Consider the following 576716-nt stretch of genomic DNA (forward strand, 5'->3'; position numbering starts at 1 on the left):
TATAATCTAATACCAACAATAACATCATGTACTAGACAAGAAATATTCGGAAATACTATCACTGCTTCCTATCTAGATCATATAAACGTTCGAGCACCACCAAACAGTTACACTAAATCAGTCGTAAAGCGCAAAGTAGCAGACCATTACTTCACCGCTCTAAACCTGCACACTAAGACAATACCCATGCAATATCCCACAGAAGAAAAGCGACAGAAAACAATAATAGACGAAAAAATAGTCAACCAAGAAATAAGAAAAACAGACTGGGAACACATGGCATCAGATGCAGCAGATATCTTACACAAGAACATTAAACTCACACTAGAGGAAATATATAAGAAAGCTGCAAAGAAAGTCAGAATTCATTCAAAAACAACACAAAATCCTTGGATAACACAAAACTTAATCCTAGAAATACACAGAAAGGACGCTTTATGGAAAGAATTAAAGCGATATCCAAATAACACAGCTTTAAAAACTGAATATAAGATAACAAGGAATTGCCTTACAACAAAAATAAGAAATTCAAAAAGAAACTACTACAGAGACAAATAAACCTCTGCATAAATCAACGTGAAACAAACCTGGCATCTGATTAATGAGATGCTAGATTGTGCTATCAACACCACCGCCTCCGAAAGCATAAAACATAGCTTCATGAAAGACGCAAAACCTATCTAACAACTAGCAAATGGCTTTAACCAATACTTTGCAGACTCCATCCAAGAACTGCACAAAAATATTCCTCAAATCACAAAACGTGATCCTCCACTTGGACCACAATCAAAACACACATTATGGTTCCCAACCATAAAAGAAACAGAACTTCTCTCTGTAATACATCAAATCAAACCAAACAAAGGCCCAGGAATTATCAAGCAACATGCAACTAGCTTAGGCCCTATCCTACTAAAATTAATAAATAAAATATTTAAAACAGGACAGATACTAAGTATGCTAAAGATCACCATAATCAAACCCATATAATATCCATCCATAATAACGCAAGCATAGCCCAAACAAATATGCAACATGACATAAATCTGATCACAGACTGGCTTACGAAAAACTTCATATACCTAAACTCAGATAAGACAAAATGAATGATATTCAGAAATTCACTGACTCGACCAGTTGATAACAAATATATAACCATCCAACATCCACTCTCCAACATAAAAAACACACAGAACAGCAAAACCACTACAATCAATCAGGTCGAAACGATACGATACCGTGGAATTTACTTCGATGCAGATATGAACTGGAATAGCCACACCATCTACACAACAAACTCCGAACAATAACTGGCAAACTCTATAGGTTAAACGACATAGTTCCCACATGCCTAAAAGCACTAATATACAAAGCACTCCAAAATATACTAAGATACTCTATAACAACGTATGCTTTCTGTGCACCCTACAAACTAAATAGATTAATATCATTACAGTACAAAATGATAAAACTGATCTTTTGGGAACAAAGACACAATAACGACTTTATATACACTGCAATGTCAGAATACGAAATACTGACAGCAAAATATTTATGTCACTATGCGGCTTTCGATGCCAACTACAGGACAGTCAGAAATACATACCGTATAACAAGACCTCAGACAACTAATCATATCACATACAAATACAATAATCACTGTGGAAAGGCCACATGAAACATCTACATCCCAGACATGATAAACAAATTACCTTTTGAATACAGAAACCTTACAAACTACAGTAGCCTACAAAGGGCACTAAGGGCACGGTGAACAAGAAACATGCACCTAAAATACCACACAAATTCAATGAAACACAATATATTCGTTCAGGCTTCTAGTTCAGCAACGCATTAAGACATTCCAAGTTGTCGCGCGCGTGTGTGCGTGCGAATTTCTCATTCAACGGCTGCAGAGGAAATCAAGACTATTAAACATAGACTTGATTTCATATTTTCCCAACACAGCAAGCAAACCAATAAATAATAACTGGTGTCATCCGCAGATAAGCTCACAAATAAGCTTCGAGGATGAAAGCTGACAAATAACATCTCATCAAGATATAATAAATAAAATGAAACAATCATGAAATGAAATAATAATCAGATGGAATAAAAATCTCCATCAAGGTATTAAACTTTCTCCTACTGTGAACTTAAACACTCTTCTTTTTGCCGACGACCAAATAATAATTAAAAATTCTGAAGACAACTTACAGAAAGCTATTTTAGGTCTAAATGAGATAGCCAAAGATTACGGTATGTTAATATCGACAGAAAAATCAAAAACTATGGCCTTTAAAGGACAAGATCCAGCAAGAACTAAGATAGTAATAGATAACAAGATCATAGAACAGGTGAATTCATTTAACTACCTAGGATGTATGATCATATATGAAAATGAAAAAGATATAAACGTAAAAATTGTAAAATATTTAAAAATAACAGGTGAAATTAACTCTATATTTAAACTAAAACTAGTTCAAAAACAAACCAAACTAAAAGTATACAATACATTAGTCCTACCAGACTTATTGTATAGAAGAGAAATCTGGACAATGAAACAAAAAGACAAACAAAGATTAACAGCAAAAATGAAGTTATAAGAAAAACTGAAAAGTATACTCTATTTGATCACAAAAAAATATGAAGAAATTATGAAAGAATTACACCAAGAATCAGTAATCGAAAAAATTAAAAAATATAAACATAAATGGATGGAACACGTTCAAAGAATGAAAACAGAAGGATTACCAAAAAAAGCCTTAAAGTACAAGCCATTAAGAAAAAGAAAACCAGACGTCCTCTTAAACGAATCAACGATGACTTCTAAGGCCAGAACAGGCCACACTATGCCTAAATCCTTGATATGCATGATGATGATGATGATGATGTTGATTAAATTAAAATTAAATGAAATTAAATTAAAATAAAAAAAAATTAAAATTACTATTAAATGGACTGGCCTTTGCCCTGTTTGTGAACTCAAATTATACTCAAATGAGTATAATTGAGTCTCAACTCAAATTGAGACTCAAATTGATATATTCCCCAATATGATTATTATTATATTCAAATATAATGAATATATCCCAATATACTTGTTTGAATACTTAACGCCTTATTATCAGAAACTATTCTACCAGACAAGGAATGTAAAAACAGCAAAAAAAATCACCAGTTAATATGAATAAGAGAGAGCAAAATATTCCTTAAAAAGACACAAGATGCAAAATCAATCCAAATAAAATCCGTTAAAGACCTCAACAGGCTGCCACATTAAAAGGAATATTGATGACTCGTAAAGAAGGGAACAGCACACCAACCTACATGAATGAAGACCATCAAGCAGATGTAATCAGCCCGGAACATGATAATTTCCATTCTGAAATCAATAACAGAAAGGAAACAAGTGATTATCCCCCCAAAAAAGGACTATCTATACTCAACATCAACATCAGAAGCATTCAAAAATACTGGCTGACCATGGAAGCTTATCTGAAGGAAGATATAGATAACATAGACATTTTAATACTGACTGAAGTATCTTCAACAAACGAAGAGGCAACCATCTACTAAATGCCGCACTTCCAACAACACAAACACTGCACAAACGAAACGAGGAGGTGGTATACTAATATTTCCGAAACATAAACCAGTAGTAACAGAAATAAACTATAAACTAGAATATGCAGAAAACATATACATCGAAATTAAAAACCTCAAATAAGAAAACTCCCTGATATTAAACGCAATATACAGACCACCCAACTTAAGCACCACAAAATTCCTAGAAGAACTACACAAATGGCTTTCAGCCACGAAAGAAGGTCCCTCAGAATACTTGATAATAATAGGAAACATTAATATAAACAATAGGAACCTAAATAACAACACAGAACAATACCTAGACCTCTTATCAGCACATAAGATAACCCCATCTATACAGTCGTATACACGAGAAGAGATAGTCCGAAATACAACAACCTCATCCTGTACCGACCATATAAATATCCGGGTCCTTCCAAACAATCGCACAGCAGCCGTCATAACATGCAAACTGGCAGATCATTATTTCACAGCATTACAGTTACACACCGAACCAGAACCCATAAAACCCACTGAGACTACAAAACAGTATTATAGCAGTCTAAACGAAATAATAGTAAACGACGAAATCATAAAAAACAGACTGGATGCAGATAGCATCTTTAGACTCTGCTGAAGCTGTATATAATAATCTTAAACTTGCATTTAATAAAATATATAACAAAGCATTAAGAAAAATAAAAATACGCTCCTAAACAAAACAGAATCCATGGATAACAGACAACATATTAACAGACATACAAAGAAAAGATGCCTTATGGAAACAACTTAAGAAGTCGCCAAACAATACCGCTTTACAAGCTGAATACAAAAGAAAACGAAATCTCCTAACAACACAGATTAGAACGGCAAAAAGGAACTACTACAGCAACAAATTAACAATAGTGTGTAGAACGACATAAAGGAAACCTAGCACCTGATTAATGAAATGATGCTGGACAATATATAAAGAACCAAATGCCTCAGAAACAAAAAAACACAGCTTTTCTTTTGACCCCAAATCCCTCAAACAGTTGGCAAACAACGTTAATCAGCAATTCTTGAACTCCGTCCAAAAACTACAAGAAACAACCTTTCCTCACACAAACGAACATTCTCTACTAGGTCCATGAGCAACCCAGTCGATATGGTTCCCTACAGTAACAAAAGAAGAATTATTACTGGCAATTCAACCAATTAAACCTAACAAAGGATCGGAGATAGATGTAATCAGACCAAAAGACATCAAGAAACATTCAACCAACCTATGTCCACTTATACAAAAACTGTTAAATAAAATCTTCGAAACGGGACACATACCTGAAACACTAAAGACTGCATTAATCACACCCATACACAAACATGGAAAAAGAAACATTATAAGTAATTACAGACACATCGCCACGTTGTCTATAATCAACCAAATCATGGAGCACATCGTGCATTGCAAACTCTCCACATACCTTGAAGAATTTCAAATCATACCCAAAACACATTATGGCTTTCAAAAAAATAAAGGAACAGAAACATTCCTGGAAGATTTCACAGACCTAATAAATGAGGCATTGGATAAAAGCATAATAAGGTTAATCGTATTCATTGACCTAACAAAAGCATTTGACACACTAACACACAAAATCTTGTTAACGAAACTAACGCATATCGGAATCGGAGGTCGACTACTGCAGTGATATAAAAAACAGTAAGCACATCAGACGTATAGGATCAGCGTACAGCAAAGAGGTACCGGTAACCTGCGGAGTTCCGCAAGGGACTGTCCTATCTCCCATTCTATTTAACATATACGCACACGACCTAAGTCATCATCCCTTAAAAGTAAAATCTTCCAGTACGCAGAAAACATGGCCATAGTATCCATTCACAACAAGGCAAATATTGCTAACACAAATATGGAACACAACATCAATCAAATCACTAACTAGTTAACCGAAAACGGCATATACATAGACCCTGGAAAAACAAAGCTAATGATATTAAAAAAAAAAAAAACCTGCCCATAGAAACTAAATATCTCACTATCCGACATTCACCTTCCTATACACAAAGCGCCGAACCTAAAACCACAGCCATCACACAGGTGAAAACAACACGCTATCTCGGACTTCACTTCGATGCTGATCAAAGTCGGAATAACCACATAAACTACCTACACACCAAGTTTAGGATAATAGCATGCAAACTATACCGATTAAAAGACATAGCCAGGCACACATAAAAATATTAATCTATAAAGCATTATGTGAAAACATTTTAAGATACGCAATCACATCATATGTATTCTGCACAGACTACAGACTTAACAGGTTATAATGGTTGCAAGATAAAATGGTAAAATTGATATTCTGGGAGCAACCCACACTTATGCAGGCAGCATGGACAGAATACAAAATATTTAAGGTGAAACACTTATGCCACTACACAGTCATGTTAAAACATTATAATAATGTTGGAGGTTTAATGGATTTTTTACAACACTAGGAAAGGATTAAAAAGAATTTAATACTTCCTATATTTTGTCCTAGTCACTAGGACATCTACGGGGGTTACAAAAATAACTAATGTAACATAACACAAATATCATACAATACTAAGCCCAACCACGTGGGTGACACTAAAGTCCTATCTAGGTGGAGCGCCCTCTAAGGGCGGTTGTAGGTGGCCTGGAATATAAAGTAGGATCTCTGGTGATGAGTGTTTCCCAAATTTTCGGAAGCTTAATGCAACCGTATTTATTAAGATTTGGTTGATTTCTAAGAGCTGCTGCTGCTGCTGCTTCTAAGAAAAGTCTCTCTTTCTTGAATTTGCTGTGATGGAGCATGGTGGTTTTCTTCCATGATACTCTGTGGGTGGTGTCCAAGACATGGTCACCCAAGCCTGAATGACCATAGTTGTGTTTATAGATGTAAGACTTGTGTTCCTATAGGCGGATTGATGCTGATCTGCCTGTCTGTCCAAAGTATGCCAGCTTACAGGAACTGGGTACTTTGTAAACTCCAGGCAGAGAGAGAAGAGGGAGCTGATCTTTTGTAGAACGGATAAGGGTAGGAAGTTTGCGGTGGGGTTTATATGCTGTGTGTAGGTTGTACTTTTTTAGAATCGTGGCTATTTTTTCGGATGTGCCACGGATGTAGGGTATGGTGATGGCATTTTTAAATTCTTGTTGACGAGAAGGACTGGGAATGGGAGAGGAACTAATTATTTTTTTGATACTGTGATCGCTGTAGCCATTGGAGAGGAAAGTGTTGTGTATATAGTTAAGCTCATTAGTGAGGGCGGTTCCAATGGAACAAAGATTGTGGGCTCTCTTGGTAAGAGTTTTAATAATACCAAATTGTTGAGAGGGGTGGTGGTGTGATAGTTTGTGAATGTATCTGCCTGTGTGTGGGGGTTTTTTGTATACAGTGAAGGCAAGTGTATCATTAGGCAGGCGTGTGACTAAGGTGTCTACAGCCCAACCTATAGAGTAATCAGAACAACATACCAGATAACAAGAACACAGTCAACAAACTACATAACATATAAGTACAACAACCACAACGGCAAAGCCACCCGAAACTTCTACGTACCTAACATGATAAACAAACTGCTGTTCGATAACAGAAACCTTGGGACATACAGAGAGCTGAAACAGGTGCTATATAAATATTATAGCAATAATGAAAATTAGAGAAATTCCTGTTTCTCTCTCCCTCACACACACACACACACACACACACACACACACACACACACACACACACACACACACACACACACACACACACACACACACACACACGCACGCACGCACGCACGCACGCACGCACGCACGCACGCACGCACACACACACACACACACACACACACACACACACACACACACACACACACACACACACACACACACACACACACACACACACACACACACACAAAATAAAAACTATAAAAAAACCCTCTCAAAAAACACCAGTACAAGGACACAAATAAACAAACACACCATGACCAAAACCAACCCTACTTGCAAAAAAAAAGTTAAATTGCGTAGTAGCAGTTGAAGCCTTTCAAGCATGTACCAACAAACAGTAAAATCAACACCTGGCTTGCGACCAAAATAGAAACATAACCACAAAACCACCGCTATATATTATCTTCCTCAGATAAGTTCTGCAAAGCTTCGTTACACACTAAAAAAATTCTGTATAATCATCACTGTTAATATTAGAACACGTGTTGTAAATGAATAATACAGAGGAAAAGAGTGTTATTAAAATTATTAACTGAAATCTAATGTAGAAAAATTTTGTAAAATTATACTCAAGATAACTATTGTACATATATGTTAAATATTCTAGCAATGAATAAAAATATTATTTTTAAAAAATTAGTATTATCATTATCAGAAAAAGGCCTGTGTAGCTCAGTGGAAGTGACCCTTGTGTCCTCTGCACTTGGTCGGTTGAAGTCAGACTTAAGTTCAAGTCTAGTCGCCTACTGGAGGAACTTTTTCTAAGCCTTTCTTCTACCGATTCCCGAGTTAGTCGATCTCTGGCACGGGCAAGCGGGTTTTTCCTCCCGGAAACTCGGGCTTTTTATCCCGTAAACTCAAGAAAATCGACCGTAGTATCTACATTATTTCATACAGTAATATATCTTATTAGGGTTAGTTACCAAGAGATGGCAGCACTTGTTTGCCAGCCTCTTCATCAGTGGCTGCTATAATTAGTGATAGACATGGGCCAGCTATCTCTGATTGGCTACCGATGGAGATTGAACTGCCCACTCATTCTCCGAAAGCTAGATAGGGTATAAAGGCCTCGCCTACTCCCTATAAAGAGAATAAAAGGCGTTAGTTGATTGTTTTGTTTTATTTTAATCAGAAAAAAAAATCAGCTAACGCCTTTTTATTCCCATATATAGGGAGTAGGCGAGGCCATTTGGCCCTATCTAACTCTTGGAGACTGAGTGGGCAGTTCAATCTCCACTGGTACCCAATCACAGATACTTGGCCTAAGGCTATCACTAATTAAGTGGCATGCAGTGAAGAGAGACGGCTCAACAAGTGCCGCCATCTCGTAGTCCCTAACCCTAACACTGGTATTTAATGTCTGAAATAATGTGGGTTCTACGGTCGATTTTTTTGAGTTTACGAGACGGAAAATCCGAAGAAAAAACCCGTTTGCCTGTGCCAGAAATCGACTAACTCGGGAACTGGTCGAAAAAAAAAGGGTTAGAAAAATTTCTTCTAGTCGCCGACTAGATTCGAAACCAAGAAGTCTTCCTTCGTACGGTCAAGCGCCATGGTGTGCAAACGCCACATCCACTGAGAGAACGAGAGTGTTGTTCATTAAGCATGCTGAAAAACTTAAGAAATTAGAGTCGATGCAGCTGAATGTGTGTGAAGGGACCCATGAGGCAAGTGAGTGTGTGAATGACCAACAAGTGTAGGAGCTAGTCTTTATTCAAAAATATTGAAGAATGATGGCGTCATGAGGGTTGATGAATCATGGGGCAAATTAAAATCTGTCTTCATAGAGAAATGTACTAATACCTTGTGTCCCAATAGAGCAGTAAAAATAAAGATTGGATAACTGAGAAATTCTTTCTCTCATAAATCAACACCGATCATATAAAAACCATAGTCGAACAAAATATAAAGAGGTTCAGAAAATTATTTAAGACCAGATTAAAGAAGCAAAAGAAATCTGGGTGAATGAAAAATGTAAAAAAATAGAAATTCTACAGGAAAAGCATGACAGTTTTAATCTACCCAAAAAGCTGAAAGAGACCTCAGGTATATGTAAGAAAAAACAACTATGCATTCTTCGAAACAAAAAAAGAGAAATTATATCCGAAAAGAATGACGAAATACAAGAATAGGTGAAATATGTAGAACTCTTTACTGATTAACAGAACCTAGAAAACACTTATGAACAGATGGAAGGTCCATGTATCCTAAGATCAGAGGGAGAATGTGCACTTAACTTAAATAAAAATGTTAAGCCTTAGGCCGTAATAGAATAAGAGCAGAAATAATAAATATTAGAAGATTACAACATTTCTATATTCGTAAAGCTATTTAATAAGGTCTACGATACAGGCACAATCCCTCAAGACCTTCATCATGCTAACAAAAAAAGCAAATGCAAAAACTTGTAATGACTATAGAATGATCATCCTAATGAGTCATGATCTCAAAATATTTCTGAAAATAATTCAAAAAAGAATATACAGAAAATGTGAAAACACCATCAGTGATACTATTTTTGGGTTTAGATACGGTTAGGAAATGAGAGAGTTTCTTTCCTGTTCTTAAATCTTATTCCAAAAATGTTGTGACCAAAACAATGAAGTATTATTCGTTTGCTTTATCGACTTCGAGAAAGCATTTGACAAAGTCCAACATACTAAAATGATTGCACTATTAAAAAGAATTGGATTAGATGGTAAAGACATCAGGATTATTGAAAAAAATATTGGAACCAAAAGGAATCTGTTCATGTTGACATTATTACAGACTCCATTAACATCAAGCGAGGAGTAAGGCAAGGATGCGCGGTGTCACCTCATCTTTTTAACATACTCAGAAGCCATATTTCAAAAAATCTTAAAAGGAAGAGAGGAAGGGATTAATGCAAATGGTGAAATCATTAGTGATATCCGAAATGCTGATGACACAGCTCTCCTGGCTGACAATATTCAGGATCTTCAAAATCTTCTGGAACTAGTGAACGAAGAGAGTGAAAAAATGGGATTAAAAATAAATATCAGCAAAACTAAATTCATGGTCATAAGCAAGAAATCAATTTTTAATTCAGCACTCTCTTTAAATGGGAAACAAATAGAAAGAGTGACAAATTTTAAATATCTCGGATGCTGGTTAAATGAATAATGCAATCCAGAAGTGGAAATAAAAGTCAGAATTGAAATGGCAAGAAAAATGTTTCCTAATGAAATCAACACTGTGTCACAGCAATTTAAATACAGCGCTTAGTGCGCATTGTTAAATGCTATGTATAGTCTATACCGTTGTACGGTGCAGAAACTTGGACCTTGAGGACATCAATAATTGTGATATGTGATATAATTCTGAGGTCTGAGGTCTTGTTGTACGATATCTATTTCTGACTGTCCTGTAGTTGGCATCAAAATAATATTTTAGCAGAGCTGCTTAGTGACATAAGTGTTTTGCTATTAGTATTTTGTGTTCTGACATTGCAGTGTATATACAGCCAGTATTGTCTCTTTTTTGCCAAAAGATCAATTTTATCATTTTCTTCTATAATGATATTAATCTATTTAGTTTATAGTGTGCAAAGAATGCATAAGTTGTCATAGAGTACCTTAGTATATTTGGCATTGTGCTTTGTATATTAGTGTTTTTAGGCATGTGAACTACATCTTTTAACCTGCACAATTTGCCAGTTATTAATCAGAGATTGTCTTGTATATGGTTTATGTTGCTATACCAGTTCATATATACATCGAAGTAAATTCCAAGGTATTGTATGGTTTCAACCTGAGTGATAGTAGTGGTTTTACTATTCTTTTTCTGTGTTTTTATGTTGAAACTTTATGTTTGGAATGCACGGAAGTACAGTGATCTAGAAGCATAGAGAGATTATTGCCTACGAAATGGTTAGAGACCTTCAAATGTTTTAAATTTATTTTTTTCTTACTTGCCTTCCACCACACACACACACACACACACACACACGCACGCACGCGCGCACGCACACACACACACACACACACACACACACACACACACACACACACACACACACACACACACACACACACACACACACACACACACACACACACACACACACACACACACACACACACACACACACACACACACACACACACACACACAAAGGAACCGGAAAATTCTGATACACACCTAGAACAAAAATAATATTAAAGCAGCTGATACAACCACAAGAAAGAACATAAGAACATAAGAACGTACGGGTAGCAAAATTATGAAGTAACTTATGTTCTTATATTTTTATATCCTCGTATCTCCTTTCTTGTGGTTATATCAGTTGGTTTAATATAATTTTTGTTCTAGGTGTTTATCAGAACTTTACAGCCCCGTAGGCATACCTTGGTCATACGAGCGTTTGGTTCTTCCAGAAGACTCTCATATAGCGAATTTCCTCGTACAAAGAATTAATTATAGATGGAGGTAATGGTTTAATAAATTTTTATAAGTATCCATATGTGTACCTAAATCAATCCATCTTCAAGGCCAATCTTTTCTAATTGGGTTGTGGGGACGACAGCTGCAAGAGGAACTTCCAATGGTTACTATCGTCCGCCACCAAGCTTAGGTGTTCTAGTGGGACTCCCAAACGTGTCCACGTGGCCTCCCACCCTCTGCTTTGCAAAGAGGGCCTGCTGGGGGAGCCTCTGTTGTTTCATTCTGACCAGATGCCTTTACCAACGTAACTGTTATCTCTTGTCAGCCGCGCAACCCTTCGAAGGGACCTCATTTCAGCCGCTTGGATTCGTGTCCGCATTCTTTCGGTCATTACCCAACTCTCTTGACCATAGATGAGGATGGGAACATAGACTGTAGTGAAAACAGTCAGCATTGCCTTCTATCTGAGCTCCCGCTTCAATGCAACCAAACGGCCAAGCTCCAGCAATATTGCGCTTGCTAAGCCAATTCGAGTATCTAGCTATACGTCCCGTTTTCCATCATTCGTGAATATGGACCCAAGGTATTTAAACTTCTCCACCTGCCTCATTGGGACTCCATTTACATTTAGAGTGCACTGGGATGGTTGTCTTGAGACCACAAATGTTTCAGTCTTGGCCACAATGATCTTCATTCCAGCATCTGCACAAACAGCTACAAACCTATCCAGGGTCCGCTGGAGGTGATCTGTGGAAGAGCTAAGCAGAACTAGGTCATCTGCAAAAAGCAGACATCCAATGTTACATCTTCCAATTCTGACACACTCACTGCCTCGGCTGTGCCTATCAATCCAGTCCCTAAATATTATGAAAAGGAGGGGTGACAGAACACACCCTTGGCAGAGGCCAGCAGAGACTGAAACGTTCAGACTTTGTGCTGTTTACCCTGACACACAATTCCGGGCATTCATAATGGGACTTGATGGCAGCTAATAGTTGGCCATCCACTCCATACTCCTGTACTACTTCCCAAAGCTTATCCCTAGGAACCCAGTCATATGCCTTCTCCAAATCCACAAAAATGTGTAGACATTCTTGGCATATTCCCAAGATTTCTCAAAGACTTGCCTTAAAGTGAAGATTTGATCAATTGTGGTTCTACCAGGACGAAAGCCACATTTCACATGGCATATTCCGGTAATTGGACCACATTTTTTTTAATAAGCTATATAAAACACAATGAATTAATAAAAGATCCGATGTTTCGTAATTCGTTTGACTTACATCTTCAGGGGTAAAAGGTAACTGAAAGTTTAAAACACAAAGAAAAGAGAAATTATTAGTAAGAGTTGATACTATACAGTTGTAGCCGTCTGACTATTCATAAAATTAAAAATAAGAATGCAGATTCAAAGCAGTGCTGAGTTTAAACAATGCTGGATGATGCCACGTTCTGTTGTTCACGTTCCTAATTTATAACAGGCTGTGGGTTTGAATTTCACTAGAACATGCAGAACCATACTTATACTTTTCCCGAGGCCATAGAGTGCTCGGTTCTCCGTCATTGTTTGGGCTCCCAGAACGTGAACAACAGAACGTGGCATCATCCAGCACTGTTCAAACTCAGCACTGCATTGAATCTGCATTCTGATTTTTAATTTTATGAATAGTCAGACGGTCAAAATTGTATAGTATGAACTGTTACGAATAATTTCTCTTTTCTCTGTGTTTTAAACTTTAAGTTACCTTTTACCCATGAAGATGTATGTCAAACGACTTATGAAACTTGTCGGATCTTTTATTAATTCATTGTGTTTTATATAAAAAAAAAAAATCAGCTAACGCCTTTTTATTCCCGTATATACGGGAGTAGGCGAGGCCATTTAGCCCTATCTAACTTTTGGAGACTGAGTGGGCAGTTCAATCTCCACTGGTACCCAATCAGAGACAGATGGCCCAAAGCTATCACTAATTAAGCGGTACGCAGTGAAGAGAGGCGGCTCAAATGTGCCGCCATCTCGTGGTCTCTAACCCTAACACAATATATTTAATCTCTGAAATAATGTGGGTTCTACGGTCGATTTTCTTGAATTTACAGGACGAAAAAGCCGAGTTTCCGGGAGGAAAAACCTGCTTGCCCGTGCCAGAGATCGACTAACTCGGGAACCGGTAGAAAAAAGGCTTAGAAAAATTTCCTCTAGTCGCCGACTAGACTCGAAACCAAGACTTCCTTAGTGCGGCCTAGCGCGGTGGTGTGCAGACGCCACATCCACTGAGCTACACAGTTTATTAAAAATTGTGGTCCAATTACCGGAATAGTCCACGTGAACTTGTAAACCACAGAAACCTCCACTTACAAGAAAGCCACATTGTTCTTCCTGGAACTTTGACTCAACTATGCTCCTGCACCTTCTTTCCAAGCACTTAGCATATACTGTACTTTCCCAGGAAGGCTGAGCAGAGAGATGCCATGATAGTTGCTACAATCTCTCTGGTCTCCCTTCTTGAAGACTGGTATTATTATGCCTGTCTGCCATTGCTATGGTGCTCACCCAGATATCCAAGCAGCCTGACACACTCGAGTCAGCCAGAGAACCCTGTCTCGATTTAAGGCTTTAAAATTTCGGGCCGAATTTCATCATCACCAGCAGCCTTACCCGATTTTAGCGATTTCATTGCTAAATGGACCTCTTCTGCTGTGAGACTCCTCTCCCTAATCTTCACCTCTTGGATGTCCACATCTGCTGGGTCACCTGGGTTAAGAAGCCTCTCTCAAAGTATTCTCTAACTCTGCGGAGGATATCCTTCTCAGGTGTTAATAGTGCACCATCAGAGGCCTTAATTGCCCTTGCTGAGCACGATTTCCTCCCTCGAAGGTGGCGGATGGTCTGCAGGAATACTTTGTTTGCATTTGCATAGAATGAGTCTAATCTTTCTCCAAAGGATTCCCAAGCCTTTACTTTGCTGTCATTACTGCCTCAGCAGCAGCAGCTTTTCGTCCCTCAGCATACCAGAAACGCACCTCAGGTGACCTGACCCTAAGTCATGTTAGGTAGGCCTCCTTTTTTGCGGGGACAGCTTTTTGGACCGCTTGGTTCCACCAAGGTGTCCTTTTCTCACTGCCCATAGCCACGCCGAGCCGCTTTTTACAAAAGCATGAGAGTGCAGAGGAAGTGACAGCTGTTCTGAACAGCTTAGACTCCTCCTCAACATCTGTAGTATGCTTGGGATTCTCTTTGAACCTAAAGGAAATGTCATCTGCAAAATTTTTCCTCACAGCCTCTTTATGTATTTTCTAAATACTTTATGTATTTAAGTATTATTTATTTATATTTTGTGATATTTATCTTGCACTGCATTTGCTTTTCATATATCAGTATCAATAATATCATTTCAATTTTCTAGCGAATAACATTTTCAGCGAATTTTTTACGAAACTGAGATGCGGAAACTCGCCGATTTTCATAATATTTTTATACTTATACAGTGAAAGTAATATTTTGTTGATCGGCGAGTTTGCGCATCTCTGTTTCGTCTTAAAAAGTTGTAAATATTCTTTCTTACTTAGATACTACAGGTTCTGCTGGTGAAATATTAATATTTACAAAACTGGAATAGGGTGGTTTAGGGAGAAAGGGCACCATATTTAAGAATATTTATTCTGTGAACCGTTCACTATTTTCCTGCACACTTAGACACCCAACCTGATGTAAAAATAAAATAAAAATAAATCAGCTAGCGCCTTTTATTCCCTAATAGGGAGTAGACGAGGCCTACACCTACCCTATCTAGCTTTTGGAGACTGAGTGGGCAGTTCAATCTCCATCCGTCCAGATGTGATATACATTTTAATTGAACTAATTTAGAAGATGAGGTGTGTTTCAGATTGAATACACGTGTATTTTGAAAATGACTCCACTTTTCATACATAGGAAAGATATGTTGTACGTTGTTATTGTTGACAGAGCTAGTTTAAGATCATAGGTGTACTTTTTAGTAAATATATCAAAGAAAATTATAACAAAATTACGTAAATGCTTTCAAAATGATGTAAATCAGCATAAAACTAAATTGCCATCTGTGGCTGCAATACAAGTGTTTACTTTTACCTCCAATGCTAGTATTTTAAATGAAAAAAATGTATCCCTCACCTAAAAACAATTATAAACATCTATGCCCATTGCGAGTTTCGAATCCACAGATCATCGGTGGGAGAGGGTTCCCTGTCTATTCGGTTGTTAACGACATGATATTTCTAATTACAGTTTATTTTTGAACGCTTTGCAAGAGAAGTATTAGTGTTAGTTAGTTCATATAATGTTAGTTAATTTTTCCGGGTTCTAAATTTAAAAACTAGACTAATATCTATTGAGCCTTCTAATAGTCGCGCATTATGAAAGCAATACACAAGGATATACAGGCAATCCATTTAACTACCTTTAAACTTTGTAATGTTAAAAAAAATAATATCGGAATAAATTTTTCCTTGAAATTTAAATAATTAAAAAATCGAAAACAAATGGACATTTCCAAAAGCTATATACAGTTGTTAAAAAATAACAACAGCTGATGGGGGAAATAGCGGTATTCCTTAATTGAAGATTATTATAGCTTTCATCTGTTAAGGTACTGTGCACTTATTCCATGTTATTAACCATCGTTAAAGCTCTTCGTGAACATGGATATTTCATCATTATCATCAGGCAGCTTCCTCAGTGAGAGGGTGCAGCACCATATCCTTCCAGTTCTCTCTGTTGGTGGTTTCCCTTTTTGTTTTTGCATTGCCATATGACCCTGCTCATGATCTCATTTCAAACCTTGTCTTTCGTTTTTTGCCTCTTGATCTTTTTCCCATAATTTTCCTTCTAAAACTGTTAGTATCCTAAGTCCTGCCAGTCTTATCTTTCTCTGTAATAAAGATCTCTGTGTTCTTATTCTCCGTAGGAATCTGTATTTGTCGCATAATTTTTTCCATGAGATTTTCAGATCTCTCTAACAGCACCACACTTCAAAGGCCATTATCTGTTGTCTTACTCTCTTCTTGAATATTCAGGTCTCGCTTCCATATGTAAAAACTGTCCACACACTAATGTTCTTATCATTTTTTGCTTTGTCTCGATTACCCACAGAACTTCAGAACAGATTTTTACTTTCTCAGAAAACATCTTTAGCTATTCCTGTTCTTATTTTTATTTCTTTATCGTGCTTTCCATATGCAGTAAAGTAGGTACATAAACATTTGTACTCTGTTGTATGTTCAATTTTCATATTCTTCATGAATATTTCTGACTCGGATCTGTTTTCTTTTGAGATATTAATAAACTTGGTCTTTTTTTTTTTTTTTTTGCATTTATATCTAATCCAATTCTTTACCTTCTTCAATTAGTAGCTGCAGTAATTTGATTAATATCTTTCTGTTTTCTGCTATTAGAATGGTATCATCAGCATATCTAAGATTGTTGTATTTTATACCATTGATACTAATTCCTATTTTTTGTTTTTCAATCTTTTTCATCACTGTCTCATGATAGATATTAAATAGATTTGGTGAAAGAATACAACCTTGTCTAACTTCTGATTTTATTTTCCCTTCAGAAGTCTCAGAGTTAAATAGCTGCATTTTCTGTTTGGTGTATATCATTTTCATAATCTTAAGTACATGATCTTCTATGTCTAATTTATCTAATATATTGGACATTTTATTATGTTTTATCCAGTCAAAGGCCTTCTGAAAATCTATGAAGCAAACGTAAATGTTCCTATTTCGTTCAAGTGATCTTTCTATTAGTATTTTTAGTTCCAGGATAGAATTAATGGTTCCCATTCCTCTTCTGAAGCCTCCTTGTTTTTCACTCAATTCATCGATTAAGGCTCTTTCAATTTCTTTTGCTATTTACACGCATGGATATTTATAGCATAAAATTAGCATAGGATTAGATTTGCCAGTATTCAACAGATTCGCTTGCCTTCAAGCAAAATCCCATGTTTATTGATGAGGAGAACACATAAAGTTCTAATCGGATGAAGGAGATTAATGTTAGAAAAGCAAGGAAGTTATTTGAAGCAATTATCGCCACAGTGTCTCAAGGCTACATTAAATGAACTGAATATTAATCACAGCAATATCAGTCACAACAAGACGTCACAATATTGATGAGTAACTCTTTGCTATCAAGAAGTGCTCACTGCATTCTTCTCTGGGGTCAACGTGTCGCGGTCTAGATCGGTTTTGACTTTCATTATGGTCTCATCAGTGATGATAAGGCTCATGATTATACTTAAAGCTAAAGCTATTTCAGCATTAGTTTGTAACAGAATTAGCTTCAACTGTAAATCATTGCAGGAGTAGCTTCATTCTCTCTCTCTCTCTCTCCATGGATCTAGTTCCCACGGATGAGACATTAATACAAGTGGAACTCGTCAGTGTAGTTATCCCTTTCCATAAGACATAGCAATATACATGACCAAAAGAAAATTTGCTGCGCTGTGTTCTGTTCATCATGGGACAGTAAAAGAATTTGATGTAAAGTCACGCGTCTCCACAGAGAAACAGAGAAGTAGACTAGTCATGAAGATTCTTCATGCTTAGGTAAAGGATTAAACCAGGAATCTAATTATTGTCAAATATTGTGTACTAGCAGAGCGACGGAGCTCTGTAGTTGAGCTGCTTCTTTATTTGTATCACGCGTAAATATACGTTCGTGATACTGAAAATTGAGTAGACAAACAATTAATAAAGATGATACTACAGGATAAGTTATTAGACTCGGTATGAGAGCTAAAAATCACCTCTGTCGAATTAATGGCAGATTTGAAGGTTACAAGATTTGGAAGTCGACTACAAGAAATTTGTGAGTTCTGGGTTCCATGGGATGTAGAGTTGGTGGAGATGACTCAGAAATTAGTGACCAATATAATTGCAAGTCTGTGTCATATGACTCCTATGAAGTCATATTGAAGATTTGCGCCGTAGAAAAGTTATTTGACAGATATAAAGATTATATTAAGCATAAGGTACACGTCATCAGTAAATAATGATTGTCCTGAGCCTTCCGTGATAAGCATTTGAAACCATTGCGATCCCTAGGAAGTTAGTAATATTTCTTTAAATATCAATATCATAGTTTATTATACACCAATATTTCATATATACAATTAATAACATTATGTAGAATCCACATTATTTCATACAAAACATATCCTGGTAGGGCAGTTAGGCTTGTGTAGCTCAGTGGTTGTGGCATTTACACACCACAGCGCTTGACCGCACAAAGGAAGACTATGTTTCGAATCTAGTTGACGACTAGAGGAAATTTTTCTAAACCGTTTTTTCGACCGATTCCCGAGTTAGTCGATCTCTGAGACGGGCAAGCGTTTTTTTTTTCTACCGGAAACTCGGGTTTTTGACCTGTAAACTCAAAAAATCGACCGTAGAACCCACATTATTTCAGACATTAAATATATTGTGTTAGGGTTAGGCTGTCTCTCTTCACTGTGTGCCGCTTAATTAGTGATAGCCTTGAGCCAGCTATCTTTGATTGGGTACCGGTGGAGATTTAACTGCCCACTCAGTCTCCAAAAGTTAGATAGGGCTAAAACTGCCTCGCCGGCCCCCTATACGGGAATAAAAAGGCGTTAGCTTATTTTTTTTTGTTAGAGTTAGGTACCAAGATATGACAGTAGTTGTTGGTCTGTCTCTTCATCCGTTGACGCTTATAATTAGCGATACACTTGGGCCAGTTGTCTCTGATTGATTACTGGTGGAAATTGAACTGCCCGTTCAGTCGCCAAACGCTGCATAGGGTTAAGACTCCACCTACTCCCTATAAGTTAGATGATTTTTTTCTCATACAATTATTTTTCCGCCCAACCAATATTTGTAACTTACAAATTTTCAATCTGTCTTCATAAAGTGCATTCCATAAAACTGCTGCCATCTTTGTCACACGCCTCTGGATCTTATCCACCTCCTCTTACCCCCCAAGAAACCCAGTTGCAGATCTGTGCATAGTAAGCCAGAGGGATTTTAACATGGCTCTATAAAGATGTATAATAACCTATTTGTTTCTGCTCGGCAGGGTATTCTTCAGAAACCAAGTAATCAGATGAGCTGCTTTAGACACTTTTGCAATATGCTCTCTAACTGTAACTCCTTATCCACTAACTCTCTCAAATCCCTGGTTCCATCAATTTCCTGGAGTACATTTCCATATGGTCATGGCTAAGCTTATGGGATTTTCAATTATGATGGAATATGCTGGCATCATATGGCAGGTAGGAACAGTGTCATGGTAAAAGAGACAGCTAGAAAAGATTGTGAATAGGCACATGGGAATGCAGACTGCATAGTCGTGTACAAGAAATGAGGGGAAATCTAGTGGGTGAGTAACATCATTAAATAACATTTGCAAAAAAAAAATGAAAATGTTTAGCGTATATAAGAAGAAAGATGATCAGCAACTATCGGCAGCGAAAAGTAGTGCAAGAAAGGTAGCCATCATGGTAAGGAAGACAAAATCATATTATGTGAGGAAAGTATCCAGGTAGCCCAGAAGTTCCAAGAGATATTTCACTATGTGAAAAATTAAAATTAAAAATTATTATGAAAGAATAATTACCATGAAAACAAATGTTAGGCAGGTGGCAAGGTAGACTAAGTAGCCACTTTGGAAGCTGAGGCCGTGCTTAGGGTCTGAATTTTGTCTTTTTTCTTTCAATATATTTTATAGATTCTGTATTTAATACAGGTATTTTACTTCTCTACAAAAATTCAGTATACAAGTTACTGAGTACATTCTTTTTGATACACTTGTTTGTTTAGGTGACATTCCTGCTTTTTTCCTGGAAGATTCTCAGAGCTTATCTGGGGAAGATAATAGATGATGGTGGATTCGTGGTTTTTGTTTCGGTGCCCGTCGCAAGCCAGGTGTGGAATTAACTGTTTATATGTATGTGCTTGGAAACATATATATGAAGACACTGTCGACAGTGTATAATATAGAGGCAGTCTGCCTGACGGCGTGGCTTAATAAGAGCGCTCGTTCAACCATATTGCGGTGGGCTCAGTCGCTACGCTAACAATTCCTGTTAGCGTAGCAAGTGTGGAAATCAAACGCTCTATCAATTGGCATTTGTTGGTGACAATTTCCAAATTTCCGGCTTCATCAGTTCCCAAAGGTTCTCAATGGGGGTTGACTTCCGGTGAATTTCCAGGCCTTTTTTGTCATTCAGGAATTTTGTTACTTTTTTGTCTTATGGCAAAGAGAAGAATCGTGCATGAATGTGTAATCGTTATTCTGGAACTGCTCCTGTACCTGGGGTAGCATCTTGTTCTCCATTACCTTGATGTATTGATCCTGCTTCATTGCTCCCTCTACAATGTACAAGCAAGCGACCAGTGCCTTGGCTGCTGATGACTGACCAGACCATGATGCTGACAGGATGTTTCACTCGTTTCACAATGCAGTCTTCTTTAAATTTCTCTCCTGCTCGTCTTCTCACGAATTCAGATTTGACAGATAAAATCTGAACTGAAGACTATTGGAGAAGCAAACCTGAAACTAATTGTTAAAAATTGCTTCTTGTCAAATTAAATTACAGAAGCATTTCTTTAAAATTATAAAAGCAGATATGCACATTTCACACAGGAATGGCCAAATTACCTTCTTACAGTCTTCCATTGTCCATTTGTGGTATTGTTTGGCCTATTGTAGCCGTTTTTTCGTTATTGCCGGTGTGAGCAGTGGCGTTTTTGCCGGTCGGCAACATGAGAAGCCCAAGTCCTTGATACGTCGATGAGCTGTCATTTAAGATATCTTAATGCATCCTGCATCATTTTTGTTAGAACCCTCCGAGGTGCCTACCTGTTTCCAAACAAATATCTCTAATTTTTCTTTTGTCCCGTGGGATGGTAATTTTTTTCGCCCACGTTTCTTTAAATGCTTCGGTGCCAATTCAATATCTGCATAATTTTTTATATTTTTTATTCCGCCCACTGATGCACGTAAAACATCAGCCATTGATGCTTTCTTCGTTTGAGAATGTTCAGTATTCATTAAGAGCATTTTTATTTCTGAAATTTTCATTAGAGAAAGATCTTTGGCCTTGCCTATTGTAAAAATAGGCACCCTGTCAAGAAAAGAATAAAAAAATTCATAAAATAACACAATACAACACTTTAAAACCCATATACAAATCTTGAAGTAAACTACGTACCGTCAAAATATTATAAGAATACTCCAAAAGTAATTAAAACGCTAGAATAACCTCAAAACCATATAAGCAAACTCAACTGAACATGATGGCTGAGAATCTAAACATAAAATGGTGTACATATGTTGGAAAAACGAGAAACGTTTTTCCAATAAACTATCGATTTCGTTCATAGTTAAAATATATTGTTTGTGAACGTAATAAAAATTTAAAAAAAAAATCAGCTAACGCCTTTTTATTCCCGTATATGGGGAGTAGGCGAGGCCATTAAGCCCTATCTAACTTTTGGAGACTGAGTGGGCAGTTCAATCTCCACTGGTACCAATCACAGATAGATGGCCCAAGGCTATCACTAATTAATCGGCCCACAGTGAAGAGAGACGGCTCAAATGTGCCGCCATCTCGTGGTCCCTAACCCTAACACAATATATTTAATGTCTGAAATAATGTGGGTTCTACGGTCGATTTTCTTGAGTTTACGGGACGAAAAACCCGAGTTTCCGGGAGAAAAAACCCGCTTGCCCGTGCCAGAGATCGACTAACTCGGGAACCGGTCGAAAAAAGGCTTAGAAAAATTTCCTCTTGTCGCCGACTAGACTCGAAACCAAGTCTTCCTTCGTGAGGCCAAGCGCCGTGGTATGCAAACGCCACATCCACTGAGCTAAATTTAAACTTTAAAATAAATTATAACAAAAAATGAGAACAATAATTACACACGCTAAAAACAATACAACAGAACAAAAGCGAGAATAAATAATAAGACAATGAAAGAATCGCGCGCTATTTATTTTCGCCCAATCACTGCGCTATTTACAAACGTAGTGATTGGGCCAGACTAAACGGGTCTTAAAATAAGCGTTGCGCATGGTTAACAAACATTATCGCTACTGTACGTACCTCATACATGCTCTGTGTTCTACACGTATAAATTAGGGCCAGCCGTGGCTGGCTCCAGAGATTGTACTAACTCGCATTATACAATATTTCCACAAAACTCTACAGTAATTTTTTTATTAAACAATAAAACAGATCAACAACGAGAATAAATAATAAGACAATGAAAGAATTGCGAGCTATTTACGTACAAACGCAGTGATTGGGCCCAGACTAAACGGGCCCCAAAATAAGCGTTGCGCCCGCTAAACATATACGATCGGTAGTGTACGTGCTCATACATGCCCTGTGTTCTACACGTATGAAATAGGGCCAACCGTGGCTGGCCCCAGAGACCGTACTAAGTCTCATTATACAATATTGCCACAAAATACTACAGTATTTTTTTTATTAATCAATAAAACGTGTTGGAAATAGATTAAAAAATAATAATTACAAGAAACATATTCTTTAAAACTACAATTATTGGCTACTTATACAAATATAGGTGGTGCCCGGCACCAATGGCCTGTATGGACGAGCCGCCTCTGTATATATATATATATATATATATATATATATATATATATATATATATATATATATATATATATATATATATATATATATATATATATATATATATAATATAGTGGGTGATCTATATATATATATATGACAGAATGATCATTGACTCGGTTAACATACATAGTTTTATGAAGAATTAAATGACTAGAACCGAGATTTAAGTAAAAAGGTTTTAATATAAACACATTACTAGTTTCGGCCTGGAACAGCCTTCTTCAGGTGACATTATAAAAGAAAAAACACTAAACATTGAGGGTTAAAAGACTATGAACAACATAGACAGTCTTCATACATAAATAGAATGAAAACGTTGTAGTTGTATTTGAAGCTGTTCTTTCGTTTGGTGCATAGTTGGGAGAGTGAGTACTGAGTAGTGAGTGAAATAAACCATCTGAAAACTTCTTTCGAAGTTAATGGATATTCCAAGAAAATCATTGGCAAATTCCTTCTTAATCCTCCTAGACATCACTCTGAAGAAACAAATAGATTCAAAGGCAATATATCTATTCCTTACATAAGTACTGTTTCACATAAATTAGCAAAAGTTCTAAAAAAATACAATATCAGAACTTTGTTCACTCCACTTCCAAAGATCCGTTCCTTAATTAGCCACCCAAAACCTTGTCATCATGAACTCAAATACCCTGGTGTATATAAAATATTATGTGGTTGCGATATTCCTTATTTTGGGCAGACAGACAAATCTGTCGCAATGCGTATGGAAGAACACATGAGAGACATTACTTACAAGAGACAGTGAGCGAGTGCATTATCAAGTCATATCCTTTTCTCGGCTAATCCTAATGATGATAACCAAAGTCACAAAGTCTGCTGGGAAAAATCTACTAACATCTTCCGTTGCAGTGACGAAATAGAGAGAACAATTGTGGAATCTAGAGAAATCATCTTCAATCCTGTTCATCTAAATAACAACTTAAGCTACAACCTCCCAGATAGTCATTCAGGTGTAATCATGTACTGGCGTTCACGTGATCAGCAGGTAGGCACTCTCCCAACAATGCAACAAACGAAAGAACAGCTTCAAATACAACTACAACGTTTTCATGCTAATTATGTATAAAGACTGTCTATGTTGTTCATAGATTTTTTCTTACTACAGTTCGGGATTTTCTTTTCTCTGAAATTCGTGATGGGGAGAAAATTTTTGGTTTACTTTTTGCTATGCTTTGATTTTCTTCATGAATGATGTTGTTCTGTTCAACTAGTTTGCTATTCTGTGCTGGACGTTGGTTGATGAATTGTTGATAATATATTGTTTCCTAATGTGAACTTCATGACAGAAGAAGCACTGTGATGAGAAAGATAAGTAGAGAGTGTAGGTGATTCCATTTATGTAAGTGTTGATTAATTTTGGCATGTTATGTAGTATGTCATTGTTTGGAAAGTGCATTAATGCCTGTCTTCGGAAGCTTTTGACATGGGCAAATTCGGACTTCTTCGTGTCTGCTGACAATATCCGTATTTTTCCTGAGACAGAACCGTATCTTGATAACATGGATCTGATGAGTTGATGAGGAATTTCAGGGGGAACGTTTGATACTTATACTTTTGTCGGGGCCAGTGCTATTGGGGTTGCTTCGAAGTGATAATCCCCGATATCGACGCCTTTTTGCAGTAACATTTGTGACCATGAGATGTGGCTGAAATTCACCTGCACAGTACCAGCTACGCGGGAAACATCAGTAATATTCTTTGCAGGTGCAAATTTGGCGATTGTCGTCAGATACTCTTCTAATGGGGAGTTTTCTTTGGTAGCAAAAATAACAATTCCATTTTCTAGGGAAATGACGTTGGTAAAGGTGGAAGTTATTTTTCCGTTAATCGGTTTAATTCTGGCTGATGTGGCATTCGTGTGTGAGATCAGTGTTTTAGGAGACGATAGGATATTTCCGTTTAATGCGAAAAGGCATTAGTTGATTTTTTTTCACGACATTAGCATAAGATTTGAAATTTACTGACCTGTTTTCCGTGTCCATAGATCCGGTGAACTTTGCTGCACTTCCTTCTGGGTCCGAAGTCGTAGGGGGGTGTTTGCTTTGCTGAGTTCGTGGTAGTACAGGAATGTGCGGTTGCCATGGCATATAATCCTTCGCCAGCTATAGTCGCAAGTTAGGAGTGCAGGCGGCAAAGGAGAAATTATGGCGTCGAAATTGAACATATATTGGAACTCATACACAAGGAGAGGAAAACTGTCATAAATCACTTATCACTAGACGTACGCATACACGACTAGTATGAGCGGATAGCTCTCAGATTGGAAAATATATTTATATGAAAAACTAAGTCCTTCCTTGTGTAGCCTGTTCTGCTACCAATCAGGAAGAACAGTCCAGCATATCTATTTGGAATGCCCAGTCAACATTCAATTAATCAGTTTGTCTCGGGAAACGGCAGCTCTCACCTGTGGTAGTCTTCATACAGAAGAGGAGTATTTCAATCTCGTGCATGCAGAGTCAAATAATCATTCATTCTGCAATTATCTCTTCATCACTGCGAAAGCGGTAATATACAGCTTCTACCTCAAACACAGAAGACCAGAGAGCACAGCAACTTCACAGAGAGAAGCAGCTGACCCACTCCTTGCAGCCTTGAAACAAAAGGTGAGAAGCCGGATCCTACACGAGCATCAACACCACAGGCAAAACAATACCTTAGATCTTTTCCACAAACACTGGAATCCACGGAATCAACTCCTGGCTGAGCAGGGCGACTGCATCGTAGTCCACTTTTCGCTCCCAAAGAAGGGGGGGAAGAAAGATTTTTTGTGCTTAACAGCGCGAATATTAATCAGCTGTCACTCTCATGTAAATAGATAATATTGTCCTATAGTAACCGTTATGTTCTTCCACATACCTATCAGATTTTATGTTCTAATATAGTATCATGTCAAAATTATGTCATATCATGTTAATGGCTTTAATTTAAAAGAAAAAAAAATGTAATCCACATTATAACTGATATTTCGATGTAACATACCTCAACAAGGGCTTGAGTATGTAACCTCTCTGCCTGACTGCAGAGAACCAAAAACCGGTTAATCCTGTACATAAGAACATAAGATTGTTATGTTTACAATAAAAAAAATTAAAAAAATAAGTCCTTCCTTCCTTGTGGATAAGTGTATAAAAGGTGGGAGATGGCAGGAGCGGTAGATAGATTTACATAAATGCATTTTCCGGTTAAGGAAAATGTGCGCAGAGACGAGAACATGAGCCCACAGACTACCAGTGCATGAGCACTGTTTAATCTTTTTGAAACCAGGGAGAAGTTATAATTTTGATATGTCGTCTTTGTGTTTTTGTAATGGTGTTTGAGAGAAATTCGTTATAGGTTTGTGTTTGTGCGTGCAATTTCCCTCTAATTTTCAGTCTCGCTAAAATTTCTATATAGCGCCTGTTTCAGCTCTCTGTAGGTTAAAGGTTTCTGTCGTCGAATGGCAGTTTGTTGATCATGTCAGGTGAGTAGAAGCTTCTGGTGGCTTCTCCGTACTACTACTACTACTACTACTACTTCTTCTTCTTCTTCTACGCGTTATTCCCGCTTCCTATGCAGGGTCCGCGTGTTACTTAGATGCGACTTCTTGTTAGTACCACTCCCAACCGACCTACTACTACTACTACTACTACTACTAATAATAATAATAATAAATTATAGCTAATGTCTTTGGATTCATTAAAAAGAAATTTGATAACATTGAATTTTAACTTGCGCAATGTGCTCTTTAATATATATATATATATTAAAATTTAATTAAAGAATTAAACCAAGAACCAGTAATAGAAAAAATTAAAAAATATAAACATAAATGGATGGAACACGTTCAAAGAATGAAAACAGAAAAATTTCCAAAACAAGCTTTAACTTACAAGCCATTAGGGAAAAGAAAACCAGCATGTCCTCTTAAACGATTCAACGATGACTTTCAAGGCCGGATCAGGCCATGCTAGGACTAAATCCTTGATAATAATGATGATTTGTATTCATCCAACCTCTGTAATCCAAAACTCTCGATCTATCAATGTCAGGAGCATTCCTTACAGCTCTCAGAAGCTTGGCCACTCGTCTCTGAATATTTTCTAGCACTTCCTCATCTCCAAGGAATCCAGGCGGCCAAACCTGAGCACAATAATCCAGATGTGGATGTATCACCATCTTATTAAGAGGAATAATAATTTCTTTTATCTTCATGTTACTGGGTTCTTCAATTACCAAGTAATCCTATGAGCTATCTTGGACACCTTAGGAATATGCCCTCTGAACTTCAACTCTCTATCCACTAACAATCCAAAGTCCTTAGCCATATCAATTTCTTGGAGTACTGTTCCATCAGTGTGGCAGAAACTTGTTTTTTTTTTTAATCCCAAAATGCATAGCTTTACACTTTTCTACATTGAACTGACATCCATTATCTTTTGTCCACATTGCAAGCTTATTTAAATCATCCTGCAAGCACTCTACATCAGCTTGGTTAATTATTGCGCTACTAAACTTTGCATCATCAGCATACAACTGAATATTTCCCTTCAATCCCTTCAAGTCATTCAACAATAAGATCAATATATGTTAAAGATACCAAGCAATTTTAAACCTGGTTTTACTCCATTCTTTCCAAGTAAGCAAGCAGACAAAATGTCAAGTTTGCGCCTGTAGTTTATGCAAGACTAGCTGATCCCACAGGAAGTGCAAGACCAAGGCAACTCGTGGTAGAAGTGGAGCAAGCTCTGATCACTAATCTTAATATTTATCCTTAATGCCAAAACACATCTCCAAGAAGGGGATGTATGCTGTTTTGTATTAAAGGCAAGGGGCCACTACCCAGACCGGTTTCGACCGTGGGATCAGCTAGTCTTGCATAAACTGCAGGCGCAAACTTGACATTTTGTCTGTTTGCTTACTTGGAAAGAATGGAGTAAAACCAGGTTTAAAATTGCTTGGTATCTTTAACATAACTATACCCAAGTTAAAAATCCTTTCTACATATATATATATATATATATATATATATATATATATATATATATATATATATATATATATATATATATATATATATATATATATATATATATATATATATATATAATTTAATGGAGCATACAACATGATTCGTCAAAAATGACTTCGTCAGGTGTGGTAGCACTTAAATCAAATTTACAAACATGAAAAACCATAAAAACACTGTGCTATTATAATAACAGATTTGTGAACTGAAGTTAAGTTTGAATTGTCGTTTAAATAGTCCGTTCTGTAGTTCTATTGTTGTGCAAATGCGAGCATATGAGATTACACGTACGCCAGTACCTAATGGCAGAACTATGCGAGTCAGATAGACTATAACTAAGATTGCTGTTGATATGAGACGAGTTTTGGGATTTCTTTGGATTCAACTATGCGCCGTTCCACTTCATCGTGACGAATATAAACATTCGATGTTATATATATATATATATATTAATATATGATTAGTACTATTAACTCGGGGTTTGGATATGTTCATTTTTCTAAATTAACTGCCTTAAAACCCGAGAATTATAACACAATGACATTTATTTGTAAAAACGCAACATGTTTCGTCAAGAATGACTTCATCAGGCGATAAGAACATAGAAAGATATTATGGCTTATAATTGTATAGCTTTAGGGTGTATCAATGTTAATTTCGTGTCTTTTAATATCTTTCTATGTTCTTATCGCCTGATGAAGTCATTCTTGACGAAACATGTTGCGTTTTTACCAATAATATATATATATATATATATATATATATATATATATATATATATATATATATATATATATATATATATATATATATATATATATATATATATATATATATATATATATATATATATATATATATATATATACTAATGCCAGGAGTATTAGGAACAAGAAAGAAGAATTTTTGGCCTTGATTGGCTCTTCCTGGCCACAGGTTATTGGCATTAGTGAAACATGGCTGACGGAAGATGATATAGTTAGTGGGATAGAATGTGTAAGTTATAGTGTGTTTAAGAGGGACAGAGGGAATAAAATGGGGGGTTATTGATGATAGCCAAGGAGAATTGAAGTTGTATCGCAGGATAGTGAAAGGAACACATTTTAGGCAATTTGGTGTGAGATTGAGACTGGCAGAATAAAATATACAGTTGGGTGCTGCTATAGACCAGGTGATGGAATAGATGGTGGAGATAGTATGCACAAACAAATTGATGAAATGAGTGGAAGGAGGGTAATTATTATGGGGGATTTCAACTATGGTAACATTGATTGGAAGGAGGAGAGGACACATGTGAGGAAGGAAATGGATTTTATTCAATTATTAAGGGATAACTATCTGAGACAGCATGTAATTGAAAACACTAGGGGGTGTGAGAGTGCTTGACCTAATAGCATCTCAGAATTTGACTGTAATGAATATGACCATGTTGCCACCTATTGGTGAGAGTGATCATAAGGACTTGACCTGGGAGGTGGCTAAAGGTGTGGAATTTTTTATTAAGACAGGGTATATATGAAATTACCATGCTGGCAAGTATGACAAGTTTAGGAGATTGCTTGGATCAGTGCCATGGAATGTACAACTGCAAGGGCTGGATGTCGATAGAGCATGGGAAGTGGTCAAGGAGCATTTACAGGAGGTTATGGCTGATTGTATACCTAGGGTCCGAATAGTAAAACAAGTAGGGGTTAAATGGATGAATAACACCATTAGGCTTGAGCTGCAAAAAAAGAAACAACTGTTGGAGGGAATTTAAAGAAACGGGTGACCTGCAGGCACACGAACGGTATAAAGAGCAGGCCAGAAGGTTAACGAGTGTAGTAAAAAAAGCAAAAGCGGATTATGAAAGTAGCTATGCAAGCAAAAGAGATTCCCAAACAGTTCTTTCAATATGCTGCAAGCAAGAAAAAACTGTACACGGCAAAATGATTTTAAGGAATGACGATAGTAAGAAGGTCACTGAATCAGTCGATATAGTGGAGTTACTGAGCGAGCACTTTGCAAAAGTATATCATCGAGGTGGTGACATTGAAAAAATAAAGGAACCATTAGTTTATACGGGAATTGTGATGAATGAAGCAGAGGTGAATAGTCTATTACAGAATCTTAATGTGAATACATCTGTGGGATTGGATGGTATACCGGCACGGGTCTTGCGTGAAGCGGCTAAGGAATTATCAGTGGCCTTGACCATGTTGTTTAATCTGAGTCTCGGGTCTGGTTTAGTCCCGAAGGTGTGGAAAGAGGGGATAATAGTTTCACTGCATAAAAGAGGATCCAAGACTACTGCTGCAAATTACTGACCGATCAGCATATCAGGAGTCGTTGTCAAGATCTTGGAGAAAGTAATCAAGGGAAAAATACAGGAATGGATTGATGAAAATGAGATACTGTACGAGGGACAGCATGGCTTTGTGAAGAGCAGATCATTCCTCAGTAACTTGCTCAAGTTTTATAACAAGGTGACGACTGAACTGAATAAGTGAAATGGGTTTACAGTGTACTGCTGGACCTGGCAAAGGCGTTTGACAGGATAACACATGGAATTCTAATCCGTAAACTACAACATATGGGAATGGATATAGGGTTTGTGAGATGGATAGGTGGGTGGTTGATGGAGAGATATCAAAGAGTAGTTTATTCAGGAGTAGAGTCCAAAAGATGTGCCGGAGGGTTCTGTTCTTAGACCACTGCTGTTTAATCTGTTCATTAACGATATAGGGAAGAAAGTAAGTGGAACAGTTCATTTGTTCGCTGATGATGCAAAGTTGGGTAGGGCGATAGTGAATGCAGAAGATGTCAAAGTCTTGCAGGTTGACTTAGATAGATTGGAGTTCTGGGCTAAGGAGAATGGATGTCAATTTAATGTGACAAAATGTAAGGTTATGCATTTTGGAGTGAAAAGATTAGCAGCAGTATACCACATTGGTGGAACTGTAAGGAGATTGATGAGGCCAGGGACTTGGGAGTGTTGGTGGATAGGGAGATGAAGTTTACGGGGAACATTGCAAAATTAGCTAAATCAGCTCATCAACTCATTTGGTTGTTGAAAAATACCTTGACGAGCAGAGACAAGCAAGTTATTATACCTCTGTACCGAGCCTTGATAAAACCTCATCTCGACTACTGTGCCCAGATTTGGTCATTTCGGTTCCTTCTTGATGTGGAGTAGGTGGAAAGGATCCAGAGGCGAGTGACTAAGATGATAGCAGGTCTATGGAATGAACCATATGAGAACAGGTTAAAGATTTGTGGGTTGCAGAAACTAGTTGATAGGCGGAAAAGGGGAGATATGATTGAGACATGTAAATTGCTGCAGGGTTTCTATAGGATTAATTCAGAGGATATTTTTGAGATCAAGACTGGTGGTTGGAGTACTAGGGGACACCAATGGAAGCTGGGCAAGTGTGTGGTTAGCAGGGGTGTTAGAGCTGGGTTCTTTACTTTTTGGTAAATGAGTGGAATAAGCAGCCAGAGTCTGTTGTGGGTGCTATGACGGTGAGTGTGTTCAAGGCAAGGTATGATAGATACTGTGAGAATGTCGTATAGTTGTGTGGACATGATGTTTAAGGCCTTCCTCGATTAGTCTAAGGACTCCCGGGAGTCGCCTGAAATAATAATAATAATAATAATATATATATATATATATATATATATATATATATATATATATATATATATATATATATATATATATATATATATATATATATATATATATATATATATATATATATATATATATATATATATATATATATATTTTTTTTTTTTTTTTTATTGTAAACATAACAATCTTATATACAGGATTAACCGGTTTTTGGTTCTCTGCAGTCTGACAAAGAGGTTACATGCTCATACTCTTGTTGAGGTATGTTACATCGAAGTCACTTATAAGGCTAATTACATTTTTTTTAAATAAATTAAAGCCATTAAGAGTTATTTTAACATCATAACATAAGATCTTATTTTAACATAAGAACATAAATGTGGAAGAACATAGAAGTTACTATTGCACAATATTATCTATTAACATGAGATTGCCAGCTGATTAATTTTCGCACTGTTAAGCACAACAATCCTTCTTTCTTCCCCCTTTCTTTTTTTTGGGGGGGGGGTAAGGGTGTCACTTCTATGCTGGAAAGTGGATTATAATGCAGCCGCCCTGCTCAGCCAGGAGTTGATTCCGTGGATTCCATTCTTGGTGGAAAAGATCTAAGGTGTTGTTTTGCCTATGGTGGTGATGCTCGTGTAGGATCCGACATCTCACCTTTTGTTGGAAGGCTGCAGTGAGTTGGTCAGTTGCCTCTCTCTGTGAAGTTGCTGTGCTGTCTGGTCTTGTATGTCTGAGGTAGAAGTTGTATATTACCGCTTTTGCGGTGATGAAAAGGTAATTGCAGAATGAATGGTTATTTGATTCCACATGGACGAGATTGAAATATTCCTCTTCTGTATGAAGATTACCACAGGTAAGAGCTGCCGTTTCCCGAGTCAAACTGATTAATTTAGTGTTGACTGGGCATTCCAAGTAGATATGCCGGACCGTTCCTAATTGGTAGCAGAAGAGGCAGTTATCTGAGACGTTTGGGTTAAATTTTCGTAATATAGTAGGAGTAGGTAATATATTATGTCACATTCTCTACTGAATATCTGCGTCAGGTTTGATGGCTCTTGTGCGATATGATAGATCCCATTGAAATAGTGTTTGATCAGATGATGCAGGATTTTCCAACAAAGTGCTTTGGTTCGACTGTTGTGTTAGTGTGCTGTAGATCTTGTTTTTGTTGCTGGGTGTAAGTTTCTCCCATGAGTTATTGGTTTTTATCAGAAAGATAGGCTCCAAAACTTCTCAGTTTGGAGGGCTAAGCCCCACTTCTGTTATGATATCAGGCATAGCGGCTTGAAAAGCGGCCTTTACGGTGTCTATCTGCTCAGACTCATTCCCATATTCCAGGTTTTCGAGCGAATTTGGAAAGCGCCAGGTGAGGCTTGGAGAAAGAATGTCACCCAAAATCCTCACGTTTCGCCAGCTCCATGGAGGAAAGAGAAATTCTTTCTGAGTGATCGGGCTTCTTACCATCGTGTTGTGAAAGATGGGTTCCATGAGGATTTCAGGTAGGGATGCTGTCTTCACTGTGTGCTGGAGGTTTAGCTTCTTCCATCGTCGAAGGGCATCTTTGTAGAAGTTTGTTAAATTTACAGGCACTTGAGCTGTTGTCATTCTTAAGGTGGTGGAGAGAGAGAGACCTCTAGTGGCAGAAGTGAAAATATACTCAGTGGTGCATTTGTGTGATATTTCCTGTTGTAGGGCATTTATGAGAAATCGAGCGCGGAATGTTGTTATCCTGTTGTCAATGGAGACCAACTTTTGTCCTCCATCTTTGAGAGAAGTATATAGCTGGGAGTAGGAAAGCCAGTTTGTTTTCCATATGAATCGATATATGGTTGACTTTATTTGTTTGATGAATTGCACTGGTGGCGAAAGAATCTTTAGTGTATGCCACAGGACACTGGTGGCTATTTGGTTAACGATTATTGTTCTCCCTCTTGTGGAGGCAGAGGCTCGTATTGCTGCCCACTTTCCTAGAACTTGCTTGAAACGCTTGTTTAGTGTTTCCCAGTTCTTATCCACATAAGAGGGTGTGTTTCCTAGGTAAATCCCCAGGTATTTGTTTCCCTCTGTGGACCAGGTACCAGACATTGGGGAATCGGTTCGGTTTTTCCATTTGCCACACCACAGTCCTATGGTTTTATGTGTGTTTAGTTTGGCTCCTGAGGCTGCCTGATATTGTTGGTATGCCATTTGTATGTTATTAAAGTCCTCTTCTTTGCGGGCTATGATTGTAACATCATCAGCATATGCTGTCAGGGTTATGGTTTGGTAGGGAAGTTTAGGGCGGCATGCTTTGAGCAGCATGCTGAGTCTACACAAAAAGGGTTCGATGGCAATTGTGTAAAGAGGACAGGAGAGTGGACAGCCTTGTTTAATACCTCTGCTGTATGGTGCAGTTATGGTAAGCCTGTTGTTTATTTTTATGCAAAATTGTGCCTTGGCATACAACATTTTAATAGAGTGAATGATGCCTGAGCCAAAGCCAAATGCTTTCAATCAGTTGAAGAGGTAAAGGTGTTCAACGCGGTCGAAAGCTTTTTCTTGGTCTAGTGTTACAAGACCCATTGTTTCACTGTTGTTGTTCGCTATACTTATGAGATCCCTTATGAGGTGTAAGTTTTCGTGGATAGATCTTCCAGGGATGGAATAGCTCTGATGCCTATTTATTATTTCGCTCAGAGCGGGTTTAAGTTTGTTGGCAATGGCTTTGGATATAATTTTGCAGTCGGTGTTTGTGATAGAGATGGGTCTCCAGTTTCCTAGTTTCGTCGCGTCTCCTTTCTTTGGAATGAGTTTGATAACTGATGTTGTCATATTGAGTGGAAAGCCATTGGTATTCGCTTCGACAAATACTCTGTAGAGGATAGGTCCAAGCTGTTCCGAGAAGGACTGATAAAATTCAGTGGTGAGCCCGTCTATGCCAGGAGATTTATCTTTAGGTAAGGAGGTGCAGGCAGTTTTCAGATCGTGTAACGTGATGGGGAGTTCTGTGTTACTCCTTGTTGTTGGTGAGAGTCTTTTCACATCGGAGAGAATCATATTCGTGGCCTCCATAGATGTTGGGTTGGCTTGGTATATAAGAGGTATATAAGAGGTATGCAAGGTATATAAGAGGATTTCGTCATGATTTTCTATGATGTTTCCATTATCTGTTTTAATAGCAGTGGTGCACTCTTGTTGGCGTTTTTCTAGTGAAAAGAAATACTTTGTAGGGGCATCCGCGAAGTTAATATGTTTGCGTCGTGCTCTTATTAGTGCTCCTCTTGCAGAGTGCTCTAGGTGTGAGCGTATGGTGGCTTCTAGGGACTAGTATTCCTCAGATTCTGGATGATGCAGTTGCTGTTGTTGTTGCAAATTTTTAAGGGCTGAATGCTTATTCAAATTTCTTCGGTGACTATATTTTTGCGTGAATACCTTAACTTTGGATTTAAAAAGTGACCACCACTAGGAAATTGATTGTGAAGTAGGTATATCTCTGATGAGAGTTTCGATATAGATTTTGGAAGTTCTGAGATATACTGTATCCTGTAGTAGGCTGTTGTTAAATATCCAGTATGCTCCTCCTTTGTATCTGGTGTGTCCAGGAAAGCAAATGTTAAGAAGGATGGACTCATGGTCTGATGCATGAGATGGATGGTATGTGACTCTCCTGATGTAGGGTATTGTGTGCATTGATGTGTAGTATCTGTCGAGCCGTGCCTGGTATAGGACACTGGTAGGACCACCTTTGGCTCTCCAGGAGAACATTTTCTCATGTGGGTGCAAGTATCTGAAGGTGTTAGTCAGCTCGAAGTCATTTATTACATCCTGGAGAAGCTGAGCTAGTGAGTGTCGATGTTCTTGGCATTGCTGTCTGTCCATTGCAGGATCCAGAGTGCAGTTGAAATCCCCTGCCAGTATGATGTGGTCATTGACCTTGCTGAGGTGGTTTCGCACAAACTCCAGTACCTGCACTGCAAGCTGGTCATTTTGTGGGATGTATATGTTAATGATATATATTTTCTTTCCTGTCTGAGTTGTAATGAGTGCATATATTGCACACCCAGGAAACGTATCGATTATTTCTACTTTTAGAGCGCTGTTTTGGTGAATTCCAATGCTGACTCCAGATCCATGAAGTTGTATGGCAGGACAGTGGTGCATGGTATAAGGCCAGTTCTTCCAGTGTTGATATGAAGCTTTGCTGTTGCAATGGAAGTTTGTTTCCTGCAGCATAACTATTTCTGGCCGGTGGGCAAGGATATGCTGCAGGACCAGCCTGTTTCGCAGTGGTGTGCACATCCTCTAGCGTTTAGTGAGAGAAGGTTTATTGAGGTGCTCATTATTTTTATGGTTTAGTTTTATTTGGTGCGGTAATCCTCGCATCCTTTACGGGTAGTTACGTTGCCGCTGGGATTCAAGCCCGTTTATCAGGTAGTATATCCTTTTCCTGAGATTGGTGGTTTTCTCCCTCTTTTTCCTGCCAGAATAGTTCGTAATTCTTCCAGCTGGGTGATAAGGCCACTGATGTCAGCGGTGTAGTCATAGGCTGTCAGCAGTTTTTGTGAAGAGCCTCGAACTTTTTTAAGAAAGCTCTGAAGCTGCTCACTTGTAAGTAGTCCTTCAGTGTGAGGAAGACCTGCATTTCCAGTTTCCTCTTCATCATCTGAGGACTCAAGAAGCTCGATCTCTTCATCCCCCTCTACAGGCTGTTGGGCTATCTATCTATCTATATATATATATATATATATATATATATATATATATATATATATATATATATATATATATATATATATATATATATATAGATAGATAGATAGATAGATAGATAGATAGATAGATAGATAGATAGATAGATAGATATAAGGCCACACTAAAATACAAAACAAGAATAAATATACTCTTATCAGGAAATTTAATAATCAAAAAAGGATTAGAAATTTAATAATCAAAAAAGTATTAGAAATTTAATAATCAAAAAAGGATTAATTATAACCAGATCTGGTCATAGTGAAGCCCATATTAATCCTGAAAAAGTTGTAGTGAACAAATCTTCTCATATTTTAACGGATGTAGAAATGGACTTTCTTAGCAAAGGTCTTAATTTCATTCTCACACCAAAATTTATCCCTAAAGAATCTCTTCTTACAAAAATAGAAAAGGCAAGTTCACTCATTCCTAATCATTTGGCGAAACTTCTTCGTATTGAATCAATTATCATTATCAATAATGCTAAACCCCCAACAGATAATATTTCTCTGGCTGAAAGATCCCTAAAAAAATCTAAAAGAGAACAACATTATTATTTTACCTGAGGATAAAGGCAATTCCACGGTCATCCTCAACTCTGAAGATTACCACAACAAAATGCTTCAATTACTTGAAGATAATTCAACATATTCAATTCTTCAGGAAGATCCGACAAGATAATTACATAACCGTACAAACAACTTGTTAAAGACTACGAGTGAACTTCCTCAAAATGTTCGCCTCTTTTTACGCTATCTACATCCTCTTTCCCCACGCATCTATGGAGCTCCCAAAATACATAAAGAAAACATCGCTCTTTGCCCAATAGTGGAAGGAATTAACTCACCTACGTATAAACTTTCCTAATATCTAGCAAAGTACCTCAAGTGTTTCTCCAATAAAGCTTCATCTTTCATCAAAATACACCACAGATTTTGTTTCTCATATAAAAGATATTCCTTCAATGAAAATGACATTCTAGCAAGTTTTGACATTATATCTTTATTTACTAACGTTCCTACAGAAGAGGTACTTACATTACTAAAGGACAAATTATCCAAAATAATGTTTGCTTTATTAAAACATTGCATTCATTCTGGTTACTTCAGATATCAGGACTCCGTTTACCAACAAAAACAAGGCCTGGCATTGGGCAATCCTTTGTCCCCAGTTCTAGCTAATATCTTCATTGAAGATTTTGAAACGAAAGCCATATCTTCCTTCTCATTTAAACTAAAAGTTTGGAAACGATATGTTGGTGATATTTTTATTATTTGGAATCACGTGCATTCATCTCTCATAGATTTTCTTCATCATCTAAACATCCAACATCTTAATATAAAATTTACTGCTGATCTAGAAAATAATAACTCCATACCTTTCCTGGATGGCATGCTAACACGATGCTCTGAAAGATTAAAAATCTCTATATACAGAAAACCTACTCATACCAATAGATATCTGCATAATCTTTCTGATCATTTTCCACCACAAAAACTTGGAACTTTATCTACCTTAGGACACAGAGCACGCTCTCTCTTGAATGAACCAGATGAACTACAAAAAGAAATAAATCACCTCATTCTTATCTTTAAACAAAATGGATACTCTGAAAAGGCGATTAAGAAATTTCTTCTGGATCCTCCTAAGCAGTGCACACAGAAACTGTTAATTTTAAAGGTAGCATCCCCATTCCATACATTAGCACAGTCTCTAAAAAATTAGCTAAAGTCCTTAAAAAATATAATATCAGGACGTTATTCACCGCACTTCCTAAAATCCGTTCTCTAATCAGCCATCCAAAGCCTACTCAACACAACTTAAAATAGCCAGGTGTATATAAATTATGGTGCGATTGCAATATCCCTTATTTTGGACAAACTAATAAATCTATTGAACAACGTATAGAAGAGCATAAGAGAGACATCTCTTACAAAAGATCTCAGTCATGTTCTTTTTTCAAATAATCCTAATGATGATCAACAAAGCCACTTCGTTTGCTGGGATAGATGAGAAAATATTTTTCGCTGTGATGATGAGTTTGAGAGAAAAATTGTAGAATCAAGGGAAATCTTGCTGAACCCTGTCCACTTAAACAAAAATTTCAGTTATAACATCTCAGATAGCCATGCTGCAGTTATTCGATATTGACGTTCACGTGATCCTGCACACACACTTGCAATAAACAATGGCACGCCTGTTAGAACAACTTGAAAAAATACAACGTTTTTTATGAATCAATTATGTGTGGCAATTTTTACCTGTAATTTCCAGGTGTTTTAGATACTTCAATGTTTATTACTATTCGTTTCCTTTATGAATACCTGAGGAAGGCTATTATAAGCCGAAACTAGTAGTATTATTTTCATTAAAATCTTTAAAGTTATCTCGGTGTTTAAAGTAATTAAATCTAATTTCAGCCTTTTCTTCAGGTATCCACTAAAGGTAGAACACAGTTCTACCTTTAGTGGATACCTGAAGATACAGTTCTACCTTTAGTGGATACAGTAATAAAAATTGAAGTTACAAAAAACTGAGATTACAGGCAAAAAATTCAATACATAATTACACAAAAAAATTTGTATTTTTCAAGTTGTTCTATCTAACGCGCTATTGTTTGTTGTATGCGAGCTTGCAAGTTCTCGTGAACGCCAGTATTAAACAACTGCAGCATGGCAATCAGGGATGTTGTGACTCAAATTGTTGTTCAAATGTTCAGGATTAAGGAGGACTTCCCTGGACTCCACGATTTTCCTTTCAAACTCATCACTGCAGCAAAAAATGTTTTCGGATTTATCCCAGAAAACTGAGTGACTCTGTAGATCATCATGACGATTGTTTATCCCCGGTTCTAGCAAACATTTTCCTGGAAGGTTTTGAACCGAAAGCCATATCGTCCTTCTCACTTAAGTCTAAGCTTTGGAGACGTTATTTTGAAGACATTTTCATCGTATGGAGTCACGGACACACATATCTCATGGATTTTCTTCATAATCTTAACAACCAGCATTCTAATATAAAATTGACTGCCAAACTAGAACGAAATAACTGCCTTCCATTCCTGGATGTATTTCTTACACGATGCTCTGATAGATTTATAATCTTCATATACAGAAAACCCACTCATACCAACAGATATGCACTGTCAATCTCATCACTTTCCACAACAAAAGCTCGGAACTATTTCTACCTTAGGACACAGCGCACGCTCTCTTTTAAATGAACCAGATGAGCTAAAAAAAAGAAATTAATCACCTTTCTCTTATCTTTAAACAAAATGGATATTCTGAAAAAACGATTAAGAAAAATCTTCTGGATCCTCCTAGGCAGTGTACTACGGCAACTACTGATTTTAAAGGTAGCATCTCAATCCCTTACATTAGTTCAGTCTCCAATAAATTGGCTACAGTCCTTAAAAAATACAACATCAGGACGTTTTTCACTACACTCCCTAAAGTCCGTTCTCTTATTAGCCATCTGAAACCTATTCATCACAACCTGAAATATCCAGGTGTTTACAAGTTGTGGTGCGATTGTAATATTCCTTATTTTGGACAGACTAACAAATCTGTTGAACTTCGTATAGAGGAGCATGAGAGTGACATCTCCTATAAAAGATCACATGCATCCAGTCATGTTCTTTTCTCAAACAATCCTCATGATGATCTACAGAGTCACTCAGTTTACTGGGATAAATCCGAAAACGATTTTCGCTGCAGTGATGAGTTTGAAAGGAAAATCGTGGAGTCCAGGGAATCCTCCTTAATCCTGAACATTTCAACAATAATTTGAGTTACAACATCCCTGATAGGCATACTGCAGTTGTTCAATACTGGCGTTCACGAGAACTTGCAAGCTCGCATGCAACAAACAATAGCGCGTTAGATAGAACAACTTGAAAAATACAACGGTTTTGAGTCAATTATATATTGCATTTTTTGCCTGTAATTCTCAGTTTTTTTTTTTTTTTTTTGTAAATTCAATTTTTATTACTGTGTTCTACTTTTAGTGGATACCTGAAGAAGGCTGTAAAAGGTTGAAACTAGTTGTATCATTTTCATTAAAACTTAATATTTTATCTCGGTTTCAGTCATTAAATATTTATTCTTTAAAATGTACCATTACAACCGAGTAGAAGCTCAGGAATATATATATATATTTTTTAATATTTTAATATTTTAATATATATTTTAAGAGGTTATTATTCCTCTTTATAAGGCGTTGATATTTCCACATTTGGATTACTGTGCTCAAGTCTGGTCGCCTGGATTCTTTGGAGATGAGGAATTGGTGGAGAGCGCTCAGAGGAGCATGACTAAGTTGGTGGGTGGTGTAAAAAATGCTCCCTACATTGATAGTTTGAGAGCATGTGGATTACAGAGGTTGATAGGTGGAGAAGAGGAGATGTGATAGAAAAATTTAAATTACTTACAGATTTTTATAGGATTGATGCAAGGGAAATATTTCACCTGTGTGATAGTGATGGAAGAACAAGAGGTCATTCCTGGAAATTAAGGAAAAGTGTGGTTAACAAGGGTGTGAGAACTAGATTTTTTGCTTGGAGAGTGGTGAATGAATGGAATGCATTGCCTGACTCAGTTGTGAGTGCTTCGTCTGTAAATGAGTTCAAGAAGAGGTATGATAGATATTGTTTTGATAGATTGGGTCTCAGCAATGAGTCTTCTGACTCCATGGAGATACCTATAAAATAATAATAATAATAATAAATTTTTTTATTTCTCAGATATATTACATACATTATATGAACACAATTATGCGTAACAAATACTTTCTCGTACATAAAGGTTTTTCGAATAATGATAATAACAATAACTGTTTACAACGTATATTATAATATTCATAATGATTATTACAGATGTTTCTTTGCAATTTTACACTCTATATATACAATATCAATGGATATAATCACTCTATATTGGATACTTTTGTTACAGTTATTACATCATTACATATATTTGATTACATATGATACATTTCTTACATTTGTTTACATATGATACTTACATTACATACGTTGGTTTACATGTGATACGTGCATTACATGGATTTGGTTACATATCATACATCTTGGATGAGAACTAATTTCTCTGCTTTCATCCTCGAAGCTTATATGTAAGCTTATCTGAGGATGACACCAGTTGGTTTTTTTTGCTGTGTTGGGAAGCTACGAAATCTATGATTGAGAAATTCGCGCGCACGCACACACGCACAAATAATTTTAAAAAAATTATTTTTATTTTTTTTATTCTACTTTCAAGTATTTACATATGTACAATGATCATCTATTCAGTATATTATTTTACAAGGTTCAGCATTTTGTGCTACATATAATGAGATTTAAATAGTAATGATAACAGTTTTTTTTTAATATAACAATCATAATAATAATTTACAATTATATTGTTCAGAGTTACATAAGTTGTTTAATATTACATGTTTTAGTTTACAATTTTTTTTAAGTTTGAAAAGGTGTGATTATACAACAATATTTACACACATGCAATCTAAATATTATGTGTCCTTATTCTCACAAACATATGGTGTAAACTCATGATTTAGATTTAAAAGAATTTTTTTTTACATTGCATACATTTATTACAGTTATTATATACATTACATACATTTGTTTACATATGATACATTACTTACTTTTGTTTACATGTGATATTTACATTACGTACATTGGTTTACATATTATAATACATACATTACATACATTGGTTTTCATGTGATACGTACATTACATGCATTTGGTTACATATGATACATCTTGGATGAGAACTAATTTCTTTGCTTTCATCCTCGAAGCTTATATGTAAGCTTATTTGAGGATGACATTGGTTATTACTTATTGTTTTTTTTTTTTTTGCAGTGTTGGGAAGCTACGAAATCTATGATTGAGAAATGCGCGCGCGAGTACTCACACGCAAACGCTACCAGTAACCTGTGGAGTGCCGCAGGGAGCTGTACTCTCCCCAACTCTATTCAGCATTTACACGCAGGCATTAATAATAATAATAATAATAATAATAATAATAATAATAATAATAATAATTTTTTTTTTATTGTTCTTTCAAATATTTACATATGTACAATGATCATCTATTCGGTATATTATTTCTCAGGGTTCAGCACTTTGTGTGCTACATATAATGAGATTTAAATAGTAATGATGATAACAGTTTTTTTTTATATATATATAACAATCATAATAATAATTTACAATTATATATAATATATATATATATATATTTTTATATAATAAATATATATTAGTAATATATAATAAATATATATATATATATATATAATAATATAATAATATATATTAGTAATATATAATAAATATATATATAATAATAAGATAATAATATAATAATATATATTAGTAATATATAATAAATATATATATAATAATAAGATAATAATATAATAATATATAATAAATATATATATATAAAAAAAAAATCAGCTAACGCCTTTTTATTCCCATATACGGGAGTAGGCGAGGCCATTTAGCCCTATCTAACTTTTGGAGACTGAGTGGGCAGTTCAATCTCCACTGGTACCCAATCAGAGACAGATGGCCCAAAGCTATCACTAATTAAGCTGTACGCAGTGAAGAGAGACGGCTCAAATGTGCCGCCATCTCGTGGTCCCTGACCCTAACACAATATATTTAATGTCTGAAATAATGTGGGTTCTACGGTCGATTTTCTTGAGTTTACAGGACGAAAAACCCGAGTTTCCGGGAGGAAAAACCTGCTTGCCCGTGCCAGAGATCGACTAACTCGGGAACCGGTTGAAAAAAGGCTTAGAAAAATTTCCTCTAGTCGCCGACTAGAATCGAAACGAAGTCTTCCTTCGTGCGGCCAAGCGCGGTGGTGTGTAAACGCCATCCACTGAGCTACACAGGCTCGCTCTCTCTCTCTCTCTCTCTCTCTCTCTCTCTCTGTATATATATAATAATAATAATTATAATTTTTTTTTTTTTTTTTTTTTACATATTGAGCGACTTTATTTACAATAAAGATTATGCAGAATTTTTGAATATAGAATATACATATTAATAATAATAATAACAATAATAATTTATTTATTTGTTATTATTATTTTTATTTATTTATTATTATTATTATTTTTTTTATGTCTCAGATAAATTATTGCATACATAGATGCTGTAATAATTATATATATATAATATTTATAACATGTTACAATTGTGATTAACAGATACTTGCAAGTTAATAATTTTCTTCCTCGAAGCTTAGCAGAGCTTATCTGATGAAGATAATAGATGATAGATGATGGTGGTTTCATGGTTATGTTCCTGTAATGGTCACAAGTCAAGTATTGATTTTACTGTCTGATGGTACATGCTTGGAAGACTTCAACTGCTATTACAGTTTAACTTTTTTTTCTTCTTTTTTTGTGCAAATAGGGTTGGATTTAGACATGGTGTGTTTGTTTCTTTGTGTTCTTGTAGTGATGGTTTTGAGAGGGCGTTTGTCATAGGTTTGTGTGTGTGTGTGCATGTGTGGGGGGGGGAGAGAAACAGGAATTGCTCTAATTTTCATTCTCGCTATAATATTTATACAGCGCCTGTTTCAGCTCTCTGTATGTTCCTAAGTTTCTGTTGTCGAACGGCAGTTTGTTTATCATGTCAGGTACGTAGAAGTTTCGGGTGGCTTTTCTGTTGTGATTGTTGTACTTATATGTTATGTAGTTTGTTGACTGTGGTCTTGTTATTTGATATGCTGTTCTGGTTACTCTATATGTTGGGCTGTAGTAGTGTTTTAACATGACTGTGTAGTGGCATAAGTGTTTCACCTTAAATATTTTGTGTTTTGTCCGTGCTTCCCGCATAAGAGTGGGCTGTTCCCAGAATATCAGTTTTACCATTTTATCTTGCAACCATTGTAGCCTGTTAAGTCTATAGTCTGCGCAGAATGCGTATGATGTGATTGCGTATCTTAAAATGTTTTCACATAATGCTTTATAGATTAGTATTTTTTTGTGGGTTGGGGCAGTGTCTTTTAATCTGTATAGTTTGCTTGCTATTATCCTAAGCTTGGTATTGGTAGTTTGTATGGCTATACCAACTTTGATCAGCATCGAAGTGAAGTCCAAGATAGCGTGTTGTTTTCACCTGTGTGATGGTTGTGATATAAGGTTCTACGCTTTGTGTATAGTAGGATGAATGTTGGATAGTGAGATATTTAGTTTCTATGGGCAGGGTTTGGGGGTTTTTAAATACCATTAGCTTTGTTTTCCTTGGGTTTATATATATGCCGTTTTCAGTTAACCAGTTAGTGATTTGATTGATGTCGTGTTGCATATTTGTGTAAGCAATATTTGCATTGTTGTGAATGGATACTATGGCCGTGTCATCTGCATACTGGAAGATTTTACTTTTTAGTGGGAGTTGGCTTATGTCGTGTGTGTATATGTTAAATAGAATGGGAGATAGGACAGCTCCTTGTGGTACTCCACAGGTTACGTGTACCTCTTTGCTGTATGCTGATCCTATAAGTGTAGTGTGCTTTCTGTTTTTCGTGTATGCTTTAAACCACTGGAGTAGACGACCTCCAATTCCTATATGGGTTAGTTTCGTTAACAAGGTTTTGTGTGTTAGTGTGTCAAATGCTTTTGTTAGGTCAATGAATACCACTAATGTTATTCTGTTTTTATCCAATGCAGCGTTTATTAGATCTGTGAAATCTTCCAGGAGTGTTGCCGTTCCTTTATTTTTTTGAAAGCCATATTGTGTTTGGGGTATGATTTGAAATTTTTCAATGTATGTGGAGAGTTTCTGATGCACGATGCGCTCCATGATTTGGTTGATTACAGACAGCGTAGCGACGGGTCTGTAATTACTTATAATGTTTCTTTTTCCCTGTTTGTGTATGGGTGTGATTAATGCAGTCTTCAGTGTTTCAGGTATGTGTCTCGTTTCGAAGATTTTATTTAACAGTTTTTGAATAACTGGAAGTAGGTTGGTTGAGTGTTTCTTGATGTCTTTTGGTCTGATTCCGTCTATCCCCGGTCCTTTGTTAGGGTTAATTTGTTGAATTGCCAGTGATAGTTCTTCTTTTGTTACTGTGGGGAACCACATCGACTGGGTTGCTCGTGGACCTAGTGGAGAATGTTCGTTTTTGTGAGGAAAGGTTGTTTTTTGTAGCGTTTGGACAGAGTTCACGAAGTGATGATTAAATTTGTTTGCCAATTGTTTGAGGGATTTGGGGTCGCAGGCAAAGCTGTGTTTTATTGTTTCTGAGGCAGTGGTTCTGTGTATATTGTCCAGCATTTCATTAATCAGGTGCCAGGTTTCCTTTATGTCATTCTGAACTGTTGTTAATTTGTTGCGGTAATAGTTTCTTTTTGCCGTTCTTATCTGTGTTGTTAGGAGATTCCGTTTTCTTTTGTATTCAGCTTTTAAAGCGATATTGTTCGGCGACTTCTTAAGTTGTTTCCATAGGGCATCTTTTCTTTGTATGTCTGTTAGTATGTTGTCTGTTATCCATGGATTTTGTTTCGTTTGGGGACGTATTTTTATTTTTGTTAATGCTTTGTTATATATTTTGTTAAATGCAAGTTTAAGATTATTATATATAGCTTCAGTAGAGTCTAAAGATGCTATCTGCATCCAGTCTGTTTTTCTGATTTCATCGTTTACTATTGTTTCGTTTAGAATGCTATAATACTGTTTTGTAGTCTCAGTGATTTTTATGGGTTCTGGTTCAGTGAATAACTGTAATGCTGTGAAATAATGGTCTGCCAGTTTGCATGTTATGACGGCTGCTGTGTGGCTGCCCCTTATATTTATATGATCGATGCAGGATGAGGTTGTTGTGTTTCCGACTATCTCTTCTCGTGTATACGACTGTATGGATGGGGTTATGTTATATGCCGATAATAGGTCTAGGTATTGTTCTGTGTTGTTATTTATGTTCCTAATGTTTATATTAATGTCTCCTATTATCATCAAGTATTCTGAGGTGCCTACTTCGGTGGTTGAAAGCCATTTGTTTAGTTCTTCTAGGAATTTTGTGGTGCTTAAGTTGGGTGGTCTGTATATTGCGTTTAATATCAGGGAGTTTTCTTGTTTGGTGTTTTTAATTTCGATGCATATGTTTTTTGCGTATTCTAATTTATGGTTTGTTTCTGTTACTTCTAGTTTATGTTTGGTAAATATTATTATACCACCGCCTCGTTTTGTTTGTCTGCAGTGTTTGTGTTGTTGGAAGTGTGACATTTGGTAGGTGGATGCCTCTTCGTTTCTCGTGGATACCTGAGTCAGTATTAAAATTTCTATGTCGTCTATATCTTCCTTCAGATAAGCTTGCAGAGTCAGCCAGTATTTTTGAATGCTTCTGATGTTGATGTGGAGAATAGATAGTCCTTTTTTGGGGATTGTCAGATGTTTCCATTCTGTTATTGATTTAAGAATGTGGCAGTTATCATATTCCGTGGTGATTACGTCTGCTTGATGGTCTGCATTCATTTTGGGTGGTGTGCTGTTCCTTCTTTACGAGTTGTCCATATTTCGTTCAATGTGGCTGCCTGTTGAGGTCGTCTACTGATTTTATTTAGATTGGTTTTGCGTCTTGTGTCTTTCTTAGGAATATTTTGCTGTCTCTTATCCATATAAACTGGTAATTGTTTTCTGTTTTTACCTTCTTTGCTTGGTAGAATATTTTCTGGTAATATGGCGTTAGGTATTCGAACAAGTATATTGGGGTATTGTCGTGGTCTCCTTTCAGATCCTTGACTACTGGTTTTTTAATCCTGCTAGCTTTTATGAGTGTAGTTTTTGTTGGGCTGTTGGTGAGTCGCACTACGACGGGAGAAGGAAGGGTATTATTTTCTCTTTTCCTTTTTTGTGGTAACCGATGCACTGACTGGATATCTCTTGATTCAATGGGAGAGCCAATTTTTTGTCTTAGTTGTATTACGGTGTCGCTTAGATGTTCCGTAGCTGTTTCTGGGAGACCATTTATGAGGAGGTCATTTTTGTGCTGCTGTTGGTTTGAGAGTTCGTACTGTTGCTTTGAAGAGTTTAGTTCCGTTGTCTCTTTTATTAAATTATGCTGTCTTTCCGTTAGCTCTTTAACGCAGTTTTTAATTTCTCTTACGGTCTGTAATACACCTTCTACCGAGTTATTATTAAGTTTAATAAATTCCTCATATTGGTTGAATTTTTCTGTAATTTGTGCGGTATGTTTTTTAAATAGTTCTCCAACAAAATCGATTAAACAGTCTTTTAGGTTTTGTAATCTATTTTCAAGTTGCATTTAAAGATGGCTCACCTGGGTTTCCGTTGTTGTTTTCTTTGTTTTTAATTCCCTCTGTTGTTGATAGCTGTTTACTGCCTGCCAGTGTTTTCTGCACGTGCTGTTTTCCGCCTGCGGTCGAAGGCGGCATTCCTTTGTTGTCTCTGCAATTGGGGACACTTCCACTCGTCACGATTTTTGTTTGATTTTCTCTGCCAAGTAGACTCAGACAATAATAATAATAATAATAATAATAATAATAATAATAATAATAATAATAATAATAATAATAATAATAATAATAATAATAATAATAATATATCCTTGCTCTTGTACTTTATCCCATCTATTTGGGGTCGGCCTTGCGAGTCCTCTTTTTTCATTCTTTCTTATCTTGTGCCACATTGCTTCAGTTGCTCCACACTCTTTCATGTCTCTTTTCACCACTTCTCACCATGTCTTTCTCGGTCTACCTCTTCCCATCCACATTCAGATTCATAGTTCTATTTACACTTTTAGCCTGAGCTCCGTTCAACATTTTCAAAACCATCTCAACTTGTTTTCCCCATTTCTTTTCCAATTATTGGTAGCACTCCTAGACTGCCTCTGATAAATTCATTCCAAATTTTATCCTTTCTTGTTATTCCGCACGCACGCACGCACGCACGCACGCACACACACACACACACACACACACACACACACACACACACACACACACACACACACACACACACACACACACACACACACACACACACACACACACACACACACACACACACACACACAGTACCCTTGCAATAGACATAAACTTTACTCTTCAATATAGCAAGGATAAGAATAACAACAACAACAATACTATTACAACTACTACTACCACCACCATTACTAGTACTACTACTACTGAATAATAATAAATTATAGTTAATGCTTAGCCCTGGAGTTTGTTTTTCCTTCTGAATGTCATAATATATATGGTTGTGTCTTCATAGGATTTTGTACTAATATTATTATAAATTCTAGCAGACTTATCAATCTTCAGGTCCTTCACGCTGCTTGCATGAAATAACATCATAACATGTTATTTTTATCCAACTAAAGTTCATACCTGAAATACAAAAATTAATAAATAAATAAAAAAGCTTATGGTATCTGAATTTTGTTTCATTTTTTAGGAGGCGTTGATTGCGTTTCTCGATTGTCGTTACTATGTAACGCATTTAAGGTGTGTGGTTTGTTGTTCTTTAGTATTCTTTATGTTTTGTTATTATTATTAATGCATACTTTTAATTGGAAAATATTCCAATTTTCATCTTGAGGATTTGATTGGCTGAATAAATATTGCCAGAATGTGCTAGTGAGTTATAGAAGAAAATGTCAAGCAACAGTGACTCCGAAGTAATTGACGATGAGTTAATTATCCTGGATTCTGTTGATGATACCGAACCAAATCTTTCAATAAATGTATCACCCGAAAATAAAATCGAGCAATGTTCTAGTTGTCTTAATCATTTGGAGCAACTGAGAAGATTAAAGAAAGATAATATCCTTTTTTTGTGAATATAATAAGAATAATCAGAAAGCAATGTTCACCCGGTTTATATTTTGGTTTTTATGTTGATAGTTTGCTATACATTGTTAAGTGTTTGAGGAAGGTATATTTTCCGATTTTGATAAGTATACCAAACAGTCATTTGTTTCTGTACCTTATTATTGTTTACATAATAACGTTTTGAAAAGGAATTTATACAAGCCCTTGTTATGAAACACCAATTTCTTTGAAAAACGATTTAATAGTGTATATTAAGAACAAAGATCTTTTAAAAAACTCTTCTACTAGCATTTGCTTCATGTAGTTGATATATCCAATACATGGAATTAAATTCCAATATTGCCTTACTCCTTGCTATTAAATAATCTTTAACAAGAGATTCCTACACTGTAAGGCAATCAGAAGTTTGGAATAAATTTAACACATTTTAAACTTTTTATATTAATTAAAATCCTAATTTTAATTAGAAGATTGCAGTTCTAAATAATTTTTGTAATTATGAAATGAAGATGAAACAAATTATTATTATTATTATTACATGAGCATCTCTAAGTAGTCCATATACTAACTGAGGGATGCTCATTTCACTGAGCACTAACCTTATTTATGCAGTACCTGTTATACTTCTCCCTGAACTCATTCATTGAAAGAGTACTCACAAGTGATACTGACAACCAATTACACTCATTCACCTCTCTTCTAACAATCTGATTTTCATTCCCTTGCTAATTACACATAATCAATTTCTAGAGGATGATCCCTAGTTTTCCTCCTGCAAGTCATGTACTGAACAATTACCTCTTGTGAAATGTCTGTATTTATCTTTATTTTTCCTGCTATCAACCATTGTAACCCACAAATCTCTTATCATAAGGATCATTCTGTAGACCTCCTATCATCTTTGTCACTTGCCTCTAGTCATGCCTGCTTCTTCATTCACAAAAAATAAAGGTGACTAGATCTGCAGACGGTAGTCTAGATGGGATCAAACTCTTATCTCTGCTTAGCAGGGTCTTCTTCGGTAACCAGATAATCCTATGAGCTATTTTAGTCACTTTTGCAAAACATCTGCTTAACTTTAACATACAGTCTGCCAGCACTCCCAAGATCCCTAGCCCATTAAGTTCCTGCCACCAAGTTCTATCGATGTCATACACAGCAAGTAATCTTTTTATCTAAAATATTTTCATCAACACACTTAATAATCTTTACCATCTGATCATTTCTTATATTGTTAATGTACGAAATGAATTACACTATCTCATATACGAAACCGTCCGCACGGCTAGCCAAGTGGCTTTGTGCTTCGCAACCATATGCCTGGGGAAAGAGTGTCCTGGGTTCGATTTCTGTTGCCGACGTTAGGAGCTTAAGGATCTTCCTCAGCCATAGCTAAGTTAGCCAGTCTTGGGCGTGGACAGCAGGGTTCACCCCCCCTCCCCCAGTTTATCTGGAGTTTTTTATCCCGCAAGCAGGCAAACCGGCCACATGAACACACAGATCTACAGCCATAAATATTTAGTCCCCCATGAGGGGGCTCAACTATCCCCAATAGGGACAGGGGGAGGAGGAAACTCCATATGAATAAATAAATAAATATAAGAAACCCTGCAGCACACCACTATTTATATGCCTTCTCCTGGAGTGTACTCCTCCATAAACTATTTTCTTTGTCTATAATCGGTTATCCCTCTTATCCACTAGCTTCACATCTATATCCATTTGCTTCAATTTATATAAGAGAATTCCATGTATTCTTTGCAAAGTCTAGCAGTCAGTGTATAGCCATTCTCTTTATCTAACTTATCTGTCACTTTTATTATTAGTATTATTATTAACATCTGACCTCCATGGAGTGTGTGCCTCATTGTAGGAGGCACACACTATTCCACACATTGCTCATCCAGCCATGCCCTAAATTGATTCAATATGTCTACATTCACAATACACTCAGGCAATGCATTTCACTCATCAGCCACTCTCCATGCAAAGAACCTGCTCCTCCTGTGCCCACACCCTTGTACAGTTTCCATTGATGGCCTCTTGTTTTACCCCTTTCTTCCATTCTATGAAAAATCTCTCTCATGTCAACCTTATAACAACCCCTGACTAGATTATATATTATTATTCTTATTATCCTAAGATCCCAATGGAGTCAAAGGCTCATCTAGGAGTTTCCTTTTCATACACACAGCTCATCATATGCCTTAAACACATTCAAATTCTTTGGAGACACCACACTCTCAGGCAAGTCATTCCAATCATTCACAACTCTGCATGCAAAAAACCGGCTTCTCACTCCCTTGTTTATGCCCTTATACAGCTTCCAGGGATGACCTCTTGTTCCCCCCAATCTTCCACTTTTTTATGAAAAACCCTCTTCCGCATTGATCCTATAACAACCCCTTACCAACTTGTACTTCTCTATCATATCACTCCCTCTTCCTTCTATCCACTTCTCTTCTCTCCCGTTGTCATAAATGGACCGTTGGATCATTCATGAATGGTAGGTGATATTCTTTGTTAGCCTCCTCCAATCATCTCAATCTCTTGTTCTTGATGTCAGTTGAGAAAGGGAGGAATTTGTCCATTTTTTGATGTTATCAGGCCATTTTAATCGAGGTCGGCCCCTAACCCTTGGTCCCAGAATGATTTCTGTGGAGTCCGGAACGATTCCGGACATGTGGAAAGGGCTAATGGAATTAGCCGTCTCCACATGTCCAAACCATTTCATCTGTCTTCTTCTGATGATTGTCAGAATATTTTCCTATTTTCTCCCATCTATTGAATCAACCAGTTTTCAGACATTTTCATTGGTTTCGTGAGCGGTATAGGGAATTCTCAATAGTCTTCTCTAAGTTTTCATTTCAAAAGACAAGAGTCTCCTCTCATCTTCCCTCGAAGTCCAGGCCTCACAACATACAAGAGGATAGAATTCATCAAGGTATCAATTAGTCTTAGTCTAGTTGTGATTGCTATTCTGTCATCTCCCCACAATGGTTTTAACTTCTGTAGGGCCATGGTTGCCTTAGCAATTCGGTATTTAATGTTGGTTTATGAACGACATCTTGACTCAACGTGCTTCCTAGATAAGTGAACTTGTTTACATTCTCAATTTGTTTATTGCCAATTTGTATCTTTAAGAATTTAATGTCTGATTTTGAGTTATCATTGTTTTTGTGTTTTGTAGGTTTATGTATAATTCATATTTTTTTAATTTTCCGAAAATGTGGCTGGTTATCTCTTGTAATTCTTCTTCACTTTCTGCGAGAAGATCGATATCGTCTGCAAAACGTAAGTTATTTATTCTTAGTCTGCCAACTACTATTCCAGTGTCATATTCATGAAGAGCTTCATCTATGACATATTCCAGAAAACAATTAAAAAGAAGAGGGGACAAGATGCATCCCTGTCTTACCCCCATTCTGCCCGGAATGGTTTCCCTGCTGTAATTTTTGATTTCAATTCTCATATCAGATGAAGAATAAAGAGATTTAATAATCCTAATGATTTTGTTGTCAATACTATAATGTTCTAAAATTTTCCATGATGCCTCATGTCATATTGAGTCAAAAGCTTTTTGAAGGTCTAAAAAAGTTGTGACAGATTATTTTGTTATGTTCTATGTATTTTAAGCCTAGTATGTGTATTGTAAAAATATGGTCGATTGTACTTCTGGACTTCCAGAAACCTGCTTGTTCATCTCATAGTCTGCTTTCTATTTTCTTTTCGATTCTTGACAATAGTATTTTTAACAGGATTTTGCTTGGATGACTAATAAGGCTAATTGTTCCATAGTTGCTACATTTATTGCTGTTTCCCTTTTTAGTAATAGGTACAAGGACAGAAGTCCACCAATCAGAAGGCCAAGTCTCTGTGTTCCATATGTCCTGAAATAAATTTAGCAAGGTGTCTATGATGATGTCATCTCCTTCGTGTATCAGTTCCATTGTAACACCATCAATTCCCGGTGATTTTCCTCTTTTTGAGGAGCTAACTGCTGCAATGACTTCTTCTTTTAATATCAGGTAATCTCCTTCCTGCGAACCTCCTGGCAAAATTCCCGTCCAAAATATTGTCAATCAGTTGAGTTGAGGGTCCTTTTGAAAAAGCTTGGTTGCGTAACATTTTCATCTATCAACTATTTTCTGGTTATCCGTGATAGGAGTTCCATCTTCATCTTCTATGCTCCAATTAATTGCAGTAAAAGGTTTGGTTAACTTACTGATAATTTGAAAAGCACTTTTCCGTGAGTTTCTAGCATGTTTGATTTCTTTTTTAATAATCTTAGTAATATTTTTATACTGTTCTCTATTATCACCGCTATTAATATGAGATTTCAAATATCTTCTTTCGTCACATAGGTCCAAAATATTTTTGGTTATCTATGGTTTATTTATTTTCCTTTTGTATCCGAGGATTTCTTCAGCTGTCTCAGTTATCTTTTGTGAGAAGTATTTGGTTTTTGATTCGATATTATTATATTTCTTGAGGCTTGTGTCAAAAATTTGTTTTAATTTGTATTTATATAGTATATTTATTTGGGGATCTTTTAATTTTTCTATATTATAATATTTTTTACGAGTTGATTTTGTAGGTAATATTTCTCTCATTTTCATATTCGTAGTTGTGATGACCATGTTGTGTTTTGCTGCCAATGTTGGCTCCAGGTCAATGTCAGTGTCAGCTTCTACCCACTAGACTCTGTAAATTGCATCTATTCAACCTTTTCTCATATTCAACATTCTAGATATTAGAAACTACCTCAGTCAATAGCCTCTGGACCCTTTCCAACATCTCTTCATCCTTTTGACCAAATTCTGGAAATGATGCAATGGAACAAGAAGCTCCTTACTTCTACAAGTTAGTGTCCTCTGCATCATTTCCAGAATTTGTTGTGTTGTCCATACAATTTATACAATGTGTTCTCTAAATTTTAGATCCTTATCTACCATCATCCAAAGATCTCTTATTTCCTCCATCTCCAACAATATATCCCCACCAAGCATAAACTGTACATCCCATCTTTGTTCCTCAACTTTTAAAACCTTACATTTTGTAACATTGAACATGCATCTCCACTCCCATGCCCATTCATTCAATCTATTCATGTCTTGTAAGGCCAGAACATCTGCTCTACTCCTCGTAGTTCATCCCAACTTTGCATCATCTGCAAACAACTGAATATTCCCATCCAAATCTTCCCCGTATCATTAACATACTGGTTAAACAGCAGTGGTCCTGAAACAGACCCTGATACACACCACTAGTGACTTTCCTGGGATATTACTCTCCCCATACACAACTTGCTGAAACCTATCAGATAGCCATCTCCAATCTCCATGCACTAGGCTAATATCCAACCCCATCCACTCTAGGTTGACTATCAACTTATCATGTGGTAATCTATCAAAAGCCTTTGCATAATTTAAATATACTACTGTGTATCTCTCTCCTCTATCCAAGGAAGCAGTCATCTTATTGTAATAAGTTAACAGATTATTAAAACATGATCTCCCTTCAGCAAATCCATTCTCTCCATTAAAGATAATACTGCTGTTGTCAACCAATTCCTGATACTGGTTCTCACCAGCCTCTCCAACACTTTAACCACAACAACTGACACAGAGATAGGCCTATAATGTGATGCTTGAGTTCTGTCGCCTCCCTTATGAAGCAGCACATTCTTACATTCCTTCCTCTCCTTTGGAACTTGACCCACTGCACGACTCATATTAAACAAATTTATCATGTCAGATGCCAACTGCCCGTCACATTCCTTCATAATACCCGGTGATATATTACCAAGTTCCACAACCTTATTAACATCAAGTTGTCTCAATTCCCCATATACCTCTGGCTCACTTACAGTCAGTCTCTCCTTCTCATCAACTGCTCCCAAACTCTCCATGATGTCACATTCACAAGAATGAAAGACCTTTATGAAGTGCTCATTAAATATCTCAACTACATTCTGTAGCATCTTATATCATTTTCTCCAATCAATGTCATCCTTCCATTTTCTTTTTTTTTTGCTGGCTACATATCAAAAGAACTTTCTAGATTTTTTTTTTTTTTTTGCTTCATTAGTTGCTGCTTATATTAGTTCTGCTCATACTTCACTTTTGCTATCCTTACCAACAGAGTCGCCCTCCTTGCATATTCTTTGTTATACCCATGAAATTGATTATTACCACACCTTTTATGTTGTCTCCATAATGCAGTTTTCTTCTGTATTGCATATTTAATCTCTTCATTCATCCATTTCACATCCTCCTTATTTCACCTTCTGACCCTTGGAATACATTTAGACTTAGCTTCTACTAGATGATTGTTACCCAAGCAGCACCACCCAACTTCTCATTCCATGCTACAGCTGTAAGCTGTCTCCTGAGCTTCTCATAATCATTAGTCTTTAAGTTTCACATATACCCTTTCCTTACAGAGGTCTTCACACTGCTGCTGGCAACCACCTAGTTAATGAATTCATGATCATTCTCATCAACTGGAGGCTGATTTGACACCTCATTTATATCAGCATCCTTGAGAAACTCATTTTCTTTACTTTCAGTTTCTATCTCATCATCATAGTCTATATTGCCATAATTAAAATCGCCCATAATGATCACCCTTTTCTTATTTGCTTGGCTAATTTGATTATACATTTCATGGTCACTAGAATCCACATTACCAGGTCTGTAACAACATCCAACTAAGTATTTATTTACAACTCCTAAGATTTCCTGCTGCTAATTTCCATGAGTATCATGCACAGCAGATAATCTTAATTCAGATCAGAAGGTAAACTTAATCTTTACCTTCTAATCATTTCTTATATTGTTGATGTACAAAATTGAATTGTGCTAATAACTTATGTAAGGAACCCTGCAGCACAGATTTATTGTAAAAAAAAAAGTGAGTAAATTACTGAGGCATGAACTACCCTTCACAAAAACAGGCTGTCCTCATATTCACTTTTTTTTAAAATTTTGTCCTTAAACCATCTTCTCCAATATCATTACCACCACTCCTGAGATGTTGATTGATTAATAATTTTGCATCTGTCTTGGAGTTTCTTTATTGAAAGGAACTATTTTTTCCTCTTTTCATCTCCTTGGGACACCACAATGGCCAAGACTTTAAGCCACATTCTTGTAATATTGAAGTTGATATTTCATCCATTCATTCCACCATGTGACATTTCCTTGTTCTTTGTTTTGATAGTAAGTTTCCTATAACAAATACTCATAATTTATTTATTTAGCTTATTTGCCAGTGCATATCATGCTTTTCTTCTCCTGGCCTATAGCAGTGACTGACCAACTATATAATTTGAATACGAATATTTCTGTGGTTTAGCAGTTCTTATAATTTTTGGTATTGTTGAGATCACATTTCTAAACATATAACAGGTTTATTAAAATAAACAATTTAACCCAACAAGTTTCTTAAGTTATTGAAGGTGACCAGTTTCACAGATATATATGGTTTTTTTCTCTTGCAAAACAAGCAAACTAGCTGGTCTGGCTATAATGACAATGATTGGCTTACATCATCATCAAGGATACCAAAAACTTATATAAAATAAGACTAAAAAAAATTAATTACACATTGCTGATGTTATCAGAACTTCAGAACTAGCATATACACAAAGTCATAGAAAAAAAAAACATATTAATTATTATGTACATGTTGGAACAATGCAGTTGTTGCTATGAGGTTCTGTTGTATGATGTGTCATATCTTGGATCTGCAGCTGTTAAATTTTTAATGAAAGCAGACCAAACTTGGTGTTGAATTAAGTTTTGGCATTTCTGTTTCTTGACAAACTACATGGTTGCCTGTGTTTGTGTATGGAAGACTAATCTTGATTTATACTGTCTTTTTTCAATAATTTGTGTGTGTTCAAACATGGGGAGTTCTTCCTAGTCCTTCCCATCTGATCCATATAAGAGAATCATAGTGGAGACCCACACTAAAATTTATACTCACAAAATCTGTTGTACCTCTCTTTAAACTCATTCACTGTATAAAGAGGGATAATAATTTCCCTGTGTTTACTTGTGTCTTTTTTTTTTTTTGACATCCAAGTAATCCTTTGAGCTATTTTACTGACTTGCAATATGTCCTCTGAACTTCAACTTTGTCTGCCATTATCCCCACGCCTTTAGTCTCATTAGTTTCCTACAATCCACTATCCTTAATGTGATGCACAGTATTCAACCCGAAGTGCATAACCTTACATTTTGCAACATTAAATTGACAGTCATTATTCTTTTCCCACAATGCTAGTTTATTTAAATCATCCTGCAGGATATCTACATCACCTTTATCAATTTTTTCCCTCCCAGATTTTGCATGATCAGCAAACAACGGAATATCTCTCCTCTGTAATATTTATTTCTCTTACTATTAATATCGTGTTTTATGATCTTAATCCTGACTTATTCCCTCATATAATTTCCTTAACCTAATTTCAATAAAAATTCTTTGCTTGGTGCATCAAGTTAATATGCTTTAATTCTTATGCAGTCTCTATATTCAATCTGGGCCGTTAACCTTTCTTAAGAGTAGTGCACGTGGATTGAAGACAAAGGGATTGCCGTTGGCTAGCACCAATTCCTTTGTTTCAGTACTGATGTCAGTCCCTTTTCAGATTCAGAGAAAATTTTTATTATACTGTGCCACCCTAAATCCTAGACTATTGAACAATGCAAAATCAAGGAACTAGTACTCAGCTTAGTACACTGTCTTATATCTCTTAAGCACCTTTGCTAAATACTAAATTTATCAAATAACTAAATTTCACTTCACAGTTGTAGCCTCCCTTGTATTTTACCTACCGCTTTGGTTCTAACTTAATGAGCGGTGCAATAGAAAGGAAATCAGGCAAGTCATCAATTAATATTAAAGGAAAACATTTAATCACAAAATCAGACAATTTATCTTCGCGTGCTTCCGCACAGTTCCTCCTTTCAAAACTTAAAGTTCCTCTACTTCCTTTAGCATTATCTCTAAAGTCCTTTCATTAATCGAAACTTTTAAAAACCTAAAGTCCTTTTACAATTACAGATTGTTCCCCTTAACACAATTACTTAACAGATCAAAATTCTACATTACCAAAGGCTGGGGAATTAATTGACCTTCACATACATCTTGACAATACTTCCGTTTACTTGGTCCTTTTCTTAATTGATTTCATCTGCACTATTCGACTGATGGACTCGGACTAGACATATCTCCGTCGAAAAGGTAAGTCTGGCTTGCCGCTCTCAGGTCAACTGGCTTGGCATGGCTTATCGATCTCCGTGGCGATCTGGAACTCTGCTCCGCCAGGCTATTCATTGACCGGTGAAGCCCATAGACACTTCAGCGTTCTCCAACGACCTCTATCTCGGTGACCACTCCGATGCAGGGGGATGAGAAGAAAAAGTCACGAGCTAGTGCTGCTACGCTTTTTAAATCCTGTGCCTGATGCTTCTTTTCTACATCATCCTTCCTTCTCCCTTTGCCCACGACACCTTACTTTTCCTAGCACCACACTCTCCCCTAGCGTGCTTTACGGATGGAACCTGCGTACGTGTCTTACTTGGTGCATGTGTTTAGCTTCAGGCCATCACTATCTAATCCGATTATCTTTCTCTCAGCAATACACAAGTAATTGCACAAAATCCACATAGTTTAATATTAGAAAATTTACAATAATTATTTACAACATTATGTATAGATAAGTTTTACTCAAATTACTAACATTGCAGATAAATTACATTTAGCTTTATTTCTTCTGATATACCAATATTGGCCCCGGGAATGTTAATACATTTAAATCTGAAGGAAACATAAATGGATTAAATTTCAGTTTCATTCAGAATTTAACACCTCCCCTCGAATCTTTCCCTATATTATTGATATACAAATTGAAGAGTAGTGGACTTGGTACAGAACCCCGAGGTACTATGATAGTCATCCTCATTCTTCTAGCTTTTACTCCACCATATACTACCCTTTGGTGTCTGTCTGTTAGTTACACCACATCCATGCTGCTGCTACCACATATCCATTTCCATTTGTTCTTACTTTTTTCATAGTTTTCCATGTGGTATTCTCAGAGCTGGCCGTAAGGTCTTTGCTGCCCGCATGCATTGTCTATCTAAGTGCCCCTGTAACGATCCGGGCATGTGTGGTTCTTTTACGGTAATAAAAATTTAAATTATTTGAAATTTCTTAAATAAATTTTGACAGAACAGCCACACGTTGGTTCACTAAATGTAACGAACCGGGGGTGTTGACTAGGCAGGGTAATCGTTAAAAACCCGAATATTCAAAAAATTCTCAAAAGTTGAAGCAAATTTTGATAAAGCCACGTCACTTTAATTGTTGAATGTAATGATACAGGGATTATAGCCTTCTCACCGACCAGAATCGCTAACAAATTTAAAATGAATTTTAATTAAAGTTAAAATTTATTTGAACTAAAGTTTAAAAAATTGTTGGATTTTACAAGTTACTAAATTCTTAATAACTTATAAAAAATGTTTAATAATTTTTATAAGTGGAACTATCTTTTAGGGTTTTTGATTTCATATTCATAAAATTAGAAATAATGGTCTTAATGTCTAATTCCGCACGTATATCATTTTCAATAGCTATTAGCGCCAAACTAACAAGCCTTTTTTGTGACATACTTGTTCTTAAGTAGGTTTTAATCAGTTTCGACTTGGAAAAGGAATGTTCACCTCTCGCTACACTAACAGGTAAGGTTAATAGTATTCTTAAAGCAATTGAATAGTTAGGGAAAGATAAATTATTGAACACAATAAAATTAAGTATATCGAAAGGGTTTTGAATATTTAAATTATCCTTCCAAATAATATCTCGGAAAGCACATAACTCGTCATATAGTTCTATTGCATTTATGTCTTTATTGTCGCCATCCTTCAAGAGAATCTCTAAATTGTCACAATTTTTTCGTAAATCTTCGTTATTAATTTGTAGTAATTATACAAGAAATTGAAATCATCATAATATGTTTTTAATTGTTCAAAACGTTCTATTAACGAACACATTGCAACGTCTAGAAGTTTATAAAACACATTTACTCTAAATTTATCTTCTGTCGATTGTGGCGTTTCGTCATGATGCTCGTAGTCAAATTGTCGTGTCTTCTTTCGTCGTCGGACTTCTGTAACAGTTTTAAATCCTTATTCTCCGTCCACCTCTTCACTCAGTTCTTTTGCCATTTTTAGAACTTTAAAATTTGTATCTGATTGATACTCTTGTAAGAATATTTTTAAGTTTTTGATAGATTCTAAAGCAAGTGTAATGTTCATATTTTTGTCTTGAAGCATTTTACTCACAGGGTTTATTCTGTTAAGTAAATCATGCCCAGTTATAAGAGAGCAAATAATTTGTAGTCTTTTATTTTAGCACATAATGTTTATGCTTCATGCTGAGTTTCTTTATTAAAATTTTCATTATTTAAAATTTCAAAAAGTGCATCTTAAATTTCTTGTAACTGATATCGTAGAGGGTGGACTCCATTAATTTTACTTTTCCATCGCGTTTCTGATGGCTGTTTCAATGTTAATTTTTTTACGAACTTTAAAAGGATTGCCCAACGTTTGTAAGAGAATGAAAAGAAATTGTATATTTCTTGAATAATTGTAAAGAAACTAATTGTATCTGCATTCACTTTGGCTGCATTGTTAATGATTAAATTTAGAGTATGAGCAGCACATGGCACGTAAAAAGCTCGAGGATTTTTGTTCAAAAGGAAATTTTGGAGCCCATATTTTTTTCCCTTTCATATTTGCCGCATTGTCATACCCTTGACCTTGCATGTCTTCAATGGAGATGTTCCATTATTGTTGCACATAAACCACGTCCTGTGGAATCTGATATATCTACAAAACCTAAAATGTTTTTCCTGATTTTGACAATTTCATTGTCACAGGAAACAAAGCGAATAATAATGGTCATTTGTTCTGTTTTACTTGCATCAGGTGTGCATTCTAAAATTATGGAATAATATTTAGATTTTCGAATTGATAATAAAATTGTATCCCTGATTGCGTTACTTAAAGTATCCAATATTTCATTTAGTCTATCTTTACTCAAATAGTGTACTCTATTGTTTTGATGTAGGGAACTTTCAACATGATTTTCCATAACGGGATCAAACTTCACAAACAGTTCGACGAATTTTAAAAAATTGCCGTTATTCCTTTCATATAATTTATCAGATGATCCACGAAAAGCTAAATTTTGGCTACCAAGGAATTTTATAATTTCAATCAACCGTTCTAAAACACTCGTCCAATGTTTCTTTTCCATTGAGTCTGGCAATGAATAGTAGTTTTATTTTTTAAATTTTTATCAAGTTTTGCAACAAAAGCAAAAAACATAATTTAAAGTTTCGGAATAAATGAGCCATGTTCTTAGCACGAACTCACCGTTTTCCATTTTTCTATTATAATACGTGTCGCCAAATTTATGACCATATGTATCTCTGGGATATATTATATTTTTCTTTTGAACAAGCCCGATTTCAATTAAAACAACTTGCTCGTAATTTTTCAGCAATATTTCCCCATTCACCTGGATCTTATAAATTTACAGAGACTAACAGTGTGTTAGTTTCGTGGTCAACTACAACTAAATCTTCTCCTAACTGTTTTTCACTTAAATCATGCATCTTGTTCTTTGATGTTTGCTCTTTGCTTTATGCGGATGATGTTATACTTCTAAATAAATCCGCTACAAGTCTGCAAGATTCTCTGACTAAATTGAATAGCTGTTGTAATAGATATGGTATGAAGGTCAGCAATAAAAAGACAAAGACAATGAAAATAGGCAGAATCATTGAAAATGTCAACTGTGTTGTGAATGGAGAACCTGTGGAACAAGTGAAACATTCAGCTACTTAGGCACGATTTTTACTGAAGATGGTAAATTAAATATAGAAATAGACAACAGAATCAGCAAAGCTGGTATGGTGGGAAGTCAATTGAATAAATTCATATGGAATAAGAGAGAAATTAGTCGGAACACTAAATTAGCTATATACAAGACAGTGTTCAAACCAGTTTTAACTTATGGATCTGAGAGCTGGGTCAGAAGTAAAACACTTGACCAAAGACTAGAGACCGCAGATATGAGAGTCCTGAGAAAGATTATAGGCATGAGCAAATGGCATCAATGGCAATATCGTATTAAAAACGAGGATATTAGGAAAGAACTTAACATTGTCAACATCCAGGAATGCGTTAGCAGAGCTAATCTCAGGTGGTATGGTCACTTAAACAGAATGGGCGAAGAAAGATTAGCTAAACAAGTGTTCTCTGCCAGGTTGGCAGCAAAACGACCCAGAGGAATACCAAGATATAGGTGGATTGATACAGTGCAAAGTGCCTTAGACGATAGAAATATAAGATCTGATAATGTTGGAGTCTTGATAAGTAACAGAATGATTTGGAGGAAAATTGTAGATAGGAAGTTAGTAATGATGTAATTTTTTTCATGTAGTACTATCATATCCTGTACACCCCTCGAGGGTACATGGCAGGAATTTGATGATGATGATGTTATCTTGTTCAATAGTTGCAATAGTACTTTCATGCAAACTGGATGGTGTGCACGGTTCTTCAACTCTGATATCTGATGCATCGAGTTAGTTACAATCTGCATCAGAATATTTTAATATTTTAACAAATTTATTAAGAGCCCCAGTTTGTTTCTTAACATCTGCGTCTTTCGCAGCATGACGCTTACGATTTTGTGCACCAGATAACTTTTTTTAACTTTTTGATTCCATTTCTATTTTATACCCACAAGAAATTATTACACAACACAACACAGACGAAATAATAGTCCGCACTCCTCTGCTGTTAGTAGCCTACTGAGATGCGTATCATATGACTGGTTAACTAGCAACAAATGTTTTGTATGAAAATTCGTTTCTGCACATAAAGACCGTTCACCATTTCACTTTAGATAGACTGAATAGACACAACATTTTGTAGGCAAGCATTTAGCCTACTCTTGTTGGAAAATTGTAAACAGCCGGCTGATCAAAGAGGCAGCAATATACAATTTTTTAAAATTTTTATTCGGTATATCCGGCCTTATTTATTTTAATATTGATCATTATAAGAATTTTTTGTTTTGATGATAAAAATTTTTTGTTTCTTAAAAATGAACTTATGAACGGTGCTCCGGCGGTGGTGCCCCCTTCGTAGCAGCGCCCGCATGCCCTGCATGCCCACTTCCGCCGGCCCTGGGTATTCTGGTCATATGGTTTTGCAGTATCATGGTGTAGCCATATCACTTTATTATAAAATGTGAATAAATTGCTAAGACAAAGTCTGCACTTTTTATATTTTCATTATATGACAAAGTCGTGTTGATACAAAGAGATATGATACACTATAGAGTATCATATCTCTATAAGGCACTCTTATGACAATACTAACATTTTCTGTTTACCACGTGATTAGTTTCAGACTTTGGTAGTAGTAATTCCAGAATGTAATGAATGTAATGCATATTTCTGGCATTTTAATCACCATATCAATTCAGAATCAATTCATACTATAGATATTAAATAATATATTATAAAATATATATGGACAGGAAAACAATAAAACTGAAATTGAAACTGAACTCAGTATTTCTAAATATTCCACTCTTTGGAATTGGAGCCCATGAGAATCAGTAACTAATCGTACCTGTTGTAATTTTAGGCCCTCCAAATAACATTTGCAGGGCGTAGTATAAGAGTACAAATGGATGCTGACATACCATATGTGTAAATATTTAAAAAATATAAATTAAGCTAACGAACTGTTAAATAACTTCTATCCTCCTATCTTGACAAATATGCCCTCATAATGACAAAAATTTAAAAAAAGTCTATAAAGCTATGGTTTTATATAATTGAAAGTTGGCAAAATATCAAATGTGACTGAATTTAATTATTATTGTGCATATCTGAGTGTTCTATTGATGGGCCATAATGTTTGGATGATTAAAAAATAAAGACATAAAGGCCCTCTAAAACACAGTGTCCAGGGTAGGTTCCCCTCTGGCTTGGGTAATAAGGACTAGCTGATTTGCCTAAGCTCAGATTCATGATTTTTTTTTTTTTTTTTTTTGATTCTGGTCCAAATTTTAATTTAGGTTGTTCAAGAAATATTAGCTTAAAGTTTTTTTGACCACTCAGAATCAATTCATACTATAGATATTAAATAATATATTATAAAATATATATGGACAGGAAAACAATAAAACTGAAATTGAAACTGAACTCAGTATTTCTAAATATTCTACTCTTTGAAATAAGATCCCATGAGAATCAGTAACTAATCTTACCTGTTGTAATTTTAGGCTTTAGGCCCTCCACCTAACATTTGCAGGGCCTAGGATAAGAGTACAAATGATGCCCACATACCATGTGTGTAACATGTGTGTAAATGAACCAGGAAGGAGAGAGGATTTTGGACTTTGCAGTAGCGTTTGATCTGGCAAACTCCTTTTTCTGTAAGAGGGAAGAGCATTTGATAACATTTGGAAGTAGCAATAACAGTTCATAGATTGACTACATTTTGACTAGAAGAAAACATCCTAAGGCAGTAACAAATTGTAAGATAATCCCAACAGATCAAGTGGTGCAGCAACACCAGCTGCTGTGTGCAGACTTTAAAATAAAGTCGAAGATAAGAACCTTTGGAAGCCATGGGAGGAAGACAATTAAGTGGTTTCAGTGACAGTTGGCTTGCATCAAGGATCAGCATTAAATCTGTTCCTGTTTAATATTGTGATGGAGGTGGTGATGGAGGAGGTGAGAGAAGACGTGCCTTGGACTATGTTGTATGCAGATGACATCGTGCTGTGTGCAGAATCAAGAGAAGAAGTGGCAGCTAAACTAGAAAGTACTGGAAGAGAGAGGTATGAGACTGAGCAGAAGTAAGACAGAGTATATGTGTTGCAAAGTGGATGGCAGCCAAGAGACAGATCTGGAAGGAAATGTCATCAGGAAGGTGAGTGACTTTAGATACTTAGGTTCAACAGTGAAAGAGGATGGTGAGGCTGAGAAGGAAGTGGGATGCAGGCTACAAGCAGGATGGAAAAACTGGAGAGAGAGAGAGATGGCTGGAGTGCTATGCGATAAGAGGGTGCCAATCAATCTAGAAGGCAAAATCTTGAGACCAGCTATGACGTATGCTATGGAAACTGTGGCCCTGAGGAAAAATAACATCAGCAGGATAGCGGTAGCAGAGATGAGAATGCTTAGGTGGATGTGCTATGTGACCAGAAAGGATCGTCTGAGAAATGGCTATGTAAGGGAAACGGTGAACAGGAGGCAAGGTTGAGATGGTTTGGTTTGGTTGAGATGGTCATGTTGATGGATGTGCAGGGGAAGAGGAAGCACGGGTGGCCAAAGAAGAGATGGAGGGAGATGATGGAGGAGGATTTGAGGATTGAAGAACTTGGATGTGGCTACAACCCAAGACAGGAGGTTGTGGAGGAGACTTACTACAAACAGCGACTCTACTTAAGTGGGAAAATCTGCAGCAGAAGAAGAAGAATTGAGAAATCATTTTATTTAGATGTTGAAAGATTATCTAGTTTGTCTATAATAAGACAAATGCAAATACAAAGAAACCTTGTGGAACTGAGAGGGGAGGGGAGGGGATTGATGTTTAGTGGGAGCAGATCAGAGCAACCCAAGTACGAGGGTGTTGTTTGAAAAGTTTGGAAATGGAAAATAAAATAAACACATTTTTTTTGGAAAAAGCACCTTTATTTCTCAACATAGTCTCCAACAAGGTCTTTACACATTTGGTCCAATTTTTTCATTCCATCTAAAAAGTAGGATTTGTCAAATTGTGCAAAATAGTTATTGACAGTGTTGATGACATCCTCGTTCGAAGAAAAAATTTTTTCCCACAGATTTTTAAGTTTGGGAACAAGAAGTCACACGGGGCCAGGTTTGGAGAATACGCTGGATGTGGAACCAATTGGAACCTCAATTCCTGCAATTTTGCCATTGTGATGGCCGATGTGTGGGACAGTGCACTGTCTTGATGAAAGAGCACTTTTTTGTGCGCTAATCTTGGCCATGTTTTCTTCAATTCTTCTGTTAAATGGTGCAACAATGATGCATAATAGGCTTTTGTTATTGTCTTGCCCTTTTCCAAATAGTCTATCATGATAATTTCTTGGGAATCCCAAAAAAAATAGTGGCCATCACCTTCCCAGCTGACAAAACGGTCTTCACTTTTTTCAGTGTTCTTTCACTGGGCTTTGTCCCCTGTTTTAACTGCTGCTGCGATTAAATATCGCCAAACACTGCCTTGAAATGTCTTTTCGCATGCGTTTTTGATCGACAGTCAACAATCACAGCACCCATCACGCACACAGCTTTTTCATGTGCAATTTTTCATGCAGGATCATACACCCATTCAGTTGAGATGCCTATAATCTCAGCAATCTCACGCACTTTCACTTGGCGGTCTTCCATAATGATACCATAGATTTTGTCACTCATATCCTTTGTAATGACCTTAGTCAGGCTTCCTGAGCACGCTTCATCTTCGATGGACTTCGACCATGTTTAAACTCATTTATCCAAAAATAAATAGACTAATGCTAGTTCAGAGTCCTCATGAACTGCATCTAACTTGGCTTTGATCTGCATGGCCATCCACTTCTTCAAATAAAAGTGTTTTATCACTGCAAGACTCGTTTTTCTCTCTTTTTATGGAAAATGCGAACACGGTCATTTTAAATGATTGCCAAACAAGAACTACACCTTGCACATGGCAAAAATTTTGCCAGGAGTCATAAACATTAGCTTTTGATGTGCCTACTATATAGCGAATGGTAATGCCATCAGTGTAATCTTTTTTGTTGACTGAGTTGGAGGAGGAACAAATATTTCATTAATTCTGATAGAGTTGTAGCCATTAGATAAGAAGGTATGATGAATTGATAAATAAGGTTAAGTTCAGCTGTGAATGAACCCTCCTTGATGACTGCTAATCAGAGTTGTTATGATACCATATTATTGGAGGAGGAGGATGATGGGAAAATTTGTGAATACATCCTCTCACGTGAGTTCATGTTCTGTAAACTGTGAAAAAATGCACCATTAGAAAGATATAATTGAAGTATCTAGAAAGGTTACACTATTGTTGTTTTCCTTTTAGAGAAACTGAATTCTAGTGTTTTGGCTGTCGAAGTGAATGTCTAATGTTTGAGCTGTATGGCCAGATGGGAAACACATCATCAGTGTATCCTAGTCAGATACTAGGTTTAAGATTGGTGGATTCAAGGGTACTTTTTTTTCCTTTTTTTTTTCAACATGTTCTATATAAAAAATTGGCCAGGAGGGTGAGAGAGGAGAATCCATAGTTATACCTTCCATATATTGGTATATAGTAATTCCTCAATTATCTGTCCACAGCAGGAAATCAGTTGGCTGGGTAATTGAATGGTCACTTAACTAAAGCTGGCCTGGTTGGCCGAGTGGTTAGTGAATTCGCTCTCCAGCCAAGAGGCTGCAGGTTTGAATCTGGCTATGGGCATGGATGTTTGTGAGTGTCTTACTAACTCTGTGTGGAAAGGGCACCTGTGACCACTTCTTCTAGCAGAAGGCTTCACTTACAAAACCTTATGAGGTACGGTCGTGACCACAGCATCCAGTGACATTACATGTGAATAACTCACTTAACTACAAGAACCATTACAGTGCTGTATCAGAATTTGGTTGACAGACCAACCTATTTAAAGGACGGTTAGTTGAAAGTTCGTTTATTTGAAGGTTAGATAATTGAGCAATCACTGACTGAGCCACAGAGGCTCAAATGTCAGGATGGAGGGGACATTTGCAGTTAATGATAAAAAGTCTATTTGCAACTTGTCTTATTACCCAACTTTCACCTGGAACATATCTGCTACAACAGTTATGCCCAGTCAAGTTTAGCAGAACATGCTTTGGATATCCTGCACAGAATCAAATATTTTCCCTTCCAAATGAAGTAACTTACATGGAATGCAAAATTGAAGAGATCAGTAATGTCAGGATCCTATCCTATCCTATTCTCTCAGCCATATGGCTGGTGGGAGTATATGCTACCATACTAGGGAGATGAGTATGAGTAAGGTGATTTCCTATTGCCTTCCTTGCTGTAGTATATTTTTATGACTATAGCTGTGTGTTTTCACGGGACCTGTTTTGAGGGATGAAAAACCCAAGTTACCAGGAGAAAAACCCTCCACTGATGTATGAGACTGGTTAACTCACCTTTAGTCGAAAGAGACCAGATAAAGGTTCCTCACATCTTTGACAAGAATCGAACTCAGGTCTTTCCAACTAAAGGGCTTCGTCTATACTGACTGAGCCACAGAGGCTCAAATGTCAGGATGGAGGGGACATTTGCAGTTAATGATAAAAACTCACAGGATATTGACATAATATTGTATTTGCAACTTGTCTTATTACCCAACTTTCACCTGGAACAAAAAAAAAAAGGGGAAAAAAAACCGCTACTGTCCTACAATGCAGTAAGTGCAAACATGAAAGACTTTGGAATCAGCAATAGATCCCAAAAAAACCCAGACCAGTCTCATTAAACATGGCTGCGTGAAACTCCCCAAAATTTGGTAAACTGTAATTCACTCACTATTGTATCATATTTGTGTGTGTGTGGTTACAAAAAGTTTTTTGTAATCCCTGAAGATGTCTCTGTGATGGAGACGAAATATTGGAAGTATTAAAATTAGTTTTAATCCTTTCTCAGTGCTGATATTCCATTAAACCTCCAACATGAATTCTTCACAGCACTTAAGCCTCAACACATGTAAACTGTAATTCATTGCACTCCACCAGGCTTTCAGTCAAATTTTTTCATCTTATGCTACTTATTTATTTTTGTATATCTGCAATCCTACATATCGAATGATGTCTCTGACAGAAAAAATGTTGGAGTCTATTAAGACTGTTTAATCTATTCCTAGTTCTTTCTTTCCATTAAATCAAAATATGAGCTTTAACCGATACAAGCTTGATGATCTCCTGTGCATGTGACAAAAAAAAAGTTTTGTCCCATCTATAAGAATAGGTGCATCTTATGAATTTTTAATTATGAATTTGAAAATGACCTTAGAATTTGCTAACTACTTACCAGTTATAAGACAATCTAAAGTAAAATATGAGCTAATTTTTAAAAACTTAATAACCGTATAAAAGTAAAAATTTCACATTAGATTTACCTAAAATATAGTCACTGTCTATTTCCACTTGTATTTCTTTTCTGAAATACCCTTTACCACCCTCTAGCAGTAGTTAGTCAAGATACTGGAGCTCCACTTGTCCTGGTATTGCATCTTGTCATGCTTTTCACCAGCATCATGCTTATTGTGCTGAAAAGCTGATAGGGAATTTTCAATGAACACTTGCATACCGTAGTCAGATACAAACCAGATCCGAGAAATTCTTCGATGAAACTTGTAATTTTTTGCTTGAAGTTATCAAGAAAATTTGTAGTCACTGCAACACCAAGCTATTCCTTCACTTTCACTTAAAAGTTTTCATCAGGTGTGCTATCTTTCATGATTGCTATTCTTTGATTTGGGTCTGCTGATCCTCGTAAATGTGTTGGGTAAATAAACTCATTGCTGCTAATTATATATTGGGTTTTATCCTTTATCCAAGTGTTAGCAAACAAAGTTTGCACCTGAAGTACTTTCAGGACTGGGGCAACTCATGGTAAAGGTGGTATAAATTCTCATTTGCCTTGCTAACACTTGGATAAAGGATAAAAGCAGTATATAATTAGTAGCATAGCCAAGTGAAAAAAACTTCCATCGCTGTTTTAATTCATAACCGTAAAAATTTTAATCTTTCTACAGCAAGGATTTTTTTTTTTTAAATCTGTATGGGGTTTGTAATTGATTCAGGAAGGTTTTAACATTATTTATGTGTTGGATTCTGATTATGTAGAGATTAGAGTAATTATTATTCGCTTCAGAATCCAACATGATCTTCCATCACAAAGGCTAGACTTTTAAATATTATTTAATGTAAACAACTTATTTTACAATTTAATATTCATATAACAACTTTAATTTTATCTAATATTTAATTAATTATTCAAAGATATATGTATTAATAATGAAAAGACTGTATTAACTATTATTAATCTATTTTAATTATTACTATGTTAATATTATAAGAACTTGTATTTGATAATTTAACTGCGCATTATTTGAAATGTAAATATTCTCTATTTATTCTTATTTGTAGAAGTTTAGCATTATGCAATACCTCAATTTTATTATATTTTGTTTGGTTGTCATGGAAACGTATGTAAGTGAGTGAGCATGTTTTTGGAACACCACGTGAGGAGAAGGTTTATTGAAGAGAGTTTTAGTCAAAGAATTCACGAGAACAATTTAGGCGGGAAGAACAGATATATAAGCGATGAACGCTGAAATTATAGGGGAATTGAGAGAGAGAGAAAGGAGAGGATTGGCATTAGGTTGGAATCGGGGCATTCGGGAATCACAGTGCGATAATAGCGAGTTGGCAAGTCACTCAAGCAGCTAATAAAGTCTACTAGTCGAGAAGCAGTTAGCTAATAAGTTGTAGAATAACAATTATAGCTACAGAAAACAGCTGAGAGACTATTAATTAGACTAGCGATACTTGAATTGAGATATAATTTCAGGGCCGACCTGTCAAGGACACACAGAATCTTGAAATAAAGCATCGAGTAACTAGGGAATAGTAGAGGCTGTAAAATTGAAGTTTACCGTTAGCTGTGTTCAGAATTGTAGTGTCTAAAGAATTAATTGAATGCCGGAAGAGTGAACAACTGTGCATATAAAACCTCAAGTTAAGAATTATTGTGTGTTGCCTTATTTCATGAGTGATCAGTAGTACTTTATGCAACAACATTTGTTTATGTGTATTGTGACCGATGATTAATTCAGTTATTGCTTAGAAGAAATTATTTAATGAGTCCCATTTATTGTTAAAAGTGTTTACAGTTATAAAAAGTGTTTGTGTGTAAGTTGATGAAGGAAAAAGATTATCGGTAAGAACATTCCAACCATTAATATTCCTATGCTGAGATGTGAGTGTGTTTCATCCTAGAATTTCCTTATGTTAACAGTAACTATTGTGAAGATTAACTGAAGTGTAAATTTAAAAGTGTTTGCTTGTAAGGAGGTGTTACTGTGATTTTATTGTATTTGGATTAAGGAACTGTGAGAAGACTGTATTAGAGATAACAAATTTACCATTGTCTGAGTTTGTATGACAGTATTATCAGAAAGGCTGAAGTGTTTATAATATCTTAATTAGTGATTTGATCTTAAGTGTAAAATTTGTGATTTTAAAATTAAATGTTTGTTTTTGTTAATCAAAAGTTGTATTTTGCCTGAATCTCTTTTACTGCACCATTCATAAAGTATTCGAACCAAAGCGGGTAAATTAAGTAAGTCAAATATACTCGGCCAATATATATTTTAAGGAGAAATAGTTGAAAGTTGATTTTTCTTCAATTATTGAACTGATTCAGATATAGAGTGGTGCAGTCTTTAAATATAAATTTTCTCTATATTTGAATTAGAAACCAACTAGCAACTTATTATGTTGAAAATTTATTTATCACTAGGTTAGACTATAATAGATTTAGTTTGATCCTTTATCCCAGTGAGAGCAAACAAAGTTTGCGCCTGAAAATATCTTCAGGACTAAATATAGTGTTGTACTATCTTATCCAGTAAGTAGTGCAACACCTAGGCAACTCGTGGCAAAGGTGGAGCAAGCTACCAGGCACTTCTAACCCAGTATCTCCCATAATGCAAAACACATTTCCTATGTGGATATGTATACTGTTATGCATTAAATGCTGGCCAATCCCTTTAATGCATAACAGTATACATATCCACATAGGAAATGTGTTTTGCATTATGGGAGATACTGGGTTAGAAGTGCCTGGTAGCTTGCTCCACCTTTGCCACGAGTTGCCTAGGTGTTGCACTACTTACTGGATAAGATAGTACAACACTATATTTAGTCCTGAAGATATTTTCAGGCGCAAACTTTGTTTGCTCTCACTGGGATAAAGGATTAAACTAAATCTATTATAGCAACTTATTATTTTGTTTAAGAACATCATAGTGACTAATGTCGGATCCAAAGTACAGATTAAGAAGAAGTAGGATCCAACATATGAAATTTAATTAGTTGATGCACAACAATGTGCTCATAAGTAGCCTAAGTACAGGATTCTAATATCCTTTACTTTCTTATAATCAACCAGCAAATATGTACCTTGATGAAATTTGCAAATGCACCTTTTTTTGTTAATATAGCTCCTGTGTATGTAATGGTCTTAGCCTAACAGATCATTCTTATTGTACAGCACTATTTTGAACATTCTATGCATTCGTTGTAATGAAATAAGCTTTTTCTTACAAATTTACTGCAAACTCTTGAATTCACTTCTCCTTTTTGTTTTTTTAATATATATATATATATATATATATATATAAAAGAAATACTAATTTAGTATTTTTACCAGTTTTTAACTGTTGTTAACTGTTAAAATAAGTTTGTTATATAGGTCATTTATTTTTGGACTATATCCTTAACGGAAGCAGATAAAAAATTAAAGAAACAACTGAATCGTGCTGTTAGGTATGATGGAGATATAATTAATTTGCCTTTAATTCAAGTAATCTTTAAAACCAAAAGGTTATCCAGGTTGGTAGTGTTTAATTATAAGCATATATATATATATATATATATATATATATATATACACAATTTCACATATAAATTAGTGCTGACTTACTGCTGAAGTAAAATATTCATTTATGTATATTTTCGCATCTTCATATACAAATCTGGTTAGTTTTCAGACTGCAAACACTACATACCTCCAAACTGTAATAATTCATACTTTTCAGGGAGAGCGAAAGAGAATATACTCTATTAAATCAGCAACCACTAAAGTTTTTCCCCTCCCTAATCAAGTAAGCCTAGTGAGCATATCAAGGTTTTGCACAATGAAACTATAATTTCTTTATTGCTACACATCACTCTCCTCTTCATTCTCATAATTACTCTTACAAAAACCTCCACTCCTTCACACTCTTAGTTTTCACAAAACATTCTGGGAATTCATTCTACTCACCCACATCTCTATGTTAAAAATCTGCTCCTGTTCATCACACCTTTATGCAACTTCTAGGAATGGCCTCTCATTCTCCCCATACTCTATGTAATTATCACCCCTTTTCTAATCCAGTAAAATTCCCCTCACCATTTTAAATGTTTTTCATATATCACCTCTTTTCTTCCTATCCACTAAATTTGGCTATTTACATTTCATCAATGCATAAACAGTATTTTAGAGTACAGTTATTGTGTTAGTCACTGATTTCAGGATCAGTCATCTCGTGTTAGTTACTATCTCAAAATTTCAGTAACACATTGGAAACCAGGTGACCAAATTTGCATAATAGTCCATATGTAGTTTGACCAATGTTTTATATATTGTTATATTACATGGAAATCATAATGCTTTGATTTCCTTGTGATCAGATATCTCTTCTTAGACAGACCTAGACCTCTAGCCTTTCCTGCATAATCCTTAGTCTTCTCAATCTGAAAAAACTAGATGTCCTTTTCCAGGTTCCTCTTTCCTTTTGACCACTCACAGCATATTCATAACCTTATTACTTCTTGCCTGTACAACTCTTGAACATTATATGAATCCTGAATCCATAACATCACAGAAAACTTTCCTCACTTTTGAGGTGGTGGTACACCAAAAACTTTCTAAAAATGCTTGATGCTATCCACAACAGGGTGATCTGATTAACAGACTAACTCCTCCCCCCCCATCACTCCAATCTTTTTCTCATAGACATGTTTCTGTCTTATGCCAGTTCTGTGAATATTTTCATGTGCACTGTTCCAGTGAACTGGCTGCTAGCATTCTTTCACTTAAGCCGATAAACATACAGCAGCTGCTGGTTAAAATTTATCTCTAAACTTCCAAAATAACTTCTTATCCTTTTCTTTCATGGCATGTATTCCCATTGCTTTGAAACACTTTTCCTTAAGTTGTTAAAAAGTTTTTTCACTTTGTTATACTATAAATTAAAGATGCAAAGAAATTACATTCTTGGTTTAATCTTTTATCCAAGTATAAGTAAATAAAGTGGGCGTGTGAAGTAACTTCACGACTGGACTCCTTGTATATAGAGACTAATGACTTTGCATTACTTGCTTAGTATCCCATAATGCAAAGCACATATCCTTACAGACATATATAATGCTATGCATTATGGGAAGGGTCACTATCCAGACCAGTTCTGACCTCATCAGTTGGAGTCAGACCCAGAAGTGATACCGAGTTTGAGATAAAGCAGAAGTCATATTTCCATATACAAGTAGTCAAAAGGTGTTGCACTTTATTAGTAAAAGACTGTGGATTAGAGATAGATGTTAAATGTTTTTTTCAGTTGGTTATACTATAAATTAAAGATGCCAAGAAATTATCTTCTTAGTTTCATCTGTTATCCAAGTGTAAGTAAACAAAGTTTGCACATGAAGTCATTTCACAACTGAGCTACATGTACTTCACATGCAAATTTTGTTTGCGCATGACTAGGACAAGAATTTGTCCTAGTTCTTCCCTGTTATTACAGAGGAGTACAGTATCATCAGCATACCTCAGCTTACTGATCAATCTACCACCTATCCTAATTCCTGTCTTAAGTTCATCCATTGCTTCACTATGATGTCCTCAACTTGGATACTAAACAAGTGAGGAGAAAGTAAACATCCTTTCCTAACTCCCTTTCCAACCTGAAGCCAATCAGTTAATACGACAGCTGTTCTTATTGTGGTTGCTCCCTGTATAAGTTAGCTGTCAACCTGATAGTGTGTTGTGGAAAACCCATTCTTTTCATTACTTCCCACAGTTTCACTTGCTGAACACAGTCAAAAGCTTTAGAGTAGTCTAAGAAACACATTACCATAGGGAGTCTAAATTCTTTATACTTTTCTATGATCTGTTTAAGGCAAAGTATCTGATCTCTGCCCAAGGAACAAGTAGGTTTTGGGAAAGGTGAGGGTATCTCTGCCTCAACTTTGGCCTCAATCCTATTTAGCATGATCTTCAATAAAATCTTACTTGCATGAGAGATTAACTAACAGTTCTATAGTTCTTGCAATACTTCATATCTCTCTTCTTATGTAGTGGTATGAAAACCGACTTCTTCCAGTCTCTAGGCTATGATCATGTCTCCCATATCCTTGTAATCAATCTATGAAACACTCTTATCCCTCCATCCCCTGTGGCCTTAATAAACTCTGCTGGGATTCCATCTGCTCCTCAGGCCTTATTACTGTTAAGCTGCTTAACTGCTCTTTCACTTCATGCTTAAGTGGAAGAGGTTCCAAACTGAAATTTTCCTGGTGAGAGAGCTCCTCCAAATTTTATTTGTTTACTCCGTTATACAGTTCCTCACAGTATTCTTTCCATCTGTTTTTGATTTCCAGTTCTTCTGTTAGTAGTGCTACATTCCTGTCTTTGATGACATTCAATTTGGGTTTGAAACTTGCGCTTTAGGTCATGAACTAAATGAAACATCTTTCTATAATTGTGCCTCCTCATTTGGAACTCTCACATTTTTTAGTATAAAACTTTTCCTTGTCCTGCTTGATGGCTCTTCTTACTTCTCTATGTAATCTCTTATATTCTTCAGCACCTGTGTCTCTTTGTTTTTCCAGCCATCTTCCTTTGATTAGTTCCCATGTTGAATCTGATATCCATAGGTCTATTGGTCTTTTTTTATTTTTTATTTTTTGTTTTTTATTCATCATGACAAATAAGAAAAACATATAAGAGAAACCCAATTATTTAATCCTATCCAATGGTGAGTATGAAATTGCTGAAAACTAGTGTTAAAATGCTGTGGAGAATTTGCTATAGCACAAACTACGTAAGCGTAATTGAGGTGCTTTAACTGCAATAAGTTAAATGAGTTAGATGACAAGACTATATGGATGACACCAGTTGTCCATTCGGCTCTAAGGAACACAAGCTCAGTAAGTCCCATGAAATGAGTCCCACATGAACTGTATAAACTGGCAAACCAATAACAAGCATGCCAAAACCACATAGAACTGCATGACTGTCCAACATACAACTTTTGTTGGAAGAAGCAAGAAAGAAATGTGAGAGAGTAAAAATTGTTGGATTACTACCCAGATATGACAGTACTGAGTTAAGAAGGGGGGGCGATGATAGCAAATGATTTCATGCGCAGGCTGTGTAGGAGATATGGATGTGAGGTTTTAGTTGTGTGGGGTGCGTTTGATGGCAGAAAAGACTTGTATAAGAAGGATGGCTTGCACTTGAATTCATATGTCATCAGAAGCCTGGAGAAATTACTTCTTGGTATGAGACCTAATGCAGAGAGTTAGGAAAACTAAATCATCATGGGAGGAATAGGAAAAATGTGTGTGCTAGTTCAGCTATGGTATGCAAATGTGATAAAGATATGGATGTCTTCGATTTTTTCGATTTTGTATGTGGCTTAGGGGTGGAAAAATGTGCTTTAGATTTGGACCTTTTAAGTATGTCTGGGGAGGAAAAAGAGAAACTTCTAGAACAAGACCAAATAGATTACAAATCTGATTATAATAATAGGCCATGTGGTAATTTATTATGTCTTAACACAAATGCCAGGAACATTAGCAAATGGGTTGAGTTCATTGCTTTATTGAATACGATGTGGCTTAAGATTGTTGGCATTAGTTAAACCTGGCTATCAGAATCTGATGTGGTAAGTGGGATTGAGTGTAATGGGTATACTATTTTTAGGAATGACAGAAGAGATAGGAGAGGAGGAGGAGTGCTAATGATATTGCTCAAGAAAACAATGTCCCATGTATTGGTGAGTTTCATGAAGTGGTATTAATTCTTTCACATGCTCAAGCAGCATGTGAAAGAAGGAACTCGAGGTCAAAGAATGTTGGATTTGCTCATAGTATCAGAATGGTCTCTGTCAAGAACATGACTATTTTACCACCAATTGGTGACAGTGATCATGCTGTACTTTCTTGGGAAGTATCTAATTGTATTGATGCTCTGATTAAAACAGGTTACATGCTGAACTACAAAGCTAGAAATTATGATCAACTTAGGAGAATACTATCTTTGGTTCTATGATATCAGTTACTGAATGAGAAAAATGTCAGCAATGCATGGTAATCTTTGAAAAAGTGCTTAAATGAGGTAGTTTTTGAATGTATCATTAGTGTTCGAAGAATAAATAGGTTCAGAGTGAAATGGATGTCCAACCTTATTAAGCAAGAAATCCACAAGAAGAAGATGATGTGGAAAGAATATTGTGAGAATAACAGTGAGAGGAGTTATGGAATATATAAAGCTCAGGCCTGAAAAGTAACGAGCATTGTGAAGAAAGCTAAATCAGAGTATGAAAAGAAATTCGCCATGCAATCTAAAGACAATGCAAAAGAATTTTATCGTTATGCCACAAGTAAAAGAAATAATGAATGTAGAAGAATAACTTTATTGAATGCAGATGGTACTCGAGCATTAGAAGCTAATGAGATTGTTCATTTAATGGGCACTCACTTTGCTAAGATATATCAACCAGGTGTATGTAACATGGTGCACATTGCTACATTGGATGAAGAGTTAGAGATTCATGAAAATGAAGTTGAAGAGCTGTTGCATAACCTGGATAAGAATTTGTCTATAGGGACAGATGGAATATCAGCCCATTTGCTAAAGGAATAAATAAACCTTAAGGAATGTTCAGCCGAATTGGCTATGCCTTTCACATGTTTGTATAACTTGAGTCTCAGCTCAGGAATGATACCACACAAATGGATGCACAAGGGTAGTGCAAAAACTAATGTGTCTCACTACCGACCTATCAGTATCTCTGGTGTAGTAGTGAAGATTTTAGAGAAGTTGATAAGAACTCGCATACAGAAATGGGCAGATAAACATGCTATACTCTGCAAAGAACAACATGGGTTTACTAAAGGAGGGTCATGTTTTAGCAATTTGCTTATATTTTGTGACAATGTTATGGCCGAGTTGGATAAAGGGAATGGATACACTAGGATAATGTTGTATTTTTCTAAGGCATTTGATAGGATACCACACGAAAGGCTGTTGCATAAACTGGAGATTATAGAATTGGAATATAAACTTTTGACTTGGATTAGGGGATGGTTGACAGATATCAAAAAGTTGTATACAGTGGGTGTGAATCTGCCATATTTAAGGTAACCAGTGGTGTACCTCAGGGTTCAGTCTTTGGGTCGTTATTGTTCAATCTATACATTAATGACATCCAGAAGGATTTAACATCAGATGTGCAATTGTTTGCCGATCATGTGAAGATAGGCAGGGCAATCAGGGATGCTACTGATATTCAGCAGTTACAAAATGATTTGAATAGACTGGAAATTTGGGCAAACGAAAATGGCTGTTAATTTAATGTTAGCAAGTGTAAAATTAAGAATTTTGGCATGTGAAATCAGAGTTCCAGCGGCATATTAAATTAGTGGAGTTATGCTAAAAGAAACTGAAGAAGCAAGGGATCTTAGTGTATTGGTGGATAAGAATTTAAAGTTCAAAGGTCACATAGCAAAAGTTGCAAATACAACTCAGAGGATAATTGTGATGTTGAAGCGAATCTTGACATGTAAGGATAAGGAAGTCATTTTGCCTCTTTATAAGGCTTCGATATACAACATCTGGATTATTGTGTGCAGACTATTCCAAGTATTGAAAATCATTGAGTCTGCCTTCTGTAGTTCTTTTACAGCAGTCTGCTTGTGCTGTGAAATCAGATTGCATTTTCTTTTTCCAGTTCTTCTATTTCAGTACCATGATGTACAAATTTTGAGCTCCATAAGTCTTTGCTTGTCAAGTCCAGCAATTGTATTTCAAAATTAGCTATGTCAATATCAAACGGAGAAAAATTTAATTCCTTCACATTGGCATTGAGAGGATTTGTAATAAAAGCTAGAGTCGCTTTATTATTTCTGAATTCCTGAAACCTTTGAAGAAAAGATTCTCTCATGTTTAAAACTGCTGTCTTGAAATAATCTTTGTTAATGAGGGCATTGTTTTCTTGGCAATATTGAGACAAGTTTGGGAAATGAACTGAAGTTCCCCTCTCTAAATCTTCAGCGAACAGAATCAATTTCTTTTCAAATGAAATAACTTCCTCTAGCATTGAAAAAGCAGTATTTCTCTTGCCTTGTAATTAAGATTGAGCTGATTTAGTTGAGATGTAACGTCCACCATAAAGTACAATTTTTGCAACCACTGATCTGTTAATTCTGGATATTGAACATCCTTGTTGTCGAGGAATAGTTTGATTTAATTTATGCAAGATGCAAAACGCTTTAACATGTCGCCTGTCGCCTCTGGAAAGCCATCGTACCTTGTTGTACTAGAGAAGATCTGAATACTCGTTCTCCATTTCACTTAGCAACTCTTTAAATTGTTGATGGTTAAGTCCCCTTGCTACAATGGTGTTGGTAATCTTAATTACCAATTCCATAATTTTACCATTTTCTTCTGTAAATGTTTGTGCACAAAGTGCGTCCTGGTGGAGTATACAATGGAAAGTAATCACTTCATGATTAATTTTTCCTTTTAAAATTGAAACAAAACCCTTTTTTGTTCCCGTCATACTTTTTTGCACCATCGGTTGCAATTGACACAATTTTATTGAGTGGGATATGATTTTTTTCCATGCATTCATGGACGGCATTTGCTATGTATCTCCACGCATTTGGCCCTTGAGTGGCAATAATCCCAGAAGTTCTTCTCTCGGACCCTCAGATGATACATACCGCACAAAAAGGGAAACTTGGGCTGTGTCCTTGATGTTGCAAGACTCATTTACTGCAATTGATAAAGCTGAAGCTAATTTAACGTCTTCGACTTGTTGGTTGGTTACATTTGAGGACATTGTGACTGTCCTATCTGCTACTGTTTTGGCAGATAACGGTATGCTTTTAATTTTATATAAAATCTCTGCTTTGTTTTTGAATTCCCGAAAACGTTCTTCAGATGCATTAGCAAAACAACATTTTATGTATTCACCATTTGTGAATGGTTTCCCTCTCTTAGCGATCTCCTGACTCATTACGAAGCCTGCAATATTAACATCATTGGCAGACTCTCTCCAATAATTAAATACAGAACTTGATTTTTCAACATTTTTCCGAAGTTCTTCAGCTGCTCTCTTTCTCGTGTCACCAACAGGATATTTTCTGGCAAATGTGGCATGTTTTGTCATGAAGTGTCTCTCCAAATTTGACTTTTTGTTGTGCGCCAGTTTTTCTTGGCAAAGACAGGTTGGAAGGCCATCTGAGTTCGAGATGAACGTGAAAGATTCAGTCCATTCAGTTTTAAAGCCACGATGCTCATCTGTTGTTTTTTTTTAGTTTTTTTCTTCGTAGGCATACCCTAAACAATATATTTTATTTAATACGTTATATAAATAGATTATATAAAAAGAACTAAATGATTATTCAAAATAATAAATGACAATTATTTGAAAATATAATAAAAATAAATCTCACCAGTAACACATTTTATTGTAACAGTTGCACGTGAAATAAAACACGCCCCGGTAAATCGCAACTGTAATAAATATAATAAAACCAATATTATATATATACAGGGTGTTCGGGATAAATTTGACAGTTTCGTAAGGAAAAAGAAAATCTTCTTTGTATCTATTAAATTTAATGAATTGACAAAAAACATTACAGGCAGAGTTAATTACAATACTATCAACAAGATTTACTCAAAATAACCACCATTAGCATCGATCACAGCTTCAATCCTGCTTCGGAACCTCGAACAAGCTGATGCTACAGTCTCCTTGGGAAGGGCCGCAAAAACTGTTTTAATTTTATCCATTAACTGGGCTTTTGTATTACTGGAAGTGCGATTGGTGTCTTTTTCAACTGCGCCCCATACAAAATAATCCATGGGGTTAAGGTCTGGGGAGTTTGGAGGCCAAACATTTGGACTGGTGAAGTCGTAGAAATTTTCAGACAACCATTTTTGACTTTTCCCAGAGGTGTGGCAAGGGGCCGAATCCTGCTGCCATACATACGGCCTACCATTGGCTACCCTTGTTATCCAGGGCTTGACTACAGTGTTTAGCAACTCCACGTAGCCATCTGAAGTCAACCTGAGGCCCTCTTGGAAAAAAATGCGGAGGCATCACATTGCCTTCAGAGGATACACATCCGAAAACCATCACAGTTTGGGGAAATTTAGTCTGCATTACACGAGGAATGTCCTTTGTACTGTATGCAAGCCATCTGTTATTCTGCGTGTTGTGTTTTTGATCCTGGCAAAAGTTTTTCTCATCGGAAAAGAACCAGATTGTTTGTGGTTCCGCAGGATGTTTCACTTTGCTTAGAAGTTTCTTCGCGTTTATCAGTTTTTTTTCAGTTTATCAGTTTATCGTTTTTCACGGGCCTTTTCTGTAAGCAGCTGACCTTTGCGGCGCTTGTATGAGTAGTAGCGGAGGTCTTCATTGAGTGCAAGCTTCATAGTAGAGGCTGCAACATTCATTTCACGTGACAAAGCCCGAATTCCAATCCCAGGGATCTTCAACACCTGTTCCTGCAGATTTGCGAGGAATTCTGCTGTACGAACGCAATCAGATCGTCTGCTAGGGATCTTTCTTCTTGCTACATCCTCGTAGTCACCATTGCAAGTCTCTAGTTCATGCCTGATTGTTTTTACTGTATTCAGGGAGCATTGGGCAGCAGTCGAAATATCCTTATTTTGATGGCCGGCACGAATCATCATGATACAAGTTATTCTCTTCCATGATTCAGGTGGGTTCCAGCTATCCATCCTTTCTGACATCTTGTATATGAATGAAGAAGGGTCCAACCTTTTAAATGAAGAGAAGTGTGTGTTAATACATGTAACTTACGGAAAAATATAATTAATTATAAATATGTCAAATTTATCCCGAACACCCTGTATATACACAGTAATCCCACGATTAGTGCGCCTAATGCGTTCTTTAAAACAGGCGCATTAATCGAAAATGCACCAACAAGTATAATAACCTATGGAAAAAAGTATAATTCGTTCCTCAAATATCTTTTTTTACCCTTGATTTTTTTATAAAAGAATTAGAGTATATCCCAGGGCCTAGTTAAAGGAAAACTCTGAAGCTGAAAGACAATAAAACATATTCAAAATATAAATCAATTATTCTGGCTGGCATTCTGTTTCTTTTTTTCCAAACAACTGCTTCTTCTGCAAATTTTCCTGCTTCTCTCTTCACAAGGGCCAGTCTCTAAGCATTGCTACTTAAATGTTTCAGTTGCACGAAAATATTGTAAATTTATTTCTGTGAAATCTCTTTGGGCTTGTCAGTGATTAAATTTTCTTCATGTTCTTCAGGATCTTCCTGCTGTGCATCTAAATTTAGCAGGTCAGAATCACTCAGTTTCTGAGAATGAGATTTAATTGACTTAGATTCATTTGAAAAGCCTCTAAAATCATTTGTACAATGTGGAAGAATGTGCTTCCAAATGGATCGCATATTGCTAGCAGTAATTTCATTCGACTTTACGACTTTATAACCAGGCTGAGATTTCTCTGATTTGGCCAGAAAAGTCTTGGGAAGGCATTGGCTTCCAAAAAGAAGGCCAGTTTCATCGACATTAAATATTTGTTGGTCACAATAGCCCTCTTCTTATACAATTTTCTTCAAATCTCTGAATAATTTGCGGCCACTTCCTTATCGGCACTTGCAGCTTCGCCTGTGATTAGAACATTATGTAGGCTATTTCTCAAACCACCAAGCAATAACGTGGAATTCTTCTTTTCCATCATTGATAGTCCTTTTTTTCTTTCGAGGTTGCAAAGAGACTTAATGTTTTTGATTTAATAAAGACTAAAGTCAGTTCTTAGCAGGATTCGTTTTTGGTTACAATCTTCGATCTATGTAGAAAGAAGTCTCTAATTCAATCATTATGATACTTTGATTTCGAGTGCATGCACGGTGAACTTGAATCAGCCTTACCTTTCTCTTTGTATTCAGCAGCTTTGTTTAAAATTGCTCTTATAGTTGATTCACCCATTTTTGTGTTCTTGTCTTATCTTTGCTCTGGACTCGCCTTGTTCACTTTCTTTATTTTTCTTGTTTTTCTTCCAATGAGATTACTTTTCGAATCATTTTCACACTTTCACTTTTTTTGCTCACTAATTCTTTTACTCATGATGAAAGGTTGGGAAAATACTTTAAAATAATAAAAAAAAATGTAAAGAAAATAATTGCAAAGGAGGTACGAGATATGATCAGGAAAATGCTATGTAATTAGTAGACGACATAAATTTTGACGGTAAAAATTTGGAACATAGAGTACATGGTAGTATGCCATTAATAATAACTTTGTAAAATGTTTTAAATCAGTAACTAAATTATTTCATTCTGGTGAGTGATTTTTTTAAAATAGTCAGCCATAAAAAATGTATAGATAGAAAATTTTTAAAATCTGTAACATTTATTTTTAAGATGTATATAGGCGCAGATGGATATATAACTAATTGAATTTCAGTATCGGAATTCACTAATCGCACTAATCAAACACACACACACACACACACACACACACATATATATATATATATATATATATATATATCAGTGGCGTTGCGTGCTCATTTCAGTTGGGTGTGCTGTCGTGGATTATGCAGCCCGCGCTACAAATTTCATGCTAATTTGACCGTATACATGGGCGTGCGTGCACTGGAAAGTTTCCACGGTGGGGAAGCTTGGAGACAAATCATAACATCGATAAACATCTTTTAGCTTTTTTTTTTTTTTTTTTGATGTAATTGTTTGTTCATGTAAACTATAAATACATTGTGGTCATTTGGCATCGATTTTAATAATCTTTAATTCTTGGGAGAAAAAAAAGTATTCAGAATTAATAGATTTCAGCACAATTTCATATATAAAAAAAATTGACTGGCATATTTTATTCAAAAGCAACTAATTAATTAATCCTAAATTAAATTATTTCAGTTTAAAAGCCCCAAAAAATCATAAAACTAACAAGTAAAATAATATTAAATTACATTAATTACACTTACCTTTTAAAAATGTATTTTTTTGTTTAAATTTATTTCACTGTATTACAATTCACACTTCACTCTGTAACGCACACACACACAGGGCAAACTAACCGGTCATTCTCCACAAATCAGAAAAAGATGAACCAAAAAGAGGACACGTGTTTTATTGCTGCAATAAAACAGCATGTCTTGCAGACTACTCAAAGAAGAAACAGGCATAGTACATCAGCGCTCATCTTAATTGGTCCAATGCAATTAATTGCAGGATAACTTTGAATACTTCTGCATAGAGTGGGGGGGGACAATCTGTTTTAGGATTTATTAGAAAACAAGAATGAAGGAGAATGCTATATTTGATTGGTATATTTGAAATACTGAAAGATGAAAATATGTGACCCATCATTTATAAGATGTAAGAATATGAAAAAATAAGTGTGAGTAGAAACACTTTCATTAATGGTAAAGGATAATTAATAATTATCATTTGTGATATGTGTGTCCTATAATTTGCTGGGTAGAGCAAATAGCACGATCCTATAAATTCTAAACATGAATAAGTGAATTTATGATGGCATAATTAAAAAAAAAAATCTTATGAAGAGAGAGAGAGTATTGCAGGAATAAATATGATTTGATGGAGCAGCACGCCATCTCTTAAAATTTGTTGCACCTGTTATGTGTATTTCTCTGGTTTGTCTATATTTTGCTGTGTTTTCCAAGAAATTTCTTTTGTTTACTGAGACTGAGTATACATAACATCTGATCATTATCTGGAATTATTAACATTAATTAATACAAAATAAATTGCAGAATTTTATTGAGACAAGTTTAAAAATTAACATAGAATTTCATAAAAATGAACTCATAATTTGACATACACATTGTCGTATACAAATCAATATCAACCTATTATCAATTTATTAATATCAATATATCAATTTATTAATGAGATTTTTGCTGTTGTACATTAGATCCCAAATGCTTTATATCAGGTTCATATTTTGTCACTTTTAGTAATACACACGTGGAACTAGATTCATCAGTCATTCTATTTCTTAAACTGTCTTTTATAAAATTCATTTTGGAAAATAATGACTCATAAGCACGTGTAGAGGAGAAAATTAATTATGGCATAATATACGGTGTAGCATGTTGACAAATATAAAAGTACGCATTTAAATTAGTTATCAATCACAGGACTAATGCTACAATATTGTGGTTTTCTCAGGCCAACATCATTAAATTAACTTGTGGTAAGTTTCATTGACATATCCCATTCTGATCACCAAAAATTTATAATATTATTCAGTATCAAATTATTGATTATTGTATTATTAAATTGGTTTTAATGATGTTGACTTGAAAGAAAAAAAAACGGTAGTGAGAAAAATATTTATGCATTGTAACTCACCATAGAAGTCAGTGGAGCAGGAGAAGCACCAGAAGGATTTCGACTTGTCAGCGAACGCTTACCGTCGAATATAACTTGCCCTCGCATATAACTGACACCCATGATTTCACTTTATGAAAAAAGACATTAAAAGGTTTTGCATATATACCTCCCACAAAAAAAACACGCCCCCCCCCCCAACAACCATTATATAGTAGATGCAAGAAAAAAAAAAGTTTTATTGTATCCCTGAATAAGGTACAGAGGCTTTTGCAGTCTGTGTAATATATTTCTCAACAAATTGTGCAATTAGAGACAGCTGGAATAAAAATGACACTAACTAATGAATCACATGTACCCCTCTCACAGAAACTACCCTGTATAGGCAAGCAAAACCATATATTGCACTGGAAACACAGTATCTAACTAAGATTATTGTCCAATTTTTCAATTACATGAAATAAGTGTTTGTTTGACTGCATTTGAAATTCTCAATGTCATTATGACAAATCACAAAGGCTAAGTTCAAATAAAATTCTACCACGAATTGAAACATGCCATATAATGCTTGTGCGAGTTCCCCTTCCAGCTCAAACGCAAACAAGGCAATAAAAATCAACCAAGGGTTGAAACTTTGTATGAGTTGGACTCGCCGGTAATGAGAAGTTCTGTCGGAATGATAAACGACATCCCGTCGTGAATGTCTTAAAACTAAGAAATATATAGTGAATGGTGTTATGACAGTTGTAGATGTTATGGAATTCGGTTGAAGAGAATTAGCATTTCAACTCAAAAATTGTCGGTTCCATTTGTCTTTGGGTCGCGTGATCTTTTGTTAATACCGCACCAATCAAATTCATGTCTTCACAGTTGCTCTCTTCTGTAAAACAAAATTTAACTTGTACATATTGTAACAATAAAAAAAAAAAGTGGAATAATTTATAAGCGTATAAAAGGATATCATATGCACATTGTTGACGTGCCAGCAAAATTCTCAGGCATGCCACAGGTTTGCCACCTGTTGAGAAACACTGCTCTATAGCAGTGTTTCTCAACCTATGGTCAGCGGACCACAGGTGGTCCGCAACAATGAGACAGGTGGTCCATAGTCAGATTTAAATTAACCAAATAAATCTATATATTTTAATTATCCAAACAAAACAAATTAAAATTGAATAAGTAAGTAAAAATTATTGAAATAAAATGAAAAAAAAAAAAATAGCAGCAGAATGTTCATTCCATGAACATTCTGCCACTATTTTTATTTGTAGCGGCAGAACGACGAGTAATAAAAGAGGGGTGAAATGAACAACAATATGGTTTTATTGCTTTCACCCTCCCTTGCTGTTTTTTCAGATATGAAGTGAACACTGTTATCCACATGACCACATTGCAACCAATTGCTTGTTGTTTATTGATTTTAATTGTTGAAGGTTTTCCTTCTTCAACCAAGGCTCGATATATCTTCAGAAGTGCTAAGTAATACTTGGACAAAGTGTGTTGTGAGTTAACCCCAGTATTTATATATTTTTCGGAAATCACGAGACTGAAAGATAAAAGCAAGCCGCCAGTTGAGTTGAAATGCTAACACACACGTGTGATCACTTATTAGTCACTTTGTTGCTCTGCAAATGACCTTAGATGATGAGGCACCCTAAAACCTAATCCTAATTAGTCACTTTGTTTGGCTGCTCTGCCTCCCATGTGCTCAACCATCCCCTTCACTCCCTCTGTATAATCTTTAAAAATTTTATAAATTAAACTATGATAGTTTTATTTTCATTTTCAATTTTACTTGAGAGCCACATGTATGTACCCAAAGAGCTGCACGTGGCTTGTGAGCCGCAGTTTGCCGACCTCTGGGCTAGAAGAAAATGATGAGGCTAGGGATCTTGGAGTGTTAGTAGATAGGAAGTTTAAGTTTTGGGGCCATGTTGCAAAGATTGCAAATACAACTCAAAAGATAATTGCAATGCTGAAAAGAACTTTCAAATGTAAAGATAAGGATGTTATTTTGTATCTTTACAAGGCTTGATAAGACCTTACTTGGACTTTTGTATGCAAGTCTGGTCTCCTGGTTTCCGTTGTGATTCTGATATATTGGAGAGAGTACAAAGGAGAGTGTTAAAAATGATATCAGGATTGTGGAATACTGATTATGAAGACAGATTGAGAATTTGTAGACTGCAGACACTAGCAAACAGGAGAAAGAGGGGGTGATATGATTGAGATTTACAAACTTCTGAAACGGTCATACAGGATTTCAATTAATGGAATTTTTTAATTTATGGAGGGTGGGGAAAGGACAAGCGGGTATCCTTGGAAGCTGAGAATGAAGGCTGCTAAGAAGGGTGAGTGGGCTGGATTTTTCTCTCAGAAGGTGGTACGTGATTGGAATGGATTGCCATTGGGTGTTGTGAGTGCAAGCAGTGTGAATGAATTCAAGAATAAGTATGATAGCTCGTGGTGGCCTCCCTCGATGAGTCTTTGACTCCCTGGAGGTCTCTCTTAATAATAATAATAAAAGACACTTTTACTGTGCTGTGAGTATCTATCTAGACCAAGGGTCGCCAAACTTCTTTGACCGTCGACCCCTTCAAGAGTTTCTTGACGTTTTATCGACCCCCCTCTATTTTACTATTACGTAATTATAATGGGACAAGCGAAAAAGACGCTTATGTGAGTTTTTAGATTGTTTATTTTATAGTTACAGTGTTTATTGTATGTATAATATAGTATATATTATTATATTACTATACTACTATTACTATCACTAGTAATATCACTGGTATTACTAGTGATATTAATATTAATAAACTACTGGTATTAATATCACTGGTATTACTACCAGGCCTGCTCAACTCTTCAACATAGACAAGTTTAGTTCGTGAATGAATAACGATTGAATTATAATATGTATGTTGATGAATTTTAGAACATTAACGCTCACCTGTATGTCGATGTGCAAAAATGAGACTGGGATCGAATATGTGTAAGTATAAGTAAATAAGCAACCATGCACGTGTTTCCATCTTGCGCCGGCCGGGCGGGAACCACCGACATCCGTTTATTGGTAAATACATCATTTTGGCCTACTTGATTGGCCTCCGTAACTATTTTAATGACCTCACTCTGTCTTACAGGTCTTATTCATGTCACTGTTCCCACGATTCACTCTTAATTGCGTTGTCATTCAGGATGGAGGTAATCCAAGTTAACTGAATTAAATATTACCCGTACAGTGATGTTTTATATTTTTCAATCAACCCCTGAGCCCGAATCGACCCCTAACAATGCTATATCGACCCCTGGGGGTCGATATTGACCACTTTGGCGACCACTGATCAAGACTGTAATAGTTGCATAAAATACGACTTAGAAAAAGTGGATAACATCGTGGATTTTACCATCAATCATGCCCTAATTCTGGGAATGGAAGCAATGCTCATTCTGTTTTATCGTTTAACTATAGCACAAACAATAGAGGTGTAAATCCGGAAGAGGTTTTAGCATCAAATTCCCTATACATACTAAACGACTACAGTAACATCCCATTGTTTGCAAATATTAGAGGAAGCAGCTTAATTGATCTGACAGTAGCAAATGATGCTATTTTACCTTGGAATTTTGACTGGAGGTGCAAGAAAGAAGAAGAGAGTTGTTCTTCTTATGGTGCCATCTTCTATTGAAGCTCAGTGGCCATCTTAGCAGACAAACTGCATTCTTGTGTTAATCTGAGCAGTTGTACGCTGCTCTTTCCTGTTCACATCTTGATGTTGTCAAACGAAGATATTCTTTTTCTTCCTCTAGCTCCTTTACCATAAATTCTTCCTACCAAAATAGTTCTTAGAAGTTGGTATTTGCCGTTTCTCATGATGTTACATATTTTATCCAAATCTGTGCCCTATTCTCTTCTTTTAGAACTATTTTTCCACTTTCATCTCTTAAAGACCCTGTTTGCTTTTTTTCTGAGTTTTCCAGAAATTTCATTGATTTTCTTATACAGATTGAAATGGTCGTATTTCTTCTGAATCAGTTCAATCTGTACAGAAATTTTTCATCCTGTTTTCCTTTGCTTCTTTTATTTTTTTTCTTGTTGATGATATGTGTGTCCGTATATTTGGCTTGGTCTTTGTTATTGTACATTCTTTGTGTATCAATAAGAAAAAGAATCTTATTTGTCATCCATTCCTGTTGTTTTGCATTATTCACATAACCTACTTCTTCAATACTTGTTACGATGGCATTCTTTAAGCTCTTCCAAAGAGATTCCACTTTTTCATTTTCTTCTGTCACAGGTTAAGCTATGTCTTGGCTCTTTTATTTATCTTCAGGTCTTTCAGTTTTTCTACATCAATTTTCTTTTTTCTTCTTTTTGTGATTTTTTCGCTGATTTTAATCTAAGACATATTTCTGCAACTGTGGGATTGTGGTCTGATGAGATGTCTGCTCCAGGATAAGTCTTTGTACTGTTTATACTATTCTGGAATCTTTTATTTATCGGTACGTAGTCGATTTGATTTCTGATGTCGGTTATCTTGAGGCAATTTCCAAGTGTACAGTCTTCTGGGTGGAAGTTTAAACCACCCAGTGGTTTAAACTTCCACCCTTTTAACAATAGCAAACATCAGGTGTTTGCTATTGTTAGCAAACTGACAAGGTAATCGCCTTGTTAACAGAACTGGACAAGGTAATCTCCTCGTTCATTTCTGGTCCCTAAGCCATGTTCTCCAACAATTTCTCCATCACCCTCTCTGCCCACTTTCACATTGAAGTCACCCATCACTTTGTTTATTTCATGTTTCTTTGTTAGGTTTTTAATATCTTTTAAGTGTTTTAAGTTTTAATCTCTTTTAACTGGGGTGCTTAAGGGTCAAAGCTGTATAACTGAGAGTAGACCTCCATATAGCCTTCAAAGGAATGCAGAATCTCTTTTAACTGGGGTGCTTAAGGGGCAAAGCTGTATAACTGAGAGTAGACCTCCACATAGCCTTTAAAGGAATGCAGAGAACCGACCAGGGCTTCTAACCTAATGTTCAATCCTCACCTTCTCGTGATGCACCCTGTTAGGTATCTTCCTGGATAATCAGGAATGAAGATGAGCTGGCAATGTGGGATTTAGCTGACCAAATTGTATTCTTATTGGCTTAAACCACAATATAAAATGATGGTACAACATAACAGAATTTCATGCCAGCTAGGTCATTGCCCGGTTAAACAGGACCTCCATTGTTTTCACCAGGGTGAACAGTGCAAAGTCAGTTATTGGAACAAATCCTAAACACATCTCAAGTCAACATTATTATGAACATAAGAAGGCTAAATGGCAAAGAAATGGAGGTAGCTGAGGAATTGGATAAGTATCATATCGACATAATGACTGAAACAAAAAAGACAAAAACTGGTGAGATATTTCTGAGCAATAAATACAAAATGTTATATTCACGCAATGACAATCAAGGAAAAGAAGGAGTAGCCATATTATTCAACACTAAATACACCAAATAGGCTAATCTTTTTGAATTGCAGGCAGTCTCAAGTAGAGTGATGTGGGCAAATATCAGAATGGGGAACTGGACAATGAGACTTATTTGTGCCTATGGTCCCACAGAAGGTTCTACTAAGGTAGAAGTGGAGGAATTTTTTGAGGCTTTAGAGAAAGCAACTGACACAATGAAAAAGGAAAAGTTGGTCCTTTTTGGCAAATACCTGTTGGATTTCTGTTCAGAACATGGACTGGTTATTACTAACACAAAGTTCCAGCATAAAAATGTGCACAAATTCACATGGAGAAAAGAGGCAAGGCATAAGAAAAGTCTCATTAATTATGTTATTGTTGATAGTTATGTTTTCTCCCTGGTGCAGGACACTAGAGTGTGTGTAGAGAATTTGAAATTGGAAGTGATCACCAATCCAATAAAATGGAATTTCATATTGAAAAGAAGAACATGTAAGAAAGTTTTAAAGCAATAAAAGTTGAGCAGCTCTCAGATGTGAACTGTAGACTAAAATACACAAACATTATTCAAGAAGAAATGAAAGAGTTTGAGAACAGTAACCAAACCTTGCAGATTTAGCAGCAAGCCCTGAAGAAAACATTGATTCATCCAGAGTGGCATATGGTGAGGTTGTCTGCAAGGATAGAAAAATCAGAACTCCATGGTGGACACTGGAAGTTAAAGAGGCAGTGAAGGAAAAGAAGAAAGCATATCAAAAGTTACTGGCAAATAAGCCAGCTTGTGCTCTTAGAGAATGCAGAGACAAATGTAAGAAAGCAAACACTGTGTAAAACTAGCTAAACAAAAGTAATGGGAAGACTTTGGTAAGAACATAGAAAATAAATATCAAGACAGTGTGAAGATATTCTGGAGGTTGTTGAAGAAGCAAGCTCAGAAATAGAGGAAAGAGTGCTGTAAAAGGAATTAGAGATGATAAAGGTGACATGAAAACTGGAGAAAAAGATATCCTTGAAATTTGGAGTAATTACTTCAAAAAATTGCTAAATGAAACAATCAGTGACAGCACAGTGGTAAAAAAACACTGACCACGCATACAATCAGGAATACATATCCATACTTGAAGTAGAAAAAGCAATCAAAAGTCTGAAGTGTGGAAAGGCAGCTGGAGTAAATGATATTTGACCAGAAATGCTCAAGTATATAGGTACAAAAGTCCTACAGTGGCTGCACTGCTTAGTTCAGAAGTCCTGGACAGAGGGACAAATTTCAGATGATTGGAATAGAGCTCTCATAGTACCCATATATAAAATGGGAAATAAAACTGAATATGAGAATTACAGAGGTATTTCTCTACTGAGTGTTCCTGGTCAGATTTATGCAAGTGTACTTGAGAAACAGTTAAGAATGATTGTGGAAGAGAAGCTTGGTGAAGGACAAGGTGGATTCAGGCCAAATAGAGGCTGTCAGGATCAGATTTTCACTTTATGACAAGCAGTTGAGAAATCATAGTAATATAACAAAGATCTGTATTTAAGTTTTGTAGATCTGGAAAAGGCATATGACAAGGTGCCAAGAGAGAAGCTATTCGGAATACTACAGTTATATGGTGTCAATATGGCATTATATCAAGCAACACTTAGTCTTTATTTGAATTGTAAATCAGCAGTTAGAATTGAAGGAAATACAGGAAGATGGTTTGATGTAAAATCTGGTGTCAAACAAGGATGTACATAATCCCCTTTGTTATTCATTATCTATATGGATCACATTATGATATCAAAATTGGAGGTGTTAATTTCAGCTCTTTGCTTTACGGATGATATTATACTTCTAAATAAATCCACTACAATCTGCAAGATTCCCTGACTAAATTGAATAACTGCTGTAATAGAAATTGTATGAAGGTCAGCAATAACAAGACAAAGACTTTGGGAATCATCATACAGTTTGACATAAAAGGATTCTATTCTTCTTATGATCTGTTCTTTGTCTTTAATTAGTACTCCATTTTCATCTTTAAGGGTTATTAATATATTTTGTCCTATAGATAACTCTTCTCACTCCTTTTAGAAGCAGAAAATAGTAGCGTACAGCATTTTTTGACAGGATAGGAAGAGAAAATGCGGTGGAGTACTGCTTATAATAAGTGATGTCCTCTCGGAGTGGAGGATTTGGAGAGCAATGACACAAATGATTTTGAAAGTATATGGTGTGAGGTAGAGGTAGGCAGGATAAGATATTTATTTGGGTGTTGCTACAAGCAAAGGAGCATAGAGGGTGAGGGGCAGGAGATGTTTAGGCAGTTGATTTTGGCAAGTGCAAGAAGAATGATTTTAAGTACTGCATTATAAATTGGGAAGAGGAAACTGCATATAGTAATAAGGGAATGGAATTTTCCAAATTTTTCGGCGACAAATGTCTTAGGCAACATGTAGTAGAAGGAACATCAAGAGTAGTAGAAAGTTCAAGAGTTTTAGATTTGGTCATAACATCAGAAGAGCTGATTAAAACTGAGATGGCATCTCTGCCTCCAGTTGGAGAGAGAAAGAGATAATGTGGTTTTGGAAGAGACCATGTGACTTGGAAGATTATTAGACATACAGGAGTATCAAAGAGAAAGGAATGTATGTGGAATTATAAGGCAGGTGATAATTATTATAATAGTCTTAGATATCAACTTGGGACAGTTCCATGGAGGGAGGAATTGGAAGGGTGAGATATCTTTAGTGCTTGGGAACTTATGAAGGAATGTTTATTAACAGCAAGCTGTATACTGCAAGTGAAGGAGTGAACACAATTGGTGTAAAGGATTTGACTTAAAGTGGATGACAAACAATATCAAACAGGAACTGCAGGCAAAAAAGAAATTGTGGAAGAGATATAAGGAGAGGAATGGAGAGCAGATGTATGAAGAATATAAAACTCAGGCCAGGAGACTGACTAGTATGGTGAGGAAGGCAAAACTGGAATATGAGAAGAGGTTGGCCCTGAGATCCAAAGAATATCCTAAGGAATTTTTCAACTGTGTGGTCAGTAGGAGGAGAATTGATTATGGAAGAATGACATTGTTGGCTCAAAATTAGATTGAGTGATGCAAAAGACATAGTGGAATTGTACAATAAAGAATTGAGTATTTCATCCTGGAGAAGTAAGTTTTAATATTAGAGGGATGGGGTAGGTTCTAAGTTTAGAAGTGCAAGAGGAGAGTGTGTTTCAAATACTGAGCACTCTGGATGTCAATAAAGTAGTGGGACTGGATGGAATTTCACCTTGGGTTTTGAGAGAATGCGCTAAAGAACTGACAGCTCCCTTGACCTGGCTTTTCAATGAAAGTCTGGCCATGGGAAAGGTCCCCAAGCAGTGGAAGGAGAGTAAGATAGTTCCATTGCATAAGGGTGGTAGCAGACTGGAAGTGTCAAACTATAGACCAGTTTGTATTTCATCAGTAGTTTTAAGATCTTGGAGAAATTAGTGAGGGATCATTTACAGCATTGGGCAGATGAGGGTAATGTTATCTGTGAAAGTCAACCTGGATTTGTTAAGGGGCACTCTTATTTTAGTAATACGATTGCCTTTTATAATAAAGTGACAAGAGTGGTTAATGAGGGAAAGGCATAGTCTGCCTTTGTACCACATGATAAGATGATATCTAAGTTACAGCACGTGGGTTTAGATGTCAGGTTAGTGAACTGGATTTGGGATTGGCTATCTGATAGGTATCAGAGAGTTGTGTATGGGGGGAGCAGTATCAAGTAGGAAGAGGGTTACAAGTGGAATCCTATAGGACTCAGTACTGAGACCTGTATTGTTTAATCTTTATTTCAGTAACATTGTCAATGGATTACAGGGGAATATTCAGTTGTTTGCAGATGATGTGAAGCTGGGAAGGGTTATTAGTAATAGTGCAGATGTGGTAGTTGTGCAAGAGCATATGGGCAAATGAATGGGGGATCAGTTTAATGCAGCTAAATGTAAAGTCTTAAAGTTTGGGATACATTGATGAGAGGCTGTATATTCTGTTGGAGGAAGTGTGGGAGGCAAGGGATCTTGGGGTGGTGATTGATAGAAACTTGAAATTCGGGAACATATTGCAAAGATATTGAAGGTAATCCAGAAGATTGCTGCAATATTGAGAAGGACTCTGACCTGCAGAGATAAGAGTTGTCATTCCATTGTATAAAGCCCTGATCAGACTACACTTGGACTATTGTTCTCAAATTTGGTCCCCAGGATTTAAAGGGGATAAATTAACCATGGAAAGAGTGCAGAGGTGGGTGACAAAGATGGTATCAGGATTGTACAATGTTAGTTGTGAAGATAGGCTGAGAGAATGTGGACTTCAGAGTTTGGTAGATAGAAGAAGGAGAGGTGATATGATTGAAACTTTTAAACTGTTGAGATGTAGTTACAGGATTGACACTGGGGAATTCTTTCATTTGGGGTAACAGCTGAAAAAAGTGAGGACAGGGGGCTATCCCTGGAAGTTATAAAAGGAAGTTGTGAGCAAGAGGATGAGGAGTTTTTTTTTGTTTGCATGAAGGGTGGTTGAACCATGGAATGCATTGCCTGAGAGCACCAATGGTTAGTGAGCTCGAGTAGTGGTATGATAGACTTTGTGTTTTCTAGAATGGACCTCCCATGATCATCATCATCATCATAATAATAATAAATCATTTTTCTTATTGTTTTACATAGCTGCTAGAATTCTATTCTCTTCTCTTTCTCAAAAGGTTTATGATTTCATCAATTTTCTTTCATCCTTCTTTTGGTTAATTCCACGAATCTCTTTGGCATTATTTAGTAGGGTCTCAGTTATTATTTGATAGTTTTTATGCAGGTCTTCATTCATATCACACTACTCTTATATTATAAAATTCTTCTTGTATCTCTTTCTGGAAGAGCTCTTTCAGATTTGGTAAACTAATGGAAGGTCTTTTACTTTTGATTAGTTTCTGTCTTTTCCACCTTTTGTTGATGATGACAATTTTTGATCTCACTAATCTGTGGTCACACCTGTATTGAAACTATTCATTACATCTGTATCATGGACAGTATATTTTCTGTTGGTTAAATTATAATCTATTTCATTAAACACCTCTCCATTTGGACTTTGCCATGTCGATTTCTGATTTTTTTTTTTGAAGAAAGTATTCATTATTTAAGGACTTACATTCAGCAGATTCTATCAGTCTTTCTCTGTTTTCATCCCTCTATTCTCATCCATATTTTCCAGTTGCTGCTAGATGTGCATCTCTTACACATACTTTACCATTGAAGTCTTCTATCAAGATTGCAAAGAATGTATTATTGCTATTTACCAGTTGGTCTAGTGTTTCATTCAAGTCACTTGAATCTATTCATTCATTTTAGGTGCTTTTCAATGAAACTAAAACGATCCACATTTCCAATTTTCTGTTTTGAAAAGTTTAGTATGTGTACTTTGTTTTCTTCCTTTCATGGATCTAGGCTAGGTGGCCTGTTTGGGTCTTACACCAGCATTTCATTGTCTTCCTCTGTTTCTTTGGCCCTAAAGTTTGTAATTCATCATTGTCTTCTTGGGTATTCTTTCATATGTCATTCATTCATTCTCAATGTTTTTTCCATTTAGTTCTGTATTTTCTATTGTTTTCATTTTATTGGTGTTTGGTTTAGTTCTTTTAGTGTGTCTCAATTTTGCTCTTTTTATATATCTGATCTTATGTAACATGCTGTGCTTCTCATATATTTCATTCCGGTTGTAGTGATTCTTACCTCATCTCCTTTTATTGTTTATGTTCCATATGTTGGTTTTGATAAAATATTATATGTTCTTAGTCTGCTTTGTGGTGACTGTTGCTAGTCTTAATGTTTTGTTGATTATTCCATTTACTTGGGAGAATTTGTTAATTTTCTAAATCTTCATTGTAACTTAATTTATAGCCCAAATAACTAAAATTATTGATTTTATTATTTTATTGTATATAACTGTTTTAGTTCAGATGGGCATTTTTCCCCCTTTGAATAATAGGATAATTTTAGTTATTTTCTTGAGAGATTTAACACGTATTGTTTTATTATTAAATTCAGTTTATATACAGCCTTTTGTAGATTGTGCTCAGTTATTTCCTTCTCATAATGCATAACAATATACTCATCCAAAAGGCAGCATGCTTTACTTTATGGGATGCCATTGTAAATGATCTGAAATCAACAGCTTATATAGAAGTAGCTTAGTTGTGAATATACTTGATGCATAAACTTTGCTTACAGTTGGATAAAGGATTAAACGAGAGTATAATTTACTCCAAATATCACTCGGTCATTGTAAAAAGTACGTATCTTAGAAAAAATTATATTCTATTTGGATTATTTCTGTTGTTATCCTCCATTCTTTGATTATTTCATGCATATATATTCCCAATAATATTGGAGAAGGGAAACATCCTTGTTTCTTGTTTTTGCATATAGTCTATAGAGTGGTTTTAATAAGTTTATAGATAAGTGACAGCCTGGTTGGACAAATTCCACTGCCGGAATGGATGTTTGTGATTGTCTTTTGGTGGGAGATGAATTTCATCACTCAATGTGAGACCACTGGCCTGCTTATTTGGAGGCCTGAAATGGCTTCAGAAGTTCCATGTTTGGTTCATGGAGCAGTGTTTCTGGACTATGTAAAAAATAAAATAACAATTAATAAAAAAATCTATAGCCCACTCACAGTATTAATGTACTATGGGCTTACAACCTCTTGTGAGTGGGAATCACATAAATTTTTTTTTTTTTTTTTCGAATATCAGAGTGTATATCTATATATTTTGTCAAAAGTTTTTTTATAATTTATGAATGATAGATACATTTTTAAGTTAGATTCTTTTCTCAGTATTTTGAGAGTGCATACAGGATCTTCCTTTGGTAAAGCCATTTTGTTATTCATTTATAATTTTTTCTAGGGCTGATTCTGTTCTTTAGTATTTTGACATACATTTTATAACCTGTATTTAATAAATACAGCACATGTGATGCCCAGACATCAAACATCAATGAACAGTTAATATCATCAACAGCTTTAATTGATTATTATGCACACATATTCACAAGAATATAGTAATTTTATTTCTGCAAATATTTCAACCAGAAACTAAACTGATCATCATCAGTGCATAAGCATGATCACAAGGTGAAGCTAGATGCTCTTCAGTTTGCATTAAAGCTGTCAATCAGAATATCTTTAGAAACCCAATAAATGTTCTGAAGAATAGGCTCTTGATCTTAACTTGCTAGTGATGTATTCAGATTTTTCCAAAGAAGGGTAGTAACTTCCTCTGTCTTTTAAGTGATCACTATATACAAATAGCCCAGTCATGAAGTGACTTCATGATTGGGCTGTATACCAAGAATATAATTTCTAGGCATCTTTAATTTATAGTATCACCAAGTGAAAAAATTTTCAACTTCTATCTCAATTCAGAGTATTTTTTTAATAAGGTGTGACACCTTTTGAATACTTGTATTTCTTCTGGGTTTGGCTCTCACTGATCAGACCTCAGTAAAGGTCGAAACTGGTCTGGGTAGGGGCCCCTTCCCACAATGCACAGTATGGGATACTAAGCCAATTGACGTGAAGTCATTAGCCCCTATAAATTCAAGGTGCCAGGAAATTATATTCTTGGTTTAATCCTTTATCCAAGTACAGCAATCCCTCGATTAATGTGCTCCTGATTAGTGCGTCATTTTTTTCGATACTCAAATTCCATTAGTGGCCTCTAAAATTTGATTAGTGCACTTACATGCATCTTAAAAATAAATGTTACAGATATTAAAAATTTTCGATCCATACATTTTTTATGGCTAACTATTTTAAAAAATCACTCACCAGGATGAAATAATTTAGTTACCGATTTGAAACATTTTACAAAGTTATTTTTTAATTGCATACTACACTATTTCCATGTACACTATGTTCCAAATCTACGGCCAAAATTTATGTTGTCTGCTTTACATAGCATTTCGCTGATCATATCTCTTGCAATTGTTTTTCCTTACTTTTTTATTTTAAATTATTTTCCTAACCTTTAATCATGAGTAAAAGAATTAGTGAGCAAAAAATAGAAGTGTGAAAATGATTCGAAAAGTAATCTGATTGGAAGAAAAACTTGAAATAATAAAGAAAAATGAACAAGGTGAGTCCAGAGCAAAGATAGGACAAGAACACAAAAATGGGTGAATCAACTGCTCAATACAAAGAGAAAGGTAAGGCTGCTTCAAGTTCATCATGCATGCACTTGAAATTGAAGTATTATAATGATTGAATTAGAGAGACTTCTTTTTACATGGATCGAAGATTGTAACCAAAAACGGATCCCACTAAACACTGGCCTTATTAAAATCAAAAGCATTGTCTCTTTGTAACCTGGAAAGAAAGGGCTATCAATGATGGAAAAGAAGAAGAATTCCACGTTAGTGCTGGGTGATTTGAGCATTTCAAAAAGAGAAATAGTCTACATAATGTTCTAATCACAGGCGAAGCTGCAATTGCAGATAAGCAGATATCCAGAGATTTTGAAGAAAATTGTGTAAGAAGGGGACTATTGTGATCAACAAATATTTAATGTCGATGAAACCGGCCTTTTTTTGGAAGTAAATGCCTTCCAAGACTTTTCCAAATCAGAGAAATCTCAGCCTGGTTATAAAGTCACAAAGTCGAATGAAATTACTGCTAGCGATATGTGAGCCGTTTGGAAGCACATTCTTCCACATTGCACAAATGATTTTAGAGGCTTTTCAAATGAATCTAAGTTAATTAAATCTCATTCTGAGAAATTGAGTGATTCCAACCTGCTAAATTTAGATGCACAGCGGGAAGATCCTAAAGAATATGAAGAACATTTAATCACTGACAAGCCCAAAGCGGTTTCACAGAAACAATTTGAAAATAGTTTTCATACAGTTGAAGTTTTTAAGCAGCAATGCTTAGAGACTCACCCTAGTGGAGAGAGAACCAGTAAAATTTGCAGAAGAGGTAATAGGGCCATGCCGTCAGTTGTATGAAAAAAAGAAATGGAATGCCCGCCAAACTATTAGCTTAATTCTTTGTTAAGAAGCAGAATAATAAATTTATATTCTGAATATGTTTTATTGTCTTTCAGCTTCATGGTTTTCCTTTAACTAGACCCTGAGATATACCCTAATTCTTTTATAAAAAAAAATTAAGGGTCGAAAAAGAAATCTGAGGAATGAATTATACTTTTTCCCATAGGTTATTATATTCGATTAGTGTGTTTTTGATTGATGCACCTGTTTTAAAGAGCGCATTAATCGAGGGATTGCTGCATAAGCAAAGTTTGCACCTGAGGTAATTTCAGGACTGGACAACTTGTATATAGAAGCTAATGACTTCACATCACTTGCCTTCGTATCCCATAATGCAAAGCGATATTCTTACGGACATGTATAATGCTATGCATTATAGGTTTGCATGTATAATATTATGCATTTAGTTTCTATATACAAGTTGCTCAGTTAAGAAATTACTTCAGGTGCAAACTTTGCTTCAACTTGGATAAATGATTGAACCAAGAATATAATTTCTTTGCATCTTCAATTTATAGTATAACCAAGTGAAAAACTTCCATCTTTCTCTAATCCAGATTATTTTAATAAAAAGTTGTGACACCTTTTGGCTACTCGTATATGGAAATATGACTTCCACATTAACCTTTAACCACTGATGAGACCTGAATAAAGGTTGAAACCGGTCTGAGTAGTGACCCTTCCCATAATGCATAGCATTATACTTGTCCATAAGGATATGTGCTTTGCATTATGGGATATGAAGGCAAGTGATGCGAAGTCATTAACTCCTATACATAAGTTGTCCAGTTCTGAAATTACTTGAGGTGCAAACTTTGTTTGCTTACACTTGGATAAAGGATTAAACCAGAAATATAATGTCTTGGCATCTTTAATTTATAGTATAACCAAGTGGAGAACTTCCAACATCATTAGTCCCCATATGGCCCAGTTGTGAAGATACTTTATTCGCAGTCTTTGTTTGCTTACATTTGGATAAAGGATGAAACCAAGAATGTAATTTCTTGACATCTTTAAGTTATATAACAATGTTAATCCTATTTACATATCTGAGCCGTGTACCATGTGCCACCTAGTGGACGATTACAATAAATAAGATTACAATTAAGGCCTAAATTTAAAATTAAGTGATTTGAAATAAAATAAAATTAAATTACATAATGAAATTATCTTATATTTTCAGGATTATCCTTACATCCCACAGATCTAGTAAGTTTTGATTTAGACTCACTCTTTACAAATATCCCTCTGATGGATACAGTTGAATTGCTTCATAATGACTTTCCTCCTGATATTGTAAAATTATTTGACTTTGTCATTAATTGAATGTATTTCATCTGCCAGAACAAATTCTACAAACAGATAGAAATAACAGCTATGTAGTCTCCCATTTCCCAAACTTTAACTAATTATTTTATGGAACATTTCGAACAACATATTCCTGAAGTTTTTTCACCTGAACCATCGATTTGGTACAGATATGTTGATGATGTTAATTAATCAAAATTATAATAACGGAATTAACTCACGTAAAATATTATTTATGTAGAATTTTCACCTGAGTATCACAGGCATCTTCAGTACATGTATAAAGCTAATTAAACAACTGACAATTCCAAAAGGTGCCACCTAAGTAGCTAATGTAAGATAACTAAAAAAGGTCAATAAATTTCCAAACTTATTTAAAAAAAAAAAAAAGATATATATATATATATATATATATCCCACAAAAGGGATAGACGTAGACCATCGGATCTGTTTAAGTTAGGAGAGTGAAGTAAAGTTTCACATGTTTCTTTATAAAGCCGTTCCATGAGGAACCGACTTTTGTGAAGTACTTTTGTCTTGTTCAATGAACTCTATGTCTAGTGTTGATGGCATGTTCTGCAAGTCCAGACTATTCAGGTTCAAGGTATTGAATATATGACTTGTGTTCTTCTAGCCGAATAAAAGCAGATCTTCCTGTTTGTCCGAAATAAGATAACCCACAAGAGCAAGGAATCTGGTAGACACCTGGATAACTGAGATGTGGAAGCTTCTCCTTTGGAGAAGTGAGAAAGGTGGAGATTTTTCTGATTGGTTGAAAGGCAACAAAAATATTTAGTGGTTTTAAAACTTTTGATATGTTCACTAATGTCTTACACATAAGGGATAGGAATATACGTTATTTCTTCTGTATTTGAAGAGGAAGATATATCAAAACTACTCAAAGCTCTTTTGATGAAGAAATTCTTATATCCATTAGATAAAAAGGAGGAAATAATATATTGCAATTCCTTTTGTAATAGATCGTCTGAAGAACAAAAGGAGTGGGCCTGATGAACCAGTGTTTTAATAGTTTCTGCTTTGTGACTGGGATAGTGATGAGATTCAGCATGGATATAATGGCCTATATGAGTCTTCTTCCTATAGACTGAGAAATGTAGGTTACCATCTGGTTGGCAAAGAATTAAAAGATCTAAAAAGGCTAACTGCTTATTTAATTCTTCTTCTAGGGTGAACTAGATACTGGGATGAAATGCATTTAATTTATAGAGAATATCAGAAGAGCTATTCCAGATAGCAAAAATGTCATCTACATATCTGAACCAATGAGTCTAGGAGAAATGTTGTCAAAAATATGTTGTTCGAAGTGCTCCATAAAGAAGTTGGCAATAGCAGGAGAAATAGGATTGCCCATTTCTGTTCCTTCAATTTGTTGATATAACAAATTTTGGACAAACAGGAAGATCTGCTTTTATTCGGCTAGAAGAACAGCAGTCTTATATTCAATACCTTGAACCTGAACAGTCTGGACTTGCAGAATATGCCATCAACACTAGACATAGAGTTCATTGGAACAAGACGAGTCCTTCACAAAAGTCAGTTTCTCATGGAACGGCCTTATAAAGAAACATGTGAAACTTTACTTCACTCTCGATGGTCTACGTCTATCCCCTTTGTGGGAGATAGACGTAGAAGTGAGAAAGCTTTATAAATCAGCTAATCTTTCCTAACTTGTTTAATTACACACACACACACGCACGCGCTCACACACACGCACGCGCTCACACACACACACACACACTTATTTATTTATTTATTTATCTTTTTTTTTTTTTTTTTGAATAAGTTAAGAAATTTATTGACCTTTTTTAGTTATCTTACATTATCTACTTAGGTGGCACCTTTTGAAATTGTCAGTTGTTGTTTAATTATCTTTATGCATGTACTGAAGATGCGTGTGATACTCAAGTGAAAATTCTACTAATAAATAATATTTTACATGAGTTAATTCCGTTATTATAATTTTAATTAATGTCTACCCAAGAATCAACTTTACCCTGAAACTTGTTCTTAAGTATCATCTCCAATTTGGATGTTACCAATTATGGCACACCAGAGTGTCCGATTCTCTGACATTCTTTTGATCTCATAATAGCTTTTGTTACCCTTCCATTTCTTTACATCATCAACCCAAGAAGTTCTTGGTCTACCAGGAGATCTTCCCTCTAATTTCCCCTCCAGCACTTCTGGAGACCTTTTCCTTGCTGATCCTCTTAATGTATATCCTGCCATCTTGCATTTTCTCTTTATAAGGTCTTCCATGAGTGCCCTTTTGGTTCCCATTAACTTCAGTACCTCTTCATTATTTTTTTTTTTTTCTTGTTTCAAGAAATCTTCAGTTCTCTCCTATAGTAAGTACCACATCTCAAAGACCTGCAATTTCCTGATTCTGGATATTGTATATGTCCACATCTCACATCCATAATTCAGTGTGGACCATACATAAGATTTTATTATTCTAACTAATTAAGAAACTGAAACTAAGAAGAAAAAAAAAGCGGTAAGTTGTACAGGGTGTCCCAAAATTCACGCAAGAAGTAATTTTGATAGAAAACATAGGTTTTTAATTAAAAATTGTAATTTCTTATCGATTCATAAAGTATACAGTATAGGGTTATGCATGGAATAGCATATCGGGTAAATGGCCTCCACGGCTTTGCTGGCACATACGCACTCTTTTGTCGAAATTTTCCATGACCGTTTTGCATAAATGTGGCTGAATTTCGTTGATACAGTGCTCAGTTTCCTCCTTCAAGGCGTGGGTGGTCGTGGACTTGTTGGCATAAACCATAGACTTCAAAAAACCCCAAAGAAAAAAGTCCAATGGTGTTAAGTCACATGATCTGGGCGGCCAATTCTGATCACCAAAACGGGAAATTACACGACCAGGAAATGACTCATGCAGTAATTGAATTGTTTCTCGGGCTGTATGGCATGTGGCACCGTCTTGTTGAAACCACATGTCGTCCACATCCATATCTTGCAATTTAGGCACAAAAAACTGGATTATCATGTCGCGATAGCGAGCACCATTAACTGTTATTGCCTTACCAGCCGCATTTTCGAAGAAGAATAGACCGATGATGCCTCCAGCCCAAAATCCGCACCAAACAGTGACACGTTGTGGATGCATTTGTTTCTCAACAATCACTCGTGGATTTTCTGAACCCCAAATGCGACAATTTTGTCGATTAACGAAGCCATCAAGATGAAAATGAGCCTCATCGCTGAAGATGATTTTGTTCGAAAAATAAGCATCCACTTGTTGTTGTTCCATAATCCATTCAACGAACTCTCTTCGGTGTGTGTGTGTGTGGTCAGTAGGCTTCAGTTCTTGAGTCAATTGAACTTTGTAAGCATAAAGATGCAAATCTTTTGTGAGAATACGCTGTGGAGAGCTTCTCGAAATGCCCAATTCAAGACCACGGTGCCGAATTGATGTTCCTGGACTCTCAGCAACACTCTCACGAACTGCTTCGATGTTTTCTGTTGAACGACTTGTTGAAGGATGCCCAGAGTGTATAAGATCACTAATTGATCCAGTTTCCTTGAATTTTTTAATTAATCTTTCCACAGTTGATGAAGTTAAATCACTCTTCCGACCATATTTTGTACGAAAATTGCGAACTGTAGCTGCCAAACCTTCATTATTTTTAAAATATTGCTCAACAATGAAAATGCATTGTTCTTTCTTGTAGCACTCCATTTTTAATAACCCTGAACTGTCAGCTATCGCGCTGTCTTTTTTTTCTCGTTGGCAACACTTTGCCGCACAAATGGCGCTAAATTTAAATCTTACGTGAATTTTGGGACACCCTTTACTACCACTGTACAACATACTAACAGGTTGTACAGCGGTAAGGTATGGATTGAATATTGTGACAAAATCCATTATTAGCTCATTTCATTCCTTATAAGCTAACTGATCTCATCCCAGTTATCTAGTTTTGATCTTAACTTAGGGCTGTTTATAGGTCCTCACCTTCCTGTGGTGCATACCATCATGAAATATTCATGTGAATACTGAGAAAATTAGAGAGTTCCAATTTGGCAGTCTCTCATCCATTTGGGACTTGACCAATTTGAGGGGGAGAAGACATTGGAAATAGGGGTGTGTATTCATGGTGTATGCTAAATTCCAGAAAAATTAATGAAGAAATAATCATTTCTTCATTAATAAGACTTCAGAAATAATCGAGCAGTTATTTATTTGAAATTTATTTATTTATTATTTATATTAGTTATTTATTTTTACAATTACAGTAATCCCTCAATTATGAGGAGTTTCCGAAAAGTTAGATAACACATTTTTTTTCCTTAATAATGATGAAAGGGAATGGGATAAAACACGGTGGACAGATGGATCCATTAATAATGTTCAAAAACCCTGCCATTTCAGTGTGGTGCTACCATCGCCTCACAGCCAGTTTCAGTTGCAAGATGGAGCTATTTGCTGTGTATGGCGAAAAGGTGGTGTCAAAGAAGCAGGTGTGTTTTTGGTGCAGTGAATTTAAAGTGGACCGTGGTGACATTGAAGATCAGCATCGGGTGGGCAGGCCTTCATCAGTAAGACAGGAGACAAAATTTCATGCATCAAGGGCATCATTCTTGAAGACCAGCAAGTGAAATTGCACAAGTGATCTGTTGTGATACAGTGACAAAGGCAAGGATTTTCTCGTTTGCCTAGTCACAGAGACAAACTGTGAGTTCATCACTTATCTTGAAGAGCAAATAAGACTCCATGACCTGGAAACATCTATGGTCTCGCAAAAAATTCAAAACTGTTCCCACTATTTGAAAAGTCATGGTTCAGGGATCATCACCAAGGCATTCTGTAGGTGGATTTCTTGCCGATGGAAGGAACAATCAAAACGGAGCTTTATTTTGCAATGTTGGACAAACTGAAAGCCAACATTCAATGCAAATGATCAGGACTGCTGACAGGCACTGTAATTTCGGTGTACAACAATGCTATTTCACACACTGTACACACCACTTGTGAGTGGTTGCACTGTAATAATTGAAAACCTCTGCCACATCCCCCCCCCCCTAACCACCACCTCTACAGCCCAGACATAATGTCTTCAGACTTCTATTTGTTTGGCTCCTTCAAGAAACACCTTTCCAGAAGGCATTTCACTTTGGATGAGGAATTTCATCAGGCAGTGTAATGTTAGTTACTGGGTGGGGTCGCAGACTTCTTCAGTATTCATAAGCTGATCTATAGTTGAGGCAAGTGCATCAATAAATTTGGAGACTTTGTGGTGAAGTAGCACATGTTCACTTATTTCTTGGTGTCAATGTCCTATTATTAAACATTCTTGAGGGGGGAAAAAAGTGTCACTTTACTTTTTGGAAACCCTTTGTATCTGTCCACAGTATGAAAGCAATTCACTGATCAGACAATTGAAGGTTGGATAAAAGAGACAATTTCTTGGTGATGCACTAGAAGTCATTGACACACTAACCCATTCAAGGGTTGGTTAATTGAAGGTTTAGCCATTTCAGGGTTGGTTAATTGAAGGTTTAGCCATTTCAGGGTTGGATAATTGAGAGATAACTGTTTTGCCATGAATTTTTTTTTCTTTTTCTTCTTAATTTGCCATCCTGATATTTCCAAGTACTGCTTTATTTGCTATCCCAGAAGATTGTATTAATTACAGGATGTTCAATACATCCTGTAATTAACAGTATTTGAAACTTTAATGTATATTGAATACAGCGACATATCAGAACACTAGTAATGTTAAAACAGTGGCACATGCAGGGTAGTAACCAAGTGTTTAATTGTCCCCTCCCCCATTTCTTTGAGAAAGGCATTCCTCTGCATCATTATGCTATGTTAATATGCTATTTTATGACTGTTGTTTTTTGGCAAATTTCACCTTGTGTTAAATCTTTACTGTAAGATGATACTACTTTTAAGAATAATATGCATAGCCGGCCTGGTTGGCTGTGGTTAGCATATCCACTCTCCAGCCAAAATGTTGTGGGTTCAAATCCCACCGTGGGTATGGATGTTTGTGATTGTCAATGAAAATACTAGTGGTGGTGTGCAGTAGTTGGCGTTGGTGAATTGAGTGATAGAGACGAAGAGTTGTAGAGTAGGTGTCCTCTCTCGATGAGTCTTTGGACTCCTTGGAGGTGTGATGTAATAATAATAGTAGAAAAAATTAATGTAAAATAAGTTGTAAAATACTTCCCATTTCCATTCACTTTCTTTCTCAGAAAAATTCTGCATATGCCATTGCAATAAAATTATATTATTTTTTGCAGATGAAATGAAATCTTAAAAGTAGTTTACAAATAAATATATGCTTGTATTTATTTTTTATTTTATTTTTTTATTTTTAGGAAGTATCAGCACAAAGTAGAAATTTTCTTAAAAGAATTACTATCAGATGAACATGTTTCCAACAGTCTTAGTGAAGTTGATGAAAGAAAGGAAGTAAGAATAATCAAATATCATTTCTGTGAGCTTTTTTCAATGTAATATAAGCAGTAGTGGTTGGTATTAATGGATTATAGTTGGTTTCTGTTGAAGTGGGTCTTGGGAGTCCTAAAACTGGGTCTAGCCTGCTTGAATCCTAAAGCATTATAAGTAATTCTTTAGACCTTATTCATTTTGCTGTTAATTCTCTCTAGTCTTTATTTTCAAAATCTGTCAGTGTAAAAAACGTGCTTCTCTAGATCCACATAACTTTGATAATTGTGGTAACTCACGGTTATCACATTTTACACACATCACTTTTTATATATGGGAATTATTTTTTAGTTGCCCTATTTCATTTGCCACATTAACATAAAAACAAAATATAGTTTTCATTGTAATTCAGAATGATTTTTATCAAATTTTTGAGATTGAAAATGACTGTTTCACAATTAATATTCTTTGGTATTTAGAACCAAAGAATCTGTAGCTCAGTCAGTCTAGACAAAGCCCTTTGGTCAGAAAGACCCGAGTTCAATTCCCATCAGTGATGTGAGGAACCTTTATCTAGCCTCTTTCAACTAAAGGTGAGTTAGCTGGTCTCCTATGGAGGTAGGGGGTTTTTTTTCACCCAGAAATTTGGATTTTTTTTTTATCTCCCAGAACAGGCAAACCGGTCCCGTGAACACGTGCTTCTACAGACATAGGATACTTCTAGGAACAAGGCGTAACCAACCTATTCTGTAGGATTTCAGTTTTCCAAATATCTATGTAAATGGGGGGGTTTCTCTACTATTTCTATCTTTTTTATTATCTCTTTATTATTCTCCTCTTTTCTATTGGTTTTATTTTATACTTTATTATTTTCCTTATATCTCTATTTATCTCTTTAAGCTATACTGCCTTTTGCACTTGCCTTCTTATTCTTTGAACACCAGAAAATTAATTTGAAAAGCTGTGCCACTGATGTCCGTTTTCTAATAATATGAAGTGGTAAGTGCATCCAGTAGTTTTCCCATTACATTCAAATTATCCCTGATTAATTAATATCTGCAGCCTTTACTATCCTTTCTCCTGGGTTCCCGCTAATAGGCTCTAATATTTTTTTCGAAACAGTGCATCAAAGAATTAAATATCAGGCAACACTCTATTAATATTTAAACAACACATTTATTTACCATAAAACAATTTACACTATTAATCCATTAAAGAAAAATTTCTTAATTTAACTTTACATAAAACAATTATGTTAAAATGCCCTTTCAATTCATGAAAATCATGTCACATAAATAACCACTCTCCTCCAATATTGAATTACTATCCTATCAATAGTATGATTAACAAACAGTTACTTCTTTACTGTTATACTCATAAGAATATCTTTGCATATAAAAATTCAGTCCTTCAGATACTAAGATAATACTCTAGGCAAATGCACTATTTAACAAATTGTTGCTCCCTAATTGTTACACACATAATCTTCTATTACTTATTAAACATTTAAATCCAACGATTAACTCTGTTCAAAATCAGCAGCCTAATCGTAACAGTCCACTATTAGAGTTCTATAATTCACAAAATTGGAAAGAAAAAAAAATCAAACTCACTTTAGGGCTGCTACCTACTGCATATTCTCATTCCTGGCTTCGGATTGGAGTCCTGATCATTTTTTTTTCCCGTATCAGGTTTTTCTCTCCCTTTTTATGCTGGCGATAGATTTACTGACGCTTCTGGGATGCTGTCCTTGCGGCACTTCGGGCGAAGATTACCGGCTCGAGGAGTAGTTGCATGCACGTTGGACTTAACGGAGCAATTTCTTCCTGCTCGAAAATTTTCTCTCCTCGGACAAGAGCTCCCGGTGAAGATTCGTCATCAAATAACTGCTTTGCCTGGCGGATCGGCTCCCGACATCTTTCTTTCAGACCACTGGCATGACTTCTCCTGAAGTCATGTCCTCGATGGCCGACATCTGACGGACAACCCCTGGGGTACCGGTGATGACCTAACGGGTAACTGATGACAACCTATGGATAACCGATACTCTATCTTCCGGCCAATGCCTTTTATTCACCTTCTTTCGGATCCCTGCACGAAGACATGGGATCCCGAATATTTTGGTGCGATCCCTTGTTCTTTCCTTGACACTGACCTTTCCTTTGATCTTCTACACTCCTTTAATCCTATTTGTTTTGGGCAGCAGAAGTGCATCTGAAGTTTGTCGGTCAGTCTGACACTGACCTTGAGTGTTTACAGGTGGCATTCACAAACAACTTTCACATATCCTTATAAGGAGCTTATATACAAAGTTTTCTGGTGGCAAGGTATTGCCTTTTGTTCAATACATTCTAGAATTTTTCGTTTTAGGGCAGTAAGTACAGACAATTCCCATAGGGATTATTTACATTAACAAGCTGTTTTAAATATACATAGACATACAGTTATTTTTATAACATCCTTACAGGGCTTGACTTCTGTAAAAAATTGATGTAAGGCTTTCTGGCATTATTAATCTACATCAAATTTTTATAATTACACAGTAAAATGTGTAGGTCTATTAATGCATGAGCATAAATTAGGATAGGATTTAGAACCAGAAATAGATTCAGGACAGGAAGATACAAGTAAACTCTTTTTGCAATGTACTACTTATTGCCAATAAAAGATTTTCATGTCTACTGCCAGAAACAGTCTCCTTTAATTTAATGATCTGTTGTCTTTCAAGCGTTGAATAAAAATTGTTTTTCTGTCATCTTTGAAAAGCACTTTACTGTGAAGTCACATCTCACCACATTAATTCATTTACCTAAAAGTTAGCTAGAAACTGTTTTTCTTAATATGTTAGTATTAGCACTTGAGATTTACAGGCTCTTTTCATCTTGAGAGAATATAAATTCTTCAGAATTTACAAAGTAACATAGCCAGAGGTACTTATGATATATAAAATCATGTTGTGAATTTAGAGCTATGGAATCAGATAGTATTTTGCCCATGTGTTAAAAAAAAAAAAAAAAAAAAAAAAAAAAAAACAGTGCTAGAGAATTGGCAGTGATTCAGACCAGGCTGATTAATTTAGGTCTCGGCACTGGCAGGATACCAGAGAGTAGAAACAGGGGAAAGTAGTAGCATATTGTAGATTGGTCACAATCTCAAAAGTGATGGTTCAAGCAAAAATTCAGGAATAGATGAACAGTAACATAACATGTGAGGACTGAAATTGCAAAAAATGTTTTTTTTTTTGTCATCTTTCAAAAGCACTTTTCTGTGAAGCCACAAGATTTTGTGAAGGATAGTCTTGCTCTCGTAATTTATCCACTGTTTATAATAGAGTGACATTCGAATTACATAAAGGAAATAGGTACACCATAATATTGCTGTATTTTGCAAAGGTCATTTGATAGGATGCATGCCATATGAAATTATATAAATATGAGCAAATGGGAATAACATAGATAAAAGAGTGACTAATAGACAGATGTCAGAGATCAGTATATGATAGAGAAGAGGCAATAGGGAAGAAAATCTCTTAACCAACTTGCAGACATTGTGGTGAATGCAGATACATTAATGAGTTTAAAGAATGGTTTGATGGGCTTGTGTGTAATAATGTTTGCCTCCTATGATGAGTCTTTTGACTCCATGGTGGTCTGGTGTTAATAATAATGATAATAAAACCCATAACCATAGTGTGTCACAGAATTAGTATACAAATGTTTAATTTGTACACTAATGTTATCAAGTTGATTTGAAGAGGAATATTAAGTTATTTGCTGATGACACTAAACTGGGGAGAACAAAGTAATTAAAGGAGGTGTAGCGATTCTGCAAAATCATTTATGTAGACTGATATATGAAAAAGATAATGGCTGGTAGAGGCAAATTAAGGTTAAAAGATTTTCAGTGCACTTTGGGCAAAAGATTAAAATAGCATATTACATTGATGGGTCTATACTACAAGCAATTGATGAAGCAAAGGATATTGTAGTTGAAGTTAGATGATGCATTGAAAAAGCAAGAAAATAGCACAAAGAGCCTTTGGATATTGAAAAACACACTGACAAGTAGGAATAAGGAATTATTATAAAGCTTTTGTCTTTATAAGGTTTTGATATGATATCTGGACTACCATGCACAGATTTGGAGGTTTTAGATATGTCAGTAGTAGGGGGTGGGGTTCCAGAGGAGGTAAGTAATTAAGATAGTTAAAAGTCTCTGAAATTATCTCTATAAGGATAAATTGAAGGAAGCATTCTAAAGGTTTACAGGTTACCAGATTTGGTTGACAGGTAGAAAAGAGGGATATCTTTAAAAACATTAGTTACAAAGTTATTCTTTCAATAAAGGCAGTTTTATAGATTAGATGAAGAAGAAATTTCTCAATACATGAAGAAAGGAGATGAAAAGAAGAATTCATTTCTGGAAGTTGTGTAAGAATGTGATTAGCAAGGATGCTTGGAAAAGTGAATAAGCAGAATGGACTACCAGAAGTGGCTGTGAATATACTGTCAGGGAATTAATTTAGAGAGAGAGATGTCACTAGTATTGTAAATAATAGCTAATGTGGGTCTCCTGTAGTGAATCTTTGGATGGGATGCCTGGATATCATTATTATTTCAATAACCTCCATAGTGTCAGTAGACTCATCATGGTAGGCCCACTCAACCAAACTAGCAACATGTCTATCATATTGAACCTTTAAATCATTTACACTTCCTGCACTCTCGCACTCACCAATAAGTCTCCATATAAAAAAATCTACTCCTCACATCCTTCTTCACCATAACTTTATACAACTTCCAGGGATCGTCTCTTGTTCTTTCCACCTTACCATCCACTCTTTTTATAATTACTTTTGTATTAATCTGGTAAAATCCCTTAACCAACTTAAAGGTCTCTATCTATCTCCTCTTTTCCTACTGTTTACCGAACTTTGTAATCTACATTTCCTTAATTAGTCATGCAGAGCAGTTAAGGAAATGTAGATTACATATTCCTGATATCACTTTGGATCCTCTGTAGTGCTTCCAATCTTCAAACTTTTCAATTTTGAAAATTTTCAGGAGATTGGATGTTACTCATGATTTCAGAAGAGGTTGTGTCCCCTCCATGTAGAACATGAAGAAAGCACTAGTCATAATAGCTTTGAGGCCATTTATCACAAATTTTAGATATTTAGTGGGTGTTGTTACATGCCATGAAATGTAGAGATAGATGATTCTGAAATGTCTACTCAGATATGCAAGCTCCACATTATCTGAATCAACATGCAGTGTTGTCTTCAGTGGTGTAAAGTACATGTACCAGTGGGAGGTGGAAGCTTTGAAAGCTGTGTTATAGAGCAACAAATCATGCTGCACCCTCTACTGAGCAATGGACAGGTGTTGCAGGTGCCTGGTGAACATCTCTCGCCAGAGTGCTCAATCCCACCTATGAAATTCGGAGGTGGTGGTGTGATGCTATGGTCTATTTTTTCGGTTTGGCCTCATACTTCTGTTTGTGATACCACAAACATTGAAATCAGAGATGTAACTGAACATCCTGGACAACGCAATGCTTCCTACTTTGTGGTGTTTCTACGGAATTGACTATTGTCTCTTTCAGCAAGAACAATGTGCCATGTCATAATGCTGCTGCTGTAACTGTGGACACGAATGTCAGTAGACTTGACTGGCCTCTACAGCCCTGATTGCAATCCTATCGAACATCTGGGGATGAACTGGAGTGTCAGGTGAGGTCAAGGGACATCAACCGCACAACAGTCCAATACCTCATTACATGCCTACAGAAAGAATCATCCAAAATTCCCATTAATTGCTATTGTATGCTTGTCGAAAGTATGCTTTGTAGGACTTCTGCAGTCATTGCAGCAAAAGGAGTTCCTACATCCAATTAAGGTGGGCACCATGGCTGTTTGTTCCTCACACTGTGGTATCTGTTGATTTCTTTCCTAGCAGCATATATTGGCAACAAGAAAACAATGGAAAGAGTGTAGAGAGGAATGACTAAGATCTCAGGACTCTGGAATGTTGAGTACGAGGTTAGATGGAGCGAATGTAGTCTGCATAGCAGGTAGATAGGAAAAAGGAGAGGTGATACAATTGAGACATATAAGTTGGTGAGCAACCTATCAGATACAGGGGAATTATCGAACAGGGTAATGGCTGATCAACTGGAGGTGTCATCTCTGGAAACTGTACAAAGATCAAATGAATAATGATAACTAAATACTTAAGGAATTGACAGCATACACTAGAAATATAAATTAAATCAACTTTAATATATACTTTCCGATATTTCGGCAATGTCACGTTGCCATCTTCATGGGAACTTAAGATAAAGATATGTGCACGCAAATACTACATAACAGCAAATGAGAAACGAAGTGAGGAAGCTACCGTTTTCCTAAAGTCCTGATGGTGCCCCCTGGCGGGCTATATTAGGTGTTCTTGGCCTTTGGGCTGAAGTTCTGATATATGTTTCCCAAATTTGGGGCATTCTCATGCATCAAAATTTGTTGAGGTTTGGCATGTTCCAAAGGGATGAGGCTGATTCCATGAATAGTCTTTCATATTTGAACTTGCTGCGGTGTATTACTGTGGCTTTCTTCCACCTTATTCTGTGGCGAGTATCCAGAGAATGGTCTGCAAGCCCAGAGTGGCTGTACTGGTGAAATCGGATAAAGTCCTTGTGTTCTGAGATTCTGATATTTGCTGTCCTGTCTGTTTAGCCAAAGTAGGACAATTTACAGCTGCAAGGGACCTGGTATACACCAGGTAGATCTAGGGGAATTGGTTGGCCTTTAGTGGAGCAGATAAGGGATGCCAATTTTTTATATGGTCTGTAATAAGAGGTCAAGTCAATTCCGAGGTGCCTCGGATGTAGGGAATGGTGATGGATTTAGAGTAATCTTTTTTGTGAATAGGGGGGAGGGTTGTGGATAACTGGTTTTAGTATTTTTTAGATTTTTTTTTTTTTCGGGCAGGGGGGGTAGCCATTGGCTGAGAAAGTGTTAAGGATGTGATTTAGTTAAGTGGTTAGGGCTTGGTCATTTGAACAGATTAGTTTTGCCCTGTTGAATAGTGTCTTAATGACTCCATATTGTTGTGAGTGGGGGTGGGGAGGGATTGTTGGTGAATGTATCTGCCTGTATAGGTGGGTTTTCTATAAACTGAGAAAACCAAGGTTCCATCAGGTTGTCGGGTGACTAGTGTGTCTAGGAAGGAGAGACTATTGTTTTTCTCTTTTCCCAGGGTGAACTTGATTCTAGGGTGTTGATTATTTAAGTATGTTAGGAAGGAGAGGAGTGTATCCAGGCCATGTGGCCAAATAGCGAAAACATCATCAACGTAGCGAAGCCATATGGTAGGTTTTAGTGGGGCAGAGTTTAAGGCTTTCTCTACAAAAGTCTCCATAAAGAAGTTGGCCAAGGGTGGGGAAAGTGGCTGTACCCTCTATCTGTTTGTAGAATTTTTCCTACCAAATGAAATAGCCTGAGTTCATTGTGAACTGAAATAGGGCTGAGATATCGAGAGGAAATTTAGCTTGGATTAGCTCTAAGGTTTCTTTGAGGGGGACATTTGTGAATAAGGAGGAGACGTCAAAACTGACCATTATGTCATCATGTTGGAGTGTAAGGTTTTCTATACTGGTTTGAAGTGGGCTGACAACAGGCAGGACAGCAAATATCAGAATCTCAGAACACAAGGGCTACATCCGATTTCACCAGTACAGCCACTCTAGGCTTGCAGATCATGCTCTGGATACTTGCCACAGGATAAGGTGTAAGAAAGCCACAGTAATACACCGCAGCAAGTTCAAATATGAAAGGCTATTCATGGAATCATGGAACATGCCAAACCACAACAAATTTGGATTCATGAGACTGCCCCAAATTTGGGAAACATATATCAGAAAAACTTCAGCCCAAAGGCTAAGAACACCTAATATAGCCCGCGAGGGTCACCATCAGGACTTTAGGAAAACAGTAGGTTCCTCGCTTCGTTTCTCATTTGCTGTTATGTAGTACGCACGTGTCTTTATCTTAAGTTCCCATGAAGATGGCAACGTGACGTTGCCGAAATAACGGAAAGTATATATTAAAGTTGATTTAACTCATATTTCTAGTGTACGCTGTCAATTCCTTAAGTATTTATTACTAACTATTATAATAACGGAATTAACTCACGTCAATTATTCTTTATTCGTAGAATTTTCACCTGAGTATCACAGGCATCATCAGTACAGGTACAAGGCTAATTAAGCAATAACTGTTATATTCACAAAGCGCCACCTAAGTAGCTAAGGTTAAATTTCCTAAATTTATTTAATTATTATTATTATTTATTTATTTAATTATTAAATAATAATTATTTAATTATTCAATTATCATAAAAAAAATTTATTATTATTTCTTTTTAATATATATGTGTGTGTGTGTGTGTGTGTGTGTGTGTGTGTGTGTGTGTGTGTGTGTGTGTGTGTGTATACAATTATATGTTAGGAAAGATTTGCTGCTTTATACAGTACTATCTCCCACAAGGGGGAAAGAAGTAAACCATCGGATCTGTTTAGGTTAGGGGAGTGAAGTAATGTTTCACATGTTTCTTTGTATAGCCGTTCCATTAGGAACCGACTTTTATGAATGACTTTTGTCTTGTTCCACTGAACTCTATGTCTGGTGTTGATGGTATGTTCTGCAATTCCAGACTGTTCGGGTTCAAGGTACTGGATGTACGAATGGTGTTCTTCTAACCGGACCTGAGCAGATCTTCCTGTTTGTCCAAAATATGATAATCCACATGAGCAGGGAATCTGGTAGACACCTGGATAGCTGAGATGTGGGAGCTTGTCCTTTGGAGACATTAGGAAAGTGGAGATCTTTCTGACGGGTCGAAAAGCCACACAGATATTTAATGGTTTTAGCACCTTAGCTATGCATTCACTAACCCCTTGTACATAGGGGATAGGTATACGTGTAGGTTCTTCTGTACTTGAAGAGGATGCTTTAGCACGACTACTTAAAGTTCTTTTTATGAAGGACTTCTTATAGCCATTGGATATGAAGGAAGAATTAATATACTGTAATTCTTTTTGTAAAAGTTCTTCTGAAGAACAAAAGGAGTGGGCTCTATGAACTAGTGGTTTTATAGTACCTGCCTTTTGGTTGGGATGGTAATGTGATTCAGCGTGGATGTACTGGTCTGTATGAGTCTCTTTCCTCTAGACTGTGAATTGTAGATAACCATCTTGTTGGCGAAGAATCAAGAGGTCTAGAAATGCTAACTGCTTATTTACTTCTACTTCTAGGGTTAACTGGATCCTTGGATGAAGTGCATTAATTTTTGAGAGAAACAGTTGTAGTTCTTCTGAAGGTGCCCTTCCATATGGCAAAAATGTCATCCACATATCTGAACCAAATGTTAGGTCTGGGTGTAATGTTGTTAATGATACGCTGTTCGAAATGCTCCATGAAGTAGTTGGCAATAGCAGGAGATATTGGATTACCCATTGCTGTCCCTTCGATTTGTTGGTATAACTGGTTTTTGAAGGAAAAATAACTAGACTTTATTACAAATTCAAATATTTGACAATATCTGGAGGAAATTCTTGGTGTAGTAATTCCATGCTGTCCGCCAATGGAACATTTGTAAATAGCAAAGCAATGTCTAAACTAATCATAATCTCCGAATCGTCTAGATGCAGATCAGAAATTTTATTTCCGAAGTCCACAGAATTTTTTATATATGTAGCAGTTCTTCTAGTTGAGGAAGTGAGTAAATTTGACAGAAATTTTGATATTTTGTAAGTGGGACAACCTGTACAGTCTACAACCGGTCTTAATGGAATTCCTGGCTTATGTACTTTTGGAAGACCATATAATCTCGGTGAGCGCCCAAAGGAGGTCTTTATCTTTTTATCTTCATCCCATATATCTTCCTAGTGTTTTCTTTTTATCTTCATCCCATATCGATATTTTTTCTATAAGGGCATTAAGCTTTTTTATTTGACTACCTGTAGGATCGGAAGTGAAGGGCCTATAAGTCAAATAGTCGCAGAGTAACAGTGATATTTTTCTCTCGTATTCTCTTCTGTCTTGGATCACTTCAGCCTTCTCTTTGTCAGCTTTTGTAATAATTAGGTGTTTGTTATTTTTTAGCGAATTGAGTGCTTTTTGTCCAGTACGATAGGTTCAGCTGCGGCGGCTTGGCATTAAAAAGAATTTTTGCACACTCGAATCTTGTTCTGTTAGCTGTTTTTTGGGGTAAGGATCGAATACCTCTGTCTATACTATGGAAAAATCTATTATGGGTATTTTATTCGGAGCAATGGCAAAATTATGCCCTTTTGAAAGAAAACATTCGCTGTCTGCCAGTGGGCGGCCTGATATGTTGATCACTACTATATCTGTATCAATGACAGTATTGCCAGATTTAGGGTGGCTCACCAGTGAATCAAACTTGTGTTTCAATCTATCATGGGAAGCATTAAAAACCTTTCGTATGACATCGATGAAATGCGTAAAACAGCGTTAAAATTTTCAGTCTCTAATACTGGTTCTATAGCGTTCTTGATATCTGTTATTTCTTTGCTTCTTGTATCTGACAATTTAATAGTGACCTACTGGCCTTTAAATAAATCCGATAGGCTCTTTAAGACTTGTAAACTTTTTTTAGTTTACAGCAGGTAGGAATAACTTGAGCCAACTTACATCGCTTTAGGAATATTATTCTGTTAATGCAATTCGCCTTCTCAACTAATACTTTACTGTATCTCGCACATCGTTTGGAATTAGACTCTCCGTGAAGTCTCGATATAAGTTTCAGTAAGGAAATACCGTGAGTAGACATATTACTATTATAATAACGGAGTTAACTCACATCAGTTATTCTTTATTCGTAGAATTTTTAACTGAGTATCACAGGCATCATCAGTACAGGTACAAGGCTAATTAAGCAATAACTGTTATATTTACAAAGCGCCACTTAATAGCTAAGGTTAAATTTCCTAAATTTATTTAATTATTATTTTTTAAAAAAATTTTTTTTTAATTATTTAAATTTTTTAATTATTTAGTTATTTAATTATTAAATAATTATTTAATTATTCAATTATCATAAATATATATATATATATATATATATTAAAAAATATATAATTACATGTTAGGAAAGATTTGCTGCTTTATACAGTACTATCTTTTCTATGCTGTCCGCCAATGGAACATTCATGAATAGCGAAACAATGTCTACTAGACTAATTATAATCTCCGAATCGTCTAGATGCAGATCGGAAATTTTATTTCTGAAGTCCAAATCTCCGAATCGAATGGTTTACGTCTTTTCCCACAAGGGGGAAAGATGTAAACCATCAGATCTGTTTAGGTTAGGGGAGTGAAGTAATGTTTCACATGTTTCTTTGTATAGCCGTTCCATTAGGAACCGACTTTTGTGAATGACTTTTGTCTTGTTCCACTTAACTCTATGTCTGGTGTTGATGGCATGTTCTGCAATTCCAGACTGTTTGGATTCAAGGTACTGGATGTACGACTGGTGTTCTTCTAACCAGACCTGAGCAGATCTTCCTGTTTGTCCAAAATATGATAATCCACATGAGCAGGGAATCTGGTAGACACCTGGATAGCTGAGATGTGGGAGCTTGTCCTTTGGAGACATTAGGAAAGTGGAGATTTTTCTGACGGGTCGAAAAGCCACACAGATATTTAATGGTTTTAGCACCTTAGCTATTAATTCACTAACCTCTTGTAAATAGGGGATAGGTATATGTGTAGGTTCTTCTGTACTTGAAGAGGATGCTGGAGCATGACTACTTAAAGTTCTTTTTATGAAGGAAGAATTAATATACTGTAATTCTTTTTGTAAAAGTTCTTCTGAAGAACAAAAGGAGTGGGTTCTATGAACTAGTGTTTTTATAGTACCTGCCTTTTGGCTGGGATGATGTGATTCAGCGTGGATATACTGGCTTGTATGAAAAAAAAAATTTATTTATTTATTTATTATTTTTTTAATGATAATTGAATAATTAAATAATTATTATTTAATAATTAAATAACTAAATAATTAAATTTAAATAATTAAAATAAAAATAAATGATTTAAAATAAAGAGCCAATAGGCTTCATTTCGGTGATGTAAAACATTATTTAAATTAAGGGAATATTAAATCCCACATTGTTTTAAAACCGAATAAGAAACTCAAGGTTCGGAATCAAAGAGTTTCATGCCGAATATAGTAACTATAAATGCATCGGCGACTATTAGCGTAAGCTAAAGAACGTAGTACAAACTAGGGCAACTCGTTGCAAAGGTGGAGAAAGTTTTGATCGCTATTCTTAGTATTTTCCATAATGTAAAACCCATCTCCTAGGACAGCGCTTCCCAAACTGGGTGCCGTAGGTTTTGTTGAGGGGGGGCCGTGAAATAATGAAAACAAATTTAAAATGTTTTAAGACTAAGTAGATTTTTTTTATTTTAAAAGAAACGTATTTAACTTTTATTATTTATTATTTCTTTTTTATTATTTTTTATATTTTAATGGAAAAATTCACACATTGGTGTTGGTTCACAAATTTTGCTTCCTGCGTATTTTGGCGCTTAATGAATTTAGTAAATATTGCTTATTCATATGTTTCATTTCAAAGCAGTGGTTAATTGTATTTACTTCGAATGCTCTCCAGGGAAGCTGCAAATCTTCCTGTGCCTTTCATCACACGTTCATAATCAGGGACTGTTGATATTGACTTTATATACATATCAAAACTCGTTTTATATTATCATTGTCATCTGAGCTAGTTTTCTGTTACCAATAAAAGTTTCACATATACTTCACACATGAAAAAAAGCTTAAAAAAGTTCATGTGGGGAGATAGTAACTCCCTTGCAGTGGTAAACAACATGCCCTCCCTAACAGCCACTATACTGCAGAGGCAATAAAAACAAGTATACTTTTATTATGCCAGTGAATAAGGTATGAGCAGTCTGTGTAGTATATTTCTCAACAAATAGTGCAATTAGAGACAACTGGGATAAAAACACACTAATTAATGAATCACATGTCCCCTCATAATACAGAAACTATGTTGTATATATAGACTGAAACAAAACCATATGTTGCATGGGCAAACATAGTATCTAACTAAAAACTATTGTTATTAATTAGATGTGTGTGAGTTCGATTTACCAAGGCAGCAATAAAATTCAACTGAACGTGTTAAAATTCGTAAAAGTGTTAAAACTAAGTAATATATACATAATGAATGTTATGGCAGTTTCGCATATGGAATTCATTTGAAGAGAGTTAGCATTTCAATCCAATTGTCAGCTATGCTTTTATCTTTCGGTTGTGTGATCTTTTGTGAATACCGCACCAATCATATGCACGTTTTAATAACCTGCCTTTGCTGTCTGTTTCACGTTAGGCTTAATTACTGTATAGGGAGAAAAGTCACAAAAGAGAAAAATATTCCTGGTTCGGGGATTCCCTTATTCAGGTAATATTCACTAATTTCATGTTATCAGTCTGTGGTGTGGCAGTATCGGTAAGTGGTGCTATTATTTGATATATTCTATGTTAAAAAATTTAACCCTGAGATGGATAAGTGGCTGATAAAAAAAAAAAAAAAAAAAAAAAAAAAAAAAAAAAAAAAAAAAAAATCCGCGAACAATCAGAAGAAGCAGAAACAGACTCAAAAAAAAAGGACAGTATTTCATATTTTACCAGAACAGCCCGCATCGTCTTCAGAGGCAAAAATGTAATATATGCATTTGATTTTTGCAGTATTTGCTGTGTATGTTTTGTATTGAATATAAATACAATAAATATTATAATTATCTCTCTATTACGATTTTTTTTTTCGAGGGAGGCCATGAAATATTTTAATTTTTGCAAAGGGGGCCCTGACATCCAGAAGTTTGGAAAGCACTGTCCTAGGAGATGTATGATGTTATACATTATGGTGAGAGGTCACTACCCAGACCGGTTTCGATCTTTATTGAGATCTCATCAGTGAGTAGCTAGACTAAAGTATAATGCCTATGGTATTATACTTTGGTCTGTATTATATGAAGCCTATTGGCTCTTTATTTTAAATAATTTATGGGTGCACATTTTTGACAACTCGTATAGCAGAGTATATAAGTTCTTTTCGCTATACCCTTAGTATTATACTTTGGTCTAGCTACTCACTGATGAGATCTCAATAAAGATCGAAACCGTCTGGGTAGTGATCTCTCACCATAATGTATAACATCATACATCTTCTAGGAGATGGGTTTTACATCATGGAAAATACTAAGAATAGCGATCAAAACTTTCTCCACCTTTGCAACGAGTTTCCCTAGTTTGTACTACGTGCTTTAGCTTATGCTAGTATTCGCCGATACGTTTATAGTTACTATATTCGGCATGAAACTCTGATTCCGAACCTTGAGTTTCTTATTCGGTTTTTAAAACAATGTGGGATTTAATATCCCCTTAATTTAAATAAATAAATAATAATAATTAAATAAATTTAGGAAATTTAACCTTAGCTACTTAGGTGGCACTTTGTGAATATAACAGTTATTGTTTAATTAGCCTTGTACCTGTACTGATGATGCCTGTGATACTCAGGTGAAAATTCTACGAATAAAGAATAATTGACTTGAGTTAATTCCGTTATTATAATAGTTAGTAATATGTCTACTCATGGTATTTCCTTACTGAAACTTAAGTATTTAGTTACCAGCGTATAAGCCTTTCTACAAAAATTACTATCATCCACGGAGATTCCATCGCATGTAAGGCCCGCCGTTATGGCAAACTGAAGCTGAAGTTATCTAGCAACTGAATCATCTGACCTTCCTAAAACGCTGCCGGGATAATCAGGTAATCCCAAATTGTGTAAAATTTAAGCACCGTTTCATTTCACAGAAAGCTCTCCGTATCTACAACCGGGCGAGTCAGGCTTTACTTCGGGAGCAAATTAACGCTGCACACTTGCCTAGCTGACGTAAACAGAGCTATTTTAGCTCTAGAGAATGAGCTTTCAAATACGCTAAATCACGAACATTGGTCAATTCTACATGACGTCTCATGCACGGCGGAAAATAAAGAATTCAAACGATTACGGAGTCGACATATGAACAAGTTTGATAAATTAAAAAAGAACTCGACGTCCAAACCAAAACTACAAACCAACACTGTAGTTAACCTTTCTTCAGTTATCTTGAAGCCTGAACTTCTCAACGTTTTGTCACGTGGTCACAACTTTGGCATTGCTCCTAGGAAATTACCAGCCGAGGAATTAACGATCCAGATTGAACGCGGGATTCGCCACCTTCCAAACCACATCGCCAACGATGTTAGATTGGATGTAGCCTGTGTCCTCACAAAAGGAAAACCACCAAAAACCAACATATCCATTAGCGAATACAAGTATCTATGGGAATTGAAGAAAAACAAAGAAATAGTTATCACCAAAACAGATAAGGGGAACACCACTGTGGTACCTAATCATAATAACTACACAGGTAAGTTTAAGGCTTTACTATTATATCGAGCTACTTTCCTCCCCATTGAATACAATCCCACCAACTCACAAATTACAAAACTCCATAGGCTCCTTAAGAAGGTCACTTCTTGGCCTATGGAGATTACTAACAGACTAAAACCATATACCTCTAGACTCCCCCCCTCCCCCCCCTCGTATATATGGGCTCCCAAAAAATACATGAAGAAAATGTGCCATTACGTCCCATAATGGATGGCATTGGTTTCCCCCACTTACAAACTAGCTAAATATTTAGCCAAAGCGCTCTCACACTATACTGGCAACACACCATCACACATAAAAATCTCAGCCCACTTCAAAGCCAGTATAGAAAACCTTACACTCCAACATGATGACATAATGGTTAGTTTTGATGTTTTCTCCTTATTCACAAATGTCCCCTTCAAAGAAACCTTAGAGCTAATCCAAGCTAAATTTCCTCCCGATATCTCAGCCCTATTTCAGTTCACAATGAACTCAGGCTATTTCGTTTGGTAGGAAAAATTCTACAAACAGATAGAGGGGACAGCCATGGGTTCACCACTTTCCCCACCCTTGGCCAACTTCTTTATCGAGACTTTTGAAGAGAAAGCCTTAAACTCATTAATGTACAAATTGAAGAACAATGGCTGAAGTATGGAGCCCATGTCACACCATTTGTCACCGCCTTCTCTTTGATTCACCTTCATCATACACTACTCTCTATTATGTCTACTCTTTTATCGATGTTACCAGTTTTATGTCTATCCCCATATGCTCTAATTTACATCATGGAGTTCCATGTGGTATTTTGTTAAATACTTTTCCAAAGTCTAGAATATCATGCCTTAGCCGGTTCTCTTATCCAGCTCAGCCATTACTTTATTGTGGAAGGTGAGTAAATTACTAAGATAGACCCTCCTTTCACAAATAATGCTGTCTATTCCATAGAGTATCATATTGTTATCCACTTATTTTTGAATTCTGCTCTTAATCAACTTTTCCAATGTTTTAACCACCACTCCTGATCTGCTACAAGTATTTGTTTTTAAATATATAACCTTAAAATTATATAACAGTTATTGTGTCTTTCCACTCCCATGAAACTGTCAGTGCCAAGACTTAAAATATCCTTATTAGTAGTTTTGTCATTTCTCTTGCATTTTCCTGTCACATATGAATGGACTGATATCTCACCCATTCCCATGGCTGTATTCACTTTGAGATTTCTTAATATCCTAAACACTCCAGTTAATCTACCTTCATTCTCATATTGACTCCTCTCACATCTTTCACTACATTATCTCCACCTGAATGATAGATCCTTGTAAAGTGATAACTATTCTTCATTTTACTTGTCAAGTAACAAAAAAGCTCTTTGGAATACTTTTGGCTTGCTCAACATATTTCCTCTGAAATCTGATTTATTTTTCTCACCATGCTGGTCATCCTTGCTTTTGCTTTGCACTGCTTATGAGCCTGCTGATCACCTTTCTCACTGCACATCTTTCATAACATGTATCTTCCACTCCATTTTAATTCACATACATATGTTAGCTATTTTAGAATGCAAGAGTTCAACACTTCTCATTATGGTTTTTCTTCTCTCATTGACATTAAATACTCAAAATTATTATAATGCAAAACCATCAGGTACATAATCATGCATAGTAATGACATTATTTGCTTATTTCATTTATTTTTGTATTTCATGGAGGCATGACTTGTAGATTTTGGAGAAGCAGCTTTATCACATCTGTCTAAATCTGTTTTATTGAAATCAGAACTTTGTGTGTGTGTAAAGAGAGAGAGAGAGAGCCTGATATCACTACCAGAAACTCGAGTTCTAATCCTTGAATGCCATACACAAATACACGTGCACACGTAAAATGCTTGATATTATAGTTTGTTAAATACTAATTAGCTAAATTTTATTATTTATTTACTAGGAAAGTGCAGAACCGTATTTCTCACAGGAATTTAGTGTTGATAATACTCAAGATGTTGAAGACCACCAACAGTTTGCTTCTGTTCCTGTGTATCCTTTTTGCTATATAATTCATCACAGTATACAAGGGTGGGCTGAAAATAATGTTGCTTTTATAAATCCACAAACTGTGAAATTCTAAATGTTGTACTTCCATCCATAGATTCATGGAAATCATCAGATGCTGTATGATCATTCTGCTCCTTGATGATGATGTGCCACACCAGTCCTAGTCAGGTGGTCCTGTTGTATGCTTTTCTGGAGGCTTCCACTCTGAAAACCAGTCACTCCAGACACTATTCATCCATCTTATTGAGGTTCTACCACTTCCTCTTTTTCCAGGGACTTTACCTTCTATCATTGTTTTGAGAAGTCTTTCTATCATTATTTCATTGTGTCCAAAGTATTTCAGCTTTCTTCTGTCAGTGCCTTTAAGGAGAAGTTTCTACCGATTCTTTCTAGCACCCATCTCTTTGTCTGCCTTTCATTGTGTGAAATCCTCAACTATCTCCTGTAACACCACATCTCAAAAGCAGCAGCTATCCTTTTCCTATCACACTCTTTAGGTTCCAAATTTCACATCCATAAGTCATTACTGAAAAAAACAGCTGCATCCAGAATCCTCAGCTTTGTACCTACAGAAATAGATCCATCCTTCCAGATTTTGGAAAGTTTCTGACAGTTATTTTAGCCATTCCTAATTTTTTTTTATGCTTTCTGAACTGCAATTCTCCACATTAATGACAGATCCCAAGTACTTGAATTCAATTATTTCTTCATTAAGGTATACTTGTTTCTCAGCAGCTTCTCTATCTATGTTTCTTTCGAGAACTATAATCTTTGTCTTGCTAGGGTTGCGTTTAAGTCTCCTGTTCTTGCTGATCTCATAAACTCTATCGAGGATTCATTGTAGTTCTACCTTTAATTAGAAAGGTGTACATCAGATTACTGATCCAACTGCCATCTATCCTAATTCCTGTCTTAAGCTCATCCAATGCCGTACACATGGTGTCCTCAGCATAGATACAACAGGTGAGGAGAAAGTAGGTTTCCTTGCTTAACTCTCCTGCTTACCTGAAGTCAATCAGTTAATCCAACACCTGATCTTACCATGGTTTCTTGCTCACTGTACAAGTTAGCTATTAACCAGATATGTGTTGAGGAAAACTCCTTATTCTGATTACTTTCATTACCTCCCACACTTTCACATGCTGAACACATTCAAAAGCTTTTGAGTAGGCTATGAAACACACTACCAAAGAGAGTCTAAAGCAAAGGATCTGATCTCTGGTACCGTGCCTTTCCTGAAGCCTTATTCCTCAGACATCTCTGTCTCAAATTTGACCTCAGCCTATTTAGAATGAACTTTAATAAAATCTTGCATGCATGAGAGATTAAACTAATAGTTCTGTTCTTGCAATCCTTCATATCTCCCTTCTTGTGCAGTGGTATGAAACTGACTTCTAGCTTTATGGCCGTGATACTTTCTCCCATATCCTTTTAATCAGTCTATGAAACACTCTTATCCAGTGGCGTAGCTAAAGCTTTTGCCGCCCTTCTCAATACACACCAAAAATACTACAAAAAATCAAAAAGATGTATAGCATTTCTGGAAATCTTAGTCACCGTCACCACTGGTCAGACTGGCAGGCGTTTTCACCGCAGCTCCTTGATCGCCGTAAACTCCCAAACATGATAGATTTGTTTAAATCTGGACTCTAGACCAGGGGTGAGCAACTTATTTTAGTGGGCATGCCAAAATTGCCAAATCTTTGATGCAAAATTTTCTCATATGCCAGTCGAAATTTTGGGGAACATATTATTATTTGGTGTCTTTTAAGTATTGGGAAGATCTTTTCAAATAATCATACTAGAATGGTAAAATCAAAGAATATTGTAAGAGTGATTATTGTAAGTTATGTAAGATTGAATAAATGTAAAAATTAGTGATGGAAATTTTACTTTAGTCCTTCTATTCTGTTGATAGCGTGAATATTTTTTATATGCATTTAAGTGTAATTCAAGCTGCCATATAAAGCACCAGAATTTAAAGACGCAATTTTAACATCAGCAAGAGTAAACAATAATTCTGATTTTTTTTTTTTTTTTTTTTTTTTTTTTTTTTTTTTTTTTTATAAAGATCAGTCAGACATAAGGTTTTTCAAGTTTTTTCAATATATTGGAGTGCACAATCTCATAATCGTTTTACTTGACTAAAGCACAATAAAATAAAATAAAATTAAAGATACAGTTTTATTACTTCTTAATCCTTTACGAGTAATACATAAAAATGACAGATATATTGTTATTTTACCTACATAATATATTAAAAGAAATTAATCTTTACCATTTTCCCATAGCAGAAAACATCAAATCAAAATTAGAGAAAGAAAAATAGTGGATATTTTATTTATTTAGCATCAGTGAAACTTCTGCTGTTACTACATCACTAACGAAAGATAATTTATATCAGGTTTATATTTTGTAACCTGTAGAAATATGCATGCTCTACTAATTACATCTGTAAGGCTACTCCTGTTACGAGACTTAACAAAGTTCATCACTGAGAACAATGATTCACAAGAACATGTAGATGCATAAATGGATAATAATACCGTTGCAAGGGTTTTTAAACATACAAAAGTTTCGGGAATAGCATTCCAACTTCTTAATATCTCTTTTTCCGCACTTCTCTGTTACTTCCATCTCTAATCGCTCCTTTTCAATATTTTCCAAGTCAATTCTGAGATCAACAAATTTCTGCATCCAAATTGAGCTACTTTGAAAATCAATCAATTGCATTTCAAAATCATCCATATTTATCCACGAAAACATCTGCAAGTTTATTTGAAGATATTTTCGTGTCCTGTAGTTTGAGTTATTTAAATGTTCACAAAAATCTGCGAAAAACATCAGTTTACAAACCCATACGATGTCATACATTTCTTTATAACACATTTGTTGATTAGTCAAAAAGAGATTTATCTCATCCAGGCATTCAACAAATCATTTCTGAACAAGACCTCGACTAAGTCTAAGAAACATTGTTGTACATTATTAGTCCTTTGTACACCGAATCCACCTCATTCAATAGATTCTGAAATTGCCTTTTATTCAAAGCAGGTGCAGAAATGTAATTAACAACCTTGGTTAGTGCTTGCATCACTTCTTGAAGTTCCTTTAGGCCAGCATTTGCACATAAATTCTCCTCATGTAGGATGCAATGAAAACCTATCAGTGGATGACCATCCGTGTGGTTACCCTAGTGGCTATGCACTTTGCAATCATATGCCTGGAGAAGGAGTGTCCTAGGTTCGATTCCCGTCGGCGACGTGAGGAGCTTAAGGATCTTCCTCAGCCATAGCCAAGTTAGCCGGTCTTGGGCGTGGACAGCAGATTTTTTTCCACCAGTTTATCTGGGGTTTTTCATCCCGCAAGCAGGCAAACCGGCTCCATGAATACACACGGATCTACAGTCATAAATACTTAACCCCCATGAGAGGGCTCAACTCACCCCAGTACGGACGTGGGAGAATAGGGAGGAAACTCCATATGAATAAATAAATAAATAAGTGGATGACCGCCATATTTTGCAAACAGATTTACAAATCCTGCTTTTTGCAAACAGATTTACAAATGCTGGGCGCACCATCTGTTGTGATGGATACCACTTTCGAAATATCAATTTGCCGAATAGATAATTCATTCATAACTGTTTTAGATATTTTGCAAACAGATTTACAAATCCTGCTTTCTTACCAATCATGCTGGGCGCACCATCTGTTGTGACGGATACCTCTTTTGAAATATCAATTTGCCGAATAGATAATTCATCCATAACTGCTTTACGTATTTCAACCCCAATGATACGCTCAGGTACTGCTACAAGGTTAATCCTCTCTTCGCATACTTCGTCATCTCTACAAAAGCGAGCAAAGATTGCCAGGCTAGCTGATGTAATGTCTGTGCTCTCATCAACACAAATAGAAAAGAACTTCCATGAAGCTAAACTTTTGTTAATTATTCTACTGTATTCCTTTCCAACTTGAATATCCTATCCTTAATTGTTTTTCTACTCACAGACAATTCTTTAATGCGCTGAATAATTTTTACCTTTCTGAAAGATTGTCAAAAGACGATAAGAGATCAGGAAGATCTTCAACGAGCTCAACCCCCAAAAATGTCGAAACCATTCGGCAGCTTGCACATGAGGATCATTGGAGAACACTCCACACCATTGTCGGTGTGTCATACGGAACAGTCCAGGCAATCCTCACGTGTGATTAACATGCGCCATGTTGCTGCCAAGTTCGTCCCTAGGATGCTGACCCAGGAGCAGAAGGAACACCATGTCGAAGTCTAGCAAGAACTCCGTCATTGTGCTGTGAATGACCCATCCTTCATGTCGAGGATCATTACCAGTGATGAAACTTGGGTGTACGAGTACGACCCTGAGACGAAGCAACAGTCTTCACAGTGGAAGAGCCCATCATCTCCATGACCCAAAAAGGCTAGGCAGGTCCGCAGCTCGACCAAGTGCATGCTCATCGTCTTTTTTGACATTTGAGCATTGTGCATCGAGATTTCGTCTTCAGGGGCCAGATCATCAATAGCGAGTTCTACTGCCATGTTTTAAGGCGTCTGAGGGAGGACATTCGGCAAAAGCAACCAGATCTGTGGCATGCGCAAAAAACTGGATGCTTCACGACGACAGTGCACCCTGTCACCAAGCTCTCCTCACATGTAAGTTTCTCACCAGAAACAACATGATCTCACTTCCGCACCCACCCTACTCGCCAGAATTGGCTCCTGCAGACTTTGCCCTCTTCCTGAAGATGAAGATCCAGCTCAAAGATCATCGTTTTGACACTATCGTGGAGATCCAGCGCGAATTGCAGAAAGTGCTTGACATGCTTTGAAAAGAAGACTTCCAGGACACATTCCAGAAGTAGCAAAGACGCTGGGAGCGCTGTATTGATATGCAAGGGGACTATTTTGAAGGTAATAGTGTGTAAACGTAGATAAATAACGTAATTTCTCGTAAACAGAGCTAGTCTTGAAATTTTTTGATACCACCTTGTGTATATATATATATATATGTGTGTGGATTCAGGAACATTGACTCGGTTGTTATGATACATTTTGATAAAAAGATTTAATGACTAAAACCTAGAATAATAGTAAAGCTTTATTGAAATAAAAACACAACTAGTTTCGGCTTTTGACAGCCTTCTTCAGGTGTCTTCTAAGAATAGGAAACAGTAATAAAAACACTGAAGTTTAAAACTGTGAAGCACAGGAAAATTGCAATACATAATTGACATGAAAAAACGTATTTACATTTAAGTTGTTTTTACAAACGTGGCATTGTTTGTTGAGTGCGTGCTTGCAGACTCTCGTGAACGCCAGTACCGAAACAAGAGCAGAGTGGCTATCAGGGATGTTGTAGCTCAAATTGTTATTTAAATGTTCACAATTAAGGATGAGTTCTCTGGACTCCACAATTTTTATTTCAAACTCATCATGGCAACGAAAGATGTTTTCGGATCATCCCAGCAGACTGAATGACCCTGGTGTTCATCATCAGGCTTGTTTGAGAAAAGAACATGACTAGACAAGGCACTGGCATGTGTTCTTTTGTAAGAGATGTCTCTCTTGTGTTCCTCCATAGACCTTGGTTCTGTTTGTAGATGGTGTCTTGATATCGGAAGTAACCAGACTTAATGCAATGGGTTAGTAAAGCAAACATTTTTTTTTGATAATTTGTTCTTTAGTAATATTAACACTTCTTCTGTAGAGACATTTGTAAATAAGGAAACTATGTCAGAACTTGCTATTATGTCATTCTTGTTGATAGTTATATCTTTAATTTTTGATATGAAGTCCATGGTATTGTTAACGAAGGATGAAGATTATTAGAAAAACACATGACGTATTTAGCAAGATGTTTGGAAAGCTTGTAAGTAGGAGAATCAATACCTTCCATGATTGGACGAAGAGGGAAGTTTTCCTTGTGGATTTTTGGAACTCCATAAATATGTGGGATGAGTGGATATAGAGAGCATAGAGAAAGCCGAATGTTGCGAGATAGTTCAGTTGTAGTCTTCAATAAATTGTTTGTGCAGTTTTGATGTTCCCATGTTGGATCTTCCTGTAGTATTGAATATGTGTTATTTTCAAGTAATTGAAGCATCTTATTATGGTATTCTTCAGAATCAAGGACTATGGTGGCATTGCCTTTATCTGCCGGTAATATTATTATATTTCTGTTGTTGTTAAGTTTTTTAAGTCCTGTCGTTCAGCTGAGGAAATGTTATCTGTAGGAGGTTTCGCATTAATAATGAAAATGGATTCCATTTGTAGAAGGTTAGCCATTTGAGTAGGTAGGAGTGAAGTAGCTTTTTCTAGTTTAGTAAGGAGAGATTCCTTGGCAATAATTCTTGGTGAAGGAATGAAATTAAGACCTTTGCAGAGATGCTTTTTTTCGGAGTCTGTAAGAACGTGAGAGGACTTGTTTACTACAACTTTGTCAGGATTAATGTGGTCTTTATTAAAATCAAGTGGATTCTGCATTCTCTTAAGATTCTCAAATTTTCTAATAAGGTTAATCTTGTTATTATGTTGTATCTGTGATGCCTGAGCTTCACTATTCATAAAAAACTCATGCAAACTACCATTATCCAGAACTTCTTCAAGCTTTCTTTTGAGCTAAAGATCTTTTATCATTGAATAAAAAAGCTAGAGTATGTTTCGTATCAAAAATTCTTTCGCTGAGTAGATCTAACTTTGCCTTCTGATAGATTTTTTTGGCACGTACAGTTGTTATATTTCTCAGGGGCTCACTTTAGTGAGTACAGGCGTGGCAAACCCGAGGTACCTGATGCTGGACCATGCCTTACTTCATGTAATATATATCTGTTATATTATCTGTAGACTGGTCCCTCCTCTTCCTCCCTTGCTTCTTTCTTCTCTTCTTGCCCCCCCCCCCCCGAATGCTATTAGAGTATTCGAGGGCAATCTTTCCTATTTTGCTGTGTCATTTCGTCTTGTGCTAACAGGACATTATCAAACACTGTAATATGATCAGGCCATCTAAAAATGTTCATACCGCATCGTCTGTCACGCAGGTTACCAACAGACGCATTCGAGTTTTAGGCAGAGGGACCCGTTCGAAAAATATGTTACAGTCTCCCTTAGACACCACTCCTCAGCACTCTGCTAGAGGAAACTCCATCAATAGGCCCGCTACCCGTTTGGGGAGGTGTTTAGGAGCAGCGCAAAGAAATGGTTCTGCAAAGGGATGGAAATGGCAACGACGACGGCACCAGACTGGCTTTAGGCAACTGGAACATCTTCTCTCTGACAGGGAAGGAGTTGGAACTGGTTGAGGAAGCCAAGTGCTACCGGCAAGACTTAGTTGGGCTTTCTTCAACCAAGAGGAGAGGCTCTGGAACTCAACCTGGATAAGGGGTGAAAGCTCTACTACTCTGGTGTGAGCCCGACAATGTCTGCTCAGGCGGGTGTGGGGATACTCACAAGCCCCCAGCTATCAGTGTTGTTGAGTGGATCCCATTGGTGGGACGGGTATGTGTTTTAAGGCTTCAGATGAGAAACTATGCACCTAATCTGGAGTCAGAATACTCTGCCTTCCTAGAGGAAGTGGATGCTGCTTTTGACAGGGTGGCAGACATGGAATCAGTCCTGCTAATGGGTGACTTCAATGCACATGTTGGAACAGATGACCAGACATGGAGGAGTGTGGTTGGGAGGAACGACACCCCTAACCTTAATGCGAATGGGTTGAAATTATTGGACTTCTGCTGTACTAACAGCTTGTCCATAATGAATACCTTCTTCCAGCACCGAGAAGTCCATACGTATACCTGGTACAGGGATACACTAGAACAAAGGTCTCTGATTGACTTCTTTATAGGCTCAGCAGACCTATTTTGCTCAGTGTTGGATGTTCATGTAAGAAAAGGGGCAGAACTGTCAACTGACCACCACCTTGTTGTGTGCACTCTACGGCTTCAGAAACCAGATGCTACCATCAACGCTGGTAGGCCTAAGCAGCTATACCGCATGAAATGGGAGACATTGGAAAATGAGGCTGTGAGGAAGAATTTTGCAAATGACATTTCCTCCAGGTTCAAAGAGATTCCCATGCATACTGCAGATGTTGAGGAGGAGTGGAAGCTGTTCAGAACAGCTGTCACTGCTTCTGCACTCTCATGGTGTGGCAACGGGCAGTGAGAAAAGGACACCTTGGTGGAACCAAGAAGTCCGAAAAACTGTCCGGGCAAAAAAGGAGTCCTACCTAACATGGCTTATAGTCAGGTCATCTGAGATGCGTTTGCGGTATGCTGAGGCACAAAAAGCTGCTGCTGAGGCAGTAAAGACAGCAAAGCAGAAGGCTTGGGAATCCTTTGGAGAAAGATTAGACTCATCCTATACAAATGCAAACAAAGTATTCTGGCAGACCATCCGCTACCTTCGAGAGAGGAAATCGTGCACAGCAAGGGCAATTAAGGCCTCTGATGGTGCACTTTTAACAACCGAGAAGGATATCCTTCACAGATGGAGGGAATACTTTGAGAGCCTTCTTAACCCAGGTGGCCCAGCAGTTGTGGACATCCAAGAGGTGCAGATCGGGACAATGACTAGTCTCACAGCAGAAGAGGTCCATTTAGCAATAAAATCCTAAAATCGGGCAAGGCTGCTGGCGATGATGAAATTCGGCCCAAAATGCTAAAATCCTTAAATCGAGACGGTGTTCTCTGGCTGACTCGGGTGTGTCAGGCTGCTTGGATATCTGGGCGAGCACCAAAGCAATGGCAGACATGCATAATAATACCAGTCTTTAAGAAGGGAGACCAGAAGGATTGCAGTAACTATCGTGGCATCTCTCTCTGTTCAGCCCCCCTGGGAATGTGTATACTAAGTGCTTGGAAAGACGGTGTAGGAGTATAGTTGAGTCAAAGTTCCAGGAAGAACAATGTGGCTTTCGTCCTGGTAGAAGCACAACCGACCAAATGTTCACTTTAAGGCAAGTCTTTGAGAACTCTTGGGAATATGCCAAGAATGTCTACACATGTTTTGTGGACTTGGAGAAGGCATATGACCGGGTTCCTCAGAATAAGCTTTGGCAAATAGTACAGAAGTATGACAAGCCAACTATTAGCTGCCATCAAGTCCCTGTATGAATGCCCAGAGTTTTGTGTCATAGTAAACAGCACAAAGTCTGAACCTTTCACAGTCTCCGTTGGCCTCCGCCAAGGGTGTGTTCTGTCACCCCTCCTTTTCATAATATTTATGGACTGGATTGATAGGCACAGCCGAGGCAGTGTTTGTCAGAATTGGAAGATGTAGCATTGGATGTCTGCTTTTTGCAAATGACATAGTTCTGCTTAGCTCTTCCACAGATGTCATCTGTGGAAGAGTTTGTGTGTTTCTATTTGTGCAGATGCCGGAATGAAGATCAGTGTGGCCAAAACTGAAACATTTGTGGTCTCAAGACAACCATCCCAGTGCACTCTAAATGTAAGTGGAGTCCCAATGAGGCAGGTGGAGAAGTTTAAATACCTTGGGTCCATATTCACGAATGATGGAAAATGGGACGTAGAGCTAGATACTTGAATTGGCTTAGCAAGCTCAATATTGCGGGAGCTCGGCCGTTGTAGTATTGAAGCGGGTGTTCAGCCAGAAGGCAAAGCTGGCTATCTTCAATACAGTCTATGTCCCCATCCACACCTATGGTCATGAGAGTTGGGTAATGACCGAAAGAATGCAGACACGAATCCAAGCGGCTGAAATGAGGTTCCTTCGAGGGGCTGACAAGTCTCGACAGAGTCAGAAACTCTGCAATTGGGGAAATCCTCAATACTCAACCGCTGCTTCTCTGTGTTGAGAGATCACAGTTACGTTGGTACAGGCACCTGGTCAGAATGCCACAAGAGATGCTCCCTCAGCAGGCCCTCTTTGCCAAGCCAGAGGGTGGAAGGCCAAGGAATCGCTGGATAGATTATATCGAAAACCTTGGGTGGACACGTTTGGGAAACCCACCAGAACACCTGAGCTTGGTGGCAGAGGATCATGACCATTGGAAGTTCCTCTTGCAGCTGTTGCCCCCACAACCCAATTAGGAAAGGTGGGCCTTGAGGATGTATGTACGTATGTATGTACAGTTGTTACATTCCCCTTAAAACAGATGAAATTGGAAAAGACTGCATGAAATTTACGTTTTAAGAACACTAACCTGTTGACATTCAGTCCTATCTTCTTGAGTGTTTTTTTTTGAATCTTCCTTTTATATCATTTAAAGGCAATGCTATCATAGTCCTTGATTCTGAAGAATACCATAATAAGATGCTTCAATTACTTGAAAATAATACGTATTCAATACTACAGGAAGATCCAACACGGGAACTTCAAAACCCGCACAAAGAATTTATTGAAGACTACAACTGAACTATCTCGCAACATTCGACTTTCTCTACGCTCTCTTCATCCACTCATCCCACGTATTTATGGAGTTTCAAAAATCCACAAGGAAAACTTCCATCTTCGTCCAATCGTGAAAGGTATTGATTCTCCTACTTACAAGCTTTCCAAACATCTTGCTAAACATCTCAAGTGTTTTTCTAATAAATCTTCATCCTTCATTAACAATACCATGGACTTTATATCACAAATTAAAGATGTAACTATTAATGAGAATGACATAATAGCAAGTTTTGACATAGTTTCCTTATTTACAAATGTCCCTACAGAAGAAGTGCTAATATTACTGAAGAACAAATTATCCAAAAAAATGTTTGCTTTACTAAGCCATTGCGTTAAGTCTGGTTACTTCTGATATCAAGACACCATTTGCAAACATAGGAGGGGTGACTATCCTATCCTCGTATTTCAATTAGGAAATCCAATCCAAGCATGCTTGGAAGATTGTGGGCCTTATAGGCCTGCTAAAGCCATTGGGATATGATCTACAAACAGAACCAGGATGTTGAAAGTTTATTTTTCACTTGATTAGAGTATAATAAATTTAGTTTAATCCTTTATCCAAGTGTGAGCAAACAAAGTTCGCACCTGAAAGTATCTTCAGGACTGGGGTAAGGTGGTACAACACCAGGACACTCCTTGCAAAGGTGGAGCAAGTTACCAACGCTCCTATCTCAGTATCTCCCATAATGCAAAACACATCTCCTTGCGAATATGTCTAATGTTATGCATTAAGGTGGAATACCACCTTACCCCAGTCCTGAAGATACTTTCAGGTGCAAACTATGTTTGCTCACACTTGGATAAAGGATTAAACTAAATTTATTATACTCTAACCAAGTGAAAAATAAACTTTCAACATCTTTCTCTAAATCCAGAGTAATTTTTTAAAAAAAGAATGGCACACCATTTGGCAACTCCTATAGGTAGAGATGACCTGCTAATGCTTCTGCCTGGTATCTCCACTTGTCTCCACTTGGGCCTGGCTCCCACTGAAGAGACCTCAATAAAGGTCAAAACTAGTCTGGGTTGTGGCCCTTCCCTTAATGCATAACATTAGACATATCTGCAAGGAGATGTGTTTTGCATTATGGGAGATACTGAGATAGGAGTGTTGGTAGCTTGCTCCACCTTTGCAAGGAGTGCCCTGGTGTTGTACCACCTTACCCCAGTCCTGAAGATACTTTCAGGTGCGAACTTTGTTTGTTCACACTTGGATAAAGGATTAAACTAAATTTATTATACAGAACCAAGATGTTTGTAAAGGGTTGCCCATCTAGCGAAGGGCAACCTTTATCTCCTATTCTTGCTAACATTTACTTGGAGGATTTTGAAACTAAAGCTATATCATCCTTCTCATTTAAACCAAAACTTTGGAAATGCTATGCAGATGACATTATTATTATTTGGAGTCATGGCCATAACTCTCATGGATTTTCTTAATCATCTCAATAATCAGCATTATAAAAAATGTATATAAAATTCACAGTCGAACTTGAACATGACAATTCCCTACCATTCCTGGATATAAAACTTTTACACTGCTCTGTAAAATTTAGAATCTCCATGTATAGAAATCTTACGCAAACTAATAGATATCTTCACAGTCAGTTCCATCATTTTCCTCCACAAAAACTTGGAACTATTTCTACCTTGGGACACAGAGCACGCTCTTTTCTGAATGACCCAGCTGAACTTCAAGAAGAAACTAATTACCTCTCTCATGTCTTTACACAAAATGGATATTCTGATAAAACCATTAAAAATTTTCTTCTAAATCCTCCTAGCCACCACACTGAAGAAATAACTAACTTTAAGGGTAACATCTCCATCCCATACATCAGTTCAGTTTTCAAAAAATTAGCTAAAGTTCTTAAAAAGTATAACATCAGGATCTTATTCACTACACTTCCAAAAATCCGCTCGCTAGTAAGCCATCCAAAGCCTCGTCATAATCTGACGTATCCTGGATATGATACTTCAGATTATGACGTATATAAGTTATGATTGGAGGAACACAAGAGAGAGACATCTCTTGCAACAGAACACATGCCAGTGCCTTGTCTAGTCATGTTCTTTTCTCAAACAATCCTGATGATGAACACCAGGGTATTTCAGTCTGATGGGATAGATCCGAAAACATCTTTCGTTGCCATGATGAGTTTGAAATAAAAATTGTGGAGTCCAGAGAAATCATCCTTAATTGTGAACATTTAAATAACAATTTGGGCTACAACATCCCTGACAGCCACTCTGCTCTTGTTTCGGTACTGGCGTTCGCGAGAGTCTGCAAGCACGCACTCAACAAACAATGCCACGTTTGTAAGAACAACTTAAATGTAAATACAACGTTTTTTCATGTCAATTATGTATTGCAATTTTCCTGTGCTTCACAGTTTTAAACTTCAGTGTTTTTATTACTGTTTCCTATTCTTAGAAGACACCTGAAGAAGGCTGTCTAAAGCCGAAACTAGTTGTGTTTTTATTTCAATAAAGCCTTACTATTATTCTAGGTTTCAGTCATTAAATCTTTTTATTAAAAAAAAAAAAAATATATATATATATATATATATATATATATATATAAAGTGAAATTAATTCTCTCTTGTTCTTGCTTACTTTTATTACTTAAATTTCTTATGAACAAACTACTGATTTGGAACATAAAATGCATAATGCTTTATTATCTTTCTTAATCATGCAAAATTTTTCAGTCCAGTATTCTTTAAATTGTTTAATATCATTTTTGTTTGAATGTCTGTTTCTTTGCTGGTGGTTGTGACATTCTGCTCAATCTGTAAAGAGCAGGTAGCAAATAAATAAATATATATATATATATACACATATATATATATACATTATATATATACTATATATATATATATATATATATATATATTTATAAAAATAAATTTAACTGACTAGAACCCGAGAAAGTATAACAAAAACCTTTAATACATCACAACTAGTTTCATCGGTGATCCGACTTCTTCAGGTGAGAAATAATATTATATCAATTATATATATATATATATATAATTGAATAATTATTAAATAATTGCTTTCTTCATACAGCTTTTAACTTTAATGAAATTCGGATTATGGGGTGTAAAAATTTTGGCAGAGACACATAGACATTGACAAAAATTATAATTTGGATTCGGAAAATCTCATCATAATCACTCTGCATATACCAACCAAGTTTAAGCAAACCAAAAATTAGTACAATTATAAGCCGACCTACATATATGCAAATGAAAGAGAAGGTACGCATGCAATCTAATCCCTTCATTATCCTGAATATTGATAATACATTTCACATAGCTTTAAAAATAACTTACCGTATTTACTCGAATATAACTCGCACTCCTGATTTCACTTTATGAAAAAAGAAATTGAAAAGTTCGCATATACCTCGCACAGAAAAAAAAGAAGTTTAAACACGTTTCATGGCAGTAGTAACTCACTTCCCGTGGTAAACCACACGCCCTCCCCAGTAGCCAATAGTGACTGCAGACAGAAGCAAAAACAGGTCATTTTATTCTATCACTGAATAAGGCACAGATATATTTGCAGTCTGTGTAATATATTTCTCAACAAATAGTGCAATTAGAGACAACTGGGATAAAAATGGTTCTAATTAATGAATCACATGTTCTGTTTCCACAGAAACTATGCTATTTAGACTCGAGCAGAACACATTGCACTGGCAAACACGGTTCTAACCAAAAACTAGATGTGCGGGAGTCTGTCCCCCCATTTCAAACCAAGGTAGCAATAAAAATAAACGGAAAGTGTTAAAATTTGTAAACGTGTTAAAACTAAGAAATATATAGTGAATATTTTTATGGCAGGTTCAGATATTGAATTTGGTTGAAGGAAATTAGCATTTCAATTAAAAAATTGTCGGCTTTTATGTTTGACTCGCGAGATCTTTTGTTAATACCACACCAATTATATGCACATAGCTGCTTTATCTTTACTGGCCTAGTACCGTAGCATTTGTTCATTAGTCATTCGTGAAGGGTTAGTCATTAAGCATCTCAAGTCTTGTAAATTACTAGTAATTCTTGAAATAATGGGAAAGAAGATGGTGCTATTTGGGTAGGATGCACACAAGGAAACTGCTCTATAGGCAGGAAATAGCAACAGCAATAGTGGTGCGAGATATATGCTGGGATCTTACAAAAAAAATTGAAAACTTTAGTTTCCGAAAATCCCCACATATACCTTGCACCACGAATTTTAGCTTTAATTTTTGGGAAAAAAAGTGTCAGTTATATTCGAGTAAATACGGTATGTTTATGGCAATGTAAAGGAAATTTGCTTTTATATCTAATAAGTTAAACATACTAATTGACAATAAATACTTCCAATCCATATTTTAATGACTTACGATTTAATAAAATCCAAATCCCCATATATATATATATATATATATATATATACACACACTTTAGAAAATGGATACGATCTTTACGAAACACAAAATGATATATTGAATGATGGTAAAGGAGTCATGCACATCTGCTGCCTGGCGAATGATGCAACAACTGAACTGGATGAAACTTGTACATAGGCTTGCATGTAGGAGCTTTGTTTCTTATTTTCTTATTACTTATTATTACTAAAACAGTTGGTAGGGTTTGCTTCTTTATTTCATTTTTATTTGGTATGGCTGTACTTAATAAAATTGTATTATATTATGTTAAAATATACAAGTCAGCAAAGATGTTTGAAATGTATTTATTTATTTAATTATTAAGGTGGGCCCTGGGTTGCCTGAAAAAAGTCGTTGGTGTGCCACGTTTGGCACACATGCCAAGGGTTGCCCACCTTTGCTCTAGACTAACCATAGATAAAGAATACAATAAATATGTTTTTAATGGTTTCGATAACGATCAAATGATATAAATGTGTAACAGATTAAAAAAAAAAAAAAAAAAAAAACTAATGATGAATCAGGCATTTTAGCATTTTGGTATCATGCTTTTTAATTTTTACAGACGCATCAAAAGCGTTAAACAAAAAACCTAATATAATAGGGAACCGCAGAAATATTATTACCAGGAGCCTAAAACCCTGTCGATGGCCTTGGTTATACGCAAAATTAGAAGGAATAAAATAAAAATACGTTTTCACAAATGTATACTGACTGTGCAGCGCCTGCTGCAGCTATAAGCAATAACCAATAAAGCAATCGCCTTACCATGTGTTCTATTGTTTTATTTTTAAGAATTTGAATTATAGTATGATAGGGAAATGTAACGGTTTTGTTATATTTGTATTTTGTTTATTTTAGTTGTAAGTATAGTTGTTAAAAAGTAATTATTAAGTAATAAAAATTACTAATTTAACATAAATCATCAGACATTTAACATCAGAGGGCTACAAGGTCGGCAGTGTTTTCAGAGAGCTCCTGAAAGCTAAGTATAATTTTGAGTGAAAATTAGAATATAGGTTTAAATCATAATGTAATATTGTCTAATTTTGGTAGTATGTTGTGTCTGTGTGATTTTGGTGTGAATTCCGTTATTTAATTTAGTATTTAACGATACGTTTCATAGATTTGTATATGGCGCCAGTGCGACGTAAGATAATGGCGTCCAAAAATACGAAGCCATTGTTCAAAAACTGCAATCCAATGTGATGTGTGTGGGATGTATGCATTCCCTAATGAGGCTGGAGTTTGGATTGAAAGTGATAGTGGTGGGAGAATGTGCAGAAAGTGTAAGCGAAGTGAGGAGTTGAAGTATGTGTCAGGTTGTGAGGGTTGTGAGACAGTTATGGTTGAAGAAAGCCAGAATGTGAGTGAAAATTATGGCTTGATAGGGAATTGGATGTACAAGATGGCAATGAGAGCGGTGATCAAAGAAAAAGTGAAAGCAACTATACAGAGAGAGAAAATGGTTTAAATGATAAAAAAAATGAGGAATTATTTGTAGAATGTGAGATTGCTAGGTTGCGCGCAGTGATACAAAATGCACAGCGGCAATTAGAGCACCTGCAAAACTCTTTCCAGAGTGATTCGGCTAACATAAATAAACAAGTGTTTGAAAGGAAAAATAAGCGTAAGAGTGAGAGAGTTTCTGAAATGAAGGAAAGAGTGTTGTATGGTGACTCGTTATTAACTATACAGAGAGAGAAAATGGTTTAAATGATAAAAAAAATGAGGAATTATTTGTAGAATGTGAGATTGCTAGGTTGCGCGCAGTGATACAAAATGCACAGCGGCAATTAGAGCACCTGCAAAACTCTTTCCAGAGTGATTCGGCTAACATAAATAAACAAGTGTTTGAAAGGAAAAATAAGCGTAAGAGTGAGAGAGTTTCTGAAATGAAGGAAAGAGTGTTGTATGGTGACTCGTTATTAAGAGGAGTGATAGATGGGAGTTTAACTAAATCGTACTTACTGGATGCGAAATTTAAGGAAGTAAGAGAGAGTATTAGAGCCCAAAAACAGAGGGTGAAAGAATTGATAGTTGTGGTGGGTACGAATGAATTGAAAGGAGATACATTGTTTATGAGAGAGGACTTGAAAGTATTGTTAAAGGTAGCAAAAGAAAAGAGTGACAAAGTTAGAATGGTGAGTCTATTGCCGCGGTATGACACCACATCACACCGTCTGCATAACCTGTCCAAGGTTATGCAGACGGTGTGGTGTGGAATTCGTGGACGAGTGGAATGAGTTTGATGGGCGAAAAAATTTATACAAGATGGATGGCCCGTATTTGAATGGATTTGGTGTGCGGAGACTGGAAAATGTGCTGCTGAATGAAGTGAAAATGGATGTGCAGAACCAGGGAAACTAGAACTACCAAGGGGGGTGGTGGATATGCGGACATCAGTGAGACAGTTGAGTGTAAGAATGTATATAATGTACCAGATCCAGCACTAAGGACAAAAAATGGGAATGGGATATTTAGAATAACGCATCAAGATAGGGGTGGGACAAAGGGATCACTGCATTTCACGTATACTAATGCCAGGAGTATTAGGAACAAGAAGGAAGAATTTTTGACCTTGATTGGCTCTTCCTGGCCACAGGTTATTGGCATTAGTGAAACATGGCTGGCGGAAGATGATATAGTTAGTGGGATAGAATGTGTAGGTTATAGTGTGTTTAGGAGGGACAGAGAGAATAAAATGGGGGGGGGGGTGTTATTGATGATAGCTGATGAACTGCAGCCAAGGAGAATTGAAGTGGTATTGCAGGATAGTGAAAAGAGCTCATTTGAGGCTATTTGGTGTGAGATTGAGACTGGCAGAATAAAATATACAGTAGGGTGCTCCTATAGACCAGGTGATGGAATAGATGGTGGAGATAGTATGCATAAACAAATTGATGAAATGAGTGGAAGGAGGGTAATTATTATGGGGGGATTTCAACTATGGTAACATTGATTGGAAGGAGGAGAGGACACATGTGAGGAAGGAAATGGATTTTATTCAATTATTAAGGGATAACTATCTGAGGGATAAGGGATAACTATCTGAGACAGCATGTAAGTGAAAATACTAGGGGGTTTGAGAGTGCTTGACCTGGTAATAGCATCTGGGAATTTGACTGTAATGAATATGACCATGTTGCCACCTATTGGTGAGAGTGATCATAAGGTCTTGACCTGGGAGGTGGCTAAAGGTGTGGAATTTTTGATTAAGACAGGGTATATGTGAAATTACCATGCTGGCAAGTATGACAAACTTAGGAGATTGCTTGGATCAGTGCCACGGCATGTACAACTGCAAGGGCTGGATGTCGATAGAGCATGGGAAGTGGTCAAGGAGCATTTACAGGAGGTTATGGCTGATTGTATACCTGGGGTCCGAATAGTAAAACAAGTAGGGGTTAAATCGATGAATAACACCATTAAGCTTGAGCTGCAAAAAAAGAAGCAACTGTGGAGGGAATTTAAAGAAAGGGGTGATCTACAGGCATGAACGGTATAAAGTGCAGGCCAGAAGTGTAACGAGTGTGGTAAAAAAAAAGCAAAAGCGGATTATGAAAGGAAACTAGCTATGTAAGCTAAAGAGAATCCCAAACAGTTCTTTCAATATGCTGTAAGCAAGAAAAAACTGTACATGGCAAAATGATTTTAAGGAATGACGATGGTAAGGAGGTCACTGAATCAGTTGATATAGTGGAGTTACTGAGCGAGCACTTTGCAAAAGTATATCATCCAGGTGGTGACATTGAAAAAATGAAGGAACCAATAGTTTATAAGGGAATTGTGACGAAAATGAAGTGGAGGTGAATAGTCTATTACAGAACCTTAATGTGAATACATCTGTGGGATTGGATGGTATACTGGCATGGGTCTTGCGTGAAGTGGCTAAAGAATTATCAGTGCCCTTGACCATGTTGTTTAATCTGAGTCTCGGGTCTGGTTTAGTCCCGAAGGTGTGGAAAGAGGGGAAAATAGTTTCACTGCATAAAGGAGGATCTATGGTTGCAAATTACCGACCGATCAGCATATCAGGAGTCGTTGTCAAGGTCTTGGAGAAAGTAGTCAAGGGAAAAATACAGGAATGGATTAATGAAAATGAGATACTGTATTGGGGACAGCATGGCTTTGTGAAGAGTAGATCATGCCTCAGTAACTTGCTCAAATTTTATAACAAGGTGACGGCTGAACTGGATAAGGGTAATGGGTTTACAGTGATACTGCTGGACCTGGCAAAGGCATTTGACAGGATACCACATGGAATTCTAATCTGTAAACTACAACTTATGGGAATGGATATAGGGTTGGTGAGATGGATAGGTGGGTGGTTGATGGAGAGATATCAAAGAGTAGTTTATTCAGGAGTAGAGTCCAAAAGACGGCCTGTGACTAGTGGTGTGCCACAGAGTTCTGTTCTTGGACCACTGCTGTTTAATTTGTTCATTAACGATATAGGGAAGGATCTAAGAGGAACAGTTCATTTGTTCGCTGATGCATGCATAGTTGGGTAGGGCGATAGTGAATGCAGAAGATGTCAAAATCTTGCAGGACGACTTGGATAGATTGGCGTTCTGGGGTAAGGAGAATGGATGTCAATTTAATGTGACAAAATGTTAGGTTATGCATTTTGGGGTGAAAAGATTAGCAGCAGTATATCACATTGGCGGACTCTACTCTAGGAGATTGATGAGGCCACGGACTTGGGAGTGTTGGTGGATAGGGAGATGAAGTTTACGGGGCACATTGCAAAAGTAGCTAAATCAGCTCATCAATTCACTTGGTTGTTGAAAAATACCTTGACGAGCAGAGACAAGCAAGTTATTGTACTTCTCTACCGAGCCTTGATAAGACATCATCTCGACTACTGTGTCCATATTTGGTCACCTAGGTTCCTTCTTGATGGTGAGGAGGTGGAGAGGATCCAGAGGCGAGTGACTAAGATGATAGCAGGTCTATGGAATGAACCATATGAGAACAGGTTGAAGATTTGTGGGTTGCAGAATTAGTTGATAGGCGGAGGAGGAGAGATATGATTGAGACGTTCAAATTGCTAAAGGGTTTCTATAGGATTAATTTAGAGGGTATTTTTGAGATCAGGACTGGTGATGGGAGAACTAGGGGACACCTATGGAAGCTGGGCAAGAGTGTGGTTAGCAGGGGTGTTCGAGCTGGGTTCTTTACTTTTAGAGTGGTAAATGAGTGGAATAAGCTGCCAGAGTCTGTTGTGGGTGCTATGACAGTGAGTGAGTTCAAGGCAAGGTATGATAGATACTGTGAGAATGTCGTATAGTTGTGTGGACATGATGTTTAGGGCCTCCCTCGATGAGTCTAAGGACTCCCTGGAGTCTCCCGTAATATTAATAAAAGAATCATCGACAAATTAAATTGTCTCACATGAAACCCCCCAAAAAAGTACCTCCTGGGGTGAACCCCCCCCTCCAGCTACGCCAGTGCTCTTATTCTCCATCCCCTGTGGCCTTAATTCTCTATGGTATTCAGTGTGCACCTGGGACCTTTTTGTTTAACTGTTTAACTTCTCTTTCAACCTCATGTCTAAGTGGAGGAAGTTCTAAATCGAAATTTTCCTGGTGAGAGAACTCTTCCAAATTTGCTTATTCTCTCTGTTGTACAGTTCCTCACAGTACTCTATCTGGACATCCAGTTCTTCTGTTAATTGCTCCATTCCTGTCTTAATGTTATGAATTAAATGAAACTTCCTTTTAGAATTGTGGCACCTCATCTGGAACTCTCTTCATATTTGTTAGCATAATAATTTTCCTTATCCTGCCAGATGGCTTTTCTGACTTCTCTGTGTAATCTTGTATATTCTTCAGTCCCTATATCTCTTTGTTTCTCCAACTGTCTGCTTTTGATCAGATCCCATGTTGAATCTGATATCTCTTTGTCTTCTAATTGGGCCTGGATAATTCTTGGCTGTATATTGTATTATAACCTTGACTCCTACCCAGGGCATTACTAGTATTCAAAAGTCATCCACACATGTTGATGTTTCTTCTATGAATCCACTAAGGATTTATTGTGACACCTAGTCTAATGAGGCAGGCCTCCTTGACCATCACTGTTAGATGTCCATGTATAGATGTGTTATGAATGTTTCTGAAAACAGGTGTTGGTAATAACTAATGTTTTAGAATGGGCAAATTCCAACAGTTTCTCATCATGGACATTGCATTCTCCCAAACCAAGCCTGCAATACCTGGGCCTAACTGCCATACTCATTCCCACTTTTATATCGAAGTTCCCTAAGATGAAAAGTACGTGTTGTACCTAACATCCTCAGTTCTTTACTATATACTTTTTGAACTTTTTTTTTTTTTGATTGAAAATATTTTGTTTGCTTTTGACAGCAGTCAGTCCAAGTGATATCTGCATATGGAATTAGGTTGTCATTAAGTTTTTAATAAAATCAGAAGAAAAGAGTGGACGTTGATCAAAAGATATTCAGTTCTGTTTGGTGCATACATTCTTGATATCAGCAACTTCAGAAGATAGTTTAGCAAAATAAAATCTGATGAATATCATTTAGAAGATAGTGTGGATCATGCAGCATATTAGACACCACAATTGATGAAAATCAGAGGAAATTAGTTATTGGGTTTATCAGGACCACCGTGTCACAGCTCAAAAAACTTTCTTTAAGGCTTAGGCATTATAGGTGTAGTGTCTAAGTGATGATTGAAAGGCTAGGGTGGATACCTGCATATGATAGAAAGGAAAGGGTTTAAGAGATTTGTTCAGATCTTTTAGAGGCTCATCTTGAATTTCTTCCTTATTTTTCAAAGGTGTCACAGCTGGTGATGATACTTCATTTTGTCACTATGAGGCAAAATATAAATACAGTCAAACCCAATTATAATGAGCACCATGAGATCAACAAAATTTTATCATTATAACCATTACTCTCTATATCAGTGAGTTAAATATTAACTCCTATTTTTTAAAAATTCTCAACAATTCAATAAAAAATAGATTTAAAAAAAAAGAATTATTAGGGAGAAAAAATAATATAATTACTTGCCTTCATATTATTTGTATGAATATGCTTGTATAAATTACAATACTCGTAATATTAAACCCAACTTCTTTGTCCATAATTTTAAAACCATACACTTAAAACTAAACACAGTTTATTTCTCCATAATTAAAAACAATATTAATTAATAATAGGCAGTATTTCATTTTAAAAACCAACCTTACGATGTTATGTTGGTTTTTAAATTGATCCAACCAACCATTGTTACATTTAAAATCATTGTGTAAAAATTGTTCAGATTTTTCTTCTTGATCCTTCAAGATCAGGCTTTCTGTTGAGAATCCAGCATGTGTAGTAAACCATTGAAGCAATGCTTCGATATTTGTAAGTTCGTGCTTTCTAAATTTTTCTGTTTCGTTTATATTATTTTCCACTGCTGATACTTAAACATTTTTATTCTTCCACAATGTTGAAATGATAATGTTGAGGACAAAGAAAACTTTTTACACATTTAATTTTTCACACCATGTTCTAACTCGTGAATAATTTTCGCGAACTGAGAGATACTTTCTTATAGTAGAACTGTTTCTGATGGAAGGGCTTGTTTTAACTGATTTTACAATTATGGCAGTGTTTGGGTAAAGTGAGTGAGGAAGACCAGAGGTTAGACACTGGAGAGGTAGACTGTTAGGGGATGGTTCCAAATGAAAAGATTAAGTTATAAACTGGCCTGTAATTTGATGCAAGTGGTTATAAAAGCTACGTCACTCTTTTCATTTTTGTCTATTCCAAGAGCTACCTGAGCAATTAAGAATGTGTGCATATTACTAAAATTTATATGGTATGTCCAGATAGTATGCCCATTATAAAACTGAACATTTGTATGGAATTTTGTGTAAATTAAAATCATTATTGCCTTTTGCCCATTACAGCAGTGATCTCACTATTTCCGTGCTCATTACAACAAAGTTCAACTGTACTAATCTCATAGATGGAAGTGTAACTCATTTGGGATGAAGGTTTCATAGATTTTTTTTAAATCCAGGTGGGAACATCAATAAGAATAAGTGTTGTGAGGCTTGCAGAAAAGCTTTAAAAAAAAAAAAAAAAAAAAAATATATATATATATATATATATATATATTTAATCAGAAATCACCAGATATACCTTACATCAGAATAATGCTCATCTACTAGACTGAATGACTATGAAACTGAATGAACATGTCACATCTAGCTTATGTTCACACATAGTTCTAGGTGACATATATATTTGACAGTAGACCCCTAAAGAGTTACCTATGTAGAGAGTACTTTATTAACACAAATGAGGAATTAAACTTGCTTGTTCAGAAGTCACCACTGTGCATTTTTTCCCAAAAATTTATTGAAGTTTGGATTCAGGATTTTGAAAAATATATCCAGAATTATGTGGATACATAGAAAATTAATGCAACTGCTAACGGTATACACAATCACTTGCAGGAATCAAAACCCAATCTTCTATTCCTAATCAAGCCTCACCTGGCATCTTCCACAACTATAGCACATCTCAGTTATGATGCTTTCCTTAAAAAAAAAAGAGGAACATGTGCTTTTGTCAGATGAGACATTCCTTACCAAAGATCTTAGTTGAAGGGCTTAGGTGTTGGATGTTATTCATAACTGTTTTAATGGTATTACAACACTTAACAAAATGCTAAATTATAAAAAGATGTTTATTTAACTAGCATGTACTTTGCTGGATTTCAAATCAGCATCTTCAGAACAAAACGGTGTGTTACAGTTTATATGTAATAAGTAAGGGGAAACAATTCCAGTTGTCACAAACAAAGATCTAAAGTCCTAGTTTAGTGCCCTCTAATCTTGTATCCACATTTCAGACTTTTGATGGTTTTTTGCTACCTCAAGTATTGATATATATATATATATTATATGTGTGAAAAGTAATATATATTAAGGATTCCAAGTAATTTTATAAATTGGGTTTTTTTTGAGAAAAAACTTGTTTTTTTGGGGGGGGAAATACTAAGAATAGTGATCAGAGCTTTACCCACCTTTACAACGAGTTGCCCTGGTGTTGCACTACCTTTAGACTTGAACTACGTTCAGGCGCAAACTTAACTGTTTTGCTTACTTGGGAGAAGGAGTAAAAAAAACCAAGTTTATAAAATTACTTGGTATCCTTAATATATATACGCACGCACACACTCCTGTTTGTATTCCTCTTGAATATTTTCGGCTGTTGTTCTGTCACTACTTGTGTCATTTAACAGCATTTCAAGATAATTACTCCACATAACTAGAATATCCTTGTCTTCAGTTTTCATGTCAACTTTATCATCTTTGATTCCTTTTGCAGTACTCTTTCCTCCATTTCTAAGCTTTTTCAATAGGTTCCATAACATTTTGTCACATTCCTTATATTTATCTTCTATATTCTTACTGAAGTTTTTCCATGACTTTGGTTACCTACTTTTACACATATCTTAGCCATGAACACACACAGATTACAGTCATGAATACTTATGACAATATGTGGAAGAGATAGGGTCCTCACCACGTTGTTACACCCGTAGTTAACCATGAGTCACATCATGGTAATCAACCTCCTAGATAGGAGACGGCACCTAAATGGAAATCTTGTATAAAAGGAGTTATTATAGTTATTGTAGGAGTTAATCTTAAGATGATTCGCTCTCAAATTTTTGGAAGATTAATGCAACCCTACTTGTTAAGGTTAGGAGAATGTTTCCTGCCCATTGCTGACTATAAATAGTCTCTTTCTCTCTCTGACCTGTAATGACGTCTATATATCACATTGATTTTCTTCCATTTTATCTTGTGTATAGGGGTGTCCAAAGTACTATTAAAATATAACCTTCACACTACATGTCAACTTAGCATTCTTAGAGAACATAAGAAATACATTTACCTATTATTATGGTCCTGACTTGCCATAATAATGAGCAAATGTATTTCTTATGTTCTCTAAGATTGCTAAGTTGACATGTGATGTGAAGGTTATATTTTAATAGTACTTTGGCTATCTTTTCAGATGTACCCTGAGATATATGGAATAGAAATACTGGTGTTTTGTTCTTATTTGTTTGGGGAGGGAAATGTGGTATTTTATCTCTTTTGTAGGAGCTGTAGCCATTAATCAAGAAGGTATAGCAGAGGTAGTTGAGTTCTGTGGAGAGGACAACATCATTAGAACAATCACATCACGATTCAGTCCATACTGTTGGACTGAATGATGATGTGATTGTTTGTGTGTTGGCTTTCTATAAACAAAAAAAAGATTGATAATGAACCATTTGAAAGGTGAGTGACTTTCAAGAAATGTGTTAAGAAAAGGCAAATGGTTATTTGATTCTTTTTAATGTGAACCTTAACAGCCAGCACCTCAGAATTCACTTCACATTACAAAAAGAATCAAATTGACTCTATTAGTCAGTCATCAACAAAATGGATTCCTTCATTCTACAACAAACCTCTTTGCTAACTTGCCTGCCTTTGGACACAATTCATGGAAAGATAGGAAGAAATTCTTTTGATTGATGAGAAATTCTCTAATAAAGTAATAGCATGTTATTTCAGTAGCAGTACATACTATAATAATAGTTGAATGTAGAAACTATGAAAGTTTCCTAAAGAATTTGGCTTTGAAATAATGCTGGATTTCATATCCACTTGATTTATATAATTGTGCATCGCTGAAATGAAGCCTTTTGGCTCTTTATTTTAGCAAATAGTTGAATGTATTTGAAACTCTACTATATGTTTTTTGGTATAAAGTACAGAAATTTTTGGTCTCAAAAGTATTTCATAGATCATTTGAATTCATTTAACTTTTGGTATATTATGAAGCAGTTTCCTTAAAAATAAATAGCTATGAAAAAGAGTATAAACAAGTACTTGAAGATAGAACAGAAAAAGAGCAAAAGGATTTGCAATCTAAGTAAGTGATTTATTCATTCATTTATTTATTATTATTACATTAATAATTCCAACTGTGATACTTTTGATTTGAAGTTTGACTTCCTGTCTGTGTGTTCCAGGCAGCCAAACTTAGTTGAAGTCCTTATAGAAACTTTAAAAGTATGTTTTCCCAGAATCCAAAATTATGAAATTGTGCCAACATTAGTAGGGATATTGAGATATTTGCTTGTACCACTAATTTGATTCATCCTATTCATTTATTACAAAAACAATTAATGTTAACTGCTAAATTTATTATCACTGTTGATCTTTTATTCATCTATTGCCTTTCCTGTTATAAGCAACTCTTCATCATCAAATTCCTGCCATGTACCCTCAAGGGGTGTACAGGATATGATAGTACAACATGAAAAATTTAAATCATTACTAACTTCCTATCTACAATTTTCCTCCAAATCAGTCTGTTACTTGTCAAGACTCCAACATTATCAGATCTTATATTTCTATCATCTAAGGCACTTTGTAGCATATCAATCCACCTATATCTTGGTCTTCCTCTGGGTCGTTTTCCTGTCAACCTGGCAGAGAACACATTTTTTGCTAATCTTTCCTCGCCCATTCTGTTTAAGTGACCATACCACCTGAGATTAGCTCTGCTAACGCATTCCTGAATGCTGACAATGTCAAGTTCTTTTCTAATATCCTCATTTTTAATATGATATTGCCATTGATGCCATCTGTTCACGCCTATAATCTTTCTCAGGACTCTCATATCTGCGGTCTCTAGTCTTTGGTCAAGTGTTTTACTTCTGACGCAGCTCTCAGATCCATAAGTTAAAACTGGTTTGAACACTGTCTTGTATACAGCTAGTTTAGTGTTCCGACTAATTTCTCTCTTATTCATATGAATTTATTCAATTGACTTCCTGCCATACCAGCTTTGTTGATTCTGTTGTCTATTTCCATATTTAATTTAGCATCTTCACTAAAAATCGTGCCTAAGTAGCTGCCATCTTGACATTTTCAATGATTCTACCTATTTTCATTGTCTTTGTCTTTTTATTGCCGACCTTCATACCATATCTATTACAACAGCTATTCAATTTAGTCAGAGAATCTTGCAGACTTATAGTGGATTTATTTAGAAGTATAACATCGTCTGCATAAAGCAAAGAGCTGACATTAACATCTTCAATTTTGATATCATGTTTAATACCACTTTCCTTCATAATGCGATCCATATAGGCAATGAATAACAGAGAGGATAATGTACATCCTTGTTTCACACCAGATTTAACATTAAACCATCTTCCTATACTTCCTTCAATTCTAACTGCTGACTTACAACTCAAATAAAGACTGAGTATTGCATGATATAATGCCCCATTGACACCATACTACCAAGAAAGATGCTATTCAATACGACAACTGTAGCGTATTGAATAGCATCTTTCTTGGCACCTTGTCATATGCCTTTTCCAAATCGACAAAACTTAAATACAGATCTTTGTTATATTTCCATGATTTCTCCACTATTTGTCGTAAAGTGATGATCAGATCCTGACAGTCTCTATTTGACCTGAATCCAGCTTGTTCTTCACCAAGCTTTTCTTCCACAATTCTTCTCAACCATTTCTCAAGTATACGTGCATATATCTTACCAGGAACACTCAGTAGGGATATACCTCTGTAAATCTCACATTCAGTTTTATTTCCCTTTTTATATATGGGTACTATGAGAGTACTACTCCAATCATCGGGAATTCGCCCTTCTGTCTAGGCATTCTGAACTATGCAGTGCAGCCACTGTAAGACTTTTATACCACCATACTTCAGCATTTCTGATCGAATATCATCTACTCCTGCTGCCTTTCCACATTTCAAGCCTTTGATGGCTTTTTCTACTTCAAGTATGGATATGTATTCCTGACTGCATGTCTGGTCAGTGTTTTTTATCACCGTGCTGTCATCACTGCTTGTTTTATTTAGCAGTTTTTCAAAGTAATTACTCCATACTTCAATGATATCTTTTTCTCCCGTTTTCGTATCACCTTTATCATCTCTAACTCCTTTTACAGCACTCTTTCCTCCATTCCTAAGCTTCTTCAACAACCTCCAGAATATTTTGCCACCTTCTTGATATTTATTTTCTATGTTCTTGCCAAAGTCTTCCCATGACTTTTGTTTAGCTAGTTTTACACTGTTTAACTTTCTTACATTTGTCTCTGTATTCTCTAAGAGCACAAGCTGACTTATTTGCCAGGAACTTTCGATATGCTTTCTTCTTTTCTTTCACTGCTTCTTTAACTTCCTGTGTCCACCATGGAGTTCTAATTTTTCTATCCTTGCAGACAACTTCACAACATGCCTCTCTAGCTGAATCAATCAGGGTTTTCTTCAAGGCTTGCCACTGAATCTCCAAGGTTTGGTTCCTGTTCTCAAACTGTTTCATTTTTTCTTCAACTATCTTTGTGTATTTTAGTCTACAGTTCACATCTGAGAGATGCTCAACTTTTATTTGCTTTAAACCTTTCTTACATGTTATTCTTTTCATTATGAAATTTAATTTTATTCTGCTCAAGACTAAATAGTGATCACTTCCAATTTCAAATCCTCTGTACACTCTGGTGTCCTGCTCAACAATAACATAGTCAATGAGACTTTTATATTCCTCGCCTCTTCTCTCCATGCGAAATTGTGCATATTTTTATGTTGGAACATGGTGTTAGTAATAACCAGTCCATGTCCTGAGCAGAAATCCAACAGATATTTGCCATTATTATTAGATTTGCTCTTTTCTCCAAATTTTTCCAAAATATTTTGTATGTCTGATAATCATTTCCTACTCTGCTATGTAGATCCAAAACAATTACCAACTTTTCCTTTTTCATTGTATCAGTTGCTTTTTCTAAAGCCTCAAAAAATTCCTCCACTTGTACTTTAGTACAATCTTCTGTGGGACTATAGGCACAAATAAGTCTTATTGTCCAGTTCCCCATTCTCATATTTGACCACATTACTCTACTTGAGTCTGCCTCCCATTCAAGATTAGCCTCGTATTTTGTGTTGAATACTATGGCTACTCCTTCTTTTCCTTGATTGTCATTGCCTGAATATAACATTTTGTATTTATTGCTCAGAAAGATCTCACCAGTTTTTGTCTTTTTTGTTTCAGTCACTCTTATTATGTCGATCTGGAACTTATCTAATTCCTCAGCTAGCTCCATTTCTTTGCCATTCAGGCTTCTTATGTTGATAATACCGATCTTTGACTCTGGTGATGTTTAGTTGGGGTGTGTTTTTAGTTTTGTTCCAGTAGCTGACTTTTCGCTGTTCGCCCTGGTTCCCTGGCCAAAACAATGGGGGCCTTGTTTAACGGGTGACGCCCCAGCTGGCATGAAATTTGTCATGTTGTAGCATCATTTTGTATTTTGGTTTAACCAATAAGAATGCAATTTGGTCAGCTAAATCCCAAATTTGCAGCCCATCCTCGTTTGTTCACTATCCAGGTAGATACCCAACAGGGTGCACCACGAGAAGGTGAGAATTGGACATTAGGTCAGAAGCCCTGGTCGGGTCTCCACATTCCTTTAAAGGCTATGTGGAGGTCTCCTCTCAGTTATACAGCTTTGATCCTTAAGCAACTCCTCTAAATAAGCAACGCGCCTTATTTTTTTCCTTAAGTATCTTCAAAGATACATTAAATCAGTTTAATTTTATTCTTCTTTGGCATATTTAAACTGCTTTAATTCTTTAGGTTCTTTATTTCTTAGAACTTATTGTGTTTTGTTGTAAGTATCGTGTTGAAATTATAAAATTATAATTTCAAAACGATGCTTTAAAACATATGTACATAGTAATATCATTCATGCAAAGTGAAGTTCTGATGAAAAGCATGTGATGTCCCTCGTATCCAGGCTGATGACTGGTCAAAAAAATGATGTTGATTTTATCGTCAGTATAAAAAAACGTGATGGAATTCGTGATAGAATAAAGAGGCTTGTATACAAATGTAATAGAAAACATATTTCATGTATTCAGGTATATACACCACAAGGTTTAGATATGGAGGAAAAGACATTATTTAAGAGACAGTTGGAAGGCATTATCCAAAATAAGAGTATAATCTTAGGATCTTAATGGATTGGTTGGAGAAGATAGAACTGGAGTAGAAAAAGTTTTGCACAATTTGGTTTTGGTCAAAGAAATGAGGAAAGATAAGCGTTTGTTATATTTTTGCATTAGAAATGATCTCAGAATTGGAAATGGCTGGTTTAAGAAAGACAAAGCTGCAAAATCACAAGGTATAGTTTGAATGGTGAGCAAAATTCAATAATAGATTGTTTCATCCTTGATAAAGAATAGAGCAGGGAGATCATTGACATCAAAGTTTTTATTATTATTTGAGACCTCCAGGGAGTTGAGGATTCATTGACAGAGGCCATACATCACCCACACCATCTCTCATACCTTCTCATAAACTTATTCCCACAAGATTATCTCAGTAACTTCAACAGCTAAACTGTTCCACTCGATCAATGCTTTATGAGAGAAAAAGCTAGCCCTCACTCCTTTCTTAACTCATAGAAACTTAACTTCCATGAATACCCCCTTTTCCTTTCCTCACCTTCCATATAACAAAAAATATCATTAGTCGATATCCTATAATACCCTTTCAGAAGTTTATAGATCTCTATCATAATCAATCTATTTCTCCTGCACACTATTGTCTGCAGTTCACATAATCTCAATCTGTCCTCATAATCTACATTCCATAATTCAAATATCATCTTTGTTACTCTTCTCTGCACCCTTTACACAGCATCTTTATCTCCTCTGGACTAGGAGATCAAATCTATGATGCTGTCATATCAAGACCTTATAAAGAGGCAAAATGACTTCCTTATTCTTTATGTGTCACTGTTCATTTCAACATTGCAATTATCCTGTGAGTTTTATTTGCAGTTTCTGCTGTGTGACCTTTGAATTTAAAATTCCTTTCCACCGTATCTCCAAGATCTCTGGCCTCATCAGTTTCTTGAGGATAATCCCACCAACATAATATGCTTTCAAATATGCCACTGGAAATATCATCACTCTACATTGCATATTCTATGTTTGCACTTGCTAACATAGAATCGACAGTTGCAAGTTATATACATCTGGTTGATATATCTTAGCGAAGTTAGAAATGATTATTTGAAGAACTTCATTTACTTCTGGTTTCTTTTACTTGCATCATAATGTTAAAATTATTTTTGTTTGCCAATTTTTTTTCCTACTCCATTTTGCTTTCTGCACAATACTTATAACTTTTCTGTTTTATGCTTTATATATTTCATAACTCTACTCGCTCTGATTTTCATGATATTATTATTATCTGAGACCTCCAGGGAGTCAAGACTCATCAAGGTTATACATTATCCAAACCAGCTGTTATACCTTCCCTTAAACTCATTCACACTCGATACACTCACTACCTCTAAAGGCAAACTATTCTACTCACTCACTGCTCTGTGAGAGAAAAATCTCTCTTAACTGCAAATAAATTTAACTTCCACGGATGCCCCTGTGTTCTCTCCTTGCCTTCCTTATAATGAAAAATTTCATCAGAAGATATTCTATAACACCCATTCAGAAGTTTATATCATGTCACTCCTCTTTTTCCTGTTAACTGGAATCCTCAGTCCACATATTCACGATCTGTTCTCATAATCTAACTTCTATAATACTGATATAATCTTTGTAACTCTTCTTTGCACCCATTTCACAGCTTCTTAGAGGATTTGATCCCTAGATTGGAATCTAGGAGATCAAATCCGTGCACAATAGGTGCGGTCTTATCAAGACTTTATAAAGGCGAAATGACTTCCTTATTCTTACAAGTTCACTTCAACATCGCAATTATTCTCTGAGTTTTATTTGCAATTTTTGCTATGTGACCTTTGAACTTCAATTTCCTATGCACCATTACTTATGCCTAGATCCGTAGTCTCATCAGTTTCTTGTAGCATAATCTTGCTAATATAATATTTCGCTTGAAATCTCATGATGCCAAAGTTCATAACTTTAAACTGATAGCCATGTCTGTTTGCCAAAATTCCAAGCTTATTGAGATCATTCTGTAAGTTCTGGATATCAGTAGCATCCCTGATGTCCACCACTTTGCATCATCAGCAAATGGTTATATAACTCCTGTTAGACTCTCCCTAATATCATTAATGTATAGATTGAACAACAATGGTCTCATTCTCAGCTTCCAAGGATGCCCTCTCGTCCTTTCCCCACTGTCCATACATTGAAAAATTCCATCAATTGAAATTCTTCAAGACCCTTTCAGAAGTTTTTAAGTCTCAAACATATCACCCCCTCTTTCTCCTGTTTGCTAGTGTCTGCAGTCTGCATAAGAAGTTTCAGAAGTTTGAAAGTCTCAAACATATCATCACTCTTTCTCCTGTATGCTAGTGTCTGCAGTCTGCATATTCTCAATCTGTCTTTATAATCAGTATTCCACAATCCTGATATCATTTTTAACACTCCAAAATATCAGAATCGCAACAGAAACCAGAGACCAGACCTGCACACAATAGTCCAAGTGAGGTCTTATCAAAGCTGTGTAAAGAGACAAAATAACATCCTTATCTTTATATGTGAATGTTCGTTTCAGTATTGCAATTATCTTTTGAGTTGTATTTGTAATATTCGCGACATAGCCCCCTAAAGTTCAACGTCCTATCTATTAACACTCCAAGATCCCTAGCCTCATCAGTTTCTTCTACCCACCAATATAATATGACATTGGATATGTAATCATGCTGAAGTGAACGACTTTACATTTACTGACATTGAACCGACACCCATTTTCCCATGCTCACAATTCCAGCATATTCAAATCATTCTGCACGTACTGCATATCAGCAGCATTTCTTATTATCCTACCTATCTTTGCATCATCAGCAAATAGCTGTATATCGCTTGTCAAATCCAATTCCCAACATCATTAATGTACAGATTTAATAACAGTGAACCAAGCACTGATCCTTATGGTACACCACTTGTTACCTTAAATCTTCAGATTCAACATCCTTCTGTATACAACTTTTTGATATGTCAGTCAGCCATCCTCTTATCCATGCTAACATTCTATAACCCAAACCCATTTTCTCCAATTTATGTAACAGTCTACCATGTTGTATTTTGTCAAAAGGCTTAGCAAAATCCAAAAGTATCATGGTGTATCCATTCCCCTTGTCTAGTTCAATGGTAACATTGTTATAGAATGTGAGCAAGTTGCTAAAACATGACCTTCCCTTAGTAAACCCATGTTGTTCATTTCAAAGTAGAGATACACTACTATCAACCCATTTCTGAATGTGAGCCCTAACCTTTCCAAAATCTTCACCTCTACTCCTGATATACTAATTGGTCGATAGTTGGATACATCGGTCTTTGCAATTACTATACATTCCTTCCATTCCTGCATAATCTTCCCTGTTCTGAGACTCATATTAAACAGCCTGGTCAAAGGAATGGTCAGTTCAGCTGAACACTCTTTTAGCACAAGTGCTGATATCCCATCAGTCCCTATTGCTGAATTCTTATTTAATTTGTGCAACAGCTGTAATACCTCATCCTCATACACCTGTGTTTCTTCATCTAGTGAAGAGGTAACAGTGAGCTCAATGTTGTACACCAGTTGATAGCTTTTAACAAAATGGGCACTCATTAACTGAACAACCTCTTCTGCATCTGTAACCCTTATGCCATCAGGATTTAGAAGAGTTATTCTTTCATGTCCATTCTTTCTTTTACTTGCAGTATATCGATAAAATTCTTGTGGGTTGTCTTTAGCACGCAGAGCCAGTTTCTTTTCATACTTAGACTTTGCTTTCCGTACAACAGTTGTGACTATTCTAGCCTGCTTCTTATAACATGCATAACAGATGTCACCCTTATCCACACGGTATTCCTTCCACATCATCCTTTTCTTACGAATCTCTTGCTTAATAAGATTATACATCCATTTGACTCCTACTGTATTTATTCTTCGAACTCTCGGGACACATTCTGATATCGCATCATTTAAGTATTGTTTAAATGCTTCCCATGCGCTGTCGATATTCTTTCCATCCAGCAAAGGATCCCATTCCACTGAACTCAGTATACTCCTCAGTTAGTCATAAATTTTCTGCTTTGTAGTTCAGCATGTAATCTTTTCTGAATGAAATGTTTATAAACTTAGTCACTTCCAAAGTGAGTACCGCATGAGCACTGTCACCAACCAGAGGCAGAATAGTTACGTCTTTAACTGAAACACCCTATGACACTATAATGAAATCTAACACTCCTTGCCCTCGAGTTCTTTCTGTCACATGCTGCTTGAGGAAGTTGTCCCACAAATTCTTCTCATGAGATGCTATTGCTACTCATTCAATATTTGGATAATTAAAGTCTCCCATTATGATTACTCTTTACACCGTCATCTTTTCTATTTGGTTATGCATTTCTTCATCACTAGCAAACGATCCACCAGGTCTGTAACAAAACCCCACTATGTAATTGGAATGAAATATTGTTAATAGTAGTACTACAATCATAGGTCTCAACTCTAACTGGATTCATGTCATCCGATATCATTATCATCATGTCCCCTCCTCTCTATCCTTCCTAAAAATATTGTACTCTTGACACTTGATACCAGTTAGTAAGTCTGATTCTGATAGCCAGGTCTCACTAATACCTACAATCTGAGGTGGTAACATATTGAGTAAGGCAACAAACTCTATCCCTTTGTTTCTGATACTCCTAACATTCGTGTACAGACATAATAATCTACCTGTTTGTACTTTTGTATTGTCTTGTCTGCAGTCTGCCTAACACAGTTGGACAACTTGCATATCTCTATTCTTCTCTTATGCCTGTAGACATTTTGCACACGTTTGATGGGTCCGAACTGGACGAACACGAACCCAAAATCGTTCTCTCCTCGTCAACATTTCAATGACAATGCCCATTCCCATTATTAACACAGTTATATAACTTGTTGCTCTTACACTCACATTCACACCATTCCTCCCTTTATAATTTAGTTTCTCTTACTCTCTGTGTTAGGTCTCATACCAGTTATTAGTTTTTCTAGACTCCTGATACAAAACGCATTCAGGTATAGGCCGTCCCTTTAATACAAAACTAATCTTCCCTCACATCCAATAACTTGCATCCATTCCTTCTACACAGCCTACATATTGAATTGTTTGCCATCATAGCCCTTCTTCTTAATTAATTTTTATCATAGCGATGTAAAATACTGACAGTTTTCGCTTTCTCACTCTTTACTCTTGCCTCTTTCAACAACCCTTTCATGTCCTCTCTCATACTGATCGTCAGTTAGGTCGTTAGTACCCACTACAACTGCGATTTCATTTACTTTTCTTTTCTGTTTTAGAACACTTTCCTTTATATTCTTAATGCTCGCTCGATGTTATAACTCACTCATCTGTAGCGTGTTTTATTATAGAGTCACCATACCCAATAACTTGTTTCTTTTTACTAACAACATCACTTTCCTGATTTCCGTTACCTGCTGATTTACCTATTTCCTTGCTTTGTTGTTTCTTATTTTTCTGTTTAATTTTCTTTTTCTCTCTCTGTTCATTTAAACATCTCTCTACTTTTTGCAATTCCCATGTCCTCTCTGATATGCTTCAACTTCAATAATACCCTGTCACCAACCGGAGACAGGTAATATTTTGGAGGTTAATTCATTGTCATAAACCTCTATGTCTCTAATAGCCTCGTTAGTAGAACTAATCTTCTTGTTCTTGCCTGCAGTGCATTTTTTAGCATTACATTTCTTGCTTTTTTTTTTTGAACATATACTGATTATTGAAATATCTTAATAAAATATGTGACAAAATACTAAATACACTAAAATCTAGTATCTACAAAACATAAATTTCCTGAAGGAAAACACAATAAAAACACAGAAATAACCAATTTTATAGGTGCACTAAATTTGCTGACATTGTTATTATTGAATCAATAATATGATTCAATATTATTATTATTATAATAATAATAATATTGAATCAAAATAATACTGAAATCAATGATTCAGTATTATTATTATTACTCTTTTTGTACCCATTGTCTTTATTTGGTGATGCATTTCTTCATTACTAATAATGGATCCACCAAGTCTGTAACAACACCCCACTATGTATTTGATCTTGTTGGATTCCACTTCACATCAGATGTCTTCAAACTCACTGCCACATGAAAAACTGTTAGTAGTATTACAATCATACGTTGCAACACTAACTGGTATCAGGTCATCAAATATCATTAGCAGCATGCCCTTTCCTCTCCTATTCTGTCTGTCCTTTCTAAAAATACTGTACTCTTTACACTCGATACTAGTTAGTATGTCGGAAACATCCTGAAATCCAATGATCCAGAAACATTTTTATGTAGTTTCCATTTTCAGAGAATAGCTTATTCTTTGATCTTGGGCTGATCTTGATTCCGTTTCTTTTATTTATTTAATTTTTACCCCCTTCTGATCCTGTCATTTGTTTACTCATGTACTATTGTAGCTTATTCTGAGAGAGTCAGAAGTCATGTAACTATTGTACATTGCCAAAATTGATGCCTGTTGTATTTCAGCAGGCTGCTTTAAAGTGATATGGCATTTTATATTTCCATTTGATAACTACACTAGAGCTGAGAAAATTTCTAATGAGTATCTGATATCAGTTGTTGTAACATTATATTTAACATTGCTTACCTGTTTATTTTTGTATTTGTTTTTATAGATTTCGCAATCCAGTCTGTTTTAATTGCTTAGGCAATCACTTCTTGTATGAATGTTCGGAACGAATAGATAAACGAAGAATTGCCTCAAATCGTAGACAGATTATTGGCTCTGCACCACGGTCTAGGTTTGTGTACCATATAATTTTCAGTTAAATTTGATTGCATTGCCAAAAAATCTTTCATTCTGGTGACTGTTTGATGCCTTCTACTTAACATTTTAATAATAAAAATAATAATGCAATATAAACATTAATGATCTTTATAATTTATTCATTGGAATTTAGAAATTTCTTATTTTATAAGATTTGCTTGGGATGAAAATCCTTATATCCCAACAAGCAAAAGATGAACACAAGGTTTTCATTTTAGATACCTTGAAAACTCATTAATTGGAACACCAACTAACTCTTCAACCATGCAACTTAAAAATAAAAAAAAAAAAAAAAAAGCTTAAAGCTAGACATAATTGTATGGTGTGCTTTAATTGACCCACTATTGGGTCAACCCATTGTTGTAATTATGCTTAGCTAATATTGAGAATTAATATCCCAGATATATTTCAGGCATGTGAATTTTTGCTTAGTTCAGTTTAAAAATAATTAATCCAGCTTAAATATTTAATTTATTTCAAATGAATATGTGAAATTTGGCATTTCCTAATGATTTTAATTTTTCAGTGTTTATATTATAATGATTATTAAAATCTTCACATTGTTGCACAGATATTTTGGTGTTGGAAGCATATTTTTCATTACTGGTCTGGTTGACCGAGTGGTTAGCATACCTGCTCTCCAACCAATAGACTGTGGGTTTGAATCCTGCCATGGACATGGATGTTTATGATTGTCTTCAGGTGGGAGATGAATTTCATTGCCCGGTGTGAGACCACTGCCCTGCATACTGGAGGCATGAAGTGGTTTGAAAAAGTTCCATGCTTAGTCTCTAGAACAGGGTTTCAGGTCTGTAATAATAAATAAAAAAAAATTACAAAAACTATATAAAATTGATAAAAATTAGCTCACCCATGGTACAAATGTACTATAGGTTTACAAATAACCTTTTGTGTGTGGGAACCACACACACACAAACACACACATATATATATATATATATATGATTATCCATTGTATTTACTCAGTATGAAGATATGTTCATATTTTTTACTGACTGAATTCCGAGAATTAGACAAACAATTAATTTTTATTTAATTAATTAAATGAAATTAAATAAAATAAATTTAATTAATTAAAAAAATTGTTTGTCTAATTCTTGGAATTCAGTCAGAAAAAATATGAACATATATGTGTGTGTGTGTGTATATATATATATATATATATATATATATATTAAAAAAAAAAAGAAAGATTATTTTTAATGATTTTCCTTTCAGGTGTTGTAATGTATAATTAAAATAAGGTATTCAACAGTTTTTTTTTTACAGCTTAAGCTTGTGGTAGAAGTGAATGAATGTCTGTACAAATGTTTTTTTTTAGAGATTGATGGAAATAGTATAGTGTTAATTGTTGTTCACTTGAAAAATGATAAATAGTGCTATAAGTGAAATAGAAAAACCTTAATTTTTGTACTGTAGTCATCCCTTATCCATGGGTTCGCTTTCCGTGATTTCAGTTACCCACAATCAATCCCATCTGAAAATATTAATTTATTAATTACTAGTTCATCATTGCAACAGAAGATGAACTAGAGAGAAAAATCATGGAATCTAGAGAAATCATCTTCAATCCTGTTCATCTAAATAATAACTTGAGGTACAACCTCCCAGATTGTCATTCAGCTGTAATCATCTACAGGCGTTCACGAGATGCTACTAGCATGCACTTTCCCATCAGTACAACTAACGAAAGAACTTAAAGTATTAAGGCTTTAAATACAAACACAACGATTTAATGTCAGTTATGTATAGAGACTCTCTATGATGTTCATAGTTTATTTAAGCTTCAGTGTGTTAGTGTTTTTTCTTTTTTCTTTCTTTTATAATGTCACCTGATGAAGGCTGTTACAAGCCGAAACTAGTCATGTTTTTATATTAAAACCTTTTTACTTAAATCTTGGTTCTAGTCATTCAATTCTTTATAAAAATATGTATGTTAACCGAGTTAATGATCATTCTTTCATATATATATATATATATATATATATATGTGATCATAGGCTTCTACTCGGTTGTTGTGATACATTTTTAAATATAGATTTAATGACTTAAAAAACCAAGATATATATATACACACACATTGAAGAGCCAAAACATTATGACAACCTACCTAATATGATGTTGGTGCTGCCAAAACAGCTCTTATCTGTCATTGATGCTTCAAGATTTCTAAAGCATGTCGTTGAGCCACTGCAAATCAGATGTGCTGTTCCAACACAGGCTACAGATGTTGGATTGGATGATATGTGAGGAATTTGAACTAGGGCAATACTTGGAAGTCTTCCTATGTTCTGCAAACCATTCTTGCACAGTCTAGACAGTGTGGCATGGTGCATTATCCTGCTGAAAGAAGGCACAACCAAAGGGAAATATTGTTGCCTTGAATGCATGTACCTGGGCTGCAGTGATATTTAGGTAGGTGGTAGATGCCATGGTTTCTTGCACATGAATGAATGCACCCAGGGTTTCTCAGCAGAATATTACCCAAAGCATTACACTGTTCTCTACTGGCTTGTTTTCATTCCACAGTTAATCCTGGTGCCAACACTTCTTCAGTTAAATGACATAAATGTATCTGGCCGCCCACATGGTTCAACAGGAAGTATGATTCATCAGACCAGATTACCTTCTTCCACTCGTGCAAAGTCTAGTTTTGATGCTCGCATGCCCATTTGAGGCATTTTTAATGGTGAATCCACATTGAAAATGGGGTTCGATGTACTGAGTGTTGTGGCACATTACACCTGTCACCAGCATTCAAATTACCAGCGAGCTCTACCACAATAACCCTTCTGTCAGCTGATACCATCGTGATAGCCTTCGTTCACCTCAAGTGTTGATGAGCTGTAGTTGGCCCACACCTTGCCAGCAGTTTGTGTTTTTTTTTACCTCATACCACTTTTTGAAGGTACTCACCATGGCTGACCATGAGCACCCCACGTCTTGCATCTTGGAAATGCTCTGACCAAGTCGTCTGCCCATCACAATTTGGCCTTGTAACTTGCTTAAGTCCACTGCCATTCCCATCTGAAGAACAAAAATAGCACTAATTAACAGAGCTTAGTATCAGGTGTTATTTATACTGTTTCATGACATGCATACGCAGTGTTATTTTCCTGCTTCAATTTGCACAAAGAGACGCTGGTCATAATGTTTTGGCTTTGGTGTGTGTGTGTGTGTGTGTGTGTGTGTGTGTGTGTGTGTGTGAGAGAGAGAGAGAGATTATATATAGATGTACATATGTGTATATAATGATGATGCATATCATTACTTTTTGTAACTATATGCATATTGAGCCATTGCTTTTAGGTTACACATGGCACAAAATTTTTATAGTACAAAATTGTGAATGATAACATGAAGCTTAGAATAAAGAATTCAGAATTTAAAAAAGTAAGAAAAGCTAGCAACCACCTATCCTTAAATGCTGAGAAGGTGACAATTAAGAAAATATCAATAGCAACTCAAACCTATGTGTCTATTCCATCATCTGATAATTTCACCACACCTGAACTTTATGATTTTGACTGTTTCTCTGTGAAACATATCCATCACACTACCCATGGTCTTGTTCCTGAAACAGCTCCAAAAATAATCCTATTTGATGAGAATCCACTTGTCAAGAAAATTATGGCAAGGATCTCACCTAAAGATAAACCACCAAATAACCCTATTAAAAAAAAAAAAAGGATACTTTTGTATTCATTCTAAATTTATCAAATGATCTTGACACATCAGATGATGTATTAAACACATTTCCAAAGGAAGAGATTGACAGTGGCCATCCATTCTTCTGTAAATTATTAGATAAATATAGGCTTGACAGAGGTAAACCCTCAACATCTCAGAAATCAGACAGGTCTATAAAGCTAAAACAATAGGAAAATTTCTACAGTGGAACTGTCATCAGTTTTGCCAAAACATTGATTGATATCAGGGTTTTGCTGCAGAAACACAAAACTCAGTGAGAACTTACCATTAAGATATTTTACGGTTGTTTATAGGGATGATTCTGCCCATGGTGGAGTAGTTCTCCCAGTGTAATCATGCTCCTTTCCAACTTAATACTCTTCTGGAAGAAGTTGCAATTTGCCTGTCTGTGGGATTTCTTATTACAGTATGTTCCTATTTACCACCAGGTTGTGAATTAAATGAGATCTGACTTCATAATCTCATATTGCAACTACCTCAGCCCATGCTTCTCCTTGGTGCTTTAATGGACATAGCACTCTGTGGAATAGTGTCAGCATGATTATATCACTGAGTGAATGATCAGATTATATCACTGAGTGAATGCTCAACAGTCATGACCTGGCTCTCTTTTTTTAATAATAGAATCAGTACCTTCTTCCATATGCCTACCCATTTATATTCTGCAGTAGATCTTACGATCTGCTCCCCTGCCATTTTTCCATTGTTTATTTGGGATTTTTTTGAAGAGAATATCTATGGAAGTGATCATTTTTCTGTTATCTGCACTATGTCTTCACAGAACCATGTTCTCCTGCATGGATACCCATGTAGAAAATGGGCCAGGCTGACTTTTTCTCCTCTTACAAAATTTAATGCTGAAGCAGCAGTGCAGTATGTTACAGATTGTATTGTCCAGGCAGCAAAACTACAATTCCAAAAATATCTCAATTTCCACTGTATCCAAACTTGTGGAACCAAGAGTTCCAAGCAGCCAAAGAAAAGATCAAGGCAGAGCATGGGGTATATTTTATAGAGTATATAAAATATACCCCATGGAATATAATATATTTATGGAATATATTACACTGGGGAGTTCTTTCCCTTGGTTGAACAGCAGGAAGGAGTGATGACAAGGGGGCCATTCTTGGAAATTACGAAAGGAAACTGTGAGCAAGAGGTTGAGGAGTGGTTTCTTTGCATGGAGGGTGGTTGAACCGTGGAATGCATTGCCTGATAGAGTGGTGAGAGCGAGAACAGTCAATGAGTTTAAGGAGTGGTATGATAGACTTTGTATTTCCTAGGAAGGACCTCCAGCAATGAGTCTTTTGACTCTTTGGAGGCCTAAATAATAATAATATTACAATCTAATGCAACAGCTAATACTTTTAAGAAAGTTTTCTTAAAAGTATTAGCTGTTGCATTAGATTGTAATAACATTTGTGTAAGCAATTGAAGGAACTTTGGAACTTGATAAATGAAGTTTCTCATATTGAAGGAAAAATGTTTATCAGATAGTAAATGTGCCATTTAGAATAGTAACAATTTAACTGTTTCCAGATATTAGCTATGACAAGTCAAACTTTAAAAGGTTAATTATTTTCCATTGGAAATCCTTTGTATAGGAAGAGAAAAAGAATTGTGAATCTTGAAGAAGAAAATAGAGACATTTTTGTGCAACTTTTCTGAAAGGCATTTATAGTGGAATGCAAGAATGTTTGAAATCAAAGAGTTACTATCCAAGTCTGTACTTTCATATCTCTTACTGTGAATAGGAAATCTACAGTTATTTTCAAGACTTTTGTAAGAGAAAAGTGGTTTTCAAGAGAAGGAGCTGTTTCCTCTGTGATAAAGTATCTTTTTTTGCTGAAGAAAAAAAAAGTTGTTTCTTTCAACTTTATTAGCCCAGGTGCAGTTAAGAAACATGAGTTTCTGTTGTGGTTAAGTTCATGTGAAAAAAAGCTCAGAATATTGTATATTTCTTTTAATGTGTCTTGTAATATTAAACTGTTTTCTATTTTTATATATAGAGGAGTGTAGACTCAATTTACTTAATTTTAATAACTAAGAAAGTTATTAAAATTATACTACCAACAACTTTCTATGGGGCAGAAACTTGGACTTTAAAAAAGAAGCAGAGAAGAAACTGTTAGGTTTTGAAATGAAATGTTTCAGAAAAATAAACAGAACTCATTGGACAGAACGTAAGGCTGGCACACAAGTGCTGCAAGATTTGATTATCCCTAATTCAACAATTTTCAACACAATTAAAAAGCATCACTCCATTGGTTTGGCCATGTGTGAATGGAACAAGATAAGACTTCCTTGCTTGGTGTTTGAGGGCACCATGGAGGACACAAGACTCAGGGAAAGACCCAAATTAATGTGTCATAAAGCTCTTAGAACTGCATTGGGCTTTCAGAGCCGTTGGCATATGAAAGAACTTGCTTTGGACAGAGAAGGGTGGACGATTCTTCTCTTCTGTCCTCAAGATGGGTTGAGTCCCTTCAACAAGGGACTCAACCCATCTTGAGGACAGAAGAGAAGAAAAATTGCAGAATATCTATGATTGGTCTTCTCAGGTCTCTCCTTTGTCTCTTGCTGTATATCATTTCAGCTGTTATGTTTTGACTTGTGAATAGTTAAATTATCCATTTACTCAAAGATATAATTATCAACAACCAAGCTGGATTGGTTCTGATGGATCCTTTGAAATGCATTATATATTTAGGCTTCCATATTTCCAGAGCTTGAAGAAATAACTGATATTTCTCAGCATAAGCTGTATAAAGCAGTATTCTCAGCATAAGCTGTATAAAACACACTATAATTTATGTTGTAAGAAAAATAAAATAAAATAAAAAATAATAAAAATAAAAGGCAGTTAGCTAAGAAGCTAAAGGAATCCTAGTTTTATCACTCACCAGATGCAGATGATAGAATAGTGTCGGTCAATTGCAGAGGAAGAGATTCTTAGCCAAGAATGCTTTCCTGTGCAATCATTCAACTGAGTGACTATTTTTTGCTAGTGTTTTCATATGGAAATATTGTGGTAAACACAGGTGAGAGGTTAGAGGTGAAAGAGCAGGACTTAACAGAAATATAACTTCATTGCTAACCTCGCAGTAGGATTAGATAGATTTTAACACGTTTGTTAAGTATATTTGCAAGTGAGGTGTTAATGCCTTACCTGGTTGTTTGACTCACTTGGTATGTTGTTTAACATAATATATGCTTCCCATTGAATACAGGAAATGTGCAATGGGAAGCATAATACCAAGGAAAACAGATATAGAATTATATGCCAGCAGTATCTGCAGATAATGCTTATTAAGATTTAGAGAAGTTGATAAGAATCTGAATTCAGAAATACATAGACATTGTTCCTTACAAGTCAATACCTGTAATGAACATCATGACTTTGTTAAGGAATGAGCTTGCCTTAGTAATTTGTAATTTATTATCATATTTGATAAAGATAGGCTTGTAAGGAACAATGTCTATGTATTTCTGAATTCAGATTCTTATCTTCGAAAAGGAGAAATAGATTTCATGTTCAGTAGCATGGGGGGAGGCAGTACTTTGGTTTGTACAGTCCACAGGTTGGCCCTTTGAGATTCATTGCCAGGCATATTCCTTTTCAGGATTTTAGTATTTTTTAAGGCCCCTAAATCCAGTTCCTACTATATGCAACTCTTAGAATCAAGTCCCCAAATTCCTTAGATTACCCTTAATCTCTAGCCAGCATCATCAGAGCACAAATTACAACTGTGGTGACACACACACACACACACACACACACGAATTAGTATGTTATAGAAACAGTTCAGATTGTAAGTGAAAAGGAAATAATGTCTTAACAAGGAGCATTGTATGGGCTGGATAATAGCAGAGTTAATTCAGAGGAGAAGTTTGTTCTAATATGGTCTCAGAATGACTGTCTTCCAGATCTTTGGTTAATTAAAACAGCCATACTTGGTGAGGGGTTAGGAGAGTCCTTTATAGCTGATGCTATTTCTAAAAATAGCCCCTAAGACCTGTAGCACAATTTGTTTTCTTCTATTTAATGCCGTGTGAAGGGATATCTAGAGCATGGTCTGCCAGTCCTGACTTTCCCTACAGATGGTAGCAGAAGTAGTCCTTGTGTTCTTCAACAGATCTACCAATTTATCCAAAGTAGGCCAAGTTTCAGGTACAGAGAACTTTATACACTCCAGAATCTGCAAGAAGATGAAGTTGATCCTTTGGAGAACAGATGAAAGTAGCCAGCTTAATGTGCAGTTTGAAATGGTATGGGGATTATATTTGCAGAAAACTTTAACTGTCTTCTCAGATATACCTTGAACATAAGGGATGGGAATAGTTTTGTTGTGATCTTGTTTGTTGGATGGTGAGGATATGAAGCATTTTGTTTTTTTTATAGGAGTTGTAGCCATTGGCAGAAAAAAGTACTGTAAATGGTACCCAAGTTCAATTTCCAGGACTCTGTGTCATTAGAACAGAAATACTGGCTTTGTATGTAGGTGTGTTTTGAGGTTTGTATCATACTGTTGGGATGGGTGATCATGTGATTGTTTATGCAGACATACCTTCCCATATGTGTGGGGATTTTCTATAAACTGAGAATGATAAAGAACCATTTGGTAGCTGTGTCACTAGTGTGTCTAGGAAGGACAAACAGTTTGTTTCTTTTTGTAAGGTGAAGTGTATTTTTGGATATTGGTTGTTTAAATATACTATAAATGTTCTCAATGAGTCTGGGCCATGAGGCTAAATCATATAAACATTATCTACATAAATCATATAAACATTATCTACATAGCATAGCCAGGCTGTTGGTTTATGTGCAGCTGTGCCGATTGCTTGTTTTTCTGAAATTGACTTGATGTGTGTGTGTGTGTGGGGGGGTGGATAACTCCATAACACCTTCAAACCACATACTCAGCTAGCTACTTGCATCTCCTAAGGATCAACTTCATCCTCTTGCACATCGTGGAGTGTATATACTTTCCTGTACCTGCTTCTTGGCCTACTTTAAACATGTTGGACCCATATACAGGAGGTTGGCTGGTCCACCTATAGTACATTAGTACCGTATATGCAGTGGTGAGCTATGGAAATTTTAACAAAGAGCTCGCATCGTCGAGCAAAAAAAAAAAGAAGAAAAAAAGCCTAACTTAGCTCTTATACTGCGACTTTGTAGTATAGCTTCTGACAGATATGATAATTCCTGTAGGATATCAATCATTAATGCTAGATCTTTTAAATATTCCAATTGAGAAGTTGGTTTAAAAAGCCCATATTATCGTTCCATGCAAAATGCTTGCATAAAGCTTGGTAATTTCTCCACAAAGCAAGAGCCGTTCGTAAACTGCAAGCTTGCCCATCGTGGTCCAAACACATGGTCGATCTTTAAAATTTCGATACCAAGGTCTTTTGCAGTCGTATTTAATTCTCATTGATTTTTTGGTGATGATAAAAAGCATATAATTTATTCATAAATATTTCAAAATGATTTATTTCTTTAATATTTTTTATCGAATCGTCTAATGCTAAGTGTAAACGATTAGTGCAATGCCAAATCACAACTTTGGAAAATTTTTGTAGAAGTTTGATTGCAACACCTGATTTGTTTCCTAACATTACACTAGCTCCATCAGAACAAAATGCAGTGAAATGATTTTTTATGTAGTTATTAGAAAATCCATATGAATTTAAAGTAGCAATTATAGTAGCAGGTATACATTTCACTGTGGTATTTTCTAGTTCTACAAGATTATTAAACAAGAGGCTCGCAAATTTGAGACAAATTTAACAAAGGGATCGTGCAAGCCCCTTATAGCTCACCACTGTGTATGTGGATGGTGGGTTGTGAAAGGAGAAACTTGTTTACGTTTGATTTGAACGCCTGTATGTTGTATTTCTTGGGAAATACGTTTGGGGGAAGACTGTTCCACAATACTGCAGTAGCAGGGATGAATGAGAAGAAAAAGAAACTTGTTCTGTGGGTTTCGAGGTGTACTGTGAAAGGATGTTGGACTGCGGCTGTACGTGTTCCAATGGGCTTAGTACAGTCTGGGGGAATTGTTGATGCTGTTTCAGATGAACATTTCCCATGGAAATATTTATAGAATATACAGATTGCGGAGACCAGGCGTCTATGTGAAAGTGGAGGGAGTGAGTTGGTGAGGGATGGGTCATTTATTAGTCTAATTGCTCTCCTCTGTTTGAGTCAAGCATGTTGAGGAAGCTTTTTGGAGCCCCAATCCAGATGTGAGAGCAGTATTCGAGAGCTCGGCGGATTTGTGACTTGTATAGTGTTAACAGCTGTTTAGAGGTGAAGTAGTGTCTTGAGCGAAAGAGGAAGCCTAGTTTTTTGGAAGCTGAGGATGCAATGGTTGTGATGTATTTATGCCAGGAGAGGCTTGATGTCAAGGTAATTCTGAGAAGAGAAATTTCATCTTGTCTGAGAATTTGAGTGTTGTTATCAAAAACAATGCTAGGGGAAAATGGTTCTTTTTTGTGAGAAATAAGACAGAACTGGATTTTACTAGCGTTGAAGTTGACGAGGTTATCTGAGCCCCATTGGCGGATGGCTTGAAGGTTGGAATTAAGGGCAGTGGTGGTTGATGTTCTATGGGTTGAGGTGAGTTGTGTAGAGTAGGGTTTGTCAAATGAAAGGGAGGAATGTAATGTGCTGTCATCTGCAAAACTGTGTATTGGGTTAGAGGTCAACTGAAGTAGATCATTGATATATAGAAGGAAGAGGGTCGGAAGCTGGCAATCCATCTGCAGAAGTCCTGAGGCAGTCCAAATGATGGGAGTTTGCTTAGTAAGCTTTTGTGCCAGACTCGGTCAAAGGCTTTGGAGAGATTGAGTGCAACTACTTGGGATTCACCAAATTTCTCCATGGCGTTTGTCCAGTGATGGGTGATATATGAGAGTAGATCTCCTGTTGAACGGCTTTGATGGAATCCGTACTGGTGGTCACTTAATAGCTGGGTACCTTCGAGGTAGATTAGGAGTTAAGAGTTGATGATTTTCTCCATTACTTTAGATAGGATTGAAGTGAGTGAGATAGGGCAGTAGTTAGATGGCAGTGATTTGTCACCCTTTTCAGGAATGGGTTGAATATAGGCCAGTTTCCAGGTTTAGGGATATATATACCAGTGGAGTAAGGGAGCGTGCACAGGTGACATAGGATAGGAGTCAGTTCCGATGCACTGACCTTCAGGATAATTGGAGGAATGCCGTCAGGGCTAGGAGACATTTTTGTGTCTAATTTAGACAACAGGTTTGTGATGTCTTTTTGGCAAAAGGTAACGGGGGGCATTGTATGTTGGGCAGTTGGAATGACTGGAGGGCTTTAGCCATTGTCAGTTGTGTGATGCCAGGAGATTAGCTTTTTCTATGGGTAATGTGCTATTGAGCCATCTGGGTATGATAGAGGTGGGAATAGTGTGGGGCACACATGGACAACCCCCGGCCTGCTGGCTGAATCTGGCCCTCTACTTCTTTTGATCCGGCCCTAATCTATTTCAGCGAAGTTTGTCTGATTCATGGTGTGTTCTGCTAACTCACATTAAGCTGACATCATATAACTTACCCAAAACACACTATGTTTTCTCCAACCAAGGTCTCTTTCTCACTTTGACTAGCGGCGTGTGTCAACGTGTCAGTTCAGTACTTGCATTGGTGTTGTGCTTTGTTCAGTGCCTGCATTGACGTTATGTTCTCTTCAGTGCCTGCATTGTAGAAGACAGTTTTGTTTGACAGTTCTGAATATCGCTTATAAATTTGGGACAAAGTCAGGGGTTATTGCATATTCTGGGATCGAAATTGCATTCTCCTGCAAGTTTGCTGACATCTTCTTTTAAGGATTTACTGTTTTCCGTCGGAAAGTTTAGGATAACAGCGTTGAGTTTCCTATTATCGGTCTTGAGTGACTCGTATACCGATGATGTGATTACTTCACGAAGTTCGTTAGCAGGCACGGGTGTACTTGATGTCAGGTCGTTGAGCGTCTTGAGCTTAGTTTCCAACGTTCTGATTTTGGAGTAGAAGGTATCAATCACGGTATTAAGCTGTTGCTCTAGGTTATTGACTCTTTTGCCTAGGTTTAGTATTTGTTTTATGGAAGGGAGGCACGTCGTACAGAAGTAGGGCTGGTTTAGATCGGTAAAAAGTTTGTGCGCCGATTCATTTATTTTCGCACAGGTAGGGTAGATCTGTTAACATCTGCCTTGAAGAACATAACAGCTGCACAGACTATCATATGGCAAATCAGGGCTGGCAGACCATGCTCTGGATATCCCTCCACACAGCTTTAAAGTACTCCCCTTACCCCTCACCAAGTATGGCTGTTTTAATTAACCAAAGATCTGGAAGAAATCATTCTGAGACCATATTAGCACAAACTTCTCCTCTGAATAACTCTGCTGTTATTCAGCCCATTGAGGGCTCCAGTTAGGACATCAGTTCTTTTTCAGTTACAGTTTTTATTGTTTCCGTAAGTGAAATATTAGCAAGTTCAATAAATTAATTATTGTTTCTTCTTTTTCTGATGGTTTATACTATGAAACGCTGTTCTGAATCATAGCGCAAATATGGAGGGAAAGAATAGAGTAAGATTAATAGTTTTCTTTTTAAATATCAGTCCCACACATGAGAAGTTGTCAGACCTATACCACAAGAGTGCCATATGTGAGTGAATTTAGGAGGTGAAGGAACCTATTAATATTTTCCTTGAAAAGTGGAAATGTGAATTCCATTCACCTCTTTTCAGAGAATTGTGGCAGAGGCTGAGAAAGAGAAGAAGCAGATTCACTGAGATTGTTCAACATTCTTTTACATTTGAACTATAAAAGAATGTTGGTTAACTTCTGCTTGTGTTTTAATTGAAAGCAGAGGCTTGATGAATTTCAGTTTAGTGAAACAGCACCATAGAAGTACGTTTAGAAAAGACATATCACAGAAACATACCATTCATATTGATGTTTAGTGAAAAAAGCACAACCATAGATAATAATTACTAATTAATTTATTTCACTAATAAATTATTAAGCCAGTATTTCAAAGCTTTGGTCGCCAAGGCATTTTCATGGATACAGAGAAATACAACTATGTACATGCACAGGAACATTAGCAGGAAGGCAAACAGACTGAGAATGAAAGATCCTACAGTCCTAACTGGCACCCTCTGTGATGACTGCTGTGGTAGAATCTTTATCCTAAAGTTCTCAGAATATCATGGTCTCTCAGATTTTTAGAAAAATAATGTAGCTGATTTTTTTCATATATGTTGAATTTGTAAGGCTGTATTAGATTTGAGAAAGAATCTCTCTGATTTATATCTACTCCTGTATAAGAGGGAAGCTTCTTCCCCCCCCCCCCCCCCCCCATTGAGTTCAGTGATTTGTATCCATTCACTTTACCAAAAATCTAGGAGATTATCTTGAGACCTTCAGCAAAATACCACCATGGTATCCATAGCGAGAACCGGTTGGGACTGGATCCTACTTTTGATACTCAGTCTATGTTTGCCTTCCAGTTTGTGTGCATACTTAGTCGTATTTTTTTTTTGTGCCAATGAACATGCCTTGGTGCTAAGGTTTTGAAATATTGGCTTAATAATTTATTGCTAAATAAATTTAGTTTAGTAATTATTATCTCTAGATGTGCTTTTTCTCCAATAAACATTAACTAGAGTGATAATCAGCATCCATACTAGATTAGAAACATACTATTTGTAAAATAGTGATTGAAGTGTGAGAAGGATTTTCAGTTAGCTGAACTGCTCTCTCTTGCACAGCATCAAGGATTTTTAGAGTTCTGATACATTATAACCATTAGAAAGTATTTAAAAATTGGGTGGATTTCATGTTTTTACAGAGTTAGTAGCTAAGTGCTGTTGACTTAAATGGAAAAGGACACTTGAAGTTTTTGAAAGCTGCAGAAGCTACAAATGTGTTCCTTAGAAAGACTAGTAGAAGTAAATATCAGTCCAAAGAGAGAAAGAGAGAATCTAATCATTTCTGGCAATTTCTTATGATCAGGGACAAGGAAAAGTGAACTGTTTTTTTTTTTTTTTTTTTGCTCTAAGAAAAAAAAGATAGGATGGTGCTTTGGAAACTTGAAGAATGTAATGAAAAGAAAATCTACATTTAAGAGACTGGAAAATCTTGAAGCTTGACTGTTTACTGCAAGATTTGTCAAATGAATAGTGTGCTGGCACCAGTAAAACTATGAATAGGTTGTTCATCAGTGAGAGAATACTATTGATAGGTTATAGAATAGAGCCCTGGATGCTCCTCTATTGGTGGTAAAGTTGAGGAGAGGAAGCCATCCATCATGATGCGCAGTGATCAGCCCTTTTTTCTGCACATCTCGATGGCACCAATTTGGATGACCTCTGGACTTCTATTCTTCCGGTTTTGTTCCTTCTCTTAGTCAGACAACTGCTTCCATTCTACTGTTCTAAACACTGGAACAGTAGAATGGAAGCAGTTGTCTGACTAAGAGAAGGAACAAAACCGGAAGAATAGAAGTCCAGAGGTTATCCAAATTGGTGCCATCGAGATGTGCAGAAAAAAGGGCTGATCACTGCGCATCATGATGGATGGCTTCCTCTCCTCAACTTGATCAGCCCTTTTTTCTGCACATCTCGATGGCACCAATTTGGATGACCTCTGGACTTCTATTCTTCCGGTTTTGTTCCTTCTCTTAGTCAGACAACTGCTTCCATTCTACTGTTCTAAACACTGGAACAGTAGAATGGAAGCAGTTGTCTGTCCATGAAAAAGAAGAGTAGAAGTCCGGAGGTCATCCACGTGTGTTCCTTAACAATAAAGGACACAAGGCTTAGTGGCTGAGCATTCCATGGGTGAAGAAGCTTGCACAAAGATTATGATCTGATTTACCTAGTTCATGCAGGAGACTTCTACAGTATACCTGGAAGGAGAACAATTAAGAAATTATCAAGATAGTGGAAAGGTTATCTGGTATTGCAACTGGGGAATGGAAGATTAACATTAGATCACTGCTTGTAGGAAGTACCTTTGCATATCTTCCAGCTTGGTTGGAATTGCAAAAGGGAAGAAAAGAGCATTTTATTCTAACTTTCAGCACCTTTAAGAAGATATGATTTGTCTGAAGAAAAATGATAATGGATACTAGTCCAGTGGTGCAAGATATCATAATGCATTTTGTGATTTTGCTCAAATAAACTAGAAAACTACTTTGCTCAAATAAAATAAAAAATTATCATTCCAAGATATACTAACTGTATATCTTGGAATGATGGTGTACAGGAATTTGAAGTTTGAGAGCCACAGTGCAATTCAAAGAAGGACACTGATATGTAAGAATAATGATGTCATGGCACTTCTTTACAAGAACTTGTTATAGCTGTATCAGCTGCTTTGCTCAGATGCGATCACCATTATTTTGATAGGATGGGTCAGTAAGGCAAATAAAACTTCATGACATATCACCATATGTCTTAAGGGAATGCACCAGGGAGTTGGCAGTAACCTTGGCATACCTGTTTAATAAGAGTCTTGCAACAGCACAGGTCCCAAGAGAATGGAGAGAAGGTAAAACTATTCCACTTCACAAAGGTGGGGATAAGGATGTGGCTACAAATTTTAGGATAATCTGTATATCTGAAATTGTGGTTTTAAGGTATTGGAGGTTAGTGAGAGCTTGGATACAGAAATGGATTAATAATAGCAGTATTCTCTGTGATTGTTGGCATGGATTTTTTAAAGGGAAATCACGTTTTATAAATTTACTTCTGTATTATAACATGGTGATAAATGCATTAAACAGGGGAAATACATATCCAGTGTAAATTAAAATTTTGCTAAGACTTTTGATTGATTAACACAAGACAAGCTAGTAACTAAATTATTTAAATTGATAGGATTAAATAACAGACTAGTGAGTTTAATAGGTGACTGGTTGTCAGATAGGTATCAGCGTAGTTTCTGTGGTTTAGCAGTTCATAAGAAAGATTCCGGTAATTGGACCACATGTTTATTAAGATAAATATCAATAAATAAAAAAAATAAAAAAAAACCGACAAGTTTCGTAAGTCGTCTGACTTTCATCTTCAGAGGTCAAAGGTAACCAAAAGTTTAAACACAAGAAATTAGAAATTACTCAGAATAGTTCATTCAATGCAGTTGTGGCCATCTAACTGTTCATTAAATTTAATATCCGAATGCAGATTCAGTGCAATACTAAGTTTGAACAATGCTGGATGCTGTCACGTTCTATTGTTCACATTCACATTGTCCGAGATCTGACATGGGTATATTTTTTATCAATGCAGACCAAACTTGGTGTAGAATTAGGCCCTGGTTTTTGTTGCATTGCATTGGAATTCTAAGCATGTTTGCAGCTTCTTTAAATTTTCTTATGTAACAATTTTTTTCAATGTAAGATATGTTTGTTTTTTGCCAGAGTACATTATGGCCAGTGGAAGTTGTATAGTATGCTAGGCCTGATTTGTGTTCTCTTCTTTTTTGCATGTCTTTTTGATGTTCGTTCATGCGAATTTCCCCTGATCTTCCTGTCTGGGAGGATCAGAGGAAATTATGTAGCAGATGCCACAGGAACAATAAATTTTATAAACACCTGGTTTTTTTTAAAGGATGATGTGGAGGTTTTGGGGGATGTAGAAATCTTGAAATTTTTTCCAGAGGTAGAAAAGCAACTTTGATGTTATGTTTGTTTAGTAATTTGGCCATTTTGTCTGTAACATTCTTGATGTATGGAAGCGTGATTTCGTTCTTGAAATCTTGCTTTTGTGAAATGCTTGTAAGAGGTGCGTTGAGGATTCTTTTTATTGTCTTAGCTTCACAACCATTGTTTTTGAGGATCTGTGTTAAATATTGAAATTCTTCATTTCTCTGTTTTTCTAGCATACCATACAACTTCCACCAGCCATAATGTACTCTAGCAAAAAACAGTTAGACGGCCACAACTGCATCGAATGAACTATTTTGAGTAATTTCTAATTTCTTGTGTTTAAACTTTTGGTTACCTTTGACCTATGAAGATGTAAGTCAAACGACTTACGAAACTTGTCGGGTTTTTTATTTTTATTTTATTGATATTTATCTTAATAAACGTGTGGTCCGATTACCGGAATCTTTCTTGTGAGGTATCAGGATGTTATATATATGTGGGGGGGGGGGGGGGTATGCTGAAAAAGGAAAGTCACTAGTGGTCTGCTACAGGGGCATGTTTTTATTTATGCTGCTTCCACCCACGAAAGGTTGTAAACCAGTAAGACTAGTAGTGTGGATGGACTAAGGATTTTTGTTTGTTTTTATTGAATTTTAAAAAAATATTTTTTTGTGTTTTTATTTTATTTTATTTTTTTACGTAATCTGTTGTGAAATGATATTGGGATGGGTTTAACTGGAGATATGCAACTGTTTGCAGATGATGCAAAACTGGAGCGAGAGAGAGAGAAAATGAGGAGGAATCAAGCAGGTGTTGTGTCCTTATGGCAGTGATTTTCAACCTTTTTTTCGTCACGGTACACTTTTAATAATTTTAAAATTTGGCAGCACACTAACAATAAGATAAATTTAAAAGAATTTTACTTGGTTAATTAATTTATGTACCTATAATATATTTTGTAAAAATAGCATACAATAATAAATTGCAATAAAATATAAAATGAAATTGCATTACAAAGTAAACAAAATGTTTATTTAATGATAAATTACATTTAATGCGAAATTTGAGCATGTTTTTTTTTGATAACTTCATTTATATTTGGGCGTATAAATGATAATGCTACTCTCATTTCGTGATCCAGATTTAAAAGTCTGGATCTTTTTTTCGTTTTTATATCGGTCAAATCCGAATTCGCACAAATAAGATGTGGAAAATTGTAATAACACGCTTAAAGCTTTTTGTGATATTGTTGGATAATTGTATCTAAGATTAATCCAGAATGAATTAATTGATTCTTCTGAATGTTTTGAAATTAAATCTCAGTTATTACACACAGAAATCAGTTCTTCTTCTTTCAAAGTTAGTTCATACACCGATGTGTCGTTTATCACAAATGAATTCCGAATCCAATCAAATTTTTTTATTTCTAAATTTGGAAACTAATGAACAATTTTTTGCTCTGGTATTGTCAAATGATCAATAACTATTTTATGAATTATTTTATAACAATCTTTTGGAACTGACTCAAACTTTTCTAAACTACCTTCTTGTGCTTTATTCTTCCATAAAATAATTTTTTTTTGAAATCTCAACAATTTATCGGTTGAGTTTAAAATATTTTCTTTCGGTCCTTGCAAACTCATATTTATGTTATTAAAAATAACAAAAATATCAGATAAGTAAGCCAGCTTAGCACACCATATTTTGTCATTCAACAAACCAACAAAATCATTATTATCTTGTTCAAAAAATATCTTTATCTCATTTTTTAATTCAAGCACGCAAGACAAAACTTTCCCTCTGGATAACCACCTGACTTCCATGTGTAGTAACAATGCTTTGTATTTAGAAACCATAGCCTGGCATAATTGACTAAACAGGCGACTTTTTAATGGTCTTGATTTTATATAATGATTATATAATTATATAATAATATTTTAAAAAATGATGTCCGGAAAAACCCCTAACTCTTGGAAAAAAGCACTGGTCATCCCAATCTATAAAAAAGGAAATAAAGACAATTGCAATAATTATAGGGGAATTAGCTTGCTGAATACAGGATATAAAATATATGCAGGAATATTAAAAGAGAAACTAAGCAGCATTGTAGAAAACAAATTACTAGAAGAACAAAATGGCTTCCGAAAAGGCCGATCCTGCATAGATCCAATTTTTACTTTAAAATTATTAATAGAAAAGAGAAGAGAATTTCAAAATGAAACACATGTGGCGTTTATTGATTATGAAAAAGCGTTTGACAAAATTAGTCGACAAAAATTGTTTAAAATATTAACCGATTTAAACATACCAAACCAACTTTTACAATCTATTCAAGAAATATATACAGGAAATAAAATAGCAGTTAAATTAGAAAACACCTCAGAATGGAAAGATATATCAAGAGGAGTACGACACGGATGTACCCTCTCACCTCTGCTTTTCAATATATATATAAATGAAATATTAACAATCTGGAAACAGCATAACCCATTTGGTATACAAATGACCCCGCAAATGAAGATAGGTACACTACTGTTTGCAGATGATCAAATAGTATTAGCTACATCAGAAGATGACTTACAAAGATCATTAAAATCATTAAATGATATCTCAAAGCAATATAATATGACAATATCCAAAGAAAAAACAAAAATAATGGCATTCAAAGGAGAAAACCCAATAAGAAGTAAAATAGTGATAGATAATAAAATACTAGAACAAGTAAACACTTTCAGATACTTGGGATGTGATCTATCATACGAAGAAGAAAAAGACATAAACACTAAAATATCAAACTTTGTCAAAGTAAATGGCATAATAAATAGTATATTTAAGCCATCCCTGGTACAAAAACACACTAGAATCAGACTATATAATGTCTTGTCAAAACCAACTCTACTATACAGAAGCGAAACATGGACCATGAAAAGGAAAGATGAAAAACGAATTCAAACAGCAGAAATGAAGTTCCTCAGAAAAACAGCGGGATATACCAAGTGGGACCACAAAACAAATGAAGAAATCTTACAATCCCTAAAAATCAAACCAATTAATTACTACATAAGACAGTATAATCAAAAATGGCTAGAACATTTAAATCGAATGGACAACAGCAGACTATCAAAAATATTATACAGATACAAAATAAGTGGAAAAAGAAGAATCGGAAGACCAAGAAAGAGATGACATGAGACCGGAACAGGCCACATGGCCTATATTCCATGATAGGAAGAAGAAGAAGAAGAGAAAGATTTTATATAATTAATCATTTTAACACATTGTTCCAGCACTACTTTCAATTCTGATGGTAATTGTTTTGTAATGAGGTTTCCCGATGCAAAAAACAATGGGTAACTAATATGTCTGCATTATGTTCTCTTACATGTGCTACAAATCCTTTTATAGATCCTGTCATAGCCAGAGCACCATCTGTACAAATGCCAATGCACAAATTCCACGAAATTTTAATTTCTTGTAAATAAGAATTAATTTCATCAAAAATATGTTTTCCTGTTGTGAAATCAGATAATTCACAACAACATAAAAATTGATTAATTATATCATTTTCGTGAATGAATCGAACGAATGCAATTAAGTGTGCTTTTCTCATAATATCAGTTGTTTTGTCGATTTGTAAATTTGTAAAGCAAAATTTGAATTTGCAAGAGTTTTAGCAGTATTTTCTTCAATATTTCGGGACAAGTATATAATTCTGCGGTGAATTGTGTCATTTGAAAGTGGTATTTTACAAACATCAATTTCTGCTGATTCACCGATCATTCTTTTTACAATTTTACGACAAGCAGGCAATATAATTTCTTCAGCCAAATTATGAGATTTTAATTTGAGAGCAATTAATTCAGCCACTTCATAAGAAGCTATCTGAGCTTTTTCAGACACACTAATTTGCTTTTTAAAAATCTTTAATTGTTTGGATCTTGCAGATAATGAATTTTGAAAGTAGGCTTTGTCTTTTGATGCTAGCGAAGGATGATTAGTCAGCAGGTGACATTGGAGCTTGCTCGGAACCATAGCATTGTTTGATAATTTACAACCACATACCACACACTCTGGAACACTTTTATCATTTTCCATTGTAGATGTAAATCCAAATTTTAAGAAGTCATCATTATACTTACGATGAACATTACATTTTTTGGCGGAGGAAACATCTTTACTTGTACTGGGCTCGTTAGCATGATAGCTAGCGTCATCATTATCGTCGTTAAGCCTCTTTTTTTATCCATTTATCCATTTTAGGGGATTCATTGAAAATAAAAATAATTTTGTCAAAAAATGATTAAAAATGACATATTGTATATTGCCTTTGAATCCGTTTTAATTAAGTTTGACTACACAATATTGTGGTATTGCACGTACGAAAACGAATATATAAGTTGTAACTAACCATATGCACACATCAAGCGGACGACTAGTAGACTAAACTAATATGTAGCTTTGTTAGCCAGTAGCCAGAACTATAATAGCCATGCGCATTGGTTCAGCCAGTCCCTGCTAGGAAGGTAGAACTGATTGAACCACTTGTCTGATGCTGCTTATGTATGGGTATTCGCAGTGACGGCACACTTAAAAAATCTCGTGGCACACCAAAAGTGCCGCGGCACAGTGGTTGAGAATCACTGCCTTACGGGAATACTTGAATAGATTGTATGAGTAGGCAAGTGAGTGGAAATATAAGTTGCTGTTGCAAAGTGAAAAAAAAAAAAAAAAAAAAAAAAAATCAGCTAACGCCTTTTTATTCCCGTATACGGGAGTAGGCGAGGCCATTTAGCCCTATCTAACTGTTGCAAATTGTAAGGTTTGAAATTTAGTAAGCAACAATGGGATGCAAAGTATACACTTGGTTGGGAAATTTTGAAGGAGGTTGAGGAGACATGAGACTTGGTGGTGTGGACGGTGTCTTCTATCATTGCTATATTATGGCAGTGATACAGAAGATTGCTATAATATGACAATGATACGGAGAGCACCTTGATGTGCAGAAATTAAGAGGTTATGCTTCCACTGTATAAGACCTAGATCAGCCCTCATATGAAGTATCGTATACAGATTTGGTGACCTGGTTTCCATAGTGTTGAGGATATTTTAGAAAGGTCCAGAAAAGATTCATTAAGGGGATAACTAGTCTTTAGATTGCAGGGTATGAAGACAGATTGAGGTAATGCAATTTGCAAAGTCTTGTGAATAGAAACAGAAGAGGAGATATGATTGAAACATATAAGTTGGTCAGGGATTGTAACCTAGGTTAATGTGGAAGAAATTTTTCATGGAATGAGAGAGGGAGGTAGAAGAAGATGCCATCCCTGGAAACTGTATAAGGAGGGTATGAACAAAGCAGCAAGGAGTAGGTTCTTTACATGGAGAGTGATTAGTGAGTGAAATGCATTGCTTGAGAGTGTGGTAAATGTGGACATGTTGATTGACTTTAAAGCACAGTTTGATGAGCTTTGTGTGTGAGACAGTGTGTGCCTCCTGTAATGAGTCTTTGATGCTATAGAAGTCTGATGTTAATAATGAAATAAGGAAAGCATAAAAAATAAAGGTGTGGGTAAACAAGATGGTATTGAAATTTTGGAATGTTTAAAATGAGGGCATATTAAGAGAATGTGAGCTATACACGTGTGGATAAAGAGCGGAGTTGTTTGGAATTATGGCCATGAGGCCATATGTTTATGTCTGTTAATTGCATAAAATTAGTTTAATCCTTTATCCAAGTGTGAGCAAACAAAGTTTGCGCCTGAAAGTATCTTCAGGACCGGGTTAAGGTGGTACAACATCAGGGCAACTCGTTGCAAAGGTGGAGCAAACTACCAACACTCCTATCTCGTATCTCCCATAATGCAAAACACATCTCCTTGCGGATATGTCTAATGTTATGCATTAAGGGAAGGGCCACTACCCAGACTAGTTTTGACCTTTATTGAGGTCTCTTCAGTGGGAGCCAGGCCCAAGTAGAGATACCAGACAGAAGCATTAGCAGGTCATCTCTACCTATAGGAGTTGCCAAATGGTGTGCCACCCTTTTTTTAATAAATTACTCTGGATTTAGAGAAAGATGTTGAAAGTTTATTTTTCACTTGGTTAGAGTATAATAAAATTAGTTTAATCCTTTATCCAAGTATGAGCAAACAAAGTTTGCACCTGAAAGTATCTTCAGGACTGGGTTAAGGTGGTACAACACCAGTGCAACTCGTTGCAAAGGTGGAGCAAGCTACCAACACTCCTATCTCACACTTGGATAAAGGATTAAACTAATTTTATTATACTCTAACCAAGTGAAAAATAAACTTTTAGCATATGTACCTACTCAGTCTGTTTTACATTATGAGAACCATGAATTTCTGGAAGAGAAAAACCTTGCCACCTTTATATAAGATTGACGAACTCGTTTTCAGTTGAAAATACCTTATAAACGTTTTGTGCATCCTAGACAGGATTCAGACTCAAGTCTTTCTGACCACAGGTCATGATCAGTACTGAATGAGCTGTGGAAACTCATTATAAGAGGGATACATATAATCTGGTAAAAGGATTTTATAGGATGAAGATGGGTGAAATATTTCAGCTAGTGGGATGGAAAAGTATGGAAGGAGGGAATGATCTGATTATCTCTTGAATTTGCATGTGGTTAGTAAGGATTTGTGGGTTAGATTTTTATTTTGGTAAGTAGTCAAGGAGTGAAATAGGTGCCATTGGAAGTTTGGAATGTATCGCATGTGAATGAATTTAAGGAAAGGTGTGGTAGGTGTAATGTGTGAGTAAATGGATCTCCTAAACAAGTCCAGGGAATCCCTGGAAGTTCCATATAATAAGAATGTAATAATAATAAGAATAGTAATAATAATCATTCTCATTATTAATTTGATTGGAGGGCTTAAGATGCTTTAAACATCTGACCAATAATGGATTTTCAATCATTTTAGAAGATTTGAATGCTGTGAATATAAGTTGATTATTACAAGATATTCTCTACATTTTATTAATGCAGGAGTTGTTGGAAAAGTAAGTTACTTATAAATTATCTTTTCTCATATTCTACTAATACATATTCTGAAGGAAGAAGAAAAAGGATATGATTCATTCTTTTGGTGATAGAATTCAACACAAACTTCACTCTCTGCAGTAAAAGTATGATGGCTCAGCAAAATTATCAGAAATGATGTATGTAACAATGTATGAAACCCAAATGTTAAAAGCAAAGGGTAAAATCCAGTTGGTAATTGTTATGAAGGATATAAAAATCTAAATTCTTCATAATCTCACTATAAATTTGCAAACTAATATTAATATAATATAATGAAATCAAAGTTAAAATTCTGTTAAATTAATTGTGGTAAGTGAAAAGCCTAAGTTTTTCAAACTCATACAATAAAACTGTCACCATTATCATCTCTGATTTTTTTTTTTTTTACAGTAATCTTTCCTTCATTTCCCAACCTTTTGTTATAGCCCACAGAGTGTTTTGCTACCTTCATGATATTTATCTTCTATATTCTTTCCAGAGTCCCCCTCTCCCAACATTGCTTTTTTTTTTTTAAATCTAAGGGTACATGCTCACTTTTTTTTGTCAGTAACTTTTGATAGGATTTCTTTCCTAGGACTGTTTCTCGAACCCTTGAACTTTTTGAGTTGACTAAAAAGCTCAATTTTTATGTCCTCCTTGCAAACAAGTTTACTATATACATTCATGGCCCAGTCAGTCAATGCTTTCCTCAGATTTTTCCACAAGGTCTCTAAACAAGTCTCGTTTTTATTTTCAAACACTGATTTGTTCTCTAGTAATATTTAAACGTTGATTCTACAACTTATCTTTGAAAGTTATTCAGCTTTTAAAATTGAACAAATCACAAAGTTACAAAGTTTTTGTACATATTTTCTTTTCAGTATGATACTAATTTTTATTCTGCTTAAAACCAAATGGTGATCAATTCCTATTTTGAATCCTCTGTATGCTATGGACTGCTAATCCATTGGGCTCTGCCCGCGTGGGTTCGATCCCATCCTCGTCGAATTGCTTTTTTGCCGGCAAAGGTTGGTCGATTGGTAGAGCCTCTGCTACTAATGGCTCAGTTAAGTAAGTTTGAGTGTGGTTAGTAGTTGGAAGGGGACCAATCATTCGATGCTGTTGGCACACACACTCTCCCCCGATGAGTCTATGGACTTCCTGGAGGTGTCAAATAATAATAATAATAATAATTGTATCCTGAATCATTCTTAAGATGAATAGTTACTGATAACATAGTCAATATAACTTCATATTTCTGGTTTACATTTTTTTTTTTTTTTCACCACATGAATTTATACACTTCTTTATGTTGGAACATACTGTTTTCAGTGACTAGTTCCATGTCCTGAGGAGAAATTCATTATGTACGTGCTGTTATTATTAACTTTTTTAATTTTTCCAAATTTTCCCAAACCATTTCCATATGTCTAGGATTCATTTTTTACTTTGCTGTTTATTATCTCCAACAAGATTAGCTTTATCTTTTTTTTCTTTGTATTAGATTGCACCCTTCTATTGGAAAAGCTCTGAGTTTGATTCTCATCGTAATGAGAGGAATCATTATATGGATTTTTCAGTTGAAGGTGAGTTAGCTGATCTCATATGGAGGTAGCAGGGTTTTTCCTCCCACATATAGGCAAATTTTCCATCAGAAAACATGCAATTTACAGACAAAAAATACTGTTGTGGTGATGATGGCACTGATGGTAGTTATGTATAGGAGGAAAATTAAGTAGTAGGGAAGACAGTAAGATGTACACCCTCTGTCCAAAAAGAAACCGAACTTTTGATAGAAAATAAAACTCAGGTTAATTATAATTATTCAAATCATTTATTTCAATCAATATACTCTCCCTCAGCTTCGATACAGCATTTGCCATAGTCAAATAATTTGTTAAATGAGTTTTTTATATTGGTTTTTGGGATACTCTTGAGGGTCGTGGTTACTGCTGCTTGCACGTTTTCATTGGTGTCGTATCGCTTTCCTATCATTGGCAAATCGAGTCGGGGGAAGAGAAAGAAGTCACAGAGTGCTAAATCAGGTGAATACGGCGAGTGATCCAACACACAAACTTGGTTTTTGCTCAAACATTGTCTCATAATGTTCGAACGATGAGATGGTGCATTATCGTGCAAAAGTGACCAGCTGCCTGCACCACAATATTCATGCCGTGCGTGATGAATTCTCGCTATCAATTGCTTCCAAACTTCGAGATAAAACTCACCATTGACTATTTCCAGGTGGAACAAATTCTTTGTGGATAATGCCCTTGGAATCATAGAAACAAATCAGCAATGTCTTTACTTTTGACTTCTCCAAGCAACTTTTTTTCTGAGTGGAGACCACCAGAAGATGCCCCTCTTCTGGTGGTCTCCATTCAGCACTCTGGCACTTTGTTTCTGGCTCATGTTCAAAACACCACATTTTGTCACCAGTAACGATCGTTTCAAGGAAGTTTGAGTCCTTACGAGTGGTTTTAATGAGGTCTTTGCAGCGTTCAATTCGATACATTTTTTGGTCATCGATCAACTTGTGGGGAACAAATTGCGAATTCAATTTACGAAGGCCCAAACTCTCGGTCAAAATGTTGTGCACAGTTGATTTTGGAATCCCCAATTCATGTGCAATCAATCTCACAGACGATTTTGGGTTTTCTTTGATGAAATCACACACTTTTTGGATGTTAACTTCGCTCAGTCCAGTTTTTGGACAGCCCGGCTTTTTGTCGTCCTCAAGCGTCTCACAACCGCCTTGAAATCACATAAACCACTCGTAAACTTGAGTACGGGATAAGCATTCATCACTGTATGCTTTTTAAAGCATTTGATGCATTTCGGTAAAACATTTACCAAGTTTAATACAGAAGTCAATCACAGCTCTCTGTTTGAAACTCATTTTCCAACCATTCAAAACACACTGTCACTCTTGGCACTATAACTCGGCTTCTAATGAAACAAATGTTATAAACAGTTGACACAACACTAATGAAGGTTGCTGCTTTCGACAAGAAAAAGATACAACAGGTTGCGCCACTAGTTTCTTCTATTTTCAAAAAGTTTGGTTTCTTTTTGGACAGAGGGTGTATGTATCAGATGGAGTAGAGTGTCTTTCTGTGATGAGTCCTTGAACTCCTTGGAAAATGTCACGTAATAATAATAATAAAAGATGTGCTATCAAAAATTCCTCTACTTCTTTATGTAGTAGAAACCTTCTGTGATACCATAAGCACAAATAAGTCTCATTATCCAAATTTCTATTTTGAAATTGCCTACTCTCAGCTATTCAAGAAGTTTGTTGTCATATTTAGTGCTGAACGTTATAGCTATTGCTTCCTTCCTTCTTTTTCATGATTACTGCCTGAATAAAATATGTAATATTTATTTTTACAGATATTCTGCGATTCTCCCGCTAATATATATATATATATATATATACACACACACACACATTAGCGGGGTTGGACACCTACGGCGCCCAATCCCCCCACGTGTTCCGGACTGGTAGGTCGGTTCTCCTTGAATTCTGATGACTCGAATTTTCAAGATTCGACACTTAGGGTAGCCCATGAGTTTCAAAGCGTGACATAAAAAGGCTTATCATTTTATATGTATAGGGTAGATATATATATAAGGAGATATATTCTGGATGGCATTTGTTCATGGTACTGAAAGATATAGTTTGGGTGAATTTTTTCATTTCTTTTAATACAAAAGACTTTGAAAATTAATGAAAATGTCAGTTTCCATATTGATTCAATAATATGGAGAAGATCTGATGTTTATTGCACTTTGGCAGAGTTCTGATTGCTCAAGCTGCAGAATGCAAAAAAAAAATTTTTGCATTTTCCAACGAGTCAGTATTTTATACTAGTTGTATTTTTGGTAAAAAAAAAGAAAAGTACAATCATCTTATGAATGTTCTATTTTTAAAATTTTCCTCTCTCTCTTTTTTTTTTTTTTTTTTTTTTTATGTTGGTGGACAGAGTTTTAGTAGTTTATGAGAAAGATTGAAAAATTGCCATAATAATCTGCTTTGCAATATTGCAACCAGAAATTTTATAGACTACATTGCTAATTTGATGAGACTGTGTGATTCATTATGTGATTTCTTTTTAATACACTAAGCAGTTGCTCTTATATGCAAAACCAATTTTGCGTTTGAATTTATTATTCAGAAATAATAATGCATTTTTGAGAGAAACAGAGGGGGAGTGCAGTGTTTGATGGATATCTGGGGGGGGGGGGATCATGTAGTGACTGCATCCAAACCTTCTTAAAGAATAGTTTGTTTTGCATTTAAAATCATTTTGGTGAGAGGAAAATTAAATGAAGTTATTGATTTGGTTATTTACTAAAACTGATTTTAGGTACACTTTGCAAAAATGTATAAATGCTTATTAAATGCATTTTGTTCATTCATAGTCCAGCTATTCCAAAATTCTGAATTCTAGGATTCTCACAGTTTTATTGAAATTTGGAAGTGTATCTCAATTTTTGTTTCGTTTGGACAGGTTACAGGAACAAAATATTTTGTATTTATGTATAGCTATAATTACTTTCGGGGTGAATGGAATTTAATATAATTTAGTATTTAGACTGGCATATGCCCATGTAGTTCTAGGAAGCAGACGTTGAACTTTTTCATGCCTCCAGTAAGTGGGGTGGTGATCTCACTCTGAATTAAATTTTCTATCACGTAAAGCCATTCACCACATCCATAGTCCCCACAGGCTGTTTGTTGGAGAGTAGCTGTGCTCACTACTTATCAATTGCTAATTCTGCACTGGCTACAGTGAATTTAATGAACCATGGTATTTAGATCTCTTGAAATTTGTCAGTAATATTAGTTTTTTCATACACACCATATGTTATTGGCAAAATTAGGCAAAAAAGCATTTATGTATCTGGTATACATAAACAAGTTGAAGTTTCATAATGTATATGCTGGCTTCTAATACTCTTATCAGATTATTGCAGGATAACAGATTTGTCATAAACCCTATATCATGATAGTTCTAGCAAAAAAAAAAAAAAAAAACTGATCAGATTGACAGATTCATATTTAAAAATATCATGTATATTTGGCCATGTTCATAGTTTGTAGTTGTTGTACAGTAATTTTTAGGTTTGAGGCTCATTGACAGCCTCTTCTTGTACCCAGTGCTGTCATTTTATTTTTAGGTTCAAGATTGGTTGAGTGATTTAAAATTTTTACCCCCCCCCTCCCTTCCTGCTAATTTGATTGTTTTTATAGCAAAATGATTCAAAATTTGATAATTCCTTTGTGGCTGGAAGGAGTTGAATGAAATTTAGTATTTGGGATCTCTATTAAGATTTGGAGTTATGATTATTGTAGAACCTCCAGGAGTATCTTTTTAGTTAGCGTATTTGCCGGCATATAAGACGCACTTTTTTTCTTTGAAAATAGGTCTGAAAAACAGGGTGCATCTTATACACTGATACTCAGTTTTTTATTACTTTTATTTCTGGAAATTTTCTCTGTTCCAAGTTATGCAATTTCTTTCTTGTTTCCTTGCGGTGTGTGAGAGCATTCCAGTTACGTAGAGTTCAGTGAATGTGCATGCACTGTCATAGACGATCACAGCTGTGTTCATTTAAACCTTCCAGTTGTTGTCTTATTGTTATGAATGGTGATAAATTTCTGCCTTTAAATTTCCTCTAATTTCTTGGCAAATTAAGGCTGAAAAACATCGGCATTGCTACAATATTGCATTGTAGCAATGTATTGTGTATGCTAAAGAACATGGAAACAGGGCTGCAGAGAAGCATTTTGGGCCACTCCCAACTGAGAAAATGATAAGAACTTGGTGGAATCGGGAAGAGGATCTTAAAAAAACAACTCACAGTAAATATAACCTACGAAGTGGAACTGCAAAATGGCCAAACTTGAGGCAGGTACTCTTTCCTAGTTAGATTAGGTATTTGTTGAAAGTAGACTTACTTATTACTTTATATTTGAAATACTGTCATATACTCTTTGAATATATTAACAGAAGATGCACCCATAACATGTAGTGGTAGCCCATTCCACACACACTCCATGGGAATAACTTGGACTTCATATGCTTCCTGACCACACCTTTAAATCATCTTCCAGGAAAGACTCCATGCTCTATCTCCCCCTACCACACACATCATAAGCTGTGAAATCTACAGTTGTATATCTATACTATATAATCTCCTTACTAATTTGTATGTTTCTATAATACCCTCCCCCTTTTCATTTGAAGATCATATTCCCTCAGCCTGTCCTCATATGTGTGCAGTTCCATAGCCCAGTTATGCACACAGTAGCTCAGATGTGGTCTTATCAAACCATGTGAAGTTGGAGAATAATCCCCCCCCCCTTTTTTTTTCAAGGAAGTGTTCCCTTCAATACTGCCATTATTTATTTGATACCTTAACAATCTGTGTGATCCCTAAACTCTAATTCCCTTTCTACCATAATTCCAGATCTGGCTTCACTGACTATTTGAAGCAAATTTACATTAATATGTCCTCAGTCCAAAATGTAACTTTGCACTTAGAAACATTAAATTGATACTCACTAACATCTGTTCAAGCCAGCATAAGGGATCATGTATCAGATGTATTCCTTAACACTTGCTCCAACTTAGCATCACTGGCAAATAACTGGATATTACCTTTTAGACCATCTCCAGTATCATAAAGTACAGAACCCTTTGGTGCTTCACTGGTCACCCACCTTTTAGGCTCTGCATCTCCCTACATCACGTGTTGTTTGTCAGTCAGCCACTCTCTCCTATCACAAGTTCATTTTATATACCCATCCTTTTGAGTTCCTTTAAAAACTTTACAGTTGAAATCCAATCATATGCTTGGTAAAATCAAGAATTATTGGTATATTCATTTTCCCTTATTCAGTTCTACTATCACTGTTATAGAACATGAGCCTATTGCTAAAGTAAAATTTACCTTGAATAAAGCTATGCTGTGTTCTATAGAGCAGAGATCTTAGTGCTCCCTACTCACCTTTAAATGTGATTCCTAACCATCCTTCCCAGTACTTTGATGACCACACTGTTAATACTGATTGGTCCCTAATTTGTTGAATAGAGTATTACTAACTCTCTTGTACACTCTCCCTTCAGCACTCATGCCAATATTACCCTTTTATGATAATTCATAGTAGCTGATGTTTAATGGAATGAAAACAGTACAAATAATGAATTAAACATTCTGCAATAACATCTTGTAAAAAATACAAGCAGCACAAAATAAAGTGGAACTTAGTTCGCTGAAGTCTAGAGTTTAGACTAAACCTTTAACAAAACCTTTATCAGATATGACCTCCTTACTAATATGTATGTTTCTTACAGCTGTCAGATTAAATGGGATATCAGCTAGGGTTTTCCGAGAATGTGCAAGGGAACTGGCAGTGCCTTTGACTAGGCTCTTTAATTTAAGTCTCAGCTCTGGTAGAGTTCCAAGGGAGTGGACAGAGGACAAAATAATTCCTTAAATAAGGGAGGTTTCTAAGATTGCAGAAGCAAATTATAGACCAATCAGTATCTCAGGTGTGGTATACTAAAAAAATTGATAAAAAGGTGAATTCAAGAATGGGTGGACAAAAATATGATGCCATAAGGGGCAACATGGCTTTATGAAGGATCAGTCATGCATTAGTAATTTACTAACCTTTCATAATGGCGTGACAGCTGAGTTAGATAAAGAAATGGTTACATGATGATTTTGCTGGATTTTGCTAAGGCATATGCGAAATACCACATGGGACTCTCTTACACAAATTAGAATAAAAGGGGATGGAAATGACACTGGTTAAGTGGATAAGAGGGTGGCTGCTGGACAGATATCAAAAAGTGGTATATAGAGGGGTAGAATCGAGGCTAAAACAGGTGACTAGTGGTGTGCTGCAAGTTCAATGCTGGGAGACCGCTACTGTTTAATTTATGCATAAATGATATAGGAAATAACCTGAAGATGCAAAATTAGGTAGGGTAATAGTTAATCAAGGTGATGTGGAGAGCTTGCAGGACGATTTGAATAAGCTGTCAGTATGGGCTAAACATTGAAACAACTGTTAAATCAGGAAGGGAAGAGATTTGGACTTGTTATGCACTTGGAAAAAACGAAGACAATGGTATTTGGTGAGAAGAGCATGAAACAAAAGATACAAGTGGATGGAAATGATATAGAAAATGTAGAACAATTCACATATTTGGGAAGTAAAATGACATATGATTTGGACTGTAAAAAAGAACTAAAGATCAGGATTGCAAAGATAAGAACAAATCTGAAGGCCATGGATAACATCTGGGAAAAGTAAAGCAATCAGTCTGCAAACAAAACTAAGTGTACTGGAAACATGCATCTTTAGCAGTGTACTATATGGATCTGAAACGTGGGTAATAAATAAGGAATCAAGAAAAAGAATTTTGGCATTTGAAAGAACTTGTTACAGGAAGGTTCTAAGAATAGGATGGGTACAGAAAATCACAAATGAAGAGCTCTATCAGAAGATACAACCAAAGGAGAATCTAATGCAGAAGATTATACAATGGAAGCTACAATTATTTTGACACATCTGCAGAATGAGTGACGACCAGAAGATAAAGGCATTCATGTTTGGTATTATGGATGGTGTAAATAGAAGAGGTAGACCATACAGAGAATGGATAGATGACATAAAAGACTGGTGTGGAATGGGTTTACAGAAACTGTGACACTGTGCACTGGACAAAGAAAGGTGGAAGAAGATAGTGAAGGAGGCATCGAACACCATTGGGCAATGAGCCCATGGTTTGTTGATGATGATGAGCAAAAGTTAATGGGTGTCAGTTTAATGTTAAGAAATGTAAAGTTATGCATTTTGGGATAAATAAATTACAAGCCATGTATCGCATTGATGGCACTGTACTCCAGGAAATTGATGAAGCTAGAGATTTAGGGGTGGTGGTGGTGGTAGACAGAGAGTTAAAGTTTAGAGGACATATTGCAAAGGTTGCTAAGGTAGCCAATAAGGTTACTTGGCTATTGAAGAATACATTAACAAGTAGAGATAAGGAAGTTGTTATTCTTCCTTATACAGCCTTGATAATCCACATCTGGATTACTGTGCTCAAGTGTGGCCTCCTGGATTTCTTGGAGATGAAGAAGCAGTGGAGAGGATTCAGAGGCAAGTGACTAAGATGGTGAGTGGCTGTGGAATGTTTCCTATGAGGATAGATTGAAGGTGGGTGGATTGCAGAAGTTGGTTGGTAGGAGAAAAAGAGGGGATGTGATAGAAACATTTAATTTCTTAAAGAATTTTATAAGATAGATGCAGGGAAAATGTTTCGGCAGTTGGCTAGAGGGACCAGAACAAGGGGGAATCATCCCTGGAAATTGAATAAAGGTGTGGTTAATAAGTGTGTGAGGCCCATATTTCTTGCTTGGCAAGTTGTGAATTAGTGAAATGGGTTGCCAGAATCAATTGTGAGTGCTTTGTCTGTTAATGGGTTCAAGGAGAGAGAGAGATGATGGATCATGTGGATAGACTGGGTCTTCTCCAATGAGTCTTCGGACTCCATGGAGGTGCCCATATAATAATAATATATTCCTTGAATGACTTTTCGTTAGAATCTTCAGCTGCCCTTAAAAATTAACTTAATTTAAAGAAATATGATTGCATTAAATTCTCCAAAACATGGGACACTATATTTCTCAGGCATCTCAAAGTACAGCCTAGGCTTTTTAGCTGGGATGACCTCTATATTTTAGTCTACTGAGTTCTGCTTTACTTTCTGGTGCTTATATATTTGTTCCTGATTTATGCTCACACATAGACCCACACTTCACTGTGCAGGCATTCAAAACCAAAAATCCCACAGAATAGGTCGGTCAATCCTTATTCCAGGAGTGTCCTATGTCCATAGTTTGCGAGGCTGGTTTGCCTGTTCTGAGAGAGGAAAAACCCAAGTTTCTGGGTGAAAAAAACCTCATTCTTCTCTATGAGATCGGCTAACTCACCTTTAGTCGAAAGAGACCAGATAAAGGTTCCTCACATTATGGATGGGAATCGAACCTAGGTTTTTCTGACCAAAGGGTTTTGGTTATACCGACTGAGCCATGAGGCTCTTGTGTATTTGTTACAATTTATATTTTATCTTCTGATGTCTCTGTGAAAATGACAAAATAGTGGAAACATTAAAGTGCTGTTTAATTCATTCCTTGTTCTGGTTAAAACTCATGTTAGAATTTTAGGAAATGGAAACTAAATAAGGAATGAATTAGACAATAATTTAATTCATTCCATGGCTTTAATTCCATTCCTTTAATTCATTTTTAAGCCTAAGCATGCAATTACTGGTTATTCGTGGTGAGATCATTGTGCACAAAGCAAATTAATACAATAAGTCGAAACTTTGACTGTCTTGAGAATTAAATTGGCTAGCCTTCCTTAAAAGATGTAGTGATATAGGATTGTTACTACGTGACCTGTGTTAGCTTGAAATCAGGTTTTGGTCAGACATCTAAGTGGCGCCTGCTTTTCTCTATAATGGGAGAACAATCTGCTACCATGTTAGCCTCATTACATTGTAAACTTTTGGTCATTCTTAACTTGGAGCTTTGGACCATTCTTATGGACATTTCTGATGAATCTGCATATAAATATGGAAAAAATACTAAGTACACATAACAAAACATAAATCTTTCTAATTTGAGATTTGCACCTCAAGTTTAGCCTCTTCACGTTGTCATCAACCTTTCTTCAAAATAGAAAGTAGCCATCAATATCCTTAGTCTCCTGCACAGCTTTGCTTTAGCATCTAGTCAAGTACCGTCATCAGGTCTTATATTTCACACAGAAAGTGGCATGATGTGCACCTTGGCTTCAAATATTACTACCAATATTCTTGCATGACTTTCATCACAAAAAATAATCTCTCTTCTAGCCAATATGCTTCTCTCTCGAGTCTAGAGAAAGACAAAAAAATAGTTAACACTAGAGCAGACAAAGTTATTACCACTCTAATCCTCAACACCAGTGAATATAACTGGAAAATTGTTTAGTCTGGCTGTCAACTAAACTCCTTTAGTTTACAGACAGATGAGAGGGGACATGATCCATCTCATTAATTTTTCATCCATCCAAGATGAGTTGAGTCAGAGGCTTTAGGCAATTTAATGCAGTCAGCTCGTCTCTGCTCTGCTGCATCCCTCTAGGGATAAATATTTCATGTCTGTAGAACTGCGTGTTCACGAGGCCAGTTTACCTGTACTCAGGGATGCAAAACCTGAGCTTCCAGTAAAAGAAACCCCTCTACCTCAGTATAAGACCAGCTAATTCACCATTTGATTAAAAAGACTACCTAATAAAGGTTCATCATATCATAGAGAGAATTTGAACTCGAGTCTTTTCGACCACCAAAGGGCTCGGCTATACCAACTGAGCTTATGGCGGCTCTCTGGGATATGACAGAAACTTATAGGTTACTAAACGATTCTATAAGATTGGCGCAAAAGAAATTTTTCAGTACAGGAGCAGCAAGAGAACAAGAGGTCACCCCTGGAAGTTGTGTAAGAGTGTGGTTAGTAAGGGTGTGTGGACTAAATTCCTTGCTTGGAAGTGGTGAGTGAGTGGATGGATTACCAGAGTCTTACCGAGTTCCGAGTGTCCCAACAGTGAATAAGGAGAGGTATCATAGGTATTGTGTGAATAATGGTTAGTGTGAGTCTCCTGCCATAAGTCTTTCAACTCCATGGGAATACCCGTATAATAAGAGTAATATTCATAAAATAGATGGAGTGCCCAGAGACTACTCTACACATACGTTTCTTTAGATTATGATCCTACTGACGCTCAGATTCAGACAATAAAGGAATTACTCCAAAAAGCAACTTCTTGGACTCTTGAAATTACTAAAAAATCTTTAGTTCTCTCACCCTGGATCTATGGATTAACAAATGTCCATAGATAATCATCTCAGATCCATAGTAGATGATACCAATTCCTTCCACTTATAGATTATCGAAACAGTCACCAAAATATCTTGCTCCTATCACTGTCCATAGTTTTTCGTTCATTTTAATGAAAATCAGAAATTTAATTTTAAATAATTCTGGTATAATTAGCTCTGGTATAATTAATCTGAACAAGCTGAATTTTCATCAAGTTTTTGGATTTGGTTTTGTTTCAGTTCACAGCAATTTTGGTTTTGGTTTTAGTTCACTATTTTGGTTGAGTGCTGTGTGTTTTAACTGTCCATGATGTTCATTAATAGTGTTGTGCCTTTTTAATAGTATAAACAAGTTGACATTTGTAGTGTTTGATTCATTTTGTGTAGCTATAAAATAGATACATCTCCAAGAATGTTAGAAATATTCACTCTGTCTCAGCACACATCCATGACTCAAAGAGACAAATTGCCAGTGAGTGTGGTGTTGGTTTAGCTACTATTAATGTGATTTTCAAAAGGTTTAGGGGAGACAGGTATCCCCTTCTCCTGACAGAAAAGGAAAATATGGGTGAAAAAGTAAAACCTACATGTACACTCACATTTACTAGTTAGGAAATGCAAAATAAATCCAAAATTGTCTGCTGTAGACTTATATAGAGACTTGGCATCTAGTGGGGGTTGTTTCTGACATGACAGTCTATCGAAGATTGTTGGAAGCAGGGAGGACTACCCACCCACAACAAAGGAAAACTTTTGATGAAGGCTTTGCAGAAAAAGAGGCTCCAGTGATCAAAAGTGTACAAAGATTGGACTATTGAGAAGTGGAAGAGGGTCATATTCTCAGAATGTGAATCAGCAGCTGAGAAGACTTCTCCCACCCACCTTCAACAGGCTTCTAAACACTCAGCTAAAAAGATGTTATGGGTTGTTTTGTTTTACATATGACAGTCCAGGATCACTTATGCCTGTTGATGGTATGATGAAAAGTGACCAATACATAAAACTATTGGAGAAAACAGTGGTCCCACAGATCCAGAAAGACAAAGAACTTATCTTCCAACAGAATCTCTCTCCATGCCACACTTCAAAAAAGGTGCGAGTTCCTCAAAAATCACAGCATCCAATTGCTTTAGTGGCAAAGTAACTCTCCTGACATTAACCAACAGAAAATTTGTGTGCCATGGAAAATTAAATTGTAATACAAAGATAACTTAATACAGTTTATTATAAAAGAAATAAGAAAAATGTGTTCTATGTTGTTATTAATTGACTTAAGGAATTCACAACGTACAATAGAATATATATTAAAGTTTAATTTAATTTATATTATATTGTACATTGTGAATTCCTTAAATCAATAATTATATATAACCAGCGTATAAGCCTTTCTATGAGAAGTTCTATGTTGGTCTATACCTAAGTGAATTAATGAACTTATTAGGAACAGAGGAACACACATAAATTATTAGGTAAAGTTAGAGTTTAATTTTGTACTTATTTTCTTGTGAAATTAAAATTTTTCTTTAAAAAAAAAAATTCCATGCCATTACAGATCTCTAATATTTTGCTATCCCTGTTGATTATTTATCTTGGAAGAACATACAGAGTACTGCAATGGGTTCTTCACTCTCACTTTTCATGGCCAATTTTTGCATGGAGAGTTTTGAATAAGCGTGCTCTTGACTTATGCCTTCTATCTAGCTAAGGCATATGGATGTGCTTTCGATTAGATCTTGTGGCCTTGGACACATTTTTTCTTCTCCACCTCAAATGTTCATATCTAAGAATTTGTATTTACCATGTAAAAAGAGAACGACTAACTTTTCTAGATAACTTAATAATAATGTCTTCCAAATGGTAAACTTTCTTTATCAGATAGTTTAAGTAGCAGATATATTCAGAAACTTTCCCATCATCTCCCTCTACTAGCGAGGTATGTTAAAACTTTAACTAATAGATCCATCAATCTGTGTATCAATGAGGCATCACTCACAGCTGAACTGGCTTTAATTCCAACAGAATTAGCAAATACTTAATCCACAAATCCTTGATCTGCTCTACATATGGGTTATAGTAATGCAATCACTATAACTCGTATGTAGCAATGGACTGTCAGGTCTCGGTGGACCATATTCAGGATATGTCAGAAAAAAATCCAGAATTTAAATAAAAAAAAGTAGGAGTACTCTGAACTTCTTTCAAACTACACTTGAAATTGGATGCCCTTAACTGTTTTCCCAAGACCCAACTCTTTCCTACCTCTGTTCCTAGAATTTATAGGATTTCCTGCAAGTGGCCTACTCTGGAAACAATGATGGAAGATCAGCCAACATCTGCTTGGAAAAAAACAAAAAATTGTATTTGCAGTCACAATTATGGACTGTCGGGTCTTGGTGCACCATGCCTAAGGCATGGTCCACCAAGTCTTTATATGTCTGAGTCACAAGTCCATAATTGTGACTGCAAATGCACTTTATGTTTCTTAAGACACTGCCCACAGAGTAAAATGGGTGAGAGATATTTTCATTTTATTTCATTCCTGTGCTTCATTGCAATAAGTTTAAATGCAAATTTTTATTTTTTATTTTTAGAATATGCAGCTGCCCTTAAACAATTTAAATAAATATCATTGTGTTAAACTTCCTAAAATATCGAAAACAGTTATTCTTGGACATCCCGAGTTACATCCTAACCTTCCTACTAGTGGTCATGAAGGATACTCTTCCTGTGACTCTAGGCTTGAGTCTACTAAGTTACACAAGATAAACACACAAGCAACACAAGGTAAACCTTGTGTTGTGACAGAGATGGAATATTGGAAAGATTAAATTGTTATTTAATCCATTCATTGTACTATTTTCATTCCATTAAATGTCTGACATGAGATTTAATGAGCACCTATGCCTAAACACACGAGATTTAACTTCTGATTCATCCAGTTTCCCCAGCATTCAAAGAATCGATGCGGTCTGTCTGTTTGTATTGCCACACTAAATTGTGTACTTATAACCTTTTATGCTTCTTGGCTGTTTTTTTACTGCATCTGACACTAACCTGCCATTCAAATTCACTGAAGTTATTGTTGGATTTTTTTCCTTGGTCTGTTAGGTTAACTTTCCTTTCATAATCTGATTCTGTTCTTTATACTTCTGAGTTTCATCATCACTTTTCTCATATTATCAGATCCACAGCATTCTCTTTTATGCAACTCCTGCTTTAAAGAACTGATCCATTAATCTCTCATGCAGTTTATTCTGATTTGGGGATGCTTTCAGATATGTCGTCCTCTTCCCCATGCAATTTCTCTTGCCAGGACACAGCTTCAAAGATGCCTTCTTAATTGATTATAATCATCTGTCTTATAATTCCACGTGTCCCTTATTAGTTAAAGCTCTAACATGCATTGTCACCTTCCCCAAGTCAGTACCGTATTTATCACTCTGACCAGTTGGAAGTATAATGGTCAATTTATTCATAGATTTTCAGATGCTATTATTAGAACCGATCTTCTTGTTCCCTTCTTCCATCATATGGTGCTTAAGGTTTAAAAACCCTGAGTAGTTCTGTAATTCATTTCTCCTCATCTTGCATGTTTTTTTTCTCTCTCTCTCTCTATATATATATATGTATTCATTTTTATATATACTGACTATAACCGAGACTAGAATAACTACTAAATTTATTCAAAACGCAACATGTTTCATCGGATTGTCCAACTTCTTCAGGCATGGGAAAATAGGAAGCAAATAAACACTATAAGAAACATCGTATCACTATAAAAACGACTATTATAAAATTCAGTTAGCTTTGAACTGTAGCTACAGTCCGTGTTGAAGTTCTGTTGTTAAGCAGCTGCGTGCATCTGATTTCACGAGTGTGCCAATATCGGATAGCAGAGCTGAAAGAGTCCGGTAGATTATAGCTAAGGTTATTCTTTATGTGATGAGGGTCCATAACAATTTCCTTAGACTCGACTATGCAGCGCTTCACCTTGTCACGGCATATATGAAGGTTTGAAGTTGTTGTCCAGTTTATCTCATGTTGAAGGCCTTCATCATTTGTGTTTACTGAAAACAGTACATGGCTAGACAGGGCACTTGCTCTAGTTCTTTTGTAGGCAGTGTCCCTCTGGTGTTCTTCCAGACGTAGGAGGATGGACTTTTCAGTTTGGCCATAGTAGTGCCATATATATATATATATATATATATTGCCATAAATCACTCCATAATAGTTTTCCTTATATCCATAAGATTTATCTTTCTATGTAGTTTACAATTCTCTTCAGATGATCTGATCAATAATAATCTTTAATTTTGTTCTGTTAATCTATATCTCATAGTAACCAGTCCCAAATTCATTGCTGGTATTACTCATGCCACCCCCATCATTGGCAATTTCTTTTCTGGATTTAACTCCTTTGCAGTCATTAGCAATATTCTCCTGAACTTCCTATCATATCTCTCCTCCTCTAATAAATTGAACCCATCATATTCTAGTTCTGTGTCTCTTTCAGATGTCTATTTTGGTTTCATTCAGATCAGTTTAATGACAGAATTAGAGAAAACAAAGTTTTGCCCAGAGTACTATTGATCTAATAATGTACAATACAATTATGCTGTTATGAAATGTGCCTTTCCTTTTTTTTTTTTTTTCCTTTTTTTTCTTTTTAAATCTATCATAATTTCCTTACATGGTTGATACATAAAGGATAATATATAATGATCACTCAAATGACATGTGAGCAAGTCAGAAATAAAACATTATTCATCTATACAAAATGGATTATGCTTATTCTCTATTAAGCATATGCACTAGCACGGAATTAACAGTATATCTCATTTTTATAACAACTTGAGCTGTTGCATGAAATAATTTTGTATGCTGTTCTCTCTTTTTCCAAATTGAACTATCTTTCAGGACATTTTTTAGCAGCCTGAAAATGTGAAAATCTCATAAGGAGAGCTGTAAGGAGATATTCCATGCATTCACATCTGTACCTGTTTAATTCATTACCACTGAACTTTGCAGTATCATTGGAAGTTTATAATGACATCAGAATTTCAATCAGCAGACCGCAATGGGCAAAGAAATAAATCTACATAACTTTTTATCCACTGACATCGATTGCTTGTTTAGTGGAGACAGTGCATGAGCATTTGCTTTGTTTTGGATTGAAATGATAGCATTAATGACTTGTTACCTGCAATACTATAGGGACAAAAATTTTCACTTTTTTAGTTTGTATATGACAGGCTGCCAAATTTTGCACATGTGTGCACTACTCAATACTTATATATATATACACTTACACAACATTTAGTACATACCTCTTTCATGTGCCTGTCAACTTTTGTTCATGTTGTATGTTATTTTTCTACTCTTGAAAAAAAAACAAAAAACAAAACTTCCATGATGGTCTGACCCTTTAGTGTCTGTCATTCTTTTTCAACATCTGCATTACAGATGCTCATGAATTTCTCTCCTATGAAAATCTGTTTTCTTGTGAACATTTCATCAATTATCAAGATAGAGGATTTTTTTTCATTTTTTACCTGAATTAATTTTATAGAATTCAAAGTATGACGTTTTTTTCATTATATATATTTATGTGTGTGATTATACAGTACATGTGACTTGATGAAAGAAGTGTGCCGGTGTCAATCTTGATCAAGCTGTCCACTTGGCATTTCTTGCACAAAAATGTGTTTCATGATATATAGTCACTAGCACGTAACAACATCATTTAGTTTGAAGCCAGTTATATTTTGGCATTAGCATTTCCAGCACTGAAAATATGGAAGTTTTGAAACTCAGTACAATGCTTAAGTCAGTTTGGTCAGAAAGCGATGCTAGCACTTCTTGCACCAAGCCATATAATATATATATGGTAATCTCATTCACCAGAGGTTAGAAACTTATAGCCTGTTAGCATTGTAGGTAGGCTAAAAGATAGTTATACCGGAACCCTATTCTAAAGACCAAACATGATCTTTTTCAGATCGCTTCAGGCTTCCAGTAAGCATGGGGGTCTCACCAGGTGAGTTTACACTTAAGGATTTGATCATTTCAGTTGATTACAATTATCTGAGGATGAAATGAAGGCTGTTTGCTAATTAATAATAAGCAGAAACTTTCTATCCTACATGTTGACTAAGTTCTGATTTTACTTTCTTATATGTTACCTCTCATATAAGAAAGTAACATCATAACTAACGAGTAGAAAGGCTTATATGTTGGCAGTACATTCTAGTTTATTTACAATAATGATTCACAACACAGAATAATAAGAAAATAATTAATATTTATTAACTTATTAGCTGGTATTGTATCCAGCATCTTCAGAGCACAAGAACAATTTGTCACAATACATGAAATAACAATTTGTTGTTGTTGGGTAAAGAGAGAGAGAGAAAACAAGTATTAATTCAATGTTAAAATCACTGTATCCAAGAATTTTGGTAAATTCATATAGCCATACTTGTTGAGGTTAGGAGTATTTTTTAAAGCTGCTGCTGCTGATTCCAAAAACAATCTCTCTTACTTATAATGACTTCTGTGTACCACTTTTGTTTTTTTCTGTTTAATCCTGTGTGAAGGTGTAGTAGACCAAAGCATGGTCTCCTTTAGCTGATTTGCCAGAATGATAGTGCATTTAGTATTTTTTTCTGTTCTATTGGGATTGTAGCCATTGGCTAAGGCAGTTCTTCCTGTCTGTCCATAGTAAGCCAGGTCACAAGAACAGGGCACTAAATATACTCATGGATGTGATGAAGAAGAGAATTCATCCTTAGGTGAACAGATGAGAGTTGCCAATTTTTTGACATATGGTTTGTGGTGCATAGCTGATATTTATTAAATATTCTAGAGATCCTTTTTGGATGTGCCTTTGAATGTATGGGATGGTAAAATTTTCACTATAGTCTTGTATAATAGGCAATAGAGGTGATTTCCAGGGAGCATTTAGTATTTTTTTTTCTGTTCTAAGGGGATTGTACCCATTGGCTAAGAAAGTGTGATGCAAGTAAGTGAGTTCAGTGGTAAGAGCATTGTCATTGGAACAGATAGCTCTGGCTTTGTGAGTTAGTGTTTTTTTAGGATACCATATCGTCGAGCTGGATGATTGTGTGAATGTTTATGCAGAAATATGTGTGGGCTTTCTACAAACAGAAAAAGATACTGAACCATCAGGAAGCTTTTCTTTCATTACACAGTGATCAAAATACATTATGAAAATTATGGATACAACTATCATGTTAGAGTATAACTTTAGTTTAATATAAACCAAAATATACACTCGATGTTTCGACCTTCACATTAAGGTCATCGTTTGCAGTATACACATATATACAAAGAAACAAGCTGCACTACAATCTACATGGAATGCTAAAGTTACTGATCAACCATTAAAACTATTTTCCTGACCTCTGGTGTTAAAAAAAAAAAAAATACCTCACTACATCAAAGCTAGAGTCCTGTTATTATTTATTATCTATTAGGTTACAAAGTTAAATTAAGCTGGAGAGTAACATGTTCATATAGAAAATAATAGATAAATAAATAAACAAAAAAATAAAATTAGTTATATAAGTATACATATAAATTGCAACAACTGGTATGGATAGTGGCCAATAAAAGATGAAAAATTGCTTATAGTCTAAAGTCAGGGTTTGCTGGAAACTAAGTGGACTGAATGTGTGCCATCCAAATTCTTGGGATTTTTAAGCCCCCATTATTATTAAGATAAGAGTGGTTAATTAAAATTTCATAAGCTTCTTTAAATTTCCATTCATACCAAGTTTTTGTATAATGCAAAGAACAAGTACTGTAGTCAATTCAATGTAGGGTGTTAAGAGTGTGATCTGAGAGGCCTGCTTCACCAAAATTATTATATTTAATGTGTCGTTTGTGTTTTTTTTTTTACGGATAGGGATCGTACGTCCAGTTTCCCCAATATTATTATTATTATTGTTATTATTATCTGAGACCTCCAGGGAGTCAAGGACTCATTGAGGGAGGCTGTAAATTACCCAACCCAGCTATCATACCTTCCCTTAAATTCATTTACACTAGATTCGCTCACTACCAGTAAGGGCAAATTATTCCACTCACTCACTGCTCTCTGGGAGAAAAACCTAGCTCCTAACCCTTTCTTGACTGAGAACAACCTTAACTTCCATGGATTCCCCGTGTTCTCTTCCTGCCTTCCATATAACTTGCATTTCAAATGATGAAATTCAAATTTCATCATTTGAAATGCTATAACACCCATTCAAAAGTTTATAGACCTCTATCATATCACCCCTCTTTCTCCTGTTAACAAGAGTCTGTAATGCACATACTTGCAATCTGTCCTCATAATCTAAATCCCATAATCCAGATATAATCCTTGTAACTCTTCTTTGCACCTTTCCAGAGCTTCTTTATCCCTTTGGAACCCGGGAGACCAAATCTGTGCACAGTAATCCAAGTGTGGTGTTATCAAAGCCTTATAATTAGGCAAAATTACTTCCTTATCCTTACATGTTAAGGTTTGCTTCAACATAACAATTATCCTCTGAGTTGTATTTGCAACTTTTGCTATGTGACCTTTGAACTTTAAATTCTTATCCACCAATACACCAAGATCCCTTGCCTCTTCAGTTTCTTGTACCATAACCCTGCTAATATAATATGTCGCTGGAACTCTAATCACACCAAAGTGCATAACTTTACAATTACTAACATTAAACTGACAGCTGTTTTTGTTTGCCCAGATTTCCAGTCAATTCAAATCATTTTGTAATTGCTGAATATCAGTAGTATCCCTGATTGCCCTGCCTATCTTCGCATCATCAGCAAACAATTGCAAATCTGATGATAGCTTCTGCTTGATGTCATTAATGTATAGATTGAACAATAATGGCCCAAGGACTGAACCCTGAGGTACGCCACTGGTTACCTTAAATCTGGCAGATTCACACCCACTACTTTTTGATATCTGTCTGTCAACCATCCCCTGATCCAAGTCAATAGATTATGTTCCAATCCCATATTCTCCAGTTTATACAACAGCCTATCGTGTGGTATCCTATCAAATGCCTTAGAAAAATCCAACATTATCATAGTGTATCCATTCCCTTTTTCCAACTCAGCCGTAACATTGTTATAAAATATGAGCAAATTGCTAAAACATGACCTTCCTTTAGTAAACCCATGCTGTTCCCTGCAGAGTATAGAATGCTTGTCTACCCATTTCCGTATGCGAGTTCTTACCAACTTCTCTAAAATCTTCACTACCACACCAGAGATACTAATAGGTCGGTAGTGAGACACATTAGTTTTTGCACCACTCTTGTGCAATGGAACTATAATACATTCCTTCCATTCCTGTGGTATCATTCTTGAGCTGAGACTCAAGTTATACAAATGTGTGAAAGGCCTATCCAGTTTTCAGCTGAATATTCCTTTAACAAACAGGCAGATATTCCATCTGTCCCTATTGACAAATTCTTATCCAGGTAAGTTATATATAAGGTAAGTTCCAGGTGCAATAGATGCAATAAACTCCAGGGTGTGCTAATTCAGTTCTAGGTGCTACTGTTAATAAACTGGATGTTATATACCACATAGAAAGGGGCATTAAATATCTTCCAAATAATATAGCTAATAAAATTCATTTAGAAATCAGCAATTTTTTGAATAAAAAGAAAACCATATGTAGTAATTTGACAAAAACAGAACTAGCAGTAATCGAGTCATTAAAAGCTAATCAAGATATAATTATAACAAAATCAGACAAGAATAATACCATGGTCATCCTTGACAGATCAACTTATATTCATCAGATGAACAACTATTCTTTGATAACAGAACCTATCAGCTTGTGAACTATAATCCAACCAACAGGATAAAGAAAAAACTGTGAAATTACTTAAGTCTGTCACCCCTTGTGGCTGTCAGACACTGTTAAAAAATTAATACCCCATTACACCCGTTCTCCCAGAATATATGGTGTACCCAAGATACACGAACATAACATCCCGCTTCAGCTGATAATTGTGGGAATAGACAGTCCTAATTATTACCTAGCCAAGAAATTAGCATCAACACTCAAGGAGTTGGTAGGTCATTTCATTCCCCCTCCTATATAAAGAACACACAACACTTCAGAAACAAAATTAAAAACAGCACTTGGCAAAGATGATTAATTAGTCAGTTTTGACATTTCTGCCCTTTTCACAAATGCCCCAATCAATGATGCAATTCTTCTACAGAACAAATTTTTGCCCGATATTACGGCTCTCTTTGTTCGTGTACTACATACTTCGTGTGACAAAATAAATTTTACCTACAAAAAGAAGGTACAGCCATGGGCTCACCACTATCCCCCAATTGCTAATTTTTATATGGAAGCTTTTGAGCAACGTGTTCTTGATTCCTTTACTCTAAAACCTACAGTTTTACTTAGATACGTTGACTATGTTTTTATTATCTGGCCACATGGCCACTGAACGTTAAACACATTCCTTAGCCACCTGAACAAACAACATGAGCGCATACAATTACTATTAAAATTGAAAATCAAAACTCGCTCCCGTTCCTGGATACACTAGTCACATGTCTTCCCTCAGGCAGTCTATCTTTCGGTGTTTACCGCAAGCCCACACACACCGGCTAATATATATATGCTAACTCATATCACCATCCTTCGCAAAAATTTGGAGTTATAGCTCTGTTTCTGAGAAACAGAGCTATAACAATTTGCTCTAATGAACAAGCTCTTAAACAAGAATTAAAAAATATAACTCATATCACCATCCTTCGCAAAAATTTGGAGTTATAGCTCTGTTTCTGAGAAACAGAGCTATAACAATTTGCTCTAATGAACAAGCTCTTAAACAAGAATTAAAAAATATTAGCAATACATTTATAAATAACGGATATAGCAAAAACACTATTAATAAAATTCTTCATAAAACTTCATCAAAAAGTAATATAGATTACAATAAAACCATAACCATCTCATACATTAAAGGGTTATCAGAAAAAACTAATAGAATCCAACATCATTATAATCTTAATGCCACTTTTAAGCCACCTTTAAAATTAAAAAACATATTCAATACCTCTAAGGACCTCCCCCCCCCCCTCTCGATTAGCACACCTTGGAGTTTATTGCATCTATTGCACCTGTAACTTACCTTATATTGGGGAAACTGGACGTACAATCTCTATCTGTAAAAAAAAAAAGAACACAAACAACACATTAATATAATGAGTTTAGTGAAGCAGGCCTCTCAGATCACGCTCTTAACACCCTACATTGAATTGACTACAGTACTTGTTCTTTGCATTAAACAAAAACTTGGTATGAATGGAAATTTAAAGAAGCCTGTTAAATTTTGATTAACCACCCTAATCTTAATAATAATGGGGGCTTAAAAATCCCAAGAATTGGATGGCACACATTCAGCCCACTTAGTTTTCTAACAAACAAACCTTGACTTCAGGACTAAGCAATTTTTCATCTTTTATTGGCCACTATCTATACAGTTGTTGCAATTTATATGTATATATATATATATAATTATATGTATTGTTTATTTATTTATCTATTATTTTCTATATGAACATGTTACTCTCTAGCTTAATTTAACTTTGTAACCTAATAGATAATAATAATAACAGGACTCTAGCTTTGATGTAGTGAGAGTATTTTTTTTTTTTTAACACCAGAAATCAGGAAAATAGTTTTAACAGTTGAGCAGTAACATTAGCATGCCATGTAGATTGTAGTGCAGCTTGTTTCTTTGTATATATACGTATATTCCAGAAGATGACCTTAATGTGAAGGTCAAAACGTCAAGTGTATATTTTGGTTTATATTAAACTAAAGTTTTACTCTAACACGGGAGTTGTATCCATAATTTTCATAATGTAACCATCAGGAAGCTGAGTGATTATTGTATCCAGGAAGAGCAGACAGTCTATTTCATTGTGAAGTGGATTTTAGGATATTGACTATTATGTTAATATCACAGATTTGGATCTGGGATATTATTATTACAATAAGTTAACTATAGAGATTGAGTGAGAGAGAAAGAAAATTCAAAAACATACTCGTAACCTCAACAATTATGGCTGTATCAGTTTACCAAAAATCGGGAAGCTAGTCATTTTAAGATCAAATTAATACTTATTTCTCTCTCTCCTCTCCTCTCCAACCAACCAACCAACAGTAGATGGTGCCAATTACGACTCTAGTTCCTTGTGTTGTCTGCTACGATTTTTTTTTTTTAACTAGTCTTACTGTTATTCCAAAATGTTGTTGTTTCGTGTACTGCAACAAACTGTTCTTGTATTCTGAAGATGATGGGTATAATATCAGCTAATAAATATTAATCATTTTCTTATTATTCTATGTTGTGAAAGAATATCATTAAATAAACTATCACATAATATCAGAATTATTCATGTTTCATAACTATTTACTGTTCATAAATGAACAGTAAATAGTTATGAATAAATAGCTAGACTGCTTTATAAAGAGCTTGGCTTGTTTATAGATGTTAGTGATTTGTAAAGAGTAATGCAACTTCAGACTGCTTTTCAAACAGTTGATGTACTCTGGATAAGCATCTTAAAGAGACAAGAGTTTTCATGAAACCTGTTGAACTCTGCATTGGAAACTTCAGTTTGACTGCATTTCTTAGAGAAATGTGTTGTGTGTCTATAAGTAGACAAACATCTTACTAATCAAACTTTTCTGTTTGAACAGGGCACTGGAATTGGTTAGACTTATGATATGGCACCTGAGGTGATAAGGCCATTGATTGTGTCCTAGACATGATTCAGACTAAGAAGTTTCTAACAAAAGAGCAAATATTGCATTGATTTTGCAAGTGCACTAAAGAGGTGCTCCTGTCTGGACATGTAATAAAGACTGAAACTTCAACATAGTCTTAGTGATGTGTCATTCTTACCAATGGATATCAGTGATTTGTCAATAAAATCAGTAGTATACATTTTGAATTATGAGTCACCTCTCCAGGAAATTAAAATTTAGAAAAAGATTTAAATATATTTGTTCCAGTATCACTTCATAACCATATCATCAAAGAATAAATAAAACTGAAACATCATTCTCTATCCTTCACTCATTATCATCATTACTAAGCAAAGCAAAATATAATTTATAATTTTATTTAGCTTCACACAGTAATGATCCCCCAATTCTCGTCTATTCAAGATGAGTCGAGTTCCCTGATTAGCAGTTTTAGGCAATTTAATGCAACTGGCTTGCCATTCCTCTGCTGTATGAGACTAGCTAACTTATCCTCATTCAAAAGGCTTTATAAAGGTTCTTCTCATTCTAGATGGAATTTGAACCCAGGTCTTTCCAGCCAAAGGGCATTATCGAAACTAAACTGAACTACAGAAGTTCTCATAGTAATGATATTGGATTTGCAAAAGTTGTGTTCATTTTCATGACGTTCACCAAGTTAAGAAATCAAACATTTAAGAAAGTTCTAAAAATTTGTTAAAAACCAAGAATGGCAACTTTCTTTCTCAAAACCTGAAGTTTTAGCTTTGATGCCGATTCCTCATCAGAAAGATTAAAAACTTGCATAATTAACTCTCATTATAGCCAACTGATAGGGACCACATGAATAGTTTGCTGTAGTGAGTGGTTTACTATGGTATATCTGTAGAATAGCATTGTGCCCATAGGGTTCATTTTGGACATTACAGTAGTTTGTTATAGTGAGTGAGTGTGTTATAGCTGTAGTAAGAATTGACTATATTTTGACTATATCGTAATTTGGAAAAGAGCAAATATATATATATACACACACACATACAGGTAACTCTCATATAACACGGATGTTAGGTTCCACAGAAGTGCCACGCAGGGGCGAATGCTGGTCTTGAAATTCAAGCTTGCTCTTGTTATCATTCAGGGAATGAGAGGTGTGGTTGAAGTCTGATTAGCGGAATAATGAATTACTGACCATTTAAAACTATATATTTAGAAATTTATGTACATTTAATCATACAAATACATTCATTTTACTCAATTTAGCTACTTGAATATAAATTCTACCCTACGGTTCTTCTTTATGAATTAGTCAATAACATCGTCATAAAAAGTTGGTTGTAACTTAATTTTCCCAAGCAACACACACACACTTGTAAAGGCTAGCTCACTGGCTAGAGCTACTTTGACTGCACATGGCCTGTGTTTAAGCAACATGGTGAGATGACGTGGAGGGAGTGGAAATGGCTATGCACACGCAAGAAATCACAGTGCTGAAGTGAGGACCTGGATGCTCCCACAACCGAGCAAGCCAAGGTAGCTTGACTAGCGATGCAAAGCTCAATAATTGCTGTGCAAGCTTAAAACGTCTTCTGTCTACAAAAAATAAAAGCCTAAATGGAATGCTTATAAATGCATACATTTATTAACAAATAAATATTACTTCTTTCTCAAGTAATGAGCTTGCGCAGCAAGCCTAGCAAGCATGGAGAATTCGCCACTGATGCACGTTATATAAATCGCATTATGCGAGACTCAAATCACATAGAAAAAGTAGGGTTATGTTCCGAAATCGTTTTTTTTTTAATTATATAAACAACGACATATCCAACAAAAAATATTTTTATTTAATTCAGGTAATTCATATAAGTTAAGAAAACCACCAACTATGAAACAAAATACATAGTATAAACTTATAAAAATACAAATTGTATGTAAACTTCATTGAACATAATGTATAAATGTTTTAGGCAAAATAAAATTAAGTGCATATTTTAATCATCATCACCATCTTCAAAATGAACATTTTGCAGATGTTCTTTATTTATGAGTGGCCGGTGTTATATCTGGGGGCGGGTGTATTCTTATTCTTTTATATTTTTATATTTCTATATATTTATACTTAATTTTATCCTTTTCTCTCAACTCAATTTTGTTCTTTTCTATCTTTCGTTTCTATTTGCACCTACTTATTTATGTATACATCTGTGGCCTACTTCTTACTATAGTGATATTATATTTCTGGTGCGAATAAAGGGAGATGGCATTCTTATGGATGAACCAGCCCTTCTATTCTTCTGATAATTGATTCCTATTTCGACACAGAGAAAATTTATTTGAGCTGCGCCACCCTGCGTTTAGATAATCAAAAGCACAATATCCAGGAATCAATGATCAGGGAACACAATTACTTTAAAGACTTACTATATATTTATTTCTATCCTTAGACACATTACAGTCGTGGTCTTATAATGATAAATTGGATTCCTGCTTAGATCCAAAATTTTATGAGTAGTAAAGATGAAATTAAGTCAGGCAAGCACATACTTCAAATTAACACAAAACATTTATTATACTAAAAAACATAGAAATTACACACACTTTGAGATCTTAACTCGCATTTAAATATCAAAGTTAAACTCTTTCTTCTAGAACAACATAACTCAAACTTCATTAGCTTATCTGGCTACTTAGCTACTATCTCAGGATTACACTTAGCTCACATCAATAGAACATACACTTTTATCAACTGAGATCAAACATAAACTCATATACATACAAAATATTATTCAACTCGATCATACAAATTAATCTCAGCTCCTTCCCTATAAAATTCCTGAAGTCCTTTTCTCTAAATTTCGTTATTCTAAATAAATATTATCAAACTTCCTACACGTTCTCAAGGGACTTACATTATCTCAATTCACACATTTCTATGAGCTTACATTAACTAAACACATGTTCTCAAGGAACTAATTAAGATATCACAATCTGTTCTCGAGGAACGAAGAAATTACTACGGCACGTTTCCTTGGAACAAATTTTAAACTCTTGCATTCGTTCAACATGAACACTTATTAAGACTGCACACGTCGCTTCTTTATGAATCCAAAATGTGAAGACAAAGAATTTCTTACTGGGACTGAAGTCATACCTTCCTTCTCAGTTAAATATCTGGAATGATAGTTCCTCTTTCCTGTTCCAATAGACCCTTATATTGGGAGACTGTACCACATACCACAGATGGATGTTGCGTCTTCGTCAGTAACATACATCATGGCCCTGAAGTTCCTTATCTGCCTTGGCTATCACAGGAGTGCATATTTTCTGACTACAAGACATCATTCCAAAGGTTTGCTACCTTAGAGGTCTCTGCGAGTTTCGGCGTCTACATACTGGAACACAGGAACACAAGCTAGCAAAAGCTCAGAACTAAGGGGTGAAAGTAAAGGGGGAACTCATCATTGGCCTACTGAAAAATGGCAGGGTCAGAGTGCCCCTGTAGAGAAGAGAAACAAGGGAAGGGAAGTGACAGAGAGGTTAAGGTAGGGTAGTGGGGGGGATGGGAAGGGGGGAAAGGAGAGGAGAGAGAATAGGATGGGAAGGGCGGGTAGGGAGTAGGAAAAAGGAAATGCAGGCCTCAGCTCATATCACACATCTGGCTAGCTCCACGCTATCGGATGATAACTTTTCACCCCCTCGCACCGCCTGGCTCACAAGATCGAAAAGACCACGGAGGTAGCTGGTGCCCAGGTGACCAGCCCTTTCAGGGCAGCCTGCCTCGAGTAGGTCTGCACTGCCTGGGTTTTTCCTCCAAACTACCTCCGTGGGAGACCAGGGAACAAAACAGACCTCAGGGGGGACGCAGAGACCAAGGAAATGACTAGAATTGGAGCTGCTGCTGCAGATAGAGATCTTAAAGCAGCAGCAGGCAGAACTTGATGGTGTTATTTCTGACATTACACACGATTGGAGGTGAACACCACTTGTTCTTAAATGTGGTGTCACCCAGAGCCTCCTTTTCAAGATGTAGAAACCTCCTTAACGAACCGTAGAACTTGTAAAGAACGATCCAACAAAGTGGCAGGATTAGTAGGATTAGAAAATTTCTTTCTTACCTTCCAGATGTGGTATTTAAGCTCATTAATTATAAATACCACTAACTTCTGCTTGTTGTTAGCTGGGGGAGCGAACTGCAGGAAGATGACTTGCTCCTGCAGTAGGAGGGGAATGCGAAGCACGTTGCTTAGCCTCTTCCAAACGAAGATGGAAATGGGACACCGGTAGAAGGCGTGCTCTACAGTGTCCAGGCTCCCGCAGAAGTCACAAAATGGATTCCGGGTGATGTGGAACCGCCAGATGTTGACTGGAAGGTGTCCATACGCAGTCCTCCATGCCAGGTCCTTTCTCGACAGATAGTCTCGATGTTTGGAGAGGCAGTCACTACCCAGATGTTCCACCGAGCCACATCGCAGACACTGTCTTTGCACTCCAGGATAGTTCACCATTACACGCGATGTGCCGATGGTAACAAGATTTGACACAGGCTGTCGCATGTCCATGGTGAAGGTGACTTCACCGGGATACCAGGCAGGGTCTTCCTGGGAGACGCTCTTCTTTATGTTGCTCACTTTCCTCCACTTGTTGAATGTTTGAATGAACACGTCGTCTCCAGCTTCGATGTACTCCATAGAGAAGCGGCTGATTCTTAACTGGCACACTTGGGACCCAACCATTGTAGGAGTCATCTGCTTCCCTTGGACTTGGAAGCCCTCTGAAAGTTTGTCTCTCGTCGTCACGTTCTTCACGACTAACAGAAATCGTCCTCCTCCATAGATGGTGAAGGAGAAGATGTTCTGAGCATCTACTAGCTCCTTAAGGACTGGTCAGGACTCTGGGGTCCTCTAACCCTGGAATCTCCACTCCTAAGGTTTGGGTCCTGCAGGGGGGGAATGGGGAACACTCGACTCATTCTTGGTCTCTATGTCTAAAACAAAGAATTAGAGTCCGAAGACTCTAAAAATGATCCCGTAGCGCTAAAAAGTGCTACCAGCAAGTTAAAGGTTAGTAATTAAATAACAAAGTTAGTAAAAAAAATGTTAGAAAATAACACAACAAATTTAACACAAGTAAAAAAGCACTGAAACACGAACTGGCGCAAGAGCAAAAGTTCAGAGCTAAGGGATGCTGGATCAGAGATAAGTAGTAAGAGATAAGAGAGGTGCTTTCAGCTCTCTTATTCCGTTTTGTATCTCGCACTTTCTTCTCCCATTGGTTCTTCTCTTTTCGTGAACGGCGCATGTCTCTTTGACAACAAGCGTCAAAATTCACTGCCGACTATCGTCCTTTCCACATCGCATGACGAGCAGCGCCAAATAGGACTCTAGCGGATGATATATCTCTTTTTTGCGTGCGTTACTCATACTCAGAATCTCGTGTCTTGCCATAGGCAGGCACTCTAAATAAGGGGATTAAGTTCCAAGGTCCCATGCATAGTTTACAGCATGCATATAAATTACTAAGAATTAATCCTTTTTGTGAACAGTACTGCTTACAATTCAAAGTTGTTACTTATATCTTACAATTTATTTTTCAATTAAGTGGAGTACAATATTAGATAAAATTTTACTATTTAGTTCTGATTAACAAGAATTTGCTTTAGGCATGGCAGATCATGTTAAATTCTGAATGAGATACTATAATTGTACAATTCTTCTCATTCAGAATTTAACACCAGATGTCATCGTCACTTGAAATCTCTCGGGCATTGGTTTAGTTATCAAGAAGTCAGTAATAAGACCTTGCTTACCGCTTTTTTTATCCTTGCAATTTTTTAACGAGATCATAATTATTATTATTATTATTACAGGCGACTCCAGGGAGTCCTTAGACTCATTGAGGGAGGCCCTAAACATCATGTCCACACAACTATTCGACATTCTCACAGTATCTATCATACCTTGCCTTGAACTCATTCACTGTCATAGCACACACACAACAGACTCTGGCAGCTTATTCCACTCATTTACCACTCTAAAAGTAAAGAACCCACCTCTAACACCCTTGCTAACCACACTCTTGCCCAGCTTTCATGGATGCCCCCTAGTTCTCCCACCACCAGTCCTGATTTCAAAAATATCCACTGAATTAATCTTATAGAAACCCTTTAGATTTGAATGTCTCAATCATATCTCCCCTTTTCTGGCTATCAACTAATTTCTGCAACCCACAAATCTTCAACCTGTTCTCATAAGGTTCATTCCATAGACCTGCTATCATCTTGGTCACTCGCCTCTGGATTCTCTCCATCTCCTTGCCATCAAGAAGGATCCTAGGTGACCAAATATGGGCACAGTAGTCGGGATGAGGTCTTATCAAGGCTCGGTAGAGAGGTACAATAACTTGCTTGTCTCTGCCCGTCAAAGTATTTTTCAACAACCAAGTGAGTTGATGAGCTGATTTAGCCACTTTTGCAATGTGCCCCCATAAACTTCATCTCCCTATCCACCAACACTCCCAAGTCCCTGGCCTCATCAATCTCATGGAGTACAGTTCCACCAATCTGGTATACTGCTGCTAATCTTTTCACCCCAAAATGCATAACCTTACATTTTGTCACATTAAATTGACATCCATTCTCCTTAGCCCAGACCTTCAATCTATCCAAATCATCCTGCAAGATTTTGACATCTTCTGCATTCACTATTGCCCTACCCAACTTTGCATCATCAGCGAACAAATGAACTGTTCCTCTTAGATCCTTCCCTATGTTGTTAATGAACAAATTAAACAGCAGTGGTCCAAGAACAGAACCCTGCGGCACACCACTAGTCACAGGCCGTCTTTTGGACTCTACTCCTGAATAAACTACTCTCTGATATCTCTCCATCAACCACCCACCTATCCATCTCACCAACCCTATATCTTCCCATATGTTATAGTTTACGGATTAGAATTCCATGTGGTATCCTGTCAAATGCCTTAGCCAGGTCTAGCGGTATCACTGTAAACCCATTACCTTTAACCAGTTCAGCCGTCACTGTGTTATAAAACTTGAGCAAGTTACTGAGGCATGATCTACCCTTCACAAAGCCATGCTGTCTCCCGTACAGTATCTCATTATCATCAATCCATTCCTGTATTTTTCCCTTGACTACTTTCTCCAAGACCTTGACAACGACTCCTGATATGCTGATCGGTCGGTAATTTGCAACAGTAGTCTTGGATCCTCCTTTATGCAGTGAAACTATTTTCCCCTCTTTCCACACCTTCAGGACTAAACCAGACCCAAGACTCAGATTAAACAACATGGTCAAGGGCACAGATAATTCTTTAGCCACTTCATGTAAGACCTGTTCCGGTATACCATCCAATCCCACAGATGTATTCACATTAAGGTTCTGTAATAGACTATTCACCTCCACTTCATTCATCACAATTCTCATGTAAACTAATGGTTCCTTCATTTTTTCAATGTCGCTACCTGGATGATATACTCTTGCAAAGTGCTCACTCAGTAATTCCACTATATCGACTGATTCAGTGATCTCCTTACCATTGTCATTCCTTAAAATCATTCTGCCGTGTACAGTTTTTTGTTTGCTTGCAGCATATTGAAAGAGTAAGCTGACAGAAAAAGATAATCGGATTGAATCTATGGGAAACGACCCTGGAATGGAAAAGATAAAACGAAAATGGAAATGACAAAATATAATACACATAGCAAACTGGAATGTAAGAGGAATAGCATATAAAGAAATAGAATTAGAACAGGTATTAAATGAAAGAAATTTTAAAATAGCAGTAATCACTGAAACAAAAAAGAAATTAAAAGGAACTATGAGAACTGCAAATTTTAATGTGATATACAGTAGAGTCGACAGAGACCAAAGAGCACAAGCAGGAGTCATGATTTGGATTCATAACTTCCTTTCAAAACAGTTAAAACATTATAAATTATGGAATGAAAGAATAATAGAAGCTAGAATAAAAATAGATAGGCTATTTAATGATAATTGGTTTATATGCCCCAAAATAAGGAAGAGAACAGGATAATATTGATTTTTATAATCAGCTACAAAACATATATAATAAAATAAATAAAAATGATTACATAATTTTAGCAGGAGACTTAAATGCAAGAATTGGAAACACGAAAATTAATAATAATATAGGAATACATGGAGAACACATTCTAAACAGAAATGGTAAAAAATTGATTGACTTTGTAGTTTATAATAACCTAAAAATAATGAATTCCTTCTATAAACATAAAGACATACATAAATATATTGGGCGGCAAGAGGATGGAAATCAATATTAGATTACTTCATATTAAATGAAAAGACATCAAAATTTTCACTAGATGTTAAAGTTCACAGAGGATATGAAATAAGCAGTGACCACTTCCTTGTTAAAATAAAATTAAGATTACCACCTAAATGGCTACAAGTAACAAGAACAGAAAGAAAATTGAAACATTTGTTTATAAAACTAGACTATTGAATGACACAAATGTACAATGGCTATATGAACAAAGAATTAATATCTAGATAAAATAAAACAAAATGAAGAAAGAGAAATAGAATGGTTTAATATAAAAACGATACTAAATGCAGCAGCAAATGAAAGCTTGGGAAAGACCAAAAAATTCAATAAAAGAAAAAAATTGAAGATCTGGGATGATACAATCAAAGAAATAATCAAAAAGAAAAAAGAAGCCTATCACAAATGGTTAAGCAGTAAAAGATTAGAAGATGAAATAGAATATAAAAGAATAAGAGCCATAGCTAAAAGAGAAGTCAGAAAAAGACATAGAGAATCATGGAATAAATTTGTTTCTAATTTAGAACATGATTTATATAAAATAAGACCCAATGTATATAAGATTTTGAAACACTTAAATGCAAATACTAAAGAAAACATAAAATTAAACACTGAATTGAAATTAGAAGAATTCATAAATTACTACACAGAACTGTGGAACAGACATATATTTTAAAAAAAGACAACTGGCAAACAATTAATGAAAATGAAAAGGAAATAACTGAAGAAGAATTAGAAATCAGCCTGAAAGAAACAAGAAACGGAAAAATCACCTGGAGAAGATAAGCTAGGTTCAGAACTATATAAATACGCAGGAACAGGATTCAAAGAAAGACTTATTATTTTTAAATAAAATTTACTCAACTGGTATCCCCCCAATAGAATGGAAAAAAGCAATTGTGATTCCTATCTTTAAGAAAGGTAATAGAGATTACCCTAAAAACTATAGAGGTATCAGTATACTAAATTCCTGTTGAAAAATATATAGCAGAATCTTAAATAACAAACTAATGAAATATTCCGAAACCTTTATTCTAGAAGTACAGAATGGATTTAGAAAAGGACGATCATGTATAGACCCAGCCTTTTGCCTAAAATTAATAATAGAGAAAATAAGAGAATATAATTTAGAAACATATTATTTAACATATTAAAAGAAAGACAAATACCAAATAATATCCTAAAAGCTATCACAAGTATATATGAAAATAATCAAATACAAATAAGATTAAATCACGAGCTATCATATACGAGGGAAATAAACCAAGGGGTCCGACAGGGAAGTCCCTGCTCAGCAACTCTTTTTAATATCTACTTAAATGAAATAATAATAAAATGGAGTAAAAATTTACATCAAGGAATTAAACTTTCTCCTACAGTTAACTTAAACACGCTCCTCTTTGCCGATGATCAAATAATAATTACAAATTCTGAAGATAACTTACAGAAAGCTATTTTAAATCTAAATGAGATATCCAAAGATTATGGTATGATAATATCAAAGGAAAAATCAAAAACTATGGCCTTTAAAGGACAAGATCCAGCAAGAACTAAAATAGTAACAGATAACAAGATCTTAGAACAGGTGAATTCATTTAACTACCTAGGATGTATGATCACATATGAAAATGAAAAAAGATATAAACATAAAAATAGCAAAATATTTAAAAATAACAGGTGTAATTAACTCTATATTTAAACCAAACCTAGTTCAAAAACAAACCAGGCTAAAAGTATACAATACATTAGCCCTATCGGTCTTAATGTATGGAAGCGAAATCTGGACAATAAAACAAAAAGACAAAGATTAACAACAGCAGAAATGAAGTTTATGAGAAAAACTGCAAAGTATACCCTATTTGATCACAAAAAAATTGAAGATATTATGAAAGAATTAAACCAAGAACCAGTAATAGAAAAAATTAAAAAATATAAACATAAATGGATGGAACACATTCAAAGAATGAAAACAGAAAGATTACCAAAACAAGCCTTAAAGTACAAGCCATTAGGAAAAAGAAAACCAGGACGTCCTCTTAAATGATTCAACGATGACGTCTAAGGCCGGAACAGGCCATGTTGGGCCTAAATCCTTGATACTTATGATGATATTGAAAGAACTGTTTGGGATTCTCTTTAGTTTGCATAGCTAGTTTCCTTTCATAATCCGCTTTTGCTTTTTTTTTACCACACTCGTTACCCTTCTGGCCTGCACTTTATACCGTTCGTGTGCCTGAAGGTCACCTTTCTCTTTAAATTCCCTCCGCAGTTGTTTCTTTTTTTCAGCTCAAGCTTAATGGTGTTATTCATCCATTTAATTCCTACTTGTTTTTCTATTTGGACACTAGGTATACAATCAGCCATAACCTCCTGTAAATTCTCCTTGACCACTTCCCATGCTCTATCGACATCCAGCCCTTGCAGTTTTACATGCCAATGCACTGATCCAAGCAATCTCCTGAGCTTGTCATACTTGCCAGCATGGTAATTCTACCTATACCCTGTCTTAATCGAAAATTCCACACCTTTAGCCACCTCCCAGGTCAAGACCTTATGATCACTCTCACCAATAGGTGGCAACATGGTCATATCCATTAGTCAAATTCTCAGATGCAATTACCAGGTCAAGCACTCTCAAACCCCTAGTATTTTCACTTACATGCTATCTCAGATAGTTACCCCTTAATAATTGAATAAAATCCATTTCCTTCCTCACATGTGTCCTCTCCTCCTTCCAATCAATGTCTATAGTTGAAATCCCCCATAATAATTACCCTATGATCACTCTCACCAATAGGTGGCAACATGGTCATATTCATTACAGTCAAATTCTCAGATGCTATTACCAGGTCAGGCACTCTCGAATCCCTAGTATTTTCACTTACATGCTGTCTCAGATTGTTATCCCTTAATAATTGAATAAAATCCATTTCCTTTCTCACATGTGTCCTCTCCTCCTTCCAATCAATGTTACTATAGTTGAAATCCCCCATAATAATTACTATCCTTCTACTCATTTCATCAATTTGTTTATGCATACTATCTCCACCATCTATTTCATCACCTGGTCTATAGCAGCATCCAACTATATATTTTGTTCTGCCAGTTTCAATCTTACACCAAATAGCCTCAAATGAGCTCTAATATGGAGCTAAACAAATATCCAATTGTCTTGTCTTGTGAATTTTCTGGAGCGCTCCATTGAGGGATCATTATTATAAAATAACTACCTAATTTTCTTGCCAAGTCTGATCCTTCCGCTAATTTCTTTAAACTGAATTTTTTAACAAATTTATCACAATCAGAATCTTTGGCAGAATTTTCCTCGCCATTTGGTTCGATGTCATCTATTAAATGTACCAGTTCCTCCTCATTTAAATCTATTTCCCCATCAATTAATTCACTAATTTTGTTTTCAACTATATCGCAAAAGCCCTCTAAGTGACCATTACTATAAAAATAAAATTTTTACATAAAAAAGCATTACATATTGTATGTAACTCACCAGAAAATAAACTGCCCAGCTTGATATTAACACACTTATGATTTTTAATGTGCTTTCCTGGCAGACGAAGACAATTTTCAACAATAGACACTTTATACGGTAATCAATTGACGCAAAGGGTATTTCCCCTAATATAAATTCACTAATGATAACTACATGCGCGATATGGGCAGACGCACATTTAACAAAGAAAAATTTGATTTTTAAGTCGTGGGATGAAAAATATATAAAAAGATAAAAGGTTACTACAATTTTTAGACCATGTTTTTATCAAAACTGCATTGTATAAGTACCGTGTTATATGAGGGTTACCTGTATATGTATATATATAATATATTGTAGAATGTTACAAAAAACAGCCCCCCCCCCCACACACACGCTTAAAAAGACAAGTTAAATTCCACTAAAGAGGATATCCAGTTACACCAGTTATATCCTTTAAGATATCACTATTACATTCCCCTTAATAAATTTTTTGTTCATATAATTGGTTTTTAATCATATATTTATGTCTGTGGTGAAAAGTGGAAAAAAAAAATTATTTTTAAAAAAAATATTTTTTTAAAATCACACACACATGAATAAAAACCATACTCTTATTTCATAATATTTATAACCTCAGAAAGCTAGATCCTCATCTTGTTTGATGAAATTACTAAACATGCAGCTATTCTCTTTCCATTCAAGAACATCATATGGAAAAAGAATAGCTGAAATTACATTCAGATACCATTGATAATCAAAAAATTGAAGAATTCTTTAGAATCTAAAATCTGATCTTTAATTTATTGTAAGCAGTGACTCATAATCTGATCTTTAATTCAAACAGCAAAACATTGTTTTGCTGTTTGCACAGGATGTGAGTCATAAAATGGCTGATATATTTATTTCATCCATATTATGGATGGTGATTGATGTAGATCAGTGCATATATGCTGCATCTAACCATCTATGACATAATATATGCATCTGCACCTATGGAATAATATTTCATATTATTCTATAAATTTATTCAAATTTATTTATCTGACTTACTACCATACCAGCTTTGCTTATCTGAGTCCTGATAAATAATCAAACAATTTGGAGGAAGATTGGTGAAAGTGAGTAATAACGTCAATGTAATTAGGGCCAACCACCTTATCCTCGAGTTGGTTGCGGTTGTGACGTCCATAACTAAGAACCTTAATGGTTCGTGAAAGCTTAAGACGAGACAAGACAGTTATATAGGATAAATGGATAAATTATGCGGAGCAATACATAGCCTATATTTAAGTTGTAAGTCAGCAGTTAGAACTAAAGTAAATACAGGAAGAGGTGGTTTGATGTAAAGTCAGGTGTAAGACAAGGATACACATTATCTCCACTCTTATTCATCATCTATATGGATTACATTATGAAAGAAAGTGGCATTGCACCTGATATTAGAATTGGAGATGCCAAACTTAGTTCTTTGCTTTATGCAGATGATGTACTCCTAAACTGCATGTCTCCAGGGTTCTTTAACTAAATTGAATAACATCAGTAACAGTGGCATAAAAATCAGCAGTATAAAGATCAAAGCTATGAAAATAGGCAACTTCAGCTATATTCTGAATAGCGAACCACTAGAACAAGTAATATTTCAGTTATTTAGGCACAAATTTTAGTGAAGAAGGCAAGTTAAATCTGGAAAAATACAACAGAATAAGGAAAGCTAATGTGGTAGGTAGCAAGGTGAATAATTTTATATGGAATAAGAGAGAAACTGCAAAACACTAAACCAGCAGTATACAATACAGTATTCAAACCAGTTTTAGTTATGAATCTTATAGTTGGGTTAGAAATAAAGTACTTGATTAAAGATTAGAGACCACAGATCAGTTTAAAAATGAAGACATCATGAAGGAGCTTGACATTGTTTGCATTCAAGAATATATAAGCAGAATTAATCTAAGGTGGTATGGTCACTGAAACACAGTGGGAGAGGAAAGCTTAGTAAAACATAGTTTGTTGTCAGGATTGCAGGGAAAAAAATTCAGAGGGAGACCAAGTTATAGGTGGATTGATTCAATCAGAAGTGCCTTAAAAGAATGAAATGTTAAATATTGCAATATTTGAATGTTGACAAGTAATAGACTAATTTGAAGAAAAATTGTTGATAGAAGATTATTAATAATGTCGACTTAATCATGTAGTGCTGTCAAAGAGCACTCCCTGAGGGTACATATCAGGAAATTGATAATGAGTTTTTATTTTTTGAAACAGATAATATTACTATTGTAGGTGTTGTTCTCATATCATATTATTTACTCAGGTGTCTTTGAATGTCCTATATCAAATAAAAACACCTGCAGAAAATGTAAATTTCGCTTAAGGTAGAGTTGTCAGAAATTCATCCCCCCTTTATATATATATATATCAACTCCATATGTAAGATCTTAAGACCTATAACATGACAGTCATCCTGGTGTTTAGGATTATATGTTGATTCTCCAGCATCGTGTTGTTTAAGGAAATTAACAACATAGACTAGATAATAATAATAATAATAGATAATAATTCAGGCAATGACAATCAAGGAAAAAGGAGTAGCCATAGTATTCAATACTAAATACGAGGCTAATCTTCTTGAATGGCAGGCAATTTCAAGTACAGTGATGTGGGCAAATATCAGAATGGGTAACTAGACAATGAGACTTATTTTTTCCTATGGTCCCACAGAAGGTTCTCCTAAGGTAGAAGTGGAGGAATTTTTTGAGGCTTTAGAAAAAGCATCTGACACAATGAAAAATGAAAAGTTGGTCCTTGTTGGATATCTACATAGCAGAGTAGAAAATGATTGTCAGACATACAAAAATATTTTGGGAAAATTTGGAGAAAAGAGCAAAGCTAATAATAATGGCAAATACTTGTTGGATTTCTGCTTAGGACATGGACTGGTTATTACTAACACCATGTTCCAACATAAAAATGTGCACAAATTCACATGGAGAGAAGAGGCAAGGAATAAGAAAAGTCTCATTGACTATGTTATTGTTGATAGTGATGTTTTCTGCCTGGTGCAGGACACCAGAGTGTACAGAGGATTTGAAATTGGAAGTGATCACTATTTAGTCTTGAGGAGGATAAATTTGAATTTCAAAAGAATGACATATAAGAAAGTTTTAAAGCGAATAAAAGTTTAGAACTGTAGATGTGATGAGAACTCTCAGATGTGAACTGTAGACTAAAGATTATACACAAAGATTATTGAAGAAAAAATGAAAGAGTTTGAGAAAAAGAACCAAACCAAAAGAACCAAGATGGAGATTCAGTGGTATTAAACCTGATATCAAAATTGGAGATATTATTCTCAGCTCTTTGCTTTATGTTGATGATGTTATATTTCTAAATAAATCTGCTACAAATCTGCAAGATTCCCTGACTAAATTGAATAACTGTTGTAATAGATGTTGTATGAAGGTCAGCAATAACAAGACAAAGATGATGAAACTTGGCAGAAGCATTGAAAATATCAGCTGCATTGTAAATGGAGAACCTATAGAACAAGTAAAACATTTCAGCTACTTAGGCACGATTTTTAGTGAAGATGGTAAATTAAATATGGAAATAGACAACAGAATCAATAAAGCTGGTATAGGAAGTCACCTGAATAAATTTATATGAAATAAGAGAGAAATTGGTCAAAACACTAAATTAGCTCTATATAAGACAGTGTTCAAACCAATTTTAACTTATGGATCTGAGAGCTGGGTCTGAAGTAAAACACTTGACCAAACACTAGAGACTGCAGATATGAGGGTCCTGAGAAAGATTAGGGGCATGAACAGATGGCATCAATGGCAATATCATATTAAAAATGAGGATATTAGAAAAGAACTTGACATTGTCAACATCCAGTAATGCGTTAGCAGAGCTAATCTCAGGTGGTATGGTCACTTAAACAGAATGGGCGAAGAAAGATTAGCAAATTTTAGCAAAAATTAGGAAATAAGGCATTGCCTTGAGTGAAAGAGAAACCCAATTTTTAGGTTTCTCTTTCACTCAAGGAAAGAGAAACCTAAAAACCTCTTCACTGTTGAAAAGACAACAGCTGTAATATGTGCTTATATCAAGAATGGCTTGATGCTAGAGTGATGTCAAGAAGAGAAATCTCATCTTGTATAGAGATTTGATTGTTGTTAAATGTAAAACTAAAAAAAAATGCTCCTTTTTGTGTGGCAGAACTATGTTTTGCTAGCATTGAAATTGACATGGTTATCTGAACCTCACGGAAGATTAGTGTAGAGGTCACAATTTAGGATAACAAAAGCTGATGCCCTGGAAGTAGTAGTGGTGGTTTTATAGTGCAAGGTTTGTCAAGTGATCAGCAAAAACATACTGACAGTTGCAGAAACCATGGCACAGACTAAATGATTGGAGCTTACTTAATAGACTCTTATACCAGATTTGGAGCTATAAAGAGCAACTGCTTGAGATTCATCAAACTTTTCTGTGTTATTTGCCCAGAGATTGCTGATATAAAAGCATATCTCCTGTTGATTGGGTGGTAGAATCTATACCAACAATTTTATTAATTGTTTTCAACAAGTATAGGAGTTGTGTGTTAATGGTTCTCTCTATGACTTCAGAGAGGATTGAGGTGAGAGAAATTGGGTGATAGTTTATGGATTTGTCACTCTTAATAGGAAGGCAGAGGCTAATTTTCACACTGTGGATAGATATAAGTGAAATAAGAGAGCATGAAAAGTCTATGTATAACAGAATATCCTGGGGTGCAGACTTTCAAAACAATGAGAGAAATGTTATCATGACCAGGAGACTCTTGTATCTGATTTGCACATTTTTCTTATTCTTTGTGGCAAAAGGTTAGAGGAGTATTGAGTTAAGTTAGGGAAGGTTATGGAACATTTACCAAGATCAATAATACCTGCATTTGAGAAAAAAGTGTGTGAAGCCAGGAGATTGTTTTTTTTTTCAATGGTGATAATGCAATAGAACCATCTTGTGTAACAGGGATGGGAGCAGTGCTGAACAAGTTACATCCAATTGCTTTAGTAAGAAACCAGAAGACATTATGCAAGTTTGTCACTTTCAAAATCAGTTTTGGATATGTTGATAGTTTCTAGCTATTTCAGGCTTTGTGTAAACAGTAAAGGAATGGAGTTGGGATGAAAGTCAATTATGATATGACCAGTTCTTCTCGTTTACAATCTTCATGCACCTTTTGGAAAACCAAAGCTTAGAAAGGCCATGAAAATGTTTAGTATCATTGGGTATATACGTTTCCGTGCCAGTAAAGATTAGTTTAGAGCATATGTTTAGGTCAGAAGGCAGAAATTTAATCCAACCAAGGGAATAAAGCAGAGAAGTTAGGTAGATCGACTCTCTTCGCTTTGGCATTTTTATATTGTCAGACATCTCTTAAATTCGAACAACTGAGCAAGTATAGCTCCTTGGGAGAAGAGATCAGCTCTAAATTATATAACACTTATGTGGTTTGAGCAGTCACTAATGAGAAAGAGATCTAGGGTGTTTGAGAGTCTTTGAGATTATGCTGTATTCTGATAGGTGTATGAACAATGTCTGAGATCACTGGTGTTAGCAAGTGCTTCAGCATCTCACCTGTTTAACTGTATAAGTTTTTTTTTTTTTTTTTTTTTAGGAGTAGGGTGGGAAGCCGGTCAGTGTTGTGAACATTGAAATCTCTGAGGAAGATGACATCACTGTTAGGAAAGTTGGACTGAAGAAAATCAGTATTTAAGGAAGAGATCAGAAAATTCAGAATGATGGTGGTATTAGGAAGGCAATAGACAGCAAATGAATTGGAGAAAGTGGAGAAGAAAGATTTTCAAAGAAGATCAAAATCAGGAGATTCTAAGTTGGATAATTTCTGGCATGCTTTATCAGAGGGAGCATATGCACATAGACCACCTTTAAGAGAGAAGGAATCAAACAGTGTGTAATTGGAAAACCAAGATGAATGATGCCTGAGAAGGTTGAAATTTGGGTCTCTCTTAGGAAGGAAAAGTGAAAGTAGGTGAGATTTTACAGACTGGAGATGGCAATGAACACTGTTGCAGATGGGAACTGATGTATTTGTGAAGTGAATATGGAAGGTTCTCTTGCATTCATTGTTGACTACATGGGTGATGCACATTCCTTAGTTGGTATTTAGATTTACACAATGACTATTAGTAGTGTTTTATTTCATATGCTAGCATTCCTTTTTTTATAGTCAGTGTTTCACATCCACACTTCATCACCAGTTTGAACTTTTCTTTTAGTTGATGACTTTGTTTCCACTGAGTGACGGTAAGATCTGCATAGGCTTGCATGTGCGATAAAGGATAAGAACTTTTGGACTTGATCATAGCTGCTATTTATTCTGATTTGTTCACAGGAATCAGTAATAGAAAAAATTAAAAAAATATAAACATTAATGGATGGAACACATTGAAAGAATGACAACAGAAAGATTACCAAAAGAAGCTTTAAATTACAAACCATTAAGAAAAAGAAAAACCAGGATGACCTCTAAAGAGATGTAACAAAGACTTCTAAGGTCAGAACAGGTCACTCTAGGCCTAAAGCCTTGAAAAGCATGATGATGATGTTCACAGTTGTAGCAAAGATTGCTTTTACGGTGTGGGAAGTTTGTTTCATATTTTCATTTGTTTTTAGACCCAAAACACTGGCACCTGACAATTTTTAAAATTACATTTTACAGCTATCACTTAATGATATCATCCTTTAGTGTTTCATCTGTTTTTGAGTGAAGTTTAATGACATCATCATATTTTTTTATTTTCAACCTTCATTGAGTTGTAAACTGTTGCCACACTGGTTTACAGAGTTTGTTGATGTTTTCATTGGAGGGTGCATTTTTGTCAGGATGCTGATTCGCCAGCGGTACTTTGACAACATCACCACCACAGTTTCTGTTGATTTATCCACACTTTATTTAAAATCTATTTTTAGAATACAACCATTCCATTATGTGGAAGTTTTTCTTCTTGGTTACAATCTATATTATACTTGACAAGAAATTTTTGTTTGAAACCTACAAGCATAAGCATGAATTAACTTCATGACTAGTCTACTTGTATATAGAGGATGTTGACGTCACATTAATTGCCTTAGTATTTCATAATGCAAAAACATTATGTTAAGGATCAATATCTTGCTTTCAGTGTATTTAATAAGTTGATACACCTTTTTTTCTACTTGTATATAGAAAACATATTATTTCTGCATTGATAATTTTGATATCTTCTTGGGTCTGGCTTCCACTGATAATCTCAATAAAGGTCCAGACTGGTCTGGGTAGTGACCATTAACATAATATTTTTGCATTATGGCAATTGATGTGAAGTCAATAGCTTCTATATACAAGTAGACTAGTCATGAAATTATTTCATGTTTATGCTTGAGTATAGGATTGAAACAATATAATTTCTTTCAACAAGACAAAAAACTTTCCACAACTATTTGTCATCTGAGTATTTAATAATAAGGCGATAAACTTTTTTTTTTACTTGTATATAGAAAAGATATGATTTCTTCTACATTGATTTAATCTTGGTATCTTCTTGAGTCTGGCTGCCACTGATAAGACTTTAATAAAGGTTGAAACAGTCTGGGTAACGCCCCCTTAACATAATTGATGTGAAGTCAATAGCTTCTATATACAAGTAGACTAGTTTGGTAAGCCTCTAATACATGTAGACTAATCATGAAGTTACTTCATACTTGTGCTTACATTTGGATATAGAATTAAAACAAGAATATAATTTCTTGTCAAGTATAACAACCATTCTGTTAATTTTCTGAAGTATTCTGGAATGTCTCCATTATCATCATTGTGCTCATCTTGATTCTTATTAAATCTCATATGAACTTATTTTCAAGTCAAACCAGAAGCATTTTAAAACCCATCTCCTTTAAAAGTGTTGAAAGAAAAACCCCATGTCACATTAACAATCTAACCAAGTAATAATAATAATAATACAGCTGGTAAAAATTCTTTAAAAAGGTTGCAAAGCAGATTATCTAGGAACTGTGTTTTTGGGGCCTTTTGATTATTACAAAACCATGGTTAAAATTCAGTGTCACCAACCAACTGCTCTTCACAATCCTCCTCTCCTTATTTTCTTCTTCTTCTAAACACAACTACAGCAGTGTACACACTTCTCTTGTTATCTACTAGGCAAACTTTGCTCCTCTGTAAATTGGTTTTTACTATTATGATTCTTCTGTTTGTTTTTTTATTTGTTTTCCTCTAATGTGTAAGTTACTCTGTGTAAATTTGTGTGCATCAAATTTACTTTCTGTAACATGATATTTTTCTAGTTTGCTATTTTATTATATGAGTTTGAACATCTTAGGCTTTTATGTCTTGTATTTGAATCCAAGAATATTAATTTTACTTTTGAAGGTAAGCTTTAATTGCAGTTTGCAACTTTGTTGTGAGAATCTGAAGAATTCGGATTTTTATCTTTTATAATTAATTCCAGCTGGATTTTAACCTTCACTTGTAATGTTTAATTTTCATATTTCAGGTTACATTCATCTTAGCTTTCATCAGTCACACCAGAAATCATTTTAGCTGATGTGCTAAAAAGAGTATTGTGCATATCCTTCCTCTCTTAAGGTTATTTATTTATGTAACAGATTAAGGTAACATCTGATCATTGGCATCCAAAATTCTTAAGACAGGATTCAGTGATGGGTAAGTGTACATATTTTTAAAAACAGCTGCAGCCCTCATATTTCTAGTTAAGTACCTTATGCAATTGTACACGTAATTGTTTACGTGCCTTAATGTCAGGTAGCTCTGCATACAAATGAGCTTTCTTTGAAAATAATAAGTAAATACTTTTTTTTAAGAAATGTGGCAATCCAAAAAGTTCAACTATGAAATAACATACATTGTTTTCCATAGTAAAATAATTAACAGGTTTGCAGCTTAATTTGAATGAACATATAAATTGAAGGCTAATAACTTATTCTCTTATAGATGTATAAGAAAAGTAGAAAGGAAATAATAAGGATTACAATAATTTTTATGATTTCATAGAAATTGTTAGATTGATTAATGGCAGTGCCTGTAAGAAAAGGATTGAGCACTCCTTTCCTATTTGAAAGCTTCTTTATTGTGCTATGTTCATTAAACTATTGCATTCAATTTTGAGATTCCATGATCTATTAATATATCCAGCTTGTCTACTTAAATGCAAAAGCATAAAACAGAATTATATTAGTTCTCCAGTCTTGCAAGCATGAACATGCTTGAATCTTGTCATACATAATCATACCATCAAATTAAAAGCTAATGGGAAGCCCAAATGCTTATGTATTCACCTTTTGTTAACTTCATTTTTAAGATTCCACTGCCAGACAGTCCCATTTCAGACTCATTGTTTTTGTCAGTATTAAGAAAGAGAGAGAGAGCCTCTGTAGCTTAGTTGGTATGGACGAGTCCTTTGGTTGGAAAGACCAGGTTTTAATCCAGTCTGTGACATGAGGAATCTTTATTGGGTGTTTTCAAATAAATGGTGAATTTATCAATCTCATATGGAGGCGGAGGGTTTTTTGGCTCTCAAAACAGGCAAACTGGCCAGAAGAACACACACAATACACAGATATAGGACACTTTGGGAATAAGGAGTAACCATCCTGTTCTGTCAGATTTGGTTTCAATTACCTGCACGGTGAGGTGTGGGTCTGTACGTAAGCATAAATCAGGATTAAGAAAGAACTTGTGATATTCACCATTCACTTATAGCAAGTTGCTGTAAGAGCTAATATTGGCAGAAAAATGGTATCAGTTAAACATAACGTTCTGTGATTTTAACAATCTTCTTCTTTTAGAAGATTTTTTGATCTTCTTTAAGATTGTAGGATCTTAAATGGAATGTGCTGTTTATATTATCATGAGGCTTTTGCACTAATAAAGTATTACAAAGAGAGATTGATAGAAGAATTGAAATTCTTGGAATCTATACATACTCCTGTGATATACTGTTAGAGATAGGAAACTATTATCCATCATGGTAGAATAGCAGAATACAGGAAAGAGTCAATAATTGAGGGGGAAAAGGTTATTAGTTTTGAGCAGAAAGTCAAAGAATGAGATTGAAGGAGAAATATGGGAGGGGGATAATTGGGATATGGTATATAGTGGTTTAGAGTTTATTTCTTTTTATTAGCTTTACACCACAACTATGTGGTTTGGCTAACTGGCCATCTTTGGAAACAATAAAAGAACCCCTCCCCCCTTTTTTTTTTTTTAACTGAATGTTTCTGAATATGGCCAGTAAGCAGAAACAAAGAGCTTCAATGTGAAATTTAGTGGGATGGACTGCCAACCACTATATATATGTTATTGTAAAAGCCCCTTATTAAAATCTGAATTCATTTTTCTAAAAAGTCATTCAAAATTGGCTGTGATTGATACACATAGAAGAAAATGAAAGTTGAAAAACGTAATCACAATTTTCTTACAAGGATCACATAGAGTTATTCCTATGTAGTAATGTTTCGGTGGAAGATAACTATAGCATTTAAATAAATCGAGAAAAAAAAACATTAAAGTAATGCTTAAAAATTAAGTAAAATAACAATAGAAAGTATTTAATTAAGATGAATTAATTACAGATATTTCAATTCGTGTATTGTGGATCATCATAATCATTTTAAAACAGTTTGAAATCAAAAAAATTTAGCGACAATGAAGGTATACGAAGAATGGAATCTCTCGTTATATGCATTCATGAGACAGCCAGGTAAAATACAATATTATTAGGATCAGTTGAAATGTGCATGTATGCGATTATAAAATAAATAAAAAAACATATAATTAAACAGTATAGTTTGTAATAATAATTTCCCAGATTTTTGGAATAGAGAGTCTTTGTTGAGGTTGAGATTTGGGCAATGCCAAAGTATTTCAGAGCATTCTTTAAAGAGATGTTCATATTTATGGGAACAACTATGTAATAATTTGGCATCGTTCCAAAGGATCCTGTGACTAGTATTAGTGATCAGTGTTCTGTGATAATTTGTTCCATTTCTTGGAAGAAATGTAACATTGGTGTTCAGTGAGGTGTATAAACAGGTTTCAGTAAGGAAATATCATGAGTAGACATAATAATTAAAATTATAATAATGGAATAGCTCACGTAAAATATTATTTATTAGTAGAATTTTCGCCCGAGTATCACAGACACTTTTGGAATTGTCAGTTATTGTTTAATTAGCTTTATACGTGTACTGAAGATGCCTGTGATACTCAGGCGAAAATTCTAACAAATAATATTTTATGTGAGTTATTCTGTTTTTATAATTTTAGTGTATAAACAGATTAGCCTGTTTGTCCAAATTAGAATGACTTGCAGTTGCATGAGATTGAATAGACTTCGGATGGTAGTTGAAATGGAATTTTATGTTTGGAGATGGCTTCAATGAGCTAATTGAATTTATAAGTTTAAAAGTTGTAGAAATATTAAGGTTCTTTAAATTGCGAGAAATGCATTCTGAAATGCCTTTAATGTAAAGACTTGCACAGGATGGCAATTCTGTGCAAGTCTTCTCTTCTAATAAAGGGTGGAGAAAAATGGTTGATAATCTTCTCTGATTATCAACCATATTGTATTAAGTATTAAGGTGGTAACAGTTCAGAATGGCGGTTTCTTTAAATGTAGAAATTTCTTTCTGAAATAGATTAGTTGAAAAACAGATAATATAAACTCTGGAAAAAGGTTTGATAATGCCATATTTCTGTGAGAAATGATCTGAAGTCTAATGGATATATCAACCCAAAAAAAAGGAAGGTTTATCAAATGCCTTCGACTTAATGTGGAATCTCTATGCCAAAAGTCTGGGAAATTATTATTAAGAACCATGCTGTTTATTTATATGATTTTTTTATTTATTTGTTTATTTATTTATTTATTTTATAATCCCATGCATGCACACATCAACTGATCTAATAGTATCATTTTTTACCTGGCTGTCTCACGACTGCATATAAGGAGAGATTCTATTCTCTATATACCTTCGTTGTTGTTTAATTTTTTGATTACAAACTGTTTTACACTGACAATAATCCATGATATGTGAATTGAAATATTTGTAAATCTTAATTAAATATTTTCAACTGTGCTTACATGTTACTTATTAATTCGCAACTTCTGTGGATGCCCTCTCATCCTCTTCCCATTCTCCATAAAATGAAAATTTCATCTATTGGTATCCTGTATGACCCTTTCAAAAGTTTGTAGGTCTCTATCATATCACTCCTCTTTCTCCTGTCTACTAGCATCAGCAGTGTATAAATTTCAATCTTTCCTCATAATCTACATTCTACTGTTCTAGTTTAATCTTTAACACTGTTATTTTCACCCTTTCCATTGTATCTGCATCACCTTCAAAAATCAGATCTGTACACAGTAATCCAGATGGGGTCATATCCAAGCCTCGTAAAGAGGCAAAATGACTTTCTTATTCTTATGTGTCATTGTTTCAGCATTGCAATTATCTGCTGAGTTGTATTTGTAGTTTTTGCTGAACTTTAATTTCCTTTCAAGTTGAAGTCCAAGATCCCTAGTCTCATCAGTTTCTTCTAGCATAATTCCACCAGTGTAATACACATCAGATATCACTTTACATTAAAGTGCATAACTACATTTTTACTAACATTGAACTGACAGCCAATTTCACATTCTGAAAATTACAGCTTATTTAAATCATTCTGCATGTACTGCATGTCAGTTGTATTCCTGATTTACGCTCTTTGTCTTAGCATCATCAGGAAATAGCTGGTATATCGCCTATTAAATCCTTCTCAGTGTTATTGATGTAACGATTGAATAATAATATTTAATAGCAATAGTTACTTTAAATTTTACAGACTTATATCCCCTCACATACAACTTATTGATATCTGTCAGTCAGCCATTCTCTTATTCAAGCTATTAATTTATAAATCTCGCCCATATCCTCTTGCTTATGCAACAGCCTTTCACAATAAAGATACCAAGAAATTATATACTTGGCTTAATCCTTTATCCAAGTGTAAGCAGACAAAGTTTTCACCTGAAGTATTTTCAGGACTGGGGCAACTTGTGTAAAGAAGCTAAAACTTCACATCTCTTGCCTTAGTATCCCATAATGCAAAGCACATCTCCTTGCGGAAATGTATAATGCTATGCATTATGGGAAGGGTCACTACCCAGACTGGTTTCGACCTTTATTGAGGTCTTTTCAATGGGAGCCAGACCCAGAGGTGATGCTAAGGTTGAAGTAATGCAGAAGTCATATTACTTAAATGTCTACAAGGAGATGTGCTTTGTATTATGGAATACTAAGGCAAGTGATGTGAAGTGTTAGCTTCTTCATATGAGTTGTCCCAGTCCTGAAAATACTTCAGGCACAAACTTTGTTTGCTTACACGTTGATAAAGGATTAAACCAAGTATATAATTTCTTGGTATCTTTAATTTATAGTATAATCAAGTGAAAAAAACTTCCAACATCTTTCTCTAATCCAGAGAAAGATATAAGATTCCTTAGTATCCCATAATGCCAAGCACATCTTCTTGCGGAAATGTATAATGCTATGCATTATGGGAAGGGTCACTACCCAGACTGGTTTCGACCTTTATCGAGGTCTCTTCAGTGGGAGCCAGACCCAGAGGTGATACTAAGGTTGAAGTAACACCTCTGGGTCTGGCTCCCACTGAAGAGACCTCAATAAAGGTCAAAACCAGTCTGGATAGTGACCCTTCCCATAATGCATAGCATTATACATTTCCACAAGGAGATGTGCTTTGCATTATGGGATACTAAGACAAGTGATGTGAAGTCTTAGCTTCTTTATACTAGTTACCCCAGTCCTGAAAATACTTCACGTGCAAACTTTGTTTGCTTACACTTGGATAAAGAGGATTAAGCCAAGTATATAATTTCTTGGTATCTTTAATTTATAGTATAACCAAGTGAAAAAAACTTCCAACAGCCTTCCACAAATTCAACCTTCTAGCTGAATCTTGTCAAAAGTTTTATCAAAACTCCAAAAAGTATCATGGTATATCCATTCCTCTTTTCTAACTCAACCATCCCATTATTATAAAATGTGAGCAAGTTACTTAAACATGATCTTCCTTACATCCATGCTGCTCATTGCAAAATACAGATTATCTGTCAACTCATTTCTGCATGTGAATTAACAAAACAAAATGTTTTTCATGAATATTTTATTTTTAACAGTGTCTCTAGCATTCTGGCATAGAAATCAAATTACATGTATCCAACAGAAATTGATTACCACTCCATAAATATGCACATAATGCAAATTGCTTATGCATATAAAAATGCAGATTGCAACCAATCACTTCATTTCCATTTTTTGGCTTCCTCAGTGGGTTCGCAACATCTCTGGTACCTTAGGATGGCAAGCCATCATTGTTTAGGTGATTCTTTGAGATGGCAAACTGTTGAACTTGGGTGGCATTGCATGTTGATACCTACTGCATTGGTGAGTAAAAGTCTGCTCTGTTGCAAAACAAAATTTATTGCCACAGAATCTTATACACCAAGCATGGTCTACCACTGTTAGATGTGCTGTTAGATTATTCTTGTAGCAAGGCCTATACGTTGGTCATATATAACTGGTAATTAGCTTAAGGAATTAACAACGTATATAATGGATATTAATTAAAGCAAACTTTAATGAATACCTTCAATATTTCGGCAACGTCACGTTGCCATCTTCAAGAACATACAAATATGGTATGTGCACGCAGGCACTAACAAAAGGAAATGAGGAAGAAGGCAAGAAACTAATATTATTCCTAAAGTCCTAATGGTGCCCTCTAGCAAGCTAATTGGGTTGTCTTGGCCGTTGGGCTGAAGTTATAATGTAGGCTTCCCAAATTTGGGGTAGTTTCATGCACCCAAATTTGTTGAGCTTTGGAACCTTTTTTAGAGCTGCTAATGATTCCATGAATAATCTTTCGTACTTGAACTTGCTACGGTGTATTATTTTAGTTTTTTTCCAGTGAATTCTATGGTGGGTATCTGCCAGCCCAGAGTGGCTGTACTGGTGAAACCGGATGTAGTCTTTGTGTTCTGAAATCCTGATATTCGCTGTCCTGACTGTTTGGCCAAAGTAGGACAATTTACAGCTGCAAGGGACCTGGTATACACCAGGTAGGTCTAGGGGGAGTGGTTAGTCTTTGGTAGAGCGGATAAGGGATGCCAACTTTTTATATGGTTTATAACACGAAGTCAGGTCATATTTTTTGAGGAATATTGGTTATTTTCTCAGAGGTGCCCAGGATGTAGGGGATGGCGATAGATTTAGTGTAATCTTTATTTTGGAGGGGGGGGGAGGAAGTTTGCTGTTTACTGGTTTTAGTATTTTTTTGATTTTTTGGGGGGTTATAGCCATTGGCTAAGAAAGTGTTGAGGATGTGGTTTAGTTCAATGGTTAGGGCATCATGATCTGAGCAGATTAATTTTGCCTTGTTGAATAGTGTTGTGAGTGTGGGGAATTGCTGGTGAATGTATCTGCCTGTATGGGTGGGTTTTCTATAAACCGAGAAAATCAAAGATTCATCAGGCTGGCGAGTGATTAGAGTGTTTAGGAAGGGGAGGGTGTTGTTTTCCTCTTTTTCTAAAGTGAACTGGACTCTGGGGTGTTGGTTGTTTAAGTGTGTTAGGAAGGAGAGGAGTGTATCTGAGCCATGTGGCCAAATAGCGAACACATCTTCCACATACCGAAGCCAAATAGTGGGGTTTTGTGGGGCAGAGTTTAAAGCTTTCCTCTTCAAAGGTCTCCATAAAGAAGTTGGCCAAGGGTGGGGAAAGTGGTGAACCCATGGCTGTCCCCCTCTGTCTGTTTGTAGAAGTTTCCTTGCCAAACGAAATAGCCTGAGTTTATTGTGAACTGAAATAGGGCTGCGATATCGGGAAGAAACTTGGCTTGGATGAGGTCTAGGGTTTCCTTGAGTGGGACATTAGTGAATAGGGAGGAGACGTCAAAACTGACCATTATGTCAGTGTGTTGGAGTGAGAGATTTTCTATACTGGCTTTGAAGTGGGCTGAGTTTTTTTTTGTCTGATGGTGTGTTGCCAGTATAGTGTGTGAGCACTTTGGCTAAATGTTTGGCTAATTTTTATGAGGGAATCAATGCCATCCACTATGGGACGTAATAGCACATTTTGTTTATGTATTTTTGGGAGTCCATATAATCGGGGGGGGGGGGGGGTCTACAGTTATAAGGTTTTAGTTTGTTAGTGACTTCCACAGGCCAAGAAGTGACCTTCTTAAGGAGTCTGTGGAGAATTCTAATCTGAGAGCTGGTAGGATTATATTCAATAGGGAGGTAGGTGGTATGGTCTAATACTAAAGCATTAAGCTTACCTGTGTAGTCCTTTTGGTTGAGAACCACAGTGGCATTTCCCTTATCCGCTTTGGTGATTACTATTTTTTTTTGTTTTTCTTCATTTCTAGTAGAGCTGCATATTCATCTTTGGATAAGTTGGTTTTTGGAGGTTTTGCTTTGGTGAGAACACCGGCTACATCCAGTCTGACATTGTTTTCGATATGGTTAGGAAGGTTGCGAATCTCACGTTCTATTTGGATCATGATTTCCTCGGCAGGTATTCTTTTAGGAGCTAGGGCAAAATTGTGGCCACATGAAAGTGCGGTGAGTGCTTCAGGCTTTAAAACTGCAGAAGAGAGGTTGACAACCGTGTTGAGTGGTGACTGTGGTAAGGAAGTAGAATTCTTTATCAAGTTCTCATATTTTTTCAAGTGCCGGCTACGTATTTTTTCGAATTCTTTTGTTGCCGAAGTGCATGAGACGTCATAAAGAATCATCCAAAGATCATAGCCGAGAGTATCTGAAAGCTCTTCTTCTAGCGCCCGTAAGTTTTGTTTTTGTCGGCATGGAGAGCGACGTCGCGGTCATTTGTTCTTTTAATAAGGCAAAACCATCCGGTTTCACCAGTACAGCCACTCTGGTCTGGCAGACCATGCCTTAGATACCCGCCATAGAATTCGTTGGAAGAAAACTAAAATAATATACTGCAGCAAGTTCAAGTACGAAATATTATTCATGGAATCAGCAGCAGCTCTAAAAATCGTTCCAAACCTCAACAAATTTGGGTGCATGAAACTACCCCAAATTTGGGAAGCCTACATTATGAGAACTTCAGCCCAATGGCCAAGACAACCTATTATTTTTATATACCCCCATGTAATATCCCATATACCTGTCTGACATTTTTTTTTTCTCCCCATTTCATCATCATTCTGTTGTACACTACCAAATTTTGTTCTGCTTCATTTCATTAAAATTATGGAGACTACAACTGCATTAGGGATAATTACTTTAATTTTCTGATGTTTCGACCTTCATATTAAGCTCATCATCTGTAGTATACACACATGCACATGCATACAAGCGATATTACATTTCAAACAGTAAGCCAAAGCGACAGTGATTTGAGCAATCATTATTCTACTGGCCTAACTTCTGGTGGGACAAAAAAAAAAAACTACATCAAAGTTATATTTTTATAACATCATCAGGGAACAAATTCATATAGATAGTTTTTAAAGGAAATGATTTGTTATACTTCATCACTAACTGCTTGGTTTACACATTTTCTAAATGTTTTGTTTTGTCAAGCAGATATTTTTTCTCCTTTTATTTAGTTTTTCATATTTTTCAAGCGATGCTTTTAAGTAATTTTAACTTGGTTTATTTGAAGTCATCCTGCATTGGACATATCTGTGTGAATGAGTTCTATTACCTCTTGTAAGTTGTTTAAAGTTTCACATCCTTCTATCAATGTAGTCTTTTTTTTTTTCTCTCTCTCTTTTTTTTTTTATGAAAGAGAATTCAGCATTTTAACACGTTCGCTGCCACGCTACTTCGGCATAGTCTTTTTCCATACGCCGAGCAATTTCACTTCTTCAAGGTTAGTACGGTAATCTCATTGCCGGTGGTAAGCGTCATACGAGTATACTCGTAGTTGGCTTGTGCAGAGCATATACCATCTATGAGAATACACAGTTTTGATGCTAGCTTCACAAGCCAAGCATTTTCACTTCTTCAAGGTCAGTACAGTAATCTTGTTGCTGGCGGTAAGTATCATACGAGTATACTTGTAGTTGGCTTGTGTAGCTGGTTTACCAACTACGAGTATACTCGTAGTTGGCAGCGAACGTGTTAATAAACAGCTTTTTGCCATAATATATCAAATTGCCGGTATTAGCTGAATTTGATTCATTCTTTTCAAATTTATGGCCAATGACAGTTTTCACATCAGAATGAAAATAAATTGAATATAAATGAAAATATCTCAATTTTATGAAAAATCACAAACGTTTCATAGTACAGTCCAATCCCTAGTAAAGTCTGCATGGTTAGCCTAGTGGCTTTGCACTTTGCAACCATATGCCTAGGGAAGGAGTGTCCTAGGTTCGATTCCCGTCAACGACGTGAGGAGCTCAAGGATCTTCCTCAGCCATAGCCAAGTTAGCCAGTCTTGAGCTTGGACAGCAGGATTTTTTCCGACAGTTTATCTGGTGTTTTTCATCCCGCAAGCAGGCAAACCGGTCCGAGGACACACACGGATTACAGTCAAGAATACTGACCCAGCCATAGGTCTGATTCGTCAGCCTATGCCGTCTCCGAAGCCCGGATAAAATTTGGGGGGACAATGTAAATATTACATTTCAAATAGTTTTATTAATAACAAAAAATAGAAAAGTAGCAGGACACAAATGGAATTACCTCAGAGTTAATTGAGTACTCTGATACCTCTTCTCATTTGTTAGATAATCTGTTGAATTACCTGAGTATACACAAGAATGGAAAAAAGCTTATATAACACAAGTTTTTAAGAAACGAAATAGAAGTTTACATGAACATTACAGAGGCATTAGCTTATTAAATACAGCATATAAATTATATAGTAGGAATTATTTAAAAAAAGGGGATATTAAATCCTACATTGTTTCAAAACCGAATAAGAAACTCAAAGATCGGAATCAAAGAGTTTCATGGTGAATATAGTAAACTATAAAAGTATCGGCAAATACTATCGTAAGCCAAAGCACGTAGTCCAACACTGGCTGGGGCAACTCGTTGCAAAGGTGTGGAAAGTTCTGATCACTATTCTTGGTATTTCCATAATGTAAAACCCATCTCCTAGGAGATGTATGATGTTATACATTATAGTGGAGGTCACTACCCAGACAGGTTTTGACCATTATTGAGTCTTATCAGTGAATAGGCAGAACAAATTAATACCAAGGGTATAGTGAAAAGAAAGCCAATTGGTTAGAAAGAAAAAAAGATGAAAATAGAATACAAGCAGCTAAAATGAAATTTTTTCAAGCAGTTAAAGGGTATACAGGAATGGGTAGAATGTGAAATGATGAAATAACGAAGGAATTACAAATACAGGCCATAAATGATAAAATAAAAGAGTACTTTTATTTTTGTGTACTAATAAAACACAAATGACAGTTAACTCCAAAAATGAATTAGAATATATTTTTAATAATTTTGCCAATAATGGCTGTAATCCTAAATCAAATTGCAAATCCTGCACTAATAACAAATCAATAGAGAATCATTAGATCACACCAAAACAATAGTAGCAGTTTCTTATATTAAATAGGTATCTGAAAAAATTAAACAAAACATTCAGTAAATGCTATTAAATTGCCTATAAACCAATATTAAAACTAACTTCTGTTATACACACATGGACAAAGAAATTAGCACACCTGGAAGAAAACATGATACAATGGCGAAACTAAGCAAATAGCTAGAGTACGGGGCTCCTGTGTGCCCACAAACCATTTCCCGACACCTCGCGGAGGCAAATCTATGATCCCAGTGCCCCTTACGTGTGCTCCCATTAACACTGCAACATCGCCGACTCCGTTTGCAGTGGTGCCAGGTGAGAGCGACATGGAACGCCACAGACTGGTGACATGCGGTCTTCAGCGATGAGTGCCGTTTCGTCTTGGGGACAGGTGATCATCGTGTCCGGGTGTGGAGGACCCCTGGTCAAGGACACAATCCCGACCTCGCTATCGAGCGCCACATCTCCCATACTTCAGGCATTGTGGTCTAGGGAGCCACAGCCTACGATAGCCGATCACCCCTCATAGTGGTACGTGGTGCATTGATGGGACAGCGGTATGTGGATGACATCCTATGGCCCCACGTTCTCCCATTCCTGGCCAGGATACCAGGAGCGCTATACCAGCAGGATAATGCCCGTCCGCACATGGCTCGGGTTGCCCAGACCTGCCTACGTCGTGTACAGGCATTTCCATGGCCTGCCCGCTCCCCGGACCTGTCCCCTATCAAGCATATTTGGGAGCAGCTGAAACGCCAGCTCCCACTGTGCCGCAATATCCGGGATTAGGAGCACAGCGTCCAACACGTGTGGGCCAGTCTGCCGCAGGACAACATCAGGCGTCTGTTCGCAGCTTGTATTGCAGCATGTAACGCCACATGAGGCAGTGCAACGTGCTATTGATGATGACTGGATTGCATACCACAGATCCCTTTGTAATTGTCCTTCAGCTCTGTTTTTGCCATCATGTGCATCACTCACCTGTATCATTACACCAATAAAATTTCAGTTGAATCCTATGCTTCCTTCTTGGTGTGCTAATTTCTTTGTCCGTGTTTGTATGTTCTCCAAGAGATGGAGTTAACCCATTTCCAGTACCTTGAGTATACAGGACACGTTACAAGTATAAACTCCCTTATTGTGGATAGGCTGCAAACCTGAAGCCGAAAGGAGAGAAGAAACCAGAATTACAGAGTTATGAACCAATATGGACAAAGTAGCACTGAGTGTCTGTAGCTCAATCAGTGAAAATGAAGCCCTTTGGTTGGGAATATCTGGGTTCAAATCCCATCTAGGATGCAAAGAACCTTTATCAGCACTCAGCTGAGAGTTAAAAAGTCTCATAATGAGGCAACAAGTTTTTTTCCTCCTGCAAATAGGAAAACTTGGCCCTGTGAACACACATATCCACAGAAATAAAATACTTACCCTTAGAGTGATGCAACAAAGAATAGCAAACTAACTGCATTAAATTGCCTAAAATCCCTAATTAGCCCATCTAAGGATGGATGAAAATTAGATGAAGGAATGGACAGAGTAGATTAGAAGACCATGCACATGCAGTGAGTTGGAGAAGAACTGTTACCTCAAAAAGACTGTTCTTCAAACAGATTATTCTGAGAATATGACAGTGCTTTACAGAATACTTCTAACTAAACAAGTATGGATGGAAAAAACTTCTGGTGATTTAAAAAGACATCACCAGAATTAAAATAAATTCTGCATTTAAATCTGGGGATGAAAAAGAGAAAGTTGCCAAACTGGGCCATGCAGATTGTAGATGTAAGTATACGAAAAAAAAGCCAGTAGGTAACATGTTTATACACAAATGTCAGGAACATTAGAAAAAAAAAAAAAACAGGGAAAGTTGCCTTGGTTAATATATTTTGGTCTAAGATTACTGGCATTAGTGAAACCTGGCCCTCAGAGTCTGATGTAGTAAAATTGAGTGTAAAGGGTATTTTTATGGACGGAAAACATAGGTGGGGAGGATGGTTTACTAAGAATATCAAATGATTTGTGTCTAGTTAGGGTAGAAACTCATGAAAGCAATAATAATAATGTCCCATTTAGCATTGAGTTTGAGGCTATCTAGTGTGAAGTCGAAACTAACGTGAACTATGTAGATGAAATATATAGTGGAGTGCAGCTACCTATCTGGTTGTTCAGGTGATAAAGATGATAAAATGCATCACCAAATTACACTGATGGGTACTAAGCAAGTAATCATTATGGGTAACTTAAATTATCCAAATATTGATTGGGTAGAAGAGAAATCTTATGATAAGAATGAAGGGGAATTTATTAAGCTGTCGTGGGACAAATTTCTCGGTTGTGAAAATAAACCCAAAATCAAAGAATATTACATTTGATCATAGCGTCAGATGGCATCTCCATAAATAATGTGAATGTCTGCCACCAGTGAATGACAATGATCATACCATACTATCCTGGGAAGTATATAACTATACGAGGGGTCTGAAAAGTTCTCGGCCTTGACCATCAATGGCAACACTATTGACAAGATTTTTTTTTTCTAAGTTGGTACATCTGCATAAGCATCCATGTAAATTTGCAAGTTATTTTATCAAGTTGTTTGTTTTATATAGCTGTCTGAAGTAAAAGTGTTGTCTGTATCCCTTGAAATGGATAAAATTGAGTATTGTGCGGTTATAAAATTCTTTGTGAAAGAAGGTTTAACACCAAAAGAAATTCATTCGAAGTTCATAAAAGTTTATGGGCACTCTTCTCCTTCATTTTCGACAATTAAGAAATGGGCTGCCGAGTTTAAACTTGTCCGTACCAGCCTTGAAGATGATCCACGTGAAGGACACCCAAAAAGTGTAACAACACCAGAAATCATTGATCAAGTGCACGATATGGTATTGGATGATCAGTAGGTCAAAGTGCGTGAAATTGCTGAGACTATAGGCATTTCAAAAGACTGTGTAGGATATATTTTGCATTAAGAATTGCAAATGAAAAAGCTTTGCACAAGATGGGTGCCGCGATTGCTCACAGCAGATCAAAAACGCACTTTCATGGAAATCTCTGGATGAGACTTGGATTCACCATTACCTACCAGAATCCAAATTGCAGTCAAAACAGTGGACAGAAGATGGTTGTTTAAGGCCAAAGAAGACAAAGTCGGTTCCATTCAGCAGGAAAGGTCATGTCATCGGTTGTTTGGAATGCTAAAGGCATTTTGTTTATTATTTATCCTGAAAAGGGTAAAACAATAACCGGGGAATATTATTCTAATCTTTTAACCAGACTAGATGAAAAATTCATGAGAAAAGACCCGGTTTTGCAGAAGAAAAAATTATCTTTCATCAGAACAGCGCACCTGCTCACAAAAGTGTTTTGGCAATAGGAAAATTAAGGGATCTGCACTGTGAATTGTTGGAACATCCACCCTATTTCCCAGATTTGGCTCGCTCCCTCTGACATCTATCTCTTCCAAAAACCAAAACTCTTCCTCGCTGGTCAGCGTTTTTCTTCGAATCAAGAGGTGATTGCAGCTGTAGAGGATATTTTGCAGACCTCACTGAGAACCACTACAGGGACGGGATAATGGTGCTGGAATAAATGTATTAGTCTTAAGGGAGATTATGTTGAAAAATAAAAATCTTCTTCTTCTTCTTCCTTATACCCTCTTTTACCTTGCGGTGTCGAGGGTCCATTGATCATCGGACCTCACTCCGTTTACAGGATAAGGTGGTCAGCCTTATGTCCCGGTGTATCCTATGGCCTGTAGTGTTGGGTTCTCAAGGCCAGTTTGCCTGCTTTGCGGGATGAAAAACCCCAGAATAAACTGGGGAAAAAACCCTGCTGTCCACGCCCAAGACTGGCTAACTTGGCTATGGCTAAGGAAGATCCTTCAGCTCCTCACGTCACCGACGGGAATCGAACCTAGGACACTCCTTCCCCAGGCATATGGTTGTGAAGCGCATAACCACTAGGCTAACCGTGCGGACAATTTTTCAAAAATAAAAATAATTTTGAAATTATAAATTCGTTTTTTTTCATTGTTAAGCTGAGCACTTTTTAGACCACCCATGTATTAAAGTTCCAATTTGGACAGGTTACATGCTTAGCTATAAAGCTGGATATTATGACAAACTCTGGAGAATACTATCTTTGATCCCAAGGTATCAGTTACTGAATAGGAAGGAAACTTTGCAAATCTTCCCAGCAATGCATGGGAAGATTTGCAAAGTTTCTTAAATGAAGCGGTATCTGAATGTGTTCGTGGAGTTGGAAGAACAAATAGGGTGGGAGGGAAATGGATGTGTAATCTTATTAAGCTACAGTTCTGTAAGAAGATGATGTGGAAGAAATATCATGAAAATAAGAGTGAGAGGAGTTATGAAACATAAATTGCAGGCTAGAAGAGTTATGAGTATTGTACAGAAAGCTAAATTAGAGTACATTAGATGTACTCTAATCTAATTCTTTTCTTTTTTACAATTAAGAAAAAGAAATTTCCTGTGAAAGCTCAAGGAAACCAAAAGAGGTTTATTGATATGCTGTAATAAAAGTGCACAGTGCTGCTGCTATATTGGATGAAAAGATAAAGTGCATGAGAATGAGGTTCAAGAGTTGCTGCATAACCTGGATATGAAGTCAGTGATAGAGGCAGATGAAATATCAACACATATCCTAAAGGAATATTCAGCTGAATTTGCTTGGTCCCCGGCGTGTTTGTATAACTTGAGTCTCATCTCAGGGAAGATCTCAAAGGAATGGAAAAAATGATAAATCCATTGTACAAGGGGTGGTGCAAAAACTGACGTGTCTAACTGCCAACCTATCAGTATCTCTGGAGTGGTGATGAACATTTTAGAGAAGCTGGTAAGAAATTGTATACAGAAATGGGTTGAGAGACAAGATATACTTTGCAAAGAACAACATCTGTTTATTAAAGGAAGGTCATGTTTTAGCAATTGCTCATATTTTATATTATGGCTGAATTGGATAAAGAGATACATTGTGAATACTGGAAGTTTATTTTGCACTTGGTTAGACTATAATAAATTTAGTTTAATCCTTTATCCAAGTGCGAGCTAACAAAGTTTATGCCCAAAAATATCTTCAGGACTGAGGCAAGGTGGTGCATCTGTTGGCAACTCGTAGCAAAGGTGGACCAAGCTCTCATCACTCCTTGTCTCAGCATCTCCCACCATGCAAAGCACATCTCCTTGCAGACATGTATAATGCTATGCATTAAGGGAAGGACCACTACCCAAACTGGTTTCGACCTTTATTGAGGTCTCATCAGTGGGAGGCAAACCCAGAAGTGGTGACACTAAGGCAGAAGCAATGGAGAGGTCATATTTACCAATACGAGTTGCCAGCCGGTGTACCACCTTATTATTAAATTACTCTGGATTTAGAGAAAGATGTTGGAAGTTTATTTTGCACTTGGTTAGACTATAATCAATTTATAAGAAAGATTCCGGTAATTGAACCACGTGTTTATTAAGATAAATAAAAATAAAAAAAACTGACAAGTTTCATAAGTCGTTTGACTTACATCTTCAGGGGTCAAAGGTAACTAAAAGTTTAAACACAAGAAATAAGAAATTACTCAAAATAGTTCATTCTATGCAGTTGTGGCCGTCTAACTGTTCATTAAATTAAATATCCGAATGCAGATTCAGTGCAATGCTAATACTGTCACGTTCTGTTGTTCACGTTGTCTGAGGTCTGACTTGGGTATATTTTTTATCAATGCTGACCCAAGTCAGACCTCAGACAATGTGAACATGAACAACAGAACGTGACAGCATCCAGCATTGTTCAAACTTAACATTGCACTGAATCTACATTCGGATATTTAATTTAATGAACAGTTAGATGGCCACAACTGCATAGAATGAACTATTTTGAGTAATTTCTTATTTCTTGTGTTTAAACTTTTAGTTATCTTTGACCCCTGAAGATGTAAGTCAAACGACTTATGAAACTTGTCGGTTTTTTTTAATGTTATTTATCTTAATAAACGTGTTTATTAAGATAAGTCCAATTACCGGAATCTTTCTTATGAACTGCTAAACCACAGAAACCTACGCCTATAATAAAATTAGTTTTATCCTTTATCCAAGTGTGAGCAAACAAAGTTTGCACCTGAAAATATCTTAAGGACTGAGGCAAGGTGGTACATCTGTTGGTAACTCTTAGCAAAGGTGGACCAAGCTCTCATCACTCCTTATCTCAGCATCTCCCACCATGCAAAGCACATCTCCTTGCGGACATGTATAATGCTATGCATTAATACTGTTGGACTTTGTTAAGGTGTTTGATAGGATACCACATGAAAGGCTGTTGCAAACACTTAAGAATATGGGATTGGAATATAAACTGGCTGACAGACAGGTAGCAGAAAATGTGAATCTCCCTGATTTAAGGTGACCAGTGATGTACCCCCAGAGATCAGTCCTTGAACCATTGTTGTTCATTCTGTACATTAATGATATTGGAAAGGACCTGACAGAAGATGCTTAATTGTTTGCTAATGATGCAAAGGTAGGCAGGGCACTCAGGGATAAATGCAACTGACATACAGCACTTAAAGAATGAGTTAAATAAGATGGAACAGTGGACAAATGATAATGGCCATCAGTTCAGTGTTGGTAAGTGTATAGTTATGCACTTTGGTGTGATGAGATTTCCACAGCATATTATATTGTTGGGATTATGCTACAAGAAACTGATGAGGCTAGGGATCTTGGAGTTATGTTGGATAGAAATTTGAAGTTTGAAGGTCACATTGCAAAAACTTCAAATACAGTTCAGAGGTTATAATAAATTTAGTTTAATCCCAGTGAGAGCAAACAAAGTTTGCGCCTGAAAATATCTTCAGGACTAAATATAGTGTTGTACTATCTTACTTGGGTAAGTAGTGCAACACCAGGGCAACTCGTAGCAAAGGTGGAGCAAGCTACCAACAAGCTTTCAACAGTTCAGAGGATAATTGTGATGTTGAAACAAACATTGATAAGGAAGTTATTTTCCTTTTTACAAGGCCTTGATGTGAATGCAGCTGCCATTGTGTGCAGATTTGGTCTCCTGGGTTTGGTGTGGATAAAGAAGCAGTGGAAAGGACGCAAAGAAGAGTAACAAAAATGATATTCAGATTATGGAATGTAGATTATGAGAACTTATTGAGAGTATATGAATTGCAGATCCTGGTAAGCAGGAGGAAGAGGGGGTGATATGATAAAGGTGTATAAACTTTTGAAAAGGTGTTATAGGTTATTGACTAATTAAATTTTTCATTAAATGGAAGGTATAGAGTGGATAAGAGGACACTTGTGAAAGTTATGTTTGTGTGTGGTTAAGTAAGGACTGAGAACTAGATTTTTCTCTTACAGAGTAGTGAGTGAGTGGAACGGTTTGTCTGTTGATGTTAAAGTAGTGAGTGCATTCAGTGCGAATGAGTTGAAGAGAAAGTATGACAGTTGGTGTGAGTGATGATAGATCATAGTGAGAGATCTATGGCTTCCCTTGAATAAGTCCTGATTCCCTGGAGATCATAGGTAATAATAATAATAATAAAACACACGCACACACAAAAAAAAAGCCCTTCTTTGACTGTACTAAGAGAGCATAGTCAAAATATCTGAATGCTTGCTTGATGTTTTGCTTTGCATTTAAATTTCTTTATCATGTTGTTTATCCTTAAAATTGACTCAGTTACTGTTAGGCAAAATATAAGCTTAAAATACTCAGTTTTTTAAATTCTGTATTCTTAATAACTCATTAAAATTCTTTATTATCATGTATAACCAACATATATTTAAATAAGCATGTTATTGTAGGTTTAACAGAAATAGAGGCAGTGTTGTATTCCAGTTCTGAACAGTGGCCTCAGCAATATCTCTAAGGAAAGGCACAATGCAGAAACTGTCTGTAAGACAGCAGCTGGTGTGTGTGTGTGGGAGAGAGAAAGAGAGAGAAGGATTATCAGTTAGCTGAACTGCCCTCTTTTGGACATAATTAGGAATTTGTGCTTAGTTAATAGCTAGAAAAGTGAAAAGTAATATCTTGACTGAAAAAAGGATGCCAGGTTTTATGTTAGCTAATCTTCAATTGACTACAAACTCAGTATAGTTTTGCTGATGACAATACACTGCATTCCTCTGTGCTATTTCACAAATTTTGCACTATAAATATCACTAAACTTTTACAACACTCATCTCCAACTTTTACACAACTCATCATTCTGATAACCTTTTTAATTTCATTGCTAGTAAAACTCAGTATGTTTTATTTAAAAAAAAAAAAGTTCCGGTCTTATTTTTACAACCAAATCTCTTTACAAGATGAAATTTCTCTTCTAACTTCCAATCTTTATTGCATAAATGTATTACAAATATTGCATATTCAGCATCTGAAAATTAGGTTTTGAAGCATCTGAAAGCATTATCTTTGTTAATTCTATACATATTAAGAACTATTCACTATACAAATCTCAGATCTTTTTGACAGTGTTCTCATTGAAAACCATGTTCTTACATTTGGAGTGGTCTTTCTAAGAGCTCCCTAACAACACTTGGTGCAGAAAAGGGCAGTTAGGTTGATTAATGATCCACCTTTTTCTTGCATACATTCAGTTTCACTGTTTGCATTTTCTCCAGATATTTCTATGGGCACTGTTCCTGAGTTGTTATTGATAATTCCCCTTTGTTCTTCTCTAAATCTCTTAAAGCACTTGCATCAACCATTCAATTCTACTTCATAGTTCAAACTTCAATCTCATAGAACAAATTTTCCTTCCTCTTGATTCATACCTAAACCATTAAACCTGATTGTTGCATGATAATTATTTGAAAACTGGAAATGATCCTCTTCCATGTCATCAGTGTAATGGTTCACATTTCAGCATGTGGTAGTCTGTTTTATATTTATTACCTTATTGTCATATATAAAATAGCTAAAGATGAATTTTTCTTTCCAATGTAATTTATATGGTATATATGATGACAGTTTTCTTAATTGATGTACCAATTCAAACTTTCATAAATTTATCATAGATTTTTTAATTTTCTAAATGTATTAAATGAAAGGACATAAAAATACTATGTACATATTGATATATCAGAAAGTAGAAATTCTTTCCAGTATATAATATGAATTTTACCATCCTTTTTTTTTTAATATAATATTTAATTGTATGCATATTTTATATAATTATTTAATGTTTTAAATTCAGAATATTTGCATTTAATGGCCAAAATATTGGATACATTACCTTGCTAAATGGACTCTTTAGCAGGGCGATGTGTCTGATATTCTGAACTCACAAGGAGACCCACACAACTAATGACTTTTTGCAGCACCAGTTGTAAATGGGTAGTTCCTTGCTTCTGAAAAATAATGCTGTGTCCATCTGTATTTCTGTCTTCCCCCATCCCCAATTTCTTGCCATAGGATGTCCAAGTTACTATCTTCTGCATTTGATCCCCCCTCTATCTATTAAGGCATTAGTTCCCAAACTGTGCCCCAGTATTTTCACCGACACTTAGCCCATGTGGTTTTAGAATTGGACCATCGATGTGTTGATGCGATGATAGGAAGGACATCTAACGGACACTGTACAAGTTTGATTCCAAGATTTGAGAAGATATGCAGTGAACAACAGGCTCACCTATCCCACTAATTACAATTTGTTTATTCAATGATTTGATTATTCAAAATATGTACTTGTTTAATACTTTTTACATACATTGTTTTTGAATTTGAAATATGTGTTTCATGTGCTTTTTTAACTTAACCAACCTAACCATACCAACTGCGCACTGCAACTGTTAGCTAGGCCTATGTTCTGACTTTGGATGCCATGAAAAAATCCTGATACACTAAGGTGTCGTGAACCAAAAACGTTTCTATTTAATGCTCTCCAAATTCCAAAAATCTCTCTTGACCTCTTCATCTTATACCCAAAACTGAACTTTCTGCAATCTCTAGCTATACAAATGCTGAAATCATCTTTCTATGATCTTAACATCCAATTCCAGCTGACTTACCTTTTACAACAACACTGACCAAGTTGAATAAAATGTAAAAATATTTGCAATAGGCAGTGACTTAACAAATTGTACGTCTTTCAACCCAAATACTGTATAATTCTCTCCATTCTCCAAATTCTCCCAACCAACTACCCATGTGCAGTGGGTTGGGAGTACTGCCCATATCGTGTATGCTTAAGTGCTGGGAAAAACTTATGATAAAAGTTTATAATGGAGTGAACAGGGCAGTACTTGCACTTTTCCCGAGGTAGGCAGAGCCCAAGGTGCTAGAGTGCTCTGGGGCTTCTTCTGTCATTGTTTGGGCCCTTCAATTGTCCTTAGTTTTTCAGGGCCCCCCAGCTAGCACCTCATGGACCTGTGCATAAGTACAGCCCTGGGAGTGAAAAAGCACTTGGAAGCAATTAAAAGTAGTATTTAATGCTTCCAGTATTTCATCTCAGTTACAGAGGCATCATCAGGTAGCACAAAATGAGACTTGTAACACACACACACACACAAAGGCAGCTCAAAACTAACTAAAACATGTGAATGAAAGATTAGAGTATAATAAATTTAGTTTAATCCTTTATCCAAGTGTGAGCAAACAAAGTTTGCCTCTGAAAGTATCTTCAGGACTGGGGTAAGGTGGTACAACACTAGGCACTCCTTGCAAAGGTGGAGCAAGCTACCAACACTCCTATCTCAGTATCTCCCATAATGCAAAACACATCTCCTTGCGGATATGTCTAATGTTAAGCATTAAGGGAAGGGCCACAACCCAGACTAGTTTCGACCTTTATTGAGGTCTCTTCAGTGGGAGCCAGGCCCAAGTGGAGATACCAGGCAGAAGCATTAGCAGGTCATCTCTACCTATAGGAGTTGCCAAATGGTGTGCCACCCTTTTTAAATAAATTACTCTGGATTTAGAGAAAGATGTTGAAAGTTTATTTTTCACTTGGTTAGAGTATAATAAATTTAGTTTAATCCTTTATCCAAGTGTGAGCAAACAAAGTTTGCGCCTGAAAGTATCTTCAGGATTGGGGTAAGGTGGTACAACACCAGGGCACTCCTTGCAAAGGTGGAGCAAGCTACCAACACTCCTATCTCAGTATCTCCCATAATGCAAAACACATCTCCTTGCGGATATGTCTAATGTTAAGCATTAAGGGAAGGGCCACAACCCAGACTAGTTTCGACCTTTATTGAGGTCTCTTCAGGCGCAAACTTTGTTTGCTCACACTTGGATAAAGGATTAAACTAAATTTATTATACTCTAACCAAGTGAAAAATAAACTTTCAACATCTTTCTCTAAATCCAGAGTAATTTATTTAAAAAGGGTGGCACACCGTTTGGCAACTCCTATAGGTAGAGATGACCTGCTAATGCTTCTGCCTGGTATTTCCACTTGGGCCTGGCTCCCACTGAAGAGACCTCAATAAAGGTCGAAACTAGTCTGGGTTGTGGCCCTTCCCTTAATGCTTAACATTAGACATATCCGCAAGGAGATGTGTTTTGCATTATGGGAGATACTGAGATAGGAGTGTTGGTAGCTTACTCCACCTTTGCAAGGAGTGCCCTGGTGTTGTACCACCTTACTCCAGTCCTGAAGATACTTTCAGGCGCAAACTTTGTTTGCTCACACTTGGATAAAGGATTAAACTAAATTTATTATACTCTAACCAAGTGAAAAATAAACTTTCAACAAAGAAAGATTAGAGCCCTAAATAGGTTGGGGGTGCCCTCTATGGACACCTGTTGGCAGCCTAGGATACACACTGGGATCTTGAAGTATTAGTGTTTCCCATATTTTTTAGAAGTTTTATGCAACAATATTTATTTAAATTAGGTTGATTTTTAAGAGCAGCAGCAGCAGCAGCAGATTCTAAAAATAGTCTTTCTCTTCTGAATTTACTGTGATAGAGTACGATAATCTTTTTCCAATTGATTCTGTGAGTTATATCCAAAACATGATCAACAAGGCCAAATTGATCATAGTCATGATTGCAGATGTGTTTTTTATGTTCTTCCATTCAGATGGTAGCTGATCTTGCTATCTGTCCATAGTAGGCCAACTCTATATACACCTGGAACCGAGAGGGGAGGGAGTTTGTCTTTAGTGGAGCGGATGAGGGTAGCTAGTTTTAAGTAGGATTTGAATGTGGTGCAAAGATCATATTTCTTTAAGATTATGGATATTTTTTCTGATGTGCCTTGTGGATTGAGGGAATGATTGATTATTTTTTTGATAATGTGGGAACTGTAACCATTAGATAGAAAAGTGTGGTGTGTATGCTTGAGATCTGTTGCAAGAGTGGTCTTATTGTAACAAAGGTTATAAGCTCTATGAGTTAGTGTTTTTATTACACCATGCTGTTGAGAGGGGGATGATGGGAAAGTTTGTGAATGCATCTGCCTGTGTGAGTGGGTTTCCTATATACTGAAAAGGACAGGTTATCATTAAGTAGGCTGGTGACCAAGGTGTCTAAGAAAGTCTAGACTATTATTACTTTCCTTTTCCATAGTAAATTGGATTCTACGGTGAAGGCTATTGGAGTGACATAGAAAAGTATCTAATGAGTCTGGGCCATGAGACCAAATAGAAAAGACATCATCTACATATATCTCAACCAAATAGAAGGTTTTAGAAGGAGTGAATCAAGAACTTGTTTTTCAGACTCTTCCATAAAAAATTGGCAAGGAAGGATGAGAAGGGAAATCCCATAGAGGTACCCTCTATCTGTTTGTAAATTTTGTTCTTCCAGAAGAAATAACCAGAATTCATAGCAAAGGAAAAGAGGTGTCAATAATATCAAGAGGAAAAACTTTTTTTAAAAGCAATAAGGTATCATTTAAAGGAATGTTAGTAAACAATGAGGCGATGTCAAAACTCACTAAGATATCAGTATCATTTGCAATTATATTTTCATTGGAGCTTTTAAAATGGGAAGAATATTTTATTTATGATGTGGTATGACCAAGTAAGGGGAGCAAGAGATTTTGCCAATTGTTTGGAAAAGTTATAGCATGGAGAATCTGTGGCATCTACTATCTATGGGTTGTAGGGGGGATTAGGTTTATGAATCTTAGGTAGCCATATATTGGGGGGGGGAAGCAACTAAAGTGTTTTGAGTTTTTTTTTGTGATATCAGGAGGCTAGGAAGAAAATTTTTCGCACTTACCTAAGATTCATAAACCTAATTCCCTCCCCCCTCTCCCCACAACCCATAGCAGATACCACTGAATATCTTTGGACAACCTGAGTTAATCTAAACACCAGCTCTGAGCAAGTTACAGAAATTATCCTAACTAGCATGAAGTTTAACAAAAGGTGTATCCAAACAGCTGAAGGAAAAAAGTCCATTCAGCAATACTACAGATGGCTTGTATAAAGAACTCCAGTTTCATATTTGGTCCATGCTGAAGCACAATAAATGCAGAACAGCCATTAGCAAATTGAAACCTGACTCCATAAAGATTACTAATAGAAACTCACTCCCTGTTCAAATGGATGATCTGCTTTCTGATCCCTTACAGAGGCCATTGGATACAACTTCTGCTCACTGCTCTCTCTGTCTCTCTCTCTTTTTCTCTATCATACACACACACACACACACACACACACACACACACACACACACACACACACACACACACACACACACACACACACACACACACACACACTCAGCTTGCACCACTGTTACAGCACATAAAGAGATAAAGTTGACCTACAGGCAAATAAAGCTGACTTCCTCCAACTCCTGCATAGATGACCAAGGTAAATTGCTTCCTGTCATATTAGAAACAGTACACCATGTGCCTCCTATGGTTTCTAGACAACATTTCATTCGAAGAACACTAAATAACCTACAATAAAAAATCTTCTGGTTCTGATCACACCTCTCCAGGTGTATTCCAGAATTAATACCTGTCCTATATGATCTCTATAATCCTTTATATTGAGCTGCCATTTATTCCAGTACATATATACTGCCATTTATTCCAGCAAGCATATATCCAGGTTTGTTCCAAAGAAAAAGGAAATAAAATTTGCCATCAAATTATCTACTAATCACCATCATCTGTCCTCTCCAAAATAATGGAGAAAGCCATCAACAACTTGTCCAGTACCTACCCCAATGATAATCAGTGGATTCCAACAGTCTGTATCAATGTTGACCTCTTAGTTTATATTACTGAGCATGTGCAATAGAAAGGTTGAAAGAAATGTGCTGTTTGCCCTTGTGCCCAGTACTGAGACCACTCAGCAAATTACCATTCTTTATCTCAAGCTTCAAGATCATCTGCAATCACTGCTTTAAATACTGGTTTCCCATCTCCATCATTGATCCTTTAATGCAGCATTTCTCAATAGTGATATAGGAATAACAAACAGTTGAATTTTTTAAATGTATGAAAAAATATTTAAAAAAATTTCCCCTCTAAAGATAAATAATTACATGTTTTATCTGTCTTTTTCCAATCCAGCAGGAGTTGACAAATCATGTTGATTTTCAAATATTTTGTTTGTTCTATCCCCTGAGCTATATATTTCTCCGAAAGATTATCTCATGTTGTTTTTCTATTTCTTCCTGGAAAACTTTCTTACATGACAATGTTGCTGCCAACACACATTGTTGCTTTAGTAAATTACTGTGCAGCATTGAGGATTTAGTAAAGGTATGCGTCAATCGACGTAATCCATGTCTTGCACAACTGTTCACATAACTAATGTCATATCAACATTTCCTTTCATTTAGCTTCTTCTAATTTCTGTCACTGCAATATTATGATTATATTTTCTGGTAAAAATTTAGTCATTTAATTGTTACTGACTACAATTAAATCACCATGTTAATACAGTATTTTATAGTTCATTTTGTTTTGTGCATATTTTAATAAGTGGCACCGAAATTTTTCAGTTTGATTTTTTGTGGTAAAAGTATTTAAAAAAAAAGTTGAGAACTGCTGCTTTATTGGATTGGTGTAACTCAGTCACTTTAATGCTATCAAAATGCAGTCTTGCCTCTTTTCTTGCAAAAGGGGATCCCAGCTCTCTTATCCTTACTGTTAGTAATACACAAATCACCAGACAGGATTATATTTCACTCTTTGGACTGACATTTACTTCCATCCTCATTATTTTCTGCTCATGCTTTTTTCCCATCCAACCACTAACTCTGTAAAAATCCTAATCTGCCCATCGTTGAAATAATTTCACATTTGTAGTGGTGCATGCTAAACCTTCCAAAAACTTAATGCTGTTCAGAGGAGTGATTCAGTTTATAGATCATCCCTCCTTCACTGACCCACTTCAACCACTATCTTGCTAATGCACTTTTCAGCTCTGATAAGTATTTTCATAGTCACTGCTCCACTAAGCTGATATCTGTTGTTCCTCTGTTTTCTGTTAGTCTTGTTAACATAAGAGCAGCAGATGTCCATCATTCCTTTTTTGGTCCCACTGCAAACACACTGAATATCTGCATTTCCTCTTCCTCGTTTATTCCACATACCTCTGGAACAGCTTTCCTATGATGTGTTCCCTCAACAACTACAACCGCCTCAAGAAAAACTTCAGTAGATTTGGAAAGTTGGTTAGTAAGATCATTCTTCTTCTGCCTTTTATGTATGGGATATATATATATATATATATATATACACACCCTCTGTCCAAAAAGAAACCGAACTTTTTGAAAATAGAAGAAACTAGTGGCGCCACCTGTTGTATCTTTTTGTTGTCGAAAGTGGCAACCTTCATTAGTGTTCTGTCAACTGTTTATGACATTTGTTTCATTAGAAGCCAAGTTATAGTGCCAAGAGTGACACTGTGTTTTGACGAATGGTTGGTCGTCACGATATTCATGCCATACGCGATGAATTCTCGCTATCAATTGCTTCGAGATAAAACTCATGATTAACCGTTTGACTAGGCAGAGCAAATTCTTTGTGGATAATGCCCTTGGAATCATAGAAGCAAATCAGCATTGTCTTTACTTTTTACTTCTCCAAGCGACTTTTTTTCGGATGCCCCTCTTCTGGTGATCTCCACTCAGCACTCTGGCACTTTGTTTCTGGCTCATACTCAAAACACTATGTTTCATGACCAGTAATGATCATTTCAAGGAAGTTTGAGTCCTCATGAGCATTTTTAATGAGGTGCTTGCAGTGTTCAATTCGATACATTTTTTGGTCGTCGGTCAACTTGTGGGGAACAAATCGCGAATCCAATTTACAAAAGCCCAAACTCTTAGTCGAAATGTTGTGCACAGTTGATTTTGGAATCCCCAATTCATCTTCAATCAATCTTACTGATGATTTTGGGTTGTCTTTGATGAAATAACACACTTTTTGGATGTTAACTCCGCTCAGTTCAGTTTTTGGATGGCCCGGCTTTTCGTCGTCCTCAAGCGTCTCGCAACCACTTTGAAATCGCTTAAACCAGTCGGAAACTTGAGTATGGGAAAAGCATTCATCACCATATGCTTTTGAAGCATTTAATGCTTTTTGGTAAAACTTTTACCAAGTTTAACACAAAAGTCAATCGCAGCTCTCTGTTTGAAACTCATTTTCCGACCGTTCATCAAAACACACTGTCACTCTTAGCACTATAACTTGGCTTCTAATGAAACAAATGTCATAAACAGTTGACACAACACTAATGAAGGTTGCTGCTTTCGACAGCAAAAAGATATAACAGGTGGCACCACTAGTTTCTTCTGTTTTCGAAAAGTTCGGTTTCTTTTTGGACAGAGGGTGTATATAATTCATTCTTGTTATCATTGCCCATTGAAAACTTTGAATGGAAGATTTGGAAAGTTGGTTTGTAAGATCATCTTGGAAACCATTGTTCTGCTAAGATGTCCACATGCAGCTGCGTCTTAGGTATACTGAGATGATGTGAGAACAGAGAACATCACATTGTTGTAAGGCATGCGGCCAGAAACAGTTGATCAGCCAGAGAGATTTTATGTTCAATAGGATCATGAAATCCATTACATATGCTACTGCAAATGACTGTATGGGGATTGTGAGGGAATATCTTTGAATGATCTGTGCATGAATTATTCTGAATATCATGTTGGATGACCATTCAGAGTATTGTGCTTGTCCAGAAAAAAGGAGCAGTAGGTAAGATAGATGAAGTAATATCAATATTGTGCACCAGAGAATTTGAAAATGGTCACACAAAGTGATGAATCTAATTTTGTGCTGTTTCATGCATAGGTCAGAAATATTTTTCCAAAAAAAAAAATCTGTTAGAAATTCTTCCAGGGTTTGGAAAAGTTTGACAATATTAATAAGTAGTTTCCATTAGCTCTAACATTTAACTTTACTCCCTTCTCGCTCTCTGATATCAGCTGATTGTGTTAAGATTCCTTTGAAATTAAGTTAGTTATTAGTTAAGTATAGGAAAAATTTTTAACAGTTGCACTAATCCATTAAATATTTGTTATATACTTTTTATAGTCGCTATCATTTAGATGAACAGAGAAACAGGCATTATAAACCTGGAGTTATAAGGTGAGGCAGAATTTTGTACCATTTTCTTGATGTTTTATTTTATGAGACTGAAGTTTGCATTTATATCATTCAATATGAGAAAAGAAAAAAAAAAGCTATCACATGAAGGTTACCATCTATCCGGAGTACCCATATATATATATATATATATATATATATATATATATATATATATATATATATACACACACACACACACACACACACACACACACACATCAACACAAGCTAAATTACGATCACTGTTACAAAAACTAAACCAGAATAACTGGCACACAAGGGTGGGAGATATACCAAATCAGGTGGCCTGTAATTTGTCCTACATAAAAAATAGTAGAGTGCACAATACTTGTAGAAACGAAGAGCACAATTAGTACATCAGGTGTGTATTAATTGTGGAAAATTAGATCTTTCTGGTTATGTCTTGGAAACTCTATAAAAATGATTTGAACAGAAATTTAAAGGGGTTCTAATCCTAATCTTAATAAAAATGGACTAATGATTTTTCTGAATTTATGTATACATATAATCAGCTTAGATCGTAATGTAAATCATTTCTGAAGATCCTATAATTGTTCTCTAAGATACATTACCTTTTCTCAGTACATTTACAAAACATGAAGACTGAAAAGAAAATCATTTCCAAAATAGGCCACTAATTTTTGTTACTTTAGTTCTTTAATCATTGCTCAACCATATTAAAATTACAGTTTTTAAAGGTCAACAACTGTTCAGATTTTGGAGGTCCTAAATTTATATCAAGCTCTTAGCATATATGGGACTCAACTTCTTATTTTCTCAACCAAAAATAAAAGTAGGACTCAGGACCATCTAACTAGATGATGTCATTCTTTTTACTGATGTAGTTTTCCATTGGCTGAATCAGTTATTCTGTAGTTTGCTCTAGTTTTATTTCTGTTTGATGTAGTTTTACTTGTACTTTATTATGTGACACCTCCAGGGAGTCCAAAGACTCATCGAGGGAGGGCACCTACTCTACAACTCTCTGTCTTCACCACTCAGTTCACCAACTACACCAACACCATCTACTGCCCACCACTTAATATTTCCACAGACAATCACAAACATCCATGCCCATGCGTGGATTCTAATCCTGCAGCCTTTTGGCTGGAGAGTGGATACGCTAACTACTCTGCCAACCAGGCTGGCATATTTGTGTATAGATTATGTGTACTCAGTGATGACCTTCATGGGAAGATTAAAATATTGATTAACTATATTAATTTTAATTCAAGTTATTATTCAGATACAGTTGTAGTAGTTCCCATAAACTTTTTATAATGAGTGCTGAACACTGAAATTAAAGGAAATGCTATTTATGTTCTTTTTCAAATGGCATATGTCATTAGATGTAGATATATTTTCTGGAGGCAAAGTGAATTTTTACTTAGACGTGATAATTATGCATTTATTAATCAGTAGCTGTATTAAATAACTTATGATTTGATTTGATGTATAAAGTTTTATAATTACACTCGACTCTTGCTATGAGTTTGTTATAACAAACTCATTCTTTATAACTTAGTGAAAAATCCTAGTCAAGGCCAAAGCCAGTTCCTTATTACAATGGTCCTTTGTTATAGGGAGAATCAACTGTAGCTGTAATACTGCTCTAGTTGTTTTTTTCCTTTCAGGGTCTGAGTTTGATCACTTGTAAATTATAGTTAACTTTTTAACGAAATACTGAAATGATTCTGTAATGCCTTATTTGTAATTAACTAGTGAAAATAACCTCATAACAACTTTTTTTTTTCTTTCTTTTTTTTTTAAGTTCTTTTGAATTATGATATGTTAGAACTACTAAAATCCTGTATAATAAAATAGATATTCAGTAATGCTACAAAGTCATTTAATAATAATGTACCATGTGAATGTAATTTCATGTAATTGAAAAATTATTAATTATTTATTTTTGTGATGAATCAGGGATAACAAAATAATAGAAAGAGAAACTAAAGGAAAAAACCCTAATTAAAATAAATATCCTATTGTCAAATTCAGAGGGTGTTTTTTTTTAATATACAAATTTATATGCATTAAATATACAAATGATCTCAGAGTCTTATTACACAGCCAGTAAAATGCTGACATCACTTAAGTGAAAAAATATGTGCTTAAGTTCACAAAGAGTATTTTTTTTTTTTTGTCATTATATGGTATACCAGTAGCAGGCAAACAACTATGAATCCCTGAAAAAAAAAAAAAAGATATAGTAGGCAATGCTGTGAAAGTAATTTTACATAGGAAAAAAAATACAAAGGGGTGCTTAAGGGTCAAAGCTGTATAACTTAGAGGAGACCTCCACATAGCCTTTAAAGGAATGCGGAGAACCGACCAAGGCTTCTGACCTAATGTCCAATCCTCACCTTCTCGTGGTGCACCCTGTTGGGTATCTACTTGGATACTGAACGAACAAGGATGGGCTGGCAATTTGGGATTTAGCCGACCAAATTGTATTCTTATTGGTTAAACCAAAATTAAAAATGATGGTACGACATGACAAAATTTCATGATAGCTGGGGCGTCGCCCGGTTAAACAAGGCCCCCGTTGTTTTCGCCAGGGAACCAGGGCGAACAGCGAAAACTCAGCTACTGGAACAAATCGGAAAACGAACCCCAACTCAACATCACCAGAGTTAAAGATCGGTACTATCAACATAAGAAGCCTGAATGGCAAAGAAATGGAGCTAGCTGAGAATCTAGATAAGGGTGACTGAAACAAAAAAGACAAAAACTGGTGAGATCTTTCTGAGCAATAAATACAAAATGTTATATCCAGGCAATGACAATCAAGGAAAAGAAGGAGTAGCCATAGTATTCAACACAAAATACGAGGCTAATCTTCTTGAATGGCAGTCAGTCTCAAGTAGAGTAATGTGGGCAAATATGAGAATGGAGAACTGGACAATGAGACTTATTTGTGCCTATGGTTCCACAGAAGGTTCTACTAAGGTAGAAGTGGAGGAATTTTTTTCATGCTTTAGAAAAAGCAACTGACACAATGAAAAATGAAAAGTTTGTCCTTGTTGGGGATCTAAATAGCAGTGTAGGAAATGATTATGACACATACTAAAATATTTTGGGAAAATTTGGAGAAAAGAGGAAAGCTAATAATAATGGCAAATATCTGTTGGATTTCTGCTCAGGACATGGACTGGTTATTACTAACACCATGTTCCAACATAAAAATGTGCACAAATTTACATGGAGAGAAGAGTCTCATTGACTATGTTATTGTTGATAGTGATGTTTTCTCCCTAGTGCAGGACACCAGAGTGTACAGAGGATTTGAAATTGCAAGTGATCACTATTTAGTCTTGAGCAGGATAAAATTGAATTTCATATTGAAAAGAATAACATGTAAGAAAGTTTTAAAGCAAATAAAAGTTGAGCAGCTCTCAGATGTGAACTATAGACTAAAATACACAAATATTATTGAAGAAAAAATGAAAGAGTTTGAGAACAGGAATCAAACCTTGGAGATTCAGTGGCAAACTCTGAAGAAAACATTGATTGATTCTGCCAGAAAGGTATGTGGTGAGGTTGTCTGCAAGGATAAAAAAAATCAGAACTCCCTGGTGGACACAGGAAGTTAAAGAGGCAGTGAAATAAAAGAAGAAAGCATATCAAAAGTTCCTGTCAAATAAGTCAGCTTGTGCTCTTAGAGAATACAGAGACAAATGCAAGAATGCTAAACACTGTGTAAAACTAGCTAAACAAAAGTCATGGGTGGACTTTGGCAAGAATATAGAAAATAAATATCAAGAAGGTGGCAAAATATTCTGGAGGTTGTTGAAGAAGCTTAGGAATGGAGGAAAGAGTGCTGTAAAAGGAGTTAGAGATGATAAAGGTGACATGAAAACAGGAGAAAAAGATATCCTTGAAGTATGGAGTAATTACTTTTAAAAGCTGCTAAATGAAACAAGCAGTGATGATAGCACAGTGGTAAAAAACACTAACCAGGCATGCAGTCAGGAATACATATCCATACTTGAAGTAGAAAAAGCCATCAAAGGCTTGAAATGTGGAAAGGCAGCAGGAGTAGATGATATTCGACCAGAAATGCTGAAGTATGGTGGTATAAGAGTGTTACAGTGGCTGCACTGCATAGTTCAGAAAGCCCGGACAGAGGGACAAATTCCTTATGATTGGAGTAGAGCTCTCATAGTACCCATATATAAAAAGGGAAATAAAACTGAATGTGAGAATTACAGAGGTATTTTCCTACTGAGTGTTCCTGGCAAGATCTATACAAGTATACTTGAGAAAACGGGAAGAATTGTGGAAGGAAAGCTTGGTGAAGAACAAGCTGGATTCAGGCCAAATAGAGGCTGTCAGGATCAGATCTTCACTTTACGACAAATAGTCGAGAAATCATGGGAATATAACAAAGATCTGTATTTAAGTTTTGTCGATTTGGAAAAGGCATATGACAAGGTGCCAAGAGAGGAGCTATTCAATACGCTACAGTTATATGGTGTCAATGGGGCATTATATCAAGCAATACTTAGTCTTTATTTGAGTTGTAAGTCAGCAGTTAGAATTGAAGGAAGTACAGGAAGATGGTTTAATGTTAAATCTGGTGTGAGACAAGGATGTACATTATCCCCTCTGTTATTCATTATCTATATGGATCACATTATGAAGGAATGTGGTATTAAACCTGATATCAAAATTGGAGATGTTAATGTCAGCTCTTTGCTTTATGCGGATGATGTTATACTTCTAAATAAATCCGCTACAAGTCTGCAAGATTCTCTGACTAAATTGAATAGCTGTTGTAATAGATATGGTATGAAGGTCGGCGATAAAAAGACGAAGACAATGAAAATAGGCAGAATCATTGAAAACATCAACTGTGTTGTGAATGGAGAACCTGTGGAACAAGTGAAACATTTCAGCTACTTAGGCACGATTTTTTCAGAAGATGGTAAATTAAATATAGAAATAGACAACAAAATCAGCAAAGCTGGTATGGTAGGAAGTCAATTGAATAAATTCATATGGAATAAGAGAGAAATTAGTCAGAACACTAAATTAGCTGTATGCAAGACAGTGTTCAAACCAGTTTTAACTTATGGATCTGAGAGCTGGGTCAGAAGTAAAACACTTGACCAAAGACTAGAGACCGCAGATATGAGAGTCCTGAGAAAGATTATAGGCGTGAACAGATGGCATCAATGGCAATATCATATTAAAAATGAGGATATTAGGAAAGAACTTGACATTGTCAACATCCAGGAATGCGTTAGCAGAGCTAATCTCAGGTGGTATGGTCACTTAAACAGAATGGGCGAAGAAAGATTAGCCAAACAAGTGTTCTCTGCTAGGTTGGCAGCAAAACGACCCAGAGGAAGACCAAGATATAGGTGGATTGATATGGTACAAAGTGCCTTAGACAATAGAAATATAAGATCTGATAATGTTGGAGTCTTGACAAGTAACAGACTGATTTGGAGGAAAATTGTAGATAGGAAGTTAGTAATGATGTAATTTTTTTCATGTAGTACTATCATATCCTGTACACCCCCTTGAGGGTACATGGCAGGAATTTGATGATGAAAAAAATACAATAGTAATGTGTCCTCATTATGTATTAGGTCACTCACTTATGAGAGGGGGGGGGGCATCATTATTTGTCTCTGAGACTGAGATGAAATATTTGGAAAATTAAATACAGTGGAACTTCGGCTGTCGAACTTAATTCGTTCCTGAAGGTAGTTCGGAAACTGAATTGTTCGAAAACTGAAACCATTTTCCCATAAGAATCAATATAAAATGGATTAATCCGTTCCCGAACCCCAGATGATTGTTTATTTTAGCCTTTACAACAGTACTTCATGCATAAGATCGTATACAAACATAATGAAAATGCATAAAATCTTACATAAAAAGAATAAACACAATAAATAGATAAAATAAAAACGAAAATTTAACTTCACTTTAACTAGACATACGGAGGAGAGTTGATGGCATAAGTGGAAGGAGGTGAGTAAGGGGAGTCCCCTTCCATAAACACATCAGGTAACTGTCCTTCTGGGTTTTTTTTCTCTTTTCTGTCTCTTGGCACCACTCGCCTCTGCTTGAGACACACTGACCCTCTGTCTCACCAAAAACCTGTCCATTGACATTTGTTTTTGCCTGCGTTTTAAATTGTTAAGTGAGACATGGCACTGTCATTGAAATGGTTTATCATGCAGTTTGCTACAGCTTTGTGAGGGTGATATCATGCCACAAAACTTTGCACCTCACCCCATTTCGCACACATTTCTTTGATCAAGGAACTAGGGACCTCCTCAATCCTTTCCTCTGTGTCTGAACACATTTCCTCCACATCCGTCTTTTGCTGCTCCTTCTGAAGGTGTGTCAGTTCTTCTGTGGTGAGCTCATTCCTGTGATCCTCCACATCAGCATTGTCAACTTCCAAGCCCATGCTTTTGCCCAGAGACACAATATCATATACAAGAGCAACATGCTCAGCCTCAATGTCTCTGTCTGCTACACAGTCTGGCCACAATTTCCTCCAGGCCAAGTTCATCGTCCTGTAAGTCACTTGCGCCCAGGCTTTGTCAAGGATACTTAAGCAATGGAGGATGTTGAAGCGATTTTACCAGAATTCTTGAGTGTTAATTCTGTGTCAGAGGTCACTTCAAAACATCTTCGAAACAGTGCTTTGGTGTAGAGTTTCTTAAAGTTCAAAATGACCTGTTGGTCCATGAGCTGAATTAGAGAAGTTGTATTAGGGGGCAGGAAATTCACTGTGATAAAATCAGACTCCTCCACTAACTCGTACTCCAAGCCAGGAGCATTGTCCATCACAAGAAGGCATCTAATTGGCAAAATTTTTTCTTGAAGGTGTTTTCTCACACTTGGGGCAAAGACTTCGTGGATCCACTCAATAAACAATTGCCTGGTTACCCAAGCCCTACTATTAGCCCTCCACATAACAGGCAATTTACTTTTCATCACGTTATTTTTCTTAAACACCCTCGGATTCTCAGAGTGGTACACAAGCAATGGCTTGACCTTGAAGTCCCCACTTCATGGTCAAGCCATTCAACTTCAAGGTTTCCACATAGCAAAAGAGTCAGCCTGTCCTTCATTGGCTTGTGTCCTGGCAATGTTTTTTCGTCCTGAGTGATGTAGATCCTCTTTGGTAATTTTTTCCAAAATAGGCCGGTTTCATCCCAGTTGAACACTTGTTGGGTAAGAAAACCCTCAACCTTTACATAGTCACTAATTTCTTGCACATATTTCTCAGCAGCTTCTCGGTTTGAACTCGCAGCCTCCTCATGCCTAACTACGCTATGTATGCCGCTTCTCCTCTTAAATTTCTCGAACCACCCTCTACTAGCTTTGAACACATCAGTATCAGCACTCGTATCAGAGTTTTTCTTTAACAGGTCATGTAATCGCCTCGCTTTTTCACAAATTATAGCCTCAGAAACACTATCCCCAGCTAACTGTTTCTCGTTTATCCAAATCAGCAACAATTTCTCCACTTCTTCAATCGTATGCGATCTTTGTTTAGTAAGACCCTTCACTCCTCTTGCAACATCAGCTCTCTTGATCACCTCTTTATTTTTGTATATGGTGAAATCAACAATATTCTACATATTGTTGATTTCACCATACCGAACTGCATAGCAAGATTCGAAACACGAACGCCATTTTCATGTTTGGATATGATTTCTTTTTTCAACTCTATCGTGGGCCTAACAACTTTTCTTTTTGCTTTGCTGCTATCACTATTCTTCTGTGACCCCATGGTGGCTTAATTAATAATAATTTATGAAAAAAAAAACCAACAGAACACAAAGAAAATCAAGAAAGCTCACTTCAAATTCGAGCAGGTGTCTGCACTGAACGAAGGTTGCTGTGTAACTGACGCTTTCCCGCCTCACAGCTCAGCACGCATTGCACGTGGTTGCCATTTGCCTGTTCGGAAAATATGTCCGGGAACCGAATTGTTCGAGAATAGAGGCGTTCGACAACCGAGGTTCCACTGTATTTTTAATCTTTCCCAGTGCTGTTTCAGTCCATTAAGCCTCCAACATGAGTTTTTCACCACATCCTTAACAAAAGGATGGAGCTGATGCTGCAGATACTGCTGCCAGGTCAGCCCATTCACTACAAAATTATTGTCTGCCTGTTCTGTACTGATTATAATCAGATCATAGACAAAAAACAAAATCCCATCATGGTACCAAGAGACTACTAACAAATTAAACCTGATTTTCGTCGAGTTTAATTTGTATAAATTGTGTGTACTCAGTGATGACCTTCATGGGAAGATTAAAATATTGATTCTTCTTCTTCCTCTTATGCCTTTTCCCATCTATTTGGGGTCAGCCTTCTTACATGATGCGACTTTACGTGTGTATTCCCAACTGACTTGTCGCAGAACCTTTGTCTGTAGAAGTGTGTGTTTGCAGGGCCGGTTTGCCTGTTCTGAGGAACAAATAACCTTCCAGCTTTGCACAAAACCAGCTAACTCACCTTTAGTCGAAAGAGACCAGATAAAGGTTCCTCACATCACAGATGGGAATAGAACCCTGGTGTTTCTGACTAGTGGGCTTCTCTATACCAACTGAGCTACGGAGGCTCTAGATTAAAATATTAATTTATTAATTTTAATTCAAATTATTATTCAAGTGGTAGTTCCCATAAACTTTTTATAATGAGTGCCGAACACTGTGTAATTGAAGGAAATGCTATTTATGTTCTTTTTCTAATGGTATATGTCATTAGATAGGTATATTTTCTGGAGGCAAAATGAATTTTTACCTAGCGTCGATAATTACACATTTATCAATCAGTAGCTGTGTTAGTAGTCTCTTGGTGCCATGATGGTCAATTTGTTAAACCCACTTTTAGGAAAGTAGTTGGGCCACTACAAAGTATCAGTTACACCACACGTGAACTATTCTTTTCACATTTGGTCATCTACTTTCCATTGTGATGTGGGAACTCTGAAGTGGATCCAGAGATAAGTGATTAAGGCAGGATAAGGATTTTGGAATGTTGGTTATAGGGAGTGGTTGAGAATATAAATTACGGGCTAGTTGATAGACAAAAAAGAGGTTACGATGACCCAATTTAAGTTAGTTTTTCCACAATTAATGCAAAAGGGATAATACAGAGAGTGGAGGGGAGGGGGAGTGAGATTCCATCCCTAAAAATTTTGCAAAGATGTAGTGAACCGAACCAGATGGGGGGGGGGGAGATAAGAGCAGATTTTTTACTTGAGTCACAGCAGGTGAGTGGAGTGCATTGCTGAATTGTATTAGATCCAGTGTTACAGATATGTTGCTCACTGAATGAAACCTCCACAATATGTTTACTCTGTGGAGATTTCTTATAATAATAATAATTATTATTATTATGGCATTCAATATGAAAAGAAGGCTGGTTGACTCAGTATGTCCTAATTCAGAAAGAAAACATACAGTAATCAGTGTTAGTTTCCCTGCAATTAAAATAAACTTCTTTAAAATATGTACATATATTTACAAAAGCTATTTAGCTAGATTTTTTGAACCTTTTGGATATTTAATTTGGAAAGCGATATATATATATATATATATATATATATATATATATATATATATATCTCGCTTTTACATCTGCTTCACCAACACCTGTGGCATAAGAGTAACATAAATGACATACTCTCTTCACTTTCAGACATCTAGACCAGACTTTTTTTTTTTTTTTTTTTTTTTTTGACATTAACCACAATTGCAACTAGATCAACTGTATTTCACCTTCACTCTCCAAATTACAATGTGTGATTCCTTTTCCCACAAGGGTGGCATCTGTGCCTTTGTGAGATCCCATATTGCTTATCAGATGCAAAATTTAGAATTATCTTTTTTTGAACTCCTCTCACTTAAGGTTTCCTTGTTCCATTCACTAACATTCATCTGCTGTATTTACTGCCCTCCAAATTCCAAAAACCACTCTAACCTATTCACCTTCTTATCTCTGAAGCACAACTTTCTGCAATCTAGCTATCTAAATAGTGAATTTTCAAAACAACCATCAGCAAATCCAAATCTGACTTTTTAATGACCAATAGCAGAAAATGCACCTCCTGTCCAAGTGTAGGCCATTCCTTTTGATTCCTTGTAAAGACAATCAGATGCAACTTCTGCTCACCTGCAATTTCACCTCTCTCTCTCTCTCTCATATAGATAACCCTGATGTAAGAAAAAAAAAAAAAAAATCAGCTAACGCCTTTTTATTCCCGTATATACGGGAGTAGGCGAGGCCATTTAGCCCTATCTAACTTTTGGAGACTGAGTGGGCAGTTCAATCTCCACTGGTACCCAATCAGAGACAGATGGCCCAAGCCTATCACTAATTAAGCGGTACGCAGTGAAGAGAGACGGCTCAAATGTGCCGCCATCTCGTGGTGACTAACCCTAACACAACATATTTAATGTCTGAAATAATGTGGGTTCTACGGTCGATTTTCTTGAGTTTACAGGACGAAAAACCCGAGTTTCCGGGAGGAAAAACCTGCTTGCCCGTGCCAGAGATCGACTAACTCGGGAACCGGTCGAAAAAAGGCTTAGAAAAATTTCCTCTAGTCGCCGACTAGACTCGAAACCAAGACTTCCTTCGTGCGGCCTAGCGCGATGGTGTGCAAACGCCATGGAAGAATTTGCTTATATTGGAAATAAACACCATTTTTAAGCATCATTCTAAGTGAACAGTTACAGAGACAAACTACAATAGAATAAATTGAAAATTATAGTGCATGATGTAATATTCACTGCATGAGGAGAACTGAGTCTGTATTAGAATTCAATGAAAGGACAAACATTGAATTACTATCAATTAATATTAATAGTAATGCATTATAAAATCAATTTAATAAGTTATTTAACACAGTCATGAGGAGTATTAAGTAAAATAACTTTCCAAAACTGGAAAGTTTAAGAGAATCATTTCTGTCCAGGCTGAGATGAAGAATGTGGGCTTCACAATTTTCTTTATACAATCTTTCTGATAAAAATTGGCTCCTGTGTAAAACCTTACTCTTATTTCAATGAATTTATGCAAGTATTAACTCACATTTAATTGTGTTATTATTATTATTATTACATGACACCTCCAAGGAGTCCAAAGACTCATTGAGGGAGGGCACCTACTCTACAACTCTGTCTCCACCAACTACATCGAATTGCAACTACCATCATCATCTACACCAATGCCATCTGCTGCCCACCCCAACCACTAGTATTTTTACAGACAATCACAAACATCCATGCCCATGGCAGGATTCAAACTCACAGCCTTTTGGCTGGAGAGTGGATACGCTAACCACTCGGTCAACAAGGCCAGCTCTGATTTAATTGTAAGTCGCACCATATCAAGTAGATGATGTGACTGGCAAGACTTGGTTTATCAGAATCATGGAGTTGGATGTAATCATCTTAACCTAAACAGAAATGACACTCAATACTCTTCGTGATTTGTTAAATAATTCATTAACTGATAATTCATTGTCCTAACCTTGAATCCTTATAGTCCATGTGTAGTTCAATTTACAGACTGAGCTCTTCTCTTGTAACAAATATCTAATCTCACACTATAATTTTTAATTATTATTCTATTATATTTTGTCTCTTTAACTGTTCATTGAGAATGGTCTTGATGCTAGACCAAAACTTTTGCTCTTAATAAATATTTATTTCCAACATAAACAAATTCCTATATATATGATCAAGACAAATTGTCTTGGTCATATATGCCGGAATTCCACTTACATCCTACCATACCATAACTCTAGCAATAATAATATCAAAAGCTGAGCACTATGTGTCCCTGAGGATTTTTGGCCAAAAAAGACAGCGAAAGGATCCTAAACAACTTAGATACTAAAAAGTCTTCTGTTCCAATGGCATGTCTCTAGTTGTACTCAGACATTGTGCTCCAGAGCTATAAATCTTTTATATTCAGCTGGCATGGAAGCAAGCACATATCCAACCTATTTGAAAAGAGTAAGATAAAAGTCTGCTGTCAAATTACCATCTTATGTCCATCATCTCAATCCTCTCCAAAATAACAGAGAAAGTCATCAAATTTTCTACTTCCTTAGATGTCCAAGTTAATCACAACCACTGGTTTGGATTCCACCAATGTAGATCCATAACTGACCTCTTAGCATACATCACCCGCCACAGAACACGTTCCATGTAAAGGATTGAAGAAACCCATGCAGAACATGGCTTTCACCCTTGAAGTTTATCAAGCTGTATCTAGCATTGAAGCCTCTTCAGTAAATTGCCATACCTTGCCCATACCTCTGTCTGTCACCCTATGCATTTGGATAGCAAGTTTCCCTCTGGTTGTTCATTGCACATCATCGGTGATAGCCCCTTCTCTTCGAGATTTTCCACCAAAAGGAGTGCTTCAGTGCTCACATATTTTTAACAAATGGCTCGCATCATTGAGCAAAAAAAAAACAAAAAAAAAACACTACACCAACACCATCTATCGCCGACTGCCACCACTAGTATTTCCAGAGACAATCACAAACATCCATTCCCACGGCGGGATGTTTGTGAACGCTAATGGATATTCGCAGGATGTTTATAAACAAAATAAATTTGTTTTGTTTGCGATAGAAGTTTTTATGACAAACAATCTATAAATAATACATAAATATTATCTAAACACAATAATATTGAAATACGTTATATTTCTCTTTTTGTTTCTATACTTCAAGTGATAATCAATGGTACCAATCAAGGGGCATTATTTTATAGTCCTATTTATTTATATGAGACTACCAAAAGTGAATTCTTATTTGTAAAATAGTAGTAACAGTAACTGTAATATTTTATTTAATAAAATCACTTTCAAAACTATGAGACGATTTTACATGAAACAAAAAAAACCTCTCTGTCTGGTGCACATTTACCCAGAAAAAACTCTCTCCTTTACAGGTTAACATTTACAAACAATTACTTTAAGGAAATACTTATGACAACAGCTGCCACACCTTATTTCCTCCGTCGCGTCTTGTGTTCTTCTAGGAGGATCTATAGCCGACCGATGATTTTCTAGAAAAGATTTGACATAGGGATTCAGATTAAATTCATTCAAGGGTTTCCCATTTATACATATTGCCATTAAATCCAAAATATGTTATAGTGAGAGAAGATCTCTTCGTCATTAGGATGTTATTCATCACACTAAAAGCTCTTTCGGCTTCAGCGATTATGGCAACAATCGCAAACCGCATTTGTTGCCATAATCGCTTTGGCTTTTTTCGCTGTGCTGGGAATTTCGTTTTGTAACTTTCCAGTCAAAGCCATTTCCACTAAATCTCTAAAATCATTAATTCAGTATCCGCTTAGCTTTACACTGAATACAAGACCTATGATATGCGACTCTAACCAAGGTGTTCTGTCAAAATTTCAGAATTTGTGAAGTGTTCCATCCTAAGAAAAGGTTGGGAAACGATGGATTGAAAAATAAAAAAATAAATACAGGAGACTTGAAATATGGAACTAGTTAATTAGAATTAAATCCCAGTACATGCTCCTAACACATTTGCATCAGGGTAATTGTATCTCTCGCTGTCACCCTATCTGATGAGGTGAGAGCAAACACCATGCCCCATGGAAATTTTGTGTTTGTGTTTTGGCAGGTGCACTATGTATTGTGACGGTTCTTTAATTGTGACCAAATCTGTGTAAAGGAGGGAATAGTGGAATCATGGAATAATTAAAAAAAAAAAAAAAAAAAAAACTAGAGTGGGAAAGAGATTTCTTTGTAAAGTATAAATAACTAACCAATAATAAACAGCCACTGTATACATTTGGTAGTTCAGTAAATAACTATATGGAGGGAGCTAATCCAGTGAACTAATAATGTTGATCACGTGATTCATTTAGGCATAGTGGAAATACGTGTGGGTTGATGGAGCAGCAAATCATCTGTAAAATTTATTGTGCTTGTTTTATTTATTTATTTATTTCTCTGTTTTATTTATATTTTGCTTTGTTTTCTAAGACATTTCTTTTGTTTACTGAGGATCAGTATATATTTTACATAGTAATAGGATACATTATTGGAATTATCCACTTTTACAAATCCTACATTCATTACTTTTTTTTTTTTTGTTAGTAGCTCTTCTGTCTTATCAATAATAGATATCTCACATATGCTGGTATTTTGTTGTAAATCAACCACTTCTTATAATACATAGAAGTATTTGTTTTTATTTAGGAATATATAAATTTTTACTTTATCTGTTGTTCCCAGAGACTGGAATAAAAATGTTCCTATACCATGAAACACATTCCAATCTCAACAGAAGCAAGAAAAACAAGTAGCTTTGTTTAACACTACATTCATTACTGAGACATTTATAGTACTATATATAGCAACAGTTAGTGTAATTAGAGACAACTGGAATGACACTCAAAATGGAAAAACACATCTCTCCCAAAAAAGCAAGAAGTTTCCTTCTTGCTTTCTGCTTCCTTTAGCATCTGAGACCAGAACCAAATGGACGAACATGGTATCATGGGATCCCTACAAGGTTTTAACTTTTAGTTTTTCAGTGAGTGAGCTTTATTTGATTATTTATATTGACCATATCAGAGAGGGAATTAGCAATCACTAACACTATGTACAAACAGCACAAGAGGAGACTATGCACATGGGTAGCCCCTGGGAATCAATATAAGAATCAAATCAACTACATTTTAATCATCAGAAGATTGAGGACACTAATCAATAACACCAAAACACTGTCAGGTGCAGACTGTGGATCAGACATCAATTTTTAATTTCTAATCTAAAGATTCATCTGAAAACAAACAAGAATAACAGCAACAAAGATATGACTTTTCACAAATGGACAAATTTACAATGGACATTGAATCAGAGCTCAAAAAAAAAAAAAAAACACCTCAGGAACCAAAGCACTGAATCACACTGGACACACCTGAAACAAACCATTGTAAAATCTGCAGTCAAAAACATCCCAATAAAAAAAGAAGAATGGTAGTCCCATGGATTACCAAAGAAACCCTAGAACTAATTGAAAAAAGGAAACAAATTAAAACAACACATTGGCAAAACACAAGTTACCTGAGCCTGAATAAAGCTATTAAGAAATCTTGTCAAGAAGATAGAAAACATATCCATAACATCTGTAAAGAAATAGAAAGACACTCCAACTCTAATGAAACAACAGATTTATTCCAGAAGGTTAAGGATATAACCAAAAACTTCAAACCAAAACTTAATATAATTGCAGACAAAAATGGCAAGATCTTAAATGACACTAATGACCCAGCTATTCGACAAGAAGACGAAGGAGCTATCGAAAACATGGAAACGGAACTGGAGATCCTCAAAAGTGAAGTAGAACAAGCAATCAAAAAATTAAGAAATAACAAAGCTCCAGATCCTGATTCAAGATCAGCTGAAATGCTGAAAAACCTTGGAGAGAATGCAGTCAACTGGATACATGATTTATGAACAAAATCTGGAAGATGGCCAAATGACTGGACTAGTAACACAATTATCCCAATCTACAAAAAAGGCAATCACAACAAATGTGAAAACTACTACACCATTTCCCTTATCTCACATAATAGCAAGATTTTACTACACATCATTAAGGAAAGATTACAAAGTTTTGTAGACCAGCAAATCTCAGGAGAACAAGCAGGATTTAGAAAAGGTCAAGGAACTAGAGATCATATATCCAACATCAGACAAATAATCGAAAAAGCAAGGGAATTCAACTTAAGCATTTATCTATGCTTTATAGATTATTCCAAGGCCTTTGACTGTATGAGGTGGGATATTTTATGGGATATCATGCAAGAATCAAGAATACCAAACCATCTAGTAACCCTCATAAAGAACTTATATCAAGGAAATCAAGCAACAGTAAGAATTGAAAACTCAGTGTCCCCTGCATTCCAATTTGAAAAAGGATCAAGACAAGGATGCATGCTCTCACCATTACTATTCATCCTTCACAGTGAAATTATAATGAAAAGATCTCTAGAAAAGTAGAATGGAAGCATTAAATTCGGTGGCTCAAACAATCGCTAATCTGTGATATGCAGATGACACAATGATGATAACCACAAACGAACAGGAATTAAAATCCATCCTAAATCAATTAGAATGGAAAAGCTTAAGCCATGGTTTACAAATAAATCAAGATAAAACCAAAATAATGCTTTTAAACAATGCAAAAGAGATAGATATAGAAGGAATTGAAATTATCGACAATTTCAACTACCTTGGAGTGATAATAATAAAAAAAGATGGATGTAAAAAGAGATAAGAAGAAGAATAGCACTAGTTAAAAAGCGATGACTGATTTAACTAAGATCTTAAAAGACAGGCACATCTCCCAAAAGACCAAAATTAAGCTTGTAGAAACCTTAGTTTTTTTTATCTTTCTCTATACTTCTGAGTCTTGGACAGTGACAAAAGATGATAGAAGAAGAATTGGGGCATTTGAGCTCTGATGCTGAAGAAGAATGTTAAGAGCGTTTTGGACAGAAAAATGAACAAACAGACGTATCCTAGAAGAACTGAATATCCACACAAGACTGATAAACATAATTGACAAAAGAATTGTGCAATATTTTGGACACACATGCAGAAGGGAAGGCAACTGCCTAGGAAGAATAATCATCCAGGGTAAACCGTGTGGAAAAAGAAAAAGAGGGAAACCCCCCCCAACAGATGGATTGACTAAATATCAAGAATCACTGGACTTAAACTAGAACAAGCAATAAGAGAAGCACAGGGGAGAAAGAAATGGCAAAGTATCATCAAGGAAGGTCACCAGTCCTCAGACATTGAGGAGATCCTAGAGAGAGAGGTGTCATGGGATCCCTAAAAGGTTTTAACTTTTAGTTTTTCAGTGAGTGAGCTTTATTTGATTATTTATATTGACTATATCACACAAGGGTTGATCAAATAATAAATAGATAGGAATGACACATTATTTTGTTTAGTTACAAATTTTACAGGTTCATGTAAAGTTTGCAAATGTTTATTGCAGTTGGGTTTGTTTTAATCGTGTTTTTGTTAGGCATAGTTTTAACTTATTTTTTGAAAGTTTATTATTATGGTATTTTCAGTATTATGGACATGTTTAGTCTGTACATATCGGATATCTACATGTTGGATTATCTTTATTTGATTGTTTTTTAATTATTGCTTTTTTGCATCTATTTCCTCTTGATTTCTGTTTCCTTTAAGATTTTAAAATAGCAGAGAAACAGACTGGCACACCATCTTGGGTTGTCTAGAAGGCTTAAACTTTTAGTTTTGAAAATTTACAACATTTTATATAACTTTTCTTCTTTAAGGGCATGTATTGCATTTTAATTCTAGTTTTAACTGGTTCCAACTTTCGTGTTTCTTCTTCACTTTTTTTATTTGTTAATGTTTGACATTTATGTATGTTAAGATCTAGATCTTGCCTTTATTCAGATATAGTATGTTTTCACATCTCAGAATGATAACAGCATAAAGAATATTGCAATGGAACCACATCAAGATCTGTATAATTTATTTTAACATGCAATTGGAGCCATCCTTTATGCTGTTATCATTCTGAGATAACAGCTTTGTCTTAGGTAGTTTGGGCTATGACTAATGGGATAATGATCAATGAAAGTTAATGTTACTGATGTAATGACTATACCAAATTCATTGTATGGGAAAGAGTGGGAATCACATATGCTTCGTCACCACAGTACCAAATATTTTGTGGTTACCATAAGTCACTCATGCAAACTGGCAGCCCAGTTGGTTGAGTAGTTAGCATATCCATTCTCCAACCAGCAGGTGTAGGTTCAAATCCTGCTATAGGCTTTGACATTTGCAATTGTTTTTAGGTGGGAGATGAATGTCAATGTCCCAGTATGAGATTGCTGCTTCATTTATTGGATCCTGAAGTGGTTTGACAAAGTTCCACATTTGGTTTCCAGTGCAGGGTTTCTGAGTTATAAAAAAATTAAAAAATACAAAAAGATATATAAAATTAATAGTAAAAAATTCTTTAGCCTACACCTATGGATGCTACTAGAGGTTTAAAGTCTTTTGTGGGTGAGAGTTACATTATAAAAAAAAATCACCACTTGAGTTGTGAATTGAGCTGCTAAGGAACATGCTTGCTCATATATATGTGTGTGTGTGTGTGTGTGTGTGTGCGCACATACACAGGGTGTTTCAGGAGGAATAGTAAATATTTTGGTAGATGGCAGTATCGATTATCCTGAGTAAAAAAGTATATAAATGTGTGTCCAATTACGGATCGATGTGGAGATACAGCTGTTTGAAACTGGCACATAAAAAGCTATTATGAGAAGTATTAAAGAACAATAAATGACTTATTGTTTGTATTTATTGACAGTTTGAATGATACAAAACACAAATAATTGACATATACTGTAATTTACAGTTCATAATAATGTTCAAAAATTCCAACAGCAACCTCGGTGCACTTTGCAACTTTTGTGGTAGTAGTACGTGTTGTTCTTCTGAAATTGTATTGATGTTTTATGAGGGCAGTATTATCCATAATATGAGCGATCAGTTAATCTTTTGTATTTATCTTTTCTTTGTATACTTTGCTTTTCATCCATCCCCAAAAACCAAAATCTAAGGGATTGAGGTCTGATGATGTCAGGGACCACTGTGGCTGACCCATTGTTTAGAGAAAGTTTAGTTTAGATGTTGTGTCGCCTGACAGCTAAACTCTAAACTGAACTTTCCCTGAACAACGGATCAGCCACAGTGGACCCACTGATTGGCCACCAAGGTCACCAGAATGACCTCACCCTCTTAGAATTTGGTTTTTGGGGATGAATGAATGAAAAGCAAAGTATACAAAGAAAAGGTAATGAACTGATCGCTCACGTTATGGATAATACTGCCTCATAAAAGAACATCAACACTCAACCTCAGAAGAACAACACATACTATTACCACAAAAGTTGCAAAGTGCACTGAGGTTGTTGGTGGAATTTTTGAACATTTATTATGAACTGTAAATTACAGTATATGTCAGTTATTTGTGTTTTATATCATTCAAACAGTCAATAAGTACAATAAGTCATTTATTGTAATTTAACTGCTACGCTCGAGTTAACTCGATTTGAATGGTTGGTGCGCCTCCCATATTCAGCCAATTTTTTAGTATGGAAAGAATCGTCATAAGATATTCAAACTTCGTGGGTAGGTTCCTCCATCTATTGCCAACCAATTGAAGTTTATTTGACTTGGGTTTCTGTCCTTGTATGACATCTAAAGAGAAAAATTTGAACTGGGTGCAACTAATAATATTAAGTGTCTCCGTAGCGCAATTGGAAGAATGACGGTACTTGCGCCCTTCGATTGGAAAAGGCCTAAGTTCGTTCTTGTCGTGATGGGAGGAATCTTTATATATGGACTTTTTCAATGGAAGGTGAGTTAGCCGATCTCATACGGAGGTAGCAGGGTTTTTTCTCCTGGAAACTTGGGTTTTTCAGCCTGCATACAGACAAATCGGCCTTTCAGAACACACGCAATTTACAGATAAAAAATACTAGTTGTGGTGGTGGGCGGTAGATGGCGTTAATGTGGATGATTGGTAGTAGAGGTTCGGGTGAAGACTGAGAGTTGTACAGTAGGTGTCCTCTTGCGATATGTCTTCGGACTCCTTGCAGGTGTCACGAACAATAATAATATGCAGCACGATGCATAAACCACGTGACTGCAGGAATTTCCAGGATGTCACAATATGGCGTTTACCTGTAAATATCTGCGTTATCTTACTGATGATCAAATTGATGAATTGTTAACAACAAATGAGTCGGGAGAAGAATTGTCTGAGTTAAGTGAATTGTGTACTTCGATGAAGAAGATTCTGGTGATTCTACATAAATTAATGTGTGTAATTTGCATAATCAAGTGGACACCCCTTGATTATGCAAATTTTATAAAACACTATTATTTCCATTTTTGTGAGTGAACAAGTGTATATCAAGAATGTATGATGCTGTCCGGACTTCTTACTTCAGTAAGAATTTTAATTGATTTTATTTATAAATTTTTTGCAAAATTAATTTAGCACATGGGACAATGTCAGTAGAATACAAAGTCAGCAGTTAAAGGGTTAATACCTCTCATAATAGATTTTTATGTGCCAGTTTCAAACAGCTGTATCTCAAACAAACTTCCATTACTATTGTAGCCAAGAGAACATCCTCCAATAGTGGTGGAAGTTTGTTTTGCAAAAATTGTAGATAAATGGGCCCTGTAAGATAATTTGGTAACACAACAGGCCCAATCAAGTGATTGTTGATCATACTGCACCACACATTTACAGAGAAGTGATTTTGAAAGTTTGTTTCTACAGTGATATGTGGATTTTCGTCAGGCTAACGATGCCAGTTATAGGTGTTGTTGATACCATCTCAGGTAAAATTAGTTTCATCGATTGGTGAACAGTATTAATGAAATTAATTGAGCAATTAGCATTTATCCATCGACAAAATTCTAATCTTCATCTCCTGGGAGAAGGTGTTGTACCTGCTGTTTGTGAAATGGATAAAACCTTGCTCACATGTTCACCATACTCTTGTATGTAGAACACAGATACGTACAGAAATTCTCTGTGTGCTTGTAGTAGGATTACATTCTACCGAATGAAGAATGAGTTCTACTTCATCCTCATTTTGTTCATTTCCATGTTCAGAAGAATTTTGGCTGCTTGGGGGAAATGGTATCAGTGTCACACAGTTTGTTGTAAACACTCTTGAATCTGGTACTCTGCAGTCAAGAAACCGTTGATGGCATCTCTACAAGCAGCAACAGCACTGCCATTACAAAAACCCTAAAAGAACATATCAGCATATTCATCATGTGTAAAGATGTGCAACATTCTTAACAAAACTTCTAACACGCAATTGCATCAGGTTATAATTGCTTCTTGGCTGCATCTGATTCAGAGAGCTGCACATACATTGGAGCTGTATGTGCATATATATATATATATATTTTTTTTTTTTTTAAATATACAGTTCAACTTTGTTATGACGAGCGTGGAAATAATAAAATTATGGTTGTAACAAGCAAAGGTCGTAATGAAATTAATTTATACATAATCCATACAGTTGCTCACTTTTATAATGAGTGTACTACACAGATATACCATACAAATTTTGGTAACTATGCAAACATTCTTAAATGCTTGTGTAGTTCTTGGAATAGACAAATATGAAAGGAATGAATTATCTTTTATGATGACCTGCATCAGATTATGGGCCAGCTTATAACCGAATCTTGTCCTTAGGAAACATCACCTCACTACTTACCTACCCTCTCTCCAGTGTCTAGCCTCCAGTCCTCCTCCCTCACTTTACAAAAACACTGCCATGACTATAAAATCAGTTAAAAATGAACTCTTCTATTGGAAACATCCACTAAAAGAAAGTGTCTCTCAGTTTGCAAAAAAGTTCGGAGTTAAAATTTGGTGCAAAATATGTCAGAGTGTGTAAAAAGTTTTCTTTGTCCTCTTCAACAGTATCGACACTGTGAAAGAGTAAAATTGTTTATATATCAGCACAAGAAAACAACTGAACAAACAAAAAAAAAAATTTAGAAATGCAAGCTTACAAACATTGATGATAAATTGCTTCAGTGGTTCACTATACAAAAAAATGAGTGCTGAATTCCCAGCATACAGTCTGATTTAAAGGCTCAAGTGGGAGAATTTACTAAACGAAATGACATTTATTATTAATTAGTGTTGTTTTTAATTACAGAGAAATAAACTGTTTAGCATTAAGTGAATGATTTTAAAATTATGGACAAATAAACTGTGTTTAATATTAAGTGTATTAGTTTATGCAAGCATATTTATACAAATAATATCTAGGTATGTTATCTTTATTATCTTTTTCTCTCACTCTCTAATACTTCTTTTTTTTTCTTTTAATCTATTATTTTTATCAATAGATTAAATTATATATATATATATATATATAATATGTAAAAATATATCATTAACTCGGTTGCTAAACATATTTTTTAGAAGAATTGAATGACATAAACCGAGAGAAAAGGAAAAAAGTTTAATAGTATCACACGACTACTGTTTCGGCTTTTTACAGCTTTCTTCAGGTGTTTTTATAAAAGAAAAGAAAAAACATTAAGCATTGAAGATAAAAAACTGTGAAGATGCTATACGCACGCACTCACCCAACAATGTGGCCAACGAAGGAACAGCTTTGAATACGTTAACTACAACGTTTTCACGTTGTAGTTAACATATTAACCTGTACTGTTCACAGTTTTTTATCTTCAGTGTTTAATGTTTTTTCCTTTCTTTTATAAAAACACCTGAAGAAGGCTGTAAAAAGCTGAAACTAGTCATGTGATACTATTAAACCTTTTTCCTTTTCTCTCGGTTTATGTCATTCAATTCTTTTAAAAAATATATATAAAAAATATTAAATTAAGTAGATTTTGGTCCTTGGGAATTAAAAAAAAATTGGAGATAGATTTAATTTAACTCATCACTGATATAGTGAGTAATGGTTATAATGGGGAACTTTTGTCAGTCCCCTGGTGCTTGTCATAACCAAATTTGACTATATATATATATATATATACAGTATATACATGAATGAATATATTTCATGTGCAAAACATTGTTTTGCTTACTTGGGAAAGAGATTCAAACCAAGTATAAAATTTCTTGGTATCTTTAGTGTATATTACACCCAAGGTAAAAAACTTTCTACATCTTCTCTCATCCAGAGATTTTTATTAAGAAAGTCAAGCACCTTTTGTCTACTTGTATATGAGATATATATGACTTCTGCATTACTTCAACCTTGCTATTTCTCCCAGGTCTGGTTCCCACTGAAGAGACCTCAATAAAGGTCAAAACCGGTCTGGGTAGTGGTCCTTCCCATAATGCATTGCCTTATACATGTCTGAAAGGGGGTGGGGGTGTGCTTTGCATTATGGGATACATACTAAGGCAAGTGATATGAAGTCATCAGCCTCTATATACAAGTAGCTCAGAATTGAATATATTTCACGTGCAAAACTTTGTTTTGCTTACTTGGGAAAAGATTAAAACCAAGTATAAAATTTCTTGGTATCTTTAGCATATATATATATATAGAAGTATATAAACTTTGCTGGTTCAAGGCAGAAAACTGGAATAAGATGGTAACAGTTATTTTAATTAAGACATGACATTTCATCCTAATTACATAGGATTTCTTCAGGTATAAACATGCAAACTGGTAGACAAACAGTAGAGACTAACAAAAGTGACACCCACTATGTAGTTATACAAGAGACTGTTTTTTTTTCTTCAAATATTTCTAATTGTGCATTGCATTGTTCAGTATGTTGTGCGTATTTACACATTGATGCCACTCCATGTTTGGCTAACAGTGGGAAACATGCTAACATGCCACTGTTAGTCAAACGTGCATTTGGCTAACAGTGGTCAGATTGTATTCCGATATATATATATGAAAAAATTAGTTAGAATGACTATAATACAGAGAATAAAAAGAATAAAGTTTAATGCAGATACTACTAGTTTCGTTGAACAAAATTCAACTTCTTCAGGTATCAAAGACAAAGAATTATGTAAAATAATAGAGACAATAAAATTACATCAACAGAACTTATATAAAAGACCGAAGTACAGTTTAAAACAGGAATGCGTGGTGGAATTCCAATTAAAGTTGACTACATGCAAGAGTTGTCACGAGAGTGCCAGTATTGGACAGTGGCAATGTGTGCGTCAGAAAGATTGTAGCTAAGGCTGTTGTTTATATGGGATGAATCAAGTGATATTTCTTTAGATTCGACTATCTTCCTTTCGAGCTCATAACACCTATGAATATTAGAAGTTTGCGGCCAGTCTACGAGGTGTTGAAGGCCTTCATCCGAGTTAATAGAGAAGAGAACGTGGCTTGAGAGAGCGCTGGCCCTGGTCCTATTGTAGGATATGTCTCTTCTGTGTTCCTCAATACGTAAAAGGATAGATTTAGCCACTGACCGTAATATGGTTTGCCACATTCACACAAGATCTAGTAGACTCCCGGATACTGGAGAGGGAGATGTATTATTTTAGGTCTACTTAGTATTGATCGAAGTTTTGGAAACATAGTGAAACATAGGGGTGCTTAAGGGTCAAAGTTGTATAACTGAGAGGAGACCTCCACATAGCCTTTAAAGGAATGCGGAGAACCGACCAGGGCTTCTGACATAATGTCCAATCCTCACCTTCTCGTGGTGCACCCTGTTGGGTATCTACTTGGATACTGAACGAACGAGGATGGGCTGGCAATTTGGGATTTAGCCGACCAAATTGTATTCTTATTGGTTAAACCAAAATACAGAATGATGGTACAACATGACAAAATTTCATGCCTGCTGGGGCGTTGCCCGGCTAAACAAGGCCCCCGTTGTTTTTGCCAGGGAACCATGGCGAACAACGAAAAGTCAGCTACTGGAACAAATCTGAAAAAACACACCCCAACTCAACATCACCAGAGTTAAAGATCGGTACTATCAATATAAGAAGCCTGAATGGCAAAGAAATGGAGCTAGCTGAGAATCTAGATAAGGGTGACTGAAACAAAAAAGAAAAAACTGGTGAGATCTTTCTGAGCAATAAATACAAAATGTTATATCCAGGCAATGACAATCAAGGAAAAGAAGGAGTAGCCATAGTATTCAACACAAAATACGAGGCTAATCTTCTTGAATGGCAGTCAGTCTCAAGTAGAGTAATGTGGGCAAATATGAGAATGGAGAACTGGACAATGAGACTTATTTGTGCCTATGGTCCGACAGAAGGTTCTACTAAGGTAGAAGTGGAGTAATTTTTTTCATGCTTTAGAAAAAGCAACTGACACAATGAAAAAGGAAAAGTTGGTCCTTGTTGGGGATCTAAATAGCAGAGTAGGAAATGATTATGAGATATACAAAAATATTTTGGGAAAATTTGGAGAAAAGAGCAAAGCTAATAATAATGGCAAATATCTGTTTGGATTTCTGCTCAGGACATGGACTGGTTATTACTAACACCATGTTTCAACATAAAAATGTGGACAAATTCACATGGAGAGAAGAGGCAAGGAATAAGAAAAGTCTCATTGACTATGTTATTGTTGATAGTGATGTTTTCTTCCTGGTGCAGGACACCAGAGTGTACAGAGAATTTGAAATTGGAAGTGATCACTATTTAGTCTTGAGCAGGATAAAATTGAATTTCATATTGAAAAGAATAACATGTAAGAAAGTTTTAAAGCGAATAAAAGTTGAGCAGCTCTCAGATATGAACTGTAGACTAAAATACACAAAGATTATTGAAGAAAAAATGAAAGAGTTTGAGAACAGGAATCAAATCTTGGAGATTCAGTGGCAAGCCTTGAAGAAAGCCCTGATTGATTCAGCTACGGAGGCATGTGGTGAAGTTGTCTGCAAGGATAGAAAAATCAGAACTCCATGTTGGACACAGGAAGTTAAAGAGGCAGTGAAGGAAAAGAAGAAAGCATATCAAAAGTTCCTGGCAAATAAGTCTGCTTGTGCTCTTAGAGAATACAGAGACAAATGCAAGAATGTTAAACACCGTGTAAAACTAACTAAACAAAAGTCATGGAAGGACTTTTGTTTAGCTAGTTTTGTGGAAGAACAAGCTGGATTCAGGCCAAATAGAGGCTGTCAGGATCAGATCTTCACTTTACGACAAATAGTCGAGAAAGCATGGGAATATAACAAATATCTGTATTTAAGTTTTGTCGATTTGGAAAAGGCATATGACAAGGTGCCAAGAGAGAAGCTATTCAATACGCTGCAGTTATATGGTGTCAATGGGGCATTATATCAAGCAATACTTAGTCTTTATTTTAGTTGTAAGTCGGCAGTTAGAATTGAAGGAAGTACAGGAAGATGGTTTAATGTTAAATCTGGTGTGAAACAAGGATGTACATTATCCCCTGTGTTATTCATTATCTATATGAATGGATCACATTATGAAGGAAAGTGGTATTAAACATGATATCAAAATTGGAGATGTTAATGTCAGCTCTTTGCTTTATGTAGATGATGTTATATTTCTAAATAAATCTGCTACAAATCTGCAAGATTCCCTGACTAAATTGAATAACTGTTGTAATAGATGTTGTATGAAGGTCAGCAATAACAAGACAAAGACGATAAAAATTGGCAGAAGCACTGAACATATCAGCTGCATTGTGAATGGAGAACCTATAGAACAAGTAAAACATTTCAGCTACTTAGGCACGAATTTTAGTGAAGATGGTAAATTAAATATGGAAATAGACAACAGAATCAACAAAGCTGGTATGGTAGGAAGTCAATTGAATAAATTCATATGTAATAAGAGAGAAATTAGTCGGAACCCTAAATTAGCTGTATACAAGACAGTGTTCAAACCAGTTTTAACTTATGGATCTGAGAGCTGGGTCAGAAGTAAAACACTTGATCAAAGACTAGTGACCGCAGATATGAGAGTCCTGAGAAAGATTATAGGCGTGAACAGATGGCATCAATGGCAATATCATATTAAAAATGAGGATATTAGGAAAGAACTTGACATTGTCAACATCCAGGAATGCGTTATCAGAGCTAATCTCAGATGGTATGGTCACTTAAATAGAATGGGAGAGGAAAGATTAGCAAAACAAGTGTTCTCTGCCAGGTTGGCAGCGAAACAACCCAGAGGAAGACCAAGATATAGGTGGATTGATATGGTACAAAGTGCCTTAGATGATAGAAATATAAGATCTGATAATGCTGAAGTCTTGATAAGTAACAGACTGATTTGGAGGAAAATTGTAGATAGGAAGTTAGTAATGATGTAATTTTTTTCATGTAGTACTATCATATCCTGTACACCCCTTGAGGGTACATGGCAGGAATGAATTTCTAAGAATTTTCACCAGCTTTGGGGAGAGAGAGAGAGAGCTGATGTTTGGTAAAGATATGAATGCTCTTGGGGAAGAAGAATCTTCAATAGTAGGAGAACGACAGTGAGAGATAAATTTATCAATTTTCTTAAGAGAGAAACCATTGTTGACAAAAGTCCTTTTTAGTAAATTAAGCTCATTTTCAATCTCTGTTTCATCTGTTAGTAAAGACCTGGCACAAAGTGCCAGGGTTGAAATAATTCCAAATTTCTGTGGAAGGTAGTGATGGGAAGAAGCATGAAGGTATCTGTCTGTGTGTTGGTTTTCTTAAAGTAGAGATTTTGATGTTATTAGTGCATGTTGTGAGTTTTAGGTTCAAAAAGGAAAGACAGTTGTTCGATTCCAGTTCGTAGGTGAAATTGATATTCTCATAAAACTTGTTGAGATGGTGTAGAAAAATATTGAGGTTATTTAAACCATGTTCCCAAATGAGGAATACATCATCTATATAATGGTACCAGGTTTTGGGTTTCAGTATAGAGGAATTAATCACCTTTTCTTCAAAGTCTCTAAGGAATATATCAGCAAGAATTGGAGAGAGCGGACTGCCCATAGACAATCCTGAGTTCTGTTTGTAAATCTTATTTTCGAATTTGAAGTATCCTGAATGTACCTACTCAAGGACCTCTTGAGTAGGTACATTCGTGAAGAGAGAAACTATATCAAAACTTGCCATTAAATCTGATTTGTTGAGTTTGACGTCTTTGATTTTGGAAACGAAATCAGCTGAATTTTTTATATGAGAGAAGGAATCACCAGATAGGTTTTTCAAGAAAGAAGCAAGGTATTTAGATAGGCTGTAAGTAGGGGAAATTATGCCCTCAACAGTTGGTCTTAAGTGGAGAGTTCAATTTATGGATCTTTGGGAGGCCATATAATCATGGGATTAATGGATGAATTGATCTCAGGGAAAGACAGATGTTTCTTGGCAACTCTGAGGTGATTTTCAGTAAATTGTTAGTCCTATTTTTCCGAGTAAATATGTACACCAATATATATATATCACTTCCACACATAAGAGGTTACAAAGCATATAACAACAGTGGTCAATAGTTAGTAATGTTTGTTATCTTGATAAGAAGATCTTGATGTTAGATTCAATCAGTTGTCTCAAAAATATCAAAATCAACCATGTGAGTTTCTCCAAAGGTTATTCAGGTTCAGTGCTTTTTTTCTGGCGGTATGTAACGGTATGAAGTACTGGCACCTTTTTTCTTAAGTTTTTAAGAATTTGCGATTTATTGACAAAAAATGTATTATAAATGTTCCGGTAGATGGTACTGTGTTCACGAATTGAATTTTCAGTTTTGATTACTCATAAGTTGGTATTCTGCTTTCCTGTTTCATAGGTTGGTACGCAATCGAAAACAGGAAGTTGTGTCACTTCTGATTGCTTCCAATATCAGTTTATCAGTTCTATATTCACTCTGCAACAGGCAGGTGTTCATGTGAGTTTTGAATTAATCTAAGTTAAATCAGTGCAATTCATTGTTCAAAATGAATAAAATAAGGCCAATTAGTAAAAAAAAAGAAGGCTGAAGAAGCAGAAATTGTTGAATCTACTTATGATCCTGTAAAACAGAAAACTAGCACCAAAAATACACTTGGTGAAGAGGATCACGAAACCAAGACCGAAAATACACTTGATGAAGAGGATCATGAAACCAAGACCGGATATCCACATGGTCAAAAGGAAACAGATTCTGATAATGATTGGTGCAAATGTTGGACACTTTTACAGAAATATGACTTCTGTGAGAGAAACGAGTGACTGTATGTCAAGAATAAAATGTTGGGCTGTAAAGCGTGTCGTGATGTCGGAAGTCTTGCCATTGATAAACACATGGGAACAAAATTTTCAGCACAGTGGGCAAATGATAAAATCAGTCATTTTGGAGAAACTTGCAAACAACAGTTAATGTCATTAAGAAAAAAAAAAGATTTATGATCATAAGGAGAGTGCAGTGCACAAAGCATGACAAAAAATAAAATCTGAAGCAAAAAACGAAACATTAGAGAAAGTTTTTCTAAATATTTTGTCTCATAATAAAGACATAACAGGAAAAGTGTTTCTAACCGCTTACAAAGTTGTGAGGAGAAATTAGTCATTTAACAACTTTGAAGACGAAATAAATTTACAGGAACTTAATGGCCTAGACATGGGATATATTTTTCATTCTGCAAATACTTGCATTAACATTGTAAGCCATATCACAAATGAAATGAGAAAAACATTAATAGACAATATAGTGAACTCCAAAAACAAAATATCGTTACTTATTGATGAATCGACAACTGTGAATAACACAACAACACTGAGTGTTATTGTTCATGTAGTTCTCCCTGAACTTTCGGCTCCTGTGAGTCTTTTCCTAGATTTGATCGAATTATGAGGTGTAACTGCTAGAGGAATTCTAAACTCTTTAATTAGTCATCTTGAGTGTTTAGGATTATCCAAAGATTACTTAAAGGAGCATTTATTGTCTGTAACTTGTGATGGTGCAGCCGTGTTGTTTGGTGTGCGTAATAGTGTAAGGAGTCTAATGCAAGAGAAGTTTCCTAGTGTTATTTTCTTGCCACTCTAAACAACGTGGATAGCATTTTAATATATCCACGTTGTTTTGAAATGCCTTAATTTCACGCACTCTGACTTGCCGGTCATCCAATGACCGGCAATTCAGAGTGCGTGAAATTGCTGAGACTAAGGCATTTCAAAACAACGTGGATATATTTAGCATGAAGAATTACATATGAAAAAAGCTTTGCACAAGATGGGTGCTGTGCTTGCTCACAGCAGATTAAAAACGCACTCGCATGAAAATCTCTGAACAGTGCTTTTAGCATTGTAACAAGAATAAAACTGATTTTGTGCATTGATTTATTACTATGGATGAGACTTGGATTCACCATTACATGTCAGAATCCAAAAAGCAGCCAAAACAGTGGACAGAAGCTGGTTGTTGAGCCCCAAAAAAGACAGAGTTGGTTCCATCAGCTTGAAAGGTCATGGCATTGGTGTTTTGGGATGCTAAAGGCATTTTGTTTATTAATTATCTTGAAAAGAGTAAAACAATAACTGGGTAATATTATTCTGATCTTTTAACCAGACTAGACGAAAAAATTTGTGAGAAAAGACCTGGTTTTGCAGAAGGAAAAGATCATCTTTGTTCAGAACAGTGCACTTACCCATAAAAGTGTTTTGGCAATGGGATCTGCACAGTTGTTGGAACATTCACCCCCTATTCACCAGATTTGGCTCCCTCTGACTTCTATCTCTTCCCAAAATAAAATTCTTCCTCACTGGTCAGCGTTTTTCTTCGAATCAAGAAGTGATTGCAGCTGTACAGGGGTATTTTGCAGATCTTACTGAGAACCACTACAGGGATGGGATAATGGTGCTGGAGCATTGCTGGAATAAATGTATTAGTCTTAAGGGAGATTATGTTGAAAAATAAAAATCATTTTGAAATTATAAATTCGTTTTTTTTCATTGTTAGGCCGAGAACTTTTCAGACCACCCTCATATTATTATTATTAATTGAGACCTCTGGGGAGTCAGGGATTCATTGAAGGAGGCCACATACTACACGCACCAGCTATCATACTTATTCTTAAGTTCATTCAGACTGTTTGCACTTGCAACATCCAATGGCAATCCATTCCAATCACAAACCACCTTATGGTGGTGCATGATTGGAATTGGATAAGCTGGAGATTTTGACTTAGCCACGGTATATGGAATTTTTATCTTGGGTATGCTTTGTAGAACCAAGGCGTAGGTAGAGTGTTTAAAAAATATTCTCTCTCTCTCACACACACACACACATGTATTTTTATATATTTTTTCCTTGCATAATTTACATCTCGACGAGTTTGCACCATAAGTATTTTTGGTTTCTTTCCACTATCAAAAATTATGTACATTAAAGGAATATAGTTGCCCCAAATCTTAAAATAGATCTCATTTATTACATTCATTTATCTTAGTCTTACAAGTAAGATGAGAATTTAAATATTAAGAAATCAATGTTATTACTCCTAGCCTCATCAATTGCCTACAATCCAGTACCATCAGTATGATACACAGTATGTAACCATTTCAACCCAAAATGCATGATTGTACATTTTGCATTATTAAATTGACAATCATTATCCTTCACACATAATGCTAATTTATTTAAATCATCCTGCAGAATCTACATCACCTTTATTAATTATTGCCCCCTTCCGAGTTTTGCATCATCAGCAAACAATTGAATACCCCCCCAACACATACACACACACATACTTATATCTTTACCTATATCAGTAATATGATATAGCAACAGAAATGGCAGTAAAGAATCATACACTAGTGTAAAAATAATCATAATTTATAATTATGAATCTTTTTACAATTATTTCTCTGTTAGTATATTTTTGGTTTTGATTTCGTAACACGTATATTGGCACTTGCGATGTGCCTATTAATTATATTTATTGTCAAGAATTGACATTATTAAGAATTTTGTTTTTATGAAGTTTTATGTGTCAGTCGGAAGAATATTAATGGTAGATTCCGAAAAGGACTAGTAAAAATGTGTCTTTAAACTGGAGGAATTGAGACTGTCAAGTATTTAGTAAATAAAAGAAGATATTGCAGTTGATGTTCTAAAGGAATGTTTGAGGAAATGCTGATTGAAAAGTTTCATCTGTCTTAAGAACGGTGAATATATTTGTTATTTCTACTGGAAAGGGTGACAGAATTAGCTCAACTTAGATATGTTGTTTTTGAAGTAGTAGAAGAAACTTTTTCTCCAGTACAAAAATTAGTAAATTGTGCGTCAAACTAAACTGCAAGAGGTAAGTATTTATACTTCAGTGAGGAATAATAGTGTATATATTATTATACAATATATGTACAATAGTATATAATAGTATTGTTAAGGGTAATAAGAAAGGATCCCATGGAAAAGAAGAAGAAATGTTTATATTTTCGGAAAAGGCCCTAACAAAGGGAACTGACTATGAACATTTTTGTTGTTGTGAAAACAAGGTGTTTAGTCTGGTAGACATGATTAAGTATATGTTAAACAATCCAGTAATAGAATAAGTCAGAGAATGGGTGATTTTAATATGTTTGGATAAGAAAATCTCTAAAGTGTAGATTTATTTTAGAAGGCCTTGGATCCAGTATTTTGTAGTTATGTAATTTTATTTCAAGTGTATATATTGTTTTAGTTTTATTAACCTTTCTACCGGCCGAGGTGAATGAAATAGTGAGACAACTTGCACTTCTTATCCATGTTATTCAATAGGTGTTACAGAATCATATCCAGATTTATCCGGACGTATATATACGTCCTGGCCAGTTGGGGTGTTAAATGTGTATACTTTTTGTATTTGGTCTCTTGAGTCAGTGATTTTTCAAATTCTAAAAGAAACAAAAGTCATTGCACCAATCGGAATTGAACCCTTGTGTAAATAATAATAAACACTGGGAATAAAAGAATATCTTAATAGAGATAATCTCATAATAAATGGCGAGTAATAATCTCTTCTCTAAACACTAGCAATGTGGAAGGTCTCAACTCGGAGTAGAGTTTTTTTCTGAACTTTTTCTGCAGTGGATGTGATGCAACAATTGTTTTATGTATGTGTCCAAAAATGTTAAAGATTTATGGAGTATTAGATTGAACAAGTCAATCTAATACTCCATATAATACAATCCGAAAATGGACTTGGAGAAACCCAAATCGACAAACTTACAATGAAATGGACTTCATCGTCTCCAACAGAAGATATATAATACATAATACTGAAGTGTTTAATAGATTTAATACAGGAAGTGACCACAGACTAGTAAGGGCAGAAGTATGGATCAACAAAAAATGGGAATGGAATAAGCTCATAAGAAAAAAGTCCAATTTAGTGATTCTACAAAACCTCTACCACAATAAAAGCTGTTATAGAGAATCACTCAAAAATGAACTAAAAAAGTTAAACACAGCTACTACCATCAATGATGCTAATGAAATCTTAACAAAATCTATCTTGAATTGTGCACTAGAAATAGGAGGTGTAAAAAGGCACCAAAGAGAGGAAAATCTAAGACTGGAAACCTTATATCTGATGAAGAAAAGAAGAGATATGAAAAGAGATTTGAATGACACCAATAAAATAGAATATGCGAAATTTTGTAAAACTATACATAAAAGGATGAAACATGAAGTTAGATCATATAATATTATGAAAATTAAAGAAACAATAGATAACAATAGTAATATGAAGGTCCTGAGAACATTATCAGTTGGAACAAAGGAAATAGCTGCTATATGAGGAAAAAATGGTGAACTTATAAAAAAAATAGAGATGCAATAATCAAAAGAATTTAGGAATTTTATACTGAACTCTATGAAGACAAAGTCCAAGACATCCAAGAATCATCTATGGATAACTCAAGTGAAGAAGAACATGCCCCTGAGATCTTACAAGGTGAAGTGGAAATGGCACTGCAGGAAATGAAGAATGGAAAGGCCCCAGGAGAAGATGGAATTATGGTAGACTTCTTAAAACTGGGAGGAAGCCCTGTCATCAAACAGCTAACTAAACTCTTTAATTAATGTCTAAAACAGAGAAAAATTCCAAAAATTTGGAACAATTCACTTCTGATATTAATTTTTAAAAAGTAGTTTTTAATTTCTTCCAATAAGAAATTAAAAACTACAGACCTATAAGCCTACTCCCCACCATATATAAAGTCTTCACAAAAATTATAAATAATAGAATAAAATCTAAACTAGAGGGAATGCAATCCTGTGAACAAGCTGGATTTTTAGAAAGAATTACAATACTTTGGACCATATTCACACATTAAGACAGCTCATTGAAAAATCAATTGAATACAATAAACCCTTATGTCTGGCCTATATAGACTATGAAAAAGCATTTGATTCAGTTAAAACATCTGCAACACTAAAAGCTCTTGAAACCCAGGGAACTGAGAAACCATATATTGAAACACTAAAACATATTTACAATAATGCAATTTCCGTAATTAAATTATATAAAAACTGCGAAAAATTCCCAATACAAAAAGGCATCTGGCAAGGCGATGATACCATATCTCCCAAATTATTTATAGCTGCACTAGAGGAAGTCTTTAGAAGCCTTGAATGGGAAACAAAAGGAATAAACATAAATGGAGAAAGGCTGCATCATCTGAAATATGCAGATAATAATAGTAGATAATCTTGAAGATCTGGAAGAAAGGCTAAATGAAGCCTCCAAAGTAATTGGATTAAAAATAAATAGAGAAAAAACAAAAATAATGATGAATAAATACATAAACCATAGAACTGTCAAAGTTGAAAACCATGAAATAGAACAAGTTACTTCATAGGTATATTTGGGCCAATTGTTTTCCTTTAAGAATTGCCAAAGAAAAGAGATTGAACGAAGAATTCACCTTGGATGGGTGACTTATGGGAAAATGAGAGACATATTCAGAAGTGACATCCCTATGAGTCTAAAAAGGAAAGCTTTCGACCAGTGCATACTTCCTGTCTGGAGGTGAAACATGGACTTTAACAAAAAGTCCCTAAACTTTAACCCTAAACAAAAAACTGAGAACAACACAACATTGCCTGGAGTGAAGTATGCTAAAAATAACATTAAGAGATAGGAAGACAAATACCTGGATAAGATCTCAAACAGGTGTCATGGATATTGTAGAATACGTTAAACAGGCTAAGTGGAGATGGGCTGGCCATATTGCCCGATGCAGTGATGGGAGATGGACTAGAAAAACAACAGAGTAGAGACCAATGGATGGAGCAAGACAAAGAGGAAGACTGAGAAGAAGGTGGAGGGATGAACTGGAACAAATTGCAGGAGTGAGATGGATGGGAGAGGCAGAAAACTGAGTGGTCTGGAAAATCATGGGGGAGACCTTCGTCCAGCAGTGGACAGAACCAAAAGGTTGAAGAAGAAGATTGAACAATAAAAAGGAACATATTATAGTATGTGAGAAGTGCAATGAAATGTTAGGACATTCCAAAAATGAGAACGGTGTTACCAGGAATAATCAGAAAATGGATGGAAGTGTTTGCGATGGTAATAATAGCAGTAACATGGAAGAGCTTAGGCAAAAGTTAATGAAAATGAAAAGTCAGGTTAAATGTATGGAGGAGAAATTGAATGTTTAAAGACAACCATAACTGATGTAAATGACAAGGAGGTTATAATAATAAGAAGCAAGTATCTAAAGATGATAGAATTGATTTATATGATGACTCAATCATTAAAGGTGTGGTAAAAAAATAAGGTGCATAAGACATGTTTTTACATACAAGGAAGGTAGGAAGGAAGGAACGGCTATCAGAATTAGTGGTAGTGGTGGGCATAAATCACTTGGATAACGAGACAAATAATACAGAAAGGAATTTCAAGTTGTTGCAGGAAGTGAAGGATAATAGTGTCATTGGGAAAGTGGTTAGTTTGTTGCCAGATATGTCAGTAATGAGCTGAGAATAAGAGCAATGATACTTGAATGATAAGATGTCTGAATTGTGTCAGGCAGAGAGTGATCAATTTATGATTATATGGAATGAATTTGAAGGGAAATTAGAATCTTCAAAGATGATGGAATGCATTTGAATGGGTTTGATCATTTGGAACAATCACCGTTTAATAAGAGTGCATGGGGCCTTACGAAATTAGTACAACTAAGAATCAGAGAGTGGTTGAGAAGTAGATTGTGGAAGGACGGGTAGAGGATAGATACAAAAGTGAGGAAGTGATTATAGCAGAGCAGAGTGACGAAGTGCAAAATTGTGGGGGTTGATATGAATATGAATAAAAATCAGAGTCAGGATCAGGGAAGAGAGAAGTGCACTATAAGAGAGAGAGAGAGAGAGTAAAGAGTGATTGTGTTGATGAGATGACCTCAAAGGGTGAAGAATTGTTATGCTTGTATACCAATGTATGGAGTATCAGAAACAAAGGGGCTGAGTTTGTAGCATGGATTGAATCAGTGTGCCCAAAAATAATTGGCATAAGTGAAACTTGGTTGACTGAGGATGAGAATTTTCTGAAAAGATAGAAGATGAAAAGAGGAGTGGAAGTATTGTTAATGGTTGCAGAGGAATTGTGTCCTTCAAGAGTCAAAGTGGAAAATAGTAATAGTACATATGAAGATTTTGAAGCTGTTTGGTGTAAAGTTGAGATCAATAGAATAGTATATCTAATAGGATGCTGGTATAGGCTAAGGAATGTAGAAAGTATTGTTTGTGAAATGTTTAAACAAATTAGTTGGGCAAGTAAAAGGAAGATGATCCTAATGGGAGATATTAATTATAGGAATGTGTATTGGAAAGAAGAGATAGTGTATAGTAACAAAGAGAGTGAGGAGAGTGAATTTGATGAGTTTCTGTGGGATAATACCTGAAGCAGCACGTGATGGAATCAACACGAGGTTTATCGGTGTTAGATTTGGTGATATCCTCACAGTATGTTGGTTGTGAATGGGCTATCAACACTGCCACCTGCTGGTTAAAGTGATCATGAGGTACTGGTTTTTGGAAGGTAGTCAAACAGGAAAAAGTTGTTATCAAGAAGGTCTATATGTGGAACTATAAGGTAGGCGATTATGAGAAGCCCCATAGTCAACTAGCATCAATATATTGGATTGATGAATTATGTAGAAAAGATGTTGGCAGCAGCACATGAAAAATAATATGGCAGTATCTAACACAAGATACTGCCATATTGCTAATTGCATATCAAGAGTTAGTGAATAAATAGAATGGAAGTGAGATGGATGAGCAGTGAAATCAAGCAAGCAGTGTGACAAAAGAAATTTTTATGGATGAAGTATGAGACAGTTTGCAGTGAACAGGTGCATGAAGAATATAAACTGCAGGCCAGAAAAGTGACAAGCATGGTTAAAAAAGAAAAAGTACAATATGAGATGAGATTGACCAGTCAGATCAAAGCAAAAAAACAAGGGAATTTTTCTGTTATGTGGCAAGCAAGAGGGAAAATAATTATGGCAGGTTTATGCTGGGGGATATGGTAGCAGAGTAACCATAGCAAATGATATAGTGGAATTATTTAATGAGCACTTCATTAGTGTATATCATAGTCGTATGGAAAATGCTGTGCAATATGTAGAAGGGAGGCAAAGATTAGCCTTGACCTGGTAATTTAGTGAAAGTCTTGCAGTAGGTAAAGTTCCTAAGGAGTGGAAAGAAGGCAAAATAATACCCTCTACAAGCATGGTTCTAGAACAGAAGTTTTGAATTAGAGACCGGTCTCTATAACTGCAGTTGTAATCAAAATGTTGACAAAATTGGTTAGAAGAGGAATACTGGATTGGGTTAATGGAAATAAGATTCTCTATGATGGTCAGTATGGGTTTGTGAAGGGTAGGTCTTGTTTTAGTAATCTATTTATGTTTTACGATATGGTGACGAATGTGTTGGATAAGGAAGATTCATATACAGTGATTTCTTTCGGACTTTGCAAAGGCATTTGATAGATTACCACATGACAGATTAGTGTATAAGTTGCAGAAGATGGGATTAGATAGCAGATTGGTTAGATGGAATGAAGATCGACTTTCTGAAAGATACTAGCAAGTTGTGTATGATGGAACAGTGCTCAGAAAAGAAAGGTGACTAGTGGCATTCCTCAGGGTTCTGGTCTTGGGCTCCTACTGTTTAACTTATTTGTTAATCATATTTCATGTGGATTGGCTGGGGATCTTCAAATGCTTGCCAATGATGCAAAGTTAGTAGAATTAGTGCTGATGTTAATTTTCTACAGGAGATTTGAATAGACTTTTAGCTTGGACAAATGAGTGGGGTTGCAGTTTTAATATAAATAAATGCAAGGTGTTACACTTTGGGATACAGGGATATAAGGCTACCTACTTATTGGTAGAGCTATACTTCAGGAAGTGGATAAGATTCAGGATCTTGAAGCCCTGGTAGCAATGGTAAACAGTGGACAGAAGTTCCGAGGGCATGTTGCAGAGACTGCATCGTATTGCTGCTATGATAAAAAGTACATTGGCATGTAGGGATAAGGAGATGTGGTTCCTTATATAAGGAACCATATTCCTTATGGTCAGACTACATATGGACTATTGTGCTCAGATTTAGTCACCTAGTTTTCATTGTGATTTGAAAACAGTGGAGAGGATTCAAAGATGAATGACTAAAGTGATATCAGGACTCTGGGAAGTGTTGGTTATGAAGAGCATTTGAGGGAATGTGGATTACAGAGGTTAGTGGATAGGAAGAAAAGAGGAGATATGATAGAAACCTTCAAGTTAATTAAAGGATTCTATCAGATTAATGCAGAAGGAATTATAAAAAGAGTGGATGTTAAAATGGGAAGAATGAGAGGCCATTCCTGGAAGTTGTATAAAGATGTGGTGAAGAAGCGTGTGGGGAGTAGATTTTTACGTGGTGAGTTGTTAGTGGGTGGAATTCATTGCCAGAGTGCATTGTGAATGTAGGTAGTGTAAATAACTTCAAAGCTTATTATGATTGACATGTTGCTGGTTGATTGAGCCTCCCACGATGAGTCTGTTGACTCTATGGAAGTTACTAGAATAATAATAATATACAAATTAAAGAGTAGTGGCCCTAGTACAGAATCCTGAGGTACTCCGTTAGTTACTCCCATTTTCCTAGATTCCACTCCACCAGATACTATTCTCTGCCCCTCCCACCACCACCACGATACCAGCTTTATATCCATTCTCATTTGCTCCAACTTTTGTAATAGTTTTCCATGCTGTATTTTGTCAAATTGCTTTGTCAAGTCCAGCAGTATCATGGTATACCCATTTCTCTTATCTAATTCTGCTGTCATTCTATTATAAAACATTAGTTTAGTAAATTAGTAAGGCAGGACCTACCTTTTACAAAGCCATGCTGCTCACCATAGAGTATTGTATTTTTATCCACCCACTGCTGGATTTTACCTTTAACCAACTTTTCCAATACTTGAACCACTACTCCTGAGATATTAATTAGTCTATAATTGCTACTTCTGTCTTGGAACCACCTTTATGTAATGGAACTATCTTACCCTCTTTCTTAGAATGTTGTGAGAACTGATTGAACAATTTCATCAGTGGCACTACTGATTCTCCTGCACATTCACATAGCACAAGGGCCAACATGCCATCCGGTCCCACTGCTGTATTCAGATTGATATTTTTTAATATGCTGAGCACCTCCTGTTCATTTGTCTCAGTTCTGACATCAAACTTTGTCACATTGACTACTACACAATCACTGAGCAACTCAACTTTTTTGCTGCTTCTGTTACCTTTTTGCCATCACCATTAATTAGAGTCATCCTTCCCATAGTCATTCTTTCCCTTACATGCTACATAAATAAAAAAAAAATTTTACCATAATGAATGCTAATCACTGGTTTACTGAAAGAAAGTAATCTACAGAAGTCATTTTAACTATGAACATAAATTCAAAGTGAGCTCCAGAATGAATGCATTGACCTAACCTCAATCTCCAAACAATTGTACATCCTCACCAAAAGCGTGGGCATTTTTTCTTCTCAGTAAATGTAAGTAGTGATTTTTTTTTTTTTTATGTTTCACCAGTATTTTTGTCTTAACACATTAGGTGACTTCTCTAGTTCACAGTCTGCACAACAAAGACGAAATCCATTTTATTTAGTAATAGTCTGTAAATTTCAGACAAAAAGATCTGTTGTATTTTATGAGAGTTATCATTAAATATATTATTTTGTTTATATTATTATATTCATTTGATTCTTAACCAGTAGCCATGAACTGGTTAGGAACCTCTTAATTATGAGGTGGTTCCTCACCAGTATATAGAAGTTCCAATATGTAAAACATGTTGGTATGAAAAACAGCTAAGAAAAACAGAGGAGTACAGAACCCAGGTTCTTTACTCTTTTTAAGATGTTTATCATAACCAGTGTTTGGCATATACACTTGTCCACTTGCTTGTGGTAGGCAGATTTTGCTAGCTGGTAGCAAAATCTGCCTACCTCAGTAGCTGCAAACTGGATAAAACATAATTTTTTATTTAATAAAAATAACTTTTTGATCAAAATCTTTTTAACACTAAGAAAACACAGATCGACGCTAATCACTTTATGGAACTCCTGTTGACGTATTAGGATGAAGGCACGTACATTTAAAAAATGGTGTGTATGGGGAGGGGAAATCTTCATTGATTACCTTTTTGCCTGTAGGGTTTTGCATAATTTGTTGAGCTGTGATCATAACCATTCTTTTGACACTGTTTACCTGGTAATATCTTTTAGACCAGCATATCACAAGAAATTCAATATGTCTGTCATATTCTTACTCGTTACTCTGAGTAAACATATCTAGTTTTTCCAAAGGAATCACCAATTTTGTCACCTTATCTTGTTGGCAGACCTGACTGCTTCCCCATGCTAACCAGAGCTATTTCGTTAAATCTGTCTCTTCTTCAAGAATGCTTCACAGTATTCCAAAAATAACGATACCTCCGTTGTAACAGGTAGCCCCTTACCCAGAAGAGATGTCATTGAAATAACAAAATAAGAGATAGCTTGAATTCTCTATTCAATTTTTTCTCTTTCAATACATTTTCTCCACTGCATAACAAGATTTTTAAAGTCGTAAAATGTTCAGGTTGTGTATGGGAACCATTTTTTTTATTCCCTGATTTGATCTCTGCATATTCAAAATAGATACCCTCAAGATGTCTCTTCAATTTAGGAATATTCACAAGTCCAACAGAACCAAGCCTAGGCAGTAGGAAGGATTATTTTACAACTTCATCTGTGATCTCTTTAATAACCACTGAAATGAACTTTCATATGCAATCTTGCATTTTCATCTTGCAAAAACAGTGGCTGTTCCTCAGCACAAACAGTTAATTTGTTACTTTCTTTTTTTAAAGTCTTTAGCATAGCTTTGTGAATTTATTGTCTTATATTTAATGTTTTTTATTAAATAAAAATCAAAAGACAGTCTAAAGCCTTTACTTCATTTCATATGCTGTTTCTCAATATAATCTCCTGTTTCAGTATACTTTTTTATTGCTTAACAAGTTTTGAAAGCACTGCTGTCCCAAAACACACTTGGCATGCAGTTTTAGCAGATGTTTCAAACTTTTTTTGAACCTTAGTGAGGTAGGATGGTGATATTCCATAGACTGAATTTTCATTTGGGACCATAATGATGATTAAAAACTACTTGAAGAGTTTTATTGCAGTGCTTTCAAAACTTGTTAAGCAATAAAAAAAGTATACTGAAACAGAAGGAGATTATATTGAGAAACAGCATATGAAATGAAGTAAACTGTCTTTTGTTTTTTTATTTCAGTGACACAGCCCTTTTGGGCAAAGAAGCTAACAATGGAGACATTACTTTTGGAACATCCATCATATTTTAAAGTGTTTTGATTTGTTCTTTAGGTCCATGATTTAATCTATCAATTTGAAGTTCATTATATGAGCATCTCCAAGGGGAAGTTCCTTTGTAGTTTGCAACATGCTAAACTGGTTGGCTGTGCAATTTATTTGAACATACATGCCCTCAGATGTTGTCCAAAATGAAGTATAACAACAGCTAATTGAGAATATTTGCCTGTCCTACAAAAAAAAAAGGTAGCAGCTAAAGTGACAGAAGGAACACCTGAATCAGGGAAAGGACATATCATAGTTGGTAATAACAATGTAGTGAGAGTGAAATCATGAGTGGGGCATATTTCTGTGAATTTCTTAGGTTCCTTGATATACTACGTTGTTGATAACTAAGTATACCATTTGTGTTGCTCATTTACTGTACACATGATATTACGCTTAGAACAGGATAATGTACTATTTTACAAGACTCCTATCATTTGGGAATTGTTATAGGAACATGAATTCTGACTTGGCTTTAATGGATTAGCCTCCCTCACATCACTTAGGATCTCAGTCACAGAGCATCTTAGAGATGTGATGCAACAGCATGACTGTACACACCATAAACAAATCTGATGGTATTGCAGGAATTCAAACTGTTTTCAGAGTAAGATACTTTAGGAACATTTTGAGAACCTTATGGAGTCTTGCATTGGAGGCTGATTTTGAAGACATGTACACAACATTTAACATGCTGTTAAGTGGGTATCTCTGATAAAATGGCCGTGTGTGTGTGTGTGTGCATACAAATGAAAAAAGAAAGTTTGTAAACTGAAAATACTGTGCAATGAAATATTTTTAAAAAGATATTATTTCTCATTTTATTTATTTAGCAATGAGCTTAGAAGAGCTTTAGATTTACAGACACATCAGTTGCCAGCATATATCTATCGAATGAGGGTGCTGGGTTATCCTCCTGGATGGAAAAAAGAAACAGAAGTGGAAAGTTCAGGAATTATAGTATATGATTCTGATGGAACAGGTGAGTGCTTTTAAGGCTATTTGTTTTCAGTATATATATATATATATATATATATATATATATATATATATATATATGTATGTATGTATGTGTGTGTGCGTGTATATATATATAATATATATATATAGAGGCTTGACTGATACACTCACCCATAGCCAGTAGATTTTGCCATTTGGCGAGCAGCTGCAGACTGGACAAAATAGATTTAAAAAAAAAAAAAAAAAATTATCTAAAATAACTTTATAAATAATCATTTTTTAACTTTAAGAAAAACTAAGAATATACATAATATAAAGGACCATTCTACAGGGTGTCCCAAAATTCACGCAAGAAGTAATTTTGATAGAAAACACAGGTTTTTAATTAAAAATTGTAATTTCTTATTGATTCATAAAGTATACAGTATAGGGTTATGCATGGAATAGCATATTGGGTAAATGGCCTCCACGGCTTTGCTGGCACATACGCACTCTTTTGTCGAAATTTTCCATGACCATTTAGCATAAATGTGGCTGAATTTCGTTGATACAGTGCTCAATTTCCTCTTTCAAGGTGTGGGTGGTCGTGGGCTTGTTGGCCCACGACCACCCACACCTTCAAAAAAACCCAAAGAAAAAAGTCCAACAGCGTTAAGTCACATGATCTGGGCGGCCAATTCTGATCACCAAAACGGGAAATTACACGACCAGGAAATGACTCATGCAGTAATTGAATTGTTTCTCGGGCTGTATGGCATGTGGCACCATCTTGTTGAAACCACATGTCGTCCACATCCATATCTTGCAATTTAGGCACAAAAAACTGGATTATCATGTCGCGATAGCGAGCACCATTAACTGTTATTGCCTTACCAGCCGCATTTTCGAAGAAGAATGGACCGATGATGCCTCCAGCCCAAAATCCGCACCAAACAGTGACACGTTGTGGATGCATTTGTTTCTCAACAATCACTCGTGGATTTTCTGAACCCCAAATGCAACAATTTTGTCGATTAACGAAGCCATCAAGATGAAAATGAGCCTCATCGCTGAAGATGATTTTGTTCAAAAAATAAGCATCCACTTGTTGTTGTTCCATAATCCATTCAACGAACTCTCTTCGCTGTGTGTGGGGTCAGTAGGCTTCAGTTCTTGAGTCAATTGAACTCTGAAGCATAAAGATGCAAATCTTTCGTGAGAATACGCTGTAGAGAGCTTCTCGAAATGTCCAATTCAAGACCACAGTGCCAAATTGATGTTCCTCGACTCTCAGCAACACTCTCACGAACTGCTTCAATGTTTTCTGTTGAACGACTTGTTGAAGGACGGTCAAAGTGTATAAGATCACTAATTGATCCAGTTTCCTTGAATTTTTTAATTAATCTTTTCACAGTTGATGAAGTTAAATCACTATTCCGACCATATTTTGTACGAAAATTGTGAACTGTAGCTGCCAAACCTTCATTATTTTTAAAATATTGCTCAACAATGAAAATGCGTTGTTCTTTCTTGTAGCGCTCCATTTTTAATAACCCTGAACTGTCAGCTGTCACGCTGTCTTTTTTTTCTCGTTGGCAACACTTTACCGCACAAATGGCGCTAAATTAAAATCTTGCGTGAATTTTGGGACACCCTGTAGTAGCAAAAATTAATGTAAAAATTTATATTTTTCAAAAAAATCAGTGTTGTTTTTAATGCCTTAATATTTATTCGAATGTTTCTCACACAAAGGAAATGTTCTCCAAGCAATGATATATCACCAATAATCACTTTACGAACTCCTATTGACTTATTTTGCATATCATTCAACAAAAAATTAATGGGGATGGGGGTTCCTTCTGTGGTTTTTTTTTTTTTTTTTAATGACAAGTAAGACTTTGCAAAATTTATTGAGTCCTATATGTGTATCTATGTATATATCAGGGGATGCTAGGTGTGTGTGAGGCGCACCCATGGAATAACCATATCATCGATACTATTCTGCATTTGTTCCTGTTAAAGTCTCTCCTAACTGTTTCCTGGCTTTATGCGATTCCTAACTTAACACTTTATACTAATTCTTCATGAAGAGGTCGCGTTTAGACACATAAACATTGCATCGCATTTGCATTAATAGCCCAGGGTGTGTGGTCAAAAATATGGACACCTTTGAGCTCTTTGAACAGACATACAGATGGTGCAGCTGGTCAGGTTTTTAGTGTTCCAGTGGTTTTAAACCACCCAGAAGCCAAGACAGGGCATGTACTGTCTTAGCTTCTGGACATGCATCCAGAAATCAAAGGTTGTGATTGGTTATTGTGTCAAACAATTAAATGTTGTCATTTGTCATGAGTTGCTGTTTTTGTTTTCTGAGTTTCGTCTGTTTTGAGTGCATGAAGTTCGAACTAATGTGTGTGTAGGACACTAATATAGACAGGTTTTTAATATATAATTTTTTATAAATAATTTATAACGTTTTTTGTCTATATTTACAACGAGAAACAGTGTTGACAATCTATTGAATGTCCCGTTTTTTGCCAGCTTTTGCGGTTGTAAGTCGAAGGAGGTAAGCCTTGTCCTCCTCTTCCAAATTTACACTTTTGAGTAATTTAAATATTATTATTATTATTATCTGAGACCTCCAGGGAGTCAAGGATTCATCGAGGGAGACTATAAATTACCCAAACCAGCTATCATACCTTCCCTTAAATTCATTCACACTGGATGCACTCACTACCTCCCCCTAAGGACAAATTATTCCACTCACTCACTGCTCTCTGGGAGAAAAACCTAGCTCTTACCCCTTTATTGACTGCAAATAAATTTAACTTCCATGGATGCCCCCCCCCCCAGTTCTCTCCCCACCTTACATATAACAAAAAATTTTATCAGTTGATATCCTATAATGTCCACGCGGCTAGCCTAGTAGCTGTGTGCTTCGCAGCCATATGCCTGGGAAAGGAGTATCCTAGGTTCAATTCCCGTCGACGACATGAGGAGCTTAAGGATCTTTCTCAGCCATAGCCAAGTTAGCCGGTCTTGGGCGTGAACAGTAGGGTTTTTTCACCAGTTTATCCTGGAGTTTTTCATCCCTCAAAGCAGGTTAACCGGCCTTGAGAACTCGACATTACAGACATAGGATACACCTGGGCATATGGCTGACCACCTTATTCTATGAATGGTTTGTGGTCCGATGATTAATAAACCCTTAACACTGCAAGGTAAAAGAGGGAAAAGGAAGATGAGATGAGATAAGATATCCTGTAACACCCATTCAAAAGTTTATAGACCTCTATCATATCACCCTCTTTCTCCTGTTAATCAGAGTCTGCAATCCACATACTCGCAATCTTTCCCCATAATCTAAATCCCGTATATAATCTTCGTAACTCTTCTTTGCACCCTTTTCACAGCTTCTTTATCCCCTTGGAAACTGGGAGACCAAATCCGCACACAATAAATCAGGTGTGGTCTTATCAAAGTCTTATAAAGAGGCAAAATGACTTCCTCATCCTTACATGTCAAGGTTCACTTCAACATCACAATTTTCCTCTGAGTTGTATTTGTAACTTTTGCTATGTGACATTGAACTTCAAATTCCTATCCACCAATACACCAAGATCCCTTGCCTCTTCAGTTTCTTGTAGCATAATCCTGCCAATATACTGCTGGAACTCTAATCACGCCAAAGTGCATAACTTTATACTTATTAACATTAAATTGACAACCATTTTCGTTTTGCCCATATTTCCAGTCTATTCAAATTTAGTAATTGCTGAATATCAGTAACATCCCTGATTGGCCTGCCTGTTTTCACATCATCGGCAAACAATTGCACATCTGATGTTAGATCCTTCCTGATGTAATTAATGTATAGATTGAACAATAATGGCGCATTCACACTGGCAGATTAACACCCACTGTATACCACTTTTTGATATCTGTCTGTCAACCATCCCCTGATCCAAGTCAATAGATTATGTTCCAATCCCATATTCTCCAATTTACACAACAGCCTATCATGTGGTATCCTATCAAATGCCTTAAAAAAATCCAACATTATCATAGTGTATCCATTTCCTTTTTCAACTCGGCCGTAACATTGTTATAAAATATGAGCAAATTGCTAAAACATGACCTTCCTTTAGTAAACCCATGCTGTTCCCTGCAGAGTATATCATGTTTGTCTACCCATTTCTTTAAGTAAGTTCTTACCAACTTCTCTAAATTCTTCACCACCACACCAGAGTTACTGATAGATCAGTAATTAGACACATCAGTTTTTGCCCCACCCTTGTACAACAGTACTATCATACATCCTTCCATTCCTGTGGTATCATTCCTGAGCTATGACTTAAGTTATGCAAACATGTGGAAGGCCTAGCCAGTTCAGCAGAACATTCCTTTAGCATATTGTGCTGACATTACTTCTATTCCTATAGACGAATTCTTGTCCAGGTTATGCAACAACTCTTCAACCTCATTTTCATGACCCTCTAACTCCTCATGCAGTATAGCAATAGCACTGTACACCATGTTACACCTGGTTGATATATCCTAGCAGTGTGAGCACTCATTAACTGAACTATCTCATTAGCTTCTGACACTCGAGTACCATCTACATTCAATAAAGTTATTCTTCCACATTCATTCTTTCTTTTACTTGAGGCATAACAATAAAATTCTTTTGGATTGCCTTTAGCTTGCATGGCCAATTTCTTTTCATACTCCGATTTGGCTTTCCTCACAATACTCGTTACTTTTCTGGCCTGAGCTTTATATATTTCTTAATCCCTCTCACTCTTATTCTCACGATATTCTTTCCACGTCATAATCTTCTTGTGGATTTCTTGATTAATAGGGTTGGACATACATTTCACTCCCAACCTATTTATTCTTTGAACACTTCGGATACATTCAGGTACCTCCTTATTTTAGTACTTTTTCAAAGATTCCCATGCATTGCTGACATTTTTCCCATTCAGTAACTTATACCATGGGACCAAAGATAGTATTCTCCTAAGTCGATCATAATTTCCAGCTTTGTAGTTCAGCATGTAACCTATTTTAATCGGAGCATCAATACAATTAGATACTTCCCAAGAAAGTACAGCATGATCACTGTCACCAATTGGTGTTAAAATAGCATTAAAATAGCCATATTCTTGACAGAGATCCCTTCTGATGCTATGAACAAATCCAACACTCTTTGACCTTGAGGTCCTTCTTTCACATGCTGTTTGAGAAAGTTGTCTCGCAACAATTCAATAATTTCCTCTTCTTTCTTATCTTGAGATTTCTCTTCTACCCAATCCATATTTGGAAAATTAAAGTCACCCATAATGATCATTCGTTTGGTACCCATAAGGCTAAATTGGCAATGCATTTCTTCCTCCCCTGCAACTGAGCAGCCAGGTATGTAGCAACACCCCACCATATATTTCATTCTGTTAACCTCCACTTCACACCATATAGACTCAAACTCACCTGCTACATGGGACATTGTTACCATCATTGTTTTCTTGTTTCTACCCTAACTGGACTTAAGTCATCTGATATCATTAGTAGCCCTCCTCCTCTCCTATCTCTTCTGTCATTCCTAAAAATTGTATACCCATTACACTCGATCCCACTTACCATATCTGATTCAGATAGCCAGGTTTCACTAATGCCAACAATCTGAGGCCACATCGTATTTAATAAAGCAACGAACTCAATCCCGTTGTTTCTAATGCTCCTGGTATTTGTGTATAGATATAATAAATTACCACTAGCCTATTCTTATAATTAGATATGCAGTCTATTTGATCTTGTTCTAGACTTTTCCGTCCATAGACATACTTAAAACGTCCGAACCTAAAGCATATTTTTTTCACTCCTTCACCACATACATAACCATGTTCAAAGATATTCATATCTTTATCACATTTGCATACCATAGATGAAATTTCACACATATTTTTCCCATTCCTCCCTTGATAATCTTATTTCCCTGACTCTCTGCATTAGGTCTCATACCAAGAAATAATTGCTCCAAGCTTCTGATGCCAAATGAATTCAAGGCCATCCTTCTTATACGTCTTTTATACCATCAAACACATCCAAAAACTCGCATCCATGTCTCCTATGGATATGGATGCAACACAGCCTGCACGTGAAATCATTTGCTATCATTGCTCTCCTTCTTAACTCAGTACTGTCATATCTAGGTAATAATCCAACAATTTTTACTCTCTCACATTTCTTTCTCACTTCCTCCAACAGACTTCATATCTTCTCTCATACTAAATTTGTCACTACTTAAATTATTTGTACCTACCAGATCTACCTTCTCTTTTACTTTTCTTTTTTGGTTTTCAGTCATGTTTGTCATATTTTTAATTTTCACTCCCAGGAAACTAGAAGTGGTGACTCCCTCGGCAAGCGCAAATTTTAAAATTGAATCACAATATCATATGACCTCTTTTTTCTTAGCTTTTAGCTGACTTACGTTGTTGTTATTAATATTTTGACTTCCAAGTTCAGTACTTTCATGCCTGTCCTTGTTTTGATCCTTTTTTTTTATCCTGTCTAAGTTTAGTCAAACATTTTTCCACCTTTTCCAATTCCCTGGTAGATTTTCTAATAATTTCTTTTAATCGAGATATTTCTAATGTCAACTTATCCTCAGATAAATTATCATCATCAATACAACAGTACTTTTGTTCATCAGGACAAACGCCCCTCTGAGTAGCAACAACTTGAGCTTTAAACACTGCCTTGCTATGACGAGTTTTCAGCTCCATTTTTAAGAGTAATAAAAACTAATAATATTTCTGCAATTATATTATAAAATGCTATAGTACAATAATTACACTAAAAAACTACAATAATATACTAAAAACACACAATTAAATCTAAGAAAACACTTAATAAATCAACAAAATTCACAAATCTTTCAGGAGCTCTCTTAACAGCACGTCTTTTTGCCTGATAGCCTCGACACCAGATTGATATACACCAGATATACCAACCAAATATATATAGCATTTTCCTTCATTATTGTTTTCTAATATATCTTAAACAATGTTGTCTCCTACTGTATGCAGATTTGGTTACAATTATTTGATAAAGTATTCAGTTATTCTACAATTAACTGCAATAGACCAATTAAGATGAGCACTGATGCACTATGCACTCTTAAAACTTTCATACATTGATAAAAATGAAATTATACGATCAAATTGAAATGAATTTTGTAGTGTAGGTTGCATTAGCCACACGACAGTACACCGAACCGAACTGGGCAACCAATACCACTGATATATATATATATATATATATATATATTCATTTTTTTAAATTAACTGACTTAAACCCGAGAATTATAACACAATGACATTTATTTGAAAAAAACGCAACATGTTTCGTCAAAAATGACTTCTTCAGGCGATAAGAACATAGAAAGACAATAAAAGACACTTAAATTAACATTGACACACTCTAAAGCTATACAACTATAAAGCCATAATATTCGACTGTAAATTACAGTTATGAGCTTGAACTACAGTCCGAGTTAAAGTTCTATTGTTGTACACCTGTGCGTGTGTGGAATCACGCGATCTCCAGTATCTAATAGTAGAGTTGAAAGAGTCTGCCAAATTATAGCTAAGATTATTATTCAAATGAAAAGGGTCTAAGGTGATTTCCCTTGACTCTACAATGCGGCGCTCTATTTCATCATGGCTGATGTGTAGGTTTGAAGTCAATGTCCAATCTATTTCATGTTGGTGGCCTTCGTTGTTCGTGTTTATTGAAAGCAGGACATGGCCCGACAGAGCAGTAGCTCTGGTTCTCTTATAGGCAATGTCTCTCTGATGCTCTTCGAGACGTAGTAAGATAGATTTTTCTGTCTGTCCATAGTAAGGCTTTCCGCATTCACAAGTAACCTTGTATACACCTGGGAATTGTAGAAGGTTGTGAGGTTGTTTATAGTTGTTGAAGCGTGATCTTATTTTTGGCAGAGTCGAGAAGCACGTTTTTATGTTAAACTTCTTTAGAATTCTGCTCAGCTTTTTGGATAGTGTGCTGATATATGGCAAGACGATATGACCTTTGGAGTCGTCCTGTGTCTCTACGTTGTTACGTTGGTGGCGGGATAATTGGTTGTTAATACTTTTTAGAGAGTAGCCATTGTTTTTAAAGGTCCATTTAAGATGTTGTAGTTCCTTTTTTAGTTCTTCTTCATCTGACAGTACAGATCTTGCACGATTCGCTAGAGTTGATATAATACCCAACTTTTGCGCTGGATGGTGATGGGAGGACGCATGCAAATATCTGTCTGTGTGTGTTGGCTTTCTAAAAATAGAGACTTTAATTGATTCAGGCGTCTTGGTGAGTTTAACATCTAGGAAGCAGATGGAACTATTTTCTTCAATCTCCATAGTCAATTTTATATCTTGATGGCGGTTGTTTAAGTGGTCGAGGAACTTGTTAAGATTCTCAGTACCATGCTCCCATATGAGGAATATATCGTCCACATATCTAAGCCAAATTTTTGGTTTTAAAGTAAAAGAGGAGATCGCCTTTTCTTCAAAGTCTTCGAAAAAAATGTTGGCTAACACAGGAGAGAGAGGGCTTCCCATAGCTAATCCTTTGACCTGTTTGTATAGTTTACCTTCGAATTCAAAATAGCCAGAGTTTACACAGTGAGATAACAGAGAGAACATTTTATTTGAAATCTTGTTTTTTAAAATATGGAGAACGTCCTGTGTCGGAACGTTGGTAAAGAGTGCTACCACGTCAAAGCTCACCATGATATCAGAAGATTTTAGTTTTAGGTCCTTTATTTTAGAGACAAAATCTGTTGAGTTTTTAATATAAGAAGAAGATTTTCCCGCATAAGCTTTTAACGATGACGCCAAATATTTGGATAACCTGTATGTGGGTGAGTCAATGCTGTCTACTATAGGTCTCAGTGGATAGTTTTCTTTGTGTACCTTCGGGAGTCCATATAACCTTGGAATGAGGGGGTGTAAAGAGCGGATGGAGAGCCGTGTATTCCGTGGAATTTCTGTGGTCTTTTGTAGGAGATTATTTGTTCTATTGTGTATTTCTCTTGTTGGGTCTCTCTCAATTTCCAAATAACTATCTGAATTTAACAGTGCTAAGATTTTTTCTCGGTAGTCTATTTTATCTAGAACTACAGTTGCATTCCCCTTATCAGCCTTTAAGATGACAATGTCCTTGTTAATCCGTAGATTTTTAATTGCAAGTCTCTCACTAGGGGATATATTATCAGAAGGAGGTTTTGCATCGTTGATTGCAAGAATTGCTTCGATCCGAAGTAAACTCGCGTCTGCGGTAGGAAGTAGCGAAGCTGCCTTCTCCATCTTAGTTAAAAGTAATTCTTTAGGGATGCATTTCGGTGCTAACACAAAGTTTAGGCCTTTTTCGAGAATTTTCTCTTCATCGGGACTTAGCACGTATGACGATTTGTTAATTACCAAATTCTTAAGACTGCTATGGCAATTATTTAAGGTAGAACTTTCTTGTTTTGACTTGAGAAAGTTGAATTTTCTGATTAGCTTTTGTTTATTTAAGTTTTGATAATGTAATGCACGGTGTGTACTTAAATCTTTAATGTGATTCCAAGAATCCAGATCTAAGCAGGCTGCTAATTGGTTTTCTAAAGATGTTTTTTCTGTGAAAAGCAAAGATAAATAGCGTTTTGTATCGCAAATCCTCTCTGTTAACAGTTCAAGTTTAGCTCTAGTGTAAATACGGTGCGCTCTTTCTGTAGTAATGGTTTCTTTAAATTGTAGGAACTTTGGAATAATTGAGGAAAACTTACATTTCTTCAAGAAGATGAGTCTGTATATATATATATATATATATATATATATATATATATATATATTTAGAAGCAATAGACTTTGCCAGCTCATGGAAAAAACGTCAGTTTCTATAGCTACATAGTAGTTGTCACCTTTGTTAGTCTTTGTTTGTCCACTATTTTGTATGTACACCTGAAGAAATCATATGTACTTAGGATGAAACATCATGTTTTTAATTGAAATAATTGTTACCATCTTATTCTGTCTTATAAACACACACTCATAATTTAAATAAGTATATATATATATATATATGTGTGTGTGTGTGTGTGTGTATTCATGAGCATTGACTCGGTTACTGTGATACATTTAAAAAGATATTTAATGACTAACAAACCGAGAATAAATTAGAAAACTTTAATGATACAACTAGTTTCGGCTTTTTATGGCCTTCATCAGGTATCTTTGTAGGTAGAAGAAACAATAATAAAAGACTGAAGATATTAAGAAAACTGAGAAGCACAGATTAATTGTATTAGATAATTAAAAATAAAATGTTGTATTAAAATTCCAGTTGTTCTATTTACGTGCCATTGTTTATTGTATGCATGGTAGTAGACTCTCGAGAACGCCAGTATTGAACAACAGCAGTATGGCTCTCAGCGATGTTATAGCTCAAATTACTGTTCAGATGATCAGGATTAAGGACGATCTCCCTGGATTCCACTATCTTTCTTTCAAATTCATCCTTGCAATGGAAAATGTTTTCAGATCTATCCCAGGAAACTGAGTGACCTTGAAAATTATCATGAGGATTGTTAGAGAAGAGAACATGGCTGCATAAGGCTCCAGGATATTATGATGCTTAGGTTTAGGATGGCTTATAAGAGATCTGATTTTTGGAAGAGTGGTGAATAACGCCCTGATGTTGTACTTTTGAAGGACTTTTGCCAATTTTTGGGAGACCTAACTGATGTATGGGATTGAGATGTTACCTTTAAAATTGGTAGTTTCTGTATTGTGGTGCCTAGGAGGATCTATAAGAAATTTCTTAATTGTTCTTTTATGATATCCATTTTGTTCAAAAATATGTGAGAGGTGATTAATTTTGTTTTGAAGCTCATTCTGGATCGTTTAAAATAGAGCAAGCTCTGTGTCCCAAAGTGGAAATAGTTCCGAGTTTCTGTGGTGGAAAATGATGAGAAAGACTGTGAAGATATCTATTAGTATGCGTTGGTTTTCTGTACATAGAGATTCTAAATTTTCCAGAACAGCGTGAGAGTTTTATATCCAGGAAAGGAAGGGAGTTATCATGTTCTAGTTCTGCCATGAATTGGAGGGATATAGGTTGGAGAGTCAATACCCTCGACAATAGGGCAAAGAGGAGTGTTTTCCTTATGTATTTTTGGAACTCCATAGATACGTGGTATAAGTGGATGAAGAGAGCATAGAGAGAGAGAGACGTACATCACGAGGAACCTACCATCATCATCTCCAACCTACAAACTATCAAAATATCTCATGTCTTTTTCTAATAAGTCTTCATCGTTCATCAACAACACCTTAGATTTTGTATCTAGTATTAAAGATTTATCCATCAATGAGGATGATATTATAGCCAGTTTAGATATTATTTCATTATTCACAAATGTACCAACTGAAGAAGTATTAATATTATTAAAGGATAAATTATCCAAAAAAATGTTTGCTTTATTAAAGCATTGCGTTCAATCTGGCTACTTCCGATATCAAGATACAATCTATAAACAGAACCAGGGCTTGACGATGGGGAACCCTTTATCCCCCATTATGGCGAATATTTTCCTAGAAGACTTTGAAACAAGAGCTATATCTTCCTCTTCATTTAAAAAAAAGTACTGATCTGGTTATTTGGGTAATAGATTTGTTGCGTTTCTGCACCTTGGTTATATTTGTTGACATTGACACAAAAGAAATTGTGTGATTCTTCATAAAAAAGTGCTTCAAGACATACTATAAATGTTAGAACTGAAAACACGTGAAAATGGTCATGATCATTAATAATATATCACTGATAAAATGCATGATTTTTTACTTCATCTCTTGTATGCTGATATACAAGTATGTTTTATTTTATGTTCCAAATATAGTATATTAGTATCATAGATGAGTTATGTTTCTTTTTTTTTATTTATTTAAATTTTTTAATTTTTATTATTTATATTTTACATAATTCTGAAACCTTACTCAAGAGACCAAACAGAATTTTTTTCAAGCCACTTCAGGCCTCCATTAAATAGGGCAGTAGTAGAACTATGATAGAACTGGCTCACATGAGCCAACTGTTAAATTTTCAAGAAACTTACAAAGCAGTTATTAAACTGACAATGGCTATAAACTGTTCAGTGACATGCTTCAATTCACAGTGGCTAGCAGTATTTGGTGACAAACTTGTATGTGGTGACTGATTGTTGCTGAAAATCTTGCTGGAGATACACTTAATTCTTTGTGCTTCCTTTCCTTTGCCTTCTTTCCTACATATAGCCTATGTGGAGTTTTATAGGAATTTTTTTACGACTAACATCAGCTTAATTTTGTCTAGGCTGCTGCTTCTTAAGGTAAATGGCATTCCCATGAGTGATATCTGTCAAAAATTTTGCATTTCTAGAATTTTCATGAATTTGATAAGGTCATTACCCTAGAGAAAATATTAAGCCGATATTTGCTGAAAATGGAGTTCATCTTGGGGTGGGGAGGTAATTCTCATATCTGGAAAACTTTTTTTTTTGTGAAATGTTTGTTAGAAATGTTACAGCACATCCTCTAGTTAGTTAGTAGTCTCACTACTCTTGACTGAAATTTATCTCCTACCTAAAAGTTAAAAAACTGCTTCAAAACTGGCTAAAAAGTTAAAAAACTGCTTCAACACTGGCTACACATGGTAAAAATAGCTATAGCATTAACAAAGGCTTTCAAATTGACCTGATCTGAGTTGAACATATAACTATGATATCTTTATATCATATGTTTATATGATAGGTGATTGATATATCAATACATCAGCAAGATATTTGCCTGCCTTGATCAGCCAGCACAACTTTTTTTGAGCCTTGTGTGTGTGTGTGTGCGTGTGTGTGTGAGACTCTACTTGCATTGATTGTTACTGCAATCAGGTGAGATCTGGTTGGAGATAGTAATGTCAGGAAACATAGCAGCAAAGCCAACACAGGTATCAGTTCTTGAGCCATCAGTATAGATAGATGGTCAAGAAATCAGAGTGGGCCACTCTGTGTGCATTAAACAATTGCAGGTAGACAGATGATATAGTATGAGACTTCTGTAGTTGAAAACGTGAGAGGTTGTAGGATGCTACAACCTCCTGCCATGGAGGGATGCTGTTTTGTTTGGTGCAGGCTTGTCAACATCCATGCCAACAGATTGCATAGTCTCTTTAACACATACCAAAAGGATGGTCTGACGTGTGTGATGTTGAGCTTCCCAACATAGAGAAAAGAGACAAGTCCATCTAGGATGATCTGGAAGAGACTTTATCTTTAGGGTGTAATTAAGAGACAACTGTTTCCATCTAAGTGATAAAGCTGATTCATTTGCTTCAACATAAAGACTTTGAGTGGGTGATGTGTTTAAGTCTTTATGTTGAAGCAAATGAACCAGCTATCTGTATGCCTCGATGATGGATGGGATCCAACCATCGCAGGTTATTCTACCTTGCAGAAACCACAGACTTGAGACCCATAAGCCCAGCTTTGAATGTATAAGTACACAATAAAGACAAAACAGTGAAGATTGATCGGCACTCCATTCAGTAGAGGATAGAGTGCGAAGGAGATTCAATGCTTTCTTGCACTTTTCTCTAAGTTGATGAATATAAGTTTTCTGTCAAAGATGAGTCCCAACAACTTGGCTTCTGTTGCTACTGGAATAACAGTATAAGTGTCCACAGCCACTCTTTTCTGTTGAAAAACTTAACCCATTACTAAGAGCCCATAGAGAAACATGATCAACTGCTTGCTGAAGTTGTCTTTCAATTACCTTCACGTTACAAGAGTGACAGTAAATTGTGAAGTCATGAACACATAGGGCATTGTCTACAGTGGAAGTAAGCTTTTCAGTGATTGAGTTAACTTTGATTGCAAAAAGTGTCACACAAGACGGAGCCTTGGAGAACACCCTGTTTTTCATGATATGGCCAAGATCCTTACCACTCTGACTTGGAAAGGTTCACCCAGAAAGAAAGTTTTTAATAAATATAGGAAGTGTCCTCTGTGACCTAGGTTATAGAGGTCTTTTAATATCTCTAGGCTGCGTCGTAAGCTTTCCCATGTCAAAGAAAACTGAAACTAGATGTTCTTGCTTCAGAAATGCGTTTCTTATACGAGTTTCTAAAAGAACCAAATGGTCTAAAGTTGAACGATGTCTACAGAAGAGAGAAGAAGTCTGGCATTAACCATTTTCTCTAATATCTTACAAAGACAGCTGGTCAGAACAGTATGTCGATAATTATTTGCTTGTGTTGGATTTTTTCCTAGTTTTGGGATAGCAATCAGAACTGACTTATGCCAAGAATCTGGAAACTCTTCCTTTGCAAGTATTCTGCTGTATATCAAGAGAAGAAGATCCATAGAAGATGATGGTAGATGTTTTATCATTTCATAATGGATGTCATCAGGCCCTCCTGCACTAGGGTGAGAAGACAATAAAAGAGTTCTTTTTAGTTCCTTCTTAACAAATGGCTGATTGTATGGCTCAAGCCCATTGGCAGAAAAATTTAGTCTTTGTTTCTCTTGCTGCTCTTTCAGTATTAAAAATTCAGGAGGATGTGAAGTTCTTGCTGAGATTCTGGCAAAATTTTCTGCAATAGCTTTGGGATCAGCAAAGTATAACATCCATCATGGTCTAAGGTAGACAAATGGTGTGTTCTATATCTACCTTTCATTTTCTGGATTTTATCCCATACAATTTTTGTACTGGACATTTGATTAATTGATGATTTAAATTGGGTCCAAGACCATTTTTGACTCTGACATCTCTCTCTCTCTCTCTCTTTTTTTTTTTTTTTTTTTTTTTTTTTTTTTTTTTTTTGCTGTCTGGCATTTTGGGTTCCACCAAGGCTTTGGATAAAGGAGAAATCGAGATGATGTTCTTGGAGTGGCTGTTGCTACCTAGACGATACAATCTGTTACATACTTTACAGTTTCGTTGATTGGTATTTCACTGAGCATTAAATTTTGCAAGATGGGAAAAAAGTGTTCTAGTCAGTCTGGTCCATTTTCCACATAGGGAACATGATTTTGGAAAGAACAGGAAAGTGATCGCTTCCATATATGTTCTCTTTGACGTCCCACATGAGCAGCGGAAGAATGGAAAGGGAGTAGATTGTAAGATCATTTGCAGAATATGAGTGGGTTGGCATATGGAAGAAAGTATTGAGTCTATTATTCAAAAGGAAGAGGTCATTATTGTCAAGGATTCGTTCAGTGATTTGACCTTGTCTATGTTAGCACTACCCCACAGAGTATTGTGACCATTAAAGCCACCTGTAAGAAGTATGGGTTCAGCAATTGCAAGATAAGGTTATCAAGATTGATTTCATTTATCTCAGCACTCAGTGGTAAATAAATTGAACATTCTGTAATAAGAAATCCCATGGATAGGCGAATCACTACTGCTTTCAGAGCAGTATTAAGTTGGACATGATGGAAAGGAATATGACCACCCCCTACGATAGCTACTTCTCCATGACTCCATGAGAAGGACTACCTCTAGTTCTTTCCTTGCATACATCAGGAAAGAACTGAAACATCCATATAGGACTACCCATCTTGCCAAAGCAGAGGGCAAAGTACTGCAAGACTACCAGGATCCCAATGATGATAATGGTTTGGAAGAAAGGATAATAAAAATGACTCAGGAGAAGTAGAGCAAAGAATATGGAAAGAAAAGGAATGAAAAAGAGGAAGAATGAAAAGGGCCAGTATCATTAGTGGAAGGTCCACTCCACAACAAACAGGTCCCCACAAGTAGGGCAGAGAGAGAGAGAGAGAAGGTCATTGATGTAAAGGAGGAAGAGCATGGATGGGAGTACAGAACCTTGGTATTCCAGCTTTATTGATAAAGAAATCTGATCAGAGGAAACCATCTGCCATTACACAGTAAATGATATTATTGTTATTATTATTATTATTATTACGGGCGACTCCAGGGAGTCCTTAGACTCATCGAGGGAGGCTCTAAACATCATGTCCACACAACTATACGACATTCTCATAGTATCTATCATACCTTGCCTTGAACTCACTCACTGTTGAAGCAGCTGGATGGTGTATGTGTGTGTGTGTGGGGGGGGTGACTGATCTTCAGAGAGAGTGTTGAAGCCTCCAGAAAAGCATACAACAGGACTACATGTTGAGGACTGGTGTGGCACATCACCAAGCATTGGAGTGACCATACAGCATCTGCGGATGTCCAGTGAACAGATGATGATGAGTTAGAAGCAGCTTCACATTGAATACATTTATTTTAAAAAATAAAAAAAAAATCGGAAGCATTATTTCATCATCTAAATTTAAACAGTAATAATGGATTTAATTTACCAGAAGTTTTAACCAGTTAACCTTTTAAAGAAACCTAATATTGAATGGTTACATTATCCTAGCGTTCAGCGCAGGCTCTAAAATAACTGCCAGTTCTTACACAGAACTGTCTGTCTCTTAGAAGATTAAATGTAGCATGTATTGTAAAATATATGGTTATCTTTATTTTTTAATCTCTAAAATTAATTTATATTTAGTAAGTTCAGTATGTATTCCTTAATGTATGATTTGTCAGGGTGTTTTTTAAAAACAAATTGTTGTGATATTGCTTTAGAAAGTAAAATGTCTTTAGTGTTGTCTAAACGCAAATAGTATGAACTAATTAATATTAATAATTTGCACTTAATTAATATATCTTGTTTTTACTTAGCCATTCTGGATGCAGAAAATATAGAGGAGGGTGAAGTGGATGCTAATAGCATAAAAGGTGATATTATATAACAGTAATATGTAGATATAGTATAGTATAGTACCATTATTACTTTTATAATTATATACTTTGAGTTCTAGAACTCACTGCAGGATGACATTTCTATTACATAAGATGCATGCCATACTTCCTTTCAAATGTTTTGCCATCAACACTTATCACTTCTTCAGACAACAGATTTCACTTGTTTGCCACTTTCCACACAAAAAATATGCTCATTATACCTTGCTAACTACAGTCTTACTCTACTAAGTATAATCCCACATTCTTTTCCTTCTTACTAGGTATTGAAAAATCTTCCCTGTATCTGTCATGTAAAATTTCCTTACTCAACTTATATGCATCTGTCATAACCACTGGTTGGCCTAGTGGTTAGCGTATCTGCTCTCCAGCCTGAAGGTTGTGGGTTCGAATCCTGCTGTGGGCATGGATGTTGGTGATTATCTGTGGAAATATTAGTGGCGTTGGTGAACAGAGTGGTGGAGACAGAGAGTTGTAGAGTAGGTGCCCTCCCTCGATGAGTCTTTGGACTCCCTGGAGGTGTCACAAAATAATAATAATAAAAAAAGAAGTCAAATGATACCTTAATATGAGAAACAAACAGCCATGGCACCCACCTTAATAAGATGTAGGACCTCCTTTCACTGCAATGACTGTAGCAATCCTATGGGGCATACTTTCCACAAGCATACAATAGTGATCAGTGGGAATTTTGGACCATTCTTCCTGTAAGCATGAAATGAGGTCCTGGACTGTTGTGAGGCAGATGTTCCTTGACCTTGCTCTAGTTCATCCCACAGATGTTCAGTAGGATTGAGATCAGGGCTCTGTAAAGGCTAATCAAGTGTGGTGGCATTCATGTTCACAAACCACACAGTTACAGCCTTATGACACACTGCATTGTCTTGCTGAAAGAGACTGGTTAATTCTATAGAAACACCACCAAAGTTCGAAGCATGTTCAGATACCTCTCAGAGTTCAATGTTCATGGCACCACAAAGAGAGATTTGAGGCCAAACCAGGAAAATCAAGACCCAAACATCACACTGCCACCTTTGAATTTCATAGTTGGGATTAAGCACTGGTAAGAGACATTCACCGGGCATTCCCCACACCTGTCCATCTGCTTGGTAGAGGATGTAGCGTGATTCGTCACTCTATAACACAGCTTTCCAAGCTTTCACGTTTCATTGTACATGCTCTTTGCACCACTGAAGATGACAACTACATGCTGATTCGGGTAATGTGGGGCTTGCATATTGTGGACCTTGGAAACCCATGTTGTGAGCCTCAGTTCTGAATGTTTTTGTGCAGATTTATGTTCTAGTCAATGCCTGGAACTCTATATTCAACTTGTCAGCTGATGATTGGTGGTGTTTACATATTATGCGTCATAGCACCTTATGGTCAAGTTCAGTGAGTGTGGTGGGTCATCCACTGCAGATAACACTTGCAGTTGACTCTCCATGCTGCCACCTCAGTATGTTATCACTACGTCAGTTTCCTTCTTGCAGACATTTCACCCAGACACAATTTCACTGACTTGGGAGCATCATATTCCTCCAATACTGGCTACAAACATGTGATTTATTACAGGCATGGTGCACCTTGCTCGTGGGGGGGGGGGGGGGGGTCTGTTGACTTCTTTCCAAGCAGTGTATTTTAGTCCTGACATCCAGTAGCTGACTTTTCGCTGTTCACCCTGGCAAAAACAATGTGTGCCTTGTTTAACCGGGCAACGCCCCAGCTGTCATGAAATTCTGTCATGTTGTACCATCATTTTATATTGTGGTTTAAGCCAGTAAGAATAATTTGGTCGGCTAAATCTCAAATTGCAGCCCATCCTCGTTTGTTCAGTATCCAAGTGCATACCTAACAGGGTGCACCACAACAAGGTGAGGACTGGACATTAGGTCAGAAGCTCTGGTTGGTTCTCCACATTCCTTTAAGGGCTATGTGGAGGTCTCCTCTCAGTTATATGGCTTTGACCCTTAAGCCCCCTCCCCCCTTTAACAGAACTACTGTACTATAATTTTTTCTTATAAAATTAACTCCTTATGCACTTGCATTAAGTTCACTATTGAACGTGACTCTAACAACAGTCTCCCTTTTTTGGATGCTTTAATACATCATAACTCTGCTGATAATATTGAATGTATTGTTTACAGGAAGCCATTCTTTATAGACAGATATGTATATCCACACATCTTCAGATCATCATTATCATCCTGCACCGATCATACACGATTTGTTCTTCTGTGTCTCTTCTATTAAATAAATTAAAACTTATTCTATTACTTGATGGATACAGTAAAACCTCGATATAGAAAATAATTGATAATTATCATCCCTCTCCCAGGTTGCAATCTGATGTTAAAAGAATCAGCATACCCTACCTTAAAGGAACATATGAAAAAATAGCAAGGACTCTTCACAGATATAATGTATACCATCTTCAAACCAACTTGGAAGTTGTCATCTTTCTTACTGCCTATCAAAGATACATTATTAGTTGTTTAATAGAGACGTGTGTTAGACATACTATTTTTTTTTTTTTTTTTAATAACAGCTTCACACATGTAAAAGGAAACTAAATATAATTTATTACTCCTACATATTTTGCTCAATATGCTGTGAGCTTCTTTCAGGGGAATACAGAAGAACTAATAACTAAATTCTGAATATAAGGACGAGTCATACAGTATGCATATAATATCATGCGTCTCGGTTGCAGCTGTCCAAAAGGAGAAAACACTATTAGAGTTCAGAGAAGTGGGAATAGATGTATAATTAATTAATTCAATCAGCTAACGCCTTTTTTTATTCCCGTATACGGGAGTAGGCGAGGCCATTTAGCCCTATCTAACTTTTGGAGACTGAGTGGGCAGTTCAATCTCCACTGGTACCCAATCGGAGACAGATGGCCCAAAGCTATCACTAATTAAGCGGTACGCAGTGAAGAGAGACGGCTCAAATGTGCCGCCATCTCGTGGTCCCTAACCCTAACACAATATATTTAATGTCTGAAATAATGTGGGTTCTACGGTCGATTTTCTTGAGTTTACAGGACGAAAAACCCGAGTTTCTAGGAGGAAAAACTTGCTTGCCCGTGCCAGAGATTGACTAACTCGGGAACCGGTCGAAAAAAGGCTTAGAAAAATTTCCTCTAGTCGCCGACTAGACTCGAAACGAAGTCTTCCTTCGTGCGGCCAAGCGCGGTGGTGTGCAAACGCCACATCCACTGAGCTACACAGGCTCAGCCTTTTATTAAATTAATTTTTTATTAATTTTTTAAATTAATTAATTTAAAAATAATAAATAAATAAAAATATAAACAATTAACAGCAATCACTTCGCAATAGCATTGTCTGTCCAATTAAGATTAGGATGGTGGTGTAAGGCTTCAAATGATTCAAAAAATAGACAATCAGATTTAAACCTACTGCACTGTATTCACTGGACACTGCCTGTTGTGGTGCTGCCACCTGTGCCCCATGTGGTAGTAAAGAGCATGACAAATCTTGTTCTGCAAAGAAAGTCAAATGTGTAACTTGCCAGGGAGATCATCCAATGTACGCCTGTGCATGTTAGAAATGGAAAGATGAAAAAGAAATACACAAAATAAAAAATAAGAACAAAATATATCATACTAGGATGCAAAAAGAAAGTTAATCACTAACACTCTGAGACCCTCTTATGCTGAGAAGGTAACAGTAAAGAAAGTGTCAACAATAACTCAAACTCACATGTCTATTCCATCATTCGACAATTACACCATACATGAACTTTATGATTGTGACTGTTTCTCTGTTGAGCATATCATGTGTTCGGTCCCACTCCAAAAATGGTGTCATTTGATGAGAACTCACTTGTAAAAAAAATTATGCCAAGGTTGTCACTTAAAGACAAACCACCAGACCCTCCCACAGAAAATAACTCAAACTCACCCATGACACATCCGATGAAGTATTGGATTTCCTTCCAGAGGGAGAGATGAACACCGGTTGTCCATACCTCACAAAATCTAATGAGAAATATAAACTGGACAAGAGTAAGCCCTCAATCTCCCAAAAATCAGAGGTCTACAAAGTCTGTACAATAGGAAAATTTTCACAGCGGAATTGTCGTGGGCTCCACCAGAATATTAACGATATGAAGCACCTGCTGCAGAAACACAAACAACTTCCAGCTGAGTCTTCCTATTTGTCTCTGTCTGCAGGAATCATATTTAAAACACCTTCAGGACTATTACTCTAGTATGCAAGGACAATTGGAAATGGTCCTACTCATGGTTATGAATTAAACAAAACAGAACTTGACAATCTTATATTGTATCGGCCCATACTCCTAATGGGTGACTTTAATGGACATAACACTCTGTGGGATAGTGGCAACATGAATAGGAGGTGCTGTATCATTGAGTGAATACACAACAACCATGACCTCTCCCTATTTAATAATGGAGAAAATACTTTCTTCCATATGTCTACTCACTTTTATTCTGCAATCAATCTTACAATCTGCTCTCCAACCATTTTTCCATTGCTCACATGGGATGTCAATGAAAACATACAGATGTGATAATTTTCCCATTATTAGCACTATATCTTCACCGGAACCGTGTTCTCATACACGGATGCCAATGTAGAAAGTGGATTATATGATTATATGAAATTGATTATATGACTTTTGTTAAGCTGCTTTTACACAGTGCCTCACTTTCTTACATTTTTTTCTTTGTATTCTCTCAGAGCATATGCTAATTTTATTATTGTTGGGTTAGAAAAAAAACATTCCAAGGTTGGAATAAACACATTCCAAGGTTATATGCTTAAACTTAATAGGAAATGAAAAACTAAAAACAAAGATATGAAAAATGTCAAGAAACTCAGAGAAATAGATTGATATGGTTAGGTCTTTGTGAAATAGAAGAATGCAAGCTGATCAAATTAGAGACTTATTAACAATTAGTAGATCAGTTTAGTGAAAAAATTGCCAGAAGAAAACTACTGAAATTTCAGTTGTATCTGACACATGTTATTCCGAACATACCACATACCAGGAAATATTGATACGGTACTCATAGCAATGAGTTTTGTTGCTATAAGTACCATGAAAATTAATACTCCAAAAATATGACTGTTTTCTTAATTTAAATTTTTATTGTTCATTCAAATCACAATCATAAAGGCTATCATACAATATTTTGCAGTGCAGTATGATCCAGCAAAACTGATAGATTATCCAGGATTTAATGTTCCAGTTCCTCCAGGATTTGTTGATGTAAGTATTAATTGTAAATGCCAAAGAGAGAGGGGGGGGATATATTTCATGATCTTTTATTGGATTTTAATAGTATGAATTTTGTTTTTTCATAATTGATATTCAGAAAAAATAAGTATTTCAAAAGATGCAGGTTACACATTAATCCGAAGTTCTCTTGATATATCATACTAAAATATGTGTAGATTGCATAGGTAATTCAGGTGACTTATAAATGAATTTTTATAAATGATGATCACAGCTTAAATTTTATAGATTAAGGGGAAACAAAAGTTGTAATTACACTTTAGCTAACATACCTAATTTCCAACAAATCCACCATTTCATGGTTAGAAATAATAATGTGATTACTGATTATGGTGGTACAAATATAATTTTGACATTCTACTGTGATGCATGTCGATTTGATTCATTGTTTAGTGAATTATATAGATTCATTAACTGATATGTCATTAATCTCTCTTTTTAACATATCCTAATCAGAATGTTCACTGCAAGACTTGAAATTCTTAGCTCTTCATTGTACTTAACCTTAAAATATGTTATATAGTCCATCATCATATGAAATTGTAATTATTATCAGTTAATAAAAAGTGAATTTAGATGAATATTATATTATTTTATAGTTTATGTATGTGTGCATGTGTCTATACACACTGCTTGGAAGGAAGTCAATGGATGCCCCCCATGGGCAAGCTGCATTGTGCCATGTAACAGGTCACGTGTTGTTTGTAGCTGGTATAAATTGGAGGAATGTCTGCGTGGTTAGCCTAGTGGCTATGCACTTCACAACCATATGCCTTGGGACGGAGTGTCCTGGGTTCGATTCCCATCTATGATGTGAGGAGCTTAAGGATCTTCTTCAGCCATAGCCAAGTTAGCTAGTCTTGGGCATGGACAGCAGGGTTTTTCCCCACAATTTATCTCTGGTTTTCATCCTGCAGGCAGGCAAACCAGCCCGTGAACACACACGAATATAGTCATGAATATCGCCTTAGGGAATGCAGCAGAGGAGTGGCAAACCAGTTACATTAATACGCCAGTAACCCCCTCATTAGGAAGGGACTCAACCCATCGTAGACGGATAGGATAGGATAAATTGGAGGAATATGATGCTCCCAAGTCAGTGCAACTGTGTCCAGGTGAAATGGCTGTGAGAAGGGAAATGACAGAGTTTGAAAGAGGCATTGTGATAGGATGATACCATGTTGCAGGCTTATTTCATCTTTTTCACCTGTTTGCAGAATTGTGCAGGGAGTCAACTGTAAATGCTACCTATAATGGACAATCCACCACACTCACCGAACTTGACTGCAGGGTGCTACAAAGGATAATATGTAAAATCGGCCGATGTGTTGAATGCAAAGTTCTAGGCTTCGAATGGGAAAGAATTCAGAACCAAGGTTCACAACATGGGTTTCCATGGTAGGAATGCAAGCCTCACATTATCCAAATGAACATGTAGCTCATCTTCAATGGAACGTGGAAGCTTAGAAAGCTGTGTTATGGAGCAACAAATCACACTACATTCTTGATCGAGCAGATGGATGAGTGGATGCCCAATGAACATCTCTTGCCAGAGTGCATAATCCCCATCTATGAAATTCGGCGGTGGTGGTGGTGGTGTAATGGTATGGACCTGTTTTTCCTGGTTTGGCCTTTGACCTCTGTTTGTGGCGCCATGAACACTGAACTATGAGAGGTATCTGAACATTATGCATAATGCGATGCTTCGTACTTTATAGTGTTTTTAAAGAACTGACTATTGTCTCTTTCAGCAAGACTGCTACTGTAACAGGTTTCTGGACATGAAAGTTACCACACTTCACTAGCCTCCACAGAGCCCTGATCTCAATCCTGTTGAACGTCTGTGGGATGAACCATGTGACATTAAGTCAAGGGACATCTGTCCCAGGAGCTCATTACATGCCTACTGAAAGAATGGTGTCCAAATTTCTCATTGATCACTATGTATGCCCTGTAGGATTACTACAGTCATCACAGCGAAAGGAGGTCCAACATCTTAAGGTGGGCACCATGGCTGTTTGTTCCTCGCATTGTGGTGTCCATTAACTTCTTTCCAAACAATGTGTGTGCATTTTTTTTTCACATTAAACAGATTAGCAGATCTTATGAGAGACAAAAATAAAAAACTCTACTGCTGTTTCAAACAAGCTTTTGACTCGATAAACAGAGGCAAACATTAAAATTCTGGAAAAACAGAGGGTTTGACAAATACCTGTTAAATGGTGGCACAAATCACATCCAGTTTCAATGTGAGAGGTCTAAGCTGTGTCAACAAACAAATTTTTATGCCATATCCTACATACTATAAGCTTTGGTAGCTGGCATCCTAATCATGTACCACTGATGACAGCTCATCATCATCACACCTTGCCTGGTGTCGGGTCCATCAAAACTGGACCTCTGCAGAGTGGATCAGAGTTGTGTGGTCTGATGAATCATATTATCAGTTGTACTGAGCTGATGGGTGTGGGTGTGGTGTCAACAGCATGAGGCCATGGCCAAGTCAGCTCTATTCAAGGATGTGGTGGCTCTGTCATGGTTTGGGGAGCCTTTTCTTGTGACACATTAAGTTCCTTAGTTTTTCTGTAGAGGCCCCTAAATGCTGTGAACTAACAGAATGTGCTGGCTGATCTACACTTTCCTTGCCTTTGCACATCTTGCAGCCAATGGTCTGTTTCAGCAGGACAGTGTGCTATCCCACTAGGCTGCAACCAACCAGGCATAGCAGAAGAAATGCTCATCTGAGTTTGGGACCATTTAGTGGCCCCCAAGGTCCCTGTATTTAAATCTAATCAAATCTCTCTCTGTGGAATGCCGTAGAGCAAGAATCAGATCCATGTATCCAGGGTGTTGAAATTTATTTATTTTTCTGCTTGGTTATACTATAAATTAAAGCTGCCAATCAATTATATTCTAGGTTTCATCCCTTATCCAAGTGTAAGCAAACAAAGTTTGTGCATGAAGTCACTTCACAAGGGGCTACTTGTACTTCACACGCAAACTTTGTTTGCTTACACTTGGGTAAAGGATGAAACCAAGAATATAATTGCTTGGCATCTTTAATTTATAGTATGACCAAGTGAAAAAAAACTTTCAACATCTATCTCTAATCCAGAGTATTTGAGTAATAAGGTGTGACACCTTTTGACTACTTTATATAGAAATATGACTTTTGCATTACTTCAACCTCTGTATCACTTTTGGGTCTGGCTCCCACTGATGAGACCTTGATAAAGGTTGAAATTGTCTGGGTAGTGGCCCTTCCCATAATGTATAGCATTATACATATCCATGTGTGCTACATTATGGGATACTAAGACAATTGATGTGAAGTCATTATCCTCTATATACAAATAGCCCAGTCATGAGTGATTTCATGCACAAACTTTGTTTGCTTACATTTGGATAAAGGATGAAACTAAGAGCATAATTGCTTGGCATATTTCATTCATTTATCCGGAGCCAACATTTAAGGCACAGTCATGGACAATGCAGCAACAGGCATGGTTGTAGTTAGATCTGACATCTGGTGCAGTCAATGCCTCAGAGAATACAGGCTGTTATTCTCGATAAAGAAGAACCGACACTTTATTAGGTAGGTATCTCGAATGCTTTGTTCATTGAATGTATATATATCTCCATGCATACATACATACATATGCACACATGTATGTGAATTTTACTGATAATAGGTTGTAAATGTATATTACACTTAGTACCCGTGGGTAGACTAAAGGTTTACTAATTCTAACTTATCTGTTCCAACTCTAGACCATTTCAATAAATTATAATAGAGACTAATGTATATTCTTTTTTAATTCCATAGCCAAATGTAAGTAAACAAGGGTTGCACATGAAAGTATTTCCATAACTAGCATAACCAGACTTCTTGTATATAGAGGCTGTTGATTTCTTTCAATTGCCTTAGTATCCCAAAGTATGCAAAGCACAAGTTGATGTGTGTATTGCATTATGGGATGTTACTAGACCAGTTTTGATCTTTATTTAGTTCTCCTCAGTGGAAGCTACCCCAGAAAGATACTGAGGTTAAATCAATACAGAAGTTATAATATTTTCCATATACAAGTAGTAAAATCCCGATGTACTTGCAAGGGCTGAACAGAATATTTGATAGTACTACATGAAAAAGTTACATCATTATTAGCTTCCTATCGACAATTTTCCTCCAAATTAATCTATTACTGTCAAGACTCCAATATTATCAGATGTTATATTTCTGTCTTTTAAGGCACTTTTTAATGTATCACTCCATCTAGATCTTTGTTTTCCTTTTGGTATTTTTCCTGCCATCCTGGCAAAGAACACATATTTTTCTAACCTTTTATTTCTTCCATTCTGTTTAAGTCACCATACCACCTGAGATTAACTTTCCAACACCTTGAATGCTAACAATATGAAGTTCTTTCCTAATATCCTTATTTTTAATACGATGCTGCTACTGATGCCATCTGTTCACTCCCCCTCATCTTTCTCATAAATATTTTAGACTGAAAGTCAGTATTTCTATGATCGAGTGTTTTTAATTCATATCTTCATTCTTTTCAAATGTTTTATTTCTAACTCAGCTCTCGGTTCCATAAGTTAAAACTTGTTTGAACACTGTCTTGTATCAAGATAGTTTAATGTTGTGACTAATATCTCTCTTATTCCATATAAATTTATTCTGTTGACTTCCTACAATGCTTTAGTAATTCTGCTGTCTATTTCCATATTTAATTGCCATCTTCTCTAAGAAGATGAGAAGATAACATTTAGGAGTGGTAACAACAGTTCACAAATTGACTACATTTTGACTAGAAAAAACATCTTAAGGTTGTGACAAATTGTAAAGTAATTCCAACAGATCAAGTAGCACAGCAACACCGACTGCTGTGCACAGACTTTAAAATAAGATCGAAGATAAAAACCTCTGGATTCAATGGGATGAAGATAATTAAGTGGTTTCACTTAAAAGAGGAGAGTGTGTGAAGAATCATTTTAGGGAGAGGGTGTTAGAGAGGATTCCGGATGGACTGGAAAGTGTACAAGATTGGTGGAAACATAATTCAAAAGTAATCCTGAGCTGTGCAATCGAGGTGCTTGGTGAGACATCTGGAAAGATTAGAGAGCAGAAGGAGGGTTGGTGGTGGAATAATAATGTACAAGTGGCAGTGACAGCTAAGAGGAAGGCAAAGCAGAAGTGAGATGAGTCAAGAGTGGAAGAGGACAGAGAGGTGTACAGAGAGAGAAAGCAAGAAGCCAAGAGAGTTGTGGCGCAGGCGAAGGCCATGGCATATCAAGATCTGTATGATCAATTAGAAACAAAGGAAGGACAGAGAAAAATTTATCAACTAGCGAAATGTAGAAATAAAGCAGCAAAGGACATCTTACATGTGAGGCAGATCAAAGACGCTGAAGGAAGAGTATTATGGAGGGATGTAGACATAAGAAACAGATGGAAAATATACTTTGAGGGACTTTTGAATGAGGGAAATGCAAGGACTCACAGAGAAGATGGGCAGCCTTCTGAGGGGATAGTGCAGAACATCAGTAGAGTGGAAGTGACAGAGGCCATGAAGAGGATGAGGAATGGAAAATCGGTGGGTCCCGACAGAATTCCAGTGGAGGCATGGAAGGCACTGGGGGAAGAGGGAATTGACCTGCTGTGGGACCTGTTCATGGAAGTTTGCCAACAGGAAAATATACCCGAGGAATGGAAGGAGAGTGCTCGTTTACCCATCTACAAGGGTAAAGGGAATGCACAAGACTGTAAAAATTACAGAGGAATAAAGTTGATGTCCCACACAATGAAAATCCAAGAAAGGGTTCTTGATGGTAGATTGAGGATGGAGGTGGAGATTGCAAAGGAACAATTTGGCTTCATGCCTGGTAGATTAACAACAGATGCTATCTTTGGGTTACTGCAGATGATGGAAAAGTATCGAGAGAAACAAAGGGAGCTACATCTGGCATTTATTGATCTGGAGAAATCATACGATAGAGTGCCAAGGCAAGAAGTCTGGAGGTGTCTGAGGGAGAAGAAGGTTCCAGAGAAATATGTCAGGTTGGTGAAGGAAATGTACAGAAATGTGAAGACAAGTGTTCGGACCTGTCTGGGACAGACAGAAAGTTTTCAAGTAACAGTTGGCTTGCATCAAGGGTCAGCATTAAGTCCGTTTCTGTTTAATATTGTGATGGAGGTGGTAACAGAGGAGGTGAGAGAAGATGCGCCTTGGACAATGTTGTATGCAGATGACATCTTGCTGTGTGCAGATTCAAGAGAAGGAGCGGGAACTAAACTGGAAAGATGGAAAAAAGTACTGGAAGAGAGAGGTATGAGACTGAGCAGAAGTAAGACAGAGTATATGTGTTGCACAGTGGGCAGCAGACAGGAGACAGATCTGGAGCTGGAAGGAAATGTCATCAGGAAGGTGAGAGACTTTAGATACTTAGGTTCAACAGTGGAAGAAGATGGAGGAGGTGAGAAGGAAGTGGGATGCAGGATACAAGCGGGTTGGGGGAACTGGAGGGAGATGGCTGGAGTGTTATGCGATAAGAAGGTGCTGATCAATCTGAAAGGCAAAATCTATAGGACAGTAGTGAGGCCAGCTATGACATATGCTATAGAAACTGTGGCCCTGAGGAAAAATAACATCAGCAGGATGGAAGTAGCAGAGATGAGAATGCTTAAGTGGATGTGCGGTGTGTCCAGAAAGGATCGTCTGAGAAATGACTATGTCAGGAGAACAGTGAAAGTTACGAACTTAGGAGCGAAAATACAGGAGGCAAGGTTGAGATGGTTTGGTCATGTGATGAGGAAGGAGGACGAATATGTGGGAAGAAGGGTCATGCAGATGGATGTGCAAGGAAGGCGGAAGCGTGGGCAGCCAAAGAAGAGATGGAGGGAGCTGGTAGAAGAGGACTTGAGGATGAAGAACTTGGATGTGGTGACAGCCCAAAACAGGAAGGTGTGGAGGAGACTCATTATCAACAGTGACCCTACTTAAGTGGGAGAAGCTGCAGAAGAAGAGGAAGAATTGCCATCTTTTCTAAAAATTGTGCATAAATAGCTGAAATGTTTTACTTGTTTTATAGACTCTCCATTCAGTATGCTGTTGATATCTTCAATATTTCTGCTTATTTTCACACCTAATTTATCACAGCAGTTATTCAGTATAGTTAGATAATCTTGCAGATTTGTACTGGATTTATTTAGAAGTATAACATCATCTGCATAAAGTAAAGAGCTGAGATTAATATATCCAATTTTGATATCAGGTTTAATGCACATAAAACTTAGTTATTTAAGAGCAGTAGAATTGTAGATAAAAATATGTTCCCATAATGTAGACTTGTCTGCACTTTCTTGTACATCATATGATGTGTCAAAACATCATATGCTGTTTACAACATATGATGTTTACAACAGCACTTTGTAGTTGTAAACTAAAAAAAAAAAAAGTTTTAGGAGACGAAAGATTAGCAAAACAGGTTTTTGAAGCAAAAAATGACACGAAAATGACCCAGAGGAATACCAAGATATAGTGAGAGTTAGTTAATATACAATAATAAACATCTTTTTCAATTTATTGTCACACTGATTATTTAAGATAACTAAGTACTCTTACAATCTCACCATTACTTTCTATGTATGCTCTCAAGGGTGTATATCAGATATTATGGCATTCTAATACAATTAAATTAACTAATTTTCAATCATGAACTATTTCCATAGTGATCTATTATTTGAAATTGTTATAATTCTTGACCACCGAGATTAATGAATAGCTAACTCTTATTTAGAAGTATTGGTCAAGTGTTAATAAACTATTTAATAACTAGTTTCGCTGGCTATTGCTGTCGGCTTCTTCAGGGAGCAATAAGGTAGGCAAAGCAAATTACTAGCTACACGTTAACTGACAATTCTAATTCAATAACAAAGTGCTGAGCGTGAAACAATACACATGTCGCGGATACATGATTTACTTGTTGAGAAACATTTTGTAGTTGGCACTGAAGTTCATTTCAGTGATCTGATTAAGGTCTTCCATATATCAGGCAGGATTAAACCTTGGTTCCTGTTGAGGTTTTTTGTGGAACGGGCAACTGTAGCTGCTTCTTTGAAGATTCTGGAATGGTAGTTTTCTTCTATATAAGGCATATAACTTTTATTCCATTCAATAATGTGGTTGGTTGTAGAGAAGTGGGAAGAAAGGCAAGATATATCTTGTCTGTTGTTTCTTACATAACCAATGTGTTCCTTTTGTCTCATTTCGAAGCTTCTAGACGTCTGACCAATGTAACTAAGACCACAGGAACAAGGGATGTTGTAAACTCCAGCATACTTGTAGAAAGGATGGAAGTCTTTCGGCGATCTTAGAAATTTTTGAATAGTTTCAACTGGCTTGAAGGTCACTCTAATATTGTGTGGTTTTAGGAGGAGAGCCAGTTTTTTGGAAATGGTACCAACGAATGGAATAGCCATCACCAGTTATAGTGGTGATATATTGGGTGACATCATGTTGTCTTTGTGGTATGTCAGAGAAGAGAATCTTGTTGACGAGTCGTCTAGGGTAGCCATTTAAGAATAGGTTGTTGGATATTGTAGTCAATTCTTCTTGTGGATCATTTTATCCGTAGTAAACTGTATAGCTCTTTTCTTTAGCATATGAATAATGCTAAGTTTTTGGGAGATGTGGTGTGATGAGCTGAAGTTTAGATAACGTCCGGTATTTGTAGGTTTTCTATAAACGGATAAGTTAACACTGTTATTTTCTTGTTTCTTTATTATGATGTCCAGGAATGGTACCACCTTACCCCAGTCCTGAAGACACTTTCAGGCGCAAACTTTGTTTGCTCACACTTGGAAAAAGGATTAAACTAATTTTATTATACTCTAACCAAGTGAAAAATAAACTTTCAACATCCAGGAATGGTAGTTGTTTGTCCTTTTCAAGTTCTTGTGTGAATTTGATAGTATGGTGGAACGAATTGATTTTTTTTAGGTAATCCAATAGCTCTTTCTTTTTGTGGTTTCATATGATAAAGATGTCATCTACATATCTAAACCATGCTGTAGGTTTTGGGTTAATCTGAGATAAGATTTTAGTTTCAAGATCTTCCATAAATAAGTCAGCACAAGAGGGTGAGAGGGGACTACCCGTGGCCAATCCGGTTAATTGTTTGTAAATGGTTTTCTTCCATACGAAATAGTTAGAAGTTAAACAGTGACTAAACAACGAAGTGATGTCTTGTGGGAACAAATTGTCTAAGATGTTGATGACTTCAACAACTGGAATGTTGGTAAACAGGGAAGTAACATCAAGGCTAGCAAGTATATCATCTTCAGAGATAGGGATGTTTTTTAATTTTTCAATAAAATGTTGAGAGTTTTTAATATAAGTATATGAGTTGTGGATATGTTGTTGTAGAATTTTGGCAAGATGTTTAGACAGTAAATAAGTTGGAGAGTTGATTCCATCTACAGTGGGGCATGATGGGGAGCCATCCTTCTGCACTTTTGGAACGCCATTCAGTCTAGGAGTTAGAGGATGCATAGATTTTAACTTTTAATTAAATCTGTAAGCCAGTTTGTCATCCGACGTAATAATTCATTGGTGTCATTATGATTTTTTAACATTGGATTTGTATTAAGGACATTATAGATGGACGTATCTGATAACAGATTGTTAAGTTTATCTTCAAAGTCTTTTGTGTTTAAGATGACAGTACTATTTCCTTTGTCTGCTTTAAGTATGATGATGTCTTCGTTATTCTTTAAGTTGAGCAGGGTTCTTTTTTCCATGGGGGTGAAATTTGTGTGTGGAGATCTGGAAGGAGACAAGAGGATTATGCTGCTTTTCAATCTAAGGTCATTAGCTGTAAGTTGTGGTAGTAATGAGATGGCTTTCTCTAAATTGCAGATGAAATCTACTTTGGGAATTACAACAGGTGTTAAGGCAAAATTGAAGCCTTTTTTGAGAATAGCGATCTCAGGTTTTGTTAGTATGTGCTTTGATCGATTAACAGTCAATTGGCGACTTCTAGATAATAAATTATCTAGACGTCGCCAATTATCTTCATCAATGGTATTAGAGATGTCTGTAAAGAACTCAACATTTTGAATCTATTTGGCTTAGTCTGAATCTCGTATGATATATTCTTTCACGTAGAAGGGAGAGAGTGATGTTTTATGATAAATACGTTTAGCTTGTCTAGAATTAAAAAGTTGTCTGAGACACAGGAATTTGGGGATAACGTTGTTGTCTCGACATCTTTTTAAGAAAGTTAGGTGATTTAAAAACTTAGCCTTTCTACACTTTAAAAGTTCAAGATGGCGTACCTTCCATTTTGAAATCTCATCGATTCTGTTCATATTTGAAATTATTATAATTCTTGACCACCAAGATTAATGAATAAGTAACGAAATGAAGCCTATTGGCTCTTTATATTTAAGGGAATAACTAACTCTTATTTAGAAGTATTGGTCAAGTGTTAATAAATGATCTATGAACTACAAGAAGAATTGACTACAATATCCAACGACCTATCCTTAAATGGCTACCCTAGAAGACTCGTCAACAAGAGTCTCTTCTCTGACATACCACAATGGCAACGTGATGTCACCCAATATATCACCACTATAACTATTCCATTCGTTGGTACCATTTCCAAAAAAACTGGCTCTCCTCCTAAAACCACACAATATTAGAGTGACCTTCAAGCCAGTTGAAACTATTCAAAAATTTCTAAGATCACCGAAAGACTTCCATCCTTTCTACAAATATGCTGTTTACAACATCCCTTCTTCCTGTGGTCTTAGTTACATTGGGCAGATGTTAGCTTCGAAAGAGACAAAAGGAACATATTGGTTATGTAAGAAACAACAGACAAGATATATCTGGCCTTTCTTCCCACTTCTCTACAACCAACCACATCACTGAATGGAATAAAAGTTATATGCATTATATAGAAGAAAACTACCATTCCAGAATCTTCAAAGAAGCAGCTACAGTCGCCCGTTCCACAAAAAACCTCAACAAGAACCAAGATTTAATCCTGCCTGATATATGGAAGACCTTAATCAGATCACTAAACATACATGAAATGAACTTCAGTGCCAACTACAAAATGTTTCTCAACAAGTAAATCATGTATCCGTGACACGTGTATTGTTTCACACTCAGTACTATTTTGTTATTGAATTAGAATTGTCAGTTAACATCTAGCTTGTAATTTGCTTTGCCTACCTTATTGTACCCTGAAGAAGCTGGTGAAACTAGTTGGTTATTAAATAGTTTATTAACATAAACTAATTAACATAGACCTATACTTCTAAATAAGAGTTAGTTATTCATTGATCTATTATTTGTCAGTTCTCAGATTTGAATAGCTTTTACATTTCATTAAAGCACGCCTAACTGGAGTGCTTTAGTGAAATGTAAAAGGAGTATTTGCGATTAGCTGAATGTTTTTTCTTGGAATGCCTTAGTGCTGTATATTGGAGAGTCATTGCTCAGATAGCATTAGGTATTTTTGGTGGAATGGGGGCTTTTTTTTCATTCCACTAAAAATCATTTCTGTTATTCTCTCTGAGCAAATGTTTGGGTCTGGAGAATGGAAACAGTGGTCGGACCATATAAAGGAGTAGAAAGTAGAGATCATCCCATTTGGCAATCTTCTCATGCTAGAAAACACAAGAAGACCCAAGAACATGTTAATATGTTTGGCAAGGAATCCCAAAAGAATGATAGCATCTACATACTCAGAGGCTGAAGAAGTCAAGCTCTGGAAATTTATGAGAATAATTTTCTTTGCTTGTGTGCAATGTTTCATATTTTACTAGTGAATAATAAATTAAGCAACTTTTCGGTTACTGACTTTTTTCTTTTCTTTTTTTTTTTTTGGTGGCTAAATCTGTTTTATTGCTTGTATATAGAACATCTGTTCATCTGTATATTTATATAAGCAATACATATATAAGAGAAGGGAGTTAAATTATATACATATGTAAACATTTGATTATTTGTAAATAAAGCATCAAGACTGGTTTTTTTTTTTTAAATCCTAGTTTAAGTTGAAAGCGTCTGCATTTCCTAAACATAATTTGAATCTATTAATGATTACAGGGAAAAGAAAGTTCTGTTTTTTATGTATATTGATATCAAGAATTATAAAGAATGAAGTAGAATTTGGATAATTGAGGATACATGTAATATTCATATTATATTTAGTGGAATGTGTTTATTGTGACTTTTCTTTTATAGGAATGTGAAGAATTTGGTATGCCTGCAATGCAGCATCATCATTTAAGGAGCTATACAGAAATCATCATGAAACCTCCTGTGAGTTTCTGAAGTATATGAATTGAAACTAGAATAAATTCTGAGTATATATACTACATATACCTCCTAAAAGTACTTTAACAACAAACATAGTTCTCAGCATGTTAAATTCAGTTAATAATATTTGCAGGTAATATTTATTTTCGGATTTGATTTTAAATTTTACTAGGCATTCTTGTGTTTGTTTTTAAACAAATTAGAAAAATTATTGTGCAATTTAACATTGTGGGTGTTGCTCCAAATATATTTCTTAAAAATGAAATGAATTTAATTGCTAGCTTTGCTCATACACTCCCGAATGCTAATGATGTCAACTTCTATCATCTGTTCACTTCCTTAATTTTTGTTAGTGACGGCTGATGAAATTTTAAGTAGGGGTGCTGCCTATACAAAATAAAAAAAAAAATTTTTTTTTCCTAATCAGTAACCAATTTATTAATAAATAAATAAATACAGTATTTATTTATTAATAAATTGGTTACTAATTAGGAAAAGATAATTTTTTATTTTTATTTTGTATAGGCAGCACCCCCATTTAAAATTTCACCAGCCACCACTGCTCAGAACTCTGTCTGCAGTCTCTAGTTTTTTTTATCCACTTTCATTTCTAGCCCAACTCACAGGTCCTTATATTGGAATTGGTTTGAATATTCTGTTATGTACAATTACTTTAGTGTTTACCATTTTGTCTCTTGTTCCATATAAATTTATTCACTTGACTTCATACTAGTTATAGTTATTCATTCTACTGTCTATTTCCATATTTGATTTGCCATCTTCCTAAAAATTGTGCCCAAAAAAAAACAAACAAATGTTTTATTTGTTCCTCATTCAAGATGCAGCTTCTTTCCATGTTCCTGTGTACTTTTGTACATTGCCTTTATCTTTTCATTCCCGATTTTTCATGCCAAATTTGTTACAGCAGTTATTCATTTAGTTAAGAAATCCTACAGGCTTGTACTGGATTTATTTAAGAGTATAATATCATCTGAATGAAGTGCTCATTCAGATGACATCTCCAATACTGGCATCAGGCTTAATACCACTTTCCTTCATAATGTGATCCATATAGATGATGAATAACCATTGAAATAACATCAAACCATCTTATATAAAGTTAGCATGTGGTTTAAAAATGGAGACTATTTGTCCTTTGTTTGAACAGCATGAAAAATTTTGTTCAATGTAGCATGTGTGGAATGTATCTATTGAATACTATAGCAGTTCCTTCCCTTTCTTGACTATTATTTCCTGAATATGACATCTTGTTTGTTATTTAGAAATACCATATCTACATGGTACTTCTGTAATTTGTCCATTTCTTTTCTGTTGTTCAGTGGAAGAGCATGGCATTTACCAAAGCCTCAAATCTGTATTTTTCAGTGAAAGACAAGATTTATTATTATTATTATTATTATTAAGAGAGACCTCCAGGGAGTCAGACACTCATCGAGGGAGGCCACATACTACACACACCAGTAATCATACTTATTCTTGAATTCATTCACAATGCTTGCACTCATAACATCCAATGGCAATCCCTTTCAATCATGCAACACCCTATGAGAGAGAAATCTAGCACCCCCCCCCCCTTCTTAGCAGCATTCATTCTCAGCTTCCAAGGATGCCCTCTTATCCTTTTCCCACCCTTCATAAAGAGAAAAATTCCATAATTTGAAATCCTGTAAGACATTTTCAGAAGTTTGTAAGTCTCAATCATATTACCCCTCTTTCTCCTTTTTGCTATTGTCTGCAGTCTACAAATTCTTAATCTGTATTCATAATCAGTATTTCACAATCCTGATATCATTTTTAACACTCTCCTTTGCACTCTCTCCAATATATGAGAATCGCAATGGAAACCAGACCTGCACATAATAGAATTGTGTTTTATCAAGGCCTTGTAAAGAGGAAAAATGATAGCCTTATCTTTGCATGTGAACGTTTGTTTCAGCATTGCAATTATGTTTTGAATTATATTTGTAATCTTTGCCACATGGCTCCTGAACTTCAACTTCCTATCTACTAACACTCCAAGATCCCTAGCCTCACCAGTTTCTTCTAGCATAATCCCACCAATATAATACGACATTGGATATCTAATCATGCCGAAGTGAATGACTTTACATTTACTGACATCTATTTTCCCATGCCCACAATTCCAGCCTATTCAAATCATTCTGCAAGTACTGCATATCAGCAGCATTCCTGATTACTCTACCTGTCTGTGCATCATCAGCAAATAGTTGTATGTCGTTTGCCAAATCCTTCCCAATATCATTAATGTAATGATTGAATAACAGTGGACCAAGAAGTGATCCTTGTGGTACACCACTTATTACCTTAAATCTTGCAGACTCACATCTCCTGTATACAATTTTTTGATATCTGTCCATCAACCATCCTAATATTCTATAACTCAAACCCGTATTCTCTAATTTTATGCAACAGTCTACCATGCTATATTCTATCAAAAGCCTTAGCAAAATTCAAAAGTATAATGGTGTATCCATTCTCCCTTGTCTAGCTCAATGGTAACGTTGTTATAGAATGTGAGCAAGTTGCTAAAACATGACCTTCCCTTAGTAAACCCATGTTGTTCATTGCAAAGTAGAGATTCACTGCAACCCATTTCTGAATGTGAGCCCCAGCCAATTTTTCCAAAATCTTCGCCACCACTCCTGAGATACTAATTGTTTGATAGTTGGATACATCAGTCATTGGACCACCCTTGTGTGCAATGGAATTACCATATATTCTTTCCATTCCTGCAGAATCTTTTCTGTTCTGAGACTCATATTAAACAGCCAGGTCAGCTGAACACTCTTTTAGCACACGTGCTGATATTCTATCAGTCCTTATTGCTGAATTTTTATTTAGTTTGTGCAACAACTCTAATACCTCATCCTCATACACCTGAGTTTCTTCATCCAGTGATGAGGTAGCAGAGAGCTGAATGTTGCATACACCAGGTTGATAGCTTTTAACAAAATGGACACTCATTAGTTAAACAACCTTTTCTGCATCTGTAACCCTCATGCCATCTGCATTTAGAAGAGTTATTCTTTCATATTCATTCTTTCTTTTACTTCAGCATATCGATAGAATTCTCGTGGGTTGTCTTTAGCACGCAGAGCCAGTTTCTTTTCATGCTCAGACTGCTTTCCGTACAAAAGTTGTGACTATTCTAGCCTGCTGCGTATAACTTTCATAACAGGCATCATCCTTATGCACACGGAATTCCTTCCACATCATCCTTTTCTTACGAATCTCTTGCTTAATAAGAATACACATCCATTTGACTCCTACTGTATTTATTCTTCGAACTCTCGGGACACATTCTGATATCACATCATTTAAATTTCCCATGCACTATCGATATTTTTCCCATACAGCAACCGATCCCATTCCACTGAACTCAGTATACTCCTCAGTTGAGTTCAGTGGAATGGGATCAGTTGCTGGATGGGAAGAATATTGACAGTGCACGGGAAACATTTAAACAATAATTTCCTGCTTTGTAATTCAGCATGTAGCCTTTTCTGATGGAATATTCATAAACTTGGTCACTTCCCAAGTGTCGCATGATCACTGTCATCAACCGGCGTCTTTAACTGAAATGCCCTCTGACACTATAATGAAATCTAACACGCTTTGACCTCGAGTTCCTTCTGTCACATGCTTCTTGAGAAAGTTGTCCCACAACAGCTCAATAAGTGCATTTTCATTCTTCTCATGAGATTTTACCCAATCAGTGTTTTGATATTTGAATCCTCCCATTATGATTACTCTTTTTGTACTCATCGTCTTTATTTGGTGATGCATTCTTCATTACTAATAATGGATCCACCAGGTCTGTGACTACACCCCACTATGTAATTGATCTTGTTAGATTTCACCTCACACGAGATAGCTTCAAACTCATTGTCACATGAAAAATTGTTACTAGTATTGCAGTTATAGGTCTCAGCTCTAACTGGATTCAAGACATTTGATATCACTAGCAGCACACCCCCTCCTCTCCTATCCTTCCTAAAAATACTTGACACTGGATACCAGTTAGTATGTCTGATTCTGATAGCCAGGTCTCACTAATGCCAACAATCTGAGGTCCCAACATATTGACTAAGGCAACAAAACTTTACCCCTTTGTTTATGCTACTCCTAGCATTCGTGTACAGATATAATAATCCTTTTATATACTCTTGTCCACATGACACAGTTGGACAACTTGCAGATCTCTGTTCTTCTCTAGTGCCTTATACATGTAGACATCTTTGCACATGTTTGATGGGTCCGAACCACACAAACATAAAGTTGAAATCGTTCTCTCCTTGTCAACATTTCCATGACAGAGCCCATTCCCCTCATTAACACTATTGCTCTTACACTCACATTCTCACAATTCCTCCCTTTATGATTTAGTTTCCCTGACTGTAAATTTATTAGTTTTTCAAGACTCCTTATTCCAAAAGCATTCAGGTGTACGCCGTCCTTCTACAAATCTAATCTTCCCTTAAACTCACTCCACACATCAAAACTCGTGTCCATTCCTTCTACGCTGCCCATCGAATCGTTCGCCATCATAGCCCTTCTTCTTAATTGATTTTTATCATATCAAGTTAAAATACTGACAATTTTCACTTTCTCATTCTTCAGTCTCACCTCTTCCAACAACCTTTTCATGTCCTTTCTCATGCTGAACTTATCACTAGTTAAGTCGTTATTACCTACTACAGTTTCGATTTCATTTACTTTTATTTATTTATACTTTTATATTACCTTATACCTTTCTTAATAGTTGAAGTTTGTTCTCCTTGTTACATGCAGCTATCTTAGTTGCTCCATATAATTTAAAATCATTATCATAAGATTTGACCTCATATTTTTTTTTCCTATTAAAATGCATGAGCAATATGAAAAGTTTTTTTAATATACTAAATTTTCTTACACACACACACATAACAAGGTCTCTTCAAAAAGTTCTGGGAAAATTATTAACACTTTGAGTCCTAGACCTACTGGGACTTAAAGAACCCTGCGTCCTGACCATTTTTAGCTCTATTTAAAAAATTGCTGTGCAGTATTTCTATGGAATATCTAAATAATTATTTTTTTGTCTTTTAGTTAGCATCTTTGACAATTAATTGTAACAAAAATTTTAGCTATACATGTGGTATTGGCTCCAGAAACGGGTTGCAAGAAATCAAGGTTTTTGAAAAAAATAGAAAGTTAATTTTTTTTTTATTAGTTTATACTTATGTTTACTTCTTTAGTGTTCAGAATTCAACAAATTCAGTTCAAAATATTGCTTAGATGTTACATAAATAATGAAAATTATAAATAAAATTTGTGTGTTATTATTATGATGAAAATATCGTTTTACGTAGGGGTGTACATCACTATAATTATCCACTATTGGCCACAAAAGTCAAGTGGTAAATTATTGAATTAGGCCATTCAGTTTTTGAAATGCCATGACCTCACGTGTGATCACGAACATGACTCGCTGAATGGCCTCAAATTTGGTCACCCCCTCGTTCAAAGTTCTGCATCACTGTCGCTTGACTTGGAGCTCACATTTGTGGGGAGATCTGCTTCCTCTTGTTCTTGATCACTGTCTGCCCAATCATCTAATGCAGATTCTTCGTTATTGAGTATTTCCTCAAGCATTTGTTCTAATTCACATTCAGTCAAAAACCATTTTACACCTACTGGGTCCTGGTCATAGGTCACAAGAAGAGAGTCATCAATCCCTTATATTGTTTAGATTGGAGCAGCCAGAGTTATGATGGCACGATGTAATATAAACATGAACATGTGCGATCGTACATGACGCAGCCGATGGGCAGGCATTACGATATACTAATATAAATTCCTTTTTTATTGATAAATAAAATTTATATATGAGGATGGTTTATGAAGCTGAAGGTTCAAATTTAACTATAGTACAATCTGATAATGAATTTCAAGCATATATTATTATTTTCGGAATTTTTAATTCAGCAATGTAAATATACATCGATGGGATTGTATTACATCGCTGAGTTAAAAATTCTGAAAATAATAATTATGCTTGAAATTCATTATCAGATTTGTACTATATCTGGGTTCATGTGCGATCGATGTATATTTACATCGATAGGACTCAAAGTGTTAATAAAGAAACTGGGTACGATAACTAAATACTTAAGAAATTGATGAGGCTGATTCCATCAGCCTCAGCCCTTAGGAACATGCCAAACTTCAACTAATTTGGATGCCTGAGACTGCCCCAAATTTGGGAAACATATATCAGAAGAACTTCAGCCCAAAGGCCAAGGACACCTAATATAGCCCGCCAGGGGGCACCATCAGAACTTTAGGAAAATGGTAGCTTCCTCGCTTTGTTTCTCATTTGCTGTTATGTAATACTTGCGTGCACGTGTCTTTATCTTAAGTTCCCATGAAGATGGCAACGTGACCAGGGCTTCTGACCTAATGTCCAATCCTCACCTTCTCGTGGTGCACCCTGTTGGGTATCTACTTTGATACTGAACGAACGAGGATGGGCTGGCAATTTGGGATTTAGCTGACCAAATTGTATTCTTATTGGTTAAACCAAAATAAAAAATGATGGTACAACATGACAAAATTTCATGCCGGCTGGGGCGTCGCCCGGTTAAACAAGGCCCCCGTTGTTTTCGCCAGGGAACCAGGGTGAACAGCGAAAAGTCAGCTACTGGAACAAATCTGAAAACAAACCCCAACTTAACATCACCAGAGTTGAAGATCGGTACTATCAACGTAAGAAGCCTGAATGGCAAAGAAATGGAGCTAGCTGAGGAATTAGATAAGTACCAGATCGACATAATAGGGGTGACTGAAACAAAAAAGACCAAAACTGGTGAGATCTTTCTGAGCAATAAATACAAAATGTTATATTCAGGCAATAACAATCAAGGAAAAGAAGGAGTAGCCATAGTATTCAACACAAAATACGAGGCTAATCTTCTTGAATGGCAGTCAGTCTCAAGTAGAGTAATGTGGGCAAATATGAGAATGGGGAACTGGACAATGAGACTTATTTGTGCCTATGGTCCCACAGAAGGTTCTACTAAGGTAGAAGTGGAGGAATTTTTTGAGGCTTTAGAAAAAGCAACTGACACAATGAAAAAGGAAAAGTTGGTCCTTGTTGGGGATCTAAATAGTAGAGTAGGAAATGATTGTGAGACATACAAAAATATTTTGGGAAAATTTGGAGAAAAGAGCAAAGCTAATAATAATGGCAAATATCTGTTGGATTTCTGCTCAGGACATGGACTGGTTATTACTAACACCATGTTCCAACATAAAAATGTGCACAAATTCACATGGAGAGAAGAGGCTAGGAATAAGAAAAGTCTCATTGACTATGTTATTGTTGATACTGATGTTTTCTCCCTGGTGCAGGACACCAGAGTGTACAGAGGATTTGAAATTGGAAGTGATCACTATTTAGTCTTGAGCAGGATAAAATTGAATTTCATATTGAAAAGAATAACATGTAAGAAAGTTTTAAAGCAAATAAAAGTTGAGCAGCTCTCAGCTGTAAACTGTAGACTAAAATACAGAAATATTATTGAAAAGAAAATGAAAGAGTTTGAGAACAGGAATCAAACCTTGGAGATTCAGTGGCAAACTCTGAAGGAAACATTGATTGATTCTGCCAGAGAGGCATGTGGTGAGGTTGTGTGCAAAGATAAAAAAATCAGAACTCCCTGGTGGACACAGGAAGTTAAAGAGACAGTGAAGGAAAAGAAGAAAGCATATCAAAGGTTCCTGGCAAATAAGTCAGCTTTTACTCTTACAGAATACAGAGACAAATGTAAGAAAGCTAAACAGTGTGTAAAACTAGCTAAACAAAAGTCATGGGAGGACTTTGGCAAGAATATAGAAAATAAATATCAAGAAGGTGGCAAAATATTCTGGAGGTTGTTGAAGAAGCTTAGGAATGGAGGAAAGAGTGCTGTAAAAGGAATTAGAGATGATAAAGGTGAAATGAAAACAGGAGAAAAAGATATCCTTGAAGTATGGAGTAATTACTTTGAAAAACTGCTAAATGAAACAAGCAGTGATGACAGCACAGTGATAAAAAACACTGACCAGGCATGCAGTCAGGAATACATATCCATACTTGAAGTAGAAAAAGCCATCAAAGGCTTGAAATGTGGAAAGGCAGCAGGAGTAGATGATATTCGACCAGAAATGCTGAAGTATGGTGGTATAAGAGTCTTACAGTGGCTGCACTGCATAGTTCAGAAAGCCTGGACAGAGGGACGAATTCCCGATGATTGGAGTAGAGCTCTCATAGTACCCATATATAAAAAGGGAAATAAAACTGAATGTGAGAATTACAGAGGTATTTCCCTACTGAGTGTTCCTGGCAAGATCTATGCAAGTATACTTGAGAAACGGTTGAGAAGAATTGTGGAAGAAAAGCTTGGTGAAGAACAAGCTGGATTCAGGCCAAATAGAGGCTGCCAGGATCAGATCTTCACTTTACGACAAATAGTCGAGAAAGCATGGGAATATAACAAAGATCTGTATTTAAGTTTTGTCGATTTGGAAAAGGCATATGACAAGGTGCCAAGAGAGAAGCTATTCAATACGCTGCAGTTATATGGTGTCAATGGGGCATTATATCAAGCAATACTTAGTCTTTATTTGAGTTGTGAGTCAGCAGTTAGAATTGAAGGAAGTACAGGAAGATGGTTTAATGTTAAATCTGGTGTGAGACAAGGATGTACATTATCCCCTCTGTTATTCATTATCTATATGGATCACATTATGAAGGAATGTGGTATTAAACCTGATATCAAAATTGGAGATGTTAATGTCAGCTCCTTGCTTTATGCGGATGATGTTATACTTCTAAATAAATCCGCTACAAGTCTGCAAGATTCTCTGACTAAATTGAATAGCTGTTGTAATAGATATGGTATGAAGGTCAGCAATAAAAAGACAAAGACAATGAAAATAGGCAGAATCATTGAAAATGTCAACTGTGTTGTGAATGGAGAACCTGTGGAACAAGTAAAACATTTCAGCTACTTAGGCACAATTTTTACTGAAGATGGTAAACTAAATATAGAAATAGACAACAGAATCAGCAAAGCTGGTATCGTGGGAAGTCAATTAAATAAATTCATATGGAATAAGAAAGAAATTAGTCGGAACACTAAATTAGCTGTATACAAGACTGTGTTCAAACCAATTTTAACTTATGGATCTGAGAGCTGGGTCAGAAGTAAAACACTTGACCAAAGACTAGAGACTGCAGATATGAGAGTCCTGAGAAAGATTAGAGGCGTGAACAGATGGCATCAATGGCAATATCATATTAAAAATGAGGATATTAGGAAAGAACTTGACATTGTCAGCATCCAGGAATGCGTTAGCAGAGCTAATCTCAGATGGTATGGTCACTTAAATAGAATGGGAGAGGAAAGATTAGCAAAACAAGTGTTCTCTGCCAGGTTGGCAGGAAAACGACCCAGAGGAAGACCAAGATATTGGTGGATTGATACGGTACAAAGTGCCTTATACGATAGAAATATAAGATCTGATAATGTTGAAGTCTTGACAAGTAACAGACTGATTTGGAGGAAAATTGTAGATAGGAAGTTAGTAATGATGTAATTTTTTCATGTAGTACTGTCATATCCTGTACACCCCTTGAGGGTACATGGCAGGAATTTGATGATGATGATGATGTGTATGCTGTCAATTCCTTAAGTATCTAGTTATCGTTATTAAAGAAACTGGGCATGCTACTATATTGTAAGCAGATATCTATGTAGACATGTCATGAAATAAGCTTGAAGTCATTGTATCACTTCACCTGTAGTGCTTTGATGGATGAACGTGAGGTTTTTTTTTTTTTAATTCTCCAGTTTCAGGAATAAATTGGAGAATTAAACTATTAAAATAAAATATTAAAGTATTAAAATAAATTGGAGAAAATTGGTGCATAATCTACTTGTACTTGATACTAATGACTAATAAACACAGATATTTTATCACTGAACTTGTAGCAGCTGGAAATTTAATTCGAAATAAAAGTTATTCCATTTACACATGTGGGCATCAAATTTTGTATTAAACGTAGCAAAGAAAAGTCACAGAAACTTATCATCAAATGTGTAAAACAACTTTTGGGAATAATGCGTTAAGCCACTCAAACACATTCTAGTGGTTCTAGAATGCTATTCTGAGTAGCTATTTTATTATTTCTTTCTTTATGAATTTGATTAAGGGAAATTGAGTTGCAGTATATAAATGCTTGAGAAGATCAGAAAAACATGTTTAATCTGAGTAAGTAGGAAATACTTATGCTTTTCTACAATGTTTTAAAAAAGTTATTCTATGGTAAAATATCTGGGCTCAACTACCATTAGTATTGGTAGTCCATTAATTTGTAATCCTTTCTTAATATATGACACTGAAGAAGCCACTGGTCCTTAGTGCATGAAACTAGTTGGTGGATAATCTACTTGTACTTGATACTAATGACTAATAAACCCAGATATTTTATCACTGAACTTGTAGCTGGACATCATCATCAAATTCCTGCCATGTACCCTCAAGGGGTGTACAGGATATGACAGTACTGCATGAAAAAATTACATCATTACTAACTTCCTATCTACAATTTTCCTCCAAATCAGTCTATTACTTGTCAAGACTCCAACATTATCAGATCTTATATTTCTATCGTCTAAGGCACTTTGTACCGTATCAATCCACCTATATCTTGGTCTTCCTCTGGGTCGTTTTCCTGCCAACCTGGCAGAGAACACTTGTTTTGCTAATCTTTCCTCTCCCATTCTATTTAAGTGACCATACCATCTGAGATTAGCTCTGCTAACGCATTCCTGGATGCTGACAATGTCAAGTTCTTTCCTAATATCCTAATTTTTAATATGATATTGCCATTGATGCCATCTGTTCACGCCTCTAATCTTTCTCAGGACTCTCATATCTGCAGTCTCTAGTCTTTGGTCAAGTGTTTTACTTCTGACCCAGCTCTCAGATCCATAAGTTAAAATTGGTTTGAACACAGTCTTGTATACAGCTAATTTAGTGTTCTGACTAATTTCTCTCTTATTCCATATGAATTTATTCAATTGACTTCCTACCATACCAGCTTTGCTGATTTTGTTGTCTATTTCTATATTTAATTTACCATCTTCTGAAAAAATCGTGCCTAAGTAGCTGAAATGTTTCACTTGTTCCACAGGTTCTCCATTCACAACACAGTTGACATTTTCAATGATTCTGCCTATTTTCATTGTCTTTGTCTTTTTATTGCTGACCTTCATACCATATCTATTACAACAGCTATTTAATTTAGTCAGAGAATCTTGCAGACTTGTAGCGGATTTATTTAGAAGTATAACATCATCCGCATAAAGCAAAGAGCTGACATTAACATCTCCAATTTTGATATCAGGTTTAATACCACATTCCTTCATAATGTGATCCATATAGATAATGAATAACAGAGGGGATAATGTACATCCTTGTCTCACACCAGATTTAACATTAAACCATCTTCCTGTACTTCCTTCAATTCTAACTGCTGACTCACAACTCAAATAAAGACTAAGTATTGCTTGATATAATGCCCCATTGACACCATATAACTGCAGCGTATTGAATAGCTTCTCTCTTGGCACCTTGTCATATGCCTTTTCCAAATCGACAAAACTTAAATACAGATCTTTGTTATATTCCCATGCTTTCTCGACTATTTGTCGTAAAGTGAAGATCTGATCCTGACAGCCTCTATTTGGCCTGAATCCACTTTGTTCTTCACCAAGCTTTTCTTCCACAATTCTTCTCAACCGTTTCTCAAGTATACTTGCATAGATCTTGCCAGGAACACTCAGTAGGGAAATACCTCTGTAATTCTCACATTCAGTTTTATTTCCCTTTTTATATATGGGTACTATGAGAGCTCTACTCCAATCATCGGGAATTCGTCCCTCTGTCCAGGCTTTCTGAACTATGCAGTGCAGCCACTGTAAGACTCTTATACCACCATACTTCAGCATTTCTGGTCGAATATCATCTACTCCTGCTGCCTTTCCACATTTCAAGCCTTTGATTGCTTTTTCTACTTCAAGTATGGATATGTATTCCTGACTGTATGCCTGTTGAGTTTTTTTACCACTGTGCTATCAGTGCTTGTTTCATTTAGCAATTTTTCAAAATAATTACTCGTTACTTCAAGGATATCTTTTTCTCCTGTTTTCTTGTAACCTTTATCATCTCTGACTCCTTTTACAGCACTCTTTCCTCCATTCCTAAGCTTCTTCAACAACTTCTAGAATATTTTGTCACCTTCTTGATATTTATTTTCTATATTCTTGACAAAGTCCTCCCATGACTTTTGTTTAGCTAGTTTTACAGTGTTTAGCATTCTTGCATTTGTCTCTGTATTCTCTAAGAGCACAAGCTGACTTATTTGCCAGGAACTTTTGATATGCTTTCTTCTTTTCCTTCACTGCCTCTTTAACTTCCTGTGTCCACCAGGGAGTTCTGATTTTTTTATCTTTGCACACAACCTCACCACATGCCTCTCTGGCAGAATCAATCAATGTTTCCTTCAGAGTTTGCCACTGAATCTCCAAGGTTTGATTCCTGTTCTCAAACTCTTTCATTTTCTTTTCAATAATATTTCTGTATTTTAGTCTACAGTTTACAGCTGAGAGCTGCTCAACTTTTATTCGCTTTAAAACTTTCTTACATGTTATTCTTTTCAATATGAAATTCAATTTTATCCTGCTCAAGACTAAATAGTGATCACTTCCAATTTCAAATCCTCTGTACACTCTGGTGTCCTGCACCAGGGAGAAAACATCACTATCAACAATAACATAGTCAATGTGAGACTTTTCTTATTCCTAGCCTCTTCTCTCCATGTGAATTTGTGCACATTTTTATGTTGGAACATGGTGTTAGTAATAACCAGTCCATGTCCTGAGCAGAAATCCAACAGATATTTGCCATTATTATTAGCTTTGCTCTTTTCTCCAAATTTTCCCAAAATATTTTTGTATGTCTCACAATCATTTCCTACTCTACTATTTAGATCCCCAACAAGGACCAACTTTTCCTTTTTCATTGTGTCAGTTGCTTTTTCTAAAGCCTCAAAAAATTCCTCCACTTCTACCTTAGTAGAACCTTCTGTGGGACCATAGGCACAAATAAGTCTCATTGTCCAGTTCCCCATTCTCATATTTGCCCACATTACTCTACTTGAGACTGACTGCCATTCAAGAAGATTAGCCTCGTATTTTGTGTTGAATACTATGGCTACTCCTTCTTTTCCTTGATTGTTATTGCCTGAATATAACATTTTGTATTTATTGCTCAGAAAGATCTCACCAGTTTTGGTCTTTTTTGTTTCAGTCACCCCTATTATGTCGATCTGCTACTTATCTAATTCCTCAGCTAGCTCCATTTCTTTGCCATTCAGGTTTCTTACGTTGATAGTACCGATCTTTAACTCTGGTGATGTTGAGTTGGGGTTTGTTTTCAGATTTGTTCCAGTAGCTGACTTTTCGCTGTTCGCCCTGGTTCCCTGGCGAAAACAACGGGGGCCTTGTTTAACCAGGCGACGCCCCAGCCGGCATGAAATTTTGCCATGTTGTACCATCATTTTTTATTTTGGTTTAACCAATAAGAATACAATTTGGTCGGCTAAATCCCAAATTGCCAGCCCATCCTCGTTCGTTCAGTATCAAAGTAGATACCCAACAGGGTGCACCACGAGAAGGTGAGGATTGGACATTAGGTCAGAAGCCCTGGTCGGTTCTCCGCATTCCTTTAAAGGCTATGTGGAAGTCTCCTCTCAGTTATACAGCTTTGACCCTTAAGCACCCCGTAGCTGGACATTTAATTTGAAATAAAAGTTATTCCATTTACACATGCACCTCTTTTGACCATCTGTTTTCTTACAGCAGTTTCTTTTTTAAATAATAACTTCTCTTTTAAGAATAAAAATATGTTTAAATAACGATTCATAGTTATTACTGCTGTTTATTGATTTAAAAACAAGTCCCCATCTTCCAAATGAGCTGCCAAAGCATTTGTGTGTGTGTGTGTGTGTGTGTGTGTGTGTGTGTGTGTGTGTGTGTGTGTGTGTGTGTGTGTGTGTGTGTGTGTGTGTGGAAGGAGTTGAGGAAGAGATAGCAACTTTCTCATTTGAAACTTTTTAAATTTAATTTTTTTTTTTTTTTCATCATCATCATCATCATCAAATTCCTGCCATGTACCCTCAAGGGGTGTACAGGATATGACAGTACTACATGAAAAAATTACATCATTACTAACTTCCTATCTACAATTTTCCTCCAAATCAGTCTATTGCTTGTCAAGACTCCAACATTATCAGATCTTATATTTCTATCGTCTAAGGCAATTTGTACCGTATCAATCCACCTATATCTTGGTCTTCCTCTGGGTCATTTTCCTGCCAACCTGGCAGAGAACACTTTTTTTGCTAATCTTTCCTCTCCCATTCTATTTAAGTGACCATACCACCTGAGATTAGCTCTGCTAATGCATTCCTGGATGCTGACAATGTCAAGTTCTTTCCTAATATCCTCATTTTTAATATGATATTGCCATTGATGCCATCTGTTCACGCCTCTAATCTTTCTCAGGACTCTCATATCTGCGGTCTCTAGTCTTTGGTCAAGTGTTTTACTTCTGACCCAGCTCTCAGATCCATAAGTTAAAATTGGTTTGAACACAGTCTTGTATACAGCTAATTTAGTGTTCCGACTAATTTCTTTCTTATTCCATATGAATTTATTCAATTGACTTCCCACGATACCAGCTTTGCTGATTCTGTTGTCTATTTCTATATTTAGTTTACCATCTTCAGTAAAAATTGTGCCTAAGTAGCTGAAATGTTTTACTTGTTCCACAGGTTCTCCATTCACAACACAGTTGACATTTTCAATGATTCTGCCTATTTTCATTGTCTTTGTCTTTTTATTGCTGACCTTCATACCATATCTATTACAACAGCTATTTAATTTAGTCAGAGAATCTTGCAGACTTGTAGCGGATTTATTTAGAAGTATAACATCATCCGCATAAAGCAAAGAGCTGACATTAACATCTCCAATTTTGATATCAGGTTTAATACCACATTCCTTCATAATGTGATCCATATAGATAATGAATAACAGAGGGGATAATGTACATCCTTGTCTCACACCAGATTTAACATTAAACCATCTTCCTGTACTTCCTTCAATTCTAACTGCTGACTCACAACTCAAATAAAGACTAAGTATTGCTTGATATAATGCCCCATTGACACCATATAACTGCAGCGTATTGAATAGCTTCTCTCTTGGCACCTTGTCATATGCCTTTTCCAAATCAACAAAACTTAAATACAGATCTTTGTTATATTCCCATGCTTTCTCGACTATTCGTCGTAAAGTGAAGATCTGATCCTGACAGCCTCTATTTGGCCTGAATCCAGCTTGTTCTTCACCAAGCTTTCCTTCCACAATTCTTCTCAACCGTTTCTCAAGTATACTTGCATAGATCTTGCCAGGAACACTCAGTAGGGAAATACCTCTGTAATTCTCACATTCAGTTTTATTTCCCTTTTTATATATGGGTACTATGAGAGCTCTACTCCAATCATCGGGAATTCGTCCCTCTGTCCAGGCTTTCTGAACTATGCAGTGCAGCCACTGTAAGACTCTTATACCACCATACTTCAGCATTTCTGGTCGAATATCATCTACTCCTGCTGCCTTTCCACATTTCGAGCCTTTGATGGCTTTTTCTACTTCAAGTATGGATATATATTCCTGACTGCATGCCTGGCCAGTGTTTTTTATCACTGTGCTATCATCACTGCTTGTTTCATTTAGCAGTTTTTCAAAGTAATTACTCCATACTTCAAGGATATCTTTTTCTCCTGTTTTCATTTCACCTTTATCATCTCTAATTCCTTTTACAGCACTCTTTCCTCCATTCCTAAGCTTCTTCAACAACCTCCAGAATATTTTGCCACCTTCTTGATATTTATTTTCTATATTCTTGCCAAAGTCCTCCCATGACTTTTGTTTAGCTAGTTTTACACACTGTTTAGCTTTCTTACATTTGTCTCTGTATTCTGTAAGAGTAAAAGCTGACTTATTTGCCAGGAACCTTTGATATGCTTTCTTCTTTTCCTTCACTGTCTCTTTAACTTCCTGTGTCCACCAGGGAGTTCTGATTTTTTTATCTTTGCACACAACCTCACCACATGCCTCTCTGGCAGAATCAATCAATGTTTCCTTCAGAGTTTGCCACTGAATCTCCAAGGTTTGATTCCTGTTCTCAAACTCTTTCATTTTCTTTTCAATAATATTTCTGTATTTTAGTCTACAGTTTACAGCTGAGAGCTGCTCAACTTTTATTTGCTTTAAAACTTTCTTACATGTTATTCTTTTCAATATGAAATTCAATTTTATCCTGCTCAAGACTAAATAGTGATCACTTCCAATTTCAAATCCTCTGTACACTCTGGTGTCCTGCACCAGGGAGAAAACATCAGTATCAACAATAACATAGTCAATGAGACTTTTCTTATTCCTAGCCTCTTCTCTCCATGTGAATTTGTGCACATTTTTATGTTGGAACATGGTGTTAGTAATAACCAGTCCATGTCCTGAGCAGAAATCCAACAGATATTTGCCATTATTATTAGCTTTGCTCTTTTCTCCAAATTTTCCCAAAATATTTTTGTATGTCTCACAATCATTTCCTACTCTACTATTTAGATCCCCAACAAGGACCAACTTTTCCTTTTTCATTGTGTCAGTTGCTTTTTCTAAAGCCTCAAAAAATTCCTCCACTTCTACCTTAGTAGAACCTTCTGTGGGACCATAGGCACAAATAAGTCTCATTGTCCAGTTCCCCATTCTCATATTTGCCCACATTACTCTACTTGAGACTGACTGCCATTCAAGAAGATTAGCCTCGTATTTTGTGTTGAATACTATGGCTACTCCTTCTTTTCCTTGATTGTTATTGCCTGAATATAACATTTTTTTTTTTAATTTTAAATTTGTTTCTAAAAGGCCATTGTTACTATTGCATCAAAATATGTGAAAAACTAAAAAAAAAGGGTAATAAAAAAAAAAGCTGCATTTCTTAATAACTTTCTTGTATAGTGATTATCATTTATGATGTTGAGCCTAAAGTTATTTTTCTTGGGCTCTGCAGACATACTTTTGCTTTTCCTAATTTTACTTTTTAAATGATTAATCAAAATGACAAATTTCAAGTTATCTTATAAATACACCAATAGATGAGATCGCCAGGGAGTTCAGGACTCATTGAGGAAGGCCACATATCCACCAGCTGTGATAACTTTTATTGAATTCATTCACACTACCTGCACTCAATACTGCCCAAGGCAATCCATTCCAATCATGCAACACTCTATGAGAAAAGAATCTAGCTCCCCCACTTCTGGACTACATTCATTCTCAACCTTCATGGATGCCCTCTTGTCCTCTCCTTACTCTCCATAAAATTAAAAAGTCCATCTACAGGTTTTTTTTTTTTTTTCCAGCTGTATTCACAATCTCTATTCCACAATCCCAGTATCATCCCTCATATTTGTAGATTTAGGGACTCAAAAACACACGTGTTGAACAGATTATTTTATTAATTACAAATAAAATAAAACATGACGTTTCGACCTCTATATCGAGGTCATCATCGGAAGAATACAACTGTATACAGAACCAAGCTACATGCTCATGCTTTCTATACCAGTAAACTAAATCTACGTAGTTAATAAATCTTTTTTCTAGCCTGACCTCTAGTGATAGAAAAGAAAAACAAATGAATAAATAAAGAAATAAAAAATAAAAAAAAATTAAAAAATAAAAAATATATATATATATATATATTATAAATAGATAAATGCAACTACAATAAACTGTTAGAGTCCTCATGTATTAATATTCTGGATGGTTACAAAATGATTTCTTTCAGTTGCTATTGAATGTTCTAAATAATAAATATAAAATCAGTAAAAATATAAACAGAACTCTTAAAATAATAATGAACTATAAAAAGAAGTTAAAAGACCATCGATTAAATCAAAAATGCATGGAGTGTTTCAGACTGGAATAGAGTAAAGATAAAAAAAGATGGAAAATAAAATATCAAAATTAAAAATAGAGGAATTCATACAGTGGTGACATGGTGGGCTCACATGAAGGATGAATGACTGAAAATTAAAATTAAAGATAAAAATAAAAACACGCCTTTTTACAGTGTGTGAGCCATTTCAACATACGAGTCATCTTGAGTTCAAGGGAATGAAAGTGAGGTGTATGTCATTGGCTTTTTTATAGTTGCATTGAATTTTCTAGGTTATTACTTATTGGCAGACATCTTGGGTTAATTTGCATGTGGTTGAAGCTTCTAAATTTCTGAAATCACATAGGAGCAGTGAACATTTATGGAATTCCTGTCACACTTTATGACTATGGTTTCTGAAATTCTTAGCATTGTCTCATTGTTTTGTATGTCAATTATGACAGCTTTTTCAATCCGTGGAGTGTGATTCTGTTCAAATGCATGGATTGTGATTTCAGTTTTTTCAGTATTTTATTCTTTTTAATTTTTTGTTCATGTGTTATTGTTGTTCTTGTTACTTAGATATTCCAGAATGGATATGTTTCACTCATGAAAGTGTTCTTGTAGTCTCGACCATAGTGATCTGATCGTTGAACTTGTGTAGGTGACTTCGCAATCATGTTGATAAGGAAATATCACATTGTGGTATTCCAATATCTCTTCATGCAAGTGAAGTTTGGTGGGTTTTAAGGGGATGACCAATTTGTGATTGGTAATGAAAACTAATTTGTAATCAGTACGTTTAAATATGCACTTAAATGCTTTGTAAGTATTATGGATGTTTGGCAGTTTTCTAATTTTATGTGTTGGAAAATTTTCTTCAATTGTAGGACTGGTTAAACAAATTTTGGCTGTTTGGTGTGATTTATTAATTTATTAATTGCATAGAGCAATTTCAGTTTTCGAAACTTTGTGTTAATTTCTTAATCTCATTATTAAGATAACTATGATTGAAAAATTATATGCATTTATAAATTGTAAAAGAACAACTGATTTTTTAATCAGTTATTCTTTTACAATTCCAGATTTTAGGTTAAATTTTATGGATTTATGGAAATTTATGGATATTTTGTTTCTTATTCTATAGTGAACTTTAGTCTATTACTAAAGTAATTGAGTGAAGCTTGTAGGGAAGTGATATATGTTGATTCCCCAATAGATAAAATATCGGCCATAAAATGTGATGCCAAGGGAAGGGTTTAATAAGTTAGACTCCAGATGTGACAAAAATAGTTTGGCCAATTGTCCTCTAATATTTTCGCTCATTGGGAGTCCAAAAATTTGGATATAGATATCACTGTTGAATTTGAAGAAATTTCTTCTAGCATAATCCCACCAATATCATATGATACTTGATATCTCATCACATTAAAATAAATGTGAATGTCTTTACATTTATTAACATTGAACTGACAGCACATGCTCACAGTTCCAGCCTATTGAAATCATAGTGTTATGATAAGTACTGCACATCAGCCACAGTCCTGATTACGTTTAATCAGGAATGAGGCTGGTATGGGATGCATACCATACATACATATTGTACAATCCATACCACCTGCATTCAATAGAGTTATTCTTTTGGGTTGTCTTTAGCTTGCAGAGCCTCGTCTTACCAGCTTTGCTTTCCATACAACAGTTTTTAACTCTTCTAGCTGTACTTTATAATTTTCATAATTGACATCATCCTTATGCACATGGTATTCCTACCACATGATCTTTTTCTTATGAATCTCTTGCTTAACAAGATTACACATCCATTTCACATCCTAGCTGATGTATTCTTTGAACTCCAGGGACACATTCTGATATTGAACCATTATAAGTAATTTTTAAATGCTTCCCATGCACTTTTATATCCTTATAATCCAGTAACTATGGCAAAGATCACAGCATACATCATAATTTTCTGTTTTGTACTTCAGTATGTAACCTTTTCTGAATGGAACATTCATAAATTTAGCCACTTCCCAAGTCAGTTCCACATGATCACTGAAAGCCCTCTGACACTCTAATTAGATCTCACTCTCTTTGACTTCAAGTACTTTCTGTCATATGGTGCTTGAGGAAGTTATTTCACAAGAGCTCTGTGCCGGCTTGGTTGGCCAAGTGGTTAGTGTATCTGCTCTCCAGCCAAAAGGCTGCAGATTCAAATCCTTCTGTGGGCATGTGGACATATTTGTGATTATCTGTGAAAATGCTAGTGGTGGTGGTGGTGGTGGCAGGCGGTAAATGGCATTGGTCTAGATCAGGGCTGTCCAAAACACTGCATGCGGCCACAGTGTGATTTTGTGCAGCCTGTTGGTTTTGATTTTCACAAGCGAAAAAATAAAATAACAATTTGAATCAAATGTGTATTATATATTTTAATTCTATCACTAATCGATAATCTCAATGTTGGAAATTTTATTTTGTGTTTTTGCATTACTATATACCCACATGTTTTTCAAATATTAGACATGTCAAAGAAGCATTCTTACACTGTTTTGTTCCAATGCGCATGCTTCAGGTGCTCACGGGGAACGGGAACGCGCAATTAGTGTTGTTCGTTTGTTCAGCTATCAAGGTTGTGTCTCTGCTGCTCACCAAATTACTAGATAAGCATTATGATGCGGTTAGTCCTCAGATAAATCTTTTTTTTTTTTTTAATGCGGCCCCCTCAGATTACCTAAGGTTGGACAGCCCTGGTCTAAATGATGATGGTAGTTGTGGTTTATTGTAGTTGGTGGAGACAGAGACTTTTGTAAAGGAGGTGCCCTTCCTCGATGAGTCTTTGGACTCCTTGAAAGTGTCATGTAATAATAATAAAAGCTCGATAAATTCAGTTTTATTCTTCTCCTCAGATCTCATTGCTGATCAATGGATGTTCAGATAATTAAAGTTCCCATTATGATTACTCATTTCACATCTATCATGTTTATTTGGGAATGCATTTCTTTTCACTAGCAACTGATCTACTAGGTCTGTAACAACACTTCAGCATGTATTTGATCTTGTTAGACTCCACCTCACACCAGATGGGTTCAAACTCCCTGCCACATGGAAAACTTTTACTAGCCACTAGATTCAAATCATCCAATATCATTAGCCACACATCTCCTGCTCTTCTGTTCTGTCTATCCTTCCTAAAAACTGTGCTCTTTACACTCGATATTGTTTACTATGTCTGCCACTGATGCCTAGCATTCATATACAGACATAATAAATTACCTGTAAGCTTTTTTTTTTTTGTATACTCTTCTCTTCTTCTCTGCATGACGTAGTTCGACTTGCAGATCTTTGTTCATATCTAGTCCGTTACTTATGCAGAAATCCTTGAACATGATTGATAAGTCCAAACCGGGAATCAAACCCAGATCTTTACGACCAAAGGGCTTTGTCTATACTGACTGAGCTACGGAGACTCCGACATATATCAGTAGCACTATTTTCTGTGCTGATGTTGTTCTTGCAGTTCCAGCTAGTATTTGCGCTATCATAATTTATAAATCATGTTTCACTCACTGCAGATTACAACTTTGTCATATAATTGAAATGTAAGCAGGTATGTTGTTGCAGAGAAAAATCGATTTTTCCTTGCAAAACTATACAGGAAAGTGCTGTATCACAGCTAGATTTTAAAAACTGAATTATTAATGAAACAGGCACCATATTATCCTTGTGGTAACAGCCATGATGCTAATTCAGCAGAGGAATTTTTTTTTCCCAGCTTTTTTTCCGTTTAGTCAAACTTTGTCGCAGGCAAGCAGGATTTTTCTTCCTGAAAAAAATTTGAGATTTTAATTCCAAAATGCAGAAAAACTGACTGTGAAACTTGCACGGTGTTCAAACAAATTAGAATTAAGAACACAAGATAGCTGTAATTGTCTGCTATATATTATTAGAGTATAGTCATCTATGCATGTCAGCTACATATGACTAATCATCTGTTATTGATGAAAGTGGAGACCAGCTATCAACAAGTTTAAAAAAAAAAAAACTCATGCCTGACATTAAGGGAGCAGACAACATGAGAGAAAACTCATGTTGTCTGCTCCCTTAATGAATATACCCTTTGTCCAAAAAGAAATCGAACTTTTTGAAAATAGAAGAAACTGGTGGCGCTACCTGTTGTATCTTTTTGTTGTCAAAAGCAGTAACCTTCATATCAACTGTTTATGACATTTGTTTCGTTAGAAATCGAGTTATAGTGCCAAGAGTGACAGTGTATTTTGACGAACGGTCGGAAAATGAATTTCAAACAGAGAGCTGCAATTGAATTTTGTGTTAAACTTGGTAAAAGTTTTGCCAAAACGCATCAAATGCTTCCAAAAGCATACGGTGATGAATGCTTATCCAGTACTCAAGTTTACGAGTGGTTTAAGCGATTTCAAAGTGGTCATATCTCTTGAGGATGACAAAAAAGCTGGGCTGTCCAAAAACTGGACTGAGCGAAGTTAACATCCAAAAAGTGTGTGATTTCATCAAAGAAAACCCGAAATCGTCCGTGAGATTGATTGCAGATAAATTGGGGATTCCAAAATCAGCTGTGCACAATATTTTGACCAAGAGTTTGGGCCTTCGTAAATTGAATTCCCCACAAGTTGGCTAATGACCAAAAAATGTATCGAATTGAACACTGCAAGGACCTAATTAAAACCGCTTGTAAGGACTCAAACTTCCTTGAAACAATTGTTACTGTTGACGAAACTTGGTGTTTTGAGTATGAGCCAGAAGCAAAGTGCCAGAGTGGTGAGTGGAGATCACCAGAAGAGGGGCATCTGAAAAAAGTCGCTTGGAGAAGTCGAAAGTAAAGACAATGCTGATTTGTTTCTATGTTCCAAAGGCATTATCCACAAAGAATTCATTCTTCCTGGCCAAACGGTTAATCATGAGTTTTATCTCGAAGTTTTGAAGTGATTGATAGCGAGAATTCATCGTGTACGGAATGAGTATTGTGATGCAGGCAGCTGGTCACTTTTGCACGATAATGCACCATCTCATCGTTCGAACATTGTGAAACAGTTTTTAAGCAAAAACCAAGTTTGTATGTTGGATCACTCGCCATATTCACTTGATTTAGCACCCCGTGACTTCTTTCTCTTCCCCTGACTTCATTTGCCAATGAAAGGAAAACGATACAACACCACTGAAAACGTGCAAGCCGCAGTAACAATGACCCTCAACAGTATCCCAAAAAATGATATAAAAAACTAATTTAACGAATTAATTGACCATGCCAAATGCTGTATTGAAGCTGAGGGAGAGTATATTGATTGAAATAAATGATTTGAATAATTATAATTGCCGTGTGTTTTATTTTCCATCAAAAGTTCAGTTTCTTTTTGGACAGAGGGCGTAAAAGACATAGAGGATATAATTATTTATTTTATTAATGAAACTAAATCATAAATGACATCGAACAGATGAATATTAATATATTACAGTAGTCCCCCCTTATCCGCGGTCATCCAAAGATATTAAATGGAAAATTCCAGAAATAAACAATTTATTTCTAGAATTGCCTTAGCTACTTAAGTCAAGTAGGTAATGCAACTCAGGGATGTCTATGATTGTATTCTCGTAAGCTCTCGGTCAACTTACAAAACTTTCATAGTTTCTACATTCTGCTCTGAAATAATGTTGGATCTAATATCCACTTTGCTATATAATTTTACATTGCCAAAATGAAACTGTATGGCTCTTTCTTTTAGTAATATATAATTCAGCTGTTCCCAGAGGTAGTCCAACACCAGGGCAAAACGTTGCAAAGGTTGAGAAAGCTACACACATGCTGAGGTTGCTAAGATTCCATTCACATTCAGATAACTTTATTACAGCATGTTATTATAATTGTTCTATTTTATTATTAGTTATTGTTGTTAATCTCTTACTGTGTCTAATTTATAAATTAAACTTTATCATAGGTATGTATGTATAGGAAAACACATAGTATATATAGGGTTTGGTACTATCTATGGGGTGTCTTGGAACGTATCCCCGGCAGATATAAGGGGGGGGGACTACTGTGCATAATAAATAATATTTGCTTAAATATTTTGTTTATTTTCACTGTTTTAATGTATTGATAACTTCATCTGCTAATATATTCCAGGATTCCAAACCATACAGGAAACGAAAATTAGCAGGACTTAATAAAACTAATGCAAAACATCTAAAAAATGAAAGGCTTGAGGAAGATATGGAAGTAGAAGATGTAGAAGGTAAAATTGGTCTTATTTAGCTTAGCACTTCACATTACACTCATTTTTGGTAGTATGAATTATGTGAATCATTGAAATGCAATATAGAGATATAATTTCAGTTCACTGTAGCACCCCCCCCCCCCCCCCACACACACATACATACAAATGGAGTTATTTAGAATTGGTACAATATGTGACACAAGTAAACTGAATAACACTCCTCTTGTAAATTTACAGAATTTTCTGAATTTAGAGGGTAAGATAACTTTTGTGATTAGACTTAATAATTTTAAAGTTAACTTACCCTCTAAACATTGTAAAAGTCTGCAAATGTGGAGGAAGGGAATAATATGTAATCAAACTATACAGTCAGGAACCCATAGGTTGTATTTCTGCAAAATTATATGGAACACAAATATGGATTGATAGGAGAAGAGGAACAATGGATGTAAATGGCCTTTATGCATTATGATAAAATCTTATTGTTGAAAATTTTTTTACTTGGTTATAAATTAAATTACACTTGCCAAGAAATTATATTCTTGTTTAATCCTTTATCCAATTGTAAGCAAAGTTGGTACATTAAGTATCTTCATGACTAAGCTACTTGTGTAAAGAGGCTAATGACTTCACATTAATTGCCTTAGGATCCTATAATGCTAAGCACACATCTTTTCGGGTATGTATAATGCTATGTATTGTGGTTATGACGTGTTTTGAGTGATCTATAAGATCAACCTAAATCTCACCAAGTGACCCTAAAGGATCACTACTAAACTCATTACTCCTAACCTTAATCACTCCAGGACAGGAAACTCAGTTGCAGGCAAAAAACCGGCCACAGAGTAGGGTCTCTCTACTCTTCAGGAAGTAAGTGAACCTAATAACGAGCATTAATAAATGTCATCAGTGGGAGCCAGATCCAGAAGAAATACCAAGGACAAAGTAATGCAGAAATCATATATTTCCCATATACAAGTAGTGAAAAGGTACGTGTAACAACTTATTATTAAAATGACAGGAAATTATATTCTTGTGTAATCCTTTATCGAAGTCATTAGCCTCTATATACATGTAGCCTAGTCTGAAGATTCTCCATGCACAAACTTTGTTTGCTTGCATTTGGATAGAGGATTGAACAAAAATATAATTTCTTGGCAAGCAGTAATTATTTCTCCTTGTGAGAATGTTAGCTGAAATAATGATAGAACAGAAATTATGACAGAGAAATCATTGCAAATTGCAATATCATATTCTAAACAAAATCTAAACCACTTAAAATCAACTTGCTATTGCAAAAAATATATACACAATCTTGCCATAAATACTGATAACTAATAATTAAGGAATTGACAGCGTACACTAGAAATGTAAATTAAAACAACTTTAATAAATACTTTCCGATATTTTGGCAACGTCACGTTGCCATCTTCTATGGTAACTTAAAATAAAGAACAGGTGCACGCAAGTACTACATAACAGCAAATGAGAAAAGAAGCGAGGAAGCTACCATTTTCCTAAAGTCCTGATGGTGCCCCCTGCCGGGCTATATTGGTAGTTATTGGCCTTTGGGCTGAAGTTCTGATATATGTTTCCCAAATTTGGGGCAGTCTTATGCACCCAAATTTGTTGAGGTTTGGCATGTTCCTAAGCTGAGGCTGATCCCATGAATAGTCTTTCATATTTGAACTTGCTGCAGTGTATTACTGTGGCTTTCTTCCACCTTATTCTGTGGCAGGTATCCAGAGCATGGTCTGCAAGCCCAGAGTGGCTATACTGGTGAAATCGGATGTAATCCTTGTGTTCTGAAATTCTGATATTTGCTGTCCTGCCAGTTTGGCCAAAGTAGGACAATTTACAGCTGCAAGGGACCTGGTATACACCAGGTAGGTCTAGGGGAAGTGGTTGGTCTTTAATGGGACGGATAAGGGATGCCAATTTTCTGTATGGTCTGTAACAGGCGGTTAAGTCATGTTTTTTTAGGATTTTGTTGATTTTTTCCGAGGTGCCTTGGATGTAGGGGATTGTGATGGATTTAGAGTAATCTTTTTTGTGAGGAGGGGGGGGGTTTGTGGATAACTGGTTTAAGTTGTTTTTTTTGGGGGTGGGGGTAGCCATTGGCTGAGAAAGTGTTAAGGATGTGATTTAGTTCAGTGGTTAGGGCTTGATCATTGGAACGGATAAGTTTTGCCCTGTTGAATAGTGTCTTAATAACTCCATATTGTTGTGGGGGGGGGAATTGTTGGTGAATGTATCTGCCTGCATGGGTGGGTTTTCTGTAAACTGAGAAAACCAAGGTTCCATCAGGTTGGCGGGTGACTAGTGTGTCTAGGAAGGGGAGGCTATTGTTTTTCTCTTTTTCCAGGGTGAACTTGATTCTAGGGGGGGTTAGATGTTTAAGTGTTAAGAAGGAGAGGAGTGTATCCAGGCCATGTGGCCAAATAGCAAACACATCATCAACGTAGCGAAGCCATATGGTAGGTTTTTGTAGGGCTGAGTGTAAGGCTTTCTCTTCAAAAGAGTCCATAAAGAAGTTGGCCAAGGGTGGGGAAAGTGGTGAACCCATGGCTGTCCCCTCTATCTGTTTGTAGAATTTTTCCTGCCAAACAAAATAGCCTGAGTTCATTGTAAACTGAAATAGGGCTGGGATATTGGGAGGAAATTTAGCTTGGATTAGCTCTAAGGTTTCTTTGAGGGGGACATTTGTGAATAAGGAAGAAACGTCAGAACTGACCATTATGTCATTATGTTGGAGTGTAAGGTTTTCTATACTGGCTTTGAAGTGGGCTGAGTTTTTTATGTGTGATGGTGTGTTGCCAGTATAGTGTGAGAGCGCTTTGGCTAAATATTTAGCTAGTTTGTAAGTGGGGGAATCAATGCCATTCACTATGGGACCTAATGGCACATTTTCTTCCGGCTTAGCACATCATTTCTGTACGTCTAACCGCACGATAGAGTGGCAAAATAGCTCCATGCCATATTTAGACGACGATTATAGACATCGTTTATTCAAGGAAGCCGCAGTGGTGTTAAAAACTGGCAGAAACCTCAACAGAAACCAGGGTACTATTCTTAACAGTTCATGGAAAAACCTCATCCTCTCTCTAAATTCATCTGAACTACAGCTAGCTAGTAATCACATTATGCATTTACAACAAACACGTATGCGTAATAATGATTAAGAACAATAAGTCCACTCAGTCTCTGTCACGCGATCGTGCAACCTTAGCTACTAGAGTGTTTACAACGTTTTTAACGTTCCTTTCAATTTGCATTTACTAGTATTTTTATACTTTTCCATCAACGCCTTAAAAAAGTTAGTTTGCTAGCGAAACTGGTAGGCAAAAAATGTTAAAATATTTGTATATGGTCAGTATTAAACAATAAGTTTTTTATACTTAACTTTCAAACGACCAAATATGTTTAATTTGAGCACTTCACATTGTTGGAATGCAGCCACCTGTTATTTTCAACATGATAAACACACTCAGGGTCTGTAGAATGATTGTGTATCCGACTATTAACCATTATAATGATATAGAAAACTTATCTGACCACCAAAGAACAGGTCGACCATGCTGTGTTTAAGACATTAATTCTGAACCAGTAATGTAAATACGCAAGTTCTGAAAAATCTTAGTATAACTCTGGTGTTGCAGTTTATTTATTTATTTTACAGATCTTTTGTGTTCTTCTCTCATTTATTCACTTGTAAAAAGTATTTAGCTTTGATTTTACTTACTCTCTATGCCAATCCTTCCATTCCCTCCAATAGCTACAAATTATCTTATAGTCTGCAACAGAGTTCAGTATGACTAACATAATACAAGAAAACTTGTAGTCAGCTCCCTAATGTAGGTAGCCAACTACATGTTATCTCATTGTAGCAGAAAAAAACTTTCCCTAGTTACTTTGAAGCTACTTTCTAATGTTTTCCTTTTTAATATGATTCTGTTATTGATGAAATCTAGTCAGTTCTTTAATTTTTCCTCTAAATAAAATATGAATTTAAAAAAGTAATAATCCAGTCAGACTTCAGAGCAGTTTTTCCCAAACTTTTCAGTACCCTTAAAATTTTAGTAAGTGGTAAAAAAAAAAAAAAAAAAAAAAAAAAAAAAAAAAAAAAAACATCGCAATTAAAAAAATAAGTGGCTCATACCCTAAAGACCATTCACATAACCCTGGTGTATTAAATGATGTGTTAAAAAATTATAACATAAATTAAGAAATTTTTCATATGTCTTATCTTCTTGAAGGGAATAAAAAAACACCAAAATGCAAATACTTTTGCTGTAATTACAGTATAATTTTGTGATATTCCATAGTTGGCTATTTCATTTTGCAATAGTATACTGGCCAAGTCCTAGATAACAACAATTTGTTCTCTAAGAGAGAACTCCTTCAGTTTTGTGACATGTAAAAATGAAATGTTTAAACTATGTTTTAATTTATACATTCAGTGTTTTTAATTGTAACTAATTGTGGGCTATGCAGCTGCCTTACAACACAAGGAATGACCTTTTTACAACATGCACTATGTAATGTGAGAATAGATACATACATTATACCATATTATGTTTCATGTAGACATATTTATGTACATATACAGGGTGGTTCAAAATTCCACGTACAAATTTTGAGGGGAGGTAGAGAACATCAAAATCAACCATATTCACATAGGAAAGCATGACCAGAAATGCCACCCGAAAGTGATAGGCACGCTGTTCTTCAGCGCTCCAGGTGAGCAATTGGGGCTTCCTCATTCAAGCTTTCGATGTCGTACGAAGAACATGCGTCGTTTCACGAATGCTGAGATGGCAGACATGCACCTCATTTACAGGTTAGCTGAAGGTAATGGAAAAGCCACTGCGCGAATGTATCACAAAAGGTACCCAAACAGACGTGTACCACATCACCAAATGTTTGAGTATTTGCATCAGAATTTGTGTGACTATGGATTATTCAGGGATCGCAGGCATTATAGTAGGCAGCCACAATCGATGCAAAATTCCACCATGGAAGAGGAGGTGTTGCATGCGATGGACAATAATCCAGAGACAAGCACACATGCCATTGCTTCTGCTATAGGAGTATCTTGATCCAGTGTATTGCGCATTTTGCACTCTGAGTCCTTACATCCATTTCATCTGCAATGGGTCCAGTTACTGATAGCCGAAGATTATCCTCGCCATGTGGAATTCGCGCAGTGGTTTCTGCAGAAAAGTGCTGTAGACAGATTTTCCAACTTGTGTTTTGATCACGGATGAAGCTTCATTTACCCGCGAAGGGGTCTTCAATCACCACAATGCCCATGTGTGGGCCCGTGAGAACCCACACGCTGTGCGATCACATGCTGCACAACCACAATTCGCCATTGATGTATGGGCAGGTATCGGCGCTGACTGTTTAGTCAGCCCATACCACCCCAACTGTACTCCCAGAAGTATCTGTCCTTTCTGGAAGAAGTTCTGTCGGATTTATTGAACAATGTTCCAATGACTGTGCGTTGGCAGATGTGGTTTCAACACGACGGAGCTCCAGCCCATTTTGGTCTTTCTGTGCATCAGTATTTGGACAGGTCCTTTGAGGCTCGATGGATTGGACGTGGTGGACCCGTCGCATGGCCCCCACACTCACCTGATTTATCGAGCATTGATTTCTTTCTGTGGGGGACCCTTAAAGCCATATGAACAAAAATGCCTGTTGCCTCTGACATGGACCTCGTGGCAAGAATCAGCATCGGCACTGCTAATATCAGGGAAACTCCAGGTATTTTCAAAAATGTATGGTAGTTGATGCGTCGTCGGTGTCTGGCATGCATCACTGCTAATGGTCGTAACTTTGAGCACCTGATGTGAAACCATATTATGTATCCAACTACCATTGAACTGTTCAGGTACGCCTAATAAAGTTCTTTACACACTGCATTGTGTTATTTCTGTATCTTTGTGTCTCTCTGTTAATACCTTCCGGTGGTGTTTCCAGTCATGCTTTCCTATGTGAATATGGTTGATTCTGATGTTCTCTCCCTCCCCTCAGTGTTTGTATGTGGAATTTTGAACCACTCTGTATAAGAAACATCTTCATGAACCAACAAATTAAACATTTTCTGAAGATTTCTGAATTTAAATCCCCCCCCCCCCCCAAAAAAAAAAAACAGAAAATTTTTTTTAGAAAACCTTATTTAATTAACCATTACAAAATTTGTGAGGAAATGCAAAATTCAACTCAACTCGAGCATGTAAAAAAAAGTATTGTGTAAATAAGCATTGTGCAATTAACATTTGCAACTTTCTTGGCAAATATCTCAGTATGTGCTGTAAGATAACGCAAAGAAAAATGTAAGAAAGCAAAGTGTAAATAGCAGAAAGTGGCAAAATATTTTAGAAGCTATTGAAAAAGCTTAGAAATAAGGAAAGAGTACTGTGAAAGGAATCTGGGATGATAAAGGTGACATAGAAACTGAAGATATTCTAGATGTGTGGAGTAATTACATTGAAAGACTGCTAAAGGAAGCAAGCATACAGCATGGTGGTAACATTCAAGAGGAATGCAGTCAGGAATATACTTAAGGTAGAAAAAGCCATGATATTTAACCAGAAATGTTCAAATATGGAGGTATAAATGTTTTGTAGTGGCTGCATTGAATAATTCAGAGCTTTGTCAAAAGTTCAAATTCTAGATGATTTGAACAGAGCTTTCATAGTACCCATCTATAAAAAGGGAAATAAAACTGAATGTGAGATTATTAATAAGTAGTAGACTTCCATTGGAGTTAATGACTCATCACGGGAGATCCTTCATCATACACAGCTCATCATACTGTGACTTAAATGCATTCACCATCTCGACACTTCCAGGTAATTTCATCCACAACTCTCTATGCAAAAAAACTTACTCCTCACTCCCTCCTTATACAATTTCCAAGGATAGGCTCTTTTTCTTCAATTCTATAAAAAATCTGATCCACATTAATCCGGTAATAACCCCTTACCAACTTGTATGTCTCGATCATATCCCCCCCCCCCCAAGTCTTTCTATTCATTAGACAGAAACCATCTTAGTTAATCGTCTTTGTACCTCTTCCAACATCTCTTCATCCTTTTGAAAACATGATGACCAAATCTGTGCACAGTAATCCATACACAGTCTGATCAAAGCATAACATAACAGAATCATAATATCTTTCCTCCACATCAGTGTTCTCTGCATCATTCCTATAATGTGCTGTCATCACACTTTTAGCAAAATGCTCCAAAATTTCAGGTCCTTATCAACTCCCCTCCCCCAGATCCTGATATCCTCACCAATCGTATACTCTGTGCTTCCCAAACTTCAATATGTTGAACTCTGGCAGTCCCATTCAGATTACAATGATTACATATCATTGTAATCTTGTAAGTCTCCTTACAAGATTACAACATCCATTGTACTCCTCATAGTTCTTCCTAACTTTGCATCATCTGCAAACAACTATATATCACCATTCAAGCCTTTTCCAATATCCTTTACATACAAATTAAACAGCAGTGGACCTCCCCCCACAAGGAGCACACCACTGGTGACCTTCCTTCTCTGAGTTATCACCCCCCCCCCAATATACAACTTCCTGATACCTGTTGAACAGCTAATCTCCAATCCAATGCACTAATCTATCTAACCCTTTCTGTTCCGGTTCAATTACCAGATTGTCATGTGGTAAAAAGTCTTTAGCAAAATCGAAATATTGTATACTACTGTGTATGCTTCCCCTTTATCCAATATGCATGTAGATGGCAAAAACACAACCTTCCTTTAGAAAATCCACGCTATCCATAAAAGAGAATGTTGTTGTCATCAACTCAGTTCTGAATCCTGGTTCTCACTAGTCTCTCTAGCACCTTTACCACAACTCCAGACAAACAGATTGGTCTGTAATTTCAAACCTTAGTCTTATCACCCCTTTATGAACAATTCTGTCCTCGTTCCACTCCATTCGAACTTGGGGAAATCGAGGAATCGCGTTCAACAGGTACATTAAAGCTGTTGTTAATTCCCTAGAACATTCCCTGAAGACACATGATATACCATCAAGTCCTATGGCTTTAATGACATCAAGTTTACTCAATTCCTTACATACTTCATGCTCACTCACCATCAGTGGCTCCTCCTCTTTTCCCACTGCACCCCCAAGTTCTGCATGATGTTATTTTCACAAAGGTGAAATACCTTTATGACCTGCTCATTTAGCATCTCTGCAATATCCTTGTCAGTGATTATTCTACCATTCCCTCCAACCAGTATCATCCTTCCATAATCATTCTTTCTTCTACTAGCCACATATTGAAAAAACTCTCTAAAATAGGAGTTTTTTTTACGTTATTTGGAATCATATCTTTTACTTGGAAAAGTTTTGCTGCAATGATGCACCATTTAGTATATATGTATTCTATATATTTTGTCCATTTACAGTGGCAATTTGTGTCAAGGTCAAGGTATCTAACTGCTGCTCACACAGCACTTTTGCTACCCTTACCATACAAGTTACCTCTCTTGCTTGCTCTTTGTACTTCTCGTGCAACTGATTATTACCACAAGTCATCTCATACTGCATTCTTCGTTTATCCATTTCACACCCACTTCATTCAATCTCTTGAGCTTTGGAATACATTTAGACATTGTCTCTGCCAGATTATTCCTGAACAGATCCCAAGCAGCATTGATCTTCTTTCCTTCCAATTCTTCATTCCATGATATGGTTGCAAGCTGTCAATAACAGCATCTGCTACCTTCCTCATATGATTGGCCACCATCAAAGTAATCCTCACGGTCACTCTCACCAACTGGAGGGAGATTCAATACTTCATTTACAATAACATCCTCTGATGAGATAATCAAATCATAGACCCTTGATTCACGTGTATCCTCTGTTACATACTGCCTAAGGCAGTTGTCCATCAAAAACTCAAGAAATTCATTCTCCTTGCTTCTAGATACTGCCAGTCTATATTACTCCAGTTACAATCACCACAACAATCAGCCTTTTCTTAGTAGCTAGTCTGATTTGCCTGAACATTTCCTTCTCATTGCCATTCACTTTTCCAGATCTATAGCAGTACCCAAATAGACATTTCATTCTGTTCACCACCACCTCATACCACACTGCTTCAAAACTGCTGCCACTATTTGCTCCTTTCATTTCCACCTTATATTTAAAAGTTTTTTCACTTGGTTATATTATAAATTAAAGATGCTAATAAATTATATTCTTAGTTTAATCCTTTATCCAAGTGTAAGCAAATAAAAATTTGTACTTGAAGTAACACCACGACTGGACTATTTGTATATAGAGGCTAATGACTTCACATACGCACATAATGCAATTCACATATCCTTATTAATTGAGGTGAAAAAGTAAAGGGATGCTCATCATAGGCCTAGAGTAGTTAGTATAGGGGTGCAAGAGAGTCTGATAGTATTAGGAGAAAGAAAAGACAGATGGTAGTATGAGAGAGAGAAAAGGCCTCAGCTCTTTTATATCATCATATACCCAAAAGCTATCATTTTTCCTTTTTCACCTATATGAGATGAAAAAGGAAAAGAAAAAGGTGAAAAATTTCCTTTTTCATCTCACATGAACAAACAAAAGAAAAGACCAATGGAAACTAAATCACAAAGATGACTGATACCCAGGTGGTTAGCCTTATCTGAGTTAAATGCCTTGAGTTGGCCTTCTCTGCTTAGGATTGCTCTCCAGTCATCCCTGCTGGAGGATTGAATTAAGTGGATGGAGCTATTTAAAAACCTTTCATAGTAAGGAAAGACAGAATTTTATCCCCCCCCCCATGTGAATATTGCATAATGTGGGTGGTCTATGCCATCTAGTCAAAAATTTGATATATCCTAGAATGCTTCTTTCTAAATACAAAAATTGTCTGACGAAACAATAAAATTTCCACAATACAACGTTATAAAGGATTTGGATGTCATATTGCTGGTTTTCAAATCCATGTTTCTTTCTAATCTTCCATAAATAGTATTTTAATTCATTAATTATAAAAATCGAAATTCTCTTCCCATTGCTGACAGGTGATGAGTACTGCAAAAAAAAATAACCTGTTCTGTTGTAAGTAATAGAATGCCCAACATATTACAAAATCTGTTTCAAATACAAAGGACAAGAGGGCAGCTGTAGAATGCATGTTCTACTTTTCCAATTGGCAACAGATGTCACAGATTAGATCTCTGATGTAAAAGTACCTCCATTTGATGGTATTGACTGGAAGGTGGCCATATGCAATTCTCCAAGCAAGATCCCTCCTGTTAGGGTATCCTTGTAACTTCAATAAGTTATAAAACAAAGTATTGTTGTCAGTACCCAACTATGGAAGTTTGTGGTGAAAGAGATTAAAATTTCTTTATACCAAATTTTACTTTTTTTAATGGAAAGAATGTCAGTGCCAAAGTGTTGTAGAGTCTTACCACACTTTGGCACTGACCATAGAGTGTTGTAGTATTCAGAAACAATCTCAGCTTTAGAGTGAAAACCCAAGTAGTACAGGAGAAGGTCTGCACATGGGTTATTGGTGTGCAATATTTTATGGATTTTTGAAGCTGTATTGCTTAAATATTAGAATTTTATCCATCGAAGTGACCACTACATCATCGGCATATGCTAATACCTTATTTTCCTTCATAGTTGAAGGAACTGTTATTCCTCACACAGCTTGTGTGTTATTGACTTGCTATAAGAAAGGTTCAAGAACCAATGCAAAGAGCAGTGGACTAAGAGAGCAACCTTGCTTGACTCCTTTTCTAATTTGATCGGGTCTAACAGGAACCCATTAACTAGGAAGCGGGTAGTTGAATAGACATAGGCTCCTTTGATAATGGATAGCAGCTTTTTACATACACCAATTTGCTGGAGGATGTGGAACAGAAAGGTTGCAAGACATTATCAAATGTTTGAGTAAGGTCTACTGATAGCACCGCAATCAACTGCTTTTTTACATTAACTAAACAGATTAGATCATGTAGCAGAAATAGATTAAATTCTACTGCTTGGCTTGGAACTTCACACATCTGTGTGCTTTAATTATGTATCTCATTCCCACTTTGAGCCTGTTATTGATAATGCGGAAAAATATCTTGTAGTCAGTATTAGATAGAGAAATAGGTCTCCATATCCTTAGATGTGATTTGTATTAGGTTTTGGAATGAGGGCAGTAGTATGGCTTGCTACAAATTCACTTGGTATGTGTCAAAAGAATTAAATAGTATAACTGGAATGGGAAGAATAAAATTCCAGGCCTCACAGTAAGGTACTATCTCTAGATCATCAGGTCCTGGGGATTTTCTTGTCTGGCATTCTTTATAGGCTGTGGTAACTTCACATGCTGTAATGGTCTGTAAAGCCCATCTTGGATATGAACAGGAAAGCCATTAATGTTCCAAGAGTTATAATTTCCAACAGTACTATTGTCTTCAAACAGATTTTTGTAGTGTTTTTGAAAGGAGTCAAGGATGTCTTGAGTGGTAGACATGTCTTCACCATCAACATAGATTTGAATGATATTCCTTTCTTTGCGGAATTTAGTGGTCTACTGAAGAATGCAGCTGAAGGGCTATCTGCTAAGTGCTGCTGTATTCTTATCTTAAAATTTCTTTCTTCTAGTTGTTTCTGCCTTTCCACTTCTATCTCTGTGTTAATATTTCTAATGATGCTGCTACATTCTATACCATTGTGTTGGTTTATACAGGTCTTTCAGCTTTTTTCTTTTGAGGAAAGCCTGTTCCTTTTCCCATTCCATCATATTCTGTTTTACTGCTTGTTTGAATTTTAACCACATATCCCAATTCCAGGTAACATTATTCCAATTTGAACAGAGGATCTGGACTGGTTGAAAAGATCAATGGAAAATCTGGTGGAAATCTCCATGGTCCAGAACTAATCTCTACTTGTTCCATGCAGCGGAACTTAAGTAGAACTGGATTATGATCTGACATGTTCATGTCAAGATGTTTAATCTGAATTATCCTATTTATAAGGAAAGAAGAGATATAAATTCAATCAATACGAGTACCAAAGTACCTTGATTCATGTAAGTATATGCCTGAAGATTAGGATTGCGAATCCTCCATATGTCTACTAGTTGAGCATTGTCAAGACATGTTTTTAACTGTGCATATCCCACTTTTATACTCCTGGGGTGTCCTCCTATTTTGTCTAATCTGGGGTTTTCAGTACAATTCCAGTCTCCAGCTGCTGCTGTGATGTAGTGGGTACTGTATAAATATGGCTCCAATTCCTGGAAGAATTTTCGTCTAACTGTTCCATTGGATCATTTATAAAACTTATTACGCATCCACAGTATTTTCAGTCTATTGTCAAGATTCTCCCTTCTGCATCCCTTTGGATATTATGGAATGACCCAAGGAGAATGAGAACTCCTACTCCAGCCCTGTTAAATCTTCCAAAGCTCTAATAAGAAAGAAGTGGATATCTATCTGTTAAAGTTTTTATATCTTTACATCTGCAGAAGTAGGTATCTTGGAGAAATGCAAACCTGATCTTATGGTGTAGCATAAGTTTCCATATAGTTTCTTGTTTAATTTGCTTGTAGAATCCTCGTAACATTATTCCATGCATTTAATGAGGCAATGCAGAAAGATGTTATGATTAATGAAGTATCACTGGTAAGTTTTTAACCTCTAAATTTTGGATGAACCTGATGAGGTCTTCAGTCTTCCCAGATTGCAGAAGCAATCGTGTAGTCTGCTTCTTGTAAACTGTTTTCCAGTTTTTTACAGTTGCTTTCCATTATTTTAATTTTATGCCTATCGTTCTTGATTTGGAAGCTAATTATTTTTTTTTAATTGCATCTCTCGCTTTCTCTTTATTAGCATGAGTGGCTCTTCATAGTCCATAAACTCTTCTGAGCCTGAAGAGGTTTCATTTGATGATCCTTATCAGTGGAAGCCAGACCCAGAAGTGATATCAAGGTTGAAGTAATGCACAAGTCATATTTCAATATACGAGTAGCCAAAAGATTTTACACCTTATTACTAAAGTACTCGGGATTAAAGATAGTTGTTAGAAGTTTTTCCATTTGGTTAAACTATAAATTAAAGATGCCAAGAAATTATATTCTTGGTTTAATCCTTTATCCAAGTGTAAGCAAACAAAGTTTGTGCCTGGAGTAACTTCAGGACTGGGCAACTTGTATATAGAGGCTAATGACTTAATATCACTTGCCTTAGTATCCCATAATGCAAAGCACAAGTCCTTGTAGACATGTATAATGCTATGCATTATGTGAAGGTTCACTACCCAGACCACCGGTTTCAACCTTGATTAAGGTTTCATCGGTGGGAGCCAGACCCAGAAGTGATACCAAGGTTGAAGTAATGCAGAAGTCATATTTCCATATACAAGTAGTCATCAGCCTCACAAGTAGCTCAGTTGTGAAGTTACTTCATGTGCAAATTTTTATTTGCTTACACTTGGATAAAGGATTAAACTAAGAATATAATTTCTTGGCATCTTTAATTTATTTTATTACATCTCCACCTTAGTTGTAGATAACTCCTCTGCTAACATCAACAGCACCCCCCCCCCCTTTCTATCTTGCCTATCCTCACGGTAAACATCACATCCATTCATCTACTGTCAGAATACTGTCCTCATCCAACCATATCTCACTTATTCCACTGTTCAGTTGAATATACTCTGTTAAGAGGTGCTTATGTGTCAGGGATTGATAACTGGAGGAGACCTCCACATGGCCTTTTGGGGAATCCAAAGAGCTGACCAGGTACTTCTGACATGATGTCCGGACCTAACCTTCTCGTGGTGCACTGTGTTGGGTATCTACTTGGATACTGAACAATTAGCTGACCAAATTGTATTCTTATTGGCTTAAACCATAACTCAAATGATGGTACAACATGATGGAATTTCATATCAGCTGGGGCTTTGCCTGGTTAAACAAGGTCCCTGTTGTTGGAATGGAACTAGCAGAAGAACTGGATAAGTACGATCGATGAGAAGAAAAGAAGACAAAAACAGGTGAGATATTTCTAAGCAAAAATTACAAGATGTTAGATTCAGGAATAACAATCAGGAAAAAGAAGGAGTAGCTGTAATATTCTTGAATGGTAAGCCATATCAAGTAGAGTGATGTGGGCTAATATCATGATGGGGAACTGGACAATGAGATTTATTTGTGTACTTATGGTCCCACAGAAGGTTCTAATAAGGAAGAAGTGGAGGAATTTTTCGAGGCAGCTGGTACAACAAAAAAGGAAAAGTTGGTCCTTGTTGAAGATCTAAACAGCAGAGTACGAAGTGGTTATCAGACATAAGAATGATTTGGAAAAATTTGGAGAAAAGAACAAAGCTAATAATAATGGAGAAGAATAAGCTGGGTTCAGGCCAAATACAGGTTGTCAGGATCAGATTTTAACTTTAAGACAAATAGTTGAGAAATCAGAGAATATAACAAGGATCTGCATTTAAGTTTTGTAGATCTGGAAAAGACATATGGCAAGGTGCCAAGAGGAAAGCTGTTCAAAATGCTCCAGTTATATGGTGTAAATGGAACATTATATCAAGCAATACATAGTCTCTGTTTGAGCTGTAAATCAGTTAGAATTGAAGAAAGCACAGGAAGACGGTTTGATATTAAGTCAGGTGTGCAACAAGGGTGCAAATTATCACCACTGTTGTTCATTATCTATAAGGATCACATTAAGGAGGAAAGTTATATTAAATCTGATATCCAAATTAGTGATGTTATCTTAGCTCTTTACTTTATGCAGATGATGTTATACTTCTAAATAAATCTAAGACAAGTCTGCTGGATTCCCTAACCAAATTGGATAACTGTTGTATTAAATTTGGTATGAAAATCAGCATTAAAAAGATGAAGACAGTGAAAATAGGCAGAAACACTGAAAACAACAACTGCATCCTGAATGGAGAACCTATAGAACAAGTAAAACATTTCAGCTGTTTAGGTACAATATTTTGTGAAGGTGGCAAATTAAATTTGTAAATAGACAGCAGAATTAGCAAAACTAGTATGGTAGGAAGTCAACTCAATAAATTTATATGGAAGAAGAGAGAGAATAGTCAAAACACTAAATTAGCTGTATACAAGACAGTGTTCAAACCAGTTTTAACTTATGGATCTGAGAGCTGGGTTAGAAATAAAACTCTTGATGAAAGATTGAACACTGTAGATATGAGAGTCATGAGAAAGATTAGGGGACCAAACAGGTGGCATCAACTGCAATATGATATTAAAAATGAGGATATAATAAGGACAGGACTTGACATTGTTAGCAATGCTAATCTCAGGTGGTATATGGCCACTTAAATGGAATAGAAGAGGAAAGATTAGCTAAACAAGTGTTCTTTACCAGGATGGCAGGAAAAAGACCCAGAGGAAGTCCAAGTAGGTGGACTGATACATTAAAAAGTGCCTTAGAAGGCAGAAATATAAGATCTGATAATAGTGGAATGTTGACAGATAACAGGCTGATCTGGAGGAAAATTGTTGATAGGAAGTTAGTAATGATGTAACTTTTCATATAGTACTATTATAAGATCCTGTACACAACCTGTATGGCAAAAATTTGATGATGATATACTTTGTTAATGCTACAATTTCATTTCCTTTATTTCAAATACTTCTGACATTTGTAAAGATATATAATAGCTTATTTCTTATTCTATAACAAGCCTCCCAACCCAACTCCTCAGATGTAACTCCTCTATATCCCACCCCCATTTGCTGCTTGTCTCTGTCATCGTTGATCTTCCATCTCTCCTCAGACCTGTTTGTTTCCCCACAATCCTCGTCATTCCAATCCTTTGCTGTACACACGCACATCCATCTGTTCCTGTATCCATCATCTGCTCTTTTCTCATGCAGAGTCTCCTGTCCACCCTGACTTCTCCAGTTTCCCTGTTTGTCTTATGTTCCTTCTCTCCTACTTTGTTCACCTGCTGTTGCACATCACCTCTTGCTTCCTCAGATCTTCTATTTACTTCAATCATTACACTCCCTTGCAGCAAGTTCTCCAGCTACCTCACACCAAATCCATTTTAATGTCCCCCATCTGTTTTATACAACTCCATCCATCCCTCAAATTCATCCCACATATTCACAAAATGAATTCCTTTCTCTTCACACATCTCAGCTAGTAACCCATTCATAATCCTCACTTGCCATCTCATGACTATCATCCCTCATTAGGAGGACTCAACCCCCCCCCCCCAAAAGAATGGGGAGAACCTCATATGAATAAAATAAAATCACTATCATACTTGGGCAACATGCTTGCCTACCTTTTCTGCTACACTGTTACTTACCAGAAACACTTAGGAGAAATTTCTCTGTAATCCTCACATTCAGTTTTATTTCCCATTTTATAGATGGGTGCTATAAGAGCTCTACTCCAATCATTTGGAATTCAACCTTTTGACAAGGCCCTTTGAATTATGTGGTTGTATTAACTGTAGAACTTTTATACCTCCATATTTGAGCATTTCCGATTGAATATCATCTACTCTGGCTACCTTTCCACATTTCCAATTTTTGATGGCTTTTCAACTTCAAGTGTTGATATGTAATCCTCGCTGCATTCTTCTTGAATGCTTTCTATCACCATGCTGTTATTGCTTGTTTCATTTAGCAATCTTTCAAAATAATTACTCCAGACATCTAGAATATCTTCAGTCTTAATGTCACCTTTATGATCTTTGATTCCTTTTACAGTACTCTTTCCTCCATTTTTAAGTTTTTTTTCAGTAGCTTCCAGAATATTTTGCCATCCTCCTGATTTATTTTCTATGTTCTTACCAAAGTGTTCCCATGACTCACTTGAATCTTCTTTTCTTCCTCAAATATATACCACTCATTATTATATTATTATTATTAATTGGATTTTTTGTTGAAACATGATGAATGAATGGAATACATTCCAAATGCAGGAATTTGCATTAGGTTTGAAGATCCATCATGGGAGGTCCACCGTAATCTCATCATTCACTCAATACCTTCAATTCATTCAACAAAACATTCAAAAATACCACTGGTAACCCATTTTCCTCCTCTCTAATCAGAAATTCTAGTGATGTCCTGCTACATTTACAATACTTTAAGAGGTAGATGGATTGTTACAGAAATATAAGATATTTTCAGATCTTATATTTGTGCCTTAGAAGGCAGAAATATAAGATCTGATAATAGTGGAATGTTGACAGATAACAGGCTGATCTGGAGGAAAATTGTTGATAGGATGTTAGTAATGATGTAACTTTTCATGTAGTACTATTATAAGATCCTGTACACACCCTGTATGGCAAAAAAAAACATCGGATCCGATGTTTATACCATTCTTTAAACTTCATAACTTTTTTTTTTTTTTTTTTTGCAGCTTATAGCCTTAATTACTGCAGCAGCAAATTGAAACGATCCAACTTATCCCTGTTTAATGATGTTACCCAACAATTTACCTCTCGCTTAATTTATCTGCCTGACCCTAGAGATATGTGGTTTGTTACTGCTTTTCCTAAAGTCCTCGCATACAGTTAACATACTTCCTTTGCAGATTCTTATGCCATGGTGGTAATCCTAGTTGCTTCTTAAGTTTATCATAATCACCAACTCTGCAGTAATACATACTTCTTCTTAACTGAAGATACTGTGTGTCTAGAACGTCTTTAGTGTCATGGCCACATAACTACTTTCCAGCCAGAAGTAAATTAACTATCTTGGTTACACACAATCCTTGGGATTGTGTGTGTGGTTTTACCAGATCCAGCAGTCTCCAAACCTAATACTCCTCCATTTTGCAGTTTCAAGTAGTGATTATTTCTTAGTAGGTACATGAACTCCATTTCGTGTTCTCTATATTATTCTGTTTCTCCTTCCAGCTTACACTATCTGATGATAAATATCTGGACATCCCTTTGTAATAGTGGATATGGTTATATACATCACAACCATAGCTCATAAAGGTATTAAAAGGAAGCACAAAGTTGTGCAGTCTTCATAGATACACACATTAAGAGTAAAATGGGCTGCCCTACTGAAGAGCCCAGTGGCTTTTAATGTGGCACTAATTATATGATGCCACTTTTCAACAACTCAGTTGAGGAAATTTCTACTCTGCTGTAGCTGCACCAATCGGTGTAAACATTCAGAGCAACAACAGCACAGCTGTTACCTGGTAGGCCATGTAAATTCAGTGGGACCACTAAGCGCTGAAACGCATGCAAAAAAAATCCTGTCCTTGGTTGAAACGGTTACTACTACTATCAAAGTCTGATATGCCTCTGCAAGGCAATGCCACAACTATTCATTGAGAACAGAAGAACATAGATTTCCATAGTCACACAGTTGCACACAAGCCTAAAATCTGCAAAGCGCAACACTAAGCACTGGATGGAATGGTGTACAGTTCACTGCTATTGGACTCGGGAGCAGTGAAAACATGTTCTTTGGAGTAAAGAATCTTGCTTCACCATCAGGCAGTCCGAAGGAAAGGTCTTTTTCTTTTTTTTTTTTTTTAATGTGATTCCTACTCATGAAAGGTTACAGGCCTATAGTACTAATGTATAGTACCGCGAGTAGGTTAAGGATTTTTTCTATTTTATTCATTTTATAATTTTTTTATATTTTTTACATAGTCCAGAAACCATGCTCTAGAGACCAAACATGGAACTTTTTCAAGCCACTTCAGTTTTTTTTTCAACACTCATCTCATCAATTTATTATTGAACAGGTCTTGCTTCATGGATGGAGGCATTGTCATATTGATAAAGGAAAGGGCCTTCACTGAACTTTGCAGAAAATCTGCAAAGCGCAACACTAAGCACTGGATGGAATGGTGTACAGTTCACTGCTATTGGACTCGGGAGCAGTGAAAACATGTTCTTTGGAGTAAAGAATCTTGCTTCACCATCAGGCAGTCCGAAGGAAAGGTCTTTTTCTTTTTTTTTTTTTTAATGTGATTCCTACTCATGAAAGGTTACAGGCCTATAGTACTAATGTATAGTACCGCGAGTAGGTTAAGGATTTTTTCTATTTTATTCATTTTATAATTTTTTTATATTTTTTACATAGTCCAGAAACCATGCTCTAGAGACCAAACATGGAACTTTTTCAAGCCACTTCAGGCCTTTTTCAAGCCACTTCAGTTTTTTTTTCAACACTCATCTCATCAATTTATTATTGAACAGGTCTTGCTTCATGGATGGAGGCATTGTCATATTGATAAAGGAAAGGGCCTTCACTGAACTTTGCAGAAAATCTGCAAAGCGCAACACTAAGCACTGGATGGAATGGTGTACAGTTCACTGCTATTGGACTCGGGAGCAGTGAAAACATGTTCTTTGGAGTAAAGAATCTTGCTTCACCATCAGGCAGTCCGAAGGAAAGGTCTTTTTCTTTTTTTTTTTTTTTAATGTGATTCCTACTCATGAAAGGTTACAGGCCTATAGTACTAATGTATAGTACCGCGAGTAGGTTAAGGATTTTTTCTATTTTATTCATTTTATAATTTTTTTATATTTTTTACATAGTCCAGAAACCATGCTCTAGAGACCAAACATGGAACTTTTTCAAGCCACTTCAGGCCTCTAATAAGTGGGACAGTGGTCTCGCACTGGGCAATGAAATTCATCTTCTACCTAATGGCAATCATAAACATCCATGCCCATAGCAGGATTTGAACTGTGACCTGGAGGGCTGGAGAGCTGATATGCCAATCAGGCCAACAAGATTTGGCAGATGCCAGGAGAACGTTACCTGCCCAAATGTGTTGTGTCAACTGTGAAATTTGTTGGGACAGGCATCATTGTCTGGAATGTATTTCATTGTTCAGGCCGGGCCGACCTTGTTCCACTGATGGGGACTCTTTACACTGCATTCTATAATAACATTCTAGACCATTGTATGCATCCAACTTTATGGTAACAGTTCAGTGAAGACTGATGGGGACTCTTTACACTGCATTCTATAATAACATTTTAGACCATTGTATGCTTCCAACTTTATGGTAACAGTTCAGTGAAGGCCCTTTCCTTTATCAATATGACAATGCCTCCATCCATGAAGCAAGACCTGTTCAAGAATAAATTGATGAGATGAGTGTTGAAAAAAAACTGAATGGCCTGCACAGAGCTGTGATCTCAACTCCAGTGAACACTTGTGGGATGAATTGCAGTGCCATTTGCGAGCCAGGCCAATACTTGACATCAATGATCTCACTAATCTTCTTCTTCTTCTACAGCTTCTCCCACTTAAGTGGGGTCACTGTTTGTTATGAGTCTTCTCCACACCTTCCTGTCTTGGGCTGTCACCACATCCAAGTTCTTCATCTTCAAGTCCTCTTCTACCAGCTCCCTCCATCTCTTCTTTGGCCGCCCACGCTTCCGCCTTCCTTGCACATCCATCTGCATGACCCTTCTTCCCACAAATTCGTCCTCCCTCCTCATCACATGACCAAACCATCTCAACCTTGCCTCCTGTGTTTTCGCTCCTAAGTTCGTAACTTTCACTGTTCTCCTGACATAGTCATTTCTCAGACGATCCTTTCTGGTCACATCGCACATCCACCTAAGCATTCTCATCTCTGCTACTTCCATCCTGCTGATGTTATTTTTCCTCAGGGCCACAGTTTCTATAGCATATGTCATAGCTGGCCTCACTACTGTCCTATAAATTTTGCCTTTCAGATTGATTGGCACCCTCTTATCGCATAACACTCCAGCCATCTCCCTCCAGTTCCTCCAACCCGCTTGTATCCTGCATCCCACTTCCTTCTCAGCTCCTCCATCTTCTTCCACTGTTGAACCTAAGTATCTAAAATCTCTCACCTTCCTGATGACATTTCCTTCCAGCTCCAGATCTGTCTCCTGGCCACCGCCCACTGCGCAACACATATACTCTGTCTTACTTCTGCTCAGTCTCATACCTCTCTCTTCCAGTACTTTTCTCCATCTTTCCAGTTTAGTTTCCGCTTCTTCTCTTGAATCTACACACAGCAAGATGTCATCTGCATACAACATTGTCCAAGGTGCATCTTCTCTCACCTCCTCTGTTACCACCTCCATCACAATATTAAACAGAAACGGACTTAATGCTGACCCTTGATGCAAGCCAACTGTTACAATGATCTCACTAATGCTCTTCTGAAAGAATGGAAAGGAATTACTACAGACTGACTAAAATTCTAGTGGAAGGCCTTATCAGAAGATAGAAGGCTATTATAGCAGCAAAGGGTGGACCATATTTTGTCCTCTGCTCCCAACACTCTGATCTCCTGCTGAACATTTACACTTGCTAGTTACAATTCTTTTGCTGTTATCAACATTAACCCTTGACACCCACTTTTCTGTTCTGTCTTCACTGAAAATACAATACCAATTTCATCATCCTCAGTCAAGCAAGTGTTGCTAATACTGCCAATTTTTGGCCAAGTTAACTAACCGGTGACAAAAATTCCTCACCTTAGTCCTGAAGCCTCAAGCATTGTATATATAAATTGAAATATCTCTTTAAATCCACACACATCCTTGCATCTTATAATGCACAGTGAAATGAAGAGAACTGTATATAACTATGGAAGAGTAAAGAAGACAAATGAATGATGGACATATGAAAGAGATAACAAAAGACTTATGAGTGGTGTTGTTTGGAGACTCGATTATTAATGGTGTGAGTGATGTGAGGAACCTTTATCTGGTCTCTTTTGACCAAAGGTGAGTTAGCCGGCCTCATACGAAGATAGGAGGTTTTTTCGCCTGGAAACTTGGGTTTTTCATCCCCCAGAACAGGCAAACCGACCCCGTGAAAACACATGGATTACAGTCATGAATATGTCCCAGCCATATGCCGTCCTGAGCCCGGATAAAATGGGGGGAGGGGGGGAAGCAATAGTGAACTACCCTGTAAAAATCTCACCAGGAATACTTTGTGGTTAATGCCTACAAAGTCACCTACGGTCAGAAATGACTGAAAGGGAAAATGAGTCAGTCAGATGAACAAGAGAATGCACAAGGTTTATTTTGTTTTGTTTTCCCTGGAGTAGAATGAGAAGCATGACAGACATGTTGGATATGAGGAGTAAGTGAGAAAAGAGTTTATGGTGGTAGTAGGAATGCATGACTTCATTGGAAACAAGGAATGTAAGAATGGCTATCACTAGGTTGTTGAGAATATTAAAAGATGATAACATGGTAGGAAAGGTCATCAGCATATTGCCCAGGTATGATAGGGATAAGTTCAAGCAGAAAGCAAGGATTGTGAATGGTTATGTTAACAGAAATGTGTGAAGACAAAGAAATGCAGTTTGTGCATGTGTGCAATGAGTTTCAGTAATGAATGGAATTGTGTGAGAGTCATAAAATATGAGGGTGATCTGAAAAGTTCTCAGCCTAACAATAATAAAAACGAATTGATAATTTCAAAATGATTTTTATTTGTCAACATAATCTCCCTTAAGACTAATACGTTTATTCCAGCGATGCTCCAGCACCATTATCTCCCTCCCTGTAGTGGTTCTCAGTAAGATCTGCAAAATATCCCTCTACAGCTGCAATCAACTCTTGATTTGAAGAAAAACGCTGACCAGCAAGGAAGAATTTTATTTTGGGGAAGAGATAGAAGTCAGAAGGAGCCAAATCTGGGGAATAGGGTGGATGTTCCAACAATTCATAGTGCTGATCCCTTAATTTTCCTATTGGCAAAACACTTTTGTGGGCAGGTGCATTTTCCTGATGAAAGATGATTTTTTTCTTCTGCAAAAGCGGGTCTTTTCTCACAATTTTTTTCATCTAGTCTGGTTAAAAGAGCTGAATAATATTTCCCAGTTATTGTTTTACCCTTTTCAAGATAATTAATAAATTTAAACAAAATGTGTTTAGCATCCCAAAACACCAATGCCATGACCTTTCCTGCTGATGGAACTGACTTTGTCTTCTGTAGCGCTGTAGCACTGAATAACCGGCTTCTGTCCACTGTTTTAACTTCTATTTGGATTCTGGTGTGTAATGGTGAATCCAAGTGTCATCCATAGTAATAAATCGATGCACAAAATCAGTTTTATTCTTGTTAAAACACTCCAAGCACTGTTCAGAGATTTTCATGCAAGTATGTTTTTGATCTGCTGTAAGCAAGTGCGGCACCCATCTTGTGCAAAGCTTTTTCATATGCAATTCTTCATGCAAGATATATCCTACATGTTCTTTTGAAATGCCTATAGTCTCAGCAATTTCATGCACTTTGACTCGCCAGTCATCCAATACCATATCGTGCACTTGATCAATGATTTCTGGTGATGTTACACTTTTTGGACATCCATCTTCAAGGCTGGTACGACCACGTTTAAACTCGGCAGCCCATTTCTTAATTGTTGAAAACAAAGGAGACAAGTGCCCATGAACTTTGAATGAATTTCTTTTGGTGTTAAACCTTCTTTTACAAAGAATTTTATAACCGCACGATACTCAATTTTATCCATTTCAAGGGATACAGACAACACTTTTGTTTCAAACAGCTGTATAAAACAAACTACTTGATAGAATGACTTGCAATTTCACATGGATACTTATGACAGATGTACCAACTTAGAAAGAAAAAAAAATCGTGCTGATAGTGTTGCCATCTATGGTCGAGGCTGAGAACTTTTCAGACCACCCTCATACATTTTAATGATACTGGTGAGGGTACTGCTGGAAGGGAGAGTAATGAGTTCAGACAATGGATCTAAGAAGTGATGTGGAAGAGTAAGGAAGGAGGGATTGAAGGAGTGGTTATGAATGGAAGTGCAAGTAGTATGCGCATGGAGAATAAGAGAACAGGAGTACAAGACAGGCAGGATAACAGGAGAGATGTAGCTTGGGAGGTTGGGGGGGGGGGTAGTATTTGGATCTGAAGTGGTAATTCGAGAGAGGACTATATGGAAAAGTCACATCTGATAAGCATACCAGTGGAACTTGTTACATACTTGGATATGAACTGTGACATTTGTATACAAATGCCAGAAGTATCAAAATGTAGAATGAAATATTAATTTCATTCACCCAAAAACTGTTAGAATAAGTGACACACGGTTGGATGAGGACAGCATCATGACTAGAATAGAGATTGAAGCATATGATGATTTTTGTGAAGATAAAGAAGAGAAAACTGGAGGTGGAGTACTGTTAATAGAAAAGGAGTTATGCCCATGCAAGGGAGAAATAGTGGAAGTAGTTTGAGGCAGTATGGTGTGAGATAGAGGTGAATGGAATGAATTTTTTTTTTTTTTTTTAAGTCTATTTTGCACTTGGTTAGACTATAATAAATTTAGTTTAATCCTTTATCCAAGTGTATGCAAACAAAGTATGCACCTGAAAATATCTTCAGGACTGAGGTAAGGTGGTACATCCCTTGGCAACTCATAACAAAGGTAGACCAAGCTCTCATCACTCCTTGTCTCAGTATCTCCCATAATGCAAAGCACATCTCCTTGCAGACATGTATACTGCTATGCGTTAAGGGAAGGGCCACTACCAGACCGGTTTCGACCTTTATTGAAGTCTCGTCAGGGGAACAGACCCAGAGTGGTGATACTAAGGCAGAAGCAATGGAGAGGTCATATTTACCTATACGAGTTGCCAACCGGTGTACCACCTTATTACTCTGCTCCAACATCTTAATCTAAATCCAGAGTAATTTAATAATAAGGTGGTACACCGGTTGGCAACTCGTATAGGTAAATATGACCTCTCCATTGCTTCTGCCTTAGTATCACCACTCTAGGTCTGCCTCCCACTGACGAGACCTCAATAAAGGTCGAAACCGGTCTGGGTAGTGGCCCTTCCCTTAATGCATAGCAGTATACATGTCCGCAAGGAGATGTGATGTGCTTTGCATTATGGGAGCTACTGAGACAAGGAGTGATGAGAGCTTGGTCCACCTTCACTACGAGTTGCCAAGGGATGTACCACCTTACCTCACTCCTGAAGATATTTTCAGGCGCAAACTTTGTTTGCTTACACTTGGATAAAGGATTAAACTAAATTTATTATAGAATGAAATACTTAGATGTTGCTACAGCCCTGGTAATGTGGATGGTAGTGACCATGAAATTTATAAGTATGAAAAGGATGATCATTATGGATTATTTTAATTATAGCAATATAGGCTGGGATGATGAGATAGCAAATGAAAGAAAACTAACAGAGGGCATGCAAGGATCAAAGGTCTTGGATTTGATCATCTCATGAGGCTGTTATTATAAATGAGGTGTCAAATCTCCCTCCTGTTGGTGAGAGTGACTATGAAGTGATTACCTGGGTGGTTGCTGGCTATATGAGGACTTATGTGAGGAAAGGGTATGTTGTGGAACTACAAGGCTGGTGATTATGAGAAGCTCAGGAGACAGGTTGCAGATGTAGAATGGAATGAGGAGTTGGGTGCTATTCAAGAACTGTCTAGTAAAAGCTGTCTAAATATATTCCAAGAGCCAGAAGGTTAAATAATGTAGGTTTTTAAAATGGATGAATGATGGAATTAAGCATGCAATACAGACAAAGAAGACATTATGGAAGCAACATAAGATGGGTGGTAATAATCAGTTGGATGAAGAGTACAGAGAACAGGCACACATGGCGACTAGGTTTGTAAGGTAGCAAAAGTGCAGTATGAGTAGCACTTAGGTAATGAAGGGGGGGGGGGGAAGAACAGGAAGTGCTTTTGATATGTAACCAGCAGAAAAAAAAGAATAACTGTGGTAGCATTTTGATGATACTGATTGGAAAAATGCTACCGCAGTCACAGAAGATATATATTCAAGCAATTCATAAAGGTGTTTCATCCTTCTGAATGTGACATTGTCCAGAGTTTGAGAGCAGTGAAAGGGGATGAGGAGAGACTGACTGTGAGTCACTGTGAGGGGAACTAAATAGACTTGATGATATAATAAGGCTGTGGGACTTGATATATCGCAGCACATCCTGAGAGAATGTGCCAGGAAGTTGACATCTGACTTGACATATTTATTTAATATCAGTCTTATATTGGACCAAGTTCCAATAGCATGCTCCATAAAGGAGGTGACAAGATTCAAGCTAAAATTATAGGCCAAACTTCATATCATGTGTTGTGGTTAAATTGTTCAAGGGGTTAGTGAGAACCAGACTCCAGAATTTGGTTGACAATATTTGTATTCTGTTTGATGGATAGCATGGACTTGCTAGAGTAAGATCATGTTTTAGTAATCCACTTACTTGTTACAATATGGTGAAAGGGTCCAGAGATGATTGACTAGGGTGGTCTTTGAAATGTTGAATATGAAGAAAGGTTAATGTACATAAGTCCTTTTGTCCATCAGATTCACTTCACACATCCATGAGTGCATTGAACTAATTTGGAATCATGGATATGTAGGTCCTTTTTGTCCATCCACAAGGTATGTTCCATTTCTTCTGCATTAACCTACATCGATTTATTTGTAATCATGGACCTTCTCAGTTTGCACGTATACTGTGTCAACAGTTTTATCATCTTTACTTTCTCACTTTTTTTTTTTTTCAGTAATATCATTCACATTTTCTTTCATTCCATTATCATCACCTTTTGAATCATTCGTTGTCATTCTATTCATTAATATCATTAATCTTGGCACCAGGAAAACAGATTCAGATATGCTCTTATCAAGCACACCTTTTTCATGGAATCACCATACAATAAATACAATTGTGCTTTTTCATACTCGCCTTCGCTTTCCTCTCACTTCTGCTTTCTTTCTTTACTATGCTGTACTTACTAGATGTTTCTTGACCTTGCACTACATCCTGTGATAGATTTCACAAGGTGGAATCTATCACCCAACATAGGGTCAGATCAAGAAAGCTGGTGGCTGTAATGAGCATGCTCATCTCATTGTAGACAGTGTCATTCTCCTGATCTTCCTCTACTTCTTTCATGTCACCATTCATATTTCATTCACTTTTGCTAGTTTCTGGAATTGCACTCCCTCCCACCCACGTTCTATCTGCCACATTTTCATAGCTTGTGTCAGTAACATTCATCATTTCACTTTGTTGCTTTTTAAATGACCTACATATCTAGCGCTCAGTTTCAGAACATTATTAAAACCCACACTTGCCATTCTCACTTTCCACTTACAAAAATTTTGCCCTCATGCCCCTGTAATGAAAATATCTCTCTCATATCATGTGCATCACAGAATTCCTGACTACTACTGTTCTGTTGCACAACTGCTGTCATATAACCACATGTTCAAACAATCTACAACATTACAGTATACAGTAATAAGCAATTAATCAAGTGCTCACTCATACACTCATGAAGCAATAAATAACCTACTACAGCCTGTGCCTATACCAATACTTATGCACAAATGAGTCATGTGCTTTTTCTTTAGATTGTTAGGTTTTGTATGTAATTGGTTTATATTGGTTTCAGTTTACCCAAAATTGTCTCAGTGATTGGTTAATTGTATATCCAGAAACAAATACATTCTTTCCTCTCTACATAGTTTTGATTTCAGTAGCAAGCACAGTTGTGCCCCAAACCGTGGCACAAGCAAACAGCAATTTCTCATGTCCTGTCCAGTACAAATGTTATATTGTTATATTTACAATAAAAGTCACATGCATTCATTTTGAGTTTAGACTACTAAAAATGGCTGACATTCAGATCTTTTAAACGTGAATTGGTTATTCATATCCTTTTATATTTTAAAAAAAAAAAAAAAAAAACTAGAAAGGAATTTTTTTTTTTTTTTTTTTTTTGAAGAGTTAGGTGGTCATAAGTAGGATTAATCTTTTCCTACCAACTCCAGTAAATTTTGAATATATGTAATGTCATTAGTATTTCATATGAAAGTCAGCTAGTTAAAAAACCTCTGGTTTTTTTTTTTTTTTTTTTTTTTTTTTTTTTTTTTTTTTTTTTTTTTTTTTTTTTTTGTCCTTAGCTTTAGATCCCTGTGAAAATCAGTAAGCTTTATCTGTAAGTATGGTGAGCTTGTTTTCCATCTGGTGGATTTCTCATGATTTCACAAGGCTGAATTTAAAAATATAAATAAATAAATAAAAAAAACTCAGAACCACAACTGAATATTTGAATTTTAGATAAGCACTCTTCTTGATTACTGAAAAATTTGGGATATTCTGAGGGCTGGAGGCAGAGATATTTAAAAATCAGTTAAATAAATAAATAGATGCAATAAAACTCACAACTATTTGCCATAAGTTGAACATGCCTGTTTCAAAAGATAAACTAAACTACATACTTGCATATTCTTGTTTTATAGATGGCAGGATAATTTTATCTGAAGATGAAGATGACCGGTGCAAGTTTATTCCCCCCCTTCCACCTGATGAACCCAAAGATAAATTTATTCCACCTCCACCTCCTCCAGATTATTCTCCTTCAGATGAAGAAAATGAATCAATATTTCTTTCATATGGACTCCCCCCACTACCACCCCCACCTCCACCACCTCTATTACCTCCTCCACCACCACCACCACCACCACCTCCTCCTCCTGAAGAAACATTTCCCCCTCTTCCACCTGAAGAGCCCTATTCACCTCCTCCACCTCCACCACCTGTTTGTTCAGAAAGTGAAAGAGATACATCAAGTCAGAAATCTTCAAGGGCAAGTTCTCCATCACTGACAGATCTGGAAGAGACAAAACAAAAATTGATGCAAATGTTGGAGTTGGAAATTGAAGATGATGGTAGTCAAAGTCGTAGTGAAATTGAGAATCGGACCATTGCTCAAGATGGAAACTCTGTGGCAGAAAATAAGGACACATGTACTACAGAACATCCAGTAATATTAGATTCTGTCATCAATAACAGCACAAGTGAAGATACAAGGAGTGCTTCCAGTGGCTCTCTTTCAATTTCATTAGGTACACCAGCTGTTAATAATTGTAATAAGTATACCAAACTCCCAGAAAGGAGTAAGTTTTCCAAAGGTGTGTCACAATATCTACCTTTTGAAAATCTTCCTAATTCTACAGGTACTTATGAAAAAATGAAGAGTATTTTGGTTGGAATTAGGAAAAAAGTAGATAAGTTACACCAGTAAATATATAATTATTATTTTTCTGAATTAATTTGTATAAAAATATGTAAATGGATATGAAAAATTGCATTATGAAATCATTTGTGTATTTCATCAATTTTTCATAGATAAACTATTATCACTGTATAATTTTGTATTAAAAAAAACAAAAACGGAGAAAATACTGACACTGAGAGAAATCATGGTAGCATTTTTGCTTCATATTCAAATTACAATAAAAGATTACAGATTGATATTATAGTTGGTATCTTCTTCTGAATGACTACTTTGTTGAAATTTTGCAACTGTAGTTTCAAAATTGTTCAATTATGCAATTATTATACAGGAGAGCCACTTTTTACCTTTCTCACCATGCATCTTTCAAAAAATAAAGGAGAAGAATAGTTTAAATAATATACCAACTTTGATTATGCTTTTGAGAATTAACTTTCATGCTGTATATATTCAGAAAAAGGGGAAAAATTTTTAAGTTAAATTTACCACTTGCGCATGAACTGTAAAGGGTGCCCCTTTTAAACTAAATGCATTTCATCTCATCACTAAGAGAGAAAAAAAAAACTGCTATTTAAATAAATCCACTAACAGCATTTATTCGCAAGATGGAATAAGCAAAAAATACATAAAATTTTTGGAGTTGTAGGGTTAAAACCTTAGGTTCCAAGGGGAAAATTCTTTACTTGTGCCAGAGATCAATAACCAGGCAGTACTGAAAAGAAAGATCTAGTCTGTGACCAGAATCAGATTCATAACTTTTCTTCTGGCAGTCTAGTGCTCTGAAAACAAGTTTTACTACAAAGCTCCACAGGCATATGAAATAATACACACACACATACATATATATATACACACACCATATATGTCAGCGTATAAGACAACTCTCAAATATACAGAAAACCCCTCAAAATCATGGGTTGTCTTATACGGTGAGTATAAAAAGGGAAGCTTAATTTTTTGGATGAACATTTAGGTAGTTACAATATATCGTTATATAAGAAAATAGGCAGTGTTTATAAACAAATCAGATTAAATTTTTGTTACATAAATTTATTTAAAATATTACAATAGATGTAAGTCTTAAAAAACAAATAATTATTAATCTCAATTTTCATGTTAATTTTCTTCATCATCTGTTGAAAATAGTTCTTCAGATACATTGTTTAAATGATCTTCATATGGATCCCAGTTCGAATCCAGTGAATTGATTTCAATTTCATCGTCATCAGTGTCCCACAATAGATCATCTTCCGTACCATCCATAAGATTAGAGATACCACACTTTTTAAATGATTTTATCACAGTCTCTACTTTTACTTTATTCCTTGCTTTGATCACAAAATTGACAACATATCAAGTGATGCAGCGCACATAGATCCACGTTTGTAAATGATTTTTCACCAGTCAACATCCAATTCTTCCACTCTTCTCGCATGTGATCTTTAAATTGTTTGCTCAAGCAGACATCTAGTGGTTGCAATATAGAAGTTAAACCATCTGGTATAACAGCAATTTTAATGTTATTTTTTTCTAGAAGAGTTTTAGTATTCTCAATTAAATGACTATGAAACATATCCTATACTAATAAACTGTGTTTCATCATTACACCGCCTGGTCATGTTCCACACATTATTTATCCATAATTTCACACCATTTTCATCCATCCATCCTTTTTCATGAAAATGTACAAAAACACCTGAAGAAAATTTTATCTCAGGTTTAGTATTACGTTTGAAGATGATCGTTGGTTTTAACTTGGTTTCATCAGCCAAACACAACCGTAAACCTTGTTTTTTCATGGCCTGTACTTTGAACTAGCACATTCTTACTACTTTTAGACTCCACTGTTTTATTGCTGATCATATCAAAGCTCATAGGAGTTTCATCCATATTTCCAATATTTGACAATAGAAATTTATGTTCTTGTCTCAACTGAACAATAAATTTATGGAAACTGGTAAGTTTGTGGTCAAGATCTGCTGGTAGTTTTTGAGCAATATCTGTTTTTTGTTGTATTACCAGATTTTGTCTGTTCATAAAACAATTACACCATCCTGAAGTAGCTTGAAATCCTTTACTTTCATCTGGATTCAATCTTGACCATTTTAGTGCATATGCTCTAATCATATTTCTTGTAACAAGATAACCATTCTGCAACGTGATTTTTCAGTTGCAGCCATTGGGTGATCCCCGTTCTCATCGCACATTTTTTCTTTGGCAATTTTTTTTAAATATCTTCTTTCTTCCTCCATTCTCTTATCATCTCAGTTATGTCAAACTTTCTTGCAGTAGCACAGTTATTAATTTGCTTTGCCATTTCAATTGCCCTTATTTTAAATCAAGCTTCATACTTTCTTCGTTTTGTTGCTGGTTCCATGATTTTAAATGATAACAATTTTAATAATCCTTAAAATTAAAAAAAAATGCAAAATTAATAATTAATTAAAATTGGGGCTAATCACTTTTAATTAGGGTAATTCGCATAAATATTAAATCTATGCTATGCAAAAAAATAACGGATATGCATAGATATAAAAATATTGGGTATAACAACAATACCTAACGTTGCATTAATACAAGAAAGAAGAAACTGGGGGGGGGGTCGTCTTTTACGCCGACATATATGGTGTATATATATATATATTACGTATGTAAACTTTGCCGATTCAAGAATATTTGAATAAAGTTTATAGGGCAGAATACGTTATATATATATATATAACACTTATATATATAAGAGATAAATGATTACAATTTTTAGTACATGAAAGAGGAATCCAAAGAATTTGTGTAACAATTGCTAATTTAGTTACATTTTCAACATTAAGCCAATGTTAGTGGCTTAATGGAGTATAACCAGCACTGTGAAAGGATGAAAAACTTTTTTAATTTTTCAAATATTTTGTCTGTCACAGAGACAATGTCAAGGGAGTACAAACTAATGCCTGCTACTAAACAAAACACATAGATATAACACTAACTTCCTAACTAGGTGGGGGGGGTGCCCTCTGTGGGCTTCTGTAGGAGGCGTCGGTTGTAACTTGGGATCTCGAAGAATTAATGTTTCCCATATTTATTCAAATTTCACCTGGTTTATGAGGGTATCAATGGACAACAGTGTTTTTTCCCAGTTGATCCTATAAGTGGTATCCAATGCATGGCCCACAAGACCAGATTGCACATAATCATGATTGCAGTTGCATTTTTGGTGTTTTTCTATGTGGATTTTTGCTGATCTATCTGTCTGCCCAAAGTACATCAACTTGCAAGAACAGAGAACTTTATGTATACCAAGAACTGAGAGAGAAGGGAGCTGGTCCTTAGTGAAACAGATAAGAGTAACTAGTTTCAGGTAGAGCTTAAGAGTTGTGCAGAGGTTGTATTTCTTTAAGGACCTAGCTATTTTTTCAGATGTACCCCAGGTGTAGGGGATAGATGGGGTTCCTAAAATCCTTCTGAAGAGATTGTTTGAAGAAACTGATTTTGTTCTTCCAAAATGTCCAGAATGGAAGTCAAAGGAAAGAAGATCTATGATATCCTTTTTAAGTGTTAAAAAAGTGTCATTCAAGGGAATATTGGTAACAGTAAAGTGATGTCAGAATAACCAACATATCTGCATTATTTAATGTTAAGTTCTCAATAGAAGTTTTAATGTGGTATGACCAGTGAGTAAGAGGGCTCACTAACTGTTTGATAATTTATAGCATGGGGAATTAGTGGCATCTACTATAGTTTTAGGGGAGAATTCAGTTTGTGAATTTTTAGTAAACTGTATATTATGGTTTGGAGGGGGAGGGGGGGGGCTGGTGGTTTTCCCCAATGCTGTTTATACTCCATTAAACCTCAAACATGATGTCCTCCCAGCACTTAAGCCTTAAACATGAATCCAACTTTTCTGGGGTTCCTGAAGTTACTGGAGGATCAAGTATACAGAATACATATGGTTGTTGATGTACTGCTTTAAAATTTAAAAAAACAAAAATCCATTATCTCTTAAATGCAGGAGCCAAGAGATTTGTTCATTATATTCAGTTCAGTGATCCAGAAAGGGTTTTGAAACAACCTTAAACTCAATATATATATATATAAGTTCATTCAGAGGAGACGTTTACAAACATTTCTATGCCTTGCATAGAATTTGAACCCACAGCTTTTGTGGTAAACAAGCTGTAGATCCTTTCAATGTTTCCTACTACCTGTAGTAGGCAAGGAATTCCTAAACATGCAAACTTTGGTATAGAGAAGAGTCCTTGTGTATTTTTCTGAAGAGAAATTCTAAGAAATTACTAATGCACTTCAGATATGTTTAAATGTAATATGAGACTTCTCGTGGAAAGGCTTAGACGTTGGTTATGCATTTTTTAATAAATAATTTAAGGGAATTACAACGTCAACTAGGATATACATTAAAATAAATTTTAATATACTTCAATATTTCAGCAACGTCACATTGCCATTTTCAAGAAACTTAAGAACAAGACACGTGCACGCAGGCACAACAAACAATAAGTGAGGAAGAAGCAGGAAGCTATTATTTCTCCTAAAGTTCATTCTTAAAAACTTTTTTAAATTGCCCGCTAAGGTAATACCAAATTAAATTGCCCGCTAGGGGGAACCTGATGGTGCCCCTAGCGGGCAATGTTGGGTATTTTTGGGCAATTGGGCTGAAGGTCTTCTGATGTAGGTTTCCCAAATTTGAGGCAGTCTCATGCAGCCAAATTTGTTGAGGTTTGGATTGTTTCTTAGGGCTGAAGCTGATTCCATGAAAAGCCTTTCATATTTGTATTTACTACGGTGTATTATCGTGGCTTTCTTCCACCGTATTCTATGGCAGGTATTCAGCACATGGTCAGCAAGACCAGAGTGGCTGTATTGGTGAAACCAGATGTAGTCCTTGTGTTCTGAAATTCTGATATTTGCTGTCCTGCCTGTTTGGCCAAAGCAGGACAGCTTACAGCTGCAAGGGACCTGGTACACACCAGGTAGGTCTGGTGGGGGGGGGGGGGGTCTTTAGTAGAGCAGATAAGGGATGCCAATTTTTTTATATGGCCTGTAACAAGAAGTTAAGTCATGTTTTTTTAGGATTTTTGTAATTTTTTCTTAATTTTTAATTTTGTAATTTCCTTAAATTATTTATTAAACAATTTAAAAATGTAATGTGAGAGTACACGAACTGTTCCAATAATCATGTTTCATTAAGCCACGTCAAATGTTCACCTTAGAGTTATTTTGGACTACCTCTCTATGGATATGAGGATTTTTCCTGTCTTGTGTGTTCACATTGAGTCAAATGACTTCCTTGGCTGTTGGACCATAAGCAGATTCTACAGAAAACAAGTTGCTTGGAAGTCTACCCTAATCTATGGCAATCCAATGCAACATATCAACAGCAAAGTTCTGAAACAGACTGTTCAACTACAGTTTGTGGGTGATCTGCAGTTACCCATATTTCTGATTCCACAGAAAGTAAGGAATCAGACTGAAAACAAATGCAGATGTACAAACCACATTGGTGAGCCCTCCCCCCTTCCCCATGTTTAAAGAAAAGATATATAGTTAAGTTTCTCTGAAATGCACTGATAATTTTCTCTTCAGATAGGTACATATTTCCAGAAATTGGATATACTTGCCATTGCTAAAAACTTATCAAACCAGGCTTTTTTTTTTTATGAATGACTTTTTTCTGCATACCACACATCAGTCTCTTTTTACTAGTGAGAAGTTTCCATTATTCTGCAGTAGTGTCAAGAATAAAGAATAAAATTCATTGACTTGCTCTTGTATATACCACAAATAGCAGTTTTTACTTTATATTTTTTCACACTTAGAGATGGAAATTTGGGAGTTGTAAAGTGGACACCGTGTATTTCCTATAGGTAGAAAGTCTAACTTCTCTAAGATTGTAAACAGAGTGGACAAATTATTCTCTGTCTTTATATCAACTGCAGTACAAGGAGAATGCAGTATGCCAAATAACACTAAACAAACATGCATCAACATAATTAATTACAAATAAAATCAAAAAGGAACTAGTATATCACCTAATATATAAAATTCACATTCTGCCTTTTTTTTTTTTTTAATATACAGCTTCCCCTGTTTATTAAAAACTTGACCTGCATTTCAAAAAGAATAAGATAAGAGACCTATTTGAGTTTTGTCAAAAGTTTTTTTACCTTGGTTTATTATACATTAAAGATAACAAGAAAATACTTGGTTTTAATCCTTTACCCAAGGAAGCAAAACAAAGTTTTACACATGAAATATAGTCATGTGCAACTATATTTCATGTGTAAGGCAAGTGACTTCACATAACTTGCCTTAGTATATATTCCATAATGCAATGCATAAGGGTCAGGGCAAGGTCTAGCATCTTTTGGCTACTTGTATATCAGATATATGTGTATATGACTTATGCATTACTTCAACCTTGGTATCTCTTCTGGGTCTGGCTCCCACTGATGAGACCTCAATAAAGGTCAAAACTGGTCTGGATACGACCCTTCCCATTATGTATAACATTTTACATGTCCAAAAGGGTTTGTGTGCTTTGCATTATGGGATACATACTAAGGCAAGTGATGTGAAGTCATTAGTCTCTATATACAAGCAGCTCAGATGTGAATATATTTCACTCACAAAACTTTGTTTTGCTTCCTTGGGTAAAGGATTAAAATCAAGTATATGATTTCTTGGTATCTTTAATATTTGAGTTTTATTTTATACTTGATAATATAGTATAGCTGTAAGCCCCGCTGCTACCTCTCTCTCCAACTCTTTTTGATGATCTTTATCAGCTATGTGTTACTGACTTTCTTGATTGTCTGACCAGTTTTTTTTTTTTTTTACTCTGTAGATATTGTTGGTTATCTGTTGCAAGAAGCTAGTTTATTTATTTCGTATATAATGATACAATGGCCTTGAGCCCCTTTTATGGGAAGGTACGGATCTCAATACTCCCTATTTTTGATGATTCTATGTTATTTTTGACCATCTAAATGTACGAAAATTGACATAAACTGGATTTTATATTGGCCGAAGGATTTTAATTGATACTAAGTAAGAAATACCAACAAGTTTCGCCAACTTAGCTGTTTGGCTTCTTCAGGGTGAATAAAAGAGATACAAAACAACTTAAACTTAAACTGTTCATGAAGGAATGAACCGAATACAATTGTATTTGGTCTCTTTTATTCACCCTGAAGAAGCTGAACAGCTAAGTTGGCAAAACTTGTTATTTCTTACTTAGTATCAATTAAAATCCTTCGGCCAATATAAAACCCAGTTTATGTCAATTTTCTCACTCCTTATTTTAATTCTCACTCCCTAATTTAATTAAATTACACTGATGCTATCATAAACTGAAATAAGGTTTGAAGTTGTAATTTGAAAACATTCAGTAGCAGCAGATTCAGAAAACATATTTGGAATCATTATTAAAAATGATAGTTCATACTAGGAATATGTTTTCTGGTATTTTCCAAAATACAAAAAATAGCACATAAAAACTATTATTTTTATGGCTATTTAGCCTATTTTTATTTAGGAGTGTCTCTTTTATAATGTCATTAGCTTTTTACTCAAATTTTAGGGCATTACTGATGTTTTATATTATATACACACTAGGGGGGGTTCTGCCCCCCCCCCCCCCCCCCCTGAGTGTGTCATCTGACATCTCTAGAGAACCAATTAGGAAGAAGATGAAAAATCTTCATAAGTATGATATGAATTACTTGAAATGTGGATTTTCATGGACGGGAAATGAAGAGCTATTCCAAATTTTGTTCTATTAAAAATAAATAATTTTTTGTTTACACGAATATATAAATTCAAATAAAATAGACAATTACAATGAAATATACTTTATTTATTTATTATTTGATAAGGGGGTACTTGGTAATAATGAAAATATATGAAGGGGTATGTGGATATCTGAAGTTTGAGAAACACTGGTGTAGATGATGATGATAGTTGTGGTTGGTGGAGACAGAGTTGTAGAGTAAGCGCCCTCCCTCGATGAGTCTTTGGACTCCATGGAGGTGTCATGTAATAATAATAATATAAGGTGCTGGTTTATTTTCAAAGTGCTGTGCAAACAAATCACTTCAAAAACTAATTAAAAACATCCTAGCAAAATGGTTGTCTTCCAGAATGGTATGAAAAAAGCAGATAGCTAATCCATGTCATGATATACAGAAAATATAAACAGTGAGACCACATTTTCTTTCCTTTTTATGTTCCATGTTGCCTATGTGCTCATTCTTACAGATTTTAAAATTGATTTACATTAGTCAGATGGGAAAAGGTTTCAAAATCCATACTCAAAAAACATTGCAGTAACCTGGGTTCACTGAACCCAAGTTACTGCCACCATAATCACAGTTTATCCAACATCTAAACCAGCGGTTCTTAACTGGTGTTCACCAGAACACTTGTGTTCCGCGAACTGGTTACAGTGTTCCGCTGGTGAAGGATGACACTTTACTACGAAGCATGCCAATCTTGCTTCAAAAACTAAAAATTATTTCAAGAGATTGTTGGACATGCAAGTTAAACAAGTAAAATATTTTGAAAAGACTGTTAAAATTTCCGATGAGGCACAACTTGCATCAGGTATCTGAATTAATTGTTGTAAAATTAAAACCACATACTAAAGCAGAGCCTCTTATTTTACCAGCATGTTGCGAAACAGTAAACATTATGTTTGGCGACGAAGCAAAAAAGGAAATTATGAAAATTCCTCATTTGGATAATACAATAAAAAATAAAATTAGAGATATGCCAAATGATATCGAGAAAGTTACAAATTGACGAGTCCACTGACATTAGCGATATAGCTCATATGCTAGGATTCGTTCGTTTCATTAATGAAAACAAAATAGCAAATCAATTTCCATGCTGGAGAGAACTTATCGCATGTACAACAGGACAAGATATTTTTGACTGTATTACGATGGGAGCTGTGTGTAAGAATTTGTACGGACGATGCTCCATCAATGGAATTAAATCTTGTATCATTTAACATTACTGGTAATATTAAAACCTGTACTAGACCAAGTTGTAAAAATGGTAATTACATCAAGTGAAGACCTTTAAAAGCATGCCTTTTTTAAAAAAACTTTGCATATCTATGGAAGTCAAGTATGAATCTTTGGTTTGTACACTGAAATAAGATGGTTATCCAGGGGTAAAGTGCTATTCCGAATTTTAAAACGTAAAGATGAATTATTAGCCTTTTTTCAAAATGATGGTACAGATGCTTTTGTAAAATGTCTTCAAAATGATATTTGGTGTGCTAAAATGGCATATTTAGCCGGTATTGTTAATGCAAGTATCCAAGAGAAAAATGAAAATATTTTGACATCCACTGACAAATTGTCAGCTTTTCAGATAAAAGTATCTCTTTGGGAAAACTGCATATCAGAATAAAATACAGTAAATATGTTTCCTTCGCTCCATAATAAAAAATGTCGAGGGAATTATTTCTGTTATAACAGAACATTTAACAATATTGGAAGAAAAGATTTCAAGTTACTTTCCTTCTCTAAATACACATGATATCTGTGTATTATGACTGGATAAGAAATCCATTTGGCACAGCTAATACATCGAGTTTTAAATTTTTGTTACAAGAAGAAGAACAATTAGTTACCTTGTCAATGGATCATACTCTAAAAATAAAATCCTCTGAAATAAATCTTGAGGAATTTTGGATTTTTGTCCAAGCCAAAGACCCAGCTCTCTCCACAAGGGCACTGAAAATTTTGTTACAGTTTTCAACATATTTGTGTGAGCTAGGTTTCTCAATATTAACCAAAATAAAAACTAAAGCACGAAAGACTTACTAATATAGACAAAGATAATAAGGGTAGCTATATCACATATTAGACCTGATATTGCTGAAATCTGCGAAAGCCGACAAGCTCAAGTATCGCATTAAAATAAGTTCCATTTTTATAAAAGGCAAGTCCATGCATATTTTTATTGTTAGCTATATGACCCTAATGCTTTTGGTGTTCCCCCAACTTTTTCTTATAATCAAAAGTATTCCATGACTTCAAAAAGGTTAAGAACCACTGATCTAAACTATACTCTGAGCTACGGTTTTGCGAGAAAGTGCAAGGGAACTGGCAATACCTTTGACTGGGCTCTTTAATTTAAGTCTCAGTTATGGTACAGTTCCAAGGAAGTGGAAAGAGGGCAAAAATAATTCCCTTGCGTAAGGGAGGTTCTAAGGCTGCAGTAGCAAATTATAGACCAATCAGTATCACAGGTGTGGTGGTAAAAGTACTAGGAAAATTGGTAAAAAGGAGAATTCAAGAATTCCTCTTTGAATGTTATCATTGAAGCTTGAATTCCTGCAATCTAGTTATCCTAACATTGAAGTTTCTACTTTGGTAGAAACTTCAATGTTAGGAAACTTCAAGAAACTCCAGCTGGCTCCCTTTTCCAGTTCCATTCATCAAGCTGGAAGAGAGACTGGAGTACTCATCGTAAGCAGGGATGTAAATTAGATTTGTTCGCAACCAGTTGTTCCAGGTACACTTTTAAGGTTTTGTCCCCCTTGGCCTTTCACAGCCTTGTATCATTTAGCACTACAACAATCAGAGCCGGCGCTAGGGTCTTTGCTGCCCGCATGCAATGTCTATCTAAGATATTGCTTTCTCTATCCTTCTATAAAAACTCTTTAGTAAAATTTAGAACCTTTTTTCTTCAACTTTAAAATACTTTCTTTAACACAAAACGTTATCTACTTCTCAGTTTACAAATTTTACTTATTAAACTCCAAGCTTACTCGCAAACAGATTACCTAAATCTCTGTGCTAAGTTATTTTTACAAATTTGATATCAACTTCTAACATGCCAATTGATTCTCTTAAGGACACTTCTTAACCTTATTAAACATTAAACATATATCTTAAAAGTCTTTCTAATACAACTATAAGAGGAATTATATAAAAGTTTTGAACTTACAAAGGCTCTGTATCTTACAATTAGTCAAAAGTCTTTCACTAAACGTTCTATGGCAATTCTTTCATCTCAGATCTTCATCTGGAATTTTGGCTTTGGTTATATCAATTGGGAATGTAGCGGGACTCGTACAGTTCCGGAAAAATGTTATTCTCCCACAGCGAAAAGAAAAACTTACGAGTGAAGGTACTTCGGGAAATTTGCCTCGCCTTTTCTCCTCTACTTGGGCTCGCCAAAAATGCCTGGATGACTGCCGTCTCAAGTAGCTTGAATTGCTGCCTCCAAGAAAAATGAAACTGTTGTCAACTGTCAATCAGGATCTCTCTGGACTGGAAACTTTTCTCTTCTACGACGTTTGGGACTTCTCCTTTTGGCAATTTGAAAGCCCTGTCTGTGGCCTAGAAGTCATTTCTCTCTAGCGTTCGACGTCTTGAACCGAGAAGCTCCTTTCTGGAAGCGGGAAAACTCCTCTCTCAACCAACGTCTGGATCTGGGATGCTCTCTGATGATGTCTGGAACCGAGCAGCTCTGTCTCTCTTCGGCAATGTCTGGGACCGGGCAGCTTTAGCAACGTCTGGAACCGAGCTACCTCCTCTTTGACAGCGTCTGGAACCAGGCAGCCTCTCTTGTCTCTCTGTGGACGTTTCTGTAACCGGGCCCCTCTACTTCTGCAGCAATCTCTGGATCCGTGTAGCCCCTTCTGTTTGCTTCAGTCCCTTTTTATTATATCTCCTCTGAGACCTTGCATGAAGTTTGGCAACCCCCAAAGAATCAGTATGATTCTTTCATCTTAAGTTTCAAGTTCGGCACGCCTTTTGTTCTCCTCTGTTTTCTTTTAATTGTAAGTTGCCAGCCATCGGAAAGTTGTTTGAACCTTTCTGACTGACTTAGCAGATGTTTACATTTAGAGCCTGCAAGCCTTTCTCATACAAACAAATTTTAATAACAATCTTTCTAATGCCACCATGTAGATCTATTACATGCAGCTTCGACGATATAAACATTGCCTTTGTTTTTAACACTCTAACATATTCTTATTAAAGCAGTATATACAGTTAACTTCCAGTGTTATTTACAATAACATCTAAAACAAACTATACAGAGACAAACAAAGTGTATTTTTACAATATTCACATGGGACTTAACCTAAGTAAACAATTGAATGTAATGTGCTTTGGAATATTTAAGCTACAATCGAGTTTTTACAGTACCACATGACTGGTTATCTAGCAACAAATGTTTTGTACGAAAATTCGTTTCTGCACATAAAAACCGTTCACCGTTTCACTTTAGATTCTGGAGGCAAGCATTTAGCCTGCTCTCGCTGCAAAATTGTAAACAGCCGGCAATATACAATTTTTAAAAAATTTTTATTCGGTGTATCCGGCCTTATTTATTTTAATATTGATCATTCTAAGAATTTTTTGTTTTTATGATAAAAATTTCGTTTCTTAAAAATGAACTTATGACCCGTACCCTGGCGCCCCCTTCGTAGCGATGCCTGCTTCTGCCAGCCCTGACAACAATGCTAAAAGCTAAGGTCTCTGTGTGACCTTGACTCATCCTTTCATACTCAGACTACTATTGCTAGTTTCCGAAACCAGATACTCGTGACTGTGTTACAGAAATTATTTATGTTGGAACAATGGCTTTCATTCTCCACTCTGTTCAGAATTACCACCCCAATTCCATAGTTTCCAGGCAGTGTACCAAGTCAACAGAAGGGGAAAAAGAAACAGCATAACATAAATGGCTCTCAAGAGCCATTTATGATATGTTGTTTCTCAAAAACTCCAGCTCCATTTACAGCTTATACTGAATCCTGCAATAGCTGCAAAACATTTACAAAATAAATTTGATTTTGAAAGAGCTAAATCCCTTCTACAAATAGCAGTATTATTTTTTGGTCCCTTGCAAAAGCTGTCAAATGTAATTTCTATCCATCTGTGCTCCTGCCTCTCTCACTTTCATCCAAATGTCACATTACATCATCTAAGTGTAAAATACCTCCTGGTTTTATTCTTCTTGTCCAACTCCTGCATAAATGACCAAGGCAACCCCCCCCCCCCACTGCATACTTCCTGCAGCTAGAAAGACATCCAGAGAATCTTGAATAATCTGAATACCAAAAAGGCTTCTGGTCTTGATGGTATCCCATCCATTCTGTGTACAAGAGATATGATCCTGAAATAACACCTGTTCTTTATTATTTCTATACTGCATTATATTTAGCTAGTGCCCAAAAAAGAAAACAAGTGTCTGCCATCAAACTAATGACCTGTTGCTTTCACTTTAGTTTGCTGTCTAAAGTAATGGAGAAGGTCAACAGCCAACTAATTAATGACTTCCAGCATAATTTTATAGTCAGCTGAGATCTACAGCAGATTTCCTTGTCTACTGATATGTGCCATGGAAAGGTTTGGAGAAATCTCTACTGTTGCATTCAACATTTCCAAGGCATTTGAGAGGCTTTGGTTTCTCAGTAAACTGCCTTCTTATGGTCTGCTTTTCACAGTTTTGTAATTGGACAACAAGTTTTCACTCTGATTATAGTATATAGGTTTAACAGTTGCTGTATACTTGCGAAAAAATTTTACAAAAGCCCTGTTCACAGTGTCAAAATTTAGAATTGTAACTAGGATTGTTGGGTTAATCACAGAGATCTGGAAGTTGAGGACTGCCCAATTACTGTATGTTTCATAGCTCTTAATAATAATAATAATGAATAACAATAACTTTTTCATATATTTTTCTTTTTGATATATTTATTTTTATCCTGCTCAACACTGTCAGCATTTAGTTTTCAGCAGGATAACTACAAATAAAAATCATTAAAACGGAAATTATGTAAGAAGATAAGAACAGTAGTTGCATAGACCGTATTCCAACCAGGCCAAATTAGTCTCTCCTTTTCATTCTAGCATTAAATACAATGAAGGTCACAATAGCCATAAAAAAGCAATTATATGAGAATAAAATTTCAGCAATTAATTCACTTATTAATTCATAATAATGCATTTTAGAAACCTATGAAAAGCATTTTTTGTTAAAATAACTCGTGTGTGAGATGGAAAGTTTTGGACTACAGATTTAGATCCATTACCTCAAACTATATTATTAAGATAATCTAAATTCATTCCAGCTGGGGAAAAACAATCAATTTACTGACGAATGTAATACTTTTCTGTTGAAGAACTTACATATGTGAGACCAAAGTGAGTACTACTTTATTTTATAAGGCTTGCAAAATGTTACATTTTTGGGTATGTTAAAAAGTAAACGACTTCCAACATGAATTTAGAGAACATTATGCATTTGTTATCTCTGGTGTATTGATATTCTGAAGGAGGAAATCTAAGGCAATTTTATTCTGAGGAAGGGAAAAGCTGATTACAGCTAAGATGTTAATTTTTCGTTATGTGCAAGTAATACATAATAATAAATTACCAAACTATTATCACATACTACTGTTACCTTATTTTTTTACGTATATGGAAAGGATACAAAGACGGATGACAAAGATGGTTTCAGGACTGTACAAGCATAGTTATGAGGATCAGCTGAGGGAATGTGGACTGCAGAGTTTGGTGGATAGAAGAAGGAGAGGTGATATGATTGAGACTTTTAAACTGTTGAGAGGTGGTTACAGGGTTGACACTGGGGAGTTCTTTCGCTTGGTTGAACAGCGAGGAGTGATGACAAGAGGCCATCCCTAGAAGTTACGAAAAGAAACTGTGAGCAAGCGGGTAAGGAGTGGTTTCTTTGCATGGAGGGTGGTTGAACCGTGGAATGCACTGCCTGATGGAGTGGTGTCAGCGAGAACGGTCAATGAGTTTAAAGAGTGGTATGATAGACTTTGTGTTTCTTAGGGGGGGGGGGGACCTCCCCCTCGATGAGTCTTGACAGACTTTATGTTCTTAGGAAGGACCTCCCACGATGAGTCTTTTGACTCCATGGAGGCCTGAATAATAATAATAATAATAATAATAATATCCCATCCATTGTTAACCCATTCATATAATTCTTTAATATAGCTAGTTGGTTAATACATATTATGGGATTGGAACTCAGCCTGTTTATTAAAGATAAATATGCCATCTAATCAGCCACGAAGGGTGACAATGAAAAAAAAAATCATTTGTAGATACCTAGGTAACTTTATGTTAAAATGTGACTAAGTATTAATGTGAAATTACAAATTTATAATAGTGTTATCATATTCTGCAAATTATGTAAATTAAATATGACCACATAATTAGGACATAAGGATTTATTTATATACTCAGATTAGATTATCTTTTTCCTAGAGCATAGGAAAAAGATTTTGACAATCAAAAAAAAAATAAATAAATAAAAATTAATTTAGAAATGACTGATAGGGAAAATATAGTGTTGTGAGAAAAGATAGTGAATTTTGCATACCACTTGAGCCTTAAGGCAGTATAAACAGAGGAGCAAGACTGACTCTACAACCATTCCACTAGTGGGAAGGGTCTCAGTTTGCCTGAACGTGCTTTGCTTGTGAAGTGTTACTATAGGAATGGAGGAAAATACTCCTGCAGCACTTTGTGAGTACAAACACCTTAAGACTTTGTGAAAACACCCAGTGATACTGAATGCAGTACAATGCATGGTTTGTCGATTTCAAGAAACTGGCAGTTTGACAGTCCAGCCAGGAAGAGGGTGTAATTCTGAAATTCCACAAATGACTGAAGATGTTGCTACTGCAGTTGAACAGTCAAATGAGAATGCTATAGTTCATGCAGTTTGTGGGCCTTAGCAAAGCAATTAGATTTGCTATACACAATGGTATGGCATACAGCAAAGTGTTGCAATGCAAATTGGAGATGCCAGCATCGAGAAGCATTTGCACTGACAATTCCAGTATGCATGGAGGTGGACAAGGATTGGCCTTGGATAGAGTGATGAAGTGCATTTTCATGGTCGTTCGGTTAAATCATTTCATGGTTTCACTGAACTTCACATCCTATGCAGGGAGATACTCTATTTTGCTGTTGCAAGACCTCTCTCCATAGGATGTGAAGTTCAGTTATTGCACCAACATTTCACAGAGGATAGAGTGATCAGTGTCACTCATTTTTTATTAAATGGCCACTGCATTCACCACACCTTAACCCCTGTGACTTTAGGGTTACCTCAGAATAGGGATCCCATTTTTTGAAAACAAAAAACCATGACACAATAAATTTTGTAGAATTAAGAGTTATGAGAAATAAATTTTATTTGTTAAAATTATGTATTTTAAAATAAAAAAATTAAATATGAATTTGAATTTGATTTATTAATGTAGATAACAAATGATTATACATACGTCAAATAAATAGAATTCTAATAACAACACTTAAACACAGATGACAATACTTAAACACGTAACACTTAAATCAAACATTAATGAGTATATGAAATATAAAGAAATAGAATAAAGATAAAAAATGTTAATATGTCAATAAAACGGGAACTAAAATATAAATACAATAAAATATAAACAACACGAGCCTTATGCGTATTGTGCAGATGCATAATATCTGAAATTATATGAAAATAAATTAATTTAATTTAATTTAAAAAAATTAAAACATTTATAATTAATTTTTAATATATACCTCCTCTCTTTCTTATTCTGCCTCTTCTTGTACGTTACAGCTGGTCGTTGCCTGTCCAATTTTACTGCTACTTGCAGAATCATATTTGGTTGAAGAATGGATTTTGTGCATGAGTTGTCGATTCTTAGATACTATATCAAAAAACTCTGGACATGTTTCTGTAATGGGTTTTAACAAGCATGATAGATTTAACTGTCCAGTTGTAAGCGATTCCTTTCATTTGTCCATAACGAATTCATCAATGAAAAAATTCGTTCAATAGAAGCATTTGATCCTGGTAAGCAGGGCTGGCCTTCTCTATAAAGGGACCCGAGTGCAAGAAACCTTTTGGGGTCCTAAAATATTTTTCAAAGGTAAAAATTAAAGGATTCGAAATAAACGTATTGTAAAACCTCTTACCTACAAATGATTTTGGCACAGGAAAAAAAAAAAAAAAAAACATTTGAAATATAACAGGTTAACATAACGTTTATGAACACAAAACACTAATATAATAGAGAAACACACATATTATTGTTACCGGGGGCACTAAAATCCTGTCCATTAAATCCCTTTAGTTATAAGCAAAATTAGAAGGGGAAAAAATAAAAAATAGGTTTCCGCTAATGTGTACCGACTGTGCCTACTCGATCGTGGGACCTGGGTGTATTGCACCCCCGAGATGGCCGGCCCTGCTGGTAAGGTCAAACAAAAACTTATAATTGAAGCTATTTCACTGTAAGTAATTTGTTCCTTTTTAAAATAACCAAAGATTTCTTTCTTTCCACCTATTAAGTTTACAACTCGCATTATTCCATTCATTAATTTTATACTCAGTTACATACATTTTAACATGGCTGTACTCATCAAACAAGTTCTCTTCATTTAAGTTGAAATTTGGTAAGATGGTCTTAATTTCTTTGACACATTCTATTAAATTTTCCCAAGATACAGGTGTGTTCAAGCAAGCCCATTCCATTTTAGCAAAATACACTAAACTGATTTTGAGTCCATTCTTGAATATATTGAATTGCAGTGAAGTAGAAATTGGAGATGTTGTCTCTAAGTGATGATTCAGTCATTAAACCTTCTTCACAAAGATTTTTCATTTTGATTTTCACTTCACTGGGTAAATACTTCTCATTTTCACGCAGTAAAATTTTCGTAATAAGAATATCTATCTCTTTTTTTACCTCACAACCCGTAGCATATTCTCTGTCGATTCGTTGGATTGCCTCAGAAAACATTTTCACCTGATTTTTAAAAATAGAATATAAATGAAAGACTTCTTATCACTGAAAAACTATTCAAAATAGTTAGACATTTATCTTGAGACAAGAAATAGGATTTAAGCCCATCGTACATTTCAATAAAACGAATTAAACATGGCTGCAGTGAAAGCCATCGTGTTTTGCTGACCTAAAATAGTCTTGTATTCAGTTTCGACAAAATTACAAAAAGATTTCAGACTTTCGACTCTGACAGTGAATTGGTGAAAATGCTGGAAAACTTTACCCAAAATTGTTTGAATATCTATTGGTAAGATATTAGCAGCAGTTTGTACAGCATTATGTATAATGTAAGCTGCACAACCTACACCTATTAGTTTTCTGTTTAATTTGTTTTGTAATTTAGTAAAAATATTAATTTTACCTTTCCTTTTTTAATCCACCAAAATTTCTGTTGATATTATCTTCTGAAATGCCTATTATTTTATCAGTAATGTTATATTTTTGGGTTGCATTTAAAATATGATCACAAATTAGATCAGAAGTTTCTCCAGGAAGGCTAGAAAATTCTAATATTTCTGTTGAAATCCCTTTATCAACAGTGAAATACCTCACATTGATAGGTACAATCTTAAGATCAATATGATTAGATGGATATGCAACAATATTTTACATTCCTCAGATCTTCCAATATTTCACTTTTTACATGCAGTGATAAGACATTGGTAATAATAGCCTTGCACTTCGTTTGTGCACATGAAAATTTCTTATTCAAGAATTTTTTTAAAACAGAGGACGTACAATCCATAGATTGGAAACTGATTGTGTTTAACTGCATGAAAAACAAATGTAGCCTCTTGTGCAACCAACTCCATTTCTTGGTTACCTGTTAAATTAATGTTAAATTCTGCATGGCACATGCTACATTTCACTCTTGAGCTATCATCACAATCACTGCTTTTTGTTATGAAAATGAAAGGAAAAAGATCCTTCAATTTTTCATTGAAATTACACTTTCTTTTGGGCATTTTGTGACAACGGTATAACTTCATTAATTTAAAAAATACAATATTCACAATTAATACGAGAATGCAAGAATACGAAATGAATAGTTCAAAACTACGTTATATCACATACCCTGTAGCGATATAAAAACAATTTAGCGCATGAAGCTTCGCATAGCATACGATATCCGATCCGAAATGTTTCTCATTGGTTGAAAGAAAATGAGCTATCGTGGCGCGTTAATATTCAAAAACATATCGAATAATGAGAAACATTTCGGACCGTCGGATACCGTACACTATGCGAACTAAGCTTGAGATAAAAGATTGCTAAAAATTTACGGTCGACCAGACGAACGAAATAGATGCCGTGGTTGCGATTAGTTAAACATACAATTGGGCGACTATCTCCCTCATTCTTTTCTCCGGCTGAATGAAATATACGGAACTAAATCGTTTTCCCAACATTCTAACACTCTGGTAATTCACCGAACTACAAAATAAATATCTCTGCTTTTTGTTTTGTAAACATACATTTTTAAAAGCACCCAAAAATATTATGACTTGAACTTATTCTTATTAGAAATGTTAATATTTTTATATTCTAAAAAATCCGGAACATTTAGCGTCCCGAACTAAACATATCGGGACGCCAGGACTGTCCATTGGATCCCTACCTCAGAAGCACTGCAGCAAAGTTCTTCACCTGGCAGGTTTGAAAGACCAAAATGCACATCATGTGCGAAACCTTTCGACAGATCAGTTGCCCTCTGCTGTAGACAATGCTGTATGATTGTATGTTTGTCTTGCAGGCCCACACATTGAACTTTATGTTCATTGATTATCGAGATAGCTCTATGCAATATGGTTTGTTTGTATCACATTATTTTATGAAATGAGCAATATAAACATCATTGATAACTTCGTTTGTCATTGACTCCGGATGATTTCATAATCACATACCATCCAGTTCATAGTCATGTAATTTTCTCCTGCTCACAGCACAATATTTCTCCTATCAGTCATTTTTTTTAAAACTTTTTTTTTTTTTTAATGTCAAAATCATCCCGTGATCTAGTTAGGGTACCCACCAAGTTTTTGGATATTTCGTCCACAGATTGCTCTCTGAATAGGGGTACTTTAATTTCTAATTTGAAGCATTAGTTGTTTCATCAGTAGTACTAATTTTCACAGATTGCATTTGTCATTGCGGTCACTATCCATAAAACACAGTAAATTTAGTGCTGCTTTTGAAAATGCATTTAGCTCTATGTTATTTCTATTAAAATGCCATTGCTTTAAATTGCAACATTTTCCCAGTAGTTTAAAAATTCATATTATGGATTCTTCTTCATACATCCAATGGAGAAGAATGTTGTTGTTGCAAATGAAATGTGCTGTGAATTTTTAAATTATAACTGATTACTAAGAAACTTTTTCAGTATACGTACATTTTAAACTTTTTAAGCTAAAGATGTATTCAGACAAAAATAAGCTGCTTTCTTCTGCTGAGCCTGGTAGGATGAATAGTTAGAATATCCGTTCTCCATCTAAGAGGCTGCGGTTTCGAATCCCGCCAAGGGCATGGATGTTTATGATTGTCCTATTACCCGTTTACCCTATGCACTACTGTGACCTGGTGCAGTATGAGCTTTGATGTCTTTGCGCCATAAACAAAAAACAAATAAAAAATAAATCTGCTGACTAATCGACTGAAAATGAGTTAGCCGATCTACTAGATCAGTGTTTCTCAAAGTATGGTACGCGGACCCCCGGGGGTCCGTGACAATTTTCGGCTATGCATCATTAACGCATGGAATAAAATTTAAGTTTGAGATTGTAAAACGTTCCTATTGTATCACTGAATAAGGTACAGAGACATCTGCAGGCTGTGTAATGTTTCTCAACAAATAGTGCAATTAGAGACAACTGGGTAAAAACGGAACTAATGAATCGCATGACCCCTCCCACATAAAATGCTGTATAGTAGACAATCAAAACCATATGGTGCACCGGCAACATATGGTTTTGTTTGAGTGAACGTGTTAAAACTAAGAAATATATAGTGAATATGTTTCAGATATTATATAAGGAATTCGGTTGAAGAGAATTAGCATTTCAACTGAACTGTCGGCTTGCTTTTGTCAATTAGTAGCGCGATCTTTTGTTAATACCGCACCAATTATATGGACGTCTTCATAGCTGCTTTATCTCTACTGGCCTACCACTGCTGTCTGTTTCGGGTTCTGCTTTCACTAGCCATTTGTTGAAGGACTGTTCGTTAAATACGGTAATTTTTTTTTTTTTTAGCTTTCAAATTCTTAAGTATGGATCACTGGTTAAAGACTGGATTTTTAAAATGCGCAAAAGAGAACATAGTAGATACAAGTAGCTGTCAGCAACAAGAAAATATTGATATTGTATCTGGATCAAGTGAAATTGATAAGTGTGTGTCGTCTGACATCTCTAAAGAACCAACGAGGAAGAAGATGAGAAAACTTCGTAAGTACGATATAAATTACTTGAAATGTGGATTTTCATGGACGTGAAATGAAGAGGAACCTATTCCATTATGTGTAATTTGCGGTGAAACTTTAAAAAATGAGAGCATGAAACCATGTAATTTAAATCGCCATTTTGAATCGAAACATAATGAATGCAAGGACAAACCTGTCGAATTTTTTCAAAATAAACTAAAAAATTTAAAAGAATCTCAAAAAGTGATGTCGATCGTGTCAGGAGGTGAAAACATGAAGGCTTTAGAAGCTTCATATCGTGTGTCGCTATTAATAGCAAAAAGTGGTGCAGCGGAAACAATTGGTGAAACTTTGGTCAAGCCTGCAGCAAAAATAATAGCGGAAATTATGATCGGAGATAATGCAAAAAGATCTTTTGATAGGATTTGTCTTTCAAATAGTACCGTTCATCGAAGAATCACTGAAATGGCTGAAAATATAAAACAAACATTGTTATTCGATGTACGTAAGAGTCGTTATTATGCGTTGCAGGTAGATGAATCCACCGACATTACAAATTTTGCAAATCTTCTAGTGTTCGTTAGGTACGAAAAAAATCAAAAAATTCATGACGACCTTTTATATTGCCAACTCTTGCCAGAACACAACAGGAGAAAAAATATTCAACAGCATAAATACCTTTATGCATCAAAACAAGTTTCATTGGAAAAGTTGTGTTGGAATAAGCACGGACGGAGCGAAATCCATAGTCGGATCTGAAAAAAAAGGGCTTGTTTCAAGGATTCAAGCTGTTGCACCAAATGCAAAGTCGACACACTGCTGCATACACAGGGAGGCTTTGGCTACACATATGATGTCTACAGACCTAAGAAAAGTTCTTGATGAAGCTGTAAAAATCATAAATTATATTAAAGGCCGTCCTCTAAATGCCAGACTTTTCTCTCAACTTTGCAAAGAAATGGGAAGCAACTATATACAACTTTTCCATACCGATGTTCGTTGGCTTTCTCGTGGAAAAGTTCTTACTCGTTTATTTGAACTTCGGAATGAACTACAAGTTTTTCTTGATGAAAAGTTTGAATTGAAAAAGTATTTACATAATTGGAAATGGCTCAGTCAATTAGCATACCTGGCAGATATTTACTGTATTAAATAGTCTTAATTTATCTTTACAAGACAAGGAAATTTCTATATTTCATGTCCAAGATAAAGCGAACGCCACGTTGGCAAAAATGAAGTTATGGCAAAAGCGGGTTGGTAATGGAGAATTTGACGCGTTTCCATCGCTTCATGAATTGCTCGCAAGTTCAAATAAACAAATTGATGATGATATGAAAATTACTATCATGCAGCATTTAAAAAGCTTACAAATGAATCTAGAAAAGTATTTCCCTGAATTGGACATTAATATTGAGTGGATAAGACACTCTTTCAATAAAAACAAATTTATGGCAAAGGGTCTATCGTCAATAGAAGAACAACTTTTAGAACTAGCTTCTAATGGTTTTCTAAAAAATAAATACAGTGAGACAGAATGAATTTCCTGAATTAACAGATAAAGCTCTAAGGTTCATTTTTCTATTTCCAAGTTCATATCTGTGCGAAGTTGGATTTTCGGCCCTTGTAGATATTAAGACGAAGAAGAGGAATCGCATTATAGATGTCGAACCGCATCTGAGATTGAAATTAACAACTATAGTGCCAAATTTTGCTGAAATTTTATCTCACCATAAGCAATTTCACTCATCTCATTGATAAATTATTTCAAGTAAGTAAAACTTTATAGTATCTTTATAAAGTTTGTTTTATTAAAAATAAATCATATTTTTTGTTTACATGAACATATAAATTCAAATAAAATAGATATTTAATTTATTCGTTTTAATTAATTTATTTATTTTTAATTAATTTATTTATTTTTGAATTAATTAGGGGTACTTGGTAATAATGAAAATTTAAGAAGGGGTCCGCAGATATCTGAAGTTTGAGAAACACTGTACTAGATAAACGGATTTTTAATTTTAGCGGAGCACGCATGCATATGTTGCTAACGCATAGTATCATTGTACTGTAAGCTCTGAATATTTTATAAATAGGACTGCTATTGAAAAAAAATAAGTTGGTAACAGTATTTCTTTTTTAACGGCGTTAACTTTTGGCGCTGATGTTGATTATTGGTAGTAGAGGTTCGGTGACTGGTAGAGACGGAGAGTGTGTTCTCCTGCGATGAGTCTTCGGACTCCTTGGAAGTGTCACGGATAATAATAATAATAACTTTTCCTTTCGAAAATCCGACAATTCGATTAAAAAAAAATGACAGGTTGGATATTTCGAAAGAAAATTTCGGGACATAGGGATACCTGTGTAAAATACGGAGCATATCCAGGAAAACTAGGACTATCGGCACCCCTACTTGTACCTTCTAAAGTGTGAGTATACTATGACCTAAATAATACTTCCAGCAAAGAATGTAATTAAAATGTCATGACAAAGCAGCAGGATTGTTACGCGAGTTGCAGTAAAAACAGAAGTTCAAACGAGTGAAAATCATTGTACAAGAGTTGAGACGCAATTTGTCAAGCTGCAGCATATTTGCAGAACGCTTCCAATCAACAGTGAATTTAGTATGTTGTTGATACTAACGTAAAATTTATTCATCAGATAGCAGTTATTTGACAAGCCGTCATACTAGATAAAATAACAGAGTACATAATCGCAAGTAGAGGAGAGAGTGCTCGGTTCTACTAATAGCGGCACTTTTATTGCACTCTTTCTAAGACTGGTTTGGAAAGTAGGCTAACGTGCGGACAGCAAACTGACTCCCTTGGGCGAAATGTTTAAAAGAAAAGAAAGGAAATTGCTGATTGCATGTCTATTATTATTATTTGGCCTTCTAAATTTTCCGTCCGAATGATCGTAAGTCATGATCAATAAAATAATATATATACATATACACAGTGATGAGCTATAGAAATTTTAACAAAGGACTGGCATCGTCGAGGAAAAAAAAAAAAAAAAAAAAAAGCCGTATTTCACACAAACACTTTTATTAATACAGCTTGTGTACAAATTCCAATCAACAAACATGAGAGGACAATCAACCTCTCATTTAACAAAGGCTATCATTTTTAAACAAATATTTCATGATCTAAACATGAAATATTTGCACACAATCAACTGTGTTAATTTATCTTACATAAGAAAAACATTTTTTAACTATCAAAATATAAGAATGAAATCTTTTATAATCTTTTATAAAACATTTGATTGGCTGCCAGAAGGGAGAAGCGTAAAGATAGTGCATGCGCTTATTTTATTTTCAAACTTGAGCGCATTCGTTATACAGGAGATGAAACAATAATTCCAAATAATCTATACACTGCCGAATAGACTAATTTTTGTTAGGTTACCGTATGAGTTTTTCGCTTAATTTTCAAAAAAAAATTTTTTTAGAAAAAAAAAAGTAAACAAGAACAAGGGGCTCGCAAAATTTAACAAAGGGCTCGCGCGAGCCCCTTATAGCTCACCACTGTATATATATATATATATACAGGGTGTTCGGGATAAATTTGACAGTTTCGTAAGGAAAAAGAAAATCTTCTTTGTATCTATTAAATTTAATGAATTGACAAAAAAACATTACAGGCAGAGTTAATTACAATACTATCAACAAGATTTACTCAAAATAACCACCATTAGCATCGATCACAGCTTCAATTCTGCTTCGGAACCTCGAACAAGCTGATGCTACAGTCTCCCTGGGAAGGGCCGCAAAAACTGTTTTAATTTTATCCATTAACTGGGCTTTTGTATTACTGGAAGTGCGATTGGTGTCTTTTTCAACTGCGCCCCATACAAAATAATCCATGGGGTTAAGGTCTGGGGAGTTTGGAGGCCAAACATTTGGACTGGTGAAGTCGTAGAAATTTTCAGACAACCATTTTTGACTTTTCCCAGAGGTGTGGCAAGGGGCCGAATCCTGCTGCCATACATACGGCCTACCATTGGCTACCCTTGTTATCCAGGGCTTGACTACAGTTAGCAACTCCACGAACAAAGCCCGAATTCCAATGCCAGGGTTCTTCAACACCTGTTCCTGCAGATTTGCGAGGAATTCTGCTGTACGAACGCAATCAGATCGTCTGCTAGGGATCTTTCTTCTTGCTACATCCTCGTAGTCACCATTGCAAGTCTCTAGTTCATGCCTGATTGTTTTTACTGTATTCAGGGAACATTGGGCAGCAGTCGTAATATCCTTATTTTGATGGCGGGCACGAATCATCATGATACAAGTTATTCTCTTCCATGATTCAGGTGGGTTCCAGCTATCCATCCTTTCTGACATCTTGTATATGAATGAAGAAGGGTCCAAACTTTTAAATGAAGAGAAGTGTGTGTTAATACATGTAACTTACGGAAAAATATAATTAATTATAAATATGTCAAATTTATCCCGAACACCCTGTATATATGTGTGTGTGTGTGTGTGTGTGTGTGTGTGTGTGTGTGTGTGTATTAACTAGGGTCTACCTACTCACTGATGAGACCTCAATAAAGGTTGAAACCGGTCTGTGTAGTGACCTCTCATAATGTAGAACAGTAGTAATTCAGCTCCTTGGAGCTAAGTTCACAATTATGGGTAAATACCAAGAATAGTGATCAGATCTTGCTCCACCCTTTCTATGAGTAGCCTCAGTTTGCACTACCAAATGGGTCAGGTGCTGCACTATCCAGGTATTTGCTTACGCTTGGAATCGCCGAAATTTATATATATATATATATGTGTGTGTGTGTTTATTACCAGAATCTATATTATTATAGATTCTGGTAATAAAATATTATTAACAGAATCATCTACGTTTAATTTTAATGTCTTTATTTGTAAAATTTTTGGCTAAGTTTTATAGCCATTGTCAATGCAATTATAGCAAAACACACACACAAGAAAATAGCAATTCAATTGAAAGCACGTGATGTGTGCACTATCGGCTGCAGGAGGAATAGCTCCATCTGTATTAATTTAAAAAAAAAATCAGCTAACGCCTTTTTATTCCCGTATACGAGAGTAGGCGAGGCCATTTAGCCCTATCTAACTTTTGGAGACTGAGTGGGCAGTTCAATCTCCACTGGTACCAATCAGAGATAGATGGCCCAAGGCTATCACTAATTAAGCGGTACACAGTGAAGAGAGACGGCTCAAATGTGCCGCCATCTCGTGGTCCCTGACCATAACACAATATATTTAATGTCTGAAATAATGTGGGTTCTACGGTCGATTTTCTTGAGTTTACGGGACGAAACACCCGAGTTTCCGGTAGGAAAAACCCGCTTGCCCGTGCCAGAGATCGACTAACTCAGGAACCGGTCGAAAAAAGGCTTAGAAAAATTTCCTCTAGTCACCGACTAGACTCGAAACCAAGTTTTCCTTCGTGCGGCCAAGCGCCGTGGTGTGCAAACGCCACATCCACTGAGCTACACAGGCTCTCCATCTGTATTAATATATATTCAAAATCAATTACAATAAAAATAATTACGTAAATTATTTTATTGCAATATTATTTTGAATATTTGTTAATACAGATGGAGCTATTCTCCTGCAACTGATAGTGTACATGATATCAATTGAATTGTTTGGTTTGGTTTTTTTTGTTTGTTTGTTTTGTTTTGTTTTCCTATAATTGTATTGACAATGACTTAGCTGAAAATTGTACACATAAAGAAAATTAAAATTAAACGTAAGTAATTCTGGTAATAATATTTTATGATGAATTCTTCCTCTTACGCCTCGATTTTTAAAATAATATTTTAGGAAATGCTATGGATATATATATCGTTGAGTATCATATCGAACTAGTGTCAATCACATTTTACCTATTTGACATTATTTCATATCTTATCAAAAAATAAGAAAAATTCAAGTAATCAAGAAATGTATATGCACAGAAAAGTTTTTGTTATGCGTTTCAGATTTTACATATTTAAAGTAAAGCAGATTTCAAAAACAACTGAAATTCGGCTTAATTATAAACAATTCAATCTATTACGACAAAAATCTCATTTATTTAATAACGCCGAATTTCCCTTACTGAAAACATCGATTATTATTATATGAGCACCTCCATGGAGTCCAAAAAGTAATCGCAGGAGACCCAATCTATCATGCCTCTCCTTGAACCCATTAACAGATAAAACAACTCATTCTGGCAACTCATTTCACTCACTCACAACTCTCCATGCCAACAATCCAGTTCTCACATCCCTACTAACCACACCTTTATTCAACTTTCAGGGATGACCCCTTGTTCTGGTCCCTCTAGCCAATTGCTGAAGCATTTCCCTGCATCTATCCTATAAGACACTTGACGCAACTTAAACGTTTTCATCATATCCCCCTTTTTTCTCTTATCAACCAACTTTTGCAATCCATACACTTTCAATTTATCCTCATAGGGAGCATTCCACAGGCCACTCACCATCTTGGACACTTGCCTCTGAATCTTTTCCACCACTTTCTCATTCCCAAGAAACCCAGGGGACCAGACTTAGCACAGTAGTCCACATGTGGGCATAGGCATACCAAGTCCTTATAAAGAGGAATAACAACTTCTTTATTTCTACTTGTTTAATGTATTCTTCAATAGCGAAGTAATCTTATGGGCTATTTTAGCGATATGTCCTCTAAAGTTTAACTCTTGTCTACCACTCCTAAATCTCTAGCTACATCTACTTCCTGAAGTACAGTGCTATCAATGCGATACACAGCTTGTAATCTATTTATCCTAAAATGCATAACTTTACATTTCTCGACATTAAACTGACAGCCTATTTAAATTTTCCTGCAAACTCTCCACATCACTTGATCAACTATTACTCTGCCTAATTTCACATCATCAGCAAACAACTGAATATTTCCTATATCATTTATGTATAAATTAAACAGTAGTGGTCCCAGCAGTGAACTTTGTGGCACACCACTAGTCACCTGCTTTTGCCTCGATAAGAGCGACCCTCTTATCTACTTCACGAGTGTCATATCCATCCTCATTTGTTCTAATTTGCGTGACAGAGTTCCATGTGGTATTCTGTCAAATGCCTTTGCAAAATTATCCTGTAGCCATTTCCTTTGTTCAACTATAATATCATAATAGGTTAAACTCTTGAAATAACAACTCTGGCATAATTATTAATTCATTATGTAAAAAAATCTGTAATAATAGGTTACAAGTAGGATTTCTGTTTCTGAATTCCTGGAAGAGCAACTCGAGGCGTTTCATAAATTTAAATTTACAAATCTGAAACAGAAAAGTGTCGCATTTATTATTATTATATGACACCTCCAGGGAAGAGTGTGCCAACAGTATCGAACGAGTACCCCTTCCAACTACTAACCGCGCTCAAACTTGCTTAACTTTTTGCGTGAGCTATTAGTAGCAGAGGCTCTACCAATCGACCAACCTTTGCTGTTAATTTTAGTAAAATGAGTATTGTATCATATACATCAGCATTTCTCAACCTTTGTAAGCCCAAGGACCAGAATGCCTAAAACAATTCTATGGACCACTAAGTTATGTATTATTTTAAAAAAAAAACCTATGTGAGAATTACCAACATTGGGAAAAACTATGCCATTTATAACATAATAAATCTAAAAGCATGTTTTGAATACATATGAAAACATAATTAATTAAAATGGAAGCAAATGATTAAAAGTGTATCATCATTGAACAAAGTTTTAATTTTATTAAACAAATAAATAATATGATATAATTATATTACTACTTACTTTTAATGAGATAGTTAAATTTCTTGGCCCTTGTAGTGTTGCTGGGTATCTGTCTCAATATTGGTCAACTGCGCGCGCGCACACACACACACACACACACACACACACAAAGACGATTTCTGTATTTTGTTTTTATTTGAAGGAGCGATGAAAATCCTTTCTCACAAAGATAGGTTATAAAAAACTGCATGACGATTTTCACTGCTTCTTCAGATAATTCGGGAAATTCAATCCTAACTGAAGGCAAGATCCAGAATCGAACCAAACCAGATCACGGAATTGGATTTTAAGTCCACTGGCACTTGAAAGCTCACTTAACTCTGCGGAGGTCGCGGTCGAAAAAATTGCAGCGTAGGTCGCGTGTATCTGAGAGATACATTCATTACTAGTATGTGCTGAAATGCGATAAAACTTGAAAAAAAAAAAAAAACTACAAATATAATACATGATGGTTTTAATGCATAAAATAATACATTTATTTTCAGTTACAATCTGGAAATTATTGAACAAAGAAAAAGCAAACTAAACCAATACTATACTGACATCGGAGTTCGCGGTATCTCTTAGATACAATTTACTATTAAATATCACTTTCACTTTCGCATTCGACTCTATCATTCTCATCATCGGACTCGAGTAACAAAATCGCTGAATCTCTTCAACATCTGATGGATTATCCAATCGATATATTTTTCCAGCCATTTTCAACGGTAAATAAAATAAAAAAAATAAATAAATAAACCAATACTATACTAACACTGGCGGTATCTCTCAGATACAATTTACTATGAAATATCACACACCTTTACATATACGTGTTAAACTAAAACTGACTGCATAAACAGTGTGGAATATTACTCGTAATATATCCATGCGCAACTACTCATGACTTCCAAGCTATACACTGGATATGTGTAAGAATATTTATGTTAAACAATTTGTTTGTTATCTGTCAGATCAGCCGCGACTTCCGCAGGGTTAACTGTTCTTTTTCGATAACGAAAGGTCGTTCTCGTACTGTAAGGCTGAAATGGATCGCGAACCCAGAAATTTCTTATAAAAGTTATTGGGAAAATATGTTTCAAAATTCTGTTTCAGAGTTTTGAGGTGGGCACAACCCCTTTTCAGGAACACAATCAAGAAAAATATAATTTTTCTATAACACAATTTTTTCTCTGATGCCTTTATTTTGTCGTAAGCATCAAGAACAGTTGAAGAATTTCCCTGAAGGGAGAGATTTAGTTCATTTAATTTCGAAAAAATGTCTGAAAGATAGGATAGTGTTGATAACCATGCTTCGTCAACAAGGAGTGATGATTACGTTCATTTACAAATAATAAAACTTCGTGCCTTAAATGAAATAACCTTGTTAGTACTTTGCCCCTGGAAAGCCAGCAAATTTTAGAATGAAGCAAAAGTTGTATATATTCATTGCCCATTTCATCGCAGAATACTGAAAATAACCTGTAATTTAACGGTCGAGCCTTAATAAAATTAACTGTTTTACAGCGTTGTACAGCACAGTTTTAAATTCTGATGCCATTCAGAATTTCAAATTCATATCTGGAGCTACTTCCTTGAACTTAGAAACAACCCCAATTATGCCTGCCTGTAAGGGCACGAGCTCCATCTGAACAGAAGCCCATACATTTTTCCCATTGGATCCCTTTGTGTATTATGTAATTATTGAGAGGGTGAAATATTTCTTCTCCACTTGTTCGGGATGACAAAGTTCTACAAAACAAAATGTCGTCATGAATGTTGTTATCATGCACATATCTTACGTAGCATATTAACTGCGCATCATTTGTAACATCAGTAGTCTCGTCTATTTATATCGCATAATAAGAGCTCTTTCGATTAACTGAGATTCTACGTCACCTGCCGTATCATTAATTCTGCGACCGACAGTGTCATTTGAAAGAGGAATCAAATCAACATCTTTTAGTAGCCTGTTGTCAAACATAGTTTTTATTTACCACATCTTTTATAGCTGGAAGTAAGAAATTTCCTCCAACAGAATGGGGTTTCTCTGTTTTCGCTATGCGCAAACTTAAGAGATAGGATGCTTCCAGTGCCTTGCTATTAATCGAACCCATGGCCGAAACTACATCTTCTCCATGATTTAATATCCCTAAGCGTCGCCGAAAAAATTCAACTGGCTTATTTTTCACATCACAATGTTTAGTTTCTAAAAGTCGTCGGAGTTTCGCAGGTTTCAGGCACTCATTCGACAACACTTCATAACACAAAACACATTGAGGTTTCTGTTCACTTTCATCTCCACACCAAGTAAACTCGAATTCCAAATATGAACTGTTATATTTCCTACTGTATTTTTTTTTTTTGAACTGCTTGTTTCTTCTACTTTAATAGTATCAGATTTACTCGCCGTTACAACACGTGTATCACAATTAGGGTGAGCATCACCTGTTTCATTTGCTTTTCTTTTCAACCTAGTTCTAAGCACTTTTCCATTATTAAAAAACGTTTCCGAAAAATATATAAATACTGGGGTTATCTCACGACTCACTTTGTCCTACTATCACCTAGCACTTCTGAAGATATACTGAGGCTTGGTTGAAGGATGAAAACCTTCAATAATAAAAATCAATAAACAACAAGCAATTTGTTGAAATGTGGATAATACTTTACTTCAAATCGGACAAAACAGCAAGTGAAGGCGGAAGCAATAAAACCATACTGTTGTTCACTTCACCCCACTTTTATTACACGTCATTCTGCCGCTACAATAATTTGTAGCGGCAGAATGTTCATGGAATGAACATTCTGCCGCTATTTGTTGGTTTTTTTAAGTATCCATTTTATTTCAATAATTTTTACTTCTTCAGTTTTAATTTGTGTTGTTTGGATAATTAAAAAATCTATATTTATTTATTTAATTTAAGTCTGCTTGCGGACCACCTGCCCCATCGTCGCGGACCACAGGTTGAGAAATACTGATATAGATTATAGACGATTATTAAAATTTTATTTCAATTAAAACATTTATTGATTCCAATAAACACAGTGTTATTCGTTATTTTATACATCTATTTGTACTTCTTTTAAATATTATTATTATTATATATAAGGTGCCTCCATGGAGTCAAAAGACTCATCGCGGGAGACCCAACATTGACATACTAACCGTTATTCACAACAATACCTGTCATACTTCCCTTTAAACTCATTCACAACCAACTCTGACAACGCATTCCACCCTCCAAGCAAAAAATCTAGTCCTAACACTCTTACACAATCTCCAGGGATCAACCCTCGTTCTTTCCCTTCCTGTACTGGTCTTAAAAAAGTTATCAGTATCAATCCTATAAAACGCTTTTAATAATTTATATGCCTCTATCATACTCCTCTACTACGTCTATCAACTAGTTTTTGAAGCCCACAGACTTTCAATCTATCCTCGTAGGAGACATCCCACAGGCCTGCAACAATTTTCGTAACCCTCCTCTGAATCCTCTTCACCATTTCCACATCACCAAGAAATCCAGGTGACCAGATCTGTACACAATTGTCCAAATGAGGTCTTATTAACGCCTTATAAAGTGGGACAACCACTTCCTTATCCCTGCTTGTCAGTGTGTTCTTCAATAACCATGTAATCTGATGTTAAGTTTTGGCAACCTTTGCAATATGCCCTCAAACTTAAGTTCTCTGTCCATAATAACTCCCAAGTCCCTAGCCTCATCAACTTCTTGCAGTTCAGTTCCATTAATATAGTAAACAGCATGTGATCTCATCCTTCCGAAGGGCACACCTTACACTTGGCCGCATTAAACTGGCAGCTCGAACATTTAGTTTAGCTCGAACCATCAGCCTATTTAAGTCATCCTGCAAGATATCCACATCATCTAAATTAACTATCGCTCTTCCCATCTTTGCATCATCAGCAAACAAGTGGATATCTCCTTTCAAAGTATTCCCAATATCATTGTTGCACAAATTAAATAAAAGAGGACCAAGCACTGAGTCCTGAGGCACACCACTAGTCACTGGACTCCTCTCCACCATAAACCACTCTTTGATATCTATCCACTAGCCACCCTCTAATCCAAATCACTAGCCTCGGATCTATACCCATTTGCTCCAATTTATGCAACAGAGTTTCATGTGGAATCTTGTCAAATGCCTTTGCAAAGTCCAGCAGAATCACTGAAAAAGGATTTCCTTTATCCAACTCCATTGTTACTTTTATAGAAAGTGAGCAGGATTTACATTTCACAAAACCATGTTTCACCTTATAAAGTACCATATTGTTGTCCACCTAGTTCTGAATTCTAATTTTTATCAATTCTCCAGAACCTTAACCACCACTTCCGATATACTGATTGATCCATAATTTGCTACCTCACTCCGGAGCCCCCCTTATGTAGTGGAATAATTTTCCTCTCTTTCCAATCAATTGAGACTTTACCAGAACTGAGGCTTAAATTAAACAGCCAAGTTAAAGGAGGTGCTAATTATCTTGCGCATTCCCTTAAAACATGGGCCGATATGCCATCTAACCCAATGGCAGTATTAGCATTAAGGTTCTGTAATATACTAAGCCCCTCAAATTCTTCTATCACTAGACTTTCATCTGTCAATGACACATTCGCAATATCACACCCAAAATGGTACACTTTTGAAAATGATCACTAAGCAACTCAACTATTTGATTAGCTTCTGTAATTTGCAGTAGCAGATTAAGGATAGTTGGGAGTCCCATGGCAAATTATATTCGCCCCCCCCCAAAAAAATAATAATAAAAGTTAGGTGGCAAATAAATGAAATTTTGTACTTTTGAATTTTTCGACCATCTGGATTTTTCTGCCTGTTAAAGGGTTAAAGGATGATAAATAATAAAACTTTTTAGTGTAATGAATAATTTTTTATGTCATTTTTACACATTTCCTTTGCGAATTTTAGAATTCGCGAATTTATTGATTATGTCTTCAAAAATTTTTTTTTTTTTTTTGGAAAACTCGTGTTCAATAGAAATTAGGGATAAGGCATTTAATCGCTCTTGGCTCATTACAGCCCTCTTTTGATTTTTATTAATGCCATCTTAGAAAAAGATCGCTCGCCTTCACACACTCCGCACGCCAATGTCAAATATAGTCGAAATGCGATACTCACGTTTGGATAGCATTTCATGGACATAATTTTCTTAAACGTGTCTATGATATTTCTTTCATTTTCGCCCTTTTCCTCGATGTGAAGCGCGACATGTTGATGAAATTGAATTATTTCATTTTCTAAAAGTTCGAGATCGTTTGAATATTTTGCGACAAGTTGTTTAGCTGCCTGTTGTTTCTGTTGTAAATTAAAATCTGAATATTCAAAGAGAAACGAAACGTTTGAAGTTTTTCGTAGGCAACAGAGCGTTTTGCCATTTTTGTGATTAGACTGTCGCATATAGCTAAATATGTTTCAATTTTGAACCCATCCATTGCCAAAAAATTATCATGGTATGTGGAACGAGATTCGTCTGTGAAAAACTTCAATTTCATTTTACGCTTTTTCAGTTGTCGAACAGTTCAAACTCATTCAAATTTTTGATGGACTCTAACATCTTTTTCCCTTCTGTTTCAAATTGATCAAAATTTCCTCGAATTTGTTTTAGATATTCTATTAAACGTCTTAAATGATCTGTAACCTCTTTCAATATGACTGCATCTTTTTGAAATATTTATTGACATTATCAATTCTTTCCAAAATATTGTACCAAAATACACATAGTATACATGTTTCTATTTCGCATCGTTCGAACAAAATGTTTGCTGCTTCACTTCTTGCGTCGCAATTTTGTTCAATGTCTACTGCTAACATTTTTAAAAATTTAAGGATTGAAATATAATTTGATTTTAAAGATCTAACTGCGTCAAATCGCGCAGACTATCTTGTATCGGAAAGGGATTTAATCATAAAAGGTCGAATAATTGCTTAAATTATTTAAGCGAATTTGTTCCTTTAATAAATTCTATCTGTAAGTAGATCCGGACACAAAGTTAAATAGTTTTTGAATAAGTCCAAAAAAAAAAAAAATGATCTTGCTTCAACACAAATACTCGCTGCAGTTTGTCCCACGAGATTTAGAGAATGAGGGCTGCATGGTATGTATTCGGCCAGATCATTGATTTCTTTTATTTGGCTTTGCACTCCACTGTATTTCCCTGACATGTTTGCTGCAATGTCATAACTTTGAGAACAACAGTCTTTTATATCGAGGTTGCAATCTTGAATAAATTGAGATCTAACACTCTCAAATCTCTTGTCCCTTCCATTACATGCTGTCTCAGGTAGTTATTTCCTAACAATTGTATAAACTCCAATTCTTTGTTCCTTGAGACCATTCCTTCTCCCAATCTATGCCCCCATAGTTAAACTCGCCCATAATAATTACACGTCCTCCACTCATCTTACTAATTTGCCAAAAGATGTTGAAAGTTTTAAACTTTCAACATCTTTCTCTAAATCCAGAGTAATTTATTAAAAAAGGGTGGCACACCAATTGGCAATTCCTATAGGTGGAGATGACCTGCAAATGCTTCTGCCTGATTTCTCGACTTGGGCCTGGCTCCCACTGAAGAGACCTCAATAAAGGTCGAAACCGGTCTGGGTAGTGGCCCTTCCCTTAATGCATAACAATAGACATATCCGCAAGGAGATGTGTTTTGCATTATAGGAGATACTAGGATAGGAGTGTTGGTAGCTTGCTCCACCTTTGCAACGAGTTGCCCTGGTGTGTACCACCTTAACCCAGTCCTGAAGATACTTTCAGGCGCAAACTGTGTTTGCTCACACTTGGATAAAGGATTAAACTAAATTTATTATACTCTAACCAAGTGGAAAATAAACTTTCAACTTCGTCTATCGTTAGTAAATCTTTCCCCATTCTGTCAGCTCTATCCTTTCTGAAGATACTATACCCCCTACATTGAATCCCTATGACTAAATCATTCTTAGTAGTATGGAAGGCGCTTTTAACCAGATCAAGATCAAGATAAGATAAGGAATCGTGACGTGATTGGTTGTTCAGATGACGACGTCATTGTGTGTGTGAAGTTTTGAGTTTGGAATTTCCCTGGGGGCCAGGGCCAGCCTTCTCTATAAAGGGACCCGGGTGCAAGAAACTTTTTGGTTGCCTAAAATATTTTTCAAAGGTAAAAATTAAAGGATTCGAAATAAACGCATTGTAAAACCTCTTACCTGCAAATGATTTTGGCACAGGAAAACAACAACAAAAAAACACATTCGAAATATAATACGTTTCCGCAAATGTGTACCGACTGCGCCCACTTGATCGTGGGGCCCGGGTGCATTGCAACTATCGCACCCCCGAGATGGCCGGCCCTGCTGGGGAAAGATGTGTCAGTGATGTCAGCTCTTGTGTTTTGGTTCGCGTATGGAATTCTGGGTGAAGGTAGAGATAAGGATTCGTGTCGTGATTGGTGGGACACTTTAAACCAAACAGGGGTAGGGTGAATGGGGAGGCATTGTTCGTGTTGTGGATGTGTGTGTTGTTATCAGATGAAGATAACTGACGTCATTTGTTAGTTGTAAATAAGTGACGTTATTGTTTTGAATGGAAAAGGAAGATATATTGGTGGATAAGGATTCATGTCGTGATTGGTGGGACACTTTAAACCAAACAGGAGTAGGGTGAATGGGGGAAGCGACATCAGTGTCGTGGATGTGTGCTGTTGTGAGATGTAGATAAGTAAATGGTTTGCGTATGGCATTATAGGTGACAGTGATAAGATAGAGTTTGGTATGCTTGTAATTTCGCTCTGGGCCCCCCCCCCTTCTGTCAGGGACATCACGTGGTGTGTTTGGTTTGCATATGTATTGTGGGTGTTTTTGGATAAGGAATTGTGACATTATGTGTTTGGAAATTTTTGGGGAACATGTCTCTGTGACATCACGTGGTGTTTTGGTTTGCCTATGGAATTGTGGGCAATGTTTTTGAGATAAGATATCTAGAAATTTTCCCAAGGTGCCAAACATCTGTCATAGTCATCAAGTTTTCTCTTTGGTTGTCTATAGATGGCAGTACTAATTTTCCAATATAGTTTGGGATATTTCTTTCCTGTTAAATAATATGGGAATTCCTGGAGTATAGTAGAGTCTACATGGCGGCAGTGTTTAGGCTTTTCTGAATAATTTAATTATATGGTGGTGACCCTCTAACACACTTTTTTTTCCTCATATACAAAACTCATCCGAATATTTTGATTTCTCTACATTAAGATCTTAAACTTCATTACTTTTGCTAGTTAAAGTTATCTTTTTTTGTTTTGACTATTCATTATTTTAGTTTACAGTCAAGAGAAAAACCAAACGGTATTTCACAAAAATAAATTAAAATAAACGGAGACTTAAATGTATTTCTAGACTACATACAAAAGTTGTATGTAGTCTAGAAATTCTAATGGTAATTTAAATTACTTACAGTCTTACATGAATGGCTCTTCTAAATGAATATTCTAAACAAGATATTCCAAAATAGTTGAATTTTATATCCACAGACAGCACACACACGAGTTGAAAGAACAATATTTTTATAAATAACCAGAAAATCTAGTTGACTACATCCTTTAGATTTCCTTCCCACAGTGCTCATGTTTTCCCAAGCTATCTGTCCCCAATGACATCATAGTATTGAGGCTAACTGTGACTTCCTGTTTTTGGAATTCTGGTAGATTTGTTATTAGGACTCATACTTTTTTTCCCTCTATTTTACTTTAAAAATCAGTTAACCACAATTTTCTAGCCAGAATAACTGAGCAATAAATAAATAAATAACTGTGTGTGAATTTTTTCCCCTACAGTGCTTATATTCTCATTACTTTCTTGAAGATGACTCATTAATATCCGGTCTTAGTTTTCGCTCCTCTTTCAGTTTCCCATGGCGACTAAGTGATTTTAGAATTCATATAAGTTGAACTATGGTTTTTACAGTAGAGGCAGCAATTTTCCATTAACTCAACATGTCTTTTCCTGGTCATTATCTGCCAGTGACCGACAAATTCGTATATCTCTAGAAGCGTAGATATGCAATTTTTTTACAATAATTAAAAAGAATTGCATTAAGGTATAATATTATGAATTTATACAACAATTTGTAATCAGAATAACTGAATAAAGTTTCACTGTATAAAACGCAACAACAGCACACATCTTTGTTCATTAAGTTACAAATGCATATTTTATATTTTATATTGCTCAAATATCAAATCACCAAATGCTAACAGTTATACTTTAATTCCAAAGCTCTGAACTTACTTCCTTTATGTAACTGAAATTTATTTATTTTACTTTCTTTAGCATTAGTAAGTTATAACGAAAATGAGACAAACAAGGTTTTTTTGCATTCCTAACTAAACCAAAATTAAGACATCAAACTTAACATATGTCTGAAAGCAGGGTTACCATATTTCTTGAAAATAATATCCAACAATGTCAACCATCAAAAAAAAACGAAAGGGAGAAAGAAAGAAAAATTGTAAAGAAAAATAAAATGATTTACCTTCAAATAAATATTTACGATCCCAGCAAGCAACAAATTCATCAACTTTTCAAAGTTTTGAAATTCATACCCATGTTGTCAAAATAAATAAATAAACTAAGAAAAATAAAATGTTTACCTTCAAATAACTATTTATGATCAGAGCAAGCAAGAAATTCATCAGAATTTCAAAGTTTTGAAATTCCTACCCATATTGTTTCCATCATTTGGTATCATTTAAATGAAGAACAGGTCTGGCTATTAAGTTCGTTAATGTTTTTGATTTTTCTCTTCCAATGACGAGTATTATTTGATATATGCATGTTGATTCACTTCTTATCTGCCTTCTACGATACCTTTTTATTTTCTACAACAAACTTTCTAAGAGTTAGTAACTTCATGGGTTAAAACATCTAAGGATCCCTCTCTGTAAATAAACATATTCTGACATTCGTATTGTTAGAATTTGGTACGACTGTTTTTTTTTCTAGTCTGGTGAAGGTATCTACATATGTAGACAAAATTGTCACTTTTCAGTTCCTTTGTACTTTATTCACAAAACTATAATTCTGTTATTTGCTTTGGTCTCTGTTTTTAATTCCCCCAACACTACAATGTATAGGTGGTGATGTTATGAAATAAGTTTTGACTCGCACTCAAGTCACTTGATTTTATCTGCCCACTACGATACCTTTTTTCTACGGCAATCTTTTTAAGACTTTCAGTAATGTGTTGGGTTAAAATATCTACTATCTCTCTGTGTAAAATAACGAAATTCAAACAGTCGTAACGTATGACTGTTTTTTCTAGTCTATCTACAAATATATTAACAAAAATTGTCACTTTTCAGGTGAAATATTGTCCACTAAAATTCTGGCTATTAATTTAATACCCGATTACTTTTGTTTCCAAGAGTTGACACAGTTTCATGAAATATTTGAGGGCTTGCATGAACAAATAAGATTTTTAATTCACTGAGTGGATTTTCAAAAAAAAAATGTCTGGTTAGTTTGTGGCATGAAATTTCACAAGGGAAAACACTGGTCTTACTTAAATTTGTATAACCCATTGACACCCAATTTGTTCATTTAAATTTACACATTTTATTCGAGTGAAATATTATTTACAAATTGTATTTACTGAATCTAACATACATAAAATAAATAAAGTGAAAAATACAATCTATTTTTTGTTCCTTGATCTTCTTATTGTCAAATTTGCACTGTTGTTCAAATAAAGTGAAAAATACAATCTATTTTTTGTTCCTTGATCTTCTTATTGTCAAATTTGCACTGTTCAAAGGTTCTTCCCATGGTTGTGAATTGCCATCATGTGGTTTTTGACAATGTGACTCTCATCTGAAAGTTAATTTTTATTTGGTGATCTTTGGGAATTTGTTACTGTAGTAAAATTAAGGGTTGCATATTTATTTTTTTTAAACCAAAACATATATTTCTGAGCATTATTAAAAGCACAGAATCTTTCGTTATGTTTCCAAAAGCATTTTTGGAAACAATATTTTCATGTTTAGGGCATCCAATTTCATTTAAATCAAGAACAGGTCTCCCTATTAACCTCGTTAATGTTTTTGATTTTTCTCTTCCTTTGGCGAGCAATATTTGATATTTTCATGTTGATTCTATCATCCAATTAATTAGTTTGTCCAGAGGTAGTGAACCAATTTCCCACTACAGCTGATGGTTATATTTTATTAACCAAGACTTCTGTTTTTTAACTCTTGCAGATAATTCATTCCAACTACAAGGTGATTTTGTCAATGCATATCTTAAAATAATTCCATCAGAAATAAAAATTTATTTAGGAAATAAATTTGAAGTTTTGTTCAAAAGAAATTGACACTCAATTATACCAATGATAACTGAAAATTTGTAATTTTCACCCGCTTTCGATTTTTCATATCTGTTTTCCTTCATTCTTCTTACATTACTTCATATGGCACCACAAATAAATAGTTATTTATTATTATTATTTCATTGATTATTATCTCTGATCTTATATTTTATGTTAACTTTCTGTTACAAGATTCTAAACAATTAAACTTTTCACAAAGAAACTTTCAAAGAATTTTGTGGTTCACCCGTTATTTTTACATTACCAGACACAAAACACCAGAACACAATACAGCAGCTGCAGTGGATGAACGATTAAGTCCAAAGTCACTCAACTTGATTGTTTTTCCTTATTGTACTGTTTACCTTACCCAACCCTATCCTTCAAAAATGAACCTTTTGCACAGATGACTCAATGACATGTTTTCGCATGCTGCTGGATATCTGGAGACTAAAAACCTTTTTTCTATACCAAACTTGAAGAGTTTAAGTCACGTTTTTGGGTTAAATTATCTGCTATCTCTCAGTAAAACCACCAAATTACAGTTCGGATTCGATTATGTTAACGAAATGTTTACAGATAACTCAAACAATCACAAAAAAATATGCGTTTTTTTCCCTCCAATGTTATCAGTGTCAGTTGGAGGTGACATCACTAAAAGATATCTGCAAATGATGAGCTTGCTCATCTCCACTAGGCTGAGCAGACATCTTCTAGAGGAGAGGGGGATGAGGTGGGGGAGCATTGCAGGGATGACCCATGTTACCCCTTGACTACCCTTTCACTTCCACCAACTAATGCTATTTTTTCCCCATCCCAACAATTTTGGACATATGAGTGAGAGAACTAGTCACATGGTGTAACATTAAAAATGATGTTTGAGGATAAAATACTTAACATAATAAGGACAAATAATATAGAATACCCTTCGAGCCACAGAGATAAGGTTTGCCCAATGATGTCACAAAGTAAGATAATCTCACTTCAACATCATATCCAACAGCACATAGAAACATGTCAGTGAATCTTCTGCACGAAGGTTTCGTTTTGGAAGGAACGGTCACGGTAAGGGTCAAGTAAACAGTACTATAAGGAAAAACAAACGAGTCAAGTTTCTTTGCAGTTATGGCAATTCACTCATCCAGTGCAGCTATCGTATTGTGTTGTGGTGTTTTGTGTCCAGTAAAGTAAAGTAAAATAATGGGTGAGCCACAAAAGTCATTGAAATTTTCTTTCTTCAGGAAAATAGCATGATAAAACTCTTCACATAGCTCTAAAAGGATGGAAATCGATTATTATTTTAGAAGACACGTACATTGTGATGTATTTATCCAGGACCACTTGGGAAACATTACGCAGGAAGTGGTCTGATATCCTCGGCTACCTGCAAAGAAGAGTTGACTACAAAATGGACCTCAGTGAGTGTTATATTCTGAAATTCCAAGATGGGGAAACTAACACGTGATGATAAAGGAGCTGATGGAAATAAATTTTCTCTATTAGTTGTGAAGAAGCTGAGAGGTTTTTACCAAAAATGTACGACAGTGATAATCATTTACTATTTTTGGAAACTGAATTACCAGCTATTCATATTATGGGGAAAATTATCGCTAATCATTTAAATTCATCAATGGTAAAATTAGATTTTCAAGATTTTATCCAATTCAATAAAGATTCTTTATTTTGGGACATTACGAACATTTTATGAAAACTGTTTGTGTATATTTGATGACAAAAGAATATACAGAAAGATTACGGAGGCATAGTGTAATTTCCAGACTGACACAATATCAAACGTTTGGAGCTGTGCTTACCATGGTATCTGATCTAAAAACTGTTTTGCATGACCAGCTATTTTGATGTAATGTAACCAAGAAACAGTGAGTAACGAAAATTTTCTTTATTGAACTCTTTGGAAAATGTTAAGAGTGTAAATTAAATATTGTGAAATATTTTAGGTAATTACATGTTTCGAATTTTTCTGTTAATATACTTGTAAACAGTATTTCAGCAAAATAAAATATGCATTTGTAAACTTAAATCAACAAAAATTGTGCTTTTGTTGTTGTGTTTTTCCATAGTGAAGTTTTTACTCAGTTATTCTGATTAGAATTTGATATTTAAATCCATAACTTTATACCTTAATGCAATTCTGTTTAATTATTGTAAGAAAAAATCACAACTGTGAAATTAATGCTGGGAACGGGGGGGGGTGATGAAAACTGATATATCCATGTAATTAATTATTTTAGAAATTGTCTAATGCTACCTATTGACATTGTTTGAGTTATCTGAAAACATTTTCGGATTTTCGTTCACATAATTGAAAATCCGAACCTAGAATTTGGGGGTTTTACAGAGACAGCAGATAATTTAACCCAAAAAGTGACTTAAACTCTTCAAATTCGGTATAGAAAAACAGTTTCTATTCTCCAGATAACAGAAATACAAACTGTACCTTTCCCAACACAAAGTAAGATAAAAACACATCAAACGTATATCCAGCAGCATGCGAAAACATCTCATTGAGTCATCTGCCCAAAAGGTTAAATTTTGAAGGAACGGTCAGGATAGGGTTGGGTCAGTAAACAGTACTATAAGGAAACACAATCAAGTTGAGTGACTTTGGACTTAATCGTTCATCCAATATGTAGCTGCTGTATTGTGTTGTGGTGTTTTGTGTCCAGTAATGTAAAAATAATGAGTGAGCCACAAAATTCTTTGAATGTTTCTTTGTAAAAACTTCCAATTGTTTAGAATTTTGTAACAGAAAGTTAACATAAAATATAAGATCAGAGCTAATAATCAGTGAAATAATAATAATAAACTATTTATTTGTGGTGCCATATGAAGTAATGTAAGAAGAATGAAGGAAAACATATATGAAAAATCGACAGCTGGTGAAAATTCCGAATTTTCAGTTATCATTAGTATAATTGATTGTCAATTTCTTTTCAATAAGACTTCAAATTTATTTCCTAAAGAAATTTGTATTTCTGATGGAATTATTTTAAGATATGCATTGACAAAATCACCTTGTAGTTGGAAAGAATTTTAAAAAAAAATAGAAATCTTGGTTAATAAAATATAACTATCAGCTGAATTCGGAAATTGGTTCACTATCTCTGGATAAACAAAGAAATTGGATGATAGAATCAACTTGCAAATATCAAATATTGCTTGCCAAAGGAAGAGAAAAATCAAAAACATTACGAGGTTAATAGGGAGACCTGTTCTTGATTTAAATGAAATTGGATGCCCAAAACGTGAAAACATAACATGTACTTTTGAATGCTTTTGTAAATATCACAAAATATTCTGTGCCCTTAATAATTCTCAGAAATATATGTATTGGTTTAAAAAAAATAAATATGCATCCCTTCATTTTACTACAGTAACAAATTCCCAACGATCACCAAATGAAAATTAACTTTCAGATGAGAGTCACATTGTCAAAAACCACATGATAGCAATTCCACAACCATGGGAAGAACCTTTGAACAACAGCGCAAATTTGACAATAAGAAGATTAAGGAACAAAAAATAGATTGTATTTTTCACTTTATTTATTTTATGTATGTTAGATTCAGTAAATACAATTTGTAAATAATATTTCACTCAAATAAAATGTGTAAATTTAAATGAACAAATTGGATGTCGATGTGTTATACAAATTTAAGTAAGACCATTTTTTCCCTTGTGAAATTTCATGCCACAAACTAACCAGAGATTTTTTTTTTGAAAATCCACTCAGTGAATTAAAAGTCTTATATGTTCATGCGAGCCTTCAAATATTTCAAGAAAATGTGTCAACTCTTGGAAGCAAAAGGAATCGGGTATTAAATTAATAGCCAGAATTTAAGTGGAGAATATTTCACCTGAAAAGTGACAATTCTGTTATTATATCTGTAGATACCTACAAGAGACTAGATTAAACAATCGTACGTTAAATACGACTGTTTGAATTTCGTTATTTTACAGAGAGACAGTAGATATTTTAACCCAACACATTCCTAAAACTCTTAAAAAGATTGCCGTAGAAAAAAGGTATCGTAGTGGGCAGATAAAATCAAGTGACTTGAGTGCGAGTCAAAACTTATTTCATAACATCACCACCCATACATTCTAGTGTTGGGAGAATTAAAAACAGAGACCAAAGCAAATAACAGAATTGTAGTTTTGTGAATAAAGTACAAAGAAACTGAAAAGTGACAATTTTGTTACTACATGTGTAGATACTTTCACCAGACTAGGAAAAAAGTCGTACCAAATTCTAACAATACGAATGTCAGAATATGTTTATTTACAGAGAGGGAGACATTAGATATTTTAACCCATGAAATTACTAAACTCTTAAAAAGTTTGTTGTAGAAAATAAAAAGGAATCGTAGCATGCAGATAACAAGTGAATCAACATGCATATATCAAATAATACTCGTCATTGGAAGAGAAAAATCAAAAAACATTAACGAATTTAATAGCCAGACCTGTTCTTTTGGTATTTGTTTCCATCATTCGGTATCATTTAAATGCTTTTCATATGGAAACAATATGCATAGGAATTTCAAAACTTTGAAAAGCTGATGAATTTCTTGCTTGCTGTGATCATACAGGGTGTTCGGGATAAATTTGACAGTTTCGTAAGGAAAAAGAAAATCTTTGTATCTATTAAATTTAATGAATTGACAAAAAAACATTACAGGCAGAGTTAATTACAATACTATCAACAAGATTTACTCAAAATAACCACCATTAGCATCGATCACAGCTTCAATTCTGCTTCGGAAACTCGAACAAGCTGATGCTACAGTCTCCCTGGGAAGGGCCGCAAAAACTGTTTTAATTTTATCCATTAACTGGGCTTTTGTATTACTGGAAGTGCGATTGGTGTCTTTTTCAACTGCGCCCCATACAAAATAATCCATGGGGTTAAGGTCTGGGGAGTTTGGAGGCCAAACATTTGGACTGGTGAAGTCGTAGAAATTTTCAGACAACCATTTTTGACTTTTCCCAGAGGTGTGGCAAGGGGCCGAATCCTGCTGCCATACATACGGCCTACCATTGGCTACCCTTGTTATCCAGGGCTTCACTACAGTTAGCAACTCCACGAACAAAGCCCGAATTCCAATGTCAGGGTTCTTCAACACCTGTTCCTGCAAATTTGCAAGGAATTCTGCTGTACGAACGCAATCAGATCGTCTGCTAGGGATCTTTCTTCTTGCTACATCCTCGTAGTCACCATTGCAAGTCTCTAGTTCATGCCTGATTGTTTTTACTGTATTCAGGGAGCATTGGGCAGCAGTCGTAATATCCTTATTTTGATGGCGGGCACGAATCATCATGATACAAGTTATTCTCTTCCATGATTCAGGTGGGTTCCAGCTATCCATCCTTTCTGACATCTTGTATATGAATGAAGAAGGGTCCAAACTTTTAAATGAAGAGAAGTGTGTGTTAATACATGTAACTTACGGAAAAATATAATTAATTATAAATATGTCAAATTTATCCCGAACACCCTGTAAATAGTTATTTGAAGGTAAATATTTTATTTTTCTTTACAATTTTTCTTAGTTTCTTTCTTTATTTTGACAACATGGATATGAATTTCAAAACTTTGAAACACTAATGAATTTGTTGCTTGCTGGGATCGTAAATATTTATTTGAAGGTAAATCATTTTATTTTTCTTTACAATTTTTCTTTCTTTCTCCCTTTAGTTTTTTTTTTTGCTGGTTGACATTGTTGGATATTATTTTCAAGAAATATGGTAACCCTGCTTTCAGACATATGTTAAGTTTAATGTCTTAATTTTGGTTTAGTTAGGAATGCGAAAAAACCTTGTTTGTCTCATTTTCGTTACTTAACTTACTAATGCTAAAGAAAGTAAAATAAATAAATTTCAGTTACATAAAGGAAGTAAGTTCAGAGCTTTGGAATTAAAGTGTAACTGTTAGCATTTGGTAATTTGATATTTGAGCAATATAAAATATGCATTTGTAACTTAATGAACAAAGATGTGTGCTGTTGTTGCATTTTATACAGTGAAACTTTACTCAGTTATTCTGATTACAAATTGATATATAAATTCATAATATTATACCTTAACGCAATTCTCTTTAATTATTGGAAAAAAGCGCATCTCTACGCTTCTAGAGATACAAATTTGTCAGTCACTGGCAGATAATAATCAGGAAAAGACATGTTGAGTTAATGGAAAATTGCTGCCTCTACTGTAAAAACCATAGTTCAATTCACGTGAATGCTAAAATCACTAGTCACCGTGGGAAACTGAAAGAGGAGCGAAAACTAAGATCGGAAATTAATGCATAATCTTCAAGAAAGTAATGAAAATATAAGCAGGGGGGGGGAGTTCATACACAGTTATTTATTTATTTCATTTATTGCTCAGTTATTCTGGCTAGAAAATTGTAGTTAACTGATTTTTTAAAGTAAAATTGAGAAAAAAAATTACGAGTCCTAATAACAAATCTACCAGAATTCCAAAAACAGGAAGTCTCAATACTATGATGTCATTGGGGACAGATAGCTTGGGAAAAGATGAACACTGTGGGAAGGAAATCTAAAGGATGTAAACTAGATTTTCTGGTTATTTACAGAAATATTGTTCTTTCAACTCATGTGTTTCTGTTGTGCTGTGGATATAAAATTCAACTATTTTGGAATATTCGCATTTAGAAGAGCCATTCTGGAAAGACTGTAAGTAATTTAAATTATCATTAATATTTCTAGACTAATACAAAAGTTGTATGTAGTCTAGAAATATATTTAAGTCTTCGTTTATTTTAATTTATTTTTTTGAAATACCGTTTGGTTTTTCTCATGACTGTAAACTAAAAATACCAATAGCCAAAACATTTTGTAAAAAAAGATAACTTTAATTAGCAAAAGTAATGAAGTTTAAGATCTTAATGTAGACAAATCAAAATATTCGGATGAGTTTTGTATATGAGAAAAAAAGTGTGTTTGAGGGACATCAGCATATAATTAAATTATTCAGAAAAGCCTAAATGCTGCAGCCATTTAGACTCTACTCTAAGAATTCCCATATTATTTAACAGGAAAGAAATACCCCAAACTATATTGGAAAAGTAGTACTGCCATCTATAGACAACCAAAGACAAACTTGACGGCTATGTTTTGTCACCCTGGGAAAATTCCAAGGTATCTTATCCTCAAAACATCGCTCACAATTCCATAAGCAAACCAAAACGCACATGATGTCCCAGAGACATATGTTCCCAGAAATTTCCAAACAAATAACGTCACAATTCCTTATATCCAAAAACACCCACAATACTATATGTAAACCAAACACTCCACGTGATATCCCTGACAGAAGCGGGAGCCCCCAGAGCGAAATTCCAAACATACCAAATTCTATCTTATCACTATCCATCACCCGTAATGCCATACGCAAACCATTTACTTATCTACATCTCACAAAAGCTCTCATCCATGACACTGACGTCGCTTCCCCTATTCACCCTACCCCTGTTTGGTTTAAAGTGTCCCTCCAATCATGACACTGATCCTTATCCACTAATATATCTTCCTTTTCCATTCAAAACAATAAAGTCACTTATTTACACCTAACAAATGACGTCAGTTATCTTCATCTGATAACAACACACACATCCACAACACGAACAACACCTCCCCAATTCAATCTACTCCTGTTTGGTTTAAAGTGTCCCACCAATCAAGACACGAATCCTTATCTCTACCATCACCCAGAATTCCATACGCGAACCAGAACACAAGAACTGACGTCACTTACACACCTGCCCCCCAGGGAAATTCCAAACTCATGACGGCACACACACAATGACGTCATCATCCGAACAACCAATCACGTCACGATTCCTTATCTTATCTTGATCTGGTTAAAAGCGCCTACCATACTACTATTCTTAGTTAACCAAGTGTCACTAATTCCAATAATTTTCGGTCAAGTAGAACTAAGTAATGATAAATTCATCCTACTTATTCCGAATACTTCGGGCATTAATACATTAATATTTCTACATTGTGCATAAACTGCAATACTCCTTTCCCCAAAAAAACACGCTAATCTCATTATATAATTATGACCCAAGTGCAATGAGACAGCCACAAGCAAATTGATATTTTTATTACACTTAGGCGGTTTGTTCACAGAATTACTCCTCTTATCAGGCAGTTATAAGTTAAATTAAAACAAAAGGTCATTATCACTAGCCAGTGGACTTTGAAGCTGTTGCTGAAGTTATTTTCATTGTTTAATTTTAAATTTGAATCCCATTTGATAACTTGATAAGATAAAAGACGTTCACTGGTAAGGTAAAAGTTGTATTTTAACTTTTATTAATTTTATAATTTTAATATCTTCACTTTTGTTTTAAAATGAAAAATCGATCCGAAATTTACAAACACTAAGAAATGTAAAAATGCGGAAGCGACTCAGTGCAGTTATCGTCCAAAGCAAATTTCATGTAAGGATCGAATATTAGTTGACTGATGAAGTATTTGAAACATATGAAGAAATCACATTCTAAAAGAAGTGCTGAGGAAATGCGTAACCTTCAAGTAGCTCAAACAGAATTAAGGCTGATCAGTCAATTTTAAACTTTTGTAAAACAAGAAAGTTATGTGAAATTTTATATAGATTGACCGCTGAAGATGGAACCTCAGTTCGAAAAACTGTTAATAGTTCTTTTATAGGCAAATCAATTTCAATGCGAAATTATGGATTACCAGAGAATCAATCGGATATTTTAAAGTTAACTTTTTTGACTTTTATGATAAGGAAAATAAATATCAAAAAATTAAAGAATTAATAGAATCCAATCACCGCTGTAGTGTTACTTTGGATGAGTGGACCAGTACTACCGGAAATAGCACACTCCTCAACATACGTAAGTAGACCGTTCCGCAACTCCTGACGTAAGTCGGTTTCCTCTCTCCCTTTCACAATAGACTTTGTCATGTCAAACACATATGCAAAAAAGAAACATAATGCAATGTAGAAATATTAAATAGTAAAAAAAATGATAAATATCCTGTATTAAATATATAAAAGATACATACATTTTACGCCATATCCAATTGGACAATTTTAAATAATGAACACACACAATAAACTTTCAAAAGACAAAAGTGATGAAGATTTCAAGGAAAGGAAATGATGGAATGAAAATCATTTTGAACGAACAAAGAATAGAGAATGTAAAAAGTTTTGAATACCTTGAGAGTTGATAACAGATGAAAATAGATCTAATTATGAAATTAAGAACAGAATTTAAAAAATAAAAAAAAAGCAAAAGAGCATTTTTCCAAATATATACTACATATTATGAAACAGAAATCTGAACAAACAGTTGAAAGTAAGAATCCTCAAGACAATGATCCGGAGCGTGGGGGACATATGGATGTGAGTCCTGGACAATCAATAAGGAGAAGTGACCGAAATGCATCTGAAATGTGGTGCTTGAGAGAAATGGTCGTATCAGCTGGACTGAGCAATGAAGAAGTTCTTAAAAGATTCAAGATGAAAAGGGACTGTATGGCTAGTATCCAAAGAAGAAAAATAGCGTTTGCAGGACATTTGATGAGGGGTTCTTCTGGAGAGCTCCGCAGAATAGTATTGCAGAGGATGGTGGAGGGAAGAAAAGGCAGCTTTTAATAATCCAAACTGGCAGCTTTCAATAATCCAAACTCATTCTACGGATAAAAGAAGAAAATCCAGAATCATCAACTAAAAGATAAAAAAATTATCCATCAGCATTAAGATTACATTTAATAATAAAATGTACATATCGCTGAATGTTGGTTGGTTGCTAGCTATAAAAATCTGTCAAGAGATATTTGAACTTTTGCTTTTTTTTCTTTCTTTATAATTTTCTCTACAGCAGGCAAAGGTGTCTTCAGTCACTTTTTGTACTTTAAGAAAGTGTTTGGATCCATTTTCTCAAACTGAGCTAAATAGGAAGTCAATTTTCGAAATACTTCAGCCATCTCTTTTATTATAAATCTTGTTGATCCCAAAATTTCGTGTCTTTCTTCATCTGCAACTTTAGCAGCGTCCAGTTCATGAGATCAACATTTGATAACTGTCCATCATACGATTCTATAAATTCCTCCACCTTCGGCTTCTATTTTCAACTGTTTTGCAAGGTTTAAGATTTTTTCACTGATTTCCTCAATTGTTTCGTCCTTTTCGAGACTTCGGTTATCAGGAACACATTAAAGACAAATTTTTTTCCACATTCGTTTCAAACACGTTGGAGTAACATATTCCCCAAGCTTTTGCAATATTCCTTATTGCATGATAAATATTGTAAGATTTCCAGATTTCCCTAAGTGTTATTTCGGGATTTGTATCCAGTGCTTCAATTACTTGGGCCAATGTTCTCCGAAAATACTACGCCTTGAAGTTCGCTATAACACTATGCTCCATCGGCTGAAGTAATGCTGTAGTGTTGGATGGAAGGTAGACAACTTTTTCATTGGGATGGAAATAATCCAAATGGACAGGATGGTTGGGAGAATTGTCTAAAATAAGCAATATCTTAAAGGGAAGGTTATTTTCATTGCAATAATTTTCTACTTCAGATTGGTAGTTGATAAACCAGTTTTCAAATAATGGTAGTAATTCATGATTTCTGGTTGGATCGATAATGGTCCAGAGGTGTTGTTTCGTTATGCCTTTTAATACTCGTGGGTTTTTGGAGTTGTGAATAAGTAGTGGTTTCAATTTGCGTGTTCCAGATGCGTTTCCACGAAGCAATTTTCGATGCTTTGTATCCTTACATAGTTTTTTCTTCTATGAAAATATTGGTGCAAGATGGCAGTTTTTGATAAAACAGGCCTGTTTCATCCATATTAAATATTTGCTCAGGCAAATATGGACCTTTGTCGATTATGGATTGTAGTCACTCTGAAAAAATTTTTGCTGCTTCAGTATCATCGCTAGCAGCCTCGCCAGATACATGCACATTATGAAAGCCAGCACGATTTTTAAAACGTACAAACCAACTATTACTTGCAGCAAACGACTGCGTTTTAGGATATTTTCCCTTAAGGTCCTCAAATAAACTTCTTGCCTTAGTTTGTATTGTCATATCTTCAGAGTTGAGGATGACCGTAGAGTTGCCTTTATCTGCAGGTAAAATAATAATGTTACTGTTCTGTTTTAGATTTTTTAGGGCTTTTCTTTCAGCCATTGAAATATTATCTGTTGGAGGTTTGGCATTATTTATAATAAAAATCGATTCAATACGAAGAAGTTTCGCCAAATGATTAGGAATGAGTGAACTTGCTTTTTCTATTTTTGTAAGAAGAGATTCTTTAGGGATAAATTTTGGTGTGGGAATAAAATTGAGACCTTTGCTAAGAATATTCGTTTCTGCATCTGTTAACATATGAGAAGATTTGTTCACTACAACCTTTTCAGGATTAATACGGGCATCACTATGACCAGATCTGTTTTGTGTCCTTGTTAGATTATCAAATTTCTTGATAAGAGTGTATTTATTCTTGTTTTGTATTCGTGTGGCTTGTGCTTCACTGTTAATGATAAAATCATGTAAGTTAACATTATCCATAATTTCTTCAAGTTTTTGAGTTAAAGATCTTTTAAAAATCTAAAACAGAACAGTAACATTATTATTTTACCTGCAGATAAAGGCAACTCTACGGTCATCCTCAACTCTGAAGATTACCACAACAAAATGCTTCAATTACTTGAAGATAGTTCAATATATTCAATTCTTCAGGAAGATCCTACAAGAGAATTACAAAACCGTACAAACAACTTGTTAAAGACTGCGAGTGAACTTCCTCATAATATTCGCCTCTCATTACGCTCTCTACATCCTCTTATCCCACGCATCTATGGAGTTCCAAAAATTCATAAAGAAAACATCCCTCTTCGCCCAATTGTGGAAGGAATTGATTCACCTACATATAAACTTTCAAAATATTTAGCAAAGTACCTCAAGTGTTTCTCCAATAAATCTTCATCTTTCATCAAAAACACCACAGATTTTGTTTCTCATATTAAAGATATTCCCATCGATGATAATGATATTCTAGCTAGTTTTGACATTATATCTTTATTTACTAACGTTCCTACGGACGAGGTACTTACATTACTACAGGACAAATTATCCAAAAAAATGTTCACTTTATTAAAGCATTGCATTCATTCTGGTTACTTCAGATACAAGGACTCCATTTACCAACAAAAACAAGGCCTGGCAATGGGCAGCCCTTTGTCCCCAGTGCTAGCTAACATCTTCCTTGAAGACTTTGAAAAGAAAGCCATATCTTCCTTCTCATTTAAACCAAAAGTTTGGAAAAGATATGTTGATGATATATTCATTATTTGGAATCACGGGCACACAGCTCTCACAGATTTTCTTCGTCATCTAAACATCCAACATCCTAATATAAAATTTACTGCTGATATAGAAAATAATAACTCTTTACCTTTTTTGGATGTTATGCTTACACGATGATCTGAAAGATTAAAAATCTCTATGTACAGAAAACCTACGCATACCAATAGATATCTGCATAATCTTTCTCATCATTTTCCACCACAAAAACTGGGAATTATATCTACCTTAGGACACAGAGCACGTTCCCTCTTAAATGAACAAGATGAACTACAAAAAGAAATGAATCACCTCACTCTTATTTTTAAACAAAATGGATACTCTGAAAAAACAATTAAGAAATTTCTTCTGAACCCTCCTAAGCAGTGCACAACAGAGACTATTAATTTTAAAGGTAGCATCTCCATTCCATACATTAGCACAGTCTCTAAGAAAATAGCTAAAGTCCTTAAAAAATATAATATCAGGACCTTCTTCACCACACTTCCAAAAATCCGCTCTCTAATCAGCCATCCAAAACCTACTCATCACAACCTTAAGTACCCTGGAGTATATAAATTGTGGTGTGATTGCAATATCCCATACTTTGGTCAAACTAACAAATCTATTGAACAACGCATAGAAGAGCATAAGAGAGACATCTCATACAAAAGATCTCATGCAACTGCGTTATCCAGTCATGTTCTTTTTTCAAATAATCCTAATGAAGACCAACAAAGCCACTCTGTATGCTGGAATAGATCAGAAAATATTTTTCGCTGTGAAGATGAGTTTGAAAGGAAAATCGTAGAATCAAGGGAAATCCTACTGAACCCGGTCCACTTAAATAATAATTTAAGTTATAACATCCCAGATAGCCATGCTGCAGTTATTCAATATTGGCGTTCACGTGAACTTGCACGCACAATTGCAACAAACAATGGCACGCCAGTTGGAACAACTTGAAAAATACAACGTTTTTATGTATCGATTATGTGAGGCAATTTGTACCTGTAATTTCCAGTTTGTTTAAATAATTCAATGTTTATTAGTATTCCTTTCCTTTATAAATACCTGAAGAAGGCTGCTATATGCCGAAACTAGTAGTATTTATCATTAAAATCTTTATATGTTATCTCGGTCTTGGAGTCATTAAATCTATTTTTTTGAAATGTATAACAACCGAGTAAAAGCTGATCGCCACACACACACAGACATATATATATATATATACGTTCAGAGCAAGAAACACGCGGGATCTGGAACGATGCAGCATATGCGGAATGGAAGTCGACGTGCATACCGCTGGCATGTATGCGCTGTCCGTAAATATTGTGTTTCTTGTGAATGTCTTACATATCTCGAGGTCTGTCTGTATATTTGAATACTGTTATTCATGCAGATCACGCAAAAATTCTTAATTTAGGATTAGTTCGCTTAGTGCGAAAAATCTGCGTCGACTGATATTCAAGATATTACTACAATATCTTGAATATAAGAATATCTAATATCAAAGAATTTAAAATAATTTTGTAAAGCAAAATTATCTGTTATCCTCAAATTTTTATGTTAAAGTTCAATAGAAAATTTACTCTGCTTTAGCCATTTATTTTAGCAGTTAACTATCGACGTATTAATAAAATACAATAAATAACAAATATACTCAAAAATAATTTTCATGAGCGAAACTGTATACGTCCGGGTATTCCTAGAACAGAAAAATACTCGACATTCAGAAACCCTAGTTGCAACTGACGAAATCCAAGGAAACAAAAATTGAAAAAATAAAAATAAATAAATAAACAATTAAGAGGTTCACTGGAACAACAAAAAAAAAAAAGTCGATTGGAATAACTGCCGAAGCAACCAAACCTAACAGGGCCGACCGTAAGCAGACTGCATCCAATCGGGCACCGACAAAAGAAATTTAAAAACTGAAAATATGAGGAATATTTTGCTTTAATTTTTTTAAATAAAATATAATTTAATCTATTATTTAATTTTACTACTGGTTTAATATCATATATTCCAGATATCTAATTATCTTAAATTTTGGGTCCTCCAAAATTATCTCAAATTGGCGGAAAATTCCTACGGCCTGAACTATCTCTATTCGCTGATTTGTATATTTTAGACATTAGAGGATGGAAAGCCCGAGTTTCCAGAAGGAAAATGGCCACCATCTCGGTATGGGTCAGATTAAATGATCAATATTAACGGGATCTGTAATATTATTAGTATTACAAGTTCCTCGTACTTTCGAACTTCGGTTTCTGAACTAAGAGAAAGGCAACTATCGCGAGTTTCTCGCTAAGGAGGGGGAGACTCAACATAAACAATATGGGGGATAGAAATAAATGCGATTAAGCTAAATGAAATATAAACCAAGAAAAAGGCTTAAAATTCATGCATGAAAAACAAAGACAAAATAAATGGGAAAAATGATAAATATAATGAGGAACTAAACATAAAGAAGCAATACTGATCGTATACAGTCAAGAAGATACGTTTCATAATCTCATTATCATTAAAAAAAATTGAATGATAATGAACACTGGCACAACAGTGACATCATTCATTGTTGTGATAAAAGCAAAAGCTAAACGTTGAGCCGTTTTTGGCATTAGACTTTACCACATATCAGATCTATACCACATAACAGATATTATGTGGTATGGACATAATTTCGTTTTGCCTAATTCTTGCCATTAAAATGGACCAGTTATATTGAGGGGATATATAATTTTGAATGGTATGGGGTACAAAAATGAAATAATGAAAACCGATTTTTTTTTTTTTTTTTTTTTTTTTTTTTTTTTTTTTTTTTTTTCAGTCAGCCTTGAACCAAGGAATACGTTTAAGAATAAAGCTGTACTCTCCTACTTATCCGTTTCATCGTTACCGAAACAAAGAAAACAAAAACAATCTATTATAAATAACAAATACTAGATGCGGTATTCAGGCAATAATGATCAGGAAAATAAAGGAATAGCTATAGTATGTAACACTAACCACGAGTATAAGCTTCTAAACAGAGTTCTAGAGTAAACGATAGAAAACTAACACCTATCATACGGATAGTTAATTATATCATCATACGATGATGATCTCATTCGTAAGATGTTTATACATCAATACGGATGAGAGTCGAAATTTCATTGTCCATATTTTTATGGTTTTCGCGAGACCCATCATAATGTCCATGACAATGCTACGCTATTCGAAAAACTACATCTTTTTTTTTTAAATGTTATTCCCACTCACGAAAAGTTATTATGTGGTATAGACATAATTTCGTTTTGTAGTGTAGTATAGTCATTATATATACATCCTTAGCTCACCTACAGTGCATTTCGTACTGTAGGTGAGCTAAGGATGTTTTTTTCTATTTTTATTATTTGTATTACTTTTTAAATTTTATCTTTACATAGTCGGTGACAAACACGGAACTTTTTCAAGCCATTTCTGATCTCCAATAAGCGAGGCGGTGGTCTCACACTGGGCGATGAAAATCATCTCCCACTTAAAGACAATTGCAAGCATCCATGTCCACGGGGGGAATTCCAATCCGCAGCCTGTTGGTTGGAGAGTGGGTACGTTGACACTCGGCCAATCAGGCACCCGAATTTGTCAAAATTTATAGCATAAGCATGTTAATCTGTTTTAGCCTTATGTATTTAGAAGAATTAGTTTAACAGATATCCTAAATCCCAAAATACAATTTAACACAGATACTAATTACAGCATTTTATTAAATTCCATTCGGCTTTCATGCGAAATTAAGATCACTTTCAATTATTGTGTCATTTTTTGTTTGTTTCTTCCTCCCTTCCAATAAACGAGTGCCCGCTGGAACCAACATTGATTCCAGGGCATCTTGTGTGTTAATTGTTCTGGCACAACGGATTAATTGAACCTGTGGTTTCTTATCCCTTTATCGGATCTACAACAGAAATTGTAAGATTTGGATTAAGGGGGGGGGGGGTTATTAAGCACTTGGTTTGCCCACTGTGAGCTATTAGCAGTAATTAAAAAGAAAATAAAACTTTACTTGTACAGTATGTTTTGTTGGGACGTTTCTGTCCCGAAGATATTTGTTCGTAGTACAGAACAGACTTGGAATATTATTGAGCCTTTTGGCTCGCACATAATGGGCTACTGGTAGTGAGTTTAAAACACTTGCTCAGTACGGTTTGGGGGCGTTTGTATCATAGGTTCATGTTCGCTTGGTGAATTAATGGATTAAGGTGGGTTGGCGGCATTTGAGAAAAAAATTTGCAGCCCTTTCACATAGGAATGTTTTGATAGCGGGGATACCGTTTTCTCGGTGAAGCTGTGCGTTTCTTTCCATACCACCCATGGCGCGTTGAACGCCGTTCATAAGCATTCTGGATTATCTGTAGTTTGATTACGTTTGAAACCAACAAATGACTCCAGACTAGCATCTTATACAGGAGTAGTTTAAGTTGCGTAAGTTCAGTAATGGATACTACTGTATTGTCCTACTGCCCTATTTGCGTTTGAGCAAACATGGTCGATATGGATCGTGATGCGAAGCCTTTAATCTAGTAGTATTCCTAAGTATTTGGCTACTGGTACCCATAGAATGGGATGACAAACATGACCACTTCTTTACCGGGGATACTCTTTTTCTTCTACAGTGACATCGATTCGCCATATTTTGAACCACTATTCTAACGTTTTATAGTTTTACGGTTACTAATCTAGATCGGTGGAAGTGTACCATTATTACAGTATCGTCTGCCGGGTAGTGGCAACTGTGCGTCAGATGTTAGTCACATATATGGCAGAGAGAAGTGATAGCAGGGAGCCCTTGGGAGACGATGGGCGTGCTGTGATTTTGCGTTCAAACAACCTAATTCCCTATAGCTTCTCTCGGAATTTCCGATCGCTGAGGCAGGATTTAGTGAGTTTGACCAGTCCTAGTAGAAATTTGTTCTCCAGGAATTTGATGTCAAAATATTAGGAAATTTTCTTTCGTCAAAATATTTTCTTCCAAAAATATTTCGACAGCACTTTTGAATACAACCGCTTTCAAGTGCTTTGGCACATCGAAAATTATTTTCTCCATAGTTTCTAATACGACATGCGGTTGGTGTAGAAGTTCACGAATTGTTCAACAAACCATTCATTTTGTATACCACTATTGTTTAGTTTTATTCAGAGAAGAATTTAGGGTTATTATTATTATTACACGACACTTCCAAGGACTCATTGTGGGAGAGCACACTATTCTACTGCAACTGATACTCTCCCTTATTTAATCCTCCAAACTACACGATACTACTACCATCAACACACAGCGCCATCTACCTTCTGCCACCGCTAGTATACTATGTCTGTGAATTGTGGGTGTTCTCATGGCCGATTTGTCTGTATTCGGGAAAAAAAACTTCCCGAGTTTCCTGGAAAAAACACTCTACCTCCGCAGGCATACACATAAACAAACTTAGATTACCTTACCATAAGTTTGCTGCAGACTACGCTGCACACTTCCTACTCATCTTCGAACTTTGCAGTGCTCACACATCCCGAGTTTTAAGCTCCAACAAATGCTTTGATCTCTATGCCATTTTTCAGTGGGGTTAAGACAGCCTACTGAACTTTTTCGCAAAATATCTCAATTTACACCGCATCTTATTTTCAACATTACCCTGATCCTGACAAGACTGGATTTTTGGGCTAACGTTCAAGTAACTGCAGTATTAATTTTTCTTAGCACAAGCACAAGGACTATTGATGTCACATCAATAGTCCTTCCGAAAAAACAGCAACGAAAAGGGTATGGTGTCATTTTCTGCTAAAATTCCTTGATGCTTTCCAAAAGAAGGACAACGAATCAATCCATTTAAGAACCCACTATAGATTTAATGAACTAGCTTCTCTTCGTTCATTCCACCTACTTCTAATATTTTGAACAAATTTCTCAAGTAGTGTCGAAGACGATCTCTAGCCATTCGCGCGCGCGCACGCATGCACACACACACACACACACACACACACACACACACACACACATACACACAAAGATTCATTTTCTTCTAATTTTTCACACAAAGCATTGATCTGCCAAAACTTATTCAAGCTCTCCAGTGTGAAACTGATAAAAGTCAATCAAAATGTTTGTTTAATAATATAAGTTGTTCGGAATTGGCAACTATTAAGCTCGGTAAATATACACGATAAATATTATATTTAAAAAATGTGATTATTAAGCAGCAAAATATTTAACAGTGAGAAGTGTAATCTTTCAAGAGATATGGGATATATCTGTCTGAATAATTTTCGGTGACAAGGGTCTCCATACTTATGTGTTTCAATTCTTAAACACCGCTGTACTGCGAGTTATTGTGCTGTAGTGGCATAATATGATTTCGCGATTGTTGTTATTATTAGCTGGGATTATGGAAGAATCAACTAAACTGCCTTATGAGGCCAATGAGTTTTGTAAATTGCGTGTGCCCTTCAAGCCAGTTTGGCTGTTTCAGCATGAAAATCTCGAGTTTTCGGTAGGGAAAAACTGCTATCTCAGTATGAGACTGGTTAAGTCACCTGTAAAAAAAAAAAAAAAAAAAAGCCGATATAAGGGTTCTTTAGGGGATTCGAACAAGGTCTTTCCAATGATTCGAGATAAAAGCAGTATTTGAGATCAATTTAAATACTCATTTATTGTTCTCGCTCTTATCATTTCGGGATCAAAATCCATGCACGTCTAATCTGTCCGTACAACGGAAAAGTTCGTTCGCTCATCTCTTTTTTACATACTTGTCTGAATATTTAGTAGTTCAATATCTAATTGTATATAAGTTCGTGGAATAGAGGGCAACTACCCAAACTACAGAAAAATCTTTAACGTTTTCAAAGCGGCTGTGATTAATTAACGGTGTGCTCAAAGTATGAAGCTGTAAGCAGTGGCGTAGCTAGAGCATTTCTGCCCTTCTCAATACACACCAAAAATACTACAAAAAGTCAAAACGACATATAGGGAAATAAATTAAAATGTTTATGTTTACTTTAGTTGTAAGTATAGTTGTTAAAAACTAATTATTAATTAAGTAATAAAAATTACTAAGTTAACATAAATAAATGAATCGTCGAAAAATAAAATTGTGTATCACGTGAAAAGTGTCGCCCGGAGCAGATCTCACCCCCCCCTCCCCTAGCTACGCTACTGGCTGTAAGTTTTGTTTGATTTTTTTATTTTCTTTCATCTGTGTTCAGCATTCTTGAGTGTAATTATATTTTGGTTTAAGGCTAAAGAATAACTCTCACCTTTCTTCCATGACAAAGGACATTTATGCCAAAAAAATAAAATAAACTCCGATTTTCTCTTAATTGAAAATAATTTGCAAAAACCCCTCGTTGCAACAACAGACGTGAACGAATATGTTCATCTCACTGAAACAACAAATTCTTTTACTCATAAATAAATCCAAATTTACAAATTCTTGGCCATAAAAAATGTGTGTTTTTGACCTTTATAGAGAACTCCTACGAAGGTGCGTTTCCATCATCATGTTTCCGAGAATGCATTGTTGAAGTAAGTCGAGGCCTACCTGTAATTTCCTTTAGTACTAGCTTAAAGCCGGTTATATGACGGATGAAAAAATAACACAATGCTTAGTGTGGGATATGGTAATTCTTCTTTTCCAGCCTAACACCATACAGTTCTGCGTTGTGTTTGATCAGGTAGCCGAAGAGTGAACACGCGTGTTATTTGTTTGACATGAAGCAATCACAAAACATATTACTTCTTGGCTAAATGCTGAAAATATTAGTACGTTTCGGCAATTAACATTACGCAGAGTGCTTAGTTAAAATCGTTTATATGCAGTTTAGTACGGGGGAGGGATCCTTATAATATGTAACAGACTAATAAATAATATTTCATTGCCCACAATAACAATTTGATCTGCTATTTCTACGCAACAAGTCAGAGGATCTATTTATGATACACAGTTCAAACCCCCCCCCTCCTATTAGTACTGATACTATAGATTTTGCAACAGGCTAGTATGTGTGTGTGTCTGTGTAAAATTCTGTCCAGCTGTTACTTCTGTGCATATATATTTGGGGATAAGTGAAGAGATTATAAAAGCTTGGTTGGTTTATTGGCGCAAGAACAGCAAAGGTCATACTGAGACATGATTATGGAAGCATTACGCTGTACTGCGAATTACTAGTAATGAAAGAGTGACGAACAAACAGTGGCTTGAAGTTGCTTGTTACTGCATGATAAAATTCACACTAAGGGTCATTACATGACCTAAGTTCAAATGTGGCGAGTTATTGATAAGAATGAATCGTATAAGAACAAATCAGAACCGAAATTCGACCTGCTGTAACTCTTGTTCTAAGTTAAATATCATCGATCAGTTTTATCACCGCTTTTGTTCAAAAGGACATAGCCTGTAATTTAGAACGCTAAATCCAGTTAATAAAAAAGTAGAGCACTTTAAAAATGACAAAAAAACTGTGATGCGCATTAATTTGGAAGGTGTTCAAGAATAAACCACGTATGGAATAAAAGTTTTAACCACGTTTTATTTTTACATTTAATTATTGCGTAGTTATTACATTTAATACCGACGTTTTAATTTAAAAAAAAACTAATTTTTCATTACTCAACTTGTTTTGCTGTTTGTATGGAAAGCTTCTTTAGAAAAAGGGGGGCAAAAGTACGGAATTTTAGAATCAGTAAAAAGAACAACATTCAGACAAGAGTAACAGAACATGACTGATGCCTCAGTCAACAAATAATTTCGCGTACGCTGTATCATTCAAGTGTGCTATTGTCAAGATGAAGTGCATAATCAACATATCGTATTTCCGCATAGTTATTAATGAATGAGGACCAGACGCGGCTTAAATATAAAATCTTGATTTTTGTTACACTGGGTAGGGGATGCAACATTTCGGACGTCTTCCTGATGTAACTTCTGTAGGCAATGATCATCGCTTTTTCAGTTTGTATCGCAGCACTTTACCATCACGTTGTGTGAAAAAAGAGGTTGACTTATGTTTGTTTGTTTTTTTCTTTTCATCATTTTGAAGTGTTCTGCCATGCGGATTTCTTCAGAATAGCCAAGCTGTCCTAAATGAGCATTAGATGTTCTAAACTCCTCCTCCCTTCTTTATTTTATTAATTTTTTTTTTTGGGGGGGAGTGAGTATAGTGGTTTGCGTAGAAATACAGATGTGGCAACTCTTCATAGGGACTACCTTTACTACATGCCAAATCTTAATTATCTTACGTCGCTATTTTACTTATAAAAACATTTTTGATATCACTCCCGCACACGAAAATTGTTTCCTTTGATCCCAGCCCACACCACCACCATCATCATCCTGATGGTAGTGTGGGCTGAGAACAAGAGCAAAATAATCTGTTGATATTCTTCTTAAAGGTCTGGAGGTTGCAGTCTTTTCAAAATACTGCCACAGAACTGAAGTAGATGGAATGAAAGATGGCTGGGAGTAGCAGGTTCGTTGAATCATCAGGTCAACTGTAAAAGAATGCTGGGCAGTTGTTGCTCCTACAGGTTTACAGAAATGTGCGTCTGTGTGTGTGTGTGTGTGTGGTGGGGGGGGAGGCAATGGATGCTAATTCTGGTGGACAACGCCCATGGAAATATCTGTAGAAGAGATACAATGCAAAAGCTGACCGTCTGTAAGACAGCGGCTGAAGAGAGTCCATCGGAGAGGGGAAGGTCACCGATCAACCCGAACCGGTCTCTTCTGAACAGCATCAAGAATATTTAGGGAAGTCTTAGGTGCACAACCCCAAATGTAAGAGCAGGATTCCAAAGTTGAGTGGATTTGAGTTTAGTACAAAGTAAGCACTAAATAGAAGAGAAGTAGCGTCTTGAGCTAAAAAGGACGCCCAGTTGGAGATGCTATAAAGGTGATGTGATTATGCCAGGAAAGGCTAGGAGTAAGTCAGTCCGAGAAGCGAGTATGGTCTTGACTGTTCAGTTGAGCATTATCAAAGGTAAGTGAAGAAGCACTACTTTCTTTTTTTGCTAAAAAATGTGTTTTGGAAACAGTGAAGGTGACTAGGTTGTTGCATCCCAATGAAGGGTGGTGTGGAGTTTAGAGCACTTATCGTAGATGATCTTGAGGCTTGAAATGTTGGATGTTGGTTGGAGCACTGCAAAATTTGTCGTATGAAAAGGATGAGTGGAGAGTGCTATCATCAGCAAAAGTGTGACTAGGGTTTGAGATTGGTGAAAGCAAGTCATTTATATATGTATGTACGAGGAAGAGGGTGAGTGCAATAGAAGAGCCTTGAGGAACACCTTCGTAATAGGAAATCGAAATGAGAGAGAGAAAGAGCATCATCCACCATTACAAGTACAGTAGTGAACAATCTGAGAGAAAACTATCAATCCAATTGCAAAGCGACGAAGGCCAACCATAAGAAAACAAGTGCAGAAGTACAGTTTCTCCAAACATTTCGATGACACGTGTCCAGAGGTCGCTTATGTAGGCGAGGAGATCTATTGTGGATCTTCATTAGTGAAATCCATATTGCTGATCACTGACTAGTTGACTGCTCTCGAGGTGTCGAGGAAGTTGGTTGTTGATGATTCTCCATTACTTTAAACAACCCTGAGGTGAGACCAATGGGTCGATAGTTTCATGGTAGACATTAACCACTTTTTTTTTTTTAATTTGGAATTGGCTGTATAATGTTTCATAATTTATTCCAATTAACAAAAACCTCTAAATAAAAAAACTCGTCCAAAAAATGACAGTTTCTTCTCATTCTCCTCCTCTGCAGATTGTATCGTTCAGCCGATTTCGATTATGTGTAATAATAAAATAATTCGCGGTACTTAACAGGCTTTGAGGTCCGCAACCTGACTAAATTGGCTTTCGTAACCATAATTTTAGGATAAGGGTTATATAAGTCTTTATGCCTAAACATATATTTTTGTGTGTAAATTGAGTGTGTTCTCCTGGCTGGTTTGGCCGAGATGAAAAACATGAGTTCCGGGAAGATCAACTTCCCTATTAAGATCGGCTGAAAAGTCCCTTCAACTGAAAAGTCCCGATAAAAGCTCTTCAAGTACTAGATAGAATTTGAACCGAGGTCTTTCCAACAAGAGTTTCGTTGATACTGAGTTACGGAGGCGTTCGATCAATGTGGAATATAATTTACCGCTGAAGCTCCGCTGAGAAACTTACCGAAAGGGAATGCACTCCTCTGGTCGCTTGCGCCGTTGACTAGTTCAAATTCATCTAAATTTGGAATATGACTATTTCATATGCTGTTCATACTTCCCTAAGACTTTCAGGCAGATTGTATGCAAAAATGGAGGCCATTATAAAGGAAGAGGAGATATCTCTACAGATTAATTATTACAATCACTAACCGATTTCAGCCAAATTTGGAATACAGTTGTTACTAAAACTGGAATTCTCAGATAATATCTATTTGTTCTGCATAACGTCATCTGAATAATTCAACCCAATTAAACTAAAATAAAGGGGGGGGGGCGTCGTTACGTGGTCTTTTTAATTAAAGGTTAGTTAGCTGATATGGTACTTAGGTGGAAAAATTTTCCTCTCGGAAATTCGAGTTTTTCATTTCGAAAACCAGCCAGAAGAACGGATATAATACACTGGCCTTATAGTCTTGGTTGCCTCAGCTGCAATCCCAAATACCAATAACAGCTGTAAAGTGAGATTGGGAAGATGGTGTCCTACGCAGACATCTCTACGAGTCAGAAGGTCCAACTAATTTCGACCAAATTAAGAATATACGTTTCTTATACTGATTAAGGTCCTCTGACAAGAAATCTTTGCATAATAGACAAAATGTGTCAAAAGAAAAAAAAATCTTACATGTAAAAAAGTATGCTAAAAATCCAGGAAGCAGGAGATCGGCTTCAATTTTGAAGCCACTAGCGGGATAAAATTATTGTTTTCACTGTTATAAATCTAAATTCCCTTCTGAATTGAAGCAATAACATTGTTAGTAACTATTCAACATAATGTAAACAACGTCATGTAAATAATGTCACTTATTTGACATTATTTGGTATAAACCTCTCTCTCGATGAGACATAATAGTAATAAAATGTTTCGTTTGGGAGCTAAAGAACAATACTAGAAATCTAAATACTTGGAATAAAGAGGCAATGTGTATGATTTAAGTTTGAGAAATCCTCAGTTATATTAAATAATTCTTAACACACACACACACACACACACACACACACACCAACAGTGTAATTTTAATTGTAATGCACACCGGACAGACAATTGTTAATTGTCTGTCCGGTTATTCAAATTCCAGTTATTGTATAATACTTCAGTTCATTGATGATGTTTTACGATTCGTAAAAACAAAATATTTGTTTTTACGAATGCCACAGTGAAATAATTATTGATTAATAAATAAGCAATAATTATCTCACTGTGGCATTACATGTTTTTGTATAAGTGCGGAATTTCCAGAGGTTACAAGAAGCAGAGCTTACTGATTATAAATGTGGAAACCATTGTAATATTTATTTAATAAAGTACTGTACTTCTTATAATCATGTGACAACAGTTCACTGTAAATGGTGTGCTTTAATAGTCGCTTTCGAAAAATAAAGTAACATTGCACTGCATGGCTTTTGCCTTTCTTGTAACTTGTTTCTCCGGTTATTGCTCATCTCGTCGGACGAGGCCGCCAAGATAAAAATAAATTGTAGGCGTAAAAGAACGCTTTCCCTCATTTTAGAAAAGCAGGTTTCTTGTTCAACGTGACACCTGATTTCATATCCGGAATATGTTACTTTTATTTTACTCTTTAGTCATAATGCATAAAAAATACTCACCCCCCCCCCAAATCAGAGATGACTTCGACAAGAAAAATGCTAATCCATAAATTGAAGGGCTGTGCGTGTCGGATGTAAAATTCAATTAATATAAGCTCATTAAACGATGCGGTGAACTTATTATTGCATAATGTAAATACTGCATAATACACTTGTGTTTCGCTAATGGAACTGGATGTGATAAACATCAAGATTTATTAATGGCGCCTGCAAGTCCAACTGAGCACGTGATAACAATTTATGCATATGAGAAGAGAATATGGCACGATAATTCAAATATGGGTTTCCGTCACTTCATGCTTCAGGTTATTATTATTTAGCATAATGATGATATAATAGCCGTGACAATATCTTATTAAATATGGCAATTAGTTGTATTTTTGTCTGTCTCTTTTTGTAGGAGGAAAAAATCCCGCTGTCTAACTTACATCCAGCTGAAAAGCCCTTATATTCTTCGGGATAAGATTTCAACCTAGGCTTACCATCAAAAGGGCATCGTTGTTATCGATTGAGGGATGGAGGTCTAATTATGACCTCGCGTCAGGTGATGAGGGCGATCGTAATTAGATAGGGTGATGACAGTTTACCACCTTCTGATCAATATTACAAATGCTCCGTCTTTTTTTGTGACCCTGCAGATATCTTACGTCGACTGGTGCCTTTACTAGATCAACACTTTGGTAGTCGCTTCCAGCTTATAAAAGACGGGAATGATACTAGGATAAAAGTTCGAAGAATTTATGTAGCTAATGTGAACCGCGGATCACAGCATGGGTTACCATGGTAGAACCACAATCTGCAAGTCTTGCATTACCTGAAACGATATGCAGCGTCGACTTCAATGGTGCAAAGGGCATATACAGTGGGACGTGGAAGCTAGGAAAGCTGTGTTATGGAACAGCTTTCCAGCGAATTTCCAGTGAATCACGCTGCACCCTATTCTGAGCAGATGATCGGGTGTGGGTATGGCGGATGCCTGGTGAACATCTCTTACCAGATTGTGTAATCCCAACTATAAAACTCCGAGGGGATGGTGTGATGGTATGGTCCTGTTTTTCCTGGTTTGGCCTAGGACCTCTGTTTGTGGTGCCACGAACACTGAACTCCCTATCTGAACATTCTGGACAATGCAATGCTTCCTACTTTGTGGCGTTTCTACGGAACTGACCACTGTCTCTTACAGTAGCGTCATAAGGTTTCTGCTGTAATTACGTTTGTGGATACGAACGTCACCACACTTGACTGGTTTCCACATCTCAACCCTACTGAACATCTGTAGGATGAACTGGAGCGTCGGATGAGGTCAAGAGACGTCTGCCCCACAACAGTCCAGGACTCCATTTCATGCCTACAAATAATGATCCAAAATTCCCATTGATCGCTATCGTATGCTTGTAGAAAGTATGCTTCGTAGGATTGTTGTAGTCATCGCAGCAAAAGGAGGTCTAACATTTTATTAAGGTGCGCACCATGGTTGTTGATTCCTCACACTATGGTGTCCGTTGATGTCTTTCCAAGCAGTATATATATATGGGTTTGCTTCCATGCTGTGGAGTGAAGTGGACGTCAGCATAATGCAGGGATAATAAAGGACATCGCAATGGTGGTATGATCATGGAAAGAAGTAAAAAGTCTCGGAGATCTTTCCACTTGGTGTTATTATAGTGCCAAAATGATACAAGATTGTGAGCAGCTGATAAAAGGACGTTTCTAGAGATGAAGGTTGAATGGGGGTTATCAATGGAAGAATTGTCACATATGAAATTTGCTTTAGGTCATTGCTTATAATAAAGAGCTCAGCATCTCTTCCAGTATTAGTCAGTGGAATTAGAAAAAGAGGGCCAGCTGGAGTTGTGGACATTAAAATCCCAAAGAAGATGACTTCATGTTATTGCTGGAAATCAAACTTCAAGGATAAATATTGAAAGACGTCAGAATGATTTTCAGAATTGGGGACGGAGGAGCAAAAGCAACAAATGAGTGATACATAATGAGCCAGAGAAAGTCAAAAAAAAGGGATACTGAAGCCTTGTCCCTCTGACAACGAATATTAGATCTCACAAAAGCACAAGTACCATCCCCGTGGTGGAAGGAATCAAATAAAGTATAGCTGGTACAATTAAGATGGACTGATTGCTGTGGTAGTTAACTGAGATTCAATCGAGCAACTCTACAGTAGCTCTACTTTAATCGATATTTCCAACAACAGGTTACTGTGAGTGAGCTTAAAATACATTGCATTTCATTAAAAATAGATATCGCAACAAATTAAAAGACGAGAACTTGATGGCAGTAAGGAGACTAGCATTGGAAGATAGAAACCAAAAAAGAATTTCCGTTTGAAAAATTATTAAAGTAAATAAATATAGTTTATTACATTAAACTAAGAGCCTCCATAATTCAGTCAGTATAGACGAAGTCCTTTGGTTGGAAAGACCTGGTTTCGATTCCCGTCGGTGAACGTGAGGAACCTTTATCCAGTCTCTTTCGACTAGCCGGTCTCATACGGAGATAGAGTTTTTTTCCCTTCCGGAAACTCGGGTTTTTCATTCCCCAGAACAGACAAACTGGCCACGTAATCACACGCGGATTACAATCAGAAATACTGCCCTTAGGGCATGCAGCAAGGAGTGACGATCCGGCTGCATTAATTAGCTTTAAGTGCCCTCGGTAGGGTAGGGGTGGGGACCCGACCAGTCCTAAGGTGGATGGATGAGGGGATATGATCATGATGATATTAAACTAAAAACAAGCTAAATTTTGGCGGCATCAGAAAAACACTCTTCGAAGCCACTGAGCTAGAGGAATATATATATACTATCTGTCGTTATCTGAGAAGTGAATGTTGACCCTTTACAGTTTTTGCAAGTAAAACATTGTGTGAATGATTAATTATTCTGAGCAGGGGCGACTCGTGCATAGGCACTGCGGAACTGCAGCACCCCCCAATTTTTCTCGATATATAAATACATTTATTAATTTATTTATATTCGCTTGTAATATTTAATTTTATCATCAACAATCCTATACAATTCTCTTATTTTGTATGAAAAACAATAAAAATCCATCTTGTGGCACTTAAGAGGGCGAAGGACGCTAGCAGCGCTGTGTTTACGACAGTGCCATATTGCTACGCGCGCAAGCATATGCACGTCATAGTGAGATGCGAGCTATTAGCTTAATGCGGCACTGTCCGTCGCGCAGTTCCACTGTTGTTTCTATGCAGTTTGCGCCAGTAGTAGAGTGTTCGTAGTGCTTATCGTGTTTACTCAGGCTCTTTAAATATTTGGACATTACAATTAAAGACATAACATTTGTTATAGTTTTTATTTTAGAACATTCTTGGGGTTATGATAATGGGTTTTATTTTTAAGTAATTTTCAATTACACTAAACTGTATAATTTTATCGATAATAAACAATATTTTTTTCATGAAACAAAACAAGAAGGATATATTTTATTTTTAAGTAATTTTGAATTATACCAAATTGCATAATTTTATCGATAATAAACAATATTTATTCATGTTTAATTTTTTTTTAATTTTTACCATAATTTTGATATTTTATCCAAACACGTATACACTGTACTTACAGTGTGTATGTATATTTCGAAAGTTGCAGCATCCCTACGATTTCAAGCCACGAGCTGCCACTGATTCTGAGCAATATTTCCGTCGTGAAAACCTTACTTATAAATACGGCAATGCACAAGCAAAGGAATCTAATGAAAGTATAAATGAACCACCAACAATAACTATTAGTTTGTAAAGTGCAAAACAAAGGTTGGAAAAGCAACTTGATGGAATCATAGAATAGTAAGTCATGTTGTTCCAAGTTTCTACTCATTTATGTATGAAATATATACACTATAATTTGGTTAGCTCTCGGCATTCCAGAATATAAAATACAGTTACTCAGGAGCGATTTTCATTTCATATAGAAATCGAACAGGGAAATCTAACTACGTGACATCTGCTCTTCCGAACAACGAGGTATATAACACAAAGTTTCTCGTTTGAAGTCGGATATTATTTGTTGAAAAATTCAAACTTTTTTTTTTTAATTTTTCATGGTTTTAATGGCATTCTATTAAATACGTTCCTTACTATTTAAAAAAAAATCTTCCTCCACATCTTATTTACTAATTGTAAAGATTAATATGAACTATGCAATTACACACTCTTCATGCTAGAGAAAGAGAATTAAATGTGGCGGTTAGAATTACATATATCAGCAATTAAAAAGAAACCGTTCACCTTCTGTGCGTTCAGTAAGCCTATTGAAACGTACATAATGGAAATCACTGTCCAGATACTCTGAGAAAATAAATCTAGTTCTCCTTTAAAGGTCGCGGAACATTCATTCTTACGAAACCTAATTTGTAAATACTTGGGAATGTTTTATTTGTTGCACTTTTTAGTACTGCTTTTTCCATACAAGGGTAGAATACATGCTGGAATATATAGGCTAACGTTAGTGTCTGTTAATACTGTTATGTTTAAAAGAAAGAATCAGGTTTTCATAGCAAGACTGGTTGTTAACGCGAATATCTAATGGTATGCTTCGTGAATTAATTATGCGAAAAAAACTCCATCTGGGGCTGCTTACCTTGACATGGATATTTTAATAGGATGTCAAGATATCAGTTATTTGGATGCAAAATACAGCTCAAAGTTTTATTATTATCTTTCGACGAAGGTAGTTAACTATAATCTACTCGCCAAACAATATTTAAGTCTCTATGTGACGTTCCCGTTTCTCCCCATCGCTTAAGCTACAGTTAAGTACATAGTTAAATAGAGAATCAGTATCGAACAATAGTTAGTCATTTCTAACGTACTGCTCTTTACTGTTCATCTGTTATTTCTAATAACTAGGTGTTTATTGATATTATTTAATTTAACTTGTGACCAAAACCTTACAGAGCAATATAAATATTTTAAAACGATTAAGAGAAGAACTATTCTTATATAGAATAAAGAATAAATAAAGAAAGAAAAAATATATAAGCGTAAAGTGGATGAATAACGAAAATAAGCAGGCACTACAGAGAAAGATGCTGTGGAGGGGGGGGGGGGTAGAAGTTTCATGAAGAGTATAATAATGCAAAGGAAACAAAAAAGTGCCAGTATGTGTGCACCAAGGATGGAATATGAAAAGAACTTGGGGAAAGAAACCCAGTAATTCTTGTAAGTTCTTTAGTTGTGAGCAATATAAGAAGGATGAATATTGAAGAATGGCCCCTTGTACAGTATTATAAATGATGCTAGGATGCCAAATTATATGATGCAGTAGATTTCGGTATATTTCAACTTGGGGAGAGGGGGATGGCACTGAGTACAACAGTAGGGAAAATGGGTCTAAAAGTTAATGAACATGAAGTGTTTAAGTTACTATGTAGGCCTGATATTAAAATACGCCTGCAGGATATTGCCACCTGTATCCAGGGAACGTCCGAAGAAACGGGTCGTGTCTTATTCAATAAGAGGCTTGCAACAGGGAACATTCCTGAGTAGTAGTGAAAAAAGGAGAAGGCGATGAGTCTCTTGACTCCATGGATGCCTGATTGTAATAGTAATAGTACTACCGCGCTGTTCCTGCATAAAAGATATCGTAAACAGAAGCTGCGAGCTATCAGCCAGTTTGAATATGGGGGGGGGGGAGGATTAGTGTGAAGGCGTTGAAGAGATTTGCAGGGTAAGAATATAAGGTTGGATTAATGAAAAGAATCTGTAGGAATTCTTATTTCCATTAAATTTGTTAAGAAGCAGTCATGTTTCCGACATCTGGACAATTTATAATAGGTGCATTTTGTAGACAATATTTTTTCTGAGTTTTTCGAAGGAATCGGACAAAATACCACATGAAAAATTATACTAAATTTGAGGGATAGAAATGGATAGCAGATACTCTGGGTATGGCTGATAAATATATCAGTTTGCTGGTTTCAAAGGGGAGATGGCACAAGGAAAGTTTTAGCACATTTTGATGCCGTGAGCGAGGTAAGGGTGAAATAATTTGAAAATATTCCCAGAGTCGTATTGTTTATTTTATATGTTAACGATATATCCCAAGGCGATCAATCTGAATAAAGAATCCAGTTGTTTATAAATGACACAAATGATTGGAGAAAGTAATAGCGGACAATTCTGATGTAATGTCCCTTTAGGACGATTTGAACAGACGGTTCAGTGGGCATATGAGTGAGAAATCAGTTTAACGTTGTCAAGTATAATGTTTTGTATTCTGGGCAAAAGAAATGGAATGCTGTGTACTTTACTGATGGAGCTGAGCTCCGGTAGGTTCTAGAGCTTAGGAACAATAAAGGATTTTAAACTTCAGCCATTAGAAGTTTAAAATTCACACTGCAACAGCTGTGAGAGTCATCCAAAGGATTCCAGCTATACTGGGAAGGATGATAATAAGTTTGAATATGAATACAATCATATTCCAGTGTCGTATAAAGGATTGATTAGTCCTTTAATCAATCCTTTATACGACAGTGAACATAAATCTTGTTCCTGAATATATCAGAGACAATCTGTTCAAGAAAGGATAAGAAAGACAAAGACACAACAATTACCGAACCAGCAAATTTGATTTACGTCAATTAAATTAAATATTTTCAAAGAGTAGAATTTTCAACCAAGCTTCTTCACTATCTGCATTACCATGCCAAAAAGTATACATACATACATACAATAAAAAAATTAAATATTTTTTGTTATTGTTTACAATAAAAAATAAACGTTATCGCGGTTATGTGCGCAATGTTTTAATGAAGAGGAGAACTTGTTCACGGGTATGGAGAATGTTTGGAGTACTGCAATTATAGTTACAATAGGAATAACGGAGAGGCGTAGTTAAGAGAAAATAAATAAATCTACTCTATACTATAAAATGATAAGCTGAAATTGGAAACGGATATGACGTCGGCTTCAAACGGATGTAGGCTGTAACGTTTTTGTGTAACTTTTTTGTAACGTTTCTGTGTAACGTTTTTGTAAAGTTATTTGAAACGTTTTGAAACTCAGGGGCTAGTGTCGAGTCTTCAAAATTCGAGTCATCGGAATTCAAGGAGAACCGGCCTACCAGTCCGGAACAGGGGGAGGAGTCCCCTAGTAAGTAAAAAAAAATAACGGCGGTGCGAAGTTATTAGAAAGATTACCTCTCAGAACTGAAAAAAATTTAAGTGATTCTTGTTAAGAGCCTCCGTAGCTCAGTCGGTAGTATAGACGAAGCCTTTTGGTCTTAAAGCCCTGGGTTTGATTCCCGTTCAAAACGTGAGGAACCTTTATCTGGTCTCTTTCGACTAAAGGTGAGTTAGCCAGTCTCATACGGAGGTAGGGTTTTTTTCACCCGGAAACTCGGGTTTTTCGTTCCCCAGAACAGGCAAACCGGTCCCGTGAATACACACGGATCTACAGTCATGAATGTTTACCCTTAGCGGATGCAGCAGAGGAGTGACGAACCGGCTGCATTAATTCGTCGTAAGACCCTCATTAGTGGGGACTCAACCCGTCCTAAGGGACGGATAAAAAGGATAGGATAGGATTCTTGTTAAGGTTCAATTTAATGCATTACAGCTTTCTGTTTTCTTGATATAGTATTTCTAGAGTTTTTCCAAGAGTTTCGCAGTTGACTGCCGTACTCTTGCAAAAAAAAAATGATCAAGTTCGTTGTTCTTGCGGATTGTCATACTATGATCAAACAGCGTGGTGAGGATATGAACTTTTAAAAGAGCATCAAGATTATACATGATACCAGTGCCATGCAAATCAAACCTTGAAAAGAAACATGGCGGAGATCAAGAGATTTATCAAGAGACTTTTGGTTTGAACGGTACTCGAAAACACCGAAGAACCACTTACTCGTCGGACAAGTACAACGGTGACGAGGTCCAGCTCTTCACTAAAGTAAAATAACTTATCCCAGTGGCGTAGCTAGAGCTTTTGCAGCCCGGGGCGGTCCCTGAGTTTGTCGCCCCTCTCAATACACACCAAAAATACTACAAAAAGTCAAAACGACGTATAGGGAAATAAATTAAAACACTATGTTTATTTTTGAAGTAAAACTTTAATTTCAACATTCTAAAATGTTATTTTTCTTGTTTTTCTGTTAGCAAAATCGTCGATGACAATGGCGAAGTCTATTTCATAGTAACCTAGGTAATTCTTAATCTATTTTATTTAGAAAAACTCTTCTCACAACTTACAGCAATTGTGAGGAAAATTCGCAGTAGTATTACAATATTTGGAACTGAGTCCTCGAGACTGTATTTTAGAATTAACTGCAAAAGTTCAAAAAGGTTCAAAGTGCCGCCCGGGGCGGACCGCCCCCTCTGCACCCCCCCTAGCTAGGCCACTGACTTATCCAAAATATATAACTATACCAAGGCAGGAAATTTTGGCGGAAAGACAACATGTTCTACACCACACAAACGCCTATCCTTTGTACACAATCAGGGTCATTATTTTTCAGAATTTCAATTATTGGGGATGAAGAGGGCTAAATCCAGTTGACTGACCATTAATACACTGAAAGTGATGTTAAATTTCCGCTACTTTTTGCTTTTCATCTCAGCACTAAAGTGAATCATATCCTATTTACTCTCCGCTTGCGACGCTTTCCTGATCTGAATACATTTCATTAGCGTGCTAAAGAGACCTAGTTTAAAACCGCTATCTTTGCTCAGTAACTCTCATAAAAGAAACAAACCAGCCTGAGACCTTAAGCAAATAACACACCGACACCTCACTTAATTATTTCTAAACCGATTTATTCTTGTAGTGAATAGGGAAGCGCATTTATATTTTAAAAGAGCTTAAAGAAAGAGACAACAGCAGTAAAATCGATTTACTACTTCTTCTTTCATTTAAATACTCCCGAATTAACGTAAAACGTTTCTTCTTTTTCTTCTTAAAAGTGAACTGCCTTCTCTGCTTACTGTAGGTGGACTAGACAATACTGCCTGCATCAACATTAAACGCGGTTTAATGAACTTTTCAGGCACTTCCCATACAGAAAGGATATTAACACATACATAGATCATGGCAAAAACATGATGTTAAAAAAGAGAATCATGATGTCATTATATATTAACAGAATTGAAGAATTTAAAATATTTTAAGTTAAAACTTTGAAGGAAAACACAGATCTAATCCAAGAAGTTGGAAAATTAAAATAAGAGTTAAAAGTAAAAGTCTTAATATGTTATAATAAGGAAAAGAAACATATATATCATTATAAATTCAGATCTAAGTTCGTAATCCAGGTCACAGCTTCAGGAGCCGCTTGTAAAAAGTCATTCCAGTCATTCTGATAAGCACGGAAGATACAGTCTGTTACAATATTAACACATAATTCATTAATTCAAGCGATTGCCTTCAGTATATGTACTGAGTAATTTAGTTTTGAACCTTCAAAACAATTATTCAGATTCCCCCCCCCCCACACACACACACATATTTGTTTAATAGAGGCACAATAACGCTAAAAATGCAAGAAAATGCAGATAGCCCAGAAAAGTCAATCATATTCTGCATAAAAATTATGGAAGTTAATATTCTGCATAAAAATTATGGAAGTTATCGGTAACGGCTTGTTTAGAGCCTCTGTAGCTCAAGTTAGTTTTGATGATGCCATTTGGTTGGGAAGACCTAGATTTGAACCATCGAAATCGTTATGACGCGCAGAACCTTTATCAGAGGTTTTCAATTGAAGATGAATTAGCCGGTCGTCTCATTCTGGAGTGGCAGGGTTTTTCCTATCCTCCGAAACCTGAGTGTTTCATCCTAACATCCTGTAACCAGGCAAACCGAACATGGGAACACACACACACACTGTATATATATATATATATATATATATATATATATATATATATATATATATATATATATATATATATATATATATATATATATATATATAGTATGTCCTATATATAGGTATAGGACATACTATAATCCTAAACGTATCCCCACTTATCCTCAAGTTAGAGTTACGAAAGCCAGATTATTATTATTTATTTATTATTAATAGTTTGTTTTCTTCGGGAAAGTGTTGCAGCAATTGAGAATCGGCTGTCTCAAATAGTGTCCACTGCGTTATTCAAGTGTGTCCGATATTCATTCAGTACTTGTAGCCGCCTTAGCCTTACATGTACACGTGCTTTAATCAGCACATAGTTTAATTAAAAAAAAAAAAAACTCGAACATTGAAAATAACCTTGGTTTCCTTCACCTCACTCCTTGGGTGTACCTCAGAGTAAATTTCAAACTCGGCAAGTAAACAGACGACACTTCTTTAGTCTGGAATTTTCAGCTTCCCACACACCCTCTGGGAACTTCCTGCTAGGTCGAAACTTAAACCGTCCTTAAAGAAATAGTACGTGGCTACTTATGAGGAACGCCAAGGACGACAAGACAAGTTCGTGCAATGCGTTTACACCCCTACCAGGTGGCAGCATAACTTTGGAACGTATCCTTGAAGATACCTGGACAATGAAACCTGCAGTCAGTTACTACCATAATATTAACATAATTTTTATCTGTAATTATTATGCAAATAGGATGAAAGAATCCGTTTTAGAAGAACCGTTTGGCAAAGCGACTTTGATTTAAGAAATGTTTTTACTGACGAACATGTTAGAAAATTTTAAGGTATATTTCTATTCCATATTATCTCTCATTGGCGTGGGAGGTCATTTAATGTTTGTAGGTACAGAAAGGTCAAGTGCACAGCACGCATTGGCTTTCGGGAGTGTTATCAAAATGGCGTTGCATGTAAAATACTGTATATTCTTTATTCAGTATCACAGTATGCTATGCATCAGTAGCGCACTCAGGATTTAATCTTGTAGGGCGGGGGGAGTTGAGTAGACGATTTGAGAATACACACTACGCATCGCATACGACCTATGACTGAGCATCTGCAATGATCACTAATTCATAAGTAGTATAGAAATAGAAGACACGACACAACATAAATAAAAAAAAAAAAAAAAAATTTTAATTAGGAAAAGATTTTTGGAAAATTTTCTAGTGTTTTTTTTTTTCCCTTTTTCTTTGGAGGGGAAAGGCCTCTTGGCTCCCCCCCTGGGTGCGCCACTGCTATACATCCATGAAAATCAAACTAATTAATCATAAATACATCTTTATTACGATTCAGAGACGCATATTAGAATCACTACAGAATTACAAAGTGGGACAGTTCACACACACGAATAATCATCCCTCCCCAGTGGCGTAGCTGGGGGGGGGGGGGGGGGGGGGGGGGGGGCGGAGGTTCAAAAAGGTTCAAAATGCCCCGGGAGGCAATTTGAACTTTTGCAGTTAATTCTAAAATACAGTCTCCAGAACTCAGTTCCAAATATTGTAATACTACTGCGAATTTTCCTCACAATTGCTGTAAGTTGTGAGAGGAGTTTTTCTAAATAAAATTGATTAAGAATTACCTACATTACTAGGAAATAGACTTCGCCAATGTTATCGACGATTTTGCTAATAGAAAAGCAAGAAAAATAACATTTTAGAATGTTGAAATTAAAGTATTACTTCAAAAATAAACACATTGTGTTTTAATTTATTTCCCTATACGTAGTTTTGACTTTTTGTAATATTTTTGGTGTGTATTGAGAGGGGAGGCAAACTCAGGGATTATCCCGGGCGGCAAAAGCTCTAGATGCGCCACTGCCCCCCCCCCCCTCCTCCGTATGTTAGCTTCAAGAGTTTGTGCGTTAAGTGTCATATCCATTCTCATTACGTGATATATGTCACACGAGCTAATAAATAATGTTAATGACAGTCCTGCGGCTTTCAACGTTTTGGATTTAATGTTCTTATCGTGCTGTTCTATCCATGTTCAATGGATAATCAATTGCTGGATCGGATAAGAAACTGGCTGGCTGTTAGATGGAAAAGGAGAACTTATATGGAGAAATTACATCTCTAAGCCGTAACATAACGATTGATATTCCGCAAGACCATTCCTTGGGCTACTCTTTAAACCTGTATGTTAATGATATCAGCAGCCTATACCATAACTGTTTCAGCTAATCCAAACAACAACGTCTTGTAAGCACATAGCATATTTCTCCTTGAAAAAATGAGAGGTATGGAGCAAAAGCTCTAATTGTGGGCTTATGAAGTTCCTTCATTTCACAGCAATGGCGAATTCTATTCATCGTTTCAAAATATCAAGCTGAGATTCTGTTTCTATTTCCAGCGGTGAAGACCAAAGGCTAACAGTACTGAATTAATGTAAACAGGATATGTTTAGATAACTTCAAATCTTCAACAAAGTTGCTTAATTTCGTCTGTTCAATGAGATAAGGTTTCTTGACAACTTCATCAATGTTTTGACCTGATTAAAATGACTTCCTGTCTACACAGCAAGCCTAGGGTTCACCATCGATGAGTATCAAAATATCTTGCAGTGATGATGATGGTGGAATAGATACTACAATAGGATATCTAAGGAGTAAGGAAATGGTCTTACGGCAAATTGTAAATTTGGGTATTAAAACGTTTATTTTTGTTCGACAGAAGTAACAATCTGTTACATGATATTTTGGTTTTCTCCATATCATTGGGGTCCTCAGACAGTCATTTTCAACGAATCTGCTGAATCAAATTAATTTTACAATATGTACAGCGATAATTAGAGCACACTTTTTATTTTGGGTCTCCTATTTTATACCCAAAGTATTGAACGTATGCAGTCCTTACACTTCGCAAGTGATTTTACGTCCTTGTTTAACATATGAAAACGAATCATGTACATAATGTAGCAAAAGCTGTATTGCGCTTTTCTGAGCAATACAGCTTTTGTTAACAAACAGAATATAAAAGGTTTTGTTATATTCTGTTTTCTGTGCAATACAGCCTCTAACATTTAAATATTACACAATAAATTAAAGGGAGATTTCAAGACGTCCTGAACACAAGTGACAGCTCCAACAGAACTAATTTATATTACAGTCAACAAGAAAGGTTTAGACATGAATAGTTACCCACTAAGAAAAACTGAATCCGTTTATTTACTTACGAACTACGACTACATGCCTCGAGAGCCACAACAGCTACACAAGGGAAAATAACAATAATTCAAAATGTCTAGTATTATTACTACTTCATGTTAAATATATTTCCGAGTCCTGTGATAAACGTACATATCTCTAAAAAAATAAATTAAATTTTTACGTGATAAAATTTTGTGGAAAACAGATTTTACTTTAGAAAAACGAAATCCATTAGAATTACTAATTTAATTTCCAAAAGTTTTAATTTGTTGACTGGTGACCTTCAAGAAAATGTGGTAAGATGCTAATTTGTTTTAATTTGACTGCATTAACTTGAAATAATAATAATAATAAAATTGACAAAATCAATAAACCCATATCTCGTTTTCTGCTGGTTAGGGAAAAATATCATATCGAAAGTGTGTGCGTGTGTAAAATTAAAGGCACATTCAAATGGAGTATGAAAGTTAGTTAATTCGTACAGTATATTAATTCAAACGATAATTCAAACCACGGTTTGCTCATTCGAATAAAGATGAAAGAAATTTCCATTTATATCAACAGAAATTCTGAATACCTTTTTTGAGAGGATCATCTACTGATTTGTTTCTGAATATCTTCTGGATATATTAAACTCCATTTAAGAACAAATCCATAGGTATGCTGTTCTGGAAAATAGCAAAAAAAAGCTCATATTATTATAATAAATCAAACTGAATATCTTGTAGAAGCTTTTAGCTAAACACAAAAATAATCCTAGAGAAAAGAAATACCGCCTACTAAACGCCCATATTCCTCTGCATCGGGAAATCAGTAACAAAATGATGAATGATGCGTTGATTTGTCAGTGATTTTTTTCTGTATTATTTAATATTGGTACAAAAAGCTTTTCAACCTCCGATATGAAAATTCTATGCACACTAATGATGCATTTCTTTTCAATTTTGATCCTATCAAATGTTTTCGCTTCCCCATAGGGATACACAGCTACAATTAGGTCTTTTTTTTTTTTACCACTGAACCGACCATTATTTTTCACTGCTAGTGTTTCTCTAAATGTAGGGTGAACTATCTTACTTGAACTATCTACACTGTGTAGAACTATTTCAGATTTCTATATAAATTACATTTAATTATCTATTTTGATGCTTCATCCGCTCAGAGACAAATCTATTTTTCTCTCATGTGGACCCATTTAACACAACCACTAAGGCTTTTTTTTTTTTTTTAATATCTGACTCACATACGAAAAGTCATGCAAAACCTATAGCCAGGGCCGGTGGAAGCGGACATGCAGAGCATGCGTGCGTCGCTACGATGGGGACCGCCGCCAGGGAGCGGTTCATAAGTTAATTTTTAAGAAACAAAATTTTTATCATAAAAACAAAAAATTCTTAGAATGATCAATATTAAAATAAATAAGGCCGGATACACCGAATAAAAATTAAAAAAAAAAAATTTTGCCGCCTTTTTGATCAGCCGGCTGTTTACAATTTTGCAGCTAGAGCAGGCTAGATGCTTGCTGCAGAATGACCATTGTGTCTCCTGCACTCTATCTAAAGTGAAACGTAAGAAATGTAAGTACAACTTTACATAGACATGAGACTAGTTTAACTCACATGAACAATTTCTTAAAATGGAAGGAACTTGATAAAAATTTTAAAAAACAAAATTACTATTGATTTCCAGACACAAAGCATGCATGAAATGGAAAAGAAACAATGGTCGAGTGTTTTTGGACGTTTGATTGAAATTATAAAATTCCTTCGTAGTCGAAATTTAGCTTTTCGCGAATCATCTGATAAATTATATGAAAGGAATAACGTGCAACCGTTATGGAAAATCATGTTGAAAGGGCCCTACAACGAAACAATAGGGTACACTATTTGAGTAAAGACAGTCAAAATGAAATATTGGAAACTTTAAGTAACGCAATCAGGGATACAATTTTATTATCAATTCGCAAATCATATTATTCCATAATTTTAGACTGCACACCTGATGCAAGTAAATCAGAACAAATGATCATTATTATTCGCTCTTTGTTTCCTGTGACAATGGAATTGTCAAGATCAGAGAAAACGTTTTAGGTTTTGCAGATATATCAGATTTCACAGGACGTGGTTTATGTGCAACAATAATGGAACAACTGGAAAAATGGAACATTCCCATTGAAGACATGCAAGGTCAAGGGTATGACAATGGGGCAAATATGAAAGGGAAAAAATATGGGCTCCAAAATTTGCTTTGGAACAAAAATCCTCGAGCGTTTTACGTGCCATGTGCTGCTCATACTCCAAATTTAATCATTAGCGATGTAGTCAAAGTGAATGCAGATAAAATTAGTTTCTTTGCAATTATTCAAGAAATATAAAATTTCTTTTCATTCTCTTACAAACGTTGGACAATCCTTTTAAAGTTAGTAAAAAAATTAACATTGAAACAGCCACCAGAAACGCTATAGGAAAGTAAAATTAATGCAATCCACCCTCTAGGAGGAGAAATTTATGATGCACTTTTTGAAATTTTAAATACTGAAAATTTTAATAAAGAAACTCAGCATGAAGCACAAACATTATGTGCTAAAATAAAGGACTACAAATTTATTTGCTCTCATAACTTTTCATGATTTACTTAACAGAATAAATCTTGTGAGTAAAATGCTTCAAGATAAAAATATGAACATTACACTTGCTTTAGAATCTATCGAAAACTTAAAAATATTCTTACAAGAGTATCGATCAGATACAAATTTTAAAGAAGTTCTAAATACGGCAAAAGAACTGAGTGAAGAGGTGGATGGAGAACAAGAATTTAAAACTGGTACGGAAGTTCGACGACGAAAGAAGACACGACAATTGGACTACGAGCTTCATGACGAGACGCCACAATCGCCAGAAGATAAATTTAGAGTGAATGTGTTTTATACACTTCTAGACGTTGAAATGTGTTCGTTAATAGAACGTTTTGAACAACTAAAAACATATTATGATAATTTCAATTTCTTGTATAGATTACTACAAATTAATAACGAAGATTTACGAAGAAATTGTGGCGATTTAGAGATTCTCTTGAAGGACTGCGACAATAAAGACGTAAATGTAATAGAACTATATGACGAGTTATGTGCTTTCCGGGATATTTTTCGGAAGGACAATTTAAATATTCAAAAGCCCTTTCGATATTCTAAATTTTATTGTGTCCAATAATTTATCTTTCCCTAACTTTTCAATTGCTTTAAGAATACTATTAATCTTAACTGTTAATGTAGGGAGCGGTGAACGTTCCTTTTCAAAGTTAAAAATTTATTAAAACCTACTTAAGAACAAGTATGTCACAAAAAAGTCTTGTTAGTTTGGCGTTAATAGCTATTGAAAATTATATATGTGCGGAATTAAACGTTAAGACCATTATTTCTAATTATGTGAATATGAAATCAAAAACCTTAAAATTTTAATAAAAAAAATTTCAAGTATATTTATGGAATTTAAATTATTTTCTGTTATTCTGTAAAGATGTTATTTTTTGAATACTTATATTAAATGTTCTAATTATTTCTGAATTCTTTTTTTATTTTCTCATCTATCTTGAGTTTCTTTTATTTTCCTAAAAGAGAGTTCCACTTATAAAAATTATTAAAATTTTTTTACAAGTTACTAAGAATTTAGTAACTTGTAAAATGCAAGAATACTTTAAACTTTAGTTCAAATAAATTTTAACTTTAATTAAAATTCATTTTAATTTTCTTAGCGATTCGGGTCGGTGAGAAGGCTATAATCCCTGTATCATTATATTCAACGATTAAAGTGAAGTGGCTTTATCAAAATTTGTTTTAACTTTTGAGAATTTTTTGAATATTCGGGTTTTTAACGATTATCCTGCCTAGTCAACACCCCCGGTTCGTTACATTTAGCGAACCAACGTGTGTTGCTGTTCTGTCAAAATTTATTTAAGAAATTTCAAATAATTAAAATTTTTATTATCGTAAAAGAACCACACACTCCCGGATCGTTACAGGGGCGCTTAGTTAGAAATTGCATGCGGGCGGCAAAGACCCTAGCGTCGGCTCTGCCTATAGCATATCAAAGTGCCATGTGTGGATAATTACATTTATTTTTTATTTTTTTATTTTTTTTTATGTTAGAAATATTCGTAAAACAAATCGGTTTCACTTCGTCATCTGTCCGTCAATGGCAAGGTGACGAAGTGAAATTATCTATTAATATGATTCTACACAATGTGATTCTATATATATTTTTTCTTTTTTTGTGATACAAATTTGAATATTCATCTACGATCGAATGGTTTCATAAATGTTATGACATAACAAGAAATGAAAATGATGCTGAATATGAAGAAACGAAGGTTACAATGATAACCAAACACATCCTAACATCGGTCAGTAAGTGCCAAACAGCTCGGAGAGGGGCGGGGGGGAAGGGCTGTGCTGTACATGAGGATGTGTGAGGGATAAGTGAGAAATTTTTCAAAACAGGAGACATGTTTTGAAAAGACCAAATACACACACACACACACACACTAAACAATATGTTGTTTAGTGTCTCAGCAACTGAAGAGACAGCATATTACGCGGTTACTTTAATAGTGACTGAGCTACATTAACGAACTAGACAATTTGCCCATTCGCTCTACTTTTCATTCGCCTTTAGAAAAAAGAAGCCCACATCACAGTGCACCGTTGACTAGCTGACTGACTGATCTTATCTAGCCAATATTTCTAAATTAAGGACAGAGCAAAATTCTCAATTTTTGATTTTTCAATCTGTCAATCTCCAAGATTCTTTAATTAGATTGAATAGCAAACGTAACAAATTTGGCATAAAAAATTAGCATTAAAAAGAACCAAAATTATGAAAATATGCAGGAACATGGAAAACTTGAAATGCATTCTCAATGGCGAGGCCTACAGAACAAGTGAAATATTTCAACTATTTGAGTACAATATTTTAGTGAAGATGGCAAATTAAATATGGAAACAGACAATAGAATAAGCAAAACTGGTAAGGGGGGGGTAGAATAAGCCAGTTGAATAAATTTATATAGAATACGAGAAATTTTCCAAAATACCACTATGATGTACAAGATAGTGATCAAACCAATTTTAGTTGACGGAGATCTGCTGAGGGCTAGGTTAGAAATAAAACAACTGATCAAAGGGAATACAGATGTGGGAGTTCTTAGAAAATTTAAGAGAATAAACGAATAGTTACATTGGCAGAATGATATGAATAATAAATATACTAGGAAGGAAGAACTTAACATTGATGTCATTCAGGAATGTGTGAACAGAGCTACTCTCAGGTGGCATGGTGTGATAGGGCATGGCCACCTAAACAGAATGGCAAAAAAGAAAGGTTAGCAAAATACGTGTCTGATGCCAGGATGGCAGGCAAAAGATTCAAAGACCAAGATATAGGGAAGGGCCACTAGCCAAACCAGATTCGACTTTTATTGAGGTCTCATCAGTGAGAGCCATAAGGCAATTGATATGAAGTAATTTAGCCTTCAAGTACAGCCTTGTCGTGAATATATTTCATGCACAAACTTTGTTTGCTTACGCTTGGATATTAAAACAAGAATATAATTTCTAGGCAAGTTGGCAACAAGTGAAAAAAAAAAATGGACAGTACTACTTCGGTTGGAAGCAGCAGAGGTCAGAGAAGTGAAAATGGGCAGCTGCTGTGAGCAAAGTTAAATCAAAAGTCTTCGCTTTTTTTTTTTTTTTTCAATTTGACATATTGTAGTGTTAGGATATATATTTCAGTATATACACGAATAATAAAAATAAACTATCCTTCAATATCAAGTAAAGAATGCCAAAGAAGATTTAAGCTCTTCACGTTTTAGAAATCATTAACAGACTGCTTGAAATGCTTGCAAAATCAAAACAATAACAAAATACGTAATAACCAGACAATGAGAACCCAGTTTGGAGAAATGCAAAAATTGCCACGGTTTTTTAGCGTATGGGTCAAAATACAAGAAACTGATGAGCGAAATTATATGTAGATTGGGTTCAGTTAAAGTTAACTGAACTGCCCCAGTATGAATTAGAGTGCCTCAGGGGAAAAACTTATCACGATTACAGGTTTCCAAGAGAACAACCTGACTAGAAAACAAAAGTATCAATTAAATACCAATACCAATTTAATTAATACTTTTGTATGCGAATATAAGAAATATGTTTTATAACAGAATGACGTTAATATCATCATTCTATTCATGAAAATAATAATAATAATAAAAAGATATCGAGAGCCTGTGTAGCTCAGTAGAAGTGGCGTTTGCACTCTACAGCGCTTGACCGCACGAAGAAAGGGTTTGGTGGTTCAAATCTAGTCGCCGACTAGAGGAAATTTTTCTAAGCCTTTTTTCGACCGGTTCCCGAGTTAGTCGATCTCTGGCACGGGCAAGCGGGTTTTTCCTACCGGAAACTCGGGTTTATCCTACCGGAAACTCAAGAAAATCGACCGTAGAACCCATATTATTTTCAGACATTAAATATATTGTGTTAAGGTTAGGAACCACGAGATGGCGGCACATTTGAGCCGTCTCTCTTCACTGTGTACCGCTTAATTAGTGATAGCCTAGGGCCATCTATCTCCGATTGGTACCAGTGGAGATTGAACTGCCCACTCAGCCTCCAAAAGTTAGATAGGGCTAAATGGCCTCGCCTACTCCCGTATACGGGAATAAAAAGGCGTTAGCTGATTTTTTTTTTTATAAAAAGATATCACCGAGTAGAAGACAAAATATTATTTTGTCATGTTTACTGTTTCTGAGTTATATACACATAAAAAGAATGCTTCTTTCCTCCTTTGTTTCCTTAAGCTAGCATCAATCATTATTCCTAGCTGAGTCTTCCTTCTTTCGCTTGCTAGCTCATTGTTCATAAAGATGTTCATAATTGTACATAAGACATTGTGCTGTGATACAAATAAATTCTAAGTAAGCACACAATGTTCATTAAAACACGTTATAAAACTTATACATTTAACATTTAACACCTGCAAAAGAATACAAAGGTAATCTGGATAACATTTTTTACACTTCTGTATGAAAGTGCGGAAATGCGCGATTTGGTTAGCTGTAAAGTATGTAGTTGTTTTAAAAGACGATATTCCGGCGAGTAGAGATATTTATCGCTTCCATTTCCCAACTTGTTTCTTTAGTTTCTAATTTGGTTATGCCTATTGATTTTGGTCATTTGTAGAGATTTGAGAAAAGTCGATTTAGGAAGCACAGCTTTCTCCTACACTCCACTGACTTTTTTCAATGTTTCCAATGGAAACCCACAAGAAAAAATAAAGAAAATAAGAGCAAGTACACTATTGTTGTTTATAATGACCATAAATCGTAGCCCATCGTAACCTACAGCAAGCCATTGTTTTGATTACAGTTTTAGTGATCATATATACATCCGAGCGTCTCAACCGTGTCAACTTAGTGAAGCTTGGTGCAGATAAGGCATTTCAAAACAATGCGGTATTTGTAAACTCCTTTTTATTTGAAAGAAAAGGTAAAACAGATTCTAGGCCGGAACGACTGTTTATTATTCTTGTTCACCATTGCTAAATTCATTTAAACACTCGATACACAAGTCTATGGTCGGTGATAATAAAAAAAATCGAAAACAACTTCTTATTGCTTTCTAAAATTAAACAGAAATAATATTCCTTTGATCGAAGTAAAACATCGTCTCGAGTTGTTTTTATATACACTTTAATGAAATCCTTCCAGTTCCTTACGATAGAAAAAAAAAAAAAAAAAAAAAAAAAGAAATGCAATCATAATCGTCAAGAGTGAAACAGCCGTGGTGGACACACCACCTCGATTTAGAAGGATCGCAAAGGGTTGTCTTCATAAAATTTTTCCTCCTCCCTCTTTTTGTTTAATGGGAATCCTACCCTCGAAAAGCGGAAAACTTATAAGCACGTTAATACCGTATTACTACGTGGATTCTAGTTGGATATTCTGTAAACATGGTATTATCATGCTTGTAGGTTAGGTTAGGTCTCCAAGCATACACACACAGCGTTGCAAATACTGTTCAGACTCAAACAATTTTCTCAAATACCCTTGACAAACCACCACGAAAAGAGAAGGATAAAAGACAAGCGTTGCACGCTGAATGACTGTAGTAGGTTTTAATTCTGGAATTTAAAACAGATAAGATAAACCATAACATAGAAATGTGAACCTGAGATTCACTGATTCAGATGTTCACGCCATTCACAGATTGCAGAGGTTATGCGCATAAGTTCTGTACTATCTAGGCAGTAGAATTTAATTGTACTGAACTCCACTGCCTTAGTTTGCAGAGGTCCATCATAGAAGGGCTACTACTGCGTGCAACTCAAACACCGCTTCAAACAATGTTTGGATTTGACTTGCATCGTAAAGCTGTAATATACAGTGACAAATCACGATGCAGTTGCACATATGCCAAATCGGATGAATGTGTGTGTGTGTGTGTGTGTGTGTGTGTGTGTGTGTGTGTGTGTGTGTGTGTGTGTGTGTGTGTGTGTGTGTGTGTGTGTGTGTGTGTGTGTGTGTGTGTCAGAAGAAAAAGATCGTTAGTTACCAGAGTGAATCTTTCCAGTAATCGGGAAAAATTATCATTGGAATATTGAAATTCGGACAACTCCGTGTTGCATATGCTGTTAATGTTCTGAAATTATCCCGTTGAGTACAGTGCGCGACAACTGGGCGATTCACAATGGGCGATGGTCAACTGGGCGACGGTTAATTGGGCGACCGTCATCTGGCCAGATAAACAGAAACTTAAAAATTTTTAAGTTTCTGTCGCCCAAAGACACAAATAAAAGATTCATGATAATAATTGTACTTAGCAATTTGCTTCATTTGACAGATAATCAACACTTTAAAATTTATTTAAATTAATTTAGATGTTACATATACAATTCGCTTCGTGTTACTTATAAATATGCCAAGTGTTAAAAAAGCAATAGTCCCCAAAAAATTAGTATACGATTAAGATTATAAATTTTGTGAATACATACCTTTTATTTACTTACAGTTGTTCTTTGCAGTTGTAACTGTAACGTTGACACAAATATTGGAAACGATGTAATAAAAAACAACTAGTCGATTGTTTAATAAAAGTCAAAATATCTTGCGAATACTTATTGAACTAAATAACCGAACAAATGATAAATTCCAAACTAAGAGACCTTATGCAATGAAGCTTAGAAATACTTCTCATTTTTGAAAATGATTCGCTCTTATACATATTTATTTTAGATTCACAGTAAGTTCTTCGAAAACAAATTTAATTTTCGAAAGCAAACGACAAAATATTTATTAATTAGCTGACTTTTTGCATAGGAAATTTCAATATAACTTCTATACAATTCCTGTTCTAGGGGACGAAAAACCAGAGTTTCAGGATGAAAAAAACCCTACCTCCGTGAGACCAGCTAACTCACCTTTCGTTGAAAGAGACCAGATAAAGGTTCCTCACTTCACTGACGGGAATCGAACCCAGGTCTTTGGCTACACCGAGGCTCGTAGGAGATTATAAGAACGACGGACGAACGGACCTGATTTCGAAAGCTTGCATGGTATACGGTGTGAAATAGACCAGAACAGAACCACTTTGGTTATTGGAAGCAGGACATTTGAAATGGCATTAAAAAGTCAGGTAAAATAACGAAAACGATAGAGTACAGTACTGTACTTTGAAAATAGTTTCACGGGAATAATAATTATTTCATTGTAGCCTGGAGTTTTAATTAATATTTATGTGTATATTAACAAAAATTCTTGTGGGATTCGTAAGGAAGGGCGATCACTGTCGACGATTATTTTCTTACTAAGTTTCCAGGATGAAAATTCATATCACCTTCATTTAAGACTGACTAACCCATGTTTAAATCGAAAGCCTTTAATTCGAAACCTAGGCCTTTCCAACCAAATATCATCATCATTACCAAATGAATGTTCCTGGATTGAGCAGAAGCAAATTATTATTAAGTAAAGATGTGGAGCAAATGAGAAAAAAAAGAAACCAAGAATCCAGAAAGTACTATTTATTTTAGATGTCTTTGAACGCTGTAATAAAAATACTTGAATAAGATAAAGCTACGCAGAGATTTTTATTTTTAGTCTTATTATTTTTATCAAATATATATTATAATGATGATGATGATTTAACCCTTCAGACGTGTCCCACTCTTAGTAACTTTTAGGCAAGTATTCTTGCCAAAAAGTGATTCTGGTGAAATTTTTACAAGGTAGTTCACCATTGTCCCCCCCCATTTTATCTGAGCTTGGGACCGCATATAGCTGACAAATCAGGCCTATGGCTGGGTCTAAAGTATTAATTAATGCTGTAAATCCATGTGTGTGTTCACGGCGATAGTTTGCCTGTTCTGAGAGACGAAAAACCCGAGTTTCCTGGTGAAAAAACCCTACCTCCATATGAGACCAGCTAACTCACCTTTAGTCGAAAGAGACCAGATAAAGGTTCCTCACGTCATGGACGGGTCTTTCCGACCAAAGGGCTTCATGTATACCGATCGATCTACGGACTCTCTCTATGACGCAAGCACAGGTTCCTCGCATCCAATGGACTCGAACCAAGGTCTTTCTAATCTAATTTAAAAAAGGCAAATATCGTGACATGATCATGACTGCGCAACGAAGGCAAGCTTCATTTTTAAGGTTACAGTGATTTATAATACAGTCGGTATGTGAGGCGGATGCCTCCCAGACCGATCTTATCAGAATAGTCATCACAATACGATGTTACCGATGTCTAAATATACCATAAACTTAGAATAATACAATATAACAAATCTCTTTTATCATTCCTTTCTGTCTATTGAACTTTGCTGTGTAGAGTTACATATAAATATTTTACTCTGTTACGAAGAGAAACACAAATAATTGTCTGGCAGTGGATTCGGAAGGCCGCTGACTTCATGCTAGAAAAGCTGAGTTCCTTTGTGAGGACAGAGCAAATACTTCTTGCTTGTCATTCACTTATCTTATCACTTAGTTATTTTTATGTGTGTGTGTGTGTGTGTGTGTGTGTGTGTGTGTGTGTGTGTGTGTGTGTGTGTGTGTGTGTGTGTGTGTGTGTGTGTGTGTGTGTGTGTGTGTGTGTGTGTGTGTGTGTGTGTGTGTGTGTGTGTGTTTTGCTTGACTGACAACTGTCAAAGTATCATACTCCATTATCGAGGACATGTAGTATTCCCGCTAGATAATAGATCATAAACCACGAGGATATCACTGCTCCATCAAAGTTAGTACTAATCACTAAGAGAAAACGTCAGTCTCATCTTGCCAGATTTATCTCCAAGATGATATTTGATAAGATAGCTACTGTTTTATTGTTCGTGGCTCTGATTATTACTGTAGATACGCATGCAAACCTTTTGTATCGAAAAAACACAATGAAAGGTATGCGCTGTTTTTAAGCCAACCCAGACAGGGAGTTCTTCTGGTATATGGCTTCATTTATTAAAGAGCTGATACTTTCTGTACTCCCTCCATTGTCGAGCGCCTTTTATAACTGTTTCCTTCCAAGGACGGAATTTAATTGAGTTATTGTCCTCTCTTGTATCTTAAAAAAAGAAAGGCAAGTATCCGTTCACTTGTGTTGCACCATGTGACCTGGAAGAATAAAAGGAAACATTTCCCCTTAGGCGTACACCAAGGGCATACAGACGTTTAGCACTTAGTCAACAAACAGGCGATGCACTTTAGCAATCAGAGAATTAATATATACATGTATATCCAAAGTGTGCTTTTTTTTTTTTTTTTTTGTAGTTCGCCTTCTTTTGTTTTTGAAATATTTCCGGTTTTTAACCACATATGTATTATAACAGTTTAAATTGATCTATTAATACTGAACTATATGAGACTTGTAAATTAATTCTTAAACAGAAATTGCTAGTAACTTTTTTCTTCTAGAACTTAAATGTTTTGTTTAATGTGGATGCAATTTCATACGAGTTAACAGCAATATATATTAAAAGAAGTGCTATTACCCAAATGAAATGATTTTGAAACAGAACTGCAAACGTGCACACAGAAAAACACTGTATTCGTACTAAGGAAATACGGACTGTGAATTGATGTCTCATTGCCACAAGGGAGATGCATTAAATTCTCCACACCGGTGAGTCTGCTGCTGCTGCTGCTGTGTGTGTGTGTGTGTTTACGCTAGTTAGTTAATATTTTTTTTGCTTCACGAATAACGTTAGACCCTTAAAAATTATTTGGCAGACATTACAGAATTCTTTCGCGTACCTCCAGTGGGTTCGCGCATCATAGTTTGGGAACCGGCGATTTAGGAGAACAAAATAGTGAACTGTTTATGACACTTTTTTTCTTTTTTGAGCAAACATTATTTTGTTTGCCTAATTCGAAACAAAGTACCACGATCTGCTTAAATGTATGATTATATCAAGCATGAGGTATTCCGAAATCACCCCCCCCCTTCCACTCTAAACACAATCAAGTGATATAATCTATTGATATAATATGATATTAATATGATATAATTACAAACACATATTGTAATAAGCCAAATATGCTTTACCAAAATGCGGTTTTCTGGTCCCAAATTTACTTAAAATATACCAATGAGATTTAGCACAAGTTTTCTGGTTATAAATCATGATTACCTAATTTTCGCTGAAAGTATTAAATACAGACTTGCGCTGAAGAATCAAAGTTCTAACATTCTAGAACATTTTTGATATCCCTTCCTTCTCGCACCGAAAAATTTGAATTCTTCAATATCATCCGTACTTTTTTTTCTCATCTAATATACCTTTTGAAGAATATATATATACAGTATATATATAAATCACCCACGGGCTTAGAAAAGCATTTCCTTTATCCGATATTTCTCCGTGTCCTACATTTCGGAGTACGCTTTGAAAGATGCATGTGGATGGGTAATAAAGTACAAATACGCTTTGGGCTACTGTTAAGATGTTCGTTACTTTTAGAGATATATACAGAGCAAGATTTAAAATTTTTCAACAGTCTGGAATTACTTTTCGGTGTATTTCTCTTCTCATTCAGAAATGAAGTAATCATTAGTTATATAAAATATTATTTAGCGTTATGCTCTAATAAGTTAATATTATAAATTTAAAACAAATATATAATTAAAATAAATTAAAATTATTTTAATTATATATTTTTTTAAAAAAAAAGCATTAATTTGATTATTAGCTCATTTCATGATTTAATGCCGTAAGCTGTTGCCTGCACTTAAAAGACCTAAAATACTCTCAGCAAACATCGAAGGGAAAAAACCGTAGCAAATAGTATTATGAAAAATCGAAATATTATTAATTTTAAAAAATACTATTCCAAAAAAAAATTTTGTGCAAAAAAAGTCAAATTAGAAATAAGTAAAAATTGATCCAATGAAGACTTAAAAAAAAAAAAAGTATCAGCTGGGTCCAGATTTTGAGTTACATGTCAGTAATAACTAGGTTCAACGAAGTAAGTAATTAAAAAAAAAAACTTTCAAGCTATATATACAAATAAATATGAAAGACTATATCCTGCCGAAGTTTTTCTTTCGTAGGCGCTTAAATTCATAGGATAACTTGGCGTTCTTACGTATCGCAAAAATGTCCAACATACATGTAAGTAATTCGCAGAACCTGGATGGCCGATGTTATTAAAATTTAGTATTTTGAATCCGTAAAATAATTTGTCGAGCCACATCAAATTTAATTTCATTTGCAGGGCAGGGCTGAAAGGGACAAAATGGATCAAAATTGTATATTGCAATCATCCCCCCCCCCCGGCTCAATGCTATTTCAATTTCGAGATTTTTGATATACATTAGAATACACCCAGGTCTCAATTTTTGACTAAATCTGATCGTTATTAATGGAAGGGGGGGGGGCAAACTCATCCAAACTGATAATACTTCTGCACTGGATAAATTGGATTTAATAAAACTTATTATGCCACACAAGTCCAAAACTGGGCGACGTGTCATAAGCACGCTATGTAATTTATTTAATCACACTCGTCTGTTTTTTTACAAATGCATCGTCATCACTCGACGGAGTTGAATAACGTGAATAAGTCACAAACATCATGAGTTATTACGAAAACAGTGGAAAAACAACACATAAAAACTCAACCTCGAACCATTTCAAGCCAACTCAAATTGTTTTAAATAACTAAAAGAGATTACTTGTGCGATGCGTGTTTAGTCACATGGTTTCGATAAAGTGAATTAATTTTCATTTTTTACCAGCCTTAGGTACCGGCTCATGAAGAAAAAAAATTTTTTTTTCCGCATTATAATTCTATTTTTGGCTGAACCATTCGAAATTATGATAATCGCCTCTACCTAGGTTGATGGGAATTACAATGAAAGGTGATATCTAAAATTTGGTCATTTCAATTGGGCATTTTAAAATCTGGCAAAACAAAATTGTATATATGTACCGGAAAATTAAAGACGATGATCACACCGTTTGTTCCCCCATCTTCCGGGAAACTCGGATTTTTCATCAGGCAAACTAGCCAGGAGAACAATTAATTTACAGACATAATACACTGGTCTCATAGCCTGAGTTGCTTCGTCCGTAAATCCAAAACAACCAACCAGCCCTATCTTCACTTTATGTACTTTGTTGAAGGAAGAGAACATCGATTTTCATTTTGTTTTCGTGCGCGCGCGCCACACACACACACACACACACACACACACACACACACACACACACAAACAGTCTATTGTAGTTTTTATTGTTATCTAGATTTACAAAATAAATAATATATCATATAAGTATGCATCATCAAACGCGCACAACACGTAGGAGGCTGCATTGTAAGATTTCCATAAATCTGCACTAGACCGTTGTTTTGAAGTGCCTTTGACTAAGACAACAAATGAATGAAAATACTTTAGTTAGCATGTCGGTGAAGGTAGTGAACCAAAAATCAAGAACTCTGCACTCCAATAATTCATGCTGTGCTCTACATACCAGTGAATATGGAAGTATGTATGACTAACAGGATCTTCTTATCCTTCGATAATGTTGAATTTTTTTTGAGAAAATAATACTTTATTTTAAATGAACTCTTATGCAATAGCCTAATTAGGAAATGGAAAATAATTTCTTAATCACCGAGAAATTATAAGAAATCCAATAATATCTTGCAATAATTTCTTTTCTTTTCTTATTTTTTCTGCTGAAAAATTAAGTGCATACATGTGGCAGTGTAATATTACATTCCACTGCTACATGCATGCATTTATAATAATATTACCATTGCATAAATGTTTTATCATCATTAGCTAAAGATCAGGTTCACAGCTCTTTTTTTTTTTTTTTTTTGCTGTTCTCACTTTAGATTGGTAACTGCACTGCTATGCTTAAATTTCCCTACCGTGTCTGGATTGGTTTCTGTAGTTCTAGTGTGGCGTCGGCAGAAAAAGTAATAGCTACTGTTCTCGCTGCATGATGATCCAGGAGAATAAGATTTGACCTTTGCATTAACCTCCAAGTAGATACTTATTTATCTTGTCATCGATAATATAATGTTATCCATTCTAAGTTTAGCTATATCAGATGTTACAATTCTGGTGTGAAGAAATGAGCATTGCTTTCAATAAAAATTGAAAATAATAATATTTTCAATTTTTTTATTGAAATATATGATAGTACCGTGATATAGGACAGCGTAATGTTCATGTGTGGTTCAATGGAACCACAATCACAGAAAGATTTCATTCTTTTAATTCACCGAATTTAAAAAAATATATATATTAAAGGGGATAAAATAAATATAAAGAACAAAATCTAATATATATAACATTTTCATGAAAAGATTATTAATATGTTTTGTTTTCTAATTTACTTAATTAAAATCTCTCAATAAATAATATATAACGGACGTTTATTTATTTATTTTTTTACTTAAGAAGCAATTCCTTCCCTTATTTAGACAACTCATTTAATAAGGTGGTGTTACATGTAACGAAAGTTTTTTGTTTGTTTGTTTGTTTTAGGAACATGAATTTTGGTTTGATTAAAATTTAAGAATCTGTTCTTATCCTGGCTTCCTTTATTCTGCTGTTGAAATATGCCCTTTCCTCGCAGCTCGGTATTCTTCGAATGCAGATAAGAATGACGAAAAATCACAATGAAAGATGACTTATTTTTAAAAGATAACGGTTCAATATCTTTCCCTCATTTATTCAAAAAAGAAATATTGGCAGTTGAACATCAAGATATAAAACTGCTGCTTTTTATTCAGCATTCATTTGCTAAAATAAAAGAACATACGAAATGAATAGATTGCTACCGAAGGCAATAATTAAATGTACGCCTGAAGGGGAAATAGATATAGAAACGTCTAGGAAAAAATTAAAACCTTTAAATACTGAAATAGGCTTGAAGCCTAAATCTTGAAGAAAGAAGAAGAAACATTAATTTGCAATTACACACTAAGATTTTTTTTTTTTTTTTCACATTTAGCACTTGGAATTAGTGCCTCTCAAACTCACATTTACTGAGTGTTTTGAATAGGTGCTAGACAGAGTTGTATAATGAAACTTTTACAGTCCTGTCGGAGTTATGCGAAATTATTTGGTGTTATGTTATATTATTGCTTCCAGGTGGAGAAACGGCCCTGAACTACATCTGTAAATTCGTGAAGGTAGGACGTATATCAAACGAACAGCCTTCGCAAATCTCTAAAAGGTGGGGTAAAAGTGACAACAGTTCGTCCAGAACCGGAGCAGACGACTTGTTGCCACCCAGCCAAACTGAACTAAGACGCCTTTCCACGTGCTCCTACACACTTGGTGAACACGTCGGCGAACCAGTTCTGTTCTGAAGGGGGAACTCAGGACGTACTCTAGCCCTGTGAGAACCGTTATGTAGGACAGAGTAGTTGTGTAAGAAAGGAAGGACAGTACACACCACCTTATTTGGCATATATACAAAGTAGGGCAGTGAGTAGAGGTAGTCGTCTTATTACCTTGTCCGCCAGCTTTCTCCACAGTAGTGATTTCTGTCTCCAGGCGGACAGTGGCCGTTTCTTCCATCAGACGGTGACCCCGCTTGGTGCTTGCGGATTATTTGTGTAGCAGCTGGTTATGTGTTCTTAAAATCTACGTGATAAGTCATCATACCCGGAAGTGTTTGTGTTACTGATGGCAAAGGAAGAGTTATCGACTGCTACACGCAGCGTTTGGTATCAGAGGTAGCTCCTTCGTCCATGAAATCGAAACATGTTTGCACGGAGACGGCATATATTGCTGTGTAACTAGAATCACCGGAGTCTACTGCGCTATTTTATTCTCTTATGTTTGTTGTTTGTTAGTCGTGAAACTCTTCACTATGTCGTGTACTCCTACTTATAGCGAAGTCTTCCGCGTTCGCTATTTGGGCAGCGTAACTTTCACAAACTCAAAGCAGAAGGTGGAGATTGGCACATTGCAGCGCCCTCTGTTAGACTTGTATACTACTTCCAGAAGAAGAGGAGAAACTCATCGAAGTGCACATCCTCTTACTTTAACCCAACAACTTGACATCTCTGATTATGGGCTGGTAGTGGCGGAGGCTGAAGAACAGGGTGGCGATACCGTTTCGGTTGTGACCAAAGTGATTACTCCCATTTCTAATATCACGCTCTGGGCTGCTGTAAGATTTCATACGAAGATCGTTAAAAGGAAAATTTTTGGGGCTGCCTTTGTACCCATCGCTTGTTCTGAAGATGCTATCGACCAGAAATCATACGTACAGCTGGGATCGAAAACACGCTTTCTGGTGAGTCTAACGCACCCATCTCTTTTTGCTTGTTTGTTTCGTCGTGTTTCGTCTCCAAAGTTGTTTGAGTGTCACGCTTTCGTATGTGCAACTGCCGAAGAAGCCTTAACGATATCGTCTGTTCTTGGAGATGCTAAAAATCGCAGTGAGAAACCATCTCCCATTGGGTGCTTTCCGAAACACAGTGGGGGAAGTTACTTACTACCAACTCATAGCATGCTCTCAGACAGGGCCGAATCTAGTTTATATACGGGAGATGAAAGTCCCTCTGATGTGACTCCTATTAACCCTTACATTCGTAATTACTTAGAAAGGTCTCAAGATAGTTATCGAGACGCACTGGCCAAGCAAAACTGTATTTCGTCTTTCTCGCCAATAACAGGCATGCAGAAATTTAAAGATCGAATAGATTCGGAGGAAGAATCACCTTCTGATATTACATTAAGAAGCAAGAATACTCCACGCAATCACTCCCGGAAGCACAGGTTTAACCACCTTAGGCACAGAGATAAACTGGAGACACCTCCTCCTCCTCCAAAACTCGTCACTCGATCTCCTGTAATGCCGAAGGCAGAAAAGAAGAGACGCTTCCGTCTAAGGGGAAAGCATTATGCTCTTAACCCACCGGTTACTAGCCATGAGAGAGCCTACAAACCACGCAGCAATGCCGCTGTAACACATCATCTGGATCCCGCAAGTGAAAGCGAGCTGTATAGCGAAAGAGCAGAGGAGAGGTGGGAGCCAGTGACCTCTTGGAACTGCTATGGGAGGAACAACTATAGAAACAGAGCTTTTCGTCAAAAAGGTCGTAGAGGATCATCTACGACCTCTGTGGAAAGTTATACTTCGAGGGAGGGTCGCAGCATTCCTTGGTCGCCCACTAAGGACATGGCCACCATGACCGAAGAAGTGTGGGAGACAGAAAACAGCACCGTGCTAAGTGATGACACGCAGCTGTGTATGAACAACCCGCCCTATTTAGTGGAGCAGAATCAAAATTGTAGGCGTAGTTACAAGTCTACGGACTGCATGGAAATGTCTCAAACAATGGATTTCAGCAGTGAGAGTGAGTTTTCGTACAGGAGTGGTCTACGACGTCGTGAACAAGTGAACAGCGATAGTTCCCCTAGAGTCAAATACACATACTTCGGTTATGAGACATACCAAGCTCCGACTTTCATGGATTCGGATCGAGCGAGCACCAATATTGTGTTAGAAAAAAGAAGGGATCTTGTTACAAATAGTATGCCAAGACGTAAAACAGGTAGTACTGATTCTTACAACATCGAAAGGAAAGTGTATAAAAATGCTGAAACCCAAGTGGGACCTAATCAAATATGTGGTAACGGAACGGGAAAAATCACTATTGCGGTCTCTTACTCCAGACGTCCCCATTCACGGAGCAGTACCATCAACGGGAATGCATATCAAGTGGCAAACGGAGTGCGCAGCTTTCATAAAGCTGGGCATGTGAAGAATTGGTCAACTCTTAGTCAAACTTCAGATCTGTCCTACCAAGGTTCTGCTACGTTGCCAACACCAAAGCCAACAAGGCAGACCAAAGTTATTCGTTGGTCCTCTGACGATCGCCTTCCACGTCGACATAACTTCCTGTCTAGCCTGAAACGACTAAGTCTTAAGTCACTAACAAAGGCCAAAAATAAGACGGGAAAGTTTATTAGTAATGTCAGAACAAAATTCAGAGAGCACGTGAAAGGTAAAAAAAACTCTGAATGCTCAGAAGACTCGGCGTATGACACTTCCGAAGTATGCCTTAGTCCTACGGGGAATCAAATGCCTGTGCACCAGAAAGTTAGACGTCGATTATCGTGGAGTTTTCATGACCTCAGAACAGCTGAGGAATCAAACAGACGGACACGGATCGATAGTCCTGCAGGATCAGCATTAGGAGCGACATCAGCCAGACAGCTGGCACATAAGCGTAAATATCGTCGACGTCGCAGACGGCATCCAGAAGCTAGTTCATCGTCCGACTCGGGAGTAGAAGAATACCATTCGGACTACTCAGACACACTGAACAGTCTACAGAAATCTGAGTCGGAGCTCGAGCACTTTGCAGCAGAAGTTACAAGAGTTAAAGTGAAGCACGGGATGAGTAAAGAATCTTTTCGGCGTTGGTCCCAGACAAATTTGGAGGATGAACTTGGCTACATTCCTTGACTGACTGGCAATATTTGCTGACTTTCTGTTGTAAATAGAAGTTCGTGAATTATTGTACAGAAGGCGAGAGGATGGTTCTTTTTTGTAATAACCCTTAGGATAATCAGTTGTGATATGCAATAATACTCCGACGTCAGAAGCGACTAACGATGCCATTACATCTTTATTATTATTATTTTATGGAATTGCCGTGCATTAACACTGAAAAAACGTCTAATTGCCTGTGAAAAACTCATCCATAGCACTGATTGCTTTGAACGGAGACTTTACTAATAACTGTTATTTGAATTAAATAATAATCATGTTAATATTGCATTCTCCATGAAGACAGTCTGGGTATGTACCTATCGGATTTTTATTGTAAATTTAAGCAGCTAACAATTATTGAAAAAAAAAAAAAAAATGACGAGCTAATCAGGCTGGTCATCTTCATATAATTATGCGAAGACGATCAAGCTGCTTATCAGCTTGGGCATAAAGGGTTCGAGTCCAAACGGCTTATTGATCAATTGAGTGCTCAAATTCCTTAACTAATTCAGATTAAAAAAAAAAAAAAAAAAGACGCTCTTTATTTTTAATGCTACACTGAAACAAAGTGTTAAATTACTCCAGAATAGCTCATCTTCACTAATTATATTAATAAATAACGGTCAAATTATCAAATTAACACATAAACCATTAAGATGCACTAATTAATTTAACTATTTTGATATATAAATGAAGTTCCGATATAAGAATCTCGGACATCTCCACATCATCTGACTAACTAAATGAATACCTGCATAAAATATACTAGTTCGGGAAAAAGTAGTAGCAAATTGCTGAATACATGAAATTGCGTATATAATCATACTAGACAGCGCTATTTGTTCACGCGACAGATGTAGCACTTAAGTGAAAGTAGGAAGAGCCTATACATACAGTGACCATATTTTTTGAGAGAAAAAAAAAGGAGACAAATCAGAAATTGTTTCATAATAATAAAAAAGCAAGTTGCGTTTATGTTTAAATGTTAAAACATTTTTTTAGTTATAACATTTATTATAAAATATAAGCACATATATAGCATTTTAAGCAATCATATTATCAGTTTAAAAAATTAATTTTTAATACTTTTCACGAGAATGAACTTTTTTTTAATAAATCAGGTTTGCGTTTTAAAAATTCATAAAACTGTATACAATTCATGTTAAAGTCGGATTTGATATAAATGCATGCTTTCAATGTTTCGATTTTTAATTGTTTTTTTCCACTGGTCCACATATTGTTCTAATGAAAATGCTCGTTCAGTGGGGGTATTAGATCCAGGGAGAAAAAGCAAAACTTCAAGACGTCCACTCTCTCCTACCACAGCTTTTACACTACACACACACAGTCAAGTACTGTACAATATGTACGCACGCAGCACATCAATGACGCAGCCATATATGCCGCGCCGCTAGCGAGTGCCGGTGAAAGGACAGTTTCATGTTTCTATGGGCCGTGTGCTGCGTGCCAATATTCAATTTACTATTTCAATTCACAAAATAAAGGACAAAAATGGCCATTTTAGAAAAAAAAAACAAATAAATCTAAAGGACAGAGCAGGTTCACCGTACCTATACAGCAATTCACAAGTCAGGTCAGGTCAATTCACATGTCAGGTCGTATTACCAGTTTTCTTAAAATCTGTTCTTAACTAATTTTATTGCATAGATTACATTTTATTAGGGCGCAAATGTGAGAAGAAGAAAAAAAAACTGTCAAGGCATTAGAAGACTGAGGCCTATGCGTTTTGCCCGTTAACTTCAGACTGCTTATTCTCGCAAATAAATAAATAAATTAATAATAATAATAAACATTCGCAAGTTGAAGCTGACTTTTAAATTTTTAACAAATTCAATTAAAATATCTCAAAAATGATAAAAAGTAATATACTCGCGATATAAGAAAGCAATTACTCAATTGGCAATTTTCTCTAGGAAATACATACAAAGATGAAAAATCCGCTTTATTCCCGAAAAATCTTTGAACTAAATTTATATATATATATATTCCCCCCCCCCGAGAACCTAACGTTAAAAAAGGTTTTCTCATCACACACACACACACACACACACACACACACACACACACACACACACACACACACACACACACACACACACACAAATTAATAAAAATAAACTGAAACTTGTCAAACGCATGTCTACCATCCGAAATGAGATTTCTTGAAAATGAACAAGATTCTCACCTCAAATAGAAACAAGTGTTGATGTCGCCTGCACTACCTGTTCGATAAAGATCATTGCTATGTAATGTCGAATTATCTCGATGCACATTCATTCTCATGTTGTATAACATTATCCCCCCCCCCCTTTAGCGTTTGGGCATGAGCTCATAATTGCTTTTAATTACGATGAACGTTCTAGAAGAAATAAAATAACTGAAACGAAATGTATAAAATAATACTTCATAAAAAAGATGCTTCGCTATAGCAGTCTTATAATGACATCATTCATTATTATAACGACTGAACGAAAAGTCATTTCTGACATGCACAGCAGGTAGTTTATTTATTGTCAATTTTAGGTAAGTTTCGCAAATTGCGTTAAAACACCTATAAGATTTGTTTTGTCGGTCTCCATAAGCAAGTTATTTAAGAACTCTCACTGTAAAGATTTTAATCAAATTAGGTATTTGGATCCTTACAAAAATTTGTCAAGCAATTTGGATTTTTGTTTAAATCAGACGATATCAGGGACACAAAGGGGCAAAAATGATTTCGAAATTATTGCAATAACTCTATTCTGGCTGGATGAAATTTGATAAAATTTGGGTTTTAAGATATAATCAAGAAAATGTCTTTGCATTTCAATGGACACATTTTGAATGACAAAATGATTCGAATTAATTTTAATAATTCAGTACTGACGATGAAATTTAATGGCATTTGGTAATTTAGGAATGCTATCAAAATTTGTCAAATCGTTTTAATTGGACCATTCTGTCATCGAGAATGTTTGACGACCCGAAATTATTTGTTTAGACTACATAAACCAACAATTGGTCGCAGTTAAAAAAAAATAAATAAATAAAATAAATTATAACTTTGGCCATAGCAGTTGGATTTTTACAAAAGTACCACCATTCTATAGTAATTGAATAGTGCCATAACGTTGTTACAATTACAATGTTCGTTTTCGCGTAAACAACAGAAATATCGACAACCGACAATTCCATTGTGATCACTAAGATAGATTATTAATATGAGGTGATAATTGGTATACCTGTGGTGTAGTGTGGTGAACAGCTGTGTTCACTCTGCACTCTGCAAAGTATGAAGAACGGCTTTTTGTTATCATTCCAGTTATATTGACATAAAAGTGACATTTTTATTATAATAAAAATCACTTTTATTACGTGACATCAACAAATAGCCCAAGGACTCCTCGCGGAAGGTGCTCCACATAATCCACCTTCTCCACTACACAATCTACCAACTACATACACCATCTACCGCCCACCAACAGTAGTTTTTGTCTGTAAATTGTCTGGGTTCTCTGGCTGGTTTACCTGTATGTCCATTATAGTGCATGTACCTTATGTTTCACTGTTGTGATAACGGATAATGTCATTTAACATAAGTTTCATGTTGTTATGGGGAACAATGGCTAACTCAAAGTGCGCCTGTGCTTTCATTCAGTCCTATCTACAACTTGTACCACAAGTGGTTTTTTTTGAATGACAGCGAAGCCAAACAGTGAAACCTGTCAGGCCACTTTGAACTAATGGACTAGGAAATATTAGTACATCAGTACTGCTTCTATGAACAGAAATTCTTGTAGCGAATCTTTTCACTAAAACGAAACTACATTTATAGGGCAATCAAAATGTAAGTTCAAGAAACTGGTTCCTTGCAAATGTTCAAGAAACGTTCTTCATATGGAATTTGTCGGTTGCAGTGCGTGTTAGGGGAAAAAAATGTTATCGGGATGGCTCTTGATGAAGGTGAAGAAAAGTAACTTCCACGCAGATGAAAAGAAAATGAAAATCAAACCAAGAACGTTTGTTGCCACTGCGTTTTTCCCTCTCGTATTTCTGTCTGTGGTTTATTGTAATGCTCAATTTCTTCTTCTTTTAAGGGATGAAAGACTTCAAATGTATAATATAATGATCGCATTTTGCGTTTTAGTTAATTTCAAACTGATATTAATTAAAAAGAAAACAGAAAGAAAATGAAAAGACAACGAAAGCGTCTCGAACCAATCATACCATTTTCTTTTATTTTAATTCGGCAATAACAAGCATACAGCTACCGAATATGAAAAAAAATCTCTTGTATAAAATTATTCATTAAGTGTGCCTTCCAAATGTTCTGGTTTCTTTTGTATTTATAAGACCTAATTTTTAGTAAAAAATTAACTCTTTTTTTTTTTTTTCGGGAAGCATTTAATTTCTTTCATTCTCTAAGGGAGATGAGCAAAAATAATTCACATTTATGAGACGGTGACTAAAATAGTACAGAAACCGTATGACAGAATTTTTTATTCAAATTTTTCCCTTTTAACAAAAAAAAAACGAAATCATTTTTTAAGACCATGATGGCATGCGTCTCACAGGCGCTGTGTAAAATAGTGAAATGAGTTTAGTCACAATGAGAAATGCGCTGAGGTTGAAATGTCCTGAGATATTTCCTAGTACAGTATATGAAATATCTAATATTCGAGGGAGTTGAATACAGAAGTCATATCTTTGCAAACTCAAGAATTTTTATTGTTCTCATAGCAGAAAAATTAAAATAAAATACCAGTATGATATAGCAACAAAACCATATTACTGTCGTTCCTCTCCCAAAGTAGAAAAAAAGTAAACGTTGAAATAATCCTTGAAATAGCATATAGAAAATATATTCCTGCAACAAACAACGTATATAGTTCTACAACTTATTATTGTTCACTTTATACAATTTAGTTATTATCAAAATATATAAATCATAATATAAACCTTGCAACATCAAGTTATTCTTAAGTATTAAGCATTCAAAGTATTATTCTAATACTTTGTGACACACACACACACACACACACACACACGCACGCACGCACGCACGCTCTCTCTCTCTCTGCTTTTAATTCCAAAAATTTAAATTTTCTTAGTAAAATATTTCGATTCAATCTCTTTCTAAAGTGCAGTACTATTTAAGGAATGCTATTAATTTGGTTAATTCAGATATATTATTAGAGCAATATGGCGTGGCATCTTCAGTGGTCAAGTGGGTAACACTTGTTTTGGCATCGACTGGCCGTATGTTTTATATAAAACTCCCAGTAGAGTGAAAATCCATATTCAGTATTCTGAAATAAACCGCCAGCTTTTGCCGACTTTTTGCACAACTATGGTCCTAACGTTCTTACTTTTTTGCGTATAGACGTGGCGTGAAAATAAGTAAGCAGAGGCCTCTCCAAAAATTCTTCTCTTTCTCTGGTTCTTATTCTTCTCAATTTTTTAACTGTTCTCTCCATTTCCTCTTAGGACTCTCCTTTTATTCCTGGTTAAATTATGCTAATGTGGACCCCTTAAATTGATGGGGAAAATGAAAGTGGAGAAAAGAAAGTTGTTGAGATTTTGAAAGATCGAAAATGTGCTTTAGATTTGTACATAATGAGCTTCGATGATTAATCAACTATTTAGTTAACAATTAATCAGTATTGAAGATACTGAATTAGTTAGTTATTTAAGAGAGAGAGAGAGAGATTTGATGAGACTACTGACACTATAATAATGCAGCTAGCCAAAAACTATAAACTATAAGCGAACAGAAATTGTTATTTTATGAGAGAAAAAAAAAATTAATCAAGTTACTGTAAGTATTCACTGTGACACAGCATTCTCCACAGAACAAAACATGAGCTAGAGTACTGAAAAAATAATTATCGTGTGATGCATCAGGACGGAAAAATGAAAGAAAAGTGAATAGGAAAAGATTCCATGTTAAGAGATGTGATGAAAGCATATTTCCCTGGTTCAAAGAGCGTGTGCTTGCGACACACCAGTGGTCAAAATAAACAATCCCATGCTAAAGGAAATCAGTCAGTAACATGCGACTAGACGCTGGTCTGTACCGGTTATAGCTTGCTTCCAAGAGATAGACGGCACGTGCGTGATAATAGTCACAGGTCGTAACCTGAGTCACGTGGAACGAGGTGATGGTGAGAGTCATACAAGCTGGTAAGAGCATCTAGGAAACCGTTGTCTTGCTATGGTCACATACAACACTATCTCGGATATATTGAGAAAGGTGTGAAAAACAGAAAACATCAAATCAATGTTGGTATACAGCCGGAAACAGCTGATCGATGCGAGAAGTGTCCGAATGCTCAAATACCTGTGAGGTACAAGAAAAGATCTGCGGTGGATTGTATGTGAAGGCATCATGTGTCAGACACAAGTCCTACACAAAGAATGAAAACAGCCTGTGCAGTAACACGAAAGTTATTAATGTGGGTAAAAAAAAAAAAAAAAACATTCGCAATGGACACCAGCGAACTATATGAAGATCATATGCAGTTGTTAATCACGGTTCCTATTATTATACTAAGCGAATAGGAGGACAACAACACGAAGCCATGTACTCATAATACTTGTTCACAACAATGTAAGGCGTGTAGTGATAATCTAGGATGTTTTCTTGGTTTTCCTTATATCCATCGATACCAGTAGAGCAGGTACATCCAAATCACGTTGACCATTTATTCTGAAAGTGATGGACACTTGCAACAGGTTAATGTGCGTTTCACAAGGAGCGTATTGCCTAGAACTGGTTATAAGAACACGGATTTGCATTAACCTGTTTATTTCAGTCACCGGATCATAATCCCTTTAGCACCTTTGCAACGTAACGGAACAAGAAAATCTGAAGGACCTGTTGAAATGCATGTTGACATGAGAAACGAGGTCTCACGTGCTCCACCACATTAATTAGGTGGTATCTCTAATAATTTGTAAATTAAAACTGTGAAATTACTGTACAACTTACAGTAATATTACCTTATGAAGTAATTCAAAATTTTACGAATTTTGAATTACTTCAAAATTCGTAAAATTTTGAAGTAATTTACAAAGCTTAATTTACAATTAGAGCATAACTGTTTCTCTTTCACACACACACCTCATCATTATTGCGAATCTCATATAAAAGTCTGTTGTATTCTTAATTCAAGAAGCGTAAACAGTGTGTATGCGAATTTAAATAAAAGAAAGGCAGCCAAGAAGCACCGCCGTTTGCTGCTGACAAAAATCCTTTTTTAATTTTGCTGGTATGCACTGGTACTGTACTTAACAAGTGCCCTCTTACTTTACCGGTGGTACAATACGAGTAGTGAGTGGAATGGTTGCGCACACGAATTCGACGGATGCAGTGAAGGCTGTAACAATGGGTGAGACCGCACATCGTGGGTGACACTTGTGAAAGGCGCAGATCGTACGTTTGGTAGCTTTTGCTGAACATTATTTTCTCCTTCGGCTTGGGGTGAAGACCACTACAGGAAGGGGAGTCGGAAATGTGCCTAGAACTGGCTCCGGATAGACCATACAAACAAGTAATTTGGAAACATTCGAATAATCCTCTTTACGGATATGTCATGCAATAATAGTAATGCCTGCCGCCTCCCAACTTCTGCATATGGGTATTGATTGAAAATGGTGACCACAGCTAGACTTCACATAGTGTGGATAGTGCAGGTTTTTATATAAAGAGCTTTACAAATGAATATTCCATCGTATGATATGTATATTTCTCATATTTGCTAATAACTGAAAACCAATAGTTAAAATATATTTAATATCATATATTTATCCCCCCCCCCCGGCTGCTGTTATTTTGACCAATGAATGCTTTTTAGACGAGAAAAAAACCAATAAAATGGCATACCCTCATTTTTCGTTTCTTCACCCCCTAACATGGTGCCTATTTAAAGATATCTCTGGATGTTCTAATCCATTCTGATAATCATTTAACTACTCTTTTAAGCTAATATAATCATTTAAGTTCCTTGTTAAAACATCACGAACTACCCGAGCATTTTGCATTTTCTAGTCAGTTAAAAAGAGTTAACAGGCTCGAGGTAACCAGTTTCCATTTTCACACAAGGAAATAAAGAAGGTCTGGCGGCTCGTGGCTTGAAATCGTGGGGGTGCTGCAACTTTCGAAATATGCATAAACACTGTAAATACAGTGTATACGTGTTTGGATAAAATATCAAAATTATGGTAAAAATTAAAAAAAAATTAAACATGAAAAAATATTGTTTATTGTCGATAAAATTATGCAATTTGGTATAATTCAAAATTACTTGAAAATAAAATATATTCTTCTTGTTTTGCTTCATGAAAAAATATTGTTTATTATCGATAAAATTATACAGTTTAGTATAATTTAAAATTACTTAACAATAAAATCCATTATCATAACCCCAATAATGTTCTAAAATAAAAACCATAACAGATGTCATGTCTTTAATTGTAATGTCCAAATATTTAAAGAGACGGAGCAAACACGATAAGCACTACGAACACTCTACTACTAGCGCAAATTGCATATAAACAAAAGTGGAACTGCGCGACGGACAATGCCGCATTATGCTAATAGCTCGCATCTCACTATGACGTGCATAATTTTATCTATAATAAACAATATTTTATTAATTTTAATTTTTTTTTTTAATTTTTACCATAATTATACACTGTACTTACAGTGTGTATGTATATTTCGAAAGCTGCAGCACCACCACGATTTCAAGCCACGAGCCGCCACTGCTCATTACGCAAGTGGCCAAGTTGGTGGGTCAATCCCAAAACAAAAAAAGAAGTTTAAAAGATTACTTTCAATTAGATGTTCGAAGTTATTGTAATACAAATACCGTTTAGGTGCTCTATGCTCATTATGAAACGAAAACAGAATTTTATGTCACTTTTTAAATGAGACATAAATTTAGATGAAAGCAATAATTTCGACCACACGACTAATTTACTGTGAGTGAGAGAGAGAGAGAGAGAGAGAGAGAGAGGTCTGCTATTCACTTCTGCTCTGTTTAATTGTAAAGTTCAGCACATCACTGTTTCTATGGAAGTTCGGGATATTTCAGGCTGCTTTAAATTTGTGACATTAGTCACGGAGACTTTTAGTTAAAGCAATTTGCACTTAATGCCATATTACGTCTTTAAATGAATTCAAAGTTTAATTTCGATTAGTTCGAAACTTGAGAGTAACAGACAAACGGAAATAATTTTCGAACCCACAGTTATAAGATTTCCGCTCATTTCTGCATATGTGACAAAACAATGGTTCCTTTTTGTCATCCAGTATCAATGCGAATCGGCATTTGATATGAGAATTAATAAACGAGATTTCATGCTTGGAAAATGCGCACGCATACAAAAGTGTACGGGTCAACTAATGCAGTGTTTCTCCACGCTGGTGATCTACGGACCACTTGTGGTCCGTGAGAAGTTTAGAAATGGTCTGGTCTTTTTTTTATTTTTTTTATTATATTATTTATTATTGTTTTGCAAGAAATGACCTTATTCAAAGAATAAGGACGACGGAATTTTTATTTCTATTAAATGAATATATTTTTCTACTTTGAATTAACAGGTATCTTTTCCCTACTAAATATCTTCGGATACTTTAAAGATAATTTAAAGGATAATTGTTTTTAAGGATATCCTTTGAGTACTGCAAACTACAGGAATTATTCTACCTCTACCAACCTCGGCATTTGCGAGGTCACTACGTCCCAGTCAAAGACCTATGTTAAGATAAGTTATACAGCTGAATTCAGGATCCAAATGGGTAACTTATTCGCATGTATAATATTTGTATTTAATAACTTTGGCGTTACACTGAATTAATGCAAATTGAACAAATCTATTGTGATACAATTATCTCCTCGTCTTCATTCAAAATTGCACAAATCAAGTATGCAGAAGTGCTTAAACACAATATAATATTTGGTCAATACACAATCTCCATGTGGAATTTATACCGGACTTAAAATGTTTGCCATAAACAGAATTGGGTTGTCGCTTCTGTTAGTGTTTCATTTTACTTTATTTCATGATTTCAAATGATCAGACATATCAAATTATTTCAAATTTTACTGAAATTACTTAAAGGAAACCAGCAATTGAATATGCACCGCAAATTAAAACTATTTTCACCTGTGGCGGATGTAGAGACGGCCAAAACCTATCGTATGAAACTGCTAATTTAATATGTTAAATATCTATTAAGTTGATAGCTGAAATAATTTTTGCAATCTACTTCTCGAATATATTTCATGCTATGTATGTGAATAATTCACGAAAGGCGAATGGGTTAAAATCGATAATCCCCGGGTCTAATAACTAAACCATGAAACCTTTTCAGGCCTTGAATAAGCAAGTCGTGGTTTTGCAACGAGTAATAATCAAAAACATCTATCACCTAAAAAATCTCATCATATACTTATACATTTATTTAATTTGATAAGATCGTGAATAGATGTACAGGACATCATGCAAGATATAACAATTCAAAGATGATATAAATAATTAAGCCGATCTTTGTGTTGTTAGATCTTGCAATTTCTGTAACAGTACGCCCACAGTTCATAGAACCAGGACTGGCAGATTGCGAAATCACGTGATTATTCGAAAAATTTTCCAACTGTTATACAAGCAAAATAGTTATCACTTTAAAATCTACAATGTTCATAAAAGAAAAGTTCATTTTCCGACATCAAATAACAAACAACTCATCCCACAAGACGGATTGATTATCCTTCTTCTGACATGAGCAGAAGTGTCGAAGGGTCTCGCATCTGTGGGCGTACAGTATCTCTCCTTTCACGAGTAAATGCGAGATAAATTATTATTATCTAACATCATTAGTATTAAAATGCATTTGTGACCTCCCGTGATAAGTACTGGTACTTCATAGCGGTATAGTGTAATAAAATATTATTACTGTTATGTGAAATATAGGCATTAAGATGACTTAATAGAAAGAGCTTTAAAAAAGTAAGCCAAACAATGATTTTGCTCTAAAGAAGGAACATTAATTATACATTGCTAGAAGCAAGATTATACCGCGCTGGAAGAGTACGAGGTACTGAGAATGCCCGTGACTGGAGAGTTACCCCCTCCACCAGAAAAATTTTTCTAGTCTAGCTTTCAGGTAATTCGCGATAACCACGAAAATTTGTTTATGGTGCTAAAAAAGACGTTGGGGAATACTATCTCTGTATTATACTATGCAATTAACTCATGTTTAAACTCCATCTGCCTGACATCCAGATAGTAGTACAGTAAGATTTAATGTATAAAGAGGAACAGAGCGGGTAAAGAACAAAGATTGGGTGCTCCAGCTGTGTGTGTGAGAGAGAGAGAGAGAGAAATATTGGGTTGGCGACCCAAACAATTGCAAACGACAAAAAGTAGACTATAAGATAGCCTAACTTTTATATGACCACTTATTCTAGAAATATCAAAAGCAAACGACGTGCTTTTTTTTTCTCAAACCTTTTATGGCTAGTGTGCAAAACTGAGTAAAAGTTGATGGGAGATCTGCTGTGAAGCCAAAGATAAGATCTTTTGACATTAGTGTTCTCCAACTCTTTCACAGATGACCAAGGTAAATCGCTTTTCGTTATACCAAGAACAGCCCATTGCCAAAAAAAAATCTGAAAAATCTTTAATAACTTGAATACAAATAAGCCCTCCTGATCTACAGAGTATCCCTAAAAATGTGTGGGAATACCATGATTAGTGATCACAATACGTATTTCCAACTCTCACTTCTCAGCAGATCTCCCTTCAACTTTTATTCAGTTTTGCACGCTAGCCATGAAAGGTTTGAGGGGAAAAAAAGCATGTCATTTGCTCTTGATATTTCTAGGATAAGTGATCATATAAAATTTAGGTAGGCCTGTGTAGCTCAGTGGAAGTGGCACTTGCGTCCTCTGCGTTTGGTCGCTCGACATTTGACTTAAGTTCAAGTCTAGTCACTGACTGCAGGACCTTTTTCTAAGCCTTTCTTCGACCGGTTGCCGAGTTAGTCGATCTCTGGGACAGGCAAGCGGGTTTTTCCACCCATAAACTCAAGAAAATCGACCATAGTACCCACATTATTTCAGATACAATCCTTGTTAGGGTTAGGTACCAAGAGATGGCAGCACTTGTTTGCCAGCCTCTTCATCGGTGGCTGCTATAATTAGTGATAGACATGGGCCAGCTATCCCTGATTGGATACCGGTGGAGATTGAATTGCCCACTCAGTTTCTAAAAGCTAGATAGGGTATAAAGGCCTCGCCTACTCCCTATAAGAGAATAAAAGGCGTTAGCAGATTTATTTATAAAACTTAGGCTATCTTATAGTCTACTTTTTGTCTTTTGCAATTGTTTGGGTCGCCAACCCAATATTTCCCTCTCACAGCTGGAGCACCCAATCTTTGTTCTTTGCCCGCTCTGTTCTTTTTTATTTATACATTATTGAACCTCTTACGAACTTCAAATCTTACCCATACTTCGCTGATGACAACACATTATATTCCTCTTTTCAGTGAACAACCATGTAGTGTGTTCAAATGATTCAATTTTAAATGATATTTTATAATTAATGCCTAAACACTGATATCCTTACCATTCTTCCGTGGGGTGAGGGTAAATCATTGTGTAAAAACTCGATTGTAGGATAAATATTCCAAAGCACATTACATCAATTTTTTACTTAGGTCAAGTCCCATAAGAATGTTGTAAAAATAACTTGTTTGTCCCTGTATATTTTGTACTAGATATTTTTGTAAATAACCCTGTGGAAGTTAACTGTATATACTTCTTTAATAAGAATATTTTAGAGTGTTAAAAACAAAGGTAATCTTTTGCCGTCAGAGCTGTATGTAATAGATCTACATGGCAGTATAAGAAAGGTTGTTTATGAAAATTGTGTGTATGTGAAAGACTTACAAGCTCTGCACGTAAACACTTCCAAAGTCAGTCAGAAAGGTTCAAACAACTTTCCAATGGCCGGCAACTTACAATCAAAAGAAAGCGGAGGAGAACAGAAAGCAGGCCGAACTTGAAACTTAAGATGAAAGAATCATGCCGAATTCTTTGGGGGTTACAAACTTCGTGCGAGGTCTCACAGAAGGCATAATAAAAAGGGACTGAGCCAAGCATCAAAGAGGCTGCCCAGTTCCACATGAGTAGTATGGGTGGCGGTAGTGACAAGATCAAGATCAAGATAAGGAATCGTGACGTGATTGGTTGATGATGTCATTGTGTGTGACCTCATGAGTTTGGAATGTTTGGAATTTCTCTGTGGGCATATGTGTCAATGGCTTCAGTTCTTGTGTTTTGGTTCGCATATGGAATTATGGGTGATGGTAGAGATAAGGATTCGTGTTGTGATTGGTGGTGCACTAGTGACAAGATGAAGATCAAGATAAGATAAGGAATCGTGACGTGAATGTTTGTTGTTATGAGATGTAGATAAGTGACGTCATTTGTTATTTGTAAATAAATGTCGTCATTTGTTACTTGTAAATAAGTGACGTTGTTGTTTTGAATGGAAAAGGGAGATATATTAGAGATAAGGAATCGTGCCGTGATTGGTGGACACTTCTGACCAGATCAAGATCAGATAAGGAATCATGACATGAACGTTTGTTGTTATTGATTTTGGAATTTCGCGCCCCCCCCCCCCTTCTGTCAGAAACATCACGTGGTGTTTTGGTTTGGGTATGGAATTGTAGGCGATGTTTTTGAGATAAGATATCTTGGAATTTTCACAGGGTGACACACATCCGACATTGTCGTCATGTTTTGTTTGGTTGTCTAATGATGGGTGTACTAATTTCCAATACATTATGGGGTATTTCTTTCCTGTTAAAGGTGGGAATTCTTAGAGTATGTCGTGATGACGGTTGTGATTAGGTTTTATGAAAAATTTAATTATAATAGTGTCCTTAATCACACACACACACACACACAAACGAACACACACATACACATTAGACATGAAAAGTCGCTAATGTATCCATGTTAGTACTTTAATATGTATCATATAATTATTCTTATGGAAAAAAAACTATTCAGTATTAGAATTATGCTTACCAAAAAACATACGAACAGTGATTATTGTATTATAATTATCAATTGTTATGTTCAAGTTAAAAAACAAAACAAAAAAACTTACATTTCTTTCCAGAATGGGAACATCTTGGTACTATCTAGGTTTTCTGAATATTCCAAATTGTTGATTAACATATATTCACAGAACACAAACACAAGTCTGAAAAGACATTTCACTTTTTCATTACAGGTTACTGTGGCTAACATATATTCACACCACAAAACACACAAAACATAGGAGTTGAAAGATATTTTTGTAAATAACCAGAAAAGCTAGTGGAGTACTTAATTTACTTTAGTATCCGATTGGTTCTCTGTATTAATTCTTTCCCACTGTTGCCCAACCTTGGTGGGAAAGTCTATGCACCGTTTTGTTTAGGGTATGTGTTATTTCCGGTTTCGAATTCCGATGGCTTTTTAGGGTATGGAATTCTGACAAGTGAAATGTTTTTTTTTTTTTTCAAATTGAATGGTTATTTTCTGTATTTTACTTTTAAAATTCAGTTTAATTACATATTCTAACAGAATAACTGAGCAAAATTAATGAATAAATAAAATGTGAATTTATTTTCCAACACTGTAGATTTCTCAGTAAGTCTTATCTTAAAGATATCTCTCTTATCCGATCGCCAATTTGTTGTACCTAAGTGAGAAATCGTGTGTGTGTGTAGTAACGTGTTGGTTTAAAATATCTAATGGCTCTGTAAAATAACCAAATTCTAGCAGTATTGTAACATTTCAGGTGAAATCTTCTCCACTAAAATTCTGGTTATTAATTTAATATACCCGATTTCTTTTGCTTCCAAGAGTTGACAGTTTCTTGATATATTTGAGGGCTTGCATGAACAAATAAGACTTTTAATTCACTGAGTCAAAAAAATAAATAAATAAAATAAAATAACAAAAATCTGGTTAGTTTGTGGCATTAAATTTTACAAGGAGAAAAAAAAAAGTTATGGTCTTACTTAAATTTGTATTTTGACTGTTGTCCTCTCACCCCGACTCTTTTTTTTTTACAGTAAGGATATTTATATATTTTAACACAATTATTATATTAGATATTCTTTCCAAAACAAAAAATAATTATGTATTCTTATTTCAAATGAATATAGCTCAGAAAGAAAGAAAGAAAATTGTAAAGAAAAAAATGTTTACCTTCAAATAACTATTTTGGAATCACAGCAAGTAAGAAATTTATCACTTTTTCAAAGTTTTGAAATTCCTACCCATATTGATTTCATCATTTGGTATCCTTTAAATGAAGAACGGTTCTGGCTATAAACTTTGTTAATGTTATCGATTTTCTATTCCAATGGCGGTCGTTTTTTTTTTTTTGATACATTCATGCTGGTTCCTTGTTATCTGCACGCTATGATACCTTTTTATTTTCTACAACAAACGTTTTAAGAGTTTAAGTAACGTGATTGGCTAAAATATCAACTGTTTGTCTCTGCAAAATAATCAAATTCTAACAGTCGTATTATCAGAATTTGATACGACTGCTTTTCTAGTCTAGTGAAGGTATCTACAGATGTAGTAACAAATTGTCACTTATCAGTTCATTTTTACTTTATTCACAAAACTACAAATCCGTTATTTGGTATGGTCTCTGTTTTTAATTCCCCCATTACTAGAATGTACGGGTGGTAAAGTTTTGAAATAAGTTTCGACACGCAAGAAAAATAAAATGTTTACCTTTAAATAAATATTTATGATCACAGTAAGCAAGAAATTCATCAGCTTTTCAAAGTTTGGAAATTCATATCCATATTGTCAAAATGAAAAGAAAGAAAGAAAGAAAAATTGTATAGAAAAATAACATGTTTACATTCAAATAACTATTTATGATCACAGCAAGCAAGAAATTCATCAGCTTTTCAAAGTTTGGAAATTCATACCCATATTGTTTTCATCATTTGGTATCATTTAAATGAAGAACGGGTATGGCTATTAAGTTTGTTAATGTTTTTGATTTTTCTCTTCCAAAGGCGAGTATTATTTGATATATAGATGTTGATTCATTTGTTATCTGCATGCTACGATACCATTTTTATTTTCTACAATAAACGTTTTTAGAGTTTAAGTAATGTGATAGGCTAAAATATCAGTTGTCTCTCTGTAAATAACCAAATTCTAACAGTCGTATTGTTTGAATTTGGTACAACTGGTTTTTTCTAGTCTGGTGAAGGTATCTACAGATGTAGTAACAAATTGTCACGTTTCGGTTCATTTGTACTTTATTCACCAAACTACAACTATGTGTTGTCAAGTTTTGAAAAAAAGAAAAAACTTTCGACTGGCAGTGATATATTTTCAGACTTTTATCATGTACAAATATTTGAAAAGAAAAGAAAAATGTACCTTCTTTTCTTTTTTACATCAAACTTTTTTAAGAGTTTGGTAACGTGATGAGTTAAAATATCTGCACTCTGTAAAATAACCAAATTTTTATCTTACTTTGTGTGGGGAAAGGTAATATTTGTATTTATGTTATCTGGAGAGTACAAACCTTTTTTCTATACCAAACTTTAAGAGTTTAATCACGTTTTGGGTAAAATTATCTTCTTTCTCTCTGTAAAATCACCAAATTATAACAGGTAGGATTTTCGAGTATGCGAAAGAAATGTTTAGAGATAACTCAAAAAATGTCAATAGGTAGCATTAGACAAATTTCTAAATAATTAATTACAGGATATCAGGTTTCCCATGTTCCTGGCATTAATTTCACAGTAGTGAATTTTTTATACAATAATTAAACAGAATTGCATTAAGGTATAAAGTTATGGCTTTAATTATCAAATTCTAAACTGAATAACTGAGTAAAAATTTCACTGTGGAAAACACAACAACACACATCTTTGTTCATTTAAGTTTTACAAATGCTTACTTTATTTTGCTGAAATATTACTTACAAAGAAAAAAAATCGAAACTTGTAATTACCTAAAAATATTTCACAATATTTACTTTACACTATTTTCCTGAAGAAAGAAAATTTCAAAGACATTTGTGGTTCACTCATTATTTTACTTTACTGGACACAAACAGACCATACCAAATAACGGATTTGTAGTTTTGTGAATAAAGTAAAAATGAACTGATAAGTGACAATTTGTTACTACATCTGTAGATACCTTCACTAGACTAGAAAAGCAGTCGTATCAAATTCTGATAATACGACTGTTAGAATTTGATTATTTTACAGAGACAAACAGCTGATATTTTAGCCAATCACGTTACTTAAACTCTTAAAACGTTTGTTGTAGAAAATAAAAAGGTATCGTAGCATGCAGATAACAAGGAACCAGCATGAATGTATCAAAAAAAAATGACCGCCATTGGAATAGAAAATCGATAACATTAACAAAGTTTATAGCCAGAACCGTTCTTCATTTAAAGGATACCAAATGATGAAATCAATATGGGTAGGAATTTCAAAACTTTGAAAAGGTGATAAATTTCTTGCTTGCTGTGATTCCAAAATAGTTATTTGAAGGTAAACATTTTTTTTCTTTACAATTTTCTTTCTTTCTTTCTGAGCTATATTCATTTGAAATAAGAATACATAATTATTTTTTGTGTTGGAAAGAATATCTAATAAAATAATTGTGTTAAAATATATAAATATCCCTACTGTAAAAAAAAAAAGTCGGGGTGAGAGGACAACAGTCAAAATACAAATTTAAGTAAGACCATAACTTTTTTTTTTCTCCTTGTAAAATTTAATGCCACAAACTAACCAGATTTTTGTTATTTTATTTTATTTATTTATTTTTTTGACTCAGTGAATTAAAAGTCTTATTTGTTCATGCAAGCCCTCAAATATATCAAGAAACTGTCAACTCTTGGAAGCAAAAGAAATCGGGTATATTAAATTAATAACCAGAATTTTAGTGGAGAAGATTTCACCTGAAATGTTACAATACTGCTGAATTTGGTTATTTTACAGAGCCATTAGATATTTTAAACCAACACGTTACTACACACACACACGATTTCTCACTTAGGTACAACAAATTGACGATCGGATAAGAGAGATATCTTTAAGATAAGACTTACTGAGAAATCTACAGTGTTGGAAAATAAATTCACATTTTATTTATTCATTAATTTTGCTCAGTTATTCTGTTAGAATATGTAATTAAACTGAATTTTAAAAGTAAAATACTGAAAATAACCATTCAATTTCAAAAAAAAAAAAAAACATTTCACTTGTCAGAATTCCATACCCTAAACGCAATCGGAATTCGAAACCGGAAATAACACATACCCTAAACAAAACGGCGCATAGACTTTCCCACCAAGGTTGGGCAAGAGTGGGCAAGACTTAATACAAGAGAACCAATCGGATAGTAATGTAAATTAAGTAGTCCACTAGCTTTTCTGGTTATTTACAGAAATATCTTTCAACTCCTATGTTTTGTGGTGTGAATATATGTTAGCCACAGTAACCTATAATGAAAATGTGAACTGTCTTTTCAGACTTGTGTTTGTGTTCTGTGAATATATGTTAATAATCAACAATTTAGAATATTCAGAATTAATTTTGCTCAGTTATTCTGTTAGAATATGTAATTAAACTGAATTTTAAAAGTAAAATACAGAAAATAACCATTCAATTTGAAAAAAAAAAAAAAAATCATTTCACTTGTCAGAATTCCATACCCTAACATCACTCGGAAATCGAAACAGGAAAAATACACTTACCCTAAACAAAATGGCGCATAGACTTTCCCACCAAGCTTGGGCAACAATGGAAAGAATCGGATAGTAATCTAAATTAAGTAGTCAACTAGCTTTTCTGGTTATTTACAAAAAAATCTTTCAACTCCTGTTTTGTGTGTTTTGTGGTGTGAATATATGTTAGCCACAGTAACCTATAATGAAAAAGTGAAATGTCTTTTCAGACTTGTGTTTGTGTTCTGTGAATATATGTTAATCAACAATTTGGAATATTCAGAAAACCTAGATAGTACCAAGATGTCCCCATTCTGGAAAGAAATGTAAGTTTTTTTGTTTGTTTTTTTAACTTGAACATAACAATTGATAATTATAATACAATAATCACTGTTCGTATGTTTTTTGGTAAGCGTAATTCTAATACTGAATAGTTTTTTTTTTCATAAGAATAATCATATGATACATATTAAAGTACTAACATGGATACATTAGCGACTTTTCATGTCTAATGTGTATGTATGTGTGTGTTCGTTTGTGTGTGTGTGTGTGTGATTAAGGACGCTATTATAATTAAATTTTTCAGAAAACCTAATCACAACCGTCATCACGACATACGCTAAGAATTCCCACCTTTAACAGGAAAGAAATAACCCATAATGTATTGGAAATTAGTACACCCATCATTAGACAACCAAACAAAACATGACGACAATGTCGGATGTGTGTCACCCTGGGAAAATTCCAAGATATCTTATCTCAAAAACATCGCCCACAATTCCATACCCAAACCAAAACACCACGTGATGCTTCTGACAGAAGGGGGGGGGCCCGCGAAATTCCAAACATTCCAAAATCAATAACAACAAACATTCACGTCACGATTCCTTATCTTATCTTGATCTTGATCTGGTCAGAAGTGTCCACCAATCACGGCACGATTCCTTATCTCTAATATATCTCCCTTTTCCATTCAAAACAACGTCACTTATTTACAAATAACACATGACGACACTTATCTACATCTCATAACAATAAACATTCACGTCACGATTTCCTTATCTTATCTTGATCTTCATTTTGTCACTAGTGCACCACCAATCACAACACGAATCCTTATCTCTACCATCACCCATAATTCCATACGCGAACCAAAACACAAGAACTGAAGCCATTGACACATATGCCCACAGAGAAATTCCAAACATTCCAAACTCATGACGTCATCAACCAATCACGTCACGATTTCTTATCTTATCTTGATCTTGATCTTGTCACTACCGCCACCCATACTACTCAGACGTCACCAGAGAGCGTCCAGCAGTTGCAGAGACAGAGCTACTAGGCTGCTGACAGGGCTTCAAATTGCCGAAAGGAGAAGTTCCAATCGCCAGGAGAAACGTTTCCAGGCCAGAGAGAGGGCTTCCAAACGTTGCCGAAGAAGGAAAGGCTTCCAGTCATCGCCAGAGAGAGGAAACAGATTCGGGAGTCAATAAGAAAGTCAGTTGGCAGCAATTACAGTTTCTTAGAGGTGGGAGTTTAAGCTACATGAGACGGCAGTCGTCCAGGCATTTTCGGCGAGCCAAAGCAGAGGAGGAAAGGCGATGTAAATTACCTGAAGCAACTTCGCTAAGAAGATTTTCTTATTCGCCGTGGAAGAACAACCTTTTGCTGGTCGTCCACTATTTTCCCGTTGAGATATATTACTGAAGCCAGACATTCCCGAGGAAGCTCAAGATCTGAGAATGAAAGAAATGCCATAAGACTATAGTGAAAGACTTTTGGCTGAATGGGCGATGAAGAGTCTTTTGTAAGTTAAAACCTTTTGTATATTACCTCTCATAGTAGGTTGTAGATTTACTTTTAAGAGATTGTTCAATAGTAGTAAGAATTGTCATTAAGAGAATCGATTGGCATATTGGAAGTTGATATAAAATTTGTAAAGATAACTTAACAGAGAGTTAGCTAACCTCTTTGCAAGTAAACTAGAAGTTTAATAAGTTGAATTTGTAAGCGGAGAGTAAATAAGATTGTGAGTTAAAGAAGTTAATTAGTATTAAAGTAAATTGGTTATAATTTATGCTAAAGATTTTATAAATGGATAGAGAAAGCAATCTCCCTAATGTTTAAATTCACGTATATTTTTTGCTAAAAGAGTGCTGCCTGTTTGTTTATTTTTACAACTGAACGGACTTGTAAGCGGGGAACTAAGTGATAGCCGAAGCGTAAAGTTAAGTAAAAGAATAGACCACGACTGTTGGTGTAAAGTTTTATTGAAGAAATTTGTGTTAGAGAAAGAGAGAGAGAGAAATCTACCATATTATTGAGTTTTATGCTAATTAATGATATTAGTGGTGCAGTCTCAATTAAATAAATTTTCTAGTATCTCAGGCAAAAGACTCGTAGTACGAAGGATAGATAAACATAGTACGTAATAATATAAGCAAGAAAGATTCAGAGAGAGAAAGCACACACAGCGAATAAATTAATAATAATAAGAAACAGCAATAGTTTACAATGGTGCAGCAGACAGCTTCATTTACACTTGTAAACTTCATCGCTTTCAAACAAACAGTTCTGTCTCATTTCTAGTAAGAAAGATCTCACTTTACCCCATTATTTTTTTATAATATTCATATTTCTAATCAAGATCACATTTTCCTTCTTGAACTCGCACCTGTAACCTTTCAGTCTCTCATTTGTACAAGTGGCAACACTATAAATTCTAAATTTGCTCACACTGGAATATTCTCGCACATTTTGGGTGGTGCACTGAAAACTTCCCTAAGAATGCTTATTTATTCTTGGGGAGAATACATTTACATTGTCGTTTCCATCCAGAAGAGGAAAATCCTACTGACTGATGGCTCTCACACAGACTCCCCCAATCTTTCGCAGATGCTTTTCTGTATATCACTATAGGTATTTTCATGTGGGCCACTTCACTGAACTGGCCAGTACATTCCTTCACTTTCCTCTAATCATTATCACTTCACTAACGAACAAGGAGATCGCTGGTTTAAGACACTGGTTGAGAAAGACCATGAAACTTGTCACTGAAGCACTACAAGATTTGGGAAACGAAGAAGAGGAACGAAGTGCGCCTATTACACACATCGACCACTGAATTAGAAACCTTTATGCAGATATACGTAAACATCATTTAAGCGGCGTATATGCAAAATATTTGGTCACCACGTGTTCTAGGCCAGTGGTCTCCAAACTTTTTTGATCGTGTACCCCCAAGACAGAAAAAATAAATAGTGCGTACCCCCAATTGATTGAGCAAAATTCCATTGTAATAAGTATTATAAAAGGAAATATGACTTGTATCATCATATAATAATTAAAAAAGCTAGGTATTTTTACACGTTATTTTTATTATTAACAGCTTACAAATATATTTATTACAATATTTAATATGAACAATGGCCTTGCGTTTCTTTCATAATTTCTTGAAATTCTGGTTTGATGGCTTCTGATACTGCGATACGAAGGTCTGGTTCCAAGTTTAATTTATTTCGATATCTGGTTTTAATACTTGTCATTGCAGAAAATGATACCTCACATAAATAAGTAGAACTAAACGGTAGGAGTGCATCATTTGCTGTGTTTACTAAATTGCTATACTCAGACTTCAGTCCCATCCACCAATTGTGAAGAGATTTCTGTTGAAATTCGTTTTTCAAAGTTGTGTTTTATCTAATGTCAATTAATTTATAATAAATATATTAATGTTAATTCACTATTTCTAGTGTAAACGTAAAAGTAAGCACAAAAATGCATTGGAATTGCACAGAAACAATATATACTAAAAATCGTTAAACTAACTACTAATAGTCAAATAATTAATACAACTGTGGTGTCATCCGTAGATAGCAGGATAACTAAGCAATTTTCCTTCTCTAGTTGGGCTTGTCAACACTTGGATGCTCTACAAACAATGGCAATATATAAGAGATTTACTACCTAGTTTTAAAACACATGACAGCTTTGTCACAGACGATTATGTGTGCAAAGTCGCCCAATGTGCGCCACTCGCAAATTTAAGTTTAAAGGATCTTTATAACGTCTTTGTCTATATTAGATATATTTTAATTGATGAAAGAAAGTAATGTTCTTTATCTTTAATTAATTACTTAATTTTTTTCCTATTAATATAAAACTTTTTTAGACGTATCCCCACGTATCGACTCGCGTACCCCTTGGAAAAAGCGTACCCCACTTTGAAGACTACTGCTCTAGGCAACTATTTAAGAATGTTGCTGGTCAATAATCATCAATAGCGTTGATCGCAATGGGAAAAACAAAGGATCTTCCAGAATTCGATAAAGGGTTTATTACGGATCCCTGTCTGGCTGGAGCCACGATTTTGAAAACAGTAGAGATGATTTGTTTCTCAATAGGTGAAACAGCTTTCGTGTTTAATCAGTGGAAAAATAACCCACTTTGCTTGTCTAAGAGGCGTAACTGTGATCATAAGACAGTGTGTGAGGAACGAGATCGTGACGTCTGAGGAGACTTGTAAGGACAAACAGAACTTCCTTGGTGCAGCAATTGACCGAAGCATTTAATGAAAGCTGTTCCCGACCCATATCTCACTGAATTACGAGTATGAACAGGGAATTGAAAAGGATCCGTATTGGCCGTCACATGCCTAAATTGAAATCATTGTATGAAATAAGTTTTTTTCTAATTTAGTGATTGACAAGTGCATTAGGATTTGCGGTTAGTGAGAGAGGTCATTGATGTAGAGGAGGAAGAGTGAGAAAAAGTAGAAAGACTTAGGCACTTCTGCCTTAATAGAGTTCTGAACTATCCATAATATACAATACATATTGTAAATGATTTCATGTGCGTGGATGATAATATACATTAACCCCAAATACAGGAGGCCACAAAATCTACAATATACAATATAACAGTTATGTCATCAAGGTGAGAAATGCAATCTAGTGAACTATAGTAGGTTGTGGTACGTGGCGAAAATGTAAGACAGGCTGATCCAAAAGAACAGAAATAGATGGAATGAAGAAGGATGATAAGTTGGTCTGATAAGTTTGAAGCTGAGCTATGTATGGTCAACATCTTAACAAAATCTAGTACATTTTTCTAAGGAAAACTATTTATTAATAAACAGTTATCATTCCTATAACTTTATGCTTTCTCTCGTATAATGCATCTTTATATCAATCGTTAATTAATAAGAATTAACTCACAGATATCCCTAAAGAACCAGGATAATTTACAGTCCACCTAATAAAGCTAGATAGTTTTGAGATTAGAGAAAAGAGCTCCAATGGAGTCCCGTCTCACTTCAAACAATTCCGCACATTAGGAATAGTTAAAAGAAGACATACTGCTTCCAGGTTTGTATACATGCTTTCGGTTTCCGGAAAATAATAACCATAAATACGAGTATAAAGAGGTATTTTAGACGATGATACCATCAATAATCAATACAGAAAAGAAAAACTGACAAGTCTGCAGAATATGCATAGCACTAGTACTGGAGCCTGTGCAACATCTTGTCTGCATGTGTGGTGCGCGCACACACACTTGCTAATAGACATGCTCTGGATTCCAATTCTTTTGTAATGGATGTTTATGAAAGGTGTTAAGGTTGAAGACGGGGTTCAATGACTAATGTGACACCACGCAATAGCAAAGAAAACCGCATGCAGACGTTCAGAAATTTGAGCTATATCAGAATAAAGGAAGCCCAAAAGACTATGAAAAAGAAAAGTAAAACGGCAAGATACGCGAAGACAAAAACGGACTCTCAGTATTGAAGAACTCAGAAAAACTACTCAAGGAGTACAGTAGCTAATATCATTAATAGTTTTGGGACAATATGCCTTCAATCAACCCTGCTGTGCATGGCAAAATTACGTTCCTAATACTGTCATTCTAGAAGAATGTCAGAATAGACCCATAAAAGACACAATTCAGAAAAGTCAGCAGAGGTGATTGAGGTACACTAACCTAGACATTCGTCCCCACCGATTTTCAGAACTATTTTTCTTGGCCTTCCTCTTTTTCTGTTCATTAGTTACACTATAGAGAACAATATATCATTTTTTTATTTTTTCAATTCACTCATAAACGATCTGACATTTACCAGTTGGCACATACAGTATATAATGACTTGGCTCACCTTCATTTAATAGACTTTATTTCTGAGTTATTATATACATATTTCTGTATATGTTTCCTATTCACACCTGAACTGATGGTGATGAAGATTTAAGAAATTAAGTAAACTTACATAATTAATTACTTTATATAAGTCCAACTATTGTACTTCTTTTTTTATTTATCTCCTAGCACCCAACTAGTTATTCAACCCCAAAATACAAACACAGTATTTGACACATTCACGTCGAAATACTTGTATTTGTTTATATATGTACACATGTGTAACAGTTATTGGACACCTGTAGATATAAACAAGATGTATTCATTTATTATTATTATTATTATTATTATTATTATTATTATTATTATTACTGAAGACCTCATGGAGTCAAAGACTCATCTAGGAGGTCCTTTTATTATACACACAGCTCATCATACCGTGCTTTAAACACACTCAAATTCTCTGCAGACACCACACTCACTCTCAGGAAAGGCATTCCAATCATTCACAACTCTGCATGAAAAAACCTGCTTCTCACTCCCCTACTCACACCCTCTTTATACAGTTTCCAGGGATGACCTCTGGTTCTCCCCTGATCTCCCACTATTTTCTGTAGAACTTCTCCAGCATTGATCCTATAACAACCCCTTACCAACTTGTAGGTCTCTATCATATCTCCCCTCTTCCTCCTGTCCACCAGACCCTGCAAGTTGCATTTTCTCAATTTTTTCTCATATTCGACATTCCAGAGGTGACTGACGAAGGTCAGTCGCCTCTGTATCCTTTCCAACATCTCTTTGTTCTTCTGAAAACTAGGTGACCAAATCTCGGCACAATAGTCCACGTGTGGCCTAATCAAATCCTTATATAAAGGAACAAGAATCTCCCTACTTCTACAAGTCAATGTCCTCTTCATCATTCCCAGAAGCCTTTGTATTGTCTTCACAATTTTGACTATATGTTCCCTAAATTTCAGATCCTTATCCACTATCACCCCCAGATCTCTTATTTCCTCCACCTCCGACAATATATCCTCACAAAGCATAAATTCTGTATCACATTTTTGTTTTCCAAATTTTAAAACCTTACTTGCAACATTGGACTCACATCCCTATTCTCGTACCCAATCACTCAATTTATGCAAGTTGTAAGGCCAAATCTTCTCTACTATTCATCGTCATCCCAACTTTACATAATCTGCAAACAACTGAATATCTCCATCCAAATCTTCACCAATATCATTAATATACAAGTTAAACAGTAAGGACCCTAAAACATATCCCTGAGGCACACCACTAGTGACTTTCCTTTTCGTGGATATCGCTACTCCATACACAACTTACTGATAGCCAGTCACCGATACAATGCACCAATCTAATATCCAACCCCATCCATTCCAGTTTTACTATCAACTTATCATGCGGTAATCTATCAAAAGCCTTTGCGAAATCTAAGTATTTTACTGTGTATCCTTCTCCTATGTCCAAGGAAGCAGTCACCTTATTGTAATAAGTAAGTAGATTACTAAAACATGACCTCCCTTTAGCAAATCCGTGCTGTCCATCAAAGATAATACCATTGTTGTCAACCCAATTCTAGATCTGAGTTCTCACAAGCTTCTCCAACAACTTAACTACAACACCTGACACACAGACAGGCCTATAGTTTGATGCTTGAGTTCGATCACCTCCTTTATGAAGTGGCACAATCTTGCCCTCCCTCCACTCCTTAGGAACTTGACCGAGTGCAAGACTGGTATTAAAAAAATATGTCAAGGCAGCATCAACTCCCTGGCACATTCTTTCAGAATATGTGGTGATATATTATCAAGTCCCACAGCCTTATTTACATCTAGTTTGCTCAACTCCCCATGCACCTCTTGCTCACTTACAGTCAGTCTCTCTTCCCCATCATCAACTGCTCTCAATCTCTCCATGAAGTCACATTCACAGGCCAGGGATGCAGAGAGTGGTGAGGTAGAAATGCATTGGCAACTGGGATTAGTGAACAAGGCGAGGATAAAGATAATGGGTGATTTTCAATCTCTCCAAGAATTCACATTCACAAGATTGAAAGACCTTGATGAACTGCTCATTAAGTATCTCTACCACACCTTCTGAAACAGCTGTCATTATACCATTTTCTCCAATCAATGTCATCCTTCCATAATCATTCTTTCTTTTGCTGGCTATACATCGAAAGAATTCCTTAGTATTCTTTTTGGTTTCATTAGCTAACTGCTGTTCATACCTCTCTTTAGCTACCATCACCAACCAAGTCACCCACCCCGCCTGGTCTTTGTAGTGTTCATGGAATTGGTTATTTCCACTTCTCTTATGCTGTCGCCATAATGCCCTTTTTCTCTGTATTGCATGCTTAAACTCTTTATTCATCCATTTCACACCCACCTTATTTAACCTTCTCATCCTTGGAATACTAGATAGTTTTTGAAAATCTCCCAAGCTGCATTGATCTCTTTTCCAGCTAACTCCTCATTCAATGCTACACCTGCAAGCTGTCTTTTGAGCTCTTCATAATCCCCCACCCCCCCTTGTAGTTCCACATATACCCTTTTCTCACAGAGGTCCTCACACTGCTGGCAACCACCCAGGTAATCACCTCGTGGTCACTCTCACCCACCAATTGATGTGTGAGAGTGAATTAAGAGAGTGAAATAAAAGTGAATTAGAAGAGTGAATTAAAATTTATTTACTGAATTAAAGTTGACAGCTTTTACGGAGAAGTGTAGACTAAACTATATGAATATTATTCAAGAAAATATGAAAGAGAGGAAAGCATGTATTGAAGTTGTCTGCAAGGATAGAAAAATTAAAACTTTGTAGAAGACACAAAACAGAAGAAAGCATATCAAAAGTTCCTAGCAATTAAGTCTGCAGATGCCCTCAAAGAATACAAAGAAAAATGTAAGAGAGCTAAGCTGTACATAAAAGTAGCTAAACAAAATCATGTCAAGGGAGGATGTAAGAACAGCAAAGATAAATACCAGGAAGGTTGTTAAGTGTTCTGACTTAACAACCTTCAGAAATAGAAGAAAGAGAGTACTGTAAAAGGAATCGAGAATGATAAGGATGTCATGAAAACTGAAGATAATGATAATTTAGATATCTAAAGTAATTACTTTGAAAGGATGTTAAAAAAACAGCCTTTCAAAGTAATCTGAAATGAGTGCAATGAATTTGAAATGACAGAACAGTAACAGAACTTATTCATGACTGCAATAACTAGTACATATCATTACTTGAGGTAGCAAAAGCCATCAAAAACCTGATTTGTGGAAAGACTGTTGGAGTAGTGATATTCGACAGAAATTCTCAAATATGGAGGTATAAAAGTTCTACAGTGGCTGCACTACATAATTCAGAGGACACGGGTAGAAGATTGAATTCCAGATGATTGGAGTAGAGCACTCATAGCACCCATCTATAAAAAGGGATGTTTCTGGTAAAATAAAATTTATGCAAGCATTCTTGAGAAGCAGCTAAGAAAAATTGTAAAAGAGAAACTTGGAGAAGAACAAGTGGCCAAGTAGGAGTTATCAGGATGAAATTTTCATTTTACAACAGTTGAGAAATCGTGGGAATATAACAAGGATCTGGATAAAACCATACAAGATACAAAGAGAAAATCTTTTCAAAACACTACAGTTATATCAGTTATATGGAGTAAGTGGAATATTATACAGAGTGATACCTAGTCTATATTTAAGTTGTAAGTCAGCAGTTCGAAGAAAGTACAAGAAGATGGTCTGTTGTAAAATTAGGTGTAAGTCATGTACATGGTATACTATACTTTTATTTATCATCTATATGAATCACATCATGAAAGAAAATGGTGTGAAAATAATCCATCTGCATTAAAGCTGTATACAATGGAGCCATAACCCCTTCCCTCAGCATCTTAAGGTCCTCCTTCATCATCACCATAATTCAATGTGAAGACTTCAAAACTTGGGCAATGTGATCCCTAAACTTGAGGTCTACCACTACCACTCCGAAATCTTTCATCTCCTCCACCTACTTCAAAATTTTCCTGCTAATTTTATACTTTGCATCCCATCCTTGCCTAGCAAATTTCAAAACCTTACACTTTACTACATTAACTGGTAGCTTCACACATCTCACTTATAAAGTCTATTCAGATCCTCCTGAAAGGCCATATTTGCTTAACTCCCCCCCCCCCTCTCTCTCTGTGTGGGTGTGTGTGTGTGTGTGCGTGTGCGTGTGCGTGTGCGCGTGCATGCGTGTAGCATGCCACTAGTGACTCTTCTTTTAGTGCACCATGCACTTAACAACTTGCTGATATCTGACAACCAATCAGCTATCAAACTTAGTAAGTATCTGACCTCATCTATTTCTAGTTTAGTTACCAATTTCTTATGGCAATCTATCAGAGACTGCTGCAAAATCGAAGTATATGTTAATAATAGCAGTGTTCTCTGTGGCAAGGGGATTTGTTAAAGAAAACTCATATTTTTCAGTTTACTTATGTACTACAATAACAAGGTGAATGACAGTGAATGACAGATGCATTGGACAAGTGTGATGTATATACAGTGGTGTATACACATCACACTTGTCCAATGCATCTGTCATTCACTGTCATTCACCTTGTTATTGTAGTACATAAGTAAACTGAAAAATATGAGTTTTCTTTAACAAATCCCCTTGCCACAGAGAACACTGCTATTATTAACCCAAGAGCAACAGTCACTCCAGACACATAGATTAGCCAATAATTAATTGCCTCAGTCCTATCACTATCTTTGTGAAGTGGAACAGTTTTACACTCATTCCATTCCTCTGAGACTTTTCCGGTTGGAAGACTCTTGTTAAACAGACACACTATGGCTGCTCCCTGGAACATTACCTTAAGACAAGCAATGATATATCATAGCGAACAGGATGACTGATGCTTTAGATTTGAGAAGTAAGAGTGAGAAAGTTAGAGGTGGTAAGAATGGATGATTTGGTTGGGCATACGAAGAATGTGAGGATGGATATCAGGAGATTATTCAGGAGAGTAAAAAATAACAGCACACTAAAAAGAGTAGCTTTTGTGTTAGCCAAATATGATAACTTGAGACAGTGAGCAAAAATTAGGAATGGTATGCTAGTAGTGTGAAGAAAAGGGGTGCAGTTTGTTGAAGTGTTGAATGCATTTAAGGGGGCAAATGGAATTAAGATAGACTGTATTTAAATAGATTTGGTGTGAATCAACTGGAGAGACTGTTCCTAGAGGGAAGTGTGATGAGTGATGTGAACAAGGTATCGGCTGAACTCAGAGGCGATATAACTGAATTGGAGAATGGACCAGGTGAGACTAAAGTGAGTGCAATGGAGATGAGAGTAATGTGAGAGATAAGAATGTGAAAACAGAAATGTAAGTTGTACAGGAAAATGAGAGGAGTCAGGGAGGTCCAGGAAACACAGCATAAGGAGAGCAGATTCTGGAAGGACTGATGAATGAATGCATGCATGCACAAATGCATGGGGATAGTCAGCATAGGAATAGGATAGCCTGAGATGCATGAGAGTAGTTGAGTCTGGGCATAAATAAAGGTGAACAGGCAGGAGCAGGTTACAGATGAGGGATGGCATGGATAGGACTGATTATAGACAAAAAACAAATGAATTGTTATGGCTATTTTCGAATGTCAAGAGTATCAGAAATAAGGGAGATGAAATTGTTACATTGTGCTTATTTACCCCAAAATAGTTGGAATAAGTGAAGCATTATTGGATGAGAATGATACCCTGATGGGAATAAAAATGGGAGGATATGATATTTTTCATGAGGATAGAAAGAATAAGAAGGGAAGAGAAGGGAATGTTGCTGATGACAGCAGGGAATCATGTCCACACAAGTTTAAGATATAACAGAAAAATAATGGCAGTGGTTTTGAAGTAATACGGTACGAGATGGAGATTGATAGGATAAGATATTTAGTTGGGTGTTGCTATAACCTGGGAAATGTGGCAGATGGAGACAAAGAAATGTATGGACAACTTGGATTAGTGAGCAAGAGAGGGGTGATCATTATGAGTGATTTTAATTATTGTTTAGGCAATATGTAAACAGAGGATACATAAGGGTTGAGAGTCTTAGATCCGATCGTAACATCAGAGGATGTGATTGTGAATGGGCTCTTCCCCAGTTTGTGACAGTGACCATGAGGTGACCAACTGGGTCACCAGATTGTCATCTCATATCTAGCCAGTCATATGAGAACTTATGTGAAGAAGGGATATTTGTGGAACTCCAGGGTTAGACATTATGAAAAGCTTAGGAGACAACTTGTAGCTATATCATAGAAAGAAGAGTTGAGTAGAAAGGAGACAGATGCTGCTTTGGAAAGCATTGATTAAGAGCTATTTAACAGCAGCAACAATGTCTGAGTGTATTCCAAAAGTGAAAAGGCTATTAAATGAGGGAGAAGTAAAATAGTAAAATGGATGAATGAAGGGATTAAGCATAAAATCTGGAAATGGACATTGTGGAGGCAGCATGACATGAATGTTGGTAATAATCAGTACAGAGAACAGACCAGGAAGGTGACTCGACTAATGAAGACAGCAAATGTGAAGTTTGAGCAGAAATTAATTACCAAGCCAAGAAAAATGCTAATGAGTATTTTCAATATGTGGCAAGTATAAAGAAAAAATTACTATAACGGATGATGTTAAATAATACTCGCCAATTAGTAGCTGATGCAGAGGATATAGGGGAAGTATTCAATGGGAAGTATATTGGGGTATTTTATCTTCATGAAGGCAACATCATGAGAAGCCCAGAGTGTAGAGAGCATGGTAGATGAAGGACTGATGGTGGTGAGCAGGAGGTATACGAGAAATTAAATAAACTTGATGTTAATAAGGCAGTCGGACAATATAGCACAACTCTTTGACACGAGTCTAGCAAAACTGTTCCACTTCCCCAATGGGGAGATGAATAAGATTGGGGATACAAATTATAAGCCAATCTGTGTGTCTGGGGTTGTTGTTAAGGTGTTAGAGAGGATGGTGAGGACTTAAATTCAGAACTGAATTGATAACAGCAATATTCTCTTTGGTGGTCAGCAGGGGTTGCTAAGTATTATTATTATTATTATTATTATTTCGGGCGACTCCAGGAGTCCTTAGACTCATCGAGGGAGGCCCTAAACATCATGTCCACACAACTATGCGATTACATTCTCACAGTATCTATCATACCTTGTCTTGAACTCGTTCACCGTCATAGCACCCACAACAGACTCTGGCAGCTTATTCCACTCATTTACTACTCTAAAAGTAAAGAACCCAGCTCTAACACCCCTGCTAACCACACTCTTGCCCAGCTTCCATAGGTGTCCCCTAGTTCTCCCACCACCAGTCCTGATCTCAAAAATATCCTCTGAATTAATCCTATAGAATCCCTTCAGCAATTTGAATGTCTCAATCATATCTCCCCTCCTCCGCCTATCAACTAGTTTCTGCAACCCACAAATCCTCAACCTGTTCTCATATGGTTCATTCCATAGACCTGTTATCATCTTAGTCACTCGCCTCTGGATCCTCTCCACCTCCTCCCCATCAAGAAGGAACCGAGGTGACCAAATCTGGGCACAGTAATCGAGATGAGGTCTTATCAAGGCTCGGTACAGAAGTACAATAACTTGCTTGTCTCTGCTCGTCAAGGTATTTTTCAACAACCAAGTGAGTTGATGAGTTGATTTAGCTACTTTTGCAGTGTGCCCCCTAAACTTCATCTCCTTATCCACCAACACTCCAAGTCCCTGGCCTCATCAATCTCTTGGAGTACAGTTCCACCAATGTGGTATACTGCTGCTAATCTTTTCACCCCAAAATGCATAACCTTACATTTTGTCACATTAAAATGACATCCATTCTCATTAGCCCAGAACTCCAACCTATCTAAGTCATCCTGCAAGACTTTGACATCTTCTGCATTCACTATCGCCCTCCCCAACTTTCCATCATCAGCGAACAAATGAACTGTTCCACTTAGATCCTTCCCTATATTGTTAATGAACAGATTAAACAGCAGTGGTCCAAGAACAGAACCCTGCGGCACCCCACTAGTCACAGGCCGTCTTTTGGACTCCACTCCTGAATAAACTAATCTTTGATATCTCTCCATCAACCATCCACCTATCTATCTCACCAACCCTATATCCATTCCCATATGTTGTAGTTTACGGATTAGAATTCCATGTGGTATCCTGTCAAACGCCTTTGCCAGGTCCAGCAGTATCACTGTAAACCCATTTCCCTTATCCAGTTCAGCCGTCAACTTGTTATAAAACTTGAGCAAGTTACTGAAGCATGATCTACCCTTCACAAAGCCATGCTGTCCCCTGTACAGTATCTCGTTTTCATCAATCCATTCCTGTATTTTTCCTTGACTACTTTCTCTAAGACCTTGACAACGACTACTGATATGCTGATCGGTCGGTAATTTGCAACCGTAGTCTTGGATCCTCCTTTATGCAGTGAAACTATTTTCCCCTCTTTCCACACCTTCGGGACTAAGCCAGACCTGAGACTCAGATTAAACAACATGGTCAAGGGCACTGATAATTCTTTAGCCGCTTCACGCAAGTAGGGCCATATTTTAGCAATCTGCTTACGTACTTCAACAAGGTAAATTCACTTGATAATAAAGATGCATGCATCATATACTTGGATTTACAGAGGCCTTTGATGTGTTTCCACATAACAAGTTAGTAACTAAATTGAAACAGATGGAATTTGTAAGACTAGTGAATTGGACAACTGATTGGCTGCCAGATAGGTATCATCAGGATGTGTGTATGAGGGAGTGGTATCCAGAAGAGGAAGATAAGGCAGAGAATTGTGGTGTTTGTTCTAGGGCCACTGTTATTTAACTTGTATGCTAATGATTGGAATAGGCTTAACTAGAGATATTTGCCTATAATGTAAAGTTGGGTAGAACTATGAGGAACAGAGCACATGTTGGTCTTGAAGGAAGTTCTCTCAGCTCAATGTTGCAAAGTGTATGGTATTGAAATCTGGAAGGCAAGTTATGGATGCAGAGTGTATAATTAATAACAAAATTGTAAAGAACATGACAGAGATCTGAGAGTGATGACTTGAAGTTTAGGGGTAACACTGCTAAGACTAATATTTGAGGAATTGTGAATGGGTTTAAGGAATGGTTAATGAACTTTTCACATGAATGTGTGGACCTCTGCCAATGAGTCTTAACTCCACTGAGGTCTGATAATAATAATAATAATAATAATAATAATAATAATAATAATAATAATAACAATAATAATGTCATGAAGGCCTAATAACTTATTGGCATTAAGTTTACCTAATTTCTCATGCACCTGTTGTCACACTTATAAGGATATTGAATTAACTCTTGGATAATTCTTGGCTTGAATGCATAATTTCAGTTCACACAGCACATTTGCTGTCTCTTTACAAACCAAGTAACTTTCCTAGCTTGCTCTCTGTATTCTTCATTCAACTGATTACTAATAAAAATACTAGTAATCAGTGTCTTCTTATTCCAAAATGCATGCTTAATCTGTTCATTCATCCATTTCACCTTTAGAATAACTTCATACACTGATGCTGTTAAATAGTTCTTTATCATTGCTCAAGCTGCATTAAATTTTTGCTTAATTCCTTATTCCACACTAGCTCCAAGCTGTATCCTGAGCGTTTCATAATCAATCATCAACACCTTGTAGTTCTACATGTACTTTTTTCTCACAGTAGTGTTCATATTCATTGCCAAAGTCAAGGTTATCACCTCGTGATCATCTAACAATTTGGAGGTAGATCTAACACCCCATTTACAATCATATCCTCTGATGACATGATCATATCTATGAATCAATGTTTGTGTGTCTTCCATCAAGCTTAAGATAGTTGTCGCTTAAGAAATTCATTTTCCTTATTACCTGATATTATCTCTTTGATCCAATCTATATAATCATACACAAATCACCCATAATCATTATCCTCGCCTTGTTCACTAATCCTAGTTGCCAATACATTTCTTCCTCACCACTCTCTGCATCCCTGGCCTGTGAATGTGACTTCATGGAGAGATTGAGAGCAGCTGATGATGGGGAAGAGAGACTGACTGTAAGTGAGCAAGAGGTGCATGGGGAGTTGAGCAAACTAGATGTAAATAAGGCTTTGGGACTTGATAATATATCACCACATATTCTGAAGGAATTTGCCAGGAAGTTGACATCAGACATATTTTTTTAATACCAGTCTCGCACTCGGTCAAGTTCCTAAGGAGTGGAGGGAGGGCAAGATTGTGCCACTTCATAAAGGAGGTGATCGTACTCAAGCATCAAACTACAGGCCTATCTGTGTGTCAGGTTGTGTAGTTAAGTTGTTGGAGAAGCTTGTGAGAGCTAGGATCTAGAATTGGGTTGACAACAATGGTATTATCTTTGATGGACAGCATGGATTTGCTAAAGGGAGGTCATGTTTTAGTAATCTATTTATTTATTACAATAAGGTGACTGCTTTCTTGGACAGAGGAGAAGGATGCACAGTAATATACTTAGATTTCACACAGGCTTTTGAGAGATCACCACATGATAAGTTGATAGTCAAATTGGAGTGGATGGGGTTGGATTTTAGATTGGTGGTGCATTGGATTGTAGACTGGCTATCACATAGGTATCAACAAGTTGTGTATGGGGGGGCAATATCCAGGAAAAAGAAAGTTACTAGTGGTGTGCCTCAGGGGTCTGTTTTAAGGCCATTGCTGTTTAACTTGTATATTAATGATATTGGTGAAGATTTGGATGGAGATATTCAGTTGTTTGCAGATGATGCAAAGTTAGGACGAACCATGAAGAGTAGAGAGGATGTTGTGGCCTTACAAGAAGACTTCATTAAATTGCATGATTGGGCACAGGAATAGGGATATGAGTTCAATGTTGCAAAATGTAAGGTTTTAAAATTTGGAAAACAAAAATGGGATCTAAATGTATGCTTGGTGAGGATATATTGTCAGAGGTGGAGGATATAAGAGATCAGAAGTGATAGTGGATAAGGATATGAAATTTAGGGGACACATAGCCAAAATTGTGAAGACAGCACAAAGCTTCCGGGAATGATGCAGAGGACACTGACTTGTAGAAGTAGGGAGATTCTTGTTCCATTGTATAAAGCTTTGATTAGGCCACACATGGACTATTGTGCCTAGATTTGGTCATCTGGTTTTCAGAAGGATGAAGCGATGTTGGAGAGGGTCCAGAGGCGACTGACTAAGGTAGTTTCTAACCTCTGGAATATCGAATATGAGGAAAAATTGAGAAGACGCAACTTGCAGAGTCTGGTGGACAAGAGGAAGAGGGGGAGATATGATAGAGACCTACAAGTTAGTAAGGGATCATAGTTATAGGATCAATGCTGGAGAGGTTCTACAGAAAATAGTGGGAGATCAGGGGAGAACCAGAGGTCATTCCTGGAAACTGTATAAAGAGGGTGTGAGTAGGGAAGTGAGAAGCAGGTTTTTTCATGCAGAGTGTGAATGATTGGAATGCCTTTCCTGAGAGTGAGTGTGGTGTCTGCAGAGAATTTGGGTGTGTTTAAAGCACGGTATGATGAGCTGTGTGTATGATAAAAGGACCTCCTAGATGAGTCTTTGACTCCATGAGGTCTTCAGTAGTAATAATAATAATAATAATAATAATAATAATAATAAATGAATACGCCTTGTTTATATCTACAGGTGTCCAATAACTGTTACACATGTGTACATATATAAACAAATATAAGTATTTCGACATGAATGTGATCCAATACTGTATTTGTATTTTGGGGTTGAATAACTAGTTGGGTGCTAGGAGATAAATAAAAAAAGAAGTACAATAGTTGGACTTATATAAAGTAATTAATTTCTACAGAAGAGGTTCTACAGAAAATAATGGGAGATCAGGGGAGAACCAGAGGTCATACTTGGAAACAGTATAAAGAGGGAGTGAGAAGCAGGTTTTTTCCATGCAGAGTTGTGAATGATTGGAATGCCTTGCCTGAGAGTGTGGTGTCTGCAGAGAATTTGAGTGTGCTTAAAGCATGGTATGATGAACTGTGTGTTTGAAAGGACCTCCTAGATGAGTCTTTGACTTCATGGGGATCTTGGGCAATAATAATAATAATATTATAACATCATCCATGTAAATATCTCTACCTCAATCTTCATCTCACACCATACTGTCTCAAAACTGCTGCACACTATTTCTCAGTTGCATCTTTATTATGTGGAGACATAATTTCCCTACTGTAATCATCAGTTGCAGTGCTTCTTTCTTATGGTTCTTATCCTCATGAAAAATATCATACCCCTCTTCTTTCTCATTTCTATTCTAGTCAGGATATCATCTCAGTCAACCATATTTCACTTATTACAACAATTATTTTGGATCAAGTAAACTCAATAAGTGAAACAATTTTCTCTCTCTTATTTCTGCTGGCATTCATATATAATTCACAGGAATTCGTTTTTAGGTCTATAACTAGTCTTACCCATATTACCAATCAACTGTGATTTCACAACATTATGCCTGCTCACCTTTAATACCACTTACCTCATATCTCCTCAGACTCAACTATTCTCTTTATATCACTCTCTGCTAAGGTTATGAGAGAAGTAGCGGCGTGTAAAAAGAGGGCTCCCATTTCTGAAAAGTTTTTTGAAATAATTAATAGTATACAAGTGTATGTTAACAAGTAAGAGTTGCTCTAAAGGTTGTGTGCCTGCAGTGTTATTAGGATGTGGGATTTTTTGTTTATTTACAAATTCATTGAAATTAGAGCTTAGTAAAAAACTAGAGAAAGAAAGATAGTAGCAGCTTTATCCATGCAGGAATTCAATTTCAATTTCAGTCGTTTCATGAAATGTGAGGTGTGGTATATGTACTCTTTTGATTATATATATAAATTCTGGATATTTAGGGAGATGGAAGAATGGTGAGTGCAAAGTGTGAGCTGAATGAAAATTTGATAAGTGCTAATATTATTATTATTATTATTATTACCCCAAGACCTCCTGGAGTCAAAGACTCATCTGGGAGGTCCTTTTATCACACATGCATTTCATCATACCGTGTCATAAACACACTCAAACTCCTTGCAGACACCACACTCTCAGGCAAGGCATTCCAATTATTCACAACTCTGCACGAAAAAAACCTGCCTCTCACTCCCCTACTCACACCCTCTTTATACCATTTCCAGGGATGAACTCTAGTTTTCCCCTGATTTTCCACTATTCTCTATAGAATATCTCCACCATTGATCTTATAACAACCCCTTACCAATTTGTAGGTCTCTATCATATCTCCCCTCTTCCTCCTCTCCACCAGACTCTGCAAATTACATCTTCTCAATCTTTCCTCATACTCAACATTCCAGAGGTCAGAAACTACCTTAGTCAGTCGCCTTTGGACACTTTCCAACATCTCTTCATCCTTCTGAAAAACCGGTGACCAAATCTGGGCACAATAGTCCATGTGTGGCCTTATCAAAGCCTTATACAATGGAACAAGAATCTCCCTACTTCTACACATCAGTGACCTCCGCATCATTCCCAGAAGCTTTTGTGTTGTCTTCACAATTTTGGCTATGTGTCCCCTGAATTTTAGATACTTATCCACTATCACCCCCAGATCTCTTATTTCCTCCACCTCTGACAATATATCCTCACCAAGCATACATTTAGATCCCATTTTTGTTTTCCAAATTTTAAAACCTTACATTTTGCAACATTGAACCCACATCCCCATTTCCGTGCCCAATCACTCAATTTATTCAAGTCTTCTTGCAAGGCCACAACATCCTCACTACTCTTTATGGTTCGTCCCAACTTTGCATCATCTGCAAACAACTGAACATCTGCATCCAAATCTTTGCCAATATTATTAATATACAAGTTAAATAGTAATGGCCCTAAAACAGACCCCTGAGGCACTCCACTAGTGACTTTCCTTTTCCTGGATATCGCACCCCCATACACAACTTGTTGATACCTATCAGATAGCCAGTCTCCAATCCAATGCACTAATCTAATATCCAACCCCATCTGCTCTAGTTTGACTGTCAACTTATCATGAGGTACTCTATCAAAAGCTTTTGCGAAATCCAAGTATATTACTGTGTATCCTTCTCCTCTGTCCAAGGAAGCAGTCACTTTATTGTAATAAGTAAGTAGATTACTAAAACATGACTGCCCTTTAGCAAATAAATGCTATCCATCAAAGATTATACCATTGTTGTCAACCCAACTCTGGATCCTAGTTCTCACAAGCTTCTCCAACAACTTAACCACAACACCTGACACAGAGATAGGCCTATAGTTTGATGCTTGAGTTTGATCACCTCCTTTATGAAGTGGCATAATCTTGCCCTCCTTCCACTCTTTAGGAACTTGACCAAGTGCAAGACTCGTATTAAAACAATATGTTGATAACTGAAAGTGTTAGTAACGAGAATGCCACAAGGAGGATGAGTGCTTGTCTGATAGTAAAGCACAGTGTAAAAGAGCAGTGAAAAAATGTTAAAGAAGTTTTGAAAAAAAAGAATGAGTGATATGAGAAGCTTAACAATCGATGGAAAGAAAGACAAAGTGATGCGAACATGGCAGAAGTTAAAAAACAAAGTGCAGTTAAATATAAGGTGGCAAACGGTGTTGACTGTAAACAAGCATGTATGGCTGGCAACAAAATTGAGAGAATGAATTAGAGCGAAAATGTGATGCAAGATTCAAAGGTTGAGTTGGGTTCAAAAGTAAGATGAAGATTGCTGTAAATGGTAAAAGATCTTTGAAGGTCCTTTTCTATTTGTGTGATTACTTGATCATCTGCAAAAAAAGCATTGTATTATGTTGTATGCTGATTGATGTTTATTTCTCGGTTTAAGATAAATTTTCATTTCCTAATCAGATCATCTATATATATATATATATATTAAAGATGATAGAAAGGCTACATCACTGTTGAATTCCTTGATTAGTTTCCATTTCTGCTACTATTAAATTAAACTTTCCAAGAAATCATATTCTTGTTTTATTCTTTATCCAAGTGTAAGCAAACAAAGTTTGCATCTGAAGTATCTTCATGACTAGTCTACCTGTATATAGAAATTTGATAACTTCAAATCAATTGCCGTAGTATCACATAATACAAAACACTTCCTAAAAACACATGAGGAGAGGGCCCCCAGAACACTCTGGCACCTTGGGCCCTGCCAGACTTCGGAAAAGTGTAAGTAAGGCATTGTGCATAGCAATATACACTTTACCCAAGTCTGGTAGGGCCCAAGGTGCCAGAGTGCTCTGGGGCTCTCTCCTCATTGTTTGGGGGTCCTTAAATTGGCCCTAATTTTTCAGGGACCTGCATCCAGAGCTTCATGTGCCTGTACATAAGTACAGCTCTGGCTATGCGTTATGGGAAGGGTCACTACCAAGACCCATTTTGTCCAGTTTGACTCATGACTAGTCATGAAGATGCCTATTAAACAAGAATATATTTTCTTCTAAAGGATAATTTAATTTTTAACCAAGAATAAAACTTTCTACAACTACTTGACAGCTGTATTGCTATCAGCCCATAAATGCATTTAATAACTGTTAAATTAAATAATACAGAATATAGAATCACTGTATATTCTATAATTTTTGTCTACTGACTCAGTCAAAGATTTTTTCATCATCTATAAATACCAAGGGGGTCAATATATTAAATCCCCATCTTTTTTTTTTTTTTTATATGATCAGTTTTAAATGTAAATTGAACAGACTGGTGGTTGAAAGTGCAAGAAGGAAGGTGCCAGTAGTAGATAAGTGTCAAAGATGCAGTGGAATGGTGGAAAATAGTGAGAAAGCTTGATACTCAAAGAGGAATCTAATGTATCAGTAGACAAGAAAGGAATGGGATAACGATGTAGGAGGAGCAGTTGGGTTTGGAGAGAGTTCCAGGATGGGTAACGAGGGAGACAAATGGCTCAAGGAAGGCATGGAGAAATCAAATCTAATAAGTGGTATCACTGAAACTTGATATAGATTCAGAAATGAACTGTTATGTTTGTATACAAATACCAGAAGTATCAGAACAAAGGGAACAACTTTGCTGCAGTGATAAGTTTGTTTCCTCAAAAACTGTTGGAATAAGAGAGACATAGTTAGATGAAGATGACATCCTGACAGGAATAGAGATGGAAGGATATGATGTATTTTATGAATATTGGAAATGCAAAAAGGGATGAAGTGCTGTTAATGATAGAAAAGGAACTCATGCAAGATAGAGATGCAAGGGCAAAACAGCAGCAGTGGTTTTGCGACAGTATGATATGAGATAGAGGTGAATATACTGAAATACTTAGTTGGATGTTTCTATAGATCTGATAATGTGGAGGATAGTGACTGTGAAATTTAGAAGCCATAGCCAAACAAATGGGAAAAGGGAATTCATTATAGGTGATTTTAATATGGCAATATAGACCGGGATGACAAGATAACATCCAGAAGTAAAGAAAATGAATTTATCAAGTTTTTAAAGGAAAACTTCCTTAGAGAGTATAACAGTGGATGCACGAGAACTGAGGATCTTGGATTTGATCATCTCATCAGAGGATGTTCATTATAAATGATGTGTCATATCTTCCTCTGGTTGATGAGGGTGACCATGGTGTAATTAATAAGGTGGTTGTCAGCCATGTGAGGAGTTCTGTGTGGAGGATATAAATATTATATCCATCACATTGTATTTCTGTCAGTACATCATTGTCAGTGAACAATATCTCATTAACACAAGAAATTTGCAAACCAAGTGATTCAATTAAAATGCAGAACTCCCTCCAAAATTCATGCTGGCTTGGCAGACACAGACCACAATATCCAATGGTCTGAAATATGCTTACTTCACCTGTGTCGCTAAAAATCTGAACATTTGTTTAAAGAAAACACTGAGGCCTTACTTCACCGTCCAAAAATCGGAAAAACTGCCTCTCGCTATTTACGATATGGAAAAGTCCTATTCTAATCACACATCACTAAAGTTTTTTTTTTTTTTTAAATACAGCTAATGAATAATAATAACACAATGTTTCCTCAGTTATACCAATGAATTGTTTTATGTATAACATCCCACAGCTCTTAGTGTTTCTAATCAATTCTTGTTTACATTCTACTTCGTAATTAAATAATGTTACTGCTAATGATGGCATGTAATATTCAGGTTGAAATATAAGGCTTTAAATAAATATTATTACTTTTTCCTTGTGTTTTATTATTATTATTATTCAGGCCTCCATGGAGTCAAAAGATTCATCGTGGGAAGTCCTTTCTAAGAAACACAAGTCTATCAGGACTCATCGAAGGAGGTCCCTCCTTGGAAACACAAAGTCTATCATACCACTCCTTAAATTCATTGTCCGTTCTCGCTCTCACCAGTCCATCAGGCAATGCATTCCATGGTTCAACCACCCTCCATGCAAAGAAACAACTCCCAACTAGTCTTGCTCACAGTTTCCTTTCGTAACTTCCAGGGATGGCCTCGTTATCACTCCTTCCCGCTGTTCAACCAAGCGAAAGAACTCCCCAGTGTCAACCCTGTAACCACCTCTCAACAGTTTAAGTCTCAATCATATCACCTCTCTCCTTCTTCTATCCACCAAACTCTGCAGTCCACATTCCATCAGCCGATTCTCATAACCAAAATTGTACAGTCCTGAAACCATCTTTGTCATCCGTCTCTGTACCCTTTCCACAGTTAATTTATCCCCTTCAAATCCTGGGAACCAGATCTGAGAACAATAGTCTAAGTATGGTCTGATCAGAGTCTTATACAACGGAATGATAACCATTTTATCTCTGCAGGTCAGTGTCCTTCTCATTATTGCAGCAATCCTCTGCATTACCTTCACTACCTTTGCAATATTTGTTTGCAATATAACCTTTGCAATATGTGTTAAGTGTATGAATGAGTATATTATGCCTGGGTGAGTACGACGGACAACAAATCAGAATGGGATAATTAGTATAAGGAATCAAAGTAGAGATGGGACAAATGGGCTTCTGCGATTCATGTACACTAATGCCAGGAGTATTAGGAACAAGAAGGAAGAGTTTTTGGCCATGGTTGGCACTTCCAGGCCACAGGTTGTCGGTATTAGTGAAACATGGCTGACAGAAGATGATAAAGCTAGTGGGATTGAATGCGATGGGTATAGCGTGTTCAGGAGTGACAGGGTGAATAAAAAGGGGGGGAGGAGTGTTATTGATGATAGCTGATGAGCTTCAGCCAAGGAGTATAGAAGTTGAACTGCAGGATGGGAAAAAAGCACATTTGAGGCTGTTTGGTGTGAGATACAATCTAGCAGAACAAAATATACAATTGGGTGCTGCTATAGACCGGGTTATGGAGTGGATGGTGGGAATAGTATGCATAAGCAAATAGAAGAAATGAATGGAAGGAGGGTAATTATTATGGGTGATTTCAATTATGGTAACATTGACTGGAAAGAGGAGAGGGCACATGGGAGGAAGGAATTGGACTTTATGCAGTTATTAAGGGACAACTATCTACGGCAACATGTATTGGAAAATACCAGGGGGCAGAGAGTGCTGGACCTAGTAATTGCAACTGAGAATGTAGCTGTAACGAACATGACCATGTTGCCACGAATTGGTGAGAGTGACCATAAGGTCATGACTTGGGAGGTGGCTAAAGGAGTCGAATTTACAATTAAGACAGGGTATATGTGGAATTACCGGGCTGGTAAGTATGACAAGCTTAGGTGTGTGCTTGGCTCAATGCCATGGCATGTAAAACTGCAAGGGCTGGATGTTGATGGTGCATGGGAGGTGGTTAAGAACTGTTTGCAGGAGGCAATGGTTGACTGTATACCAAGAGTCCGAATAATAAATCAGGTAGGGGTTAAATGGATGAATAACACTATTAAGCTTGAGCTGCAAAAAAAGAAACAATTGTGGAGGGAATTTAAGGAGAAGGGTGACCATCAGGTGCATGAACAGTATAAAGCTCAGGCCAGGATGGTAACAAGGGTGGTAAGAAAAGCAAAAGCAGATTACGAAAGGAAATTGGCCATGCAGGCTAAAGAGAATCCCAAACAGTTTTTTCAATATGTTGCAAGTAAAAGGAAAAATGCTCATGGTAGAATGATCTTAAAAAATGCTGAGGGTAGGGAGGTAACTGAATCAGTCGATGTTGTGGAATTACTGAGCGAGCACTTTGCAAGAGTATATCATCTAGGTGGTGGCTTTGCGGAAATGGAGGAACCAACAGCTTATACTGGAATTGTGATGAATGATGTAGAGGTAACTAGTCTATTACAGAACCTCAATGTCAATACATCTGTGGGATTGGATGGTATACCAGCTCGTGTCGTACGTGAAGTGGCCAAAGAATTGTCAGTGCCCTTGACCATTATGTTTAATTTGAGCCTCAGGACTGGGTCAGTCCCAAGGGGGTGGAAAGAGGGGAAAATAGTTCCACTGCACAAAGGTGGTTCCAAGGCTGCTGTTGAAAATTACCGGCCAATCAGCATAACAGGAATCATTATCAAGGTCTTAGAGAAAATAGTCAAGAGGAAAATACAAGATTGGATAGAAGAAAATGGGATACTGTATCGGGGACAGCATGGTTTTGTGAAGGGTAGGTCATGCCTCAGTAACTTGCTCACGTATTATAACACAGTGACGGCTGAACTGGATAAGGGTAATGGGTTTACAGTGATTCTGCTGGACCTTGCTAAGGCCTTTGACAGGATACCACATGGAATTCTAATCAGTAAATTGCAGCATATGGGAATGGACATAGGGTTGGTGAGATGGATAGGAGGGTGGTTGACGGAAAGATATCAGAGAGTGGTTTACTCAGGAGTAGAGTCCACAAGACGGCCTGTGACTAGTGGTGTACCACAAGGATCTGTTCTTGGACCACTGCTGTTTAATTTGTTCATAAATGATATAGGAAAGGATCTGAGAGGAACAGTTCATTTGTTTGCGGATGATGCGAAGTTGGGTAGGGCAATAGTGAATGCAGATGACGTCAAAATTTTGCAGGATGATTTGGATAAATTGGAGGTCTGGGCTAGGGAGAATGGATGTCAATTTAATGTGGCAAAATGTAAGGTTATGCATTTTGGGGTGAAAAGATGGGAGGCAGTTTACTGCATTGGTGGAACCGTGCTCCAGGAAATTGATGAGGCACGAGATTTAGGAGTGTTGGTGGATAAGGAATTGAAATTTAGGGGACACATTGCAAAAGTGGCCAAATCAGCTCATCAAATCACTTGGTTGCTGAAGAATACGTTGACAAGCAGAGACAAGCAGGTTATTGTTCCTGTGCATCGAGCCTTAATAAGACCTCATCTCGACTACTGTGCTCAGATTTGGTCACCTAGGTTTCTTCTTGATGGGGAGGAGGTGGAGAGGATCCAGAGGCGAGTGACCAAGATGATAGCAGGTCTGTGGAATGAACCGTATGAGAACAGGTTGAGGATTTGTGGGTTGCAAAAATTGGTTGATAGGCGGAGGAGGGGAGATATGATTGAGACATTCAAATTACTGAAAGGTTTCTATAAAATTAATTCAGAAGATATTTTTGAGAACAGGGCTGGTTGTGGGAGGACTAGGGGACATCCATGGAAACTGGGCAAAAGTGTGGTTAGTAAAGGTGTTAGAGCTGGGTTCTTTACTTTTAGAGTAGTGAATGAGTGGAATGCGCTCCCTGAGTCTGTGGTGGATGCTGTGACAGTGAATGAGTTTAAGGCGAGGTATGATAGATACTGTATGAATGTCGAATAGTTGTGATGAAAATGATTTGGGGCCTCCCTCGATGAGTCTAATGACTCCCTGGAGTTGCCCGTAATAATAATAATAATAATAATAATAATAATAATATGTCCCCTAAATTTTAGGTTTCTATCAATCATCAACCCCAGATCTCTTGTCTCTCCTACTTCCTCCAGTTTAACTCCTCCCATAGAGTATGCTGCATCCCATCGATGTTTCCCAAACCTCAAGACCTTACATTTTGCTCATTAAACTGATACCCCCATTCATTTGCCTATCTATCTAGCTTATTCAAATCCTCTTGCAGGGCTACCACATCTGCACTATTACTAATAACCCTTCCCAGCTTCACATCATCTGCAAACAACCGAATATCCCCTTGCAATCCACGGACAATGGCATTGATATAATTTGTGTGAAATAAAGAAACAACTCATAGCACAAGTATCTCTTAAAGAACAAAACTTCCCACTCCCATTTTGTCGTAATACTCCTGTCATTTTTATATAAGCATAACAACTTGATCCTACTCCCTCATTCCTGAAAGGATACATGTGGAAGTACAAGGCTGGTGATAAGGACAAGCTTTGGAGACAGCTTGGAACTATAGCATGGAATGAGGAGTAGAGTGGTAAGAAAACAGATGCTGCTTGGGAACTGACAAAAATATATATAACAGCATCAATGTGTGAATGTATTCCAAAGGACAAAAGATTGAATAAGGTAGATGTAAAATGGATGAATGAGGAACTTAAGCATGAAATTGGGAAGAAGAAGAAGAAGAACGTACTTTGGTGGCAGTACAATAAGAATAATGGCAATAATCAGTTACATGAAGAGTATAAAGAACAAGCCACGAAAGTGACACAGTTAGTAAGGAAAACAAAAGTGGAGAATGAGAAGAAATTGGCAAATCAGGCAAAGAAAACCATAGACAGTTTTTTAGATATGTGACAAGTAGAAAGAAGAATGATTTGGTAAGATGATGTTAATGGATGAAAATGGTAGAATGGTAAATGCTGCAAAAGATGTTGTTGAGGTATTCAGTGATCAATTTATGAGGGTGTTTCATCCTCATCAGTAGAGGACATAGGAGATGATAGCTTAATTGTAAGTGAGCAGGATATATTTGAGAAAATAAATAGCTTTGGTATCAATAAGGCAATAGGATTTGCTGACATATCACCATGCATCTTAAGGGAATGTTCTAGGGAATTGGCAGTAGCATTGGTATGCCTGTTTAATAAAAGTCTTACAACAGCAGAGGTTCCAAGGGAGTGGAAAGAAGGTAAAATTGTTCCACTGCATAAAGGTCGTGATAAGGCTGTGACTACAAATTATAGGTCAATCTGTATATCTGGAGTTGTGGTAAAGGTACTAGAGAGAAAGAGATTGGTGAGAAGTAGGATATAGAAATTGATTGATAACAGCAGTATTCTCTATGGTTAACAGCATGGGTTTGTTGTTATTATTATTATTATTATTATTATTATTATTATTATTATTATTCAGGCCTCCATGGAGTCAAAAGACTCATCATGGGAGGTCCTTCCTAAGAACATAAAGTCTGTCAAGATCCATCGAGGGGAGGCCCCCCCCCCCTAAGAAACACAAAGTCTATCATACCACTCCTTAAACTCATTGACCGTTCTCGCTCTCACCACTCCATCAGGCAATGCATTCCACGGTTCAAAGAAATGCAAAGAAACCACTCCTCACCCTCTTGCTCACCCTCTTGCTCGTTATCACTCCTTCCCGCTGTTCAACCAAGCGAAAGAACTCCCCAGTGTCAACCCTGTAACCATCTCTCAACAGTTTAAGTCTCAATCATATCACCTCTCCTTCTTCTATCCACCAAACTCTGCAGTCCACATTCCCTCAGCCGATTCTCATAACCAAAATTGTACAGTCCTGAAACCATCTTTGTCATCCGTCTCTGTACCCTTTCCACAGTTAATTTATCCTCTTCAAATCCTGGGGACCAAATCTGAGAACAATAGTCTAAGTGTGGTCTGATCAGAGACTTATACAATGGAATGATAACCCTTTTATCTCTGCAGGTCAGTGTCCTTCTCATAATTGCAGCAATCCTCTGTGTTACCTTCACCACCTTTGCAATATGTCCCTTAAATTTCAGGTTTCTATCAATCATCAACCCCAGATAACTCTTGTCTCCCCTACTTCCTCCAGTATAATTACTCCCATAGAGTATGCAGCATCCCATCGATGTTTCCCAAACCTGAAGACCTTACATTTTGCTGCATTAAACTGGCACCCCCATTCATTTACCCATCTATCTAGCTTATTCAAATCCTCTTGTGGGGCTACCACATCTGCACTATTTCTAATAATCCTTCCCAGCTTTGCATCATCTGCAAACAACTGAATATCCCCTTGCAATGTCATTGATATAAAGGTTAAACAATATAGGTCCTAGTACTGAGCCCTGTGGGGCCCCCACTTGTAACCCTCTGATACTTTTTTCCACCATACACAATTCTCTGATACCTATCAGACAGCCAATCCTGAATCCAGTTGACCAATCTGACATCAAGACCCATGTGCTGCAACTTAAATATTAGCTTATCATCTGGCACCCTGTCAAATGCCTTTGCTAAGTCTAAGAAAATTGCAATATATGCCTTTCCCTCATCTAATATTCTTGTAACTTTATTATAAAAGGCTAGCATGTTGCTAAAACAAGAGCGCCCCTTCACAAAGCCATGTTGACTCTCACAGATAACATTACCCTCATTTGCCCGATGCTGTATACGGTCCCTCACTACTTTCTCCAAGATCTTAACAACTACTGTTTTACTATCTTACTTATGTACTGTAACAAGGTGACAAATACCTTGGACAGGGGGGGGGAATGCATATACAGTTGTGTAGTTGGATTTTGCAAAAGCTTTTGATAGACTTCCACTTGATAAGCTGTTAAATAAATTGCAACAGATGGGATTGGATAACAGACTTCTGAGACTATTTAATGACTGGCTGTCAGGAATGTATCAGAAATTGTATATGGGGGTGCAGTATCCCAAAATAGGAAGACTCTTCCCAGTTTTGAATATTATGCAAATTATACAGAGTCAAGCAGATGTTATGGCCTTACAGGAGGATTTGAATAGATTGTATGAATGGGCAGGTAAGTGAAACTACCAGTTCAATGTTGCAAAATACAATATAAGTATAATTATATAAGTAAAATAAGTATAAGTATAATTATTTCAAAGTATAATTTTGAAATTTGGTAAGCAGCAATGGGATGCAAAGTATACACTTGGTGGGAAAACTTTAAAGGAGGTATAGAAGATGACAGATCTAGGAGTGGTGGTGGTGGACAAAGACCTGAAAGGGGCCACACATTGACAGTTGTGAAGACGTCACATCAGATAATGGCAATGATGCAGAGGACACTGACATGCAGAAACAAAGAGGTTATGATGTCATTGTATAATGCCTTGATCAGGCCTCGTATGGATCATTGTGCACAGATTTGGTTGCCAGGTTTCATGGTGATGAGGATATGTTATAAATGGCCCAGAGAAGATTTACAAAGGTGGTCAGTTGTCTTTGGAATGTGGAGCACAAGGACAGATTGTAAATTGAAAAACTTCGTGAATAGGAGGAAGGGGGGCATATGATTGAGACATATAAGCTACTCAGGAGTTGTTATCAGGTTAATATAGGGGAGATTTTTCATAGAATGGGAGAGAAGTGTAGAATAAGAAGCCATTGCTGCATATTGCATAAGGAGGGTGTGAGAAGAGGAGTGAGGAGAAAGTTCTTTGCATGAAGAGCAGTTGTTGTGTGGAATGCATTTCCTGAGTGTATTGTGAATGTAAACACATTGGATCAGTTTAAGGTATGGTTGAATGAGCATTGTATGCAGTGGTGTGTACCTCCCATGATGAGTCTTAGACTCCATGGAGGGCAAATGTTAATAATAATAATAATAATAATAATAATTTATTTTCATTTTCTATATTCCCATATACTATGTCTTAATTTCAGTGCAATTGGATCCAATGCCTGCTGATGTCTAATGCTTGTTTCACAATTCTTTGCCATTTCTCTCTGACCACTGAGGTGACTCAAATCTTGCAAACTCTTTCCACAACACACCTTCAATCACTTACTCAATCTCGCCTTGGCAGTCATCTTCTGTTTATACTATCCACTGTACCAAGCATGAAGATTTTGATCTTTCTACTGTTATGTATTCTGCAGATATGTCCAAAAAAACTTTAGTTTCCTTTGAATTATTTTCTGCATTAGATTCTCATTGAAGTTTACTCTGTTATACAGTTCTTCATTTGTTAGCTTTCACACCCATCTAATTCAGAGAATATTTCTATAACATGTTCTATCAAAAGCCAATATTTATTATTATTATTATTGTTATTATTATTATTATTATTATTATTACCCCAAGACCTCATGGAGTCAAAGACTCATCTGGGAGGTCCTTTTATCACACACACAGCTCATCATACTGTGCCTTGAACACATTCAAACTCCTTGCAGACACCACACTCTCAGGCAAGGCATTTCAATCATTTACAACTCTGCACGAAAAAAACCTGCCTCTCACTCCCCTACTCACACCCTCTTTATACAGTTTCCAGGGATGACCTCTGGTTCCCCCCTGATCTCCCACTATTTTCTGTAGAACTTCTCCAGCATTGATCCTATAACAACCCCTTACCAACTTGTAGGTCTCTATCATATCACCCCTCTTCCTCCTGTCCACCAGACTCTGCAAATTACATCTTCTCAATCTTTCCTCATACTTGACACTCCAGAGGTCTTCTGTTTATTTGTCTCACAGAGTCTTTGAACATTGCCCATGTCTACACAATCATATAGAGCAGTTCTGAATATGCATGTTTCCAGCAGTCTTATCTTTATGGGAAGGCTCAATGATTTACTTTTACTTTCAGTTTTGTTCTTCGAGATTTTATCTCTTTCTGCAGTCAAAGTCATGTATCATGATGCACCCTAGGTATGTAAAGTTAATAACCTCTTCCTGCTCATGTCTGTTGATCTTTATTTGTGTTTTAATCTGCTTTTTTCTCTCTCTCTCTCTCAATATCACTGTTTTATTTTTTCAAAGTTCATTATCAATCCATATCCCTTTCCTTCCTTCTTCACTTAACTTCAGAACTGTTCTTTGTAGTTCCTCTTCAACTTTTTCAATAATGACTATGTCATCTACAAATCATGAATTATTTATTTTTGTACCTTGAATTGAAATTCCCCTTACATTATCCTTTCTGATATCCACTGTTCTTTCCAAAATCATGACAAAAATGCTTGGGGATATTGTATTTCCTTGTCTCATGCCTCTTGTCGTCACCACTCACTATAACTAAAATTACCCACAATGAACCCTCTTCCCTTGTTGGCTCCCTCAAGTTGTCTAATTTCATCATAACCACTCTCTACATATCCTGGCTTATAGCAGCATCTGACCAAATATCAATTGTATCAACTTTCACATCACATCACATCATACCTCAAAGACACTGCCACCATTTACCCCACTGCATCTCCTTCTTATGTGAAGGAGAATTCCCCTTCTGTAATCAACAGCACTACCTTTTATTTCTTGTCCTTTCTATCCTCATGAAACACATCATACCCTTTCATTTCAATTCCCATCAGGATATCATCCTCATCCAACAATGTTTCACTTATTCCAACAATTTTTGGGTAAATAAACTCAATTGCGTCCATAGGAGGCCAACTTGCAAGAACAGGGAACTCTATATGCACTAGGAACTGAGAAAGGAGGGAGGTAGTCCTTAGTGGAATGGATAATAGTTAGCTTCATGTGGGGCTTGTAAACTGTGCAGAGGTTGTATTTCTTTAGAATTCTGCCTATTTTTTCCAATGTGCCTCAGAAATAACAGCTGTGGTAGCATTACTGAAATCCTTCTGAGGAGAAGGCATGAATTAGGGGAAGGATTGATTATTTTTTGATTCTGTAGAAACTTTAACTATTAGATAGGAAGGTGTGGTGTAATGTGGCTGAGTTATGCTGGAAGAGAGGCCTCATTGAAACTAAGGTTGTAGGCTCTACTGGTTAGAGCTTTCATGATACTGGCATCTGTAAAGAAGTGCATGTCGGCGGCATGGAAAGCTCTAGTATGAAGATTGAGTTCTGCCTTGGATTTTTCATAGTGGATGCACTGTGAAAATTGCTATATGTATGCAACAAAATATGTGAAAGATTTGTGGATTGCTTGGGTAAATGAAAAGAAGAAAAACATTAACGTATCTGAAAAGTGTCTGGATAGATGTGAGTGATTAGAAATCGGAGCAAACATCGGGACCATAGTAAAAGAGCTTAGACAGGAGTTAGTGAAAATGAAAAGTGAAATGAAACATCTGAAAGAGGATATTAAAGCTAAAGGAGAGATTGGTTGATGATAAGGAGAAGGAAGAAGTTAATGCTATAAAGAAAGAAAGAATCAAAGGATAGTCGTATATCATTGTATGGGGACTGGATCATTAGAGATGTGATGACTAATAAAGTGCACAAAACATTATTATTATTATTATTATTATTACAATTACAGCACTACCATGGAGTCAGACTCATCGTGGGAGACCCAAACTATCAAAACAATATCTATCATATCTCTTCTTGAATTCATTTACAGACGAAGAACTTGCAACTGAGTCAGGCAATACATTCCACTCATTCACCACCAGTGGCGGCTGGTGAAAATTTTAAGTGGGGGGTGCTGCATATATAAAAATAAAATAAAAAATAATAAAAAAAAAGCTTTTTTTTCTTAATCAGTAACGAATTTATTAATAAATAAATTTACATATTAAAAAATTGCTTTATTAAAAATATTTCATCCTCACCATGAACAAACACCAATAATAAAAGTTTTGTATCAATAGCAATGACAAGCGCAAACGAATATCGGCGTTAGATCGCATGTATTTGTTTCGTGTAACGATAATTGAAAAAAATTTAATTCTTTTCATATTTTCAACATTGACACTCGTCATAATTCAGCCTTGTATCTATAATAAATAAATAATTATATGTTATTTTAACAAAATAAAAAAGATTTACAAAAAATAGTTCACCACGCACATGCACCGCACCAGTAATAAACGTTTCATATCTCACAGAAATAACGCACCAATAATAAGATACACTGCCCAGACGGCAGCGTATCTAATGACGTAACGTGCAATGACAAGCGTAAACGAATATCGGTGTTAGATCACAGTGCATTTGTTTTGTAATCTAAAGCGTTAATAGAACAATTCCAATTATTAACTGTTCAATTAATGTCAAAATATAAGTTGTAACCTTTAACATGTTGTATTGCATTTATATAATGTTGTAAGCATTGTTATTATTTATAAACACAAACAAAATTTATTTTTTTCATTTTTTTCCTTGGAAGTTCGTGCATTGTCGCAGTGCTTATGTACCGGCTGCCACTGTTCACCACCCTCCAGGCAAAAAACCTCATTCTCACATCCTTGTTAACCACACTTTTCCTTAATTTCCAGGGATGACCTCTTGTTCTCCCATCACTATCACACAGCTGAAACATTTCCCCTGCATCAATCCTATAAAAATCTTTTAGTAATTTAAATATTTCTATCATATCCTCTCTTCTCTGCCTATCAACCAACCTCTGCAATCCACAAGCTCTCAATCTATCAATGTAGGGAACATTTTTTTACATCACTCACCAACTTAGTCACTCTCCTCTGAACCCTCTTCACAACCTCCTCATCTCCAAGGAATCCAGGTGACCAGACTTGAGCACAGTAATCCAAATGTGGAAGTATCAAAGCCTTATAAAGGGGAATAATAACCTCTTTATCTCTGGATGTAAGTATACTGCAAAATTTAAATGCAATATACTAACCCACACATCTGACAATATACCAATATTGTCAGATGTGATATTTTTTCACTCCTCAAACACTTTTAACTGCATCAATATATCTGTTAAGTGATCATAGCATTAGACTAGTCTGCTCACTCATTCATGAATGCCGACAATGTCAAGTTCCTGTCTGATATCTTCATTTTAATGATTCTTCCACTGATGACATCTGTTCACTCAAAAAGTTTCCTCTCAGAACTCTTATATCTGTGATCTCTGAGGTTTGAAAGCTGTTTTATTTTTAATTCAACTCTCTTCTCATTAGTATAATGCTAGTTTGGAATTTTGGCTAATCTCTCCCTTATTCCATATACATTTCAAAATTGACCTCCCGTCATACCAGGTTTTCATCATCATCATCATCATCAAATTCCTGCCATGTACCCTCAAGGGGTGTACAGGATATGATAGTACTATATGAAAAAAAATTTACATCATTACTAACTTCCTATCTACAATTTTCCTCCAGATCAGTCTATTACTTGTCAAAACTCCAACATTAGCAGATCTTATAATTATACCAGGTTTACTTATATTATTATTTATTAACAGCAAACCTCCATGCAGTCAAAAGACACCCTGGGAAGTTCCCGCTGTCATACAAAAAGTTCATTAAACCATTTCCAAACTCACCTACATACTCTCAATACATTACTCCTCAATACATTACTCTCATCCACATTACTCCTCACCCCCCCTTGATCACACCCTTCTAATACAGTTTCCAGTGATGGCCTCTTGCTCCACTCCAGTGTCTCTTTCCATGCTATGAAAAATCTCTTAACCTGGTAACAAACTTACACCGAGTTAGTTTTGCATTAGGAACAAACGCCTAATAACACGTTGGTCCACCTCTCCACGCAATCACGGCTCGCAGATGCCCAGGAACAGATTCCACAAGGTGACGAACATCCTTCATGTGTAACTCAACCCATATTTACTGCATCAAATCCATCAGTTCATGTTCATTCCATGGAGGAGGTCAGCAGTTCTCACATCCCATTCTAGTATATCTCACCCATGTTCAATTGGGTTACAGTCAGGAGAGTTTGAGGGGGGTAATGTGGCTAATTTGTTGTTGCATTCCTCCAGCCACTCAATTGTTGTGCACGCCCGATGGCAAGGTGAGTTGTGTTGTTGAAAGATGGCACTGTGGTCAGGGTAGACCTCATGAAGATATGGATGGTCAGTTAACAGGTCCCTGTAGCATTCACCATTGAGTGTTTGTGGGATAATAACCAACAGACTTAAGGTGTGCCAGGAAAAAGCTCGACAGACCATAACACCAACTCCAGCAGATTGTTTCATCCCAACTGTGCAACCAGGGGATAGGGCTTCATGCTGTTCATGCCAAATCCAAACCCACCATCAGCATGGTGCAGCAGAAAACAGGACACATCACTCCAGATGACCTTCTTCCATTTGTCGAGGGGTCCCTTGCCAATGTTCCTTGGCCCATGTGAGGTGCTGTTTGCAATGCGAGGTCATCATTGTGGGTAACCTTGTTGATCTCCAGCTGTGGAATCCCATGATAAGCAAGGTACAGTGAATGGTGCATGTGGAAATGCACTGCCCCACTGTTGTACTAGTGGGTGAGCTGTGTGACTTGCATGTCATTGCTGAGATACCAGTCAGAGTGAGATACACTCGCCTCTAGGATCAATCACGTGTGGCTGACCAACGTGAGCTCTTCTGCTGGATGTCTGTCATATGTAATCCAGTCCTGGTGCATCCTTGATACAGTAGTATCAAAGCAACCCTAGAGACACCTGCCCTCCAAGCTCTCATTGAAGGAGGGGGGGGGGGTATTCCTAATGCAAAGCTAACTCAGTGTATGTTTCACCCACATGACCTACTTCCTCCAATTCAAGTCTCTGAAAATGAAACCGCCTCTCAATCTGTTCCCATAACCCACATTCCATAGACCAAAAACTATGTATGACCCTTTCATTAGGATTAAGATATCTTGGATGCTTTCCAATATATCTTTGTCCCTATGAATTAAGGCCTCACCTAGTTTTCGTACATGAGGCCTGATTAAAGCCTTATATAACTGAACTTTAACCTTCTTACTTCAGCCTGTGAAAATCCTCATCATTTTCAATTTGATAATTTCAAAATTTGAGGATTGTGACTCCTAAACTTCATGTCACCACTCTGAGATACTTTACATCCCCTTCTTGCTTAATAAATTTCAAAACCTTACACTTGGCCACACTGAACTAGTAGCTCCACTCGCTTACTCATACAGTCTGTTCATATCCTCCTGTAGAGCTATAACATCTGCTTAAGTTATTATTGTTTTCTTCAACTTTGCATTATCTGCCAACAGTAGCATCTTCCTGGTCAAAATCATCCAGTTAAACAATAAGGCTCCAGTGGCGGCTCATGGCTTGAAATCGTGGGGTGCTGCAACTTTCAAAATATACATACACACTGTAAGTACAGTGTATAAGTGTTTGGATAAAATATCAAAATTATGGTAAAAATTAAAAAAAAAAAATTAAACATGAAAAAATATTGTTTATTATCGATAAAATTATACAGTCTGGTATAATTCAAAATTACTTAAAAATAAAATCCATTCCTTTAATTGTAATTAAAGGAATGGATTTACAATTTTTGGACATTACAATTAAATCCTTTAATTGTAATATCCAAATATGGATATGTAATCTACTACTGGCGCAAACTGCATATAAATAACAGTGGAACTGTGCAAAAAACAGTGCTGCATTACGCTAATAGCTCGCATCTCACTATGGCATGCATATTCTTGAGAGCATAGCAATATGACACTGTGGTAAACATAGTGATGCTAGTGTCCTTCACCCTCCTGAGTGCTACAAGATGGATTTTTATTATTTTTTATACAAAATAAGAGAATTGTATAGGATTGTTGATGATAAAATTAAATATTACAAGCAAATATAAATAAATTAATAAATATATTTATATATTGAGAAACACCGCAGTGCCTATGCACAAGCCGCTCCTGGATGACTCCAAACCAGACTCGTACAGTATACCACTTTCCTCTTTCAGAATACTGCTTCCACATCTTGTTTTTACCTGTCTGAAAGCCAAACATCTATCCACATCACAAGTATAGTATTTATTAAGCAAGCAGTTTGCACATGAAGTCGCTTCATAGATGGGCTGCTTGTATGTAGAGGCTAGTGACCGCATCAATTGCCTTAGTATCCCATATGGTAGCAGGTCTATGGAATGAACCTTACAAGAACAGGTTGAAAATTTGTGGGTTATAGAAACTGGTTGATAGGCAGAAAAGGACTGATATGATTGAGACATACAAATTACTGAGGGGTTTTTTACAAGATTAATGCAAAGGAAATTTTTAAGAACAGGTCTGGTGGTGGGAGAATTAGGGGCCATCCATGGAGACTGAGTAAGAGTGTAGTTGGCAAGGGTGTTAGAACAAGTTTTTTGCTTGGAGAGTAGTGAATGAGTGGAATAGGTTGCCAGAGTCTGCAGTGGGTGCCATGACTGTGAATGAGTTCAAAGCAAAGTATGATAGATACCAGGCAAATATTGGATAGTTCTTGAAATGATGCTTAGGACTCCTTGGACCAGCCCATAATAATAATATTTAATCCCATCTTTTCCAGTTGAATCCCAAACTTATCACATGGCAATCTATCAAAGGCCTTTATAAAATGTAATAATATCACTATGTATGCTTCGCCCTTGTCCAACATATTTGCCACCACATATTGTTATTTCTATATTTAATTGGCCCTTTTGACTAAAATTTGTGCTTATAATAGGCTAAAATATTTCACTTGTTCTATAGACTCTCTATCAAGTATGCAGTCAATGCTTTTCATGTTCCTGCCTATTTTCAGATATTGGTTTATCTCTTTTGTGTCATTTTCTTATCAAATCCTCCTATAGAGCAATAACATCTTCTTGACTCATCACTGTTCTCCTCAATTTTATCTCATTTACAAAGAGCCACATCTCTCCAGTTAAACCCATTCTGATATCATTAAAAATCAGCTGATTTTTTAATGATTTTTTTGGCAAATTTGTTACATCTATTAAACAATTAAGATAAAGAATACTGAAAACTTGAAATAGATTTATTTAGGAACCCAACTTTATCTATAATGTAAAGTTGAAATGAATTGAATGTGTCTAATTTCATAAATGAGCATAGTGGTAGTTTTGAGCTGTGATAAAAAAAGTGTTTTTAATTAGTGAATAGTGTAGCTTTTTTGTAGCAATAGTGCTGCATTTTTTCAGTTTGGTACAAGTGTCCTTCAGTGTTGTTGTTGTTGTTGTTTATATTGTGTTTTGCTACTTGTTTGTTGTTCTACTTCAGCTTCTAAAGATGGCATCCATAAAGAAATGGAGGTCAGCAGCATGGAAGGCTTCTGTATGAAAGTCTGGCTTTGCCTTGGATTTTTCCAAGGAGAGATTGACTAAAGAAAGAATCAAAGGATAGTCGTATATCAGTTAATCGTATAGTCGTATAGGAAGTATAGTCGTATAGGAAGTTAGGCAAAGTGGTTCCTTTGCATAAGGGTGGCTCTAAAACTGTGGTAGTTAATTACAGACCAATCACCATCTCAGGAGTAGTGGTAAAAGTATTGGAAAAGTTGGTTAAAGACAAAATTCAAGAATGGGTGGATCAGGATATGATACTCTATAGAGGCCAACATGGTTTTGTTAAATATTATTATTATTATTATTATTACGGGTATCTCCATGGAGTCAGTAGACTCATCGCGGGAGACCCAAACTAGCAAAACAATATCTGTCATATCTCTTCTTGAATTCATTTACAGACGAAGAGCTCACAACTAAGTCAGGCAATGAATTCCACTCATTCACCACCCTCCAGGCAAAAAACCTTGTTCTGACACCTTTGTTAACCACACTCTTCTTTAATTTCCAGAGATGACCTCTTGTTCTTCCATCACTATCACACAGCTGAAACATTTCCCCTGCATCAATCCTATAAAAACCTTTTAGTAATTTGAATGTTTCTATCATATCACCTCTTCTTCGCCTATCAACCAATCTCTGCAATCCACAAGCTCTCAATCTATCAATGTAGGGAGTATTTTTTATATCACTCACCAACTTGGTCACTCTTCTCTGAACCCTCTCCACAGCCTCCTGATCTCCAAGGAATCCAGGTGACCAGACCTGAGCACAGTAATCCAAATGTGGAAGTATCAATGCTTTATAAAGGGGAATAATAACCTCTTTATCTCTGGATGTCAGTGTGTTCCTCAACAACCAAGTAATCCTATGTGCAATCTTGGACACCTTAGCAATGTGTCCTCTGAACTTCATCTCCCTATCTACCAATACCCCTAAGTCCCTAGCCTCATCAATCTCTTGGAGTACCTTTCCATCGATGTAGTACACAGCTGGTAATCTTTTAATCCCAAAATGCATGACTTTACACTTTTCCACATTGAACTGACATCCATTTTCTTTTGCCCATTTTACCAGCTTATTTAAATCCTCCTGCAAACTTTCAACATCAGCTTGATTTTTTATTGCACTACACAACTTTGCATCATCAGCAAACAACTGAATATCTCCCTTTAAGCCGTTTCCTATATCATTTATATACAAATTAAACAACATTGGCCCAAGCACAGAGCCCTGAGGTACACCACTGGTCACCTGCCTCATTCTGGACTCGGCTCCTCCATACACCACCTTATGGTATCTCTCCCTGAGCCATTCTCCTATCCATATCACCAATTTAATATCCATTCCCATCTGCTCCAATTTGCGTAACAGTGTTCTATGGGGTATCCTGTCAAAAGCCTTAGCAAAATCCAGAAGTACCACTGTGTAGCCAGTTCCTTTGTCCAACTTGGATGTTATTCTATTATGAATAGTTAATAGATTGCTAAGGCAGGATCTACCTTTAACAAAACCATGTTGGCCTCTATAGAGTATCATATCCTGATCCACCCATTCTTGAATTTTGTCTTTAACCAACTTTTCCAATACTTTTACCACTACTCCTGAGATGGTGATTGGTCTGTAATTCAATACCGCAGTTTTAGAGCCACCCTTATGCAAAGGAACCACTTTGCCTAACTTCCACTCCCTAGGGACCATACCAGAGTTCAAACTTAAATTAAATATCCAGGTAAGAGGGGTTGACAATTCATTTGCACATTCACGCAACACCCGAGCTGATATTCCATCTAAGCCTACCGCAGTGTTTGCATTTAAGTTTTGCAATATATTTAATACCTCTGATTCTTTAGCTTCAATTCTCACATTAGGTATTGCTATAGGTATAGAGATATCCTCACTTGGGTGATAGACTTTTGAGAAGTGATCACTCAGTAACTCGACTATTACATCTGATTTTGTCACCTCAATACCATCAGCACCCACTAAGGTTATCCTTCCGAAGTCATTCTTCCTCTTACTTGCCACATAGCGGAAGAACTCTTTGGGATTACCCTTGATCTCTTTGGCTAAGGTCTTCTCATAATCTGATTTAGCTTTTCTTACTATGCTGGTAACCTTCCTAGCTTGAGCCTTGTACTGCTCATGGGTGTCCTGATCGCCCTTCTCCTTGTAAATTCTCCATAACATTTTCTTTTTTTGCAGTTCAAGCTTGATACTACTGCTCATCCATCTAATGCCTGCCTTGTTTGACCTCCTGACCATAGGGACACAATCTGATATTGCTTTCCTCAGATACCCGCTGATTTTATCCCAAGCACTGCTAACATCTTTCCCTTGCAATATGTTTTGCCATGAGATGGCTGCAAGCTCACTCCGAAGCTTGTAATAATTGCCTAACCTGTAGTTCCGTACATACCCCTTCTTAATAGAAAAATCCACAGATTTTGCAACCTCCCAAGTCAATACCACATGATCGCTTTCACCAACTGGAGGTAACGAGGACACCTTACTTATGCATATAACCTCTGAACCAATAACCAGGTCCAACACTCTCACACCACGTGTCCCTTCAGTTACGTGCTGTTTCAAGTAATTATCTCGTAGAAGATGTATGAACTCCATTTCCTTTTTGCTACGTGATATTTCCTCCTTCCAATTGATATCACCATAATTAAAATCCCCCATAATAATCACTAAGCCTTCACTCATTGCACTAAGTTGCTGATGCATGAATTCAATATCTTCCCCCGTACTCCCTGGCTTATAGCAGCATCCAACTCTATATTTGGTTGCGTTGGTCACTATTTCGCACCAGACTGCCTCAAATGAACTCTCATTCACATGTCTATCATCATGATATACTACTTTCTTTGGCTGCAACACATCGGCTATCATCAACAGTACTCCTCCTCCTGTTCTATCTTCTCTATCCTCCCTGAAAATACTGTACCCTTCACATTGAATTCCAGTGACCACATCTTCTGCTGACAGCCAAGTTTCACTAATGCCTACAACTTTTGGTGAGATTTCACTGACTAATGCCAAAAATTCTTCTCTCTTATTTCGAATGCTTCTAGCATTGGTATACAAAAATTGCAGATTCCCTCTAGATCTTGTACCGGCTTTAGAACTGATATATAAGTCACTAACTACCGTAGTCCTATGCCGATTTTTATCCCCTCTCTTCTGCAATTTATTCTGCCTATAAGGATCAATAAATACACAATCAGTGCTAAAGTTTCTCTCTCTTACACTCAACCTTTTCAATATTAGTTTCCCTGCCCAATAACTTCAACCTGTTCAGAAAACAATAACTCCTTCAATCGCTTATGTCCTTCCATGTTAAGATGCAGTCCATCTCTAGCATACAACTGCCTTTTTCCTTCAAACACACTCCAAACATCAACAAACTCCAGACCTCTTTTTCTGCACATTCTTGCAATCATATCATTCATTATCATTGCTCGTCTACTTAACTCGTAATTGTCAAAACGAGGCAGCACGCACACTATTCTCCCATTGACACTTTTCCTCTTCACAATATCTAATAATGTTCTTAAATCTTTTCCTACCCGATTTATACTACCTCTCAGGTCATTCGTACCCACCATAACTATCATCTTGTCTGTTTCATGCCCTCTCTTTATCGCTAAAGCCACTCTTTCTATTGTCCCATCAGCCCAGCACTCCTCATGCATACCACTCTCCATACCCTTAATCATAGAATCACCATATATTTTACCACTCTTAACTTCATTCAAGTCCACACTCATGGACTCATTCTCTACACTATTCAGCATGACTCTCCCAGCTTCATTACTCAACTCTCTATTACTTACCCCCCCCACTCTCACTACATCTCATTTCTTCTAGGCCACTTGTGGTTTTATTATGTTGACTCCCAATCACTCCCATACTATTTATTACTGAATCATTCAAAGACTCACCCATATGTAATCCTGTTCTAGTTACTTCAGCTAAAGTAATCTCTATAGTCCTAATTTCTCTGTTTAACACATTAAACTCAGCTTTAACTTCCAGAATCTCCTTACCGATCACTTCCACTTCCTCATGAAGAAGATGAAGGTCATTTTTCATTTTCATAAACTCCCGCCGAAGTTCTTCCGCTACGGTCCCGATGTCTGCTTCCATTCCTAAACGCTCCAGCCTATCCCGACACTTCTCACATACGTCGACATTTTCTTTCTTCTCATTTTGCCAGACCGACCACAGATCCTTCACATTTTTCGGTGCATACATGTAGCAGTTTCCGCACCGCATCCATTGCGAAAAATCTAACGCTGAGCCAGCCTTTCGTGTAGTAGTAGAAGTCCTGCGCGCCGCTGACGTACGTTTCTTGTTGGACGCCATCTTTACACGTTGTTATAGTGAAACAAACGGCAGTGAAAACACAATATATACAACACAGTTCTAAACAATAATACCACTGAAGGACACTTGTTTCTAACCGATGCACAATTGTAGCATAATTTGTGACAAAAAGCCACACTATATTTAACTTTAAAAACACGTTTTCTAGACTAGCTAAACTCGACCGCCGCATTTACCAAGGACACTAGCGCCCAAGGTAGATCCTGCCTTAGCAATCTATTAACTTTTCATAATAGAATGACATCTGAGTTGGACAAAGGAACTGGCTACACAGTGGTACTTTTTTGCTAAGGCTTTTGACAGGATACCCCATGAAACACTGTTATGCAAATTGGAGCAGATGGGAATGGATACTAAATTGATTATATGGATAGGAGAATGGCTCAGGGAGAGATACCAGAAGGTGGTGTATGGAGGAGCTGAGTCCAAGATGAGGCAGGTGACCAGTGGTGTGCATCAGGGCTCTGGGCCATTGTTGTTTAATTTGTATATAAATGATATAGGAAATGGCTTACAGTGAGATATTCAGTTGTTTGCTGATGATGCAAAGTTAGCGCAATAAAAAATCAAGCTGATGTTGAAAGTTTGCAGGATGATTTAAATAAGCTGGTAGAATGGGCAAAAGATAATGGATATCAGTTCAATGTGGAAAAGGGTAAAGTCATGCATTTTGGGATTAAAAGATTACCAGCTGTGTACTACATTGATGGAACAGTACTCCAAGAGATTGATTAGGCTAGGGACTTAGGGGTGTTGGTAGATAGGGAGATGAAGTTCAGAGGACACATTGCTAAGGTGTCCAAGATTGCACATAGGATTACTTAGTTGTTGAGGAACACACTTACATCCAGAGATAAAGAGGTTATTATTCCCCTTCATAAGGCTTTGATACTTCCACATTTGAATTACTGTGCTCAAGTCTGGTCACCTGGATTCCTTGGAGATTATGGAGTGGGTTCAGAAGAGTGTGACCAAATTGGTGAGTGATGCAAAAAATGCTCCCTACATTGACAGATCTCAATCTATCAATGTAAGGAGCATTTGATGGATTGCAGAGGTTGTTTGATAGGTGGAGAAGAGGGGATATGATAGAAACATTTAAATTACTAAAAGTTTTTTATAAGATCGATGCAGGGGAAATATTTCAGCTGTGTGATAGTGATGGAAGAACAAGAGGAAATATTTCAGCTGTGTGATAGTGATGGAAGAATATCCTTGGAAATTAAGGAAAAGTGTGGTTAAGTCGATGAGTCAACTGACTCCATGGAGATACCTGTAATAATAATAATAATAATAATAATAATAATAAAGATGACCGAGTTGTGTGAGGCAAAGGAGATTCAATTTGTATGGAGTGAATTTGAAGGGAAGTTCAAATGGTATAAACCTGATGGATTACATTTGAATGGGTTTGGTGTTGGATATTTAGAAAAGCTATTGTTTTCTGAGAAGGCACGGAGTCAAGAAGTTAATGCAGAAAATGATCAGAGTATACCTGCGAAAAGAATAACACAAATCAACAGATTGTACAGTAGGAAGAAGATGGATATGAGGTTGAAGATGTGGTTGCAGCAGCACAAAGTAATTAAATGCATAAAGGTAAGGTTGAGACAGGTAAGAAAGGAAATCACAGTCAGGATCAAGGAAATGGGAATGGTCAAACTGAAGAGAGAGGTGTAGTAGAGCAGCTAGATTAGAGAATGTTGGTGCTGGTATGATGGCTTCAAACACACAGTGATTGTTATGTTTATATACAAATATAGGGAGTATTCGAAAAAAGAGAACTCAGTTTGTGGCATTGATTAAGACGGTATGCATAAAAGTAATTGGAATAAGTGAAACATGGTTGTCTGAGGAGAATGTATGTTGGAAAAAGAATTAGAAGGATATATAATTCTCTGGAGATGTGAAAAGAGGAGGGAGGAGTGCTATTAATGATTGCAGAGAAATTGTGTTCGCAAAGTGTGGAAGTTGATGGTGCATGCACAGATTTTGAATCTGTGTGGTGTGAAGTTGAAAGAAACTGGTTAGCATATCTGATAGGATGCTGTTATAGGCCAGGAAATGCAAAGAATACTGATTGTGAAATGTTTAGGCAAATTAGCTGGGCATGTAAAAACAAGGTGATCCTGATTGGAGACTTTAATTACAGGAATATAGACTGGAAGGAGGAGATAGTGTATGGGAACAAGGAGAGCGAGTTTGTGGAATTTCTGAGAGATAAGTAACTTAAGCAGCAAGCGATTGAAGCAACTAGAGGCTTTAATGTTTTGGATTTGGTGATAACTTCACAAGATCTAGTTGTTAATGAGGTGCTGACACTGCCGCCAGTTGGTGAGAATGACCATGAGGTACTTGTTTGGGAAGTGATGAAACAAGATAAGGTCACTTTCAAAAATGGATACATGTGGAAGTATAAAGCAGATGATTACAGGAAGCTGTGTAGTCAGTTAGCATCAGTACATTGGGTAGATGCGTTGAGCGGAAAAGATGTTGACAATGCATGGAAACTCATAAGGCAGTATCGTGACAAAAGCAATGTATGACTGCATACTGAGGGTTAAGTGAGTAAATAGAGCAGGAGTGAAATGGATGAACAGTGAAATCATTTTCTGTACTGGAAATGAAAATGTTATGGAGGAGGTACAAGACGGTTGGTGGTGATCAGATCCATGAAGGGTATAAGGTGCAGGCTAGAAAGGTGATGAGCATGGTAAAGAAAGAAAAGGTGCAGTATGAGACGAGATTAGATGGTCAGACCAAGGTTAACTGAAGGGAATTTTTCTGCTACATGGTAAGCAAGAGGAAGAATAATTATAGCAGACTAACACTGGTGGATAGTCATGGCAGCAGACTAACAGCTGCAAAGGAAATAGTGGAATTATTGAATGAGCACTTTATCAGCATATATCATACTGGTGTAAATGTGTCATGCAATATATAGAAGAGAGGCAAGTATTAGGAGAATTGAAAGTGAAAGAATCAGAGGTATATCAGATGTTGGTTGGGTTAAATATTAATACGACTGTTGGAATGGATGACATATCACTACATATTCTTAAGGAATGTGCACCACAGTTGGCTATGCCCTCAACCTGGTTATTTAATGAAAGTCTTGCAGTGGGTAGGGTTCTTAAGGAGTGGAAAGAAGACAAAATAGTACTGCTCCACAAGCAGGGTTCTAAGACAAAAGTTTCCAACTGTAGACCAGTCTGTATAACTATGGTTGTGGTCAAGGTGTTGGAGAAATTGGTAAGGAATAGTATACAGAACTAGGTTGATGGACATCAACCTAATTCTGTTGATGTCCATCAACCTAGGAAAGTGATGTCCATCAACAAAGGAAATTGTGGAATTATTGAACTAATATTTTATCAGTGTATATCATACTGGTATAAATTATCTGGTACAATATATAGAAGAGAGCCAAATATTAGGAGAACTGGAAGTTAAAGAAACCGAGGTGTATGAGATGTTGGTTGGGTTAGATGTGAATAAGGCTATGGGAATGGATGACATATCACCATGTATGCTTAAGAAATGTGCACCACAGTTGGTTATGCCCTTGACCTAGTTATTTAATGAAAGCTTTGCAGTAGGTATGGTTGCTAAGGTGTGGAAAGAAGGCAAAATAGCACCACTCCATAAGCATGGTTCTAAAACAGAAGTCTCCAACTATAGGTCAGTCTGTATAATTGAAATTGTGGTCAAGGCATTGGAGAGATTGGTAAGGAATAGAATATAGAATTGGGTTGATTGACATGGCATCCTTTATGATGGTTAGCATGGATTCTTAAATGTATGTCCCATTTCAGTAATTTACTTGTATTTTATGATAAGGCAATGAGTGTGTTAGATAAGGGAGAATCATATATAGTGATATTCTTAGACTTTGCAAAAGCGTTTTAATAGATTACCATGATAAGTTGGTGTACAAGCTGCAGAGGAGGAGAATAGACAGTATATTGGTCAGATGAATCAGGGATTGGCTCTCTGAACGATACCAGCAAGTCGTGTATGATGGAACACAGTCTCAAAAAAGTGGTGTGCCCCATGGCCCCTGCTATATAACTTATTTGTAAACGATATATCATGTGGACTGACTGGGATCTTCAGTTATTTGCTGATGATGCAAAGTTTTGAAGAATTATAAGTAGCACTGCTGATGCTGAATCCCTTCAGGAAGATTTGAATAGACTTTTAACTTGGACAAAAAAGTGGAGTTGTAGTTTTAATATCAATAAGTGCATTTTGGAGTGCAGAAATATAAGGCTGTGTACTATATCGATGGTGCCATATTGCAAGAAGTGGATGAGATTTGGGAGTGATAGTTGGCAGTAGAATGAAGTTTACAGGGCATATTGCAAGTGTTGTAAAAGTTGGTTACACATCGTAGTGCTGCTTTGATAAGAAATACTCTAACATTATTATTATTATTATTATTACGGGTATCTCCATGGAGTCAGTAGACTCATCGCGGGAGACCCAAACTAGCAAAACAATATCTGTCATATCTCTTCTTGAATTCATTTACAGATGAAGAGCTCACAACAAAGTCAGGCAATGAATTCCACTCATTCACCACCCTCCAGGCAAAAAACCTTGTTCTGACACCTTTGTTAACCACACTCTTCTTTAATTTCCAGAGATGACCTCTTGTTCTTCCATCACTATCACACAGCTGAAACATTTCCCCTGCATCAATCCTATAAAAACCTTTTAGTAATTTGAATGTTTCTATCATATCCCCTCTTCTTCGCCTATCAACCAATGCAAGGATAAAGAAGTGGTTGTGCCACTGTATAAAGCACTGGTCAGACCAGGCCCGACTGGTGGCGTGTGTCAAAAAAATATGAGATAAGAGTTTAAACGAACAACGAATGATACATATAATTTTGAATGTACGTCGTCTTCCATTTGGGCCCCTTCAAATCTTCCCGGAAACGAACAAATAAATTCTGAAATTGTATCCTGGACTGGATTATATCACTGTAATTTCTGATTAAAATTTATGAAAATATACCTAAAATAGTTCTTTATTTTTTGATGTATCATAAATCAACTTATGATTAATTGTTGAGTTCCGTGTAAGGGCTGTATCCTAATTTTAATGGGATCGAATGCACGTGGTCCGGCCCTAGAAGTCAGCTTACTACTGATAACTCATTCTTCTCGACATTCGAGCCTGTTATATTAGCAGGCTATTAGGATGGTGTTAGCGACACAAAATAATCAGCGAACTCTCGAGTCCAATGCGAAACATTCTTGTCAAATTCTCTTATCTATTTTCATTGAATCTTCAAAATTAATTAATTTATTTATTAATGCAAAATTAGTGTAAAGAATATTTGAATAAATCTCTTAACTTTATATTACTATTCTATATTATTTTGAAAATTTATATAACTTGGAAAAATTTGTATAAGCAGGACTAATCCATAGGTAACATTATACTATAAAGTGGTTTTCATTTGCTTTTCATTTCCTGTTTGTTTTATTCACACTTTATTCAAAAAAAACTTTTTTGGAAAGGCGCCGAACATTAATCGCACATACAAGAAAAATACTATGTGCCAGTTCTGGGTCAGACAACACTTGGACTATTGTGCTCAGATCTGGTCACCTGGCTTTCAGTGTGATGTGGAGACATTGCAGAGAGTCCAGATACGAGTGACTAAGACAATAGCAGGAGTTTGGAATGCTGGCTATGGAGAGAGGTTGAAGAAATGTGGATTGCAGAGTTTGGTGGATAGGAAGAAGAGAGGTGATATGTAGAGACGTTTAAGTTAGTGAGAGAATTTTATCAGATTAATCCAGAGGGGATTATAAAAAGAGTAGAAGGTGAGAGGAGAAGAACCAGAGGTCATTCCTGGAAGTTATGCAAAAATGTGGTGAAGAAGGGTGTGAGGAGTAGATTTTTTTACAGAATGGAGAATTGTCAGTGAATGGAATGCATTACCAGAATGTGTTGTTAATGCAAGGAGTGTTAAGAACTTTAAGATTCTATATGATAAATATGTTGTCAGTTGAATGAATCTCTCACGATGAGTCTGTCGACTCCATGGAAGGTGTAATAATAATAATCAGTAGTGGATTATGTTCCTTTGAGGCCTAGTTGCAATTTTGTTATAAAGCCCTTTATGTAAAAGTGTTTTTTTTATATTAAAAAGACAATAAAATCCTTAAATAATAACAAGTTTTTTCTTTATTTATAATTAAATAAAGAAAAAAGAAATAAATTAAATTAAAAATATTTTATTAAAAAATAAAATAGAAAATAAATATTAGCTATCTAAATATATATTAGAAAATAAATAAATTATAAATATAAATGTTCACTAAATTTTTAGAGGCATATTATTTTTTTTTTGCTAAGTGATTTTTGAGGCCCCTTGAGACGATGAGGCCCTAGGCACGTGCCTATTGGGTAATCTGCAACTGGTAATAATAATAATAATATCAGATTTAATACCATATTCCTTCATAATGTGATCATATAAATGATGAATAAGAGTAGCAGCAGTGTAAACTCTGGTGATCTCTGTGTTCCTTCTCTCTTATTCTCTCTGCTTGTGCCACTCACCTCTCCATTCACAAGCTTTGCCTACTTTACTCTCCTGCTCCTCCTCAACACTTCTTGCTTCCTCAGGTCGTACATTCACTTCCGTCATTCTCTCTTTCAGCAATGCTTCTCCAACTGACTCACACTAATTCCATTCAAATGTAACCCATTTCTTTTATAAAACTCTATCCATCTCTCAAACTCATCCCACACATTCACAAAATGAACTCCTTTCTCCTCACACAACTCTGCTAGCATATCACTTAAAATCTCTGCTCACCTCAGACTGTCTCAACACATCGTTATCATACCTGGGAAACACACTGACTACCTTACGTACGACGCTGTTATCTTTCACTTTCCTTAACAGCCTCATGACATCCCTCCTTATATTCTTCTTGTTACCAGTCAGATCATTCCTGCCAACCTATTTGGCTCACATACTCCTTTTATCCAATGCTTCAACCACTCTGCTCATTATATCTCCTGGAAAACAGACCTTGTGACTCTTTTCATTCACTACACCTCTTATCATTGAATTTCCATAGATTGCCACTCTCAAATCATTCGATATTTCTTGGAAATCTTTCATCCCATTCTTCTTCACATTCCCATGCAAATTTATAATTCTCCTCAGTTCATTCCTCATACGTTTAATCCCTTGCCTCATCTTTGCCAATTCTGCTTTCATAAAACTGCTCATAAAACATTAGCACACGAAACATCTATATTCATTATCTCAATCTAATGATGGTGGAATCATACAAAATTTGAGAGAGGATGCAGTGGCAAAAGAGCTACTAGTTAGAGAAGAAATTGGTTGGTAAAGGCTGTGATTTATGATTAAGTTATAACGGCAGCCTCCAAGTTGGGTGGTGATCTTGCACTGAGCCATAAAAATCATCTAGGGTCAGCAATCATTTTTGAGTGAAGGGCCAATTTTGATCTAAATCCAAAGAGTCACAATTTAGCTCAAGGTGTCAGGAAGTGTGTGGGGGGGGATTAAGAAATATAATAGAGTGGAAAGGTGTTTCATTAAATAATATATTTTTTAAAAAATGTTTTTTATTAATACTAAAAAAACGTAACAACCATCCAATTAAGTAAAAATTAATGTAACTTTTGCTTATAGAAATATTTCAAAACAAAAACCGAGAGAAGTCAAATCCAAATATTTTCAAATTTATGTGTGTCTGGTATGCTACTCTATGCATTAAACACTATTTGGTCTTGCTTTTTCAACTCAGCTATCACATTCATTTATCATAAATAACACATGCATATTATTTTGTTCCTATTTTAACTATTTTATACTCGCCACCACTACAATGATTAACTCCTGACAACTTACAGTATATGTGCTCTACTTGCAATGTGCAGGAAAACTAAACTTCTTCGTGTCCTAGACAGAATTCGAACCCAGGTCTTTCCAATCAAATAGACAAAAAAAAAAATTCTTTGTCTATATACTGACTGAGCTATGGAGGCTGCTCCACTTACAATTCACTAATGATTATTCAAACAAGCCTATCATACTAACCTTGAACTCATTCACCAGAGTGCTTACAGCCGACTTTGGCAACTCATTCATCACTCTCCAAGCAAAAAATCTAGCATCTTCACACATTTACTAACAACACACTCATTTTCCACGTTCACCATACACTAGTCAAGTACTGAAAAATTTTCTCTTTATCAGTCCTTTAAGCAACTTAAATGTCTCTATCATATCCCCCCCCCCTTTTCCACCTGTTTTAGCAATCCACAAATATTCAATTAATTCTCATAAGGGGGTATTCTATACACCTACCACCATGGGTCACTTGCCTCTGGATCTTCTCCATCTTCACAAGAAATTTGGCTGACCAGATCAGCACACAATAGTCCAGTTAAAGCCATATCAAATCAGTATGAAGTGGGATAATAACTTCCTTATTTCTGCTTGTCAGTATGTCTGCTTGTCTTCAATAAGCCAATAATCCTATTAGCTATTTTGGCCACCTATGCAATATGACCACTAAATTTCAATTTACAGTCCACCAGAACTGTTATATCTCTAACCTCATCAATTTCCTGTAGTTCAATTACATTAATGTAGTACACAGCTGGTAATTTCTTCATCCCAAAGTGTATAGCCTTACACTTTGCCACATTAATAATAATAATAATAATAATAATAATAATTAAATCTTTTCCCTTGTCCACAACATCAGTCTATTCAAATTGACTTGCAAGATCTCTATATCATATTTATTAACTATTGCTCTATCTGGTTTTGCAACATCTGCAAACAACTGAATATCTCCCCACAGACCATTTCCTATATCATTAACACAGGGGGCATACCAGCCATATGTGCAATGTGTGTGATGCACACAGGTGCCAGGATAGTAAAGGTGCCAAAGAAGAGGAAATACTTAAAAAAAAAGTTTTTTTAAAGTGATTTTTTTTATTTGAGGGGGGGGAGATAGGGGCGCCAACTAAAGTTTTGCACACAGGTGCCAGACACTACTGGCGTGCCCCTGCATTAATATACAAGCATTGTCCCAAGTAAAGAGCCCTGTGGCACACTACTGGTCACAGGCCTACTGCCCCCTCCATAAACCACTCTCTGATATCTATCCATGTCGCCAGCTACTGGAACCACTATTTCATCCTTCAACTGATGTTTGTGGATGATACATGGTGCTAATAAATTTTGCCTCATTCAATCTGTGTGTGACATCAGCTCCAAACAAATATCCTGAAGCACTGCTAGTGAGAATGTTTCTGGGGTTTTGGGTGGCAACTGATCCTCTATGTCACTTAGAAATTTCCTTCGAGGCATCTTCTTTATCAGTGGCAAATTTGCACTGGGTTGTTGATGAACCCTACTAAAAGGTAAATCCTGTGTGTTGTTAAATTTGATCATTCACTCATATCCTGCTGCAAAAATCAAGAGCATTCCAATGCTCACCTAGAGCCAGTAGGCCTTCAACCATTAGAGTTTATACTATTTTAAATACTACAGAAAGCTGGTCCTCTGATAGTCACTTCACTATGATACCTGAAGTCTACAATCGCCTTCAGATCAGTGTATTTTACCTTTAAGGATCACAATATAGAATGATTTTAAGATTTTCAAGGAATAAATTATAATAAATTGTATCCTGTGTAGCTTAGGATATAGGATACACAGGATACAATTTATTATAATAAATTGTATCCTGTGTAGCATTTGCACTCCACAGTGCATGATTGCACGAAGGAAGACCTAGGTTAAAATCTAGTCGCTGACTAGAGGAACATTTTCTAAGCGTTTCTTCGACCAGTTCCTCAGTTAGTTGATCTCAAGCTGATGTTTTCTCCTGGAAACATGGGCTTTTCATCCTGTAAACTCAAGAAAATCAAAAACTGTCATATCTCCCAAAGTTCCCCCATCTCCCACCATAGAACACACACTATCTCAGACAATAAATATATAGTGTTAGGATTGGGGACCATGAGATGGTGGCACTTGTCAGCCTCCTCTCTTCACCAGATAACAGATATTGTTAGTCTTGGATCAGCTATTTCTAATTGGCCTCTGGTGGAGATTGAACTGCCTCCTCAGTCTCCAAAATGTTAGATAGGACTAAAACGGCCTCGTCAACTCCTTATAAGGGAATCAATGGTGTTAACGTTTTATTTTTGTTTTATAATAAATTCTGATATCCTGTGGCTACTGACAACTGAACTTTGAGATTATTCAAAGAACTGTACTGAATCATTATCTTCCATTATCAGAATATTATTTAAAGCAGCAAAACATTTAAGTAACTAATAGTACATGTGCATAAATAACAAGTAAGATGAAATGTTATATGTGACCAGTTAATCACATGCTTTTTCTTCCTTGGAACAAAAAAGAAAAAATCACTTTGATTTTTAATCTTGTAATACAGGCATGCTAATAATTATTATTATTTTCATACTCCATGGAGTCAAAGACTCATAATGGGAGGTTCTTCTGTCATACACACAGACAGCTCATCATACTGTGCCTTAAAAATACATTCCTGTTCTCTGCAGACATCACTTTCAGGCAATGCAGTCAGTTCGTTGACCACTCTCTGAGAAAAAAAAAGTTACATCTCACCCCTTGCTCATACTCTACTTATCCAGCTTCCATGGATGATCTCTTGTTCTTCCCCTATCTCTCACCATTCTACAAAAAACCTCTTCACTGTCAATCTGATAAAAATCCCTTACCAACTTATATGTCTCTATCATACTGCTCTCCTCCTCCAATCCACTAGACTCTGTAAATTACATTTTCTCAACTTTTCTTCGTATTCAACATTCCAGAGACCAGAAAGCACCTTAATAAATTGCCTCTGGATCTACTCCAATACCTCTTCGTCCTTTTCAAAACCAGGTGACTAAATCTGTACACAGGAGTCTATATGTGACCTAATCAAGGTCACATATAGACTTAGAAATTTCCTTCGAGGCATCTTCTTCATCAGTGGCAAATTTGCACTGGGTTGTTGATGAACCCTACTAAAAGGTAAATCCTGTGTGTTGTTAAATTTGATCATTCATTCATATCCTATTCAATAATCATCAATAAATACCTTCTTATACTTACAGAACTGGAATTTCCTTCTACAAGTCCTAGATGAATCTATGACTCCATGGGGTCTTAGGATAATAATAATAATAAGTCACTGTCCTCTCCATCACTGCCAGAATTCATTGAGCTGTCACCACAATTATAACAATACATCCTCTAAATTTTAGATCACTATCCAACATCACCCTCAGAGGTCTTATTTCCTACACCTCCCTTAATATATCCTCACTAAGTGTATACTCTACATCCCATCTTTGTTTTCCAAAATTTTAAATTTTATATTTTGCAACATTCAGTGTATTCAAGTTTTTGTGTAAAACCATAACATCTGCTCTGTCTCTCATAGTTTTCCTAAGTGCATCATCTGCAACAACTAAATATCCCCATTCAAACCATCTCCAATATCATTAACATATAGGTTAAACAGCAATAGCCCTAAAACAGACCTCTAAGACACCACTAATGACTTTCCTCTTCTGGGATGTTGCTTCTCCATACACAATTTGCTGATACCTATCAGATAGCCAATCCCCAATCCAGTGCACTAGTCTAATATCCAATCCCATTTGTTTTAGTTTATATATCAAGTTATCATGCAGTAATCTATCAAGTGCCTCATAAAATCTAAGTATACTACTGTGAATAAATCTCCCTTGTTCAATGTACCTGACACCTTATTGTAATAAGCAAGCTGATGACTCCCTCTATGAATGTTTAACTCCAAGAGAGTTAATGTAACAATAATAATAAAACATGACCTTTCTTCAGCAAATCCATGCTGTCCATCAAAGAGAATGCCACTGTTGTCAATATAATTTTGGATCCTGGTCCTCACAAAATTCTCCAACACTTTAACCACAACAGGCAACATTTTCGCTGTTGTGGTTAAAGTTGTGGTTACAGATTGGCCAATAATTTGAATCATGAGTTCTGTAACCTCCCTTATGAAACCACACAATCTTGCCTTCCTTCTGCTCCTTTGGAACTTGAATCATATTAAACAATTATGCCAAGGCAATTATGCAATTATGCCAAGTCCACTTCATGGCACATTCCCTCAAAACACATGGTGATATATCATCAAGCCCCACAGCCTTATTAACATAAAATTTACTCAGTTCTCCATATACCTCTTCTTCACTCACATCAGACTCCTCTCTTTCCACTGCTTTCAAACTCTGCATAATGTCATAGTCACAAGGATGAAATACCTTTATGACTGCTCATTTAATATATCAACTATATGGACTCCTTCAAGATGTCACGAATAACACAGTCCAACACAATTTTCACTGACTTTTATATGAGACTTGTTTTTTCTAATTTGGGTGCGCTGATTTCAAATATCAAACCCATTTTTCTCTATCACGTCAGGTTTTTCCTCTATGGCATTTTCTTTTTGCTAATTTGTAACTTTTTGATAGTTTTAAGGAGGCAGTACTATTTAGAGGATCAAAAAAATCGATTTTTTAATATTATTTTCTGAAAATATGTACTTTTAAAAATCTGTTCCTAACTTTTTATCAAGAAATTCAAAAAATTCCCGAAGATGTAGCCTATTATTCAAAGCGGTGCGCAGATCAGAATCAGAGCGCTCACTGCTCTCGCTTGGTAGTAAACGAATAAATGCGTAAGAACCTGCAACGGCATGTACTGGCGCTTTGAATGCGAGAGAGGCCGATAATTAGATACATAACTACTTAACAATATTCATTAAAAATTACAAGAATATTTATAAAAAAATAACAATTTTACTTACACATGAGTTTCAGGGAATAAATTTTTGTTTGTAGCAATTTCTGCTGTGTGTTCTGTTTAGGCAATCCCTTTGAATACTCCAACAGTAGTCGGCCATCATGTGAGAATCCCATCTTCCTTGGTACTGATCTTCCATAGTTTTTAAGTCTTGATGAAATCTTTCGCCTTGTTCATCGCTTACAGCACCTAAATTCTCGGGAAATCTATCAAGATGCTGTATAGGAAATGAAGCTTTGTGCTCATGTTACAACCTCATCATCATCATCATCATCAAATTCCTGCCATGTACCCTCAAGGGGTGTACAGGTATTGATAGTACTACATGAAAATTTTACATCATTACTAACTTCCTATCTACAATTTTCCTCCAAATCAGTCTGTTACTTGTCAAGACTCCAACATTATCAGTTCTTATATTTCTATCATCTAAGGTACTTTGTACCGTATCAATCCACCTATATCTTGGTCTTCCTCTGGGTCGTTTTGCTGCCAACCTGGCAGAGAACACTTTTTTTGCTAATCTTTCCTCTCCCATTCTATTTAAGTGACCATACCACCTGAGATTAGCTCTGCTAACGCATTCCTGGATGCTGACAATGTCAAGTTCTTTCCTAATATCCTCATTTTTAATATGATATTGCCATTGATGCCATCTGTTCATGCCTCTAATCTTTCTCAGGACTCTCATATCTGTGGTCTCTAGTCTTTGGTCAAGTGTTTTACTTCTGACCCAGCTCTCAGATCCATAAGTTAAAACTGGTTTGAACACTGTCTTGTATACAGCTAATTTAGTGTTCTGACTAATTTCTCTCTTATTGCATATGAATTTATTCAATTGACTTCCCACCATCCCAGCTTTGCTGATTCTGTTGTCTATTTCTATATTTAATTTACCATCTTCAGTAAAAATCTTGCCTAAGTAGCTGAAATGTTTTACTTGTTCCACAGGTTCTCCATTCACAACACAGTTGACATTTTCAATGATTCTGCTTATTTTCATTGTCTTTGTCTTTTTATTGCTGACCTTCATACCATATCTATTACAACAGCTATTCAATTTAGTCAGAGAATCTTGCAGACTTGTAGCGGATTTATTCAGAAGTATAACATCATCTGCATAAAGCAAAGAGCTGACATTAACATCTCCAATTTTGATATCAGGTTTAATACCACTTTCCTTCATAATGTGATCCATATAGATAATGAATAACAGAGGGGATAACGTACATCCTTGTCTCACACCAGATTTAACATTAAACCATCTTCCTGTACTTCAATTCTAACTGCTGACTTACAACTCAAATAAAGACTAAGTATTGCTTGATATAATGCCCCATTGACACCATATAACTGCAGCGTATTGAATAGCTTCTCTCTTGGCACCTTGTCATATGCCTTTTCCAGATCGACAAAACTTAAATACAGATCTTTGTTATATTCCCATGTTTTCTCGACTATTTCTCGTAAAGTGAAGATCTGATCCTGACAGCCTCTATTTGGCCTGAATCCAGCTTGTTCTTCGCCAAGCTTTTCTTCCACAATTCTTCTCAACCGTTTCTCAAGTATACTTGCATAGATCTTGCCAGGAACACTCAGTAGGGAAATACCTCTGTAATTCTCACATGCAGTTTTATTTCCCTTTTTATATATGGGTACTATGAGAGCTCTACTCCAATCATCGGGAATTCGTCCCTCTGTCCAGGCTTTCTGAACTATGCAGTGCAGCCACTGTAAGACTCTTATACCACCATACTTCAGCATTTCTGGTCGAATATCATCTACTTCTGCTGCCTTTCCACATTTCAAGCCTTGGATGGCTTTTTCTACTTCAAGTATGGATATGTATTCCTGACTGCATGCCTGGTCAGTGTTTTTTACCACTGTGCTGTCATCACTGCTTGTTTCATTTAGCAGTTTTTCAAAGTAATTACTCCATACTTCAATGATATCTTTTTCTCCCGTTTTCATGTCACCTTTATCATCTCTAATTCCTTTTATAGCACCCTTTCCTCCATTCTTAAGCTTCTTCAACAACCTCCAGAATATTTTGCCACCTTCTTGATATTTATTTTCTATATTCTTGCCAAAGTCCTCCCATGACTTTTGTTTAGCTAGTTTTACATAGTGTTTAGCATTCTTGCATTTGTCTCTATATTCTCTAAGAGCACATGCTGACTTATTTGACAGGAACTTTTGATATGCTTTCTTCTTTTCCTTCACTGCCTCTTTAACTTCCTGTGTCCACCAGGGAGTTCTGATTTTTTTATCCTTACACACAACCTCACCACATGCCTCTATGGCAGAATGAATCAATGTTTTCTTCAGAGTTTGCCACTGAATCTGCAAGGTTTGATTCCTGTTCTCAAACTGTTTCATTTTTTCTTCAATAATCTTTGTGTATTTTAGTCTACAGCTCACATCTGAGAGCTGCTCAACTTTTATTCGCTTTAAAACTTTCTTACATGTTATTCTTTTCAATATGAAATTCAATTTTATCCTGCTCAAGACTAAATAGTGATCACTTGCAATTTCAAATCCTCTGTACACTCTGGTGTCCTGCACCAGGGAGAAAACATCACTATCAACAATGACATAGTCAATGAGACTTTTCTTATTCCTTGCCTCTTCTCTCCATGTGAATTTGTGCACATTTTTATGTTGGAACATGGTGTTAGTAATAACCAGTCCATGTCCTAAGCAGAAATCCAACAGATATTTGCCATTATTATTAGCTTTGCTCTTTTCTCCAAATTTTCCCAAAATATTTTTGTATGTTTCACAATCATTTCCTACTCTACTATTTAGATCCCCAACAAGGATCAACTTTTCATTTTTCATTGTGTCAGTTGCTTTTTCTAAAGCATGAAAAAAATTCCTCCACTTCTACCTTAGTAGAACCTTCTGTGGGACCATAGGCACAAATAAGTCTCATTGTCCAGTTCCCCATTCTCATATTTGCCCACATTACTCTACTTGAGACTGACTGCCATTCAAGAAGATTAGCCTCGTATTTTGTGTTGAATACTATGGCTACTCCTTCTTTTCCTTGATTGTCATTGCCTGAATATAACATTTTGTATTTATTGCTCAGAAAGATCTTGCCAGTTTTTGTCTTTTTTGTTTCAGTCACCCCTATTATGTCGATCTGGTACTTATCTAATTCCTCAGCTAGCTTCACTTTTTTGCCATTCAGGCTTCTTACGTTGATAGTACCGATCTTTAACTCTGGTGATGTTGAGTTGGGGTTTATTTTCAGATTTGTTCCAGTAGCTGACTTTTCGCTGTTCGCCCTGGTTCCCTGGCGAAAACAACGGGGGCCTTGTTTAACCGGGCGACGCCCCAGCCGGCATGAAATTTTGTCATGTTGTACCATCATTTTTTATTTTGGTTTAACCAATAAGAATACAATTTGGTCGGCTAAATCCCAAATTGCCAGCCCATCCTCGTTTGTTCAGTATCCAAGTAGATACCCAACAGGGTGCACCACGAGAAGGTGAGGATTGGACATTAGGTCAGAAGCTCTGGTCGGTTCTCCACATTCCTTTAAAGGCTATGTGGAGGTCTCCTCTCAGTTACCTCTCATGTTACAACCTAGGCGCTGGAAATTTTCAAGCATTGTTTCCACTAGATCTTTGTAATTGCACGCTTTTTTGTTTCCAAGAAAATTATTCGCAACCATCGTAAATGAAGTCCAGGCCTCTTTCTCAATTTCGTTCATAGAGTTGATGAAATTTGGGTCTCTCATTAAAGTTCTAATTTGCGGTCCATCAAATACACTGGCTTTAATTTTTTCATAACTAAGTCGTGGAAATTTTTCACATATGTATTGGAAACAGTCACCTTGTAAATCTAAAGCTTTAACATACCTTCATAAGACCTAGTTTGATGTGGAGATGGAAAAATGATTTTTTCTCTGTCTATTAAAGGTTGATTTATAACATTCTGTTCTCCAACATTTAAGGATATTCTAAGAGGCCAATGTTTCTGACTCCAGTGTTGGTTTCTAGCTCGACTATCCCAGAAGCATAGAAAACACGGAAACTTTATATATCCTCTTTGAAAGCCAAGTAAAAAGTTCACCATTTTAAGATCCACACAGATGATCCAGTTATGGTCTGTATATTTTAATAACCTCAGAACCATTTTAATGTCCTCATATGTTTCCTTTAAGTGGACTGAATAGCCAATAGGAATTGAGCCATATACATTCCCATTGTGTAGTAAGACCCACTTGAGACTTCTGCTTGAACTGTCGATAAATAAATGCCACTCATTTGGATGATATTGTACAACACTCATTTCAGTTAGTAAACCTGACACATTGTTACAGTAAACAAACCCACACTGATGTTTAAAATATTGTACAAGATTACTTTCCCTGCTACAATAAAAAGTTATCTTCATATCTTGCTCCAGTAAGTTTTTTTCATTTAATCTTGAAGCTAACAATTCCGATGATTCCTTTGATAGGCCCAAATCTCTTACTAAGTCATTCAATTCCGCTTGAGTAAAACGTTGCAGTCCAGAACTAGAAATTAAATTTTCATTGTCTAAATCAACATCCGGGTCTTGCTCCTCAAGAACATCTAGCATATCCCAATCATGCTTGTTCTCAAGTAAAGGAAGTCCTTTATAAATTGGCATGGCTATTTTATTGGAATGAGCAACTGGCTGAATTGCTGAGTCAAGATTTGGATACACAATTTTTTTTCCTATTCTTCTTATTATAACCAGAAGTCTGAACTAAACAAAAACAGCAATCATCTACATGATTTTTCAGTTCACGCCAAATCATTGGAATGCCAAAAGCTAATTTTTGGCATTTTCCCTTGCTCCACTGTCGTAAATTTTCTGCACGACTTGCACACTTTATTTGGAGCCCATGACTTGTCCTGATCTGCAATTTTTACATCAAAGTATGCAAAGTACACTTTCTTAACAAAATCAGTGATATTTGTCCTTTGACTGGGAACAGTAAAGCTGCCACAAATGTAGCAGAAAGAATCTACACTATTGACACAATTTTGAGTAGTAGACATGATGTATTTTCTTCACTGCCGACTAAATGCAATTAACAAGACAAAAAAAACCAGAGACTTTATTGAAACGTTATAAGCACTCATCATACTTTCACGATCAATTAACGATTGACTGATTTCGATTGTTCTTTGTCCGCTATGACGCATATAGCATTCATTTGTTTTAGGCAATTGTCATTGCCTACTTTTCATCACCTAAATGTATTAGGTCGGTTATCGGCCTCTCTCGCATTCAAAGCGCCAGTACGTGCCGTTGCAGGTTCTTACGCATTTATTCGTTTATTACCAAGTGAGAGCGGTGAGCACTCTGATTCTGATCTGCGCACCGCTTTGAATAATAGGCTATATCTTCGGGAATTTTTCGAATTTCTTGATAAAAAGTTAGGAACAGATTTTTAAAAGTACATACTTTCAGAAAATAATATTAAAAAATCGATTTTTTTGATTCTCTAAATAGTACTGCCTCCTTAAAACTATCAAAAACTTACAAATTAGCAAAAAGAAAATGCTATAGAGGAAAAACCTGATGTGATAGAGAAAAATGGGTTTGATATTTGAAATCAGCACACCCAAATTAGTAAAAAACAAGTGTCAGATCATAATCAGCAGGAAAAATTTTTTTTTTTTGTTAGCCAGTGTAATAATAATAATAATAACTATATTCTCTGCAAGGGTTATCCTTTTACCATTTTCTCAAATCAGTGTTATCCTGTAATCATTCTTTCTTCTGCTGGCTACATATCGAAAGAACTCTCTAGGCTTTTTTTTTTTTTTTTTGGCTTTATTAGCTAACTGCTGCTCATACTGCACTTTGCTACTCTCCTTGCCATACTTTGTACTTCTCATCTTCTTCCTTTTTCCTCTGCATTGCATGCTTAATCTCTTCATTCATTCATTTCACACCTATCTCATTTAACTATCTGACCTTTGGAATACACTTAGACATTGCTTCTGCTAAATAGTTCTTGAACAGATACAAGCTGTTCTCCTGAGCTCTCTAGAAGTTCTAACATGGCTGGAAATCACATAGGTAATAACTTCTTGGTCACTCTCACCAACTGGAGGGTGACTTGACACCTCATTTATAATAATACCCTCTGATGAGATGATCAAATCCAAAACCCTCTCTCTACTAGCATGCTATCTGTTATATAATGCCTGAGGTGGCTGTTCCTCAAAAACTTGAGAAATTAATTTTCTTTTTTTCCAGATATTATCTCATCATCTTAATCTACATTGCCATAATCAAAATCATTATTATTAGTAGTATTAACATCTGACCTCCATGAAGTCAGAGACTCATCATGGGAAGTAAACACTATCACACACAAAGCTCATCCAACTGTATCTTAAACTAATTCAACACGCTCAGGCAATGCATTCCACTCACCAACCAGTCTCCATGCCAAGAACCTCTCTTCGCTCCTTTGCTCACAACCTCCTTACACAGTTTCCAGGGATGACCTCTTGTTCTAACCCTCCTCTTCCTCTAAGAAAAATTTCTTCCATGCTAAGCTGATAACAACCCCTGACTAACTTATATGTCTCAATCATATTCACAAGGCTTTGCAATTTATGTTCTTTTAATTTATCTTCATATTCCACATTCCAGAGACCACTTACCATCTTTGTGAATCTTCTCTGGACCCTTTCTAACATAGCCTTATCACGATGAAAACCCAGTGACCAAATCTGTGCATAATAATACATATGAGGCATGATCAAGATCTTATATAATGGAATCATAACTTCTTTATTTCTGCATGTCTAGGTCATCTGCATCATTGTCATTATCCAATGTGACAACTTCACAGCTGTGGCCCCTGAATTTCAGGGACTACATAGCCCATATCAATCTCCCTTTTTCCTGTTTGCTTGGCTAATTTGCTTATAATTTCATGATCAGTATTCCTCCAATGATGTTGCCATAGACTTAGTAGTCTACAGCAACATCCAACTAAGTATTTCATTCTAGTCACCTTTATCTTATACCATACTGCCTCAAACCACTGCCACTATTTTCCCTTGTATCTCTACCTGGCATGGGCATGAATCCTTTTCTATCACCAACAGTACTCCACCTCCCTTTTTGCCTTTTCTGTCTTCAAGAAAAAGATCATTCCTCCCCGTCTCTATTCCAGCGGGGATATTGTCCTCATCCAATCATTGCAGAATAACCATTATTTCATGCAAGCGCAATGCTAAGCAAATGAAATAACGCTATGGTAATAGTAAATTATTAAGCTATAGGTAGTAATTTCTAATACAGAGCCAACACAACTCTCGCAAGCAAGTTAAAGTGATCTCACAATATTCGTCTGAAAAGAACAAAGTGCAACAAAGCCAGAGCATACATTACCATACCACAAACTAGTAAGATGCATTGACTAAATTTAAAATTTTATTTTTGTATTTCGTTTGTAATTCGTGTTCTTAGGCACATTTAACTTTATAATACGTTTATCAGAAATAATATTTAAAATGTTTTCTAAAAGATCAAGCCTCCGCAGCTCGGTCGTCAGCTCGAATTGCGGAGGCTCAATTGGAAAGACGAGTTCGAATTTCTCGTACGCGAAGCATCTTTATGAAGGCTAAAGATAGAATTAGTTAGCCTCATACAAAGTTTTTTTTTAAATTTTTTTTTATCTCCCTTTCCTCCTTCAAAACAGGTCAACCGATTAGAGGTTCAGGCAATTAACAGACAAAATATTTGCGCGGTCGATTACAATACAGAGTAGTTGATTAGTATAGTGGAACAGCGTATTGCAGTGGCGCACTTAGGATTTAATCTTCGGGGGGGGGGGGGGGCCGAGTTGAGTAGACGATTTGAGAATACACACTACGCATCGCATACGACCAATGACCGAGCATGTACAATGATCGCTAATTCATAAGTAGTATAGAAATAGAAGACACGACGCAACATAAATAAAACAATGAATTTTAATTAGGAAAAGATTTTTGGAAAATTTTCTAGTGTGTTTTCCTTTTTCTTTTGGAGGGGGCCAGGGCTCCTTGGCCCCCTCCCTGGGTGCGCCACTGGTGTATTGTAAAGTGATATTCAGCGATGAGTCCAAGACTCCATGGAAGTGATGTTTATATAAAACGGCTAGCGAAAGCATGTATTTGCACATCCCTTGTCGACTATCTGCTGATGTCAGTAGGGTACTCAGGAATTAATCTGGGGGGGGGGGGATAGCTGAGTAGACGATTTGAGAATACACACTACTCATCGCGTACGACCTATGACTGAGCATCTGCGATGATCGCTAATTCATAAGTAGTACAGAAATAGAAGACACGCCACAACATAAATTTTAAATAAAAATGAATTTTAAAAAATTTTAAAAAAGGCGCCACTGGCTGATGTAATCACAGTCACGCGTCTCACGTTACTCTTTGAATGTTTCAAAGAGTAAAATGCAAATTTTTGAGTTCAAAACACGACAAAACAATTACATACATTTAGAACAGTTAGATTTACTGTTAACATTTCATAAACGATGGATACTCGGTGATAGAGCAATCAATGCTCCCGAAGAGGACAGTTTTTCCCAGTACCGACTCCTAGTAAGGAAAATTAATCCTCTTTATTGCTAAAATACTGCATAACCAGTAAAGTTTGATCTCTTTTGTGCGTGCCGCAGAAGCTCCACCATCAATATATACATAGCAAAACTTTCTTAAAACAGCAAGGAATCTCATGTTTCCAAGTTTTAGTGACCTCTCAATCGAAATATAAATAACCCATACCTATGAAGAAAAGAACATATAAAGCTTCATCTATACATCGACTATAAATAAAATGGGACCATCCTTTTTTCTTTATAGCCATGTAGCAAAAACAATATTTGTCTTTGAACCTTGGTGTTAAAAAAACAAACTGTTCGAAATAATCAACAATGGCAAGAAATTATATTCTTGTTTAATCCGAAATATTTTTCAAGGTAGTGAAATCCATAATCAATGGTACTATTAAAAGACAAAATATGGATTACTTGCAGGGTTCAGTGTGATACCAAGGATATTCTCATCAAAGGTTATAAACTCTCGACACGTTTTTTTTTTTTTTTTTTTTTAACGGTTTCACACTTGTTTTCTCGATTGACCATAAAAACAATAATGTGTATTTAATATCCTTTTTTTTAAAAAATGTATTAGCCTAATCCTTATCTTCAAAGAAATGGCGTAAAAAACAAAATGGAAATACTTACCTTCATGCATAGTCTTTTTGGATTTTACTCGAATCTTCAGAAGAAAACAGAAAAACGTAATACTGTTTCTTATAAAATATGTGCCACGCGGGCACGCTAGGTATACAACTTATGCCGACAGGCCCATTCAGCTAGTATTACAGGAAAAGTCCAATCGGCCTTCTTAAGTATTTCACTGAAAACAATTTAAAAAGTCAATGTTTCATTAGGTCTTTAATCTGCTATGACGAAATAAGCTAAGACAGAGTTGTTGCATTAGGACTGACTAAATTGAATATCTTCTTATGTTAATTTTTTTTTATATATGTATCTTAGTAACACTAGGACTTAATAAAATTCACAGAAGCCCTATTCTAGTTATATTCACTTTATTAGTAAACTTACAATTCATGTTAACTGAAGATCGATGCATACTTTTTGAACAAATCCCAAACATAGTCATGATCGCGCATTTTTAATGAACCTAGTTGAAAAACAATTTAAAATAAACTCCACTGACGTTGATAAATGAAATACAATACTATTAACTTAAAAATAATCAAAAGAAATTATTATTAGCTGTTATCCCGCCTCCGATAGGGGAGCTTCTATGAGAGCTTTTTTTAGCTCTCTCTCTCTCTCTCTCTATGAAAAAACTACAACAACAAATATATTAAATAATCAAACTTTTATTATTATTATTATTATTATTGAGAATTAAGTAGCTGAGAGGGTAGGTTGTGTAGAGTAGACTGCCCTCTCATGATGAGTCCTTCAACTCCTTGTAGGTGTCACGTAATAATCATTATTATTATTATTATGTAACTAGTATTTAATTGACAAGCAGCTCCCAACTCCAATCTATATATCTGAACACTGGACCCCATACTTTAAAAGTCTACTATACCAGGCAAGGAAAGCAAAAACAGAAAAAACTAAGTTTCTGTGGACTAAGGATTCACAGATATTTATAAGACATTTATGAGAATCCGACCTAAGCAGTCTACCAATATAGTACATTAACTCTCCCCATCATTAAAAGCAAGATTTAGAATTATCTCTAAAAACTATAGCATGGAGATCCCAAATCTGGGCGAACATATCCAGTCAGAAAATATAAATTGTGAAGTCTTTAACTCTTTGAAGAAATGGATAGACAACATTTCCACAAATACCAATTTCACCATCATACACACAAACATAAGAAGTGTCAAGAAACACTGATTTATATTGATGACATTGTTCAACTACACCTTGACAAACATAGACGTACTAATCCTGACCGAAGTTGAAATAAATAACAAAGAAGCTTATGCATTAAACATCAATAACTACCAATCCTACACCTTATGTAGACCAAACAAAAGAGGAGGCGGAATCATGGCATTTACCAAAGAGAAATACAACGACAGAAAAACAAACTCGATTCGAACATGCGGAAATATATATATTCAACTTCCCGTACGACTAGAAGCATGGCTAAGCAGCATTGAACCCCGGTACTACACATCGGCTCCTCATAATAGGAGATATTACCATAAATACTCTAGAGTCTAGACTAATGGTTCCCAAACTTATTTGGCTTACTGCTCCTTTTCAAAAAAATAAATAAAAATAAAATAAACACTCCCTCCCCCCCCCTGGAAACTGCTTTCTAAGACCTGACCAGCTCTACCTGATATATAAAAGAAAATCGGATGAAAGTCGGATCAGCAGTTCTCGAGTTTTAAGCGAACAAGCAGATAGATGCAGAAACAAATTTGCGTTTTGTTATGCATCTAGCAGAGATTTCTGAAGTTGGGACACCTTGGAAATAAATTTTAAAACTATTTATTAAAATCAACAAAAGAAACATAAATCGCATGTAAACGTTACAAATTGGAACTGAAAATTTAATAACACTAATAAAATTAAGAAAACAAGCATAAATTGCACATATGTAAAAATCGAACATAAAATAGTAAATTACGATCAGTAATATTAAAAACAATCCTTATGAGAAGGATGAGCCTGGTGTGCTGCTACCAATTTATTGATATTTGGCTCCATATTTGCCAGCAGCATTCCTAAATCACCGCGATCAGCTATTTGCAGTCGGTTTTTTTTTTTTTTTTAGTTAAAAGATTTGTGACCGCACTGAACCCACGTTCCACTAAATATGATGATGGAAATGAGTTTAAAAACTTTTTTTTTTTACTAGAGCCCCCAATCCAGGATAAAGTATGGGCATCTGCTTTTGCAACCAAGTAGTATACCTCTGAACAAGATCAAGATAAGATAAGGAATTGTGACATGCTTGGGTGATAAGATCAGTGACGTCATTGTGTGTGTGACGTCATGGGTTTGGAATGTTTGGAATTTTTCTGGGGAACATATGTGTGTGTGTGTGATGTCACGTTGTTTGTTTGTTCGCATATGGTTAGAAATAAGGAATTGTGTTGTGATTGGTGGGACACTCTGAACACATTAAGGGTAGAGTGAATGGGGAAGCAACGTCCATGTCCTGGATATGTGTTGTTATGAGTTGAAGTAAATGGTTTGCGTATGGCCTTATGGGTGATGGTTATTGATAAGAGTTTGGAATTCCTCTGGGGCCCCTTCTGTCAGGGACATCACGTGGTGTGTATGGTTTGCATTTAGCATTGTGGGTGTTTTTTGAGATAAGGAGTCATGATGTTATGTGTTTAGAAATTTCTGGGAAACATATGTCTCTGTGACATCACGTGGTGTTTTGGTTTGCCTATGGAATTGTGGGCGATGTTTTTGAGATAAGATATCTTGCAATTTCCCAGGGTGACTAACATCCATCATTCTCATCAAGTTTTGTGTTTGGTTGTCTATAAGAAATACCCCAAACTATTTTCCAATAGTTTGGGGTATTTCTTTCCTG

General features: G+C 35.9%; 1 protein-coding gene across 2 annotated transcripts; it reads left to right on the forward strand.

Annotated features, from left to right (window-relative positions):
- Nucleotides 1–49306: 49306 nt before the first annotated feature.
- LOC150104483 (zinc finger CCHC domain-containing protein 8 homolog) lies at nt 49307–390643 on the forward strand. Of its 2 annotated transcripts, XM_090395663.1 has the most exons (13): nt 49307–49622; nt 73305–73407; nt 108440–108533; nt 125987–126075; nt 151857–151925; nt 162721–162846; nt 260011–260064; nt 302384–302532; nt 319268–319324; nt 324540–324610; nt 336904–336981; nt 361274–361382; nt 389682–390643. In XM_090395663.1, exons 1-13 carry the CDS (start codon nt 49454–49456, stop codon nt 390464–390466), a joined length of 1953 nt encoding a protein of 650 aa, XP_090251789.1. In that variant the 5' UTR covers nt 49307–49453; the 3' UTR covers nt 390467–390643. The 2 variants fall into 2 exon arrangements, with proteins under 2 accessions (XP_090251789.1, XP_090251790.1); XM_090395664.1 differs by lacking the exon at nt 260011–260064.
- The last annotated feature ends 186073 nt before the right edge of the window (nt 390644–576716 follow it).

This window comes from Typopeltis vanoorti, chromosome 7 (assembly GCF_054136105.1).
Source record: "Typopeltis vanoorti isolate ZY-2024b chromosome 7, IOZ_Tvanoo_1.0, whole genome shotgun sequence".
Taxonomy (NCBI): Eukaryota; Metazoa; Arthropoda; class Arachnida; order Uropygi; family Thelyphonidae; genus Typopeltis; species Typopeltis vanoorti.

Coding starts and splice junctions, on each gene's coding strand:
- LOC150104483 (XM_090395663.1), top strand. CDS start 49,454: ATGTCAAGCAACAGTGACTCCGAAGTAATTGACGATGAGTTAATTATC. Junction 49,623..73,304: donor GAGAAGATTAAAGAAAGATA/ATATCCTTTTTT, acceptor TAACGGAAGCAG/ATAAAAAATTAAAGAAACAA. Junction 126,076..151,856: donor CAGTTTGCTTCTGTTCCTGT/GTATCCTTTTTG, acceptor AAAAATAAATAG/CTATGAAAAAGAGTATAAAC.